The 546,393-nt window shown below is 40.9% G+C and overlaps 6 protein-coding genes and 2 long non-coding RNA genes across 40 annotated transcripts; 4 read left to right on the top strand and 4 right to left on the bottom strand.

Annotated features, from left to right (window-relative positions):
* Positions 1 to 26,301: 26,301 nt before the first annotated feature.
* On the bottom strand, positions 26,302 to 44,221 carry LOC138763609 (NADH-cytochrome b5 reductase-like). Of its 6 annotated transcripts, none has more exons than XM_069938060.1 (9): positions 44,099 to 44,221; positions 40,578 to 40,629; positions 40,204 to 40,299; positions 32,850 to 33,026; positions 31,399 to 31,556; positions 30,626 to 30,713; positions 30,295 to 30,399; positions 29,711 to 29,914; positions 26,302 to 28,967 (listed from the first exon to the last, which is right to left on the bottom strand). In XM_069938060.1, exons 3-9 carry the CDS (start codon positions 40,291 to 40,293, stop codon positions 28,764 to 28,766), a joined length of 1,026 nt encoding a protein of 341 aa, XP_069794161.1. In that variant the 5' UTR covers positions 40,294 to 40,299; positions 40,578 to 40,629; positions 44,099 to 44,221; the 3' UTR covers positions 26,302 to 28,763. The 6 variants fall into 6 exon arrangements, with proteins under 6 accessions (XP_069794161.1, XP_069794159.1, XP_069794163.1 ...); XM_069938058.1 differs by lacking the exon at positions 40,204 to 40,299 and adding an exon at positions 35,960 to 36,182; XM_069938062.1 differs by lacking the exon at positions 40,204 to 40,299.
* A 57-nt stretch (positions 44,222 to 44,278) lies between these two features.
* mrpl37 (mitochondrial ribosomal protein L37) lies at positions 44,279 to 93,170 on the top strand. 2 transcript variants are annotated; one of them, XM_069938056.1, is made up of 7 exons: positions 44,279 to 44,672; positions 71,366 to 71,549; positions 82,012 to 82,127; positions 88,790 to 88,975; positions 90,215 to 90,369; positions 92,293 to 92,496; positions 92,752 to 93,169. In XM_069938056.1, the coding sequence occupies exons 1-7, from the start codon at positions 44,357 to 44,359 to the stop codon at positions 92,827 to 92,829; spliced, it is 1,239 nt and encodes a 412-aa protein (XP_069794157.1). In that variant the 5' UTR covers positions 44,279 to 44,356; the 3' UTR covers positions 92,830 to 93,169. The 2 variants fall into 2 exon arrangements, with proteins under 2 accessions (XP_069794157.1, XP_069794158.1); XM_069938057.1 differs by lacking the exon at positions 88,790 to 88,975 and having other exon boundaries at positions 92,752 to 93,170.
* Positions 93,171 to 99,443: 6,273 nt separating this feature from the next.
* Positions 99,444 to 289,298, bottom strand: LOC138763606 (single-stranded DNA-binding protein 3). Of its 21 annotated transcripts, none has more exons than XM_069938035.1 (19): positions 289,118 to 289,298; positions 288,720 to 288,792; positions 288,449 to 288,510; positions 285,246 to 285,330; positions 224,024 to 224,134; positions 135,040 to 135,129; positions 125,958 to 126,038; positions 123,394 to 123,453; positions 112,964 to 113,030; positions 112,804 to 112,877; positions 111,952 to 112,016; positions 111,621 to 111,669; positions 108,294 to 108,329; positions 107,068 to 107,122; positions 105,247 to 105,317; positions 104,367 to 104,445; positions 103,763 to 103,791; positions 102,112 to 102,213; positions 99,444 to 100,880 (listed from the first exon to the last, which is right to left on the bottom strand). In XM_069938035.1, the coding sequence occupies exons 1-19, from the start codon at positions 289,171 to 289,173 to the stop codon at positions 100,779 to 100,781; spliced, it is 1,347 nt and encodes a 448-aa protein (XP_069794136.1). In that variant the 5' UTR covers positions 289,174 to 289,298; the 3' UTR covers positions 99,444 to 100,778. The 21 variants fall into 21 exon arrangements, with proteins under 21 accessions (XP_069794136.1, XP_069794135.1, XP_069794142.1 ...); XM_069938034.1 differs by having other exon boundaries at positions 111,952 to 112,040; positions 289,118 to 289,297; XM_069938036.1 differs by having other exon boundaries at positions 100,792 to 100,934; positions 111,952 to 112,040.
* Positions 289,299 to 289,527: 229 nt separating this feature from the next.
* On the top strand, positions 289,528 to 312,425 carry LOC138763605 (uncharacterized). The gene is made up of 3 exons (XR_011357680.1): positions 289,528 to 289,629; positions 295,952 to 296,149; positions 311,956 to 312,425. It is a non-coding gene; the product is annotated as an uncharacterized lncRNA (long non-coding RNA).
* On the bottom strand, positions 311,253 to 360,500 carry keap1b (kelch-like ECH-associated protein 1b). 3 transcript variants are annotated; one of them, XM_069938031.1, is made up of 6 exons: positions 360,328 to 360,500; positions 326,841 to 327,522; positions 322,187 to 322,872; positions 321,175 to 321,380; positions 318,239 to 318,415; positions 311,253 to 312,239 (listed from the first exon to the last, which is right to left on the bottom strand). In XM_069938031.1, exons 2-6 carry the CDS (start codon positions 327,381 to 327,383, stop codon positions 312,091 to 312,093), a joined length of 1,761 nt encoding a protein of 586 aa, XP_069794132.1. In that variant the 5' UTR covers positions 327,384 to 327,522; positions 360,328 to 360,500; the 3' UTR covers positions 311,253 to 312,090. The 3 variants fall into 3 exon arrangements, with proteins under 3 accessions (XP_069794132.1, XP_069794133.1, XP_069794134.1); XM_069938032.1 differs by lacking the exon at positions 360,328 to 360,500 and adding an exon at positions 343,378 to 343,545; XM_069938033.1 differs by lacking the exon at positions 360,328 to 360,500 and adding an exon at positions 343,072 to 343,154.
* On the top strand, positions 343,705 to 347,608 carry LOC138762731 (uncharacterized). Its single transcript, XR_011357100.1, has 3 exons — positions 343,705 to 343,742; positions 346,693 to 346,937; positions 347,559 to 347,608. It is a non-coding gene; the product is annotated as an uncharacterized lncRNA (long non-coding RNA).
* Positions 360,501 to 391,063: 30,563 nt separating the features above from the next.
* Positions 391,064 to 471,579, top strand: LOC138763603 (acyl-coenzyme A thioesterase 11-like). 3 transcript variants are annotated; one of them, XM_069938029.1, is made up of 16 exons: positions 391,064 to 391,379; positions 398,473 to 398,667; positions 403,301 to 403,370; positions 407,196 to 407,256; positions 407,709 to 407,810; positions 415,923 to 416,052; positions 425,634 to 425,790; positions 431,185 to 431,304; positions 441,676 to 441,820; positions 446,006 to 446,061; positions 447,093 to 447,159; positions 450,067 to 450,150; positions 453,859 to 453,992; positions 455,585 to 455,716; positions 460,156 to 460,282; positions 470,554 to 471,579. In XM_069938029.1, exons 2-16 carry the CDS (start codon positions 398,490 to 398,492, stop codon positions 470,698 to 470,700), a joined length of 1,710 nt encoding a protein of 569 aa, XP_069794130.1. In that variant the 5' UTR covers positions 391,064 to 391,379; positions 398,473 to 398,489; the 3' UTR covers positions 470,701 to 471,579. The 3 variants fall into 3 exon arrangements, with proteins under 3 accessions (XP_069794130.1, XP_069794128.1, XP_069794129.1); XM_069938027.1 differs by having other exon boundaries at positions 391,076 to 391,379; positions 415,917 to 416,052; XM_069938028.1 differs by lacking the exon at positions 391,064 to 391,379 and adding an exon at positions 391,420 to 391,477 and having other exon boundaries at positions 415,917 to 416,052.
* On the bottom strand, positions 434,304 to 546,072 carry fam151a (family with sequence similarity 151 member A). Of its 3 annotated transcripts, none has more exons than XM_069938026.1 (8): positions 533,141 to 533,590; positions 518,273 to 518,428; positions 506,970 to 507,119; positions 503,929 to 504,091; positions 490,097 to 490,321; positions 487,134 to 487,273; positions 486,426 to 486,563; positions 434,304 to 435,631 (listed from the first exon to the last, which is right to left on the bottom strand). In XM_069938026.1, exons 1-8 carry the CDS (start codon positions 533,295 to 533,297, stop codon positions 435,609 to 435,611), a joined length of 1,152 nt encoding a protein of 383 aa, XP_069794127.1. In that variant the 5' UTR covers positions 533,298 to 533,590; the 3' UTR covers positions 434,304 to 435,608. The 3 variants fall into 3 exon arrangements, with proteins under 3 accessions (XP_069794127.1, XP_069794126.1, XP_069794125.1); XM_069938025.1 differs by lacking the exons at positions 434,304 to 435,631; positions 533,141 to 533,590 and adding exons at positions 475,559 to 477,968; positions 545,976 to 546,072; XM_069938024.1 differs by lacking the exon at positions 434,304 to 435,631 and adding an exon at positions 475,559 to 477,968 and having other exon boundaries at positions 533,141 to 533,593.
* Between the last annotated feature and the right edge of the window lie 321 nt (positions 546,073 to 546,393).

The raw sequence follows: 546,393 nt of genomic DNA, 5'->3' as shown, positions 1-546,393 counted from the left end.
AGCCGCTCTCAGTGAAGTCCGCCTGGCAGATGTAGGCAGCCTCCAAGAACGCGGCGCGGGCTACACACTCTACTGGTCTGGCAAGCCTTCGGATGAACGGCGCCTATCTGGTGTAGGCTTCATGGTCAAGAGCTTCATTGCCTCCAAACTCGAAAACCTTCCGACAGGCCTCTCGGACCGAATCATGTCCATGCGACTCCCCCTTCAAAACAAGCGTCACATCACCCTCATCAGTGTCTATGCTCCAACCCTCCAGGCGGAACCAGCAGAAAAGGACAAGTTCTACACCGACCTGCGCAACCTCATCCAACGCACCCCTACAGCCGACAAGGTTGTCATCCTGGGCGACTTCAACGCTCGTGTCGGCAAAGACTCAGAAATCTGGCCAGGAATCCTGGGCAAGCATGGCGTCGGCAAGTGCAACGACAATGGGCGCCTCCTGTTGGAGCTCTGCGCAGAACAGCGGCTTGTCATTACAAACACCCTTTTTCAGCAGAGGGACAGCCTTAAGACCACCTGGATGCATCCCCGATCCAAACACTGGCACCTCCTGGACTACATCCTGGTGCGAGAAAGTGACAAACGAGATGTGCTCCACACCAGGGTCATGCCTAGCGCGGAATGCCACACTGACCACCGGCTGGTTCGCTGCAAGCTCAACCTTCACTTCAAGCCAAAGCCCAGGAACAATAAAGCCCCCAGAAAGAGGTTCAATGTTGGAAACCTGCAGTCAGACGAAGCGAGAGGAAACTTCCAGGCAAACCTCAAAGCAAAGCTCGACGATGCAACCCGCCTCACGGACCCGTCCCCTGAAACCCTCTGGGATCAGTTGAAGACTACCATACTGCAATCCACTGAAGAGGTACTGGGCTTCTCCTCCAGGAAAAACAAGGACTGGTTTGACGAAAACAGCCAGGAAATCCAGGAGCTGCTGGCAAAGAAGCGAGCTGCCCACCAGGCTCACCTTACAAAGCCGTCCTGTCCAGAGAAGAAACAAGCCTTCCGTCGCGCATGCAGCCATCTTCAGCGCAAACTCCGGGAGATCCAAAATGAGTGGTGGACTAGCCTCGCCAAACGAACCCAGCTCAGCGCGGACATTGGCGACTTCAGGGGTTTCTACGAGGCTCTAAAGGCTGTGTACGGCCCCTCACCCCAAGTCCAAAGCCCGCTGCGCAGCTCAGACGGCAAAGTCCTCCTCAGCGCCAAGATCTCCATCCTCAACCGATGGTCAGAACACTACCAATCTCTTTTCAGTGCCAACCGCTCAGTCCAAGATTCCGCCCTGCTCCAGCTCCCTCAACAGCCCCTAAGGCTAGAGCTGGATGAGGTTCCCACCCTGGATGAGACATATAAGGCAATCGAACAACTGAAAAGTGGCAAAGCAGCAGGTATGGATGGAATCCCCCCAGAAGTCTGGAAGGCTGGCGGCAAAACTCTGCATGCCAAACTGCATGAGTTTTTCAAGCTTTGTTGGGACCAAGGTAAACTACCTCAGGATCTTCGTGATGCCACCATCATCATCCTGTACAAAAACAAAGGTGAGAAATCAGACTGCTCAAACTACAGGGGAATCACGTTGCTCTCCATTGCAGGCAAAATCTTCGCTAGGATTCTCCTAAATAGAATAATACCTAGTGTCGCCGAGAATATTCTCCCAGAATCACAGTGCGGCTTTCGCGCAAACAGAGGAACTACTGACATGGTCTTTGCCCTCAGACAGCTCCAAGAAAAGTGCAGAGAACAAAACAAAGGACTCTACATCACCTTTGTTGACCTCACCAAAGCCTTCGACACCGTGAGCAGGAAAGGGCTTTGGGAAATACTAGAGCGCATCGGATGCCCCCCAAAGTTCCTCAACATGATTATCCAACTGCACGAAAACCAACAAGGTCGGGTCAGATACAGCAATGAGCTCTCTGAACCCTTCTCCATTAACAATGGCGTGAAGCAAGGCTGTGTTCTCGCACCAACCCTCTTTTCAATCTTCTTCAGCATGATGCTGAACCAAGCCATGAAAGACCCCAACAATGAAGACGCTGTTTACATCCGGTACCGCACGGATGGCAGTCTCTTCAATCTGAGGCGCCTGCAAGCTCACACCAAGACACAAGAGAAACTTGTCCGTGAACTACTCTTTGCAGACGATGCCGCTTTAGTTGCCCATTCAGAGCCAGCTCTTCAGCGCTTGACGTCCTGCTTTGCGGAAACTGCCAAAATGTTTGGCCTGGAAGTCAGCCTGAAGAAAACTGAGGTCCTCCATCAGCCAGCTCCCCACCATGACTACCAGCCCCCCCACATCTCCATCGGGCACACAAAACTCAAAACGGTCAACCAGTTTACCTATCTCGGCTGCACCATTTCATCAGATGCAAGGATCGACGATGAGATAGACAACAGACTCGCCAAGGCAAATAGCGCCTTTGGAAGACTACACAAAAGAGTCTGGAAAAACAACCAACTGAAAAACCTCACAAAGATAAGCGTATACAGAGCCGTTGTCATACCCACACTCCTGTTCGGCTCCGAATCATGGGTCCTCCCGGCACCACCTACAGCTCCTAGAACGCTTCCACCAGCGTTGTCTCCGCTCCATCCTCAACATCCATTGGAGCGCTTACATCCCTAACGTCGAAGTACTCGAGATGGCAGAGGTCGACAGCATCGAGTCCACGCTGCTGAAGATCCAGCTGCGCTGGATGGGTCACGTCTCCAGAATGGAGGACCATCGCCTTCCCAAGATCGTGTTATATGGCGAGCTCTCCACTGGCCACCGTGACAGAGGTGCACCAAAGAAAAGGTACAAGGACTGCCTAAAGAAATCTCTTGGTGCCTGCCACATTGACCACCGCCAGTGGGCTGATAACGCCTCAAACCGTGCATCTTGGCGCCTCACAGTTTGGCGGGCATCAACCTCCTTTGAAGAAGACCGCAGAGCCCACCTCACTGACAAAAGGCAAAGGAGGAAAAACCCAACACCCAACCCCAACCAACCAATTTTCCCCTGCAACCGCTGCAATCGTGTCTGCCTGTCCCACATCGGACTTGTCAGCCACAAACGAGCCTGCAGCTGACGTGGATTTTTTACCCCCTCCATAAATCTTCGTCCGCGAAGCCAAGCCAAAGAAAAAAGAATAACAGTGATGGTAATCAGAATTTATGTGTCATGAACATTTCACAAAATTCATTGTTTTGTGAATTACAGGTGCATTGCAGGTGCAAATATTGCTAATATATATTTTTAAATAATTGGTGCAAAAAGAGAAAGTGAGGTAATCCATGTGGTTCATTGTCCATTCAGAAATCTGATGACAGAAGGGATTGTATTGGGTGTTCAATTTGAGGCTCCTGCACCATCTTCTTGATGGAATGTTCTCCATGGTATACCTGTAGAAATTTGCATGAGTCTTTGTTGACATTCCAAATATCCTCAAACTCAGGAAGTATTGGCATTAGCAAGCGTTCTTCATCAATGTGGAGGCCCCAGGAAAGGCCTTCAAAGATGTTGACACCCAGGAATTTTAAGTTCTTAACCCTTTCCACTGCTGACCCCTTGATGATTCTCCATTCTGAAGTTCCTAGTTTTGGTTACATTGAGTACAAGATTGTTGTTGTGACTTCCCTTGACCAGCTGATCTATCTCACTCCTGTACACTTCGTCATTGCCGCCTGTGATTCAGCTGACAATTATGGTGTCATCAGCAAATTTATTAAAGGAATTTGAATTGTGCCCAGCTACACAGTCATGGGTGAAAAGTGAGTAGAGTAGAGGGCTAAGCATGCATCCTTGAGGTGAGCCTTTGTTGGTCGTCAGTGAGGAGGAGATGTTATTTCTGATTCCTACTGATTGTGGTCTTCCGATGAGAAAGTCAAGGATCCATTTGCAGAGGGAAGTGCAGAGGCCCAGGTTTTGAAGCTTGTTGGCTAGTACAGAGGATATGATGGTGTTGAAAGCTGAGCTGTAATTGATGAAAAGTAGCTTGATGTATGTGTTCCTGTTGTTTAGGTGATCCAGGGCTTAGTGGACAGCCAGTAAGATTCCATCTGACGGGGAGTGATTGTGGCAGTAGGTGAATTGCAGTGGGTCCAGATCTTGGGTGCAAATTAATTCTAGCCATAACTAACCTCTTTAAGCATTACATCACAGTAGATGTGAGTGCTACTGGGTGACAGTCATTGAGGCAGCTTACTATGCCTTTCAAAGGCACTGATATGATTTATGCCATTTTGAAACAAGTCGAAGCCTCTGACTGCAGCAATGAGAGATTGAAAATATCTGTGAACACTCCAGCTAGTTGGTTAGCACAGATTTTCTGTGCCCTGCCAGGTACACCATCAGGGCCTGTTGCCTTGTGAGAGTTCACTCTCTTGAAGAATGGCATTGAATGCTAGATTTTTCTCTTTCTTAATATTGTTACTGCCTGGAACCCTGGAATGTTACTTGTGATCCATAAGCCCAGGGCTGAATATTGTCCAGATCTTGTTGCTTTTGGATGCTTTGTTATCTGAGGAGTCACAAATGGTGCTGAACACTCCACAATCATTTGTGGAGTGAACATCCCCACTTCTGACCTTCTGATTGAAGGTCAATAATAAAGTACCAAATATGGTTGGACCTAAGACACATGCTGAAGAAATTCCTAAAACCATCTGCTATAGTTGAGGTGACTGACCTCCAACCACTGCAACCATCTTCCTTTATGTTGTGTATGATTCCAACCACTGGATAGTTTTTCCCCATTTCTCATTAACTCCTGTTAACTAGGACTCTTGATGCCATAGTGCAGTGGTTCTCAACCTTTTTCTTCCAACTCGCATACCACTTTAAGTATTCCCTATGCCATAGGTGCTTTGTGACTAGTAAAGGATTGCTTAAGGTGGTAGGTGGGTGGAAATAAATAAATTTGAAAACCACTGTTTTAATCATGCCTAATTGACTTGTTATGTGCACGGTTTCATAACTCCAAAGGAAATGGGCCAATGACAATTTTTGTCAAGCAAATTATTTCAGTAACAATTGGGTCTAGAGCAGTGATTCTCAACCTTCCCTTCCCACTCATCTACCACCTTAAGCAATCCCTTACTAATCACAGAGCACCAATGACATAGAGAATACTTAAAGTGGTATGTGAGTTGGAAGAAAAAGGTTGGGAACCACTGCCATAGTGGATTAAATGCTGCCTTAGATGTAAAGGACAGTTACTCTCACTTCATTGCTGGAATTCAGTTTTTCTTCAGTTCCACTCAGCTTTTCATCATTTTCATTAGGTGTTATTTTCTCCCTGTTTGTTGTTTATGTTAAAACAATATCTGCTTTAAAAAAAATCCATCCCCATAAATCTATTTATTTAAATTCAACGATGAAGTTAGACAAAAGTGGAGGGTAATGAGACAAGAAAAAGAAGGTGATTCCAGGGGAAAGGGAACAACAGAATCACTATTTGAAATTGCTGAACCACTATTCTTTCCATTTCTCCTGCTTTTAACCCAATCAGATCTCACATTTAATTATTTCCTCTAATCTTTCAGCCTCATTTATCTGGTTTCTCTCACATTCCTGTTAGGAGCCCAAAGGACCCCAAAACCCAGCAGCAATAGATATTGACCACGATAAATGGTTACTTAAATAAAAGTTGTTTTTAATTATCTTTAAACATGAAAACAGAATCACACTTTAACTTATCACTATTAACTTAACTACCCAACTTAACCCCCTTCTAATTCTAAGTGCACGTGTATGTAATGTGTGTGTAAGTTTAAGAAAAGTTCTTTGGTTCACAGTTCAATCTCACTTCTCATTCTTCCACGTTCACTGGTTGCAGGCAATTCTTATACTGTGCACAGAATTTAACACGTATAAAGTTCACCAGGCTTTGGTGCTCGAAAGGTAAATGTTTACCACTCAGGAAGGTTCTCGTAGGGTTTCCAGAGAGAGATTTGTTGTTCCAGGATTTCCACAACTGAGGTACCACCATTTGTCACCTCAATGTCTTGCTGATGAAACTTGCCCCATCAGGGTTCTCCAGATGATAACCTCTTTCTTTCAGGCTACTACAGAGTTCTTTTCTGTTCCACTTATTCCAAGAGAAACATCAAACAGAAAGCACTTCCAGCCATCAGCCACTCTGGAGCTTCTGTTTCAGTTCTAAGGAGTTAGTCTTCTGCTCCCATGTTGTTTTAGGTAAACAAACCTCTCAATGACCTTTCATTTCATGACATCATTTCAATTAGCACCTACTTGTGAAATGTGCAGAGCATTCTCCATAGTTTCTGTAAAGTCGCTGAATATGAATTCTTCAGTATTTCAAATAAGATCTGTTTTAAAATGTGTGTATGTATGTAACCTACTCTCATTTTACCAATTTATCTCCCAAATATTCCATCACATTCCAAGATCAATACTAACATTTCCATATTAAAGTTAGATGGCAACTTCAACATCTGATGGTAGACAGCAAAAAGTCAGAAGTTGCATTGCTTGAGATACACAAACATTGCAGATGCTGGGTTCTTGAGCAAACCAAGAATACCAAACCAAATTTACCGGGTCAGTTGGCAACCATGGGAGGAATGGCCAGTCAACAATTTTTTAACCAAAAATAAACTTTATTCACAATAAATTATTTACAAAAGGAAAATCCTGAAGTCTCTTCCCATCCTTAGCTTTGTTTCACAGTACATTATTACATTCATTTGTGTTTGTACAATTACACAACCCTTGACTGGTGCACCAATGTCTCTGTTGTGCAGAGATCGAGTACCTCCTGGTGAAATGCAGACCCTTCTACCTGCCCAGAGAATTCTCTGCCACTCTGATTGCAACAGTCTACGTTCCACCCACAGCTAATGAGGGTGAAGCCATGAATGTACTTTCTGGTACCATCTATGAAGCCCAGACTTCCAACCCTGACCGTTGTTGGGGACTTCAATCATGCCAACCTGAAAATGAACTTTCAATGGTTTTAACAGAATGTGAATTTCACCACCAGAGGAGAGAACATCTGGATTGGGTGTATACCAATGTCCATGGTATGTATAAGGCTGCACCTTGCCTTGTACCCACCTTGGTCACTCGGATCACATATCCATCCTGCTAACCCTGGCATACGGACGGCTGGCAAAGCAATCTAGGTCAGTTCACAGGGAGATCAGAACATGGCGGAGGGTGAGGAGGTGTCACAGCAGTGCTGAAAGACTATAGATTGGAGCAGTTTCAGGGAGACAGCCACCAACAACAGTCATGTAAACATAGAAGAGTACACAAGCCCAATGACTGGTTACACCTGCAAGTGCATTGAGGATGTTACTGAGATCAAATGCTTCACAACCAGAGCTAACCAGAAACCTTGGTTGGACGCAGAGGTCCGGGCTCTTCTCAGAGCTCATGATGCTGCCTTCAGGACAGAGTATAGGATGGCTTTAGATCAGCCAGTGCTGAACTCTCCCATGCAATCCAGAAAGAAAATCAGGGGTACACACAGAAAATCCACAGACAACTGTGTGACACCAGTGACATGAGGTGCATGTGGCAAGGGAGCAAGTCTATACCGGATCACAAGTCAACCTTGTGAGTTAAGGACAATGACGCCTCCCTTCTGGACAGACTGAACATCTATGCAACATTTGATGAGAAGAACAGGATAAACACCAAAGAAAGCTCCGTGTTCCCCGGTGAATGGATCTCCTGCATAGCTGCAGCTGAGGTGATGAGAACTCTATCCAAGGTGAACACACACAAGGCAGTGGGACCTGACAACATACCTGGTTGGGTATTGAAGAACTGTGCAGACCTATTGACGGAGGTCTTCGTGGACATCTTTAATACCTCACTGCAGCAAGCTATCATTCCCGCAGGATTCAAGACTACCACCATCATCCCGATACCCAAAAGGGCAACAATAACAGGCCTCAATGACTTTTGCCCTATGGCACTGACCTCCACCATTATGGAAAGCTTCAAGTATTTGGTGATTGAAGCAAACTTTCCAGAGATGTTGGACCTATTTCAATTTGCCTATAGAAGAAACCATTTCACAGACTATGCTGTAGCCTTGTCACTTCACATCATCCTGGCCCACCTTGAGAATGACACCTTGTACACCATACTGCTTGCTGTTCATTGACTTCAGCTCAGCATTTAATACAGTAATTCCCCAGAAGCCTGTGGAGAAACTGTCCTCGCTGGGACTCAATACCCCTCTATGTAACTGGATCCTGTACTTCCTAATGGAAATACCACAGTCTGTCTGGGTCAGTAGTGGAATGTCAAGGACTGTCACGCTGAGCACTGGCACACCTCAGGGCTGTGTGCTCAGCCCACTCCTATTTGAGCTACCGACCTATGAATACTTTGCCAGATATAACTCTGACACAAGAGTAGTTAAACCTCATCAATGAAAATGATGAATCTACTACAGAGAAGAGGTGGAAAATCTTGTGAAATGGTGCCAGATTAACACCTGAGTCTTGACATGGACAAGATGAAGGAGATGACTGTGGACTTCAGCAGGATCAGGAACGGCAACCCTCCACTACACAACAACTCTGTAGTAGAGAGCATGGAGAACACCAAGCTCCTTGGAGTTCTCTTATCTAGTGACCTATTGTGGACACTCAACATTGCACTTGTCAGGATTGCACTTCCTCAGAAGACTGAAGTGGGTAAGGCTTCCAGCCACCATGGATGTCAACCTTCTATAGGAGCTCTATCACAATGTGGTATGGTTCCCGCTGAGAAATGGATTGAAGGTTAATCCACAGGTTCATGAGATGACAGAGAGGATCACAGGAGTCTTACCCCCACCTCCCATCCAGGGTTGTTGTCTGACAATATATCTGAAATTTGAAGCTGATACAGTTGATACACTGGATGTCTCTGCAATGGTAATGCCATTGAATGTACTGCTTCACCTGCTCAAGAGTTAAAATTTATACTGAATGTTAAGCAAACAATTCCAATTCCATTTATGATGAAAGGAAAACCATGGATGAAATAGTTGAAGATAACTAAAGTTGGTACACATTCTTTCAGAATTCCTAGAGGAATGAAATTAATTGATGAAAGTCTATTCATCTACAATTAATAATCCCTCACCATCTTCCCTCACCCAACACTACCATCATTTGCATACAGGAGTTCCTTTTGTTCTCTCTATTCTCCTCTGCTACAACTTAAAACATGCTGGTTTCTAACTATTTCCAGTTCTGATAAAAGGTTAGCACTCTGAGTCATTGACTGTTTCTCTCTCTACAGATACCGTCTAACCTGCTTATTATTTCCAGCATTTTGTTTTGCTTTCAGATTTCAAACACATGTCTTTTGTTTTTCAGACCAATGAAAAGCAGAGGCACACAGCCAGGGATGACAAAGAGCCTTCAATTGATTGGGGGATTGTGTAACAGAGTACATTTAGTCAACCGATCACTTCCTGATTTTAAGCTAAGATTGGTTCCCTGCAGAGTTGCAGTAATTGTGTCAGGGTTATTAATCTTCTACACAAAGAGATCAGGCGCCAAGGATATGGAGCACATAGACAGTTGATGCTCACATTAATGATTGTCAATAAATAAAGTGGCCAAAATTTGTGCAAAAATGCTGAAAAAAGTAAAGTAGCACCAACTGCAGGTAGTAATTTTGTTGCTCCAAACCAGTGGTTCTCAACCTTTTTCTTTCCACTCATGTACCACTTTTAAGTGATTCCCTATTCCATAGGAGCTCTGTAATTAGTAAGGGTTTGTTTAAGGTGGGACGAGGGTGGAAAGAAAAAGTTTGAAAACTACTGTTTTAATCGTACCTAATTTTTTTTATTTTATTTTTTTATTTTTTATTTTTCACACCATAAATCACATTAGCCATGATATACACTATTTCTTTTTCACACATATACAGTGATTTTTTCTCCCCCACCCCCCCCTCTCATCCATTTTAGGTATACAATCTAGGTTGCATTAAGCCAGTCAGACAATGTTGTCATTCAACAAAAATACACCAGAAATTCTACTGAGTCCATTCTTTTCTTTCCTTCTCCTTCCATCAACTTAGGTAATGTTTGTCCCCGGTAGGTTTTCGCTATTGTATTTAATGTAAGGCTCCTATACTTGTTCGAATATTTCAATATTATTTCTTAACCTATATGTTATTTTTTCTAATGGAATACATTTAAATTTGGTTATGTATTCCATTAATATTTAAAGTCATATAGTTCAGCATGGCCCTTTTATATTTTGTTTATCTTCTCTTTCCGTTTTTCCATCATTACCTTTCCTCCTTTTCCATTTCTGTTTTCTTATTTTCAACTCTTTATAAGACAACATTCCTACAACATCCAACATTTTCCTTATTCTCCTATTTCTATCTTATTTATCCCCAATCTCCCCTTCCCCTCCTGAGTTGTCCTTTATCCCTTGTCGGACAACCACATCTCCCCTCTCCATTTTGATTTGCGAATCCACTCGCGTCAACTGATTTTGCAGTGACTGCTATTTCCCCTCAACCCGCCCCCCCAGAAAAGATTTCACTTTTCATATGTCACAAAGGTCACTCTTTTAATTCCCTCCTTATTCTCTCTATTCCATTACCTTCCCTTATTAATTCTTGTCTATACTATCTATATTTTCCTCTAAGTACAGATACATTCACGTATGCACATTGTCTCTATTCACTCTTATACCTCTTTACCCGCATACATATCAATCGTGATCATTTTTACTCTCATTACCCGTCTTCATCCCTCAGTCTATTTTTGTCTTTACCCACATACATATCAATCGTGATCATTTTAACTCTCATTACCTGTCTTCCTCCCTCAGTCTATTTTTGTAATTGTTCTGCAAATTTTCGTGCTTCTTCTGGATCCGAGAATAGTCTGTTTTGTTGTCCTGGAATAAATATTTTTAATACCGCTGGATGCTTTAGTATAAATTTATACCCTTTCTTCCATAAAATCGCCTTTGCTGTATTGAACTCTTTTCTCTTCTTTAGGAGTTCAAAACTTATATCTGGATAAATGAAGATTTTTTGCCCTTTATACTCCAGTGGTTTGTTGCCCTCTCTTACTTTTTCCATTGTCTTCTCCAGTACCTTTTCTCTTGTAGTATATCTTAGGAATTTTACTACAATAGATCTTGGTTTTTGTTGTGGTTGTGGTTTAGAGGCCAATACTCTATGTGCCCTTTCTACTTCCATTTCTTGCTGTAGTTCTGGACATCCTAGGGTCTTAGGGATCCACTCTTTTATAAACTCCCTCATATTCTTGCCTTCTTCATCTTCCTTAAGGCTCACTATCTTTATGTTATTTCTTCTGTTATAATTTTCCATTGTATCTATTTTTTGAGCTAGTAGTTCTTGTGTCTCTTTAGTTTTTTTATTAGATTCCTCCAATTTCTTTTTTAAGTCTTCTACCTCCATTTCTGCTGCTACTGCCCGCTCTTCCATCTTGTCCATTTTCTTTCCCATTTCTGTTAAGGTCATCCCTATTTTATTCATTTTCTCTTCTGTGTTGTTTATTCTTTTTCTTAAATCCTTAAATTCCTGTGTTTGCCATTCTTTAAATGACTCCATGTATCCTTTAATAAGAGCAAGTATATCCTTTATCTTGCCTTTCTTTTCTTCTTCTATTTCACTGTACTCTTCCTCTTCCTCTTCTTCTTCCTCTGGGTTTGGCCATCTGTTGTTTCTTTGGTGCCCTTTCCTTCTCTTCTTTCTTGTTTCTATTGTCTTCTGTGGTCTCTTCTTGCTGCAGGTGTTCTGCAGCTGTCGTTGCCGGCTGTGGAGATCGACTCCCCAGCTGGTCCCCCCTCCCGTCGGTGTGTTTTTTTTCATGCGCGGTTGCGCACTTTTACTTGGCTCAGCGAGCCATTTTTGTAGTCCATTATTTACCGACCTGAGGGAGCGGGTTTCTCTCTCCGCAGCGGGCCTCTTCGGACAGGTAAGGCCTTCACCTTTTTCCTCCTTTGTCTTCTCTTCCTCTCTTCTTACCGTTGCTTTTGATTTTTCTTTTTTTGTCGCCATCTTCTTTCCACCTTTATACTCACTTTTCTGTAACTTTTATTTCTGTGCCTTTGTGTTTTCCTTTGTTTTTCCCGACTTTTCTGGAGAGGGCTGGAGTTCACCGTCCGGCCACTACTCCATCACGTGACTCCTCCCTTAATCGTACCTAATTGACTCGTTATGTGCACGGTTTCATATCTTCAAAGGAAATGGGCCAATTACTATTTTTTTCAAGCAAAATATTTCAGTAACAATTGGGTCTAGAGCAGTGATTCTTAACCTTCCCTTCCCACTCACATCCCACCTTAAGAAATCCCTGACTGATCACGACATAGGGATTATTTAAAGTGGTTTGTGAGTGGAAAGAAAAAGATTGAGAACCACTGCTCTAAACTATACTCAAGGTTCATGTATTTGCTTACTGTAATTTCAAAATTGTAAATTTAGTTACTTTATAAAGTTGTGTATTTTAATACTACTTGCAGGAGTTCAATGTGATAAGAGCAGCAAGAATTTGTTAGAATTGTGCTGTGAATCTACTGACAAGTGCCATCATTGTTCTGTTCAATTGAAGATTCCTTCACTGTCATGTACTAACACACAAAATGTTATACACATTGTTTTCAGACACAGAATGTTTACACGTGTAACTGCGGTGCGCTGTTAGCCAGAATCAGACACACACAAGGTAAAGACTGTAAACAGGCTTTAATCCACAAAGACTTCCACAGAGCCAGGCTGGCTGTAGCTGCAGTAACTCTTAGGAGGCTTCAGGAGGCTGGCGCAGGCCAGGTGTTGTCCTGTCCCCTTACACTCTTGCAGGTACAGAGGTTGCCCCCTGTAGTAGGCCAGCGGTCTCCTGCAGGTACAGAGGTTGCCCCCTGCAGTAGGCCAGCGGTCTCCTGCAGGTACAGAGGTTGCCCCCTGCAGTAGGCCAGCGGTCTCCTGCAGGTACAGAGGTTGCCCCCTCCAGTAGCCCGGTGGTATACCACCTCAGTAACTCAGCTTAAGTTTTAAATGGTGCCATTTTTCTGGTACTGAAAATTAATTCTATGCCTGTGTATTTTAATTCCTGACCTTGAATATTTCTGAACATAAGGGCTTTAGAAATGATCTTTAAAATGTTTTGTATTTTACTTGATTTAATCACAAGAGTTTATTTAGTTCTAGGTGAATGATTTATAAAAAATAATTTGAAATGTTTTCCAAAATGCAATGTGGAAGTTTTTAGAGTGAGTGGCTGCTCAGCTGATTTGATAACATATCATCTGTTGGTTGCTCGAGGACCTGAATTGCTGCCGGACTGAGGTGGTATTGGGCAAAGGAAGTCCTTGCCTCCAAGTGCAAGATCCTCATGGTAAGTGATCTTTCATACCAGCAACAGGTGTCACTGCTTTGTTGCTAACCAAAAGTTCTGAGCTGATAGGGGATTCATTTGTGGTTGGAAACAGGAAGTTGCTTCTACTGCACTAATATTCCCTTGGTTAGATATTCTGCCTTTATCTATGAATGCAATTTGTATATTGATCTGCACCTGACCAAACTGACATTGGGTCGTTATCTCCAGAATGTAAATCTTTTTTTCATCAAAAAAAACTTCCCTTCACGACCTCCATAACCTTGCATTGCGTGCTGATATCTGTCCTGATAGCCCTATAGGTTCAGCCTGCTCTTGCCCTATTGAATGTATTTCTTCCTTTAAATCCAACTTTTGGTAAACTGCTCTCTCCTCATTTCCCATTATCATCCTTGTATCCCTTTCTTACTGTTTCTTTAAAATGCTTTGCTAATGGTCAGCATTTGTGCTCTTTATCACCCCATATCTCTTATTCTATAGCCTTTGCCTTGCACCTCATTCCTCCCCCAGCTCTGCTCTTAAAACTGTAAACTTTCCCTGATCCCTCAATTCTGAGGAAGGGTTCCTGATCCAAATGCTTTTTCCCCATTGTAGATTCTGCTGGAATGGTTGAGATCTTCCAGGATTTGTTTTTAATGTTCTTCCAGCATTTCAGATTTTTAATGAAGGAAGTTACAGTAAAATAGTGAAGGGAAAGGAGATATTTTGCTGGAATCATTTTCGGATTGCCTGATATTTGTCCTAATCAAGGATGTACTTTTGGATGAGGAAATGTCCCACAATTTCATTAACCACATACTTGTGTGGAAGATGCCATTCAGCTACTGTGTACACCTTCTTGTATTAATGTTAAGTATAATCCTATATCTGCAGGGGTCTGTAAAATTTCCAGTTATTATAGTGGGTACAGCAGTACAAGACTAATGATGTCCCACTTACTCTTGGGCTCTTATTTTTCAATGGTTAATTATCAAGATATCCATTATCCATTCCGGTTTGCACAGATAACACAACATTGCATCAAGATCTTTGTGCACCGCCGGGAGTCATGTGATGGAGTAGTGGCTGGTCGGGGAACTCCAGCCCTCTCCGGAAAAGTTTAAAAAAAACACAGAAAACATAAAGGCACAAACACAAAAATTAAAATAAAGTGAAAGTAAAGGTGGGAAGAAAATGGCAGCGAAAAAAGAAAAGTCAAAAGCAACGGGAAGAAGAGAAGAAGAAAAGACATCGGAAGAAGAAGGTGAAGGCCTTACCTGTCCGAGGAGGCCCGCTGTGGAGAAAGAAGCCCGCACCCTCAGGTCAGTCAAAGTCCCGAGCTCGGGACTACAAAAATGGCTCGCGGAGCCAAGCAAAAGTGCGCAACCGTGACTCCTCGCACATGCGCGATGCGCTTGACAAAAAAAACACTGACGGGAGGGGGGACCAGCTGAGGAGTCGATCTCCACAGCTGAGAATGACAGCTACAGCACAACAACAAGAAGAGAACATAGAAAACAACGAGAACAAGAAAGAAGAGAGTAAAAAGAAATCAAGGAAACAACAGATGACCAACCCAGAGGAAGAAGAAGAAGAAGAACATAGAGAAATGGAAGAAGAAGGGAAGGGCAAGACAATGGATATTTTTTTTTAAAGAATATATGGAATCAGTAAAATAATGACAATCACAAGAATTTAGTGAAATAAAAAGAAGAATTAAAGTACAGAAGAAAAAATGAATAGATTAGAGATGGTCATGTCAGATATAGGAAAAAGAGTGGACAAGGTGGAAGAACGAGAAACAGCCGTAGAAATGGAAGTAGAGGACTTAAAAAAGAAATTAGAAGAATCTAATAAAAAAGTTAAAGAGACACAAGAGCTGTTAGCTCAGAAGATAGATATAATGGAAAATTATAATAGAAGAAATAATATAAAGATAGTGGGCCTTAAGGAAGATGAAGAAGGCAAGAATATGAGAGAATTTATAAAAGACTGGATCCCCAGGGTCCTAGGAAGACCAGAATTACAGGAAGAAATGGAAATAGAAAGGGCACATAGAACATTAGCCCCTAAACCACAGCCACAACAAAAACCAAGATCCATTTTAGTAAAATTCCTAAGATATACAACAAGAGAAAATATATTGGAGAAAGCAATGAAGAAAATAAGAGAAGACAAAAAGCCACTGGAATACAAAGGTCAAAAACATTTTTTCTATCCAGACATAAGTTTTGAACTCCTGAAGAAGAGAAAGGAGTTTAATACAGCAAAAGCGATCCTATGGAAAAAAGGATATAAATTTATGCTAAAGTACCCAGCGGTACTTAAAATAGTTATTCCAGGGCAGCAAAACAGACTATTCTCAGATCCGGAGGAAGCATGAAAATTTGCAGAACAACTACAAAACAGACAGAGAGATGAAGACATGTAACGAGAGCAAAAATGACCATGAACTATATGTATGTGTGTATATGGGTGTATATATATATATATATGTGTGTGTGTGTGTGTGTGTGTGTGTGTGTGTGTGTGTGTGTGTGTGTGTGTATGTATATATGTGTGTACATGAGTGTATCCGTATTTAAAAGAAAATATATAGAGTATAGATAAGAAAGAATAAGGGAAAGAAAGGGAAGAGAGGAAGTAAGGAGGGAATTAAGAGAGTGACCTTTGTTGTATATGAAAATTAAAATCTTTTCTGGGGGGGGGGCTTGGTGGGGAGGAGTTACGGTCACTGCGAAATCAGTTGACGCTTGCGAGTGAATTCGCAAATCCAAATGGAGAGGGGAGATGTGGTTGCCCGACAAGGGATAAAGGGCAACTCAGGAAGGGGAGGGGATAGTGGGGTTAAAGAAATTTTAGATAGGAGAATAAGGGAAATGTTTGATGTTTTAGAAATGTTGTCTTATAAAGAGTTCAAAACAAGAAAGCAGAAATGGATAAGAAGGAAAGGTGATGATGAGGAAACGGAAAGGAAAGATAAACAAAGTATGAAATGGCTATGTTGAACTATATGACTTTAAATATTAACGGAATACATAACCAAATCAAAAGGAAGAAACTGCTAAATTTACTGAAAAAAGAAATAATTGATATAGCATTCGTGCATGAAACACACTTAACTGAAATGGAGCACAAGAAATTAAAGAGAGATTGGATAGGACATGTAACAGCAGCGTCATATAATTCAAAAGCTAGAGGAGTAGCTATATTAATCAGTAAAAATGTACCAATTAAAATAGAAGAGGAAATAATAGATCCAGCAGGGAGATAAGTAATGATAAAATGTCAGATATATTCGGAGTTTTGGAATTTACTCAATGTATATTCACCTAACGAAGAAGATCAAAAATTTATGCAAGATATTTTTTTGAAGATAGCAGACATGCAAGGGAACATACTAATAGGAGGGGATTTCAACCTTAATTTGGATTCAAACATGGATAAAACTGGGAAAAATTTAACAGAAAGAACAAAGTAACCCAATTTATAATTAAATCGATGCAAGAAATGCAACTTTTGGATGTATGGAGGAAACAACACCCAAAGGAAAAGGAATATTCATATTATTCGGGTAGACATAAAACATACTCAAGAATAGACCTATTCCTGTTATCAGCTCGCATGCAAGACAGAGTTAGAAAAACAGAATATAAAGCTAGAATATTATCGGACCACTCACCCCTGATATTGACAATAGAGTTAGAGGACATCCCTCCAAGAAAGTATAGATGGAGATTAAACTCCATGCTACTTAAAAGGCAGGATTTTAGAGAATTCATTGAAAGACAAATTAAAATGTTCTTTGAAATAAATACGGAATCAGTGAAAGATAAGATTATACTATGGGACACAATGAAAGCGTTCATCAGAGGGCAAATAATAAGTTATGTAACCAAGATGAAGAAGGACTACAATCAGGAAACAGAGCAGTTGGAAAGGGAAATAGCAAATATAGAAAAAGAATTAGCAATGAAGGAAGACACAACTAAAAGAAGAGAATTGGCAGATAAAAAAATAAAATATGAAACACTACAAACATATAAGGTGGAGAAGAATATAATGAAGACAAAGCAGAAATATTATGAACTAGGAGAAAAAACGCACAAAATTCTAGCATGGCAGCTTAAGACAGAACAAACTAAGAGAATGGTATTGGCATCAAGGAAAAAAGACAAACAAATCACATATAATCCAACGGAGATTAATGAAAACTTCAGAGAATTCTACGAACAATTATACCAAACTGAAAACGAAGGGAAAGAAGACAAAATAGATGAATTTTTAACTAAAATTACCGAAATTACAAATAGAGGACCAAAATAAATTAACAGAACCATTTGAAATAGTAGAAATACAAGAGATAATTTAAAAAAACTACCGAATAATAAAACACCAGGAGAGGATGGATTCCCAATAGAATTCTATAAAACATTTAAAGATTTATTAATTCCTCCCCTCCTGGAAGTAATCTACCAGATTGATAAAACACAAAGCTTACCAGATTCATGCAAAACAGCAATAATTACAGTAATACCAAAGACAGGGAAAGATCCACTCACACCAGCGTCATATAGACCAATATCTTTACTTAACAGATTATAAGATAATAGCTAAACTATTAGCAAACAGATTAGCCGACTATGTACAAAAAATAGTAAATCTAGACCAAACTGGATTTATTAAAAAAAGATGAACAACAGACAATATTTGTAAATTTATTAACTTAATTCATGCAGTAGAAGGAAATAAAGTTCCAACAGTAGCGGTTGCTTTAGACGCAGAGAAGGCCTTTGACAGAGTAGAATGGAATTATTTATTCAAAGTACTACAAAAATTCAGTTTACCAGAGAAATATATTAATTGGATTAAAGCATTATATAAGGGGCCATTGGCGAAAGTGACAGTAAATGGATATATATCAAAACAATTTAACTTAAGCAGATCAACAAGGCAGGGATGCCCACTATCGCCCTTATTGTTCGCGTTAGCCATAGAACCACTAGCAGAACTGATAAGAACAGAAAATAAAATAAAAGGGATAAAAATAAAAGACAAAGAATATAAAATCAATTTATTTGCAGATGACGTTATAATATACTTAACAGAACCAGAAATATCAATAAAAGAATTACATAAGAAATTGAAGGAATATGGAGAAGTGTCGGGATACAAGATTAACGCAAATAAAAGTGAAGCAATGCCAATGAATAATGTGGATTTCTCAAAATTTAAGAAAGAATCACCATTCAGATGGCAAATACAAGCAATACGATACCTAGGTATACAAATAAATAAAAACCTCGGCCATTTATATAAACTCAATTATTATCCACTAATGAAAAAATTACAGGACGACTTAGAGCATTGGAAAGACTTACCACTAACACTAATAGGAAGGATAAACTCTATTAAAATGAACATTTTCCAAAGGATTCAATACCTATTTCAGGCATTGCCAATACACTTAACGGAGAAATTCTTCAAGGAGTTAAAGAAAATAATAAGGACATTTTTATGGAAAGGGGGAAACCGAGGATAGCACTAGATAAATTAACAGAATGGTATAAACAAGGAGGCTTACAACTGCCAAACTTTAAAAATTATTATAGAGCCGCACAATTAAGATATCGATCAGATTTTTATCAAACAAGGGAAAAGCCAGATTGGACTAGATTAGAACTAGATAAAATAGGGGAGAAGATACCCGAACATATATTATATAAATGGGATGAAAAATTGGTACAAAGTAGGAATTCTCCATCTGCTCAATATTTGGAAGAAGATTCATGTAGAAAGGAATAAAACAAATTACCAACTACCAAAACTAATACTGACGCAAAATCAGCTAATCCCTTTTACAATAGATAACCTTTCCTTTAGAGAATGGGAGAAAAAAGGGATCAAAAGAATAGAAAATTGCTTTTCAGGAAATAAATTATTATCCTTTGAACAAATGAAGGATAAATATAATATAACTCACGATACAGTGTTGGCATATTACCAACTGAAATCCTACTTGAAGGACAAACTGGGAAGCAGTCTGAGGTTACCAGAGGGAAGTAATTTTGAATATGTGATTACAGACATAATGATAATCAAAAAATTTATAACAAACATGTATATTAAACTACAAGAAAAGGAGAATGAGGAAACAAATGGTAAAACTAAACAAAAATGGGAACAAGATCTAAACATAAAGATAAAGAAGGAAACATGGGAGAAGTTATGCTCAGGAACTATGAGAAATACAATAAATACGAGGTTACGTATGATACAATATAACTGGATACACAGGCTATATATTACACCTCAAAAGTTAAATAAATGGGACCCAACAGTATCTGACAGATGTTTTCGCTGTAAAAAGGAAATGGGAACAATTCATGCAATCTGGACATGTGAGAAAGTGGAAAAATTTTGGGAAGATCTAAACCAGATATTAAATAAAATCACAAAAAGCAGTATACCAAAAAACCCAGAGATCTTCCTCCTAAGTAACATAAAAAACAAAGAATTTGGACTTGATTTGGATGGTGCACAAAAAAGATTTGTTAGGATAGCCCTAGCTGTAGCAAAAAAATGTATTATGTCAGCCTGGAAATTAGAAGATAACTTGAGAATACAACAATGGTATATAGAAATGAATAAATGTATTCCATTAGAAAAAATAACCTATAATTTAAGAAATAATATTACAATATTTGAACAAATATGGGAGCCTTACATGAAACATAATAGAGAAAACCTACTGGGGACATTTACCACCTAAATGACAGAAGGAGAAGGGAATGAAAAGAATTGACTCAGTGGAATTTCTTGTTTATTTTTATTGAATGACAACATTGTTTGACGGGTTTAATGTATCTTAGATTCTGAACTTTAAATGAATGGGAGGGGAGGTAGGGAGGGTGGGATGGGAAGGGGGGGAGAAAAAAACGACACTGTATATTTGAAAAGGAAAATGTATGTATCTTGATCAATGTGGTTTATAGTGTGAAAAATAAAAAAAATTTTAAAAAAAGATCTTTGTGCACCAACTTGCAAAACCTGAATATGCACAGATGTCATATGTCCAGGAACAAGAGCTTTATTAAACTGTCAAGCCAAAGCAGTATTGGCTGAGATAGCTGGAGCAAGGGCATCACTAATCAAAAGTGGAAACTTCATATAAAATGTAGTGATTCAGAAGAAAGATCTATGAAAATACCAAAGGAGTAGAATTGCAATGCAAGTAATGAGATCACATTAAAATGGTCGCATGTAATGGTTTACTCATATTAAGGGGTCGTTCTGTGGTCACATTAGTTTTTGTCAGTTGGTTAGAGCACCCACATGATCTTTAAAATCAAGGAATAATTTTGCTTTAGACAAGGCGGGAACCTAATTGAGGAATAACTAAACAAACTTACTGAAATGAGTTATGATTTAGGAAACAGCACAAGTTTAATCAAGCAAATTAGTGAATAAATATAAAAGTATAACCTGTAGTGAAGGAACTCACAGCTTCATAAAACAAGTTAATTTAATACCAATGATGGGAAGAGTAAAGCCATGTTTGTGGGGTCAAAAAGCGAATAATGTGGCAGCCCGCGCACGGAGACACAGACCAGCCTATAAAATGGCAGATGACCGCATGGACTTGGGGGGTGACACTGGCTGTCATACGGTGGAGAGATGGGGAACTCTGGCGGGAATGCCAGACAATCCTAGGCTGGTGCTTCAATGATGTGGAGCCCTGATGTCTGGGGCCCATATATGTGTGACGACCAGAGCAATAAATCAGTCTCGTTCAATGCTTGTCATTCTTCTCCATGCTCGCTTAGCGCAGATGCTACATTGGCGATCCTGACAGGTCCAACCGGCAGTTGGACCCGAAGATGACGGATCAAGCATAGCCAACGACCATCCATGCTGTCACTCTCAGACTCATGTGGTTCGAGCAGGCCGATGCTCAGTTCCAGCTTCGGCACATCGCTGCTGATGACACCCACTACTTCTACATCATGAGTGTTCTTGATCAGGACACAGCAGCAAGGGTCGTAGATTACCTACGGCAAATACATTGACCTCAAAGAGGTGTTAACCTGCACTTTTGGTTCTCTGAGCCGCCTGATTGCTGCATATGGATGGATTGAGGGACAAAACCCTGTCCGCCCTAATGAGTGAGATGCTCACTCTAACCGAGGGCCACAAACCTTGCTTGCTCTTTGAGCAGATCTTTCTGGAATGGTTGCCTGAGGATATCAGACTCTTGCTCATGGACAAGGACTTCAGCGACCCTTGGAGGGCCCGGTTGGTCATGCTCTAGAGAGCGAAGAAGAACACCAGCACCATTGAAGACCACATCAGCAAGCCCCATGAACAGCCACCTGTGAGATCAAGACCAGCAGAGAGGTGTTAATACTCTAAGCAGGAATGCTACTATCATCAGCGTTGGGGGTGTGGAGGCCTGTCGGTGCCGCCCACCCTGCAGGTTTCCGAGAAATGCCTTGGCCAACCATTGTTGATGGCTGCAGCGGTTGGCCCACGTGATAGAATCCTCTATGACTGGGACTCCTTGTTGGGCAGGCATTTTCTGGTTGACACTGGCACCTAGATAAATATCCTATTCACCCCCACCCCTCAGGCCTCGACACTTGCAACAGGAAGCAAGGCCCAGCACAGAGGGCAGCTAACAGCTCCTCCATTCAGACCTTTGGAACCCGCAATATTCTACTTCGATTTGCAATAGCTGCTTTACATGGACCTTCACCCTCGCGGCAGCAGTGCAACTGCTCCTTCAGGTCCACTGCTTGTTTGTCGACTTCAAGGCATGGCGCCTTTCAGACACTGCCTCTGGGGGAAGCCAAGCTACCTGCCCTGACCTGGACTCCTACACTTTCAGACAATTAATTCATTCACATCCTCGCAGAGTTACCCTCGATAGTGGCGCATTAGTCCTTTGCGGCCAAGCCAAAGCACAGAGTAATGCACCACATTTTGAATGGGGGGGGGAGGGGGGCCTGGTCCATGCCAGGGTGCACTGACTATCTCCCAAAAAGCTCAGCCTAGGAAAGGAGGAGTTTAAGAAAATGGAGGAGCTGGGGATTGTGTCACACTCTTGATAGTCTCTGGGCCTCCACTCTCCACATGGTGCCTAAATCAGCAGGGGTTTGGAGATCATGTTGCAACTGCCACCTCAATGAGGCCACCACACCCAACAGATATCCCATGCCCCACATCCAAGACTTTGTCTCCAAGGTGACCTGACTCTGGGGTACCACCAAATCCAAGTTCACCCCTAAAATGTCCCCAAGACTGCAATCATAACCCCCTGTGGCTTGTTTGAATTTCTCCGCATACCCTTTTGTCTAAGGTACACGGCACAAACTTTTCAGTGGCTGATGGACGCAGTGGACCGGGACCTCCCATTTGCGTTCATCTATTTGGACAATAACCTCATTGCCAGCCACAGCTGCAAAGACCACCCACCTGTGATAACTGTGCATCTGGTTGAGTGAGTGCGGGCTGACAATCAACCTTGCGAAGTGCCAATTCGGTCTGGTCACTATTGACTTCCTGGGGCACAGGATAAACAGACATGGGGCTACACCCCTCCCTGAAAATGTCAAGGCAGTCCAGCACTTTGCTAAGTCATGCACGGTAAAAAGGCTACAGGAATTTGCTGGTATGATAAACTTTTACCACAGGTTCATACCGACAGTGGCATACATCATGTACCCCTCTTTGCACTGATTGCAGGCAAGTCCAAAGACATTACTTGGGACGATGAATCTTCCAGGGCATCCCAGAACGCCAAAGACACGCTGGCTAATGCCACCCTCCTGGTCCAACCCAGACCGCAGACACCGACCACCCTAACAGTCGAAAACTCCAGCACAGAGGTAGGGGGCATACTGAAACAGCTCATTAAGAACCAGTGGCAACCCCTGGCCTTTTTCAGCTTGCACCTCTGCTCCCCCCACCCCCAGAGCTCAAATACAGTGCTTTTGACCAAGAACTGTTGGTGCTGTACCTAGTAGTAAGACATTTCTGTTATTTTTGGAAGGCTAGCAACTCAATATCTTCACCGATCACAAGCCGCTGACCTTTCCCTTCCATAAGGTATCGGACCAGTGGTCAGCCCAACAACAGAGACATTTATCCTACGTGTTTGAATTTACCACTGATATACAGCACATTGTGGGGAAAAGCAACACGATAGATGATGCTCTGTCACGCTCTGCGAATGAATTGGTCCAGGGGTCGACTACGTGGCCCTTGCCAAAGCGCAGCAGCATGACTCTGAGATCCTCACCTAAAGGACAGCCGTCTCCAGCCTCAGGGTGGAGGACATCCCCGTTGACCCAGGTAACCTGGATCATTAGATAAACTAATGATTGCTGTTTATTGAAATTCCTTTTGGTGACCAGAGACTTCAAACACTTAATTTTTCATTTAGTTGATTTAAATCAGTCGTTCTCAACCTTTTTCTTTCCACTCATATACCACTTTAAGTAATCCCTATGCCATTGGTATTAGTATTGGTATTGGATTAGTAAGGGATTGGTTAAGGTGGTATGTGAATGGGAAGGGAAGGTTGAGAATCAATGCTCTAGACCCAATTGTTAATGAAATATTTTGCTTGAGAAAAATTGTCATTGGCCCATTTCCTTTGGAGTTATGAAACTGTGCACATAACGAATCAGTTAGGTACAATCAAAACAGTGGTTTTCAAACTGTTTCTTTCCACAGTGGAAAGAAAAAGGTTGAGAACCACTGATTTAAATCAACTAAATGAAAAATTAAGTGTTTGAAGTCTCTGGTCACCAAAAGGAATTTCAATAAACAGCAATCATTAGTTTATCTGAATCCAGTTTTTCACTGCTCTTGCATGTATTATCTTTGGCTTGGCTTCGCGGACGAAGATTTATGGAGGGGGTAAATGTCCACGTCAGCTGCAGGCTCGTTGGTGGCTGACAAGTCCGATGCGGGACAGGCAGACACGGTTGCAGAGGTTGCAGGGGAAAATTGGTTGGTTGGGGTTGGGTGTTGGGTTTTTCCTCCTTTGCCTTTTGTCAGTGAGGTGGGCTCTGCGGTCTACTTCAAAGGAGGTTGCTGCCCGCCAAACTGTGAGGCGCCAAGATGCACGGTTTGAGGCGATATCAGCCCACTGGCGGTGGTCAATGTGGCAGGCACCAAGAGATTTCTTTAGGCAGTCCTTGTACCTTTTCTTTGGTGCACCTCTGTCACGGTGGCCAGTGGAGAGCTTGCCATATAACACGATCTTGGGAAGGCGATGGTCCTCCATTCTGGAGATGTGACCCACCCAGCGCAGCTGGATCTTCAGCAGCGTGGACTCGATGCTGTCGACCTCTGCCATCTTGAGTACTTCGACGTTAGGGATGAAAGCGCTCCAATGAATGTTGAGGATGGAGCGGAGACAACGCTGGTGGAAGCGTTCTAGGAGCCGTAGGTGATGCCGGTAGAGGACCCATGATTCGGAGCCGAACAGGAGTGTGGGTATGACAACGGCTCTGTATATGCTTATCTTTGTGAGGTTTTTCAGTTGGTTGTTTTTCCAGACTCTTTTGTGTAGTCTTCCAAAGGCACTATTTGCCTTGGCGAGTCTGTTGTCTATCTCATTGTCGATCCTTGCATCTGATGAAATGGTGCAGTCGAGATAGGTAAACTGGTTGACCGTTTTGAGTTTTGTGTGCCCGATGGAGATGTGGGGGGGCTGGTAGTCATGGTGGGGAGCTGGCTGATGGAGGACCTCAGTTTTCTTCAGGCTGACTTCCAGGCCAAACATTTTGGCAGTTTCCGCAAAACAGGACGTCAAGCGCTGAAAAGCTGGCTCTGAATGGGCAACTAAAGCGGCATCGTCTGCATGTCAAACTGCATGAGTTTTTCAAGCTTTGTTGGGACCAAGGAAAACTGCCTCAGGACCTTCGTGATGCCACCATCATCACCCTGTACAAAAACAAAGGCGAGAAATCAGACTGCTCAAACTACAGGGGAATCACGCTGCTCTCCATTGCAGGCAAAATCTTCGCTAGGATTCTCCTAAATAGAATAATACCTAGTGTCGCCGAGAATATTCTCCCAGAATCACAGTGCGGCTTTCGCGCAAACAGAGGAACTACTGGCATGGTCTTTGCCCTCAGACAGCTCCAAGAAAAGTGCAGAGAACAAAACAAAGGACTCTACATCACCTTTGTTGACCTCACCAAAGCCTTTGACACCGTGAGCAGGAAAGGGCTTTGGAAAATACTAGAGCGCATCGGATGCCCCCCAAAGTTCCTCAACATGATTATCCAACTGCACGAAAACCAACAAGGTCGGGTCAGATACAGCAATGAGCTCTCTGAACCCTTCTCCATTAACAATGGCGTGAAGCAAGGCTGTGTTCTCGCACCAACCCTCTTTTCAATCTTCTTCAGCATGATGCTGAACCAAGCCATGAAAGACCTCAACAATGAAGACGCTGTTTACATCCGGTACCGCACGGATGGCAGTCTCTTCAATCTGAGGTGCCTGCAATCTCACACCAAGACACAAGAGAAACTTGCATGTATTACAATATTTGGCAAATCAATATGTTTACAATGTTTCTCAGAAATGCAAATCCAGAGAATAAGAACATCTATTAGTACAATGAGTTCTGATAGGCAAGGTTTTCTAGACGACTAAAAAAATGTTCAATGGAAATAATAGATTTCTATCTCCATTAATGTTGAATTGAGCATGCTGTAATTAGCTTCAGTGATTTCATACTAAGGAAGACTCTCAAATATCTTCCTGATTTTGTTTGTTATTACAAAGCTAATATCATGCAATAACAAGAGAAAATAACTGATGATAAAATAGACTGTATCATGGATTTTGCACTTTCAAAATATGGAGATGTTTGCCCTTGTGAAACTCGTGGAAAAATAAAGCTCATTATTTAGGTTGCATTCTTAAAAACAAATTGATAAATAACCAGCGAAAGGCCTTGTTGATAAGTTTCATTTTATTTAAAAAAAAAATATTTCTTGCACCTATATTATTCACCATTAAAGTAACCATCATTCTGTTTGTTCAGCTTTCCTGTTATCTACAACATACTAAGAATTTTGAATACATTAAGTTTTAAATTAATTAATTCATAAAAATCCATTGTTTAAGTTATTTAGCTAAAAAGACACAAGCTATATAACAAATTCTCATTGAAAACTAAAATATTTAAAATGCATTCATCAACCTGGTGGTAGAAAGTAAAAGCTGGGTTAGGATATGCTGACTGTATAGAGATCTTTGCTTATTATTAACCCATGATCTTGGAAGTTTTACATCAACAACAAAGGCAAGAAATTATCCTTCATCACAAGATCTTCATTAGAAACATATATGAACATAACTGGTATTATGCCCAGAGAATCCGCTCTTGGTCCTCAATTATATACAATCTATATTTATACATTGGGGGAAGGGGGAGTCATTGTGTAGGATGTTCAAATCATTTGATGACAGAAAATCAGGTGGTAGGATATACTATAATTAATGTATCTGGACTCAGCAATAAAATATAGGCAAGTTAAATGAATGGACAAAAACATGACGAATATTTTATTATGGGGAAAATGTGAGGTTACGCACTTTGGTGAGAGGAACCAAAAAGCAAATTTATTTAAATGGTGACACAATGCAAATCAAATCCAATATAAAGGAAATCAAGGAATTCGTGCATATGAAATGCAAACATTTAGCATTCAGGTGCAACAAATAAGTGGCAAATTGACCTTTATTAGAGGATTGGAGTTTAAAAAATTGGCACGAATTGTTACATTTGCAAGGTGTTTGTGAGATTGCACCTGAAGCACTTATGTACCTTCTGGGTTCCCTAATTTGAGACATGAAATGCTAGCACTGGAGGCCAACTAGAAAAGATTCTCTAGGCTAACTCCTGAGATGAAAGGATTGTTCCATCATGAATGGATACAAGTTAAGGATGTAATTTTTTTTCTATTTAAATGCAAGGGGATTGATCTTATTGAAATTCATAAGATTCTAACAAGATGTAACAAAGTAGAAGTTGAGATTTTTAAAAAATGAGTGGCAAAGTCTCAAAATGAAAGGATGTAGTTGCAAGAGAAGAGGCAGTGATTTTAAAATGAGGTGCACAGGCATCTCTTCTCAAAAAGGGTGTTGAATTTGTGGAATTCTCTATCTAGAAGACTGTAGGCGAGAACACTGTGGGTATTTAGAGAGGAGTAGGTAATATTTTAAAAGATTGTGGTATTGAAGGTAATGGGACTGATGGAGAAGGGTGCATAAACCTGGGATAGAACAGCTACGATTATTTCAAATAGATAGTCAGGTGGCCTACTTCTGCTCCTATTTTCTTGTTTTCTTCAATGAAACTGTGACTTAGAATTCTAGAACAAGGTGTAAGGTTCAACAGATTTATCAGTTATTTCAGAGAAATTCATCAACTTTACATGCAACTTCCAGTAAAACCTGAATTCAGTTCCCAATGAATTCACAAGGTGCAATTCAAAAGCCCTCAGTTTATGAGGATCACCATAGATACTAGTCCCCAGTGTTTACAAACTGGGGACTTGTGTATCCTACCCGTGATTTTGGCCCCCTGCAGCCCCTTACACACTGGACTATAAATTTCTCAGTCGAATGATGACCTAGCAATTTAAGAGCACTCGTGACCTTTCGGTGATGTGGTGACTGACTGTCACGCATTCACTGCGTCACCATAGGCCCCGCAAGAAATCCCTGATCCTTGTGTTGGCCTCCAAAAGGTAAGTGGCCAGGATGGGTGTGGAATTGGGGAGGAGGGGCAGAGCATCATTGGGGCCGGGGCGAGCGCGGAGTTGGAACGTTGGGCCCGGGGCGAGCGCAGAGTCGGAATGCTGTCAGACCGGCGGGGAACAGAGTTGGGGCAGGAGCAATGGCTGTCCTTGTCCATAATTCCCAACACTCTGGCGTTCCAGTGGCATAGGTAATTATGGGGTGGGTGATTATGGGTAAGGAAGACAGCCATTGCATGCAAGCGCTGACAACCTTTTCTACCCAGGCAGTCATGATCACTTACAAATTGACCAGCAGCAGTTTATACGGTGTGTGTACACAGGTCAGCAATCCACCTCCAAGGTGGTTTGCCTATCTGTGCAGTTTTTTCTAAAAATTCTATCCACTAATTGGCAGGTGGCTGACACCAATGTCTTTGACATACATTCTTGCATAAGTGTGCCTTCAGGAAAGCAGAGTACGGGTTTGTACACTCAAGTGTTATAGTTTTATTGGAGTGAATTGCAGAGTATAGTAAAACTTTATCACTTCCCTGTCATTATTCTCCTAAATTATTTCACCTAGAAACTTTGGAGTTGAGCCTTCCTATAATAACAGAAGATTTTTTTTGTTGTTGCAGAATTGACTCAACACCAAAATGGTTCTATTGGTCTAAAACACAAAGTACAAATCTTCTGAAAGGCCTAACAGGCTGAGGTAGTTAAGGACATCCTTATTAAACGTTATGGATCCACAAATTATAATGAATGGTTTTCTTCTGCAGGAGTTTACGAAGTTCTTCACCATATCACCATTTATACGTCCAAGGTAAGATTTTTCTCGGTAACTGCATGGAAGATGTTTCAAGTCTTGCTCCTAAAACAAGTCAATTACAAACATTTCTTTAAAGTGTAGGTGCAACCTATGCTCGATAATTGAATTGTCTGGTGTGTTCTTGTTAGAGAAGTAGTTTCAGTTCCCAATGAATAATATGTGTTTATTTGGGTAAAATTGCCAATTGTTTGGGAGCCAAAATCCAGAAGTAATCTGGATTTCATTATGTATGTTGACCATTACAAAAGAATGGATGACAGCCACACCTTCTCTCTATTGAAAGCATTGTATGTCAGCTGAGTCAAAAAATATTCATAGCCTTAAATATACAAAAGTTAGGCATAAATGTACCTCATTGAACAGAAATCTACAGCACAGTATAGACCCTGTGGTCCACAGTATTGTGCTGACCTAATAACCTACTCTTAACAACTGACTAGAATTTCCTGACTACACCACCCATCATTTTTCTTGGTTCCAAGTACCTATCTATTAGCCCCTTAAAACACCCTATTCCTCTCTGCTCGCTTTTATTTCCCTTTTCTTGTTTTTTCTTCACATGTATTTCTCTTCTCTGTGCTCTTTTTCTGTATTTTGCATATTTTCTTCACATTTTCCTCGTCATTCTTTTCTACTTTGATTCAGTTTTCCCTTTCCTTTTGCACTCAGATCACATTATTTCATCCTTTTTCTCTTTCACTCCTTCCCAACTCTTCTCCTATCCTTCATTGCAATAGTCGGTCTACTGTTCTGCAATTTACTAATCTTTTAATGTGTGATCTTACCTGGCTCAGAACAAACAATATTTTCACATTCCAGTAAGCACCTAGTTCCTGGAGCTGAGATTTCATGTAGATATCTTGAAAAGTCCTGAAACACCCAACCAGGGTAATAAAAGTTTCATCCTCCTCGTTTGCCACAATATATTGGAGCAAAGGCACCAATGGAGCTATACCAGTTCCTGAGGCAAATAGCAGCAGCTGTTCATACTGTCAGATATGAACAAAGCAAATAGTGTTACCACATTGCAAACTTTGAGCTTTATTTCAGTAAGCTCTATCAAGTTGGTACATTATACTTTACCCATTAACCTTCCTTTTAAATATATGGATTTGGAGAAGCAATTTTATAGAATATCTTAGCAGTTGTGATTTGTACTTAAACTACTGTATAAAGATTTGTCATAAAAATTATTAATTTTATTACTGGAATGTCTTGAACAGATTTTTAAGTTATTCTTTTAGGAGGAAAAAAATGACAAAAAAATCTTCTTGGAGATTGTTTCTTCCTCTTTCTAGGTGATTACAATAAATATTAGAATCACATCTTTATGAAGTGCAAGTGCTAATTTGCAAGTTGAATGACTTACTTGATTTAGTTTGTATGGAAAGCCTCCAAAAGGGCCCCTCCAGCAAACAGAATCCCTTTCCCTCCATGTCTTCACATACTGAGACATTAATCCTTCTTCATAGATCTATTAAAGACAAAGCAAAAATAGTGGTTGGAATGGTTGCAGATACAGTATATTTCACTGTTTGAAATGGCTTTATTTATTCCACATCATGAATTAATTTGGAGTCGTTTTCTGTGTTACATGTTAAACTTGTTGAGGATAATTGCATTGTATGGGTTATTCCATTAATTATTCCAAAACTAATAGAAATTGTGTAACTTGACTATAGTATTCTCTAGTTTAGTACCTTTATCAGAACTTCAAAGTAACCTTCTGCATCCAGAGGACTCACTGGAGTATACGCTCTCTGAACTTCCACACCACTCACAACTCCCCTTTAAACAGATGGCTCAGTGTCAGTTAAATCATGATCCTATCAAGTAACCCACTCATCCTCTAAGCTCCCCAGGCCATACCATTGGTCACTTGATTGGCTGTATCATTTTCTTGTTCCTCTTTTCAGTACTTCATTTTGTTAATGATGGTAAGCTTCCACTGATTAAGATTTTTCCCTGTTTTTCTATCTTTCTCTGTTTCCATTTGTTTTGCTATTATAGCAGAGCCAGTGAATCAGAAGCTGGCATCAACAGCAATATCACCTGAAGAGTCCATTGTCATTTCTCAAACCTTGCAAATCAATTAATTTGGATCATTTGCTCCAAATACCAATTCTTTTAAAACATTTTAATTTATAATTGCATTTTTTATGTAAATAAGAATATTCTAGAAAACAAATTTCTGAAAATTTATCTTTTGATTTAATTTAATCTGCTTCTGATCTTGGACAAAGAGGATGACAAATAGTCTGCATTTGAAAATAGAATTAATTAACTCAGAGAGATCACTTCAAGGATTTAATTTCAACAAAATAACATATTATATTTCCAAAATAGTAGGTCTGGTTACAGCTACCTTTTACTCCCCTTAATTGATAACTAATTGTTGTATGGAGTTTTCCAGTCCATAGATTTCACTTGAACGATTAGCAACATGAAGATCTGCAAATGCATAATCTCTTACCTTGTCACAATGTGCTGTCCTACAGTCAATCCCAGACAGCAACCATTAGGCAGCTGGAATCTAAACAGGTAAGTGTCAGCTGTTTCCTGCTCAATATCCATTATCTGAAAAGCACTCCATTTCTCAGGTGCAATTAACTGCAAGTCTTTCTGGTTTGACTGAAACAAGATAGGAAATAGGATAGTTGCTAATTAATAGCAGCTAATGTAATTTAATTTCTGATCCATTGAGCATCTCCATGCCTACACTATGGTGATTGGGGTGCAAATCCCCATAGTTTTCATCTCTGCTGGCATAAAGATAATTGCAGACTGGCACAATACAGCATTTGAATTTCACCTTCTGACACCTACCGATCATTCCTCTTCTAATCTGTCCAAATGAATTTACCCTTACTATTAATAAATCATTTTGATTAAAACTAGTGTCTTCTGTTGATGCATTATTTTTTAATGCCATCACAGAATATTTCCTTGTAAGCATATGGCTTTCGAATTGCTTTCACAACAAATGAGTTTTTATGATTGAAGTGAAGGATTATTAGGCGTGTAATCAGTTTATTTTTCAATACCAAACATGTCTTTTTATGAATCATTCCATTTACTATTGATATCCTAGATACTTATACAAACTTTGTTGTACATACAGATACTAGCCACCCTTTGATCAGCAATACATGCACTTACCCTACAACATGATCCAGGATGAGTACCATTTCATACCTAGCATCTTGCTTATATTGGTCTAGAAGTTGAACTCAATACATTAAAAAAAACTGTCCCATGACTCGAACATTTGCAGATGTTTGTACTCATTGATATTAAAACACATAACCAACCTAATGAATCCACAACTCTCCAGTATGCATCCAGATCACTTTCTGTGTCTTTTGTGCAGCACAACCTGAAATTTATCATGGGCTTGACAAGTTCAAGTGACATTTATTGAAGGTTTTAACTGTAATTTTATAAGACATATTATGCCATCACTCTTTTACAAATATCAAATAATGAATCAATTGAATGAATTTTGTCTTGTTCTACTGCACAACTCAATTTCCTAATAACCTCTGGTACCTGAATGAAAATTCTTGCACATGAACCTTGACAATTTACAGCAGGTGATTCCTCATCACAGGTAAGTCAAACTCAAATATGAAGCAGAAATACAGGTCCAGTAGGATTCGTTGTATCAGGATCATGACCGACAATCCTGGCTGAATTTTAACTAGGGAGCTTTTAGGCCAATGGAAGATTTTAATCTGCTGTCCTGCAGGAGGTCAGTTAGTTCAATAATTTTCTGAGATATTCTGGTTTAATCTTTCAGCACCACAATGTGGTGATTTTGGTCTTTTGTTCATCAGACAGGAGAAGGAATGGGAGAAGCTTTATATTTGCCATTTATAGCAAATGTTTCCTTATAGCTCTGAAAGAGGTCCAGTTTACACTTGCCTCATTATGCTTACTCAGAAGATGTTGATCTCCTTTAGCTCTTGCCTGCTTCCATTTCTTAAGTTCTCTCTCATAGATATCAAATACACAGGGATTACATCCACTGCCACAACACTGGGCAGGTAAAGGTTCATGTGGTCGAAGGGAAAGCCATTTATCATCATTTTCAGCCATCACCTGCAAAATAAAACAGCAATTCATTAAAAATTTGGCAATTTTGAACATTTACCTTCAACTCATCTCAACAATAAGAATGAAATAAATAGGTGCAGAAGGAGGCAATCTAGCATGTTGAGCCTGCTCCACTATTCAATAAGATCATGGCTGATCTGATGATGGGCTCCTCCACCTACCTGTCTTTCTTTCCCCCCCCCCCCCCCCAACAATGCTAACTACTAACTCCCCCTACTATGTAAAAATCTATCTGTTGGACTTGAAAATGGAGGCTACTAAGGTTCAATGGGCAGAGAATTGAATAGATTCACCACTCTCTGGGAATGGACCAATCTACATTAATTAAAAGAGGGTGGTTTAAAACTTGGATGAATGGTGTATTAACAACAACCTCTCACTCAATGTCACCAAACCAAGGAGATGATTATGGACTTTAGGAAGGGAAAAGCAGAGGTATATAATCCAGTGATCATTGAGGTATCAAAGGTGGAGAGCAAATTTCAATTCCTGGGAGTCACTATTTCAGAGGATCTTTGCTGGATCCAACACACTAATATCATCGTGCCCCTCCTTCAAGAGTTTGCAGCGGTATGGTATGACATCAGAAATCTCGGCAAACTTCTACAGATATGTAGTGGAAAGTGTGATGACCAGCTGCATCACAGCCAGGCATGAAGGCACCAACACCTTGAGCAGAAAACCCTGCAAAAGGAACTGGAAAGAAGCAAAACTCTCCCCACCATCAAGAAAATCTACATGGAATGCTGCCATCAGAGAGCAGCAGCAATCATCAAGGAGGCACACCACTGTCATCAGGAAAGAGGTATGTGTGCCATAAGATTTGCACCACCAGGTTCAGAAACAGTTGCTACTCCTCTACCATCAGACTCCTCAACAACAAACTCAATCAGTAACTCATTTTAAGTCTCTCATTTGCACGTTATTGTAAGAACAATAGCAAAGTTAGAAATAAAGAAAAAAAAAAGAAAAAATATGGAAGAAAGCCCCCCCCACCCTCCCCCTAACATTGTCCTGAAATTCCCAGACAATGCTACCCCTCTCCATTTTACAGGTTGCCGCCAAGGCCACAAAAAACAGCTCATGGTTCGGTAGAAACCAATCAGCTTAACTCTAGCTCCCCAGAAAAATTCAAACTAATTTTAACATCTTTTGTTGAAAATTTTTCAAATATTTCATCCAAAGAAAATAATAAAGTAATGTCCTCAAGTGTCTACCTGTTGAATCAAATCCTGATGCATATCCAGTAACTGTGGTGTCAGCATATTCTTGAGCACTTTCTGGATCTGTGAAGAATCTATTCAGACCACCTTGAACAAACAGTTTCAAAGTTGCAGGATAATGTAGAATAAAATTATACCCTTTCTTCCATACAGTGTTTTTAACTGGGTTAAATTCCTTTCTTCTCTTCAGTAGTTCAAAACTTACATCAGGGTAAAAAAAAATTATTTCCACCAAACTCCAGATGAGCTTTTCTTTCTTTAGCTTACTTTGCTGCCAATTCTAGAATCTTTTCTCTTGATATCAGAGAAATTTCACCAAAATAGGTCTTGGTTTCTGATCCAGTGAAGGCTTGGGTCTCAGAACTCTATGGGCCCTTTCTATTTCAATGTCCCCTTGAAAATAATTTTGCCCAATAGTCTCCGGAATCCAACATTGTAAAAATTATTTTAATATCTTCACCTCCTTCTCCTTTCAGACCTATAATCTTAACATTATTTCTTTGGCTGAAATTCTCCAATTAATCTACTTTCTCAGATAATTGTTTATTCATCACTACCATAGCTTCCCAACCATTTTCCATCTTGTTCACCCTTTCTTGAACAATATGAGACTCCATATTAATACTTTGAACTTTTTCCTTTCATCTCTTGATGTTTTCTCTGTATTTCTTTTAACTATTTCACACAGTGTTAACTTTTAACTCTGACCTCTTAATCTCTTGTCTTATTAATTTTAACTCCTCCATAATCATTTTAACAGAGCCTTTAAATTTACTAGTCTTTTTAATTCTTTCCTACCCCTTCTTCTATTGATTCTTCTGAGCTTTGATCTTCTTCTTCTTTCCCTTCAATTTCTTCTTGTATTTCTTCCTCTTCAGAAGTTATCTCTGATATCTTTGAGGCCTATTTGGAAGACCCTCCTCACACATGTGCAGTCGGGACCTTCCCCACACATCTGAAGTCAGGACCTTCCCCTTCCGGGTTTGTCCCAGCGCCTCCGCTGATGCAGAAGTGCTGCCGACTGCCGGGAGGCCAACCTAGAGGCTCTCTTCATACGGAAAGACATCTTCACTTCAGGTCCCAGCTTCTTCTGCAAGGTAGGCCCTTCTTTTTCTTCTCATTTTTCTTGTGCACTCTCCGTTGTTCCTTCAGAAACAGTTGCTACTCCTCTAGCATCAGACTCCTCAACAACAAACTCAATCAGAAACTCATTTTAGGTCTCTCACTTTCCATGTCATTTATTACTGAATTTTTTTTTCTGCACGGCATATTCAAATTGTTTAAATTTCTTTCTTTATATTTCTCTTTTGTATATGTATCTTTTTCTTGAGTACAGTTTTTTTGTAAAACCAAGAAGGAAACATTCTGACTGGCCTGCAGGAAAAAGAATCAGAGTTGTATGTGATGCCGTGTATGCATTCTGAAAATAAATCTGAACTTTGAAATTTTGAATTTTGTTAATCTCATAATTTAAGATTGCATTTTGAACAAAGTATTTGAATTTAAATTATTATGAAAATACATAAACATTAAAAACCCCTGATATCTGCTCTACAAGCAACTGGAAGCCTCAACCAACTAGCAAAAAAAGGAAAATAAATAAAAAAATTTAAATAAATAAGAATAAAATAATAGGTAAAAAATACGTAGGTGTAAAATTATAAAAGTAAATGTTCTCTGAAGTTGCACATAAACCTTTGGTGAAGATGGGAGCAAATATTTCCCCAGTGGAGTGCCTTGGTCGTGCTTTGCTTGTTGCAGTTGTTTGAATAAAGTTGTTTGAATAAAGTTGTGTGAAACAGCAACGGTGTCACCCAGGACAAAGAGCTGGTTGATGCTGCTCGCCATTGGCATGACTCTTAAAATGACCCTGCTTATAGTAAGTCGCCCAAGTCGGAAGCATCATCTGTAATGTAAACTTAGGGTTGGGGGTGGGGGGGGGGGGGGAAGGTTAATTACTGTAATAGAAATGAGTCACTATTAGACTATATACATTTCCAAAAATAAAATTATGGCTAAAATGTACAATTACAATTTTAATTGCTGACAGAGACACAAATTATGTAAATATTCTGCCAGGATTTCAAATGATTGTACAAATTTAATTTAAATGCACAGAACATAAAATTGCAAACCACATCACACCTACTTGTCATTTTAAAATTTCTCCTACAAAAAATGATATGTCTCTTAAATGGCCTCCTCTATTTCTTTGTTTTCACAAAGAATCTAAATTCTTGAATCTAAATTAAAATATTCTGGAATTAAATTGAATCTCAGTAACATTAATCATGAAACTGTTTAATTGTTATGGAAAAAAAATCTGGTTCGCCAATTTCTTTCAGGGATGAAAACCTGTTCTGGACTATTTGTGACTCAAGGGTCTACCAAAGTGGTTGACTCTTTACTGCCTCCTCAATTTAGGGGTAGTTAGGATTGTACAATAAATGCCATCTCCACTAATACGTTCAATAAAATAATTTTAAAAAGTGTCTGTTACTTTTATATTATTTTAATATTGTAGCGGCAGCTAAACGGAGTCGGGAAGAATTAGACCAGTAGTCGGTGGGCTCGTTCCAGCCAGTTGGGTCCGGACAGGTGGGCCATTAGCGCCGACTTTAGGTGGCTGTTGAAATGTTCTGCTGTTGGACTGTGGGTGATAGGTGGTGGTGTGGTGGAGTTTCATGCTGAGGAGGGAGGCAAGCTGTGTCCACAAGGCTGAGGTGAATTGTGCACCTCCTGTCTGTAGTGATATGGCCTGGTGTCCGGAACCGGGATATCCAGTGCGTGAACACTGCCCTGATGCAGGAGTCTGCAGACATATCTTTGAGGGGGATGGCTTCTGGCCATCTGGTGGCTTGGTCAGCCACCTGAGCTTCCCGTTAAACAGGCAGGGGACCAATGACATCGATGTGGTTGAATCGTCAGCTGGGTGGTTCGAATTGCTGGATGGGAACTTTTGTGTATCTGTGGACTTTGGAAGCCTGGTAATGTGTGCAAGTGCGGGCCCACTCAGTGACCTGTTTTCGTAAGCGATACCATATAAACCATGCAGTGACCATGCTTGTTGGATGGGTGCAAGATGTCATGGATGGAGTGGAAAACCCATCATCACCACTGAGCTGGAACGACTGGTCGGGGGTGGCCGATGGACACATCGCAAAGCAGGGTGCAGCTGCTAACTGGCAGGAGAACATGTTTGAATTGGAGGCAGGTGATAGCTGTGGGAAATGCCTGGGTCTCCGCATTATTTTCTTGAGCCCGTGCAAGCTCGGAATAGTCTAGGCCTAGTTCTAAGGACTGAAAAGTCGGCCTTGAGAGGGAGTCAGCGACGACATTCTCCTTGCTGGAGAGGTGTTGAATGCTGATGTGAATTCCGAGACATATGCCAAGTGGAATTGCTGGCGTGTTGACCAGGGGTCGGAAACATTTGAAATAGCATAGGTGAAGGGTTTGTGGTCAATAAACACGGTGAAAGGCTTGCCCTCGGAAGTAGCGGAAATGCCTGACCATGAGGTAGAAGGCTAGGAGTTCCCGGTCAAAAGCACTGTATTTTAACTCAGGGGGGGGGGTGCAAATGGAAGCTGAAGAAGGCCAGAGGTCTCCAATGTCTGTCGACCAGCTGTTTGAGTACGCCCCTTATTGCTGTGGCTGATGTGTCGACTATCAGGGAGGTGGAAATGTCTGTTCTGGGGTGGACCAGCGACATGGCGTGGGCGTCCTTGGTCCTTTTGAAAGCTGTGGCTGCCTCCTCACTCCAGGCCAAGTCCTTCTGTTTAGAGGTCATCACTGACAAAAAGAGGGCACATAATTCATGCTGCAGTGGGTATAAAGCGGTTGTAACAATTGACCATGCCGACGAATTCCTGAAGGCCCTTGAGTGTGTTGGGTCTTGCAAACTGCTGAATGATTTCCACCTTCTCTGACAATGGTGTTGCTCCGTCCCTGGTGATCCCGTGGCCTAGGAAATCGATCACCTCCTGGCCGAACTGGCACTTTTCTGGGTTAACCGTGAGGCCAAAGTCAGCCAGGCAGGAGTAGAGTTTGTATATGTGGGTAGTGTGTTCCTGGTGGTTCCTGTTGGCGATGAGGATCTCTGACTACTGCGTTCATGAGGCGTCGGAAGGTCTGCGCTGCATTTTTAAGTCCAAAAGGCATGCGCGGGAATTCGAAGAGTACGAAAGGCGTGACGATGGTAGTCTTCCCGATATCGTCTGGGTGTCAAGATGTGGTGATACACACCGTGTCTCGGCATTGTGGACGTGAACTGGGGGCTGAGTTTGGAGGGAAATTTGGTCATAATGTGGCTGTACTAGTTGGTGGGAGTGGTGTCTGTGGCCATTTGCTGGTTCCGTGTGCTAGTGGCAGTGAGCTGGATTGACTGGAATGCCTGGGCATGCATCAGGCGTTTAGCTTTGAGGTGCACGAGCAGGCTGTGAGCTCGGAGGATGTCTGCGCTGAGGAGTGGCTTCTCCACCATGGCCAGTGCGAAATCCCAGCAGAAGGTTTCGTTGCAGAGGCGTATTGGCATTCGCCACGTACTGAAGGTTTTTATGGTGGTGTTGTTGGGCGGCGGCAGGGTGGGCCCACATGGTCGCATTTGGGTCTCTAGCGTTGAAAGAGTGTTGTTGAGCTCTGCCCTCGTATCGATGAGGAACCAATGGCCCATGGCCTCGTCTGTTACATATAGTAGGCTGTTTGTGTGGCCAGACGTTGAAGCCATTAGCGGTGGAATGCCAGGGTGTTTCCCAGAAACACACAAGGCTGTTTGCATTTACAGGTTGCTTGAGTTTACAGGCTTCTGCTCCCCAGCGCTGCTGGTAGAAACAACACCACGCCTCTGCTCTCTCTGCTGGCTTATGAGGGTGTGGTTGATCCCTGCTTGTTTGGGTTTTGGACTGCTGCTCTGTCTGGGGGTGTGTCAGCTGATTCATGGTGGATTCGTTCTCCCTTTTGCTGCGCCAGAGGATGTCCGCCTTCGCTGCTACCTTGCGGGGGTCGCTGAAATCCTCATCCGCTAGCAGCTTCTGGATGTCATCAGGCATCTGTTCTAATAATGCCTGTTCAAACATGAAGCAAGGCTTGTGGCCCTCTGCCAGCGTGAGCATTTCGTCCTTAAGAGCAGATGGCATTCTGTCCCCAGGCCATCCAGGTGCATGAGCCTAGCTGCTCTCTGAGGTCTGGAGAGTCTGTTGGTGCTGATGGGCAGCGCCTTCAATGTGGAGTATTTACCTTTCTCCGGTGGGTTCTGTATGAGGTCATCCACTCTGGCTACGGTTTCTTGGTCCAGGGAGCTGACGACATGGTAGTACTTGGTGGAGTCAGAGGTAATCTGCTTTATCTGGAACTGTGCCTCTGTCCAAACCAAGTGCATGGGTGAAGTGTCCAGAAAGTCAGGAGTTTGAGGACTGCTGTAACGTCCATACCATTGAGTCCAGAGGCATCTGGACCCGTCGGGGTCACCAATATCGCAGCAGCTAAACGGAGTTGGGAAGAATAAGACCAGTGGGCTCGTTTGCACTCCAGTTGTTTATTGAAAATTCCCACGGTGTGCCTTAAGGCTACAGGCAAGTCCCACCCGGATACAACCTCATGACATTTCCCCGTGTGCATATGGACCTGACCGGCGGAAAAGACAACCCGGCAGCGCCATCTTGACGAGGCTGTCTGCTGCTGCAACCATAACACGTGGATTGGTTTGCTTGCCATCAGTGATGTGCACTGCCACAATATTTTAATTTAATTTAATATTTTTATGTTAAAATATTTTTATATTATTTATAGTTGTTATTTTTATATTAAAAATAAAATTTAAAGCAGAAATAACATTACAGAGCATGTTTTGATTTGTCATGTGAAAGATTAAACAGACTTTGAGCGTAGTCATTAGTTTAGAAGAATGAAAGGTGATCTGGTGGAACATTAAAACAAAATCTTACTTCTTCCAGAGTTGATGTTTCAACTGACATCCCCTGGATGGAGGGTTGTTGAACAATGAGGATCACAGTATCAACAACAGATGTAGGCATTCACAGCTGGGATGAGAAAAAAGTTATTCATCCAGAGGGTGATGAACATATGGAATTCATTAACCAAGATAGCTGTAAGGATTCAGTAACTGCATATACTTAAATCAGACAGATAGGAATTTTAGATATTAAGGAGATTATAGGATAAGACTTTAGTGTAATGAGATGTAGTGAATGGCACAGGAGGCACAAGGGTCCAAATAGCCTAATTCTGCTTTAATTTCTTATGGGTTCCTCAGCATTATTTAAAATCAAATCTCTTAATAGTATGATTATCGGCTCACCTGTAGTGTTGCTTTTAGCAATCCTTTTTTGAAGTTGAGTATAATATAAGGGCTAGACCAAGGACAAAAAAAAGTAGTATTAAAATTCCTAAACATAATACTAAAAATAATACACAAAAACTGTCAACATTTATTCATTCATAATAAAACTGTCAATATAATAAGCAATTATATTATTTTGAAAGAAATTTCTTTGCAGCTGTATCACTGCTGTTGACACTGTACTCCGACTGGTGCTACTGATTTTTCATTCCACTTTATTGAAAGAAATAAATAAAAATGCAGACAATGGGGGACGAAGCAAGAAAATAAAAAATAAATGCCTGTGATAGAGATTGAATGACAGATGGGCTAATAGTACAACCTGAATGAGAAAGTGGTAATGGAATAAACAAGAAAACAAATGGAGGAATTAGAAATGGGAAAGTATGTGGAATTTTGATTTCAATTAATTTAGGAGATGTGGTACTGTATTTCTTAAGCTTTCAGAGCTTTGTTGGAAGAATGTACAAAGTGGATATGAGGAAGGTCAGAGTGGAAATGGATGGAGAATCAAAGAAAAGAAGGTAATCAAAGAACAGGAGTGTGCCGATTCTGTTCAGAGCAACTCATCTGGGGGACGGCTGAATTTTCAGTTTAGACCAAAAGGGGAGTTTGTGGAAAAAGAAACAGAAAATGCTAGAAGTATTGAGCAGGTCAAAGCACAACTTGTGCATTGAGAAACAGAGTGAACAACCTTTCATAACAAGTACTAAGATGTAGAAAGAGGAAGAGATGAAGAAAACAAATTGAATTTCAGCAATAGAGTGGAGACCAGAAATGTCCAGGATGACATAAAAGAGAATGCTGGAAAAATTGCTCCGATAATATCAGTGAACATAAGGAATAGGAGCAAGAGTAGGCCATATTAACCCTTCAAAGCCATTCCACTATTCATCAAAATCTGACAGAACGGTAACTGGCTATTTCAGCTCATGAGTCTGTGCTGTCAAATTTACATCCAATTAACCTACACTGCTGGTACGTTTTGAATGGTGGGAGGAAACTAGAGCCCCCAGGGAAAACCCATGCAGGCACAGTGAGATCATACAAACTCTTTATGGACAGTGCGGGATTCAAATCCCAGTCCCGATCGCCGATTGCACTAATCACTACTCCAACTGTGCCTCCCATTAATTGATCTTTTACCTCAGCATCATCTTCCAGCACTATCCCCACATCTTTTGATTCGATGAATGCCTAAAAATGTATTAAACTCAAAATTACAGCATCCAGTTTTTGGGTTTATCTATTGACCTTTACTTTGAACTAACATGGAGCTTCTGAAGCCATTTGAAAACTCTTAAGGTTTACAACTCTGAGGAAATTTTTCTCAACTCAATACTAAACGGGCTTTCCATCTTTTTTTTTAAAATTTAGACGTACAGCACAGTAACAGGCCCTTCTGGCTCATGAGCTCGTGCTGACCAACTACACCAATTTACCTGCAAACACCGTACTTTTTTTTTGGAGGATGACTTTACCCCCGATCTAACATGATAAAGTGCTTTGAGAGGCTGGGTATGGAGCAGGTCAATCCCTGCCTCAGGAAAGATCAACAGCGGATGGTGTCTTATTGGCCCTCGATCCTGTGTTAGATCATCTGGACCAGAAGAGGAACCACATGAAGCTATTGTTCATTGTCTACAGCTCAGTGTTTAAAACTATCATGCCAGCAAAACTAATCATCAAATTCTGAGCCATGGGATGCTCTCAATATCATCATTAGCAGAATCTAATCAGTGCAGATTGACAACATCACTCCTCCTCCCTAACACAGAAACAACTCTACGTAGTTCCCTGCTCATTTCACTATTTACTCATGAATGCGTAGCCAAGTTTGGCTTTAACAAAATCTATAGTTTTGTCGATGATGCTACTGTTGTTGGATAAATAATGGATTATGATGAGTCAGAATATGGAACGGAGATCGAGAAACATCAATCTTACCCTCAACATCTTAATATGGACTTTAGGAACTGTGACAATTACAATCAATGTCCATTGGTGGGATGGCAGTGGAGAGGGTTATCACCTACAGGTTCCTGGGAGTTCACATTTCAGACGACCTCTCCTGGGACCAACACACCAAGGCAACTGTGAAGAAGGTCCACCAATACTTCTACTTTCTAATAAGCATGAGGAAATTTGACACGTCATTGAACACTCTACTGAATTACTGCACGCAAACTGTGGAAAATATACTGACTGGTTGAATTGTGGCCTGGATCAGAAACTCAAGTGCCCAGGAACACAGAGGCTGCAGGCAAGTCCATCATAGGCTCCTGTCCACTGAAAAGCCTAATGTGAGATGCTGCCTCAAGAATGCAGCCAACATCACAAAAGGATCCCCTATCACTCTGGTAATAATCTCTTCTTGCAAATGTGCAGGTCTTAAGTTGAGCACCTCTAGGTTCAAGAACAGAGTTTTCCAACAACTACCAGCATCTTGAACTTCCTCATACTACCCTAACCATAAATTAAGATCTGCACCATTGCAGCATCACTTTTTGTTGCAACTGTGAATATTTATTTATCTATCTACTTATACTTATGATCTCTTTTTCTGTCTTGGCAATATGGTAGTAATTTAATTTATACTATTATAGTTGGTATATCACACATCTTTCCTGATGGCAGCAGAGAGAACAGAGCATGTCCTAGGTGGTGTGGACTTTCCATGTTGTATATTTTCTAGGTCCTCCGAAAATGTGACTCCTAGGAATTTAAATTTGCTCACCCTCTCTACCTCTGATCTGTCAATAATCACTGGATCATCAACCTCTGGTTTTCCCCTCCTAAAGTCTACAATCAGTACTTTAGTTTTGGTGACGTTGAGTGCAAGTTTGTTGTTAGTACACCATTCAGTCAAGTTTTCAACCTCCCTCCTGTATGCTGACTCATTTTTATACAACCCACTACAGCATATTTCTAGATGGTGGTGTTGTCGATCCAAGCCAGAGACATGGGTGTAAAGTGGGTCGAGTAGGGGGCTCTAGATTCAGATTATAAGAATTGTGAAAGAGAGAGAATTGTTGAGAGGAAAAAGATAATCTTTGATAGGATGAAACTACACCCCTGCCACTATTAACACATTACTTGATGCTCTCAATATCTCCACGGTACTGAATGGCTCACATTAGAGAGATGGTGCTTTTGTCCAATTTCTCCCCAACCTTCCCTACAAATTTTGACCAATTTATTTTCTTCCCCCACCCCACCCCCCCCCCCCCCCAAGTCTTATACTTGAAAGGTTAGTTTCTCTCCTCACACCCAAAGGTGTTAGCCGACAAGTTTGCAGCGTTTCTGCTTCATACAGCCATTTGGCTGAGATTCGAGAATTGACCAAAACAAATTCATCTTCTTGCAGTTGGGCCCCTCACCCTGAAGGAACTGAAGCAAGTAACTCGGGGTGGTGCACAAATTCGGTCTGAATACTGAACAAAGCACGGGGAGAGTATAAAAAGGGAAGAGACGCTCACGAAGGTGGACGATCTGATGACGGATGGGTACTCTGGCAGGTCTCAGCGATGGACGCCACCTGAACGCAGGATCATCCTTTCCGCCGGGATCCGACGCTCAAAAGCCCGCCCACTCGCCTCCAGACTATTCGCGATCTGTGTGGTTAATTCTACTGTCAATCACTGGCAGTCAAAGTTCAACACCCAGCCTCCTTTGCGAGGTCTGGCTCGTGTCCCAGGTCATTTTCTCCGCTCCAAATCTTGGATTAATTGAGAACCATGTGGAGTAGAGCTTCCCGTATCGGAGTGGCGCCTGTTTTCTCGGACTGTCGTGTCCTGCATGTCACCGCGGGTCGGTTAATTCGGGCCCAGCGGCCAAAGAAAAAGCCGGAGCTTGTGGAGATACCTGGGCTGGAACCCATCACCTACTGGGACAGGATGCACTTCGTGCCGGGCTTGGCTGAACCTAAATATCCCGCCTGGGAACGTGATGGGGAAGATCCCTTCCGTCGTCGCGGGCCCAGATATGAGGAGATGCCACTTTATAAGGAGAGGCCGTGTTACACTTTCCACCAGAGAGCCAAACTGCTGGAGGGTAAGGCTCATTTCATTCCAAAACAATTGACTCGTTTATCGACCATTGTGAACCTGTCTTCTTCTCTTTGGCTTGGCTTCGCGGACGAAGATTTATGGAGGGGGTAAAAAGTCCACGTCAGCTGCAGGCTCGTTTGTGGCTGACCAGTCCGATGCGGGACAGGCAGACACGATTGCAGCGGTTGCAAGGGAAAATTGGTTGGTTGGGGTTGGGTGTTGGGTTTTTCCTCCTTTGCCTTTTGTCAGTGAGGTGGGCTCTGCGGTCTTCTTCAAAGGAGGCTGCTGCCCGCCAAACTGTGAGGCGCCAAGATGCACGGTTTGAGGCGTTATCAGCCCACTGGCGGTGGTCAATGTGGCAGGCACCAAGAGATTTCTTTAGGCAGTCCTTGTACCTTTTCTTTGGTGCACCTCTGTCACGGTGGCCAGTGGAGAGCTCGCCATATAATACGATCTTGGGAAGGCGATGGTCCTCCATTCTGGAGACGTGACCCATCCAGCGCAGCTGGATCTTCAGCAGCGTGGACTCGATGCTGTCGACCTCTGCCATCTTGAGTACCTCGACGTTAGGGGTGTGAGCGCTCCAATGGATGTTGAGGATGGAGCGGAGACAACGCTGGTGGAAGCGTTCTAGGAGCCGTAGGTGGTGCCGGTAGAGGAACCTGTACCCTTATTCGAAACACCTAGTTAGGAAAAACTTCAACTGGGATGAAATATTTTACCTGGCCTCTCATTCTTCCAAGCGACAGCCTAACGGGGTTTCTCCAGCAGATTCCAGTACCTGCAGTCTCCTGTGTAATTACAGACTACAGGACTAGACTGCTTAATCTCTTCCAGTATTCTGAATAGTCCATCCGGGGTAGCAATAATGATCTTTTGATGGGGTCCAGGCATGTACACACTAATTCAAGTTTGATTTCACCTATAATTACATTAGACATATTTACTCATATGTTCAAATTCTCTTGCAATAAAGACAAATGTTTTCCCTCTATTCACTTGTTATACATGCAAATAATGAATGTTTCTATAGAAGGATGCACAGTTTCATCTGAACCTCTACTGCATTTAATCTTTCACCATGTAAAAAAATACTCTTCTGTTTTGTTTTACTAAAGTAGATGACCTCACTTTTTTCACATAATTTTTTTTGTCCATTCGCTTAACCTTTCTATATCAACACTCTTCTCATGAGGTACAGTTGGAGCTAGTATTTTTATATCATATGTCAATTTAAATAATATTACATTTGGTTTTGCTGCTCTAAATCAGTACAAATTGTGAATAGATGGACTGTGACAATTACAATCAATGTCCATTAAGTAATATTCATTTGACAAGGTATATTGTTTTCCTCTGCCTCAACATCCCATGTACTTTTAAATGATCTCTTACCTGGCATCTTGTCAAGCTGCCTCGCTGGTTCCCTGTGTCTATTCTGGTTGGTACAGTCTCAAAAAGCATAATTTCCCTTTTGTGGATTAATGTTGGCACTGCCCCATTCTTTTATTATTTTCCAAGTGCAGGTTACCATAAGTGTAATAATAGATGCTTACATCTTTATAACTAATTAATTTCTCACTTACCTTTTTGCCCTTTCTTAATCAATGAGGTTTTGGTTGTTACCTTCCAATCTGTACAACTGTTCTTGCAATCTATGAAATATTAGGATATGGCACCCACTACATTCATTGACTTCACAGTAGCCACCTTTCATACTTTGTGATACAGCTCATCCTGTATCAACATGCATCCAGATTTATCAAGGTTTATGTCCAGAGAATGTATCTGTTTCCATTCCATTAATTTTTCCCATACTATTTTATTTATTATTGTTGGTTTATTTTTGCTCCTTAATTACTCTGGATTCACAACTTCCAGGAGGCCATCTATCTTCTGAGAGGGCAAATGGAACATTTAAAAATAATTCTCCATAATTTATTTATTTTCCAGTGTAATTTCTGTAGTCATGGTCTGTTTTAGTTTTTGTAAATCTTTTTACATATTTAAACAAGTGCTTGCGGTTTAGAACCCAGAATAGGATAGCGGCAGAAACAGTTCTATCAGCCCACAATGTCTGCACCCAACATGAGGCCAAAATTCAGCGATGACGCTATTCTGTCAGGTTGTACTTGTATAATCAGATGACCATAAACTTGACTTGAAAATTAAACATCTCTCCTACCTTTACATGATCTATATCTCTCCATTCCCTGCATATTCATGTTTCTATCTAAAAGCCCCTTAAATGATACTATTGTATCTGCTTCCACACTAATTTTAGCAACCATTCCAGGCATATACCACCTTCTCTGTTTTTTAAAATAATATCCCACACATCTCTTTTTACACTTTCCTGAAGTTCATGCCCTCTATACTTCCCATTTTTACTCTGTGATAAAGTTTCGGTCTGCCTTATCTATGCTTTCTGTAATTTTATAAACTTCTATCTGGGCACCCAGCTGCCAATGCTCCAGAAAAAAAACAACTCCAGTTTGTCCAATCTCTCCCTGTAGCTCATGCCCTCTAATCCAGACAGCATCCTGATAAATCTCTTCCACCTCATTTCCAAAGCCTCCACACCCTTCCTGTAATAAAAGGACCAGAATTGCATACAATTTGTTTTGTATCTCTTGCAAGGTTATATTCATATTCTATTTTCTGATTCCTTTTCAATCCCTTTTCTGAATTCTGACATTTTCTCATTCCTCAGACTTGGTTTTCTTTGGTAATGTTAGATGAAAAGACACTTTTAATGTATTGATAAGATGAGCAGAGCAAAGGCAAATGGTATTTAATTCTGGGAAATGCAAGGTGTTGCATTTTGAGAGAATTAGTAAGGTCAGAACATCCAGTATAGTGTTGAAGGGACATTAAGGATCAGAAAGACTTTGGCGTAAAATTTCAAATGTCCTAAAAGTAGCAGTATAAATGGTTAAGATGTACCAGATATTTGCCTTCATTAGACAGGCAAATAATGCAACAGTAATAAGGTTTTCAGATTGCAGATTTTTGAAGCTTATGATATGAATAATAAGCTTATGATATAACTAAATAAAACTTTGATGGAGTACTAAGTACAATTATTGTTGCCACACCATAGGAAGGTTGTGATTGCACTGGAGAGATCAGGATATGCTAGGGATAGATCATTTCAGTTATGAAAGGAGACTGGATGAGCTGGGTTTGTTTTCCTGGTACCTGATTGTAAAGGTTAAAACCTTGTGTTTTTTGATATTTGTTAATTTTGTGACTATCCCTTTAAGGAATTGTTTGCAGTGTTACCATAGTTACTACGATGTCATATGTTGTAATATCCAACTGGACAGGGAGTTTTCTTCTTCGAAGAATCATGAAAGATACGTGAGCTCGAGATACTTTTCTTTGAATCTATTTTAATTCATCTTAATTATAATTTTGGTTTATTTATTTTATACCTATTTAAAGTTGAATATTGTTATCATTGCACAGTGTTTTGTTTACGCATCGTTTGAAAACCTCAGTGCGAAGTTATGCAAAATGTTTATTCATTTTATCAATGAATTAAAGCTATTTACAGCTACAACTATGAAGTTTGATTTATTGGATTAGTAAGAAGGTAATTCAGAATATCGTCACTTACATTCTTGTGAAGATGACATGTTTTGAAATTGGGAAATATGAGAGCTTAGAAAGTGTCATCTATATTCTTATTCAAAGAAAAGTTTATGATTTTGAAATTTATCTGAAAGAACTCAATTTATTAAGCATTTAAGCTTTAAAGAAGACCATTTGCCTGAGAAGATTCCAGAAGCCTCTATGAGAACATGTCTAATTGTGCAGTTCGAAATTGAGTCAGGTCTGACTGCAGACACCTTTGACCTTGAAAGAGATAAGAGAAAGCTACCAGCCAGAATTGGTAGGAAGCCAATAACAAATTCTGATTTGTTATTAAACAACCAGAGATAAGAAGGTCTGTGTGAAATACCACAGATTCAAGACAAGCCAGTCAGAGAAATCTTCTTAGTGACGAGGCAAGATAAAATATGTTTATAGTTCCCAGGAGAAGACAGAATGCAGTGTGAAGAATCCAAGATGGATAAGAAATCTCATCGGGCTAAAGACCTCGAGCAAAGAGCTCCCCTCAAAGAGCCATTTGGTTGTGAGTTGGGCCAGCATGGTGGTCTGATAACGCTTGGCAGGAGATTGGAGCCAGCCACCACTGAATAAAAGTGGTTTTAACTACCAAGCAAGAAGAAGCCTCCAATAAGGCACTACAGACCTGATTAGCTGGTTTAAAGGTTAGTGGAACTGAAACAGATGAATGTACATTGCAAAACCCCACTGGTGCTATATTGAGTAAAATGCTGAAGATAGAGATTCAATCAGCATAATCTGAAAGTTCAGATGTGAATCCTGATAATAGTATTTCCAGATTGTGAGCGTAGGAAGATCTTCAAAGTTTTTAAAGGCATCTAGAGCAAGTACAGCTTCACATGCTTCAAGTATATCAGCTGTGCATGCTAAAGCTCAAGCAAACTTGGCTATTATCGAGATGCAACGTGAGTGATTGGAGAAAAGACATGTTCTCAAAGATAAAGAAGCTGGAATGAAGATTCAGCAAGAAGAAAGGAAAAGATTATTGAAGGGAGAAAAGAAAAAACTAGATCTAGAGGAACAATATGCTATGAAGATGGCCAATGTAAAGGCATTATCTCAGGCTTTTGTAAGATCTATCACTCAAAGTGAAATACCCAAAGGGATATCACTTAACATTCTAGCAGATCAATGGGTACCGTAACCACAAAAATAGACTGTACTCGAGCAAAGAGCCATGGTGGCACTGATAGTGCTGGAATGCCAATGATCAACCCTGTGGAAAGGGCTAGCTACATTCTATTCTGGGCACACAATTTATGAATCTTCCTGAAAGAAGAGTATTTCAATAAGGTTCAACCATGTGAGTTGATCATACTCAACAATTAATGTCTCTTCGTGTTGCTGAAGAATCAGTGAAAAGTCAAGAATCTCCACTGATGTCATCACTTACATACCAAGGATCCCCATTAATGCCATCAGTTACAACTCAAGATCCTACAGCTATGGCACCAGTTCAAGATCCTTATGCTCCATTCACAAGACAACTGGTTGCAAGCCATGGTGGACAAGATATTATCACTTATAGCAGAAATTCCATTTTGTTTTGCTATGTTAGCACAGCAACAAGTTTCATATGGTTTACCTAAGAAGGAAATTTCAGTTTTTAATGGCGATCCATTACAATAACTTGCATCATGAATTCTTTTGAACATCACATTAAAAGTAATACTAAAAATGCCAAAGATCGTCTGTATTACTTGGAGTAGTATACTGGATGACAGGTGAAGGAGTTAGTCAAAAGTTGCCAATATATGGATCCAGACTAAGGTTTCAAAAGGGCAAAATAATTATTGTGATCATTATAGCAATGAACATAAAATCTCAAGGGCCCACATAGACAAGATTCTTTCTTAGCCAGCAATAAAATCAGAGGACACAAAGACTTTACAAGCATATGCACTCTTTCTGAGAGGATGTTGTAATGCAATGGGAAGTAGTGTATATTTGCAAGAGTTGAATTTGCTTGCTAATTTGTTGATTATTGTCAATAAATTACCTTATAAGCTGAGGAACTTATGGAGAATTAAAGTTGCAGAATTTAAGATTCTGAAAGAGACACCATTTTTGAGGATGTTGTACAATTTTTGGAATGGCATGTATATATTTACACCATACCAGCATTTGGAAATATTTCCTAAAGATGTCTTTCTTTGGCTTGGCTTCGCGGACGAAGATTTATGGAGGGGGTAAAAAGTCCACGTCAGCTGCAGGCTCGTTTGTGGCTGACCAGTCCGATGCGGGACAGGCAGACACGATTGCAGCGGTTGCAAGGGAAAATTGGTTGGTTGGGGTTGGGTGTTGGGTTTTTCCTCCTTTGCCTTTTGTCAGAGAGGTGGGAAGTAAAGAAGTCTAAATCATCCTCTCAACAGAAACCAAAAGGAAGTCCTTTGTTACTGCTGTGTTAGATACAAACACAGGAAATAACAAGGAAACAAAGGAAAAAGAAGATCAGACTGTTCAGGAAAACTGTTTGTATTGCAAAGATAAGCATGCTTTAGAAAAATGTTCATGATTGGGGAAAAAAAACCTATGATGAGAAATTAAATTTTTTTAAAGAATGGATTATGTTTTGGTTGCTTGTGTGAAGGACACATCAGCAAAACTTGTAATAAGCAACTCAGATGTAATATATGCAGTTTAAAGCATCCGAAGTTACTGCTTACTCAATGAAGTAAAGTTGAGAAGGAAGTCAAACAATCTGAACCTAAGACTAAAGATATAGTCAAAGAGAATGCTTCAGCTGATGGAGATACAGGGAGTCCCCAATTTATAAATCCTTTTGTTTCCTTGACTCTTATGTCATTCGGTCTGTTCATAGGTCAGAATTTTGTTAATTTCTTGGCTCAAAAAATGTGAGATTGTTGAACTTACTGAGATCCAAGACAGAGGAAAAAGATCGAAGATCACCTGAAGTTAGCAACATTTTTAAAAAAATTTCAAAATTTATACATAGTGACATTTTAAATATAACAATATATTCAACATTTTCTCACAAACACAGCAAAAAAAACAAAATAGCCCCTCCTTCCCTAGATATAGATATAGATCTGTTCACTGTCAGAGCTTTAGTTACTTTTGTACCTTTTTTGTTTCTTTTTATTACTGTATCTGGGCCCCTATGTGGTCTATATTCCATAGGTATACAGCTGTTCATTTCCAGTCCACCATGCTATAAGTACATGGAGAGTTGGACTTTCAAGTGATTGCAGTATATTTTTTCGCAATTGTCAGTGCTATTTTTATAAATGAGATTTTATATTTGGTCAGTTTGTCACTTATTTCCATGAAATTACCTAATAGATATAGCTCCAGGTTGCCCGTGAACGCCACTCCTGTTGGTTAATTTTTCTGCGATTTCTTGCAAAAATGGCCTCACTTTCATGCACAACCATGTGACATGTAAAATAAAGTTTCTGTCTCAGTCCCACATCTGAAACACATCTCTGATATTTCAGCTTTTAGTCTGTGTAACTTTTGTTGGGTAAGATATAATTGGTGTTAAAAAAAAAAATTATACTGAACCAGTCAAATCTTGCATTTATAATTGATGTCATGCTGTCCTTGCACCAATCTGACCAGCTTCTTTCTGAAATCACATCCAAGTCTGACTTCCATCTTTCCCTTGACCTCTGTAATCCTGGTTTTACACTTTTGCTCTGGAGAGCAGAGTACATTTTTATTATAAATTTGGATGTATTCTCCATCCAAACTGTTCATTCAGTTTCACTAATTATGAACGATCTAAGCTGGAGAAAACAGAAGAAAATCCCATTGGCCAACTTAGTATTTGTGTTTTAATTGGTCAAACAACACCATGTAACAGTCCTTAATATATCTTATGCCTTTGTCATCATCACAAATTTAACATTCTATTGCCCTTGTTCATAGGCAATATTTTTACACATTTTTACATAATGGTTCTTTTATTGATATCTTACTTGTTTTCTTATACATTCATTAATTTCTTGCCACGTTCTAATCATATGTATTGGAATAGAGTTATCTGTCTTTTTCTTTAGTGATTTGAAACTCCATTTATAAATAGTCTTTTTCTTTCCCACTCCTCTAATGAGTACATTCCCATTTGTTCCCAAGGTGGGGGGTTGTCTTCAGTGAAGAAGGCTGAGAAATCTAGCCTGTACAGCTAGGTAATTTTTTTTACAAATCAGGAAATCTAAATCCTCCCAGCCCATAGTCGCATGTCAGTTTATCCAATGCAATTCATAGGAACTGTCTAATATGGTGGTTTAGTAGCTTTAAAAAGTTTTTAGGTAATGGAATAGGCATCAATTGGAAAAAGGTATTGAATTCTTGGCATCACTTTCATTTTGATGCAGTTAAAACCCTTCCCACCAAAGCAATTGGTAAGTCTCTCCATTTCTTTAGGCCTCTTTCTATCTTCCCAAGAAGAGGAACATAATTTAATTTGTACAGCTTTTGCAAGTTATTGTCAGTTGCTATTCCAAGATATTTTGTTCCATCTACCTTCCATTTAAATTTACTTCCTTTTTGGGATCTTTCATACTCAAAATGTATTAATGGCATTATCTCACTTTTATCCATATTTATTTTGTAGCCTGATATTCTAGTGTTCTTTGTAATTTTTCCAAAGATTTAGCTGGTTCTGATCAGCACAATAGCACATCATCAGTGAATAGACTGATTTTTTTGTTGTTCTTGTCTGACTTTGAAGCCCTTTATATCCAGATCCCTTCTTATTATCTCTGCCAGCAATTCAGTCACTAAAATTTAAAAGCTCTGGGGACAGGGATCCCTGTCTGCTCGATATACTCAAGGGAAACACTGCTGACATCTGATTATTTGTTATTATTTTAGTTTGTGGTTTATGGTAAAAAGTATTTATCTATTTTATAAATGTTCTGCCTGCACCAAATTTTTCAAATTTTTTAAATAAAAAGGGCCATTCCAAACAGACAAATGCTTTTTCCACATCTAGGGAGATATTCAGATGTGGATTTTGATCAGATTTAGCCATGTGTATTATATTAAATAATCTTCCTAGACTATTTGAGTAATGGCTTCCTTTAACAAATCCTGCTTGGTCCGTATGTATCAGTTTTGGCAAGTGTTGTCCTAACCTATTAGCCAATACTTTTGCTAGCATCTTGTAATCAGCATTTAACAGGGATATTGATCTGCATGATGAAGTTTTTAGTGGGTTCCTGTTCTTTTTCGGTAACATTGTAATAATCGTGGTTGAGAATGACTCCAGGAGGATCTGTGTTTCCACTGCTTGGTCCAGGACATCCATTTTATAGGGGCATTAATAGTTCTTTGCATTGTCTATAAAACTCACGTGAAAATCCACCCCCCCCCTCCCCCCCAGTTGATTTATCAGCCTGTTGGGTGCCCAGGGCCTTTTCGATTTCTTCCCTTGTGAAAGCAGTTTCAATTCTATCCTTTCTCTTCCACCCTTGGAAGTTTGACACTTAGCAAAAATTCTTCCATTTCATTCTCATCTCCTAGTAATTTTGATTTGTATAGTTTTTGTAATATTGTCTAAATGTGTTGTTAATTTCCTTTTGCTGTCTGTTTCTGTTTTTAAAGCATTTATCATTCTTGCTGACACCTCTGTTTTAATCTGCCAAGCTAAAACTTTGTGCACCCGTTCACCCAAGTCATGGTATTTTTGTTCAGTTTTTAATATAGCTTTTTATCCTCTGTTTGTATTATCTTGGCTTTCTATTCTCCAGTAATGTTTTCTTTTAGTCCTGTTCTTTGATATTTTTTCTAATTCTTTAATATCTTTCTCCAAACTGTTTACTGCTGCCATATGTTCCCTCTTAAGATTCTTCATATAGGATATAATTTGTCCCCTTAAATATGCTTTAAGCGTGTCCCATATCAGAAAACTATTATCAGTAGACAGCAGATTTATTTCACAAAGTAGTTCTATCTTTTTTTTTTAATTTGCAGAAGTCTGTACTTTTAAGCAATGTAGTATTGAGACTCCAATTCCCTTTTATATTGTTGTTATAGTTAATATTAATGAAGAATGATCTGATAGAAGCTTTGCTAAATATTCTATTTTTATCACTTGACTTTTTAACTGGACAGACATTAAAATAAGTCGATCCTTGTACGCGAGTCATGCACATTTGAGTAAAAAGAGTAGTCTCTCTCTGTGGGATTTAATTGCCTCCATACATTAATAACATTTAGATCTTTCGTATATGAAATTCTGCTTTTTGCTGTTTTCGACCTCGTTATTGTTCTTGTCGATTTATCTAGTATTGGGTCCAAGCAGAAATTAAAGTCTCCTCCTATATTTTGTCTCACCTCTGCTGTTTTTAAGAACATGTCTTTCATCGTCATAATTCAGGGCATAAATATTCATAAATGTCCATGCTGCACCATAAATTATAAATTGTGCCATTACATACCTTCTGGCTTGAGATATCTTCTATTAACACTGGTCTATTTTTATTAATTAAAATCACCACCCCTCTTGCCGTTGAACCAAAGAAAGATGATATTATTTGTCCCACCCATCCTCTGTTTAATTTATCATGTTCCAAGTTGGTAGAAGTGTTTCCTGCAAAATGATTATATCTACTTTTAATTTCTTTAAGAATGCCAAGACCCTCTTCCTCTTCACTGACCCGTTTATCCCCATTAATATTAAGACTAATAAACTTGTGTTTTATCCATATCATTTTTCACAACAATAATATCTTCCTAGTTTTCTAAATACAGTCGTAACATTTCCCAATTAAAAGACATTTTCAACACGTACATTCTTCTTCTTCTTTAGCTTGGCTTCGCGGACGAAGATTTATGGAGGGGGTAAATGTCCACGTCAGCTGCAGGCTCGTTTGTGGCTGACAAGTCCGATGCGGGACAGGCAGACACGGTTGCAGCGGTTGCAGGGGAAAATTGGTTGGTTGGGGTTGGGTGTTGAGTTTTTCCTCCTTTGCCTTTTGTCAGTGAGGTGGGCTATGCAGTCTTCTTCAAAGGAGGTTGCTGCCCGCCGAACTGTGAGGCGCCAAGATGCACGGTTTGAGGCGATATCAGCCCACTGGCGGTGGTCAATGTGGCAGGCACCAAGAGATTTCTTTAGGCAGTCCTTGTACCTTTTCTTTGGTGCACCTCTGTCACGGTGGCCAGTGGAGAGCTCGCCATATAACACGATCTTGGGAAGGCGATGGTCCTCCATTTTGGAGATGTGACCCACCCAACGCAGCTGGATCTTCAGCAGCGTGGACTCGATGCTGTCGACCTCTGCCATCTCGAGTACTTCGACGTTAGGGATGAAAGCGCTCCAATGAATGTTGAGGATGGAGTGGAGACAACGCTGGTGGAAGCGTTCTAGGAGCCGTAGTTGATGCCAGTAGAGGACCCATGATTCGGAGCCAAACAGGAGTGTGGGTATGACAACGGCTCTGTATACACTTATCTTGTGAGGTTTTTCAGTTGGTTGTTTTTCCAGACTCTTTTGTGTAGTCTTCCAAAGGCGCTATTTGCCTTGGCGAGTCTGTTGTCTATCTCGTTGTCGATCCTTGCATCTGATGAAATGGTGCAGCCGAGATAGGTAAACTGGTTGACCGTTTTGAGTTTTGTGTGCCCGATGGAGATGTTGGGGGGCTGGTAGTCATGGTGGGGAGCTGGCTGATGGAGGACCTCAGTTTTCTTCAGGCTGACTTCCAGGCCAAACATTTTGGCAGTTTCCGCAAAACAGGACATCAAGCGCTGAAGAGCTGGCTCTGAATGGGCAACTAAAGCGGCATCGTCTGCAAAGAGTAGTTCATGGACAAGTTTCTCTTGTGTCTTGGTGTGGGCTTGCAGGCGCCTCAGATTGAAGAGACTGCCATCCGTGCGGTACCGGATGTAAACAGCTTCTTCATTGTTGAGGTCTTTCATGGCTTGGTTCAGCATCATGCTGAAGAAGATTGAAAAGAGGATTGGTGCGAGAACACAGCCTTGCTTCACGCCATTGTTAATGGAGAAGGGTTCAGAGAGCTCATTGCTGTATCTGACCCGACCTTGTTGGTTTTCGTGCAGTTGGATAACCATGTTGAGGAACTTTGGGGGGCATCCGATGCGCTCTAGTATTTGCCAAAGCCCTTTCCTGCTCACGGTGTCGATGGCTTTGGTGAGGTCAACAAAGGTGATGTAGAGTCCTTTGTTTTGTTCTCTGCACTTTTCTTGGAGCTGTCTGAAGGCAAAGACCATGTCAGTAGTTCCTCTGTTTGCGCGAAAGCCACACTGTGATTCTGAGAGGACATTTTCGATGACACTAGGTATTAGTCTATTAAGGAAAATCCTAGTGAAGATTTTGCCTGCAATGGAGAGCAGCGTGATTCCCCTATAGTTTGAGCAGTCTGATTTCTCGCCTTTGTTTTTGTACAGGGTGATGATGGTGGCATCACAAAGGTCCTGAGGCAGTTTTCCTTTGTCCTAACAAAGCTTGAAAAACTCATGCAGTTTGACATGCAGAGTTTTGCCGCCAGCCTTCCAGACCTCTGGGAGGATTCCATCCATACCTGCTGCTTTGCCACTTTTCAGTTGTTCGATTGCCTTATATGTCTCATCCTGGTTGAGGACCTCATCCAGCTCTAGCCTTAGGGGCTGTTGAAGGAGCTGGAGCAGGGCGGAATCTTGGACTGAGCGGTTGGCACTGAAAAGAGATTGGAAGTGTTCTGACCATCGGTTGAGGATGGAGATCTTGTCGCTGAGGAGGACTTTGCCGTCTGAGCTGCGCAGCGGGCTTTGGACTTGGGGTGAGAGGCCGTACACAGCCTTTAGAGCCTCGTAGAAACCCCTGAAGTCGCCAATGTCCGCGTTGAGCTGGGTTCGCTTGGCGAGGCTAGTCCACCACTCATTTTGGATCTCCCGGAGTTTGCGCTGAAGATGGCTGCATGCGCGACGGAAGGCTTGTTTCTTCTCTGGACAGGACGGCTTTGTAAGGTGAGCCTGGTGGGCAGCTCACTTCTTTGCCAGCAGCTCCTGGATTTCCTGGCTGTTTTCGTCGAACCAGTCCTTGTTTTTCCTGGAGGAGAAGCCCAGTACCTCTTCAGTGGATTCCAGTATGGTAGTCTTCAGCTGATCCCAGAGGGGCAGGAGCAAGGGGGAGGTGGCGGCCCCGGCCTCGGTCGAGTGAGGCAGGCGGAGGCCCCGGTCCGGGCAGAGAGGTGGAGGCGGCGGCCCCAGGCCGGGCACAGGGAGAGCAGCGGCGGCCCCAGTCCGGGCTGAGGGTAGGTGGCGGCGGCCCTGATCCGGGCAGGAGCAAGGGGGAGGCGGCAGCCCCAGCCTCGGTTGAGTGAGGCAGGCGGAGGCCCCGGTCCAGGCAGAGAGGTGGAGGCGGCGGCCCCAGTCAGGGCACAGGGAGAGCAGCGGCGGCCTCGGCCCCGGTCCGGGCAGTATGGACCGACCTAGGAGGGGAAACGCATAGGAGAGGGCCACTCCGATATGAAACCTACGACCCAAGGACCTCGCTGCCACGTCCCAGCTTGCTTGGCCACGGCACATGAACCATGGGTGTAAAGGATGGGGCCAGTACTGCACGCACTGCACTCCACACTTACATTACCCCTTTAAGAAACACACACATCCCTAGCTCTGATGGTGATGTTGAAAATAGTACCTGGAAGTCTGTGAAGAAAGCCCGCGAGTTCTTTCGAAGAGGAAACCCTTCCTTTGGCACCATCTTTTAAAATTACTCCTCTTCCAGTGCCATCTCCCCCCACCCCAAGACAGAGTTCCTTCTTTGCTGGTCTCTTTACCGCCTTTCTGTCTTTTTGGAGCTCTCCATATAAACCAATTTTTTTTTTCTTTTAACAGTGAAAATAAGATGGCTCAGTACTATTAGTATAACTAAAAAGATGCGCCTTTCATTTAGTCCCATTTTGAAATGGTCTTTTCAGCCGTTTCACCTGGCGACTTTAATCTTTTCATAACTTTCTTAAAAATTCTTGCACTTCATTCTTGAAAATTTGTTGATTACCTTCTGAGACATCCACCATCAGCGTTGTTGGAGAAATCATTGAATATTTAAAGTTTTTAGATCGCAGTTGTCTCTTTACCTCATCAAATTCCTTTCTTTGTTTGACCAAGGCAGGGCTGAAGTCCTGGAAAAATGGTACTTTTGGATTGTGCACCACTAATGGGCAATTATTATTTTTTGAATATTCCTATGCTGCTCCCAAGATCTCATCTCTTTCCTGGTAACTTAAAATTCTTACCAGAACTGGTCTTAGTTGCTATTCGCCTGTTCTTCTGGGCCAAAGGTTCCAGTGAGCCCTTTCAATTTAGAGCTTTACATTTAACTTATTTTGTCTCAGCATTTGTGGGATCTATATTTCAAAGAAACTCACTGTGTCTTTTCCCTCTATTCCTTCTCTCAGTCCAATAATTCTTATGTTGTTATGTGTGCTAACATTTTCCATATGATCCATCAGTCCTTTTCTGTGTCCCATATTTTTGCTTTTTCCCCCAGTACCTTCAGCCTGTCTTTTGTTTTGTCTAGCTTAGCCTCTGAATGATTCATTGTGTACTTAAGTCTTCTACAACTTTTTTAATTTCCATGACCTTCTCTGATATAACTCTCATCACTGATTCTATACTTGTAAAATGACGGCATAAAAGTTCCAATGTGTTCAGGATGGAGGCTGACCACCCCCCCAAGCTTGGCTGGCTTCAGCTGATCCCAAGACCCCTGCTGAGTGCTTCTTCATCAGGCTTCCACTCAATGTTCCTGGCTGAGCTGCCACTTCTTCAGTTTTTGTTCTCAGTTGCCTCAGTGGTTTAGTACTTGCTTTATTAATTTTTGATGATAACATTTTTTTTTTGCTTTTAAACTTTTTTTAATACCTTTTGTGGAGGGCTCTTTCAAAACACTTCTGCTCAGCTGATTAGCATGGCCACATCCCCTGGTTTGCAACATTTGTGAGTACCATAATAATATTAAACCAGTTCCACTTCCAAGTTGGAGAATTAAAACTACAAAACAGTGACTGAAGTAAAAAGCACAGATGTGAGATGGTGAAATCCTGAAACTTTATTACTAATACAATTACCGAGTGTCAGGCACTCGGTGATTTTTTTTTTTAAGTACAATCTCTCAATTTCTTCATCACATTATATATGGTTTGATGAGTAGGGTTCTTCTGTGAGCAGTTTTACAGATCAATTCTAACATTCATACAGCTGTATAAAGTAGAGCAAGAGCACAGTTACGAAGTGTAGAGAGAGTGGGGAAAAGTCAATTAATACAGAGCAAGAGCACTATTGTGGGGTTTATTCAGGACTCTGATGGTTTTGGGAAATAAATTATCTTTAAGCCTGTGTCGGTATGCAATTTCTTATAAGTTTTCTCCCAAATGGGGTGGATGAGAGTGTGTCTGTGGTGTGATGGGTCCCTCAGTATGTTGGCTGCTTTTCTAGGCCCCAAGAAACGTAATAGACTTTGGAGGTGGGAGTCAGGGCTTGTGTGATATTCTGAATTGCATTCACTGCCTTCAGCTTATGATCTTGAGCAGAACTACACCTATACTACGCTGTGCTGCACCCAACTAGTAGACCTTCAATGGTGTACTTGTATAAGTTGTTGAGAGACAATAGAGACAAACTGAATTTCCTTAATGTTCTAAGAAAATAGGCATAGTTGCACTTTTTTGACTGTTGTGTAAACGTGATTGGTCAGGTCAGTGAAAATATTTCCTCCTAAGAACTTCAGCACCATTGATGTGTACAGCTCTTTCTATTTGAGCACCATACTTTAAGCAGCGTATATATTAAACTCTATATTAAACTGTGAGTAGTTATAAGTTAAATGCTCGTTAGTTGAGGACTTCCTGTATACAAAATTAAAAGGGACATTGCCTTGCAATTTATTTCCTTTCAGAATTTTGCCTACCTTCTTTTGAAGGTTACAATTAAATCTGCCTCCAGACTTTCCATTGTAGACTATCATTGTTTTTTAACCAAATACGATTCTACACTTTTTCTTTTCCCAATCAACTTCATTCTCTGTCCCTCTGCCAATAAGAATAGGCCCTCTCTAACCAGTCTGTATACTTGAATTTCAATAGTGTGGGATTTTATTTGTGGTTAGTTTGGATAGAGCATTTTCCTCCTGATCCCTTATTTTCTGAGAATGCCAGTACTTTTTCTTATATAGTCTTCCTGAGGTGAAATAGCCATTCCTTTCAAGTGGCTTGAAAGTAATGCATGCGCAAGCTCTTAACCATTTTGGGAGGCATGGGAAAGATGATCCTAAAACTAAGATGCTGTGGCAGCACGCCGTGACAGCGATTAAGCTGGCATTCCGGGCAGCGAGTGCAACTAAAGGCCAGCAGCCTGCGCAGCGGCACTGGCCCCAACAAGCAAATCGGTGGGCAGACGTCAAGGGCAGCTTAAAGGCCAGTGATCCCAAAATGGCATTGGCCTTGCTACATAGCCAAGAGTCGGGTATGGCGCGCAGGGAAAAGGCGATTGTTATGCAAGAAGGTGCCCACCTGCAGGAAACCCGCTTTTGTTCTGCAGGTCATGACGTGAGTAAAAGGGAGAAACGGCGGGAATGCGGAAAGTATAAAAGTCGGGTCTGAGCCCCTAATAAAATGCAGAGCTTAACCTGACTACACTGTGTATGTGTCTTCCTTCAAGTAGCGCATGGCTATAATTGGTGACCCTGACGTTTTAGACGGCATCTAAACCCAGCTGTCCACGCAGTTGCTCTCAAGCTGCTGACCTTCTGGACAAATCAACCACGTGTGTGGTTTGACCAGGCTGAGGCACAGTTCCAGATACGGCAGAGTACACCCAGTACTACCATGTGGTGAGTGCCCTGGACCAGGACACGGTGAGCTGGGTGGCCAACTTCATCCAAGACCCTCTATCGGAAGGTACATCCACTGCCTTCAAGGACTTGCTTATTGAGACCTTCAGGCTCTAACAGCATGAGAGGGACATGTCTGCTCCACCTGGATGGGCTAGGGGAAAGGTTCCTGTCAGCTCTCATGAATGAGGTGATGGCCCTCCTGGTCAACATGAGCCCTGCATCATGTTTGAGCAGGCATTCCTGGAGCAACTGCCCAAGGATATCCAACTGCTCCTGGCAGATGCTGACTTCAGCAACCCCAAGAAAGTCACAGCACGTGGACATTCTATGGAAACGGCTTGGTGGCCGTGGGGCTTGTCACTAAATCCCATAGCCAGACCTGTGTAGAGCTGCCGAGAGAACAGCAGTCCCGCAGAGGAGGCGGTCCCAGTGAGCAGTGGTGCTTCTACCACTAGAGATGGAGCTCCGGAGCCCGCCAATGCAGGCCACCATGCATGTTTCAGGGAAACGCTGGGACCAGCCATCAATAGTGGCTACAATGACAGGCCAACAAGACAGCCTTCTGTACATTTGGATCCGCCAGTCTGGACACCGTTTCCTCATAACACAGGAGCGGTGGGGGGGGGGGGGGGGGGTTGCAAGATGGCATAGTGGGAAGACATGTGATTCCACCTTCCCCCAGTTAGACTTCTAAATACCCGAATTTAAAATTTGTAAAAGTAGTTAAAAATAATATTTACAGACTTTGGAATATTGGAAGATGGCAATGGCTGCAAACATGAAAAAATCAAAAGCTCAATTACAAAAGAAATTACCTTACAAAAGTGTTCAAGAGCTAAGGCCTACTTACCAAGTTGAAGCCACGGAGTCATCGATTGGAGTCCCCAATCCTCAGAGGACGCCTGCTCTGTTGAGTATTACGCTGGCGCCGATCACACAATTGCAAGATGGCGTCAGCTCAGTGACAGGCTTGGCCGGCTCTGTTTCGCACCCCCGTGAGTCCGGGGGCATGGGCGGATCGGCCGAGCGAAGACAAACCCACGAGCCGGCTATACTGCCTGGCGGTCCGGGAGCACGCAGTGTAGTGTTGGAAGACGCACTGCGTGTTCGGTGACTTTGCTCTGCATGCGCGGAGCATCGCGGGTCCGGGGATTATTGGACAAGGTGTGGGCTGTGGGGGAGCCCGAATGGCGGTGGGCTGATAAGGTCGGTATGCTGTCGACGGGCATCCAGACCCACAGCTGCACTGGAAAAGGACCTATGATGTTGGAGGAGGAAGAAAGATCAACATTACAGGAACTTACACAGGAAGAAATGGGGACTGAGACCAGAGAAGATAGGCCTCAAAGGGAGGTGATAGAACCTGGACTGGATTCTGTGTTCACAATTTTGGAAGGGATTGCTCATCAAATGGAAAATATGTCAATACAGATGTCTACTCAGATGACTCAAGTATTCATGGAACTGAAAACTAAAATGACTACTATATGTGAAGAAATGACCTGTTTGAAGCAAAATATTAATGTAGTTAAAAGTGATATTAGTAGATGTATAAAATCAGTGGACACTGTACAAGATGATTTAGAAAAGATTGAAGAAGCTTTTTTTTGAATGTAAGAACCAAGTAGAGCATAATAGAGAAAAAATCGAAAAAGTGGAGGATTCATTCGTGGATTGGGGGATCCAGAAGAAGGAATTATTGAAGAAGATTGATTTATTAGAAAATCAGGGTCGAAGAAATAATGTAAAAATAGCAGGTCTTCCAGAAGATATAGAAGGTTCTGATCCGGTAAAGTTTTTTTAAGAATTGGATTCCTGAGGTGTTGGGCAAGGAATTTTTTTCAGATGGTCTGGAGTTAGATCGAGCACATAGAGCACCAAGGAAGAAACCGTTTCCAGGCCAACCTCCACGAACAGTTTTGATTCGTTGTTTGAAATACCAGGACAGAGAAATTATACTATGAATAGCGGTGCAGAAGGCACAACAGAATCAGGCACCAATGATGGTCCAGAATAATAGGGAATTTTGTAATGAGGATTTGAGTCAAGAAATTATTGGAAGGCACCGAGAATTTAATTCGGGTAAAGAAATATTGTGGCGAAAGGGATATAAATTTGCCTTTCGTTATCCAGGCGTGTTAAAAGTTTTTTATGGGAACTTTCAATCTCAATTCTTTGAAAATTGGCAGTGGAAATGGGAAGAATGGAAAACATGGGAAGAAAGCTGAATTGACACAAAGTCTTCTTGATATTGAAGATCTGGAACAATCATTGGGACTCGAATCATGGGGTTGATTATTTTTGTTTCAGTACTTTGTGAAAGTCTGACTGGGGCGGGGTGGATGACACTGAGACCTTCAGTCATCTGCCACTAGTGGGTTTTACCACACCCAGATTTTTAGGGAGCTACTACTTTTTAGTAGTTTGTTTTGGGGATTGTTAGTTTTTTTCTCTTTTTTGGAATATTTACATAAGGGGGGGAATTAGAGTATTAAAGGAATTGGAGGGGAGTATTATTTTATAGTAGTGGAATGTATTATTAGATTAAGATATGTCTAATTTGAATTTTGCAACTTTTAATGTTCAGGGTTTGAATAACCCAATTAAGCGTAAACTAGTTTTGGCTTGTATAAGAGAAATGAAAGTTGATATTGCTTTTTTGCAAGAAACAAATTTGACTGAAAAAGAACATTTGAAATTGAAGAGAGAGTGGGTTGGTCATGTATTTTTTTTCTTTTAATTCTAAAGCAAAGGATGTAGCAATTTTAATTCATAAGAAATTACCATTTGAATTGGAATTGTTTGAAGGAAATGCTGGGAGAGTTTTGATGGTTAATTGTAAAATTTTCGCTGAATCGTGGACTTTGTTAAATAACACAGGAGCAGAGGTTAGCATCCTGCCCCCATCAGGACAGGATACCAGGAACAGGCAGTCAGGCCCCACGTTGAGGGCTGGCAACAACAGCACGATCCAGGCCTATGGTACCCGCAAGGTCCAACTGCAGTTGGGAGGCAGCTTTTTCTTGTGGGTGTTCACATTGGCCGCAGTGGAACAGCTGCTCCTCAGGGCAGATGTCCTGTGTGCCCATAGCCTGCCTGTAGTCCTTAAGGATCAGAGATTGGTCCACTCCAAGACTTTCTAAACCTTCCCCCCTCAAAGATGCCAAGCTCCCACCACTCCACCTGGACTCTGTGCAGTGTTTGACTGACGAATATGACAAGGTCCTGGCTGAGTTCCCAGCAATGCTCAAACCCCAATTCACCACAGCGATGTCCCGGCATGGAGTACAGCATCACATCTTGACTCAGGGCCTGCTGCTCCAAGCAAGAGTAAGACACTTTCCTCTGGAGAAGCTCTAGCTGGTGAAGGAAAAATTCAAGAAATTGGAGGAGCTCGGCATCGTATGGTGGTTAGACAGCCTATGGACTTCTTCCTTGCATATAGTGCCCAAAGCAACTGGAGGCTGGATACCATGCAGTGACTACCACCAGCCCAACGAGGCCACAACACTGTATCGATAGCCCCATGTTGGCTAACCTTTCCAAAGTGAACCTTGTGTGGAGATATCAGATCCCGGTGCACCCCGATGATATCCCCAAGACCACCATCGTCACCCCGTTCTAATTCCTTTCAATGCCATTTGGGCTGAAGAACGGCGCACAGACCTTCCAGTGGCTAATGAACGCAGTGGGCCGAGACCTAGACGCCACCTTCATATACCTGGATGACGTCCTCATGGCGAGCAGGAACCAACAAGAATACATGATGCACCTGTGCAACCTCTACACCCGACTGAGCAGTTCGGCCTGACAATCAACCCAGCCAAATGCCAATTTGGGTTGGAGGCCATTGACTTCCTGGGCTACGGGATAACTAAGGAAGGAGCCACACTGCTGCTCAGCAAAGTGGGGGTCATCTGGAAGTTTCCAAGGCCCAGTATGGCCAAGCGACTACAGGTGTACATGGGGATGATCAACTTTTACCACAGGTTCATGCCCTCAGCTGCCCAGATCATATGGCCCTTGTTCACCCGAATGGCATGCAAGGTGAAAGACATCACATGGGATGAGGAATCAGTGAGGTCTTCACGAAGGCCAAGGAAGCCTTGGCGGGTGCTGCTCTTTTGGCACACCCCAGATCAGATGCTCCAACGGTCCCAACGGTTGGATGCCTCAGGAATGGCAATTGGCAGAGTTCTAGAACAGCAGTCAAAGGAAATTGGCGGCCGCTGGCTTTCTTTAGGCTCCTGAAATGAAGTACAGCGCTTGCGACAGAGAGCTACTGGTGCTGTACATCCACCAGGTCTTCTTAGTGGGCCGGTCTTTCACAGATCACAAGCCCCTGACTTTCACCTTGGGTAAGATCTCAGACCCCTGGTCAGCCCGCCAGCAATGACACCTGTATTGCACCTTGGAGTACACCACAGATGTAAGGCACGTCTCCGGCAAGTGCAACGAAGTGGCCGACGCATTGTCCAGGCAAAGTATCCACGTGCTATCAAGAGGAGTGGACTTCGTGGCACTGGTGGAGGCACAACAGGGAGACAAGGAGATGCCCCAATACAGGACTGCCGTACTGAGACTGCAGCTCCAGGCTGTGCGACGTGGCCACTGGCCAGGTTAGACCTATCTCCCCAGTGGCTTGGAGATGGCAGGTTTTTGATTTCATCCACGGACTGGCTCGCCTGCCAATCAGGACCACGGTCCAACTGGTGGCCAGCAGATATGTGTGGCATGGATTGCAGAAACAGGTCAGCGGTTGTGTGAAGGCGTGCACACAGTGCCAAATAACCAAGGTACAACAGCATACCAAGACCCCCCCACCTCAGCACTTCAAGACCACAGAACGAAGGTTCGACCACATCCACATGGACACAGTAGGATCCTTACCAGTATCCCATGGTTTCTGCTACCTATTCACGATGGTCAACTGCTTCACCAGGTGGCCAGAAGCCATCCCACTGGCAGACACGTCCACATCCTCATGCGCCAGAACCCTCATCTCATCCTGGGTGGCATGGTTCAGGTTACCATCCTAAATCACATCCAACAGAGAGGCCCAGTTCACCTCTAGCCTGTGGTCTGACCTCCCTAACCTGTGGGACACCCAGCTGTAGCACACAACAGCCTACCACCCACAGTCAAATGGGTTGGTGGAGCGCTTCCACAGGCACCTCAAAACTGTGCTCATAACTAGACTCCAAAGACCTAACTGGGTAGACACCTCTTCGGCTAAACTCTTCTACGGAGCTCCACTGGTAGTCCTGGGGGAATTCGTACTGCCCCCAGGCAAACAGGAGGACAACTCGGCAGTTTTTCTCTGCAAGCTGAGGGAAAGAGTCGGCAACCTGGTCCCGAAACCATCTTCCAGGCACAGACACGCGTGGACCAGCATACCCAAAGACCTACAGGACAGTGAGAATGTTTTCATTTGCAGGGGTCCACATTGTCCACCACTTCAGAGGCCATATGAGGGTCCGTTCCGGGTCATCCGCAATAACAATGCCAAGTTCGAGCTGGAGGTTGGAGGCAAGACTGAGGTCTTCACCACAGACAGGCTGAAGCTGGCACACCTGGACCCGGCATGTCCGGTTGAGACTCCAGCACCATGCTGGAGAGGCAGGCCACCGAAGCCTGCAGAAACTCTACCTCTGGGCACCAAAGACAATACCGCTGGTTCCGGGGGTGGGGGGGGTGTGGCCATGTGGCGGCGTGCCACAGTGGCGATTAAGCTGCCGCTCTGGATGGCAAGCACAACTAAAGGCCAGCAGCCCGTGCACGGCACTGGCTCCAACTCGTAAACTGGTGGGTAGACGGCAAGAGCAGCTTAAAGGCCAGTGACCCCAAAATGGCGCTGGCCTGGCTGCACAGCCAACAGTCAGGGACAGCGCCCAGGGAAGAAGGGATTGTTATGCAATAAGGTTCCCGCGGGTGGGGAACCTGCTTTTGTTATGGGGGTCGTTGACGTGAATAAAAAGGAGAAACGGCGGGAACGTGTCGCGTGTAAAAGTCAGGTCTGAGCCCATAATAAAACTCAGAGCTTAACCTGACTGCACTAGGTGTGTGTGTGTGTGTGTCTTCCTTCAAGTTGCACACCTGGCTACAATGCCAAATTACGAATGGTAAAGAAATAATAACTAAAATAAGCTATGTAAAAGGCAAGAATACAATCGACAATTAAATCAGAACATTTAATGTAACTGCATTTATGTGCACTGTATATGCCGATGTATAGGATGACGTATCAAAATCAGAATTGATTGTCATGAACGTTATGAAATTCGGTGTTTTGTGGCAGCAGTATCGTGCAAACATTCAAATTATAACCATCTTACAACATTACTATAAAAATATATAAATAATAGTGCGTGAAAAGTAAGGCAGTGTCTTTGGTTCATTGATTATTCAGGAATCTGATGGCAGCGGGGAAGAAGTTGTCCTTGTGCCATTGAGTGCTCATCTTTAGGCTCATGTACCTTTTTCCCGATGGTGGCAGAGTGAAGAGGGCATGGCCTGGGTGGTGGGTGTCTTTGAGGATAGAGGCTGTTTATAAAGACACTGCCTCATGGGATGTCCTTGATAGAGTGAAGTCTGATGCCTGTGATATCGTAGGCCAAGTTGACAACCCTCTGGAGTTTATTCTTGTCCTGAGAATTGGCACCTCCATACCAGGCAGTGATGCAACCAGCCAGAATGCTCTCCACAGTGCACCTGTAGAAGTTTACGAGAGTCTTCGGTGACTTACCAAATCTCCTCAGACACCTCACAAAGTATAGCCATTGGTGAGCCTTTGTGATTAGATCAACGTGGAGGGTCCAGGACAGATCCTTGGAGATGTTGACACCCAGGAATTTGAAGTTCTTGATCCTCTCCACGACTGAGCCCTTGGTGAGGACTGTGTCGTGTTCCCCTGACTTCCTTCTGAAGTCCACAACCATCTCCTTGGTTTTTATGACGTTGAATGCTACACCATTAACAAGCTGATCTATCTCGCTCCTATACGCTTCCTCATTGCCGTTTGTGGTTCTGCCGACAACAATGATGTTATCAACAAACTTGTAGATAGCATTGGAATTGGCCTGGCTACAGTCATGAGTGTATAATGAGTAGAGCAGTGGGCTAAGCACGCGTCCTTGAGGCATGTAGGATATCCCTGAAATTTCCACCTAAAATGTTGGTTTTGAGCCATACCCTTTGTATAAATCTGGCACTTCCCGCTGACCAGTGGATGCTGTTAAAAGCAAATCACAATATTTTAATAACCAATTATCATTTAAAGGTTTAAATTTTATTTGGATATTTTAAAATTTAACTGTTGGTTCCTGTCACAGACCATTTAAAGCCTGCAGAGGAGCGCTGAGACTTTGCAAATAATTATCGGGGCATATGTGAGACTGCGTTGGAGCCAGCAGAAAGATAGTGGCAGTGTTGAGACTTCGTTAAGACCCAGTGTATAGGATGACCCCAATTTTAAAGGTGAAATTTTTAATTTTGAGGATCGTCCTATACAACAGCATATATGGTCATTTTGAATCTCGCATGAAATTAGCTCTGTCAATAATTCATATTTCCTGTTATATAATTAAAATGTATTGTAATTTTATACAAATAAAATTACTCCTGCTTCAAATTTTTCTCCATTTCTCATTCAATTTTGATACAGCAATTGTTTGTTGAAAGCTCAGGTCACAGTGACTCAGTCTCAGAATTGGGAATTCTATTATCATAGTGGCTTGGCCAGCAGAAAAACTACCCGTCATTGGAGATTCCTCTACAAGCATCTGTGAATAATGCTGATCACCAGAATAATGTCTTTGTGAATGATTTGAAATGCAGTTCAGATGGAGTAAAAATGATTTGCAGAAACAAGCACATTTGTTATTTATATGTGGAGACTTTAAGTGGCAGATTAGATGTTTAAACTGTCTGCTCTGTTGTTTCATTGTTGCAAAGCAGCCAAACCACATGATCCTCCTGTCTTTAAGAATACACAGGCATGGACACAACTGGAGATTAACACTTAAAAGATCAAGATGGCAGCAGCTGGGGGAAAACTTTGCCCCAACATCATACAGTATTTCTCAGCAGGGTTGATTAACACCTATATGTTTGCCAAATCAAAGGATTTTGGAAGTGGGAAAGAGAAAGTTATTACATCTTTGGACCTGGCAGTTGTGCCAGGCATTTCCAGATTTTTGTAGGTATGTAACACAAATTAGCATTTATTGGCACAGTTCCGATAACATACTCCTATTTTTGTCTCACAGGTCAAGGTAAAGTATCTTTCAGTCTACCCAACAAAAATTCTCCAAGATATCAGCATGTCATTCCCCATGTTGATTCTTCTAAAGAACATCTGAAATCATTTATCAATTAAATGCTGGATTTGCTGTATCTTTATATTGTGAGCTTTCCTTCATTTTTAATGTTACTTGAGCCTGAACCAAACCTTGAAGTTATAATCCTTTCAATTAGCTAACGTGCTTTAATTCTGCAAGAAACCCATGCCCCATATTCCTGTTAATATTGTGAAATATTTTGGGTGCATGCTTTCACTGGGTTAAAGACTTGTCTATTAATTCTACACTAAATTCCTGAGAGCAGTCCTCCATGGGATCCAGCTGCCTGACGTCCCCCTGCAGATTTAAGTTGCCTATAAAGCGGGGCCTGCAGCAGTTTTTTTAAACAGTGATGATATGCAATGTCTGAATCCAGGATGGCAGTACTTATGTTTGGCAGCCCAAATGTTGAGGATTGCAGGATCCTTGGAAGCAATTGACTGGTGCAGGACACCAGCCTGAGAGAGCATCCACTTTTCCCCCACCCCATCCACAATGAGGGTGAGAAGCCTGCAAGAAGACCTGACAGAGTAAGGGACTACAGCAGTGGGCAAGGCTCCAATGTGAGCCACAGCTTTTGGCAACTGGCTTCTCAGAACCAGGTATCGGGGCCATGATTCACATAGGTGCTGTTGGCGGGGGAGACCTGCACGTGTCCTGAACCCCTCCGTCCCCACGTGCAACAAGGACAAATTCCCCTTGTTCTCGTGTATCACTGCATCCAAAATATCCTCTGGCATGTCCACCACCTGCTATGTGATCCCACGAGTAAACATTTTCTCCTTTCTGCCTTCCACAGGGACTGTTCTCTCCATGACTTCTCAATAACCACTCCCTTCCCACCAATCACTTCTTTGGCACCTACCCCTTTGCCTGCAGGAGGTGTTCCACCTTACACCCACACCTTTTTCCTTAGCACCATTTGATGCCCTAAACAGTCCTTCCAAGTGAAGCAGCACTTCACTTGTGAATCGACAGGTGCTCCCGGTGTGGTCTCCTCTATGTTAGAGAGACTGGACGCAAACTGGAAGATCGCTTCATTGAGCAGCTAATACCCTATGGCCACCCATTTCAATTGCCCACCCTACTCCTTTTCTGACATGTCTGTCCATGGTCTCATGGACTGCCAGACTGAGACTGCCTGAAAATTGGAGGAAAACACCTCATCTTCCATTTGGGGACCCTCGAACCGGATGGCATTAACATTGGAGAAGTTTCCATTAGTTCATCTACCCCCATCTTTCCCATGTCTCCTTTCCTCTGCATAGTCTCTCTTGCTTCCTTTTTTCCTCTGTCTCCTTTCCCCCAACTCTGCTTCAAAAGCCAAAAACTACCCTCCTTCCCCAGTCAATTCTCCCCTTTCCTCTCCTGTGTCCTAGCCATATCCAATTAACACCTTTTGTCTATGGTCTGAACTCCTCCCTCTGCCTATTTCCTTCTCCCCAACCTTTTAATTCAGATGCCTGCCTGCTTTTTACTCCTGCCCAGAAGAAGGGCTCAGATCTGACACGCCAGTTATATATCTTTACCTCCTACGGATGCTATGATACTTGCTGAATTCCTCTAGCATTTCTGTGTTTTTACTTCAATTGAAATTTCAGCAGACTTCTATGTTTCACTCTTGTTGTGGTTCAGCCAAACTGCCTGATGCTCTTTACAATTGATACTGATTTGGTTTGAGTGTGCTTATTGGGAGATCATTATGCATGTTATACATTCTGGGTAAGAGTGGTCTTTATGGACAGGTAACTGGTGTCTTCGCCTGTGGAAGATTTGAGGCTTTGAATATTAACATTTGTATCTGCTGACTGGGTAATGCCACTTGAAATTAATATATTAAAAGTATTGGAACAATCTTGCCATACAGAAGTGTTTTTTTTCCCACATTTTTATATACCTTTATAATATTCTTGTCTCTAGGTGTTAAACAAGCTCTTTGGCTGACCAAATCTAAGTTGATAGATGGCCTTCCTCAGCAGATATTAAGCATAGCTGAAGACCCTGCATATCGCATTGTAAACCAGGATGAGCGAGTTAAGTTGGCTATCAGTCATGCTCGTTTTTGGAGTGCCCCTGAAATTCGTCCTAAAAGGGATCGTTTTTGGTAAGCATATCCATGTTAAAGTTTGTTATTCTTTATTTATACAATTCTTGAAAAAATTCTACATGGTGAATGATAAACAGATTTCATCTGAAGTAGGTAATATTTTTCACAGGGAAAGAGAGATTCTAAAGTGTACTAGAAAATAGATCAGACTGCTGAACCTCTCAATGCACAGTGGCAGAAAACAAAATGGTTTTGGATTAATTGTTAAATCGTGCAAGTTAAAGTATAAAAACCCAGGAGTTAATAAGTTTGAAACCAGATACTTGATTGTGAATCTTTGACCAAGTTCAACTTGATATGTCTCAACAATCAGCATTTAATCCATTTTCGGATTCAAACAGTCATCATGAAATCTAATGTCTGATTGTTAATTCAGAGATTGTTACATTAATAATATTTGGCCTTTCAAGTAAACACAGATTTTAATATCTTACAAAACCTTAAATTTTGACACCATTCTAAATTGATTATATGTTTAAAATATTCTATTTTTGTCCCTCCTCTTGCTGCATACTACCATAGCCAAGAGAAATGCATGGGGCAGATTTCAGATGCTATTTATTGTGTAATAAAACAAATATATTACACAAAATTACCATTAGTCTTATATAAGGCAGAGAAAGATGCCATCAGTATTGCCCAGTATTGCAATCAGAGAAAGAGAAGCAACAGAGTCCCCACAGAGTTACTGAGTGTAACCTGACCTGCAAACTCTGCAGCCGCGTAAGACTCCAGTTCCGTTTAAAACTGAGCTTAGACCCAAATTTCCAACAAGATAACTAAGCTTCAGTGCCCAGGGCCATTCAAGAGTTGTTCTTGCCCTCAGCACCTACTTTAATCATAGTTTCAATACCTGGTTCTCACGAGCCAGTTTCCAGCAGCCACGGCCAGGTTTGTGTCCTTTGACCTCAAGTCATCAGAAGCTGACGGTCTCTTTGGTTTTCTCGCTTGCAAGTCACCAATAGCACCCCGCCCCCGCGGCACCCCGCCCCCGCGGCACCCCGCCCCCGCGGCACCCCGCCCCCGCGGCACCCCGCCCCCGCGGCACCCCGCCCCCGCGGCACCCCGCCCCCGCGGCACCCCGCCCCCGCGGCACCCCGCCCCCGCGGCACCCCGCCCCCGCGGCACCCCGCCCCCGCGGCACCCCGCCCCCGCGGCACCCCGCCCCCGCGGCACCCCGCCCCCGCGGCACCCCGCCCCCGCGGCACCCCGCCCCCGCGGCACCCCGCCCCCGCGGCACCCCGCCCCCGCGGCACCCCGCCCCCGCGGCACCCCGCCCCCGCGGCACCCCGCCCCCGCGGCACCCCGCCCCCGCGGCACCCCGCCCCCGCGGCACCCCGCCCCCGCGGCACCCCGCCCCCGCGGCACCCCGCCCCCGCGGCACCCCGCCCCCGCGGCACCCCGCCCCCGCGGCACCCCGCCCCCGCGCTACTTATTTTTCCAGTCTGGTTGTGTATGAGAAATCTATTAGTTTTGTGTTGCTGAACTAACCTCATTGAATTTTGATCCCAGTGTCATAATTTTATAGTAACTACTGTTCCAATAATATTACTTTGATTTCAATATGCAATCAAGTCATTTCTAAGTTGTGATATTATATCCTTTGTTGTTGACAAGGGAACTATTCAATTGTACAAAATGCTGTGATCCATTCTCGCTGACCTGCCAGGAGACTGGCTAAACTTCATATAGTTACGTGGACTTCTTTCCAAGTCTAGTGACTATTTAAAGCAACTCTTGGCCAAACATCTTGTTTTTGTACTTCATGATTCTCTGTCCTGATACAAGGCTTGGCTTTCTATGATATAAATCTTAAATAATTGAATTATGGAATTTTAAAAAAAAAATCTGGAAGTAATTTCAGTGAGTTGGTCACGGTACTAGTTTTGTGGTTTTGAGTCTGTCATGTATCTAATGTTTTAATAAGACTCTTACAATTTAATTTTGTATATTAACATGCTTTGAAATACTGGGAGACTTGTTAATTCATTATATCATGTTGGCAAACCTTTTAGAGTTTGAGTAAATCAAAACTTATATCAATCACATCCTTCAAGGTTCTTTCTAGTTGCACTTTGAATCTGGAGAAACCAAACTCTGTTCAGTCTTGTGGGTACTTAGTCTAATATCTCTTCTTATGACATTTTTGTGTGACTGTAAAATATCTTGGATGTTTTCATACTTAAAAAAAAAACGTGTAATACAAGTGCAAATACAGTAAAATCCCCAAGATCTGGAATACCAGCAATTGGCAGCGTCAAGCAACCAGCAAAAAAAAAGCATAAAATAAATAGGTTAAAAAATACACAAGTTAAAAATTGGCACCCACAGCGGTCAGTTCACCAATCAACCTAACATGCAATCTCAAGCAACTGGCAAATTCACTTATCCGGCATCTACCAATCCCCAATGGTGCTGGATACCGGGTAGGTTTTACTGTACTTAATTCTCTTTTTCTTGTTCTATTATAAAAATATATATTGGCTTGTTGTCAACAAACATTATTACTCCATTTATCATGATTTTGGTAACTTTTATGTCAACTCTGGTTAAATATTTACAATGCAATTTTATATGTAAGCAGAAAACCTCTCGATGGTCTTCCAGCTTTCTATTAATTTCTTGTTGTTGCTAGCATTTTGATTTCTCTTGGAGATTTTCCCTTGCATTTTGGGGTAATATTTTATTTCTTGTTGATAAATAACATTCACCACACAATAATTTCTGTTCAACCACATCTCTTGTTCTAATGACATTTATCCCTTGAAGCATAGTTCTTACATTTTCTTCAGGCTTATTTTAGTTCTTGTTAATTTTCTGGTTATTTTTGCTGTTCCATTTGCCGTAAATTGGCTCACTATGGGGCATAATGTAGTCTCTAATGGGTTCTGAAATGGTATTGAAATATGGTTTCTGCAAATCTGTAAGTCTCATCAGAGCCAGGCTGTATGAAGAATGGAGATTTGTTATAGAATGCCTTGGTGTGCTGTAAGTGTAGTAATATAAGTATGATGGCCAATTTACACAAAATAAGTTTTATCACATGATGACGAGATAATGACTAACAGATCTTTAGTGAGGTTAAAATTAATAATAGAACTTCCCTGATTTTTAAAAAAATAGATAGTTGTATCCATTGGACCTATCTGAGGGAAGAGAGAGCATCCAAATGATGGCACTCCATTGATAGTGCTGCAGTGTAATAATATCAATGTTGTTCAAGGTTTCTGGGATAGGATGTGAGCCTACAACCTTCTCGGACTAAATCAAAATGGAATTGAACTATTTTGAAAGCTAAGTGGACATTTGGCTTCACAGGTGTGTGTGAGTATTCAGGTATGTTTAATTGCTGCTTTGATGCAGGTGCAAGAGAGCGAGGCTTGATATAGATATATATAAAACATAATATTTCATAAAATATTTAATTATTTATATCTATTACTTACACACACACACACACACACACACACACACACACACACACACACACACACACACACACACACACACACACACAGAGCGCGGGTGTCTGTGGACCCCAAACATTGATTTTAGGATGCCTGGCTAACAGCCACAAACTCAAAAATTGACTCTTATGACAGGCGAGGGGGGGGGGGGGGGGGGAGACCGGCAGCACGAATCGGGCAGGGGGGAGACCGGCAGCGCAAGTCGGGTGGGCGAGGAGGTGGGGGAAGACGGAAAGGGGTGGGGGTGGATACAGCAGCACAATTCGGGTGGGCTTAAATTCTGTTTTCCTGCTTCCTGAATCATGACATATATGCATCTGTTCCGTGAGTCGGCTGTAACACAGTATGAAATCTTGGACTCCAACTACCACATTCTAATGAGGTTTTACTGTATATAAAAACACAAAATGAACATTTACAATATTTCAAATTCAATCCCTATATATAGATATAGAAAAAGAAAATTCCCTTCTCCCTCCGACCCTCTACAACTAAAGAAAAAAAGAAAAAGAACAGGACAAAAGAACCACAACAGGAATATTTCACTTTTTGATATTTTATGGAGAAACGAATACCTAGATATTTTATTCCAACATCTGGCCATCTAAATTCAATTACTTTCTTACATTTTTCATAATTCCCATTAACTAAAGACATAATTTCACTTTTATCTCAATTAATTTTATAACCAGATATTTCTCCATATTCTTTTATTCTGAATTTAAGTTGTAAATAATTTAAATGATCTGTTAAATAAATCAAAACATCATCTGCAAGTAAATGTATTTTGTTCTTCCTGATCTACCTTAATACCTACAGTCTTAGAATCCTATCTTATTAATTCAGCTAAAATCTTCTTTTACTAAAACAAATAAAGCTGGTGACAATGGACAACTTTGTCTACTTGATCTAGTTAAATCAAAAGATGTAACCTGACCATTAGTCACTACCTTTGCACTGTTTCTTGTATAACATTTTAACCATTGATCCTAATTTACATTTCTCCAAACCTTTAAAGACAAAATTCCATTCTAATCTATCATGGCTTTTCAGCATCTAAAGCCACTCAACACACATCTCCCCTCTTTTTAACTAAATGTATTAAATTAATCTCTATCGCTACACTATCTGCAGATTTCTGATCCTTAACAAATCCATTTTGATCCATGTATATTAACTTTGGTAAATACTTTGCCAATCTATTTACTAACATTTTAGCTAAAATTTTATAATCAACATTTAATAATGAAATTGGTCTATAAGATATTGGTCTCATTAAATCTCTATCTTTCTTCGGTATTACTGTAATAATTACAGATGTAAAGAATTCCAGTGGAGAATGTTTCTCCATAAATGGAGGTATTAAAAAGATACTTAAATTTCTTATAAAACTCCACAGGAAATCCATTTTTTCCTGGCACTTTATTATTTTGTAATGAACTCATTACCTCACTAATTTCCCTTGCCTTAAATACTACATTCAAATCTTTTTTGTTCCTGATCATTTAAACTAGGTAAAGTTATTTGAGATAAAAACTTGTTAATCTTATTTTCATCATGCAATGATTCCTATTGATGTAATTCAGAATAAAATTCCTTAAATACATCATTTATTTCTTGTGGTTTATATGTAATAAGCCCTGAACTTTTTTTAAAATTGCATTAATCTCTTGAGATGTCTGTTCTGATTTCAATTGCCATGCTAAAACTTTGAGCCCTTTCACCTAATTCATAATAACTGTTTTCTTTGAATTAATTTTTCAGTTCTGTGTCTGAAAAATGTATACTTCAGAAAGATTATTTTATAAATCCTTTTCTAATTTACCTACATCTTGTTCTGATTGATTTGTTTCTTTTATGAATTCCTTTTTCATTTTAGCCAAATAACTTGTTAATTGACCTCTTAAATGCACTTTTAATGCATCCCAAATAATACCTTTATTGTCTACTGAGTTAGAATTAATTTCTAAATATAATTGAATTTATTTTCTTATAAAATCACAAAATTCCACTCTTTTTAATAATGCAGTATTAAACCTCCATCAATGACATACTTTTTCCTCTCAAAATTGAGCATGTCAATAAAAGTAGAGAATGATCAGATAATATTCTAACTTTATATTCAACATTACTAATTATTCCTTGTAACTATGCTGATATTTTAAAATCTATTCTCGAGTAAGAATCATGTCCAAAAGAATAAAAAGAATAATCTCTCTCTTTAGGATTCAACTTTCGCCAAATATCAACTAAATGTAATTCCTTCATTAAACTTAAAATAGCCTTAGCCGCTTTAGCTTTCCTTAATGTTTTAACTGATTTATCCTATAATGGATCAAGATAAAAATTAAAATCACCTCCTATAAAAACCTTTTCCTGTACCTCAGCCAAAAATAAAAAAAGTATCCCTTATACAATTTTCATCATCCACTTTAGGTGCATAAATACTCATAATTGTCCACATTTCAAAATAAATTTGACAATTAATCAAAACACATCTCTCTTCAGGATCCATTATAGTATCTACAATTTTTACCAGTAATGTTTTGTCAATGAACATTGCTACTCCTCTTGCTGAAGAAGCTACCACTTGGCCCACCCAATCTCTTTTTTAATTTCAGATGTTCCTTCTCTGTCAAATGAGTTTCTTGTAAAAATGCAATATCTACTTTCATCTTTTTTTTGTATGAATTAAGTCATTTCCTTTTAATTGTACTATTCAGCCCATTAACATTAAAAGTAAGAAATTTTGTATATTCTTTTCATCCATTATCTTAGATCCAAGTCTCTTCCAATCCCATTCTCCCAAGTCTCCCTCATCAATACTAACCAGTTCCTGTGTCCCAAAGGAAAATGATAAAGGAAGAATTAATACAAACATATAAAAACATAAAATAACCCCCCCCCCCCAAGATCGCTAAGTAAAGAAACCACAGCACTATCTCTGTCCACTGTATGAGTCATGGCTCATGTCACAATATTGCACATAACAGCTCAAGCAAGTAAGGAAAAACATCTAACCCTTCCCTTAAGTGGAAATGTATATATAATTAATTATACATTTGGAAATAATAAATTGCCTGCTGCTTCAAGATCAGCATTAACTTGATCATCATCAATTACAGCTATTTCAGTCAGTTTCTGGATCCAATTCCAACTCTTGTTGACAGCTTACAATCTGTTTTGGCATAGCCCTCTTCAGTGTGATTTGTATCTTCAACACTTCTCTTTGTATTTCTCACTGAGGGATTAAACTCAACAATTCCTGCTGCTCTTCTTTGAATGTAGTAAGTGATTCTGCAAATCTTGGCACTTCCTCATCATCTACAAAATACCTGGATCATTCATTCACCAAAAATACTTTTAATGTAGCTGGATATCTGAAAGTAAACTTATAACACTTCTTCCAAAGAATCGCCTTTGTTGGATTAAATTATTTTCTTTTATCCACAACCGCCTTACTTAAATCTGAATAAAAGAAGATTTTATTTGCATCAATAACTATAGGACCCATATTTTGTCTTGCTTTTTGAACTGTGAGTCTTAAGATCTTTTCTTTGTCCTGGTATCACAGACACTTAGCCAATATAGCCAATTGACCCATTGATTTGGCTATGGCTTCCTCCGTAAAGCACCATGATCTCTTTCCCATTGATTCCAATTGGAAAATTCTCTTCTCCCTAAATGTTGGGAATCCAATTGTGAAAAAATTCCACAGGATCTCCAGTTCCTTAAATCTTCAAGACCAACAATCTTAACATTATTTTGTCTACTTTAATTTTCCAGCATATCCATCTTTTCCATCATTTCTTCTCTTTACTCAGAGAGTATCTGAATTTTTGACCCTTTCAATTCTAGCCATGAAGATATCCATATCATTTTTAACAATCTGCACATCCAGATCAACTCTTTGAAATGTTACTTTAACTTCATTAACTTCTGAAGCATACTTCAACATTTCACTTTTAACCCCCTTCATGTTAGATCTAACATTCCTAATATGAACTCTTATAACTTGTCATTGACTCATTATTAATAAGTAAAGATCTTTTATATTTGGGCCTTTATCTCCATATTCCGAAGCCCCCAGAACTTCATCTTTGTCTTCATCCGATTCTTCTTTATCTCCCTTTTCTGTTGGTCACCAGCTGTCAAAGCTACAGGTTTTTCTGACAGTTCTTGTATGTCAGATTACAATTCCTTAATCCCAACACTACTGTGAATGGCACTGTCGAACAACCATTCTAAAGCATGTTCATGTTCTTCATGCATGCGAGGGGATAAGCCTTTAAGCATGAGCATTAAGTTAGTATATTCTGCAGGGAAGATCTGAATAGATCCACTGCCATCTTTCCCAGTTTTCTCGGGAGGTGGCCACTGGCTTCAACTGAAAGAAGGCCATCATTTTGCGTGTCACTCGCGGGGGCTTCGGAACTTGAGGCCCCAATTCCATCTTCAAGGTAGGCCGCTTTTTTTTTCAATTTTCTTTGTAATCTTTACTCACAATTTTCTTGTCTCTTGCTGTTTTCCTTCTTCTAGCTGCCATAACCACCAGTGTACAGGCAAGTTCCAAAGGTTTTTAATATACTTTAATTTTAAAAATATTTAATTTGGGCTTTATATTTTAATCGCCCGAGAGAGTCATGAGTCCGCCTCCTTCTCCTACACCATTACACTCCACCCACTTGCTTCTCAGTTTTGATCTCCTTTGGAGTCTGTATTTGCCATTTTTCAACATGAGGACCAGAGTTGTGCCAATGAAAGTCAAAGAAGCCATTATGAGGCTGAAAAACAAGATTAAAACATTAAGAGGCATTGCCCAATCCTTTGGATTACCAAAATCAACAGTTTAGAACATAATTAAGTAGAAAAGAGCTTACTGGTGAGCTCAGTTATCGCAAAGGGACTGGTATTCCAATAAAGACCACCACTGCTGATGACAAAAGAATTCTTATCATAATGAAAAAAAAACCCCAAATGTATGTCCGACAGATCAGAAACACTCTTCAGGAGGCAGGTGTGGATATGTCGATAACTACTGCCTGGAGAAGACTTCATGAACAGAAATACAAAGGTTACACTGCAAGATGCAAACCACAGCAACGGTGGTATACTTTGGATCTTGGGCAGTTCCTTTATGCCTCTACACCAGTGGTTCTCAACCTTTTTCTTTCCACTCACATACCACTTCAAGTAGTCCCTATGCCATAGGTGCTCTGTGATTTGTAGGGGATTGCTTAAGGTGGTATGTGGGTGGAAAGAAAGTTTAGTAGGGGATTGCTTAAGGTGGTATGTGGGTGGAAAGAAAGTTTAGTAGGGGATTGCTTAAGATGGTATGTGGGTGGAAAGAAAGTTTAGTAGGGGATTGCTTAAGGTGGTATGTGGGTGGAAAGAAGTTTGAAAACCACTGTTTTAATCATACCTAATTGGCTTGTTATATGCTCGGTTTCATAACACCAAAGGAAATGGGCCATTGACAATTTTTCTCAAGCAGAATATTTCAGTAACAATTGAGTTTAGAGCAGTGATTCGCAACCATCCCTTCCCACTCACACCTTAAGCAATCCCTTACTAATCACAGAGCACTTATGGCATAGGGATTACTTAAAGTAGTATGTGAGTGGCAAGAAAAAGGTTGAGAACCACTGCTCTACACTTTGCCCTTGCCATCAATCTGATACAGGTTAATCTTGATTTCATCTTTCCTCAAGACCTTTTCAGAATTCTGCAGGCTCTATTAAATACTTGTTAAACTGAAATCTGGCCATCCTTTCTGTGGCTAACTTGTGGTTTGCGTCTTGCATTGTAGCCTCGGGGGGGGGGGGGTGGGGGGGTGGTAGCAAGATGACGTAGAGTCTAGACGAGTAATCTCAACCTCTCTGGCCAGACTTTTAAGTACCTGTTTTTTAACTCTTTGTTTTCAAGTTTAAACTTTTTAAATTTTAGTTTAAAATATCAAGGAATTATTATGGCCATTAATGGTAAAAAGATTAAACCTCAAGTGCAGAAGAAGTTGCATTTTTGAAGTGCTGAAGATTTGGGGCTCCAGGCTTAATCTCTTCAGTGTCTAAACCCCAAAGACTGCCTGTGGGAGCTGGAAAAAAAAAAGTCTATTACTCACCAAGTGAAGGATGGCGCTGGAATTACCCGTTCTCTGGAAGAAGGTACGTGTTCCTAAGAAGTGGACCCCGATTTGGAAAGCCTTTCCATTTCAACGGAGGGAGCACGCAGGAAGACGACTCCATTGTTGGAAATGCATCAGGAAGCACTTCAATCTGAAGAAATCACTTACCTTCGTGATTTCATGAAAAAACAATGAGATGCGGGGGGGAGACCAGCAGCGAACCCCTGAGGAAGTCAGGGTGCCGTCGCTGGGATTCCAGACCGCAGTAAAACTTTTAAAATGCCTTCTGTTGAGTTGCAGCAGGAGCTGCAGTTACCTTGTTCTACCACTACGTCAGAGAGGGCAGGGCTGAGCTTTTCTGATCTACAGTGTATGCAACTAAATGATATTGTTCAAGCTGTAATAAAACCTTTGACATTTCAAATGAATGAAATAGCTCAAATGAATGCTGGTATAATTCAGAATTAAATATGGTTAAGACACATGTGGATGCATCTTATGAAGAATTTAAAAAAATTCAGACTGATTTTTTTGGACTGTAAACAAGTGGCTTCTAACACAGAAAAAGCGTTGAAGGTTGAAAAATCAGTCATAGAATTGGGAGAACACGAGAAGGAGCTCGAGAGGAAAATAGACGGAGAATCAAAGCAGAAGGAATAATGTGAAAATTGTTGGTTTGCCAGAAGGTATAGAAGGGCATTGAAACCTCTATTTCTTTTCAGAAATCTTCTGACAGGCTTCCTTTTCTAATAACTATTATTGAACTAATTGGATTTCAAGCTCAAATCCTGGAAGTGATGGAGGGTGACAAAATAGAATAAAGAGAAACAGCATTCTTTTTTTAAACTATTGTTCCTTTTTTGTTTAGCCCTGCACTGATACAGGACCTTCTACACTTGTGCAGGATCCAGCAGCCTCAATTTCCTGCACTTGGAAACAGGATGCTGGCTGAAAATTACCGTGTTTCGGCAACATGGGAGAGAGGTTAGTCAGCAAAGTTTCTATTCAAGTAGTGATTACTGAAAGTGGAAAGGAGGAAATCCTTTTCTTAACATTGTGTATTCATAGAAACTAATAGATGTTGAAACATACAGCACAGGTGGCAGATATACAGTGTGTGGACTCTGCCTTTGTAGAAACATTTTATAATCACAGATTTGTTCAAATTTATCATCTGATTGTACAACTGAAAGTAACAGTGTTCTTTGGTCCTCAGTACAAAAACATAAACACAGAGAAATTATACATATTGTAAGGTAAAACATCATGAGATGGGAATGTGTAGGGAGTTACCCTGTACAGGGCAGTAACAAGAAGGGGAGGTGTCCTTGTACTCCTGTTAGGTAAAACATGAGATGGGAATGTACAGGGCTGTAACAAGATGTGAATGCATCCTTGTACTTACAAGATAAGAGAGACATTGATGGATTGAGAGGCAGGAAGCTAGCAGGGAAAGGATAGCAACAGTTTTAGTCATTGGACAAGTAATGATATGATGATGTTCTAAGCACATATCCAAGGGTATAAAAAATCACCATTTTGCTGATAACGGCAGAATGCATTCTCCGACTAACATGGTTAGTCGCAAGTGTTACAATCCGGTAATAAAGAACAAAGAACCCTGATTTCGACTCAGTCTGGTGTTTGTCTCACTCATTCATGAACAAAGCAGACCTAACAATATGCAGTACATAGATATATACACATACAAAAAGAAATAAATATTGTTAAACAAATAGTAGAGTCTCAGAGGGTTTTGTATTCAGCAGTATCACTGCCCATTTCTGGATGTTGTTTTAGTTGCTCCTGGATGTGTCTAGGAACTTTTACAGTGTTGGAATAGTATATTGTCTGGATTATTATCTGCTATTCTCATGGAAAACATTTTAATTCACGTCTTGCAGATGTTACAAAAAATACACATTTTCCTAGTTTGAAGTGAGTGTGAGATCTAAGCCCCCAGTGACTTGGAAAGGAATGTGGCAAAGCTTATCTGGTAAACCAGTGGGATTTCTAAATAGTCAGAAAAGGATTTGTCTGAATCTAGCTTTGATTATTTTTTTTTTAAAGTTCCAGTCAACTTGAATCAAACACTCTTTCAGATGTTGTTCTCTTGATTTTTTTTTAAACTTCCATTTGTTGTTAAACAAATTCTTCCTTTTATATCATTTTTTTTCTTTTGCCCACTGTTTCAAATTTGTGAATTCTTGTTGTCAATCTATTGCCAGATGAAAAGGTGTTTCCCTCTTTGTTCTATTGAAGCTCTTATTATTTTGAATTTCTGTATTATTTCATACCACAGCCGACTTTGCTGAAACCCATTATCTCCAATCTGACAGTCACCAAACAATTCCTGTGCAAGTTTTCTGATTATGATCAATTTAAGTATTTAATGTGGTGAAGGATAATAGAAACAACTCACCAATGTAAAGAAATCTAATATGTATTTGTCTTTGTGGGGGACTGTGGGTCCCTGGCAAAACCCTGCATTTATTATCCATAGCTAATTACTCTTGAAGAGATAGTAATGAGCTATTGTAAATTGTTGCGGTTGTATGCAGCGACTTTCTGCTGTATTTGGAATGAAATAATGTACAACTGGAGGTGGTGACATTTCCACATGGATGCTTCCCTGTTTGTGGTAGAGTATGGATTCAGGAGGCAAGTCAGAATCGCAACAGTGAATAACTGCAACATTTTTATAAATGATACAGATTGCAGTTACTGTTCTCGGGTGGAATGGAAGAATGTTTAGGATACTACACAATCAAGCAAGCAATTCTTGGATGGTATAAAGCTTGTTGTGTGTGCTACACTGATCCAAGCAAAGAATTCTTCTTCACCCTCCTGATCTGTACACATAGAATGGGGAGAAGTTTGATGTGTTGACTCACTGCAAAATGACCAGTCTAATGTGCTCTTGTTGATCCATTTGGGTTTGGCTGGTCAAATTTCTGGTCAGTAGAACCAGAATGTTCATGATAGCATGGTTGGGGGTGGGGGTTGGCCTCACATAGTAATGCGATTGAGATTTGTCACTTATCAGTTGTTGCTGTGAGCAGGTATACACTCTGTTGTGTAGTCATTCTCACTTATGAAGAAGTTGAAGATGGTTGAGGTGTGGAGTTATTCCTGCAATGATGTCTTCAGGTAAAGATCATTTGAACTTCAACAACCACAACTGTTTTCTGTGGTGAAAGGCATGATTCCAACTTTGTTTTCTCAAGGCGATTGTTTTCTCCTTGATGTCCACTGATGCCAGTTTTCACCAAGGCACGATACCACACACATTTGAAAGCTCTACTATCAAGGGGAGTCACTTTCATCTCATCTCTGGAATTCAGATCCATGTTCTATCTTTGAACTTTGGATCAGCGTGGTCTTAGCAAAATCCAAACTGAACGTGAACTACATTTATCAAACTTCACCCTCCTTCTCTCTCCCATCAATTCTCACCTTTCCTCCTTCCTGTGCTCCTATCCATATTCAATGAACACCTTTTTTTATGTTGGTATGTGCTCCTCCGCACCTTCCTTTACTTCTCGACAGTCTTTTAATTGGGACATCTGTCTGCTCTTTTCCCTTGAAAAGTAGCTTAGGCCCAAAATATATGTTCTATGTTTTTACCTCATATGGAAGTAAAACTCCTACATGCTGAGTTCCTCCAGCATTTCAATGGTTTCTTGACATCTGGTGGAACTTGCAAATGGGGGGGAATTTCAGGAAGAGGCCAAGGTGGACCACCTATTTGAGCTGTCTGGCTGAAAGTGGATGCAAAAACAACAATCTGTTTAGCATCCATGTATTGCCACCTGTCATTGCTGAGGATGCCAACATTCTTTTTTGAATATTTAAAAATTTTCCATATATGTAATTTACAATGAATTAATGCATCAATAATACATTTTGAAAATACATGATATTTATAAACCATCCCTCCCACTACCCCCCAGAAAAGAAATTTTTTAAACATAAAATAAAAAGAAAAAATCTATAAGGATTACTTTGAGATGCACAATCAAACACACAGGTCATTAATCAAGCTTCTATATAGACAATTTGGAGAGGATCAATACAGGACTCAAGGGGAAGGAAGAAGACTATTATATATTTATACCTAAAATTTACATATACTGTATTTGTTTCTCAAATTATATAAAGGAATAAAGTCTGAATTTCTGCATTCCATCTTTCCATACCCAAATGTGAGTCTGATTTCTATGGAGTTGCATTACATTTTCTTGCCACTGCTAGAGCAATTTTAACAAATTCTATTTGATATATTGACAATTTTAATTTGGGTCTTATCCCTTGTACATTCCCCAATAGGAATAAATCTGTATTTTGTGGAAATACATTTGTAACCTGCTCTTAAAAAGTTCCCTAAATCCACCCAAAACTGCCTTACTTTGGGATATGACCAGGTTGATTGCAAAAAAGTTCTCATCACTACACATCTAAAACATTGTGCTGATGAGTCTGATTTCATTCTATTTAATTTTTGTGGTGTAAGGAATAATTGATGTTTAAAATTATATTGAACTAGTCTATACCTTATGTTAATCGTATTAGTCACAGTCTCGGCATAACTCTGACTATCTTTGTTCATTTAACTGTAATATCTAAATCTGGCTCCCACCTTGTTTAGATTTAGAAACTTCATGTTTAAGGATTCCTGTTTGTATTTAAACAATTCATTTCTGTGTTGTTGTATTTTTTAATATTGCCCCTTCTGATGAGATTTTCCACTTCACTACAAATAGGTAATGACATAGCTGAACCTAAAATATCCTCTCAATTGGTAATAATAGAAAAGAGGTTACCAGTTATCCCATATTTATTCCTTAATTGTTGAAACAACATGAATTGACCCTGTTCATAACAATCTTTAATATTCTTGATCCCTTTACAGGACCAAATACTTAAAGACTGATTATCATTTGAAAAAGGTATAAGATAATTTTGAAATAATAGTGTCTTAGGCAACACACCTCCCTTAGTTCCATGTTTATCTTATTCCAAACATTATTTAAGTGCTTCAGCAGTGGTGTTCATTTTACACCAACCATTAATTTTGAATGCCATTTATATATGAACTCTTCTGATACTCTCTCTCCTTTTTTTCCCCAATTCTATTTTAGCCCATGCTGGTTTTCTGTCCCTCAAAAAAAGTAAGAAATCTCATTTAAGGCTGCTTAGATAATAATTCTTAAAGTTAGGAAGCTGTAATCCTCCCAATTCATACTTCCATGTTAATATTTCTATAGAAACTCTTGACATCTTACCTTTCCAAAAGAATTTCCTTTCATATTTATTTATATAAATCCTTAAAATTATTTTGGGATAATAATATTGGCAAAGTTTGAAAAAGATATATTCTTGAAAATATATTCATCTTAATGCAATTGACCCTACTTACTATCGGTAAATTCATCCATTTATTTAAATCCTCTTCAACCTTTTTAAGTAATGTTAATATATACAAATTTTAAAAATTATTGTGGATGCCAACATTTTCAACCCTATTCTCTTGCAAACTATTCAGTTGTGTAGCCACATTCACCACTTGTTTTGCAGAGGTTTGAATTTGTCTGTGCTGACCTTTCTGGTTAGATCTGTTTATTGCATGCTAGTTTCACCATTTAGAGTACGTAGTGTTTTGTAATGCAGCGTCGACAGGTTGGCAAATCTAGTGCTCTTTGTATACCCATCTGTTATCCTCAGTGTTCAAAGTTGACCCCTAGATTGATTTTAATGGTAAAGAATATGCTGGCCCACAGGGTTACAAATTGTTGAGTGTCTATTTCTGTGCCTGGTGTCAGCCCTTTACAAAGCTTGTTCAATTTAGCACAATTTTAGTTCCACTCACTGGAAAGCATTCTCATTAAGTTAAGCCCATATGGACAGTGTGGTGGTCATTGCTATCATTTTCTTGAACACAAGCAATATATGACTAGATTGAAGAGGATGATCTCAAGTCAGTTTATCCTTGTGTTGCTTCACTCGCAACTGCCACAGACAAGACTGCTGCTTCTTTCAGATCTTGGCCAGTGGTGCTTTTGTCATGATTCTCTTGTGGATGGACTTTGAAGCCCTGCCCTGACTCCAGTTTGTGCCCTTGCCTCGTTGTGATTCAGCCAAGTGTTGCTGAACATGGAGGAGCACAGTTTCATCAGCTGAGAGGGGTTTCCTTGCCAAGGGTTGACGTTAAGACTTCAGGGTCTGAGTGCACTTGGGGAGATGACTCCTGCCTACATTCTGCTGTTCTTTCTCTCCTCTGATGAACCTTTCATGTAGTCAGGCAGGGCACACCCACAGATTATGATGGAAGAGTCTATCACATTTTTGAGGGATCGTTTTCTGTAAGCCTACTAAATTAGGCAATTCTGCAAGATAGTGTTTTCAATTTAGTCACCAGATGCTCAGGAGAATTTAGTAGGAGGACTGAGATGGTAGTATCTTTATCATATTTGTATTTGATACCATAGTTGATGCTGGGTAGTCCATCTTGTTTTATTTACTTAATTGCCAGGTCCGATAGTGAATCTGGAGTAATGTGCAAGCAAGGGAAGCCTGGCAGATTTTCTTCCTGAAGAATATTTATTTTAAACTCATTATAAAAATTGGGCGGCACATTTGATATAGTGGTTAGCGCAATGCCTTTACAGCGCCAGTGATCGGGTCTGGGGATTGAATCCCACGCTGCTTGTAAAGATTTGTACATTCACCGCGTGTTTGCGTGGGTTTTCCCCAGGGGCTCCAGTTTCCTCCCACCGTTCGAAACATACTGGGGGTGTATGTTAATTGGGCAGCACGGACTCGTGGGCCAAAATGGCCTGTAACCGCACTGTATGTTTAAATTTTTTTTTAAATCTGGGTCACCACAATCCAGTAATTTTATGAACCTTCATTACTAATGACTATTTAAATTCCAGAGATGTCTTATTCTAGAACTGCTATATCAAATATAGTCAAAGTACTAACTTTTTGGAAAAATTCAAGGGGAAAAAATGTCATTAATTATTGGATTGGAGGAGGACATAAAGGAAAGGTTGGCAGAGTTCTTGGATAAGATTAGACTAGTTGAAAGAATGAGCAAGGTTTTCATTTCCTAGTGCACCATGGGTTGAAGGGCATCTTCCTATGCTTTGATTTATTTTTGAAATTTTGAGGTAGAAGCACTCAGTGTATTTACTGTATCAAAAATGTAAATAGTTATTCTGGTAGCTTATTAAATGTACTTTCCAATTGGAGTTAAATCTCCTATCCCATTTGTCTATGTCTGTATTGGTATGTTTTTTATTAACTGATCTTGAGTTCTATGCAGATTCTTAAGAGATTCCTGCCATTTAGCGACCCATCCAGCAAGTTCTAAAGAAAAATTTTTTTTTGCACAAGTTTTAATTTGTTTAAAGATTTGCAATTTTTGTTAACCTGGACTTGGTTTTGAAAGAAAATGTGAATAAAACATAGTTGCAATCCAAGATGTTCATGGAAGATAGATCCATGTTTAAGGTGCCTAAGGGTGTTGCATCCTCAGGACACAGGGTGAGGGGTAATTGAAAGAGAAAATAATTATTTGATCAAGATTGTGTATTGTCATTTAGTAAGTTCATTGAATGATGAATATTTTATTCTCTTTGCAGAGTCTGACATATTTCGAGTTTGTGGCTTGAATGGAATGCTCTTGAGTAGCAAGCTGCCTTTGCCAGCTATAGCAGGAAAAAAAGAGATATTAAGTACAGAACAGCACACCCTCCCAACTTTCTATCCTATTTCGCCTAATATTGACCTCCAGCTTACACATGTCTATGAATTGTATAATAGCACAGGTAGGTTTTTACCAGTAAGTTCTTTAGTACATGTCCTGCAGTTTCTTAATCATAATTTGCCAATGACAGTATTCTACCAAAAATAAAATAGGTCAGACTGTACTTTTGGAGAGAGAACTGTTGACATTTTGGACCAATTACTTTTTCTGAATTGGTAAAAGTTGGAGATAATGTTGCAAAAGAGTGGGGTAAGAGTTTACTCCCTTGTTCAAAAAAATACTCACAGTAAATCCAGTGATTTTTGGTTTAACCATGGTGACGTGGAATGATCTTGAAACATTCCTGATGAAGGGCTCGGGCCTGAAATGTTGACAGCCTTCTCCTTCCTCTGAATGCTGTGTGACCTGCAGAGTTTGTTCAGCGCTTTTGTGTCTGTAACCGCGCTGTATGTTTAAATTAAAAAAAAAATCTGGGTCACCACAATCCAGTAATTTTATGAACCTTCATTACTAACGACTATTTAAATTCCAGAGATGCCTTTGTGGGATTTGCATTCACTTGGATAAGTTTGGATTGATTTGAGAAAGTCAGCATGAATTTGTTGGTGTCCAAATGACATGGTTGAGCACTTCTCAATTATAATCTTGCAGTTATGCAATTGTTTTTGTGGACCTCCAAAAGAAATTTGAAAAAGTGCCTAATAATAGAAGTTTCTCCACCAGTTGACAGGGTCTGAACCATGACATTTCCTTTTCCATTGCTGATTTCCAATTGTATAGTTAAGTTCTCAGGGGCTGTGTTGGTATAATTTGCTTAAGACTTGGAGTAGTGTGCACTGGGTACATTTTCTGAATTTGTAATAAGCTATGAGGAATTGCAGACAGACTGGTAAGACACTGGTAACCAGTGGACAGGTTGCAAATTAAATTTAATTCTAATAAATATTGCAGTAGATGTAGCTGGGAAGAATAAGAGGTAAAATAAACAAGAATGCATAGTTGTAAGAGGTATAAGAAAAATTAGGTAAATGCATATAATTCAGTGAAAGTTCCAGATTAAGCTTAGAAACAGCAAACAGGACCAAGGCCTTTATGATTAGAGTACAAGAGCATAAATGTTTCCAAATGTGGTTTGAAGAACTGCCTTTTTGTTACAGAAACGGTAATCACCCTTGTTTGCAATTAATTTTGGACTCTTTGAGGGGTCTAGATTTAGTGGAGCAAAAAAAAATCAATTTCTGGGCAGATAGTCTCTTTTTCCATATCTTCACCATTAACAAACTTGATTGTTTTGTCACAGGTTTCCAAGATGGATACCCTTTTCCTCACGCACACACCCTGTATATAATTGATTCCTCAGTAAATGCAACATTATTCAAACCAGAACCATTGAGGGCCAAAATGATTATGTTCACATTTGCCAACGCCCTTGCAAGAGCCAAGATCTTATATGGTGTAAGTGTCTATCTCGCTGCTTTCAATAGTACAGTGCATTTATTGAAATGGCTTAATACCTGAATTTGGGATATAGTCCAAAACTTTGAGCTAAACCCAAATGCTATTAAAGCGACCTGGGAAAAACATGCTGAAAAGGGAGGAGAAAGTGCAGATTTATAAAATACTACAGAATAAATAGAGTCTTAACTATCATTATATTGTCTTGAGGATGGAGAAGGGGAATACACAAGTGTGTGTAGCAGAATAATGTATCTTTGGTGCTTAATGAGTCATTGCTGGACATAATCTAGGAAATAAATGAGGAAAATATAATTCAAAGCCTCAACATTCAGATTTATTGTCAAGCTCCATGCATGGCATCACATACAATTGAGATTTTTTTCCTGCAGGGCAGGCAGAATTGAATATTTTGCAAATTGAACATAGCCATGGAAGGGCTGAAATGGTCTTACAAACTTGTTGAGTTTTTCTTTTGATGTGCCAAATGACAGTGTTAGAGTGGATGTTAATAAAGCTTTCACAAAGTTACTCATCGATATAGATTAAGGCATGTGGGATCCATTCAAAAGTGGCTTAGTCATTAATGATGGGGTAGTGGTGGAGGAATATGATTTTGACTGGAAATGGTGTCCAGTAGTGATATATACTGTATATCTAAATCAAATAACCAAGATTTGGACAAGAATGACAGTTAGTTTGAAGATGACACAAATATTGGCAGAGTTGTAGAGATTGAGGGCAATTGTCAAAATATTCAATAGAATATAGACCAGTTAGAAATATGAACAAATGGCTTTTAATCCAGACAAGTGTTGCACTTTAACCACCGTTTCCTCTCATTTGATCCCTTAATGACAAGTTCATCAGGATTAGATACAAGAGGTTGGATAAACTTGGTGTGTTTTCTCCAGGAGATTGGAGAATCTGACAGGCATTCTGATAGAAATAGATACGAGAAAAAGGCAGGGTAGACCATTTTTCCCAGGATGGAAATATTGGAGAGGGGAAAAGTTTAAAGGAAATTTATGGCAACTTAATTTTAAATAGGTAGTAATAGGTGCCTTGTATGTCCTGCCTGGGTATGTAGATATGATAGTTACATTTAAGAGGTAGACAGACATGAACAGGCAGGGAATGGGAGAATGTAGAGCTTGTGTAGTTTAAATTAGCATTATGGCCAGCACATCAAGGGCTGATGGACCCGAAATATTCTAAGCTTTTAAAAAGCAGTAACAATTTGTTAAGAGGATGCAATTGGAGTGATGTTGTCAATATGGATGTTAATTCAAAATGTTACATGAGGAAAAAAACCAGGGACCACAACATTTTTCAAACTGGTGGTATTTATGGACTGTAGGCCAGAGTTCAGTTACACCAGTAGCAAATACAAAAGCCTGGCGCTAATGCAACAGTAATACAGGACCATTGGAGTATTGTGTGCAAAATACTGACTGGAGATATTACTGGGATGAGCTGTCATGATTGTATGATTATGGGTGGCACAATGCTGTTACAGCACCAGCTGTCTGTAAGAGTATTTTTTCCGGGGGGCTCTGTTTCCTCACACCATTCAAAACGTACTAAGGGTATAGGTTAATTGGTTGGCACAAGCCAAAGTGGCCAGTAAGTAAGTACAGTATGTCTAAATTTAAAACCATTCATTGAAGGTTACTTGCTGATAAATAAATGCCTATTTTTAGTGGTTCAATACTTAACCAGAATGCAATTGGCAAAACAATTGGATATGACCAGAGACTAAATACTTTACCTTGAGGGAGATGGATAAATACTTGGAACAAATGTTGTAGATATACAGAATAAGATGCTCATTTCTCTTTACACTGTAATTAAATGTTCTGTAATATTTTCTCCATGTAAATCTGTAGTTTGAAGTATAATCATAGTTTTTTTATCTCACAGGAAGAACCAAAAGTGTTGGACAATCCTATTACAATACAATGCATTGGTACAAATGGAAGGCTGTTCCAGTTTCTAGTTTTCCAGCTAAATACTACAGACCTACTGTCAAATGATGGGATAAAAAATCTCATTTGGTTGGATCAAGACCAGCTGCTGTATGACTATGCAAAGTGCCTCCCAGTCATCAAAAAGAAAATGGTCCAGGTAAGTCCAATTTGAACCAATGGGGAAGATCATAGTAATTGCAATGTTTTGAATCAGTTGTTTTTCCATTCTGCATCTTGCTGAACTTGATATGCAATTTTAATTCAATAACCATGGATCTAAGCAAGCTCATTCCTTGATTAGCACAAGTTGTCTAAATATTAGAATCCGCTCTTGCATAATTTGATTTTAAACATTGGTTAAGTAAGTAAATTAAAGAATGGATGTGTTCAGAATGTGGTTTCTTCTCCCTAGGTTCCTGCTGGGCTGTCTGGATATTCTCATGAGACATTCAGCAAGTTCCTTGCATTGTACTTGCACGGAGCTGTATAGAATCAGGAACAGATTTATTTATATGAACAATTGTTACATCCTGAAAATATCTAGGAAACAAAGGATTTTGGGTGGAAACCAGAATACAGAGTGAAGTACCATGGACACGGTCAAATGTGAAATCAATGTTGCCTAGACTATCGATTAGAGCTGAGTATTGTGTTGTAAAGATTCATTTTAAGACTGAATCATTTATAGATAATGGTACTTTATTTAAAAAGTTTTAAAACACTTGTATCCTCAATACTGTGTTTACATTTGATAGCATCTGTACTAAGGAATGAAGGAACATGCTATTAAATATATTTGTTTTGACATTAAAGGTAAAATTTAATTTTTTTAATTTCAATTGAAAAATAAGAGTTTCATTTGGGTTACATTAAATTGCAGCACTCTGTGCAGTTATTCAAAATGTAAACATTAATTAATTTCAGAAATACTGGGAGAAAAGCCAAGGTGGTTATTAAATGAATGAGCTGGGATTGCTGCAAGTATGTGGTCAGTTTCTGTACTCCAAGATTTTAACCAAGGGCAAACCTTTCATAATCACAAATTTAAAGCAAGCAAGATTAATTTTGAAAACACCAAATCCCATTGGGCACTATTCATAGGAATTAAAGAAAAGGCTATTTAAGAGATGGAGAGGATGCATCTTAAGAGAAATAAACACCAATGCAAAGAGTTAACACATTGGTAATCCACAGCAGATCTAACATTTCACTGCTATATGTTCTGAGCATTCAGGTCTGTTTAGCGATGTTACCCTAGCTCCCACACAGTCTGATTGATGATAGGGATAAAACAGTGTATCATGATGGACTAGAATAGAGCAATGGGAAAGATTTCCCACCAGAATTTTTCTTTCAGATGGCTAATCAACTTCATTTCCCTCCCAGTTGTTGGTGTGCAGTTTTTCCCTGCAGAACCAGTGTTGTACCTGACCTCAGAGTTCACAAAATTGTCAATGGATGCAGAATGATCTATTCCCTTCTGTGAAGTTTTGATGAGATACAAAAATGTAATCAGCCTTTATTTCCTGCTGAAGAACTACATTTTTGGAAAATTGGCTGAAAGATTCAATCTCGTGGATTAATACCAATGCATTTTGTGGAGCATCACAGCCTCTATTATCCACCTGCTTTGAAATTGGAAACAAAAGGTGTATTGTGTATTGGCATTTAAGAGAAAGCTAAATGGAGAAAACAATAGGTTGGCCAATCAATGGGAACAGCGCGTGTAACCACCAGCATAAATCGGATGGTTCGAATTTCATGTTCCTCCATTGTACATTTCCACACAATAGTTAAATGGGGATTAAATAATAAATCATTGAATTTTATCTTACCCAGAAAAGCAGTTAAAATTATATTGACACAGAAACAAAGACTGCTGTAATCAAAACCAAAAAAATTCTCTGCTGGAGGAACTCAATGGGACAGGGATAGTTACTGTTTCAGGTTGAAACCCAACATCATAATCAGCAAAATATTATGAATGCAACAACTAGTTCAAGGTCAGGTTTACTCACTAGAATCTCACTATATAACTCACCCAAATGGCAGCTTCCTGGTGACTAACAAGAATTATGGCAAAAATGGTTACTGATCTCCAGCAATGTAAAGGGGTGGGGAAGAGAGAGAAAAAAAATCTAAGATTCTTTGGTTTCTAATTTAACTTCAGTTATACAAAGTGAAGTTATGTCCTTAAACACCTAATATTCAAGTAACTACTGGTGAATCATGAATTAAAAGTGACTTCATTTTCAACTCCAGCTCAGGGATCTCCAAGGGACAACCAACTCTCTCAAGTTGCAATATTCTTAGTAAGCATTTGGGGTAAGTAGAATCCTATGGGGATTCAAATCTAGGAAAAATTTTGTAATTATTACAGTATGTACCTGCTCAGTTTGCAAAACTATCAAACAATGGGGAAAAGTAATAAAACTGCTATTTTTCTTTTCCACAATGACATTACAAGCTAATGCTACAAATATAGGAGAGAGAGAAAAAAAATCACAAATTGTCTTTTACAGAATTCACTTCAATGTAACATTGAAATAACTCTGGACTGTATTATTTTGAAGAAACTGACAAGTACTCTATCACACAAAATAACTTTCAAAGAGCAACACCAAATATTACATTAAGACTTACTTACTCCAGCTAGGACCATTAATTACACAATTGCAGTATACATTGATACAATGTTTAAAAATGACAATCGTCAGTATAATGTGCGGATAAAGAATTGCCGAAGGAACTGAGCAGGCCAGACAGCATCCACGTGTAGAAATGGTCAGACAAGAACCAATTAAATGGTTCAACATCGACTTCTTCTACCTACAGAAACTGTCTAACCTGCTCAAGATTCCAAAATTTGTGGTTTTTGTGTTTCGAATCAGTGTGCAGGAACTACTCACTTTACATAATGACATTTGAAAAATGTTGCGACTAGAAAAAGATAATATTCTTAAATATCACTAATCGAATTAAAACATTATTAAAGAAATGTTTTTCACGTTAAATATGACATACAAAAAGATTTAGGAAGTGATTCTAATCACAAATTTAAAACAGTGCAAAACCAGCCACTCAGTTTTTTAAAAAGTAATTTACTTTCAAAGGAATTATCTTAGTCAATTGTCTCCAAATTGGAGCTATTTTGTTTTGGTATCTTAACAGTTTATTCAGCAAATCAAAATTAACCCACCTTTTCAGTTATACAGTACCTGTAAATATAGGCTTCGCATTTTCACACATCTTATTGACCGCACATGGCATTCATACACATTCTTTGGTTTCTAATTTAACTTCAGTTATACAAAGTGAAGTGATGTCCTTAAACACCATTCTAACAATCCAATAGGTTACTTGTTCCAGTCAAATAGTAAAAGTTCAAGAATTCAACAGATGCTCAGTGGACTCAAGAGAAGATGGACGTGGAATACAAAAAAAAAGCGAGGACTAAATCGCTTAGTTTACATTTTACATCAATCTCTGATGTATTTTCATCTGACTGCTAATTCTTTACAACAAGAAGGGAAGCATCAAGTTACCTATCAAACAAATTTATGTAGTTTGATGGCCCTTTGGAATTTATCCTGCAATTGAGATTTTTTTTAGACAAATCACTCTCTTGGACTTGTTCTTGATAGTTGACCATTTTGCAAGAGAATGGAAAAATCTATTTTTCCCAATAAGCTTTTAAGAAACTCAGGGCCAACTCAACAATCCAGGATGAAGGATCTCCAAAAAAAAAAATACACATTGTGGTGTATCTGAAACCCAGATACAATAACTCTTACGATCATTGCCAGTCAAGACCAGGTTACAAAGAAATAACTAATTAAAGGAATAAATGCAACAAATAATACATGGCTCATTAATGCAAACATTTTAACAGAACACAGGAAACATTATAGAACAGCTGTAGTTTAAAAACACAATTGAAATATCTTAACTTGAAAGCATTCCAGATCATTTCGTTGTCTCCTGGTTATATTTCACGAGAGATACAAGGCGACTTAGCTTTGCAAATGCAAAGAAAGTTACAGCACCAGTTAAACAAAATATTAGATAATTTCTATATAATTTATTGGCAATCTCTTCAAAAACAAACAATTCCAAACTTGTCACACTTCCAACAATAAAATAACATACTTGGGTCAAAAGCAACTGTTGATTATATCACATTTAGGACAAAGCATTCTTAAAAGCCTCCTGTATTTAAATATCAAGAGTTGGAAACAACTTTTTTTTCTGATTGCCATACCAAAGATTATCTGTGGAAGAGCTGATGATAATAGCAAGGCTGGGAGACAGTGAGAATTGACATCTCATATTTATCAGCTCATACATGTTTATATTTAAGCAATTCTCATAAGGTTTTTTGTAAACATTTGTTCAGTACCTCAGCTTCAGATTTTTCAAAATCCTTATTTTAATAAAATCTTAACATTTATCACTCTCAGTGCATTAACCAGCTTTGCCAAGTGCAAATTGGTAAACTGTTGCTTGTTCAAAATCTTCAGATTGTCCTGAGTAGATTTGAGGTGTGATTCCTGTTCTGTGCCAAGTTGGCCAGTAGCAACAAAGCTATAATTGACTGATATTTAAGGTAAGGATTAACACTAAATGACTGCAATGCCATTTATTGTTGAATAATCTCTTATTTGTAACTCTTCCCTAAAAACAATCTTTAGCTTCAGTCTTTTATATTCAAGGACAAGAGTGTCCAAGGGTTAAAAAGTTCATAGGAAAATATTGTAAATTTTTTTTGGGAAAGCTACCAGTTATCGTGACCAAAGTCAGCATCTTTTCAGTAGCAAAGAGCTGTGCACATTTAAGAGGTTAATTAAGTGGCACAACAACATTTGAAGTTTAATCTTTTCTACTGCTGAAATTCAAAATTTCAGGTATGCCACAATGCGAATAGGATTTTCTATTGATCTCACATTCATTAAATCCTTAGTTATTTGAAGGGTTGCACGGGTAGAGGGCGGAGAGATCATAATCAATTCCTGGGAACCACAAACAAAGAACAAAAGTGGTGGAAAATTTTAAAAAGATCTAGTGTACCAAAGTTGAAAATCCTACATCATAAATCACATTAAAGTCCTCTTTCTCTCTGATAAAAACTTGAATTTAATTTTATTAAAGCTGTACAATTTCCCAGGGCAGCAGTGCTATATTATACAAACATGTCATTTATATACTTAAAATAGTGAAACAATCTTTGGAATTTCTCCTAAATGAACATTTCAAATTAATTCTTTTATTTTAATGACATACTCTTTAAAAAATTAGAACTTGTTCAGTTTTTAAATTAATAACTATTTATTTTATTCCTACCTTAAACCCCCTGATCTTCATAATATTCAAAACTACTGGAACATAGCTCTTCAACTGAGTTCATAAAACAGCTTTCGTATGGTCCTCAGGAAACAAACATCAAAAACTTAAAATCTACTTAATTTCACCAGCTACATCCACAATATTATCTGCCCAGTTTCTCTCAATTGTAACTCACTGTTACAGTGAGTGTTCCAATGTTGAACAAATTACAAAAGATTTGTTTCATTATATTGTTATTGTCGTCTACGTCATTCCATGCAGTAACATGCATAGATAATAAAGGCCCAGATTTATTTACAGTAACTTCAATATTATGTAGTCCACGATAAATCTCAGAGGATACACTTGTCTAACATTAAATCACTATTGGTTACTTCCTTCATTTTCATGCGCTTCCAACTTTCCATATTTAATTTTGTGCAGGTTAGCTAACTTTCCTCTTTCTTCATCTCTTGTGTTCCTAGTTTCAACATGTTAATCTGTATGCTTTCTTCATTTTTCCCTTCTCATTTGCTGTACTTGCTACCGTCTATCTCTATTCCCGTTCTGTCATTTATTCATATCTTTAATTCAGTGAGGTTCCTGTCAACTATTACTGGCTGGAGGATATGCATAGGCAAAAATACAAAATTATCACCTTCCACTTCATTCTCGTTCCCTTCTACCACCCTAATTCCTAATGGAACAGTTACATTTGTTTTATTTGGATATGACTTCCCACCTACTATCAAGAGATTTACCAAATTATCCAGAGACAGATGGTGTAATCCCACTTTAAATTGATTTGCAAAATATACAAGTCTGCAGGGAAAATAGATGCCACTGCTGTGAAATATCATAATAAATATTGCCAAACCCCCCCACAAAAAAATCTGCATTTCATTCAAGGCCTGGGAAATGTTTATTTTTTTCTAACTTCCATAATTTAAGTTTCTTTCTAATTGCTACTTTTAAATTTCATTTCCTCAGTCCATTTAATAGCTGATGGGTTGGCCTAGGCCTCAGTATTTGTAACCTGCACTGTAATATTTATGTTGAAGAATGGAGTATGATCCTTTCCTATTTTAGGCACCCAACATTATAAACAATCCTACCTCAGGTCATAAGGTGGTGCCAATTAAATGCAATTTGCTTGAATGGGGCCTCAAATATCTCAGCTTCTTTACATTGAGCAAAATTCTGATTGCACCATTTCTGTTCTATCCATTTAACTGAAAATGCCTGACTGTCTTGTGAAATTTCATTATTTGAACTAACTATGCCTTCAATTCAAACAACGTGCGATCAAAGTCCATTCCCCTCCAAATCGAGCCAAGACTTTTCAAATTCCTTTTGAGCATAACCAAGATGACAAAAATTAATGACATCGTCTGTGCCTAGATTCAGATGCAAACTACACATTTTATAGTGTATTGCACACCCAGGCTGCGTACCTGACAATTCTGTCCACAGCTTACTGCTTTTATAATCAATTTCCTTTGCACCTTTCAGGTGACAGCTTTAAAGAGAGTTTTTTTTGTGTGACAATGGAGCTTTCCCACCATTCATGAGCAGCTGTCAGGGCAATCCTTTTCAAACACATACCCAGCTCTGCCACAGTCTACAGCACTTCACTATTCTGTACAACGCAGAATGAAAATTATTTAAATTGTATCTCGATCTTAAAAAAACTTTTAAGATGATGAATGGGAAACACAAGCATTTCTTTCAACAATGCTTACGATTGCAAAGGGTTAACAAGTTAACAGAAAAGAATCAAAATTAAGTTTTATGTTTATATTTATTACAGCGTTGGAGAAAAGAACCGTTTCATTCAAAACCATCCCAATGAAGACAATAATTTAGCGAATTTGTAAAATTACATTTGCCAGACTTGTCTTTTTCTCAGTTTAAAATGCACGATTTCCTGGAGACTGAAATCTACAATAAAACACCAAAATTTCATCAGTATGTTCCGATCTGACTGCAAATAGGAGATTTACATACTCGTTCAGCAACTCTACAGCTAAACACAGTTAGATTGATTTGAAACACATCTAAAAAGGCAATTCATTTAGAAAGATCCTGCTAGTTCCCCCAACCCTCACCTTCCCTCCCCCAAACAAAAACAAAGTATGTTAACATCCCATAACCTGCAGTCAGCACAATAAACACAGTTGACGTTCCTGAAAACTCTGTAAAGGGATGCAGAAAAAAAACATCCCTCAATAAAACATTAGCAACAAATATTGAACACAAAACTACATTGTAGAATTTTTTTTTATATAACCAGACTACAAGGTAAGAAACACAGAACAGCTACAATGTTATCAAGAATCAGCACAAGGGTTGTCCAGGCAAGATAATATTTTACATAACTTGATACACATTGTATAGAAGTGGGTTTAAACAAAAGACCATCTACAGGTAGTGTGTAATTGTACAGAGATCCCAGCACAATTGTAGTGCCACCAAAACTGTTCATTTTCCTCTATTTCAATCACGTCTGTAGTTGTCTCTTTCTCATGTACAGTTTTCCTCTGGATCAATAAAATTAGGTAACAGAGGAATGAAGCAATCCAGATTCGAGGTGTGCACATATGTGGGCACTGGAGAGTGGGGGAGCAGGGGAGTTTGGAGAATAGTGAGAGTTGGGAAAAAGATATACGCTCCTCTCAAACTGGAACCCACTGGGCATATCATCGTTCAGCTACACAGGTATGGAACAAGCCACTGATTAACACCTTGCACCTGGAGGGGGAAGGCTCACAGAAGCAAGAAAAAATAATAATCTGTGCCACCAAATTAAGGGCCTTCGAAAGTAAACCACATTGTGTAAACGTCCCAGTTAAAATGGCTACAATATGGACAACATCGGATCTTCTACCTAGACTAGCGCCTTATTCAGTTCAGCACAAAGATACACGGGTTCAGAGGATGAAGCGGAAGAGGTCTGTTTGGGTGCTAGAGGCGTTTACATTTTTTTTCTTTGCTTCAAAAAGATGCGATGTATAACGTACAGTCCTTCCAGGAGAAGGGTTTTATGTCTTGAATCTTTTTATTTTGTCCTTCATGTTTATGGAATTAAAGAAGTTCAGCCTTTTTATTGCATGAAACTCAAAATTGGGGTTTTGCCCCCAGTTCCTCGTCAACACGTTGAACTGCTTCTTGCATACGTTCTTTAATCTTCCAAAGGGCAGCTGTCTCATCATTCTGGTCCTGGAGAAGGGGGAAGGGGAAAAATCACACGCTCATCGTCATGCTGGGGGAATACTGAAAGAAAGTGACAAGGATTACATGGGTTGGAACCATACATCTTGTAGCATCTGGGTTCTGCTAAACATAGCAAACTTGCAAACATAGTTTGCTTAAATTGACCCCAATATAACACTGCAATTCAATCTCCATTAATGTGGAAGGAGCAATTCATTAAAAGAACAGTTATTTTTAAACCACTAAAAAAAATCACATGCTGAATTATGGATCCTTTCAAGAGAGTGGTGGGAACTCAAGCAAGGAACACAAGAGTAACTTGTCCTCTGTCATTAGCTCCCTTCCCACTTTCTTTCCCCTCCTCCCCCCCCCCCCCCACCCCCCAACACCCATCAAACTCAGGATCCCACTCAACAGCAGTGATTGGCTTATTTTAACTAAAACTGGATCTTTACAAAATGAAAACATTTCAATCACAAGTTTTTCCACTCCTATTTCACCAGTTTTGGTGTTTTATTCATTTCTATCACTAAAAAAATTGCAATCTGATTTGCCCTTTCAAAACTACAAAATATATAAATGACCTTCTCCATTGCTTAATTATGTAGTAGTTAACATGACATTGAAAACATCTAGCATACTAAAAGAAAATACAGAACTCTTATAAATCTCTCATAGAACTCTCATAAATCATGGTTGACTCCACAATGAAAAAACTGATATAATCAAACAGAAATATGTTAATAAGCATTTTTATTTATTTAAAAGAATATCATTTCAATTAGAAGCAACGCAGCCAAAGATTGAAAACCGTAATTGTGAAGATCTAGAGAAATAAAACCCAATTGTCTTTTTGCCTTAAGATAATCATGTGTACCTTCTCATCTTTTTACAAATCAGAGATTCTGTGTTCAACAGTTGCACTGCCACCTGGTCTAAGATTAGTTGCTTGTGGTCAGACTGGTAAACCTAATCACCATCTTATTTTGCTAAACTTTGTGAAAATGCCATTGCCAAATTGGATTTGGATTTGAAAGAACTTTATGGGATACAACTTCAAAGGAAGATATTTTGTAAATTAAAAATAAACAGATTTGTGTAAACTCACCTTAGCTTATAATAGATCTTAAATACTATTGCATTTTAAGAAAATCTTTCAATAACCAGAACAGAAATAGAAGCACAAGTGACAGTAGCTCATTTAGCATGTACTTATCTCTGGTATTCTCAAACTCACGTTATCATTTTGGAAAGAGTGGAGAAAATTGCCTCCTAATTCACCGTCATCCCTTGGAGTGCCTGGAGGATTGGTAATGCTGCTCATATTGTTGGGAGAGTTCTGGAAAGTAAATCATTTCACTCATTAAAGCATGGAAAAAGCAGCCAAAGCTAGTGAACACCAAACCACAGAGCTGCTAAATGACAATTTAAATTTAAGAGACAATCACATTGCTAATTCTAAAGTTATGCCTTCACCTTGCTCATGTTGCCTTCAATGTCGTGTCTCATTACCAGGTTTTAATCCCATCATGTGGTACATCAGCTCACAGCACAACATAACATGCCAGAAATGCTACACACCACTCCAGATGGAGGTTGTAGTTTAAAAATAATTGAAAATAGAGACGAGTAATGAGATATTTAAGAATCTGTTTCTGGATCACACTAGCGGTTCTTAATCCATGTGATGGAACTCAGGAGCTGGTATTATATCCTGCAACACTGCTTACTCAAGGTCAAAAGCACAGATTTCTTGTTGATGTTAGAAATTGGATATAGAGAAAAGTGCTAGAAGTATTTTGCTAAGGCCACACAAAGATGGTATAGATGAGTAGTTCAGTATGAGGATCAGAGTCAGAGGGAAGGCACAGAAGATAAGAACAGGTGTTCCACCAACAGAAGTGGACATGGGAAAATGCAAAGATGCAGTGAATTGAGATAGTAGAGAAGTGAAACAATAAAAAATCTGGTGGTTTGCTTCCAAAGAAAGTTCCAATACAAATTCAAGGAATTGCCACATCTTTTTGTGAGGCACTTAATGTTACTCCCAGAAGAATTCAAATAACTACACCTCACTCTGACTCATAGTAAATTCTGATGATGTAGGCCAACACTTTAGTACTTTTGTGAAATACAGAAGCTTTCGGCCAATGCTTGGGAGCCCTCCAGCCATGTCCTACATCTTTTTGGTCCAACACTCCTTGGTCAGTGTAGCTTTCAACAGTAAACTAGATTCTCCAAAGTTAATTCCTATTGTGTACGTGTTATCATTTTTACATTTTCTAGATTTTGTTTAAGATTTTTCTATTTATCGAACTCCTTTCCTCTTTTTGTCACACCTTTTAAAATTGTCCTTTAATGAATACCTTTCCTTCACCTTATCTGGACCTCTTTTCCTTCTCCACATAATTCTCTGCCGACACTGCTCCAATTCAGATTGTACATGGAGAAAACAGTCACCAGTTCAGTATGTGGTTGGGGTAAAGAAAGTTTATCAAACTAGTCCTTCTGTGATTTGAATTTATTAGGCACTTAAAAATCAGATGACAATTATACAGTTGGATGTTCAGGGTAGATGTTGGGATGATTGAATATCTCCTTTAGAGACAATTAATACATATTCATGATCCACAGGAAGAAAATATATTTAGTGGCTCTCCGAACCAGTTCAATTCATTGATGTTAATACTCACAGGGAATTAAGCATGCGCAGCCAAGGTCTACATTGCTTTGTGTGGATCTTTCCCATAACATTGAGACTATTCAATATGGAATTAGAAATGCGCGCCCTTCCAGCCTGGTTTTGATCAAAGAATTTCACCCAGGAACTTCTATTGAACTTTATGTTCATTATTAAACTTATATTAAAGTTACAGTGAAACTCGTACCTTGGGGATCCCGTCCATATCGCCTGATCCTGAGGAGAGTAAAAGCAAATATTGCCATTAAAATTTCTGATAACACATTGCCATAGCAAAAACAAAAAAAAAAATTTGCAATGTCATATATATCCAATCTTCAATGACTAATTTCATTATTCTCTTACACATGCATTTAAACTCAACTGTAAACTTGCTTATTATTCTTTTCCCCCATTTTATGGTGCTCCCGCTCTCCCTTGTCTATCTATTACCTGTGTCTTGCTTGTGGAACTGTGCTCCCCCACCCACCTCACCATTTTATTCGGGCACCTGCCCTCATTTTCCTCATACCTTGATGAAGGTCTCAAGCCCAAAACATTGGTTTTGTATCCTTCTTTGCTATATAAAGTTCGTTGCTTGACCTGCTGAGTTTCTCCAGTATTGTCTTTTTACTTCAATTAAGGTATCTGCAGACTTTCGTGTTTTACTCCCAAACTCAACCATATCTTGCTTATTAATTCCAGTTCGTATATCTCTTTTCCAGCCAAGGAGTCGGATGTCCCCTTTGTTTACAGTTATTTCTGCTCTGCTGGAAAGGCTTCAGTGTCCCTTATTGATTATGTCAACTTACCTAATGACCCATTCATATGATGTGGCTCAATTCCTCCCATACCTCCCATGGGGCCTTCAGAACCAGGCCCCAGTGGAAACTGGAAGAAAAAAGGAAAATGGAATAAGGCCATGTGCCAACAATTTCTATGGCTAATATAGTTTAGTAAAATATAGGACTGCCGAGATGCCCATCCAGGAATACAACAAAGCATTGGTTGCATAGACACAACCTTGAAGGTACATTAGAGGTCCAACGATCTGGATACCAGAAATCCAAACATAGCGGGGTTTTGTGTGCGTGCATACACAAGCGCCACAGATGCACAGTGGCAACAAGCGACCACGCTTAATACAGGTAATCTTATCACAAAGAAATTCATTTGTACACTGTAATTTTCCTTTACGTTAATTTTTAAACATAAATTAAAGCATTTTTTGGAGTGATAAAATTTTATGTTCACATTTTTTGTTGTATTAACTTTTTCTTTAAAACTGGTTGTTTTGATAAATGAAATATGCTGCGCCTGTATTTGCTAATTAATAAATTCTCAATATTTACCTGTTCAACTCTTTATTCCTTCCTAAATTTGAATTTTAAAAGTACTTCCTGAGAATCCAGAAAATCCAAAAGTGTGGACGGACCTAATCCCTGAGCAGTCCAGATATTTGGACTTCTACGGCACCATGAATGGCCCACCACAAGAGAGACAACATCCAAAGCAGAAACCTTGTTTCTTTTCATAGATTCTAATGGGCTGCTAATAAGAATTTTATTCTTAATATCTTTTCAACAGCCTGTACGTCAACTTTGTAAAAACAAAGAGAAAGCTTGCATGTGTGTTTTTGTTGTCATCTGAATTAGATGTTGCAATTTTCCCTCTCGTGAAAACTAAACTTACATTTGATCGGCTTCCTCCAGGAGGAACAGGATTAATCATTGTGTACATGTTATCACTGGAATTCGTTGAATCTGTAATGGAAAAGAAAAAGATATCAAGCATATTAATTTAGCTTTCACTTATTCAGAATGAACATGCGAATTGATACAAATTCTCAAGGTTTCCTTTTTTTTTAAGTCCTGTAAAATCAAGACTTTTCCTATCATGTATTATTTGGTATTTTACCAATGATTTTGGCTACATTGTTTATACACAGCACTAAAATCTGTTTATCTGCCCAACAAGTCCACATTGCGTCACACTGGCATTCTCCCAGTCTTCGCCATTTAATTCACATGGATAGATTGACTGCTTTCTTGAACAGATGGGTCACATAGCAGGGGCAACTCAGAGCTCCCTGCCACTTTAATTGCTATCCCAGTTTGACCCACATGGGCTCTTTCCCTGTTATAATCAGGACCAATCAAGCTTAAGGAAGAAACTTTCTATTTTTCCAGTTCTAACCAAGTTTTTAAAAACAATAACTGTTTCTTTGCCTAACAAATTTAATGTTTCCATCATTTTACTTTTCAGATTTCTAGCATCTGCAGGTCTTTTTATATTTCCTTTGTTTTTCCAACTTCCCCATGAACTTGTTTATGTTATTTACCTCAACGACTTGATATGCCAGCATGTTCTACTTGATAACCAACCTGCATAAGATGTTGCTTTGAAATTCTTCTCTGGATTTATTAGGAACCATCTTATAATTATTGTCCCTAGTATTTACCCCCCATTTTCCCTTTCCTATCGCACCCAATGTTCCCTCCTGCCAATCACCTACCCCGAAATGGAAACATGTCTACCCTGTCAAATGATTCCCTCATCTTGAAGCTCTGAGGCCTTCCCTCATTCTGTCCTATTCTGCAAGGCAGAGTTGTACATGATTCAATAATTCACTCAATTCTGGTATCAAACATGAATGCATTTTCACATCTTTCCATGCTACTACAAACTCAAGGAAACAAACTACTCAGAGTATCCAAAGTGTGGCCTAATCAATGTTCCATGCTAATAACATGAATTCTCTTAAATTCCGTCTTGAAATGAGTGGAGCACTCCAATTAAACCACTGTTTTCTTATCATCTAATTAAACAAGACCTGAGAGGAGAATCTAACCCGTGTAAACTGGCAGCAAAAAGTTATTACTTTAAACATATCCATGAACTTACTGAACACCGAAAAATTAGTCCATATATAACAGTGATGCGGCTTACTCAGCTCATAACAGTTCAAACTCTGAATTTAATTCAATAAAAATGAATCAAACCTATTCAATGACTACTTAAGTCAAATCTCAGTTATTAAAATCAAAGCCACATGGTCTTGCAATAACCAACCACAACAAATAATTAAACAAGTAACACCAAAAATAAATCACATCAGCTTGTTCCTGAATTGCATTGCACTTTTAAAAGAATACTGCTTTAGATCAAAAGGTTAATTTATCCTCAATGTGTAATTAAGCAACTAATTAAACCATGCTGTGAATGCTGATGACACAATATAGGGAATTAGCTTTGAGTACTTATTGCGTCCAACACGTGTGGGAACCCATTAATGAAGAATTATTAATCTCAGAGTGTTGGCTTTCGCCCAGTGATAAAACTGTATGCTCAGCACTTACTGATGCAAGATACAGGCAGCAAAAGCAGGCAAGACTCCAATCTAAAATAAATTACTGCCAGACATTTAGGTAAAAATGTGAAAACTGTACACATATTCATATGCAATCTAGTTTAGTGATTATAATCTCAGTGTCAGAGACTCAGTTGCTGTACCTGCTGGACTTGGCATTATCGGTGTTCCTGGAGGACCTCCACCACCAGGGGGCCCCTGTGAACAAAACACACATCAGCTTTGATTGAATTATTAAAGTCGAAGGTGGGTTATGCGGCTGTAAGCAAACTGGGCAAAGGAAGGCCTTGCTGGTTCACTAAATATCCTCAAAGGAATACTAGAATGCAGGTTTTTTTTTCCTCCTGAGTCCTCAAACAAAACTGGGATTATTCCAACCAAAGGGGTAATTCTGCCCAAACCATAGATGGAATTTAATCAAGACTTAATAGTATTATAACTTCACCTTTTGTTCAGTTGTTCTGCTTTTGCAACACATTTTTGTGCTTGCAGAACTAAGCATGTTATCCTTGTAGCTCCTCATAGAGGGGGGAAGGGACAAATCCCTTTCCCTTTGCATCCCTCTTCTGTAGGAGCTAATGACAAATAGTTTCCAGGTTCCAGCATTTTGCACCTGTAATTTACCACAATATTACATGTTGCTGTGTTTGTTTTAAGAATGGATGCTGTAAAAATAAATGTAAGCTGAGAATCAAAATTAAACTAACATGCAGCAGTATTTTACTTTGGGCACATCCCAGGTCAAAAGCTTTTGATATTCTAAATTTCTAGTCACATATATTCCAGGTTATCAAAGTTCAATACTCCAAATTTGGCTTCATTAATGTCTTGTACAACCTCACCATAACATCCCAACTTCTGTATTCAATACTTTGATTTATTAAGGCCAAGATGCCAAAAGTGACACCACTTTTCAGGGAATTATATATTTGTATTTCCCAGATCTCTTTGTTCTTCCACCCTCCTCAGTGCCTTACCATTTACTGTGCATCTTTATCTTGGTTAGTCCTTCCAAAATGCAATACCTCACGCTTAACTGCATTAAATTCTATCTGCCATTTTTCCAGTTGGTCCAGATCCCTCTGCAAGTTTTGAAAGCCTTCCTCGCTGTCCACTACACCTCCAATCTTAGAGTCATCAGCAAATCTGCTGATCAAATTCACCACATTATCAGCCAGATCATTGATATAGACAACAAACAACAATGTTAAATTAAATAATTTCTCTCAGCACTCAATGTTCAGGGCCACAGCGAAGCTTTAGTCAAGTTGATTGCAATTTCCCACCATCAGTCACTTCAAGTCAACAATGTTCCTTTTTCTACAAATACATGCATTTGCAAGGCATGCTCAAAAATGCAAATACATACCCCATAAGTACCGGGAGATGAAGAGGAGTATGGGATCTGAAAGTGAAAAATCAAATTTTAGAAACTGAAGATCATATTTACCAAAGAAATAATGGACAGAAATTTTAAATCCCATTATTTTGGTAATTAGTATTCCTATTTTATGGGCAAACTTACTTTGCAAGTAATTTTTAAAAATGTTTCTTCACCCCAGCCATTTCTTTACTAGACACCAAAAGACTTCAGATAAATACCCAGTGATCACGGTTAACTAACAAAAAACATTGTCAAACTAGTTTTGAATTTAGAGATTACCCCAATCCTGCCAGTTACTGGTAAACAGGATTCCCTGGACAGCAATTTATACGCAGAATTTTTCTTTTTTAGGTTAAATCCTCATTCCTGCCTATGGGCATCAAGAATGAAAAGGGAATTTATATTGTTTGCATCTGACTTTCCAAAAGTAATAAGTCATTTTCTGTACTGTTGTGACTAATATAAAAATTAAGCTGCCAACTTGGGCACAAAAGTTTCGCACACAGCACTACCCAATCTCTCACCATTTTGTTTTGGGGAAAGTGGACCATCTCTCATTTCTCCACATTATATTCCATCTGCTATATTCTCACTGACTCACTCAGCATATGCACAGCCCTTCAATGCTGCTTATATCCTCCTCTGCACGAAGATTCCCAATCATTAACAAATTTTAAGATATGACTCTACTTGGAGATAAATTGGGGCCAATGCACAGTATGCCAGCCCAAGAATAATCCATTCTTTGTCCAATCCATATTATTCCCAATTCTACTCATCCCTTGTGCAGAACTTCAAATACTTTGAAAACCCAAACACACAACATCCACTTACTCCCCCTTATCTATTCCATTTGTCACATCAAAGAACGCTACCAGATTCAAATATAATTATCCTTTTATTACTCTATATTGGATCGACTCAATCTCGCTATTCTTTCCTTGCATCCATTACAAATTCCAGCATCTTGTTGCCACAGGCATCAGGCTAACAAGTTGGTAGTTTTGTTTTAATTCCCACATTCATAAATAGTACAGTCTGCTCTCCTTAAATCTATTCTAATTCCAGAATTGATTGAATTTTGGACTAGGATAACCAAAGATTTTATCTCCATGGCTATCTTATTCAAAACTTTGGGCTGTACACCATTGCAATTTATCAGATTTTATGCTTGCCAAGTTCTATGGTAGAGCAGCTCCACAGGTCACGAATGACCTGACCTACAGAAATATGACTTTATGCAAATTCTCCCATTCATTTTAAAGCATTTTTCAAGCTGGTATTAATAGTGTGTTTCAAGCTGGATAGAGTATATATTCCATTAGTTATGGGTAGCATAACTAATTATAGCTGATCTGTGCAGTGATACTGTCAAAAAAAACCTCAGAAATAATCTTACTGTCTGTCCTTGGAAACCCTTTCATAACCCAGGGAGTATTTGTACCTTTTCTTAATTCCCATTACAAATTTTCATGCTTGCCTTAATAGGTCTCTTCGTACCCTTGCTAATATTTTCCTTTTATTCACCTATAAAAAGACTGCAGGATCTTTTTCATTCCTCACTTATCCACTGTTGTTAACCCTTTCTTTAGCAATGCTAGCTAGTTAAGCCAGAGCTGGAAGCGCAGGTACAGTTCTGGTCACATTACTGGAAAGATGTGAATATACTGAAATGGGTGAAAAGCCGGACTGGGGAAATTCTAGTCGTGAGATAAAATTGAATAAGTTATTCTTCCTTCCTTTGAAATAGAAGCATGGGGGTGGGGGGAAGAAACAATTTTATGTATGGGGGTACAGTGTTACAGGTCTGCTGAAGATGGCTGTAAGTTGAGGGGTTTTGCATTTTTGATTAGGAACAACTTGACAGTACTTAGCAAGGAGGTCCCTGGGGATCATCCATCAAATTTATATAGGTGAATATAAAAGTAAGATTCTTGATTGATTGAATTACGGCACCCAGCCACCACATAGCTCTCAATAGTTAGTGCGATTTAGAGGAGCAAAAAATGTAGGGAGATTGCTGCAAGTTTGGTTGGGCATTTTATCTTCCATCATGTTGACTGGGACTACTGTAGTGCAAATGGCTAGGCTGGGGTGGAACTTGTCAAGTAGGTTCAGGAAAGTTTACTCATATAGAGAGGGCAACATTGGTTTCCCTACTGGGAAATGAAGCAGGGCAACTGACTGCAGTATTGGTGGAGAAGCACTTTGGAACTATTGATCATTATCCAGTTATGGAAAAGGATAGGACTGGCCCTCAAGTTAAAGTCCTTTTTTTTGGGGGGGGGAGGGAGAGACAATTTCAATCTGACATTAATTTTCTAAAGTTGATTGGGAGAGTCTGTTTGCAGGTGAAGGGATGACTGGAAAGTGAGATGAAGCACTCAGGGACATCACATTCCTGTGAGAGCGAAGGGAAAGGTTGGGAAGAACAGTGAACCCTGGATGAAGAGGGATATTGAGGCTCAGGTCAGGAAAAATGTGGACACCATGTTTAGTCAGCTGGGTTCAAGCAAAACCCTTCAGAAGTCTAAAATACTGTATGCGCTTCAGAGGGAAATTAGGAGGATAAAAAGATGGTTTTGGCCTCAAGTAAAAGGAAAATCCTAATAAATTCTACAACATAATTAGAGGAAGAGAGTATTGAGGAAGAGATTAGGTGATTGTCTACCTGCAAAGACACAGGCAATTAGTGAAGTCTTTCATGAATATTTCTTGCTTGTATCGACAGTGCTGAAGGTCATGGAAACTAGGGAATTAAGGGGAATGAACAATGAGACCTTGGAAGACCCATAATACAAAGGAGATCTGAAAGCTCAAAGGTAGACAAAGGTTCTGAGGGACATCAATAGGATCGATCAACATTTGAAAGACAAGGTCCAATAAGGGGCATACAAAATTAAATACAGAATTCTGAGTCCTTTACCATGAGACAATTTGAATTTGAAATCTGCTTTTTCAGAGCGTTGATTCCTTGGCATTCTCTTTTCAGCAGGTTGTGGGGGATGAGAACAAAGGGAATATTTAGTCAATACATTTTTGAAAGATCGGGGCTATGAAGAACTGGTACAGAAGAGGAGATGAAGCCCAGGTACATGTGTTGTGATCATATTGAATACCTGGGCAAGCTGAGGAGCTTACTTCTGTTCTTTGCACAATTGATGCAACAAGGTCAACAAATAAAGAAATGCAATGTAATATTAAAAGGAGATAGGGAAGACACAAAAAACTGAAGTTTCAACAGTGGGGTGGACCTGTTGGGCAAATGTCTTATTAACACATGTAATAGAACATCAAGGGAGTATTACTCACTGAGTTAGCGTTGGAAGGATTTGGCCATGGTCGCCCAGCCCCTGGACCCCTGAAGTAAAAAAGTATAAACATTTAATTTTTTTTTGACGCATTAACTCTTGGATCATTTTTGCAGCACCATGTCTTATGTAATCTTCAACTATCTTCAACGTCAGAAGAACTAAAGTTACCTATAATATTAACACCAAAGTCTTTAAAATATCAAAGAAATAGTTAAACGATCAAGAGTTGTGTACAAAATATTCTTCACTCGTTTGAAACTAAGCAAAGAAAATACCTACTGTTTTAAACTGACCACTTTTAACAATTCATCCGAACACAAGGGACTTACATGTTCATTCCAGCCATGCCTGGACCTATTGAATTGGGTGGAGGTCTCATTGAACCGCTATAGTTCTGCAACGATAACCAAGGATCAGACTACCATAACGAGAAGGAAACCAATGAAGGGAAGGGAAAGGAAGAAAAAAAAGTTAGTTAATATGTTGTCAGGCACATTTAAAATATTTGAGTCAAAACAGTGCCAACTGAAATCAACAAGCTTATTCTGCCCCAAATAAAAATTACGTGGGATAATTTTTAAACCCGCGTGTGTCCTGCAGTTCTATGGAAATTATTGATTTCATCGTATGTCAGCAGCAATAAAAATTCAGCCCCATTGTTCACCTAAAAAAATTCCAATCATTCCTACAGATTTCTTCTCACCATCATCACCCCCCACTCCCCGCTTGATAGCCGTATTGGTTAAAACATCTGATTAGAACTGAAAGGATAATTGGGGGGGGGGGGGGGCAGGGGAGGGGAAATCAACCAGTTTTAAGAGCCAATGGGCACAACACAATTTCCTATCTTCAAAATCAGCATTTAGCATGATATTTAAAAACTGCACCTCCAATAATGTTGAAGTGCATCTGTATTAGGTTGAAAATATAGTGCTTAAACTTCTAGCATTGAGTTTGAACCCACAACCTTCTGGCGTGAATAAAAGCAAACACATCAGAGCTAATTTTCAACTGATGTACACAACTTAAATGAATAAAATACAAGATTCATCAAAGCAGCAGGAAGAAGCCAATCAGCCATACGAGAGCTTGTTGATAACTGGTGGGCAATGAAAATTACAGAATTTCAATAAAAAGTGCATGACAAGAAATCAAAAGAATACCATTCAATTACAGATTACCTGCTGTCCCATTGGGCCCATCCCTCGTGGAGGGGGATTCATTCTCTGCATTGGCCCACCCATACCTGGGTGCCCTATAATGAAGGGATAAGAAATTTCATTTAAGTGAACACTACAGATTTTTTTTTAAACTTCAATTGGGGTTGGGCATAAGTCTCACCTTGCTGTCGTGTGGGATCCAATGTGTTTGGTAGCAATGGTTGTGCACCGGGAACACCACCTGGAGGCTAAAAATAATTGCAAGATTACTGAATTGCATCCAATTCCACAAAACCTACTTCTACTTCATAATTCATGGATTATCAACATGCCGGTTGGCTAATAAAAGAAGGAAAGACAAGGGAGTGTGTGTGAGGCCACTGTGGGGATGGCTGCAAAGGTCAAATAACTGAACATTTCCTGTACTCAGCAGCTTTCAGACAATAGCACTAACATTTGCTTATTTCCAGTTTACAAGAACAAAGTTTTATGAAATAACATAGATTGAATCAATAAAACAACTGATTTTTTTCTCCCCCACTTCTTGCATACAGATTTCCTCCATCTCCCTGATCCCCTCAACAATGTGAGGGGATCATAATACACTATCCAAGTGGTCATCTTGTGTGTCAACCAAGAAGTATTAATTTGCTGTTGCAACTACTGAGAGCAATCACAAACCTGATCTCATGAAATCCACCTTTACATTAGAAGGCCACCGACGAGGTGGTGCTGAGGAGAAACGCTTGTAATTGTTGTACATCTTTTTTTTTTTTTTTTTTTTTTTTAATTTTTTTTATTTTTCACACCATAAATCACATTAGCCATGATATACACAATTTCTTTTTCACACATATACAGTGACTTTTTCTCCCCCCCCCCTTTCCTCCCAAACCACCCCCCCACCCCCCCTCTCATCCATTTTAGGTATACAATCTAGGTTGCATTAATCCAGTCAGACAATGTTGTCATTCAACAAAATTATACCAGAAATTCTACTGAGTCCATTCTTTTCTTTCCTTCTCCTTCCATCAACTTAGGTAATGTTTGTCCCCGGTAGGTTTTCGCTATTGTATTTAATGTAAGGCTCCTATACTTGTACGAATATTTCAATATTATTTCTTAACAAATATGTTATTTTTTCTAATGGAATACATTTATTCATTTAAATTTGGTAGTTTATTCCTTTTAATTTGGTTATGTATTCCATTAATATTTAAAGACATATAGTTCAGCGTAGCCCTTTTATATTTTGTTTATCTTCTCTTTCCGTTTTTCCATCATTACCTTTCCTCCTTTTCCATTTCTGTTTTCTTATTTTCAACTCTTTATAAGACAACATTCCTACAACATCCAACATTTTCCTTATTCTCCTATTTCTATCTTATTTATTCCCAATCTCCCATTCACCTCCTGAGTTGTCCTTTATCCCTTGTCGGACAACCACATCTCCCCTCTCCATTTGGATTTGCGAATCCACTCGCAAGCGTCAACTGATTTTGCAGTGACCGCTATTTCCCCCCACCCCGCCTCCCCCAGAAAAGATTTCACTTTTCATATGTCACAAAGGTCACTCTTTTAATTCCCTCCTTATTCTCTCTATTCCATTACCTTCCCTTATTAATTCTTGTCTATACTATCTATATTTTCCTCTAAGTACAGATACATTCACGTATGCTCCTTGTCTCTATTCACTCTTATACCTCTTTACCCGCATACATATCAATCGTGATCATTTTTACTCTCATTACCCGTCTTCATCCCTCAGTCTATTTTTGTCTTTACCCACATACATATCAATTGTGATCATCTTAACTCTCATTACCCGTCTTCCTCCCTCAGTCTATTTTTGTAATTGTTCTGCAAATTTTCGTGCTTCTTCTGGATCCGAGAATAGTCTGTTTTGTTGTCCTGGAATAAATATTTTCAATACCGCTGGATGCTTTAGTATAAATTTATACCCTTTCTTCCATAAAATCGCCTTTGCTGTATTGAACTCTTTTCTCTTCTTTAGGAGTTCAAAACTTATATCTGGATAAATGAAGATTTTTTGCCCTTTATACTCCAGTGGTTTGTTGCCCTCTCTTACTTTTTCCATTGTCTTCTCCAGTACCTTTTCTCTTGTAGTATATCTTAGGAATTTTACTACAATAGATCTTGGTTTTTGTTGTGGTTGTGGTTTAGAGGCCAATACTCTATGTGCCCTTTCTATTTCCAATTCTTGCTGTAGTTCTGGACATCCTAGGGTCTTAGGGATCCACTCTTTTATAAACTCCCTCATATTCTTGCCTTCTTCATCTTCCTTAAGGCCCACTATCTTTATGTTATTTCTTCTGTTATGGTTTTCCATTGTATCTATTTTTTGAGCTAGTAGTTCTTGTGTCTCTTTAGTTTTTTTATTAGATTTCTCCAATTTCTTTTTTAAGTCTTCTACCTCCATTTCTGCTGCTACTGCCCGCTCTTCCATCTTGTCCATTTTCTTTCCCATTTCTGTTAAGGTCATCTCCATTTTATTTATTTTCTCTTCTGTGTTGTTTATTCTTTTTCTTAAATCCTTAAATTCCTGTGTTTGCCATTCTTTAAATGATTCCATGTATCCTCTAATAAGAGCAAGTATATCCTTTACCTTGCCTCTCTTTTCTTCTTCTATTTCACCATACTCTTCCTCTTCTTCTTCCTCTGGGTTGGCCATCTGTTGTTTCTTTGTTGCCCTTTCCTCCTCTTCTTTCTTGTTTCTGTTGTCTTCTGTGGTCTCTTCTTGCTGCAGGTGTTCTGCAGCTGTCGTTGCCGGCTGTGGAGATCGACTCCCCAGCTGGTCCCCCCTCCCGTCGGTGTGTTTTTTTACATTCGCATCGCGCATGCGCGAAACTTCGCGCATGCACGGTTGCGCACTTTTACTCGGCTCTGCGAGCCATTTTTGTAGTCCATTATTTACCGACCTGAGGGAGCGGGTTTCTCTCTCCGCAGCGGGCCTCTTCGGACAGGTAAGGCCTTCACCTTTTTCCTCCTTTGTCTTCTCTTCCTCTCTTCTTACCGTTGCTTTCGACTTTTCTTTTTTTGTCGCCATCTTCTTTCCACCTTTATACTCACTTTTCTGTAACTTTTATTTCTGTGCCTTTGTGTTTTCTCTTGTTTTTCCCGACTTTTCTGGAGAGGGCTGGAGTTCACCGTCCGGCCACTACTCCATCGCGTGACTCCTCCCATTGTTGTACATCTTTGATGCAGGGTCTGCCACAACCAATTGGAAACCAACCAAAATTCTAGTTGGGATCAATAATTAAGCAAAGATTTATAATTAAGCCTAGTTCAGGGATTAACCTTACCCTTGGCCAATGGAAATACAGCTTTATGGTCTGATAAAAATGTCGATTCCAAGTGTGCTCATCTAATGAAAACAAGCATACCAATGAACCAAGTTCTACCTTTGATGAAAAAGGAAAAATAAATTGGACACATATCTTTCAAGAAGAATCTTTTCAAATCTTCTACTAAGTAAAGTTACACCTTATTTTCTTTATTGACATGGACTTTAGCAAGGCCTTTGACAAGGTTTCACATAGTTTTCAAACATGGTTGGCAGGTTCAAAGAGCTGGAACACATGGGATCCAGGGCAAGCTAGCAAATTGGTGCAAAATTGGCTTGATAGTAATCAGAGGGAGGTAGTGGAGGGTTATTTTTAAGATTGGAGGCCTGTGACCAGGGATCTGCTGCAGGGTCTTCTGTTGTTTGTCATTTTCTTTAATGATTTGGTTGGGAATAAAGGTGGCATGATTACTAAGTTTGCAGATGATACCAAAATTCTTCTTTTTCTTTTCTTTGGCTTGGCTTCGCGGACGAAGATTTATGGAGGGGGTAAATGTCCACGTCAGCTGCAGGCTCGTTTGTGGCTGACAAGTCCGATGCGGGACAGGCAGACACGGTTGCAGCGGCTGCAGGGGAAAAATGGTTGGTTGAGGTTGGGTGTTGGGTTTTTCCTCCTTTGCCTTTTGTCAGTGAGGTGGGCTCTGCGGTCTTCTTCAAAGGAGGTTGCTGCCCGCCAAACTGTGAGGCGCCAAGATGCACGGTTTGAGGCGATATCAGCCCACTGGCGGTGGTCAATGTGGCAGGCACCAAGAGATTTCTTTAGGCAGTCCTTGTACCTTTTCTTTGGTGCACCTCTGTCACGGTGGCCAGTGGAGAGCTCGCCATATAACACGATCTTGGGAAGGCGACGGTCCTCCATTCTGGAGACGTGACCCACCCAGCGCAGCTGGATCTTCAGCAGCGTGGACTCGATGCTATTGACCTCTGCCATCTCGAGTACTTCGACGTTAGGGATGAAAGCGCTCCAATGGATGTTGAGGATGGAGCGGAGACAACGCTGGTGGAAGCGTTGTAGGAGCCGTAGGTGATGCCGGTAGAGGACCCATGATTCGGAGCCGAACAGGAGTGTGGGTATGACAACGGCTCTGTATACGCTTATCTTTGTGAGGTTTTTCAGTTGGTTGTTTTTCCAGACTCTTTTGTGCAGTCTTCCAAAGGCGCTATTTGCCTTGGCGAGTCTGTTGTCTATCTCATTGTCGATCCTTGCATCTGATGAAATGGTGCAGCCGAGATAGGTAAACTGGTTGACTGTTTTGAGTTTTGTGTGCCCGATGGAGATGTGGGGGGGCTGGTAGTCATGGTGGGGAGCTGGCTGATGGAGGACCTCAGTTTTCTTCAGGCTGACTTCCAGGCCAAACACTTTGGCAGTTTCCGCAAAGCAGGACGTCAAGCGCTGAAGAGCTGGCTCTGAATGGGCAACTAAAGTGGCATCATCTGCAAAGAGTAGTTCACGGACAAGTTTCTCTTGTGTCTTGGTGTGAGCTTGCAGGCGCCTCAGATTGAAGAGACTGCCATCCGTGCGGTACCGGATGTAAACAGCGTCTTCATTGTTGGGGTCTTTCATGGCTTGGTTCAGCATCATGCTGAAGAAGATTGAAAAGAGGGTTGGTGCGAGAACACAGCCTTGCTTCACGCCATTGTTAATGGAGAAGGGTTCAGAGAGCTCATTGCTGTATCTGACCCGACCTTGTTGATTTTCGTGCAGTTGGATAATCATGTTGAGGAACTTTGGGGGACATCCGATGCGCTCTAGTATTTGCCAAAGCCCTTTCCTGCTCACGGTGTCGAAGGCTTTGGTGAGGTCAACAAAGGTGATGTAGAGTCCTTTGTTTTGTTCTCTGCACTTTTTTTGGAGCTGTCTGAGGGCAAAGACCATGTCAGTAGTTCCTCTGTTTGCGCGAAAGCCGCACTGTGATTCTGGGAGAAATTTCTCGGCGACACTAGGTATTATTCTATTAAGTAGAATCCTAGCGAAGATTTTGCCTGCAATGGAGAGCAGCGTGATTCCCCTGTAGTTTGAGCAGTCTGATTTCTCGCCTTTGTTTTTGTACAGGGTGATGATGGTGGCATCACAAAGGTCCTGAGGCAGTTTTCCTTGGTCCCAACAAAGCTTGAAAAACTCATGCAGTTTGGCATGCAGAGTTTTGCCGCCAGCCTTCCAGACTTCTGGGGGGATTCCATCCATACCTGCTGCTTTGCCACTTTTCAGTTGTTCGATTGCCTTATATGTCTCATCCTGGGTGAGGACCTCATCCAGCTCTAGCCTTAGGGGCTGTTGAGGGAGCTGGAGCAGGGCGGAATCTTGGACTGAGCGGTTGGCACTGAAAAGAGATTGGAAGTGTTCTGACCATCGGTTGAGGATGGAGATCTTGTCGCTGAGGAGGACTTTGCCGTCTGAGCTGCGCAGCGGGCTTTGGACTTGGGGTGAGGGGCCGTACACAGCCTTTAGAGCCTCGTAGAAACCCCTGAAGTCGCCAATGTCCGCGCTGAGCTGGGTTCGTTTGGCGAGGCTAGTCCACCACTCATTTTGGATCTCCCGGAGTTTGCGCTGAAGATGGCTGCATGCGCGACGGAAGGCTTGTTTCTTCTCTGGACAGGACGGCTTTGTAAGGTGAGCCTGGTGGGCAGCTCGCTTCTTTGCCAGCAGCTCCTGGATTTCCTGGCTGTTTTCGTCAAACCAGTCCTTGTTTTTCCTGGAGGAGAAGCCCAGTACCTCTTCAGTGGATTGCAGTATGGTAGTCTTCAGCTGATCCCAGAGGGTTTCAGGGGACGGGTCCATGAGGCGGGTTGCATCGTCGAGCTTTGCTTTGAGGTTTGCCTGGAAGTTTCCTCTCGCTTCGTCTGATTGCAGGTTTCCAACATTGAACCTCTTTCTGGGGGCTTTACTGTTCCTGGGCTTTGGCTTGAAGTGAAGGTTGAGCTTGCAGCGAACCAGCCGGTGGTCAGTGTGGCATTCCGCGCTGGGCATGACCCTGGTGTGGAGCACATCTCGTTTGTCACTTTCTCGCACCAGGATGTAGTCCAGGAGGTGCCAGTGTTTGGATCGGGGATGCATCCATGTAGTCTTAAGGCTATCCCTCTGCTGAAAAAGGGTGTTTTTAATGACAAGCCGCTGTTCTGCGCAGAGCTCCAACAGGAGGCGCCCATTGTCGTTGCACTTGCCGACGCCATGCTTGCCCAGGGTTCCTGGCCAGGTTTCTGAGTCTTTGCCGACGCGAGCGTTGAAGTCACCAATGTTGACAACCTTGTCGGCTGTAGGGGTGCGTTGGATGAGGTTGGAATACACCAAAATTGGTGTAGTGGTAAATGAAGAAAGTTGCCCAAGGTTTCAGGAGGAAAAAAAAAACTGGGAAAGTGAGCAAAGGAATGACAGGTGGAATTTAATTTAGGTTAATACAGCGTGATGCATTTGGTTGGCAGAAATACACAATGAATGGCAGGGCCCTATGCAGTGTTGATGACCAGAGAGACCTTGTATACAAATACACAACTACTTGAAAACTGGAACACAGAGTCATGAGGAATGTATATAGCATACTTGTCCTTATTGGGCAAGGCATTGACTAGAAGAGTTAGAACATTAAAATTTTGGTTAGGCCTCACTTGCAGTGTTATGTACAGTTCTGGTCGGCATACTATCACAAGGAAGCTAGAGAGGGTGCAGGAAAGTCACAAGAGTGTTGCTTGTATTGAAGGGCTTGAGTTATAATGAGAGTTTAGATAGGCTATATCTCTTTTTTTCCCTAGAGCAAAGTAAACTGATAGGTAACATACTAGAGTCTAACAAGGACAGCCAGAGTTTGCTTCTCATGTTAAGGGTGTCTAAAACTGAACGGCTGTAGCAAAGTATTCTAGAGACATCGGTGTACACATTGTGGAAATGCTGTAAATGTCGTCAAGTTCATGTATACGCTGGGAAATCTATGTAAACACTGTGGAGTCTACTGCAAGACTGACACCTCCAGGCTTGCAAAATGGTCTTATATACATCACTGCTTCTGTCACATGGACAGGAGCGATGTTAGCAGTGATGTCGTCAGCCCAGATAAAAACCTGTGCTGGATGTAGATCAATTTCCCGCATTTTCCACAGCACGTTCGCCATTTTGGAATTCAGTTTGCTTGCTGGTAAGTGGGTCATCACAGGACAAAGATTTAAGGTGACAGAGAGGAAGTTTAAAGTAAATCTGATGGGGATTTTTTAACCTAAAGAGTAGTTGGTGTCTCAAATAATCTGGTTGAGGTGGTGGCAGGACAAACAGCATATTTAAGATGCATCTGGATAGATAATTCAATGAGCAAGGCATGGAAAAACAAGGATTAATGCATGCAAGTGGGATTGATTAAAAAAAAAGGCAGTAAGATCGACAGACATGGTGGACATAGAATGCTGTGCAAATTTTACACCCATTGCTATTTTGAGAATTCTTAAAAAAAGTAATTCTAATCAATCATAAATCAAATAAAAGTAAGTGGGTGAGAGATTATGAAATGACTAAGCAATCATTTGGGCAGAAAATAATGCATTACAATAGAATCAAGAACTCAGCAATAACTTTGGTTCAGTGCATCTCACAGGATACACAAAAAAACCATTACACAACACTACATGAATTTTATCTACACTTGTGGGGGGAAATATACAAAACAACTGAATATAGTCCAGCCATTTGGCTTTACTCAATGCACAAGTTCCACATCACACTGACCCAAGAGTCAGACCAGCATTTGTTACTATCACCCTTCAATACAATGAATAAAGAGTTAAAGACTATTCCCCAAATTCAACAGCCTGGCTTGAACTGAGATTCACTAATAGCATCCATAAAATTTTAGCTCAACAATTCATGATCTGGGAGGCCAAATTTAAAATGAAAACAATTTCCTTTTATTTTCCTGCACTGCAGGAAAAAAAACAGCTTCTAAATAAGGAGAAAGTTTTATTTAAACAATAACTCCTTGCCTGCCTTGGCAGCTGCCTACTTCAGTCTAACTGAAATCATGAATTTGATTAATCATTAACAGAAATGCATATTTTTAATTTTGTGTTTCACCAATTCACAGTACTGCAGGTTACAATAGTCCAGAAATACCTCAGGAAGAATACTGATGAAGACACTAATCCTGGCCATTTAATCAACTAAGTCAGTTGTTTCAATCTGATGGACAGAAACCCCTTCTACTTCATGGCAGCCTTTGGATACTATTCAAGAGGAGAAATTCTGATATCATCAGATACATTTTAGGAAGGAAGGGTGGGTTTTAAATAGCACCAAAAGTTACTTAATCCTTGCCAAAAAGAATGTAGTCGAATTTCTGCACAGGATGCTGCGGCTGACGCTAAAAAAAAAGCAGCATGGAAATTCAAGGCCACACAAAAAGGAAATCAAAGCAGTTTATTATCATGCCACTGGGTGCTGAGAACAGGAATACATTGCAAGGATCGTGCTCCAGTTCTGGAAAAATGGCATTATCAATTTAGAGCAAAGTACATCTTTAATGGCTTAAGATTTTCTTTAAAAATGTGATCCAGTGAAAATTGAGTTGAACAATCAACCTCACATCAATTTGTTAGGATTGACTTCTGATTTGAGTTGTTCAAAATTCTACCATTTGCTTCTTGGGAAATGGATTAATTGGTAATTTTTCTTTTTGAAATCATGAAGAGAAAAATATCAGTTGATGTAGTAGCAGTCTAGTATGTCAAAATTCTGATGACAAATGTTAAGCAGGTCGAGAAGGCAGCACTAACACTGATCTTAATACGCCATAGGCGAGCAAGAGGGAGAAAGCAAGAGGGAAATTTCCCACTCCTGATCATTGTCCACATCCAAAAGTCATTGGACAATGGAGAGTAGGTTCAGATGCCACTCTAGCACAACATATACAACGTCTAACTCATAATTGATAAATGGGTGAAGGGGTATGAGGAGGTAGTAGAGAAAAAGAAAACTAGAAACATAACACTGAAGATAGTAGAAACATACATGTCAATCCAAGGTGCACTTAGATGCTAAAATAATTCTTCTTGTCTAATTTTAGGACCACGACCATTTTGATGGTTTTAAACAAATTGTACTTCCAAACTAAATTGAAGCAAATATGTCTTGATGGTTGTCCCATGTTTCAAATACAATATGAAAGGATTTTTTTTAAAAATCTCTAAAATCAGGCTTTCCCACATGCCAACCTGTTTGCAGAGCTTGGATGTCATACATTTCAACAAGCGTACATACCACAAGCAACATTTTCCAGTAAATCTGTTAGTACTGGTACAGATTGCATGCAAGAATGTATGTAAAAGAACAGCTTTACATCCTCTCAGACCTGATATTCAAACCATCAAAGCTTATTTGCACAAGAGAACAAAACCTCATCGGTGTTGCTACATTATTCACAAGACAGTATGGATGTGGTAAACCATTGGAACAAAAAATTTTGGACAAAACAAAATAGATGAATGTATATTTTAAATACTGAAAAGCTAGAAGCAGTGGGAACTCAACAATCCATAAACAAATGTAATACTCAAGCATGAGAAGAATAGAAATAGGCAATGGTAAGATGGATTTTAGAGGTCTGGAACAGCAATTCAAAGACCTGATTTGTCCACATCCAGGGCATTGTACATAAATCAGGACATTTCACTTCCATAAGACAGTAGAAGTGCAGCAGAGATTTACAGAAGTTTTATCATGACACTAAAGATTTTAGAAAAGAGCTCACAACAATCAGGCTAGTCTTCCTTGGAAAAAGCTCACAACAATCAGTCTAGTCTTCCTTGGAAGAGAGGTTGCAAGTGTTCTGATTGAATATCTTTAGGATCATGCAAAGAAATGGTAGGTTAAATGTATAGAAAGTTTTCATGCTGGTGGTAAACTCTTAGACAAGGGACAGAATTTAAAATATGCCAGGGCATTCAGGAAACACAAAGGACTCAGCAAAGTGTGACAGCAACATCTCACTCAGAAAAAGGATGCTAGCTCAATTGATTATTTTGAATCCACGAAAGATGTAGTTTATCTAGTTAAGGATATAAAGGAGGTATCAAGTGGGTAAAGTTATATGGGATTCTTATCAGTCACCACCTCAGTGAATGCCAAAAGAGGCTTTGTTTCACTTATGGCAGACAAAAGTTGAAGCATATTACAAGTCCTCTGGTTCTGATATTAAAATCACCTCAGCAACACTGGTGTAGGATAGGACCATAATTGTGGCGGAGTGACAGAACCTCAGTGAGTACCGTACCTGGCTTCCCATTCTGATTGGGGGCCTTGGACCTCCTGCGTATCGCGGTGACATAAAAGGCTGCAATCACATAGAACAGGTTAAATCTACAATCTGCTACAATAACAAATTTTATCTCACTCAAGACATTTTTATACAAGTGGAAAATCCTGTAAATTCATGCAACAATTTAAAAAAAAATCATAGCCAAGGCAAGTGATTTGGTGATGTGCAATACAGTAAAGTAAGAAATCTTATCGAATTCCAGCACTGTGTACAAAGTACAATTTACAATCCATGCAAGGTTCAGGAGGAATTGAAATTAGTGGCTTCTCAGTGATTTCACTTCTTGTGGGCAATCACTTGCCAGAGCCATTTCCTAATTTACGGGATCTAGATAGGAGGACTTTGAGGTGGCAAAGGAAATCACAGCTCACTTTTAAATAACATACTGTTTTTAAAATCTTTTTTCCAATATGCCAATAAACAGCACCATAAAGTTAAACAGAAAAAGAATACTGTATATTGCAACTCAACTTTCCTAACCCTTCAAAGAACCTTCATAGCTATAAAATTGAATTTTATTTCACAAAATATCAATCTGCCCAAAGTAATTAAGCAATATATTCATTACAGAAGAATATGAAATATTAAAGGGCCATGCACTGATGTGGTAGCTCGCAAGGAATCTGTTCATTGTCCATGCTTTTCCTCACAGTAATGCTCCTCTTTATAGCTAAACTTTAAGGAAAAAAATACCCTAAAAGTTGCAAAGAAAAACTGATCAAATGCAACTCAATTTCTGCTCAGTTACAAAGAATTTGTTTCACCTTGTGAACAAACTAAAGTGGACACTAAGCAACCTTACAATTTACCCAAGATTATCTCCTCCCAACAAACAAGTCACAATAAATTTATACAGAAACATAATACTGTGGATGCTGGAAATTTGAAGTTTTTGAAAGTAGTTACAGAATATTATAACTCCCACTGAAGCATTCAAGGCATCCACGTAACAGATAAAACTTGTGCAAAACCAAGCTTTACAAAGAATATTTGCCAATTTGTTTTTTTTTTAAAGCACACCAGTCATTCAACTGGAAATGGAAGGAAAATCTGAAGAATTCTCCTGCCTTTGCTTGGACATCACTTAAGGATTTTATGGAGTTGTATCAGCCAAATAAAATGTGAATTGAGAGAGGAATAAAACAGATATTCAGTGAGAAGGGGAATTAATTAATAGGTAAAGCAGGGTTGTTTAGAATGAAGTTGTGTCTGAATAACTTTTTAAGAAATTAAATAGGAACTTTAAACTGGGATAACAGGTTGGGAAGATCATTGGTTCTTAAATGCCTTTTCATCTGACTTGTGTTTAACAATTCAAAGCACGAATAAAATGCACACATCCCTAGACAGTGAGTTACTATAGCCAAGGAACTCTGAGAACTCAATGGCAACAGTTTGATGGGATTCAACACTGCAGATAACATGATACAGCAATCATGCAACAAGGTACTGTACATTTAATACATTGAGACACAGACATATACAAAAAAAAAATCACCAATAGCATAACTCATCAATAAACAGATTAACACATTCACTTTTGAACCACAAATTTAAAGAAATGAAAATGCTCACAGACCCAGTATCAGGGCAGTGAACTACGCACTAAGCCAAGTACATTTAGAAGTATTTATAATCATAGGAGGAAATATTATGTAAAAGCTAATCTGGTTATCCCATGAGTGAACCTTCTTAATCCCCATGGATCATGTACTTTTGTACTTTAAGTCACCACACCTCCCTACAAAGTTTCCAAATAAAAACTGAACTAATTAGTCCTGCCATCTGATGTTGCACATGCTCCAAGAATGCTAGTATGCCAATTAAATTCATTGAAGACCTTGAGTTTAAGACAAGGGTTTCATGCTGCCCAATGGCTCAGCAAATACATGCACTATGGATTGGAATTGAACCATGTGAACTAAGAGGTTGAAGGTTCAGTTCACGTTTGATGCCAACTTATTTGATGCCAAAGTCAGGGCAAAGCCCAAGGTGCTATCAACTTCACTGCTTCTGGAGTTGAAAGATGAATAGCAAGGGATGGGTGTGGTTTAAGACAGGTTGCTGATTTGAAGGTTTGGGACAAGGAAACCATCAACCAGGGTTCCTACTTCTGATCACTATCCATCGACTCCTATGGAACAATGTGCACGTGTCTGCGTGGATGGCAGGACAGTTCTGGGCTGTTCTTAGCTCGAATATCCTCAGTGTGCAAAGTCTCTTTGTATTCACTGACAAGGTTCACCTCTAGAGTATGGCCACAGGCCATATTTGGGAGATGCCAGATGAACAACTGGAAAGGGATTTTAATAAGTAATTGTGTTTTGTGGACTAGCAGAAGCCTAAACCAAATCCACCAAATTTAGAAAAGCTCTAAACGGAAGCTTCACTGCTGGGGACAACCTGATCAAGAGTTTTGTACATAAAAGAACAGCAAGCAAAGTCAAATCATCAGTCAAATGTAGAAATTCTTGCCCCTTTTGAACTGAAGAATCCAAGCAACTGCATCAGTTCATTACCTGATTGTGGGGTCCCATCATGTTGTTAGGATTATGAGGAGGCGGCTGTGTATGTGGCGAGGGTTGAGAACCTGGGGGTCCCTGCGAGAGGTTAGAGCAGAGGATGGGCGTTACAGCGTCAGTGCATCAAGTTGCAGGAGGCTCGGAGAATTGCAGAGCCATTCAAAAAGATTTTTTTTTAAAAAAGAAAAGTATAACAGCTGTTGTCGACCTGCCATGTTTGTGCTTTCAACAAGTGTTAGTCTCTAGGCTGCTGCCAGCGACAATGTAGTTTGTTACCACGAGCAATTTTCTTAATTAACAGACATTAATTAGTCATTTAGCGATTCTGCAAAGCAGCTTTACCAAACATGAGTACCACTGTGATAAATAGTACTGATTAGAGGGTGCCCTAATTAACAGCAACGAGCAAGAGAGAAAATGAAATTACGCAAATTAAAAGGGAGTGGAAGTTAATGAAGCTGGAATGCATTTGCACCTGTAGTTCTTTTGTGTTGGTGAGAACTGAACATACTAAAGAATTTACATCTCATCATTTCATTAAAAGATTCATGGCAAACACAGTAAATAAAGCTTTTGAATCAATTAGTTTGATACTGAGCCAACCATTTCCATTTCTACACTTACGAGAAGAAGCTTCTCTGTAAGTCTTTGCAATCATCACCAATTCTGTATGTTATTGAATTCTGGGATTCAGGTTTCACATTAAACTTTGCAGAGAGGAGAAAATAAAGTCAAGACACAGGAAGGAGGGCAGGGTTTGTGGACAGAGGGTGGTGGTGGTGGTGATGGTGGAGGAGGAGGAAGAGGACGACAAGGAGGAGGAGGACCTTACATGCAGATACTCCTCCCCCAACTTGTCCATTAACTAATCAGTTTGCTTTAGCTCTGCAACAAAAACAAAACCAAAATTAAACACTATAGGTCACTTAAAATTTCAGTACAAGTATAAGATCTCAGATTTAAATAGCTAGTTAAAAGTGAAACTCTCAAGCCAAGCGAAGAAATCAAGTTAGAACTGCACTACCACGAGCTCTCACCCTATTAACCACCCAAAAGGAAACAATTCCCTCTTCTTTCTGAAAGCAGAAATTTCTCATGGAATTCAGATCCAGCGGGACTTCCAGCAGGCACCCACAGGACTTCAAGGCTGACATGGAATTGAACCCAAAGGTTCAACAGCAAAGCGCAGCTCAGTCTTTCCACTTTTTCCATCTGGAGTCCCTGAATGTTTTTTTTAATTCCTGTCATATTGAAATTATAATACAGCCAAGGTAAACTACTGGGGAGCACAGACTTTGGGCAAAATTTGCCACATTCTTCATCTGTCTGCTTCAGCAATAAAAGAAGCAATATGGTTATTCACGAAGCCATTTAGATAGCTCTAGTTATGAAAACCCAACCTCATCCATCCCTGGAAGAGCACCTAATAAAATAAGCAGGAAACTGGGTCAAGTCATTCCACAGAACACAAACTGAAGAATGAGAAAGCCAAAATGTCTCAAAACTCTCATTTCACCTGGTTAGAATTAAGTCCATTAAATTAACCTGATTGAACGCGTACTCATATAGGAAATTATTTTGCTTCCCTATAGCATTCTACAAGGCACAGATTATAAACATTTTGCCCTTCTCTGAAGTGCATCACCCCAGCAGCACATAAAAGGGTTAACTGAACTGTAGCACAAATAAACTCAAGGCATTTTCTGCAGCAGGCTATTGTCACACTACTACTTTTGCTGCAACCACTTTATAAAAAAAATCAAGGCACTCCCAAGAATTTAAGACCTCACAAAACCTCCCAATGGCTGTAATTGCTCAGACACAAATCCTTGCAGCAAATGCAACTTTGCGCACTAATGTTTCTGACAGATACTTTCTGGATAATGTAGTGGCAGATACACTGCAACCCACATCATATTCTCAAGTCAGTTTAGTCTTCAGGGTTGAAGTGCCTGGCTGTCTGCATAACAAAAGCATTTTAAATCCCCATCCGTCCACTTCCTCCCAGCCTCCCATGGGAGGCTGTATTTGAAATCACTGCACACTACATCTCAATATTCTTATAGTAACCAAGGAACAGGATGCATGCGAGACGAGCAGATTTTAAGGAGGTATTAAATTTGGTTTCATATGACAGGGAAGATTCTGAGAACATAAATAGATGGAAATCTGCCACTTTAAAATTTTAACAATGTTTTTAAACATTCAAATCAACGCTCCAGTTTAGAATATTAGCATGTGGCAGTGATTGTTGGAGGATTGGGAGGAGGAAAAAGGAGACAGAAGGTTAGGAGAGAAGAGAAAAAAGATGCTGTATGGTTAGAATTGTATTTAGGGCTGACCACAAAGAGGAATGGAGTGCAATCTCTGCATCTGTTTTGACATCAGTTCATAATCTAATTTCAAACAAAGTACGCCACAATATACACACTGAATCCAACACACAGCACAATGTACATACAGCCCTGCACACAAATTACCATAATGTTCAATGTGGACACGCCCTGCACAGAATACCCAACAGACAACACAATGTACACATATCCCCGCATTTGCAGTAGTAATCCAATTTTAACATCTCTGCTTCTTTAGGAAATGTGTAACTGTAAAACCATGGGTCAATCAGGTAACAAAATGCCCCAAGCGTAGTCAACATCTTGCTGGTGACATCAAAGTAGTCTTCATATTGTCATACTTTTTAATTGGAATACTTCTACCTGCTTATTTAAGCATCAGTTTATCTTGAAGGGTTAAATGACTTTAAACCATTAAATATGCATGAAATGGTGCACGATTATATTTGGCAGTTTTACTTTAATTGTGAAGCATAATTGCAATGTAAATACTTGCAGAAATTCTGCCCAACCAATTTCAGATTGGGGGCCATTGTATCAATACCAGCATCCAGAGCATTTGGATCTGGTATGGTCTGATTCTGTATTATTTTTGCTGTGACTGCAAAAAAGCACATGGATGTACAGAATTAATAGGAATTGCAAGCATATGTGTGGCAGTGGAATAAATCTTTTAAAATTGACAGCCAAAGTTGTTAGTTGCAATGATTGTTCCTTCACTCTGATACAATGATCTATCGGACACTTCTTCCCACAAAAGTCATTCAAAAATTTTGCCTGCACCTAAGCTGGTGCAAAACCCCATTACAAATTTAGATTAAATATCTATTGTTCACTTTGTTAAAATATTTAACAAAACCATTAGAGGGCAGTGTTGTTACATAGACCCGGCTGCTTTGTGATTCAACATGCTGCAGGCTAACTGCTGATGCATTGCAAACACAGCAATGGACATTGATTTATGAGCAACTTTCCATTTCATCAGTGGTGGTTCAAACTCTACATGGCTAGTTCTTGTAGAAAAGAAAAACCGACTGCTGTAGCCTTAAAGTTTCCAATTTAAAGTAGAACAGATAAATCTTCCGTGAGTTATAAATGAAAAATTATACCTTGAACAGTGATAAGTCTTTGGTCCATAAATAATTATTTCTTCAGATAAGAAGCAAAACAACATGATTGCACCTACCTTGCAAGTTTGTAAAAAAAAATACACGTAGCATGATCATTTGAAGTAGGAGAAGCTACAACTTACCCAAAATGTTTGTTTGTGTAGGTTGGGTGGGATGGGAGAGTGCAGGGGTTAAAGAAGGAAGTCAACCTGGATTTTTAGAACTCTTCACCAAGACAGAACCGGGGATCTGTAAACCAAACTTACTTGCTAAAACAAATTGAATTGTCCGCAATGCTTGCACTGTGTTGAATTCTGCTTATCTGGACACAGAAATGAAGTATGTGCTTCTAACTGAAGAGATGCTGGACAGCCAGCACTGCATCACAGAACATTGGTGGTGCCAAATCAGGAGTACCGTAAGAATATCTGTTGTACAAAGATGCAACAGCTCTGCTTCTATGCCAAATACCAAAGATATTTTAATCTGATTATTGCACTACCTGCTGTACGTGCCGACAGGTTGACTTGCTTAGAGAGCAACAAAACTAAGATTTTCACTCTATCAGTACACACAATAAACAGTTCAATTCAATAAAGATTAAATCCTCAAAAGGAACATTCAATCAGTGCCCACAACAGCTCAGAATGAATGCATCATTCATTGTTGTTGCTTCCATCACATTTGAAATATCCTTGGTTGTGATACTGATTTATCAATTGGACCGGAGATTCTGATTACATTTGCAAGAAGCCCTACATGACTACTCAAGAACCGTTACTGCAACGAGAACTTGTACTGGTCAATTTTCTGTGATTATGTAGGAAAATTCTAAGCATCTTAAAGTGAGATCAGAGCGTGCACACATAATTCTGTCCTCACTTAAAAAAACCCCCACTCTTTAAAAACTGTTAAATTCTTGTATCTATGTAATAATAATGGAAATTATCTATGCAAATTATTCATGCCTGAGCAAGACCTGGTAGCGCTGCAGCGTCTCCACTGGCAGTGCCATAGTTTACACCGTTTCCACGACCAACATGGACATGAGAAATTGTAATAGGTAGAGTGGACAAGTGTGCAGAAGCAAATTTAAAACGAAATGTGTGGGGTATAGACCAGATCACACCATTTTACATTCACTCTGCTGCTAAGTGTGCTACCGACTTTTAATATCTGGACTTGAGTTACCAAAATACTACCAGTACTGATTGAACTGTATTCTAATATGCAATCAATATCTATCAAGGTAGGAACTAAAATTTCATTCTTGTACACTGTTTATCATGCAGTAAGAATCATTGAACTTGCATCTGTGATCTCCCCCTTTCGTCAGCACTGTCCAGGAGAATTTCCTAATACTTGCTCCTGGAATAATAAAGACACCCAAAGGCTGAGAGAATAGCAGCTAATTTCCTTCACTCTAAGAGGCAGGCACTCTATTAAAAGACTGAGATGACAATTGATCTCCCCTTCACTATTAATGATTGCATCAAATCTTTAGAGTTGAAGCATGACTGCGAGTATATGAAACAAACTAAACCAACACACTTCCTACTTGTTAATTCTCATCTGCCTAATTTTTTTAAAATTACCAAACCATTTAATATACTAAAATTTTTGTAGCACAGTGCCCTCCATATGTTATTCTTTTAATTTTTTTTTCTGTCATTTGCTGCAATACTTAATTCAGGGCCTCTTGCATTCTCAATATTAAAATACTTTGCAGCCAGTGAAGTAGCTTCGAAGAGCAAACATTCTTGAAATGTTGTAATACCACCCATGGTATAGCACCAACTTTTTAAAATCTCATTTGGTCACTGGAGAATGTTTTATTGTCTCTCTCTGATTCCACGTCCATTACCTCACACTTTGAAGAACAATTTCTGATGGTCCCATTTTGGGACTGGTAGCATTTCTGACCCAGAGTGAAATTAATACGAATTTACAGATTTCCTGTGCTTGCATAATTAACACATCTGCCTGCTGGCTTTGCGATGAAGTCAGTTTTCCTTTTCCATTATGTGGCCCTATTAAACTTCTTCTCTGGTGAGTTGACTGTATGTTTGTTACAAAATCCTCTCGAGGTCCAGACACGATCCTCTTCACCACAAGCAACATCTATTGCTTCAACCATCGTTGGGCCATGATAAAGAATACAGCAAAAAGTTGAAAAAGGTAACCCAATTAAAATATTCAATTTAAAATGGAGGAGAAAAATCAACTTTTAGCAAACTTTATCGACAGATGGTGATGCAGCATGGTTTACAAATCAGTTCACATTTCCCCACTCCCCTTTTCCTCATTCATGAGGATCAACGCCACAGTAAGAATGAACAGAAGACCGACCAGACCAGCTGGGATGGTTCTCACTAAGGGTTAAAATGGTGCTCAAAAATACAAAACTAATACAGGAAGCAGGGTTTCAAATTGCAAGTTGAAAAGTAATTAGAAGTGACTGACTTAAAATAATTGGGGAATAAAGTTAATCAGGGATGATACTGAACATTTCGTTAAGCAACACTGATCTGAACTGGACGCTCCAAAATGCTGCTGTCTGCTGCTTTCACCGCAACTTTCAGAGCAAAAAAAGTGTTCTATGTTTTGAAACATGTGGGACTAAATGGTTCCGTGGTTCCAGGATGTTAGTATATTGCTGATTGGGCTTTTGATGCTTTGTCACACCCCTCTGACCAACGTAAATTGCTGAATGCTGCTGCAATTCAGTTGTGGAATGTGAAAGGCCTCTGTCCAGCACAGTATCCACAATCATCAAAATACAGACTTCCCCCAGATGTCAATAAGGTGTCACTATATTTATCTGTTTCTTTTCTCTGCCCCTCAAGTTCACAGAGATCAGTAGCATGAACAGTTTTGTATAGTTAACACCACCAGGATACTTTCTGGGATTACGCTAATCTCACAAGATTTTTTTCACACTACACTCAAAACTTCCCTTAATTCAGTGGCAATGCAAACAGAAAATGCTGGAAATACTCATCAGGCTGTATTCATTGGAAGAGAAACGGTTAGTGTTTTTCAGGGTTGAATCAAAAACCTGAAATATTAACTTTATTTCCCTTCTACAGGTGCAGCCTGACCTGTGGAATATTTCTAGCACTTTGGTTTTATTTTAGATTTCCAGCATCTGCAGTTTTAAAAAAAAAAATTCATTCATTCAAAATTTAAGCTGCAGCGACCATCAGAAACTAAGTCAAGTGACAACATGCGAGACAGCATTATAGTGAGATGCATTTAAAACAAAGCAAAACATCTTAAGGAATTTCACAGGAGCAAATTATGACTAAGTCCATAATAGAGAAATTAGGACAAGTTACTAAGATTTTAAATCTGCGTCTTAAAACATGATGAGAGAAGTAAGGAGCAAATTTCAAAGCTTGGAACTGAGGTGATTCCAAAGGCAGAACAATAAATCGGAGCTAGAACTGGAGGTGAACAGAAATGTGACAGTTGTGGGGCTGGGAAGATAGAAAAAGGGAAGGGTAAAACCAAGAAGGAATTTGAAACAAACTTGAGAATTTCAAAATTGAGCGACTAACAGACCAGAGGCTGACACTGGAGGAAAATTGAGCCAGGATAGAACAATTTTGACGTACAAGATCAATTATGATTTTGTTTAATAGCAGAATACACTCAGATGGACAAATGGCCAACCACCAATTCTTGTTTCACATTGTTAAAAAATGTACAACAGAATTTTGGTTAAGCACAACTCCAAATTTAGGTATGACAATTGTATCCACCAAAATACTCCAAATCCCATTGCCGATTCAACTATGCATTCTAAAATTCAAAGAACAAAATGATTCGTGAAAGAACCAATCCATCTTTTTTGACATTCACTCACTCAATTTGTGGTTGGAAAACTCGGCAAACATTGATCGAGAATGAAGAGTTTTCATGCAGATCAGATCTTCTACATTGTCTATCAAAATCATTTCATTCAGGACTAACAACTCAAATACATCACTATGGTGGAGAGCTGGAAGGGCACAGTCTTCATGACCCTGTCACAAACTCATCCCTTGGCCATTCGTTACTTCCATTTCCCCAGTGACTGGCTAACATGGATCGATCATCTCCAGGCTTGGGTACCGTTTGACCAAGAGGCGAGTTTCAAAAATGCACATCTATGAAATTGCCAGAATAATTAATTCCCGACCTCCATCCTTTCCTCTGCTTGAATAGCCAATAAAACTCTCATCCATGCCACTTGTATCTGTGAATATTCCACTCTCTGGCCAGGTTACTCACCATGAGCTTAGAGACATTGAAAAATTTGCTAGCCACGCCTCAACTCTTATTATTTATTAACCAGCGTTGACTGACCTACTCAAAACTTCACCATGAAATGTTCACCTTCATCTTCAAATTATTTTATATATTATATTACTCCATCAATGGAGTCCACATCTTCAGCTGCTAAAACCTTATTTGCAAGTCCCTCTAAAAGATTCCACCACTCTTTTTTGAGATGGACCTTTAAATCTACCTTGCTTACTTGCCTAAATCTCATGAGGCTCAGATCAATTTCTGTTCAATATTGCTCTTGTAAAATGCTCAGAGATATTTTGGGGCACAACAGCAGCACAGCTAATTGAGCTGCTACCTCCCCAACTCCAATCTGGATTTAATCCTGACCTCAATGCCATCTCTGGGGAGATCACACTTTCTCCCTGTACCACATGGGCTTCCCTGGATGCTCCAATTTCCTCCCACATCCCAAAGACAATGAGTTCAAGTTGAATGTCCTTGTAAATTGTTCGTTAGTGTGTAAGTGAGTAGTGGAATCTGAGGGAAGTTGACAGGAAAGCAAGCAAAATGAATTAAAGGGTTTAGGATTAGTGTAAATTGGTGTTTGACAGTTTGCATAAACTCACTAGGATTATGATTCAGACTAATTTTTGTATAAAATGTGCTAGATAAATACCATTGTATGCTTCAATGATAACTGATCTATGCAAGAATTTTATCAGCTATAAAGGGTTTGAGGACATTCTGAAATCATAAATTGCTTGGGTTTTTACATTTATTAAAAGGGAACACACAACTAGAAAGAACCAAGGGCTCCTCCCTTCAGTTGGAACCTCTCTGACACATGACTCCAATATGGAATCTGTTGACAGAAATTAGAGCACTGTCAACTTCAGCTTGACATTGTAATCTCGCCTATATCAAGGCAAATACTACAGATCCTCAAATACAACTATTAATTACAACTATCAAAGACAAAGATTTTTAAAAAACAGCAAACTGACTGTAATTTGGATATTGAAAGCACCCAACCAATAAGGAAGTTTGCTCTTTTTTGGATCTACCTGCCATTTTTAGTTGCTTATTTGAATCTTTGCTCTCAGCCTGCGAAGTGCATTGGTGCACGTCTCACCCACTTACAGGACAATTTAGACACCATCAAATTAAATTGAAAGCAGTCAGATAACGGATTAACTTTCCCCACCTAAACAAGCTCTGCAACACACCAATTTAATGAGGAAACAAATATAAATTTTCTAGAATAAAGACTTAATAATATAGTTTTTGTAAAGTCTGGCATAAATTGATCAAAACATTGAAAATATTAAAACTTTTTTTTACCTGAAAAAAGCCTGGAGGAATGGGACCTCCTGGTATCCCATCACTGGGAGGAATGTTTCCAAGCACTGGGCTTGGAGCTGCAGCAGCACTCTGTAAGGAAGAAAAAACATTCATGTTCAAACCTCTACTACAACTGACGTACTTCACTGTTTGTCTGTGGGCAAAGATTAGATGGGTGGGGGGGTGGAATTCAGTTAAAATCCTGTTACTTCCAAAGCTTTCTGTTGTTTGCCTCATCATACAGTCTTCCCATAATTTTTCCAGAAGGTTCCTCTGGAGTAGTTCATTCCAGCATTTCAAATGGCAACTCATTACCTTCAAAACTTTTTAAAATTTGACCCCAAGGAGCACCATAGCAGAATCCAAGTCTTCAACATGGGAGATCTTTCTTCCAACATGAGGCGCTAGACTGTTATTGAGAGGGAGTTTTATCCAGTACCCAACACAGGAACATGTTCAAATCTGGGACTTTTGAACACAATGTCAAAGTACAAGATCCTCTCATAAACAGAGATAATTCTGTGCTTAATTACCATAGTTCCTTTTCACATTGTTCTGTAAATTCAATATCCACTGATCCATTACACATTTTATATCCCTCAAACCTGGCTGTTTCCTTCATAAACCAAACCGGGATCCTTCGCTTAAGCTCCGTGATATACTTGAAACTTATCCTCTTCTCCCCACCATCTCTCTTCTCAAACTTGCTAATGTTTCTATCCTCTGGAGTTGTATCCAGATTTAATGGCCTCATCTTCCCAGCAAGTATGGACTGGGACAGGTTTATTCTTGTTAAAATTAAATGCATCTAAAATCTCAGAACATGGTATTCAGTGGACAAAAGTACAGCATTTTAATGGTTTGAGCAATTACAAATCCTACATTTAATATACTAAAGGAGTTCAGTGGAAAAAAAACATTTTCAAAAACTTTCTTTACATTTTCTGGTCTTTACTGTTTTAGCTCTCTTTTATCCACTCAACAAACAAATTCTCCAAAACTCTGCACATATTCACTGATTTTGTACTTAAAATGTGTAAAAGCTATGCAAAACTTTCTCACATGGCTCATGCACAAGCATAAGTTGTCGTAATCCTCAGCCTTACATTTACTTGCACACCAGTGGTGTTAGGTTGACGTAGTATGCTCAATGGTTGAAGGCAGCGATTTATTTTCTCTTCAGACAAACACAGAAGCATCATAATGGATTCCTGACATAGACCACGTTATCTGATTAGATAGCAGGGCACAGGGCTTGTTACCATACCACTGGGATCTTACAGTCCAAAAAAATTCCACGTCTGACAAAGGTACACGCGCAAGACTAGCCATCAGCAATGTGTCAATGGTCAAATAAATGTATTTTGTGAGAGAATACTGAGAATGCGAGAGGGAACATCAAGTGGGCAGAGGGGCAGGAGACACCTGGCAATCCTGAATGGATTTTGATGGCACAGTGTCAAATGGAACAAGGAGACGTGGTGTCAGGTTTTTTTGTACTGAAAGATTTTGAAATTGTTTCTAACTAAGTTACTGATATACAATACCCTCATATTTCATGTTCTAAAAGGAAAGCCAATTGCTCTGAGAGAAAAGAAAATTCTGGCAGTGTTATCTTACAATTTGGAGACAGATTTGTTCCTCAATTGATTTTTTATTAAATAAAACTAATCTGGTCAGCAGCACTGATCTTTTATAAAAATAGGATGTGGTAACTATATTGCGAACTCTGATTCATCTCCAATTTAACTCTCTACTGATCCATTACCTTAATTCGAAGCAATTCTCATCCATAACAACAACTCTTATACTAGTTAATAAATTATTTTATTTGTAAATAAGTACAACCCTGATTATCCAAAATGGTCAGGTCAGGGCCCATTTCAAATGACTGAATTTTTCAAATAAACTGGTCATGTTCTAAAAACAGCCCAGTAGCAACAGCAAACCACTTGTATCAATGTTTAAACAACAACAAAAGAAGGATTTTTAAGCACTAGACACTTTCAGGTGGCCAAAATCCCCTGATATTTGACCTCTATGCGGCTGTCGGGAGGCCACCTAAAAGCACAGGAGGCGCCCGCAAGGTGCACTTGATAACTCTCCTCCGGGAGGGATAATCGCCGGAGCACTGAGGTCCCCCTCGTCACCTGAATGCAGCTGCCTGAAAGCGGCTGCTAAGGGGATGAAAATCAGTGCAGGACGTCAGTGCAGGACGTCAGGGCAGGGGCAGCCAGCGCGGGCTGTCCCCACACTGATCCCACTTCCCCGCTCTCTCCCCCATCCCCATGTCGATCCCCACACTGATCCCACTGCCCTGCTCTCTCCCCACAGCCCCAAGTCGATCCCCACACTGATCCCACTGCCCCGCTCTCTCCCCACAGCCCTGTGTCCATCCCCACACTAAGGGTGGGAGAGGAAAGAGGGGGAGGGTGAGGGCGAGGGGGAGGGGAGAGAACACCTCTGAACCTGAGGTCCTGCTCCTGCCCTAGAGACCACTCTCCTTGATGACACTGGGACAATGGATTCTTCTGACCGCTTGCGACTGGGAGACAGTGCCATGTAGTTTGAGAGGGAGAGTTGGAGAGAAATGTCAATAGGGGAAGGTTAAGAAGAAATGGTAAGAGATAGGGGAGGGAGTTATCTGAAAGGAGGACAATCGTTGTTCTAATTTCATGTCAGGTTCGTTTTTATTTCAACCAGTGAGGTCAATTTGGCTCCGAAAAAATTTCTGATTGTTTTGGATATCCTCATTTATCCAAAATTTTTTAGGAGCCGAAATGACATCATTTCCAGGTCCAAAAAAATTTTGGTTTCTGAGGACTTTGGATAATCCAATTTCAGATAATCGGAGTTGTAATTATACTTCAGCTTCTTTGAAAAATTCTTACTGTGGCGTAGGTTGTGTTTAAAGAGTGAATGGTATTTTTTTTTAACTACTTTACATGAACGGAATCAATAAGTGAATGACCCAGATTTATAGCAATGATTGTGTTTAGGTGCTTGCGTTGGCTATTATTACTGTTCAAAGTACAACTTCACAAGCATGAATTTTAAGATAGAGAAATCCAGAAACTGCTATCATTAATTTCCTGCTCCTTGACCTGCATGCATTTAAAAAAAAGTTTAAATTTAGACATACAGCACAGTAACAGGCCATTTTGGTCCACAAGTCCGTGCTGCCCAATTTACACCCAATTAATCTACAACCCCTGGTACTTTTTGAACAGTGGGAGAAAACCGGAGCCCCCGGGGAAAACATACATAGACACAGGGGGAAGAACATACAAACTCCTTACAGACAGCACAGGATTCTAATCCCGATTGTTCCCGCCGTAAAGGCATTACACTAACCGCTACGCCAACCATGCTGCCTTTGTTTTGAAACCATTTCTAACAGGGACTTCAGAAATCAATAATGAGAATGACTGATGCACAGTAATTATTCTTGTCAGCTACCCAGCTAACAAAAATTTTCTTGGAGGTTTTTACACTGCCACCTAAGCCATGGCTACTACTTAACCTCTGTCAAAAATAAAATCTATGTGAATTCCCCAGTATTTTTTAAATTAATAGTTTTTAAAATGCTTATTTTTACATTTAAAACTTCAACTATGTGGCAATTCCAAAAGTTCCAAACTTTATTTTGCACTTCATAAATTAATAAAATTTATCCTTTTTCTTCCTTATTTGAATTTTTCAATGCAGTTGACATGATGGCATTAGACTTCATAGGTGACTGGGATCCCCCAGAATTCATAGCGCTATCAAACTGATGCCAGGAAAAAAACACTTAGCACGCAAATAATTAAATCCTGCTGGCAACTTTCTAATGGTCAGTGGTGATTGGTTCATCACTTAATTAATGACTGCAAAATGCATGCAAAGAAATAATTAGGAGATATACATCTGAAGAAGAACTCAATGATGGAACACAGCAGCAGGGCAGAGAAGAAAACAGACTATTGAACGTAAAGATTAATGACATATCCTTGGATCAAGAGCTCAAGGAGGTAGAGAGAAAATAAACATTGGGCAGCGATTCTAGAATGGAGGTGGAGAATGTAAAGGAAACAATTCTTGACAATCTCCTTTACAATCCCTACTTCAACATCAAGAAAATGAACAGGAGTGGTAACAGAGCACTCTTCCTTTGTTCTTCCAACTTTTAAATTGTAACCAAAACTCACAAAAAAATCCTTCATCCTTGGTGGTTTCGCTGTGCAAACAACTACTATCAAATCACTTAGCTTGGCTGGAGGAAGAAACACAGATTTTGAAATTTTCTGCAGTCCAGCAAACCCCAGTTTGGAAGCAATGTCAGATTATTACTCCAAGTAATCTCACTATCTAAAGTCAAAACTGCCAACAGCACAAGGGAGAGTGATTCCAAAGAAGAGTTGGCTTGTGTTCAGTGGCTGGGGATGGGATGGGGGTGGGGAGGGGGGAGGAAGCGGGGGCTGAAGGTTTTAATTCTTGGAAAAGAAATGGAAAATAATGCAAATACTCTAATTTGTATACTGGCAACCCACAAAAAAAATCCAAAATATTTTATTCAGAAGTTCATGTTTATATTGTACAAAATATTTTTTACAAAGTGATTAAATGAAATAAAATGTAAAGATCTAATTCAACAATTATCACAAATTTATATTATAAGCATTATTTAGAAACATGGGAATTAAGGCATCATCTTGCAATATCTTAGTTTACTGAACCTATTTGTTTCAAACCTCTTCCCTAATTTATTAGACGATAGCACAGTACAGTACAGGCCCTTCAGCACTTGATGTTGTGCAGACCCATATATTCCTTAAAGTACTAATCCCTCCCTACCCCGTAACCATGTGTCTTAAGAGTCTCTTAAATACCCCCAATGATTCAGCCTCCACCACCATCCCTGGCAAGGTATCCCAGACACCCGCAACTCTCTGCGCAAAAGATTTACCCCTGATGTCTCCCCTAAACTTCCCTCCCTTCACCTTGTACTCATGTGCGCTGGTGTTTGTTACTCCTGCCCTGGGAAACAGGCATTGGCTGTCCACCCTATCTATGCATCTCATAATCTTGTAGACCTCTATTAAGTCTCCTCTTATCCTTCTACACTCCAAAGAGAAAAATCCCAGCTCTGCTAACCTTGCCTCAAGACTTATTTTCCAATCCAGGTAACATCCTGGTAAATCTCCTCGGTACCCTCTCCATAACTTCCACATCCTTCTTGTAATGAGGTGACCAGAGCTGAACACAATACTTTAAGTGTGGTCTCACAGAGATTTGTAGAGTTGAAAAATGAACTCTCTTCTCCTGAATTCAATCCCCCTATTATGAAGCTCAGCATCCCATAGACCTTCTTAACTTTCCTATCAACTTGTGCGGTGACCTTGCAGGATGTATGGATTTGGACCCCAAGGCCCCTCTGTTCATTCACATTCTTAAGTAACTAACCATTAATAACCATGTTCTTCTGGTTTGTCCTTCCAACTTATCCTCACACTTATCCGATTGAACTCCATCTGCCACTTTTTCTGTCTATATTCTTTTGTAACCTTCAGCTCCATGCACAACTCCTCCAACCTTCGTATCATTCGCAAACTTACTGATCCATCCTTCTGCCTCTTCATCCTGGTCATTTATAAAAATCACAAAGAGCAGGGATCCCAGAACAGATCCTTGTGGTACTTCACTAGTCACTGACCTCCAGGCAGAATACTTGCCTTGCACTACTACTCTCTGCTTTCTACCTACAAGCCAATTTTTTATCCACACAGCCAAGGCTCCATAGATCCCATGCTTCATGCCTTTCTGAACGAGTCTCTCATGGGGGACCTTGTCAAATGCCTTACTAAAATCCATGTAGTCCACATCTACTGCCTTATCCCCATCAATTTCTTTTGCTACATTCTCAAATAAAAATTTAATTAGGCTCGTGAGGCATGATTTTCCCTTCACAACGCCATGATGACTATCCTTGAGTAGACTGTACCTCTCTAAATACTCATAGATCCTATCCTTAAGAATCCTCTCCAATAGATTCCACACCACTCATCAGTTTATAAGTCCCAGGATTCTTCCTATTACCTTTTTTAAATAAGGGGACTACATTTGTGATTCTCTAATCCTCTGACAAAGAGGATTCAAAAATCAAAGCTACTGCCCCAGCTATCTCTTCCCTCACTTCCACAGCAATCTGGGGTATATCACATCTGGCCCTGGGGACTTATCAATCTTGATGTTTTTAAGAAGATCCAACACTTCGTCTTCCTTAATCTCAACACTGTCCAGCACACAAGCCTAGTCTATTCTGACCTCACCCTGATCAAGGTCCTTTTCTCTTGTGAATACTTAAGCAAAGTATTCATTTAGGACCTCCCCTACCTCCAGGCACATGTTGCCTCCTTTATCCTTTAGTGACTCCACCTTCATTCTCATCATCCTTCTGTTCTTCACATACACATAGAATGGCTTGGGATTCTCCTTAAGCCTATGTGCCAAGGCCCTCTGATGCCCATTTGAGCTCTCCCAAGTCCTTTCTTAAGCTCCTTCCTGGCAATCATATACTTCTCATGAGCCCTTCCTGTTTCCTGCCTCCTACATCTAATATATGCTTCCTTCTTCCTTGTCACTAGCTGCCTCACCTGTTTTGTCAGCCACGGTTCCATTTTCCTACCATCTTTTCCTTGTCCCAGTGGGACAAACCTATTCTGAACCCAGAACAAGTGGACCCTAAACTTTCTCCACATTACTTCTATACTTTCTCCCTTGAACATCTGTTTCCAATTTACTCATCCTATTGTAATTAGCCCTTCCCCAATTAAGTACCTTCCCATTTTGTCTGCTTTTATCCTTTTCCACAGCTATGCTTAAGTTCAGGGAGTTGTGGTCACTCTCACCAAAATACTCTCCCACTGAAAGGTCCGCAACCTGGCCAGGTTCATTACCCAGAATTAGATCTAGTACGACCTCTCCTTTTGCCGCCTGGTCCACAAACTGTGTATTGGACACACCTGACAAATTCAGCCCTATCTCTCTCTCTTGGAGTGAGGAGGTGTCTGTCAATATTCAGGAAGTTGAAATCACTCATAACTACAACCCTGTATTTCCTGCAACATTCCAAAATCTGCCAACTCATCTGCTCCTAGTTGTCCCAAGGGCTATTTGGGGGCCTACAGACTTCCAGCCACACTGACTCAGTGGACATTCCCTCTGCAGCATCCTCCCTTTCTATAGCTGTGAAATTCAGGAAAAAAAATTCAACAAGGAAAACCACACCTTTTCACTTAAACTTAAAAAAAATGGGCTTTTGTGACAACTGAAAAACTTTCATTTGTAATGAGGCAAAACCACAGACAGATTAGGTAGGACACAGTAGTGTTGTGATTGAGTCACTGGTTGAACAAAACACTATATATTCAAGAGAAAAATGTCTGTATGTATTTTGGTCAATATGGTTTATTGTGTAAAAAATAAAAAAAATAAATCAATAAAAAGAAAAAAACAAGGGATACACCAGCACAAATCCCACCACAAATCTTAAATAAGTGTAATGGTAACTCTGAAAACTATTGGGTGGGGTGGGGTAAAATCATTTACTGTCATTCAGGTGAGGAAATGTTCACCAGACTTGTGACAGCAACCTGGTCAACACCTCACAGCACCCAGAAATGGCTGTTTGCTTACATTTCCTTCTTTGTTTTCATTTCCCTCTTTTGTATACCCATTTTTTTCTTGAGTACAGTTTACAGTTACCAATAAGTAGAAATTCTGCCTGGCCCACAGGTTAAAAAATCTCAGGGTTATATGTCTATCAACCTGAAATTTGGTCTACCCAGTTCAGAAGCAATAATTCCTTTAGTTCAATATTCCTGATTTGTAGTTTCACCTACTGATGCCCCACATTGCACCAAGACCTGGTGTGACAGCAATAGCATAGTAAGGGATATGTCAAACAATGAGATTAGAGCTTCTGTAACTGATGTCTCAAAATCATAACAAGAGGCTCTATTTTATATTGGTAAATATGTTCAGAAATGACCTCATTTTGCTCATGCTATTATCACACAATACGATTAATTGTAAACCTATTATGTCACAGGCCTCAGTCTGCAGGCAGACTAGCAATGATGGGGTCAAATCAGTTATTCACTTAGAGACATTCTCTCCTCTGGTCTGGACCAGTCCTTCTGGATCAGCCATCTGAATATCCAGTGGGATTGTGAATCCACTCCAGATTGTGCTCAATGAACCTCCCGATCCAGAATACATATGTGAACCTGCCACCTTTTCCTTAGTGTTTCTGTCAAGTGATATGGCAAAGACGGTTAAGTAAACAACAAGAGGATCCCCTGCCCCGTTTAACTTAAACTTGTACAATTTCCTAGGTTCATGTCAATTTAGAATCCTCCAGGGCAATTCTCCCAAATACTAGCTCAGATAGTCCTGAATTTCAGGTGACAACATTAAAGAAGCCCTGAATCTTGGTGTTTTAGGTGTTTTGAACAGCTCTTCTAATGTTGGCAGGTGCCTAGATGTTCAAGTTTAGGGTCTGCATTGTGGCCTTGTCAAAACTTTTTTTTGCGTTCCTTGTAGATGGTCCGATTTTTGTTCTGGTTTATTATAAATGAGTGGGTTACTGTTGCAATTCAAAAAAAAAAATCACAGTTCCCTGGACTAGGATTCACACACAGGCCTAAGTAGGAATGAAAAAGTGCTGTCCAAAAGGATATTACCGAATCAGAATGCGTTTCTGCCACCATTGAGAGTAGGTGAAATACAAACCAGCAGACATGGGTGAAAGGGGAAAGTTTAAGGGGAACATGAAAGGGAACTTCATGCCGAGAATGGTGGGAGTGTTGAACAAGCTGCCAGCTGGTGGTGAAGGCAAGCTCAATTTTAACATTCAACAAGAATTTGGACAGGTACATGGATGGGAGAGGTATGCAGACTATGAATTGTGTCCAGGTCAGTGGGACGAGGCAAAAAAAAAGTTCAGCACAGACTAGAAGGACCCTGTTTTCTGTGTTGTAATGTTTCATGGTACAACAGAGAGCATATCACCATCAATCAAGTCATTTTATTTCATACCATAACACAATATAGAAATCTTGAGCCAATGAACCAATTGTTCCATCACTTTTCCACGTTCATCTTCAAGTATGTAGGCCACATTTAAGCACAGTTCTATTGATACCAACAGCACTGCTAAGATCTAATCCAAGTGCAAGCTCTTAATACATTTATTTAGAAGAGCATTTGTTGAATTAACACCAAATAATCACAGCAGAGCCTAGTTTCCAGTCATCCAGGAATTCCCACCACTGTATCAAGATTTATGTCAAGCCAGAGTGCAATAGAAATTTCATCTTAAAAGACTTCGTACATGAGCATATATCCCTCAATATGAAGTCTGGAGGCTGGAATATCAGATCCAACAGCAACGGACCGTATAAAAAGGAGCAAGGGAGGGAGATTGAAAACTAGGCTGAATGGTCATTGGAAATTTTGCGCAGAGGTAAGTATGCTGACTGGCTGCATCATGGCCTGGTACAGGGTGTCAATACCCCTCTTGAGCAGCAAATCCTGCAAAATGTAATGGACAGCCCAGTACATCACAGGCAAAACTCTCCCCACCATTGAGAACATCTACAAGGAACTCTGCCATTGGAGAGAGCAGCAGTCATCAAGGATCCTCACCACCCAGAACATGCTCCATTCTCGCCGTTGCCACCAGGAAAGAGGAACAGGTGTCACGGGACTTGTACCACCACATTTACGAACAGCTGCTACCCCTCAAACATCAGACTCCCAAACAGACTCAGATTCATTTCAAGACTCTTACATTGCACATTATTTATTACTGAATTTTTTTAAAATATATTTGCTCAGTTTACATTTTTTGTTTACAATTATTCCATTTGTATACATATATTTCAGGTGCACTTTAGAGTTCCAACTATTAGAAACTCTGCCTGGCTTGCAGGAAAAAAAATCTCAGGGTTGTACGTGATGTCATGCATATACTCTGACAATAAAGAGTTTATTATCGAACAGAGTTCAATTATATAATTACCCGAGAAGCCATAATGGCTTCTGATTCACCCATTTCATGACAAGCTCGTCATTAAATAGTGTGCCTTAGCCATTGTTTCATCTTCATCTATCAGCCTGCCACCCTTCCCCCAGAACAGCAAACACAATATTCATGTGTCAAGAACCCCACGAAGTTGGTTCTTCTCAAACAACACATCTCAAATTCGACAAATTCCAGTTAACAAGTTGCAGTCTTCACAATATTTGGTTTGCTCTAATCTCCACTACAATCAGCATCTATGAAACAACTTGGATTCTCTACCAGGACAGCATTGAAGAGAATGATCAAGAGTTTGAGAAACTAATGTGAAATTATGTAACAAACTGGAATTGAATGACTGGTTTTCATTTTTCAATCAAATTCCATCACAACCACTTATAAATCTAAATTCAAAGTCTGGCTCAGGTCAGTCCCTCACATTTGTTCTCACTGATGGAAAGAGATGTGGGGTGCCAGCATGGGGCTGGGGGTGCGGGGGGGTTCGGGGGGAAGTGCTCTGGAGGGAACCAGCCCATAACCGACACATACCATTTATCTTTTAGAAAGATATTAGATGTAACAGCTTTAATTGCTGCAAAGCAAGGACTACCAAAGGAAACAAAGGTTGTAGAATAAACAGACTAGTCAAAGTAATCCATATCTCAAGGTCATTTTAAAACAAAGCAAAATATTGTCAACCAGCATGCAGGAAGCCTCCATGCTTTGGTTCCACTATTATCACAGAAAACCAGGTGACTGCAGACTGATTGCCAATTCCAATCGAGAACCAGTAAACTCAGCACAACCAACCTATCAAGGTGAGATGATTTGGTCCATACAGTTCAGCATTAAATATGAACTTATTTATCCAGTGAAATTCTAGCAGAGGTGAGTCGAGTTTTTTTTTTAATTTTAAAACAATTTCTGATTACAACCAGAGCATTTAACACCATCATCTGTTGAGCAATCTATTTTCTTTGCTGCCTTTGAGCAGGGTTAGTACCAGAATGAATGTTGGGGGGAGCATTAGCATGTTAGAGGAGGGCTCGTTCAGCCCGGGGGGGGGTTTCGGGACCTACCTGTCATTAACACCATCCTCCCCTCCAATGTAGGAGACAAGGGTGCTCCTTTTTATTGCATTAAACGTCACTAGATGCTACTGATGCGGACACACAACACACAAATAGTGACACAGCCTGGGGGGGGGGGGGGGGGTTGGTGGAGAGTTGCTAGGCAAGGGTCAGACAGCAGAGGTGAGACAGCATCTCCCAACTCTTCCTCGTTCATGTCCAATGCACCACTACTACAACAAACATTAAGCCACCCTCTCTCATACCACCAATCCCTTCACCACCTTCAATCTGATGGTGATCCAAGATTCACAGTGTTTCTGCCTGCTCATACCTCACTGAACATTTCATACACTGATCATCTTGCACCCACCCCCCCCCCCCCCGCCCCCCCTTTGTCCAGGACATCTCACATGCTCTCCACCATTTATAATAACTTCCAGTTGCTTGGCCAGATCTTTACTATCCATATCCAATCTTGATACACCTCAAGGAAGCCTTGCAGCCCAATTTCTTCAGCACAAATTCCACATTCCCTTTTACCAACACTCCCTTTCTTGGCCTGAACAAGTCTTCTCCTTCATCCTCTTGCTTTATACAAATTAAAAGTGAGCACTCACATCAGCCCAAGCAATGCTTGCTCTTTCTTTGATGTGTGAACCTGTCTTTGTCCCAAATCTACTCTGGCACCTCTCTACAACTACTACATCAACAATTGCACTGGTGGTGTCTCATCTCCCCTTGCTGAACTCCTCAAATTCACTACCAACTTTCAACCCCTCCTGAACTTCACTTCAACTATTTCTAACACCTCCCTCCCCTTTCTGGATCTCTGCCTCTTATCTTGGGAAATAACTATTCATTAGATCATAAGACACGAACAGAAATAGGCTCTTCAGCCCATTGAGTCGGCCTCACTATTGAATCATGAGCTGATCCATTTTTCCACTCAGCCCCACTGCCCAGCCATGCAATCACATTTAATATAAACCTAGACTCCCACAGCGAGCTGGACTACACCTCCTCCTGCCCAGTTTCTCGCAAGGGCGGCATCCTTTTCTCCCAGATTCTAAGTCTCTGCCACAGATGATCAAGGCGAGTCTTTATACTCCAGGGAATCTTAAATGCCCTGCTTTAGAATCATAGAACACTACAGCACAGAAACAGACCTCTTCAGCCCTTCGAGTCTGTGCTGAACATTTTTTAAAATCTAGTCCCACTGACCTGTACCCAGTCCACAGCGCCTCCCCATACTTCTCCCATCCAAGTTCTTAAGTGTTAAAATTGAGCTCACTTTCACTACCACAGCTGGCAGCTCGTTCCACACTCCCACCACTCTGTGTGTGAAGAAGTTCCCCTTAAACATTTCCCCTTTTCACTCTTAACCCATGTCTCTGGTTTGTATCTCACCTACTCTGTCTATCTACATTTAATGTCTATCCTTCTCAATTTTAAATACCCCTATCAAATCTCTCCTCATTCTTCTATGATCCACGGAATAAAGGTTAAACCTGTTTAACCTTCCCTGTATATCAGCTGCTGAAGCCCAGACAATATCCAAGTAAATCTTCTCTGCACTCCTTCTATCTTATTGATATCTTTCCTATAGATAGGTGACCAAAACTGCACAAAAAACTCCAAATTTTGCCTCACCAATGTCTTATACAACTTCACCATAACATCCCAACTCCTGTACTCAATACTTTGATTTATGAAGGCCAATATGCCAAAAGCTCTTTTTATAACCCTATCTCCCTGTGACGCCACTTTCAGGGAATGATGTATCTGTATTCCAGGTTCCTCTGTTCCACCACACACCTCAGTGCCCTACCATTCATCGTGTATGGCCTTTCTTGGTTTGTCCTTCCAAAATGCAACACCTCACACTGGTCTGCATTAAATTCCATTTGCCATTTTTTTAGCTGATCCATATCCGTTTTCAAGCTTTGAAAATTTTCTTCGCTGTCCACAACACCTCCAATCTTAACGTCATCAGCAAACTTACTGATCAATTTACCACATTATGATCTAGATCATTGATATAGATGACAAACAACAATGGTCCCAGCACCAATCCCTGAGGCACACCGCTAGTCACACGCTTCCAGTCCAAGAAGCAATCATCCACCACCACTCGCTGGCTTTTCCCATCCAGCCATTGTTGAATCCAGTTCATTTCTTCACCATGAAATCCTGAACCTTCCTGACTAATCTTTCATGTGAGACCTTGTCAAAGGCCTTACTAATGTCCATGTAGACAACATCCACAGCCTTTCCTTTGTCAATTTTCCTGGTAACCGCCTTGAAAAACAAGATTAGTTACACATGACTTACCACACACAAAGCCATGTTCACTATCCCTAATCTGTTTCTGGCTATCAAAATACTTATATATCCGATCTCTTAGAACACTTTCCAATAATTTATCTACTACAGACATTGGTCTATAATTTCCAGGGGTGCTTTAGAGCCTTTTTTAAACAACGGAACAACACAAGCTACCCTTCTATCTTCCAACACTACACACATGGCTATGGATACAAACCGTGACTGTTGGAGCCTTAACCTGCACTGCCTTCATTTCCTGTTCTGGACTCACCCTGCCTCCCTCTAGACTAGCCATTCTCTTTTTTTTTGCTAATGCCCCCCTTAGGATTCTGCTCAAAGTTTATGGGCCCCCTTCCCTCTGAAGTTGTCAAGTTTAATTGGCCTTTTCTAAACATATAACATAACATATAACAGTTTATGGCATGGAAACAGGCCATCTCGGCTCTTCAAGTCCACGCCGGTTCACTCAAACAACTCCGCTGTGATAGTACAGATTCTATCACCAATGTGTATATGTACAGATTGTAGTGTATGATGACTGTGATTGGCTGAGAGTGTAGCCACACCTACTGGCAGGTCTTAAAGGATTGCTCCTAGCCAGACCAGGTAATTCTGGAAGGTGGCAAAATTTTAGAAGAAACATTAGAGGATGCTTCTTCACTCAGAGAGTGGTGGCTGAATGGAATAATCTTCCGGAGGAAATAGTTGAGGCAGAGTCAATTCTTTCATTTAAGAGGAGTCTGGATATATACATGAATAAGAGAGGGTTTGAGGGTTATGGGCGGAGAATAGGCAGGGGGATCTTGCAGATGTAGAGCACATCGAAAGAACCAAAGACTTGTTGATCCAAACCAAGGCTTTTATTAACTAAAAGACTGGAGCATATCACAAGTATCTCTTCTACTGACTACATTAAAAAAAAGTTCATGATTTCAGTCCATGACACCCCTTAAGGCCCGGAGCAGGAGGGGTGGAATATGGCCCCCATTGCGAATGGCTGCTCTAGACAAAACACAGGTAGAAATCCTTTGGTTCTTATTTTTCACCCGGTCTCTGTGCTTCCAACACCTTCTTTGTCATTTTCGCCAGTTACAATGCACCCCACCGCCAGTCACATTCCACGCCCTCCCCCCCACCTTTCTGCAGGGACCATTCTCTCTGATTTGCACTAAACACACCTTCAAGGTGAGATAGAGATTCAACTTTGTCACAAAATAGCAATTCAGTGAGAAGGGACCAACAGATAGTCTCCACCATTACATACAGCTGTGCACACAGCAAGAGAAAAGGATTACAATAAAAAGGAAGATCAGGGTTCAAAGTTCAGATTTATTGTCAGAGTGCATACATACATCATATACAACCCCAAGATTCTTTTTTTCCTGCAGGCCAGGCACAATTTCAACTTATTGGGAGTGGGGGGAAAAAAATTGTACTCCGGAAAAGATAAATAAATGAGAGAAATGTAAACTAACTGACTACAATGCAGAAAAAAAGTACTCAGTAATAAAATAATGCGTAAAGAAAGAGTCCTTAAATGAGTCCCTGATTGAGTTTGTTATTTAGAAGTCTGATGGTGGAGGAGTGGTAATTGTTCCCGAACCTGGTGTTATGAGTATTGTGGTTGCCTATACCTCTTTCCTGATAGCACCAGCAAGAACAGAGCACAACTTGGGAGGTGTAAATCCTTGCTAATTGCTGCTGCTCTATGACACAGCGCTCCATGCAGATTTTCTCAATAGTGGGGTGAGTTCTGTCTGATGTACTGGGCTGTGTTCACTGCTTTTTCTGCCCAGAGGTATTGGTGCCCCCATGCCAGGCCATGATGTCAGTTCACTTTCCATTACAAACCTGTGGAGGCTTTCCAAGATTTCTGATGTCATACAAAACCTCTGCAAACTCCCAAGGAAGTAGAGGCACTGACGTGCTTTCTTCACGATGACATTAGTATGTTGGGTCCAGGAAAGGTTGTCCAAGACAAATAGGCCCTTTCAAACTGCCATGTAAAATGGGGTTAATCGAGCAATTTGCATGGTTAGCAACCCAGTTACATGGCAATTTGAAAGGGTCCAACCGGGTCACCCTAGTCAGAACCCAGTAAAACTTACCCAGGAATCGGGCTTCCACGTCCAGCAGTTTGAAAGAGGAAATGGCCAACCCAGTTACTTTGGTGACATCAGCACTTGTATGCTGGTGTCACAGGGAAACCCTGGGTTGAGGTCCCACTGATGCGATTGGGGGTGGGGGGGGGAGGAGGGGTAGAGAGGACACTGCTGCGGTTGGGGTGGGGGGGGGGAAGTGGGAAGAGAGAGGTCACTGCCACGGGAGGGAGAGGCAAGGGGGCTGCGATGTGCCACTGCTGTGAAAGCCACTCCGGTTCACAGCAACGGCTCAATGCCAGAGTGCAGGAGCAATGGCCATCTTCTTTATCCATAATACCCCATGCTGCTGAAATTGGTCTGGGATTATCAGTCTGACAATGGTAAGGAAGACAGCCCATTGCTCCTACACTCCGGCATTGAGCCGTCGGCACAAATTGGAGCAGCACGTCGCAACAGCAACCAGCCCCCACCCCAAGTTTGTGGTAGCGGTAGGTCACTGGGGGTGTGGTGGGGTGAGAAACTGACGGCCGATAGTTCTTGTGAGTGCGTGACACGTCACTTACCCCGTTATCGCGGGGGCAGGATCCACCTTAAATCACTGGGTTGGTGATTTAATGGGTTGATTTCCCTGTGATTTGAAAGGTGCTTCCAGCACCTTTGCCCCAGTAATCTCACCCGGGTCCCAAGAGGCCTATCCAAATGCTGCAATTTGAAAGGGGATACTGAAACTCAGAAATTTAAATTTGCTCACTTTCTCTCTATCTCTGATTCCCCAAAGATCAATGGATCGTATACCTCTGGGTTTCCCTTCCTAAAGTTCACCAGTATGATTGAAGTCTATTTGAAACAGGTGGGTACCTGCCCTATCAGAGTGAGAAGTTGATAATATTTGTGAATACATTGGCAAGTTGGTCAAAACAGAGTTTTTAGTACTTGACTGGATACTCCATCCTGAATGGATACTTTCCTTGCATTCGTGCTCCTGGGGGAAGACAGCACATCATCCTCTGATACTGACAGTAGAGGATCATTGGGGTACATATGGGTGTACAGTGATTCTGGTCATCAAATTGGGCATAGAAGGCTTTGAACTCATCTGGGAATGAAGAGCTGCTGTCTCAAACTACACTGGATTTGGTTTTATAGCAGGTTATATCATTAAGGCCCTCCCACAGTTGTCAGATATCTCTCATGGTTTCCATTCTCTTCCATAATATTCACTTTGCAAGTTTTCACGTTCTTAAGCCTTTTCTCCAATGGGATGAGGAGGGAGAAGAGAGTGTGTCTGGGTTATGTTGGGTCAGTATGTTGCCTGTCTTTCCAAGGCAGCTGGAGATGTAGATGGTTTCATAGAGGAGATGGAAGCTTTTGTTAAGTTCCAAGCTGCATTCACCATCTTCTATAGTTGCTTTCAATCTTGAGCAGAGCAGCTACCATACCATCCTGTGATGTATCCAGCAAGTATGCTTTCAATAGTGCACCTATAGAAGTTGTTGAGGAATGGGAGGGGAGGAACATGCCAAATTTCCTTAGTCTAACAAAGTAGAGCCATTGCTTTCTTGACTGTCATGTCAAAACTTGAAGCTATTTACTCTTTTGATTTCAGCACCCCTAAAGCAGACAGACAGTGGTGTTGTCTCATTCAGTGCTAACAAATCAAGCACAGGTGAGGCAACCTCTTTCCCAAGCACTGCACTCTATCTGTAATGGCTTTCTTGAGCCCCTAGTTGCAAGCCATTTTAACTCCTCTCTCCATTCCCGCTTTGACTGGTCTACCTTCTCCACTGCCAGAGTAAGGCCAAATGCTAACTAGACAAAAGCATCTCGTATTCTGCTCGGGTTATCTCCAACCCAATGACATGTCCAAGTTTGGAGAGCAACAGCGATTATCAAAGATTCACGCCACCCAGCACACGCTCTGTTCTATCATCAGGAAAGAGGTATCAGCACCACAAGACTCGCACCATCAGGTTTAGGACCAGCTGCTACCCCTCCACCATCAGACTCCTCAACAACAAACTCAATCAGGGACTCATTTAAGGACTCTTGTGCACTTTATTGATTTTTAAAAATTCTCTCTATATTGAACAGTTTGTTTACATGTGAACATTGAGTCAGTTCTTTTGTTGCACTGCCAATAAGTGGTAATTCTGCCTCGCCTGCAGGAAAAAGAATCTCAGGGTTGTATGTGATGTCATGTATGTACTCTGACAATTGAAATCTCAGTTTTACATAACCCATAATCTGTTTCTTTGGTCTCTTCTGATCCACCAAGTCTTCTTAAACTCTACATCTTTTCACCAGCCCTGTACCCATCCCATTAACCACTTTCCCCTTCCCAACATGGTTCCATCTGCCCATCACCTACACATTTGCCCACTGGGTTTCCTATCCCCTTCGTTTACTGCTCCCATCTACCCACCATTGTTCCCTTATCACCTCTTCTGATCAGATTCCATAATCCACAGCCCTTTGTCATCACATCACCTCCCAGTGTCAGTTGGTATCTCTGCCTTTCTCTTCACCCATTTAGCTCCAGCTGCCCACACATCACTCCATTCCACCACTTGCCAGCACCTGCTTCAACCTTTCCCAAACCATATCCCTTTCACACTTAGTCCTGTTGTAGTGTCTTGACCCAAAATGTCAACCATCCCTTTGCCTTCACACATGCTGCCTGAGTTCCTGCAACAATTCTATTTTTTGCCAAATGTTATCACTTGTCTTACTTTAGAAATATATAAATTTCGCTGACCATCCATCCCACAGTACTTGCTCTTAGTGGCTTGCAAGAGCTGTGACAATTTCCACCTGGTTCGCAGAGCCAATAAAGAACCAAGAAACATAGCTGCTGATGCAAAGAGTCAAATTAACAGAACCCACCTTTACACAAGCTTGGAGAAAATGCAAAACCTCTCAATGGTTACAGCTGTGATAATTCAGCAAATAACATTAAAACTGCACAGGAAGTTACTGCATCATTTTTTTCTTTGCAACCTTATTTTTAAAAAGCAGTACTCTTGTTCATTAAATATTAAATACACTTCAGGACAATTCAGCTGATGCTGGAGGTAGAATTCCCAACTGGTCAGACTACACATCAACAAGATCACAAAAAGATATTCATAAACCACAAACTTCAGAGTTGTCAATTCTGTGAAGTACCCTTTCTTTATTCATTAGCAAACATATCTGAATTTTATAGTTGAGAATATTCATTCCTATGGCAAACACAGTTGAAGCATTGCCACCAAATGCAAACATACCCAATCAACAAAGCAATCTAATGTTTCAAGAGATAGAGAAAATGCATACTTTCCCAACTCTTCCAAATCTGATCCCCAAAATTAAGATGCAGCAGGATTCTGATAACCCACTGATGAATTATTCAGAAATTCCCATGGTTCATCGTCTAGCTCACAAGTGCTAGCTGCCATGCTTCTCTTCCCATTCACCAAGACCTCAGTTCCCATACTCCCATTCGACTTTCTCAGTCCCAGTTCCTGTGCTTCCTTAAACTTGCTTGGTTCCTGACAAATTTTACTTGTAGTACTGCGCAGTATTTAACAGGTGTCAATTCAGAGTTTTGAGGGACCAAGAGGAAAAGCATCCAAAAGTCTGGAAAATCTACTGGCCACTAAGAGCAAGTACTGTGGGATGGATGGTCAGCGAAATTTATATATTTCTAAAGTAAGACAAGTGGTAACATTTAGCAAAAAATAGAATTGTTGCAGGAACTCAGGCAGCCTGTGTGAAGGCAAAGGGATGGTTGACATTTTGGAATCACAGAAGCCCCAAGCATGATGAATTAGAGTTTATCTTGAGTAGGGAGACCCAAATTCTTCATCAACGCAAACCAATTTCCACCTGTTCTTCACTAAAATGCGCACAAATCCGCAATACACTGTACAATTCCAGAGTAGCCAAAGTTGCAGAAAACTGCCCATCTTTTCAAATCAGTTTTTCTGTCTCCTGGAATATTATATGACTCTTTGAGAGAGAGAGCATAGTCATTCATAGTTGCAACATGGATACTTTACTCACTTTATGTCCCAGACAGCCTTGTTCATCTTTTTGTAGGTTTACTTCTGCAAGCAGCAACTGTAAGTCTCCCAAATATCCTTGCAAGTAACCAGAGTCCAAATTTTAGCGTACATTTACTTTCATTTTCCACAAAGAACATCTGCAGCATTAGATGAAGACAAAGTAAACTTTAAGCTGCCAAGTCCAATAATAAAACAATGAAAGAACCACCTTTCGTTTAGTACAACCAGAGATTCAGTCTGATTAGTGTACGGTTCCATATGCCAAGAATAAATTATACTCATCATTTTCTAATGGACAGTTGTATGGTTAGAACTTCTGATTGGATACTGTTCTCCAAGGGGACTGTTATTGCCACGGCCCCCACCCACCCCACAACCAGTCCTGCTTTTTGAAGAATTCAAGCCTGAAATGAAAATCAAACCAAATATCCTGGTGGAAAATTGAGCACAATCCTTTTATTCCTATTTTCTTCAACAACCTGACATTTCTGGAACATTGACATGCTCTCAGATTCAATTATTATATCTTTACACTTCATTGCCTGCATGTATAAGGTGCTTTTGTTTTGTACATGAAATCTAAAATTCAAGTCCACCTGCTCCACAGGAGGGAGTCAGTTTCTGTTTGCTCTCACCCTTCATCTTTAAACCCCTCCAATCAAATCCCTCTATCTTTCCTGTCAAATAGATTTTTCTTCGTATTATGCAGCCTTGAGAATCTTGCTTTAACATCCTATGGCATATAGTCCAAAATAGCACAATTCAACTGCAAGTGTTACTAGGTTTAATAGACAAATGTCATAGTACTTTTTGCTGCAATATGGTGCCTTATCTCCAGCAAATTTCCCCACATGAATGTGGTTCATCCACAGTGCGAACAGGGGACCGTTCAACCTACATTACCTCCACAGTCCAGTATCAATTTTACTCCAACATCATTGAGCTGCAAAACACAAGCAAGACTTAGGAATCCACATCTTTGGAGGGCAAGCTCACAGACAACTTGCTTCTGAAGTACATAGGGGAACAGGACTTACAATAAGTACCCATAACTATCCAAATGCTTCCCTTCAACTTGCCCCAATGAACAAAGCCATCCCTTCATCCTGACAATAAGCATCCAGAGATCCGCTACAATCCCCCACTGCACAATCTCCTCCTTCACCCAAAGATCCAAAAGAATCATTTCCATATGTCATTAACCAGTCACAGATCAGGCAGACATCAGTGATGAAATTCACAGCTGCTGATACCCTTGACTAACCGACGATAAGCATACTCCAAGATCAAGGCCTCAAACCTGGCCTGAAGCTCATGGTAGCAGTGATCCCAGTCTACTTTTTACACCCAAGATATGGAGATGCAACACCAATGCAGTCTCTGCAAAATCTTCTTACTCTGATTTTGGATGTACACAGAATAAATCAATGTCCCCTCCCGAGCCAATAGCCTTGTCGTCACAGCATTTCAATTAATTAGTTCCAATGAGTAGGTCAAATCATTCACATGCCCATTACATGACTTCCAAAATAGGCAGTCTCCACAAAGCTCCAACTATACAAGAGTATATTTTCAAAGCCTCCTTGATAAAAGTTTAACACCTCACCTACTTGTGCGATCCTTATGACTGATCATCATGGATCAGGGTGACTTGGAGAACACTGACAACATCTAATACCGACCCACTTGCCTCGTCCTTCTGTGACATCTTCATGGGCCCACGTTAGCTTCAACAGCCAACATTGGAGAGGAAATCAATTCATTCTCAATTGCAAGGAGGTTCTTAAAGACAGACAATAAAGAAATAAGCTCCTCTGAAACTAGTTCACCAAGGGCTCCAAGCCACATCCCATTTTTCCTAATCTCTGTGCAGATGGAGCCTAGCTTGACACTGCGCATTCAACTGATTGCTATGATGCGGCAAATAAGACAGTTGGAATTGCTGTTAATGCACTTGTGTTGGTTTCCGGGAGTCTCAGCTGGTGCCTTTAACAAGAAGTCACAGCCAGGATCTAGACCATCAGCTGTCTGAATATTCCCTGGTTGCTTCCAAATAGAGAGATGAGTTGAGAAAAAGCATCAACTAAAAGGAAGTTCAGGAATTTTAATTTTACCTTGGTTACTGCAGTGTCCACAGTCTCAGTGTGCATGTTAAGGCAAAGCAGGGTCAAAGGTGCACAGCACAGAAATGAGTCCTTGGGCTCACCAAGCCTATACTAACCTTTTTACTTATCTAGATTAATTTCAGTGGGGCACAATAGGTCCATGTCCTTTATTTTGTTCATGCAAATGCCTGTCTAAAAGTCTCTTAAACAGCAGTGTCCCCAACTCCACCACCTCCCCAGAAAACATTAAAATTAAACCTTAAAATGCCTTCCACCCATCTTGTATTTATGCCATCTTGTTTTTGATGCCGCTACAACAAAATAAAGACTATTTTCCAAATTAGGCTTCTGATCATTTTATATAATTTTTTCAGGTTATCCTAGCTTTCTTCTCTCTGGGGGAAAAACAAGTACAACCTATCCATTCTCTCCCCATAACTAAACCTCCTCCAATCCATATAGCATTCTGGTGAATCTCTTCAGCAATCTTTTCAATTTAAGCACATCTTTCCTCCATTGTAACAACTAAAATTCTACATTATATTTCCAAATGCAGTCTGACAAGTGTTTTGTAAGGTTGGAATGCAACATCCTTAATATTCTATATGCCAGCATTTTAAGGCAAGTACAACCTATCCACTCTATTGAACTTGATTGCCACTTTCAGGGAACTATGGACTTGAACCTCAAGGCTCCTCTGTTCTTCAACATTCCTTAGTGCCTTGCCATTTATTATTTACATCCTACCTGCATTTGACTTCCCAAAATTCAGTGCAAAGCTAATTTCTTTGCAGACTGGCAGAACCAAAGCAAGCTCCTTTTCCTTCCAATGGAACTACATCAAATTTAAATCTATTTTGATGCAGAAATGAATTTTTGTGTGCATTTATAATTTGGATCCACTCGATTTCAGCATTCAGTTCGTGTACTCAATTACAGGAAATGCACAGCTCGCAAAATCCTAGACATCAAATCATCTGTTTTTTCCCCCCCAAGCCTTCAAACTGCCAGTTAGATTTTACAAGCTGAATCTTCCCATTTGCAGAGCTCAGCTGGAGAATTGTAATTCATATTAAGGAATAATGTGTACATGGTTTGAATGTAGAAATTGAGAAGATCCAAATTATAAATGCGCCCCAAGGAATTCACTTCAAGTCCTAACCCAAGTTGGAGTTAGTGCATCTCTCACATACAACAGACGGTTTTCAGATCTGCCCGAGGCGAATATGATAAAAACCAGAGAACAAAATTTACAGAGGGCAAAGAGCACAGAATCCTTAAATCTTGCAGCAAACACACTGCATTGGTTAGGGCTTTTGTGCAAATCCTGGTTAATCAGCACATATAACAATACTAATAATGATTTCAATATTTATTAATGTTAGGAACAAAAATGAAAATATCCAGCATTGATCCTTAGGATGAAGCAGGTTGTCTGGTACCTCATCCGCCATTTAAACATTCCTTTGCTCCATCACAGTGCTCATATACCCAGTGTATGCCCTCTGCAAAGACCACTGCTGCGATCCAGCCAAGTTTCTTTGACAGTGGCTGCGTAGAAAACCTCCATCCACATCAATTGGATCATCTTCATCCTACCTTGCAAATATCTGTAGCTGCGCACTACTCCAAGAAGACACACACACGTAGAGTAGTCAGGTTAAGCTCTAAGTTTTATTAGGGCTCAGGCCCCACTTTTATACTTGCACTGTTCCTGCCGTGGCCCCCCTTGACTGATGTCACAGCATGTATAACAAAAAACGGGTTTCCCCGTGCACAGGTACTTTCCTGCATAACAATGTCCTTCTTCCCCATGCGCTGGCCTTAAGTTGTCTCTGCCATTCACTCGCCAGTTCGCTTGTTGGGGCTAGTGCCGTTGCATGGGCTGCTGACCTTTGGTTGCACTCGCTGCCCGGAGCGCCACCCCGATCGCCGCCACGGCAGGCTGCCACATGGAGTCCCTCCCCAGAACACGTGTAGTGTCCTTGGTGCCCAGAGGCAGAGTATCTGCAGCCTTCAGTGGCCTGCCTCTTCGGCATGGTGCTGTGTCTCGATCGGGTGCATGGGGTCCAGGTGTACCAGCTTCAGCCTGTCTATGGTGAAGACCTCTTGTCTTGCTGCCGACCTCCAGCTTGAACGTTGCCCTGTCATTGCAGATGGCCCGGAACGGACCCTCGTATGGCCTCTGCAGTAGTGGATGATGTAAACTTCTGTGAATAAAAACATATAGTCCTGTAGGTTTTTGGGTATGTTGGCCCTTGCCTGTCCGTGCCTGGAAGGTGGAGTCGGGGCCAGGTTGTGTGCCTGGGGATGATACAAATTCTCTCAGGATCACCATTGGAGCTCCGTAGACAAGTTCAGCCGTAGAGCTGATGAGGTCCTCCTTGGGTGACATGCGTATGCCCAACAGCGCCCACGGTAGCTTGTCTATCCAGTTACGTCCTTGGAGTCTGGTCATGAGTGCAGTTTTGAAGTGCCTGTGGAAGCACCCAACAACCCTTTTGACTGTGGGTGGTAAGCTGTTGTGTGATGCAGCTGGGCACCCCACAGGCTGGCGAGGTCAAACCACAAGCTGGAGGTGAACTGGGCCCCTCTGTCGGATGTGATGTGGGAAGAGAACCTGAACCATGCCCCTCAGGAAGAGATGAGGGCCCTGGTGCATGAGGTCGTGGACGTTTCTGCCAGTGGGACTGCTTCAGGCCACCTGGTGAAGCGGTCGACCATAGTGAATGGATAGCGGAAACCCTAGGACACTGGCAAGGGTCATACTATATCCACTTGGATGTGTTTGAACCTTCGTTCTGCGGGCTCGAAGTGCTGAGGTGGGGTCTTGGTATGCTGCTGTGCCTTCATTGTTTGGCACTATGTGCACGCCTTCGCCCACCTGCTGACATGTTTCCGCAATCCATGCCACATGTATTTGCTGGCAACCAGCCAGACCATGGTCCTGATGGATGGGTGAGGCAGTCCGTGGATGGAGTCGAAAACCTGTAGTCTCCAAGCTGTCAGGACGATGGGTCTGACCTGACCAGTGGCGCCGTCACACAGCAGGGTGGTGTTACCTGTGCTGACTGGGATATCCTGGAGATTCAGCCCCGATATAGCAGTCCTGTATTGGGGCATCTCTTCGTCTTTCTGCTGCACCTCTGCCTGTGCCACAAAGTCCATTCCCCTTGATAGTGCGTGGATACTTTGCCCTAGACAGTGTGTCAGCCACTACGTTGTCCTTGCTGGAGACATGCCCTACATCTGCGGTGTACTCCAAGATGTAAGACAGGTGTTGTTGCTGGTGGGCTGACCAGGGTTCCGAGATTTTAGCCAAAGCGAAAGTCAGGGTTTGTGATCTATGAAAGCTCTGAGCGACCTGCCCTCTAGGAAGTATCTGAAGTGATGGATGGCTAAGTACAGCACCAGTGGTTCTCTATCGCAATCGCAGTACTTCAGTTCTGGAGGCCGCAGATGTTTGCTGAAGAAAGCCAGTGACTGCCAACTTCCTTCAATCTGCTGCTCCAGAACTCTGTCGATCACCGTTCCTGAGGCATCCACTGTCAGGGCCGTTGGAGCATCTGACCTGGGATGTGCCAGGAGAGCGGTGTCCTCCAGGGCTTCTTTGGTCTTCACAAAGGCTTCCACTGACTCCTCGTACCAGGTGATGCCCTTCACCTTGCCTGCTATCTAAGCAAACAATGGCCGCACAATCCAGGCAGCTGAGGAGATGAAACTGATCATCCCCATGCAATTCTGTCGTCCCTTGGACATGTTGGGTCTGGGGAACTTCTGGATGGCATCCACTCTACTAGGTAGCAGTGTGGCTCCTTCCCTAGAAATCTTGTGGTCCAGGAAGTCGATGGCCCCCAATCAGAACTGGCATTTGGCTCGGTTGACCAACAGTCCAAACTTGTTCAGTCGGGTGTAGAGGTTGCGGAGGTGCACTATATTACCTGTTGGTTCCTGCTCACCACCAGGATATCATCCAGGTACACAAAGGTGCCGTCCAGGTCTCAGTCATTGCGTCCATGAGTTGCTGGAAGGTCTGTGTGGTGTTCTTTAGCCCGAACGACATTCGGAGGAATTCGAAGAGGGCGAACAGGGTGATGATGGTGGTCTTGGGTATATCAGGAACTGATGATATCCCCACATGAGGTCCACCTTGGAGATGATCATTGCCCAATGCAGGTTAGCCACAAATTCCTGCATGTGTGGCAAGGGGTACCGATCCAGTGTTGTGGCCTCGTTGGGCTGGGAGTAGTTGCTGTATGGTATCTAGTCCCCAGTTGCTTTGGGTATCATATGAAGGGGAGAGGTCCGTAGGCTGTCCGACCACCGTACAATGTCGAGCTCTTCCAGCTTACTGAATTTTTCCTACACCAGCTGGAGCTTCTCCAGAGGAAGGCGCCTTGCCCTTGCGTGGAGCAGCAGGCCCTGGGTCAGGATATGGTGCTGTACTCTATGTCGGGGCATCGCCACGGTGAATTGGGAGGGGTGAGTACTGCAGAGAACTTGGTCAGAACCCTGGCGTACTCGTTGTCTGATCTCTGTATGGAGTCCAGGTGGAGTGGTTGGCGCCTAGTTTCTTTGAGAGGGAAAATTTAAAAAGGCTTGGCGTGGAGTAATCTCCTTCGAGGTCCACGAGCAGGCTGGAGCGCGCAGACTCCTGCCCCGAGGAGCGGCTGTTCCACTGCAGCCAGCGTGAACACCCATGAGAAGAGGTTGCCTCCTAACTGCAGTTGGATCTTGCAGGTACCGTAGGTCCAAATCATGCTGCTGTTGGCAGCCCTTGACGTGGGGCCTGACTGCCTGTTCCTGGTGTCCTGTCCCAACCGGGGCAGGACACTGACTTCTGCTTCTGTGTCCACGAGGAAGCATCGCCCGGACTGGCGGTCCCAAACATACAGGATGCTGTCTTGGTGGCCAGCTGTTATGGCCATTAGCGATGGCTGGCCCTGGCATTTCTCTGAAACGTGCATTTCTCCAGAGCCCCACCTCTAGTTATTGGGATCTCCTCCTCTGTGGGGCTGCTGTTCTATCAGCAGGTCTGCACGGGTCTGGCTGTGAGGTTTAGTGATGAGCCCCACAGATGCTGAGCACTCTCTCTTCTATTTCCATAGAATGTCTGCTCATGCTGAGACTTTCCAGGGGTCACTGAAATCTATGTCAGCCAGGAGCAGTTGGATGTCTCCAGGCAGTTGCTCCAGGAATGCCAGCTCAAACATGATGCAGGGCTCATGTTTTCCCAGGAGGGCCAGCGTCTCATTCATGAGGGTTGGCGGGGGCCTGTCCCCTAGCCTGTCCAGGTGGAGCAGACATACCCCTCCCTCACACCATGAAAGCCCCAAAGGTCTCAATCAGCAAGTCCTTGAAGGCAGTGTATGTGCCTTCCAATTGAAGGTCCTGGATGAAGTTGGCCACCCGGCCTGCTGTGTCCTGGTTCAGGGTGCTCACCATATTGTAGTACCAGGTGGATTCTTCTGTGATCTGTTGGATCTGGAACTGGTCAAACCACACACATGGTTGATTCGTCCAGAAGGTTGGCAGCTTGAGAGCGACCGCGTTGACTGCTGCCTGTTCGCTCATTGCTGGGTTTAGATGCCGTCTAAACCACTGGGATCACCAATTGTAGCTGCATACTACTCGAAAGAAGATGCACGTAGTGCAGTCAGATTAAGCTCTGAGTTTTATTAGGGCTCAGGCCTGACTTTTATACTTGCACTGTTTCTGCTATGGCCCCCCTTGGCTGACGTCACTACATGCATAACAAAAGCGGGTTTCCCGTGCACAGGTACTTTCCTGCATAACAATGCCCTTCTTCCCCACGTGCTGTACCTGGCTGTTGGCTGCCCAGCAAGGCCAGCACCATTTTGGGGTTGCTGCCCTTGCAGTTCACCTGCTGATTCACTTGTTGGGGACAGTGTCGCTGCGTGGGCTGCTGGCCTTTGGTTAGGCTTGCCGCCTGGAGCTCTGGTTCGATTGCTGCGGCAGCAGGCTGCCACAACTCCTTAACTGCATATACATCACTATTAATGTTGTTTCTTAAGAGTCAAAAATCTTTTAACATGTCATTTTGCAGCATTTTGGAAGTGGTGGACTATAGCGATGCGGAAGAATGGAATCAAAAGAAGGGCTGTGAACTCTGGTTTTGGATGCACACAATAAAGTTGAGCTTTTCATTTGTCCTTTTTTCAATGGCATCCCAGTTAATTGGTCATGCACTGGCCCAGGATAGGAAGCCGTTTGTGCTGTTTCCACTAGGCCACTGTCTGCTTTGCCACTGAACACAACTCATCCCCAGGGATAGGAGAGTCTACCTTCAACCGGAAACATGACTTTCTGCTGTCCTTTTTCCACTGGTGTAATTGGCACACCGGGGTCAGCTGTCGCTGGGGATGAGTAGGGGATGATTTGATATCTTTTGATGCAAGCATGCTAATTGTTTTTTTCTCCACTGGACCCTGCCCCAGTTAATTCCTGGGACAAGGTGCCAGTGGAAAAGGGGCTTACATCAAGATTGAGAAATACATTTATTTTTCTAAGCTCAACCTCAGGTTATTAGCAGCATTGCAAAAGCAAACTGTTTCATTCCATTCTTCTGCCTCCACCTTTTGCAAAAGAACTGAAACCATAAAACAGGCCTGAAACAGTCATGGCAATGTGGAGAAGGAACAGCATTCAAGGTTGCATTGAGCGCCTTGTCCTTGCAGCAAGAGCCCATTAAGACTGCAGCAAGTGGTAGAAAAAATACACCAGGTGCCAGGCTACCCATCTGTCCCATAAAGAATCTTCTTGATCCATTGCAGTAGCCTTCAGGACACACTAGCTTTATGAGTCAATGCAAGTATCCCTGATCCTGAAAGAACTGTGAGAAGACAATTTCTGTGAACTTGCTTTGCTAGAAGGGTCACTGGGTAGCACAATAACCAAGTGCTACTGCCTCGATGCCATCTGTCTATCTTGAGATTGCCTGCTTTCCCTGTATCGAGAAGATCATTTCCCCCATGTGCTCCATTTCCTTCCACACCCCAAAGGCGTGTTTTTGGGTTAAGTGGTCAAAGAAAAGTGGTTCTAAAGTAGGTGGGTAACAAATAAATGATGGGGGTGGGGTTCAGACAGGAGTTCACTAGCAATTAAGGGAGAATACATCAGAGGGAAATGAAAAGTCAAAATACACTATTGGGAACTGACACATTCACTGGGCCAAATTTCCCTGGTTCTTTTCCTACCGAAGTAGGTAATTTGGCTAGGCTCAAACAAAAACTTCCAATTTCTTACTGTAACTCAGTAATGCAAGACAATGCCAGAGTTTGTCAGCATGAAAGGTTGTGCAAAACCAGTTGAGATAACCATATAACCACTTACAGCATAGAACAGGCCAGTTCGGCCTTACAAATGCCGTAACAAATCCCCAGATGCTGCACACATTTTGAACAAATTCTGCAGACTGTAACAGCATTAATGATTAAAGAAAGTTCTGAAAAATTAGGAGCATGGATAATTGAAAACTCACTGACATATTAAGAATGCCTTCATTAGTCTAATCAGAACTCAGCCCCTCAACATGCAGGTTGTACCAAAGGAAGCATATCATCACCCCCCCAAAAAATTATTGTGCAACTCACTCACAAAACACATCTTTGGGTTAGACCATATTGGAAATTTCCATGCTTCAATTCACAGCAAACAAATGTTTTTGCTGGTGATCCCTGAACATCTGCCCGTTTTTTACAAATTCACATGTCAAGCAACAAGAGGCAACACAGCTTACAATATTCATTAACAATTTAGTAGCATCATGCAGCTGTTTTGTCTTCAAACCAATAAACATATGGTGTGTAAATTGGGTGTGAAAGCTCAAACCGACCCTTAAGGAAAGCAGGAGTGTTGTTCCGTTTTAACAAAATCAGATGGGAATCCCACACCTCATTCAGGTAGCATTTTCACCATAACTACACATCAGCACAAAATAATTTCCCATCGATAATGAACCAAATACACCACAACTTTACTTAATTACGTGAACTTTTTTTTTTTCAAAATTTCCTTCCCATTTTATCAAAAATTATCATATGATGGAGCACAGTTCCAAAGACGCCAGGAACTCTTTGCAGGTTGCCGACATAACCATTTCAGTACCTACTAAAGGAATGTGTTCCTGGAAAGCACTTCATTGAGAATCTTTCTAAATGCTGGGGAAAATGCTGAATGAGAATCTTGGTACAATATATCCGCATGCACCAAGAGTAGCAGGCTATTCAATGCAGTAAAAAAATAGCTTTGTCAATGGATGACATTTTCCACAAGCTGCACTATGGCAAATATTCATAAATCAAATGTTTGCAAATCAAAATATTCCACAAGATAACAAATTATCTTCTCTGAGTAACATGTAAAATTAGGTTTCAAAAGTGATCACCAGATAGTCAATTAGAATACTGTCTGGATTTACAAGAGGCAACAAGAAAAAGATGCATTCCAATCACTAACAGACCAAAATGGAAAATTAATCCTGTTGTTTTCCATGTTTATCTCAGGACAATATGTACTGCATTTATCACCTTAACTAAAAATTACCTCAATAATTCTGAAAAAAAAATTTTGATTTTGACCATGACAGCAAATGCAAGTGTTCTATTCAGGAAAGCTAACCCAAAGTGTTCTCAGGGATGTCGTGAGGCTGTAGCACAATTTTGGAGCACCCATTGAAATGCTTCATTTTATTTTTAAATCTTCCTGCAATAACCACCCTTCCTAGTGACTAAATGCCATTTCTAATGCTGATTTGGCATGGATGCAGAGTATTAAAATATTATATTGTTTCATACTATTACAGCAGACTAGATTTTGCATCTAACATTTAACCAATGTAACTGGAACCATGTATATGGAACTATGATTTCCATATGATCACATAAATCTTGAAGTTTTGAGTTTCTGAAGCAATCATGTAGTCAAGTGTGGAGGCCCAACATGGGCAGGGTGATAAAATATCTGTACTTAATGGGAAATCCATGTGAACAGAGGTTGAAATAAGCAAGCATTTATAACTCTTTTTTAAACTATTTAAGTGTTTTAAAACAGTTTTTGAACATTTCTGAACAGCTGCGATGTCGAGTATTTTAAATCTTCTACACAGCTTTAGTTAAATCTGGGAACATGGGTTTGTCCAGTTAATTTTGTGGGAACAGTTTGATCTTCTTCCATCCCACATGTGATGTAATGTGGCAGAAGTACTTATCAATTTGTGGAGTCTGGTCTCTGAGTACTTGGCTGGCTTCCCTCTGCAAGTTCCTACTGGAAAAGATTGTTCTCACCAAGAACAACCTTTGTTTTGAGGTCAGCAGCAGACACAGTTGACTGTAGACTGAGCCATTGCATTTAGGGCACAAACCACAGTTGGTTAGCCAACCAAGTACAGCACGTTTCCAATTATCCGAAAACCACTTAACCAAAAACATTTTCGGCAGCAATGTGACATCACAAGTTGGGAACAAAAATTTCACCCAATGTGCTCATGTGGGGCTCTGCACCAGTTTGATAACAACAGAGCTTAGAACCAGCCAGAAAGACAAGCTGAATAGCTGGATGTTGGCTGAGAGAAGCTGGTTGGAATCTCGAGCCTTCAGGGAGCAACTGGAGGAAGTCATCAGGTCAGGCAGTTCATGGGGAGATTGTCCTCGTTTCGGGTAACTCCCTCCCCTCTCACTTTCCATTTCTTCTTTACCCTTCACTGTACTTGGTTCTTCACTGTCCCGCCGTCAAAGACCTCCCGGGTAGGATTGGCAACAGCAGGAGTGGGGACCTTGGGCTCCTGGGCAGGGTCGGCGATGGTGGTGGGAAGGTGTCGGGGATCAAGAATGGCAGCAGGAGTGGCTGAAAGAGGTCAGGTCACTCCACAGCCTGGGCCACACTCGGTATAACGCACATGTGCAGTTGTTCCTCCTGGTCCAGAGGACGACGACGTCGGGTGCCGGTGCCATCTTCCACAGCACTGCGTGAAGTCGGTGCTGGTGTAGAATTAATTTTACTGGAGGACTGGCACTGTGGACGAGGATGAGGAGGAATCGAGTCCAAAGGCTCCACTTCAAAGGTAGGCCCAAATTCTTCAGTGCTTGCTTGTTAGTGGTTTAGGAATAGTTTTCTCTGCTGTTCAAGCTTTTGTTTTCTTCATAATTGCTTCTAGGGTGTTTCAACAATATGTTCAATACTTTCTAAAAAAAAATTTAAACTTTAAAAATGGGCTTTTGATAGTTCTGCCAGGGGGAGGTGTCTCTCCACGTCTTCTCCCTTCACCATCACACCACGCACCCCCCCCCCCCCACCTTTACCATGAAGTCCAATCTGATCTACACATTCCCCCACTTCTATTCTTCTCTGAGATAAAGAAGCATTACAAAAACATTACATAATCACACAGTTGAGGAAGGTGCCCAAGCTGTTAAAAGGAGTTACACAGCAATTTAGGTGCAGGCCACCAAGTAGCACCTAATGCCCAAAAATTAAATACCCACCTACCATGTCCACTCATCCAGTCTGAATCCATGAAGAAAATACTAAGACCACTACTGCATGGTACACAAATGATTAATAAACTAATTTTGTTACCAGATATTTTGCCTTTGCTCTGGGAATCCAGTGCTGTCTGTCATGAGTTTGTGCATTCTCCCTATGTCCAGCATGGGTTACCTTCAGGCACACCGGCTTCTTCCCACCTTCCAAAAATGTATACAATTAGTAGGTCAATTGGTGTAGTTGGGCAGCACAGGCTTGTGAGCTGGAAATGATCTGATACCATGCTACATCTCCAAATTAAATATCAGCTATACTTTGTGAGCTGTCTTCGTTTTGTCACCGAAGACGCTCGTAAACATTTACATGTGCACCGTAGAGAGCATTCTGGCTGGTTGCATCACTGTCTGGAATGGAGGTGCCAAATCTCAGGACACGAATAAACTCCAGAGGATTGTTAACTCGGCCTGCGACATCACAGGCACCAGACTTCACTCCATCGAGGACAACTGCACGAGGTGTTGTCTCAAAAAAAAAAGCAGCCTATATCCTCAAAGACCTCACCACCCAGGCATGTGTGCCCTCTTCACTCTGCTACTATTGGGAAAAGGTACAAGGTGCCCAAAGATGAGCACAAGGACAGCTTCTTCCCCACTGCCATCAGATTCCTGAATAATCGATGAACCAAACACACTGCCTTACTTTTCACGCATATATAACCATTTACGGAGCGGAAACAGGCCAGGTTGGCCTTTTGAGTCCGCACCAGTTCACTGATTTTGTGTCCCGTTCTTCTTCTTCTTAACCAGGGTCTCAATATCTCTTGAAAACCAAGGTTCCATACACCTTCCATCTTTCTCATTATAACCTTAAGCTACAACCAAAGCGACCCGCTATAGTGGTGACCCACATTGGTCCAAATGGTGCTTTGGACCCGACGATAGAAGATCAACCCACAATCAATGGATTATCATTGGAGCTGCCAGGCTTCTGGATATCACAACCACGGGTGTGATTCCAGCAGGCCGAGGCGCAGTTCACCATTCGCCCTATAATTGTTATTATTTTATAATGTCATGATGGTTATAATATGTTTGCACTATGACATTGTCGCAAGACACCAAATTTCATGACTTGTTCATGACAATAAATCCTGATTCTGAAGTGTAGAAATTGAAATTCTACTTCTCATCATAATGGACAGACAGAGATTGGAAAAACTATGTCCATCTATCTTTTTTCTTCCTTTATCAACAAAGCATTTCAAAAGATAGAATCATGGAAAATTTATGGCACACAGGCCATTTAAATGATACTGTAATACCTCATATTTTACTCTTCCAAGTTATTAAGATCATTAATTCCAAAAACATCTTTTAAAATTGCTTCCATTCATGTGCAAAATTCCATTAATTATTTGATCCCAGGAGTGTTCTGGATCAGCCTGATACTGGAATTGTTGCACATAAAAGATGACTGCTCATCTTCAACCAAGTCAAAGGAAGGTTTAACAGGTTTTCTCAAATTGTAGAAATTTTCCTTCTTTGTGTTGCTCTCCCAGCCTACTGCATGCAGCTACAGGCTAATTTCCTGCATTCCAACCTAAGGGGTGCTTCTTGGATGGGTAACGAACTGTGCTATTAAGCTCCTAAGGTAACTGCACATATCCCTGACTGAGTCAACCATACAGAGGGGGTGAAGAATGCTGCAGTCACAACAGGGGTCAATTAAGGTAGTTCAATTCCAAGGATGGAAACAACACACCTTCTTGGTAAAGACTTGGTTCAAAACCAAGAGGAACACAGATACTGGACACTGGTAAAAGCAATAATATCCTTATTCGGAGCCTTTTCTTTAAGCAGAGTAAAACACCCAAACATTATGAAGTACTTTTGAATAAAATTTCATAAACCTTTAAAAGGGCCAAAAGCTCAAACGGGCAAGATTTAAGGAGATCTAGAAGAATTTGAGGTAAAGGCACAAAGACTTGAGGATAAAATTCCATGCTGAAGAGAGAGTGCTTCCCATTTCAAACTGGACAAAGATGCAAAAAGAGACTTGAATTGGAGGATGATAGGCCTGGAGGTGGTCATGGCGGATGATAGGCCTGGAGGTGGTCATGGCGGATGATAGGCCTGGAGGTGGTCATGGCGGATGATAGGCCTGGAGGTGGTCATGGCGGATGATAGGCCTGGAGGTGGTCATGGCGGATGATAGGCCTGGAGGTGGTCATGGTGGATGATAGGCCTGGAGGTGGTCATGGCGGATGATAGGCCTGGAGGTGGTCATGGCGGATGATAGGCCTGGAGGTGGTCATGGCGGATGATAGGCCTGGAGGTGGTCATGGAGAATTGCAGGGAAAGGCCTTGGGATATTTGCAATGAGGATGAGAATTTTGACATTTTGAAGTGAAGCCCAACCTACAAACACAGGTCAGCAAGCACAGGAATATGAATTTAGATGACTGCAAGTTGACAGAAGGAGGGAATGAAGGAGGTCAGGAATATAACAGGACAGTTACCTCTGGCTATGACTAACACATGATTAGGGTTTAGCAATAGAGAAGCTTATTAGCTTGCCAGGGTTATCTATGTTATACAAGTGAGCAATTTTTGCACACCATAGAATAATAACTGTTGTGGCAGACAAAAATCAAAATCACCATTGCGCTATGCAGGATAAAATCAGATCGAAGTGTGAACAGGCAAATCAGATTTACTGGTGACCTCTCAAATTTAAGGGAATGGCCTTGAAGGCTGCATCAAGAGTAGAAACAGGAAAACATGTGGAATTACTTTGGTTCAGGCTATATTCTTGTACAGAATATTTCAGGACATTTCCAAAAGTATTCACCAACTCATCCAATATACATTCCTCAAATAGCTTTTTCCGCTTTGTATATAATGCAGAAAGATGCAAATTGAACTATGGCATGAATCAGTAAAATCCAAAAGTATTCCTTGCTCCTGTTGTTCATATAACTTTAATCTCATTATTACAGCCGTTCGCATTCAATGGCCCACTGGTATTGCTATGCCATTTTTATTCAGTGAAATTGATTAGGTAGAAGAAACATTGCTCACATATTACCATAATGTCCCTGATAGATCACTACTTTATTTATTGGTAGTACAAGGCATGAAACAGAGCAGAGAAAGATTTAAACTCTTTGCATTTCAGGAGTTTCTCAGGGCAACATAAAATTCTAATTACCAAATATAATATGATTTGGTACAAATATCCAGAAAGCCTTATTTTCATAAGCATTAGGGTTGGATACATCCATTCACGATACATTTTGGGATACAAAATTACCTCAGATAAGAAGGGACCCCAATTTCAGCCTGAATTTCATGGTTTTTAATCATATGGTGTGTATGACAACCCTCCCAAAAAATGCATGTGCTGAATGAGCTGGTGTTGCGTTGACAGAGCTGTTGGGCATGGTGTTATCCTCCAGCAAAATGAAGCAAGTTTTAAGTTTAAAGACATTGAAGTAGCCAAGGAACCTAACAACCATACTGCTGCGAGGACATTTGACATAACTGAGAAGATGATAAGAGAATAGAGAAAGAATGAAGATGTTTTAAGAAAAATACCAAAGAAGCAAAATTCGATGAGAAGAGGAATCATTCGCTGGACAGAGTTAGAAAATCACACTGCAGAATGGGTACTCGAACAGAGGCGAGGACATAGTCACAAGAAATAAAATCAGAGCATTTGCACTGAGTGGGAAAAATCAAACCTAGAACATAGTAGAGATGTTAAAGGTGCAGTCGGCTGGTGCAACGATTTTGTGAACAGGAAAAATCTGGTATTTCACAAAAACAATAATTGCTCAGAAACTATCAATAATCTTGATCATACATTGGTGATGGTACGAAGTTAAAACCTATGGTAATCTTCAAGCGCAGAATTAAACTAAAATAAAATTCCCACCAAGTGTTTTTGTACATTTTCATGAAAAAGGACGAATGGACTAAAGTGGTGTTAAACTATGGCTAGACAATAGCCACTTTCAGGTGGCCAAAATACCCGAATGTAAAGCCGTCTAAAATACTCGAATCCGGCTGTCGGGAGGCCACCTGAAAGCGGAAAACCTGTCCCCGAGGTGTATTCTCTGCTTCTGAGTGCTCCCCCTAGTGTTAGGTAAAAACATCATGAGCTGGGAATGAAGAAGGAGTCACCCAGTGCTGGGCCGTAACAAGATGCAGTTGTGACCTTGGAAGTCAGCCTGAAGAAAACTGAGGTCCTCCATCAGCCAGCTCCCCACCATGACTACCAGCCCCCCCACATCTCCATCGGGCACACAAAACTCAAAACGGTCAACCAGTTTACCTATCTCGGCTGCACCATTTCATCAGATGCAAGGATCGACAATGAGATAGACAACAGACTCGCCAAGGCAAATAGCGCCTTTGGAAGACTACACAAAAGAGTCTGGAAAAACAACCAACTGAAAAACCTCACAAAGATAAGCGTATACAGAGCCGTTGTCATACCCACACTCCTGTTCGGCTCCGAATCATGGGTCCTCTACCGGCACCACCTACGGCTCCTAGAACGCTTCCACCAGCGTTGTCTCCGCTCCATCCTCAACATCCATTGGAGCGCTCACACCCCTAACGTCGAGGTACTCGAGATGGCAGAGGTCGACAGCATAAGAGTGGTAATGACAAATTGATGTGCAGCAAGCTAGCAGAGAAGGATAGCAACAGTTTATTCATTGGACAATGTAATGGTATGATAATTTACTAAGTACGTATCCTGAGGTATAAAAAAAACACCACTTGCTGATAACGGCAGAATGCGCCTTCTCCAACTAACACTGTTAGTTGCAAGTGTTACAATCCGGTAATAAAGAACAAAGAACCTTGATTTCGACTCAGTCTGGTGTCTGACTCACTCATTCATGAACAAAGCAGACCTAACACTAGGCATCTGAAAGCAGCAGCCTCAAAGCGGCTAGCTGCTTTCAGGTGCCTAGCAGGGGGCGGACACCCAACTCCCTGTGGCTGATAGACCATTGGAGTGGGACTTTGGGGCTGGGGCGGCCATGCTGGCCATCCCAGGACTGTAGTCCTGCGCCAGCTGCCCCTGCCCTGACGTCCCGCACTGGCTGCCCCTGCCCTGATTCAGGAGTCAGCATTTGCTCTGCGGCATCTCTCCCCACTGCGGATCTTTTAGGTGGCAAACAGCGCCTTCAGCGCTGCCACCTGAATGCTGCTTTGTAGACATCCACAGCTGGCTCTGGAGCCACATTCTCTTGGCGATTCCACCTGAAAGTGACTAATGTGTGCAACAGGCGGCCAGGTAATATATGCAAGGAGCAGAGTTTGTTGGTCTGGGATATGTTTTGTAGCCACTTAACTGAGAACACTAAAAATAGATTAGCACTAAATAATACTATGATTGCTGATATCCCTGGTGGTTTGACTTCTACATTGCAACCACAAGATATTCTGCTTGAACATGCCATTTAAAGATCATGTGCATGAAGAATGGAATAATTTGATGTCGAGTGCTGAAAAATCCTTTACAAAAGGCGTGCAACACTCGATGTACTGTGTGATTTGGTGAACAAAGCAAAAGTAGAGACTGTAATAAAATCTTTTAAAAAGTTCAATATCTCTATTACAATGAATGGTACAGAGGATGATTTATTGAGAGACATTTGTTACGAGCCCAAAGGACCCCAAAACACAGCAGCAATAGACATTCACCAAGACAAGTAGTTACTTAAACAAAAGTTGCTTTTAATCATCTTTAAACATGAAAACAGAATCAAACTAACTTATCTCTATTAACTTAACTAACCCAACTTAACCTCCTCCTAATTCTAAGCGCACGTGTATATAATGTGTATGTAGATTTAAGAAAAGTTCTTTGGTTCACAGTTCAATCTCACTTCTCATTCTTCCAAGTTCTCTGGTTGCAGGCAATTCTTATACTGTACACTGAATTTAACATGTATGAAGTTCACCAGGCTCTGGTGCTCGAAAGGTAAATGTATACCGCTCAGGAAGGTTCTCATCGGGTTTGCAGAGAGAGAGATTTGTTGTTCCAAGATTTCCACAACTGAGGTACCACCGTTAGTCACATCTATGTCTTGCTGATGAAACTTGCCCATCAGGGTTCTCCAGATGATAACCTCTTTATTTCAGGCTACTCGAGTTCTTTTCTGTTCCTCTTATTCCAAGAGAAACATCAGACAGATAACACTTCCAGCCATCCGCCACTCTGGAGTTTGTTTCAGTTCCAATAAGTTTCCTGGCTTGCATTGTTCAGCTGTCTCTCTCTCTCTCTCTCCTGAGATACCAACTGCCAGAAAGCCCATGTGACTCTCTCACTCGCAAAACCCCTGACCTTGTCCAGCAAACAATAGGAGTTATTCTTCTTGGTCAAGTGTTGTCTTTAGGTAAACAAAAACCCAGGAGTGACCTTTCTGTGCACTCTGTTAAAACCCTTGCAAAGAGCTTTCAACAGTCAGAGTGTCTTCTGCTTGTTGCTTTAATTATGTCATTTCAATTAGCACCTACTTGTAAAATGTGCACAGCATTCTCCATAGTTTCTGCAGTTACTGAATATGAATTCTTCAGCATTTCAAATAAGATCTGTTTTAAAGTGTGTGTATGTATGTAACCTACTCTAATTTTACCAATTTATCTCCCAAAAACATCTCCAAATATTCCATCACACACTGACTACGAAGTGGAAGCCAACTCATCAGATTCACTCAGATCTGTATGATGACATTGTAAACAGTGAGACTCCGGATGTGCTTGCCAAGTTCTTTGCCTCAGACGACGATAGTGATAGAGATTTTGAAGGATTTTAGATTTTTTTTTAAACAATAAAAATTTCTTGAAGGGTGGGGACTGATTGGGTTATGGAACCAATTGAGTGGTAATTGGAGTAAAATTTTAAAGCCATGTGTTTGTATCTGTCCTATAAGACGACCCCCGTTTTTGGTGTTTTTTTTTGGGTGCTTCAAGGGTCATCTTTATATGCTGAAATATACAGTATATTTTTTCCCTATGGAGCAAGAATCAAAGTTGTCAAAGCTGATCAACTCAAGGCTTCTCTCCTTCGATTGCAATGAACTGGGGGGTTGTTTTAACCTTCTTTTCAATGCATATCAGCTTATGAAATAGGTCTATTAATTTTTCTTGAAACTGGTCATTTTGAAAACCAAAGGGATTAAGTAGACACTTGAAAGTGAACGCAAACTGGCATAAGGATGAGCCTTCTGAGATAATGGTCTTGGATAACATTCAAATACAATTGGTGGACCACCTATATTTTTTTAGGTTGTATGTGTTGTGGTTATAACTAAAGCAACACTGCCTTGAAGTTGGAATATAGAACTTTAATTTTTACCTGTCCCTTGATAAACATAATTGTCAGTTAAATTTTATTTTGAAGTTATTTATATTTAAGAGGTGAAGCAAGGTCTTCAACCTGAAAATACTCCACCAAATGTTGCATAACATTTTCTGCAAGGTAACTTTTGCTGCAAAAATAACACATTCAACAGAATTGGGTTCAAGCAGATGCAGTGCAAATCCTGTATTCAAATCATACACTAATTGTGCTAATTGAGATAACAAGCACTAATGAACTCTCTACTCCAATCAACAAGCGGTCCCTAATATTACTGCAGAGACACAAGCTGTTGGCTTTCATGTTACTGTGTTAGCCCATTAAATGATTTGGAGTCATTAATTGATTTATTACTGTTGCCTGAAAATACAGCATTGCAAATCAAGAACAATGTAACTCACAATGTGGATGAGAAATAAAAACGAGAATAGAGGAGTGTACTTAAATTATCTGTAGGGCTTCACTCATCCAGTCTCTTGACACTTGGATAAAAATGACAGTACGTTGATTTGGCTGCATAGACAGAAACCTGCTAACTAGACTGGCACACCAGCAGGAGAAGCAATCATTAAAAGCCAATCCTCACTATACTTGATAACTTATCAAAGCTTTAGTCATCTGTGCCCAAGACCAATGATCTACTCATGCAAGATACTGACTGCTCAAGCCACAAACATGTATTCTCTCAATTTCTATTACCAGTTTAATATAAAAGTTGTCTGAAGGAGTTTGTACATTCTCCCCAGGTGCTCCAGTTTCCTTCCACTGTTCAAAACATATCAGGGGTGTAGGTTAATTGGGTGTAATTTGGTGGCACAAGCACTTGTACCAAAATGGCCTATTACTGTGCTGTATGTCAAAAAAAACTTTTTTGTTTTGCAGCCTTTGTCTGACAATGGCTGACTGAAGCTAGAAGGCATCTCAACAGCTTGGCACCGTCAGTCCTGGCCTTTTCTTCTTTGTTCACTGTTACTGAAAGCACACACTTTGACAAAGTAATCTGTAATTGGTAGCTCCAGATACAATTTATTAATTTCAATGACACCATAAACCTTTATTTCTCCCCCCCCATGTACTTTTTCTAAAAAAATAAAATTATTAAGTTACTTTTCCTTAACTCACTGCAGAATGACACAGAATCCCTTGCCATAATATCATAGTTTCTTTAATCGTCAAAGAATGTTTGCCTTCACTGGTTTATCCACATTCATTCAGCTTGTAGGTTAATTTGCAAGAAAAAAATGGGTATTAACCTTCAAGAAGCTAACCTTTTGGCCTACTTCTGCAATTAAATTAATTATATCTGTATCATTTACAAATTTATCTGCTTCAAAATAAACAGCAATGATCCAAAGAACATTTTTAAAACTCTCCTGGAATTATCATTAGTTTTTTTTTGGGTGGGTGTTTGCACTGAAGCAAGGCTGTGTTCTGGCACCAACCCTCTTTTCAATCTTCTTCAGCATGATGCTGAACCAAGCCATGAAAGACCCCAACAATGAAGACGCTGTTTACATCCGGTACCGCACGGATGGCAGTCTCTTCAATCTGAGGCGCCTGCAAGCTCACACCAAGACACAAGAGAAACTTGTCCGTGAACTACTCTTTGCAGACGATGCCGCTTTAGTTGCCCATTCAGAGCCAGCTCTTCAGCGCTTGACGTCCTGCTTTGCGGAAACTGCCAAAATGTTTGGCCTGGAAGTCAGCCTGAAGAAAACTGAGGTCCTCCATCAGCCAGCCCCCCCACATCTCCATTGGGCACACAAAACTCAAAACGGTCAACCAGTTTACCTATCTCGGCTGCACCATTTCATCAGATGCAAGGATCGACAATGAGATAGATAACAGACTCGCCAAGGCAAATAGCGCCTTTGGAAGACTACACAAATGAGTCTGGAAGAACAACCAACTGAAAAACCTCACAAAGATAAGCGTATACAGAGCCGTTGTCATACCCACACTCCTGTTCGGCTCCGAATCATGGGTCCTCTACTGGCACCACCTACGGCTCCTAGAACGCTTCCACCAGCGTTGTCTCCGCTCCATCCTCAACATCCATTGGAGCGCTTACATCCCTAACGTCGAAGTACTCGAGATGGCAGAGGTCGACAGCATCGAGTCCACGCTGCTGAAGATCCAGCTGCGCTGGATGGGTCAAGTCTCCAGAATGGAGGACCATCGCCTTCCCAAGATCGTGTTATATGGCGAGCTCTCCACTGGCCACCGTGACAGAGGTGCACCAAAGAAAAGGTACAAGGACTGCCTAAAGAAATCTCTTGGTGTCTGCCACATTGACCACCGCCAGTGGGCTGATAACGCCTCAAACCGTGCATCTTGGCGCCTCACAGTTTGGCGGTGTTAGGTCTGCTTTGTTCATGAATGAGTGAGACAAACACCAGACTGAGTCGAAATCAGGGTTCTTTGTTCTTTATTACCGGATTGTAACACTTGCGACTAACCATGTTAGTCGGAGAATGCATTCTGCCGTTATCAGCAAAATGGTGATTTTTTATACCCTTGGATATGTGCTTAGAACATCATCATATCATTACTTGTCCAATGACTAAAACTGTTGCTATCCTTTCCCTGCTAGCTTCCTGCCTCTCAATCCATCAATGTCTCTCTTATCTTGTAAGTACAAGGATGCATTCACATCTTGTTACAGCCCTGCACATTCCCATCTCATGATGTTTTACCTAACAGGAGTACAAGGACACCTCCCCTTCTTGTTACAGCCCTGCACAGGGTAATTCCTTACACATTCCCATCTCATGATGTTTTACCTTACAGCGGGCAGCAACCTCCTTTGAAGAAGACCGCAGAGCCCACCTCACTGACAAAAGGCAAAGGAGGAAAAACCCAACACCCAACCCCAACCAACCAATTTTCCCCTGCAACCGCTGCAATCGTGTCTGCCTGTCCCGCATCGGACTTGTCAGCCACAAACGAGCCTGCAGCTGACGTGTACTTTTTACCCCCTCCATAAATCTTCGTCCGCGAAGCCAAGCCAAAGAAAGAAAGAAAGATTAGAATCAAGAAATCCACAGATGTACACAATACTAAAATCAGCTTGACCCAAGCACAAATTTGATGAAAATTATATTTAAAAAAAACAGATGCTGGAAATCTGAAATAAAACCAGAAAATCGTGGAAACATTGAGGCCAGGCGGCATCTGTGGAAAAAGAAGCCAATCATATTTCAGGTGAGGCCTTTTGTTAGAACTGGGAAAGAGGGGTTTAAAAAGTGGTCAGACACTTTCATGTGGCCAAAATCCCCAATTGTAAAGCCTCATATTGTGCCCATGTGCGGCTGTCGGGAGGCCACTTGAAAGCGCAGGAGGCGCTGCGAGGGGAACTTTGTAACCGTCCTCCGGGAGGGATAATTGCCAGAGCACTGAGGGCCCCCCCTGCACATGAATGCAGCTGCCTGAAAGCGGCTGCTAAGGGGATGACGGTCAGCTGGCGAGTGCCTGACAGCTCCCCTCCGAGCTGCACCTGCCCCGGGACGTCAGGGCAGGGGCAGCCGGCATGGGCCGTCAGTTCAGGGACGTCCCCACACTGATGCTGCTGCCCAGCTCTCCCAGCAGCCCGGCATGGGACCCTGCGCCTGCTCTCCCAATGGCCCGGCGTGGGTCCCCACATTGTGGGGCGGCTGGCGCCAACCGCCCTGCGGCGTGGGGGCTCGTGTCGGGCTGTTGGGAGAGCTGGGCAGCGGTATCCCAGCTCTGGCAGCCAGCCATCCCAAACCTGACAGCCCGAAGGGACAGGAGCTGGAGTACGTTCAGAAGCGCATCCAGTGCAGCTGTCTCTTCAGGTAACCAACGCTGTGCTTTTAGCACTGCCACCTGAACGGGCATTCAAAGGGCCGTTTTTGCTTCTACAGGCCCATTCTTGGCGGAGAATGCACCTGAAGAACCTGAGTGTAACTACAAGATGGGATAGAATGTGATAGGGTGAGACCAGATCGGATGTTTTAATCGAGCTGTTCGAGGCTGATCACACTCTTCATCAAAAGTTTCTTTTGCCTGTAGAAACAGATTGGCTGTGCGAGTTCAACATCATTAACCTGGGCGATTTGCTGCTCTTGGGCTCATTAAACATGCTGAGAATTGAGTCAATTCAGAAACACTCCCCCCAATGTTCTTTACAAATTTCTTCCCCCAAGTCATTATCATGCCATTTGAGAGCACGTGTGGCCCATTTTACCATTCTACCCAAAGTACTTTATAGTTCTACTTAATTCCATTTGTTATTGTACTCCAAATTTACATATTTTGAATTGGCTTTTCAGATTTCATTTTTGAGCTCAATGTATTAAATTCAGATTTAGTCTGAAAGTATTTTGCTGATAAATTACCTTAATTGCTGAATGTGCTACATCCTGGCTCTCATTTACAATCCAGAATGCAAAAAGGAACTTCAGAAGGAAAGAAATAACTATTCAAATACTCATTTCACAACTCTTGGCTCATCTTTCACTGCATGAGCAGTTTCTACCCAAGACAACCAGATGCATTATGAGCAGCTTCTCTGGAGATACTCAGTATTCATCATGGGGTGAATTATAGCATACATACATAAATGGTAACAAGGAAATTATTGGAAGATGTGACTAATCCATCTTAATTTGCATTGGGCCACCACTGCTCTAGAATTTTTTTTTTAAACTGAGTGGTTCAGAAAATACATCACTCAAGAAATGAACAGACTGATCACGGGAGCAACAGATAAGAAAAATGGATGGGAACTTCAAATGGCTTCAAATGCAGCCACCAAACTAGTTTTTAATTTATGAACTGGAGACATGATAAATGCATTCAGCCTTCCTACTAAAATGAATAGCCTACTTCTTTTGCCATTTTCAGAAGCTGACTTTCAAGTTGTCTTACCAAGTGGTGCAATTGTAAAAAAGGGTCTTTAAAATGTATTAGAATGTAAAGACAGGCATTTGCAACAAATGTCTTAATTATTCAAACTTCGCAATTCCTGAAAGGAAAGGTTTTTTTTAAAACTGCACCAAGAGATTAAGAAGCCAATGACTGTGTCCAAAACAATCTGCTCAGCTTGTAAAAATACTTCCTTGAAAAAGTGGTAGGATGATAATAGATAATCAGCTGACCTTTCAATTCACCCACCCCCAAGATTTTGCTCCTTATTGGTTCTTCCATGAATGAAAATGAATCCAAGCTTGTTTTTCTGCATAAACAGGGCTTCAAACCATCAACCTTATCTAGACTGCCAAATGTTTCAGCAATATAGATCAGATGTGTTTTAAATGTTAACTGAAAATTAGAAGTTAATAATGGTATTTCACTTTACAGATCCTATTCTACATTTAAAAAGAACCAAAATTCCACAACCAAACATGCCTTGAGACTTTATAAGTAATGCACAAGATCTTGCAAAATAAGAGTACATTTCATAATGCTGAAGTTAAAGTCACAATAGACTTTCAAGTCTCTTTTTGTCATGTTGCATTTACCACTGTTGTCATGGATAACCTTTCCTGCACTTTCAGATGGAGATACTGATCTTCAACCTTCGTTAAATAACCAGTATGCTACAATTTACATGGTGTGAAAATCTACCATCGTTCTCAGTTTTATGCCAAATTCTCCTGTTCTAAAATGCATATGGAAACTTGTTCAAATCCAACATCAAATGCCATTTCTCTCTCTCCCCAGAAATGACTGAGCCCCACATGAAGAATGGTTTCCAAAATGAAGCCTGTCAGCAAAAACACACAGCTATTCTCTTCAAGGAGGAAGGTTGAAAATATCTTTAAGAATCAAATTAGTCATGCCCATTTTTAAAATGTTATGCTTCTATAAAAAGATTAGAAGCTAATTGCAAGATACAACATTTTTACTATTTTAGTGTTTGCAACAAAGGGTTTTTGCTCCACATGATCCCCAATAAGTTATTTGCTGTTCTCAACCAATCATTTCCACCAAATTACACAGTTTAAATAAATTATTTTAAAACTTTTACATTTTAAATTTAGACATACAGCATGGTATCAGGCCCTTCCAGCCCACACGCCCAATTACACCCAATTGACCTACAAGCCCCAAACATTTTGAAAAGATGGGAGAAAACCAGAGCACCCAGAGGAAACCCTCACAGATACAGGAGAAAGTACAAACTCCTTATAGACAGACCAGATTCGAACTCAGGTCACTGGCGATGTGACAGCATTGTGCTAACCGCTACACTAACTGTGACACCCGTGTGGTTCAATATACCACAGGCAATAAGTATGCCCAACTGTTGCACGTATGGAAAACAACATTCTATTTTGCCTGACCTTCTAAGAACTTCCAGGAATTTTGGTTTGTATTTCACATTTCCAAACCATTTTTTTTTGCCTTATTCTTCTCAGGTCATTTTGCTTTACACCAGAATTAGGTCAGATTTAAAACTGGGATATACTTTACACAATTTTAATTTCAGTATGGTAGTAAACATGGCCCAAGACGTGAGACAACGTGGAGAGTCAGTTATAAACGCCCAGTAATAAACACTCCATGCTTCTTTTCATATTTATTTTTAACTGGATCATGTTCAAGAACAACAACCAACCAGGAATCCGAACATGGCCTATGATTTCCAACCAAAATCCAAATGTAATCAAGCCTACCCAAGTTATACCTTGCCTCAAAGTTACTTCTAATGGGTATCAATTGTCCAGTTCCCCTCTTTTACAATCTACATGCTGTTCCCACCTGGCATTCAAAAACCATGCAGCTCCGCATATACACAGCCAGCAGCCACATCCATCCATTACTTGCACTTCTCTGGATCAAATTAGTTCCAGAGTCTTCCAACCCTATATCTTGTCACTTGTCTAAAATCTAGCTTGGAGGGAAAAAATACCCAAAAAACCATTTCATTCAATCATCTTCACGAACTTCAACCAAACTGTTTGTAAACCAGGTCTCCAAGATCTCCAGGTCATCTATCAGCCATACTACTCATTTCCAATCTGCAATTGTCCACCTTCTCTTTGCCTCAGCTCAGCTTTGTAGAAGGACCATTATTGACAGTACTTATTTTTCTAATGTACTTTCAGCATGTCTCAGATAATATATACTCTTTAAATGCAAGGTCACCCAACACTTTTCTACTTTGCCCTGATGCACACTACCAACACCCCAACCTTTGCTGAAATACAATGGTTGCTGGTTAAGAAATGCCTCAATTTTTCAATTTACTTTGTGGTCCGACTCCACCTGTTGTTAACCTTCCACCTCAAACACGTTGCATTACTCCATTTTTAAAAATTACTTCATGCCAACAAGCAAACCTTGAGCTGTCAAGGACTGAAACTCTAATATTGCTTCCTCCTCACTATTACCTCCCTCTTTCTCCCAAGATGCTCCTGTTCCAATATCAACTTGTAATTATGTGCCTATGAAGCATTTTGAAATGTTTTGGAAATTCATTGTAAATATCAATTTTGTCAAGGTCAAGTGATGATCTGTATGGCTCAGAACTACAACACATTTACCAATTAAGGAACCAAGCCAAAATATCAATTCAATTTTGTCTGCTCTTTACCAAGAATTGGCACGACAACAGGAGTGACCAAACTTGCTTAACACAAAAGCCACATTCAATAAACTTCACATACAACAATCACGCGATCACAAGCCACACCCACTAAAACTACCATTGTACGATTCCTGTCTCAGCCAACATACTGTGTGTGCCATTGTATAGGACAACTGCACAGGAAAACCCCGGAATTTTCATGTAAAACATCGTTTTGAACAAGACAACCACCCCCCCCCCCCCCCCACAAATGTGGCACTTACTGCTCACCAGTGGATACTGTTAAAAGCAAATTACAATATTTTAATAACCAATGATCATTTAAAGATTTTAATTTTATTTGGATATTTTAAGATAAATGACTGTTAACTCCTGTAACAAGCCATTTAAAGCCTGTACAGAGCCGGCAGCAGTCGGACCAGGCAGATGGACCCCCATGGAGGAGCGCTGAGACTGTGCAAATAACTAACAGGCCATGCGTGAAATTGCATCGGAGCTGACAGGAAGATGGCGGTGGGTGTTGCAACTTTGTCGTCAAGATAACTATTTGAATAGGACGACCAGATTTTAAAGGTGAAAATTTTAAATTTTGTGGATCTTCCTATACAATGGCATATACGGTATTGCCACAAGCCGCACATATGTCAAAGAGCAGCATGTGGCTCACTAATCGCAGTTTTGCCACTCCTGCACTATGAGGTGATAACAAAATTTAAATTTGTGATAGGAAGGGGCTATCATAGAAATATGAGAAACACCCTTAAATTTTTCTGGCACCAATCCAGGAAGACTACAATTTTAACAAAAACTCTCTAGGTGCTGCTCTGTGTGCAAATGATCTTCAGAGCTGTTATGCTGATGTTAAAATCCTGCAAAGAATGCACCTTTAAATTCTCTGTATTACATTTCCAGGTTAACATCAAGTTACTTAGTTCCAGAGGGTGACCAAAAAATGAAAGTCTCAAACACAGCTCAGATATACACTTCATAATATTCTTCCATCTCGTGTTTGTAAATAAACTGATATTATGTAAATTAACTATGAATGGCTAGCTTATACCAGGCCAGATAGTTTTACAACATTTACAGCCATTAATGTTTGGAGTCTTGGTTATTCTTTCAGCAGATCGGCTGCAGTTGCCGTGTTTACTCTTGTACTAATGGATCTTATTGTCCAGCAATAGCAAAACTTTAAAGAGAAAGTTTCACACTCTTGCCTGGTATCATGCAGTAGAAGATTGAAATGCTAGGGAGGTATCAAAAGGGACAAATTTTTAAGGAAGAAAACATGTAAAATTAAATGACAGCATTGTACATCAGATGGTGATAATGTCAAACTATATTTCTTTTATTAAATGTCTTAAAGTATAGAGTTAAAATATTGTATCTGTATTCTTAGTTGTGGGCTGGTACAGGGTCACACACAGGTCACAGCACATTTACAGATGCATCATTGTACTCAGAGAAGAGTGTTCATTCTTGGAGTCGCAATGTCCTGGACAGAGCTAATGAATTTCAGGTGGGTCTTAAATATTCAAGAACTGCTGAAGGAAGCCATCTGTTTTTAACCAAAGCTACTTAAGCCTCTTGAACAGAGATGAGCCAGAGGTTGTTATGGATATGGAATGGTTTTAAAAAAGGAAAAGAATTTTTGGTAAATATAAAACATGATCATGTAGTTTCCAAGAACTGTGATGATGTAGCAGTCACATGATTTGGAAAAATATATTACTGAATTCAGACATTTTGAGTTCAGTTTGGAGAGTGCAGAAGTCAAAACTGCTGTGACACAGGGATTGAAACCTTGTGAAAATCAGGATTGAGTTACAGTAACCAGAATTGGTGCTGTTGTTGTGTTACTCCTGGGAAAAGGGGAACACAGGATCATTGGATTTTGAAATAATGAAGACCACTTTGTTGCCTTTTTGGAAAAGAGGACAGATTTCTACTGGGTCTATTTTTGTATGGCCACTTTGTTTAACCTTTGACTGGTTTGTGACTTAATCGTAGAAGAGACTAACCACATTTTGTTTAACCCTCGCCTGGGTTTGTGAATTCATTGTGGAAGAAAATAGCCACATTGTGAGTAAAGAAGCCTGAATATAAAATGTTTAAAAGCACTTTATAATTATTTCTGAACTGAAAATTTAAGATCCTCAAGCAAGACTGAAATGATGCTGAACTTTTAAAGATTGACTTTTCAGAGTGGGACTTTAATTAAACATACGCACACACACACATGCACGTACATATACTTACTTTTGCGCATGGTGGGGTTAAGTTTAGAGTTAAGTTTAGAGATAAGAAAGAAATCTTGTTATTAATAGTTTAATTAAAAAACTATTATTTTAAATTTTCTATTGCTGTTCCTGTGTTAGTGCTAACAAAGTCCCTTTAGTCCGAAAAATAATTAAGAGGGTTGTTAGTTCGTAACAATACCCACTGCTTTGAACATCATTGTAGTAAAACACCAAAATACTAGAGAAACTCAGTTGGACTTTTCAGAATCTAAAGGAGACAAAGATATATTGCTGATGTTTCGGGCCTGAGCCCTTTCTCAAGGTGGAAAGGGGTGGGCGGAGGGCGGGGGGGGGGGGGAGGGGGGAAGAAGAATTTTTTTAATCAGAAAAGGCAGAAGCAGGATATATCAAAAAGAATTTGAACAATAGGGGAGGAATCCAGAAACAAAAGAATGGAATCAGATATGATAAGGGACTAAGTAGAATTTATCATGTCTGTGTGAGACAGGGAAGAAGGAGGTGGGGTTTAAATGCAAGCCAGAGAAGTCTATATGAATGCCATCCAGTTGGAGGTTGCCCAGTCAGAAGTGGAGGTGTTGTTCCTCCAATTTACTGGAGCACCAGATGCAGTAGATCACCCCTGCAGATTCACAAGTGAAACGTTGCTTCACTTGGAGGGACTGCATCTGGTGCTCCCGTTGTGGTCTTCTTTACATCAGAGAGACAGTGCAGATTAGGAGGTTGCTTTGTTGAGCGCCTCAGCCCTGTCTGCCCCAATAGCATGGATCTCCCAGTGGCCACCCATTTCAATTCCCTATCCCATTCCCTTGCTGACATGTCTGTTCATGGTCTCATGTACTGCCAGACTGACACCACCTGTAAATTGAAGGAACAACAACTTCCAACTGGTCACCCCCTCACCGGGTGGCATTAAAATATCGAATTCTCTGGCTTTCCTTTAAAAACCCTCACCCCCCTTCTTCCCCTGTCATCTCTCCATTCCTCTTCTCCTTTTGCACAGACATGATCAATTCTACTTCATCCCTCATCACATCCAATTATAACCCCTTTTGTCAGTCTGGATTCAGAGACTTTCTGATATATCCTGCTTCTGATTTTTCCTTGAAGAAAGGCTCAGGCCTGAAACATCTTTGTAGATGCTGAAAAGACCAGTCAAGTTCCTCCAACATTTTGGTGTGTTTACCACAATCACAGCATCTGCAGCCTGTCATGTTTCACCTTGAACATCATTGTACCTAGGCAAACTATCTTTCATCATTCACTGCACTCGGTCCAACATCTTGGGCTAATTTCTTTGGATGCTGTTTTATTATTCCAAATCACATTCCAGTTCAAATTAACACCTTCAACTGTGGACTGAAAATTGAGTTTAATTAAAAGGGAAAATAATCCAGTATAAAGTAAAAATGTAATAGATTTTAATATAATTCCATCTCCGCCAGAAATTTCCAGGGTACATGGCAATAATTTAAATTTTGATAAAGCATTTTTCATTTCAAAACATAATCAAAACACCTGAAAAACTTTTTTTCTCCAAAATAGATGCAAGCTCTGCTCTCAAAGTAACAGAAGTATATAAAAGTGCAAGACCCGTGTTCATGGAAAATCTGCTCAAGTCTCCATCGTGCCTTTTATCTTTTCCGTAGATCTCCCAATCATAGCATTGGAAATAAAGTTAAACAATAAAATCTGCAGATGCAGGGGTCCATCTTTCTGCTTTAACGAGGGTAAAGATTGTTGAAAAAATACATGGTGCAAGTCAATGTAATGAACTGTGGAAACATTCAAGGTTCAAGTAGAGTTTATTGTCATCTGACTGCACAAGTACAGCCCAACAAAACAGAGTTCTCTTTTCCTCAATGCACACGCAGACGCACAACCAGAAATAACACACATACAGACAAACAATACTTATGGAGAACAACTATTCCTATATACAAATAAATAAATATGGTTTCATGAGTATAAGTATCTCGGGTTGTTAGTGTGATCATCCTTGGTTGTTCAGCATTCTTTCTCACTGCTGTGAGAAAAAGCTGTTCCTCAGCCTGGTGGTGCTGGCTCTGTGACTCCTGTATCTCTTTCATAGATAGATCAGTTAAAAGTATATCTGAAAAAAATTTAGAGTTCCGTTACCTGTACAATAATTCTACTGCTATGAGATTATTGGAAGATTTTTTTTTTTACTTCCTCAGTACATATGACAATAAATAATTTAATTCAATTCCTACTAATAGGATAGTTAATAAACAATTTAACTTAATTCCTGTCAAATGGGAATGGCAGTGCCAGTCATTTCTAAAGCAAATTCAAGATGTGCTTCAGTTGACAGGGTGGCACTGTGGAGTTATTCTTCCCTACAACTTTAATAAATCACGCCAGGCTTATTTTGGCAATTGCGACAAGCTGGACAAAACCCATACATCAGAAGCCAGTGACTGCAAGCAGTTACGGAAAAAAATACCATTTAAAATTACAGCCCAGACACTAGTTAATTACTATTCACGTTAAATTAACTAGCAGCCATCAACACCTTAGTGATCATAAGGACACCACTGGTGACAGACAGAGGCTTTAGTAAAGCAGATTACTTGGATAGCTCGGATTTTATGAGCCTGCAAGGAGCTAAGAAGCAGACATTAATCTTTGGATTTTTTTCTTGTTACAGTACATTTCCCTATATGCTTGGGACAGGGCGTTTTTCGGTTACTGGGTTTTTGCTATCAGAATAATGGCTTGAAGCAGCACCGTAGCATCAGCAGAATAACTTGTATCAATGGTTCAACAACAGCAAAAAACATGGCAGGCTTTTCTAGCATGAAATAATGTTTGATACGAACCAAAAAAACAACTTGATCACTGCTTACAAATAAGATAAATGCAGCACCAATCACTAGAAATTCTTTGGATTTCTTTGGATCTTTTTGGTATTCAGAACTTCAGATACGGGGAAACATACTGTGTAAACTGTTCTTGTAACCTTTTCTGTAGTACCCAGCACTAAGCTCAAAGCCTTCATATCTCCGGCTAACACACAATGCATGACCGCACATTTGGATGCCAGATTGTTACCAGTGTATGCAGGAAATAAATTCTGGAAACAAATGAGGCACTAGAGTTCCATCAGAAAAAAGGTTCACCACCAGAAATGTTCGTGGAAACCCACAGAAGATCACACAACTCACCAAATCAGTTCTGTGAAGAGAATCTGATATTCCTCAACTACCAATCCAATTTCCTTTCAAAATCATGTCTACTTTTCTACATTTGCACATAGTACCATTAACTTGTCATTACCACTTTCAGCACTGATACTTTTCACTGCTTTCTTTTTCTGAATATCATATCTTCCCCAAATATTTGTACAATCTTGCAAAATTTCAACCTTGCCAATTTTGTACCCCTTCATCAAATTTCCCTCTAACCCTTTTCAATAGTAGAATAACCCACTTCTCCAGAATAATGTTGCTAATTCCTGTAAATATCAGTAAAACCCCTCAGCAATCTCTCAAAACCCTTTGCATTAAGTGTGGTGCTGAGAACAGAAAGCCCAACCTGAATTTGATAAAGGTTCGCTCTTGCAGTAATCAATCTTTCTATTTATAAAGCCATGCTCACTTACACTTTGCAAATTCTTCTCTCTTGAATCATGTCCTGACACTTGCAAAAATCTATGCATATGAACCCGAATCTCCTTCTTCCTCCAAACTTCAGAACTGCCACTGCTTGCCCCATCCCTTCTGCCAAAGCATCATTAAATTCTATCTGCCATTTGTCTTTTCCAGTGAGTGGACTGTCTCCAGAGTATTGTAGTTGAATTCTAGCCTCAATGCACGTCCCAAGTTTGGTATAATAAACTTAAATTTTGGTAAACAGAATAAAATTTTCAAAGTTATTTAAATGCATCAAAAAAAATGCAATGGACCAAACAGTGACCTTTTAGTTAACACTGCTGTCTGCTAAGCACTAATTTGCAGAAGAGCCAATTACCACAACTTGCTGATTTCTACCCTTAAGATAATTTTCTCTATTAACACTGACATTCTCATTTTAGAAGCTCAATTTTGTTTAGCAACTTTTTATTCTACTTTTTCCAACACTTTCTTAAAATTCACATTAAAATTCCTTCATCTATCTTGTTACTTGCAATAAAATTCATTTAGGTTTATCAAGCACATTTTTTCACAAATCAGTCTTAGATCTTCTAAATTATCTCAGATCTCTCACAATATTCCAGTAAAATTCCACACAATGCCCATACACATCAATGAGAGATCAGATGTTAGGCAAACTGATTGATATGAGGAAAACCCTTACTTTATTTCTCAAGGGCATTATTGATGACTTACCAATTCCCCAGTGTTTATAATAAAGATCAGAGACATTGCCATCCACCAGCTCGAAGCTGAGTGCAGCATCCAGAAAAAAAATGGAAAACACGTACAGCTGACCTTAGACTTGAACTAAAAAATACTTAACTCAGCAGGAAAAAAGGCCTCCTGGTGACTCAGAGATTGTTTCATTCAGCAGCTTCACTCTGTTTGCTGCAATAATAGCATCCAATCATCTTAATTTCACACACCAACATGTCCATCCATGGCATTATTGCCAAATTGAAGCTATCCATAAATTGGAGGAACAACACCCCATGTTCCATTATGGCATACACACAGATTTCTCCGGTTTCCATTTAATCACTTCACCAAGTCTCTCTCTCTTTCCTTTTGTCTCCGTCTCCACACCACCCCCCCCCCTTCCTCTCCATTCAGTGAGCTAAACTCCCCCCATCACCTCATCTTTTCTAACCTTCCACCCAAATCCACCTCTGACCTCTTGCCTGTTAGCCTATACTCCTCCACCACATCATCCTCTTCCCCCCACCTTTTTATTGATGTGCCTTCCTGCTTTTGGCTCGTATCTTGACCAAAGGCTCAAGCCTGAAACATTGGTTACCCTTTACTTCCAATAGATGCTGTGTGTGTGATCTGCTGAGTTTCTCAAGCTCTTGTGCATTGAAAACTAAAAAAAAGTCTTTGGCAACTCCAGTACATTTTTACTGAGGGTTAAATTGCCCCCTTCCTCTGAGAAACTATGCAGCTGATTTTGAGATTCATTCCAAAACACAAGACAAGCAATGATTTTTTTTTTAAATGACCACAAAAAAGTAATGAACACAGGTAAAGCAGGGCCCAATCAACTGCTCAGCCAAGTCTGATCTCCAAGTACAGAACTGAATCAGAGGGGAAAAATAAAAAGCTGCAGATGCGAGAATCCAAAACAAAAATAGGAAAGACTGGAACCACTCAACAGGTCAGCATTTTTGGAAATAGAGAGTTGATGTTTAAGGTCAAATATTCTTCAGAGCAAGAGAAGGAAAGAAAAAGAACTCAGATTTAAGTTGAAGAAAGTATGGATTGGGAGGAGAGAAAAGGAAAGTGGGTGCACTTTTCTTACTCAGCTTCAACACCAAGCAAAAGATGCATTTCAAAATGTTCAGGCAGCTGAAAATTTAATTTCCAACAACAATAAAAACCCAAACATTTCCAAGAGGATCAATGATATTAAAACTGCCCAATTAGCCTGATTTCCATCAGAAGGCAAGCATAACTTATTCCTCCTCCCAAGAGGGAGGAGCACTGCTGGGATTCAACTTCCTTTCATCCATTCTATCATAGTTAACAATGCTCTTTAGCTTGTTCCAAGACTTCCTCCCACACCCTTGCTAAGGTTTCACCACTCAATCTTAATCTCCCAAAGCTGAAAATAGATCTTCCTGTTTCATGTTATACATTTTACAGACAAACAGTTGTTAAGAAGCAAACAATTTTACACCATACTTCCACTGAAAATGAATTAGAATTCAAATTCATCTCCAAAAATAGGCATAGCGGCTCAATGAAACTGGACTATTGTAGCTCAATAATTTGATTATTTCTTGCTTTTTTTTCTTGAATGATTTTGAAATGCAGCAAAGCATACATCTGTGACTGAACAGAACTGATTCAAAAAGTTATTCCCATTGAATTCCTCAAGTGTGTCCTACAATGGCAGGACTGTTAAAAGAGGATTTGTGATCTCACTAAGCATGTATTCACATTTAGAAGAATGAAGACAAATCTCACTGCAACATACAAAATTCAAATTGGAAGTATTGTTTCCCCACCGGTTAGGAAAGTGTGAAATCTAGGTTTCAAAACCACAGAAGACAGGTTGAGACATTTAGGACTGATCTCAGAATTTCTTCATTCAGAGGTGGTGATCCTTTTGGGATCCACTTCCCAGGGCCATGTCAATAATATATTCAAGGAGATCGATTCTGAGACCAAAAAAAACACAGTAAGGGGTGAGGGCAGGAATATGATAAGAAGATAGACGATCCACCATGGCCAAAGTGCATACTTTAGATTTCTAGAGGAGCAGAGTCCAGTCCTTGATCAACAGTGGCGAGGTGGAGAAAGCTCAAGTCCGAGGGGTAAAGGTCTCCACTAACCTGTCCTGGTCTATCAACATCGATATAACAGCCATGAAAGGGCACCAAGACCTGTACTTCCTCAGAAATTCCACAAGTGTACTACTGAGAGCATCCTATCAGGATTAATTCTGTAACTGTTATTTGATGTTATCTCCTTGTTTATTGATGGAAAACAAAAAATAAAATATTCCAAAAAATCCACGAGTGTGAGGCCATTCTCTTTCATACTGTTATCTGTGTGTGATAATAAAATTTTGTTGTCTTTGCTCCATACTAAATGATTTCTTGCTCTAATTCTTCACTTTTGTATAGTCTTAACTGTTGTATTAAGTACGAGATGCCAACTGGTTTGCTCACAAAACAACCATCGTGGATCTTGGCACGTGGCAATAAATTTGAACTTTATGACATACTGTATTGTATTTTTCCTCTAAGAGTTACCATAAATTCCATTTTAGTAAATACACTAACCAACACATGACCAAAGGGGAAAATTCGCAGAGCCCAGAGATTGCTGCTTCTCCCAAGAACAAGGAACCTTTAAGAACAAGAGAAATTTATGATGCAAGTCCCAAGTACTTTACTAGCAATCAGAAATTGAAATCAGGAAGTCAGACAGAAATAAAATTCAGTTGTTTACAAATTTTTTTCACAAATCTCACATTTGTGTCATGAGCAAAAGCCACATACTCTGACAAATGAACATACTACTAATTTGAAACAGAGACACACAGAACAATTTATCTGTTATTTTTGATCACGCTTCTTCTTTTCAACAATTGCTATTTGCTTTTAAGATTACGATCTGGTTAAAGAAAGGTCAATCAAGAAGGAAAGGCTTTGGCCTGGAGACAGTTTCCAAATGAAGGAGTTCTTGCATTGCAAGACCAAGAACTTGAATGAGATGGAACACATGGGTTATTAGGTGACAACTGCACTGCAAACAACTTTCATCTAATAACTTGGCTTAAATCCAAGTGTATTCTAGTGACATTTATAACCATTATTTCAACATTTACAAATACTTTAAGTCGTGGGCTAAATGGAACAGCAATAAAAATAAAATCACAAGAAAGTCGAAATGACGTTTGTAATATAAACAGCGAGGTACAAGAGTATAATTGCTCCCGCATACTGGGAACAGGAAATTAGGTCAGGACATGCAGTCAATTTTAAAACTTGGATGTTCAGAACAAAGTAAGGAGTAATCTATTGTATTTGAGACCACCCAACCATATCTTTGCTCATTCCTTGTTTTTAATGAATTGCCCAAGAATATTTATCACTCACCCTGGGATCCAGCTCATTCAATGACCACATTTTCTTCTTTAAAAACGGGCAATGATTTAAAAATCCTTTCTGATCTTTACCTATATTATTCACTGACTAATTGAGGCTATGGTTCCGAAACCTAATTTTGCCACCTCATCACTCCCCAAATAAAATGACACCAACAACCACGTACACAAGTCTGCATCCAGGCTTAGAGCTCATCATCCTTTGGAATAACAAGTCCTTGTGCAAGTGAACAGGCACCACTACAAACAACCCCAGAGGCACAGAACCAAGGAGACATCCCTAGAATCTGGTTATCAAACCCATGCCAGCTGGAAAAACCCAATTTCAAACTCAACTTGGCCTTCAGTATCCTGATCTTGGTCTCAGCCAAAATCCAGTGTGCCTGGATTACAGCCTAACCATACCAATCCCAGCTTTTTTCTGGCAGCAGAGGTAGTAACAGCGCCAAAACACCATCTGTGTAAAATAGCGATCCGGCATTCTGAGACCCCTCTCCCCCCACCCCCCCCCCCAACCTTGAAAGATGTGCCTGAAGATACACTAGTGAAAACAGCATGTTCTCAATGGTGTTTGACAATAACTTAGTGGCTCATTCATTATAAGTTCTATCTCTTAAAACTTCAACTTTGCAATTGATCAAGTACAAAAATGATCAGTTAGCTGGCTAGTCACAATTCCTTCACCTATTTTGATGAAAATCTCAAAATAAAATAACCCTAATTAATTTCAACATTCCAAAATTGTTGCTGCACCACCCTTTGTTGTTACACATCCACACCTGAGCTGGTCCCATTGCCTGTATTTGTCCATGTACCCCCGAACCTTAACACGCACCTGTTCAAATGTCTTTTATAATGTTGTAAATTGAACCTGCCTATACCATTTCCTCCGGCACATTTAACTTTCCTGCACACAACTTCAATGGTGAAATTACTTCAGTACAGTATTGCATTTTCACACAGGAAGCATGGTACAAAAAAAAGGGAAATTAAACACAAGTATTTAGGAAGTGATTGACACAGAATAGGTCAAATTTACCTTTGGGATGAAGTAGAAGGAAAGAACTCCACATAAAACTTGCACTGTTTTGAAATAAAAAGGACTGTAAATGTTGAAAAAGGAATGCAGAGAAAATTTCCAAGCCAGTATTCATCTTTAAACAATTAAAAAATCAGTCATGTCAAAACATCTTGTCGAATCTTGTACACATTCACACTGCTTTAAAGTGCTTTGGAATGTCACTGTTACATCCTAGACCAACAGCAATAGAAATTCACCAAGGCAATGGTATCTTCAAAACAATAATTTTTATTAATAACTTAATAATATCTTATTTAACTCTAAATTTAATCCCAACTATGCACTCAAACCATTACAGCTTGGGCACAATTCTGAAAAAGTCAATTCAAAGTTCAGTCTTTGAAACTCAAAATCTTTAAACTGATGTAGGCAAGACACCCAAGTCATCAGACTTTCTCAAAACTCACAAATTCTTGTTGTGTTGCTTTCATAGAAATGTTTCTTCATATGAATGATTTATCATAATTCACCCTTTCTTGCATAGAGGTTACAGAACTTGTGACTTTATGATGTGACTTATGCACAAATCCAGTTAAGGGTTAAACGAAATGACCATTAAAATGGTCTTACTTTCTTTACCCAGATATGGGACAGTCAAAAATGACCATTATAATGGCCACAGCAGATTTCTCTTCTCTGACAAAGTAGAGTAGCAAAAATGTCCATCTCACCTGAGTCACTTTAATTCCGTCTCCAGATGATTTTCTGATGAACTCAAAATGCTGCTTTCTGAAGTGTCTTAAATCACATGGCTTGCTTGATCACATACTAGTTTTTAAGATTCAATTTTCCTAAAACACGAGTCATACATGGCAGATGCTTTCTGTTTAAACAGGTGCCTTGTTTCAGTTTTTCCAATTAAGAACAATAATGCTCGTTTACAGCTAAGAACATAGGTGCCTTTGCGTCTGGGTTTCAAAATGTTATTATGAAATCTGTGAGTGCCTGCATCCCTGTTCCAACCCCCAAAGTAACTTCAAAAAAATATAACATATAGAAGCTGGTAACGGTCACAATCAGTGAGGATTGGTAGGAACATCATCTCCACAATCTCCATCAGTGCAGAGCACCATAGGGCTGTGTTCTTAGCCCCCTACTCTACTCACTTTATATCTACAACTGTGTGGTTCAGTACAAAAATAACAATTTGACAATGATACCACGGTAGTCAGTTGTATAAAGAAAGGTGATGAGTCTGCATAGAGGATGGAGATTGAAAACTTTGCTGAATGGTGCACCAACAACAACCTTGCACTCAATGTCACCAAAACTAAGAAGCTGATTATTGACTTCAGGAAGGGAAAGCCAGAGGTATACAGTCCAGTGATCATTAGGGATCAGAGGTGGAGAGGATGAGCAAATTTAAGTTCTTAGAAGTCACCTTTTTCCTGGACTCAACACACCAATGGCGTCGTGAAGAAAGCACATCAGTGCCTCTACTTCCTCAGGAATTTGTGGAGGTTTGGTATGACACCAGAAACCCTGGCAAATTTCTACAGATGCATGATGGAAAGTGTGCTGACCAGCTGCATCACATTCTGGTATGGGAACAGCAATACCCCTGAGCACAAAGCCCTCCAAAATGTTATGAACACAGTCCAGGACATCACAGGCAAATCTCTCCCCACTAGTGAGAACATCTCCAGGGAATGGTGCCATAGGACAACAGCAATCATCAAGAATCCACCCAGCAATGCTCTGTTCTCACTGCTGCCATCAGGAAAGAGGTATAGGTGCCACAAGACTCACACCACCAGGTTCAGGAACAGCTGCTACCCCCACTGTCAGACTCATCAACCACAAACTCAATCAGGGACTCATTTAAGGTCTCTTACTTGTGCACTTTATTGATTTTTTAATATCTCTGTATTCCAGTTTGTTTGCATTCGTTATCAGTTTACAATTCTTTGTTTACACGTATGCACTGGGTACAGTCTTTTTGCACTACCAATAAGGGGTAATTCTGCCTCACCCACAGAAAAAGAATCACAGGGTTGTATGTGATATCATGTATGTACTCTGACAATAAATCTGAATGTCTGGGGATAGGATAGGTGCAACATAAATTTCTATTGGGCACTTGATTTTCAGTAACAATCTTGCAGCACCATGACCAAATAAAGACAGAGCCTCTGCTTTAACCCTAACTCCCATCCTCAAAACTTGCATCATTTATTGTTGCTGGAGTGTGAAAGAGCCACACCATCTAGAATATTAAATATTTATAACTGCACATATGGCAACCATCCAGTAGACAGTGTAACACATGGTTGAATGGACCATTACCAATTCTCTCCATTTATGACAAATAGAACCAAAGAAATAAAAATTTGCAAAAACTTACTTCAGCTACTGCTTGTACTATGCAGATAGAAGGAACGCCTGTGTCAATTTAAGTTGTTTTTAAACCTGAAAACAGGAAAGGGGTTAGACGAGAGTGCACCTAACCACTTTCTGACAAAGACCCCACCCAGTAGTAAACCATACACTGGTGGGAGATAAGGACCTGAACAGTGTTTCCCAGCACAAGCCTCTCACTATATTTTCAAGAAAGTTGGGTGCAATATTTATGCAAAAATATGCTTTTTTTAATAAAAATTGTACACACTCATCACAGCTGGTTGTTAGGCAGTTTTTCATAGCTTGGATTGTTGGGGAAATAGTGTTCTTTCAAAATTTACACTGGGCTTCTAAGTGCTCCCATTAATTGGCCTGTTTTAAATATCACCTTAAATGTTTTAAATTTAATTTAGAGATACAGCACAATAAAAGGAGCTTCCAGCCCATGAGTCCATGCTGCCTCTGGGTGATCAATTCACCCCATACAACTTTGGAACGAGGGAGGAAACTGGAGCACCTAGAGGAAATCTACACAGACATGGGGAAAATGTACACACTCATTACAGAGCATATTGGGCACAATCCGGGGCACTGGCGCCGTGATAGCGTTGCAGGAACTGTTACGCTAAACATGCTGCCCTCCTGCACTCTGAGTCATCGTGGTTAGGAATTCCAAAAGTTGCTGAGGATGTTACCACTTCTCCAAGTTAGCTTTGAGAACATAATTGAAGAGACCTGAAAGAGGACAGTGACAATGGTTCATTTACACTGGCAGTAGTTTCTCTTGTGGTTGCAGTGAAGGTCACATCTACACTGATTCAGAAAGTTCTTCACCACTGGGGGGTGGTTTATTAGGACAATTCTAGCAGTGACTTTTCTTGTAGTAAAAGACAGGGGAAACTGCCTGCCACAATTGCCTCCTTTCATTGTGGTCACGAATGCAGTGTCCCTCAGGTCCTCCTTCCTCCCTTATGTGGGTGATGAAGCTAAGGACTCTGAGGCCATATACTGTATATTTCAGCTAAAGTTCTACAACTTGGCAGAGAATGATAGTCACGCATTCTAACCCACAACCCTTTGAGGGTGGCAGCATGCGATATCATTGGTGTCAAAAATCATTTGGATTATTTTCAACCTTCTACAAGACTGTTTAACTCGGAGGTGAGCTGGAGAAAGAATCCCCACCCCCACAAATTACAAGCCAAATTATTCACAGTATTTGCACCTTTGCAAGAATATCAATTTTTTTAACATTTGTCATTATTGATTTGCAACTCTGCAGCTAAGTATTAGCATGTTTATAAAATCTCCTATTTCTAAACTTTGTTAATCAATTTCGAAATGATCAAATGCAAAACAACATTTTCAAATGAAAATAATCTGTTCCCAATTTGAAGGCCATAAAGTCAGGAAAGGATCTACTTTATATTCAAGAATACACAATGAATCACTCAAAGCCAGACAATACAAGTTCAATTGTTGGTCTCAATTAAATTAGATGTTCCAGATATGATGGCTGGAGGATACCATGACTGAAGTTAATGCAAAAAGCTGAAAAGATCCAACTATAGAGTTTTCACTGTTGATTCCTTTACAACAACCTCTCCTCCAATGTTCATAAATTGACACAAGGTGAACAAAAAAAAAAGACACCCTCTGTAAAGTGCTCGAGCTAACATGTAATAAATACAATGCAAAGGATACAAAGAATGAATATAAATAGTGTTGCATTTATAACTGACTGAACCACTTTTGGTAATATGGCTTGTGTGTGCCGAGTCTGAGAAGTCTGGTCTCCAATGGTCTTTGTCTCCACTGTCACTGGATCTTATTCTGTCAAGTCCATGTAGCAGCTGGTGTGCAATAACCACATCACTTTAAAAGAATTCACACAGAGACATTTTCATCTCCACAGCTGGAGTAGAAATAAATCATTCTCTACCCTGAGGGACTGCCTAAGAAGACAATATCTACGCCAAAACATTGGGGATTTGCTATTTAATATTCAAAGTTTGCAAGCAACTATAGAATCAAACCACAGCAGATTTCCAGTCATTGTTCAGATGAGAATTCTTCCAATGGAGTGAGGACAAATTTGCCTATCCTCTTTAAGGTCAATGCAAACTTGGTGGATTCTGTTCAACTGGAAACCATGGACAAAGTTCACCAGATTACAATTCAAAGAGAAAAAAACAGAACAGCACCCCTCGAGACCTTTCTGATCAAATGTCTTGACTCCTTCAATAGAGGACAATTATAACATCCTTTTCTCATTGGATTACCTGCAGAAATCAGTCTCCATCTCACATCCAACCTTATCGTTGCCTGATGATTTTAACCGTTTGAACAGGACCAAATTTCAATGCTTCATTTTCCCCACTTTTATCAACCTTTGTGCCTCAACAATGTGCCCCATATCTAACTTCTGTTTGATTGGAGCTAATCCATGAGGCAAATTGGAAACAGTTCAAACAGAACCCAAGAGCCTAAAAACTGAGCACCTCAGGAAGCTCCTCCAAAACAAGACAATTATTGCCTTTAATGCACCAATTTCAGGCATTCTGCAAAAGTCCATTTGTATATCAACATCTCAAACCAGCACAAAGATCATGATTCACCAGGCAGTATGATTGCTGTCCTCTCGTACACTTCAGAGACACAGAAAATCCACAGCTGGCTTCTCAAAATTAGGGGGGAAAATGCCAATGTAGTTTCCACAACATCCTACAAAAAAAAAACCAGCAGGATAAGCAAACCCATGTTGGCCCCCTTCCTCCCCCAGGTAACATCCTCACCTTTAAGGTTCTTACTTCATTTAGCCATCTCCAGGTGACTCACATGCCCAACACCAGACCCCCAAAATAGGCCACTACTCTAAGCATCAACACTGCAAGAGACAACCAGCAGCAACAAGGTAATGATTCAATAGTGTTTAAAACCTCCATGGAAAAAAATAACACTCCAATGGAATTGTAGGAATATGGGAAGCTGTGGGGTATCATTGTTCACATTGAAAGAGAAACATTCAAGATTGTATTGAGAACGCTGAATGCTATTATCAGGAATACACAGAAGCTGAGTGAAGATGCCACGAAGAGCCCATCACCTACTTGTCAAACATCTCCTGCACCACCTGTAGTAGAGTCAGTATATAGCACATTGGCCTAATCAGTCACCCTAGATCCCACAAAACTGTGAAAGCAAGCAATGCTCTGGAGTCCAGGATGATGATTCACAATTATGAGTCAGAACCTAAAGGATTGGATAAGAAAACTGCAAGAACTAAGCTGTAATAACTGCTGGAATTAGTAAACAGGAAAAGGTACACAAAGCTGAGCAGGCCCAATTTCCTCCCATGGTTCCTTGCTGTAAATTCTAGACACAAGGGCTTCATGAGACCATTGCATTTCTTTTGGAATGATGCCAACAGTCAATATCATTCTGAGACCATTAGTCACACTTACGCGGTCCCACTGGTACAAACAGTACAAATACATAACAAAATCAGCGTTAAGTTGGTTTATAATGTTGCTAACTATTACAGCCCCATTAGAACATCATCTGATAAGAGTAGCAGGAATAGGAGAGCAACCATTTCTCAGAAACCAATGACGAAAATGACTCCACTAGCAGGAAATGACATTGTCTTTGAAGAATTACAAATGCACAGCATTCCCTCTGAAGCTCAGAAAGTTCCTTAATACAACTTAAAACCACAATTACGTGGAGGCCCCCTCAAACAACCCCTTTCCTTGAAGCAGATACTTGTGATCTTGGTCTCTCCAACCCTGGTTGGATTAATAATCAACTCAGATAATTTCTCGCTCTGCAGGAATTACACTGGGTTGTTCAGCCTCAAGCCATAATGAAGAACCTCCTGCTTTCACTAACAGGTTACTAAAAGACAAGTGAACTAGAGCATGCAAGGCCTTCAATTTTATATGAAGCCAAAATATTCTATTTAACTATACTGATTAGTACAATGTCCAAATGGATTGCCTAATATGTCCAAGCTCTCAGGCAAACCAGCACTAAAAAAAACCCTTAGATTTTTTTTCCAGATCCACTCAACAATGTCCTTCTCCATGGCAGCAATCCAGCAAACACTGTCGTCAAGGTTGCAGGTGATAATCTTCCCCCTATTTAACACCAAACAAATTAGGCCCACATTTAACAACACAATGGCAATCTACATTACCACGGTTACAACCAGTTTACGACTTTAAACATGCGGCTGGGATTTATAATCCCCAAAAGGTCACAATTTAAACTCTCAGATGCGCCATCTGAACAAAGTACCATACAGTAGTTCTGCAGGACTAAGTGCTGGAGCAATAGCCCTGCCAATGGAAAGCTGAGAAAGCAGTCTGAAGGACAATATCTTGGGCAAAAATAAAGGAAAAATATTATGTACTTGCACTACTGTATAATAAGATACAATGAAGCACAAGAACATTGTCAAAAAGAGGGATGTGACATTCCCCTTTGTAAACACTGGACTCAAGGCATAGGCTGTTACTCAGTGTCATACACTTAATTCAGATTGTTGCCCTTCTCCAAGACATCCTTCACAAAACATGGACGACAAGGTAGAATTCCAACAATCGTCAATAAATGGGAGAAAGTGACAGCTCACTCTTCTCTCCACAGGAATAAGAACAGCAACTTTTTTTTTATTGCTGACCTACCCAAAACAAATCAACAGGCATCTCCAATTAAACTGAGGGATTTTTACAATGGTATTATACTTAAATTTGCGAGGCAGTTCTTGTGAGATAATTCATTATGACATACATTTATAGGTGTGCTGGTCAAATTTAAATAAATTCTATTTTCCAAGCAGATTTTTAGGATTTTTCAATTTCATCATTTTGACCTCAGGATAACAAACACCCTTGGTTCATTTGGCAAAACACTCAAATCTGAAAGCTGTGGATTTCAGCACGCCTTCAGTCTTGCACACATGATCCAGGTTGACATTTCAAAGCAATACTGAAGACTGGAAAATTACACCAATCCTCCATCTGCTTCTTTTGGCAACATTCAAAAGAGCAAGGTTGTCCTCCTGGTAGACAGGCCAACATTTAACTCACTCAACATGAGAAACAGATCATTTATCTCATTTGTTGCTTGTGGGATTAGTCTCAGCACGAATTTGCTGCTGCATTTCCCTACAAAGCCACATATCTACACTTCAGCATATTCAAATAGTAAAATATTCAGATGCTACCACAGAGGCAAATAACAATTTATATTTATGCAAACTGTAAAATAGACAATTTGATTCTTGAATTTCTACTCTAAATAACCAATTGAATATTTTTGATGAAATGTTTTTGATTTGCTCATCGTAATGATTATACTCCCTCTCCCCATTGACATGATCTACCAGGATCATTGCCTGAAAAAAAGCATACCAAATCAATGAGAACCCCTTTCACCCTGCACAGCATCTTTCAGCTGCTCCCGTCGGGGAGAGATACAGGAGTATCAGAGCCAGCTTCTTCCCACAGCCAGTAAGAATGTTGAACAATCAAAGGAACTTCTCACACGAACCATCCAAGACTCTCATTTGTACAATCCAACATTTATTTATGTATAGATAAAATACATGTCCAACTATGAATGGTTTGTCTGTATGTGTGTTATGTCTGGTTGTGTGTCTGCATGTTTTGCACCGAGGACCAGAGAATGCTGTTTTGTCAGGTTGTACTTGTACAATCAGATGTCAATAAACTTGACTTCTCTACCACCATTTCCTACTAGGATTTTAAATAAATGGCACAAAAAGTCAAAGTTTATAACACAAGGTGGGCCATTTGGTCCATCTCGATACTTCTGTCCATCTACTCTAATCCCATTTGCCTACATTGCTTCCATTTATTTATCTGCCTTCTCTTTTCAAAGGACTGAATAAATATTATTCCAGAGTAAACAAACCACCCTATCCAATCCCAAAGTTCTCCAGGCAATATCCTGGCAAATCTCCACTGTCCGCAATCTCCTTTTTGTGGAACTATGTATAATTCTTGAAGCATAGACTGATTAGGTTGCAATTTCAGAAAACACTTGTTCATTCCCCACATTCCTGACCTTGCAATATGCCTTCTTTACCACTCATACTTCTTCATTATCACCCCTCCCTTCAACCACATAGTTCCCCTGAGGTAAAGTGTTATGTGCAACAAAATGCAGTGCCTCTATTCTGCCAGAAAGTCATCAACCTGAAAAATTAACCATTTTTTCTTTCCAAATTTGCAACATAACCTGCTGGACATTTCCAGCAACTTTGCTCCCCACTACCCTCCAAAATGAGGTCTTCTGTACTTTTACTATGAAGATGTAAGAGTACAGATGAGCAGCGACATGAAGCAATTCATGTAGGGTGGCGAGGACGGGAACACAACTCAAAAGAATGATGATGCTAATTTGTATTAACAATCTTTTTTCACTGGTAACTTGGTTCTAAAATAAAAACAGAAAATTCTGGATCACTCAGAAAGCACAAAGAAAACATTAATACTTACAGTCAATCACTCTTTACCCAGTAACATTGTGTTATTACAGACATTCACCATCGCTGCTCTTCCCCAATGCTTCAGATTGTTTCAAAGATCAGGACAGGTAAGGTTTTGGATAGATTTCAAAACAGGAATTACATCTTGTTTCAGTAATAGATACAAGCATTACTGGAAAAACAACCACAATGGATCTGCAAGTGAAAGGGATACTGATGCAAGTTCAAAGTGAAGCGAAAACAAGATGTTAATAGACTTGCACTTAACACAGTAAGTGTGGAGCAGCAAACAAAGCACACTGCCACATTAGTTTTCTGCATTAGTCATACAACATTCATTTGTCTTTTTGAAGCTTTTCTAATCTTGTGCCACAAGTGCTCAGGTCAGGGCTGGTCACCAAGAAATGTGAGAAACAATCAGGTACTACAAACGTGACGCAAGAGTAAATCCCAGAGTCAACAAATAAAATGGAAGCAATTCAGTGATAACCACAGAAAGCAAATCAAGATCCACACATCTTAATTTACTTTTCATCAGTAATTTGTTTTCCATAAAGAGCAACAAATAACAGTAGCAAAAATGTAGCCAGGACAACGAGCAGAAATACTATCAACTCCTTAATATTCATCTATTTAATTGAGGCCATGACGTGAGATCACCAACTTCCCATTGAACATCACAGGGCACAAAAGGAGTGGAAAGAGAAGCACTGGTGTATGCCCCAGTTTGTTTTTTCCCCCCAACAGCTGAATAAAAGTAGGTTTTCATGCACCCCAAACCTGGACAGGCACCAATAGCTGCCAGAAGATTAACCTAACCCTCAATAAGAAACCACCTCACCTTTCAGTGATGTGTTGCCCAAGAGCACACAAGATAATATAACAACATTTACTCTTTCCCATAAGCCTATTCAAAGGCAAAGGATATTGATTTCATTCTATTCAATTTTTGTGGCATCAAATATAACTGATGTAAAAAATTATATTCTTTCTTCTTTGGCTTGGCTTCATGGACGAAGATTTATGGAGGGGGTAAACGTCCACGTCAGCTGCAGGCTCGTTTGTGGCTGACAAGTCCGATGCAGGACAGGCAGACACGGTTGCAGCGGTTGCAGGGGAAAATTAGTTGGTTGGGGTTGGGTGTTGGGTTTTTCCTCCTTTGTCTTTTGTCAGTGAGGTGGGCTCTGCGGCCTTCTTCAAAGGAGGTTGCTGCCCGCCGAACTGTGAGGCGCCAAGATGCACGGTTTGAGGCGATATCAGCCCACTGGCGGTGGTCAATGTGGCAGGCACCAAGAGATTTCTTTAGGCAGTCCTTGTACCTCTTCTTTGGTGCACCTCTGTCACGGTGGCCAGTGGAGAGCTCGCCATATAACACGATCTTGGGAAGGCGATGGTCCTCCATTCTGGAGACGTGACCCACCCAGCGTAGCTGGATCTTCAGCAGCGTGGACTCGATGCTGTCGGCCTCTGCCATCTCGAGTACTTCGACTTTAGGGATGAAGGCGCTCCAATGAATGTTGAGGATGGAGCGGAGAATTATATTACATTAATAGTATTTGTCATACAGTCTCAACAGATCTGACCAGCTTTGCTCATCAATTGTAATATTCAAATCTAGCTCCTACTTCTATCTAGATTTATGCATTCCCTGTTTAATAGTTCCAGTTTGTAACAAAAGAAACATTGCAGAAATAAATTTCTTAGTATTTCCTCTCTTAATAAGAGTTTCCATCTCACTGCAAGTAGATAACAGCATTGTTGGACCTAACTTTTCCCTCAAATATCCTCTCAGTTGGAAATAACAAACAAAAGTATTATGAGTTATTCCATATTTATTCCTTAATTGTTCAAATTACATAAATTGGCCTTGTTCATAACAATCTTCAATATTTTTAATAACTTTACTAAACCAAATATTTTTAAAATGATTGTCCTTTAAAAAAAGGTACAAGATAGTTTTGAATCAAAGACATCTTGGGTGATGTACTTACTTTTGTTCCAATTTCATCAGTTATCTTATTCCAGATAATCAAATGTTTCAACAATGGTGTTTCTTTAACACCAGCTATTAATTTTGAATCCAATAATATATAATTTCCTTTGCTAATCTCTCTCCTATTTTCTCTAATTCTATTTTAACCCATGCCGGTTTTTCTACTCCTTCAAAAAAGAAATCTCATTTGCGTTGCTTGGCAATAATTATTAAAGCTAGGAAGCTGTAGACCTTCCAATTCATATTTCCACATTCATCTTTCTCTAGAAACTCTTGACATTTTACCTTCCCAAAAAAATGTCCTTACACATTTATTTTATTCCTGAAAAGACTTGTGGTAATAATTATAGGTAAAATTTGGAAAAGATATTGTACTCTAGGGAATATATTCATTTTAATACAGTTAACCCTTCCTACTAACATTACAGGTAAAGTCATCCATTTTTTTTTTAAATCTTCTTCAACCTTTTTGAGTATGGCAAATAATTATATAATTATTTTTATTATTATCTCCAGGAATCCCTAAATATTTAATCCCATCTTTAGGCCACTTAAATTGAGTATTTCTTTGACAATATCTATAATCTCCTTCTGTATGGGGTATAATTTTACTTTTGTCCCAATTTATTTTATAAGCCAAAATCTTACTATATTCTTCCAAATTAAAATGTTATTTCCACAAGTAAGTCTCAGATTCTGTCAGCTATTTTAGATCATCTGCAAATAAACTTATTTTATGCTCTTCTTGACCAACCTTAAATCCCTTAATTTCCAAATCAATCCTAATTGCCTCTGCTAGTGGTTTTATAGCTAGTAAAACAAAGCTGGAGATAAGGGACATCCTTGTCTACTTGATCTCATCAGTTGGAATGTAGCAGTCATTTGTCCATTATTTACTACTTTAGCTCTGTGATCATTATATAATGCCTTAATCCAATTTATAAAAGTTTTACCAAGCCCAAATTTATCCAACACCTTTATTGGAGTCCTACTCCAATCTGTCAAATGCTTTTTCTGCATCTAAAGCCAATGCAACACTTAAATCTTTTATTTTTTGTGCTAAATGTATAATACTAATTAATCTAGCTACATTGTCTGCTGATGTCTCTATTTAACAAAGCCTGTCTGGAAAATATTTATTAGTTTAGGTAATTTACTCACCTATTCACCATTATTTTGGCAACAATCTTTTAATCTGTATTTAATAATGAAATGTCTATAAGATGAAGGTTTTAAAGGGTCTTTTTTTAATATCACAGTGAATAATGCTGTTGAAAATGATTATGGGAGAATACGAGTTACTGATGCTTGATCTAACATTTCCATAAAAATATAAATCAATAAATCTTAAATTCTTTATAAAATTCAGGCAGAAAACCATTTTCTCCCACAGATTTTATACTTTGTAATAAACTCATTGCCTCCTTCACTTCTAGCTATGTAAAATGAGTGCTCAATTCTGTTTGTTCTTCCATTCTCAATCTAGGTAAATTTATCTGAATACTGCTTACATATTTTTATTGTTGGTTTTCGAAAAATTTTAATGTACGAATTAAAAGATTCAAGATTAAGGTATGGGGGGGGGGGGGGGGGTTTAACACTTACTGGATCATGTTGCAGCCCATAAAATAGAGGGAGGTAGTCCTGAAGAAACTGCCAAATAGAGGGTGTGGCAATTCAAGAACAACCTGAATTATATTGCAAGTATGAATATTATATGCCTTTGCATATAAAGACTGTATGGATTTTCCATGAAACTTCCTACAAAACAAATCTTACCTGAAAAGTATGGCAAATACTGTTCCAACAAATGGACCTCAAATATTATTGATATGAACTTAATTTAAAAGGAAAAATGCAGAGTAGTGTTAAACAGTTTGTTTTTTAGACTGCAGGATGGTAAAGATGCTCCTAGGGGTCTCCACTGAGACTCTTGCTTCTTTGAAATATTTTTATGTCTCCGGCATGATGTACAGTGCATAGTTTCAACAATGGCAACATTAAAGCACTTGGAAGTAGGCAAATAAAGAGTTAAAATCTGGCAGAAAAGGGAGACAAGTGGCAGATGATATTTAATAGAAAAGTAAAAGTGATCACTTTTAACAAAAAATAATGAATGGCAAATTCTATCAGTAGGTAGGGATGCATGTATACATATCCTTAAATCTGGTCGGCTATATCTAAATGCTTGGAAGCTATGTTCAACCATACATTGCATCCAATTCTGGTTGCTACACTTTAAGAATCATGCAAGAATTCCAGTGGGTGCAAATAAGATTTACTAAAATGGTTCCAAGGATAGGAAATGTAACTATTATACGAGATTGGAAAAGCTGATGTTGCTTTCATTGAAGCACAAAGTTGAAAGGTTAGATAGAGGTGTATAGGATTGTGAACATTTTTTTAAGAGTGAGGCCCTTTCTCTAGGAGATTATTCAAATTTGGGCAAAGGATGCATTTTTAAAAAAATTCTGATTGTAGTCAAGCTGCAATTCATGACCTGTGAAAGTCATGAGAAAAGACTTGAACAGCATCTTAAAAAGAGAATTGGACACACATAATAAATATATATATATATATATATATATATATATATATATATATACACACATACATACATACATACACACACACACGGCTTTGGAGAGAGAGAGAGAGAGAGAGAGCAAGCAGTGGAAATGAAATGAAAGAAATACTGTACTACTTGCAGCAGGCAATGAATTGATGGGCTGAATTGTCACCTACTGCCATGTAGCAATTTTAGGATTCTATTCTATAATGGCTATGACTTCCAAACAAACTTAACAAATTTGAAGCATACACTTGATAAAAATCAAGTTGAAGTAAACTGCCCAAGAGAAAACTGAAAGAGAGTGGGTGTGTTTCTCGATTAATGGGTCAAATGGTTTCTCATTCATATTTATTATAAGATGTTGAATTTTGTATAAATATTTACAAACAAAATCAAAGAACTGGACAGCAATATCTCAAAGTCACAAGAGTGAAACATGGTGCTGTACAGATGTCAATAGCAAAACCTGACAAAATAGGCTCAACCTTTTATGCGCACAGTCAGGTTTTTGCAGAGAAATGCTTCGGTTATTTCAAACATTACAAATAAAATGTTAAACTAGATTTGGATGAGACTGCACATCTTAAAAACTTAGAAGAAATTTAACTAAATACTTGAAAATCTAATAGGATCATCCAGCACATCCAAGACAAATATACAGCACACATATTTGCTCACTTGTTCCCTTCTCACTAAAATGCAATGATGAAACATAGAAGACAGGAGCAGGAGTAGGTCATTCAGCCCTTCGAGCCTGCTCCGCCATTCAATGAGATCATGGCTGATCTTAAAGTTCAGTACCCCGTCCCCACCTTCTCTCCGTAACCCCTAATTCCCTTATACTGAAGAAATATATCTAATTCCCTCTTAAATATATTCAATGAACCTGCTTCTACTGCTCTCTGTGGCAATGAATTCCACAGATTCACCACCCTCTGGGTAAATAAATTCCTCCTCATCTTGGTCCTAAATGGTTTGCCTATTATCCTCGAACCATGGCCCCGGGTTCTGGACTCCCCCACCATCGGAAACATCCCTTCCGCATCCATTCTGTCCAGTCCTGCCAGAATTTTATACGTCTCTATGAGATCCCCTCTCAATCTTCTAAACTCCAGCGAGTATAATCCCAATTTGCGCAATCTTTCCTCACAAGTTATTCCTGCCATTCCAGGTATCAGCCTGGTGAATCCCCTTTGCACTCCCTCCATTGCAAGAACATCCTTCCTCAGATAAGGTGACCAAAACTGCACACAATACTCCAGGTGTGGTCTCACCAAGGCTCTGTACAACTGCAGTAAGGTATCCTTATTCCTATATTCAAATCCTCTTGAAATGAAGGCCAACATACCATTTGCCTTTTTAACCGCCTGCTGTACCTGCATGCTCGCCTTCAGTGACTGGTGCACAAGAACCCCTAGGTCTCTCTGCACTTCCCCATCTCTCAATCTATTGCCATTCAAATAGTAGTCTATACATGGTGATCAAACAGGATTTATAAAAAACAGGTATGCGTCAGATAATATTTTACGGTTAATAACCTTGATAAATAAATCTAAATTTCAGTTGAATTATCCAATAGTGGTTTCATTGGATGCAGAAAAGGCTTTTGATAGAGTGGAATGGAAGTTTCTGTTCAAAGTACTTGAGAAATTTTGTTTTGGTTCTTCATTTATTGGGTTGATAAAGGCTTTATATTCTAGCCCGAAGGCTAGAATTGCTGTTAATGGCCAAATTTCAGAATCTTTTAGTTTGACAAGATCTACTAGACAAGGATGTCCATTGTCACCTGCTTTATTTGCTATAGTTATTGAACCTTTAGCACAATTAATACGTCAAAATGAAAATGTTAAAGGTATGAGAGTTCTGAATGAGGAATATAAGATTAATTTATTTGCTGATGATGTTTTATTATATTTGATGGATCTGGATATTTCTTTACCTGCAATTCAAGAATGTTTAGAAATTTATGGCCAATTATCTGGTTACAAAGTAAATTGGGCTAAAAGTGAAATTTTGCCAATTTGTAAAGGTGATTATTCAGTATATAAAAATATTACAAATATTACAAATATTTACAAATGTATAGCACTTACTTGGAAAGATAGAAATATACTAACTTTAGATAAGTGGTATTTGGAAATGAAATTTTGTTTGACTATGGAAAGGATATCTTTTTCAATTCAGGATATGATGTCTTTTTATAAGTTAAAGTGGACTGTGTTTGCTAATTATACGCATTTAAGTTTGATTTAAATATATGTTTAAGTGTGACTAATTTGTGGACTACACAAATTAACTATTTAGGAATTAATGTTAATACGGAATTTCAATATTCAATTAATTATTTTCCTTTAATAAAAAGGATTAAATGAGATTTGATTAGGTGGAGGGATCTACCTTTGGGTTTACTAGGGAGGATTAATACCATAAAAATGAATATTTTTCCTAGAATACAATATTTGTTTCAATCAATTCCTTATTTTTTTTAAAAAAGTTTTTTTAAGGATTTATATAAAGCGATTAGAGAATTCTCATGGAAGGGAAAATTTCCGAGAGTAGCAATGAGAAAATTGATGTGGGATTTTCAATTTGGAGGTTTAAGATTACTGAATTTTCAGCATTATTATGAAGCAGCTCAATTCATATTTCTTAGTGCATTAATGAATATGGACGACCCACCTAGTTGGGTAAAGATAGAAATGGCAGTTATTTTAGAAAAATTTCCTCATGAGTTTTTGTTTTGATGGAATAAAAATTTATTACGAACTTATGATGTGCCAATATTGAAACATTTATTGAATTTATGGACAAGTAAACTTTAAAAATTGGGACTTTAAAATATATATTCTGGAAGATTGCCATTATATAATAATCAACTTGTTTCTTTTACGGTCTCCAATGCCAATTTGAAACAATGGGAAAAGAAGGGAATAAAAAATTTATCTGATTGTTTTTCTGAGGGTTGTTTTTGTTCCTTTGATGAATTACAAAGGAAATATGGTATTAGTGCAAATTCTATATTTGTATATTATCAATTAAGATCTTTTGTAAAACAGTTATGTGGTCGACATATGATTTTATTGCCTGAATCTAGTTTTGAAGAATATGTACTTTCAATACCAAAAAAGCGATATATATCTGATTTGTATTGTATTTTACAAGAAATTGATAGTAAAAAAGACTGGGATAAAGATAAGTTAAAATGGGAAAAAGATTTAGGACATAAAATAGCTGAAGAAGCTTGGATGGAAATTTGTCAGAATAGTATTCGGAAATTAATTAATGCTAGACTAGCAATGATTAATTATAATTTTATTCATCAGCTATATTTAACGCTGGAGAAATTTAAAAAATTTGGTTTTAGTAAGTTGGATTCTTGTTTTCGATGTGATCAGATGGTCAATACTTTTTTCCATACTGTTTGGCTTTGTGATCGATTGCAACAGTTTTGGAAAGGTATTCAATCTGTTTTTACAGTTTATATAATATCCATCTTGTATTAGATCCCGATATATTTTTATTAGGGAACATTCAATCATTAATCGATTTAGGTTTAGAGGATTATCAGATTTCATTTATTTATTTAGCTTTAGTTGTGGCTAAGAAATGTATAGCACTTACTTGGAAAGATAGAAATATACTAACTTTAGATAAGTGGTATTTGGAAATGAAATTTGACTATGGAAAGGATATCTTTTTCAATTCAGGATAAGATGTCTTTTTATAAGTTAAAGTGGACTCCGTTTGCTAATTATATGCATTTTAGTTTGATTTAAATATATGTTTAAGTGTGATATTTTAGTATTAACAATTTTTTTTTGTTAGAATTTTTTTTTAGGTTAAGTTTTATCTCTTTTTTTTGTAAGTGGGTATTTTTTTTCCATATATAATATTGTCAATTTTATTAACTCTTCACTCTTTATTTGGGGGAGGGGGGAGGGTTGGACTAATTTTAAGTTAGACTATTAATATTGTGTTACAATTATCGGGGGGGGGGGTTATTTTGTGTAGTTTTCTGATGTAATATCGTAATCATACCTTTTTTAATTTTTTTTTCTATTTTTCTTTAAATGTAATTCTTTATTGTATTCATGTTGTAAAGTTTTAAATAAAGTCTTCAAAAAAAAAGCATGATTTACCTTTTGTAAATCCATGTTGACTCTGTCCAATCCCTTCTCTGCTAGTCATATGCTCCGCTATTACATCCTTAATAATGGATTCCATCATTTTGCCCACTACTGATGTAAGGCTCACCAGCCTATAATTCCCCACTTTTTCTCTACCCCCCTTTTTAAATAGTGGGGTAACATTAGCTACCCTCCAATCCATGGGTACTGATCCTGACTCTATCGAGTTTGGGAAAATAATTTTTAAAGCATCTGCTATCTGAATGTCCACTTCTTTAAGTACCCTAGGATGTAGATTATCAGGCCCTTGGGATTTATCGGCCTTCAATCCCTTCAATTTCCCCAAGACCATGTCCTTAGAGATACTGATGATATCATAATGATAATTAAAGCCAGAGTGAAATGCTGCAAGTTCATAAGCCTCCAGTGAATGCTGTGCCTTTACAACAAGTAGCAAGAGGCAAATAGAAGTTCTGATGCTATTGTATGTTATATTGCAGTAAGTTCTTAAAAATAAATATCTTCAATGAACTGACTTGGGACAAAAACATTGGCACAACAGTCAACAAAGCACACCAGCACAACTACTTCTTCTGAATACTAAGTTCAGAATGTCCATCTTGTCTGTCAACAACTTCTATATGCATTGGCATCACTGGGGAGGAGGGGGGGAGGGGTGTGAGGACCACACTGGGAGACACCAAAATGATTGTCTGTAAAATTTTTGTTCAGTGTTTCAGCAGAATTTTTTTTTAAATAAACATATCCTTGTAGTTAGTCATAACAAAAACATTTTTCATGAGCTCAGCTTACACATATCAATATACCTAGAAGACTAAAACTCTATGCTAATATACTTTTTGAACCTTCTAATATGCTCTGGTCAGAGCTGTCATTATTACCCAATTATAATGATGCTTTGAATCACATGGTTTTGTCTGCATGCACGACAAGCACACGCTGTTGTTTTCATTGCTGCTGGTGTTTTAAAAGTCTCTGCTTTTATCAAATTTTCTGGTGTTTTAGCTACAATATTGTGGTAATTAGTATTTGTGAACATGTATCATAACTTTTTTGAGAATGAAGTAGTGATTAAAGGAAAAAATAAAAATCAAAAAAGCCTTCCATTCAGTTACAAATAATGTTTTAATAATGTTGTAATTCAATGTAGAAAGATGATATTACAAATTAGAGGTGCAATTTTAATTTTGCTACTATTGCCATTACATTCAGTAATATGGGAATTATGATTTACAATTAACATTAGTACAAAAATCATTACTAAGGATTCTGTATAGTCTGGTATGGGAGGAGACCCGTGGTGGGGGGGGGGGAGGGGGGGCATGATATGGAAGCTGCTCTGCTTAAGATCTGAATCCCAAAGCATGACACATACACTTCTCTCTCCTCCATGGGCTTCATCTATATGTCCCACCACCTTGGAAAGGCAATTAACATATTGATGGCCTCATCCCACCTTAGACACACTCTCCTTTCCTTCCTCCCATTGGTAGAAAGCTTAAGAGGTTAAGAGACAGAAGTTTTTTTTGACTCCAGCCATCAGGTTCCTGAATAAACCCCATAACAGTACTAACATGATGCCCTTGGTGTTAAGTGATCTACTTTTACATTGTCATCTTAATTACATTGTAATTGTGCTTTTTATGTGGCTGTATGAATGCGAGAGACAACTTAGTCTACCCACAGAAGTCTTCTCACTGCACTAAACTTAAATATCAAGTTCCATTAAACACTAAATTTAGCACAAAGGCACAGTGGACTGGCCTGAATAACTATTTAAAACTGACATGTAATTGGCCATCTGTCAATCAAGCTATCATTTATAAATTAAAATTGATCATCAAAAGAACAAATTGTCTCAACCCAAAATGTCAACTGTCCATTTTTCCATAGATGCTGCCTGGCCTGCCGAGTCCCTCCAGCATCTTACTCTTTGTCAAGCTTCAGAGACACCCTGATGAAGTTTGGACCTGAAACATTGATTTATATACCTTTGCCTCCGATGGATGCTGCAAGACCAGCTGAGTTTCTTCAACTCTTGTGCGTCTCACAGACGTGCTTCTTTCACTTCAGAGGCATGCACTTTCAAGAAAAGGGGCAATCTTTAAACATGCAAAAAAGCATTTTGGCAGGCCAACATTTTAGTCATTGTAAACCTGCAATTAAAAATTCAAGTTTAAATTTGGTTCATTCAAGCAGTGCATCTCAAAAAAAAAATTGACCTCAACTACACCCATAAACATTGGAAAAATGCTCAACTCAGACAAAAAATTTTCACTGCATTTATTAAATAGTCACTTTATCTTAAAGAATGCAAGTACCTATTCATCCTTTTAATCCTATGTCAATAATTCATAACTTAATACCTGATTTTTGCAGTGCTTTATCTGGCATACTGCATTAGCTTATCCAACAGACATCAATCAGATCTCACCTAGGCCAAACATTCTACTCAGAACATTCTACTAAATGTCGTACCACTGTCAATTTCAAAATAACATTTTCAAATCTTCTCTCCAAATAAAATTATGAACATTCTGCACCCTCTAATCTTCTGGACTTGCCCTAGAACTTTTTCCCCTTTCGACCAGTGATTGCCAGTAACTGAATTAGTAAGAGATTCTTTTGTATAAAATTCTTTATTCGATTCTCACCTGTTTCATACCATTATGTAAATTCAAAAGTTTCCTCTTGAACCAGAGTTCCTTTTCATTTATTGCCCTCTATCAAGCTCACTCCCTTGCAGGAAAGGGCTTCAGCACAAAGAATACGACTTTAATTCATAACCATAAATATTTTGCAGGGCATCTCACAAATCACACTGCAAATATCTCACAATGCACTGGAAAAAAAACCCAAATAGAAACTGGTGTCATTTATCTGCACTAAATAGCTGAGGCCAGGTGTGAGTGTTTCTGCATTGCAGCACAGATTACACTCAAATGAAGGAAGGATATCTTAATTGCAAACAAATCCAAATAGCACAGGTTGTGCCAAACATCTGAAAGATGTACTTGCCCATTATAGTAACCAGACTACTGTAAAATAATACAATCAGTACTTTAATGTGATTCTCCTAAAACAGTCTGAGCAAAATTTGAAAACTTGAAACATAAAAATCATAAAACCCTCTTTTGTTCCAAGTCTCAGCTCTCCAGAGCCAAACACACACCAGGGTCTCTCAACTTGCAAGTGGTCCCACGAATTAACAGCCAATCAGCCTAAAAAGGGTCTAGTATGAAAGGAAAATTTTCTCAACTGCTGGTATGAGATCGCCTCAACACACGCCAGGGATAGACTGCCTCAATCCCCGGCATCTGCAGACACTGGCATTGCAATCAGGCAAGTGTAGAACTGACAATTGCATTCTTGGATAGAAATTACCCACGTTTTTGAGTGAATGAAGGAAGAAAAGATTCAAATGAAGGTATAAACTTTGCCATGAGAAAGTCACGTGGGAAAGCTGGTAGCGCTCTAGCACACAATTTATAAAGACCATGGGAAAAGCAATGGTGGACCCGACTTCCCAGAATTCCGTGTGGCAGAGAAACCCCTCCATGAGTGCTTCATACATATGGTTCTTTCTCTGCTGCATGGAATTCTGGGAGGGCAGGTCCGCCATCGCTTTCACCCCATGGTATTTATATATTATGGGCGATAGCACTACCAACTTTCCCACACTGTTTAAAAATTGTCCACCATTTGCTATTTATTGCTAGCGCTTTCTTGCTGTCCCTTATAAAAGTTGGCACATCATCAACACAGGCTGAAGGGCTCATACTGTGCTGTACATAAAGCTTAATTACATTATAATTAGGCATGATTAATTTTGTTCAAATATAAGACATCATACATGAATCGGTCTTAACCCCAGGGATGGTTCCTTGCAAGTTTGAAAGTGCTCAGTGTCCCAGTTAAGAGTGGTCAAGTGTGAACAAAAATGCCACTACTCTTCTGAGGCACTGAATGGCCGGTTTAGTGGGATGCTAATCGTAAAAGGGGCTAATGAAAACAATTTTAAAAAATTCTTACCAAAATATTACCCAAGGCACAAAATTGGTCAAAATGAAACACAAAACATATTTAATGCAGCGTGATTAGGGCAGTCAGGATTGCAGAACACAAAATGTTATAGACAAGAATTAAACTAGATAATCTGCAGATGCTTTGATTGTAGTTTACACAAAAATGCTGGAGAAACTCAGCAAGTCATGCAGCGTTCTTTATGTAGCAAAGATAAAGATGCACAACCAATATTTGGAGCCTGAGCCCTTCATCAAGGGATGAGCAAAAACAAGCAGATGCCTGAATAAAATGGTGGGAGGAGGGTCAGAGGGAGGAGCACAGGCAAGAGATCAATAGTGGACATGGATGAGAGGCCATTAGAGTAAAAACAGCTGAGAAGTGAGAGGGAGGGAATGGCTCTGAATGGAGGGGGAAAGAGCAGAGAACTGGAGGAATGGAAACAGAGGGATGGACAACAGGAGAGTGAGTGGGAGATAGTTTCCTTGAGCATCTTTGATCTGTCTGCAGCATTTGCGGGGATCTCCCAGTGGCCAACCATTTCAATTCCGTGCCCCACACCCATGCTGACATGTCTGCCCTTGGCCTCATGCCCTGCCAAACCAAAGCCACCTGTAAATTGGATGAACAACATCTAATATTCCATCTGGGCACTCTCCAACTGGATGGTATCAACATCAACTACTCTGGTTTCTGTGAGGCCACTCCCATCTCCCGCTCTTCCCCATTGTCTATAAACATAAACTCTTATAGACAAGACGCTATTTGATCAAATCAACTCCATTTAGAGCAATTCTTGTCTCTTTCCTCGAGGGCCTTCAGGTTATTCTTTCTTGTGCTTGTCTCAGCCATCTCTGGAAGTTGCATGTTTACCTGACATGAGCTTCTCTTCACAATTGCTCCCTCACATACTGAGCATTTATTTTCAATTTGGACTTCCTCCTTGTTTATCCAAAGGCCACTTCCCCATCAGGAAGGCTCAACTTGAAGAGGCTGCAATCTTCTCTAACAGGATCACTAAATTCCCCTTTTAACTTTATCATATTTTTGTTTTGGTCATCACCTATGGCACACATGTCAAACTCTGGCCTGCGGGCCAAATTTGGCCCGCGATATAATTATATTTGGCCCGCAAGATCATATTAAATATATATTAGAGTTGGCCCACTGGCCGCCGTGCCAGTATAGCGCATGCACACTGAAGGTGAAAATGAAGACGCCGGAGGTGTGGAGGGATCTCAGAGTCCCGAATCCCGGGGATTGGAGCGCCGCACTCAGCCCGCCCGGCTCCCGGACACACAGATGCAGCTGGAGTTGGGGACCATCCTCACTGGGTCTGCGCTTCAGCGGCGATGCCAGACCGAACGTCTTGTTGGCGATGCCTTCCCCCTCGCTCCGTGCGCGGCGGACCCTACCTCCCGCTCCTTTTGTTGGAGACGAACCCGGTGCCGTGAGATCGCAGTTTAATCCCTCTCCAACCATGGGAGGGGGGTGGGAGCAACGCACTCTTCTCAGCCAATTCCTCCACCGCCCTGGACGCCGGTGTTTCAACAGGGGGTTCGGGTGCCTTCGTCAGGCGACCGACCTGTTGGTCCAAGACAAAGGGAGAGCGTACAAACTCCACACAGACAGCACCTGAACTCGGGTGAACGTGGAGCTGCAACCCCACATTCCACATCAGGACTGTGTGTAAGATTGGGAGCAGTGAGACGGAAGCTTATTTTGTTCCTGTGATTTAACCCTTTCTTGGGGTGGTGTGGGGGGGGGGGGGGAAGAGTCCTTCTCTGACCACTTGCCTAACAATTAACCTAATCAAATGTGGAGTTACCACAATACAACAGTTCTCAACCTTTTTCTTTCCACTCGCGTCCCTGTGCCATTGGTGCTCTGTGATTAGTAAGGGATTGCTTAAGGTGGTCTGTGGGTTGGAAGAAAAAGTTTGAAGACCACTGCTTTAATCATCCCTCATTGACTTGTCTTGTGCACAGTTTCAGAACTCTAAAGGAAATGGGCCAATGACAATTTTTCTCAAGCAAAATATTTCAGTAACAATTGGGTCTAGAGCAGTGATTCTCACCCTTTCCTTCCCACTCACTTCCCACCTTAAGCAATCCCTTACTAATTACAGAGTTCCGATGGCATAGGGCACACATGTCAAACTCTGGCCCGATATAATATTTGGCCCGCAAGATCATTTAAAAAATGTATTAGAGGTGGCCCGCTGGCCGCCGCGCCAGTATAGTGCATGCACAGTAATACAACAAATCCCAGAATGCATTGGCGTCAGCCCGCTAATCGCCCCCACCTCCTCTGTTTATGTTGCAGGGTCTCACCGAGGACTCTGGTTTTGGGGCCTGGCCGGTGTCAGGGGAAGCCAAGGCCGCTTCCCAGCGCCCGGAACCGGAGGCCTCGGGCCTGACCTCGCCAGGACCGTTGCCCACTCCCCCTCCCTGCTGCAAGCTGACCTGTGACTCACGGTGACGGGGCCGCTGATCTGCCGAGATGCCACCCTGCAGCGAGAGCCGATGCCCCCGTACTGTCGTTGTCCAACCCGATCGCCCGCAAACCCCGCCCTCCCGCACACAGGCCTGAGTAAGGATTATGAACTTTAATCTCAGGATAAAACGATCTTCCAATAGTTTCATGTCACAGTGATAAATATATTCCTGGTTAAAAATGATCCTGCACATGGATACAAGCTCATTAGGCATAAAACTTGAAAAGTGTGTAAATCAAAGGATATCTGTACCAATGGAAAAAGGGCATGGCAAATAACCCTGCTAGAGTTCATGCCCACAATCAGTCACCCATTTGATTGTTTCAGGAATCATGTTATTCTCCCACATTCTCAATAGCCCTCAGATTTTACTATTCGACAGCACACTAGCAACATTTGACAAATCCTCTATAGAGAAATATTATTTATTGAATATTTTATTTCTCATTTGTTAATGCTTCTGGAAAGAGTTTATCCAAAACTATTATTAAACTTTTATTTTAATAAGAAAAAGTTTAACATTACATATGTTGAAAGAAGAGAAAACATGCAGATGTTGTTGAAAATTTTCAATAAATATTTAGTTTGGCCCTCGACTTAGTCCAAGTTTTTAATTTTGGCCCTCCGTGAATTTGAGTTTGACACCCCTGACCTATGGCATTTGTTTTCTCTTTCTCTCTGCCACCACTACTTTCCCCCCACCCCCCTCCTTTTCCTGCAACTTTGGCCTGGTTTTCCAGTTCTTGAGCTGAAGCAAAGTAAAAGCAAAAATATGAGCGTTGGGAACACTCAGAAGATCAGATACCAGTGGAGAATGAAAGTGTTCCATTTTTTTAAATTATGCTCCATCAGAAATTGAAAAAGTGAGAAAATTAAGTTTTAAGATGCAGAGGAGGGGTGAAGAGGAATTATTAATGGGCAACTGAAAGTCAAGAGTCACACTTGTGGACAGAACAGAAGTGTTCTGAGTAATCTGCCTTTGATTTCTAAAGTAGAGGGAGACCAGATGAGCACCAAGTTGAAAGGAATGAGGATGCTGAAGAGTGGACCAGGTCTGTGGTAGTGTGCAGATATTGTCAACCTGCTTACCATAATGGAATTAATGGGAGAAAAGAACATGTGGAAACTGTGATGTGTAGAACAAAAGTTGGGTTGCAAATCTGAAACAAGAGAGAATGCTGAAAAATAAACTAAAATTAGGCAGCAGAAACTGAGGGAAAACAGGGTTAATATTGCAAATCAATGACCCTAGAAGCCTCAACTTCAACCCACTACATCCTTAATGAAAAATTTTTTTTAAACTGTAGATGTTGCAAGTGTAAAATAGAAACAGAAAATGCTGACACAAATACCTAGCAAGCAGGCCATATTCATGGCAAGGAAAAATATTTTGGCATTTCAGGGTCAAAAAAAAGTTTTGTCCATAACCAGAAAGGAAACTTAAGTTCCCTAAGCTGGTGGGAGGGGACATCTTTGATGGGAGAAAACCAGGGTACCAAGGGATGAGCTGCAAGCACCTTATGAGTTAATGGTAACAGCTGGAGAGCAAGAATATAAACAGAACAATGTAGGAGTTGTGAAATCCAGAACAGAACATGCCAGGCAGGTTCAGTAAAATGCAAAGCAAAACAAGCCGAGCTAGTATCACAGATCGATGACTGATACAAACACATATCAAGTTACCTGGTCAGAGAAACTCGCCCCTTTTACACTTACATCCCAATAAATCGGCTAGTCAGTGTCCCGGTTAGGAATGGCGCTTTTGGTGTTCACACTTGACCACTCCTAACTGGGACACTGAATGCTTTCACACTTGCAAGGAACCATCCCTGGGGTTAAGACTGTTCTACCTTCTACCAGTGGTGTCCTGATGCATCAAGCAATGGTGGACCTGCCCTAAATCCTGATCAATGTATTATGATCTTGTATTTGAACAAAATTAATCATGCCTAATATAACATAATTAAGCTTTATGTAGGGGCCCTTCGGCCCCTGTTGTTGTGCCAACCTATATAAACCTTTTTAAAGGACCGTGTAAAAGTGCTAGCAATAAGTAGCAATAGCAGACAATTTTTAAACAGTGTGGATAAGTTGGTAGCACTTTAGCGCACAATTTATAAAGTGTGGGAAAGTTGGTAGCTTTGTTCCCCACAGTCTTTATAAATTGTGTGCAATAGTGCTATAAACTTTACCACAGTGTTTAAAAGTTGTCTGCAATTGCTATTTATATCCTCTTCTGCTTCAACTTTCCAACGGCAAAGTTTAAATCTTCATTTTAATCTTTTCTTCCTTCATGTTCCTGCACACATAAAATTGGGTCATTTCTATTCCACAATGCAATTGCCCATTCTACACTTGTCTGATTGCAATGCCGGCATCTGCAGATGCCAGGGATTGTACTAGGGGTCGAGGCCATCAATTCCCACCCGGTGTGATGTGACGTCATCTGATGCCTGCGTTGTGTTGATTTTGCTTCCACACCAGACACTTTAAAGGCCAATTGACTGTAAATTCCTGGGATCACTTGCAAGTGTGAAAGGGACTACTGAAGGTCAGCCAGCACCCTTGAAGACAAAGAAATGGTCATCCCTTTCAAGATCAGATCCCATTTATTGCTCCTCAGATTCCATTCAACCCAATGAATTTCCCCAGAAGTTTGTTTTCTGCTCCAGATTCCAGCTTCTACAGTCTTTTGCATCTCATGTAGAATTCAGTGGAATCCAAAAGATTGCAATATTCCCAAATACAAGACAAGGTGCTGTTCTTCAAGCTTGAGTTGCCCATAGACCAACTATATCTGCATCACTTCATACACTTGCACATAAATGAATATTTTCATTTCCTTTTCCACCAATACCCATTATGTTAACTTTCACATGGCCAGTATCTAACTCTTGCATTCACTTTCTTGACTTCTCTAGTCCCATCGCACACATTAGGCGAAACATGCCAGATCATCTTATTAACATTTCTTCCTTCCCAATTTCTTACATGGATTTCTTTACATTTCCTCAGTTTCTCCATTCCATCTGCTCTGACAACAAAACTTTCCAACAACTACCTTTACGATGCATCTGCCTTTCCTGAATCATGGCTTCCTCACTGCCATTGATGGCTTGGCCTTCAACTCTTTCACCGACTTCTGCTCTCAGCCCCTTTCCTCCCAGCCAGAAAAATGATTCAACATAGTTGGCACAGTGGTTAGCGCAATGCCTTTACAGGGACAGCTCCGCATTCAATAATGTACATCCATCACCAGATATTACATTCTAAAGATACCTTTCTCTTCACAATTCCCTCATTATCTCTGTGACTGCAACTGGCCACACTCCTTCAGATAGTACATTCTCAGTTAACCACAGGAGATATAATGCATCTTCCTTTCTCACCATTCAGGGTCTCAACAGTTCTTCCAGGTGAAGTGGCAATTCATTTTCATTTCTTCCAAATTTGTGCATTGTATTGAAGAGCAGTGTAGTCCCCACTTAAGTGTAGAAATCAAATACAGATTAGACAGTCACTTTACTCCGAAAGGGAAGAGGTGGAAAATCTTGAGAATAACAAACCAAGTCTCAATGTGGACAAGACAAAGGAGATGATTGTGGACTTCAGGAGGACCATAAATGACCACCCTTGTAAGGTAAAACATCATGAGATGGGAATGTGTAGGGAGTTACCCTGTACAAGGCTGTAACAAGAAGGGGAGGTGTCCTTGTACTCCTGTTAGGTAAAACATCATGAGATGGGAATGTACGGGGCAGTAACAAGATGTGAATGCATCCTTGTACTTACAAGATAAGAGAGACATTGATGGATTGAGAGGCAGGAAGCTAGCAGGGAAAGGATAGCAACAGTTTTAGTCATTGGACAAGTAATGATATGATGATGTTCTAAGCACATATCCAAGGGTATAAAAAATCACCATTTTGCTGATAACGGCAGAATGCATTCTCCGACTAACATGTTTAGTCGCAAGTGTTACAATCCGGTAATAAAGAACAAAGAACCCTGATTTCGACTCAGCCTGGTGTTTGTCTCACTCATTCATGAACAAAGCAGACCTAACACCCTCTACTACACATTAATAACTCAGTAGAGGAAAGAGAAGAGGGAACCAAGATCTCAGAGTCCACTAAAGAAGTGACCCATCCTGGATCACAACATCTCCTCACTTGTCAGGGAGGCACAACAGTGACAGGATTTCCTTAGAAAGCTGAGGTGGGCAAGGTACTAGCCACCATCCTGTCAACTTTTTCTAGGATCTATATCAAGAGCATCCTGGCCGGCTGCATTACTGGATCAGAGGTCGATCCACAGGACATGAGAGCGACGGAGAGGTTTACTGGGGTCTCTCTTCTCTCCACCCACCACCACCCCTCAAATCAAACGGTGATTTACCGAATCATTGTTTGAAGAGCCTTCACAAAATCATTGAGGATCCCTACCACCTTGCAAACAGCTTCTTTCAGTTACTCCAGACAGGGAAGAGATACAGGAGTATCAGAGCCAGAACCACCAAGCTGAGAAACAGCTTCATCCCACTGGCAGTGAGCCTGCTGAATGGCTGAATAGACTGATCATACAAACCCTCCATGACTTATTTTTATGTACATCTGCATAGTTTATCTGTATGCATGTTATGTCAGGTTGTGCGTTGGCATCTTTTTGTGCCAAGGATTGGAGAATGCTATTTTGTCAGGTTGCACTTATACAGTTGGATGATAATGAACTTCAGCACACAATGGCAGCCCTTCGCTTTCAGATTCCTCTAACTTTGATTCTATTTTATTCTGATCTGTCACTGGCTTCCAGCACTACTCTAGTGAAATTCTTTCCAAGTACAAGCCTTGGAACCTAACTCCCCATTTAGGCACATTGCAGTCCTTCTAGAATACATAATTTCACATAACCAATCTTCCCATTTGGTTTCGAAATGGCCAGTTGCACTGCAGGATCATTCATCCGTAAACATGCAGGTCACTACTTGTTGAGCAGCCATTTAATAAGATTTTGACAGCAATTTCATGCCCTTCCTTCCCCATTTTGAACTCGAACACATGCAAGCCTAACCTGACAAGATAATCTGACCATTCCAGATATTAGTCTGGTAAATATTCTTCCAAAAGCTTCTAACACAATATTTCTCCTTAAAGAAGAGAGCAACAATCTACATAGGCCTGCAGATATGGTCTCACCAAATGCTCCCTATATAAATGAAGCAGAAACTCACAAATATGGCATTCAATTCCTCTCGCGATAAATGATAACATTCTGTTAGCTTTTCTAATTACAGTAAAACCCCTGGTATCCGGTATCCATGGGGATCGGTTGATGCTGGATGTTTATTTTCTGGTTGCTTGAGACTTGCTCTTACAATGCTAAACTAATACACTTACATTAACAATAAATAGTTTAAAGGACAAAAATACTATTCTGCACTTACACTGAACAAACTTCACTTGCATGAATATATAAACCTTAAATCATTTTACTTTATTTTCAGTCACATTCTTTAAAAACATTAAACTGTTGCTGCATCTGCAGGTTCCTCCCCCTCCATGGAGCCGCCCAAAAGACGAACAATAATATTATAGATAATTAACCTCCCCTCCCCTAAGTTTATAGATAAAGCCTCTGAACAGGGAGGCTCTTACTGAGCAGGGATAAGGAAACACTAAGCGTCACCAACAGCAGGCGGTATCAACCAGCATCTTCTTGGGGACGCCAGTGCTGTTTCATACAACTTTATTCAAACAGCTGCTATAACCAAAGCACAACCAAGGCACTCGTTGGCTAAATATTTGCTCCCAAATTCAAAGGTTTATGTATTACTTCAGAGAAACATTTACAATTTTAAACATGAGTGTTTTTTTTTTAAAACCTTTTTTAGTATTTATTTTCCATCCAGCTTTGGGCCAGTTGCTTGAATTCCAGATACTAGGGGTTTTACTGTACTTGCAGTATTCCAAACCAGCTTTGTGCAAACTGTGCTCAGACACTTCAATCTCTCAGCAACTTTGAGCTTTACAGTCTCTTGCCCTTTAGAGAATACTTTTCTTGTGTATCCTGCAAACAGAACAATTCCACATTTTTTCATTCTACAATCCATTCATTAGATCTTTGCTCACGCACTTAATGCCCCCAAATCCTTTCCCAGTCTCTCCTTTTCACAACTAGTTCTGATCTACTTTGATGTCATCAAGAAATTTGATTAATATCCATTACTGCAGTCAACCAAGTCATTTGTAAAATTTGAGGTAAGAAGTCGTCGCATACCAAACTCTTCAGCATGCCTCTTGTAACAATTTGCAAAATTAGAAATATCTATTTATGCCTATTATCTATCGTCATTAGCCAATCTTCTAGTGTTGATGTGGCATCTTACCTAAAGCCTTCTAAAAATCCAGATATACAATATCCACTGATCTCCCTTTAGCCACAGAATGTGCTACTTCTTCAAAGAACTCCAACATGATCATGCTTCCACCAAACCAAGTAAAAACACAATGCCGGAGAAACTCAGCAGGTCAAACAGTGTACTTTATGTAGCAAAGATAAAGATACATAACCAACTTTTCAGGACTGAGCCCTTCATCAAGGGATGGGAAAATGTCAGCAGGTACTCACAGTTGTATGGGGAGGAGCTCGGTCCCAAAGGCAGGAGATAATAGGTGGATAAGAGAGGGAGCGCATAACAGCAAGCAGGGAGAGGGAATGGAGATGGAAGGTCGTGATGAGCTGGAGGAAAATAAACAAAGAAAGGGAAGAGAGGGAGAACAAAGTAAACCAAACCAACTTTGGCAAAGTGTCTTATCTTTTTTGTTTCCTGCTAATTTTCTTACAAATTCCCCATGAGAAATGTAAAATTAACTTTGTTTTGTTCTCCTTTTCACTCTCTTCCCAAACTGCCCTGGCAGTTCCAGGATTCACTTATTTCAGATTTACAGCAAATGTGTTCCTTTCCACCCCCGCCCCTCACTCCTCCTCCCCACCAGTTCAAATGCTTTGATCTCACCATCTGCCAAAATGAAAAGTATGTACGTTACCTGGACAACTTGGGTCTCCACCCTACCACAGACATTCTCCATTCCTCCTGGCAACTTTTTAAAAAATCCTTACTTTGCTAGATGGCTTACTGATTTCCAGCAAAAAAAATTAACTTGATATCTCCACGGATATTGCCCAACCTGCTTAACAGTTTCATCATGTGTTTTTATATCTGCAATTCGAGATGATGCTAGACTATGGTTAGTCATTATTTTGCAAAGTACTCAGGAGTTCGTACATACTCCCTGCGTCTGAATGGATTTCTTCTAGATGCTCTGATTTCCTCCCACCCTCCTAAATGATAAGCATTGTGCTGGAAGGGCCTGTTATCATGCTTCATCTCGAAATTTAAAAGATTAAAATTAAAATAATTAGTCAATTTGCAAGTTATTCTAACATATATCACACGTTTTGCCCAAACGCACATACGCCATTTGACTGGAAGTGAGAATATTATCTCCCTCCAGCCCACTCAAGGTCTGGGGGACCAAGGATCATTGTAGTCCTCTCAACTACCCAATAAAAATCCCCAACATCAATTGTTTAAATCACTATTGTACCTGAAAAAGCAGTAAGCACAATCCAAGCAGATATTGGCTTAAAATTCCAACAAAATTTTGGTCATATTTTTGTCTTGAGCTTGTCAGTCAAGGCTATACATACATATTCTTTGAAAACTAGAATGAAACATTCAAGTGCTTCTGGGAAAAGGTGCTTTCTTATCCTTAACATGCCGCATATTTTTCCTATTTGAGTTAGGCAAGAAGATTTGTCCTAAAAGTATATTTAGTTTGCAGGTGCCAGAACAAAATTTTTAGTACAGTGAAAGGTGCTTGGATTTACAAGCCCATTTCAGATCCTATCATCTAAATAGCTTGCACCCTTCAGTCAATGCTTTTTGAATCTTTGAGCATGGTCCACTTCAAAGGATAATATTTGATCTCATAACATTTTATTCTCTCTCTCTACTCCGAGTCATTCCATTTTTAATCTGCATTGACCCATTCACATTCTTGCCATACAATGCTTTTCAAATATTACAAGCAACAATTATGTAATTTAAATTCTTCCTCTTTTTAAAAAAAAATTCACCTGGAATTTCAACACTGGGAATTAATTCTCACACTATCAATTCCAGGCACTGTAACTATGCAGACTGAAACTCCAACAATCTAAGGGCTAATTGCTCAGAAATCCCAACGTTTCAGCACCTGATACGCTCATTAATCCAGTGTGAGCTGGGTGTCCAGAGTAAAAGCTGAATGTGTGGCTAAGACTGGGGGCTAAGCTATTGGCTGGACATCCCAAGGGTGGGGGTGAAGGTAGATTGAATACAAATACCGTAAATATTCGAGTATAATGCAAAAGAATTCCCTCCCCACTTTTCCCCTCAAAAATGGGTGGGGGGGTGAGTTGCATTATACTCAAGAGTAAAAAATTTTTTTAATTCTGCAGGCGAATGAGTGGGCGAGCGGTAGACGGCAGCGCGACTCGTGCAGGTGAGCAGATCAGTTAAGTAGCATCTCAAAGGAAAGGGAAAAAAGTAAGAGATGGAGGAGTTTATGGAGGAATTTCTGGAGCTTAAGATCTTGGCTGCTTGGCTCCTGATGTTGGGGTAATTAAATATGCAAGGGAGCAGAATTTGAGAAGTGCTGATAGGACAGGTAGTTACACAGCTTAAGGAATTCTAGAAACAAGGAGAATGAAGGGTCATAAGAAATGGCAGCGCGATTCAGGTAGGTGGGCGACTGGAGAGACGGCAGCGCGATTCGGGCAGGTGAGGGGAAGGGGGTCGTATTATACACAGGGGTAAAATTTTCCCCCTTTTTCCCTCAAAAATGGGGGGGGGGGGGTGTTTTGCATTATATACAGAATGCATTATACATGAATATTTACAGTAGATCTGTGGCCAAAGCTGGGGTCCAAAGTGTTTGCATATGTGAATCTTTGGCAAAATGAGAAATACAAGTTAAAACTCACAATGACTCAATTTCCCACTTAAAACTCATCAGGCTCATTGAACATTTTCTGCTAAACACATACGAGTGAAGTAAAGGGATGGGATAGTATTAGGAATAATGATGATTAGTTTGCCATATTCACACATACAATGTACAGATGCACCAAATTTATTGCTTGCTGCAGATTTTATTTTTTTTAAAAGAATCACAATAGTATAAATTAAATTATCGTATTGCAGAAAGAGATAATAAATACAAAGGGCAATGTATTCAGTTACAATTAATGCAAGAAAATAGTTCAGTAAATGAAATAGTGCAACTGTGCAGGGAGGTCTTTTTGTGATCACGGAGTTGTTTATGATTTGAGTGGTAAAGGAGGTTAAAGAGTGGTTGGGAAAAAATTACTCATGAACCTGGAGATACTGGACTTTAAACTTTGTATCTTTCCAAAGGTAGCAGTGAGAACTAGGATGATGGGGGTCCTTAATAATGTTGGCTCACTTCATGACATCAATATCCAATAATCTGAAAAATGTGCTTGCTCTGCTTCCAAAGCTGCCTGATTATCGTTTTACTGTACGGTGCCACAAGGTTTTTAAAAAAACTTTACAAGTCATGTGAAGACCCCGCTCCTCATCAAATTACCTTTAGAACATTTTATCAAATGTGATATCAGTTCCTAGGTTTTATCACTTATGACCATCGTTCTGACAGTTTAACAGCAAGGAGACAGATAACAAATTTTGGAGAAGCAGAGCAATGAAGGCCTCTAGCTTGTTATACACATCCAGGATCTAACAGTTGATTTCTGACTATTCCCAGCAACAACAGAAGAATCAACTGAAATACTTCACCTCCTGCTCCTCCAATCTATCCCTGGCCCATTATTTCATATCCACATGATGTTGCTTGACAAAAGAAATTCTCCACATACAAACCCAGTTGTACATCAGCATCACCTGCGATAAACCCACCATCACCAAACTAGAACTTCATTCACCAAAACAATGGGAAGACAGATGATGTCATCTTCAATCCTCATCAAACTGCTCCTCAACACCTGTCCTTTTCACTTGCACCTATCTGAAGGAACTGGAGTTCATTTGGCACAGTTAGTGCAGCATTTAGCACAATGCTGTTACAGTGCCAACGATTGGGACTGCATTGTCTGTAAGGAGTTTGCATGTTATCCCCATGTCTGTATAGGTTTTCCCTGGGGAAGGGGGTCAGGATTCCTTCCACCCATCAAAACATACTGGGGATTGTAGGTTAATGGGGGCAGTACGGGCTCGTGGGCTGAAAGGGCCTGCTACCGTGCTGTATGTCTAAAAAATTTGATCACAATCTCAGTACCAGTTTTGATGGAGGAATGAATTGTAGGTCATTTAAATATTGAACATACACCATCACAAGACCATATTCATTTTATCACCCAGTTCATCTGCTGCTCAAGGAATTGTGCATTATCACCTTTAGATTGGTATATTCTAATACATTCTCAGTCAGCTTTGCTCACTTATCCTCATTAAACATAGGGTCATCCAAAGATCAAAAGTGCTGTAAGATTATTTGGCTGCCATATGCCATCCATCAATGTCATCATGTGGAAAACCAAAGGACGACTGATGCGCAAAGAATTGAATCAACGAGATTGCTCCGCTCAAAAGTAGGAGAGACCTATTTGGCTGAAACTTCTTGTTTGTACTTCTACTTGATCACCCATTACATGCCTTTTTAACTATACTGGCTCACGGTTAAGTGCATTGTTTAAAACTTTCAACAGTGCATTTGCTTCAACTTATATTTTACAGTATAACCCAGATTTGATCTTGGCCCCTCGTGCTATCTGTACAGAGTTTGCACTTTCTGGGCTTCCTCCAGGCGCTCCACTTTCCTCCTGCATCCCAGAAATGTGCAAGTTAGTGGGTTAATTGGCTGGTGCGAGTGCTTTATGAAAGCACAGATACAGGTAGACAGGGTGAAGCATGCTTACCTACATTAGTCAGGCTACTTGAGTACAGATGCAGGAATATTACATGATCAAGGTGAGGCAGTACTTGGGAGTATTTTGAGACACCTAGCTATAGGAAAATCTTCATTATGCTGGAATGGGTGCAGAAAAGATTCACAAGAATGCAGGATAGGCTTGAAGGGGCTGGGACCTTTCTCCCAGAGGCACAGGGTGTAACCTCAAAGTGGTTTGAAAAACCAGAAGGGAATGGACACTCGTCTTTTTCTTTCAGGATAGGGGAAATCACAATGGTACTGGTGGTGCTGCTACTACTATAACGTCAGCAATGCCAATCATGCAGACCAGGAGGAGCAGAGAAGCAGCTTTCAGTGGTTTTCTGCAGGGTCCCACTGCTCGGCTGTCACCTGACAGCCCTGTGTAGGTTTAAACTGTCTGTGAAATGGAGCCACCAATTTATTTTATTTACATGGAGGTCCCAGAGGGCTCTGAGCCCAAGATGATGGCTCAGCAGCCCAGACCACGATTTGAAGGAGCAGTGGACCTGCACAGGGCACAGACAACACCCCCAGCAGGGAGATCATACAGAGAAGGGTGTCCAATGTGGAGTTTAGTGGATGAAGGCCTTGCAGCAACCACGGGTGACTTGGATGCTTCAAGCTCAGGTTCATTGCTTGATCAGATAGGAGACAGTGCAGCTACGGAGATTACAGGAGAAGACCGCATTGATGCAGGCGTTGGACCCATTTACACCATGTTTCTAAAGGGATCCTCTTTTGCCTCTTTCTTTCCTTGATAGAGGCAACTCGTTATATGCCTTTACAGGGGAAACAAACAAAAACAAATTTTATGTATTCGTGTACATGAGAAGAAATCTTGAATCTGAAACTAAAGGCATGGATTTAAGCTGAGAGGAGATATGAGACCAGAGAGAACCTTCTTCTCACAGAAGGTGACGGGAGTATGAAATGAGTTGCAGGAGGAAGTGGTAGAAGTGGGGATAATTGTAATGTACAAAAGCATGCATATAGGTGCATTAATAGGAAAGGTTTAGAGGGACAGGGAACCAAACACAGGCAATGGGACTAGTTTGACAGCCTTGGACAAGTCGGGTCGAAGGGCCTGTTTCGAGCTGTGGAAGTCTATGACTACATCTGTTTGGGTGAGTGGTTGAATCTGGGGCACAACACAGCAGGAACCAATTATGGGTGGTTAACGGCCAACACAGACCAGTGGGCCCAATTCAATGCCATGCGACTCTGAGATCTTCAGAATGACATGGTTTTGAGGCATCAATGCAAATATCACTTCTTCCACTTTCTCTGCCCTTCATCATTTTATCATCATCCCTCCATTCACTGGAAGTTCCTTCCTTTCCCCCTTACATATGCTCTACTTCGTTAATGCTTCTTTTCCTAGAAACACACGATTTGAACATCCCAGCCCAGATGAGGTTAAGGGTTTTAACTCAAATACATGCAAAAGCTAAAAATCAGTCTCTGTTCATCTTTCCCAGCAGTATGCTTGATATATACAAATAAATCATTTGTTTTCTTTTATGAACATGGTTCTGTTCCGGCAAATAATCCATTGCAATACTTTGTTCAATACAGGAGTATGCTCCCATCTGCCTCTTTGAGTGCAGATTCTGTGTCATATGGAACACACAATCCAGCATCTGTTGTTCTCCTCCCCTCACAATCTGCTAAACCGGCAGTTTGACAGGCATCAATCACATGACAACACTGACCGCAAGCCCCAGAGGGATGCCATTTTCAAGTCAGATACAGCAGGCAGCATCAATAAATCAGGCTTCAATCTTTTATGGGTGCTACATCTGCAACAAAACAAATCACAATACACCAAAGGAGGCCGAGATGGTAGCAGCAAGCAGTGCAATTCTGTTTTTCAGCTAGAGTGAGCATTAAGAAGAATTTTTTTCCAATGAATTTTAAGAATCTTGAAGTCCCTTCCTACGTTGATGAAAATGGGATTAGAAAATAACAAACACATTCCTTCAGATCTGCATGCAGAAAACCACCAGTTTCCCACTGCATCATGCTCCTGGACCATTTTCTAACAAGCTTGTGCCCAAAAAAAGCATTTTCTTTGTTGCAATACAAGCTTACAAAAATCTATACAGCTTTGTGATACTCCTGTCACCCACTCATCTGATGTGAAAAGCACCAGTTAAAGATTTAATCCTTTATCTTTAACCGTCACTCCAAAACTACTGGTAAATGTAAATACAGACTCAGTTCCAGCTGCTCCACTTCTGTCTGCATCTTGGAGGCTTTCCCCTGAACCCTTTCGCAAGTATCAATTTTTTTCTGTTCTCTGCTCAACTGGCAGTTGTCGTGATACCATTCTCTTTTTTTTTTTTTACACCCAACTTTCCAATAATTTCCACAATACAATGAAAAGATACAACTTTGCAAATGTGGCTCAAAACACACTTTTCTGATGGTTGAAACCCTACAATGAAAATGGTAATAAACTCCAAGCTTGTTACAATTCTTCTCCCCATCTTCCTAATCAACAAAGCCTGGTTTTAAAAGAGAGAGTAACTATTACAATATGGAATCACAGAAATTTACTGTGTGAGTGGATCCCATACCAGCCAAACGATGACCATCTTAAGCCTTCTTTTCCACTGGCATCCCAGTTAATTGGCCGTGCAGTGTCCTGGGATAGGAAGTCGTTGGTGCTGTTTCCACTGGGCCACTAGTGACTACTTTTCCACTGAATACAACTCATCCCTGGGGATCAGAGAGTCTACCTTCAAATGGAAGGGATGGAAGTTGTCCTTTCTCCCGCTAGTTTAATCAGCACACCGGTGTCAGCGGACACTGGGGATAATGAGTAGGAGTAGAGGCCAATTCCCGGCGTGATTTAACGCGTGCTGATTGCTTCCTTTCCACTGGACCCTTAACCAGTTAATTTCTGTTAATTCCTAGGACAAGGTGCAAACGGAAAAGGGGCTTTAGACTTACTCCAGCCTCTATTATTTATCCAGTACTCATTCAGATACATTTTATTTGTTATAAGAACTTCTGCATCTTTCACACAATTTACCAAATACATCCCTTAATTTTCAAATTCTCTGCGAAGGGAAGTGGAACTTTTTGTTCAACTTGCATAAGCATCTCAAGTTCTCCTTTTAATCTCTTCTGTTTTAAAAGAAGAGCCTCAGAGTAGCAGGTCTCTCCTTGTAACTGCAGTTCTCCAATCCCAGCAATATACTTGTAAATCTCCTTTGCATCCTCTCCAGAGCCATCATATCCTTCCTGTCATGTAGCAAGCAGAATTTAAATAGTACTCTAGTTGTGGCCTCTTATGCTGCGCTGTTTAACATGGCCCATGTCAATAAAGTTTCTTAATCACCTGATCCATTCATCTTGTGGTCCTCAGGGATCTGCAAAGTGCACTAAAGATTCTTCCTTTCCTCTACATTTCTTCAGATTTTTACTTACCGTGCAGTTATTTGACATTTTTCCCTCCAATTCTGGCATCTATTGTTAGATTTAAAGATGACATGTCCTTTCTGCCTTTGAATGACCCCATTTAGTTTATGTCCAATGGTACTAATGAAGGAGATCCACTCCTCTTCCCCTCCCCAAACCAGGGAATTGATTAGTCATTGAACAATTCAATTATAAATTCTGAGTACCGAGCAGAATAAGCAGAATAGGTAAGATAGTTGTAAAAAAAAAAATGGCAGTAAGGTCAAGGACATGAAATATCATATCAACATTGCAAGGTCGCCAAAGTAAAACGATACTCCACATTCTGAAACTTTGGTTAAGACACAACTTTGGTTGTGACAGTGACGTGAAAGCCAAATTGGAAGTATACCGTATATACACAAGTAATAATAGAATTTTGTGGTCCAATTTTAGGGTAAAATTGCACACTACTATTGACCCCAGTAAGTACCTGCAGCGTTCAGGGTGTTGGGAGCTCAAATGGGCAAGCAGCTGGGGCATGGGCAAGAGATGGGAGTAGAGGCATCGAAATCTTGGATAGGTGGGTAAACTGGGCCTAGGTGAGAGTCTGCATTAAGGGTGTCAAGAGCTCAGGTGGGTGGGCAGCTTGGGCCAAAAATAAAGGGTAGACTTTTACACTGTATCAGTAAATCCTAGAGAGATTAGAGAAAGGGATTCATGCAATGGATAGAAAATGGTCTACAGTTCTATTTGAATCAACAACCTCAATGATAGAGTAATGAAGTATGAGAAAAGAATGTCACCACGTTATAGAGGTTTTTTAAACAAGTACAGTAAAGCCCCTGGTAGGGATTGGCAGATGGCGGACAAGTTAATTTTCCGGTTGCTTGAGGTTGCATGGAGAATGGCGAGGTTATGTTTGAAAAGGAAAAAGTGTGTATCATGGTTAATGTGGTTTATGGTGTGAAAAATAAAAAAATAAATAAATAAAAAGAGAGAGAATGGCGAGGTGTGGCCAATTTTAAATTTCCATTTTTTTTATTCATTATTTTTTGCAATTTTTTTTTGCCAGTTGCTTGAATTCCAGATAACTGGAATTTTTCTGTATTAAATGAAACGTGTGACACATTTCCACAATCCAACTGTATTACATCATAGCTGCCAAACTCAATCAACATGGAGATGTTCACCCAGGGAGACAATTCAGATAAGCAATATTTTAATACATGCAAGATAAAATTGCCATCCATCTCCTTCTGCAAACTTTATTCAAAATAATGTCCGAAAAAGGAAGTAATTTTTTTAAAAATCAAAGTAGGTCCTGTGCAGCTGTACCACGTAGGACTCTGCTCTGCGGGCTATTCCAGGAAAATCTCCGAGACAAATATAAACTGCTGCCCCATCATTAGCATCATTATGAACTATATTGGTCTTCTGATACAAGGAGCTGCCCACAAATGAATGCTGCAAACTGACACGTATTCCATTAGCAGGATTGTATGCTGAGCTACACACTTGGCACAGGCTTTATGAGGAAGGTTACTGTTAAAGCCCTCCTGGACTTGTAGAGAAAAGCCGCAACCTGTTGTAAAACTCAATTTTGTCATTCACTGGGTGTATGTGTGGAGGTCAAGTTTGATGTGTTGATTCAAGTATTAATCTTGTAAACAAATAAAATGGTATTGTCTTGAACAGTGATCGATGACAAAACAACTGCATAATTTCAAAATGATATGACATTTTCAGAGAAAAAAAAGATAATTTTCAGTCTATTCCCCAATGCAAATGATTCTAGAATTTGATGGCACAAATTTAAGGTGAGAGGGGAGATTGACAAGGGACAACTTTTTTGCCCAGAGGGTGGTCTGTATTTGGAATAAGCTACCAGAGAAAGCTTTAGGAACAGGTACAATTGTGACATTCAAACCACATTTAGGTAAGCATATTGATTGGAAGGGTTTAGAATGCATGCAAATGGAACCAGCCCACGATGCCAGTCTTGACAGCATGCACGAGTTGAGCTGAAGGACTCAACTCTAAAAAGGCAAGTCAGAGGTGAAATGCTAAATAATTTATCATTCTCTCGGTCTTTATCAAAAAGAACTGATGAGGGCATCCAAATTTATTCTATTTTGAGTATCAACACAAAGTTGCAAATGATCAATCTTCGGGTTGGAGGAAAATCCATTTCAAGCTTCTGGATGGTACAAAGCTATGAAGGCCCAAAGGCTAAATATGGACAACTTCATGCACAGCAGTACACAATTTCCAACATCTTGTTAGCGGCAGACTGAATCAGTAACAGTTGAAAATCCTCGTATATGCCAAGAACACAGGAGGAGCTGCAATTGTACTTTCACTGAGGTTATCAAAATCAGATTTATTGTCATGAATACATCACAATGTGTTTTGTTTTGCAAGAACAGCACTGGGCATTACAGATATAAATACACTATTTAAAAATAAAATAGTGCAAAAGAAGAGGGGGAAAAAAGTGAAGTAGTGTCTGGTTCATTGTCCATTCGCAAATCTGATGGCAATGGGGAAAATGCTGTTTTTATAATGTTGGGTGTTCATCTTCAGACTCCTGTACCTCCTTCCTAATGGTATCAGTATGGCCTAAGTGGTGAAGGCCATTGATGATGGAGGGTTCTTTCTTTTAAATGCCAATAATGGAGTGAAGACTAATACCCATGATGGCATTGGCGAAGTTCATAACCTTCTGTAGCCTTTTGCTGCCCTGTGCACTAGCACCTCCATACCAGACCACCCGGAATGCCCACCTGTAGAAGTAAAGCTGCTGACAAGCCTTCATGATTGGATCGACATGGCGGTCCCCGGATAGATCTTCAGAGATGCTGACACCCAGGAATTACCAACTCCTCGATGAGGACTGGTTTGTGTTCTCCAGACTTCCCTTTCCTGAAATCCACAATGAATTCCTTAGTATTGCTAATGCTGAGTGCAAGGTGATTGTTGTTGTGACACCATTCAACTAACCAGCTGATCTCTCACACTCCTGCATGCTTTCTCATTGCTGACTGCAATTCTGCAGACAACTGCGGTTTTATTGGCAAATTTGTAGATGGCATTTAAATTGTGCCGAGTCACACAGTCATGGGTGAAGAGCAAGAAGAGCAGTGAGCTAAGAACACATCTTTGAGGTGCGCCTGTGTTGAATGATCAGTTCAAAATACCACCATGAAAACCTAGCACAGAGCTCTATATATTTGGGTATAACGCTCTCATGCAATATTATTTTTAAAATTTGCCCATTACAACTAAAACTTTAATTCAGCATCATAAACAAATGTACTTCTGGGGACACCAAACCTTGAAGAATTTGCCGCATTCCCATTAAAGAAATCGCACTGTATCATTCAGATGTACAGAGTCTGAAGTTCCACACTCTCAGAGACTCATGAAATGCTGTGGAGTATAGAAGAAAAATTCTATTGCCACGTCGAACACCCTGACACCTCATCCGCCAACAAAGACCAGTGAATATCACCTCTTCCTCAGTCACCTACGTAGGTGAACAACCATTTTCAAGCAAAGCACATCACACTGCTTCAATATTTAACAGCTACCCTTAGCATGGTTAAGAACTAGCACACAAATTTATTGAATAGCCCTGGTGTGGCACATCCTTAGACATAAAAATGTTAATATTCAAAATTTACCAAGATACTGAATACTGCTTTCTTCAATAAATCAGTTATTTTTAATTTTTCTCCCACAGGCAACCCACTTTAATAAAATAGTTCATCCACAAGCCAATAACAACAATTTTCTCATCTTCAGACCCCTATTATTTAAATACAGTGACAGTGATCCTTTTATCTAGTTTCCTTCATCCCATCCAAGGGCTGAGGCTCTCATTTTGGAATAACAATGCAATACATAACAAATTCTCTTGATCTGGAGGAGCGGGTAATGTAACTCAGCTGGATGTCATGCATTGCTTAATTACACACTGGATCCAAACTCTTTTTCAGCAGTATATTAACTGCATGCAGGGTTATTTTGCTAAGCTCATGTTACCAGTAGAACATTTTCTCAACAGCTTTTATGACACATTTAGTTGCCTTTATTTAAATAGGCAAATTTATAGTTCACTTTTTCTGATACAGAAAATAGTTGCAGGCACTGAACTATGATGACTAGGAACCACATTAGGGTGGCACCTTGTGCACCGAACACCCTCAAAACTAGAAGAAAATCCTTTTATTTGCCTGCACTTTACAAGTTTTATCAAACATTCTTGATTCCATGCTTCTTAAGGTTAAACAGTGGCAACTGTTAAGCTTCATTATGTCAAATAATCTGTCAACCTGCATCATTGTTTCATACGCTAACAGTTAGCTTAAGACTGCAAAACTAATTGATCAAGTTTTCACCTGAAAATTTGACTGAGCAATCTACTCACGACACCTCGCATTCAGAATCAGAAATCATCGTCTTGAGAAAGTAATTGTTTTGTGGCAGAATCACACTGCAAACATTCATATAAACCACCTTAACAATTTTTAAAAAGTGCACAAAAAGTCAAAGTCAGTGTCTTTGGTTCATTGATTATTCAGGAATTTGATGACAGCGGGGAAGAAGCTGTCCTTGTACCACTGAGTACCCATCTTTAGGCTCCTGTACCTTTCTTCACCCCCCCCCCCCCACCATAGTAGTAGCAGAATGAAGAGGACATGGCCTGGGTGGTGGGGATCCTTGAGCTAGAGGCTGCATCCTTAAGACACCATCTCTTGTCGATGTCCTCGATGGAGCGGTCTGGTGCTCATGATGTCATGGGCTGAGTCAACAACCCTCGAGTCAACAACCCTCGATCCAACCCTCCGTTACAGCCAGAATGGTCTCCCCGGTACACCTGTAGAAGCTGGAGTCTTTGGTGACATATCGAATCTCCTCAAACACCTCACGAAGTAGAGCTACTGGCGAGCCTTCTTTGTGATTACATTGACATGGAGGCTCCAGGACAGATCCATGGAGATGTTGACACCAAGGAATTTGATGTGTTTGACACTCTCCACTACTGAGCCCTCGATGAGGATTGGATCATGTTCTCCCGACTTCCACAACATCTCCCTGGTTTTGCTAACATTGAGTGCATGACACCACTCAATGATCTGATCTAACTCCCTCCTGTACGCTTCCTCATTGCTGTTTGTGATTCTGCCGACAACTGTGGAATCATCGGCAAATTTTTAAATTTGGAATTATGTCTGGCCAGTCATTGGTGTATAGCAAGTAGAACAGTGGGCTATGCGTGCATTCTTGAGGTGCGCCTGTTATGATAGTACAAATTGTAAACAATATCTCCTCCTTACTGAATGACTGTGGGAATCTAAGGCCTAAGCCCACCAAAACCAAGGAGCCGATTATTGACTTTATGTAAAATCCAATGATCGTTGGGGGAAATCAGAAGTGGAGAGGGTGAGCAAGTTTAAATTCCTAAGAATCACTATTTCAGAATACTTTTCATGGAGCCAACACACTAATGACAATATGAATAAAGCACATCAGTGCCTCAACTTCATCAGGAGTTTCCGGAGGTTTGCTTTGACATCAATTCTGTCGTGGAAAGTGTGTTTACTGGTTGCATCATGGCCTGGTATGGGGGCACCAATATCTGCAAAAAACAGTGGTCGCAGCCCAGTACATTGCAGGCAAATCTCTCTTCATCATTGAGAAAATCTACATGGAATGTTGTCGTCAGAGAGCAGCAGCAATCATCAAGAATCCACATCACCCAGGACATGCTCTATTCTCACTGCTACTGTGACTGCTCCAGGGGACCCGAAACCCAGCAGCAATAGAAAATTAACCAAGACAAAAAGTTACTTAAACAAAAGTTACTTTTAATTATCTTTAAACATGAAAACATGATCAAACTTTAACTTAACACTATTAACTTAATTTAATCCCCTTCTAATTCTAAGAACACGTGTATGCTTTGAAGAGTTTGCATCTTTTTGTGACCCAATTAAAACCCCACAATCTATTTTCCAAAAACATCTATATATAAAATATTAAATATAACAATCTGTCACACTACTAACCGGAAAGAGTCATAAGTGCCATAAGTCTCTTACCACTAGGTTCAGAAATAATTGCTATCCTCCACCATTAGACTCAACAACAAACTAAGTGACTCGTTTAAGGACTCTTACTTTGTACGTTTTTATTACTGAATATTTATTTTCTGTATTGCAGTCTTTTTTTAAAAATTTATATTCCTCTCTTTTGTACTCGCATCTTCGAGTATTTTTTTGGCACTATCGATAAGTTGAAATTCTGCCTAGCCCTCAGGAAAAAAAAGAATCTCGGGGTTATATGTTCTGTTATATATGAACTCTGGCAATATATCTGAACTGTTACCGTCTTGCCCTCTTCTGTCTAGTCACTCATCTTCGTACTAAAATCAAACACATTGGTTCTTGTCAGTTACCACAAACTGCATCAATACTGGCAAATTGTTATTTTCTTAGCTATTCCCTTTCTATAGATCTCCCAAAAGGAAGCCACCCCATTGCAAACCCAACAGATTTTAAGGTCAACACCTTTTCCTACCACTCTAACAAAAGGCTGCCTTAAATCTGGTAACATGAGAAGGCAGTTTGTGCACAAGATCTACGTGTATGGAATGGAACTACATGCATAGACCAAAGATACTAATAGTACCTGTACATATCCACAAAACTACAAGAACTAGACTATAACCAAGAACTATGCTTGAAATTTGCCTACAAGAATGAATGATCTCAAAGAGCCACAGACATGATGACCCTGTGCTAGTCTTCAGCAGAGATATTCATTTACTTTCATTCTCTTCCCAGAGCTCAATTTCTTTTCCTCAACACAAGTACAACTGCATGAACTTACAGTACGACCAGGAAGGTGTTTACCCACACAAGCATTGGTTATGATATCTGACAGTTTAGTTTCTCAAATGGTGGTGAAATCCAGCTATTGTTTGAAATGTTACAAGACAGAACTCACCTGATTCCTTATGCAAGAGATTTCGCAACTGCAGCTTGATCATCTAAGCGTCATTGACCTTTGCTGAGCTCTATTTTTTGATAAATATATGTCACATATATTCCTAACACAGGTTACTGAGTAATCTGCTGAATACTGAATTACATACAAAATCTCAGGATTAAATAATTTGATACATGTTCAGTTTTCTCAATTTTTGTTGTCAAATTTCAACAATATTTTCATAGAACAAATTTTTTTAAACTTTTTTATTGTGGCAGCTTCAAACTAAGATAAAGAAAATCATGTATAATTAAGCCTGCAAGTTAAGAGTTATATGCTTAATTTGTGTCTTATTGAAAAGACAAAAGGGATTATTTCACATGAGCATTAAAATTTCAAGCAGTCAAACTTTCTGTCAATCAACAAGTTCAAGGTTAACCTGATTCCACACTTAATTCCACATTCTCATCTACCTCGGAGACAGTTTTACCTAGTTATCTGACATAGATCTCTCTTTGCATTAAAAATATTCAAAATTTCTGCTTGAACTCCCCTTTGAAAAAGGTGTCCTGGTTATATACCTACCTGGGCCTGACGCCCGTCAGTTTTTCCATTCGGAGTGACACGCATGGGACTTGCTGCATATGTACAAGCCAGCTGCTATTGGTCACATGCACAGTCAGAACGAGGAGTTGCGATGATGTGGGCGTGGATGAGGAAGTGGTGTGGTGCGAGGAAGAAGACCATTGAGAATGGTGGGAGAGCGAAATAGAAGGAGGCAAATACCCATTTTATGCTAAAAATGAGTTTTGCTTTATTTTTGGATAGATTTAAATTACACCCCTACAAAGGAGTTCAAAGGGTAGTGACTCTAAACTTAAACAAGTGACTCCTGAATTCTAGATTCTCCTATAAGAGAAAATACCCTTTCCTCATCCACTGTCAATATACCTCAAAATTTAGTGTTTCAATCAAGTCCCTTTTCTCATTCTTCCAGATCGCAACAGGTAGTAGTCCAGTACGTCCAACCTTTAAAGCAAACAACCCATCCCAAGTACTAGTCTAGTAAACCTTCTCTGAGCTGTTTCAAATGCTTACATAAATTATGCCAATGCACAATACTCTAGACGTGGCCTCATTTCTTGGAACCTGAATTTTTTTTTAAACCAAACATGGAGTCAAGTACAAGTACAAAAGTATATCCAATATTTACTTCATGAATATTTAACCCAATCCCCAAATGAATAAATTAATGTAGGGAAAAGCAAGAAAAAGATAAGATAGCAAGGAAAGAAAAAGAGAAAACAGATTGGATTGCTGAAAAGTGAACACATTCCACGGATCACAAATTCATATTCTATTTAATTTCTTTGGAGAAGATAAATGCTGAAGAACTCATCTAAAGATTTATGCTTGAATTTTGTAAATATGGTTGCCAAACTTATTTCTCAAGTTGTAGGTGATCTTCACAGGGGGAAATACAGCAATAGTAGTTCTGCATTCCAACGTGCCATGCCTAGATGAGAATCAGACTTCCATGAAACAGCTATACATTTCTGGCCACTGCCAGTGCAATTTTAAACAAATTCTATTTGATATTTGGACAGTTTCAATTTGGGACTTATCCCTGTAATGTTCCCTAATAAAAAATTCTGCGTTTTGTGGAAATTGAATTACTGCAATCTGCGCTAAACAAAAATTCCTAAAGCTATACAAAAGGTCTTACTTTAGAACACGTCCAAGTTGAATGTAAAAAAGTTGCTGCCTCCTCACCACATCTAAAACATCGATCTGGAAGGTTTGAATTTAATTTGTTTAATTTCTGTGGTACAAGACATAATTGATGCAAAAAATTATATTGTACTAATCTACATCTTACATTGATTGTATTAGTCATACTACCCCACATAGTTCAGACCGGATTTGTTCATCAATTCTTACATTCAAGTCTGATTCCCATCTCTGCCTGGATTTGAACCCCGTTTAGAAACCTTTTTAAATGAAGAATAATCATGCTACATTTATATACTTGTTGTACAAAAATCCCTCACATCGGAGAGCTCTCTCACTATTTAAAAGATGATTTTCTGAAAAAGGTGAGGTACCAGCACCAATCATTGTGTCACATCAGTTGTTAAATGTTATCAAACAACAGAATGCGGCTTCTTCCATTTAATCAGCCAAACCTTTACCGATGCCAATGTTAATTCCTACACAATGAGCTTTATTTTCTAAGATATGACGTGGCATTTCATATACTTAAAATTAAAGTCACCAGTGAGGTTCAGTATATTGTTAAATAGACAATATCTGAAATACATCTTAATGGGGCAACATGGTTGGCATAGCAGTTAGTGCAGCGCCTTTACAGCACCAGGGATCGGACCATGGGTTTGACTCTCACGCTGTCTGCAAGGAGTCTGTAATTTTCCCCGTGACTGTATGGGTTTTCTCCGGGGGTTCCAGTTTCCTCCCACCATTCGAAACGTCCCAGGGTGCAAGTTAATTGGGTGTAAATTTGGGCAGCACAAAATGGCCTGTTACTGTGCTATATGTCTAAATTTATAAATTTAAAATTTGGTACTATTTTACTCAAAAAAAATTTCCAAGTCAAGATCTATCCTCAATGGAGCATTTACGGGAAAAAAAATTAAACAAGTCATTCATTTCTCACTTTGTGCAAGTATGATGTCCACGTATGGATTGCCATATTTCCCTGCAAAATATTGTCTGCAGCTGAAAAAATATATGAATCAGTGTTAAACAATTAAATTTGCAAATGCTGGGGTTGAGAGGAAAAACTCAAATTCAAAAGTGCTGGAGAAACTCACAGGTCACGCCGCAAACTAGAAAGTAAAACCCAGTCAATATTTCAGGCCTAACCCTTCGTCAGCAAGTTACCAAAAATGAAATACTTTGGAACTTGTCAAGTTTATGAAAGGTGCCGAATACATCCAAGTTTGTTGACTTCAACACCAATGAGCATTCAATATTCCATTCAAATGCTCCATTGCTCAAAAACCAATATATTTGGAAGTACTGCAGAATACAAAGAGTCAAATTCTTAGCAGATTAGCGATACAAGGATGTGTCTACTTTAACCATATAACCATATACGGAGCGGAAACAGGCCAGGTTGTCCTTTCGAGTCTGCACCAGTTCACGAGAACAACTTCACTAGCTCAAACCTCCCGCTCTCCGCCAATAACCCTCCGACCCCCTGTCCTCCACGTACACATCCAACCTTCTCTTAAATGACAGAATGGACCCTGCTGCAACTATCTCATTCGGAAGATCATTCCATTCTGCCACCACTTGCTGAGTGAAAAAGCTACCTCTAATATTTCTCCTAAAGTGTTGCCCCCTTACCCTTAACTCATGGACTCTTGTTTCAGCCTCCCCTGCGCTCAGGGGAAAGAGTCTATTTATGTCTAGTCTATCTATTCCTTTCATAATTTTAGATACCTCTATCAAGTCCCCTCTCAGTCGTCTACGTTCCAATGAATAAAGTCCCAGTCTCCTTCATTTCTCCCTGTAATCCAGATGCTGTAAGCCAGGCAACATCCTTGTAAACTTTCTCTGCACCCTCTCCACCATATCTATATCCTTTCTATAATTTGGAGACCAGAACTGAGCACAGTACTCCAAACCTGGCTTCCTATGAAGATCTGGATCACCAGCCTTAAACACCATTGATCTTGGCCTCAGCAGTTTGGAAATCTTTTGATTCATCCACGGCTTCTGGTTGGGATACTCCCGGTATGTCCATGTGGACACACATTCATCCATACAGGTCTTGATTAATTCGTTGACAACCATGGCATATTCATTCACGTTCGAGGCTGAGTCCTTGAATGTGGTCCTTTCCACTGAGTAGCTTGAAATGCAAATTTCACAAAAAAGGTGTTTAAGAATTATTTTTCATATTTGTTCATGAATGTAAAAATCCTAAATGTTTCTATACATCATCTTATCAGGTAACAGAGTAGTCTGGTCTATCAATCAGGAGACCCAAGTTTAAATCCTACCATAGTAACAGACAGTACAACTCTTGCCCTCGTTTAAATTCCCAGAATGCATCACATCAGACTTGTCCAAGTTAAATTTGATTTGCCTTTTTTTGGCCCACTACAAAATTTTCTTTTCACCTCACACTCCAGGGAGAAAAATCTCAGCCTATCCAATCTCCTCTGATAATTCAACTCCTCCAGCCCCCAGTAACATTCTCATAAATCTTCTCTGCCCCCTTTCCAGCTTAACAGTATCTTTCCAATAGCGAGGTGACCAGAATAGTACACAGTAATCCAAGTGCAGTAGAGTTGTAGCTTGACTTTCTGGCAAATGCCTTCTTCACTACCCTGTCTACCTGTACTATCATTTCGATGGAACTGCGGATCTGTTCCCACGTGTCCATTCTGCAACCCTCCCTCGGGCCCTATGATTCACTGTTTAAGAACTGCTCTGGCTTAACCTATTAAAGTGCAACACCCTGCACCTATCAGAGTTTAATTCATTCTGCCATTCCTTGGCCTAGTTTCCCAGATCAGGATCAGATACTATTTACTGTCATGTAATAAAACAGAATTGTGATAGAACACAACACTGCCTTTAGTCTGCCACAAGGCAGACAAAGATTCTCTATTAACTTTGCCTGGCGCAAAGTTAGTGAAAGAAAAGCAAAAGCGAGTCCCCTCAGAGTCAGAGTGTCCGTGGATTTGCCTCCAGCGCTCCCACGGCTGAACAAGACTAATTCAGATCAAACCATCAGCAACCCGAGCCCAAATCCAAACCTCCAACACAATGAGGAAGCCCTTCTTGGCCTCAGCACCCTCTCAAAACCCGTTTCCATTACCTGGATCTCATGAGGCAATCTCCAGCAGCCTGGTGCAAGTTTGTATCCTGTTGTAATCTTCGATAACCTTCTTCATTTCCACCTCACCACCTACCTAGGACTTCTTTCAAGCTAATTTTGCATCCAATTTGCTGTGACACCCTGGATTCCTTGGGATCTTACCTTCCTGACCTTGTCAAAGGCCCTACTAAAGACCACAATGCCCACCACCCTGCCTGTCAATCCCCTTGGTCACTTTTTCCAAATCTCAATTGAATCGGAAGATGAGGTTTCTCACACACAAAGCCATATGCAGACTATCCCTAATCAGCCATTCCCTTTCCAAATGCAAGTCTCTATACTATGCATTCCTCCAGCAATTTGTTCACCTGATATGAGGCTTACCAGACTGTACTTTCAAGGCTTTTCATTGTTGTTCTTCTCAAAGGAACAGCATCAGTCACTATCCAGTTTCCATTGCCTCAGCCACAGCCAACAATGACGCAGCTAAAAAGTTGATGATTGATGTTTTTAAGTGATGAACTCTTCTTCTTTCTTTGTAGTTGGAAGGGGGTTGAAGGAGGGTGTAAGTGGGGTGGATGGGGAGTTTTCTTAATTGTATAAAATCTGTAGGAATGTTATAATTAATGTAATATGATTTAAAATTTATAAATAAAATATAAAAAAATGATGCAAATATCTCTGCCAGCAACCTTCGAGAATACATTCTTTCAGGCTTCGAGATTGCAATCACCTTAATGTGCTGCAAGACCATCATCACCTTCTCTTTTGTAATGTGAATATGCTTGAAGACATCACTATTCTTTGCCCTGAATTTCACAGCTTGCATGACTTTCTCCAAAGTCAATACTGATGAGAAATATTGATTTAAGACCATGGCCATCGCCTGTGGATCCACATATGGACTATTACGTTGATCCTTGTATTCTTTCTGAGTGCTAATATACCTACAGAATTTTTTAGGATTTGTTCTTAGCATATCTACCAAAGGCATCTCAGGTCCTCTTTATGCCCTCCTGAATTCCCAACTATTTACTCTTACGCCCCAAGGATTCATTTAATCCCAGCTTCCTATACTTGACATGTGTCTTTTTCCTGATCAGAGCCTCAATATCCCTTACCACCAGAGATCCCCAACTTCATCCTTCATTCTCATAGGAGCATGTTACCCCTGAACACTCACCATCTCACTTGTCAGACATCAATTTTCCCGCAAGCAGCATTGCCCCAAGTTGCTAGTTCCTGTTTAAAGCCCTCAAATTCTCAACTTTGATGGAAAGGAGAGAAATTATGCTACAATGCAAGCACAGAGCAGAAGACTTAGCTTCAAGCAAAATTGATGTAAAATGATGATAACAGCAAACTATCAGAGGCCATCAATAAAAAGTTGAACTGTTTTGTTAAATAGCAAGAGCAAATCATTGCCATATCCCCAATCTCAGCCACAGCTTGAAGAAAGTTAAACTTTTAAAGGGTTAAACTCTACAGTTAATTTGATACCAAATTCTATCACTATGAAACAGACACGATTGGTGCCTTGTACAGCCCACTGCTGCAGAAAATGTTCCAGCTACCTATGGCTACTGGATTTCTAATTCAATCTCCAAGATGTTGACTGGTGCAACATGAAAAAAAACGTGACAAAATAAAATTAAATTTGACTGAAGTAAAATGAAGTAATGCAACTTCCACACAAGAACCTTCCGGCTGTTGCAGCATCAACAGGAAGGTAAAGTTGACCAACCTCACTGAGCACAGTACTAATCAGACACCTGCCTTTTCGTTTCTCAGTTTAAGTATTAATATTTTAAATGCTGCAAAGCCTAAATAAGGAAAAAAACTGACATTTGGTTTCCTGTTTATTTATGAAATATTATATCCTTTTAACATTTCCTTTATAATAAAGAGCAATTTTTCTATTGTAGGTGCACCAAAAATCAAAACCTAAAGGCCAGAGGATTTCTTCTTCGTGATCCATTCTAGAATATTTCATACCTCTAGCTTGTAATGTTCTATGGTCCTTGCTCAGAAGTGGTCTTGTACCCAGTTCACATCATGCTCAGGAACTCATCCATAACTATGATTAAAACTAGAAGTAGAACACAAAAATCTGCAGACACCGTGACTGAAGTAAAAGCACAAAGCTGAGAAACTCTGCATATCAAGCAGCATCCTTTATATAGCAACGGTAAAATTACATAACCAACGTTTCGGGTTTGAGCCCTTATCAAGGTATGCAAAAATATCAGCAGGCATCCGAACAAAAGAGTAAGGGGGGGTGGGGGGTCACAAAGGTGGAGAAGGGAGGGAGGGAACACTAGCAATCAAGGGAAGGAGGAATGGCTAATAAAGGTAGGGAAATGGGAGGGAGGTGACTGGAAATGGGAAGGGGGAAGAGGAGAGCAGGTTAGCAGAAACTGGCTAGAAAGTTCCCAGATAGAAAATCAGGTGGTGTTCCTCCAATTTGCAGGTGGTCTTTTTTTTTTTTTTTTAAATTTTTTTATTTTTCACACCATAAATCACATTAGCCATGATATACACTATTTCTTTTCACACATATACAGTGACTTTTTCTCCCCCCCCCTTTCCTCCCAAACCACCCTCCCACCCCCCCCTCTCATCCATTTTAGGTATACAATCTAGGTTGCATTAAGCCAGTCAGACAATGTTGTCATTCAACAAAATTACACCAGAAATTCTACTGAGTCCATTCTTTTCTTTCCTTCTCCTTCCATCAACTTAGGTAATGTTTGTCCCCGGTAGGTTTTCGCTATTGTATTTAATGTAAGGCTCCTATACTTGTTCGAATATTTCAATATTATTTCTTAACCAATATGTTATTTTTTCTAATGGAATACATTTATTCATTTAAATTTGGTAGTTTCTTCCTTTTAATTTGGTTATGTATTCCATTAATATTTAAAGACATATAGTTCAGCGTAGCCCTTTTATATTTTGTTTATCTTCTCTTTCCGTTTTTCCATCATTACCTTTCCTCCTTTTCCATTTCTGTTTTCTTATTTTCAACTCTTTATAAGACAACATTCCTACAACATCTAACATTTTCCTTATTCTCCTATTTCTATCTTATTTATCCCCAATCTCCCCTTCACCTCCCTTGTCGGACAACCACATCTCCCCTCTCCATTTGGATTTGCGAATCCACTCGCAAGCGTCAACTGATTTTGCAGTGACCGCTATTTCCCCCCACCCCGCCTCCCCCAGAAAAGATTTCACTTTTCATATGTCACAAAGGTCCCTCTTTCAATTTGCAGGTGGTCTTGGTGGGACAGTACACAAGGCCATGGACAGACATTTTGAATGTGGGAGTGTGACACAAAACTGAAATGGTTGGCTACACAGAGGTCTCTGTCACTGGTGCGGATGAAGCAAAGGTGCTCAGAAGCGATTTCCTAATCTGCACCCAGTCTCTCTTTTTTTTTTGAAAAATTTATGTTTTACAAAATACATACATATAAAATAATCTAACAAAAAAACCTAAATCCCTACAATCCCCCCTTCCCCCACCCCCCACCACCCTGTTGGAGCTAAAGAAAAACCAATTATATCGGCTACTTAATAGTTACTGCTTGGTGTGCCAACCCTTTACATCACAAAAGAAAACATTAACTTTATATTCAGTCCCATACATTTCAAATATAAATTCCACATTTTAATAAAAGATAATTATTTTGCAAATTATGTTATCTTCTCCAAATAGAGACACGATTGTAATTCATTATGCCATCATTGTATATTCAGTTCAACATCATTCTTCCACATAACAGCTATACATTTTCTAGCTGCTGCCAGCCCTAAATGTATAAATGCAATTTGAGATTTGTCCAATCGCAAACCTGTAGTTAGTGTATTCACATAACCCACTAAATGCACCAAGGGTGCAGAGGTTGCAAATCTATATTGACTAAATCTCCCAAAAACTTAGTAATTTTTTCCCAAAAAGGTCTAGCTTTTGTACGTCCATACTGAATGTAAGAAAGTACCTTTCTGTTCTCCACATCGAAAACACAAATCCGAAGAACTAAAATGATATTTTTTCAACTTCTCAGTGGTTAAATACAACTGGTATAAAAAATTATAGTTAACCAAACTATATCTCACATTAATTAACTTCTTAACACTATCAACACACATCTTTGACCATTCCTCCCAAGATATAATAGATAAATCCTTCTCCCATTTGTCCCTCATTTTATATACATCAACCATCGTCATCTTTTCTTGTAAGAACGCATACATCTCGGAAATAAACCCTTTCTTTCCTGTACCAGCAATTAATATCTCAAATTTAGTTTGACCAGGTAACACCAAATTTCTTCCAAAGTTTTCTAACAATAAATCTCGAACTTGATATGAAAAAGGAATCATTTTATTCTGGTATAATGGTGTCTTAGCTGAAATGTTTACCTTTAGTTCCTATAATCTGGTCCCATTTATACCAATATCCATTAAATGTCTCAATACTGGCAGTTTGTACTTTTGCGAAATAAAAGAATTCCATTTATATATAAAATGATGTACTTTATTCTCAAATATCTGAACCAACTCCACCTTTGCCCATATTGGGGGGGGTTGATCAATATCAAACATCCTATTGATAAATTTTAATTGTTCAGCTTCATATCATCATCATGGCCCATCCCTTTGCGAGTGAAGATGAACATGGTGCCTTGTAGCTTGCTTCATAATAATTCTGAAAATGTGGTAATTGAAGTCCACCTAAAATCATACCTCCATGTCAACTTCTGCAGGGAAATTCTCAACAATTTACCTTACCATAACAATAAACAAATGACTTTATTTCGTTCCTTAAAAAAATTCCTCGGTATAGCACACAGAATAGACTGTAAAACATGAGGATATATATTCATTTTGATACAATTTACTCTTCCAATCAAAGTTAAAGCCAGATCTTTCCATCTATTTAAATTAAATTTAATCTTATTTAATAATGGTACATAATTTAAATGATACAGATTTTGGTATTCTCTATCCACTATTACCTCTAAATATTTAATTTTGTTAGACCATCTAAACTTCGTAAGCTGTTTACAATCCAAATAATCTTCATCTGATATTGATAATATCTCGCTTTTATCCCAATTAACTTTATAACCTGAAATTACTCCATATTGATTCAGTAAGTTTTGTAATGGCTCTAAAGAATTTTTAGGATAAGATAAATATATCAACACATCATCTGCGAACAAATTAATTTTATACTTTTGTTCCCCTATTCTCTCTTCTTTCTTCTTTGGCTTGGCTTCGCGGACGAAGATTTATGGAGGGGGTAAAAGTCCACGTCAGCTGCAGGCTCGTTGGTGGCTGACAAGTCCGATGCGGGACAGGCAGACATGGTTGCAGCGGCTGCAGGGGAAAATTGGTTGGTTGGGGTTGGGTGTTGGGTTTTTCCTCCTTTGCCTTTTGTCAGTGAGGTGGGCTCTGCTGTCTTCTTCAAAGGAGGTTGCTGCCCGCCAAACTGTGAGGCGCCAAGATGCACGGTTTGAGGCGATATCAGCCCACTGGCGGTGGTCAATGTGGCAGGCACCAAGAGATTTCTTTAGGCAGTCCTTGTACCTTTTCTTTGGTGCACCTCTGTCACGGTGGCCAGTGGAGAGCTCGCCATATAACACGATCTTGGGAAGGCGATGGTCCTCCATTCTGGAGACGTGACCCACCCAGCGCAGCTGGATCTTCAGCAGCGTGGACTCGATGCTGTCGACCTCTGCCATCTCGAGTACTTCGACGTTAGGGATGAAAGCGCTCCAATGGATGTTGAGGATGGAGCGGAGACAACGCTGGTGGAAGCGTTCTAGGAGCCGTAGGTGATGCCGGTAGAGGACCCATGATTCGGAGCCGAACAGGAGTGTGGGTATGACAACGGCTCTGTATACGCTTATCTTTGTGAGGTTTTTCAGTTGGTTGTTTTTCCAGACTCTTTTGTGTAGTCTTCCAAAGGCGCTATTTGCCTTGGCGAGTCTGTTGTCTATCTCATTGTCGATCCCCTATTCTAATTCCCTTAATATTAACTTCCTGTCTTATTGCTTGAGCCAATGGTTCTATAACCAATGCAAATAGGGCTGAAATTAAATGTAGGTGAAACCTGGCCATTCATCACCATCCGGGCAGAAGGATTGGTATATAATGCCTTAATCCAAATTTAAATCTTTCTAACACTTTAAATAAAAAATTCCACTCAACACGGTCAAAAGCTTTTTCCGCATCTAGCGCCCAGTCTCTCTGATGAGTAAAAGACCACAAAGGGATTAATTGAGTTCCATAATCTGTATTTTCTTGAAACTGAAATAAAATATTTTTTTTTAAAAGATAGATTAACTATCTTAGTGGGACAAGAGCAAGCAGAAACAATAGGTCTACCTGGATGGTTGGGTTTGTGCATCTTGGGTAGAAGGTAAAAACGAACATTGCGATGATGGGAGACAATGAGGTAGGAAGCCATGGGGGGGGGGAGGGGGAGGAGGAAGGTCACGAGGTTGGAGACAGTGGCTTGATGTGCCATGGTGGGGTCCTATGGGAGGGGTAGATAGGAGGAGGTGTCAGAGCTGTCGTCTGGCCTCAGCAAGGTAGAGGACAGTGCGCCAGACCACAACAGCACCACCCTTATCTGTGGGTTTGGTGGTGAGGTTGGGAAGAGAGTAGAGGGCAAAGCGTTTGGAAGCAGTAAGATTAAAATACGAGATAGGAGGGTGGTGAAGTTGAGACAGTTGATATCTCAGCAGCAGTTGGAAATAAAAAGGTCCACAGCAGGACGAGTTGTCCAGGAGGAGGAAGAAGGTTTAAATTGGGGAAAAAGGGTTTTGGGTGAGGGTGGAGAATCACAGTCATGGAAGTGAGCTTGGATTGAAACTATAGTTGTGAGGCCACCGTTCACATGACATCTTCATTTTGAATCACCATGGAGTAGCAACCAAAATCTCACCTGCCATTTATCAACTGCCAGCACTAACCATGTAAATTATCTATGTCTACATGTAATTTGCTGTACTTCAATGCTTTCTTCTATAAGCATTTGGCACCTCCAAACTGTATTCTTTTCCCAATTTTCAAGTAGCATTTCACCATTCCTTGAGGTGTCTACCACCACCAGCTCTCAGTGCCAGTATTTCCCATCATTTTCTAGATGCAATGTTTTGCTTTGAGCTCATGAATATTTTTTATGCTCTGTTCACCCCCCCCCTTTATTTCATAACCTTTTTAAAAAAATCCTATTTCCATTTCTTTTATTCCACAGAGACTTCTACTTTACCCCCTCACTTTCTCTGCACTGTAATTATATACAAAAATAAAAATCACCCAAAGAAATACACTGGTCAAGTCCTTAATGCGATATTTAGTTGTTTTAAAAGCTGTCAAGATTGATTTGAACTTAGTCAGAAAGCTTTCTACAGTTTTACCACCTCACTGACAAAAGGCAAAGGAGGAAAAACCAAACACCCAACCCCAACCAACCAATTTTCCCCTGCAGCCGCTGCAACCGTGTCTGCCTGTCCCGCATCAGACTTGTCAGCCACAAACGAGCCTGCAGCTGACGTGGACTTTTACCCCTCCATAAATCTTCGTCCGCGAAGCCAAGCCAAAGAAAGAAATAATAAGTAAGTTCCAAATAGAGAGAAAAAAAATCAGAATTATGCTTCCATTAAACTAAACCAACAAATTCAAGGGCAACCATATTGGCTTTGCTAGTTTCCTGCACTTTATACCAACAATGAAAAAGGCTGAATCTCACCCAAATCTGAATCTCATTCTCAAGATGATTCAGCAAATTAATGCCTGATACTCCAAAAGAGTTAAGTTTTGGGTCTCCTGTCTTGTACATAGCCTTACCGTCAATGTGGATGGAATGTGATCATGCACTTGTAATCCTTAGCATCAGGCTCCCAGTCTCTGCGCCCTTACAAAATATGCTATTCTATGGAAATTTTAAAACCTGAAATGGCCAACCCTCACTAAACCAGCCACCTTCTGTACATGCACAGCTGCAAACACCTCACAGATTTTTGCATGCTACTTTGCAGTTAGTGTATTCCCTAAAGCATTAAAAATCCTAACCAAGTCACAGATACAATATTGATACAGCATCAAAAAATTATAAAATCATTTGGCTCGAGAAACATGAATGTTAGGATTGAGTTAAGACCATGCAACATCAAATCTATTATCACATTCACAATTTGAAGCAGAGTTCTGACAACCTCACACTCGAACAAAAACATTCGTTTACAAATAGCAAATGGACTGCTCATCTGATTACCTCTTTACCATTGTAGCCCTAAGAAAATTTAATTTCCTAGCATTTGCATAGCTGAAATCAAGTAATTACAGATCAGGAAAATATCAGGTAATATCCAACTACTATTTCTGAGAAAAATCATGCAATTCTCCAAGGAATGAACAAAATATACAATTCTCAAATAATGAAATTATCCACAAGCACACCAGGAACTGCTGCTTTAAAAGAAAAGTTGTTGTCATTGTACACAGCTTTTAATATAGAATCTTTATAGATCTCTTATATTTGTTGTTTATAACAGCAAAACTATTGATCTTAAATTTGAGCATAAATTCTCCTTGGATGTCAGCAAACAGAATCAGCTAATTTGCTTTTTTCAGAGTTGTCACCAACATTCTCGGAAATAATAATTGAACATAAAAGCTCATCTAAAAATTAGTCATATTTGACATGGCAACAAAAAAAAAAATAAAGGGGTCTTTCTGTTCTCTGTGACTCATTCTCTGCCTGCGTCATACTAAATGGGCTCTTTTAAAGCACTCTGATTAATGGACAATTAAAATAGTTGGTGAAATATAGTACTAACTCTGAAGTTAGATAATAAGTTTCCTACACATCTACAATTTCAAAATACATAAATTAATTATGTTAAGTGCACAGATACAATTCTTATCATCTCACCTTCTTTCAATCACATGCAACCAATAAATAAATTCACAAAATTTGGATCTGCAAAACGGAGTCAGGATGCACTTGGCACATGTGTAGAAACTAGGCAATGAAAATGGTGCATCACAAGATTTTGTTTTAAATTCATCTGACTTTTGCTTTTAAAAAAAAAAATTCTATTTTACCAAGGCATTTGAGCTTGCTTTCCAGAATTTATATCATTAGAATCAATGTCCCCGATTCTGGTGGGAGAATCCAAGACCAAAACCTGGATAAGGTTCTGCTTCTGAGAAGCTAAGCAAATTTATTACTGAAGAGAGCATGGAAAGTAGAAGTATAAAAGACTGGGATAAAGAGTGTAGCCATTTATTTTGTCAAAATGAGGTAGCATCACTCCCAAATGTGCTCACATAGCTCTGCCAACCTTTAGATCGAAAAGCAACTAGATCAAAGAAATTAGATGATATCAGGGAGTTTAGTTAACTTCTGCAATAACTGGCTTTCATGTTAAATAAATACACTCATTGGTTAGTAATTTTAAAACTATCAAGCAGCCATTCTCAGCTTCTTTTTGGCTATGGCCTTTTAGGACTCTGCTCAAAGTTTATGGGCCCCCTTTCCTGTGAAGTAGTCAAATTGAGTTGTTTTCTTGCGTAGTCTCCTACCAACTACATGAAAACACCATGATTTCAGTCTGTGCCCCCCCCACCACCACCACGTTTTAAATGTGCTGTGGCCTCCAGAGGGGCCCGTTGAGAACGGCTGCAAAAGAGGATCAAACTATCGATTTTATGTACAACTCTCTGCTTTCTCCAATATAAAATCTTGTTGATGACAGATTTGGGCGGTGTAACCACAGTCCTCCACAATACACTCACAAAGTCAGCAGGGCCAACAAGGGACCACACAGAAGGCACAGGTAAGTTTGAGACAACATAAATGACGGAATATGCTCAGATTGGCTATATGATCAATAACATTACAGAAGGGCAAGGATAATAACTATTCTAAACTGTAAGGAAATGGCTTGAGGTATTGCATAAAGATCCCAAACAAATTATAGATATTAGTCTTATATATAACAGGGCAACATACCCAGGTTTGCCATTGACACAGAGATGAGCGGAATAGAAATAGTTTAGAGGGAATACAAAATTAAAAAGGCATCAAGAGGACAAAACAATGGTATCTGTATATGAATTTTGAAGTCATCGATTCAAAGCAAACAAAAATTTAGATAGTTATTGATCTAGGGCAACAAATCACAAATTTGATCAAGCATATGCAATAATCAAAAAGACTAATAGAATGCCTTTTTTTAAACATATGGAAGAGCAGAATGAAAGCTTCAGGAGTTTAACTGCACCTCTATAAAGCCCTATTGGATCATATCAACAACAAACAGTGTACCACCTACTTTTGTAGCATCACACATTTTGGAATTCACAACCAGATGCACCAGAATTTTAAGAGGACTTCAAAAACTAAATTAAGAGGAAGGATTTGATGAACAAAGTGCATGTTCCAATAGGATCTGTGGAATCCGTAAATTCAAACCCAAGACAGTTTTTTTTGCCGAAGATACAAAAGTGTACAAATACAGAAAGTTCCATCAATGATACTGACGGGACAAATTACAAATCTGGCGGAATATTTTAGACCATACATCTCCCTATAAAATTAGGCACAAGCCTGTTCTAAATTGTATTTGTTACAATTGTTTTTTTGTTACACAGGCCCTCCGTAAGTTGTATCCTTTCAGTAGCCCCTTTCACACTTGCTTCCCATAAAGTGACCATTCAGTGTCCTGGGATAGGAATAGGGGTTGCCTTTTCACACTTGACCACTCCTAACTTGGGACACTGAACACTTTCACACTTGCAAAGAGCCATCCCCAGGGTTAGGACTGTTCTACCTTCTACTGGTGACGTCATGACACATTGAGCGATGGTGGGCTCGCCCTAAATCCTGATCAATGTATATGATCTCATATTTGAACAAAATTTTTTTTTTCTTTGGCTTGGCTTCGCGGACGAAGATTTATGGAGGGGGTAAAAAGTCCACGTCAGCTGCAGGCTCGTTTGTGGCTGACAAGTCCGATGCGGGACAGGCAGACACGGTTGCAGCGGCTGCAGGGGAAAATTGGTTGGTTGGGGTTGGGTGTTGGGTTTTTCCTCCTTTGCCTTTTGTCAGTGAGGTGGGCTCTGCGGTCTTCTTCAAAGGAGGTTGCTGCCCGCCAAACTGTGAGGCGCCAAGATGCACGGTTTGAGGCGTTATCAGCCCACTGGCGGTGGTCAATGTGGCAGGCACCAAGAGATTTCTTTAGGCAGTCCTTGTACCTTTTCTTTGGTGCACCTCTGTCACGGTGGCCAGTGGAGAGCTCGCCATATAACACGATCTTGGGAAGGCGATGGTCCTCCATTCTGGAGACGTGATCCAGCAATTATAACATAATTAAGCTTTATGTACAGCACTGTATGAGCTCTTCAGCCTGTTATTGTGCTGACCTATATAAACCTTTATAAGGGACCATGGGAACATGCTAGCAATAACAGGCAATTTTTAAACAGGGTGGGAAAGTTGGTAGGGTTATAGTGCTCAATTTATATAGCGTGGAAAAGTTTGTAGCATTATCGCATACAATTTATAAATACTGTGGGGAAAAAGCAATGGCAGACCTGTCCTCCCAGAATTCCATGTGGTAGAGCAGGGACTGCATGTCCAGCTGCAGGCATGGAACATTCATGGAGGGGTTTCTCTGCCACAAAGCATTCTGGGAAATCATGTCCACCTTTGCTTTCCCCCCCAACTCTATCTTTATAAATTGTGCGCTATAACACTACCAACTTTCCCACGCTGTTTAAAAATTATCCGCTATTGCTATTTATTCCTCCCCCCTTTCTCTACCCCTTGCTGTGACTTTCACACAGCAAAGTTTATACCTTCATTTTAATCTTTTCTTCCTTCAAGTTCCTGCACTCACGCAGGGTCATTTCAATCCCACAGTGCAATTACCTGTTTCACATTTGCCTGACTACAACACTGGCATCTGCAGATGCCAGGGATTGTACTACGGGTCAAGGCTATCAATTCCCGGCACCAGATGACGTCATCTGATGCCAGTGTTGAGCTGATTTTGCTTTACACTAGACACTTTAAAGGCCAATTTGGCGGTTAATTCCTGGGATCACTTGCGAATGTGAAAGGGGCTAATAAAACAATGTTGAATTTTTATAGCTCAATTGCCTCTTCGGGCAGTTGGTTACCAGCAGCAGCTGGAATATAGTCCATGGAATCACTTGGCTGATATAATAGCTTAATGTTTACAAAGAATAAAGACTGAAAAGTAGATTTCAAAACGACAAGGAAAGAAATCAAAAAATTCTCAAGTCAGAATGGGATCCACTTGCTTATCACATGAATGATATTAGCAGTTCAATAAAACATCATAGAGGTGGAATAACTTGTTGCGTCCACAAGAGAAACAGTGAAAAATGTCTCGGACCTCCCACCTGGTCCTCTTTTCATTGGCTTCTCTACTACATTAAACCAGTCTTGATAAAGGGTTTCAACTTGATACATCAATCATTCTTTTTCTTCCACTGATGCTGCTTGTCCCACTGAGTTCCTCCTGAACACTGAATTTAGGTCAGGTTTTAAACAGCTTTACTGTTCAAATCCGCATTTAAACAAATTGAGTATTGCTCAGTATCATAACTGCCAATCTCCCCATGCCAAATATCATACAACAAAACCAAAGTAATTTTCATACTAACCAGCCTCATCACATTTTCCAGGGCATACAAATCTTCCATGCATCGGTGCATTCTTCCAAAGTGTAATGTCACCAACTGTAGCACCAAAATATCAGTCATGGATTGGTTGTAGAACCAGTACTTTCAGAGCAATGGTTCCTCAACTCATTTCAGGGAATTGACCAACAATGTTCCAGAGCATCAGCAGACCTGCCTCTTTAGGTCAAGATTACTTAGAACTTCTCACATGGATATGAATAATCAAACAGCACTACTTCAACAGAACAATAACAGTTCTCATTGACATCCTGATTAATATTAGTCCCTAACCCAAGATATTTCTGATACTTTCCAAAATGACCACCTCCCCACCAAGAAGGAGAAGACCACAGCAGTAGACTAGAGAAGGCTGAAGGCTGCCTGCAGAAACTGGTTCTTGGGAACCAGGTATGTGGACTGGGATTTGCAAGGGTCCCAATGGCAAGCATGGCTCCCAAAGGGCCTTGAGCATTGACAGCTTCCAAATTATATCGGGGGTTCAGAACAAGGCACTGAGAGTGGCTTGGATGCCTGAAGCTCGAGTTCTCCATTGGAACAGACAGGAAGTCATATGGCTACAGAGGTTATTGGAAGGCAATAAGAACCATAGACTCTTGATGTCTTTGAAACAACTCTTGCTTCTCTTTCTCTCCTTGGACAGGTCTGCAGACAAATGGTGCTTTTAGAAGAAAACAAAAGTAAACAAATCTTGTGTATTTGTGTACATAATAGCAGAATATTAAATGCAAAGCTATTCATTAAAAGAACCATCAAGAATGATCTTATTCAGTTACAATTTAAAATACTATTTTTATTTAGTTTCAATTCACAATCCATTACCTCCCATAAAGTTCTTTGAAAAAGAGCAATCTACATAGGCCAATGGAGTTGTTGCAAATCCCATGATCAATTCCCTGCTCCTCTTCAAAAATGAGTCACGAGTTCTTTTACGTCCACTGGAAGCTGGTGGATAAACTGTTCTTGCTGGGACTCAACCCCACCTCTCTGCAATGAGATTCTCGACTTCTTGATGGAATGACCACAGTCTGTCCAGGTTGGCAGCAAAACAAACCTCCTCAACATTGACCACGAGTGCACATCAGGGCTCTATTCTCAGCCAGAAACTGTTCATGCTGCTGACCCACAACTGCACTGCCAGATTCAGTTCAAACAGAATCATCAAGTTTCTAGATGATACAACAGTAGATGGCCTCATCAGCAACAATGATTAGTCACACTACAGAGAGGAGACCGAAAGGCTCATAAAATGGTGCAAAAACAACAACCAGAGTCGCAATGTGGACAAGGCAAAGGAGACGATTGTGGACCAGGAGATGAAGGTCAACCATTCTCCACTATGCAGCTATGGTTCCCACATGGCAATGAGTGGAGAGTACAAAGTTCCTTGGTGTGCATACAAGGGATTACCCATCCTAGACTTGAGACTTCTTCATTAGTCAGGAAGGTGCAGCAGGGCCTACAATTCCTCAGGAGACTGATGGCAAGACTACCAGTCTCCATCTTGACAACCTTTTTGCAGGAACACAGTTAAGAGTGTCATGTCTGGCTGTATCATTATGCAGTAACTGCAAAGCATCAGATCAGAAGTCTATAGAAAGGTTCATTAAAACAGCCAAGCAGTTCACTGGGGTTTCCCTTTCTCTTTAGTCAACATTTACTGGGAGCATTGTCTGAATAGGGATCAAAGATTGATAGAAGATCCTTTTCATCTAGTGCAGAGCATTTTCAACCCACCATCAAAGCGGTGGTGTAGAAATGTCAAAATCAGGACTGCCAAGGTGGGGAATAGCTTCTTTACACAAGCTGTGAGACTGCTGAACAGTATCCTGTAACAGTGACAATTATCCCAAATAAATACACTTATTTTGATTATTGATGTGATCTTTATCTACTGTAGTTTGTGCGTGCACTACGGTGTGGAGAGACACTGTTTCATCAGGTTGTACAACCAGATGATTATAACTTGAACTTGAGAGATTTGATAAGATTGGAGTATGTGATGCCAGATATACAAAAAGGAGAAATGGCAAATCTGGAATGAAGGGGAACCATTTCCTGAGGTCTTCATGCCAGTTGTGCTGTAAACCCAAACATTTTCTCAAGTGGTGCTCAATGGTGTCACAATTTAGAGCGTCACGCAAAAATCAAGGGCACTTATTGAGGGAGGAACAGATTGAACAATATAATGTAATTGAAGTATTGTCAACTCTCAAAACTATTTCTTTCAACCTAATTCTTTCCAATTTTGGCGCCTCCTAGACAAGATGAAATAGATTATTTTTTCCAAAGAAACAAGGTGGCATCCTTTTAACTTTAAAGACAACACTCAAGGCTACAAAGCTGATACTGTAATAAAACACATTGTGAAGTGTTGATTTCAATTCCCCTGGCAACTCTTATGGCCCTGCTCCTGCCCTTTTAGCAAAAGCAGAACCAGATGACAGATCGAGTACCAAGTAGCTGCATATGTCAACAGGATGGAATGAACAACCCAAGTGGGTTGTGATGCTGCAGAACAATCTAGTGGTGATAGGATAACCACAACAGGAAGCTGGCCTCAAATCCAAACTTACAACCTCCTTGGAAACCTCTTGATTTTCAACAATCACCCTTTCTCACAATCAATTTCAGACATGAAATACACACACAGAAAACATTTTTATTTATAAAAAAAAATTTAAATCCCATTTTGCTGCAAAAGTAATTGGGTAGTATTGCTGGGAGATTTTAATTAGGTCGTCAATGGTGCAAAGGGCTTGGATGGGATGGAATTTGTTAAATTTGTCCTTTCCAGAACCTGGACCTCTTGGGAAACCAGATAGTGCAAATGACGAAACTATCAAAAAGGGAGCACTTTGAGACCAGTAACAAGAATTCTACTAGTTTTTAAATCGTTTTGGAGAAATACAAGACTGGTTCAGAAGTTAGGTCCTAACGTGAGGCAAGGCCAATTTTGGAGAAATTAAGTAGCAATTTGCAGAGTTCAGGGACAGCATGTTCCTGTTAGGGTTAAGGGCAAGGTTGGCAAGTTTAGGAAACCCTGGTTGACAAGGAACATTGGGGCTCAAGTGAGGGGGGAAAAAAAAGGCACATCATAAAGGGTGGCACAGTTGGCATAGGGCAGCATGCTTGGTGTAGCAATTAGCACAATGCCTTTACAGTGTCAATGATCGGGACCGGACTTTGATTCGAATGCCACGCTGTCTCTAAGGAGTTGGGTTTTCTCCAGAGGCTCCAGTTTCCTCCACTATTCAGAATGTACCAGGGGTGAAGGGTAATTGGACGGCATGGACTCATAGGGCCGAATTAGCCTGTTACAGTGCTGTATGTCCAAATTTAATATTAAAAAAAACAGATTTTGTCAGTTGGGATCAAACAAGTTCTTAAGTACAAGTGTAGGAGCACACCTGGGAGGGAAATATGGAAAAGTGCATGCTCAGACTTTGTTGGAAGCTAGGGAAGATATTTGCAACATCTTTAACCACAGATGAAGATTGGAGGGTGTCTAATATTGTCCTGTTATTTAAGCTCAGCAAGGACAAGCCAGGGAACTACATACAGGCCAGTGAGCCTGATGTCAGTAGTGAAGTGCTGGAAGGGATTCTGAAGGACAGGAGGTACTAACATTTGGATAGGCAGGGACGAATTTGAGGTAGTGAGCACGACTTTCTGTGCGAGGAATAGTATCTCACAAATTTGATTTTTATTTTTGAAGTGGCAACCAAGAAGACTGATGAAGGCAGAGCTGTGGAAGTTTTCTACATGGATTTTAGCAAAGTCTCTGAAAATGTGCAGGCAAGATTCACCAGGGGGTTACCAGGACTGGAGGGCTTGAGTTAGAGAGGCTGTGTTTTAATTCACTTGAGTCCAGGAGGCTGAAGAGTGACCTTACCGAGATGCATGAAATCATGAGATGGATGAAGGGAATGCTTATCATTTCTTTCCCTAGAAATGTTTCTAGAACTAGATTTAATGTGAGGGGTAGATTCCACAGGGATGAGAGGAAACTCCTTCATTCAGAGGGTAGTCAGTATATGAAATGAGCTGCCAGAGTAAGGTATAGAAGCAGATACAATTTCAATGTTCTAAAGATATGAACAGAAAGAGTTTACAAAGTATATGGGCCAAATGCAGGGACAAAGCCAATTTGATCAGCATGAGTGAGTTGGGCCAAATAGAACAGGGTTAATCTAGATTAATTTATTAAATCTAAACAGAGTGCAGGAAAAATAAGATTTTGGCCATGACTTTATACTTCTGCAACTCACTGGTCAAACTGTTAAGACAGAGAGGAGGGGTAATTGTTTCTCCCAAGGAGTAATCAATCAGTGGAATTCTCTGCTCAATGAAGCAAGTCTCATTAAATGCACTTTAGGTACAGATAGATTCTTGAATAGTAGGAGGATTAATGGTGATGGGGAATAGACAGTTAAATGGAGGTGAATCCCAAGGCCTGATAGCTTACTCCTGCTCCATTTCTTAATTTAAAAAAAACTTTTCTCCCTGTGTCTTTGGACTTTTTAAAAGTGTACTGTCCAACCTGAACTGGTTCTACTGCAAATGGTTTGAATGATTCCAATTCCTTTCTGAGGCAGCAATTGAATCCAGTAACTCTGGTGAAGGAATGATAGAGGTTACAACTAATCATGAATGCCCATGTTTAAATTGTTCCAATTGCCATCCAACAAATTTGAAAGTAAAGATGTGAGAATGTTAGGTGATGATTTCCAATGATCTTGACTAAAACTATGCATCAGAAACAGTCAACTGGTCCCCTCAGATCATCAGCTTGTTCAAGAGTAAACATTCCATAAAGGATCTGGATTAAACTCTTGAAAAAAGTCAAGACTCACAAATGCAGAAATTTGGAATAAAAATAGATGTTGGAGAAACTCAGTGTGTCTGGCTGTTTCTATGAAGACAAAGCAATGGTCAACATTTTGGGTCAAGCCCTACATTAAGACTGAGTCTGTAGTGCGAGATGACCGGCAGAGAGACTAGAGAGGAGAGATGAGGCAGGAGCCATTGAACAATATATAGATCCAGTTGAGGAGGGGTTGATGGGAAGACTGTGCAAGGTGGAAAATGAAAGACTGGAGACTGCAGAGACTGGGAAATGCTAAGTGGGGGCAAATGGCTGCAGATTATGGAATCTGAATCAAAAGGATGTCAAGCAAGATCAGGAAAGGGAAGGATGATAAGCAGATGAAAATAGCAAGGAGAGAGGGGACTCCAGTGGTTGAGCATTAAACTCATATCAGTTTCAAATTAATTATTGTCACCTGTCTGACAGTGGGAGCCCTAACATTGCTGCAACTGTCCACAGACAAGGCACCAGAGACTTCCCAGACATTGTTAACTGACAGAGCCACTAGTAAGTATCTCTTTGCAGAGGGTTCTTGCACATATAAAAGAATAGCATTTTCAAAACCATTAGGTTTGCACTCAACAGGGGTGAGAAAGACCACATTTAAGGTCAACACATGTCAAATCAGCTGGTAAGCATAACCCGTCATACTGGGATCCATAATCTGCCTCGCAGCCATCTCAGGGCCATACAATCATCATCTTGCACACTGCCTTTACTTCCCAAAAGGCACCTAGCAGCAGTCCAAAGCCTGTTCAGACCACAGTTCCAAGCTGAAACCAACTTTAATCCTCCCAAGCTCAAATGCAGAGGGTATGTGCTTAGGACAATATTACATTTGAGAACTGTACTCAAGAAAGATGCATATTATTTCAACAATCGAGTGTTTGGAAGAATCCCCTACTCTGCAATTTAAGCCCATTATGATCCACACTCCCAGAATGGTGCCCACCCTCTTGTCATTTGAGGTAACCTGCATTCACAAGCATTTCCATTCAAATCTACGTTAAACCTTAATTACCAGCAGCTACTTTAAAACAATCTTCCTGCAGTTGTGACCCGTTTGAAACTTTTATTCACCAACTTTACAGCCAGCAGGTTTTGTCTTATTAACATTATTGGATACAATTCATACTGCAGATTTCTAAGTAAATACAACATTAAGTATTGAACTAAAGGTCACTGAAATCCAAAATATTCAAGTTAATCTTAGAAAGGCAATTGAATTCTGGGATAGAAATGACCCAAGTTTATGCACGAGTGCAGGAACATGAAGGAAGATTAAAATAAAGATATACACTTTGCAGTGGTAAAGTTGCAGTGGGTGGAAGAGAAAGAAGAAAAATAAATAAATAGCAATAGCAGAAAATTTTTAAACCGTGTGAGAAAGTTGATAGCACTATGGTGTACAATTTATAAAGACTGTGGGGGAACAAAGCAATGGTGGACTTGACTTCCCAGAACACCGTGCGGCAGAGAAACCCCCTCCGTGAATGCTCCGTGCATATAGCCGTGCATTCAGCTCTTTCTTTACCGCACAGAATTCTGGGAGGGCAGGTCCGCCATCGCTCCCACCCCCCCCCCCCACAGTATTTATATATCATGAGCGATAGCACTAACAACTTTCCCTATGCTCTTTAAATTGTACACGATACCGCTACCAATTTTCCCAGTTTCAAAATTGTCCGTTATTGCTATTTATTGCTAGCACTTTCCCACGGTCCCTTAAAGGTTTATATAGGTCAGCACAACAACAGGGGCTGAAGGGCTCATACTGTGCTGTACATAAAGCAATTGTTATAATTAGGCATGATTTATTTTGTTCAAATATAAGATCATAATACATTAATAAGGATTTAGGGCAGGTCCAACAATCGCTCAATGCGTCATGACGTCATGGTAAAAGGTAGAACAGTCCAACCCAGGGATGGTTCCTTGCAAGTATGAATGCGTGCAGTGTCCTAGTTAAAAGTGGTCAAGCGTGAACAGTAAAATCACCATTCCAATCCCGGGACACTGAACGTCCGATTTAGTGAGACGCAAGTGTAAAAGGGGCTTTACATAAGACAGCAGTAGGAATGATAAGATAAATATGTTGCAATGGCTATGACAAATGAATGGAAAGATGACAGGAAATCAGATTCCTGCAAGCTAACATTTGAACCATCCTCTCAATTCTGAGGGAAAATTTCATTCAAGGATAAGCTGCTGCACCACCCCTCCAACACCAAAATGATTGTTGGCCCACTTCAATATGCTGAGATCTTCATGAAGTTGGGGAGAGAGCTGAGGGGGAGAGGGAGGGTTGATGAGAAACATGGAAAGGCTTGCAGAGAAAAGGAGACAACAATGTACAGAGACAGCAGCAAGTGAGAGGCACACAAGGACCGAGAGAAAATGAACAAGTGATACACAAACATGCAAACAGACCAAGTGAGAGGAATATTTGCACACATACAAGCATGAAAGAGGGCTCACACATGAACACACAGGTGTGCTACAGGAGTTCTCAACAAGGGATGGCAAACAACCAAAACTATATTGGTCCAGATCTTGCTGGCAAATGGAAACATAAACATTACCTGTCAAAATGAAAGTAAACCTGGGACTTTCACCAAAATATGCAAGCTGTGAACTTACTGAGGATACAGAATGGGATTCAGAGGCAGAGCTCCATCTTCCTGAGGTACAGTACTCCAGCAGTCAGCCTAGGAAATAGACTCCCTGCTCCTGCCCATATCAGATCTGGTGCATTATCCAGACTCCTGATTTCAGTCCACATTGCAGGCCTCCACACATTAAGAAAACAGAAAAACAATATCATTTATTAAAAATATTTCCACCCATTTATATATTACGCATTTCAGTGTTTAAACAAGATTTTCATGCATTTAATTAATTTCATTTTTCATGGCTTCGATGTCTCAAAATGTCAGAGATATTCATAATGAAAACTTAAAAAGTCTTGATTTTAATAGCCTGCAAAACTGGTGTAGGTCTTCACCAAATGGCAAAGTTGTCAGGCACATTTTGGAGACAGGGCAAATGGAAATTGGACATAAAAGGACCCGTTGCCACACGAGAACACCACTGGCATCTGGACCACATGATGGGCAAAATAAGTCCTCCACTTCCCAACAAGGTGAAGCGTGGATTTGAACCACAATTTCAGCAGAAGCTCCCATTAGTAACAATAGACCACAGAGGATGACCAATACAGAAAAAAAGCCCAATCAGTTCAAGCTTCCTGCTTTATATACATCAATTGGGTAGTCTATACCCTGCTCCTTCACGTGCTTGATCCATCTCCTTTTAATTACATCTATAGTGCAAATATTTATTTCAACCCTATGATAGCAAGTTGTACACCTCATGCTTCTTTGATCCCAAGTTCTTCACAGGCATGTGAAGATGTCCAATGCCAACAAACAGTTCAAACTAATACTTCATCTTCATGCAACCTATCAGCTTTAATAGTTTCTATTTTTAAAATCACAACATATGGACCCAGCGACGATTTTTTAAAAACCAGAGACAATCATGGCCTGAACAGTTAGAGATAAAGTAGTCATTTGAGTCTGACACATGTGACCTTCTCTTTCTCTAAATTCATTTCTTCATATGAAAATCATCACCTCGATGATGTATTCAGATGTGGAACAGGGTCAGAGTGCAGAAATATAAGGGTCTACACAAGGGATTGCTGAGTTAATAGTTTCCCTGCTCCAAGGCTACAGATAGGAGCAGTGAAGGAGGACAAGCATTCCTTGTGCATTTCGCATCAAGAAACAATGTAAAGGAAGGCACATATGAATGCAGTGCCTGAAGACTGCAATCATTTACTTCAGAAGCAAGAAAAGGAAAAATCAAAAGGAAAACCAAGAAACAGATTCAAAGCCAAAAAGATGTAAAATAGTTACAATCAAATTATAGTAACTGCAGTTAAGCTATAAAAAAAATCAATATCTATTTTTTCATACACCTTAAGATCTCAGTTTATTGGTTTTGAGGACAGTCATCTCCATTTTGCTGGCCTCAACTATTGTTATTATGCACTTACTGTTCAATAACTCAACCAAATCATACTTAGCAGGAGACAAATCAACTTCCCTGTGTTACTAACACTGGTATCTCATTGGCGGAGATGTGGCCGCGACAACTCGGGAGATCAAAAAATGGCTTGCGCTCTAACCAAGGCGATGCCAGGTGAACGCCCGAGACGTCTCCAGATAAGGTGACAACCAATTCGCCCGGCAGTCGCGGCGACGTCGTGGAGACTAATTTTGTCCACGACTGGGGAGACGTTTCCTCAGTCTCCAGCAGGTCACGGAGACATCGCAGAGACATCTCCCCAGTCGCAGACAAAATTAGTCTCCACGACGTCGCCGCAACTGATGGAGACGTCGCGGAGACTAATTTTGTCCGCGACTGGGGAGATGTCTCTGCGATGTCTCCGTGACCTGCTGGAGACTGGAAAAAGTCTAAAAAAAAGAGCATGTTTGAATTTCCCGCGACTCCCAGGAGACCCGGCTAGTCTCCGCAACTAGCGGAGACTCGAGTGGCCACCAGGTCGCCAACTAGTCTCCAGACCAATGAGATAGGCCCTTAACATTCTTTAAGCAAAACAGAAATACAACCTTAGCTTTTCTGCAAAGTATCACATTTCCCTAAGTCGACAAAACTTTAGCTTTTTCAACAAGGTTCTCCCTTGGAACACTAACCTCTTTTCCTATTTTGATGCATTTTTGTTTTTATTTGGAACTTCCGATTCACCAATCTGTTTATAGATAGGGAAGGGCTTCCTGTCCCAACTTCTGTCATCATTGTTGATACAAAGGAACTAAACACACAATCTTGTGACTGGTCTCAGTACACAGGAAAAACTTTAAAAGATCACCAATTTTCACATTTCTGAAATAAACACAATAGAAGAAAAACAACTGAAAATGTGAGTTCAAAAAGAGAGCCTCTGTTTCCACTCTTCTCAATATCCAAATGAACTTATCTTCCATAATCTGTATTTCTAGCATTCATCATGATCCATAATACAAGTACAATAGAGTATCTGCAATCTGGTACAAGTACTGATTTCTCAAAACATTATTGCTGCTTAAATAAGCATCAACTGGTGGATTTTTTTGTTTCCCTTTGCAAGAAACTGGATATTGTAAATATACAATTACTTGCTCTTTTCCAAACATTTACAATCATCAAGAAACAGAAATTCTTATCCAAATGAGACATCAATGAAATTCCATGGAATTATAATTCTGGTAATAAAATTACAACTTGCTTCTGTTTTCACACATATTAGAATCAAACCAGGTTGAATCAGATGTACAGCAACATCAGCCATTTATTTCTGAACTACACTAGCTCCAAACTGGATCAAAATCTATCCCGGGCCATGTAGGAAACTGGGGGCTTACCAGAGGTGGGGAGATGGGGGGGGGAAGGAAAAAAAAAGCACAAAGTTCATCTCAAATGACCAGAAATTTTATATTGAAGCAGCTGTGTGAAGAATTCAGCAAAAAGAAATTCCCTACACACCACTTTTGGTTTGGTCTAAATTGCCACTACACTGCGTGACTTGGAAGGGGGTTGTGTAATCAAATGGAGATTATTGAACCAGTACTAGAGGTCAATCTAAAGAAGCCAGGTGCAAGCAGGGGTTTTGACTGTTGTTTGGAGATTGTCTAAAGATGACAATAAGGTTGAGAATATTCATGGAGAATATTCCAAAGGCTAGAAGTCAACTGCAGCTACTTCTGCCAATGGTTGGAAGAAGACTGTAATAAGCTCAGAGGAATGGTGAAGGTTGTAAAAACAGGAAACAAAGAGATTTAAACACAAGGAACTGATTTTAATTTTTCAGAAAAATGTAGATCAAAGTGAGAAACATTGCCATTGTTATAGAAGTTGATGTCATGAGCTCACACGTATGGAGGAAGAAAAGTTAAAATAGCCATTCATCATGGAGATAGGATAGATCCATCAGCAGCTAATGTTATAGAATGGAGTTTGCAACTAAGGAACAAAGCTGGAAGTTCAATCAAGAAGAAACTAATAGCTGATAGAGACTGGGAAGGGGAAATGGAGTTGGAAGGTCAGAGTTTGCAGCAAGGGCAAATACAGTCTTCAAAATTCCTGATGTCTACTTGCAGGAAATTACTGTTCATCAGTTACTAAGTAGTCAACAAAAAACAGGCAGGGGAATGGTTGAGGGAAATGATGGGAGACATACAGCTGTGTTTCATTTGAGTGCTTGGAGAAACTAACTTTGTGTCTACGTATCATCTTGTTAAGTGGCATCATGTAGATGAAGTAGTCAACTAAGGCAATGATAAACCCTTCAATCAAAGCCCAGAAGAGATATCAAAACTGAAGATCTGATGCGTAAAAGAGGAACCAATATGGACAGAAAATACACTGGAATAGCAAGGTACAATTACCATATTTGACGGCATACAAGAACCAAACCCCCCCCCAATTTTAGCGGTGGCAGTGAGCAAGCGCTTGACAAGCCACTCACTCACTCATTGCCACCCACTCTTGCGCCTCATTCAATTTGCTCAGGGCACCGTGCTCATCGAACAAAGGCTCAGCGCAGAGCCTGATCACTGAGGCCCAATGCTCCCCTCAAAGCAAGTGATTGTACCATGGGAATGTACTAGAAACACGGGTGTTGTTGCACTGCTAGCGGGGGGCTGCCATCTCACCGGGGGAATTGAACGGCAGTTCTGGAAAGCACGGGCCATCTGAGGGAAGGTGGTCCGCAAAGTTGCAGGCCCACTTCCCGGACAGCCATAGCATCTCCGCGGGCTTCTTGAAGTTGGGTGATTAGCTTCAGTGCTTTCCTCCTGTCACCATCTTGTAGATATAAGCTTCCACTACATTTGTACTTTGGTGTGCCATGGAAGGTAGCGGCACCAAAATATCACCTTTGTATACAAAACTTGATTTGGGGGGGGGGGGTTTGGAGCAATTTTTAGGAAAAAGGAGGGTCTTGTATGTCATCAATTATGGTAGTAACAATGTCAGTGATTAGAGATTTAAGTGAAAACATGATCATACAGCTCATGACAAAACCCAAGAGGAAACTCAAACAAGAAAAGATGCACATGAAAATTATCCCATTTAGAGAGAAAAAAAACAAAGCACAAAAAAAACCTGATGCTGGATATCTGAAATAAAAATAGGAAGTACTGGAAATATGCAGATCATGCTGTAAAGACAAACATAATTAATGTTTCAGGTCAATGACTTTTCATTAGAACTGCTGAGAGGAGTCTAGAGATGAGACATCTGTTTGGAAGAAAATGATTAGGGACACAAGTGTATGTTCTTAAGAGTGTGTGTCATTTATCAAACCAAGTTAGATGAAAGCCAATAAGGGAAGCTATGAATGTTTAAAATGAATTGAGTCAAGGAAGCACATGGAGAAACCCCCAACAAAATCAAGCCCAGTAATGAGGTGAGAGCAAATAGAAACCATTAGAGTAGGGACAAAAATACCTCATCTCCACCAGTGGCTTTTGTTCCTTTAGCTGCCAAGACAATGGGTTCTGGAACTCCCCAACTAAACTATTTTCAGACACCTTAATTTTTACCAGGTGGCATGCAATTGTAAGTTTCCATTTAAAGTGAAGTGATGGGGGACATCACGTGATGTATAGGGTTAGGACGTAGAAGCTGACCCGCCTGGTAAATCAGCGAAAAAGTACCGAATAAGAAATATTTTAAACTTTTAAAGTACATTTAAACACTGTTGCACCATTTTAAAAAAAGCCTCCAAAAGAAAGATAAAACTGCTGGTGCCTTACCTGGAGCCTGACATGACAAAATCAAGAGAGATCTGAGGCCTACTGCAAGTCAGAAGCAGGAAGCTAGTTTTCGAGCTACTCACTGGGTGAGTGAAACTGTCAAGGGAGCTTCTGCCGAGGTCCCTCTCCTGCAGCAACGGAGAAATGGCATTAGAGAAGAACCCAGAAGCACATCATGCATGTGCAAAAAGTCAGGGCCTTCAGAAACGCCGTCATAAGAAGAGGAATCAGGTTCCCAATGGACCAGCAGAGAAGAAGCTGATAAGGAAGATCAGCAGTTAGAAGAGGAGACAGTGAAAGAAGCTAAAACTTTTAAAAGTAAACGTAAAGTAGAAGATATAACCAGCATTGATTTATTAATAATAAGAATTTAATGAAGTGAAACAAGAAATAAATAAAGACCTGGATGCTGTTAACGAAATGAAGAGAAAATTTGACAAATTAGATGGGAAAATGAAAAAAATGCAGGGAGAAATACAGCATGTGGATGATAGAGTTTCTGGAGTGAAAGATTCCACCACTTTTAATTTAAAAAAATTATTTTATGTATGTATTAAACAATTAAAGATCAACATACCAGGAGGGTTGAGGAGGAGATGAGCTTCTGAATCCTACTGTATCATGAGGGTAATAGTGACCTTGGCCACAACCCTTAAACTAGAGGGAGTTAGTGTGGGTAATTTTTCAAGAACACTTACAGGGATTGAGGGGGGGGGGGAGGTTATTTTGTTTACATATAGTTATAAATGTGGTCAAATGCATGCTCGAGAAGTAAGTCTGTTTTCTTTTCTCTATCTAGATTGCCAGAACTGCGTGCCATTACATTGGATATTGAATTAGAGTTGAGAGAGGAGTCACAGGTGTAGGAAGGAGTAGGTTATCGGGATGAGTAATATAGTGAAATTTTTAAATTTTAAATGTTAATGGGCTAAACGGAACAGTGAAAAGAGAGTATTGGCACATTTTAAGAAAATGGGACCATACTTAGCTTTTTTTTTGCAAGAAACACATTTAATTTATAAAGAACATTTGAAGCTAAATAGAGACTGACTGGGTTGGGAACGTAGCAGCTTCTTCATTTGATTCCAAGGCAAAAGGAGTGGCAATTTTGTTGAGAAAAAAAAAAATCTCCCAATTACAAAATGTAGTAACTGATCCTGCAGGGAGAAAGGTGATGGTACATTGTCAAATATATTTGGATTATGGACTCTCATGCACCAAATGTGGACGATGAAAAATTTATACAGGAAACACTTTCAAATTTAGCAGAGGCACATGAGAATATTTTAGTAGGAGAAGATTTTAATTTTTGTTTGGATCCAATTTTAGATAGAACTGCTAGAAGAACGTCAAGAGCTAAAGCAGCAAAAACCACATTGGTATTCATGAGGGACTTGAACTTATTAATAGGTGCATGAAGGAGAATTCATCCCAGAGAAAGGGATTATTCTCTTTATTCAAATAGGCATGATTCCTGTTCCAGAATTTATTTATTTTTTTAAATTTCAGCACAAGTACAAGGTAGGATATTAGAAGCAGAATATAAAGCGAGAATTTAGTCTGACCATTCACCTCTATTGATGATGATTGTAATACCTGTTAAAGAGAAATTGTTTGAAACAGCCTGTTAAAGAGGCTGATGGTGTAAGTAAAATCCTGCAAATGCGGAGGTCTGTGCCCAAGATGGCAATGCCTGTGCTTGGCAGCAGTCTTGATAGGTTGCAGATGCCTGGGTGCAGCTGATTAGGGAAGGACAAGGAGAGGAAATAACCCTACAAGGCAGTGACCATGACAATGAACCAGCGAGGGGCTCACTCAAGCTGCAGGTAACTTGTGGTCTGAGGACCTGCACAGCCTGCGTGCGACCAGATATCAGAACTGGGATTCAAAAGGGTACTGAGAACAACCAGGACTCCCCAAGGTTTCCTGATTGTGTCAGAGGTTAAGATCTGGAGGTCAGGTTGCCGATGAATCAAACAGAAATCTGTGCAGTTGCAGAGACAGCAGGTGCGCTGAAAGCAAATTCATGAACTCTCGGCAACTTTTTTGCTTCTCTTTCACTTACTGCAAGGGCAACAGGCAAAACCAGTGGAGACTCTGCCTTATGGCAGGAAGGCGGCAATTTTGTGTAATATTACACGTTCTGTCCTATTAGATGACAATAAAGGAAACTTGAGATAAAATTTTGTAGCAATCATTCAGGAAATAATTAAGATGCTAATAATTTTAATGTCTCATTATACATCATACAATGTTCAGATTTAAGGCGCTTTCGAGAATAGAATGTATAAAAGGAATGCAAATGAACTGTTTCTGAACTTAACTGAGGTGAGAAAGTACTGTACAATGTCTGCTAATAGTCTGTCTGACAATACCAGTGCTGCTTAGATTAATTCCATAAAGAACAAGAGGAAATTACTTTTTTTTTTAAAAAAAGGCACGTAAACATCATGTGTGGCCAGAATTGAGATACGACTTTGGTTGGGTTCTGATGAAGAGCTACTGAAGTGATAAATTCAAGTTTAAGGACAAACTAGGCACCAAGACGAGATAAATCTTTGGCACCAGGTAACTTTTCTAGAATTATTCAATTCTAAAAATGCATAGTTATGAAGTACAGTACCTACAATATTTCAATATGCATGGGACTTGCTCTGGCCCAGAGAAAATTGAAATGTTGTAATTTATTTTTCAGTTTTCCACAAGATCAACTTCTGAATCTCACCAAGCATTTTGTTTGAAATAGAAGCATATGAATTACAAGATAGTTACAAGATCAGTCTCTGACAAATTAGCTGATCTTAGCTGGGGAGAGAACAGGGGTGTGCCCACCCAAACTCTGTGGTTTAGGGTGGAGATCTTAAAAAAAAAAACATCAGCCAAAATTCCTCCTGATCATCGTTCAGTGACCTCTGTACAAAAGTAGACATTTGGAAAAAGTCAAAAACCAGCCACTATCCCTTGAGGTCCACAGACTGCAACTACTTATTTAGGCTCCACCTGAACAACCCCAAATTCAGCTGTGAGCAGCAAGATACCAAACCACTGAATTTTACATCAGATTCTCAACTGTGAAAACACTAAGCTTCGCAGTAAACCAATCTGCTTTTCAATATTTGGCCGACTGCAACTCTTAATTAGCCCAAAACAAAGACAGGCTATTTGGCATCCAGCAAAAGAATAAAAGAGGCGCAAGTACAGCTGGTTCTTGCTGATGCTGTGCTCCTCAACTGAGCAAGTGAACTTTTGACAAATACAAAAACAAATCAAATTTCGGTAAGTGCTGAAACTGGCAATGGAAAGTGGCATGACACACACTCCTGTTCTTCATTGACCCCTACCCCCACTGCAAAATTAAATGCTGGGATTTCTAGCAATCTTCAGCAGGGTGATGCCCACCAATTCTTCCTCAGCATTTTCACCTTAAAGAAAGCAAATACATTCAGATACACCACCACTTCAGAAAGCACAGATAGAGTTTACGATGTCCTATCAAAAGCACACAAGGGACAGATGCCCCGTTTGAATAGAAGAGCTGAAATAACTGGAGTTTTCTCTTTCGTGGTTCACAAAGCAAATCATACTGCAGCCTCCAATACGAATTGCAAATCTCTCTCTTTTGTCTTCCTTTTGTCCTTCAGAAACAGAGACCGTGGAAAGAATCTGGACGGAGGCCCAAACATCACCAAAAGCTACAAATTTGTAACCAAGATCTTTACCCCGAAAACAATTCCTGATCCCACCCTCCTGAACCTACCCAATTCCCCAGTGAAGGTCATTTGCGTCAAAGTGCAACTTAGCCAGCAATAGCTGTCTCCATCTAACACAAAGACAGATCAGAGTGCTGGCCCCTATTACACGTGGCTGTGCCACAATGAGCAACATTCTACAAACAAAAGGCAGCTCACACTGTGCAACAGCTACGTACAGCTCTGTTGATACTGCTACTCAAAACTAACATTTCAATTTAGGATGGTGAACAAGGCTACTCATATAGACAAAGGGATTGTGTTCCTACTCCTTTACCAATATCTTAAAACTATTCAGGGTAGTGAACAGAAAAATAAAGTCAGACAGTGGCCAGCATTTTTTCAACCAGTTGTTACTACTGAACATGATTAATCATTCACAACACCACGCAGTTTTTACATTTAACACTGTGTGCCATCTCCAAACCAAAAATATGATGTGCCATTTCATTTTACTAGAACTTCCACAGCCAGGAAACGTTTGATAAATTTATATACTCCATAAAATGTCAGAAAGAGAAGAAGAATTGGAAAACATTACCTTTAAACATATACACACAGATCATCCACATTTGAGCAAATCGTAAAAGAAACCATTGGTTTCTGACTCCGTGCCGTTTAAATCATAGCCTTCCATCCAAAAGCTAATGGGTTCATCCGAATCTGTATGGCACATGAGAATTTTAACCTGACTATGAGGGGTACTTATATATTTGTGTACCCAGGACACAAAAAAAGGAGCATAATTAAATGTTTCATTTAATCCTAGTTTAATTTATGTAATGTTACAATGAAGGAGGAAGCAGATTCATAGGCTCCATAAAAAACCTTATCAGTTTTTAAAAAATGAGAAAACATTTAACAGTATTGAACTGCACAATGCTCTTTAAATTTTACTCACTTCCATCAAATGCTCCATCTGTTTGTGAACTATTAAGATATCATTATCTAGCATTTGGCTACTAAGACAGTTTTAGGGCACCACTTCTGAGGAATTTTTTAAAAATCTATCCTTTATTTGCCATTTCATTCCCACCCCCCCCCCCCACCCCCAACTCACCTCGATTCCCCTAAAACTAGGAATCATGTTTTTGATGTTCCTTCAATTGAAATTACATTGGGTATCTCGAGATTTTTAAGAAAAACAGAGCAGTTGCTTAATACAGAAAAAATGTAGAGAGGATTCGATTTTGCATCTCACAAGCAAAAACATGTTGATGTTGCTGGACCATAATCCAACTTCTAATCCAATGCTGGAAAACATCAGCAAGGTTACCCATGCTGAAAAATGCACACACAAGCACCTCAGGTCAGGGCTGGCCTCCCCTAAAGTGTTATGTGCAACAAGTAAATAAATCTGCTGACATAAGCAGTCTGGCATTTCAGGTGCAAAAATGCCTTGATGATGCAACAGGAAGTCATCATACAAAAGGAGTCTAGTAGCCCTTCTCAGGATGCTCCATCCAGTTTCTAAACCAATCTTGATATCGCTGTTTCATGCAAGCTGTTTCCTCCCTCACTTTCTTCTCATTTCTGCCCTCCCAACCCCTGCTGAAAGTATTGATTTGTTAGTGGATCACAGAACAAGCATTCTCGGGTGTCAAGCTCAAACAGGCATCAGTTTGGCTGACGTTGATATCAGTGGACACCAAAGCAAGAGGAAGGACTGTCATTGTTGGTAAAGCATAAAAATCAAACATTGAGAAGGGATAGCCAAAAATCAAAATGTGGAATCAGTTTGGGCAGAGCAAAGCAGCAAGCACCAAGGGTAGTAAACATTGGTGGGAGTTGTCCACTGGCTTCCACACAATGATAATGTAGCAGACAATCTCAAACAGGAAATAAGAAAATCATGCAACAAGGGTAAATCATGCACAGGTAAATCGAAATGAGGAACTGTAGCATAGTACATGAGGATTTATTGTCTATGATTATATTTATGGCCAGTACATATTCCAGTTTGGGTATTGCACAGAGAGAATGGATTTATTAATAATCTTCTTGTGCCAAGTCTTTTAGTGAAAGAGTGACCACAACATGATAGAATTATTTATTAAAAGTGGAAAATGAAGTAATTCAATCCAAAACTAGCATCTTAAACTTCCAGGATACAGGTGCTTAATCTTTTAACCAAAATGACAAAGATAAACCGCTCCCTCCCCGCTGCCATTCTCATCGCTCGCCCGCACCGCCACTCCCTCCCTGCTCACCCGCTTGCGCCGCGCTGCCACTCCCTCCCCACTCGCTCCATGCTGCCATTCTCACTGCTCGCCCGCCTGCACCGCACTGCCACTCCCTCCCCACTCACCTGCCTGAGCCATGCTGCTGCTCTCTGTCAAATACCCTTTCAGTGGAATTGCTGAAATTCTGCTGGAGGACAATCCCTGTATTTTTAAGTAAAATATACAGTAAAACTTCAAACTTAAACTGGCTCAAACTAAGCTAAACGCCTGAAAATATACTGTAGATACAATTAAAATGTTCAGTTTTCAGAATTTTGTATAAAAGGTTCCGTACCTATACTATGAATGTACAAGATGTGAACAGACTGTTACAATAAGAAGCTTCACTGAAAAGCATGACTATGGTAGACAATGGCTAAAATTTAAGGGCCAATTACAATGACAACAGTTCTATATTCCATAAGAACCCAACCACGACCAACAAATGTCTTGGATATTAGATCCATAGTCATGTACAGCTTCCAAAAACGCAAACTTCAGGGTTATAACAGTTTAGAATTCTACAAAAATTGGAAGATTAAATCATCAAAATTCATAAATTTGGAAGGAGCATATAAGTGAAGGCTTCTATTTAATAAAATAGAAAATCAAGAAACAGGATAATTCATAAAGTTGAAGATAAATTAAACTTATTATACAAATACTTTAATTGCCTTCAAATATTTGGGCAGAACTTCCCAGAAATGCCAAACAGAAGTAGAAATGAGAAGGAATTAAAATAAATTGTGATGGTGTTTTTAAAAAAAACAATTGTGCTGGTGAAATATGTGCATCTGATGAGCTGAATCCCAGAGTAATAAAAAAGGATAGTCATGGAAATAATGAAACAGTTCCAGCACAGGGGAGGTGGCAAATGAAACCTCATGATTTAAAAGTGAAGGGAGAGAGAAAGCAGGAGACGACAGACCAGTCAACCTCATAATAGAAGAGAAAATGCTAGTTTATGAAGGATGTGGTAACAATGCCAAGAAAATCAAAATGGGATTACACAAAAGTCAACAAACTGATAAAGGAAATTTACTGGAGTTTTTTTTTTGAGGATGTAACTTGTGGCACATAGGAGAATGAGTGGATGTGCTATACAGGTAAGTGTGTTACAGTAGCCACAATAGCACTGCCATCGTGAAGTGTCACACAGAGATGAATCTGGAAAATTAAAGCACATATACTGGCGTATATTGAAAACTATTTGACAGACAGGAACAAACAAATCTTTAATGGTATGGTCAACGACAACTTACAAGAGAGTAGGGATCAGAGCTTGGGCCTCATCTATTCAAAATCTGCAATGATTTGGAAGAGAGAATTGACAGCCATGTTTTTAAGCCTTTCAGTGACACAAAACAGTTACACTTTGAGTCACGAGGAAATTACAAGAGGTTCCAAGGAAATTTAGACAGTTTTGAGAGTGGCCAAATACAGAGCAAATGGAGCATACGTGGATAAATCTGAAGTGAACCACTTTGGTCAGAAAAACAAAGGGAGAGCATTATTGATATAGTGACATTTGCCACACTTGCAGGTATATTGGCCTTCATTGCAAGAGGCCCTGAGTAAAGGATGTCTTACTGTAATTATATGGAGCCTTGAGACAACATCTTGAGCACTGAACAGTTTTATCTCCTATAAAAATGTTTACTTGTTACAAAGGAATGATTCATAAGTTTGCAGCAATGTCATATTCGTAGAAAATGCATTGACTCCTCATTTATTCACATGCAAAATACTACTGAGCTTGAATGGCTGCAGGAAGGGAATATATATTGTCTGGTTGTCCTGTCTGAAACCAGGTACCATGTTCTGTGGATATGGTGTAAAGACATTTGGGACAAAACAGAAACAGAAGAGACACTTTCCTCTCCTCCCCCTCACCACCCACCCCCCCCACAGACACCCCCCCCCACAGACACCCCCCCCCCACAGACACCCCCCCCCACAGACACCCCCCCCCACAGACACCCCCCCCACAGACACCCCCCCCACAGACACACCCCCCCACAGACACCCCCCCCACAGACACACCCCCCCACAGACACACCCCCCCACAGACACACCCCCCCACAGACACACCCCCCCACAGACACACCCCCCCACAGACACACCCCCCCACAGACACAGACACAGACACACAGACACACACACACAGACACACACAGACACACACAGACACACACAGACACACACAGACACACACAGACACACACAGACACACACACAGAAAGATAGCAAGATGTAAAATGTATCAAAGGGTAAAGAGAGAAAGCTGGAATATAACGTGGAGATGGAGGATCTGCCATGATGAAAATACAGTACAACTCCAGTTATCCGAAGTGATTGGAACTGGGCCTATTTCAGATCAACGATATTTTCAGATAACTGGTCATTTCTTTTTTTTAAAAAAAAGAACAGCCCAGTAGCAACAGCAAATAATTTTTAAGTGTTTAAACAACAAACAAGGGAAGGCCTTTTAACCATGAAATGTTTAATTCTCACCAAAAAAGCTTGAAATTCTACTCAGAGTTTTTTCCAAAATTCCAATTTTTTTTCAACCAGTGACGTCAGTTCGACTTAAAAAATAAACAAGATAACTGAGAGTTTCTGATCGTTTTGGATATCCTCACTTATCGGACTTATTTCGGCTCGAAATTTTTCAGATAAATAAGAATTTCTTATTTTTCTGAAATCATCAATTATCCAAATTACATCTGGAGCCAAAGAGATGTCATTTCCAGGTCCAAAGAATTTGGGATAACTGAGCATTTTGGATAATCAGAGTCAAACTGTAATTGGACAGGACAGGTCCAAAGAGCCAAAGAGCTACTCTTTGTTTCAGGCTTCCGAGACGTCGTAGATCTCCATTAGCATTAACCAGCAACCAGAATATCTGGTTCATTTTTATTTGCCCAACTCAAGTAAAACTGTTACCCCATGATCATATGCTATTTCCAATTTGTATTACCCATTTAGTTGCATCACTGATACCTCCAAGATTCCAGGAGCATAACATAGCAAGTGATTGCTCAAAACAATTTAAGCAGAATGTGGAGTTTAAGTCTAACCCTTGCACATACTTCAGATGATGTAGCTTCATCTGCTATAAACAAGCCACTTCTGACCCTCCATTGTAACCTAGACTCAGTATTCAAATCTGTACAAACAAGTCTCCACAAATTTCTTTCCATCCTTCAAGGATAGAACACTTTAACCTGTCCCTAATCTTCCCAATTGCTTCCAACGATTCTTGTTGCTTGCTTTATCAATACCACAATGTTTTATTATCTAAACAAATCCCCTCCTGGTCATTCTGCACAGCATTTCACCCCCCCCCCCCCCGCAAATTTAAATAAAACACTGCAGCACATTGGAAAATTTCAAGTACAACCTGACGAAACAGTGTCCTCTAGTACTCGGTGCAAAATACGCAGACAACAGACATAATACATACGGACAAATAATACATATGCAGGGCAAGTATTGTTTTTAAAATTTAAATTTAGACATACAGAACAGTTACAGGCCATTTCAGCCCACAAGTCCATGCCACCCCACTTACACCCAAATAACATACACCCCCAGTACGTTTCAAACATTGGAAGGAAACCGGAGCCCCTGGAGAAACCCCACACAGACGTGAGGAGAATGTACAAACTCCTTACAGACAGCACAGGATTTGAAGCCCTGGTTCCCGATTGCTGGCGCTGCAAAGGCGTTGCACTGTTACGCCACCCGTAAGTATATAAATAAATATTGTTTTGTACACAAGTCTCAGGTGGTTGGTGTGAGCAGTTCCTTTGGTCATTCAGCATTCTCACTGCCCTTAGGAAGAAATTGTTCCCCAGCTTGGTAAACCTGGCTCTGATACTCCTGTATCTCTTCCCCCAACAAGACCAGCTTAAAGATGCTGGGCGTGGGGATGGAAGGGGTCCTCAATAATTTTGTGCACCCTCTTCAGACAATGATCTGGAAGATTATGTTGATTGGGGGATGGGTGGGAGGAGTGGAGGGAGACTCCAGTGATCCTCTCTGCCACTTTTATGGTCCTGTGAATCGACCTCTGATCCACAATAGGTCACTAGTTAAGTAAACTCCAAGGAACTTGGTGCTCTCCACTACAGAGTTGTTGATGTGGACGTTCCTGGTCCTCCTGTAATTCATGATCATCCCCTTCGTCTTCTCCACATTGAGACTCAGGTTGTTACTATCGCACCATTTCACAAAATTTTCCACTTTTCTGTAGAGCAGCTCATCGTTGTTGCTGATGTGGCCAACTACTGTTGTGTCATCTGCAAACTTGATGACACTGTTGGAGCTGGATCTGATGATGCAGTTGTGGGTCAGTAGCATGTATGGGAACGGGCTGAGTACACAGCCTTGAGGTGCACCAGTGCTTACCGTGATGGCACTTGACATTCTGCTGCTGACCGGGACATTTCTCCAGGTTGATAGACAAAATTTGTGCTCTTGCAGAATGTTTGTCACATTGCTCATTATAGCACAATGAAAATAACTTGTATCCAGCTAACTAGTCCATCAGTTTCACTAGCTTTCAAAGCTATTTTTATTGAACCATGTCCAATAACTAAAAACAATGCAAACTCAACTTACCAGGAACCCATTAGAATGCCAAACCGACTGCAATTCTAAACCGCAGCAACGAGCGGGTTCATTGCTAGTCGTCAGGGTTAAAAAATGTCTTTCACCAAATTAAGCTCAAACCTCAGAAATGTAAACTGACAATTATACACAAGTAATGGCATGTTTGGTCTATGTTACAGTGTATTTTACACCAAGCTGCATATCCACAACAACAATTATCAAAAAATTCTTACAGAAAACTTCAAGATGAACATCAGGTACAAAAAGTAGCACTGAAGTAGAACTCAGTGGTTCACGGGGTAGAGCAGTACGCTCATTTGTCCTGTCCTAGTCAGGGAGATCAGGAACAGTTCAATTGAGAGTGTAACCACAGAGTTGATGACAAGAGTATGTTCCATGACTCACCTCAACCTCTTGCAAAAAAAAAATGATGCTGACAGGTGGCTGCCTTTCAGGAGTAAATCCTGGTAATGTAGCTGCATCCCAGTTTCAGTTATTGGCTTTTGGGCTAGCAGCAAGGATTAATTTACACCTGAATTAAATGGTTTTAATAAACCCAGCTTCAACTTGTTCAAGAGAATGACATCATGTACAAAAAAGCAGTCTCTTTCAAAACCATGGAACAAGAGCACACAAATGCAGTTGACATGTCAAAGTGATCATAAACTACAGCTAACCACACACACTCTTTTGATTATTAGTAGGTAAAGCATGTCACCCTGTAAAATATATTGCTAGAACATCTCAAATTTAAGACTCACTCAAGTAAGCTCTGCAAAAAGAATAATTGATTTTACGTTCCAAGTCTGGAAACAAAAAAAAAAGTTGTTAAACACTTGTTCCCAGCTATTATTCACCAATCCCTGCTGGACAACATTCTTACAAAAATTAAAACATGAAAGTTTGCAGACACAGTGGCTGAAGTAAAAACCACAATGCTGGAGAAACTCAGCAGGTCAAACAGTGTCCTTTATGGGCAAAGATAGACACATAACCAACTTTTGGGCTTGAGCCCTTTAAGGAATTTTTTTTTTTGGCTTGCACCTCAAGTTCCAAACATTGGTTATGTGTCTATCTTTGCTACATAAAAGACACTGCCTGCTGAGTTTCTCCAGCATTGTGCTTTCATTTTTTACAACATTCTTACAAGGTCAAAACAGGCTTTACTGCTACTCCTACAGTCAAACAATCCACAAATGCACACAGGAGTGAGCACTCGATCAAGGAGTTGACTTGGATCTTGGATAAAGCCGAATATGGGTCTAATTGATAGCTTGAGAAGCAGCAAAATTTAAACAATGTGCAAAATAATTTTGATATAGGAAGAATGTTTTTTCAGTTCATAAATCCACAAAACCAATTAAATTCATACAAAACCATCAGATGATTCTAATTGTGACATCAAGTCACCTACTGATAATGTAGGATACCCATCATATCAGTGCCCAAGAGTTAGGTGACATCCCTTAACAACCATTAGTTGGTGACACTTGTGTCGAGTGTGATGACTCGCTTTGAGAGGTTGGTTACGGAAGACAGATCTGGCTCCACTTCAATTTACCTATCTTCACAACAGATCAACAGTGGATATTGTCTCACTGGACTTCCACATGGTGTTAGATCACCCACACCTCAAGAACATCTACGTTCATTGACACCCCCACCCCAACTCAGCGTTTAACTCCATCATACTAGCAAAACCAATAATTAAGTGCAGCGGTCTGGGATTCTTGTCATCCATTCCATCAGCAGACCACAGTGCAGGCCAGCAACATTCCCTTCTCCTCACTGACCATCAACATAATGGCACCCAAAGGCTGTGTGCTTAGTCCCTTGCTCTATTCCCTACACACTCATGATGTACAGCCAAGTTCAACTCCAACGCAAGCTATAAATTCGCTGACAACAGTGAATAATGGGAAATCTCGAGAATATGGTTGTGTGATGCCTGAACAATCTTGCTCTCAACATCAGTATATTGTGAACTTTAGGAAAGGGGGAGTGGTAGGCCAAAGGACTACACACCAGTCTCATTGATGGGATAGCATGGGAGAGCACTTGATCAGAGGATCTCTCCTGGAACTAGCACAGAGGCAACAATGAAGAAGGAACACCAATGTCTGTTCTTTCTGTTGTCTGAGATTTGGGATGTTGATGAATATTAAACTTCTACCAGTGGTTTTATCATAGTCTGGTTTGGAAACACAGGAGCCTATAAAAACTGACAAAGCTAGCCAAGTTCATTGCAAGTATCATGGTCCAATCTATTGAAGACATGTGTGCAAGATGCTGCCTCAAGGCAGCCAACATAATAAAAGACCCCTCTTATCCTAGTCATAACATCTGCACATTGCTATCTTCAGACAGGAAGTATAGAAGCCTGAAGTTCAGCACCTCTAGCTTCAAGGACAATTATTCCCCTGAAAACTATCAGGCTCTTGAGCCTTCCTATACCATCCTAACCTATTACTACCACCAAGATATCTCTGAACTAATAAAACACTTGATTTTTAAAAAAATTTTGAATATTACCCATTTATCTGTCTTGGCATATTGTTGTAACAATGTATACTTCTAAACTGGGTGATACCTATGTGGCTGTAACAAGCAAGAATTTTGGTGCATTTGTATGTTATAGTTATGTACATACAATAAACTCATTATTAATGCAATTTAACTACAAGGATGGTGACACAAGATCTAGATGCACAAAACTAGCAATTACAGTGGACGTGTTTTCATGGCGAACATTGTCATTGAACAATTACAGTGGATACTCTCCAGTGCCATTTACATGGGCATTCAGAAACCTATTTTCCAGATCTTTTCATCACACTTACACAGGTACTTCTGGAGGCATAGTGCTTCGAGTTATAATTGCAATCCTGCTACAGTCCATAAACATTACAAAGCAGAATTTTCATGGGTATGTCATTCACCCATCAATTATTTCTTTCTAAACAGCTTCCACTGGATTTTCAATGAAAATACTAGCTGAGGAACTGAACTGTACTTAGCATGAACCTTGGCTGAGAATACCATCAGCTATGGCTACCAAGTGCCAGAACCTAAGACAAACACTACTACTCTCAGCAAAAGCTCATTTAAAAGTAATCAAGATCAGGAGCTAATTTTACACAATTTCAAAACATAATGGACAGCCAACAACCAATGTTCAACAATCAACTGCCATCTCAATGCAGAGCTGCAAACATGTGTGTCAATAATCACAAATTAACCTAGTAGGACTACATATTACCACAAACCTTTGGATGTTAAAAACAAACATCAAGTCGGAATTGAGCATCTTCAAATTCTGCTCTAATTTCATTTACTTCACTTGATCTTAGCCAAAAGGCCGTTTACTTGTCAAAAGGTTCAACTTTGGGGTGAAGGCTATTTATACAAAATGAAATCCCCTCATTTTTCCTATCCCATCTTACTTGAAGATGGGCATCTTCAGCTTTCATCGGTTTTGTACATTTTCTATGCTCAATGCTCTTCAATGACATGCACATGATTATGAGAATCAGGAGTTACAGCCATTTGTTTTTAAATTACATCCTAGAGAAATTTTGGCATAAATAGCACCCAAGCCACCCATCTAGTCGTAGATCAACCAACTCACCAAGAGGACTGAAACATACATCAAACAGTTCTGTATATGCCAAGAGATAATATAGTCAGTGCACTAACAGGAATCAGATAAGATTCTGAGCCCAATACCTTTCCTTATTCAAAACTGAGATTTTCTGACTGCAATTATCAACACTTTTCAAAAATCAGACACCTCAGATGTTCCTGCATGGCGAAAAAAAATTGCTTTGGTGATAATTATCCCCTCATAGATTTAGTAATTACAGTAAAATAAATATGGTCTCTGCTAAAGAATACAAATATGTTGAGACCTACCAAGGTAACTTTAACAATGAATGTTCTAAATATACTGTCCTAGTCATCTCCTGTGTAATTTTTTTTTTTAAAGCATGAGAAATACAAGGGTACCTTATCCCACTATTGATGCAGGTTACATACAAGATGGAAAAGTACATAATTTGGAATTACATTTATGCATTCTTCTTGATACAGCTCGAGGACATGGTGGCAAGGTAAAATAATACAGCATAGGTGCTTCAATGCCTTTTGCTACAAGTCTGGTAAAGTATTGTTACTCAACTGGTCACTTCAGCCTGATTCTGACTACTCAGTTCCACCTGCAGTGCAGTTAATCATAAACAGGTTGTTGTCACCTGGCCAACACACAAAATCCTGTGCCAGGGTTATAAATTTTCTTGTCTCTTACGCAGTCATGCTGGGAAAGGACAGCATTTGCTCTGACACAGTCACACCAATGCTACTTCATGTCCCATTAGCAAATGACAAAGCTAAACTAGTGACACATCAACAGACATGGATACATTGCTGAGCGCACCAAAGAATAGCAACTGTATTAAAGAGCATCACACAACATCTGTTGGCAGGTGTTTGACACATTGAGAACTTCACATAGGTTTTTCCACATTTTAAACTGGTATACACCGAAGAACACACAAGCCCTAATTGCTTACGTTGAAATAACAGCATTTATATAAACCCACATATTTACCAAAATAAAACACTTCCACAAAAAATAGTTTAGCTTGAGGAACAAGCATTATACCAAGGAAGCAGATTCATTATCACAAGCATTATCACAGTCATGGCAGCCCAGTGCCAAGCAGAGCATGTGTCATTACTGGACAAACTCATCCACAAAAATAACTCTATTCACCAGTAATAAAATATCACAAAGCTTCTTATTCTCAGTGCATAATGTCAAATGCTTAAAAAATTCCAATGTTTTTGTGCATCGTTAAACGCCAAGTCTATTTTTTCTCTCAACCCCATTGTAAAGCTATTATTCCCCTTCTGCATAAAAATGATTTACATTCCATGATGAATACATTCTAATTGAGTATTCTTAAATTATGCAGAACAATCTCCAGTACACAATTCTCATGGCTTCAATCGCAGACCTCAGATTCAAAGCAGTTTGATCCTGGACTTTTACTGTACGAAAGTCCTGCAAGCACCTGCTGAAAAATCATTACACGTACCAGTATGCAGGCAGAGAGTAACCAAAAGACAAATCCTGTTTATACTGAGACCATGTTTCAAGCTCTTTACACAGAATTACAACAAACTCAAGATCTCAAATAACCTTAAATCAAAATATTTACTTTAATACAATGGCAATCTGCAGTCTGCCAGTGAAAATCACATGCAACTAAATTACTTTTCAAAAAACAACTATTTATTCACCCTGGCTTGGTTTTTTAATATAGGGTCATCAAGGTTTGCAGCAAATGTATCCAAACTAATTCTCTTGCAAAGTTAAATTCAAGGAAATACAGGCCAGAAGAAAAAAAATCACAATTATTTTCAATCTTTAGAAAAAGAATCAGCAATTCGCACCAATGTTGATGAAATTTTTCTTCCAAAAAGTTTACTCCAGAATTGACCAAACAATTTGGCAACTATCACTCGGAAGATTTTTAATTAACTCACATAATCATGAAAGGCTTTTGCTTCACTCGAATGTTCACACGTGTCTCGCCTTTCAGGAGCTGCACAGTAAAGGTCCCAAAATACGCTGACAAAGAAAAGAAAAGATGAATAATTTCATTCATTCCGAAATGTTTCATGCAGGTAAATACAGTTCTTTATCACATCCAAGACCAATACAATGATTTTGGTCCTTGAAAACAAAAATCAACCCAATCTACAATTTTTAAAAAATATTTGGAGGAAATGGTTTAAATTCCAACCTATCAGCTTCTCAGTCTACTTCAAGGTGTTTATCATTTCCATTCATACTAATGTGCTGCACATTTGCAAATCCCCTAGCTCTTACCTGGCATGTATACTCAGGTGCTCTCCCAAAACATTTACCTCGCTGAAAATGGGAATGTGAAACTAGTTTATCATTATTTCCAGAAAATTATTCCCACCTCACCAACTTACACTACATCCACTTCCCAGCCATCAAAATTAAATCCTACCTTATTTAAAAAAAATCAGACTACTTGTACCATCCCAGGATTTAACATCAAGACACACTTATCTATCTCTTCCCACTAAGCATGTCTGAAATCCAAAGCTGTAACTTCCAAATCCACCAGGATCCTCATCTCTTTACCCAATTTGCAAATACATGTGAAACCGTAAACATACATTGCCCAACATAAAATCTCCAACCTGAATAACTCCATCTTTTGCCTCAAATCATGAAACCATTCCATATGTTAATTTCTGTTCTTGCGATTCCCTATACCAGAACATGTTTTTGTCACTTTATATTCATGAATCAGTCCTGCAGATGCAGTACACCTTTACCTTTTCTATTCCAACTGATATTTTATCACATGAACAATGTTCTCTCTTATTTTCCATTACTATGTTGCACCTTTAAGATTCCACAGTATCTCAAGGAACTTCACACAAGGAAATGTCACAACAGTTGACCAAATAATTGCTGAAAGCATGCATTTTTTAAAAAACTTACAAATATATGTCAATAGGAAAAACAAGTATCTCTATTTAGGTCTTAATCTCCCTGGCCCTAGGGTGACTAAGGACATTTGTTGTACCCCATCTAAGGAAAGATTAGTCAAGTCACAGACTAATAAATGCACAATAACTCTCACTAACTATATTAAACACTGTTCTTTTGGGTCAACTTATTCTCAAGCTTAAATCCTCATTATAACAAATTAGGCAAAATTTGGGACAATCCATTCTCTCCCTCTGCCTTAACCCCATCTAAATGAAGATGCCACTTGACTTCCTCCAGCAGTTTTGGCTCTGGCAATGTACTTTATTTGAACCAAATAACCAAAACAGGAGTCTTTTCACCAGAACTTTAAGAATGCAAATGGGTCATCTGATTAATATTCTTGGTTGTGTAAAAGATGCAGTTTCAAACCAAATGAAGTTCAAAGATTTCTTTAAAAAGTTCTAAAAATACAAGTAGCTCCAAGCACCAAGTGTCCACTCAGAGAACTGTAAAAGCACATCAATAAGTTCTCAAACCAGACATGGACAACTCATTAGCAAAATTAGAAAGCACGGTATGAATAAGTACACTTTTTACTGAAGATGAACTGTAAAATATTAACAGCCAAATTAATTGCACCATGATTCAGAATCTTTGTCTTACTGGAGAACTTGGATTTATTAACATAAACAAAGAATATCCTGCTGAGTACCAAGAACTGGGTGGGAAAACATCCCAGTATTTGTAGTAAGGTTTCCCAAAAAGCCAAGTTAAAGATCAAGCATTGCAGAAAACAAAACAGTACATTTCCCCATGAAACAGAATAATAACGGTTTCTGCATCAACATTACAAGGAATGTATTATACATTCCAATGTATTTGTAATTGACAAAGGAAATGATCAGGCATGATACTCACACCCCAAGAAATGGATCCCAAAATTTCTAATGTAACCAAAAATCAAATAAATATGGTTTCCAATGAGAGGGAATGTGCCCATAGTGAATAATGCCAATACAACCAAATGGAATCAGGAAATGACCAAGCCCACCCAAAAATGCACTTGTTTACCTGTAAACATACATGATTCAGGGTCTACTAACAACAACCACCCAATAGCAATCTGCAGCAGCCTACCAATGAAAAGTCACATGCAACTAAATTACTCCACATCAAGAATTTGTTTACTCAAAAGACAATTTACATAATTTGTGTACAAAAATGTCTCCAGTTCCGCCACACAACTTCCAATTCACTTCAAATCCAGTTTAAAAACAATGAAGTCACACAGCCACAAAAGATGTTATGCATCTTGCTCACTCCAATACCTTCCATCAAAACACACAACAGGAAAAATGAATCCCAACAATGTTAACCCAGTGAGAAAATAGATTTGTACCTCTGAATTTGAGCAAGAAGTCTGGTGGAAGAAAATGAGTAACAGGTGACTGGAAAAAGGATTTTCTAAGTACATTCAATGTAATAACTCTTGTTTGAGTAAGCATTTGAAATCTTTAATTTTGATAGGCATCAGGAGTCAATTAACCTGAATGGATATTTGAATAAGATTCTACACAACTGCTACCACCTGTAGAATTACACCTGAGCAAAAGGCAAAAAGTCATTTGAGGGAGGATGATGCTTCCTCCAAACAGCGCACACCAAGTCTCTTGCTCCCCCACACGTGATGCAACTTTCAAGGTCTAGATAACCACCGCAGAATTTAAACAATCTACCAGTTCTGGTCACCCATCTAAACACCAATACTTTTCTTGGATTCTCTTCAAGTAACAATGCAGAATAACATAATTGCAAAGAGAAAATAACCTATGCATCTACCCCAGTCTTAAAACCAAAAAGTTTATAAACACTACTGTGTAATGCTTACAAAAAAGAGACAACACTTAAAACTTCAATCACAACTGACACATTTCATTGTAAACCAATCCTGCACACTACAATTTTGAAAACACCGCAAACTAAATGATTTAACTACTGGTCATGTAATCACCTCCAAAATGTTATGATTTTAACCAAAGGATGCCTGTTGCTATTACAGTATAACCCTTTGTGTGTGTTGATTCCCTGTAATGCTACATTAGTTATAATGTTGTCTCAAAGTTACAAGTGAGGCCACAGAATTAAGGTATCACTGGGAGCCATGGTGGGAACTCTGCACAAGCCCTGTGTGGGATACTTAAAATTATCGACTTACCACCACCAGGAGTGTAAAAACCCAGGAGGTTCTCCTAATGTAATATTTTTCTCCCATCGTATCTGCAAACCAAAAACAAAAAAACTCAGACCAAGTCCAGAAGGAAAACGGGGAGAGGGAGGACTGCGTTCAAAACTAGTCAGTTGAATAGATTTTTTTTTGGTTTTGCAGCCACAATAAATGGCAAAAGGTTAACACAATTCAAAATGGAGGCGAGATTGTCCGCCTGAGAAACAAAGGCTAAAGCGGAGTGATGGAGACATGTAGTTACCTCTGAGAGGAAGGTCTGTGCAGATTTCTGTGCCCCGACATGAAGCAGATATTCGTACACGTACAGAGCCAACCTGCAGGCGAGGGAGACACAAAGGAGCCGGTTACAAGGCTATCTATTTATTACAGCGGGAATGCGGAGCGAGAGGGAGAGAGCAAGTGAGGATCTGTGGGGGTTGTCATCGAGCGGCGCTGCACCAAGCCAGACCCGCCGGACACACGGCTTCATTCAGTTTCTTCAGAGAAGCGGAAACGCGCAGCGTGCGAGTCAAAAACAAATAAGAAGAAGAATGAAAAGCGATTGAATCCCGGGGATTTGCAGCGGCCGCTGCCCGGCCCCGGGGAGCCTGCAAACGCTGAGAAATGTTGGATTTCCCGAATAACAAAAGAGAAACTTACTTTTCTCGAGCTTGCCCGTCCGAGGGCACCGCCGAACCTTTGCTTTTGGCGAACATGCTTTCTGGGGAAGGAGCTGCCTGGCGTCGGGCACCTGTCAAACCATCAAACCCGGGGCGACCCCATCGCCGCGTCCGCGCACGCAGCCCAACCCCGGCAGCGGAAAAGGCGGCCTCGGCCCCGCCTTCCGCCACTGGAGTGACACGAAGCGCAATCAATCAGCCGCCGAGCTCAGACGTCAGTCTCCGCCGCCAGCCAATTGAGGCGTCAATCACGCTTGGACGGCTCATCCCTCCACCAATCAAACCCGGATGGGTGGGCGGGTGTTTCCCTCAGGAGTGACTGGCCAGTTGGGTTCCCGAGACGGACTCCACTGATTGGCTGGCTGCTGAGATACATCGACAGGGGGGAGCCTAGAAACAGCATGTCCAGGAGTTTCTAAACCCCCCTCTCCGCTATTCCGGGCTTGGACAGCAACCCCCCACTTGACGGCTGTTGTAAAAACCTGGGACAGAGTAAGTCATTTGGTCGAAAGTCCAAAGTAGAAAACATTCTATTGTTTGACGCTGAGTTCTTTTTCTGTCGCATTCATGGGGTAAACTTTTGGATTTTTTTTGGTTTTATTATAGATCTCATTTAATAATGTAATATTTCTCCTTTATCGAACAGAACATCTCTCTCCGCCACCCACTTCTCCCGCCGTACCCTGAGGCGTTGGGTTTGTACAGAGTTAACTGTGGATCTGTACAAGGAAAAACAAAATCTAATTACTCCGTATAAATCAATGGTTTAACCACCACCCCCACCACCCAAAAAAAACTCACGTGATCAGAAGCGTATGCAAGGCAAAGCATGTGTTTCAGGTGAAAACGCAACATGCGGAGAAGTAGCCCCGAACAAGTATTAGTATCGTACCTAATTCTTCGGAATAGTAGTATATTTATTTTTACGCAGTAGAATAAACGATTCTCCCCTTCCAAGGCTCCTTGGCTTGAATAGGAGAAATGCAACAGTTTGGGATTAAACAAAACTGGGTTGCATGCACGTGATGTGCAGTAGTTTTCCATTCAGATGGATCCGACGGATTGCAACTCAGTGAGGGACAACTACTGGAAGAAGCGGTTGCGTGCATCCCTTTCTTTAAATCTCTGAGTTCGTAACAATGTGATCCCATCATCCAATTTCATTGGAAACACCACGGACCATTCATCCTTTGCACAATTACAATGAAATTTATCTATGGACTCAACGTTTAACTTCAGCTTCCCCATGATGGTTTACACTAAATTATTCAAAACTAGCTTCCTGTGGCATGATCTGTAAATATATGTTGATAAATCGTTTTGTTTTTAGGTGACCATAACCTGAATTATAATCTGAACCCGTGCATCTTGCTTTGGTTGATTTAAAATGACGTGTGTGTTTGTATAAATGTGTTTGCAGACATTCAAAAATCTGCTTTGTGAATACAATTTATAAAAGATAAAATGGTCACCTCTTATGGATATTACAATTCTGTTTAGAATTAAAAGAGTTCCTTTTGTGAACAATGAATTTGATGAGTCTTAGAGAAAAGTACTGAAAATTAAATTATATCCTAAGATGTTTATTTTAAACCTTCCATCAACAAAGTTCCAGTCAAGAGTGCATCAGTAGCTTTTTGAACAAAAATGCACCATTTATTGACTATTGTCCGTTCACAGCTCTAAATTTGGGGACATTCAAGAGCTAAACGTACCAGCAATAAGTTCCATATCCTTACTAAACTGCTATTAAATACCAATTCACTTATTATTTTAAAAAGTAAAAACCTTCTCTACATCAAGGAGATGTCACAGATCGGGAGATCTCTTCATTCAGCACCTCCACTCCGTCCGCCACAATGTAGACCTCCATTTCAATTCTGAGTCACACTCCCAAGCTCACATGTCTGTCCATGACTTTGTGTACTATCCCACCCTGACCACTCCCCTCCCCCATCCTTTTGTTTGGAAACCTTCCAACATTGGCAGGTGTCCAAACAAAAAGAATAGGGGGAGGCATTGTCGCAGTGGCAGGAGGTAATAGGTGGAGGAGGGAGAGGACAGCAGCAATCAAGGGGAGGGGGGGGAATGGCTAGATGAATAGAGAGGGAAGGGAGGGAGAAAAGGGGTTAGCAGAAACAGGAAAACTCATTGTTAATGGCATCTGGCTGGAGAGTGCCCAGATGGAAAATCAGATGGTGTTGCTCCGATTTATGGGTGGTCTTGATCACGAGGCCATGGACAGACATGTGAGTATGGAAGGGGTATGAAGAACTGAAATAGTTGGCCACTGGGAGGTCTTTGTCACTGGTGCAGACAAAGGGAAGGTGCTCATTGAAGCCATCTCCCAGTCTGCGCTCAGTCTCTCCGATGCAGAAAAGGCCACAAAGGGAGCACCAGATGCAGTGAGTGAGTCTTGTGGATATACAAGTGAAGTGTTGCTTCACTTGAAAGACCTGTTTGGAGCCCCAGAGTGTGGTAAGGGAGGAGGTGTGGGTGCAAGTGTGGCATCTCCTGTGACCACAGGGGAAGGTGACCACAGGGAAAGGTGCCCTGGGGGCGATTGGTGGGGAGGGACACGTGCACGAGGGAGTCAAGGAGGGAGCAGCCCCTATGGAAGGCAGAGAGGGGATGAGAGGGAAAGTTGTCTGGAAATAGGATCCTGTTGTAAATGCCAGAAATTCCAGAAGACAATGTGTTGGATGTGAAGGCTGCTGGGGTGGTAGTGAGGACAAGGGGAATCCTGTGTTTGTTGCATCAGGGAGCAAAGGGAGCCAGGGCAGATGAGCGGAAAATTGACGAGATGCAGGCAAGACTGAGTTGATGGTGGTGGAAGGGAAGCCACATTTGTGGAAGAAGGCAGACATTTCAGAAGATCTGGACTGAAAGACCACGTCCTGGGAACAGATGTGGTGGAGACAGAGAAATTGCATGGGACAAGGTGTGATGTAGTGTGGTCAAGGTAGTCGTGGGAGTGAGTGGGTTTGCAATATATGTTGGTGGAAAGCTTGCTGCCTGAGAAAGAGATAGAGGGATCCAGAAAGGGGAGAGTTTTGTCAAAGGTGGACCAAATGAGTATGAGATCGGGTTGGAAGTTGGCCGTGAAGTGAATGAAGTTGACGAGCTCATCGCCTGTTTATGAGGCAGCCTCAATATAGTCATCAACATAATGTTATTATAATGCTATACATTATATATGTTATATTGATGACTACTTCATTGGGGCTGCTCACTTAACAATCCAGATGCATGCATGTTTATCAGCAAGCTTGTTTGACTTTATGTTAAAATCTGGCCAAGATAATTAATACTTGTTTCCAGGTACTCCTTAAAATACACAGAGTATAATAAGATAAATAGATCAATGTAACTCCAGCTGTAGTTAATGACTCGTATATTGGATTAGGAATGCCTAATTCTCAAGTATTATAGACTGAGGCGCCTGCAAGCTCACACCAAGACACAAGAGCAACTTGTCCGTGAACTACTCTTTGCAGACGATGCCGCTTTAGTTGCCCATTCAGAGCCAGCTCTTCAGCGCTTGACGTCCTGTTTTGTGGAAACTGCCAAAATGTTTGGCCTGGAAGTCAGCCTGAAGAAAACTGAGGTCCTCCATCAGCCAGCTCCCCACTATGACTACCAGCCCCCTCATATCTCCATCAGGCACACAAAACTCAAAACGATCAACCAGTTTACCTATCTCGGCTGCACCATTTCATCAGATGCAAGGATCGACAACGAGATAGACAACAGACTCGCCAAGGCAAATAGCGCCTTTGGAAGACTACACAAAAGAGTCTGGAAAAACAACCAACTGAAAAACCTCACAAAGATAAGCGTATACAGAGCCGTTGTCATACCCACACTCCTGTTCGGCTCCGAATCATGGGTCCTCTACCGGCATTGCCTACGGCTCCTAGAACGCTTCCACCAGTGTTGTCTCCGCTCCATCCTCAACATTCATTGGAGCGCCTTCATCCCTAACATCGAAGTACTCGAGATGGCAGAGGCCGACAGCATCGAATCCAGGCTGCTGAAGATCCAACTGCGCTGGGTAGGTCACGTCTCCAGAATGGAGGACCATCGCCTTCCCAAGATCGTGTTATATGGCGAGCTCTCCACTGGCCACCGTGACAGAGGTGCACCAAAGAGGTACGAGGACTGCCTAAAGAAATCTCTTGGTGCCTGCCACATTGACCACCACCAGTGGGCTGATATCGCCTCAAACCGTGCATCTTGTCGCCTCACAGTTCGGCGGGCAACCTCCTTTGAAGAAGACCACAGAGCGCACCTCACTGACAAAAGACAAAGGAGGAAAAACCCAACACCCAACCCCAACCCACCAATTTTCCCTTGCAACCGCTGCAACTGTGTCTGCCTGTCCCGCATCGGACTTGTCAGCCACAAACGAGCCTGCAGCTGACGTGGACATTACCCCTCCATAAATCTTCGTCCGTGAAGCCAAGCCAAAAAGAGAGAAGAGAAAGAGAAGATAGACTTGGGTAAATGGATGCATGCTCATAGGAATACAGTGTGCTCTCCTAGTGTGACTATTATCGATTTTTTGAGTTTAGTTTGGGGATTCTTAAACTTGGTGATAAAGGGAGATGCAACGTATAAACAGGTCCTTTCCGCCCCCCCCCTCTCTTCCCCCCCCCCCCCAACATTCAAACACGCTTTACACCCAAAGAAATCCTATTTCTTTGTTCTCCCCATGTTCCCCTCAAGTTTGCCCAAATTGTACCACTCATCTACTTCTTAGGGGCAATTTATAGGTGCAAGTTAGTTCATTAGGCCACATGTCCTTGGGATGTGGGAGAAGGGATTCTGAAGAAAACCCACACAAACTCTAGAGGAATGTGCAATTTCTGGTTATGGGTTCAGGAATAACCTAAAGAAGCAACCAAAGAAGGTAGAGATCAGTTTATAATTTTAAAATATTGTGTACAGAAGCAAAATTAACATTAACTGGTTACTAAGGATCGTCCTTTCACTGGGCAACTCTGGACGCAAGGTTACTGGGTGTATTTAAGGCAGTGATTGACAGGTATTTGATTAGTCAGGGCATCAAGAGTTTGGGGAGAAAGCCAAGGAGTGGGGCTGAGTGGTTGGATGAATCAGCTCATGATTTAGAATGACAGAAACTCTAGAGCAAGCACCAAGTTCAGGATTGAACCCAGGTTTACAGGGTGATAAGGCAATGGCTCTACCAGCTGATGTGACCCATTATTTAACAGGTTTGCATCAAGCAAAAAAAGTTACATGGGACCTGTAGAGTTAGCAAGTTGTAAAATTACAGATGACAATGGTTGAAAAACTGTATGAGGCAATCTGGGACACCATTTTGTCCTCCAATCCCACGCTGCTTCCAAGGTGACAAGTCATTCAAATTCGGTGAGAGTGCCAGATTCTTGTGATATTAAGGATGATAGTTGTCCATCAGAGGAATGATTATTTGTCAGTTTCCATTTAGATTTCAAAAGCCTTTTCAGACATACAAGTTTGATACACAAGTTGTCTCCTTCATACATTAAAGAAAGTCTCCATAGTGACGATTTTTGAGTTTCAAATCAAAATCGTAGTGCTGTTCTTTCAGTGGTGGGAAAAATGCTGACTTGCCAATGTACAAGATTGTGTACAGTCAAAATGTTCATGTAATTTTCTGTAAAGCCTCAGATAAGTTTTTAATTTTAGAAGTGATCTATTCAGTACACATTTCCTTTCATTATTATACCAGAAGTAATATTCAAACTTTCCTTTTTTTTCTCCATCTCCTGTAAATCTCTTTTTTTTTTCCAAAGTTGAATCAAAATATTTGCATAATACAGGATGGGAGTTTCAGGCAGTTCTGAAATTCAAAATCAATGAGATTCAGGATTTTTTTCCTTTTTTTAATGTGTGGTTTCTACCTCTTTTTTTTGTCCTTGTGGCTATACTATCCAATGAATACAGTATTTAAAATAAACAATTGATTCCATAAACATTGCTGTTCAAAATATGAAGCAAGTAGTCTCAGTAACAACTTAGGATCGAAATTCCCCTGTTTACATCAAAGATCCTTTTTTATTCCAAAAGTAACATTGTTGTATTCGGATAGGTATTGTTGATCTCATCATTGCAAAATGTTTGAGAAGTACCCTGATGATTAAGGTGGTTATGGGTTCAGGAATAACCCAAAGAAGCAACCAAAGAAGGTAGAGATCAGTTTATAATTTTAAAATATTGTGTACAGAAGCAAAATTAACATTAACTGGTTACTAAGGATCGTCCTTTCACTGGGCAACTCTGGACGCAAGGTTACTGGGTGTATTTAAGGCAGTGATTGACAGGTATTTGATTAGTCAGGGCATCAAGAGTTTGGGGAGAAAGCCAGGGAGTGGGGCTGAGTGGTTGGATGAATCAGCTCATGATTTAGAATGACAGTGCATACTCAATGGGCCTAAATTTAGCCATACAGCCTTTCAACCCACGATCCTGTGCTGACCAATTACACCCGATTGACTGACATCCCCAGTACATTTTGAACAGTGGGAGGAAACCGGAATCCCCAGGAAACACCCACGCAGACACAGAGAGAAAGTACAAACTCCTTACAGACAGTACGGGAGTCAATCCCCGGTCCCAATCGCTGGCGCTGTAACAGCGTCCCACTAATCGCTATGCTAACCATGGCACCTCTACCTTGTGATTTAAACCAATTGTTAATCCCCCCCTTATTTTTTTCTATGGAATTTCCTTAAATGCACAACTTGCCATAGATTTTAATTTTTTTTGCAAGACCTTAATTATTAAATTTTTACTTTGTTCTTTCCAGTAGATTGGGCTATCACCGGTGATGTCCTCACTAACTTTAACTTTTCTTGGGACAAGAACTCTCTAAAACAAGCTACAGAAGTGAATCTTCAAAGTGCCATCATTCAGCTCAAACCAGAGATTCAAGTTCCAATTCATAACACTGTGTTCGGACATTAGCCAACAATAAATTAAAAATGTGTGCATTCCAACAAGCAAGGTCAGAATCAGTCATAATCAATTTTCATAAACAGGAGTTCCAAGCAATTGGTTGCTCATTGTGTAGGATGTTTAGCTTCAAGGTTCATAATTTGCTCATGTTGTTTCCTTGCATGAAATACGTATGAGAGCAAAGCTATTTGCAACTGATTTCCTGTCATCTTGAATTACACATAAAAAGAGGTGTTACCTTATTTTAACTCTCTCACTGCTAAACTGTAATGAAAAGAAGATGCTGCTTGCTTTTGAGTTTTTTTGCTCTAGATTGATTGATATTCAAGTTTAGCTACTGCATCTTCCAGACTCCTAAAGTCTACGTCATCCAGATACCTCTTAAGTGGGACTGTGTGAAATATAAGCAAAGGAAGTTCCTGAATATGAATCCATGAACACATTACTGAGTAGATCAGTACTGTAACCCTAAGGTATTGGTGTATGATAGTAAATTATCTGTTGTACCTCAATAGTGAATTGAAGGCTGACCTTCATAATAGTTCTTTACAATCAATAGTTGACCACCTGCCATAACTTTCTGCCATATTTCTGAACTATTGTGGTGTTAAGTGATCTTTGAAGCCATAGACTTCCCTCTACCAAAAGCCTAAGGCAACAATGAACAGAAATCTAATAGTTATTATAAACCACTGTGGATTACTGGATTGTAGCTTTTTAATTTTGCTTGCTCTTTATGAGCAACAAAGCACTTGGTTCTCTGGGTACACCTTGACATGGTTCATAAAATATACATGTTCTTAATCTCGGTGTTACTTGATATCATGCCTCCACCCTTGGCTGCCATTACCATCTACTTGGCAGTGGGGCCCCTCCACATCTCTGCATGCACCACAGTAAGTTGCACACTGGCATGCACAAACACAGCCACTTTCACTCATTGGCTAGCATCACTGTGAACACTCAACGCAGGGCAGAACTACTCAAATGTTAAACCTATGTGTGATCTCCTTGAATGCATTACAAAAAAATTACATCTCTAAGATGTGCATCATATTAAACATAGGCAAGCAGTTCGGATGTGTTTTTTAAATTTATCTTAGCAACCTATTGAAAAGGAAGGAGACTCGTCACAATCTGGACAAACTTGAAGAGTGTTCACAAATCCAACTTGTGGAGCTGTAACCGCAAAATAGCATGCCAGCACCCTCTTGCTTGTGCATGAAGAATGTCCAATTAGTCACGGAGTCCAAAAATGTACATCAGGTGGAACTACAGGCACTGGTTTCTATTGAGAATCGCAGCCAAAGATTCTTTTTTGAAAATGAACAGTCCTGTTCAACAGGCAACTAACTCTGTTTCGTACTCAACTGAAGAATCTTGATATGCATTTCCCACTCAGAAATCGCCACCACCATCATCACCCAGAAACATTTGTACTAATCTTCACTAAACTCAACTGTCTCTGTGTAAGTAAGGAAGCCAGCCTAGGGCCAATCTTGCCACTGCGGTCCTATTACCAAACCAGACGGTGAAATTTCAGATCGGTCCACCGAGCAACCGTATTTTCAGTTGTTTTATTTAAGTTATTTTTCTGTTGCCTTTAACCCTATCCAGAGTAGAATGTTTCCGTTTGGATGGAAAACACTGAAGCATAACAAGTTCTTCAAAGTTTCCTTTGATCAGTGACCAATGTAAAGGGCAGTTTCAGGATCAAGATGCTTCATTAATTACAGGAAGAATGTTTCTTTATATTCCAGTTAGATCTATCAATCTAAAGTTAAAAGGCTTAAGTCTGTACACTGCTTTCATTTTTTGAAACAATGATCCATGACTCTGAATGTATTGTAAATTGTAGCTACCTGCTCCCTCATCCAATAGAGATCAGTCCAAATCTATTAAAATACAGTTTCAGTTGAGTTTGATTGGTATTCCAACAAATGTCCTCAAGTTTGTACAAAACAAGAGGATAGAGCAGAGGGAACAGTATGAAGACTGAAAGCGGAAACAGCAGATTGTATAAAGGATTCTCTGTTGGGTCTCACTAGATTCACGGAGGTCACAGCATGATCCAGAGTGCATGATGTGGGAGAGAATTTACTGGAGAAAGGAATGTCTATTAATCATTCCCTTAACCCCCAAGGTGTGTCCCTCTTTGGCTGCACTTCACCCTTTAATTTCCACTGCACCCTCTATATCCCACAGGCTGTAATTTTATCTCTGCTGTTGTTCCTCAATTGGACTCCATTCCCAGTGTGATTCCATTCCAACTATGCTGAGTCAGGCTGCGGGTAGGAAGATGTGGTATTAATGAGCTGTTACAGGAAGTTCCTTTTAACAGGATTGCCTTTGAGGTTACCGCAATCTAAGAGCTGCAGTGACCAAAACAAGCAGTAGCAAATTGGTATTTTGAAGAAATGAACCAACATTAAATGAAGCAGCATTTGCAAATTAAAGAAATTAGTGGCATTATCACCTAACAATGTGGGTGGGATTGAGAATCTCATTGAGGAGGAACTATGCTGTGGAAAAGTGAAAGTAGTGTGTTGGGCGATCTCATTTTAAAATTATACATAAAGAAATAGTTTAAAACGTTTTTAACCACCACACCCTTCTAAATGCTACTTATCATTTCTAAGGGAGTTCTATCATGTCAGCTCAAGCATGAGAGATGGTGGGGACGGGGACGGGGGGGGGGGTGGGTGGAGTTATGGTCTCTGACACACAGTGACAAAGACTAGAAAGTTTGAGCTAAACAAGAGAGTCTTCAGACATTGGGGTTGAGTGGGATACAAAAATGTCCTGGAGAAAGTCAGCAGGTCCTACAGCATTTATAGGAAGCAAAGGACAACCACATTTCAGGCCTGAGTCTTTCATCAGGGTATCAGCAAAAAGCAGACAGGGGCCTGACTAAAGAGATGGGGGTGGGGAGGAGCACAGAAAATGGGGCAGAGGGAGGAGCACAGGCTAACAGGAAAGAGGTCATAAGTGGATACAGGTGGGAGGAGAGAAGGGAAAAGAGCCGAGAGAGAGATGAGGGGAGCGGCAGCTTTCCGATAGGAGGGGGAAGAGAAGGGGATAGGAAGCTGGAGGACAGAAATGGGGACATTGGGGAATTAGGGGAGGGGTTTAACATAAAATGGAGAAGATTATGTTAATGCTGCCCAGTTGGAGAGTGTTCAGACAGAATACAAGGTGTTGCTCCTCTAATACATGATTAGCCTCTGTTTAAAGTCCGATATATTTTTACTCCCTAGCTAGCCTGAATTCAGAAAACTTGTTGTTGTTCAACCAAATTAGAATATACCAGAAATTAAATCTTGGATCTCCCTGGTACATGGTTTGCATTGAACCAAGTGATGTATGTTCCCACCACAGATGCCTACACGCTGCAGACTGACAACAACCCTGAGAATTCCCTGTCAGCATTTGTACCTTGATAATGTTGCAGTACAGCCAGAATAACAATTACACTTGAGGACCCCAGAAGGTGTTTATTATTTCAATATAGAAAAACTGGTTGACTAATGAGGTAGGTGTATGTGCAGTCTTTGTTTGACTGCAGCTTAAACCTATTATTTTAGACATACCATATATCAAAAACTGTGGGTTGAATGTAGCCTCAAGGACAGGCAGTTGACCCCAGTACTTTTACAAGTATTGGCCTTCACTAGCTATTTGAAGTTATTCAAGTAAAGTTGGAAATGCTTTGCTTTTCCATTTACCTATGCTGAATCTTCTATAAGGACTTTGACTTCACTGGGTGCCTGTATAACATGAAGATTAGACATTCTGCCATATTGGCTGTTTGCTTCTTCCTTTCCTTCATTCTGAGTAGCAGAACACTATGCAGTTTCATTATTAGAAAAACATGGCATTGGTGACACCATGGTTGCATTAAATGGTTTATCTGGTAAGACAGGCAGAACAGAAGATTTTTATCTCCAATTAGTATTTGGTCTGTTAATCTTAAATAGGCCAGCAGGAGAATGTTTGCAATTGGTGTCAAGGATTAGGGAGTTGAAAATTAGATATTTTCTGTCCTGATTTTTGTAAAGGGCTTCCCAATGTAAAGACTTGTGTCTGGTCACAAGTAGGGAGAAATGTAGATGTGCCACGGTTGTCCCATATTATGGCCCTTTACACCTGACACCTCTTTGCAAGCTTGGGCCTAACCTTGCATCAACTTGTTGCCTAATCAGGAGTGTAGCCTCCAACCCACAGACAATACATCACTAAGAATAACTTTTTCCAGCTTCATAATATCCTCTATCCTCACTTTCCCTAAACCTTCATCAGCTGTAGGTTCAATTCTCCAGTGGCTCCCATTAGCTCCTTTGACGGCTCTCTCCAGTCATCCTTCTAACATCATTTTTCTTGTTCTTGATTCTCTATTTATTTCATAAACAAAGAAGATTCATGTCAAATTTTTGCATTCCTTTCTCTTTGGTCCTTTTATAATTTGCTGTGTTCAAAATATGTTAAGGCTTCGTATGTTATAAAATGCATTTATAATCAACATATTTTCTTTACTGAAAATATTGTAACATACAATTCAGGTGAAGCCTTACATTTTAAACCCTGTAATGTGTCTTTAAAGAAGATGTGGGAAAAGGAACCATTAAAAACCAGTGATAAAGAATAAGGTTTGACCAGGACACTCTGCCTTAGCCCGAGAGATATATATTTATGTATGAACGAAGCGCCATCTGGTGGTAACTGCGAATCGCACGTCTGGAACGAACAACACGCAATTATCACTGCAGATAAAATCTGCAGTTGATGCAATGGGTACAATCAAGTTACAGTTATTAGGATATTCTGCCTTTGATGTACTATACTACTACTAATTTGAACTGTCTGCTTTTCACATTACTGATAGGAATAATTTACAGTGTTAGCTACCATCAACATTTATATTAGAGAAATGATCACAGGTAATGCTTTAGGATTTTTTCAGATAATACTGCAGAAATGTTTAATATTGTGATACTGTTTTAAAAAAAAACCAACTGAAGTTATTGTTTTTGGTGCAATCTCCAGCTACACTTTAATCACCAGTAATGCCACAGGAAATCTGCAGTCAGTGCTTTTGGTACAATTTGCTTAGAACAGTCCTTTTGTTTTATTTATGCACAGTCTAAACAACCTATTTGTTCTGAAAGTTAATCCTATAATATTTAGGCTAACAAGTAGACTCAGGAAGCAGCCTCAAATTACAAATTGTACATTTACAGGTTTTAGCAGGAATGTATTTTTCATGGTGTATTTTGCAGGATGCAGTTCCAGTTTGTACCTGCTGAATTCAGAAAGGAAAGCTTGTTACAGCAGTGGTGGAATTAATGCGTAGTGAAATCATTTGAATCAGTCACAGGAATAACAAAAATCCTTGGAGGCAGTTTGAGGAATCGCTGACAAAGGTTTGATCTGGGAAAACCTGTGGTCAAATGAGATTTTTAAAATTCTTTTTCCAGTTTGCCTCTGTTTTATTTTAACAATTTTTCAGAAATAGTGACTCATCCTGACACACATTTCTGTTATCCCAGAAATTTTTTTTCACATTTGCTTAAATTTCTATACATTTTCACTTTTCTGAGCCTACATGCACCAAATGCCAAGTGATAACCCATAAAACACAAACTAAAGTCAATCAGCTTAGCATCAGACACCATTTGAAGTTGGGAATTTCTTGACATTTATTATTTACAGGTAAATATTTACTGTATTGTACCATCAGGAAGCCCTTGTTCTGATTTCCATTGTTACGGAGTTTTTTTTTCTGATTTATCTGATCCTTGACAGAGCAAATGTCGTCCACTCATTCTCTACTCCAGGGAACTTGGAAATCTCTTAAATCCCATTCTAATTTTGTGGCTGGTGTTATATCAATGTTTTAGATGTTTCTGGCCTTAGAACATGTATTTTTTCAATGCATTGTACTTGAAAATTACCTTTATTTGTGCTTTATAAAAACACAAAAAATGCTAGAGCAAGGTCTTGTAGCATCCATAGGGAGAAAAGATATATGCCGAACATTTCGGGCCTGAGCCCTTCTTCAAGGTGCAAGCAAAATGCAGGCAGGCACCCGAGTAAAATGGCTGGGGGAAGAGGGAAGAAAGGGCAGGGGGAGGAGAAGGTGATAATTGGACATGGATAGGAGTACAGAAGAGGAAAGATGAAAATTGATCAGGGGAGGGGTTAGCTCTGTGAATGGAGAGTTAAAAGGAGGCAGAGGGAAAGAGAGAGAGGAGAAATAGGGATGGGGAAGGTGAGAGATGGAGGGAGTGTTGGGGAGGCTAACAGAAAATGGAGTAGTCAATGTTAATATCATCTGGAGGGGTCAGGCAGTGCCTAAGACCATGGACAGACATGTCAACATGGGAATGGGGTAGGGAATTGAAATCGATGGCCACTGGGAGATCACTGCCTAAGGTGCTGAAGTGATCTCCCAGTCTACGTCCAATCTCTCTGATGGAGAGGAGACCACAGTTGGAGCAGAAGATGGCCCCTGCAGCTTCACGTGTTGCTTCACTTGGAGGGACTGTTTGGGGTCCCGAATGGTGGTGATGTGTGCACAAGTGGAACACTTCCTGCAGTCACAGGGGTAGATGCCAAGGGGACAATTGGTAGGAAAGGAGGAGTGGATGAGGGAGTCACAGAGCAAGCAGTATCTGTGAAGGAGGAGATGGGAAGATGTGTCTGGTGGTGGGATCACGTAGCAGGTGATGGAAAAAGCGGAGGACGCTATGTTGGATGTGGAGGCTAGAGAGCAGTAGGTGTGGGTTGTATGTAGGGGGGGAGGGAGCCAAGGCAGATGTGCGGGAATGGAGGATATGTGGGTGAGGGCCAAGTTGATGGTAGTAGAGAGGAAGCCACATTTTTTTGAAAAAGGACTTCTCTGATTCTGGGATCAGATGAAATGGAGACAAAGGAATTTTGAGGAAGGAATTGAATCCTCACAAGGGGACAGGGTGTGAAGAAGTGTGGCCAAGGTAACTGTGGGAGTTGGTGGATTTGAAGAAGATCAGTCGAGAGTCTGTCTCCCGAGATGAAAACAAAAAGATCAAGAAAGGGGAGAGTGTTGCTCAAGATGGACCAAGTGAATTTGAGGTCAGGGTGAAAGTTGGCAGCAAAGTGAACAAAGCCATTCAACTCATGGCCACTGCATGTGTTAGCATCAATCATCAACAAAGCAGACTTGCCGCTTTTCTCGAGAAAATATGTCTTATGGAAGTGGTACTAATTCCGCGTATCTGTGCTGAATCAGCCTTACTTCTTTGAATAGTTCCAGGTGCGAGGGAGTCTCTCCTACCTCATTTAAGATACACTTGTGAGTTCTTTCAAACTGTGCTCTCCAATCCTTTGCTTCTGAGCTGAAAGATGTGGAGTCCAATGATTGTTCATTGATTAGGCTACAATTGGGTAAAACAATTTAAGGTTCAAAGCTGGGAGTTTCCTTTTGTATATGCATATTGCTTATCAACAGGTTGTTAATCCATCAAGCTATTGAAGGAAAAGTCAAAATTCTTCTTAATTGGATGGTTCTTTGGCATTAAGTGGCAATCTCACTCAGAAATGCACACCCAACTAGAGCAATTTTATCAGTATTAGAAATGGAAAACATACACCACATGTCATCCAGCCTTTTAAATGTGTTTGTGTGTATATTAATCTTTATAATCTTAATTTTAAATGTATTGGTCTCAAAGATTGTGTAGAATTTGTGATTTAAAAATCTCAAAGGTAAAATTTCCATATATATTTTAGAGACAGAAGGTGATGTACAGGAGCCTGTGAGCTGCACCCATCTGAGATAGTGGTCTCTCAGGTTAAATATTATTGGGAAGGACTTCTACTGGGCTGCACTGTTGTTTTTCCACCATTTCCAAGTGTGCAGTTTAGCTATACAAACCGGTCAGATTATTATCATCCATGTTCCATTCAAGGACTCTTTAGTTTCACATTCAAAGAATAACATTCTGTATATAAATAGCAGTGTTCATTGCTCCCTGTGTAGTTGTGATATATCTCTCAGGAAATATAACTGAATGGACATCAGAAAGTAATGTTCTAAAATAATATCAATTTTTTTGTCCTCAGTTAACATGTTAGTGGTATTGTGGCAAAACTTCCGGATTAGTAGCTTAGATGATTGGATTAACTTTCAAGAATTCATATCCTATCAGGGTGTCTAGAATTTATATTCAGGTAATAATCTGGATAATTAATTTAAAATATGTTGTCTCCATGACGTTGTCCATTAAATTTTTGGATTTTGAAATCCTATTTGGTTCTCATCAAAGGATACAATTTACCGTCCTTCCATGGCCTGGTTTGTATCTGAGTCTCGACTTCCAGCAAGCCTCTCGGTTGTATCAGAACTGCTATGTTAAAATAGAAGAAAAAGAATAAAACCAAATGGTCAACTTGGCATGAGTTAGGCACCAAATTCAGACAAAGCAAGGTTACCCCCAGCCCAATTGACCTCACAGTACCCTCCTTGCAAATATTTGGGATTGGTATCTGAAGTGGGAGAGCCTCCACAAACATTAGTGCACTGTAGCTCAAGTGTACCATTTACAAAATGCACTCCAGTTCCTTGCCCAGGTGACAGGGAGAGCGTCTCTCAAACATGTGACCAAAGAGGGCAATGGGCAGCAGGCACATGTGAACAAAGTCAACTGCAGTTCTCCTCCAAATCTCAGATCATCATTGCCGGATCTAAACCGTTTACCCAGCAGGACCATGGGGAGGAGCGCAGCAGCTCAAAAACATGGTTCACCACCAATCAGGGCGATGGGGATGGCAATGATCACACACTGAACCAATGACACCTACATCTGAGTCTATGAATAAAAATAATACTGCACTCTATTTGTGAGAATCTAGCAAAATTTAAAAAAAAGATCATTGGAAAAATAATCTGCTTCTGTCCAATAAATCCAAATTAGAATGAAATTTCAAAACAGACAACTCCAGAATTTATGGCCAAATACTTGGGAAAATGAGTTGTGTTATTTCTCAGTTGTTGAATAAGCTGATAAAATCAGATTGGCCAAAAGTTTTCTCTCAGCTGACTGACAAAGGAGCCACATCAAATACCTGAATGTTAATGATAAGATCAATGTCCAATGGAACACAATGACCCCAAGAAACTTTCAGGTTCACAGTACTTTGCAATCAAAGGCTGCAGGAGTTGAGGGACAGAAACTGGGGCTAAAATATTGTCTTTTCCTAACTGTGTATCAGCATACTTTCTAATGGAAGATGACAGGCTGAGGTCATGGATTTGCCCAACTCCAATTAGCTTAGGTAGACCGGAGGGAAAATAAATCAGAAATTGTGCTGAAGTACTGAGGTCAGAAACATTATGTACTTTGATCAAAATTGTACCAGATAGGAAAATTAGCAGATCACCTTCAATAAATAATTAACTTGTGTTTATAATATGTACTAAATATTTTAAAATGAAGTGCTGTCATGGTTGCAATGTGGGGAATGTGGCAGTCTATTTACAGAAAGCAGAACATAGCAGTGAAATGATGGGAGATAAAGCAATAGAAATATTGGTGAATTTTGAGATTGGTTAAAACAAGTTGGAGATGGTCATTGTCCTCCATCTGTACAGCAGGAATAGTAATTGCCGCTTAACTGCCCTATTATTCAGGTTTAGTTACTCACCCGAACAACAATCCAAGCTCATCAATGTATCTGCAGGGCACCATCAAAGGGGCTTACCTTTGTTCCTTCACTTATGAAACAGATGACAGTGGATCAGAATCAGATTTATTGTCATGAACATGTCACATTTGTTGTTTTGCAGCAGCAGTATTGTGCATTACAGGTGCAAATTGCTATGCATTACCATTCCGTAAATACAATATTTAAAAATAAATAATAAGAGTTTTTTAAAAAAAAGTTAGGTAGTGTTTTGGTTCAGTCGGTTTAGAAATTTGATGGCCAAGAGGAAGAATTTATTTTTGTAATGTGTGTGCAACTTCATGCTCCTGCACCTCCTTCCTGATGGTAGCAATGAGAAAAGGGCATGGCCTGGGTGGTGAGGGTCCTTGAGAATAGAGGCTGCTTTCTCAAGACACCACCTCTTGTAAATGTCCTCAATGGAGGGAAGACTGATACTCACGATGGCACTGGCCAAGTTCACAACTCTGTAACCTTTTCTGTCCTGTGCACGGTACACCTGTAGAAATTTGAAAGTCTTTGATGACGCACCATACCATCAACAAAATAGAGCCGCTGGCAAGCCTTCAGCACGATTGCATTGATGTGATGGTCCCAGGATAGATCTTCAGAGATATTGACACCCAGGAATTAGAAGGTTTTTTTAAATCCTTTCCACTGCTAACCCCTTGATGGGGACAGGTTCTCCTGATTTCCCTTTCCTGAAGTTCACAATCAATTCCTTAGTTTTGGTAACGTTGAGCGCAAGTTTGTTGTTGCATCATCACTCAACTAGCTCATCTCACTCCTGTTTTCTTCCTCATTGCTGTTTGTTATTCGGCCAATAATGTGGCGTCATTAGTAAATTTATCGATGGCATTTGAATTGTGCCTAGCCACACAATCAGGGGTGTAGAGAGAGTTGAGCAGTGGGCAAAGCACACAACCTTGAGGAGCACCTGTCTTGATAATCAGTGAGGAGATGTTGTGACAAATCTGTACTGACTTTGGTCTTCGGATGAAGCCAAGGCTTCATTTGCAAAATGGAGGGGATGCTGAGGCCCAGGGTTTGGAGTTTTCACATGGATAGAAACATATTTTCTAATAGGTACCTATTGGTCTGGCAACGTCGTTCAAATATAGCACCCAATGGTTGCGCAATGAGTCTTGCCAACCACTTGGGTCTTTGGTATATTCATCATAAAGATATCTTTAATAAGTTTGTGCGCAAGCTGCACACTTGAGAAATGCAACATTTTGTAGTATTGTCGAGTTTTGTTTTGGGCTTGAACCATTATTGTGATGTTGCAAGTTTATCACACTCTGCTCATAATTCCCATGTCTGACACATATGCTTCCTGCTGTTCCCTAATGTGGTGGGGAAGAAGAAAGGTAGTTTTCCTTTTTTACATTGGCATCTAACTTCCCCGATGTTGCACTTGGGAGCTTATTGGAAGACGCTGCTGATGTCTAACCCTAAAACCCTACAGTTGCCCAGAGGTGAAGAAAATTATGTGGCTTCCAGTGAGCGAAGTCCATCTGCTGAAGACTCAATCTTGATAAATTCATGGCACAGCAGTGATATAATTTTTTCCAAAAATAAACTTTATTCACAATCAACTATTTACAAAAAAGAAAACTGTTCAAAAATTTTTCATATCCTTACTGTCATATCCATACATTTTCCTCGATGTACATTGTTTCATACATTCTCTAATTACACTGTTGCCACCACTGTGACACCTTGTCACTACTCCTCTTAGTTGTTTGAAGGGCTTTCGCTCAGTCTCAGACCCTCCATACCCAGTAACAGAAAGAGTCCAGACTATGGTCCTTCCCAATGCACCCTCACATTGGCTGCACCAAGCCTCTGGATATATTCCTGCAGCCTAGAATGTGCCAGGAGCATTTCTTCATTGACATCTCTGTGTGCTGGAAGATCAACAAGTTTCAGGCAGACCAAAGGATGTCTTTCACGGAGCTGATGATTTTTCAGCAATTCTGGATGTCCCAGGAGCATCCCATAAATTAGAGTCCTCACACTGCTGCTAGGGATGAACCATGACAAGGACTTTTGCATCCTTCTCCACAAACTCTTTGGAAATTTGAATTCTCCAAAGAGGTAGGCCACTCCACTGCAGCTATCTTGAAGACAACATGCATTGTGGGTGATCTTTCTGTTGTACAGGAAGGATCTGATTGGGAGGGCTTCTCTCTCACCACTACCCAGGCTAAGTCCTTGTGTTCATGAGCACTGATGATGATGCATTCCACCAGATGACCTGAGCAATCTGCTCAGGGAACTACCTTCTAGTATCCATCAAGTCCTTGTCTGTGTCTGCAGGACATTCTGTGCTGACCTCTGCCTGATGGATTTCTGGTTAAAGGTGTTTGTCTGGAAAAACTTTTCTACAAAAGTAGTGTGGCAAAGTCCAGCTAACTGGACACTGCATCCTTTTCAACCCCTGGGACAGGTAGAACCTTAACACATAGTGGCACTTGGTGCCCTCATAATTTGGTTCTTCACACAGCCATACACAATCCACTCTAATTTTTGTTGCATGCCTCAGCCCCTCAAAACCAGATCCTCAAGACCTTAAGGTCATCACATCTGACTGTGAAGGGGATGGCAAACCGGTCAGGCCAGTTACAAAGAGTATTGCCTTGCTCTTCTGGTTTACCCTGGTGTCTGACGCAGACTCAAACTGACCACAGATGATGATCAATCTACAGACTGATTATGCCACTGAACCAGAAAACCGCAAAGTCATCCATGTACAAGGAAGTTTTGACCTGAGTGTCTCCACTTACACCCTCATCCTTCCTGATGATTCAGCAAAGAACTCCGTGCAGCATGCAAACAAGACTGGAGTGTGGACAACCCTGCCTGACTCCAGACTTGATGGGAAAGCTATCTGTTTTGGACCTATTGATTTGGACTTATTGATTTGGACTGTGCTACTGATGTGTGCGTAGAGCAGTCTAAATCAATCTGATTCCCTCCCCGAAGCACATTTTGGGGAGCACATCCATCACGGTGTACAATCAAAGGCCTTCTCCTGGTCTTTGACCAGGCAGGTGTTCAAACCCCCCTTCCCTACATGTAGCAGTGCGAGGCTGTCAGAGATGTTTGTCCGGAACAGCACAAGTTGGGTCTTGGTGGATCACCTATTCCACTTTAGTGGATTCAATTGGCAATGGCTTTGGACAGGATCTTGGTCAATATTTAGCAATGATATAAATATATTCATAAATTCAGTGGGCCCCACTGTACTCAAAAAATTGGCTCCATGTTGGGCCAACACTGTGCGAGTGGCTGAAATGGGTAGAAGGGTAGGTATTAATAGAACAATAGAATATTACAACACAGAAAAAAAGCCTCTTCAGCCCTTTTTTTGCCTAGTCCGACTGACCTGCACCCAGTCCAATCCTCTACCTCTCCCATTCATGTACTTGTCCAAATTCCTCTTAGTGTTAAAATTGAGCCCACATTCACCACTTCAGCTGGAAGCTCATTCCACATCCCCACCACTCTCTTTGTGAAGAAATTTCCCCCTAAATTTTTCCCCTTTCACTCTTAACCCATGTCCTCTGGTCTGTATGGTAAAAGCCTATCTACATTTATCCCCCTCAATTTTAAATACCTCTATCAAATCTCCCCTCATGCTTCTATGTTCCAGGAAATAAAGTCCTAACTGGTTTAACCTTTCCATGAAACTCAGTTCCTGAAGTCTGGAGAACATCCCAGTAAATCTTCTTTGCACTCTTTCTACCTTATTGATATCTTTCCTGTAGTTAGAAAAACAGTTTTTAACATTTTAGTGTTATATATCCGAGAACACTATAGGTCCGGAAACATTCTAGTTCAAGAAAACCTATATAAAATCCAAATTAACTACATCTTGTTTGAAAAGCATCAGCTCAATTGGGATTTTGATCAGATTATTATTGTTTGTGCAACAGAATTGGTTTCTTTTAGGAAAATGTCTTCTGATTGACATGTACAGCACCAATTTCAGTTTCAGCACCAACTTTCAGTTGATCAGATAAATGCATGGTATGTCACTCAAGGCAGGTTTAAGTGGATACTGTTGGGTATCCTACAACATTTCACATTGTTTCCATTGAAGAGTGGCAGGTTAATTAACAGTGAGCATTATAACTTGGATTCATGAGACACCTACTTTCAGTTTTGAACACTTGAATGCAAACATTTAGCTTGTTTTATTTCCCTTCCCTTCTTTCTCCAAAGGCCACATTAGTTGATTGCAATGCTCATACTAGAGGGATAAGTAGAACTACAAAACAATTGCAAATTACAGGCCACTGCAGTGATCACTAGGGAAAGGCAGAGAACAGTAAACACATTTTTCAAAATTCCACATAATACAAGGGTAGAAAGATTTTAAAAATAGTCAAAAAAAAAAAGCAATGATTAAAGCAGGGTTATTTACCCATTTTGATCAGAATAATTGCTGCTTTGCATTTTACGTTTGTTGCAAGATTCAAGCAGGAGAGAAAAAAATAAAACACCTAGATGTATTTTATAGGTGAATTCACTCCAGTAAAATATTGGCTTGTCAAATTATACAGTGTGATCCCCTTTCCCTCTTCATTTCAAATACCTGTAGTTACTTTTTTGTAAAAGCAGTTTTAATGCAATTTTCTCCCACATTTCTGGTAGGATAGCAAACTACTCATTAAAAAGCCTCGACTCCCCTTTTATTTTGATATCCTTAGTTTTGTCCTTTGGTTAATTTTTTGCTGACCAGCTGAAGCAATTTCTTTCCCCCTATTTAAATCCTCATACTCTGTATTTGATACCATGAGAAATCTTTTCCTTAGCCCTATGGTCATTGATGAAAAATCTCCCCACTGGTGGATTAAAAAATCTTTTACTTAGCTATTTCAAACATGGAAATGAGCACATCCAGGATAATTTTAAACCAACAAATTATTAGTTAAATTATCTTTGCTTTAGTACAATGCATCTATTTTTGAAAGCAAAATTTGTAAGATTATCAAAATTTGTTAAGTTCCACAGTTCAGAGGACTGAAGGTTTTATCTCCAAATGTAGTGAAAGTTCAAACTTGAAGTGAATCTTGGCAGTAATTGATCAATTCTCCGCTGAATCAAGGGTTAAAGGTACTTGGAGAGCAAGGGTGATTAGTTGCTTAGAGGGTGAGCACATTTCCTTTTGCAAGTAATTTAAATACAGTATATGGTGATTTTTTAAAAAATCAATTGGCAAATTAAAGTTGTAATGATCAACAAGGCACTAAATCTTGTAATTCGACATGTAATAATCAAATATTCTCATCTCTGGACGTGGTAGTTAAACTGATACCAGGTCTGAAGCCACCATCCTTTTTAGCAATTAGATTTGGAAAACATGAGAAATCTAAATAGTAGCAACTCTGGTATTATTCAAGAACAAAAAAAAAATGCTGTGAAATAAAGGATATCACAATATATTTATTAAATACAATGTTTATTAAAGTGAACACTTATTAAAAAATACTGTCTTAGAAATTAAGTCAATGATGTTCATTTTGTTAAGAATGGATTCAATTATTTATTTTGTATGTTTTCCCCCCCCAAGTACTAGTGCAAAATAAAGTGGTATGGCACTGGGAAACAGTCGCAGTTAAATTACACTTCCCCTTCTCAACAGAGCACAAGAGAAACCAGATGTGGTGAGCAAAGAGAAAATCTTTTAAATGGATGTTGGTTCCAGTGCCCATCCCCCTGCTCCTCCCCTTATTCTGTGTAGCTAATGTAATCCGACCTGGACTCTGCACTCCTAGATGGAGCAGGCAGACTCCAGCTTCAATTTACTACCATATGCACATCTATTATGGTTATTTAGTGCATGCTGTTCAAGAAGTGGGTAATTGCAAATATCAAAGTTAATTAATTTAGGTAATTAGCATATTGTTACAAGATGCCATCCTCATTAGAACATGGAAATTGTCTTTGGGAATAGGTGATAAACACTGTAGATTTCTGATTGGTGAGCAAGACAAGCCCTGCAACACAAACCCACCTGTGAATATCTAATAAGTATTCATTAAGATGTCTAATTGGATTGCTTGTGTGATTCAGAATTTATGTTCCTTATTAGTTATTAAATGTCAAATTATGGGAGTTGATACAAATTTTTTTTGGATTTTACAGAAAAAAGTGCAAATGTCCCTCCATATTTGAATTGGGATTTGCACTAAAGTGCTGGTAAAGTTTTTTAAAAAGGTGATCACAGCAGAAAGTCCAAGAGAACTATGAAGATTGAGGTTGATCGAGAGATCAAGAACATTAGCACCGAGCCAAATTGCACGGTTCTATTGTGACAGCAACTCCAACACCACTCCTCCCAGAGGTCATTTGTGTCACTTCTGTCCATTGGCCAGTGTCCGGATCGAAGCACTCCACACTACTGAGGAAATCCTGTCCGTCATAGCCACCTATGCATAAATATCAAGAAAATACACAGATTACATCAACTAAAGTTAATATTCTTGCACTCTTCATATATTTTATACCCAAGTCAAGGCTTGTAAAAATGTCAATGTCTGCTTTCTCAATGTGTTGTGTTCATAAAATAAACAGTGTAAACCTTAATGTCGCTGAGTGCTGGCACTCTTTTTGAATCTGAATACTACTGTTCATTTTGAAAATTAATTTAGTTATTTATTTTGAATATCTTTGTTCAAATATAGTGAAAAATAAACTCTCATGGTCAAGGTCCTGTTCATGAGACTTGAGCATATAACCAAGTCACTCTAGTCCAGTGTGGGGAGGATGACTGAACTGTTGAGGTTCCTTTGTGGAGATGCTGAACTATGACAAGTTACTGGCTCAGGAGGAACGTAATAGACCCCAAGTTGTATGCATGGAGAGCAGGGGGAGGTAACTCTGGTCCTTAATTCATTTTTATCTTTAGCCACTTAGAAACAGAAGATCTATAGCATAATACAAGACCTTTGGCCCACAAAGTTAGAAATTACTAAGCTTACCCTTAGCCCTCTTTTTCTGAGCTCCGTGTATCTATCTGAAAGTCTCTTAAAAGACCCCATCATATCCGCCTCCACCACCGTTGCTGGCAGCCCATTCCACACATTCACCACTCTGCGTTTTAAAAATAAACTTAACCTAACATCTCCTCTGTTCTTACTCCCCAGGACCTTAAACCCAGGTCCTCTTGTGGCAACCATTTCAGCACTGGGAAAAAGCCTCTGACTATCCATACGAACAATGCCTCTCATCCTCTTATATGCCTCTATCAAATCACCTCTTATCCTCCGCCGCTCCAAGGAGAAAAGGCTGCGTTCACTCAACCGGTTTTCATAAGGCATGCTCTATAATTAAGGCAACATCCTTGTAAATTTCCTCTGCACTCTTTCTTAGGCTTCCGCATCCTTCCAGTAGTGAGTTGACCTGAACTGAGAACAGTACTCCAAGTGGGGACTGACCAAGAACCTAATAGCAGCAACATTATTTCTCAACTCCCAAATTCAATTCCATGATTATGAAGGCCAATATGCCTTCTTAATCACAGAATCAATCTGCACAGCTGCTTTGAGCATCCTATGGACGTGGACCCCAAGATAACTCTGATCTTCCACGCTGCCAAGAGTCTTACCAGAATATATTCTGCCATATTTGACCTATCAAAATTAACTACGACACTTAACTGGGTTGAACTCTTATCTGCCACTTCTCACCCCAGTTTTGCATCCTATCAATATTCTGCTGTAATCTCCATCAGCCCTCCACAATACCTCTAACCTTTGTGTAAACAGTAAGCTTAAACCCATCCCTCCACTTCCTCATCCAGGTCATTTATAAAAATCACAGAGCAAGGGTCCCAGAACAGATCTCTGAGGCACACCACTGGTCAACCACCTCCATGCACAATATGACCTATCTACAACCACTCTTTGCCTTTTGTGGGCAAGCCAGTTCTGGATTCACAAAGCAATGTCCCCTTGGACCATGCCTCCTAACTTTCTCAATAAGCCTTGCAGGGGATCTTATCAAATGCCTTGCTGAAATCCATATACACTACATCTACTGCTCTTCCTTCATCAGCATGCTTAGTCACATTTCCAAAAAATTCAATCAGGTACATAAGGCACGACCTGCCCTTGACAAAGCTATGCTGACTATTTCTAATCATATTATAAGTCTCCAAATGTTCACAAACCCTGCCTTTCAGGATCTTCTCCATCAACTTAGCAACTGATGAAGCAAGACTCACTGGTCTATATTTTCCTCGGCTATCTCTACTCCCTTTATTGAATAAAGGGATAACATCCACAATCCTCCAATCCTCCAGAATCTCTCCTGTCCCCAATGAGGATTCAAAGATTATCGCCAGAGCCTCAGCAACCTCCTCCCTCACCTCCCACTGTAGCCTGGGGTGCATCTCATCCGGTCCCAGCGACTTATCCAACTTGATGCTTTCAAAAAACTCCAGCAAATCCTCTCTCTTAATATCTATGTGCTCAAGCTTTTCAGTCTGTTGGAATCACCAAGATCCTTTTCCATAGTGAATAGTGAAGTATTCATTAAGCACCTCTACTATTTCCTCCGGTTTTTCCATACACATTTTCCCACTCCACACTTGATGGGTCCTTTTCTTTCACATCTAATCCTCTTGTTCTTTATGCATGCCTTGGGGTTTTCCTTAATCCTGTCCACCAAGGCCTTCCCATGGCCCCTTTTGGCTCTCCTAATTTCCTTTTTAAACTCCCTTCTGTTAGCTCTATAATCTTCCAGATCATGAACATTACCTAGCTCTCTGAACCTTTTGAAGCTTTTCTTCTTGACTAGATTTATTACAGCTTTTGCACACCATGGTTTCTGTACCCTACCACAACGTCCGTCTTATTGGAACGTACCGATGTAGAACTCCACACAAATGTCCCCTGAACATGTGACATGTTTCTGTACTTTTCCCTGAGAACATCTGTTCCCAATTTAAGCTTCCACTTTCCTGCCTGATAACCTCATAATTCTCCTTACTCCATTTAAATGCTTTTCTAACTCGTCCGTTCCTATCTCTCTCCAATTCTATTGTAAAGGAGATAGAATTATGATCACTGCCTCCAAAATGCTCTCCGAGAGATCTGACACCTGACCAGCTTCATTTCCCAATACCAAATCAAGTACAGTTTCTCACCTTGAAGGCTCATCTACATATTGTGTCAAGAAACCTTCTTGAACACACCTAACAAACTCCACCCCATCTAAAACCCTTGCTCTAGGGAGAAGCCAATCGATATTTGGGAAATTAAAATCTCCCATCACAATTCTTATTATTATTCCTTTCCCTACCTGCTTCTCAATATCCCTGCTCCTATTTGGTGGCCTATATAAAAATCAAAATCACCCAGTAAAGTTATTGACCTCTTCCTGTTCCTAACCTCTGTAGACAATCCCTCCATGACAACCACCTTTTCTGCAGCCACGACACTATCTCTGATCAACATCGCCCCAACCTCTTCTGCCTCCTTCCCGGTCCTTTCTGAAACATCTAAAACCTGACACTTGCATAACCATTCCTGTCCCTGAGCCATCCAAGTCTCTGTAATGGCCACCACATCATAGCTCCAAGTACTGATCCACACTCTAAGCTCATCCACTCTGTTCACAGTACTCCTTGCATTAAAATAGACACATCTGAACGGGTTCCTTCACCGTCACCTGCCTATCCATCCTCACACACTGTCTCCAAACTTTCTCTATTTGTGAGCCAACCACTTCTTCCCCAGTCTCTTCAGTCAGGTTCCCACCCCCCCAACAATTCTAGTTTAAACTCTCCCCATTAGCCTTAACAAAACTAGCTGCCAGAATATTGGTCATCCTAGGATTCAGGTATAACTTGTCCTTTTTGTACAGGTCACGCCTGCCCAAAAAGAAGTCCCAAAGATCCAGAAATTTAAATCCCTAGCCCCTGCTCAAATCCCTCAGCCATGAATTTATCCTCCCCCTCATTCTATTCCAATACTGACTATTGCTTGGCACGGGCAGTAATCCCAACATTACTACCTTTGCTGTCCTGCTTCTCATCTTCCTTCCTAACTCCCTGTAGTAATTTTTCAGGACCTCTTCCCTTTTCCTATCTTTGTTATTGGTACCAATATGTACCACAACCTCTGGCTGTTCTCCCTCCCACTGCAGGATTTCTTGGATACGATCTGAAACATCCCAGACCCAGGCACCTGGGAGGCAAATTACCATCCAAGTTTCTTTCCTGCGTCCACAGAACGTCTGCGTCCAACCCCCTAATTATAGAGTCCCCCATCACTACTGCCTCCTCTTCCTTTCCCTACCCTTCTGAGCCTCAGGGCCGGATTCCGTGCCAGATGCATGGCCACTGTTGCTTCCACCAGGTAGGCTGTCCCTCTAGCAGTACTCAAACAGGAGTACAGTACTTAATGTCAAGGGGAACAGCCACAGGGCATTTCTAGTACCCAACTCTTCCCCTTCCTCCTTCAGACTGTGACTCACTTGTCTGTTTCCTATTGCCCCAGTGTGACCACCTGTCTAACTCCTTTCTTACCAGAGGAAGGTCATCGAGCTGCAACTCCATTTCCCTAACACAATCTCTTAAGAGCTGCAGCTCAACACACCAGGTGCAGATATGGCTGTCTGGGAGACTCCAGGACCTCCCACATCTGACATCCAGCACAGAACACCAGCCTCACACACAGACTTCCTGTCCACAATTAACACAGGTAAATCAAAACAAAATGTATCACTATCACTTGGAAGTCCAACTCCCCTCTACTTATTGCATGATAGACTGCGGAAAGAACAGCTGTTTACCTACGAAAAAAAATTACATCCAGAATAAACACGACACGTTTGTATAGGTCTGGCAGCCATACATGGACCACAGATACAGTAATAAAAAGAAACAGAAAAAGTATAAAACTATTATATATATATACAAAAACAGTTTCCTCAACTGTACTCTTACATACTGACAGTGAACGATCTGTATGTACGGAGGGGGTGGTGGTGTGGGACTGTTGTTTTGTGTTTCTGAGAAAAAGTTTAATATAGTGTATATTTAAAACATTACTATGTATACTTTTTGGGGAAAAAAAATATTTTAAAAACCTTGCCTCGTTACTACTTCAAGCTCTACCACTGCTACCCTCTCATTCCACTGCCCACACTGAATATTCCAGAATGTTACACCATTCTAAGGAATTTGGTTGCCACAATCACATTTCAGAAAGCACAAGTCTGGAAAGGCAATCCAGAAGTTCAAGCTATTTCTATGTGTGCATTCAAATTTTCTTTTGGTGGGAGTAACACCATGACAGAAGGATCCAGTTCAGAAGATGTGATGCATACAGATTTTAAAAATAAAAACTTTAAACAAAATGCAAGTGATATGTTGAAAAGATTAATGGATATGGTACTGGAGTTGGAGGTAGGAGGGTCAAATAGGAACAGGAAGATGGAGAGGAAATACTTTCAGGATTGGTTAAAAACATCTGTGGGTATCCAGATCACAGGATCCAGATCCAGAATCACTTCTTAGTGTGTACTTCAAGGATTAGAAAGTGGTGCACAAATATGCATTCAATACCAAAAATAGGAAGTTCAACCAATTTTCTTGGATAATCGAAGAAGCTATGAAAGGTATTGATTACATTGGGGAAAAGGGAATTGAAAAGTAGCAAGTGGAAGTCAACAAGTAAATGGAAGTACCTTGATGAATTAAAATAGAAGTAACTATCTGTTGAATATCAGAGCGAGTTAGTTGACTATACATTTTTGCAGGACGGTGAAAGACATCAATGAGGCTGAAGGAAAAGCCAAGGGATCCAAGAAGTTACAAAAAATATAAAATAGATAATGGACATAAACAGATTCATAAAAAGTTGGAGTCCATGCAACATATTAAAGTCAGTCAAGTTACATTTATTTGTCGTCGTTCATACCACCACTATTGCAGTGTACAGTGAAAACAAGATAGCATTTGCAGTTTTGGATGCAATAAACAAAACAAGGATAATGTTTAGAGAGCAGCAATCCAAATTCACAAGAGAATCAAAATAGGAAGAACTTTAAAACTCAGATTATGAGAAGAACAAAAATACGATAAAAGTATGCAAAATGTATGAAAGAACAGAAGATAAATAAAAATCCCACTCCCAATTGCTGAAGGGCTCATAATGAGAAAGATAAAGACCAAATGGTCTCCATTCCACTTCATGGAATATCTCAAACTATTCTTCACCACAAAATATCAATGAAACTTCAGATTTCAGGGAGATGATTTCCATAATTTCTCAAAACAAATGCAAGATTTTGACAGAAGAGTCAAGTTAATTATTTAAAAGCACTCAACCTCAATGTCATGAACCAAGGCATGGTTCCACTGCAGAGTGAGAGGTTTGCCAAAACCAAGAATGCAAAGTGGTATAATATTGAAACTTACCAAGAACATAGATTTTGCCGTGATAAACAGTTACTCCAAGAGCACTGCGTTTATGTTTCATTGGCACTAAACATGTCCATTTATCCAACTCAACATCGTATTGCTCCACACTGTTCAGCTGGTTTACGCCATCATATCCACCGATCGCGTAAACAGAATTTTTTAGTGCACAGATGCCTAGATAGAAACACAAAGTCATTTATCTTGACAATTCATAATTCTACTCCTCCATTTTTGTTTAAAGGTATAGGTTTATGCTGGTCCTACAAGGTCATCGTCTGCATACACTGAAAACAATCATACCTCATTGAAGATCAAACAGTTATTGAGAAGTTCAAATAATTGCATTCATGTGAATGTCTGGTTTTCTCAAAGTATTTCAGAGCTCAATGTAATTATATAATCTTCCAATTTCACTCTGAGTTTAAGTAATACAATTGATTTATTTTCATAAATGGGACCTATTCAAATACCTTATATTTTGCATTCTACTATGAGAATTTTGTAATTTTAGTGAACATCCAGGAGAATTAAGTGGCACATAATACATTTAAACACATACCAAGAATCTCTGGTTTTGGAATCAGGGTAATTAGTTAGCATTTTTCAAATTGATTCCCACTTAAACCCATTCTTAACATGCTGTCTTACTTCAGTCTCACTGCAAACTTGGTACAGAGTGAAGAACAGTCCCAGAAATGGTTCTGCACCACCTAAAGAATCCAAAGATCTAACAAAACTAGAACACCAATTCCATTTCACATAGGATCTGGGTGTTTCACCCAGATTTGTGGAGGTGCTGTTTATCACTGTGGGGAAGGGAGCAGATAAATGCACCAACTTGCCTCCAGGGACAGATGCTGCTGTTTATTAAATGTTGAAGGGAATTTACTCTCCAGTGAACTGGTCCTCGTGGTCTCCCTTCCTGAGGCCTAGAACAGTAGAGTGCTAGGGCACATTCAAAATGTGCAGAGCAGTATACATTTCAGAATGCAGCCATTCCAGCAGGCATCTTTTGTAATCTTTTAAAGATTCCATTCCACATTACTCTGTTCATTTATTTTTCCAATATGATCTTTCTCTTCATTACTATAATTTTTAGACTTCATCTAGTCATACAACACAAAAATTGACACTTTTGTCCCACCTCGTCCACGTTAATGTGCCAATCTACGCAAGAATCCCTATATACCTTTCCCATCCAAGTAAATCTGAATACATTTTAATTATTGTAATTCTATCTGACTCTTCCCCTCCTCTGGCAGCTCATTCCATATAACCATTACCCTACATGTAGAAAAAAAAACTTTCCCCTTAGATCTTTGACAACCCCCCACCCCTGTAAATTCTGGTTTTCCCTTGCCCGAGGAAAAAAAATTCTGACACTCCATCAATTTTATAAGCCTCTAAAGTCAACCCACAGCCTCCTTATGAGAATAAATACCATCTCTCCTCGTAACTACGGCCCTCCAATTCAGGCAATGTCTTGGTTATACTCTTCTGCACTTTCTATTTCAATCACATTCTTAACTAGGAAGGACCCCTGTTCTGTGATTTTTATAAATGACCTAGAAGAAGGGAGGGGGGAAAGGGGAGGATGAGTCTGTAAGTTTGCGGATGATGCGAAGGTTGGAGTTGTGGATGGTGCTGAAGGTTGTTGTAGAGTTGAGCAGAAGGTTGTTGTAGAGTTGAGCAGAAGGTTGTTGTAGAGTTGAGCAGAAGGTTGTTGTAGAGTTGAGCAGAAAAGTGGCAAATTGAGTTCAATCCAGATAAGTGTGAGGTGATGCATTTTGGAAGGCCAAACCAGAAGTCTGAGTACAGGATTAATGGTCGGTTACTTAAGAGTGTGGATGAACAGAGTTAAATCCAAATCCATACATCCCTCAAGGTCGCTGGGAGATTGATAGGATAGTTAAAACTATAGGACACTGTGCTTCATTAATAGGGGGATTTCAAGAGTTACAACTCTACAAATCGGTGGTGAGACCATACTTGGAATATTGTGTTCAGTTCTAGATACCTTATTGCAGTAAAGATGTGGAAGCTATGGAGAGGGTGCAGAGATTTACCAGGATGTTGGCCTAGACTGAAAAATAAGTCCTATGAGGCAAGGTAAGCAGAGCTGGGACTTTTCTCTTTGGAGACTTAATAGAGGTATACAAAATTATGTGATCATATAGGGATGGAAAGCCAGTGCCTTTTTCCCAGGGCAAGAATAACAAACACCAGAGAACATGTGTACAAAGTGAGGAGAGGAAAGTTCATGGAGACATCAGGGTTTTTTTTAAATATATAAAAGAGTTGTGAGTGACTTGAAAGCCTTGCCAGGGATGGTTGTGAAGACTGAAACATTAGGGGCATGGAAAAAAGAGGGTTTAAAAGGTAAAGGTTCTATTATTGTCACACACTACATTTTTAAGAATGTAAAATACATGAAATTTACAAAAACTTTTGTCTATCATAAGGCAGACAGAGTCACCACTTTGTCCAGCACCCCTCACAGAAACCTACAGCACCTGGTGTTCCTAGGCGTCTCCCCTCCAAGTACTGATCAGACCTGAGCCTACTTAGCTTCCGAGATCAGACAACCTCAGATGTATTCAGGTAATTAGGCTTCTACAGGGTAGGAAGGGCTTAGTATTTGCTTTTTTAAAGGAATATATGGGTCAGCACAACATCGGGGACCCAAAGGCTGTAGTGTTTATGTCTTATGTTCCTGTTCTGTTGAAAACTGAATTATACACAATACTGCGTACACTCTAACCAAACTGACAACACAACTCTTATACTGAAAGCCTCCGTCTATGAAAACAAGCACACCAGATGCCTTCTTCACTAAGTGAGCTATGGAGGTGCAACTAAGGACCCTCTCTGCATTAATGCTCTGTTCCTTCCCAAATGTGATGAATAGCATGAATTTTCTCCAATTTTCTTACCTGCTCCACTCCTAACAGTGTTCATTGAGGCAATGGTTGTCCACCTATTCTCTTCAGGATGATAGCATTCTGCTGAATTGAGCCGATTTGTTCCATCAAAGCCACCGACTGCATATAGAAGGCGATTTACAATAGCCACACCAACACCAATTCTACTGGTTGACATTGAAGCCACAAACTCCCACTGGTCTTTTTCTGGATCATACCTGTAAATGCATACATCATTGTTCTAAATATACTCCAAACACTGAAGCCCTCAGGAACAGGGGTTGACATATTGTTACTGGGGTTTACAGCAAACAATTGCTACTGTCAAATAGGATGATTCAGAATGGTGAATTCAAGAATACAGGCTGCTATCTTCAAACATTGCAGTTTTTTTAAAAAAAGTTGGTGAGTCATATTTACAGAAAAATCAGAAGGATGAGATTTGCTACCATTTAAAACAATGGAAATAATTTAGGTTGTTTACATTTTCACTATTTAAAACCTGCTATTTTCTAATCCAGAACAATAACCTCTAGTCTGCAGTATAAAAGGGAAAGTAAGCCAGACTAAATGTTTGCAAATTCCAAAAATAAATACAAATAATGGTCCACTTGTCACAAAAAAAATGGAGTGATAATGAACTGACTTGGTTTGGAAAAATGACCTGAAACATGGTGGTAATTTCAAAGTCAATTCATTATCCAAAGTAGTATTCAAATTATCATTAATTTTTTTGTCACCAAAACAATTCAAATAATAATTATTTCTAATGTTTCCATGACAGTGGAGTAAAGAAAATAAGTAACATACAATTTTATAATGTAGTGAGGCACACATGTTCCCTCTAGGAACTAATAGCCTACAGCTGGGATTAACAGCAGCAAGGATGATAGACATTGCAATAAGATTCAGAATATTTCAGGAGAAAAGTGTAGGATAGGGTGGGGGGGTGGAAGAGAAAGAAAGAGAACAAGGATGCAGAAAATGAAAATTATATTTAAAAATATTTAAATGCAACTCAAACCTTTCCACAGAATTGTGATGGATGCAGCCTTCAGATCCACCGACAGCATAGATCATCCCATCAATTACTCCACCTCCTACTCTGTTCCTTGGAACATTCATTGGAGTACAGGGGGACCACTGATTGGTCATAGGATTGTAACAATCCAAAGCATCGGAATCAGTGTTGCCATCTGGTGAGTTGTTTCTTCCACCAACTGCATACAGAAGTGCGTGCACAGTGCAAGCAGCTAAACCACTTCGGGGCACTGGCATGTCTGTCAATCGGATCCAACAGTTCTCCAGAGGATTATAGGCTTCCAGAAAATTTAGCGACTGTCGGTAATAACCTCCTGCTGTGTACATTAATTGAGGAACATTTGGAGACCTGCAGGGACATGCCTTGGTCGGTTTGTGCAGTGTCAGCTCCTTAAAGACTTCCACAAGATAATCTTTACATTTGGAATCCATCTGGAGTATTTCACACTTCTGTAGTTGAGTTTTCAGAAAGTTTGGAGTCAGAGAATGGCATCTCACTGCATTCAGTAATGCATGAACATATGGATGCCTGTTCTCTGGATCATATTTCACCCACTCTATACAAGCATGATAGACTTCAGATTCACAGCGCACATTCAACTCATCTCGGCTGATCAGGCTAACCAATTGGCACTGCGTGAGGTTGAAGAACTCTTCTTGTTTCGCTACCTATTAAAAAGATAGAGGTCTTGTAAAACATTTCTCTTGTAAAATAAAACATTTTATTTGATCAACTGATTTTACATAGATTCCCATCTATCATATATTTACACGCTCATCTTAATTTGCATATGAAAATCTTAAAGATTTAATAACTCAACTTTTCCTTTTCTAAATTTAGGACTTGGAAATGGAAAATGATACATCAATAGTGAAAGATGGATCCTCCATCTCTAAAAATATTGTCCTTTCTGCTCATTATTTTCCAAAAATCTCTCATCACTTTTAGATGGAAAGCCAGATACAATCTGGACACTTCACCATTGGTTCTAAACATTGTCGGTTGACTTGAACTATTGAGCATTTGTCCAATGTGGAGTGGAAAGAAAAAAAAATTAGTTCCTATAGTCATAGAATGTGCCATTTTTCCAAATATTGTTGGAAGTAGAGAGGCATTGTAATAAATTACTTCAATATAACAGTAATTGGGGAACAGAGGTAAATACCTTTTCACATGATCTTGCAATTTACAATCTTGGATTTGAATTCAGCCTTGGCTTAATCGGATTAATAAAGGGGCATAATCTATTTCGACCCAAGTCAGGAGTAAATATAGTGGTCAGAATAAATCATCCTAGTTTTCATTCTTATTCTTTAAAAAAAATAATGGAACAAGAGAATAGGATTGCTCATTCTAAAGCTGAGATACCTGTTACTGTGTTACAGCAAGCCACACCATTTTTCCCTTACCTTTGTAAACATTAGATAAAAGAAGTTATTTCAACCAACAATATCTCAACATCAGCAGCATGGAAAGCACTGCACAAATGATTTGTACATCTCAAAAATTGCTCACAAGAAATGGGTCTAGACTTCTCGAAACGCAACATTTTCATGCACTTTTCCTAGTTTTTCCCTTTGCTTCTTTAGCACAATGGCGCCCCCCCCCCCCCATAGGTTATTGGGTGGCACAGTTGGTGTAGCGGTTAGTGTTACAGCACCAGCGAATGGGACATGGGTTTGAATCCCACGCTGTAAGGAGTTTTTACATTCTCCCCACGTCTGCATGGGTTTTCCCTCAGGGGCTCTGGTTTCCTCCCACCATTCAAAATGTACTGGGGGTGTAGATTAATTGGGTGTAAATTGGGCAGCACAGACTTGAGGACTGAAATGACCTCTTACCATACTGTATGTCTAAATTATTTTAAAAAAATTAAAAAGGGAAGCAAGCCTAGAATTTCTGCACACATATTGTCAAAAAACAGATTTGTGCAAGTCTGAACACAAATTGATCAGTTTGTTTCTCTGAAGGAACCATTGGTGGAAGAGCCTGTCTTGCTAACGATTCTCTGCACTTCTGCTGGGGTGGAAAATGAAAAACAGCTCTCAGATTTCATGTCAACTTCAGTGGGGAATGCTTTCTTTTCTACAAAGGGAACTTTTTTTTTCTATTCAGTTTATTCAATAAAATATTAATTTTCTATTCAGTAAAATATTAATTTCATTTTGATACTTTATTTAAAACATTAGAAATTTACTTCATTTTTCACAGCTTTAAAACATCCCTGAACAACAGAACCTAATAAAATCCATCCAATTACCTAATAAAATCCATTCAATGACCCTCACAACCTTAAAAGTTGTTACAATTTAGAAAAAATCCATCTAAGCATTCAGAGTTAAACAAGAAAGTCTGGGATTGTGGCTTTCAGGTGTTTTTGGGATAGGACTTCCTCAATGCATCAAGGTACTTTTGCCGTCAGGAAAGTCCACAGTTCTTTAGAAGAGTGTACTCTACGATATTATTAAACACGATAGGACCCTTTTGTTTCCATCCCCAGCTCAAAGATAATTTTCAAAAGCAATGCTTCATCCAAAATTTGTAGTATCTAGTAGAGTCAAAAGGGCCTCAGCTTTGTGGAGACGAGAGCAGAAATGGAAAGGAAGAAAGATGAAAGTAGTGATGTTATCATTGGGAATACATACGCAGTTCTACCAACACGTGGTATCGTTTGAAAAAGATCAAAATTAAAGCCTTGGTGCTCAAGGCAAATTTTATTTGTTTCCAAGTACAAAAACATTCAATATTTCTCACATACTGCATGTTTTATGTAAAATTGTTTCCAGTCAATGAAGAAATAACATTATTAAATAAATTTGAAGATCATGTTCAAGTAATTATTTTATTTTCTATGTGTAGTTGATTTGTGGTTTGTTTTTTTTTTAAAAAAGCTAGTCCAATATGCATTTTGGAAAAGTCAGGATCATTTCTTGTATGCCTGATCAGAAAAAAAATGTAGGGAATGATTGTTCTGAGGAGAAATGCATATAATCTGCCACTCCAGACATTTTGTACAGTGCTTTAATTGAGATACATTTGCCTTGTCTCTAATGTATGGAGTACAAATATCATATAGGGTACTACCTTTTTTTTTATTTGAAGTCTTTTAGGATGTGGGAAACACTGGCAAGATCAAGTCTAATTTGAGATTATGGTGAAGAATATCAAGTTGTTTAACATGCCATTTGAGAGAAGAGTTAAAAAGTGGACAACATTGCCATAGGTGGATCCACACATAGGCCAGATTAGACAATGGATATCAGATTCCCTTCTCTAAAAAGTGTTTCACCTAGTAGATTCAAGTCCACCATTACATTTTTTAAAAATATATATATTTAGTTTTTTTTTTAATTATTTATAGTTAGGGATTTATTTCTGTAGAGAAGCTTAAGACAAGCTGCTTTTTAGAAGACCTTCTGGTGTTGAAGAGTTGAAACATTTAAAACCACTAACAATAGACTGTATTTCCAAGGGGATAACCTGCAGTTGTTGGTATTCCCACGTTCTTATTCTTTTAGGTGGTAAAAGTCACAAGTTTGGTCAGTACTTTCAGAGTACTATATGCAAGTAGCAGCAATGCCCTTTTACAGAGTACACTGTAGTCACAGTGCCCAGGTTTGAACATTACAGCTTGTAGATCAGGTGTCAATTATGTTTTGCTGCATCCCGGATGGGGGTGGAACTTCCAGCATTAGTAGTTTCATTCACCCAATCAAGTGGAGAGTATTCTAACACATTTGTTTCCTGTGCCTCGTAGACAATTGCATTGTGCGGGTGAGTTATTTACCCCAAGGATAGCTACACTCAGTTTAACTATCTGTAGTATTTAAGTATTAGACCAGCTGATTCACTGGCAATGTCCAAAACATTTAATTTAAATGTTAATAATAAGTTCTAAGAAGCTCATTGGAGATAGTCATTGCCTCTTTCTCGTGTGGCACAAATTTACTTGCCGCCCACCTGTTTATATTTTGTTCCACAAGATATGGATGCTTCATTTTCTATTGAGTTACAAATAGAATGGAGCATGGTGCAACTAGCAACCATTCCCACCTCCAGCCTTCTGATGGAAGTTGATAGTTTGGCCCAATACTGATATTAACGTTAAGAAAATTGCAGATTATCAACCAAATACAACTTCTCCAGCAGCAAGGGGTGATACTTTAAATATCTACCTTTGATCAAATGCAATAATACAATTCCCAACTAAACTGCCAATATTGCAGAATGGTCATCTAATTTCCAGTGGCTAATTCATCAATTATCCATTCAGAGAGCCAGAATATATTAATAAATGTTTGAAATTTAGCAATTAAATTGATTTTGGCAAATACCACTCCAGAGCTCAAACACACATTGACCTTATTGACACCACAACAAGGCTATTGATGTGGGCCATTTAAAACTTTCAAGACCAGTAGATCATTATGAGGCAAGAGTATCAAAGGTGACATGATAAACAGAGGTTAAATGGAACTGAGGAACTAATTTATTGTGATCTAAACAACAGCACCCCCCACCTCCAAAAAAAAAAAGGCTTAATGGCCTCATTTTCCCATTTTCCAAAAGCACACTGGAAAACAAAATAATCACACTGATCTATTCAAAATTAAAAATAACCAACCTTTGTACCTACCTCACTAAAGTGCAGGTATATATACTCTCTGGATTTTTGACTCAACTCACAGCACCCAATCTGCTCTGCAAATGAGGCAATACCAATGGCGTTACTTGGATCCAACTGCTCCACCAGGAATTTGCAGCATGCTTCAACGACGCTATCTATCTGGTACATAACTGCTCCATTCATAACGTGCAGCACACATTTCTCTCCCACTGTAATACTGGCTGTGTAAGCAAATTCAATTAAGCGCTGCATTACTTTAGGGTGAACACCCTCAATTGGTATAACCTCCATTCCACATTCTTTCAAACCATTGGTAAACATAGCCTTGAAAACAGGGCTACAGGAGGCAAGAACAATCTTGTGTGCAACAAACTCCTCTTCCAGGGTATTGTGTTTTACCCTGAGGGTCACATCACAGAGTTGTTTATTTAAACGTATTTCATTCATTATTTTAAAAGCCTCCACTGTGTGGCTTTCCAGTGTGTAGCTGAAGTAGCGGCTGGCATTTTGTGATGGCATCACTTCTGCCGTACACTCTGTTGTCATCGACATTTCTCCCAAGTCACTATCTGCAGTTCATTGCTTTTCAGGAAAAGCACAAAACGGTCACACAGTGGCAGGTATACATTTCAAATCCATTCAGGTTGTGTCCATCCTTAGCTTCCATGGAGAACATTACTTTCTTGGGCATCTTTAGGAAAGAAAAAAAAATTAGTTTTAAAGAACAAGATAACGATAAGAACATCAGAAATAGGGCAAAACGCGAAAGTCTGCAGACACTGTGATTGTCATAAAACAACACACCAAAATGCTGCAGGAACTCACCCAGTCTTTTCAGCTTCTATAGGAGACAAAGATATATTGCTGATGTTTCAGGCCTGAGATCATCTTCCGACTGGGCACCCTCTAACCAGATGGCATTAATATTGACCTCTGGTTTTTGTTAATCCCCCTCTTCTTCCCCTATCGCCTTCCCCCACAAACATGATAAATTCTTACCTTGTCCCTCATCATATCCAATTAACACCTTTTGATGGTCTAGATTCCTCCCCCATTGTTTGAATTCTGAGAGTTTGAAATTTCCTGCTTCTGGCTTCAAAAGGGCTCAGGGTCGAAACGTCGAAAATATATTTTTGTCTGAATGGCTGAATTCCTCCAGCATTTCGGATTTTAAAAAAAACATTAAATAGGAACAGGAGTAGGCCATGTGTCCTGTCAAGCCTGATCCACTATTCAACAAGATGATAGCTTATCTGGCCCTGGACTCAACTCCCCCTACCCATCTTTTCCCTATAATTTTAATTCTCATCTATGCAAAAATCTGTGTCTTAAATATACAAGCCTCTACTGCTTCCTTAGGCAGCAAATTACACCACTCTCTGGGAGCAGTTCCTCCTGATCTCAGTCCTTAATCTACTTCCCTGAATCTTGAGGCTATTCCTCTAGTTCTAGTCTCACCTACCAGTGGAAACTTTCCTGCTTTTATCTTATCTATTCCTTTGGTAATTTATAGGTTTAGATTTACAAGATCCCCACTCATTCTTTTATTTAGACATACATCATGGTAAACAGGCCATTTCCAGGGATGGTATGTTTTTAAACAGTGGTAGGAAATCAGAAACCCCCGGAGAAAACCCATGCAACACGGGGAGAACGTACAAACTCCTTACAGACAGCACAGGATTTGAACACCAGTCTTGGCCCAATTGCTGGCACTGTGAAGCCATTGCACTAACCACTATGCCAACATACAAGGCCACTTAATCTTTCCTCATAGGTAAACCTTATCTCTGAAGTCAACCTGGTATACCTCTTCAACACCACTTCCAAGGGAGGGAGTCACGTGATGGAGTAGTGGCCGGACGGTGAACTCCAGCCCTCTCCAGAAAAGTCGGGAAAAACAAGAGAAAATACAAACACAGAAATACAAGTTAAAGAAAAGTGAGTATAAAGGTGGAAAGAAGATGGAGACAAAAGGAGAAAAATCAAAATCAACGGAAAGAAGAGAGGAAGAGAAGACAACGGAGGAAAAAGGTGAAGGCCTTACCTGTCCGAAGAGGCCCGCTGTGGAGAGAGGAGCCCACTACCTCAGGTCGGTAGAAAAAGAACTACAACAATGGCCCACAGAGCCGAGTAAAAGTGCGCAACCGCGCATGCGCATGAAAAAAAACACACCGACGGGAGGGGGGACCAGCTGGGGAGTCGATCTCCACAGCCGGCAACAACAGCTGCAGAACACCTGCAGCAAGAAGAGACCACAGAAGACAATGGAAACAAGAAAGAAGAGGAGGAAAGGGCACCAAAGAAACAACAGATGGCCAACCCAGAGGAAGAAGAAGAGGAAGAATACAGTGAAATAGATAAAGGGAAAGGCAAGGTAAAGGATATACTTGCTCTTGTTAGAGGATACATGGAGTCATTTAAAGAATGGCAAACACAGGAATACAATGATTTAAGAAGAATAAACAACACAGAAGAGAAAGTGAATAAAATAGATATGACCTTAACAGAAATGGGGAAAAAAATGGACAAGATGGAAGAACGGGCAATAGCAGCAGAAATGGAGGTAGAAGACTTAAAAAAGAAATTAGAGGAATCTAATAAAAAAAACTAAAGAGACACAAGAATTACTAGCTCAAAAAATAGATATAATGGAAAATTATAACAGAAGAAATAACAAAGATAGTGGGCCTTAAGGAAGATGAAGAAGGCAAGAATATGAGGGAGTTTATAAAAGAATGGATCCCTAAGACCCTAGGATGTCCAGAACTACAGCAAGAAATGGAAATAGAAAGGGCACATAGAGCATTGGCCCCTAAACCACAACAAAAACCAAGATCTATTGTAGTAAAATTCCTAAGATATACTACAAGAGAAAAGGTACTGGAGAAGACAATGGAAAAAGTAAGAGAGGGCAACAAACCACTGGAGTATAAAGGGCAAAAAATCTTCATTTATCCAGATATAAGTTTTGAACTCCTAAAGAAGAGAAAAGAGTTCAATACAGCAAAGGCGATTTTATGGAAGAAAGGATATAAATTTACACTGAAGCATCCTGCGGTATTGAAAATATTTATTCCAGGACAACAAAACAGACTGTTCTCGGATCCAGAAGAAGCACGAAAATTTGCAGAACAATTACAAAAATAGACTGAGGGATGAAGACGGGTAATGAGAGTAAAAATGATCACGATTGATATGTATGTGGGTAAAGACAAAAATAGACTGAGGGATGAAGACGGGTAATGAGGGTAAAAATGACCACGATTGATATGTATGCGGGTAAAGAGGTATAAGAGTGAATAGAGACAATGGGCATACGTGAAAGTATCTGTAATTAGAGGAAAACATAGATAGTATAGACAAGAATTAATAAGAGAAGGTAATGGAATAGAGAGAATAAGGAGGGAATTAAAAGAGTGACCTTTGTGACATATGAAAAGTGAAATCTTTTCTGGGGGGGGCTGGGTGGGGGAAAAGAGCGGTCACTGCAAAATCAGTTGACGCTTGAGAGTGGATTCGCAAATCCAAATGGAGAGGGGAGATGTGGTTGTCCGACAAGGGATAAAGGACAACTCAGGAGGGGAAGGGGAGATTGGGGATAAAGAAGATAGAAATAGGAGAATAAGGAAAATGTTGGATGTTGTAGGAATGTTGTCTGGTAAAGAGTTGAAAATAAGAAAACAAATGGAAAAGGAGGAAAGGTAATGATGGAAAAACGGAAAGAGAAGATAAACAAAATATAAAATGGCTACGCTGAACTATATGACTTTAAATATTAATGGAATACATAACCAAATTAAAAGGAAGAAACTACTAAATTTACTGAAAAAGGAAAAAATAGATATAGCATTTGTCCAAGAAACACACTTAACTGAATTGGAGCACAAGAAATTAAAGAGAGATTGGGTAGGACATGTAACAGCAGCATCGTATAATTCAAAAGCAAGAGGAGTGGCTATATTAATTAGCAAAAATGTGCCATTTAAAATAGAAGAGGAAATAATAGATCCAGCAGGGAGATATGTTATGATAAAATGTCAGATATATTCGGAGCTTTGGAATCTACTTAATATATATTCACCTAACGAAGAAGATCAAAAGTTTATGCAAGATATCTTTTTGAAGGTAGCTAATACGCAAGGGAACATACTAATAGGAGGGGATTTCAATCTGAATTTGGATCCAAATATGGATAAAACGGGGAAAAAAATTAACAGGAAGAACAAAGTAACCAAATTTATAATTAAATCAATGCAAGAAATTAAACTTGTGGACATTTTTTTTTCTTTGGCTTGGCTTCGCGGACGAAGATTTATGGAGGGGGTAAAAAAGTCCACGTCAGCTGCAGGCTCGTTTGTGGCTGACCAGTCCGATGCGGGACAGGCAGACACGATTGCAGCGGTTGCAAGGGAAAATTGGTTGGTTGGGGTTGGGTGTTGGGTTTTTCCTCCTTTGCCTTTTTTCAGTGAGGTGGGCTCTGCGGTCTTCTTCAAAGGAGGCTGCTGCCCGCCAAACTGTGAGGCGCCAAGATGCACGGTTTGAGGCGTTATCAGCCCACTGGCGGTGGTCAATGTGGCAGGCACCAAGAGATTTCTTTAGGCAGTCCTTGTACCTTTTCTTTGGTGCACCTCTGTCACGGTGGCCAGTGGAGAGCTCGCCATATAATACGATCTTGGGAAGGCGATGGTCCTCCATTCTGGAGACGTGACCCATCCAGCGCAGCTGGATCTTCAGCAGCGTGGACTCGATGCTGTCGACCTCTGCCATCTCGAGTACTTCGACGTTAGGGGTGTGAGCGCTCCAATGGATGTTGAGGATGGAGCGGAGACAACGCTGGTGGAAGCGTTCTAGGAGCCGTAGGTGGTGCCGGTAGAGGACCCATGATTCGGAGCCGAACAGGAGTGTGGGTATGACAACGGCTCTGTATACGCTTATCTTTGTGAGGTTTTTCAGTTGGTTGTTTTTCCAGACTCTTTTGTGTAGTCTTCCAAAGGCGCTATTTGCCTTGGCGAGTCTGTTGTCTATCTCATTGTCGATCCTTGCATCTGATGAAATGGTGCAGCCGAGATAGGTAAACTGGTTGACCGTTTTGAGTTTTGTGTGCCCGATGGAGATGTGGGGGGGCTGGTAGTCATGGTGGGGAGCTGGCTGATGGAGGACCTCAGTTTTCTTCAGGCTGACTTCCAGGCCAAACATTTTGGCAGTTTCCGCAAAGCAGGACGTCAAGCGCTGAAGAGCTGGCTCTGAATGGGCAACTAAAGCGGCATCATCTGCAAAGAGTAGTTCACGGACAAGTTTCTCTTGTGTCTTGGTGTGAGCTTGCAGGCGCCTTAGATTGAAGAGACTGTCATCCGTGCGGTACCGGATGTAAACAGCAATGAGCTCTCTGAACCCTTCTCCATTAACAATGGCGTGAAGCAAGGCTGTGTTCTCGCACCAACCCTCTTTTCAATCTTCTTCAGCATGATGCTGAACCAAGCCATGAAAGACCCAACAACTTGTGGACATATGGAGGAAACAAAACCCAAAAGAAAAGGAATACTCATACTACTCGACAAGACATAAAACATACTCAAGAATAGACCTATTTTTGTTATCAGCTAGTATGCAGGATAGAGTAAGAAAAACAGAATATAAAGCGAGAATGCTATCAGACCATTCACCCTTAATACTGACAGTAAAACTAGAGGACATCCCTCCAAGAATGTATAGATGGAGATTAAACCCCATGCTACTTAAAAGACAGGATTTTAGAGAATTTATTGAAAAACAATTAAAAATGTACTTTGAAGTAAATACGGAATCAGTGGAAGATAAGTTTATACTATGGGACGCAATGAAAGCATTCATTTGAGGACAAATAATAAGTTATGCAACCAAGATGAAGAAGGACTATAATCAGGAAACAGAGCAGTTGGAAAGGGAAATAATAAACATAGAAAAAAAATTAGCAATAAAGGAAGATACAACCAAAAGAAGAGAATTGGCGGATAAAAAAATAAAATATGAAACATTACAAACATATAAGGTGGAGAAGAATATAATGAAGACAAAACAGAAATATTATGAACTAGGTGAAAAAACACACAAAATCTTAGCATGGCAGCTTAAGACAGAGCAAACTAAGAAAATGGTATTGGCAACAAGGAAAAAAGACAAACAAATTACATATAATCCAAAAGAAATTAAGGAAAACTTCAGAGAATTCTATGAACAATTATACCGAACTGAAAACGAAGGGAAAGAAGGGAAAATAGATGAATTTTTGACTAAAATTGAACTACCAAAACTACAAATAGAGGAACAAAATAAATTAACAGAACCATTTGGAACAGTAGAAATACAAGAGATAATAAAAAATTTACCATCCTCTCCTGGTGTCTTATTATTTGGTAAATTTTTTATTATCTCTTGTATTTCTACTGTTCCAAATGGTTCTGTTAATTTATTTTGTTCCTCTATTTGTAGTTTTGGTAGTTCAATTTTAGTCAAAAATTCATCTATTTTCCCTTCTTTCCCTTCGTTTTCAGTTCGGTATAATTGTTCATAGAATTCTCTGAAGTTTTCCTTAATTTCTTTTGGATTATATGTAATTTGTTTGTCTGTTTTCCTTGTTGCCAATACCATTTTCTTAGTTTGCTCTGTCTTAAGCTGCCATGCTAAGATTTTGTGTGTTTTTTCACCTAGTTCATAATATTTCTGTTTTGTCTTCATTATATTCTTCTCCACCTTATATGTTTGTAATGTTTCATATTTTATTTTTTTATCTGCCAATTCTCTTCTTTTGGTTGTATCTTCCTTTATTGCTAATTTTTTTTCTATGTTTATTATTTCCCTTTCCAACTGCTCTGTTTCCTGATTATAGTCCTTCTTCATCTTGGTTGCATAACTTATTATTTGTCCTCTAATGAATGCTTTCATTGCGTCCCATAGTATAAACTTATCTTCCACTGATTCCGTATTTACTTCAAAGTACATTTTTAATTGTTTTTCAATAAATTCTCTAAAATCCTGTCTTTTAAGTAGCATGGGGTTTAATCTCCATCTATACATTCTTGGAGGGATGTCCTCTAGTTTTACTGTCAGTATTAAGGGTGAATGGTCTGATAGCATTCTCGCTTTATATTCTGTTTTTCTTACTCTATCCTGCATACTAGCTGATAACAAAAATAGGTCTATTCTTGAGTATGTTTTATGTCTTGTCAAGTAGTATGAGTATTCCTTTTCTTTTGGGTTTTGTTTCCTCCATATGTCCACAAGTTTAATTTCTTGCATTGATTTAATTATAAATTTGGTTACTTTATTCTTCCTGTTAATTTTTTTCCCTGTTTTATCCATATTTGGATCCAAATTCAGATTGAAATCCCCTCCTATTAGTATGTTCCCTTGCATATTAGCTACCTTCAAAAAGATATCTTGCATAAACTTTTGATCTTCTTCGTTAGGTGAATATATATTAAGTAGATTCCAAAGCTCCGAATATATCTGACATTTTATCATAACATATCTCCCTGCTGGATCTATTATTTCCTCTTCTATTTTAAATGGCACATTTTTGCTAATTAATATAGCCACTCCTCTTGCTTTTGAATTATACGATGCTGCTGTTACATGTCCTACCCAATCTCTCTTTAATTTCTTGTGCTCCAATTCAGTTAAGTGTGTTTCTTGGACAAATGCTATATCTATTTTTTCCTTTTTCAGTAAATTTAGTAGTTTCTTCCTTTTAATTTGGTTATGTATTCCATTAATATTTAAAGTCATATAGTTCAGCGTAGCCATTTTATATTTTGTTTATCTTCTCTTTCCGTTTTTCCATCATTACCTTTCCTCCTTTTCCATTTGTTTTCAACTCTTTACCAGACAACATTCCTACAACATCCAAAATTTTCCTTATTCTCCTATTTCTATCTTCTTTATCCCCAATCTCCCCTTCCCCTCCTGAATTGTCCTTTATCCCTTGTCGGACAACCACATCTCCCCTCTCCATTTGGATTTGCGAATCCACTCGCAAGCGTCAACTGATTTTGCAGTGACCGCTCTTTTCCCCCACCCAGCCCCCCCCAGAAAAGATTTCACTTTTCATATGTCACAAAGGTCACTCTTTTAATTCCCTCCTTATTCTCTCTATTCCATTACCTTCCCTTATTAATTCTTGTCTATACTATCTATGTTTTCCTCTAATTACAGATACTTTCACGTATGCCCATTGTCTCTATTCTCCCTTATACCTCTTTACCCGCATACATATCAATCGTGGTCATTTTTACCCTCATTACCCGTCTTCATCCCTCAGTCTATTTTTGTCTTTACCCACATACATATCAATCGTGATCATTTTTACTCTCATTACCCGTCTTCATCCCTCAGTCTATTTTTGTAATTGTTCTGCAAATTTTCGTGCTTCTTCTGGATCCGAGAACAGTCTGTTTTGTTGTCCTGGAATAAATATTTTCAATACCGCAGGATGCTTCAGTGTAAATTTATATCCTTTCTTCCATAAAATCGCTTTTGCTGTATTGAACTCTTTTCTCTTCTTTAGGAGTTCAAAGCTTATATCTGGATAAATGAAGATTTTTTGCCCTTTATACTCCAGTGGTTTGTGGCCCTCTCTTACTTTTTCCATTGTCTTCTCCAGTACCTTTTCTCTTGTAGTATATCTTAGGAATTTTACTACAATAGATCTTGGTTTTTGTTGTGGTTGTGGTTTAGGGGCCAATGCTCTATGTGCCCTTTCTATTTCCATTTCTTGCTGTAGTTCTGGACATCCTAGGGTCTTAGGGATCCATTCTTTTATAAACTCCCTCATATTCTTGCCTTCTTCATCTTCCTTAAGGCCCACTATCTTTATGTTATTTCTTCTGTTATAATTTTCCAATATATCTATTTTTTGGGCTAGTAATTCTTGTGTCTCTTTAGTTTTTTTATTAGATTCCTCCAATTTCTTTTTTAAGTCTTCTACCTCCATTTCTGCTGCTACTGCCCGCTCTTCCATCTTGTCCATTTTTTTTCCCCATTTCTGTTAAGGTCATATCCATTTTATTTATTTTCTTTTCTGTGTTGTTTATTCTTCTTCTTAAATCATTGAATTCCTGTGTTTGCCATTCTTTAAATTACTCCATGTATCCTCTAACAAGAGCAAGTATATCCTTTACCTTGCCTTTCCCTTTATCTATTTCACTGTATTCTTCCTCTTCTTCTTTCTCTGGGTTGGCCATCTGTTGTTTCTTTGATGCACTTTCCTCCTCTTCTTTCTTGTTTCCATTGTCTTCTGTGGTCTCTTCTTGCTGCAGGTGTTCTGCAGCTGTCGTTGCCGGCTGTGGAGATCGACTCCCCAGCTGGTCCCCCCTCCCGTCGGTGTGTTTTTTTTCATGCGCGGTTGCGCACTTTTACTCGGCTCTGTGAGCCATTGAAGTAGTTCTTTTTCCACCGACCTGAGGTAGTGGGCTCCTCTCTCCACAGCGGGCCTCACGGACAGGTAAGGCCTTCACCTTTTTCCTCCGTTGTCTTCTCTTCCTCTCTTCTTTCCGTTGATTTTGATTTTTCTCCTTTTGTCTCCATCTTCTTTCCACCTTTATACTCACTTTTCTGTAACTTTTATTTCTGTGCCTTTGTATTTTTTCTTGTTTTTCCCGACTTTTCTGGAGAGGGCTGGAGTTCACCTTCCGTCCATTACTCCATCACGTGACTCCTCGTAATCAACCAGATTGATGAGACACAAAACTTACCAGATTCATGTAAAACAGCAATAATTACAGTGATACTAAAACAAGGGAAAGATCCACTCTCACCAGCATCATATAGACCAATATCTCTGCTAAACACAGATTATAAGATAATAGCTAAACTATTAGCAAACAGATTAGCAGAACAGGTACCGAAAATGGTAAATTTAGACCAAACTGGATTTATCAAAAAAAAGACGCACAACAGACAATATTTGTAAATTTATTAACTTAATTCATGCAGTAGAAGGAAATAAAGCACCTGCAGTAGCAGTTGCTTTAGATGCAGAGAAGGCCTTCGACAGAGTAGAATGGAATTACTTGTTCAAAGTATTGCAAAAATTCAGTTTACCGGAGAAGTATATTAATTGGATTAAAGCATTATATAAGGGACTGTTAGCGAAAGTGACAGTAAATGGACATGTATCAAAGCAATTTAACTTAAGCAGGTCAACGCAGCAGGGATGCCCACTATCACCATTATTGTTTGCGCTAGCTATAGAACCACTAGCAGAATCGGTAAGAATAGATAATAATATAAAAGGAATAAAAATAAAAGACAGGGAATATAAAATCAGTCTATTTGCGGATGATGTGATAGTGTACTTAACAGAACCAGAACTATCAATAAAAGAACTATATAAGAAATTGAAGGAATATGGAGAAGTGTCAGGATACAAGATAAACGTAAATAAAAGTGAAGCAATGCCTATGAATAACGCGGATTTCTCAAAATTTAAGGAGGAATCCCCATTCAGATGGCAAATGCAGGCAATAAGATACCTAGGTGTACAAATAAACAAAAATCTAGGCCAATTATATAAACTCAATTACAATCCACTAATGAAAAAATTACAGGACGATTTAGAGCATTGGAAAGAGCTACCACTAACACTGATAGGAAGGATAAACTGCATTAAAATGAACATTTTTCCAAGGATACTATACTTATTTCAGGCATTGCCAATACAACTGACAGAAAAATTCTTCAAAGAGTTAAAGAAAATAATAAGGAGATTTTTATGGAGAGGGGGGAAACCGAGGATAGCACTAGATAAATTAACAGAATGGTATAAACAAGGAGGCTTACAATTGCCAAACTTCAAAAATTATTATAGAGCCGCACAATTAAGGTACCTATCAGATTTTTATCAAACAAGGGAAAAACCAGACTGGACGAGACTAGAATTAGATAAAATAGGGGAAAAGATACCTGAACACATATTATATAAATGGGATGAAAAATTGGTACAACATAGAACTTCTCCAGTATTACACCATCTCCTCAATATATGGAAGAAGATTCATGTAGAAAGAAATAAAACAAATTATCAAATACCAAAACTAATATTTTTTTTTTTAATTATTTTATTTTTTTTAAATTTTTTTATTTTTCACACCATAAATCACATTAGTCATGATATACACTATTTCTTTTCACACATATACAGTGACTTTTTCTCCCCCCCCCTTTCCTCCCAAACCACCCCCCCACCCCCCCCTCTCATCCATTTTAGGTATACAATCTAGGTTGCATTAAGCCAGTCAGACAATGTTGTCATTCAACAAAATTACACCAGAAATTCTACTGAGTCCATTCTTTTCTTTCCTTCTCCTTCCATCAACTTAGGTAATGTTTGTCCCCGGTAGGTTTTCGCTATTGTATTTAATGTAAGGCTCCTATACTTGTTCGAATATTTCAATATTATTTCTTAACCAATATGTTATTTTTTCTAATGGAATACATTTATTCATTTAAATTTGGTAGTTTCTTCCTTTTAATTTGGTTATGTATTCCATTAATATTTAAAGACATATAGTTCAGCGTAGCCCTTTTATATTTTGTTTATCTTCTCTTTCCGTTTTTCCATCATTACCTTTCCTCCTTTTCCATTTCTGTTTTCTTATTTTCAACTCTTTATAAGACAACATTCCTACCACATCTAACATTTTCCTTATTCTCCTATTTCTATCTTATTTATCCCCAATCTCCCCTTCACCTCCTGAGTTGTCCTTTATCCCTTGTCGGACAACCACATCTCCCCTCTCCATTTGGATTTGCGAATCCACTCGCAAGCGTCAACTGATTTTGCAGTGACCGCTATTTCCCCCCACCCCGCCTCCCCCAGAAAAGATTTCACTTTTCATATGTCACAAAGGTCCCTCTTTTAATTCCCTCCTTATTCTCTCTATTCCATTACCTTCCCTTATTAATTCTTGTCTATACTATCTATATTTTCCTCTAAGTACAGATACATTCATGTATGCTCATTGTCTCTATTCACTCTTATTACCAAAACTAATATTGACGCAAAATAAGCTACTCCCTTTTACAATAGACAACCTTTCCTTTAGAAAATGGGAAAAAAAAGGGATTAAAAGAATAGAAAATTGTTTTTCAGGAAGTAGATTCTTATCCTTTGAACAAATGAGAGACAAGTACAATATAAATATAACTGGAGATACAGCGCTGGCATATTACCAACTGAGATCCTACTTGAAAGATAAATTAGGAAGCAATTTGAGTTTACCAGAGGGAAGTAACCTTGAATATGTGATTACAGATACAATGTTAATCAAAAGATTTATAACAAATATGTATATTAAACTGCAAGAAAAGGAGAATGAGGAAACAAATGGTAAAACTAAACAAAAATGGGAACAAGATTTAAATATAAAGATAAAAAAGGAAACATGGGAGAAATTATGTTCTGGAACGATGAGAAATACAATAAATACGAGGCTGCGTATGATACAATATAATTGGTTACACAGACTATACATTACACCGCAAAAGTTAAATAAATGGGACCCAACAGTATCTGATAGATGTTTTCGATGTAAAAAAGAAAGGGGAACAACAATTCATGCAATCTGGACATGTGAGAGAGTAGAAAAATTTTGGGATGATCTCAATCAGATATTAAATAAAATAACAGAAAACAATATACCAAAGAATCCAAAGATCTTTCTCCTAAGTAACATAAAAAATAAAGAATTTGGAATTGACTTGGAAGATGCACAAAAAAGATTTGTTAAGATAGCCCTAGCCGTAGCAAAAAAATGTATTATGTCAACCTGGAAATTGGAAGATAATTTGAAAATACAACAATGGTATATAGAAATGAATAAATGTATTCCATTAGAAAAAATAACATATAGTTTAAGAAATAATATTGAAATATTCGAACAAGTATGGGAGCCTTACATTAAATACAATAGCGAAAACCTACCGGGGACAAACATTACCTAAGTTGATGGAAGGAGAAGGAAAGAAAAGAATGGACTCTGTAGAATTTCTGGTGTATTTTTGTTGAATGACAACATTGTCTGACTGAATTAATGCAACCTAGATTGTATACCTAAAATGGATGAGAGGGGGTGGGGTGGGGGGGTGGCTTGGGAGGAGGGAGGGGGGGGGGGGAGAAAAAGTCACTGTAAATGTGGGAAAAAGAAAAAGTGTATATCATGGCTATTGCGATTTATGGTGTGAAAAATAAAAAATTTAAAAAAATAAAAAAAAAACCACTTCCAAGGCAGACAGACATTTCAAATCCATTCAGGTTGTGCCAATCCTGGGCTTCCATGGAGACTATCTTCTAAAGATGCCCAAAATGAAATGATCAAAGTACTGTACTAATAAAGTACTCTAGTACCCTATACAGTTGCAGCAGAAACTCCCTGTTTTTGAATTCAATTCTATGGCAATGAGGGCCAACATTCCATTGGTTCTCTTGATTACCTGTTCTACCTGCAAATCAATCTTTTGTGATTCATGCACAGGCAACCACACCCCACCCCAGTCTCTCTGCACAACAGCCTGCTGCAGTCCTCACCACTTAAATAATAATCCTATTTCTATTTTTTTCTTCCAAAGTGTCCTCTACATGATTTTCCACTCACCATCATCACCAAACCAAGATTATATTGCATTTGGTTGTCTCCTCCAGATCATTTATGTATGTTTATGTATTGTGGGCCCAGCACCGATCCCTCATAGCACGCCATTCACCACTGATCACCAAAGAAGCACCCATATATCCCAATTTATTTTCCAAAAGTCTCCTCTTTCATCTGGATTAACCCTTTGCTCCATCCTCAAGTGTGCAACTTGAATCTTTCTTTCTTGAGAAGATAATTATCCCTTAGATCCACTTGTATTTTTAACTCCAATGATTTTCCTTGTTATTTCAGGACTCATTGTTTGACCAGGCAAGAGCTATCTGACAGCTCCTGCAAATTTTTAAACATTATCTTTTAATGTCAAAATGTTTTGCTACTATGAAAATCTGCCTCCCTCAGGAAAAAAAAAATTCAAAGCTTGGGAATAGGACCTACAGCTTTTAATTCCTGAAGAAACTTGGAATGTAATGTTCAAATTGGTTATTTATTTATTTATGGCTGCCACTCTCCCCATATGGCTCACATGTTCAAAGTCAAACTCTCTCATTTTTATGTGGATGTATCTCCTTGTTGTGATAAATGCAACAATGGAGATGCTTCATTAATTCATTTTTTTTTTGACATGCCAGAGTCTTGAGAAATATTGGATCAAAGTATTTCAAACTTTCTCCACACTTTTTAAATTTTAAACCAAATCCCTGAACTAGTTTATTTGGTATTGTTGGAGGGAGTGAGATAACATAAACAACATCTAAGCTACATGTATTAGCTTTTATTTCTCTTATAGCTAGGCAGGTGGTGTTGCTCAGATGGAAAGACATTACCCACCTAATCATGCTCAATGGCTACGTGACATCATGTCATGTTTAAACTGGAGACGATTAGATGCTCAATTTTCGATTTGGATGTAAATTTTCAAACATTGTGGGGACCTTTTTTGAATTATTTTTATAATCCTTGATTTGTTATGAAGGTAGAAATGTTAACTAATGAGGTAATTTATCACTGATAAGAATTCTGTCTTTCTTTTTTGGCCAAACAGCTTCTTTCTTGGTAGTGGGTTTAAATTTTCCTTTTTGAATAATATCAATATAATATAATCTGTTTGATTAAAATGTGAAGTACCTTGGACGAAATTATATGATTTAAGTGTAATGTATCCTTTTGAATTTTAACAGACATCCTTATGTACTCTGAAATTTCACAACCAAAAATACAATGTTAACAAAAATATTGAAAAAGAAAAGGTTTGTATATTACTTTTATGTCCTTAGAATTTTAGGCTGTAGAATTGCCTCCCTCCTGGCTCTTTTTCTTTGAAAAAAATCCCATTCATTATACATCACAACATGCCTTCTTCACTATAAACCTGCCCGGCAACCTTGAGCAATCTATGGACTTAGACTCCCCAAGATCCCTCGGTTCCTTTATACTGCTAAAATTCCAGCCATTAAACTTGATCTTCCTTCCAAAGTGCATCTTTTCACACTTTTCCAGATTTAACAATGTTAGATTTAGACATAGATGTAACAGACCCTTCCAGCTGAGGAGCCCATGCCACCTAAATTCCTGTATGTTTTAAAGGGTGGGAGGAAACCAGGGTGCCTGGTGGAAATCCATGCAGACATGGGGAGAACATACAAACTCCTTATAGACAGCACCAGATTCAAACCCAGGTCGCTGGGGCTGTAATTGCGTTGTGCTAACTGCTAACTTCACGTACCACTTCTCTGAGTAACTCATTATCCTAACTATATCCCGTTGCCACCAGGGTCAACCTTTTACACTGTCTATAGCTCCTCCAACCTCTGTCACCTGCAATCTTACAGATCCTCTCCTCCTCTACTTTGTCAAGTCATTTATGAAAATAACAAAGAGCAGGGGTCCCAGAATAGATCTCTGCGGAACACCACCTGTCACCAACCTCTACGCAGAAGCTGCTGCCGCCGCCGCCGCCACCACTACTACCGTCTGTAAGCTCATTTTGGATCCAAGCAGCCCAGGTTTCCACAGATCCCAAGCCTTGACTTTCTGGATGAGCCTCTGTTGGGGAACCTTGTCAAACACCTTACAAAATTCACCATCCTACTTTCATCAATTTCTTTTGTTACCTCCTCGAAAAACTCAATTGGAGTTGTGAGGCACAACCAGCCCCTCACAAAGCCAAGATGATTATCCCTGATGAGACTATGCTTCTCCAAATGCTCTTCTATCCTGTCCTCAAGAATCCTCTCCAATAGTTTGACCAATACTGATGCAAGACTTCCTGGTTTGTAATTCCCAGGATTTTCCCCATTACCTTACTTGAACAAGAGAACTCTATCTGCCATTCTCCAATCCTCTGGTACCACGTCTATGATCAGGGAGGATGCACAGATCGTCAACTCCCCCAACAATCTTCCCATAGCTGCCTGGGAAGGCCAGTGACTTATCTATTTTAATAATTTTCAGAAGCTTCAACACTAATATTGACTGAAACCTCCTAAGGGCAAAAAGGTTAGATGGGGCACAACCAGGAAAGATTCCTGACACAGTATGCAGACAGGCTGACTAGGGGAGAGGTTATGCAGGATCTAGTACTGGGCAATAAACCTGATCATGTGACTGACCTCTCAGTGGGTGACCACTTCAGAGATGGTGACCACAACTTCCTGACCTTTAGAATGGCCATGGACAAGGATAGGAGCAGATGAAATTTTGATCACAAATGGAAATCTGAATGAACCACAACTTTGGATGAGACACGATCAGAAAAAAACTTGCTTGTTCATTAACTATTCAGCAACTGTGGGATAAGGAAACTAAAACATGTTTAGTTGGCAAGAGTAATAAATTGCTATTAGACAACTGATAATCTCAGTTTCATCGATCAATATTTATAAAGTCATGTGCAATTTAATAATTCCAAAACTTGCCTAGTTTAACAATATTAATAATTAGTATTATTCAGCTTGGAGCCATAACAGTATTTCTGCAGTTCCAAAGACAATTCCAACCTTCAATTCTGCACCAGCAATTTCAAAAAGCAATCTAGCTGGCGTCATTTTCAAGGTCTTTCCTCCAACTAAAACCAAAAATGGAAAATGCTGGCATCATCTAGAGAGAGAAAGAATCAACTTTTCTGATCCAAAACAAAAGCAGAAACCATACAACATGAAAAATGTTGAAAATACTAAGCACTGATGTCATAATCAATGGAACAAAGCAACTATTATGTTTTAGCAGACAAATAACTATTGGAAGAACTCAGCAGGTCAGACAGCATTCATGGATAGAAATGGTCAGCCAACGTTTTGGATCTGGATCCTTTATCAAGATTAAAGAGGAGTGAAATTACATGTATAAAAGAAAGAGGTTATTACAGATACATTAAAGAAAGGGGTTCCCCTCGTTGACATTGATAAAGCCCCCACCTGTTTCCGCTCTATTTATCGTACTTCTGCCCTTACCACCACCCCCCCAACCCCAGCAGAACAAAGATAAAGTCCTTCTGGTTCTCACTTTCCACTCCACCAGCCTTCACGTCGGACACTTCTGTCAACTTCAGTATGATACAATTACCAGCCACATCTTACCCTTTCCACTCCTATCCAAGTTTCAGATTTATTGTCAGAATACATAGATAACATCACATACAACCTTGGGATTCCTTTTTTCTGTGGGCGTGCCAGAATTACCACAAATTGGTAGAGCAAAAAATAAACTGTGCACAGCACAAAACATGTAAATAAAAAACTGTAGAATGCAGAGGGAACAAAAAGTAAATCAATGAAGTACACAAGAGTCCTTAAACTAGTCTCTGATTGAGTTTGTCATTGAGGAGTCTGATGGTAGAGGAGTAGATGTTCCAGATCCTGGTGGTGAGTCTTTTTTGATGGCAGCAGCAAGAACAGAGCACAAAAGTAGAGGCGCTGACAAGCTTTCTTCATGATGTATTAGTGTGTTGGATCCAGGAAAAATCCTTCAAGATAATATCCCAAGAATTTAAATTTGCTTATCCTCTCCACCTCTGATCAGTGGATTGTATACCTCTGCCTTCCTTTCCTGAAGTCAACAATTAGTTCCTTAGTTTTGGTGACATTGAATGCAAGGTTGTTGTTGGTACACCATTCAGCCAAGTCTTCAATCTCCCTCTTATATGCTGACTCATCCCCTTCCTTTATACAACCCACTACTGTGGTATCGTCAGCAAATGTGTAAATTGGGTTATTGTACCGATCCACAGTTGTAGGTGCAAAGTGAGTAGAGCAGGGGGCTAAGTACACAGCACTGTGGTGGTCTGGTACTGATGGAGATTGTAGAGGAGAAGTTCTTACCAATCTTCATTGATTGTAGTCTGGAGGTGAGGAAATCCATGATCCAATTACACAGTGGGGTGTTACTCCAAGATCTTGGAATTTGCTGATCAGTTATGAAGGGATGATGGTATTGAATGCCAAACTGTAGTCCATAAAGAGCATCTTGTTGTATTCATCTTTGCTGTTCAGGTGTTCCATTGCTTTGTGTAGAGCCAGTGAGATGGCATCTGCTGTTGACCTACAACTATGATAGGCGAACTGGAATGTGTCCATGACACCACTCAGACAGTAACGAATATGCTTTCAAAACTTTTCAGCACTGTTGATGCAAGTGCTACTGGTTGATATTCATTATAATCACATGGATAAATCCAATGCCATAAACATTGAATTTTCAATCTGATCCCAAGGTTTCCATCTCATCTTTATGTACCCTTTTTCTCTAATTCCATCTCCCACCCCCCCCCCATGATTTTCCCATGTCTCTATAATCTCTCAACACCTTCTATCCAATTACTTCTGCCCCCCAATCAGCTTTGTCCCCCTTTATACATGCAATTTAACTTTTTTTAAAAAAAATCTCAGTCCTGATGAAAGGTTTTAACTCCAAACTTTGGCCATTTCCACTCATAGTTGTAGCCTGACCTGCTGAGTCCCTCCAGCAATTTTTTGTCAGCTCAAAATTACAGCTTCTGCACATCTCTCTGGCAGATATGCCAAGCATTTCCAGCATCAAATGAGGGAACAAATGTCAGAAGCGGGCAGTCAAAATCATTGAGGACCCCTTCCACCATGCACACAGCATCTTTCATCTGCTCTAGTCAAGGAACACACACCCACCCACACCCACCCACACCCACCCACACCCACCCACACCCACCCACACCCACCCACACCCACCCACACCCACCCACACCCACCCACACCCACCCACACCCACCCACACCCACCCACACCCACCCACACCCACCCACACCCACCCACACCCACCCACACCCACCCACACCCACCCACACCCACCCACACCCACCCACACCCACCCACACCCACCCACACCCACCCACACCCACCCACACCCACCCACACCCACCCACACAGCTTGATATTACCAGAAGGAAGCATGAAATGAAAATACTGATTAACCAAAATAGCGGAATACAACATTCAAATTCAGAAAGCTGTTATTTGCCTAGTTGGAGAATAAGGAGTTATTTCCAGTTTGTGTTGGAGTTCAATCGATGTGAGAGTGGATTGAAGAATTCAAATAACAAATGGACTAAATGGAGGCACTCTATAAAGTAGTCACTCAACCTGCTTTCAGGGTTCCAACATCAAGACCACTAAATATTGAGCAGCAAATGCGGCAAATAGTAATTCTAAATCAGGGTTTCCCAAACCCTTTCTTTCCATTCACATTCCACCTTAAGTAATTCCTATGCCACAGGTGCTCTCCGATTAGTAAGGGATAACAAGGTGATATGTGAGTGGAGAAAAAAAGGTTGAGAACCACTAGTTTAATCATGCCCAATTGACTTGTTATGTGCACGGTTTCATAACTCCAAAGGAAATGGTCCAATGACAATTTTTCTCAAGCAAAATATTTCAGTAACAATGGAGTCTAGACTCTAGAGCAATGGTTCTCAACCTTTCTTTCCCCCCCCCCAACCCCCACCCCCTTCACATACTACCTTAAGTAATCCCTTACAATCGCAGAGCACCTCTGGCATAGGGATTACTTGAGATGGCATGTGAGTGGAAAGAAAGTTTGGGAAACCCTGGTCTAAATCTTCACCAGGAAAATGTATTTAATTTCTTGGACATCAGTTAAGGAGGTAAAGGATAGCCATTGCAACATTTACAATTGCACATGATGCTGTAGGGAGAAGAGGGGGTCCGAGGGAGACAAATTTTGAAAGAAAATTATGTTTGCAGGTGGCATCATTACTAGGAGGGGGCAGAAATCTTCTGAATGTGGATGGTGGCAAGGATAAGCATATTGCCACTATCCAGAAGAGTGGAAAACTGAACTGGCCCAGTCCTGCCAACTCTGATGATGTGGAATCCATGACAGAGGAAACAAACCCACTATAGAAACACCATCATAAAATTCAGAACAAAATGTGAGAGAGACAGACAGAATGGAAGAAATGGAATGGAGTTCCTAAAGAAAGTAGGAGGTAATGTATTTAAGGTGTCGTTAATTTATCCCCTGAAACAGATGGCAGGAGGAGAATAGAAATCTTCTAATTCATGGCAAAGGTTGGGGCACCAATACTTACAACGCATGAAGAAAATGTGACAAGAGTAAAACTGAAGCAAGGGCTGTTCCATTTCACTCTCACATAAACTGGTATTGCTCAAGCCAAAATAGATTTCCCTAATAATGCATTTCCACCCACCCCACCCCCGCCCCACCAAAAAAGTGGTTGGATTCATGGAGCCCCATCTCCCAGCATTCACATCTTTAGGAGCACCTGTAATTCCTTGGGTTTCTCTTCTGGACATATTGCCACCAATTTCAACAGTCCATGTCCTCTTTACATCCATTATCACTCTGCTCAGATTTTGCTACACTTTCAAGACTCAGTGTCTGCAGATGTTGAAATTCTACCTCTGTACTCGATCCAAATCTGACCTCTCTCCAGTTTAGAACAAAAACAATATTTGAAAGAAGTTTCCATGGTGCTATTGCCCCTTTATGCAATTTTGCAGAGACATAATAAATGACTCTGCAATTTAAAAAAAAAAGCCCAAATATTCACATAAACTGTGCTACCCAGGTTTTCTCTCTGTTCCAGGTATTGAGACTTATGGGAGGTGTCAAAAATCAAAACATTGTGAAAGGCACTGTATAACATTAGACCTTCAGAATCAAGTTCTTTTGGATCATATCCTTTATGCATTTCTAGGTCAACTCAAGCTGTATTGTTTTAGAATCACTTATGATATGATGAAACATGCATGTAGATTCCAGAAATGTCTGAAGAAACATTTGTTTTGCTACCTGCAGAAACTACAAGTAAAAAGAATGAAAGCACTCATCAGACATCAACTGATTTTGACCTTTGGCTTTTTAATTTCATGCTTTTCACTTTTTTTTTTAAAATATACAAAGAATACATTCTGCCAATTAGCTACTACTGATTTTGAACAGTTCCACTGTGATTTCAATGAACTGCAGTAGTAACTAGTTATCTGCATCAAGTAAAGCATGACAGATTAACTAGTTATCTGCATCAAGTAAAGCATGACAGATTTGTTGGGAAGTAAAAGAAAAGGCACATCTGGACTTTACACAGTACCTTGAAAATAATAACTCTGAAAGAAACTTGCATGCAAAACAGCTTAACCAGGGATCCTAACCTTCCTGCCCATTTACTCCTTTGTGCACCAGCAAAGCAGAAGGGAGCTGATCGGCTCCCAAACATTTACCGATCACCTTTTGAAGGGGTCTAAATTAATGTCTCATGAAGTTATTCAGTCTTCACAGCTGAAACTAGCTGCACATTTTGAAGAAGTTACAAGAAACCAGAGCCAAACTTTGGAAGAAATCTAATTCAATACTGATGAGGGATTGAACCAACAACATACCCAGTGATGAACACACCAATCAGACTGTTGGGTTAGTTGGCATGCAGCTTACATCTTGCAGCCTTTACCTCACTAACTCATGAAACATCGGGGTCAATTTTCATTTAAACAACACATTAATAATTACAAGATAAGAAGACTTCTTTGATGAAGTGATCGCTTTTTAAAACAAGTTAATCCAACATCAGGGAAATGAAAGATTGCTTGGGTGAAGCAATTACACAGGTTTTAAATGTCTTTGCCCATATTTGGTTGGATCCCTCTTCTCAGGAAGTACAACTGCTTAGTCGCCATTTAGGCTCCAGTAACAAATTAATATCAGAAACACCAACTCGAACTTCATCCAAATTGATTTTAAATTTTTTTTAAAAAATCAACGAAACATTAATATTTAATGGCATAAAAATTCAAAGCATACATTTTAGATGGTTGATAGATTTTCACAAGGATTCCTGTGTCACAGTCAAACTGAGTCAAGCAAGGACAACAGTTCCAAAACCCAGATTTGTTTGAACTTCCTCTCAACTACGACTCGTTCTCTCTCCTCTTGAATTGTCCAATGTGACATCAGTGGGGACCCAGACAGGTCCAAACGAAATTTTGGACCAGTGATGGACAGTGCAGCAGTATCTCTAAAACTGCCTGTTTTCTGGACCCAAAGTCTGATTTGGACTGGAAGAGGCACAATTCCACATCTAAAAAAGAGGTGGATGCCACCAAGTACTACCATGTGGTGTGTGCCTTGGACCAGGACACTGCTGGCTGCATTGTGGATTTCCTTCAGGAACCACCACCACGCAGCAAGAGGCGCTGAAAGCACTCCTCCTGCATATTTACTGGCCATCTCCGTGTGGCTCCTCTACATCAGCAGAGCCTTTCAGAGCTTATGGGTGACATTGGCACTGACGGCCAGCCACAACCAGTGTTTGCCCTTTGAACAGCTAGTTCTAGAGCATTTACCAGTCGACATCTGCCTCATGTTATCCAAGGAGGATTTCAGCAACCCAGGCAGACATCTTGTGGAGTGCAAAGCAGCAGGGTGTGAAGACCATTGAAATAAATGCTGCATCATGCCCCAAGGCACCAAACCTTCGAGTCCCAATGACAAGAACACAAACTCCACTGGACAGACGCAACTCAGAGACTAGCAGCTGGTGCCCGCAAATGTCCAGGCCAGCTGTCGATAATGACTACAATGGTTGGCCACCGAAACAGCCTGCTTCATATCTGGGATGAGCTCTCAGGGGCGAAAATTCCTTGGGGACACTGGTTCGGAGGTTAGCGTCCTTCCTCCTTCAGGGTTCAACACTTATACCAGAGGAGCAGGTCTCGACCGCACACTGCAAGAACAGCACAATCCGTACATACAGGACAAGAACCACGGCTGTGAAATTCAACAGGAGCAAGTTTACATGGAGGTTCACTCTTGCTGCCATGTCCCAGCCGTCACTGGGAGCAGACTTTCTCCGCACCCAATCCCTAATGGTGGATGTGAAAGGACGCTGCTTGGTGGACAGCACGACTTTCCAAACCTTCCACCTCGGAGATTCAAGGTTACCCGGCCCACATTTGCACACCCTCAAATGTACAAAGAACAAGTTCACTAGAATCCTCAAAGACTTTGCTGGCATCGTCACTCCCCAGTTCTCCACTATTGTGAAACATGGTGTAAGCCACTATATTTTGCCCAAGGACTGCCTGAACACGCCAGAGCCTGTCGATTGCCACCTGCAAAGTTGCATCTTGCGAAGCAGGAGTTAGACATTATACAGGTCAGATAGCCCATGGGTGTCAACGCTCCATATGGTGCCCAAAGCCACAGGAGGCTGGAGACCCTTTGGCAATTACAGACCCTAAACAATGCAACCACAGCAGTCTGCTACCCTATGCCCCATATATAAGACTTTACAGCAAATCTTTACGGGGCCTGGATTTTCTCAAAAATAGATTTGGTGCATGTTACCACCAAATACCTGTTAACCCAGAAAATGTGCCCAAGACAGCAACTGTAACACCATTTAGTTTATTTGAACTTTTGAAGCTGCTCTTTGGGCTAAAAAATGCTGCACAAACTTTTCAGTGCCTAATGGGCGCAGTGGGGCGTGGCATGGACTTCATTTTCATCTACTCTCATCACTAGCCACACCCATAAAGAACATTAAAAATACCTGCATTTACTCTTTAACTGTTTGAGAGAGTTCAGGCTCACAGTTAATCCAGTCGACCATCAAATTCCTGGGACACAGAATCACAATCAAGGGTGTGGATCCCCTACTGCTGAAGTGGAGGCACCCTTCCCGAAGCCATCAAAGCTCAAGGGTCTCCAAGAATTCTGCAGGATAGTAAATTTTTACCACCATTTCATTCCTGCTGTGGCACATCATGAATCCCCTTTTCGACCTGATGTCTCAGAATAAAAAGAAAACTTTGCTGGATGGAGACAACTACAAATGCCTTTAGGGAGACTAAAGATGCCCTAGCAAACGCAACTATAGTGAGTCACCCGCAGATGGACGCGCCAACCGCCTTATCGACAGATGCATCTGACATGGCCGTAGGAGTGTTAGAACAATACGTGAACAAACAATGGAAGCCACTAGCATTCTTCAGCCGACACCTTCGCCACGCAGAGGCCAAATATAGCACCTTCAATAAGGAGCTGCTGGCGCTTTACCTGGCGGTCAGGCACTTTCAGTACTTCCTTGAGGGCAGAAACTTTATGGTCTTTACAGATACAAATCATTAACTGTGACTTTCAGTAAAGCTTCAGGCCCTTGGTCAGCCAGTGAGCAGCATCACTTATCCTACATTGCAGAGTTCTCTACAAAGGTACAGCTCATCTCTGGAAAAAGGAATATGGTGGCCGATGCTCTCTCCGTGCTGCTTTTCAACAAGTATGCACACTTTTCCAAAGAGTTGGACCATTTCACTCTGCCAGAGATTCAATGGCATGATGCAGAGATACCTGTCTACAAGATGGCCATTATCAACCTACAGCTCCAGGACCTGGCTTTCGAACCTCAGGGCAATACACTACTTTGCAATGTTTCAAGAGGAGAACCACACCCTATCGTTCCCACCTCGTGGAGGTGCCATGTTTTCGACACCATTTATGGCTATCACAGCCCTCCATTAGGTCAACCGTCCGCCTAGTGTCTCAAATTCGTCTAGCAAAGCCTGAAGAAAAACACTCACTGGGTGAGGATGTGAGTGGACTGGCAGAAAATGAAGGTACAAAGGCACGCAAAAGCTCTGGTCCAGCCATTCGAATCACCAAAGCGCATATTCTACCATGTACACGTCAATATCATTGGCCCAATCCCAGTGACCAGAGGATTCAGATATTTATTCACCATCATCGACAGGTTTACTAGGTGGCCAGAGGCAGTCCCCATGGTCGTTGCTTCATCTGAGTCGTGCGCAAGAGCTTTTGTTTCACCCTGGCTCTCTCATTTCGGATTGCCCGCACATCACTTCGGACAGAAGTCCATAGTTTACCTCTGCCATCTGGAGTGCTTTATCTCGACTCCTTGGAACGCAGCTCCACAGCCTATCATCCACAGTCCAACTATGGTGGAGCGGTTCCATAGTCACCTGAAGGCAGCACTTATGGCCTGTTTACAGGGACCACATTGGGCAGATGAACTTCCAAGGGTGCTATTAAGCATCAAAACAGCGCATAAAGATGACCTCAACTCATCGTCAGCAGAGTTTGTGTCATCTCCACATGGACGGGAAGGCCAGCCGTCAGTGACATTGTGCAAGCTACAGGAGTGGAGAGAAAAACTTGCTCCCATACCAGGTTCTAGACAAGGCCCACAATTTTCCTTCACTCCCAAGGAACTCAGTGATTGTGAGTATGTTTTCATCCGAAGGGACACACACAGATCACCCCTATATGAAGGGCCATATGAAGTACTATGAAGCTCTAGAACAACATGCATCTTTAAAATTGGAAGACAACCTCAAACGTTCACAGTGGACCAGTTAAAACCTTCACACATTAACTCAGAATGGCTTTTGGCACACCCAACAGCTCCATAGTGTGGCCGGCTGCCAAAAACAAATGAACTGGACCTTTCTTAGCCGGTTTTTTGACGTGGGGAGGGGGAAATGGCCATATAGCAGCACCTCAAGTTTCAGCAAACCAGCACCGAACGTCATGACATCACAACGAGGTGACATCATCGGGGCGCGTGACGCAGGATTTTTAGAAAGGTTGTGCGCGTCTGTAAAATAAACAATTTTCTTTGAACTTCCTCTCAACTGTGACTCGTTACTCTCTCTTCGAATTGCCCACTGCAACATCAGTACCTACACATACATGACAATAAAGAAATTTTGAATAGTGAATTTGTGCACCGCTTTATACAGTGCCCTCAATAATGTTTGAGGCAAAGACTTTTTTCTCCCCCCGCTTTATTTGCCCCTGTGCTCCACAGTTTTTAATTTGTAATCCAACAATTCACATGTAATTAAAGTGCACATTCCAGATTTTATTTAAGGTTATTTGTATACATTTTGGTAGAAATTACAGCACTTTTTATACATAGTCCCCTCATTTCAGGGCACTATAATGTTTGGGACATTTAGCTTCACAGGTGTTTGTGAGTACTCAGGTAAGTTTAATTGCTTCATTAGTGCAGGTATAAAAAACTTAGAAGCAAGCCTAGCTTTAACTCCTTTGGAGTCTATAGATCCCATTTTTCAACATGTGGACCAGAGTTGTGCCTACAAGTCAAAGAAGCCATTGAGGCTGAAAAACAAGAATAAAACATTAAGAGACATTGCCCAAACCTTAGCATACTGGTGAGCTCAGTAATCGTAAAGGGACTGGAATTCCAAGAAAGATCTGCACTGCCGATGACAGAAGAATTCTCATCATAATGCAGAAAAATCAGCAACTGTATTTCCGACAGATCAGAAAGACTCTTCAGGAGTCAGGGGTGGATGTGTCAATTACTACTGTCCACAGAAGACTTGATGAACAGAAATACAGATGCTACACTACAAGTTGCAAACTACTAGATGGCCAGATTACAGTTTGCTAAGAGGTATTTAAAAGGGCCTGCAGAATTCTGGAAAAAGGTCCCGTGGACAGATGAGACCAAGATTAACCTGTAATCAGAGTGATGACAAGAGCAAAATGTAGAAGCATAAAAGAAGTACCCAAGATCCAAAATATACCATCTTTACCATGGTTTGCATCTTGCAGTGTAACCTCTGTATTTCTGTTCAAGAAGTCTTCCCCAAGCAGTATTCATTGACATATCCACTTCTGGTTCCTGAAGAGCGTTTTTGATCTGCCAAACATACATTTGGGAATTTTTCTTCATTATGATGAGAATTTCTCGGTCATCAGCAGCGGTGGTCTTCCTTTTGGATACCAGTCCCTTTGCCAATACTGAGCTCACCAGTACGCACTTTCATTTGAATGACGTTCCAAACTGTTGATTTTGGAACTGTTAAGGTTTGGGTAATGTCTCTTACTGTTTTATTCTTTTTTTCCAGCCATATAATGGCTTCTTTGACTTTCATTGAAACAACTCTGGTCCTCATGTTGAAAAATGGCAATGACAGATTCCAAAGGTGATCAAAAGCTTAGAAGCAAGCCTAGCTCTCTTATACCCGATGAAGCAATTAAATATACTCGAGTACTCACAAACACCTGTAAAGTCAAATGTCCCAAACATTATGGTGCACTGAAATGAGGGGACTATGTATAAAAAGTGCTGTAATTTCTACCAAAAGGTATACAAATAACCTTGAATAAAATCTGGAAAGTGCACTTTAATTACATGTGAATTGTTGGATTACAAATTAAAACTGTGGATCACAGGGGCAAATAAAAGAAAAAGTGTCTTTGTCTCAAACATTATGGAGGGCCCTGGATATACTTTTCTTAATTATCTTCAACTTGTGCAACTATACACAAGTCTCCTAAAAGGAATTGTGCAATAGGTTAAAGGCATCAAACATCATCAATGGGTCACTTTTGCTCAAAAAAAAACACAAGATAACTTCTCAGGTTTAATTATTCACTAATAGGTCTCTCCACACATTCCCCTGTATTTACTAACAGCTCCCCTCACACATGTTGTTCTTTTCACCAACAGCTGTCATTGCACATATTTTCACTTAATTCACTAACAGATTTTGTTGCACAAGCTGCTCATTTTAAATCTACCTTTCGCTCCAGTGATGTTAATTTTAAGTGAAATGGATTTACTAATGGCATCTCTCCTTCCAACTTCATTTTGGACTCAGAACAAGAAAAACAAGTGAAATTGTAAATTTGAACATCTTGGAATGCAATGCAATGTATGGGATTCCTCACAATATTGAAAAATAATTTGCAGCAAATAAGCTTAATCATGTACTCCATGAGAAAACATGATGAATTTATGCAAGAGAAAGAAATAAATGAACATGGAATCTGTAATGATGGTGTTGTGAAGGGGATAAATATTGACTAGAGTACTTCAAATAATGGAGATTGTTACAATTTTGCAGTTTATTAGAAAATATGGAGAGAAAAAATTAATTAGTATGTAACTGGAAGAAGTTGGATACAAGAATGGAATTTAAAAAATTTTACAGTTACACATTCGAGAAACACATATGGTAAGTTCCTGATGATATAATTGTGAACAGATAAAGAATTGCTTGAGGAACTCAACAGAATAGACTACATTCACAGGTAGAAACGTTTTGGGTCTGGACCCTTTATGAAGGCAAGAAAGAAGGAACTAAAATTACATATATTGTGGGGGCGGGGGGAGAAAGAAGGTGGTACCATATAGGACAGAAGTTGTGAGAGATAGAGGAAGAAACTATTAAGAAAGAAGGGGAGGGAGGGGGGCAGAGGGAGGGGGAAAAAATAGGAGTAGGTGAAGATATGGGATGAGTGAAATCAGATGGAATTGGGGGGGGGTTACTTATAATTACATACATCAATGTTCACACCAGGGCAACACAGTTAGCTTAGTGGTTAGGGCAATGTTGTAAAGACCAGTGAATCCGGCACAGTCTGTAAAGAGCTCCATGGGTTTCCTCTGGTGCTCTGGTTTCCTTCCACTGTTCAAAATGTACCAGAGTTATAGGTTAATTGGGCACACGGACTGGTGGGCGGAAATGTGCTACATGTCCAAATTAAAATTACCACCTTGCATGCAGCATCTTCCATCGGGAAAGAGATACAGAGCATCAGAACTACAAGGCTGAGAAACAGCTTCTTCCCATGGGTAGTGAGACTGCTGAATGGCAGATGAACCGCTAAAACAATTCTCAGAGGCTCCACTATTTATTAATAAAATATCAGTATTCCACTAACTGATACGTTAGTTACCATCCCAAATTGAACTTGAGTTTAAAGCTGACCAGGGAATATTTTGTTATTCCTCACATTTGTTTGGCTTCACCGAGAAGGCCAATGTTATGGTAGTCATGGGGGATTTCAACATACAAGTAGATTTAGAAAACGAGGGTGGGAAAATTTGTAGAAAGCCAAGATGTCTTTTTAGAATAGATTGTTGATGAGCCCACGAAGGGATTGACTGTACTGGATTGGGTGTTGCGTAATGCACCTGAGATGATTAGAGATCTTCGAGTAAAGGAACCATTAGGAGCAGTGATCACAATATGATTAAGATTTTTCAAGGAGAAACTAAAGTCAGAAGTGTTGGTATTTCAGTGGAGTAAAGCGAATTACAGTGGCATAAGAGAGGAAATAGCGAAAGTAGATTGGAAGGAAGCACTAGTAGGGAAGATGGCAGAACAGCAATGGATGGAATTACTGCAAGAAATGGGAAAAGTGCAGGATAAAGAAATATCAAAGAAATATTCAAATGGAGAAATGTCACAACTGTGGCTGATGAGGGAAACCAAAGTAAATATTAAAGCAAAAGAGAGAGATACAAAGAAGCAAAAATTAATGGGAAGATAAGACTGAGAAATGTTTTAAAACTTATAGAAGGTAAACGAAAAAGCTCAGAAGGAGGGAAAAGATAAAGTATGAAAGTAGGCTAGTAAATAATATCAAAAGAGGATACAAAAAGTTTGTTCAAGTATATAAAGAATAAAAGAGAGGTGAGAGTTGATACAGGACCACTAGAAAATGATGCTGGAGAAATAATAAATGGGAATCAAGGAGATAGCAGAGGAAGTAAATGAGTATTTTCCCCTTGCCTTCATTGTAGAAGACACTAGCAGTGCACCAGATGTTGAATGTTATCAGGGAGGGAAAGTGAGTTCAGGTACTATTTCAAGGGAGAAGGTGCTCAGAAACTGAATGGTCCAAGGGTAGATAGGTCTCCCTCAGGTCCTAAAGAAGTAGTGGTAGAGATTGTGGAGGCACTGGTAATGATCTTTCAGCAATCGATTGATTCTGGCATGGTCCCAGATGACAGGAAAATTGCATCTGTCACCCTTCTATTCAAGAAAGCAGCTGGGGAAACCTGCAGAAAGGAAATTATGGACCAGTTACTCAGTCAGTGGTTGGAGTCAATGGTAAAGGATGAACTTATGGAGTACTTGGAGACATATGACAGGATAGGCCAAAGCAAGCATGATTCCCTCTTGGGAAAATCTTGCCTGACAAACCTATTGAAATTCTTTGAGGAGGTGACAAGGAGGCTAGTTAAGTGAGATGCAGTGGATGTGTGTATTTGGATGTTTAAAGGGAGCTTGCAAAATCTAAGATCCCCTACCACCCTATACACAGCATCTTCCAGCTACTCCTGTCAGAACTATTAGAGCCAGGTCCACCAGGCTGAGGTACAGCTTCTTCCCACAGGCAGTGAGACTACTGAATGACTGCTGAACTGCTAAAAAGAAAACTCCTGCCGACTCTATTTATTAATAATATTTCTTTTTAATAATTTACATATGACCTGTATATAGGTTCTATGTACATGTATAGATTGTCTGTATGTGTGCTATGTCTATATGTGTGTTTGCACTGTGGACCAGAGAATGCGGTTTTGTTGGGTTGTACTGGTATAATCGGATGATAAATAAACTTGAACTTAAATTTTTAAAATTTAAAATTTAGGCATACAGCACTGTAACAGGGCTTTTTGGCCCAGAAGTCCATGCTACTTAATTAACCTAAACCACCAGTACGTTTGAACGGTGCAAAAAGACTGAAGTGCCTGGAGGAAACTCACACAGAAATGGAGAGAATATACAAACTTCTTACAGACAACAGTGGATTTGAACCCCAGTTGCTGGTGCTGTAACAATATTGCACTAACTGATATGCTAACCATGCCACCCCAAATTGAACTTGGGTTTAAAGCTGTCCAGTAGGAACATTTTGTTGTTCCTCGCGTTTGTTTGGCTTCACCCAGACAATGGAAGAGTCCAAGAACAGACACGGCACTGTAGGAATGTCCTCCCACACTTCTGCCAACTTTACCACAATCACACTACCACCCATTTCTTTCCCCCTCCATCAGCTGTTTGACACGGACTTAAATCTCTCTGAGACTTCCTGCCCCACTCTTCACTCCCCATCCTCCCTCTGAGGTTCCTCCCGCTGTAAATGCAAAACTTGTCCTTGCATCTCATCTCTCATGTCCATGTACATCATCCAAGTTAATCTACTGAATGTGGGGTACCTGGTGTGGCCTCCTTTACATTGGTGAGGCCAAATACAAATTGGGTAACCAATCACTTTGGCTCTGTCTGGTGGTCTAAATTCCTTCCTGTAGCTTCCCATTTTAATTCTCCCAACAATTCCTACAGTGATTTCTGTTATTGATTTCATCCAATGTCTGAACATAAACTTGAGGAATAAAACATCATATTCCACCTGGACAGCCTTAAAGCTCATTGCAGGAATAATGATTCATCTCATTTGAAGTAACCTCCACCTCCATTGATTCTACTGTTTCCATCTCTTCTCTACCTATTCCTGTATTTTGTTCTTTCTTCTGAACTTTTCTTCCTCCCCATTTTTCTCTCTGTACCCATCTCTCTATTTCTCATATTTTCTGTACCAGACACCATCACCTCTGGGGCCCTCCCCAGTTTCTTCTTTCCCCCTTCAGATTTGTAATTTTGATGAATGCCCTAATCACTGGGCATTTCACGAACGTTGTCTGTCTTGCTAAGTTCCTCCAACAAATCTTTATCTGCTCCACATCTACACAGGAGTTAGTTGGGCCTAACGTAATCAGTTTGGTGGCCTTAAAACATTGCAAGTAAAAAATATTGAATAGCATGTTCAATTAAATTGATTAGGTTTATAGTAGGCTGCAGTTAAAAAGATACAAAAATGAAAATGAGGCATGACCTGTCATCTCAAGACATTTTGACAAGAGAATTGAACAGTTAAAAAAAAAGAGAGGCACACCAATAGGACACAATAGAAATTTAAATGCCATGTTTCAAATGCTGAACCCACACTGCAACATTTTGATTGTTGTATATACAAATAAAATCAGCCTCTCTACTAGTGAGCACTGGCTTAAATTAGTCTTGAACTCCTACAGAGACAGCCAATACTAGCATTAAACAAATAAACAATAATAGAGTATCTAGGTATGTCTATTGTGCTTTTCATCCAAGTTTAGTCAACCCAGTTGAGATCTTGACTACTGTAAAAACTTCTTCCAAAAAAATTAACTATCCTATTTTTTGTCCAAAGTTAATGTTCATTCTAGGACATTATCATGGTTATCTAAATAGTTGGGTGATTTGGTTTATACCAATTGTTATGGATAGAGAATTTGGGTTAAAAAGGGTTTAAGTTAAAATGTGATGATTAGTCATAAAAGGGGAAGCAAGAGTAGACAGGGGGCTAACCACAAGAGTTTAGCTGGAAAATGTTACAACAGACTTGCAACAGATTTAACTACAGAGAGACATGCAGGAGCCAAAAATTGATAAAGAGTGAAAAACAGGATTTGGTGTGGGCAGAGGTCATGAATGATCGTGGTGTGCATGACTAACATGATACTAAACAAGTACAAGCGTAATCAGGATGATTCTGCAAAAACTAACCAATTAAAGCAGTGTAGTGGAGATGCCGAAGGACAAGCAAATTGTATAAAAAACAACGCACTGTATGTATCGGGGCTCGACTTGGCGAGAAGCCGGTTGAGTCCAACTCTGCAGACTTGTGAATAAAGCTTGTCGTGTCACCGATATTAAAGAGACTCATTTGTGAGAATTTGTGTTTCTGACACCAATCAAATTCTCTCAGCATTTTGCATTGCTAATAAATCCATTTTAGGATTAATTTTGTGATACCATTTAATTTTCTGCAAAAGGAGTTTAAAATTTTGAGTCCCAGCAGATTAGACTCATGTTTTAGCAGTGAAAACGATACTGTTGTTATCTGCAAAATATATTTTACAACATTAGTACCATCACTGAAGTAAACTCTGGAATCCATCCAAATGTGCTCAACTGCTCAGAGAAATTGGCTCTATTCTGCTGCGATTGAAAATGAAGACACAAGGCGAAGTGGTTAATGGGCACAAGACATCGGCGGGTAGTGGTGAGAGACGAACGCATGTCTCTTAGGACAATATCAAAGTGTTCCAGTGACAATCTCGATTTTCTACCTCTCCTGACCTGAAACTCTGTCTGGGTCCCTGGCTTTATCTGGCGCTAGGCCCCTTCATTCTTTGCAAAGCTCTCGCTAAATCGGTACAAGGCCTGGTCGAACTCGTGAAATAAAGCTGCGGGGTTGGGGGTGGGGGTTGGAGGCAGAGGAGCAGATGTCGCGGCGTCTGACTCCGGCTTTGCTTTCCACGCAAGCCGAGCTTCGAAGCCTGGTCACCTTTCCCCCGTCCAAACTCTGCAACGCCATCCCCCAGCAATGCCCACGGACGCAGCCGAATGATTACAACAAAGGTGCCCGGACATTTTGCAGTGACCCTCTTGCTGCTTTGCCGCCGCCGCCGCCACAATCCCGACATGTGAGAGCCACGAAAAGGCCGCCGCCGACCCTTCCTGAGTACTTACACTCGCCCAGGGACTGAGGGTGCAAGTCAGCGCTTTAGCTGCTCCGAGCTGGGTCGTCACAAATCCCCGACCTGATTAATCTCCACAGCGGAGGCTCGATGACAGATACCCGGTCCCACCTCAAACAAACTGGGGCGGCGCACGAAGAAAAGCGCGAGGGGCCATTCAGCGAGAGCGAGCGCTCAATCAGGCCGAGCGACAGCCGCCACAACCACTCCGAAGCAGAGTTCAGCGCAGAGGGCGGGCACCGCCGCCTGTCAATCATTCCATGTCGGCCAATAGTCAGGGAGAAGTCGCCGGCCTTTTGGGAGGCGGGATCGGTATTTATCCGTCGCACTCACGATGACTCGGCATCAATCGAGCAATCATTATAGAAGTCGAGATACTTGGGTACCGTGGATTGGACTTGTTGGGTGGGAGGACTTTACTTCAGTAGGTTCCATATTGTCAACCTAGCTTATGAACAAGCTGTGACACGTCAGCAAACTGCCGTTAGGACTGGGGAAGTGAGTTGTAAAGCTCAGACTCCGGAGCCAACAAGTTCATTGAGATTCGAAACCACAGGTCTGCGCAAGAAAACACGGCGGCATAAAGTTCCTTAGCTTCAGAAATCTCCCATTTATAACGATTTTAAGGCGATATTTTGCAGTATCCAATTGTACGTAAAAGAGACGATTGGATTTTTTGGGGAAAAATTTTGTTCTCTTTGTGGATTCTGAAAACTCAGCCTCTGCCCCCTCCACGAATGTAATAGTTTTTTTAAAGGGGGTGACCCCCCCCCCATAAAAAACAGGGTTGTCTACGTGGACTTTAGCAAGGTCCCACATGGTAGGAGACATTGGAGGGAGAGCAGATGCTAGAATCTGCATTAATCGACAATCTGATGGAGGAACTAGGTGGGTTCTGCAACCTTGACATTGCTTTCCTTTCCCCCACCCACCCCCACCTCCAACAATGATGCTGTTCTATCTGCTGAGTTCTTCCAGCAGATTGTGTGTTGCTTGGTGGTAGGTTTGCCCAGGAAGTCAAATGGTATGGAATCTAAGGTGAGTGCAGAGGGTCTGAGCAGACTTGTTTTGAAAGAGCTTTCCAGATAAAGTATTAAAAAGACAGTTTGAAAGCTCAGAAATCAGAATTTCATTGTCAGAAATTGATAAATCTAGTACTAAATGACCAAGGCAAACAAAAACTGAAGAAGCAGCAGCTCAGCCAGAAACATCAAGTGAAAGTCCGATGAGGAGCGCCACAGGAGAGGAATTGGGACCAGTTGAACCCAGCAAAACTGGGGGGTGGGATCAGCCCAAGATCCTGAATATTGATGGAAACTTTGTGCACTCATTTTACGAGCGTTGAATCAATGATGAGACATTGGAAATTAAAGAAATCATGGAAGATTTAATGCAACGAATGATTCAAGTGGAGGCTGAGCTGGATGAAACAAAAGACAGACTAAGGCTCTAGAAGAAAAAGCAAAAACATGGGACACAGACAGGAAAGGAATGATGGATAAGATCGATCATATGGAAAACTTCAGCAGTTGCAACAATGTAAAAATCATTGGACTGAGAGAAGGAATCGAGGGGAAAGACCCGATGAGCTTCTTTGAAACATGGATCACACAAATGCTGGGATAAAGCAAGTTAAACACTAAGCTGCAAATTGAAAGGATTCACCAGACCTAGAAGAACCAGCAAACAGCAACCATGACCAGTCCTGGTAAGACTCAAGTTACCAGGAGCAAAATGCAATCTTGGGAGTAGCATATGAATATTCAAAAAATAACAATGGTGGTGGACAATGGAAAAGTAATGTTTTTTTTTCAGGACTTTAGCCCTGCCTTGGTCAAACAAAGAAAAGGATTTGATGAGGTAAAGAGACAAATGCATCCAAAAACTTAAAATATTCAGTGATTTTTCCCAATAACATTGAGGGTTGATGTCCCAGAAAGTAATTGGTGAATTTTCAAGAATAAAGAAGAGGAAGAATTTTTACAAAAGTTGTGAAGAGATTTGAGAGGTCAGATAAGAAGATCAAAAAGACCATTTTGGAACAGGACTGACTATTTTGTAGTACTGAGCCATCTTGTTTTTGCTGCTAAAAGAAAAATAATTGTAATATAGATCAGTGGTTCTCAACCCTTTTCTCTCCACTCACATACCACTTTAAGTATATCTTACATCGATGACCCGTCATTTATCCGGGATGAGGTTCAGCAATTCTTGGCGGAGGGGATCATCGCCCCAAGTACCAGTTCCTGGAGAGCCAAGGTTCTGGTGCTCAGGGGTGAGAGCAAGCCACAAATGGTCATTGACTAAAGTCAAACTATCAATCGCTTCACCCAGCTGGATGCTTCCCCGGATAGCTGACATGGTCAATAAAGGCGCCCAATATCGTGTATCCTTGACCATTGACCTTAAGTCAGCCTATCACCAGCTTCCCCTCTGCCCAGTGACCAAATTTATACAGGTTTTGAGGCTGATGGGAAACTTTTTCATTTTTTTCTACGGGTTCCCTTAGGGGTCATCAACGGTGTCTCCGCATTCTAGAGGGTGATGGACAGGATGGTGGAGGAGCTCGATCTGGCAGCAACTTGCACATCCCCTTTAAACTTCCTCCCTCTCACCTGAAACACGTCCTCTTGTGTGTGAAATAGATTCTGACTGTCCATCCAATCGGTGCCTCGAATGAGTTTATATCCCTCCATCAGTTCACCCCTCAGCTTCTCTCACACACAGGAAAACAACTCAAGTGTGACTAATTTCTCCCCATAATTCATGAACACAAGAGTAGCAAGTGTAAGCCATCTAACCCGTTGAGCCTGCTCTGCCATTCAATGAGATCGTGGTTGATCTGATAATAGGCTCATCTCTCCCACCTGTCTTTTCCCCATATCCCTTTATTCCCCTTCTATATAAAAATATATCCAACCTTGTCTTAAATATATTCACTGAGGTAGCCTTCACTGCTTCAACTGGCAGTGAATTCCTTAGATTCACCACCCTCTGGGAAAAACAGTTCCTCCTCATCCCTATCCTGGATCTTGAAGTTATGTCCCCTAGTTTTAGTCTCCCCCACAAATGGGAACAACTTATCTATGCCTTGCATAATTTTACACATTTCTTTAAGATCCCCTCTCATTCTTCAAAATTCAAGTGAGAACAGCCCCAAACAACTCCATCTTTCCTCATAAGCAAACCCCCTCATCTCTGGAATCAACCTGGTGAATCTCTGGACTGCCTCCAAAGCCAATACATCCTTCCTTAAGTTAGGAGACCAGAAATGCATGTGGTATTCCAGATGCAGCCTCACCAGTATCTTGTTCAGTCGCAGCATAACCTCCCTGCTCCTAAATTCAGTCCCTCTAGCATCAAAGGTCAACATTTAATTTGCCTTCTTGATAGCCTGCTGTATCTGCAAACCAACCTTCTGTAATTCACACACAAGCATTCCCAAGTCCTTCTGCATGGCAGCGTGTTGGAATCACTTGCCATTTAAATAATAATCTGATCTTCCATTTTTCCCTCCAAAGTGGATAACCTCACATTTAACAACATTGTACTCCATCTGCCAGACCCTTGCCCATTCACTTAACCTATCTAGATCTTTCTGCAGACTCTCCATATCCTCTGCACAATTTGCTTTTCCACTCAATTTAGTGTCATCAGCAAACTTAGATACACTACACTCTGTCCCTCTTCCAGATTATTTATGTATACACTGAACAGTTTCAGATTCAGGGGCAGATTCAGCACTGACCCCTGTGGCACCCCACTCATCACTGACTGCCAACCAGAAAAATACCCCTGAATTACAACTCTGCTTTTTTGACCTCTAAACCAGGCAACATCCTGGGAAACCTCTTCCATACATTTTCCAAATCCTCCACTCCCTTCCTGTAATGGGACCACCAGAATTTTTAATTTTTTTTTTATTTTTCACACTATGAACCATATTAACCAAAATACACACAAACATTTCCCCCCTCCCTTCTCTCCCTCCTTCCCAGCCCCCTCCCCACCCACTAAACGTTCAACATATACAATAAAATAAACCCATTAAACAATGTCATCACACAATGAAAATAAACAAGAAAATAGTGTCATCTACTTTTACACACTGGGTCAGTTCATTTCGTCTTCTTCTCATTCTGTCATTTTAGGGGGTGGAGGTCCACTGTAGGCCCTCTCTGTTGTGTTCCATGTATGATTCCCAAATTTGTTCAAATACTGGGGACAACCAGAATTTTACACAGTATTCCAAGTGTGGCCTAACCAAAGTTTTAAATAGCTGCAACTTGATCTTACTTTTATACTCCAATGAAGGCAAGCATACCACATGCCTCCTTTTCTGCCATTTCTAAGTGGGCCTGCTTTTAATAAGCTATGGACCTAGATCCCTAGATTCCTCTGCACTTCAATACTTTTAAGAACCCTGCCATTAACAACATGCATTTCCTTATATTTGAGCTCCAAAAAAGTTACACCTTAACATTTGTCCGGATTAACCCCCATCTACAATTTCTCTGCCGTATCTGTATCAGATCTATATCCAATATATTCTTTGATAATCCTCTACACCAGCCATTCTCAAGGAGGAGCCACAGCACATTTAATGAACTGAAATCCTAAATATTTTTTTTATATGTAGACAGTAGGAGAGTATGGAAAAAAAAACAACTAAACCTGACTGCTTCACAGGGAAGGGGGCCCAAAAACTTTGAGCAGAGTCCTAAGGGGGCCATACCCAAAAAAAAGGTTAGGAATGGCTGCACACAATCCACTACTCCACCAACCTACCTATATTTTCATCCATGTCATTTATATATTTCACACACAAGGGCCCCAACATTGAACACAACTGGTCATGGACCTCCAGCCCAAATAACAGCCTTCCATTTTTGTATTCAAGCTAATTTTATTTTCAAATGATCAACTCACCATGGATGCCTCTTCTGAATTAGCCTACTATTAGGGACTTTGTCAAATGCCTTACTAAAGACAATATGGACAACAACCACTTCCCTTTGCTCTTCAAACACCTTTGTTAACTCTTCAAACAACACAATCAGATTGGTAAGACCTGACCTTCCTCTCACAAATCCATGTTGACTGTGCCTAAACCGACCACGACTTTTCAAATGTGCATAAATCCTATCCAAGAATCCTTTGCAATAGCTTCCCTGCAATAGGTCACTGGCCTATAATTTCCTTAATTATCTTTTTTTTTCCCTTATTGAAAAAAGGCACAATATTTCTCAAGGGCACCAACTGTAGCATTCTGAACCTTACATATTGGTTATTTTTTCTTCTTGATTAGTTCATGATGTCTCTTGCCTTGCAATCCTGTTTTATGTGGATTGTGGAGAATCAAGTGACTGCCCTGTCTGAAACCTAGTTGGAAGTGGGCCACCCATTAGTGCACACCTTACTGTTGGCTCATTTAAATGATTCAGTATCATCAATTGCTAGATGCCTAGCTTAGAATAGTATAAATATTGATGCATGCCACATTTCTCTCTCTCTACCGCTTGGTCCAAGTTCCGGACATCGCTCCACACCGGGTCACTACTGTGGATATTGCTGGAGGAGTTCCAGGTAAGATGTGCACTACACAAAGTTGAACTGTAGTTCTGCAGTAGATCAGTGCTTGCAGATTCCCATTGGTACAGGGAATCAGGAATGCATTTGAAAGTCCCTATCTGTGAAGTGTGTAAACGTGCAGGAGTGTGTGGTAGGGAAAGCAGCTACTGGTATCAAAGTCCCTTGTGCCTGCTTGGACTATCATAGTTTTTGCCTTGCACCATGTAGAAGATAGGTAGCTACTATATTTGAGTCCAACCTGGATCTGATGTGAATGTCGATACAGTATAGTTAGTAGTAGAGTAATTAAGTATTGTTTGACATCTTCCCCTGTTGGTCTCCCATGTGTTCAAAAACCTTTGGTGTAATACTTATATCCAGACACGTCTCTCTGTGAACCCACCGAACCTGATACTTCCCAAACAAAAAAAATCCTTATTCCTTTCCACTGCAACATATTGGTCTTTACTCCAATTAGCCTGATAGTATCTTTTGAGGAAGAAAAAGGAGTTAACATTTTAGATGACTGTTATTAACACGTTGGGTACTGTCACATTGAAATAGTAGGAATAGATTCTCAGTTAGCTTTTCATTCAAAGCAGCTGGATAAATATTTGTTTAACTGCAGGATTATATAGTAAAGATAACTAACCAAATACAAGAACAAAGGTAGAGCGACCAGTGGAATAAATCAGAATCAGAATTTATTCTCATGAATAAGTCACAAAATTTGGTGTTTGTGGGAGCATTATTAGTGCTAAATAGAATAATACCTAGTGTTGCCGAGAATATTCTCCCAGAATCACAGTGCGGCTTTCGCGCAAACAGAGGAACTACTGACATGGTCTTTGCCCTCAGACAGCTCCAAGAAAAGTGCAGAGAACAAAACAAAGGACTCTACATCACCTTTGTTGATCTCACCAAAGCATTCGACACCGTGAGCAGGAAAGGGCTTTGGCAAATACTAGAGCGCATCGGATATCCCCCAAAGTTCCTCAACATGATTATCCAACTGCACGAAAACCAACAAGATCGGGTCAGATACAGCAATGAGCTCTCTGAACCCTTCTCCATTAACAATGGCGTGAAGCAAGGCTGTGTTCTCGCACCAACCCTCTTTTCAATCTTCTTCAGCATGGTGCTGAACCAAGCCATGAAAGACCCCAACAATGAAGACGCTGTTTACATCCGGTACCGCACGGATGGCAGTCTCTTCAATCTGAGGCGCCTGCAAGCTCACACCAAGACACAAGAGAAACTTGTCCGTGAACTACTCTTTGCAGACGATGCCGCTTTAGTTGCCCATTCAGAGCCAGCTCTTCAGCGCTTGACGTCCTGCTTTGCGGAAACTGCCAAAATGTTTGGCCTGGAAGTCAGCCTGAAGAAAACCGAGGTCCTCCATCAGCCAGCTCCCCACCATGACTACCAGCCCCCCAACATCTCCATCGGGCACACAAAACTCAAAACGGTCAACCAGTTTACCTATCTCGGCTGCACCATTTCATCAGCTGCAAGGATCGACAATGAGATAGACAACAGACTCGCCAAGGCAAATAGCGCCTTTGGAAGACTACACAAAAGAGTCTGGAAAAACAACCAACTGAAAAACCTCACAATGATAAGCGTATACAGAGCCGTTGTCATACCCACACTCCTGTTCGGCTCCGAATCATGGGTCCTCTACCGGCATCACCTACGGCTCCTAGAACGCTTCCACCAGCGTTGTCTCCGCTCCATCCTCAACATCCATTGGAGCGCTTTCATCCCTAACGTCGAAGTACTCGAGATGGCAGAGGTCGACAGCATCGAGTCCTCGCTGCTGAAGATCCAGCTGCACTGGGTGGGTCACGTCTCCAGAATGGAGGACCATCGCCTTCCCAAGATCGTGTTATATGGCGAGCTCTCCACTGGCCACCGTGACAGAGGTGCACCAAAGAAAAGGTACAAGGACTGCCTAAAGAAACCTCTTGGTGCCTGCCACATTGACCACCGCTAGTGGGCTGATATCGCCTCAAACCGTGCATCTTGGCGCCTCACAGTTTGGCGGGCAGCAACCTCCTTTGAAGAAGACCGCAGAGCCCACCTCACTGACAAAAGGCAAAGGAGGAAAAACCCAACACCCAACCCCAACCAACCAATTTTCCCCTGCAGCCGCTGCAACCGTGTCTGCCTGTCCCGCATCGGACTTGTCAGCCACAAACGAGCCTGCAGCTGACGTGGACTTTTACCCCCTCCATAAATCTTCGTCCGCGAAGCCAAGCCAAAGAAGAAGAAGAAAATTAGTGCAAACATTTGTATATCACTTTTACAATGATTAAAAAAAAACAAAATGGAAAGTAAGGCAGTGCCTTCATTCATTGATTATTCAGAAATCTGATGGCAGCAGGGAAGAAGCTGTCCTTGTGCCGTTGAGTGCTTGTCTTTGGCTCCTGCATCTTTTCCCTGATGGTAGCAGAGTGAAGAGGGCATGGCCTGGGCGGTGGGGGTCTTTGAGGACAGAGGCTGCTTTCTTCAGACCCTGCCTCATGTAGATGTCCTTGATGGAGTGAAGTCTGTCGCAGGCTAAGTTAACAAGACTCGAGTTTTTTTTTGTCCTGAGATTTGGCACTTCCATACCAGACAATGCTGCAACCAGCCAGAAGGCTCTCCAAGGTACACCTGTAGAGGTTTTCAAGAGTCTTTGGTGACATATTGAATCTCCTCAGACACCACACAAAGTATAGCCTCTGGCAAGTCTTTTTCATGATTGCATCAACGTGGAAGCTCCAGAACAGATTCTCGGAGATGTTAACACCCAAGAATTTGAAATTGATCAGAGTTGTAACAAAAAGCGCTGGGGATTCTCAGCAGGTCAAACACCTTCTGTGGAAAATGTAAACAGGTTAAAGTTTCAGGTCAAGAACCTTCATCAGAAAACTTGCAAAGTTTTAAGATAAAGTATGAAGAGAACTAAAGGAATGACTGGAGAACATGGTTGACAAAGTAACAATCACTTTACGTCTTCTCTAAGAGCAAGATCTGTCCGGTTGAGTGAGGGAAATTATAGAAAAAAACAATGGCAGTACTGTGAGGTACCAAACCAGTCAGCAGCTATGGAGAGAGAAAAGCTGGGTAGTTTCACATGTGCACCCTACATCAGAGTTGACTGGTTCTGATGCAAATAGGAAAGGCTAGTTATCTGAAATTGTAAATTCATTATTAAATCGCAAGGATAGCAGTTTAGTTATATGAAGGATGAGGTGCACAATGTTGAATTCTGCATTTTCAGATAAAATAGGACAGGGTAGATAAGATAAGGACACATGCTCTCTGTAAGGAAAAACCTTGATAGACTGATTGTCAGTTTTGTTTCTCAGTTCTGTGCTGCCTCATATCAAGTAATGAGTAATGAGAAAGTTCTTTGCAAGAGCAATGAACAGATGTATCAAAATTTTTACTTGCTGCAGCCAGATATGCAAGATACACAAATTTAAATAGTATATGTTAAATTACCATAACATTCCAAGACAAAAAAAGAGATAATAAATTTAGTGCAAAAAAAACCCCCCGTTTCAATAGTACAACTAGATCTTTTTGGTCCTTGATAGCATTGGATAAAAACAATTCTTGAATGAAGAAGTGCTGTACTTCAGGTTTCTGTACTTTCTCCCTAAAGGGAGCAGCAAGAGAGATTGTGACCAGGGTGATGGAGGTCCTTTATGATATTGGCTGCCTTTTTGAGGCTCTGTCTCACATAGATGTCTTCAATGGATGGGAGGGTGGTAGCTGGTCTTGGCGAGGTTTTCCATTTTCTGCAGCTTTCTGTGTTCTTGAGCACTTGAGTAACCAAGACAAATCATGATGCAACCAATTAGTCTACTTTTTACAGTATACCTGTGGAAGTTTGATAGAGTATTGGACAATATGCCAAATCTCCTCAAACTCCTTGGAAAGTTGAGGGATTGGTGCTCCTTCTTCGTAGTTCCTTTAATGAACTGGCTATAAGAGAGATCTTCCAATATAGAGACTGCTGGGAACTTTTAGGAACAAACCCTCTCCACTGCTGTCCCATCAATAAAGAAATTCTTCTCTTCCTAAAGTCCACTTAAAGCTCCTTTGTTTTGCTGATGTTGATGGTAACATTGTTGTTCTTATACCATACAACCAGATTTTTGATCTCTATACTATATTCTGACTCAATTTCCCATTATTTGGCCAACAGCAGTGGTATGGTCAGCAAATCTATAGATTGCTTCAGAGTGGAACTTGATTACACAGTCATTGAGTGTGGAGGGAGTAGAGCAGAGACTAGGTGCGCAATTTTGAGGTGCCTCTGTATTGATGGTCAGCGAGAAAGCAACGACTTTGCTATCTATATTGATTGGGATTTGCTGGTAAGGATATCAAGGATCCAGTTGCAGAGGAATGATCAGAGTCCCATCTTTCTAGGTTTGATTAGTAGTTTTTCTTGTATGATGATAATAAATGTTGAGCTGTAGTCAAGTTGATTTTATTGTTATCTGATTGTACAGGTACAACCCATTGAAATGGTGTTCTCCGGTCCTCAGTGCAAAACATGCAGACACACAACCAGCTATAACACACCTACAGACAAATAATATATATGCAGGACAGGTATTTTATCTATAAATAAATATTTATAAATACTATATAAATGTAGTCAATGAACAATAGCCTAAACTAGGTTTTCTTATGTTCCTGGTATTCTAACACAGAGTGAAGGGCCAGTGAGAGCATTTGTGGAGCACAGCATTAATATTGTGCTTATTTAATAAAACGTATACATTTTTAAAAGTCATCCGCAATAATTTTCTATGTAAAATAATATTGATTTTATATTTTTAATGTAGACAATTCCAACAAGGCTACAAAAAGTGAATTGAAGATAATAAGAGGAAATGATTCCCCTGGTGCATTTTTTGTAAAATCTACATAGTTTGTTTAAAAAAATGTCCATTGTTTTCATCCATTCCCACCAATTGTTTGAATACTTGCCTTGTATTTCATTCAACGTATGCAATTCCATCTCTCCTTCTCAATTATAGAATCGAGAACTCAAGCTCAGCTCCTTGCCACAAGGTCATTACTTTGTTGGCTGCAGCATGACATCATTCTGCTATTTTTGAAAAGCTTGAAAGTGTCCCAGATGCTAAGTTAGTAAAAAAAAATGTTTGCTGCATGTTATCTTGTATATTAAATCAGAATCATTAGTGCCAAACCTCTCCAATACCCGTACTGTTGAAATTATAAATGTTCATGGACCACATGAAACACATCTGCAGATTTTCAAGATAAATTTTGGAACCCTTATCTCTGCTCCCCTACCTCAACCCAACTGCAACTTAAACTTAGATCTGCATTTCTGCACCTGGAAATAGCTTACAGTGATACAGCAGTTTTCAAATCTTAAAGCACTTCACAAATAATGAAGTACTTTTGAAGTGTTATCACTTTTATGTTGCGGGAAGTGTGGCAATGGATTTTCACAATATAAACTCTCACAATAAATAATGGGATAAGTTTCCTGTTTATCTATTTGGGTGACATAGGTCTGAGGGATAACAGTGGCCAGGTCACCAGGAGAACTTAAATGTTTATCAAATAATACCATGGAATATTTTATTCCCACTTCAAAGAGCAGACAAAGCTTTAGTTTAACATTGCCTTGCAAAGATGTCACATCAGACCATTCAGTGTTCATTGAATATGCTCCTGAAATGTTAGTCTGGATCATGCACTCAACTTGGAGTGGTGATTGAACCCACATGATTTTGAGGTAAGAATATTTTATGAGGCAAATGCTAATACTGATGAATTTGATTTCCATGATATCTGCCTTGCTGAAATGTCAGTCTGGATCATGCACTCAACTTGGAGTGGTGATTGAACCCACATGATTTTGAGGTAAGAATATTTTATGAGGCAAATGCTAATACTGATGAATTTGATTTCCATGATATCTGCCTTGCTGCTTTTCTATCTTCCATCTTATACAAACTACATGCAAACTATTTCCTAACTGACCTGACACTGAAAGAATACTACAGTAATGACTGGAATGCCATACAAGTTATTATTTATGTTTACAGTAAAAATTAGTTTAAAAGTTATATTGCCCTGAAGTGCCTTAATGGAGAACAGCAAGTCATTGAATGAATTATAATTTAACATAAGATTTTTCATTGACACTAACTTTATGTCTGACCTCTCTGAAAGGGAAAATTTGTCATATTTGGCATTCAAATTATCTAATGGAATGATCACCTCTGCTGTCACCTCTATCCCACTGAAAGATCATTAATCTGAATAATAACAATGTTTCTCCTGGCCTGTTGTCCATTTCCAGTATTTTTTTGGTTTCAAATCCACCTCAATGTTAGCAAAACACAGGAGATGGTCATTGATTTCAGGAAGTGAGCTGTAGCACATGCTCCAATGGTGCTGAGGTGGAGTTGATGGAGAGCTTTTAAGATTTTAGGCATAATTATCACCAACAATCTTTCTTGGTCCAACCAACATTGCCACTGTGGCCAAGAAAGCTTATGCTCCAACGTGTATTGAAGGAAAAAGCACAAATTACATACTCTAGTTTGTCTACAGACCAAGTGGAAAATTATGATACTGTTAAACAAGCAGTATTGAAACCTGATGAGTTGGTTCCAGAAGAATATAAACAAAAAATTTAGGAGATGGGTGAAAACATGGAACCAATCTATATGGATTTTGCTCTTGGAAAATCTGTGTGTTTTGACTGTTGGTGGACCTCAAAAGGAATAAATAATAATTTTGACAGATTAAGAGAATTGATATTAATTAATGAAATTAAAAGATTTGTTTCAAATGAGGGAAACATGGGGACGTGGCAGCAAACGGCATATTTCAGTATAGTAAGCCTGTTCAGAAGGTTAGTGTGGAGCAGACCAGTAAGCCTGAAATTATGTCTGGGGAGAATATTAAGAAAAAAGATGAAGGTAAGGTGGGAAAGAACAAAACTTCTGAATTTTTGTAAGAAACCTGGTCATGTTCTTGTGAATTGTTTAGGGTTGAAAAAGAGATGAGAAAAATAGGTGTTACCAGAAGTAGGTATTCAAACAGTTGAATTTAATGAGAACAGATGTTCCAAACCTGGCAAGGATGTTATGGGTGTTTTCAAACCTTTTGTGTCAGATGGCTTGGTTTCAGTAAAGATGGAAATTCCCAGGTTCCAGTTAAAATTCTTTAGAGATACTGGGGCTGTTCAGTCACTGTTGTTGGAGAATGTTACAACTCTTGATCAAAGATGGACACAGGAGATATGACTTTGATTAGAGGTGATGGAGGTGATAATAGAGTCAATATCTCTTCATAAAATAGTGTTGAATTCAGAATGAGTTAAAGGACCAGTTGTAATAGGAGTTATTTCAAAGTAACCCATGCAAAGGGTCTCATTCTTATTAGGAATTATTTGATGGAGGATAAAGTTGGGTTAATTTTGATATTAACAAATTAGCCTTGTAAGGATGAGGTTGACAAAGATTATGAGATATATCCTGCATGTGCTGTAACAAGGTATTTGTCTAAGAAAATGATGAGAGCAAAGGAAGATCCAGTTGATAGAGACTAGCCCAGTACTTCTGAAATAGGCCAGAAGGAGCAGGTTAGTTAACATATAACATATAACAGTTTATGTCATGGAAACAGGCCATCTCGGCCCTTCAAGTCCATGTTGGTTCACTCAGGATTTATCTTTGTCAAGGAAAGAATTAATTGAGCTGCAAAAGACAGATTCTGATCTTGTTGACTTAAGGGAGAAAGCTGTTAATGATGAAGAGCTGTTGATATAACTTTTTTTTCACTTTCACATTAATTTATTTTTTTAATGTAACCTCTAACAGTTTTGCACCTGTAATGCTGTTGCAAAAGAACAAATTTTGTGACACATTAATGACAATAAATTCTTATTCTGATGTGCTGTACCATCTAGGGCCGAGCAAGTCTGTACCGAGAAGCATTGGTTTTTACTCTCCTCACTCAAATGCAATATTTAATCTCCTCTTTCTCATTATCTCCTCACTCTCTCCCTGTTGATATCACTTGAAGGGTGAATTGTTAATGAGGAAATGAAGGGCTCTTGATGTTCCTGCAAATGAAGAGTGGCCAGTGATTCATCAGATGGTCATTCCTAGAATTTACCGGAATGAAATTTTAAATTTAACCCACAGTACACCTTTGTGAGGTCATCTTGGGGTAAATAAAACCATGAATAAAATTTTGAAACAATTTTTCTGGCCTGGTTTGAGGAAGGATGTTGTAAATTGGGCTGGACATGTCACCATTGTCAGATTGTGGGGAACCTAACCAGGGTCCTCTGGTAGCTCCATTGCAACCTATTCCTGTTGATGGGGAACCTTTCACTAGGGTTATTGTGGATTGTGTGGGTCCCCTGCCTAAAACGAAAGCTGGGAATGTGTACAGCATTGAGATTTTCAGAAGCCACACCACTGAGGAATAATAAAGGCTTTGGAATTTTTTTTTTACAGTTTTTGGATTACCTAAAGAGATCCAGAGTGATCAAGGAACTAACTTCATGTCCGGGTTGTTTCAGCAGTTGATTTATGAGTTAGGAATTAAACAGATCACTTCATCTGTGTACCGTCCTGAAACTCGGGGAGCTTTGGAAAGATTTCATTCTACTCTTAAAAATATAATGAGGATTTATTGTCTGGAGAATGGGAAAGATTGAGACGAAGGTATTTATTTACTGTTATTTGCAGCAAGAGAGTCTGTGCAGAATTCATTAGGTTTCAGCCTTTTGAAATTATGTTTGGACATCAGGTTAGAGGACCTTTAATGTTGTTAAAAGAACAGTGGGTTAATGAAGATGTACAGTTGAATTTGCTGAATTATGTTTCTAAATTTAAGGGATAGGTTACAAAAAGTGTGGACTTTGGCTCAAGAGAATTTAGAAATGGCTCAGGGTAAAATGAAGCGATTATTTAACAGGAAAGCTCAAGTGAAGAATTTTAAGACAGGAAGTAAACTGTTAATTTTGTTCTTCTGAGAGCAAACTTTTCTGGACCATATAAAGTAAAATCAAAACTGAATGATATTAACTATGTGATAAACACTTCAGATCATAGGAATAAAACTCAGGTTTGTCATATAAATATGTTGAAACCTTATTAGGAAGAAAAATGTAGTGGAGAACAGTTTGTATCAGAGGTGTTAGTTGTTGATAGGGTTGAGGAAGTTATAACCATATAACCGTTTACAGCACGGAAACAGGCCATGTCAGCCCTTCAAGTCCGTACCGGTTCACTTGAACAACTCCACTAGCTCCTCCGTAAACTCCTGAGGAAGTGGAGGCTTTCTTCATGATGCCATTGGTGTGTTGGTTCCAAGAAAGATCTTCTGAGAGTAGTTTTTAATTTTTGTAGGAAACAAACGAAAAACACTCAAACAGAAAAATATTTTCCTTGATGCACATTTCTGGATGCTTAACCATTTAGTTTGGGAACTGCTCTGCCCAAGACCACAAGAAATTACAGAGAGTTATGAACACAGCTCAGGGCATCACGCAAACCAACTTCCCTTTCCACAACTCCATCTACACTTCCTGATGGTTCAGAAAAGCAGCCAACGTATTTAAAGATCTCAGTTTTACCCTTTTCTTTCCCCTCCCATTGGGTAGAAGCACACAAATTTGAAAATATAAATCACCAGATTCAAAGATAGTTTCTTTCGCCTGATATCAGACTCTTCAAGAGATCTATCATTGCTAAAATGATGATTCCCTTGTACTGTTTCAATTAAACATTTACATCATCAATGTAATATTCTCTTAATCAATAAATTTGTAGTCATATCTAGGTTCCTGCTGTGATTTCCTTTTTACACACTTGCCATCATCCAAGTCAGATTTCAAGGAATTTGAAACTGTTGTGGATCATAAGATTATGGAAGCAGAATCTTGTGAGGGTAACCTTAAAGAAACCATGGTTCCTATATGCTTGTCTAACTCAACAAATTTGGGAAATCTGAAGGAAAAATTAAGCTCTCTTAAATCACATGAACAGAACCAGTTGAAGCAGTTACTTTTGAAATATGCAAATTTGGTTCCTTATGTGCCAAAAAGGATATCAGTGATTTGTCGTGATGTGTAGATGTGGGAGAAGCAAGTCCCATAAAACAACACCCGAATAGAATAAACATTCAGAAGAGTAAAATCATGGATCAGGAGGTGGAATATATGTTGAAAAGTGATATTATTAGACCTTCAAACTCACATTGGAGTTCTGGTACCTAAAACAGAGAGAACTATTATGTTCTGTACAGATTACAGGAAGGTAAATTCAGTAACTAAAACAGATGCTTATCCTATTCCTAGAATTGATGATTGTACTGATAAAATTGGGAAAGCAACTAAGTTGGATTTGTTGAAGGGTTACCGGTGTGTAACTGAGAGAGGAAGGATTATTTCTACATTTGTGACACCATTTGGTTTATACGAATATAATGTACTACCTTTTGGCATGAAAAATGCCCCTGCAACATTCCAAAGGATGATTAGTTTGGAAATCCAAGGTTTGACACATACAAATGCTTATATCGATGACTTGGTCATCAAAGGGAATTGGACAAATTGTTTGCAAGATTATCTAAAGCAAACTTTACTGTCAGTTTAGCTAAAAGTGAATTTGGACATGCTACTGTGACAGACTTAGGTCATGTAGTTATTTGGTCATGGCAAAGTTGCACCTATTCAAGCTAAAGTGCATGCAATCTCTGAATTTCCTATTCCCAATGGCAAGAAAGCAGTGAGAAGGTTTTCGTGAATGGCAGAATTTTATAGAAAATTTTGCAGAAACTCTGCTGAAGTTGCTCTTCCTTTAATCAATCTTTTGAAAAAAAGGGGAGAAATTTGAGTGGAAGAAAGTTTATCAGAGAGCTTTAGAAAATTTAAAGGTGATGCTATGCCATTACCCTGTTTTGAAATTTCTTGATTTTGACAGACCATTTTCTTTAGCAATGGATGCCAGTGAGGGAGCAGCAGGTGCAGTTTTGTTCAAAAACATGATGAAATTAACCATCCAGTTGCCAACTTTTCTAAAAAATTCAACTCTCATCAAAGGAATTATTCGACTATTGAGAAGGAACTGTTGTCAAAATACTTGCTCTGCAGAATTTTGATGTGTATCTGGGTACCACTCATGAACCAGTTGTGATATTTACTGACCACAATCCTCTGGTGTTTTTGAATAAAATGAAGAATAAAAACAGAAGATTGTTAAACTAGGGTTTAATATTACAAGAATAAAAGCTGCAAATTAATCATATCAAAGGTACAAATAATGTAATAGTGGATTGTTTGTCAAGATGTTAAAATTGAAGATGTAAAGAAATATAAACTTTCAAGATTGGGATACATTGTTATAACATGTTATATATTGTGTATTGTAAAGTTAGTTCAGTTATAACAGAATTTTAACTCAAGAGCTAAAATTCCTTTGTGGGGGAGAGTGTAATGGGATATATCATATTTTATTAATAAATATGTCTTTAAAGGAGATAGATTGTGGGGGGTTTAGTGTAGATCACCACAAACAGAGTAATGCTTCACAAAAGACATCTCATTTAAAATGCAAGAGTTTTGCTGAAAGTGAGACATTGAGCCACCAGTGCCTTTGCAAAGACAATGAAACTATTTTGGAAGGAATTTCAGGAGTAGGTGCAAATGGAACAATGTACATTCAGAGGCTGATCTTTCAAAGATTGGGTTTGGAACCCTGCAAAGAGTTCTCATTTTTACAAGCAGAAAGAGGAGAAAAAAAATCAGGATTTCTCTTTGAGAGAGAGAGAAAGAGAAAGAGAGAGAGAGAGAGAGAGAGAGAGAGAGAGAGAGAGTATTGCAATGGCTTTAAGGCTGCAACATGACAAGCTAGCAGGTTTGTTGAAAACCCCATTTTGAAGACAGGTTGTGAGTTCTGAGTTCAGCCTGTTGAAAAACCCTTGTAGTCCTTACAAGAGGAAATGGCTGGCTAGAGTGTTTCTCCTGAAATAAGGGAAACAAGAGGAACTCTGTGGTGACCTGGAAGAAGAGGTTATCATTTGGAAAACCCATGGTGGGGCAAGTTTCTTCGGCAAGACACTGAAGTGGTTGATCGGAGGAAATCAGTTTGTGTGTGTGTGAAATAAGCAACAAATCTCTCTCTGAATCCAACTAGAACTTTCCTAAGTGGTAACCATTTACCTTTAAGTACTAGAGCCTGGTGAAAATTCATAAATGTTGAATTCTGTGCACAATATAAGAATTGCTTGATACTGGTGAACTTGAAAGAATGATAAGTGAGATTGGACTGTGAATCAAAGAACTTTCCTGAACACATTACATACACGTGCACTTAGAATTAGAAGGGGGTTAAGTTAATAGTAATAAGTTAAAGTTTGATCCTGTTTCTATGTTCAAAGAAAATTGAAAACAACTTTTGTTTAAGAAACCATTTATCTTGGTGAATGTATATTGCTGGTGGGTTTTCGGGTTCTCTGGGCCCATAACATCAACATCTCTACTTCCTCAGAACCCAAGGAAATTCAATATCTCTCATTTTTTAAAATCAACTTTTACAGATGCCCCATTGAAAAGATCATTTCTGGGTGCTTAACCATTTAGTTTGGGAACTGCTCTGCCCAAGACCACAAGAAATTACAGAGAGTTATGAACACAGCTCAGGGCATCACGCAAACCAACTTCCCTTTCCACAACTCCATCTACACTTCCTGATGCTTCAGAAAAGCAGCCAACGTATTTAAAGATCTCAGTTTCACCCTTTTCTTTCCCCTCCCATTGGGTAGAAGCATACAAATTTGAAAATATTAATCACCAGATTCAAAGATAGTTTCTTTCACCTGATATCAGACTCTTCAAGAGATCTATCATTGCTAAAATGATGATTCCCTTGTACTGTTTCAATTAAACATTTTCTCTGTAACACTACACTCTGCACTTTTATTTTATTTTGCACTACCTGTTGTAGCATAGGTCTCTTGTGTTCTTTGTTGCTTCACCACTCGCTATATTGGTGACACAAGTTTAACATTGTAAAAGTAAATATTCTCTGAAGTAACAAACCTTTGGTGAAGATGGGAAGAAATATTCAGCCAGTGGAGTGCCTTCGTCATGCTTTGGTTGTAGCAGCTGTTTGAATAAAGTTGTGTTTTAAGAGCTGATTGATGCTGCTCACCATTGGGGTGATTCCCTTAAAATGTCTCCTTATCCCTGCTTAGTAAGTCTTTATCTTTATTAATATATTATTTCTTTATCTTTATTAATATATTATTATCAAGCTTTATCTGTAAACTTGGGGAAGGGTGTTATTTTTCATCTTTCAGGTGGCTCCATGGAGGAGGAACCTACATATGCAGTAATGGTTAAACGTTTTCAAAGAATGTGACTGAAAATAAAGTAAAATTATTTAACGTTTATATATTCATGCAAGTGAAATTTGTTCAGTGTAAGTACAGTTAATTTTTTTGTATTTTAAACTGTTTATTCTTAATTGAGATGTATTAGTTTGGCATTGTAAGAGTGAATCTCAAGCAACTGGAAAGCTTGCTTATCCGCATCTATCCTTCCCCATAGAACTGTACTTCCAACTGCCAGCGAGACATCAACCATCTCGATTTCACTACTCCCCTCATCCATTCCAATTTCACCCCCTCCACTCTCTCCACACTAATACCAATCTCACCATCAAACCCACAGACAAGGGTGGCACTGTTGTGGTCTGGTTCACTGACTTCTAACTGACCAAAGCCAAATGACAACTCTCACATATTTCCTTTTACTTAACCTTCTAACAGGATCCCACCAAAACCCATCAAACCACTGTCTCATGTACTATCTTTGAACTCATCACTTCTGGTCATCTCCATCACATGTCCTCCAACCTCATTGTTTCCCAACTTCACATTGCCCAGTTTTTCTACATCCTACCCAAGATCCACACATCCTACCCAAGATCCACAAACCCAATTTTTCCAGAAGACCCATTCTTTTCACATGCTCCTGCCCCACTGAACTGATATCCATCTACCTCATTTCCGTTTGATCCCCCCAGTCTAGTCCCTTCCCACCCAAGTCTGTGATACTTCACATACCCTCCATCACTTCCACAACATCCAGTTCCCTGAATTCAACCATCTCATCTTCACCATGAACATCCAATTTGTAGACACCTCCATCCCTTATACCAAAGGCTCAAAGCCCTTTGTTTCTTCCTCGACAACAGAGCCAACCAGTCCACCTCCACCACCACCCTCCTCCAGCTGGCATGTTGTTACCTTCAATAACTTCTCTTTGACTCATCCCACTTTTTCCAAGTCAAAGGGGTAGCTCCATGGGCCCAAGCTCTGTCTGCCTTTTTGTTCACTACCTGGAGGAGTCCATGCTACAGGCCTACACAGGAAACGTCCCTTAACTCTTCCTCCGCTACATCAGTGACTACTTTGGTGCTGCCTTATGCACTTAAGTTATCCATTATTCTGCAAACTCCACTCCAACCACAAATTCACTCAGGTCCATTTCGAGCAACACTGTCCACTTTTTCAATCACTCTGGGTCCTCCTCGAGAGACAAACTCTCAACAGACATCTTGTACAACCCCACAATTCCCACAGCTACCTCATCTACACCTCTTCACATCCAGTTCCCTGTAAGGATTTCATTCCTTTCTCTCAATTTCTCCATCTCATCTGCTCCCAGGATGAGGTCTTCCATGCCAGATCATCAGAGATGTCCTCCTTCTACAAATATTCTCCTCTATCACCATCAACTCAGCCCTCACCCAAATAACTGGGATTAAATACCCACAAGATCATATGTTATTTTTATTCAGTGATATTAAACAACATTGAACCTAAGTTGAAATTGAATATGTATCAAAAGAAGTTTGTCCAAATTGCTTAAGCAATAGCAAGAAAATGATTGCCATAACTTGGAAGTCTGACACGAATTTGGATATAGAAAGATGGCATGCTGAAGTTTGGAGTTGTGTATGTACCACTTAAGAAAATTACATAATTTAAGAGACTGTGGTGGCAAGCCATTAGGCAGGCGAACCGGCCCCGCATGTCATGCACGCGGCAGGGCAGCCGGCCAAAATGTCACCATCGGGCGTTTCTTCCTGACCTCGGCACCAGGCTTAGAAGCCCGCGCTCTGCGGCCCATGTGACGCCCTGATGGCTTCAGGACCCATGGCGTGGTTCTCAGCCAGGTCTGGGCTGGGAGCATAAGAACAGCCAGGCAGACCTCAATAAATTAGTTTTGCTCACTGAACTCAACCCATTTAGTTGTGGAGTTATTCAGCAAGCAGAGTAGCTGTCGCTACATTGGTGACCCCGACAGGTTCAAACACCTTTGAACCCAATATGAATGACTCTTCGATCAATGCTATAGCCATCAAGCTTCCTGGCTTCTGGGTTCACGAGCCTGAGACCTGGTTCAGCCACTCAGAGGCTCAGTTTCACCTCCGCCAGATTTCATCAGATATGACCAAGTTTTATCATGTGGTCGTTGCCCTGGACTAGGCCACTGCCAAATGAACGCTACACCTTGTTCAGCACCCTCCCATGGAAGATAACTACAGGACCATCAAGTGGGTGCTCACCGGCTCCCTCGCCCTCTCCAGGCGCCAGTGTGCCGCTCGGATGCTTCAACTCGACACGTTTGGAGACAGAACTCCAATCGCATTGGTGGATGAGATGCTTGTGCTCATGGGCGATCACACTGATTGCCCACTCTTCGAGCACATCTTCCTCGATCATATGTCTGAAGACATCCGCCTGTTACTGTCCCAGGAGAGATTTGACGATCCCAGGAAGGTCACTCAAAAAGCTCAGGAGCTATGGCTTGAATGATTCCCGGAGGGCTCAGCAGTCCAACTGGTTACGAGTCCTGGGCATGACCACGCCAAGCCTTCCACTTGTGCTGCGGAGGAACTTTCGGCCCCTGCAGGGGCCTCAAAGACCATAGCCAGAAGCAAGCCATCCACTTCAGGCCTCTGCTTCTTCCACCAGCGCCGGGGAGCCAAGGTTCGGAAGTGCCATCAGCCTTGGTTGTTCCAGGGAAATGAGCAGGCCGACCGCTGTTAATGGCTGAGGCAATGGCCAAGAACATAGCCTTCTCTACCTGCGAGATGGAATCAGCGGCCAACGCTTCCTCATCGACACTGGGGCCCAGATCAGCATCATCCCGTCGACAGCCATCGAGTTCTGGATCCGGCCTCGAGGACCTCTACTCCATGCAGCCAACTTGACAGAGATCTGAATGTATGGTAACAAGACTGTCCACTTCCAGCTCAGCCAGCGGAAGTTCTTGTGGAAGTTCACCGTTTCGTCCCTCCGATCCTCTATCCTGGGTGTCGACTTCCTCCTTGCCCACGGGCTCCTGGTCGACCCCCGAGGTAGGCGACTTGTCGATGCCCGTATCTTCCAAACTTTTTTTCTCAATGCCTCCTGCACAGAGCAGCCGCAGATGGCCATGGTCAGCGCACCCAAGGACGAGTTCCAGCGCATCCTGGACAAGTTCCTGTCCCTCCTCAAGCCACAGTTCTCTGCTGCCTCACCACGCCATGAAGTGTTTCATTATGTTCCCACCCAAAGTCCACCTGTCCATCCCAAGGCACGCCGGCTCCCTTCGGATATGCTCCAGATAGTGAAAGAGGAGTTCTTGCATCTGCAGGAGCTAAGGATCATTCAACGCTCCAACAGTCCTTGGGCCTCACCGCTCCACCTGGTCCTGAAAGCTTCCAGTGGCTGGCACTACTGTGGTGATTATCGATGGCTTAACGTCGCAACAGTACCTGACCATTACCCAATCCCTCACATTCAGGACTTTACGGCCAACCTGCATGGCGTGAGGGTGTTCTCCAAGGTTGACGTGGTGCGCAGGTATCATCAAATCCTGGTGCATCCCAAGGACATCCTCAAAACGGCCATCATCACCCCCTTTGGCTTGTTCAAATTTCTACGAATGCTTTTCAGGCTCAAGAACACAGCCCAGTCCTTCCAGCGTCTCATGGATACGGTGGGCAGAAATCTGAACTTTGTGTTCATTTATCTGGATGATATTCTTGTCGCCAGCAGAGACCGGGCACAACACAAGTCTCATCTGCGCACCCTCTTCTCCTGACTGGCCAACTTCGGCCAAATGATCAACCCGGCCAAATGCCAGTTCAGGAAAGAAACCATGCAGTTCCTGGGCCATACCATCACAGCCGAAGGAGCTACATCAGCTGCTACGAAGGTCGCCGCAATCAGGGAGTTCCCACGCCCGGACAACCTCAAGGAGCTACAAGAGTTCGCAGGTATGGTCAACTTCTACAACTGATTTATTCCAGGCGCTGCACGCATCATGCCCTCATCGTGGCCAAGGACAAGATGCTCGCCTGGACTCCAGAGGCCAGCAGGGCATTTGAAGCCATGAAGAATGCCCTCGTGAAGGCTGCCCTGCTCACCGACCTTCATACAGCGCTCTCCGATGGTGCTGTCCTGGAGCAGCAGGTTAACGGACAATGGAAACCACTGGCATTCTTTAGCTGACTTCTTCATCCACTAGAGCGCAAGTATAGTGCTTTCCATTGTGAGTTGCTGGGCATGTACCTCACTGTGCGTCATTTTCGCTATTTCTTGGAGGGGTGGCCTTTCACCATTTTTACCGATCACAAACCCCTCACTCAGGCGCTCACTATGGTTAGAGATCCCTGGTTGGCCCGCCAACAGCGTCATCTGTCTTTTGTGTCAGAGTTCACCACCGACAAGGCAGGGAAAGACAATGTGGTCGCCAACACGCTCTCCTGACCGGCCATTTGCTCGCTGATACCCAGGTTAGACTACGACCAGCTTGCCTGGGACCAGAAATCTGACGAAGAGATGCAGACCTTCAGGACTGCCATCATGGGCCTGCGGTTCCAGGACCTCCCGAAACCTCTCAGTGATGATAACATCCTGTGCAATGTCTCTATGGGCACCTCGCGACCAGTGGTTCCCCAGCAGTGGTGCAGGCAAGTCTTCCACCTATTCACGACCTTTCCCACCCTTCCATCAGGTCCATGGTTCATATGGTGGCAGAACGCTTCATCTGGCATGGGCTTCAAAAGCAGATTGCAGACTGGGCCAGGACCTGCACCCATTGCCAGGTTTCCAAGGTACACAAGCACACCAGAGCGTCCATACAGGATTTTGAACACATCCGAAAATGATTCAGCCACATACATGTGGACATTGTCAGCACCTTGCCTGTTTCCTGAGGTAACTGTTACCTTTTCGCAGTGGTAGACCGCACCACTCGCTGGTCCCAGGCGATTCCGATGCCAGATGCCTCCATGAATTCCTGCTTCCGAGCACTTTTGACTGGTTGGATTGCCCGGTTGGGCGTCCTGACCCACCTCACCAGTGACTGAGGCATGCAGTTCACCTCTGCGCTCTGGGCACAGCTTGCCAACAGGCTGGGAATCAAGCTGCATCACACAATAGCTTATCACCCACAGGCCAATGGACTGGTCGAGCGATTGCACTGCCACCTTAAGTTGACACTTATAGCCCGCCTCACTGGCCCCAACTGGGTGGATAAGCTGCCTTAGGTACTCCTGGGCATCCGCTCAACACCCAAAGAAGACTGCAGGCGTCATCGGCCGAGCCCTGTCCGGTGAGTTTATCAATGCACCTCACAGCCCTCAACAGTCACCGTACAGTTTACTTCCCTGCCTCTGGGCCCATTTGGACTCCTTCACACCCCCACCACTGCCCAGACACAGCAAACAGGCCCCCTACATCCCCAGTGAGCTGTACTCCACAGAATATGTTTTTATCAGGCGAGGCCCATCCACAGTACCCCTTCAAAGACAGTATGAAAGGCTGTACAGAATTATCCAGCATTCAGGATTCTCCTTCACACTGGATATTGGTGGTAAGAGGGAACTGTTCACTGTGGACGGATTAAAGCCAGCATGCCTCGACCCCAAAGAGCCAGTGGTTGCGGCCCAGCCCAAGAGCGAGGCCATCTGGCAAAGAAGGACATTGGTGCCAGTTCTGGGGGGGGGCTGTGTGGCGGCATGCCATTAGGCAGGCGAACCGGCCCCACATGTCACACACACAGCGGGGCAACCGGCCAAAATGGCGCCATTGGGGGGGGGGGTTCTTCCCGACCTCTGCACCAGGCTTAGAAGCCCGCACTCTGCGGCCCATGTGACGCCCTGATGGCGTCAGGGCCCACAACGCGGTTCTCAGCCAGGTCTGGGCTCAGAGCATAAGAACAGCCAAGCAGACCTCAATAAGTCAGTTTTGCTCACTGAACTCAACCTGTTTGGTTATGGAGTTATTCAGTAAGCAGAGTAGCCATTGTTACAAGACAAACATTATATATTTTGGAAGATACGGAGCCCATATTTACAAAATATGGGTGTTAATATTTAAATGAAGCTCTGATATTCTCTTTCTTCTTCAGGTCTCAGTATACTAGAAGACATTTTTAAGTCATCGGCACCCCTGTTGAGGGTCTCTTGTCCCCTTCTTTTTCTCATTCTTTTTTCTTTGCAGAGGGATAGAGGGGGAAGGGGTGGTATATAAAGAGGTTTTCTTATTTTTTATATATGCTACATATATTTGTATTGATTTGAATTATTTTTCATTATGTGGTTTATTTGTGTGGTTCTAAATTTAATTTTAAAAAAACAGCCCTCACCCGCAAGTCCTCCATTATCTGCATATCTGCCCTGGCTTTCCATCTGCACGTAACAAGGACGGGATTTCCATTGTCCTCACCTACCACCCCACCAGCTCCTGAATCCAACACATTGTGCTTCACCATTTCTGCCACCTCCTATGTGATCCCACCATCAGACACATCTTCCCTTCTCCTCCCCTCTCTGCCTTCCTCAGGACTACTCCCTCCATGACTCTCTTATCCATTCCTCCCTTTCCACCAATTGCCCCTTTGGCACCCTCTGTGATTACAGGAGGTGCTTCATTTATGTGCACATCTCGTCCTTCAGCGCTAAAGAGTCTTTCCAAGTGAAGCAACACTTCATTTGTGAATCTGCAGGGGTCATCTACTGCATTCAATGCTCCTGTTGTGGTCTCCACTACATTGGAGAGGCTAGGCACAGACTGGGAGATTGCTTAATTTAGCACCTCGGCTCTGTTTGCTGCAATAGCAAGGATCTCCCAGTGGCCACCCATTTCAATTCCCAACCCCACTCCTTTCCCAACATGTCTATTCATGGTCTCATGCATTGCCAAATTGAAACAACCTGCAAATTTAAGGAACGCCACCACATCATATTCTGTCTGGCATACTGCAATCAGATGATATCAACATCAACCTCCAGGTTCCATTACATCCCTCCCAATCTTTCCCAATGTCACTTTTCCTCTAGCTCTGCTTCCATAGAGTGCCATCAACTTCCCCAGTCAATTTTTTACCTTTCTTCTCTTCTGTGTCCTATTCATATTGAATTATCTCCTTTTGTTTGTTGATCTGTACTCTTCCCCCTGCCCATTCTTCTCACCCCAGCCTTTTAAATAAGGTGCCAACCTGCTTTATACTCATATCTTGAAGAAGGGCTCAGGCCCAAAATGTCCATTAGATATCTTTATCTCCTATAGTCAGTGTGAGAACTGCTGAGTTCTTCCAACATCTCTATATTTGATATTTCTCTTTGGCTTGGCTTCGCGGACGAAGATTTATGGAGGGGGTAAAAAGTCCACGTCAGCTGCAGACTCGTTTGTGGCTGACAAGTCCGATGCGGGACAGGCAGACACGATTGCAGCGGTTGCAGGGGAAAATTGGTTGGTTGGGGATGGGTGTTGGGTTTTTCCTCCTTTGCCTTTTGTCAGTGAGGTGGGCTCTGCGGTCTTCTTCAAAGGAGGTTGCTGCCCGCCAAACTGTGAGGCGCCAAGATGCACGGTTTGAGGCGATATCAGCCCACTGGCGGTGGTCAATGTGGCAGGCACCAAGAGATTTCTTTAGGCAGTCCTTGTACCTTTTCTTTGGTGCACCTCTGTCACGGTGGCCAGTGGAGAGCTCGCCATATAACACGATCTTGGGAAGGCGATGGTCCTCCATTCTGGAGACGTGACCCATCCAGCGCAGCTGGATCTTCAGCAGCGTGGACTCGATGCTGTCGACCTCTGCCATCTCGAGTACTTCGACGTTAGGGATGTAAGCGCTCCAATGGATGTTGAGGATGGAGCGGAGACAACGCTGGTGGAAGCGTTCTAGGAGCCATAGGTGGTGCCGGTAGAGGACCCATGATTCGGAGCCGAACAGGAGTGTGGGTATGACAACGGCTCTGTATACGCTTATCTTTGTGAGGTTTTTCAGTTGGTTGTTTTTCCAGACTCTTTTGTGTAGTCTTCCAAAGGCACTATTTGCCTTGGCGAGTCTGTTGTCTATCTCATTGTCGATCCTTGCATCTGATGAAATGGTGCAGCCGAGATAGGTAAACTGGTTGACCGTTTTGAGTTTTGTGTGCCCGATGGAGATGTGGGGGGGCTGGTAATCATGGTGGGGAGCTGGCTGATGGAGGACCTCAGTTTTCTTCAGGCTGACTTCCAGGCCAAACATTTTGGCAGTTTCCGCAAAGCAGGACGTCAAGCGCTGAAGAGCTGGCTCTGAATGGGCAACTAAAGCGGCATCGTCTGCAAAGAGTAGTTCACGGACAAGTTTCTCTTGTGTCTTGGTGTGAGCTTGCAGGCGCCTCAGATTGAAGAGACTGCCATCCGTGCGGTACCGGATGTAAACAGCGTCTTCATTGTTGGGGTCTTTCATGGCTTGGTTCAGCATCATGCTGAAGAAGATTGAAAAGAGGGTTGGTGCCAGAACACAGCCTTGCTTCACGCCATTGTTAATGGAGAAGGGTTCAGAGAGCTCATTGCTGTATCTGACCCGACCTTGTTGGTTTTCGTGCAGTTGGATAATCATGTTGAGGAACTTTGGGGGACATCCGATGCGCTCTAGTATTTGCCAAAGCCCTTTCCTGCTCACGGTGTCGAAGGCTTTGGTGAGGTCAACAAAGGATATTTATAACCAAGGAAAATGCCAGAAATGTCAAATTCAGCCCCTCTTTTCTGCTCAACCATTCAATAACATATGTTATCTCACCCCACTTTCTGCACTTAACTCCTATCCTTTTATTCTCTTACAATTTCAAAATCTGTCAACCTCTGATATAGTCAGGCACTGAGCTTCCACAACTTTCTTGAGAAGAAAATTCCAGATTTTTCAGCTGCATCATGGTCTGGTATGAGAACATCATGAGTATAAAGCCCTCCACAGGCAAAACCCTCCCCACTATTGAGAACATCTAAGGGGAACACTGCTGTCAGAGAGCAGCAGCAATCATCAAGGATCCACACCACCCAGCACACACTCTATTCTCAGTGCTGCCATCAGAAAAGAGGAATAGGTACCACAAGACTTGCACCTTCAGGTTCAGGAAGCCCTCCACCATCAGACTCCTCAACAACAAACACAATCAGTTACTTTTTTAACACAGAAATTCAGCGATATTTCTGTAAGGAAGTCCCGCCATTAAGACGGCTTTAGATGTTTACACTGAAACAAACAAAGCTGGAATTTTCTGGGGCAGTGTGTCTTTTTACACAACAAGCTGCATTCTCTGAGCAAAAGAGACACGACGTGTAATTTGTCAGCATTGGTATCTAGTGTCACGTATAATATACTGTATTTAATGGCATGTTACATCTGCTTTTTTTCCCCCAAAAATGGCTCAAAAATATTCCTCTGGTCTTATAAGCCAGGTTGAAATTAGGGTGATAATGGTGGGTAACTCTGATAGTAACACTGTTGGTCCCTGCACTGGTCATTGTTGTGTTGACGAAGTGTCAGGTTCATGAGAGATGAGACTGGACACAAGGGTTTGCAATCAAACGTTACTATTATTAACACAGAACAATTAACAGAAGAGTGTGGGAAAATCGTAGCAATAATAAAACACCCACAATTTATATAAGAGCATGGGAAAATCTACTGCAAGTATTGATCTATCACAGTGGTTTTCAAATTTTTTCTTTCCACTCACATACCACCTGAAATAATACCTTACTAATCACCAAAATCTATTGTTGGGGGCTGCTGGTGGGCTGTTGGGCGGGGAGAGGGGCGGTTAGCTTCAATCTATTCAAACCAAGGACAAACCCATAGACCAGCTTGCTCACAGCACAAGGTGATGAGAGACACCTGGGGGCAGCTGAGAGAAAGCGGGGCATTGGGATGTATGGGGGCTGTTCTTTTATCACAATGCCACTCCTAACACTAATATCCTCTCCCTTAATATCTGAAGGTCTGGCAGTGACTGTTTTGAATACATTCAGTAACTGAGCGTTCACACCCTCCTTCTGTAGAGTTCCAGATTCAATAGCCTTTGATACATACTTTTAATCTTATTCATGAATGATCAAGCCCTATTTTGAAAGACCAACAGCCACCCCACATCTGTCCTGTCAAAACCGTGAATTATATACTTATGAATTAAATCATCTCTCATTCTCCTCCCATCAACACATCAATGCTTCACCCACCTAACAAAGCAGTGAGTCTAACAGAGGATGCCTCATTATTTCACCACCAGCTCATTTCGCCTCCAGCTCATTTCAGACTTGTGCATTTGTGGGAGCATGTATAGACATCTAAGATGGGTGAAACCCCAAGTGCCTGCCGTTCAGGTATTTCCCAGTGAACTACTCGCTGTCAGCCTTTTCCCTTTGTTGTATAATTGGAGCTCAATTTAGCAGATCTAATGTTAAATCACTGATTTACTGGGAATGATACCTTTCCAGGTTGGTGCTGGACTGAGCTACACTTTGTAATTATCCTCATCCCTCTTCATGAGCACCCCACAGCAACAGAGAGCAGAAAGCAAACCACTGGGACAGAGTGGGACAGCGGGCTGCTGGGAGAGAGCAGGACAGCGGGTTGCCAGGAGAGAGCGTGACAACAGGCCATTGGGAGAGAGCATGACAGCAGGCCGTTGGGAGAGAGTGCAAAAGCGGGCTGCTGGGAGAGAGTGGAACAGTGGGTTGCGAGGAGAGAGCAGGACAGCGGGCCGCCAAGAAAGAGCAAGACAATGGTATTATTAAATAGATTTTCCCCCTTTGTCCTACTTACATGTTTTGTCTGCATTTTAAATGGTTACCATAAATACACTAAATTACGATACACATATGCATCATTACCTACATTGGTCCGATAATGCCAGAAGCACCTTTTACACTGGAATGCCCCTCTCCACCCCACCCCCACCCCCACCCCCACCCAATCATTCCACTTCAGTGCTTTTTACACAGCAGACATTCCGGGGAAAAAGGAGCAAATGTCCAGGAAAGAAAGGGCTGTGTAAAAAGCATTAAACCTGTTCACTTTATTGATTTTTAAAATTCTCTCTGTATTGCAGTCAGTTTCTTAACATTCATTATCTGTTTACAGTTCTTTATTTGTTGGCATGTTTATGCAGTGTACAGTTTTTTTTTGTACTACTAATAAGGGGACATTCTGCCTCGCCCGCTGAAAAGGAATCTCAAGGTTGTATGTGATGTCACGTATGGACTCTGACAATAAATCTAAAATCTAAATCTAGATTCATAACTCTCCACTTAAAATTTTTTCCCATTTCAGTCCTCAAGGGTTGAGTCTATTTTTAAATAAGGCTTTAAAATTAAAATTCTTAAGGGATTGGACAGGCTAGATGCAGAAAGGTTGTTCCCGACGCTGGTGAAAACCAGAAGCAGGGGGTCACAGTTTAAGGATAAAGGGGAAGCCTTTCAGGATTGAAATGAGAAAAAAAAATTCTCTCAGAGACTTCTTTGCCACAGGATGTGGTTGAAGCCAGTTCCTTATCCATATTAAGAGGGAGTTAGATTTGTCCCTTGTGGCTAAGGGGATCAGGGCATATGGGGAAAAGGCAGGTACTGGGTACGGAGTAGATGATCAGCCATGATTAAAATGAATGGCGGTGTAGGCTTGAAGGGCCAAATGGCCTCCTCTTACACCTATTTTCTATGTTTAACCCTGAATCCACCCCTCTCTCTATCTCCTGCCGTGCTAATCGCGACTTATGCATTCTATTATTTCAGTTGTTCCATCACTGGCCATTTTAGATAGACTGTTTCCAAATGAATCTCCCATAACCCCACCACCTTAAAATATTGTTCAGAGTCAACTTGTACAGAAACAGCCCACTATACTTGTTTGTTCCTTCATGATCTTTAAACCTTACCATCTGTGAACCCGCAGACCAAATGTGTCAACCCCCCTGCAGAGTGCTTTCCAATGCATGACGCTAACGAGAACCAGACAGGTTCTCCACCAGAAGAGAGGGAGAAAATATAAGGCTTGAATAGTTCAAAAGACGGAACCCTGAAGCGAGTGCCAAGTTGTAACTGTCAATTGGCTCGGATAGTCCCGAGGAGGCTTCAGAAGTGAGTAAAGCGCACCGGGTGTGCTCCGGGGAAAGGGAGAACAGGGTCGGGGGCCGCGGTCTTTCACCCAGCGGGCAGTCCTGGTCACGCAGCCAGAGGTGCGTTTCGGGTGGGCGCTGGGTGAGAGGGGCCGGGGGTGAGTACTGTAATCACAACGGCCACGCTGTCTAGGCTGTCTGTGGTCCGACAAGAAATAAAGGCCGCTCCTTTCTCTTTCTCTCTCAACCCCGCGGCTTGGCAACAACGAAAATGAGAACACGAAAATGAGAAAGGAACACAAGTTTAGTTCGGACAGATCCTAGGAGCGGACCCTCGGGGAAAGACGGGTCGCTGTTTACCCTCCTAGACTCTGTTCCGCACCTCCTCCTTTTCCTCTCCCTCGCTCGGCTCACTATTTTCTCCCTTTCCTCTCTTCCGCCTCTTTCCTGCCACACGCTTTCGCCCCCTCTTCTCCCTCCCCTTCCCCTCTTTTCTTCCCTCCCCCTCCCTATGCTCCCCCTCCCTACGCCCGCATTCCTGCCTACCCCCCTCCCCAACCCCCTGCCCCCTCCTCCTCACGCCCCCTGCCCCCTCCTCCTCACGCCCCTGCCCCCTCCTCCTCACGCCCCTGCCCCTCCTCCTCACGCCCCCTGCCCCCCCCTCCTCACGCCCCCTGCCCCCCCCTCCTCACGCCCCCTGCCCCCCTCCACCTCACGCCCCCTGCCCCCCTCCACCTCACGCCCCCTGCCCCCCTCCACCTCACGCCCCCTGCCCCCCTCCACCTCACGCCCCCTGCCCCCTCCTCCTCACGCCCCCTGCCCCCTCCTCCTCACGCCCCCTGCCCCCTCCTCCTCACGCCCCCTGCCCCCTCCTCCTCACGCCCCCTGCCCCCTCCTCCTCACGCCCCCTGCCCCCTCCTCCTCACGCCCCCTGCCCCCTCCTCCTCACGCCCCCTGCCCCCTCCTCCTCACGCCCCCTGCCCCCTCCTCCTCACGCCCCCTGCCCCCTCCTCCTCACGCCCCCTGCCCCCTCCTCCTCACGCCCCCTGCCCCCTCCTCCTCACGCCCCCTGCCCCCTCCTCCTCACGCCCCCTGCCCCCTCCTCCTCACGCCCCCTGCCCCCTCCTCCTCACGCCCCCTGCCCCCTCCTCCTCACGCCCCCTGCCCCCTCCTCCTCACGCCCCCTGCCCCCTCCTCCTCACGCCCCCTGCCCCCTCCTCCTCACGCCCCCTGCCCCCTCCTCCTCACGCCCCCTGCCCCCTCCTCCTCACGCCCCCTGCCCCCTCCTCCTCACGCCCCCTGCCCCCTCCTCCTCACGCCCCCTGCCCCCTCCTCCTCACGCCCCCTGCCCCCTCCTCCTCACGCCCCCTGCCCCCTCCTCCTCACGCCCCCTGCCCCCTCCTCCTCACGCCCCCTGCCCCCTCCTCCTCACGCCCCCTGCCCCTCCTCCTCACGCCCCCTGCCCCCTCCTCCTCACGCCCCCTGCCCCCTCCTCCTCACGCCCCCTGCCCCCTCCTCACGCCCCCTGCCCCCTCCTCCTCACGCCCCCTGCCCCCTCCTCCTCACGCCCCCTGCCCCCTCCTCCTCACGCCCCCTGCCCCCTCCTCCTCACGCCCCCTGCCCCCTCCTCCTCACGCCCCCTGCCCCCTCCTCCTCACGCCCCCTGCCCCCTCCTCCTCACGCCCCCTGCCCCCTCCTCCTCACGCCCCCTGCCCCCTCCTCCTCACGCCCCCTGCCCCCTCCTCCTCACGCCCCCTGCCCCCTCCTCCTCACGCCCCCTCCTCCCCCTCACGCCCCCTCCTCCCCCTCACGCCCCCTCCTCCCCCTCACGCCCCCTCCTCCCCCTCACGCCCCCTCCTCCCCCTCACGCCCCCTCCTCCCCCTCACGCCCCCTCCTCCCCCTCACGCCCCCTCCTCCCCCTCACGCCCCCTCCTCCCCCTCACGCCCCCTCCTCCCCCTCACGCCCCCTCCTCCCCCTCACGCCCCCTCCCCCTCACGCCCCCTCCTCCCCCTCACGCCCCCTCCTCCCCCTCACGCCCCCTCCTCCCCCTCACGCCCCCTCCTCCCCCTCACGCCCCCTCCTCCCCCTCACGCCCCCTCCTCCCCCTCACGCCCCCTCCTCCCCCTCACGCCCCCTCCTCCCCCTCACGCCCCCTCCTCCCCCTCACGCCCCCTCCTCCCCCTCACGCCCCCTCCTCCCCCTCACGCCCCCTCCTCCCCCTCACGCCCCCTCCTCCCCCTCACGCCCCCTCCTCCCCCTCACGCCCCCTCCTCCCCCTCACGCCCCCTCCTCCCCCTCACGCCCCCTCCTCCCCCTCACGCCCCCTCCTCCCCCTCACGCCCCCTCCTCCCCCTCACGCCCCCTCCTCCCCCTCACGCCCCCTCCTCCCCCTCACGCCCCCTCCTCCCCCTCACGCCCCCTCCTCCCCCTCACGCCCCCTCCTCCCCCTCACGCCCCCTCCTCCCCCTCACGCCCCCTCCTCCCCCTCACGCCCCCTCCTCCCCCTCACGCCCCCTCCTCCCCCTCACGCCCCCTCCTCCCCCTCACGCCCCCTCCTCCCCCTCACGCCCCCTCCTCCCCCTCACGCCCCCTCCTCCCCCTCACGCCCCCTCCTCCCCCTCACGCCCCCTCCTCCCCCTCACGCCCCCTCCTCCCCCTCACGCCCCCTCCTCCCCCTCACGCCCCCTCCTCCCCCTCACGCCCCCTCCTCCCCCTCACGCCCCCTCCTCCCCCTCACGCCCCCTCCTCCCCCTCACGCCCCCTCCTCCCCCTCACGCCCCCTCCTCCCCCTCACGCCCCCTCCTCCCCCTCACGCCCCCTCCTCCCCCTCACGCCCCCTCCTCCCCCTCACGCCCCCTCCTCCCCCTCACGCCCCCTCCTCCCCCTCACGCCCCCTCCTCCCCCTCACGCCCCCTCCTCCCCCTCACGCCCCCTCCTCCCCCTCACGCCCCCTCCTCCCCCTCACGCCCCCTCCTCCCCCTCACGCCCCCTCCTCCCCCTCACGCCCCCTCCTCCCCCTCACGCCCCCTCCTCCCCCTCACGCCCCCTCCTCCCCCTCACGCCCCCTCCTCCCCCTCACGCCCCCTCCTCCCCCTCACGCCCCCTCCTCCCCCTCACGCCTCCCTTTTCTACAATCCCCCCCCCCCTATGAAAGTCAGACACATTGCTCTCCACTTGGAACGTGTGGACTCGTCTATAGCATGCATGTTTGCCTTGGTGTTTTCGTCCTTGATATGGTCAAATGCAGCTTGGGCCTCTGCCAGCAGGGGAAATGTGGTGGCTTTGACCAATGGGCGAGCCTTGTCAATATATTTGGGGACCCATTAAGCATAGTATGAAAGGGAGGTCATGCTGCCACTGTACGAAGTACTGATGAGGCCACATCTGGAGTACTGTGTGCAGTTTTGGTCTCTATACTTGAGGAAGGATATATTGGCCTTGGAGGCAGTCCAGAGAAGGTTCACCAGGTTGACCTACAAGGAGAGACTAAATCACCTGGGATTATACTCATTTGAATTCAAAAGAAATAGAGAAGGTCTTCTAGAAACATATAAAATTGTGAAAGGGATAGATAAGATAGAGGCAGGAAAATTGTTTTAACTGGTAGGTGAGACCAGAACTAGGGAACACAGCCTCAAGATTCAGGGGAGTAGACTTAAGACAGAGATGAGGAAAACTGTTTTTCCCAGAGAGTAGTGAATCAGTGGGATTTTCTAGCCAGGGAAGTGGTTGAGGCTACTTCATTAAACTTATTCAAGGTTCCGTTAGATTTTTACATAAAAAAAGAATTAAGGGATTCAGGGGAAAAGGCAGGCAGGTAGGTGGAGTTGAATCAATGATCAGATCAGACATGATCTTATTGAATGACGGAACATGCTTGACGGGCCGGATGGCTTACTCCTGCTCCCATTTCTTATATTTTATGTAACCCTAAGCATCTTTTCAATGCTTTGGGAAAGGTAGCTCTAGCGATAGACACATGCGGACGGGGTCAGGGCTAATGAATGATGCTGTTCTCGACCACACAGCTGAGGATGGCTAGTCATGCTGTCTCGAACGCACATTTGTCTTTGTTATAAGTAAGGTTCAGGAGTTTTGCTGCCTGGAGGAATTTACAGAGATTTGCATTGTGATCTTGCAGCTCATGGCTGTAGATGTTCATATTATCAAGGTATGGGAAAGTAGCCTGCAGTTTATAGTGGTCCACCATGTGGTCCGTCTTCAGCTAGAAAACAGAGATCCTGTCGGTGACGCTGAAAGGGACCCGGAGTAAGTGATCTGCCTGGAATGTGGTATACTGGCATTTCTCCAGGTGGATGGGGAGCTGGTGATGTGCCGATTTCAGGTCGATCGTGGAGAATACCCAATATTGCACAATCTGGTTGACCATATCGGATATGCAGGGAAAGGGGTACACATGGAGCTGCATGTACTGGTTGATGGTCTGGCTGTAATCTATGACCATCCTATTCTTTTCCCTGTTCTTTATCACAACCACCTGGGCCCTCCAAAGGCTATTGTTGGCCTCAATGATGCCCTCGCGCAACAAACGCTGAACCTCTGACTTAATGAACACCTTGTCTGCGGCACAGTATCATCTGCTCCTGGTGGCCACCTGTTTGCAATTGGGGTTGAGATTGGCACACAGTGTAGGCGGGGGGGCTTAATCATGAGAGTCGAGAGGCCAGAGGTCACATCCAAAGGACTGTCTGTGAAATGTTCGTTGCAAACGGTCGGGGGGGGGGGGTGGGTATGGGGGCCATTGAATTTCAATGTCACTTTCTGAAGTTGGCACTGGAAGTCCAGCCCCAGTAGCAAGGAGGCACAGAGTTGTGGCACGATGAGTAGCCTGAAATGTTTGTAAACTGTTCCTCCAACAGTTAGGGTCACTACAAAGGACTCATGGATGGCTGCCGTATGGGATTTGGACGCGAGTGATGTCTTGTGTTTGGCGGGCTGTACCTTGAGGGATAGGTATTTAGAGGTATTGGGGTGAATAAAACTTTCTGTACTCCCGCTATCAAATAAACAATTTGTAACGTGCCCGTTTACTTGGATGTCCATCATGGACCTGGTGAGTTTGTGTGGTCTCTTTTGTTTTAGGATGATGGAGGCCAGTGTAGACTTGCTGTCTGAGTCCAATGGGTGCTCACAATCCCAAGATGGCTGCCCTCACTGTTCCCTCATGGTGTTGGCAGCCTGAGAAGATGGTGTTTTCCACATGGTCCAAAATGGCAGTCCCCAAGACTTGCACATGGCGTTGCTGGTTTGCAGAGGTGATGGTGTTGATTGCACTGTCCAGAGTGGCAATTGTCCACACGCAGCACTGCTAGGTTTCACTAACTGTTTGGACTGGTAGACTTTGGCATGATGTCTTTTTTTCTGCATACTGCCTCCTTGGCAGGGCAGCATTTCCTCAGATGTTTACCTTGCCCGCGGAAGTAGCATTTGGGGTGATTGCCCTCAATGGCGGCCGAGGTCAAGTCACTAGAGGAGTGGGATGGTGACAGCGACCAGTTGCTCATGACGCGGGATGATCTCCCGTCCCAAGATAGCGGCACCCATGGCAACCAAGGGGCGGCCGAGTAATCATCTGAGTTTTGGAGGGCCATGTCCAGCATCTCTGTCAGTTCAACCGCCCTCTGTAGATCAAGTATCTTTTGTACCCTGAGCGGATGCCGGCCATGTAAGCGTCACGGATAAGGTCATCAGCATTCTGGGTGGCAGACGTGGTTTTGCAGTTGCACGCTCTGCATAGGTTCTGGAGGGTCCACAGGCACTCGAGGCTTGACTCACCAGGTTGCTGTTTTCTGGTGGCCAGGAGGTTCCTGGCATAGACCTTATTTACCCTCCTGTGATACTGGGCCTTCAGTATCCCCATGGCCTCGGCTGGCATCGTTGATCATCGGGAATACCAGGGTCCAACTCACGAGAAGAGGAGCCTCAGTCAGTTTTCATCTGTGGTGATAACATCTGTGGCTGCTGTCAGGAAGTCTTCAAAACAGCATAGCCAAAGTTTGAACATGTTCGGTGCGTCAGACAATCAAGGGTCAAAGTTGAGCTTCTCAGGTTTCATATTTCTTGAAAAGTTATTGTTAATAAAATTGATGCACCATCAATAATCACATAAGACTGAAGTTGTGAAACTGACAGGCTTTTATTAACTATAGACTGGAACAGCCGCCAACCTCATTGACTGATCAAGGCAGAGTGAAATGGGGAGCATGCAAAGGGCTATGGGTAGGATCGATCTTGGGAGGCATGTCTAGCCGGCAGCAGCCAATCACAGCATAACTGGTTTACCTCAATAGATCTACCATTTCTGTGTACCATCACATTAGATGGTAGAAATTAGATACTTATTAAGGTAGCTACTTCTTGTGATTTAGAGTTGAAAATGGAATGAAAAACCTGACTTACCAATGGACCTTGTAGCCTTAAAAGGTCTTTACTGCGAAGGTGGATCTCCTGCAAAAATATTTTATCAGGCTTTAACTGGTTCAAATCGTAGAAACACTTTTGATCTTTTGATAGGACTTACCATTCCAACTGAGAAATCTGACAGGCAACCCCACCAGAAGTTCTTGGATTAATTGAGTTATACATTTCAATTTTGTGGGCTGAAATGTTCTAATGAATTTAAAAATCAAGGTGGTTCTCCCTCCAACCCTCCCCTGCCCCACATCATTCAGAATATTTATGCATGTATATGATTATTATGTGTTGTGTGAGAAATCTATTATGCGTTATGTACCGTGTTCTGGAGAAATGCTGTTATCTAGTCATGCACAGTCAGATGATAATAAACTTGAATATAAGTAATCAGAAGTTTTAAAAAAATCCTTCCACATCGTGCAGTTCATTTGCTCCTCAAATGATGCTTCGATATTTATCGAAAACTAAAATCATGTTACTCTGTACTGCATCCCTTTTCACAATTTTCTATTTTTCTTCCCCAGACTCTTTTATTCTGTAGTGCTACGGCCCTCTGCCCCTACTTGAAATAAGGGTTGTTATTTTATTTTTAATGGGATCCTGGAGTACTCATACGATTATTACTTTCTACATTTTCCAATGATGTTGCTCAACTTCTGAGTTTTACTACTTTTCCAGGATTTCCTCAATTAATTATGGCAGGAACTGAACAAATGGGGGAGCCACTCTTCATTCTCAAAAATGAAGATAAGTACACAAATACAACAGAAGTAAAAATGAGTCAGTTCATCCTCCCCTGTCATGCCAACCACTGTGGAGATCTGAATGTAGGACAACTGCTGAAATGGATGGACACCACAGCCTGTCTTTCTGGTAGGTTGCAAACTTGCCAAAACTATTTGTGTGATAAGCTTTGTCCTCGCGTGCCAGCTGAAGTTTTCTTTGCCAGTCATTTTAATTCCTTTCCCCATTCCCACATAGACTGGTCTCGCACCCATTTTCCTAGCCCAGTATTTGATTTTCTTTTCATGCCGCCCTCCCCCCCCACCCCATCGTCTCCTCCCTTACATGTCTCCTCATTCCACCTCTCCCACCATCATTTATCTAGTATCTTATCAGCTCTTGACCCCTCCCTTCCCACAGCACCCATTTTTTAATGCTTACTAGCTCCTCTTCCCATTTTAGTCTTGGCAAAGAGTCTGGACCTACTATGTTCACTGACCATTTCTCTGCTTGGCTACTGCCTGACCTCTCCATCTTCTCTTTGTTTGCTTAAAATTCTAGCATCTGCACTTTTTTTCAAAGCTACATAACAGATTGTTATGAGCCCAAAGGACCCAAACCCCAGCAGCAATAGACATTCACCAAGAGGTTTTTAAAACAAAAGTTGTTTTTAATCAACTTTAAACATGAAAACCGAATCAAACTTTAACTTATCTCTATACTTAACTAACCCAAATTAACCCCCTTCTAATTCTAAGTACACATGTATGTAATGTGTGTGTAAATTTAAGAAAAGTTCTTTGGTTCACAGTTCAATCTCACTTCTCCTTCTTCCAAGTTCTCTGGATGCAGGCAATTCTTATACTGTGTACAGAATTTAATATGTATAAAGTTCACCAGGCTTTGATGCTTGAAAGGTAAATGTTTACCGCTCAGGAAGGTTCTTGTAGGGTTTGTGAAGAGAGATTTGTTCCAGGATTTCCGCAACTGAGGTACCAGAGTAAGCAGAGATGTGAGGGAGCCTCACTTCAAAATGATTAACAAAACATTTTTGCAACAAACTGGCAGGCTTTTGCGAGTGGCATCCCCTTCTCCATTAAATCAGTTGACTGATATGATGAGTGCATTTTCTGATTTAGTTACTTCATTATTTTTATCTATTCATTTCCTCCAGTGTTAAAATGATTTTTTAAAAAAGACTTCAAAGCTTTTATAGAAATCTAATAGCAGATGGTTTTGCTTCTGCTGCTTATGCTCTGGGATCCACCCACTTGGCATTCAAAAGCTGGGGTAATACAGATCATCTGATAAGCAGGTCCAAAATTTTTGCAACCAAACCACTATCAATAGCTTTGTTTTGTGGCAGCAGCTCGAGTCAATTGCTGGTGAAAATCTGAGCAGCCAGAAAAAATGCCAAGTCATACGAGTTCCTGCTTACTGCAGTCACATCAGCTTGTCTGCATCAAGCTCCTCTAACATCAGAAGAACATTCCAACACAGTGAGATAATGAGGGAGAGAGTTAGCAGAAATAACTAAACGTGTTGCTTTTTCAAAGCCAAAATGAATGTAATTGGAGGATTTCTAATTGGCAGAGGGAAACCTCTGTCAGGGTGATATGGTTAGCATAGCAATTGGCACAGTGCTATTACAGCACCAACAACCCAGGTTTGAATTCAGTGCTCTCTGTAAGGAGTTTGTATGTTTTCCCCATGTCTGTGTGAGTTTCCTCTGTGTTCTCCAGTTTCTTTCCACCTTTCAAAAACATATAGCAGTTCTAGGTTAATTGGAGTATTTGGGTGGCACAGACTCATGGGCTGGAAGGGCCTGTTACTGTGCTGCATGTCTAAATTAAAAAAAAATTATCATGGGACAGACAGGGTGCATTAAAAAGAATGCTGTAGAAAACAAACCATAGGCACTGGATTCACTTAAGGCAAGAGAAACCAGAATTAAGGTGAAGATTGTAAACAGCTTTGTAGATGAGAAGCTTGTTTGACATATTGAGCAATGGGGTGGGGATGTTGATGGGAAAAGGTTAGTAAGTGGGCGGGATTTGCCATACGTTATGTGACTGGTGGAGATATTAATGATTTTCAGTTAATAATAAATTGATGTTGGAGAGAGAATTGTGAAGTAAAAGCGGAAATATGATTAAGGAGATTTTTTTAGTAAATTGATAAAATATGAAGAGTAATGTCTTGTTCTTAAGGTATGGGTGGGTTAAAGAAAACACCCCTTTAAATTAATGCTAGATTCTTTCTGGTTCCTGGGAATGTGAGTTGTCTAGTTGTGTTGAATTTCTTGGTAAGGTATTGTGTGTTTGTTAAGGAAGTAGAACATAGAACATTGGAGCCTAGCATTGGTCCTTTGGCCCATGATGTTGTTCTGACCTATATAAATCTACTACACAGCAATCTAATGCGCCCCACCTCATAACCATAACCCTCTATTTTTCTTACATCCACGTGCCTATCGAAGAGTATGTTAAATGTCCCATTATACCAGTCTCCACCACCATCCTGCAATGCATTACAAGCATCCACTACTCCATTCGCTGTAAACAATATCCTAAGGTATTTACTATTGTTGCCCTGGGTGACCACCCTGAGTATTGCCTCTCGTAATCTTGTATCCAAAGAGAAAAGTCCTAGGTCAGCCAATCTTGCTTCATAAGTATATTCTCCAATCCAGACAATATCCTGGTCAATCTCCTCCGTACCCGCTCCAAAGCATCTACATCATTCCTATAATGGAATGACTAGAACTGAACTCAATACTCAAAGTGTGGACTAACTAGAGATTTATAAAGCTGCTACATAAACTCACAGTTCTTGAACTCAATCCCTGACTAGTAGCAGACCATACAGTATGTCTTCTTAACCTCCCTGTCAAATTGTGCAGCATCTTCAAGGGATTTATGATCTTGGACCCCGAGTCCCCAAGATCTCTTAAGAATCCAGCCATTAACCATATACTCTGCCTTTAAGTTTGACCTTCCAAAGTGCATCATTTCAAACTGGATTGATCAAGATGTGATACTTCTCTGCCCAACTCTGCATTCAGTCTATATTTCTGTTACAACCAATGACCACCTTCCATGCTATTCACAGCACCTCCAACTTTCATGTCATCTACAAATTTACTGATCCACCTTCCACTTCCTCATCCAATTCATTTTTAAAATTCACAAAGACCAAGTATCCTGGAACAGATCCCTGAAAAACTGTATTTCCTTTGTTTTGTGTCATGATTTACGCATTTTTACCACTTGAGTGTTAGTTTGTATTCAGACTCTATTAATTGGATGCAGTTTCCTTTGCAGGCTGTGTATCTTGATGTTAAATTTCACTCTAGTTCCATGTGTATATCCGTCCACTGAACAAAAAGAAGTTGAAATGTAGCTGTAAACGATCCATCCCATTCCAAAGGATTTAAAGATGAATGGTATCAAGAACACAGAATGTTGCAAATATTGTTCTGAAACATTGTTCAAAGGTTTCTTTTATTATCATATAATCATACATTAAAATATAATAATCTTGATATCTTTCAACTTTCATCTGCTGCAAGGCAAACAAAGAGTTGCCATGAGCATTGCCTGGTGCCCCTAACAATAGAAGTAAAAGAGAGTTCCTTTAGAGTCACTTAGTGTCCATGGATTCACCTCCATTGCTCCCGCAGCCTCTGCAGCCATGCAGATTTCAGTTCAAACCACCGGCAATCTGATCTCCAGATCCAAACCTTTGAAAGGTTCAAAAAGCCTTCAGCCCCTGAGCTCCTTTGGGAGCCCTTCATGCCCTCAGCACCTTCTCAAATCCCAGTTCTGATACCTGGTTCCCATGACCCAGCCTCCAGCAACCCACAGTTTGGGTTCTTCAACTGCAAGGTGCCAGCAGCCCACAGCCTACGTGGGTTCTTCAGCCGCTAAGCCCCTTGCTGATCCGCTGCCATGGTCGCTGTCCTGTAGGGACATCCCTTGTGCTTCTCCTTCTCAGTTGATGTGTTCTCCCTGTTTCTGGTGCCAAGTGCTGGTCCACTGCTCCCCAGAAGCCTGTTCTATGCTGTCCAGCACAGACACTGCCATCTTGGGCTCTTTGGCCCGTTGATCCCTTTAACAGGCCATTTAAAGCCTGAATGGAGCCATTGTCATTAGGAGTGGTGGTAGGATCTTGAGGAGCAGCGCTGTGTCTCTGCTCCCTTCTTTTCTGGGTTTGAATGCTGCTATTACAGCTCTGTCAGCACTGATTTTTTTTAACATTTAAATTATTGAATGGGTAGGATTGAGCTACAATGCAGCAAAGCCTTGTTTAGTAAATTAATCTCTGGTTTCTGGTTGGCTTCATTTATTCCACATTTAATTATATCTGCCCTGCACATTCTTCAATGTGACAAACTGCATGAAACTTGGAAAATGCATCATTCTCTGGAACTAATGTCAAAAGTTAAACTTGATTTTCTGGTTTGGAAGCATTCCTATCTTTAACTTGGGACAAGGGATTGAGAATGTGTGCATTCAAATGCTGAACATAACAGTGATCTTCTGGATATTAGTTTATTATAGATAGGAAGTGTTACTGCTCAACCATTGTCCTAGTATCTCAAATAACATCAATTGTACCTGGTATAGATAACAACCCATATCAAAGTTCCATTGCTTTTGTATGCATTTAAAATGTGTATAACCATGGTGAGTTTTAGAGTGAGTGAATTTTAGGCTTTAAATGTAATGCATTTTCTTGTCAATGTTTTTCTTCTCTCATCTCTTCCCATTGTACCCTGCAGCAGAAAGACATGCAAATTGCCCATGTGTTACTGTCTCAATGGACGACATTGACTTTGAACATAGACTCAGGTAGTGATTTTTGATTTTCTTTGTGTTTAATGGCATTCTCACAATGGTGAGAATATTTCTGAATATCTATAATGTTGCATGACAAACCAAGGTTTATTGTGGTTTACAACCATGGCTTTCATTGTGAAGAATACATCAGTTACATTCCACAATCTTAAGGATATGATTCTGGTTGTGGTTATGCTCTTACATGTGCCATTCACTAGGATTCAATTTGGGCAGTAATTCAGAAGAGGCAAGCTGAAAAGTCTGTAATTCAAAAGGTTTAAGTGGCGGTGGGGGGGGGGGAGGGAAACAACTATATGTGTGACATCCCCAGTAAAATAATAAAGTCTTACATCAAGAAGCTGGAAAGCATTGATTCTCATATTAGGAGGCTGATAAGGGGTATATAAAGTGCATAATACTGACATAGAAAATCTCTTGCTAAGAGTTTAGTGTGGTTTTACTTCTGTTATGTGCCCCATAGAATATCAATATTTCCACTTCAGAGTTTGAATATTGAATTTAAGGACTGATCTTCATTTAAATTGTCTGACCATCTCAGTTTTGGACACAATTGTGCACTCCAGATTAACATCCTTATTTTCTTGTATTACAACAAATACTGTATTGGATATAAAATTTCTTGTGACTTGCAAATACAACGGTATCTTTCTTTCAATCCAGTATTGGGTGGACTGATTGCTGAGAGGTGGCTAGATTGATTCCTGAATTACCCTGTGAACAATTATTTGGCGAAAGTACTCTGGGGCTTAAAAGAATGAAAGGCAATTCCTTTGAGAAAGGTCAGCTTGAGGATACTGGGAAGGGTTTAGATGGTTGGAATCAGTGGTCTGAGAAGTGAAGTCAAGGTGGAAAATCATGTCAGCTGTTGGAATTTAAAAAAGCACAGATGCTGAAATCTTAAAATAGAAAATCCTAGAAACAGTTAGAGAATCAGGCAGCATCTTTGAAGAGAGAAATGTAATACCAGTAAATGTTTCAGATTGATGACCTGTCATTAGAAATAGGCCCCTCTTGCTTCTTGTTCTCACACTTGCTCTGAGTCTTGTTCCAAATGGCCTACTAGTTTTCTGTACTCGGTTATCACCATGTTAAATAATTTTAGACGTGCAGCACAGTACAGGCCCTTCCAGCCCACAAGCCCATGCACAGAAATACACCAATTAACTGACAACACCCATATGTTTTGAAGGGTGGGAGAAAAACTGGAGCACTCGGAGGAAACCCATGCAGACATGAGGAGAACTTACAAACTCCTTACAGATTCTAACCAAGGTCCCTGGCACTGTAATAGCATTGTGCTAACTGCTACACTAACCTTGTAGCCAATTTACCATGTAATTTTTTTTCTTGACAAAGTTGCACAATATGCAAAACATATTTTATGGTCCGAAGCTGATTTAAAGACAAAGTAGATATGAACGTCATGTTTGTGGCAAGTTGGAACATTGAACTCTCCCCTGTTGCATCAGGTCATTATTTTCTTTTTGCATTTTTTTTTGTTGCTTCTGGCAGTCCTATTTTGAAGGGTGAACTGCTATGGATCTGCAGTTTCTATATTTGTTGTAAATTCTTTGAGTGGCCTCTAATCATTTAAAATGAAGAAAAACACTATTTAGAAATAAAGTACATTTGCTTTGGTATATACATTAAACTACAGGTGTCCCTGCCTGCCAGTATAGCTAACCTTTTATCTTTTAGCTACTTTTGATCTGCTATGTTGCCAGCACTTCTTCCTCCTTTAATAAATAGTGTGCTTATACTTGCTTTCCTCCAATCTGTGAGCTCCATTCTGGAATCCAAGGAACTTTGGATGATGATACCCAATGCATCTGCTATCTCCAGAGTCAGCTCTTTCAAAACCTTGCACTGCAAGTCATCAAGTCCTTGGGATTCATTGGGTTTTGATCCATTTTTGTAACTCGTGTTTAATTTCTGGTTATTGATTTACTGCACAGTCATTGCTACAAATACATTTGCCTTACTGATTTATTCCATCTTTTGCATTCTCACAATAATGTGAATCCAATAAACATTTCTCTCTACCCCGTACCCTTGCTACTTCTTTGCTCTACATAAACTTATTCTACTCGATTTTCTGATTCATGACACTTTTTCCTTGCTGTCTTTATTCCTTTCCTTATTGTCCTCCTTTTTCACTTTGCCTCTCTCCTAAAAAGAATGCTCAGTCTTGGTCACTTTGTCACCATGTCTTCAATGATAATTAGTTTGTACCCATGTGTTATTGTTTCTGTGGCTTTGAGCCATTTGATTTCAGTGACAAAATGCACAATGTTTCAAGCTTGGTAACCTTGGATGCTTTATGTACAATTTATTTTGGAAATTTACCCAAATTTATGGAGGTGACAAAATGAGATTTAGAAACAGCAGCAGTAAATGATACTTAAAGGTTTTCAAGTTATGTCATAGGGATAAATACTTTGAATGTTCCTTTATTGTCATCTAATATAACAGGTGTAATATGACACGAAATTAGAGTTAAAAGAGAAGCAAAAGAGAGACCCCCAGAGTCACTGTGTGTTCTCTGAAGCCTCTGCAGCCACACAGACTTCAGTCCCAACCATCAGCAACCCGAGCTCCAGATCCAAACTTGAAGTGTGGATTCATAGAAAAAATAAAATTTTCATTTACAGTACATGTTACGTGACCTTTTGGATGTCTCATACTACTTTACAGAAAATGAAGTACCTTTGAAGTGTAGTCATGCTGGTATTATAGCACAGGTAACTTGAGCAGAACAAGACTCCATAAATGGCAATCTTGAAGCAATCGGTTCTGAATTATTGACCAGAATTCTCATGCTGAGCCTTGGACACCTACAATTCCTTGAAAGTGAAGACAGGAACCTTTGAGAGGTTGAGAGTGTTGGCCTGAGTGGGCCATGATTGATGTGAAGAACCATGAATACTGGGTGCTGGCCTGAAGGGGGAAGCTGAAGGTCAACAGTTGAAGCAGCTGGATTGGTCTTAGTAGTAAATCTGGTATGTTAGCTACATGAGTCAAGGAATATTTTTAAAAAACAATTTTGTCTCATAGAGATATACTGTGTCTGTGCTGATCTACTTTAATCCCACTTGCACCAATTCCATTTCCCACTATATCATTCTCACACCTGTCCAGATTCACTTTAAATATTTTTACTTTTTCCCCAAAAATAAATTTTATTCACATTAAGACTATGTACAAAGGAAAACGATGCATAGTCTTTTTGCATCCTTAGTGTCATTACATGTACATTGTGACATTATTCCTCCAATTTGCTACATAGCACACCACGGAACACTGATGTGGCCTTTTGTAGTTCCTTCCCCCTCTGTTGTTTCAAGGAGCATCCCCTCTGGTCTCAGGATCTCAATGCCAAGAAGCAGAAAGACTCTTGGCTGCTGTTATTGTTCCTGTCTCCTTCATCTTCATTAGTAGGTGTGCATAAAATATACTCCTATCTCTCACATTAAAATTGTGCCCTCAAGTTGAGACCATGGGAAACAGACTCTACTACCTTAAACTTCATTGAAAAATTAGAAAATTGTCAAGAAAATGTGTGGAGACCAAAGTATTTGGAGTTGTGTTATAGAGCCTTGTGAAAATTGGAAGTTCAAGATAATGCTGAGTATGTGGACTCAAAATAACATAAGATGGAGCTTAATAGTCTTTACGAGGATTAAGGATGTTAGGTACTCAATGAACTTGCTATTGGGAAATAACAAAAGAACATGTCAAAATTAACAGGATAGCAGATGTTCAATGAATTTGCAAGTAATTTTCTTGGAAATTCTGAATGCTTTTATTTTCTTCTAGTGTTGGACAAGTAGTGAACATTAAAGCAAAAGTGAATCGTGCCTTCAACACAAGTCTAGAGGTTGGAACCTTATATTGTATAAAGGGTTTCACAAAGTTAATTGAATGACCCAACTAAATATAATGGTTTAAAATTATTAAGAACTTGTATCTTTTTATTTTTAATCTATTTTTTTTTCTCCATATGACTAGTGTCTGCAGTTTGTTGACAGTCAACTGTTTTTTAAAAAAGTTCATACAGAAATACAGTGGTTCAGCCTAAGCCTGCCACTGTGTCTGCATGTCCAAAATTTGAAATCAGAAATCAGAGCAATGGCTGATTTTTCTTTATCCTCTGCACCACATCTGGAAACTCAATGAAGCCAGCATGGGGTGGGGGGGGGGGTGTGGGGGGTGGGGCAGGGGGTGGGGAGGCTGCTTTTCCCACAATTGTCAGAACTGTGCATTTGGGTTGGAGTTTTTTTTGCTGGGTAATGGTGTACAGATTAATTTAGAAAGGAATTCTTTACCTAGGTTGGAATTATCATCACTTCAGAAGATCCCTTGAGTGGAAAGCAGTGGAAGGTCTGCAATGCATTTGCTACATTTGTAGCCAAGGGACAAGGATCAGGAAAGGTAAGAATGTGAGTTTGTACAAGAGAACTGAGTACAAGAGCGCTTTATCCACAAGTAGTACAAGAGCGCTTTATCCACAAAATATTATTTTATTTAAAATTGCCATACATGCTCCTTTTCAATTGGTAAATATCCAAGGAAATTTAACTGTATTTGCATGAGCAATAACCCAAAGTTCCTCAACATGATTATCCAACTGCACGAAAACCAACAAGGTCGGGTCAGATACAGCAATGAGCTCTCTGAACCCTTCTCCATTAACAATGGCGTGAAGCAAGGCTGCGTTCTCGCACCAACCCTCTTTTCAATCTTCTTCAGCATGATGCTGAACCAAGCCATGAAAGACCCCAACAATGAAGACGCTGTTTACATCCGGTACCGCACGGATGGCAGTCTCTTCAATCTGAGGCGCCTGCAAGCTCACACCAAGACACAAGAGAAACTTGTCCGTGAACTACTCTTTGCAGATGATGCCGCTTTAGTTGCCCATTCAGAGCCAGCTCTTCAGCGCTTGACGTCCTGCTTTGCGGAAACTGCCAAAATGTTTGGCCTGGAAGTCAGCCTGAAGAAAACGGAGGTCCTCCATCAGCCAGCTCCCCACCATGACTACCAGCCCCCCCACATCTCCATCGGGCACACAAAACTCAAAACGGTCAACCAGTTTACCTATCTCGGCTGCACCATTTCATCAGATGCAAGGATCGACAATGAGATAGACAACAGACTCGCCAAGGCAAATAGCGCCTTTGGAAGACTACACAAAAGAGTCTGGAAAAACAACCAACTGAAAAACCTCACAAAGATAAGCGTATACAGAGCCGTTGTCATACCCACACTCCTGTTCGGCTCCGAATCATGGGTCCTCTACCGGCACCACCTACGGCTCCTAGAACGCTTCCACCAGCGTTGTCTCCGCTCCATCCTCAACATCCATTGGAGCGCTCACACCCCTAACGTCGAGGTACTCGAGATGGCAGAGGTCAACAGCATCGAGTCCACGCTGCTGAAGATCCAGCTGCGCTGGATGGGTCACGTCTCCAGAATGGAGGACCATCGCCTTCCCAAGATCGTATTATATGGCGAGCTCTCCACTGGCCACCGTGACAGAGGTGCACCAAAGAAAAGGTACAAGGACTGCCTAAAGAAATCTCTTGGTGCCTGCCACATTGACCACCGCCAGTGGGCTGATAACGCCTCAAACCGTGCATCTTGGCGCCTCACAGTTTGGCGGGCAGCAACCTCCTTTGAAGAAGACCGCAGAGCCCACCTCACTGACAAAAGGCAAAGGAGGAAAAACCCAACACCCAACCCCAACCAACCAATTTTCCCTTGCAACCGCTGCAATCGTGTCTGCCTGTCCCGCATCGGACTGGTCAGCCACAAACGAGCCTGCAGCTGACGTGGACTTTTTACCCCCTCCATAAATCTTCGTCCGCGAAGCCAAGCCAAAGAAAAAAGAACAATAAAAGCAGGAAATGCTTTTTCATTTGAATAGTCATGGATGTCAATGACTCAACTCCCTCAAGGCTGTGGATGCTGTCAAATTTAAATTGTTGAGATGGTTTGTTTGACATAAGTTTTTGTCCTTAAAAATATATACTGTTTCTCAGATGGATTGAATTTTACTTCTTGAGGGTAATTTTAATCAAACTCGCTGAGCAAGAATCCATCAAATACTCCTTTGTCACTCTGCCAGATAGTACTGATAGGGAGGTTAGATTAAACTTGTCTCTACTGTCACTAGTGTATTTGTGCAACATAGATCAGAAACATTGGGAATGTGATTTTTGATTTACTTAATGTGAAATTAAATCTTTTTTTCCTGTAATAAATGGCAATGGTAAAGTAGTTATTTTGTGTGAGATGTTTAGCAGTATGACATTCCAAGATACTGGACAAGGGGATATGGGGAAAAGGCGCGAGAATGGGGTTGAAAGGAAAAATGTACATCAATCATGATTTGAATGGTGAGCAGACTTAATAGGTAGAATGGCCTAATTCTGCTCCTAGGTCCTGTAGTCTGATGGACTAAGATTAGTAAGTTAAACCAAAAACAAGAATTTGCAGAGTGAGGAAGAGTGTTTCTCTTCTGTAACTTTTGCATATAGACAACCAAATGAGTTCTCAGTAGAACAATATGTACACTAAATGTTTCCTTAATGTTGATGTGATCAACTGTTGTAACATTTTTCATGTATCTTTTCAAATGTGGCTACATTTGCCATATCATTTCTAGTTGTATGTATGACATATATGTAAATTCTGTACCGTGAAGCAAGATTCGTCCCTAGTCTCACTATGACTCAGCTGTTCATTCAAATTAAAAAAAAAAGTTTATATGATGATTTAAAATATTACTAGTGTCAGAGTTCATAGTTTTAGTACTGATTGGATTAAAGTATCAAGAGGTTCTACAATTTGTGTAAAATCAAAGTGCCTGGTGAATTGATATTGAAGTGGTTGAAAAATTCCCTGCCTATTTCTGTCTGTGAAATCAATCTTTTAACGTGGAAACCCATGCCATAATGAGCATATTTTTGAGGAGGTAAACTCTTTGCCAGGATTTAAACACATTAAAGATTATTTAACAATCCTGCTTGGTGGGATCACTGCAGGAGTTTTCAAATTTATTTTATCCCAAATGCTAATACTTTCATATAGGTCACTTAATACACATGGAGCTCCAGTATTGGTTCCTGTGGCACACCAGCTGTCACATCTTTCCAGCCAGTTTCTCTGTTGCTCTTTCTTTACCAATCTTCTGCCCATGGTTCCTCCTATGCCATGAGCTCTTTTGTTTTCTGCAGTAATCTTCAATGAGCCATCTTCTCAAATGCTTTCAGGAAATCTATGTATTGCATATGCATACATTTTCTTTATTCACCTATTATATAACCGAGCAATTTGCAGCTGTTAAAAATAGGTCAGGAGCATGCATGTACACTGAATATAGATGTTAGGATGCAGCAAGAACTACAATAACCCTTGGAGACATCTGTAATCATAGAGCTGGTTGCAGAAATGAGCGGCAGCATTGATAGGAGAAAAGGGCAGAATTGTCTGAGGATGTAACTGTATCTTTCAGAGCACTCTCCCTGCAGTGTTCCAGCAACTTTATTTAAAAAAAAAACAAATACTGTCAACAACCTTGTTGGTGAAATTCCTAAAAACACTACTTTGGAACTGCATACTTGCATTATGCTTGAAAATTACATTGACAATGTGTTTTTTCAAATAATTTCAAGGGGCAGTGTTTTAACAATTTGCTTCTTCAACCCTTTGTGACCATATTTCTAATATCTCCAATCGCCATTTTCTCATGGATGAGCAATTCTACCATTTCAGATCACCCAATTCTTCAAGGCTAATTTCCTTGACTAAGTTGATGATTTTTTTTCCCACTGAACTTTAGGGGTAGCATTAAATCTTTTCAAGCCTTTTACACAGGCAGGCCATGCTTTTCATATAGTTGTTTGGTGTATATATATGCATATGTTTGTGTTTGGGGATAATATTGGAATTTGCACATAATTCTGTCAGAAAGTTTCTTTTTTCTGAATACCCTATTAATTTCTGTAAAATTGATCTAATTAGATATAAGCAAGAGGCAATCTTTCTCCTAGAAATGTCTGGTTAGGACTATTACACAGGCTGCATGATCCTGCTGCAGCACATGGTTATACAAATGGTAGCTTGCATTTCTATAGTAGTAGTAGTAAAACACGAAAGTCTGCAGACACCATGGTTGAAGTAAAAACACAATGCTTGAGAAACTCAGCAGATCAAATAGTCTACTTTATCTTTTCTTTGGCTTGGCTTCGCGGACGAAGATTTATGGAGGGGGTAAGAGTCCACGTCAGCTGCAGGCTCGTTTGTGGCTGACAAGTCCGATGCGGGACAGGCAGACACGGTTGCAGCGGTTGCAGGGGAAAATTGGTGGGTTGGGGTTGGGTGTTGGGTTTTTCCTCCTTTGCCTTTTGTCAGTGAGGTGGGCTCTGCGGTCTTCTTCAAAGGAGGTTGCTGCCCGCCAAACTGTGAGGCGCCAAGATGCACGGTTTGAGGCGATATCAGCCCACTGGCGGTGGTCAATGTGGCAGGCACCAAGAGATTTCTTTAGGCAGTCCTTGTACCTTTTCTTTGGTGCACCTCTGTCACGATGGCCAGTGGAGAGCTCGCCATATAACACGATCTTGGGAAGGCGATGGTCCTCCATTCTGGAGACGTGACCCACCCAACGCAGCTGGATCTTCAGCAGCGTGGACTCGATGCTGTCGACCTCTGCCATCTCGAGTACTTCGACGTTAGGGATGAAAGCGCTCCAATGGATGTTGAGGATGGAGCGGAGACAACGCTGGTGGAAGCGTTCTAGGAGCCGTAGGTGATGCCGGTAGAGGACCCATGATTCGGAGCCGAACAGGGGTGTGGGTATGACAACGGCTCTGTATACGCTTATCTTTGTGAGGTTTTTCAGTTGGTTGTCTTTATATAGCAAAGATAAAGATACATAACTAACATTTTGGGCTTGAGCCCTTCATCAGGGACTCAAGCCTGAAACACTGGTAATGTACCTGTATCTTTATCCTTTCTATATAAAGTACACTCTTTGACCTGCTGAGTTTCTGAAGCATTGTGCTTTTGCTGCATTTATATAGTGCCTTTTTATTCAAGCAAAATGCCCTAATTTCTTTGTAGCACAATCAAACATAGTTGAAACATAGCTAAACCAGGAAATTATGATAAATGCTCATTTCTGAAGGACACTAGTGAATGAACTAATTGTTTTATGATCATTGTAATTTTCTGTGTGATTTATAATTTGTTAATTTAAGAGGAGGGACCCGCAAATCATAAAACTTTGAATCAGTGTTAAGTCTGAGTTAGATTGATTGCACTCTTGCAATCAATATTCAATAAATTTGCATTATCTGGTCTGATAGTGAGATTTCCAGTGTGTCCATTACAGTGAAGTCTCATTTACCTGTTTGCTGTAAAATGTGCCTGATACAGAAACCTCATGTCTGCATGAAATACAATTTTTGCTTCAGAGACTGCAATCAAAAAGCTCCTAGGTTTTGATGGTTTACCATTGATTTCACCTCCACTGGTACGAGCAGTTTCTTCACAAAACCGTGCTTGATGGTAGCCTTGTGAGACATCGGTCTTTTTCTACTTCCCTGTCCCACAGGTAGTTTCTCTTCCGTGTGGCACTTTTTCATGGCAGCGTGACGAAGGCCAGTAATTTAGTTGTGTGATGATTGAGGTATATCTGCTTTTCCCAACCCTGCTTTTCCTTGAGCTTAGTTTTTTCTTTGGCTTGGCTTCGCGGACGAAGATTTATGGAGGGGGTAAAAAGTCCACGTCAGCTGCAGGCTCGTTTGTGGCTGACAAGTCCGATGCGGGACAGGCAGACACGATTGCAGCGGTTGCAAGGGAAAATTGGTTGGTTGGGGTTGGGTGTTGGGTTTTTCCTCCTTTGCCTTTTGTCAGTGAGGTGGGCTCTGCGGTCTTCTTCAAAGGAGGTTGCTGCCCGCCAAACTGTGAGGCGCCAAGATGCACGGTTTGAGGCGTTATCAGCCCACTGGCGGTGGTCAATGTGGCAGGCACCAAGAGATTTCTTTAGGCAGTCCTTGTACCTTTTCTTTGGTGCACCTCTGTCACGGTGGCCAGTGGAGAGCTCGCCATATAATACGATCTTGGGAAGGCGATGGTCCTCCATTCTGGAGACGTGACCCATCCAGCGCAGCTGGATCTTCAGCAGCGTGGACTCGATGCTGTCGACCTCTGCCATCTCGAGTACTTCGACGTTAGGGGTGTAAGCGCTGCAATGGATGTTGAGGATGGAGCGGAGACAACGCTGGTGAAAGCGTTCTAGGAGCCGTAGGTGGTGCCGGTAGAGGACCCATGATTCGGAGCCGAACAGGAGTGTGGGTATGACAACGGCTCTGTATACGCTTATCTTTGTGAGGTTTTTCAGTTGGTTGTTTTTCCAGACTCTTTTGTGTAGTCTTCCAAAGGCGCTATTTGCCTTGGCGAGTCTGTTGTCTATCTCATTGTCGATCCTTGCATCTGATGAAATGGTGCAGCCGAGATAGGTAAACTGGTTGACCGTTTTGAGTTTTGTGTGCCCGATGGAGATGTGGGGGGGCTGGTAGTCATGGTGGGGAGCTGGCTGATGGAGGACCTCAGTTTTCTTCAGGCTGACTTCCAGGCCAAACATTTTGGCAGTTTCCGCAAAGCAGGACGTCAAGCGCTGAAGAGCTGGCTCTGAATGGGCAACTAAAGCGGCATCATCTGCAAAGAGTAGTTCACGGACAAGTTTCTCTTGTGTCTTGGTGTGAGCTTGCAGGCGCCTCAGATTGAAAAGACTGCCATCCGTGCGGTACCGGATGTAAACAGCGTCTTCATTGTTGGGGTCTTTCATGGCTTGGTTCAGCATCATGCTGAAGAAGATTGAAAAGAGGGTTGGTGCGAGAACACAGCCTTGCTTCACGCCATTGTTAATGGAGAAGGGTTCAGAGAGCTCATTGCTGTATCTGACCCGACCTTGTTGGTTTTCGTGCAGTTGGATAATCATGTTGAGGAACTTTGGACGTTGCAACTTTGGACGTTGCAACCCGCCTCACGGACCCGTCCCCTGAAACCCTCTGGGATCAGTTGAAGACTACCATACTGCAATCCACTGAAGAGGTACTGGGCTTCTCCTCCAGGAAAAACAAGGACTGGTTTGACGAAAACAGCCAGGAAATCCAGGAGCTGCTGGCAAAGAAGCGAACTGCCCACCAGGCTCACCTTACAAAGCCGTCCTGTCCAGAGAAGAAACAAGCCTTCCGTCGCGCATGCAGCCATCTTCAGCGCAAACTCCGGGAGATCCAAAATGAGTGGTGGACTAGCCTCGCCAAACGAACACAGCTCAGCGCGGACATTGGCGACTTCAGGGGTTTCTACGAGGCTCTAAAGGCTGTGTACGGCCCCTCACCCCAAGTCCAAAGCCCGCTGCGCAGCTCAGACGGCAAAGTCCTCCTCAGCGACAAGATCTCCATCCTCAACCGATGGTCAGAATACTTCCAATCTCTTTTCAGTGCCAACCGCTCAGTCCAAGATTCCGCCCTGCTCCAGCTCCCTCAACAGCCCCTAAGGCTAGAGCTGGATGAGGTTCCCACCCTGGATGAGACATATAAGGCAATCGAACAACTGAAATGTGGCAAAGCAGCAGGTATGGATGGAATCCCCCCAGAAGTCTGGAAGGCTGGCGGCAAAACTCTGCATGCCAAACTGCATGAGTTTTTCAAGCTTTGTTGGGACCAAGGTAAACTGCCTCAGGATCTTCGTGATGCCACCATCATCACCCTGTACAAAAACAAAGGCGAGAAATCAGACTGCTCAAACTACAGGGGAATCACGTTGCTCTCCATTGCAGGCAAAATCTTCGCTAGGATTCTACTAAATAGAATAATACCTAGTGTCGCCGAGAATATTCTCCCAGAATCACAGTGCGGCTTTCGCGCAAACAGAGGAACCACTGACATGGTCTTTGCCCTCAGGCAGCTCCAAGAAAAGTGCAGAGAACAAAACAAAGGACTCTACATCACCTTTGTTGACCTCACCAAAGCCTTCGACACCGTGAGCAGGAAAGGGCTTTGGCAAATACTAGAGTGCATCGGATGTCCCCCAAAGTTCCTCAACATGAGCTTAGTATCTCCTATTAAAATGGATATTTACTGTTTTTAAGGAGTTTTTAAAAATCCTCTTTCCTCACCAAAGGAATTGATTTCTCTGCTAATCTTCCCCCTCCCCCGCACCATTTCTGCCTATCAGTACCTGTAACGGCCAACTTTCACTCCATCATAATTTGTCTGTGACTGTCAATCAGCTTTTTTTTCAGATCGACCTACAACCAGCCAAATCATGGAATACTGAGCAGCAGGGTGATCCATGATCTGTGTTATTATCTCTCTACCACTCTTTTTCTTTTTATTAGTTCTGAGTTGGGGGGCTTGGTATTTGATCCCATTTATGTATTGAATAATTTTCCTGTACAATCTTCAGGAAAAGATGGTAAAATCTTTCCAAATCTTATTCAATATCTGTCTTTCCTCCTCTTTTGAGGTCCAGCTAAAGCCAGTGATTCCTCAGACATCTGACGAGCAGATTGAATACAGTATTGCTGCTGAGCGTCGTCGAATGAGGTTGCACCACTTGGAAACGATCAAAGACTTGATCTCCTCAAGCACAATTCAAAAAGGTAGTATATCTACTAATTTCTTCAACCCTCTATTCATCCTTCTACCAAGAAATCAATGTATATTTGTAATACCAACCTTTATGGCTATCAGCTGCTTAACATAAGCAACATAAAAATGTTGCTTGAAGATGATCTGAATTCGGACAGGAAGCCACGTGATGGAGTAGTGACCGGTAAGAAAATACCAGCCCTCTCCAGAAAAGTTTAAAAAAAAAGTAGAGCAAAATCAAAGTCACTAACACAGAAACCATAAGAAATTGAAAGTGAAAGTGAAGTGTGAAGAAAATGGCAGCAAAGAAAGAAAAACCAAAAACAACGGGAAGAAAAGAAGAAAGAAGGACGTCGGAAGAGGAAGGTGAAGGCCTTACCGGTACGAGGAAGCCCGCCGTGGAGAGAGAAGCCCGCTCCCTGAGGTCAGTGGAAACCCCGAACTCAGGACTACAAATATGGCACACGGAGCCAAACAAAAGTGCACAACTGCGCATGTGCGAGGATTCGCGCATGCGCAATGCACATGACAAAAACAACACCGGCAGGAGGGGGGACCAGCTGAGGAGTAAATCTCCACAGCTGAAACAGACAAGTATAACACGACAGCAAGACTCCCAACAGGAAAACCTAGAAAAAAACGGGAACAAGAAGGAAGAGAATAAAAAAAGGAAATCAGAGAAACAACAGATGACCAACCCAGAGGAAGAAGACCAACACCAAGACACGTTTAATAAAAATGATAAAAACACAGAACATTAGCCCCTAAACCACAACCACAACAAAAACCAAGATCCATTCTAGTAAAATTCCTAAGATATACAACAAGAGAAAATATTTTGGAGAAGGCAATGAAAAAAATAAGAGAAGACAAAAAACCACTGGAATACAAGGGTCAAAAAATTTTTTTCTATCCAGATATAAGTTTTGAACTCCTGAAGAAGAGGAAGGAGTTTAATGTAGCAAAAATGACCCTATGGAAAAAAGGTTATAAATTTATGTTAAAATACCCAGCGGTACTTAAAATAGTTATTAGTTATCCCGGGGCAGCAAAGCAAACTATTCTCAGATCTGGAAGAAGCACGAAAATTTGCAGAACAACTACAAACAGACAGAGAGATGAAGAGATGCAACAAGAACAAAAATGACAACAAACTCTGTGTATATATATATATATATATATATATATAGATATAAAATAGAGTATAAGTAAGAACTAAGAAGGGGAAGAAAGGGAAGAAAGGAAGTAAGGAGGGAATTAAGAGAGTGACCTTTGTTATATATGAAGATTAAAATCTTTTCTGGGGGGGGCTGGGTGGGGAAGAATAACAGTCACTGCGAAATCAGTTGACGCTTGCGAGCGGATTCGCAAATCCAAATGGAGAGGGGAGATGTAGTTGCCCGACAAGGGACAAAGGGCAACTCAGAAAGGGGAGGTACTATTGGGGTTAAAGGAATTTTAGATATGAGAATAGTGGAAATATTTTATGTTTTAGAAATGTTGTCTTATAATGTGTTCAAAAAAAGAAAGCAGAAATGGATAAGAAGGGATGGTGGTGATGAGGAAACGGAAAGGAAAGATAAACAAAGTATGAAATGACTATGTTGAACTATATGACTTTAAATATTAATGGAATACATAACCAAATCAAAAGGAAGAAACTGTTTCATTTACTGAAAAAAGAAAAAATTGATATAGCATTCGTACAAGAAACACATCTAACTGAAGTGGAACACAAGAAATTAAAGAGAGATTGGATAGGACATGTAACAGCAGCATCATACAATTCAAAAGCCAGAGGAGTAGCTATATTAATCAATAAAAAATGTACCAATCAAAATCGAAGAGGAAATAATAGATCCAGCAGGGAGATATGTAATGATAAAATGTCAGATATATTCAGAATTTTGGAATTTACTCAATGTATACTCACCTAATGAAGAAGATCAAAAATTTATGCAAGATAACTTTTTGAAGATAGCAGATACGCAAGGGAACATACTAATAGGAGGGGATTTTAACCTTAATTTGGACTCAAACATGGATAAAACTGGGAAAAAAAACTAACAGAAAGAACAAAGTAACCAAATTTATAATTAAATCAATGCAAGAAATGCAACTTTTGGATATATGGAGAAAACAACACCCAAAGGAAAAGGAATATTCATATTATTCAGGTAGACACAAAACATACTCAAGGATAGACCTATTCCTGTTATCAGCCCACATCCAAGGGAGAGTTAGGAAAATGGAATATAAAGCTAGACTATTATCGGATCACTCACCCCTGTTATATAACATAACATAATATAACATAACAATTACAGCACGGAAACAGGCCATTAGGTCCTTCTAGTCCGCACCGAACCAAACACCCCTTTCTAGTCCCACCTCCCTGCACAATGCCCATAACCCTTCATCTTCTTCTCATCCATATACCTGTCCAACCTTTTCTTAAATAATACAATTGACTCCGCCGCCACTATTTCTCCCGGAAGATCATTCCACACGGCTACCACTCTCTGAGTAAAGAAGTTCCCCCTCATGTTACCTCTAAACCTCTGCCCCTTAATTCTTAACTCATGTCCTCTTGTTTTAATCTTTCCTCCTCTTAACGGAAATAGTCTATCCACATCCACTCTGTCTATCCCTTTCATAATCGTAAATACTTCTATCAAATCCCCTCTCAACCTTCTACGCTCCAAAGAATAAAGACCTAATCTGTCCAATCTCTCCCTATACTCTAGATGCTTAAACCCAGGTAACATTCTGGTAAACCTTCTCTGCACTCTCTCCACTCTGTTTATATCCTTCCTATAATTAGGCGACCAGAACTGCACACAGAACTCCAAATTAGGCCGCACCAACGTCTTATACAATCTCAACATCACCTCCCAACTCCTATATTCCATGCAATGATTGATAAAGGCCAGCATACTAAAAGCCTTCTTCACCACCCTATTCACGTGAGTTTCTACCTTCAGGGAACGATGTACCGTTACTCCTAAATCTTTCTGCTCTTCTGTATTCCTCAATGCTCTCCCATTTACCATGTATGTCCTATTCTGATTCTTCTTACCAAAATGAAGCACCTCATACTTATCAGCATTAAATTCCATCTGCCATTTTTCAGCCCACTTTTCTAAGCAGCCCAAATCCCTCTGCAATCCTTGAAAACCTTTTTCATTATCCACTATTCCACCTATCTTAGTATCGTCTGCATATTTACTAATCCAATTCACCACCCCATCATCTAGATCATTAATGTATATAACGAACAACAATGGGCCCAATACAGATCCTTGAGGCACACCACTGGTCACCGGCCTCCAACCTGACAGACAATTATCCACTACCACCCTCTGGCCTCTCCCTTTCAGCCAATGTTCAATCCATTTGACTATCTTAAAATTTATACCTAAAGACTGCACCTTCCTAACTAACCTTCCATGTGGTACCTTATCGAAGGCCTTACTGAAGTCCATATAGACAACATCCACTGCGCTACCCTCATCCACATTCCTAGTCACCTCTTCAAAAAATTCAATCAGATTGATCAAACATGACCTTCCTCCCACAAATCCATGTTGAGTGCTCCTGATCAGACCTTGTCTATCCAGATGTTTATAAGTACTATCTCTAAGAATTTTCTCCATTAATTTACCTACCACAGACGTCAAACTTACAGGCCGATAGTTGCCAGGCTTCCTCCTTGAACCCATTTTAAATAACGGAACCACATGCGCAATGCGCCAATCCTCCGGCACTATCCCCATATCTAATGACATTTGGAAAATTACCGCCAGAGCCTCTGCTATTTCCTCCTTCACTTCTCTCAATGTCCTGGGGAAGATCCCGTCTGGTCCCGGAGACTTATCCACCTTTATATTCTTCAAAAGCCTTAAAACTACACCTTTTGTAATCTCTATATTCCCCATATTTACCCAATTTGCTTTTTTTATCTCACATCTCCCAATATCCTTCTCCTTAGTGAATACCGAAGAAAAGAAACTGTTCAATATCTCCCCCATTTCTCTAGGCTCCACACACAGTTTTCCGCTCTGATTTTCTAAGGGACCAATTTTGTCTCTAGCTTTCCTCTTACCATTAACATATTTGTAGAACTCTTTTGGATTAGTTTTCACCCTGCTTGCCATAGTTTTCTCGTACCTTCTTTTAGCTTTCCTAATTCCTCTCTTAAGATTCCTCTTACATTCAATGTATCTTTCAAACATCTCCTTAACTCCATGCTTCTTATATCTAATGTACGCCTGCCTTTTTCTTTGAACCAAGTTTCCAATATTCCTTGAAAACCACGGCTCTCTCAAACCTTTTGCCCCTCCTTTTAACTTAACAGGAACATAAAGCTTTTGCACTCTCAAAATCTGATCTTTAAAAGACTTCCATCTCTCTACTACATCCTGCCCATAAAACAAATTGGCAATAGAGCTAGAGGACATCCCACCAAGAATGTAGAGATGGAGATTAAACCCCATGCTACTTAAAAGACAGGATTTTAGAGAATTAATTGAACGACAAATTAACATGTACTTTGAAATAAATACGGAATCAGTGAAAGATAAGTTTATACTATGGGACGCAATGAAAGTGTTCATCAGAGGGCAAATAATAAGTTATGTAACTAAGATGAAGAAGGACTACAATCGGAAAACAGAACAGTTGGAAAGGGAAATAACAAATTCAGAAAAAGAATTAGCAATAAAGGAAGATACAACTAAAAGAAGAGAATTGGCAGGCAAAAAAATAAAATATGAAACACTACAAATATATAAGGTGGAGAAGAACATAATGAAGACAAAACAGAAATATTATGAGCTAGGAGAAAAAACGCACAAAATTCTAGCGTGGCAGCTTAAGAGAGAACAAACTAAAAGAATGATATTGGCATTAAGGAAAAAGGACAAACAAATTACATATAGATTAGCCGACTATGTACCAAAAATAGTAAATCTAGACTAAACTGGATTTATTAAAAAAAGACGAACAACGGACAATATCTGTAAATTTATTAACCTAATTCATGCAGTAGAAGGAAATAAAGCTCCAACAGTAGCGGTTGCTTTAGACACAGAGAAGGCCTTTGACAGAGTAGAATGGAATTATTTATTCAAAGTACTACAAAAATTCAGCCTACCAGAGAAATATATTAATTGGATTAAAGCATTATATAAGGGGCCATTGGCGAAAGTGACAGTAAATGGATATATATCAAAACAATTTAACTTAAGCAGATCAACAAGGCAGGGATGTCAACTATCTCCCTCACTATTCGCGTTAGCTATAAAACCACTAGCAGAACTGATAAGAACAGAAAATAAAATAAGAGGGATAAAAATAAAAGAGAAGGAATATAAAATCAGTCTATTTGCAGATGACGTTATAATATACTTAACAGAACCAGAAATATCAATAAAAGAATTACATAGGAAATTGAAGGAATATGGAGAAGTATCGGGGTACAAGATCAACGCAAATATAAGTGAAGCAATGCCAATGAATAATGTGGATTTCACAAAGTTTAAGAAAGAATCACCATTTAGATGGCAAACACAAGCAATGCGAAACCTAGGTATACAACTAAATAAAAATCTCGGCCATCTATATAAACTAAATTATCATCCATTAACGCAAAAAATTACAAGACGACTTAGAACATTGGAAAGACTTACCACTAACACTGATAGGAAGGATAAACTGTATTAAAATGAACATTTTCCCAAGGATACAATACCTATTTCAGTCATTACCAATTCACCTAACAGAGAAATTCTTCAAGGAGCTAAAGAAAATACTAAAGAAATTCTTATGGAAAGGGGGGAAACCGAGGATAGCACTAGATAAATTAACAGAATGGTACAAACAAGGAGGCTTACAATTACCAAACTTTAAGAATTATTATAGAGCTGCACAATTAAGATACCTATCAGATTTTTATCAAACAAGAGAAAAACCAGATTGGACCAGATTAGAACTAGATAAAATAGGGGAGAAGATACCTGAACATATACTATATAAATGGGATGAAAAATTGGTGCAACGTAGGAATTCACCGGTATTACATCATCTGCTCAACATTTGGAAGAAGATTCACGTAGAAAGGAATAAAACAAATTACCAACTACCAAAACTAATATTGATGCAAAATCAACTAATCCCTTTCACAATAGATAACCTTTCCTTCAGAGAATGGAAGAGAAAAGGGATCAAAAGAATAGAAAATTGTTTTTCGGGAAATAAATTATTATCCTTTGAACAGATGAAGAATAAATATAATATAACTCACGATACAATGTTTGCATACCACCAATTGAAAACCTACTTGAAGGACAAATTGGGAAACAGTCTAAGGTTATCAGAAGGAAGCAATTTTGAATATGTGATTACAGACACAATGATAATTAAAAAATTTATAAAACGTGTACATCAAACTGCAAGAAAAGGAAAATGAGGAAACAAACGGTAAACCTAAACAAAAATGGGAACAAGATCTAAACATAAAGATAAAGAATGAAACATGGGAAAAGCTATGCTCCGGAACTATGAGAAATACAATAAACACGTGGTTAAACATGATACAATATAACTGGATACACAGGCTATACATCACACCTCAAAAGTTAAATAAATGGGACCCAACAGTATCAGACAGATGTTTTCGCTGTAAAAAGGAAACGGGAACAACAGTTCATGCAATTTGGACATGTGAGAAAGTGGAAAAATTTTGGGAAGATCTAAACCAGATATTAAATAAAATCACAAAAAGCAATATACCAAAAAACCCAGAGATCTTCCTCCTAAGTAATATAAGAAATAAAGAATTTGGACTCGATTTGGATGTATAACAAAAAAGATTTGTTATGATAGCCCTAGCTGTAGCAAAAAAATGTATTATGTCAACCTGGAAATTAGAAGACAACTTGAGAATACAATAGAAATGAATAAATGTATTCATACATTTATTAAATGTATTCATACAATAGAAATGAATAAATGTATTCCATTAGAAAAAATAACATATAATTTAAGAAATAACATCACAATATTCGAACAAATATGGGAGCCATACATGAAATACAATAGAGAAATCCTACCATGGACTTCCACCACCTAACAACGAAAAGAACTGACTCAGTAAAATTTCTTGTTTATTTTTATTAAATGACAACATTGTTTAACGGGTTTAATGTATCTTATAGATTGAACTTCAAATAAATGGGAAAGGGGTGAGGGAGGGAGGGAGGGAGGGAAGGGAGGGGGAAAAAGGGGGAGAAAATGACACTATATATTCAAGAGAAAAAATGTCTGTATGTATCTTGGTCAATATGGTTTATAGTGAAAAATAAAAAATTTAAAAAAAAAGATGATCTGAATTCAATCCTAATTAGGTAATGATGTTTTGGAGCTCTATTTACATCTGTTGCCATATTTTCATTCATACCTTTCTTACCGCCAGACTTGACTCTTTCAAAGTTACCCTCATCAAAATTGATTTTGTAAACTTAACCACATCCAAACTCTGCTCCCCAAATCCTAAAATGCACTATCCCATTCTGTCTTGATACTATGACTTGCTATAATACACAATTATACCTGGCAAAGGGTTCATGCTGGAAACATTGGTTCCCCTTTATTTCTTATGGATGCTGCATGACCTGCTAAGTTTCTCGAGCGCATTCGTGTATTGCACCCGACCACAGCAGCTGCAGACATTTTTGTTTAACTCCATGTAATGCTGACTCCTGTTGGCTCCCTGTTAATTTAAAAATGTTCATTTTTACTTTTGCCTCTCTCTGTGGCCTTGCTCTTCCTTTGTTATCTCATTCAATCCTGCAAGATGGCTCTTGTTGTGGTCTATTGGGCAGCAACATTAGTGCCAGATTAAGGTATTGATGGGCTTGTGGCATATATTTTAAAGAGGCCCTAAATAGTGCCAGCTGGCGCATGCACGGTGAGGGGGAAGTGTGACTGTGGTCCTCCCCCCCCCCCCCACCATCAAGAGAATTTCTGATGTTGACCCTGCATGTCCGTTTTGGTAAGTTTTAAATAGTCTTAATTATTAACAAAATGATGCGAGCTTTCTCAAATCACTATAGGGAACATAGCACTTATGGCAAGCACTGAAATTGCACCCATCTCTCCCCTGTTAAAACTTACTTGCACATTTTGTTAAAACAAAACACTTACAGCTGCGGGGGCTGGCAGCTGGCTCAATGTGGGATTAAAGGCCGTCTTCTTACCCATAATCCCCCACACAGCTGGAACTGCTCTGTTTTTCCCTCATTCTAGCAGGTTCCAGTTGCATGGGGGATTATGGGTAATAAAGATGGCCATTGCTCCCACATTAACCCATCACTGAGAACTGCTAAGGCATTCCCAAAGCGGCCCAATCAGATGCCGGAGCAGCGCTCCGCTGTACTCCAGCAGCACTGCACCCCTGCTGCTGGGTCAGGAGTTAGATGGGAGGGTGGGGGAGGGACTATCAGTGTGGTATTTCATAGCTGCTGCACAAAGATGAAAATAGAAATGTTTCTCATAATTCATAGAACATAAACGTAAGGGCCCTTTAAACTCTGGGGCCCATAGCATTTGCTACTTTGGCTACTACGTTAATCCGGTCCTGTGACAGCCCCATTTTTGATTGCCCAAACCTCTCCACTTGTCCAAACCAAATGTCTTTAAAACACAAACCTTTTACAATCTGCCTCAGTATCTCCTGATGTGCCTCAGTTTTTGAATATTTGTTTGGTAAAACAAAATTTGGAATATTTTATAATGTGAAAGGTACAATAGAAATGCAATTATTGAAATGATTGTTCATGGTTACTGATGATTGATAATAGATTGATTGCTTGAGTTGTCAACCTTCCTTTCCTTCTGTTGCTTCATCTTTTGCACCCTGTATGCTCTCCATCCACCCTACCCCTCACTCCATCTCGCTGATCCTTTGGAGTCTTCCCCTGAATATTTCTGCTCTCCACAATGGGAGTCAGAGGTGATATACCCTGAGGCATTATTAGCTAAGGTTTTTATAGTTTTTTCATTGCATGAGGAATTTAACACAACCTATTTGTTCTATGATACCTTGATACATTTTTGTTAGGAATTTACAACCAAAAACCCAAGTCAAATTTCTGAAACTGCAGCATTTGTTACAATTGTCTTTGACTGCACCTTGCCATGTTTGGTAATGTAGAAATAATTGTTAGAAAATTATAAATTGCTGGATCAAAGAAGAATTTTAAGAATGTAACAAAGCCGTTCTGTGACAAAATGTCATAATACATGGATAGTGAAGATAATGTTATGTTGGTAATCATACACTCTTATTTCGGGAGTTCATGATCATTAACTTTCATTTGATGGTGGAGTGAAGTTGCGTCATATAAATCAACATTTGCATTTTGAACATTTGCACCAAGTAGTGGACTTGGAACATAGATATTTTTAAAATGTCCAAGGCACAGTGTTCAAATACTCATTATGCAGTTTTCTTTTCAGTGAACACTTGTGTGGGCCTGTAAGTTGTGGAAGCTAGATCTTGTTCTAATGCAGAACATGTTTCCTAAACCAGGACCAGACTTGGAGGAATCCCAGTATGTTGTGCCAGCAGAGAAGACCAGAGTTGAGACCGTTGAACTTGTCCTGCCACCTCATGCGAATCATCGGAGTAATACTTTTGGAGGACAGATCATGGCTTGGATGGAGAGTGCTGCTACAATCTCTGCAAGGTCAGATATTTGCTTTTCCTTTAATACACTGCTCCTATGAAGCCTGGTTACAATGAGGTATGGTTGCTGGGTCAAGATAGCTGTGAGGAATGGAATGGGTGGAAGGTTGTGTTGGGAATGTTTTCAGGTGTTGTGAGTTATCTAGGGGTGAATGTGGGTGGATATTTGCAATGAACAATCGAAATTCAGGATGTTTGTGAGAAAAATGTTGACTGAGTGAACTGTAGTTCCTTTATTGCAAGTTTTGCATTCCAATTTAAAGTCCACGAATCTCACTATCATCCTGGATTAACTGCAGCTCCTTGATAACACAGTAAAATCTCGAATTCAAGCAACTGCCAGCCTCAAGCAATGGGCAAAACAATTGCGGAAAATAAATGGGTAAGAATACAAAAGTTTAAAATTGGCACCCCCCCTAGTGGTTAGTTGGCCAATCACACAACACAAATTCTCAAGCAACCAGCAAATTCACTTTTCTGGCATCTAGCAATCCCTATAGGTGCCAGATACTGGAAGTTTTAGTGTATTGTATTTTCTTAATGTGTTCTTTAACTTGCATCAGATCTTTACATCTGTTGCATTCCCTTCATTTCCTCGTTGGCTTGAATCTTATTCTTTTCATTCACTCTCTCACCCAATTACCATTTCAAGGCCTCATTTCCTCGAATGGGATGATGAAGAAATAGTTTTCTTGCAGTTTAATTGTATTAATTTTACATCCCATTAGCTTACACCCCAATACATTTTTGAAGGGTAGGAGGAAACCCACACAGACACGGGGGGGGGAACATACAAACTCCTTACAGACAGCACGGGTTTCGAACCCAGGCCTCGTCCCGATCACTGGCACTGTAAAGACGATGCACTAACTGCACCACAACTGTACTGCCCTTAGGTATGAGTGTGTGAATCAACTATGATTTTGGACAGAGAGCTCCAGTCCTTCACCACTCAAGGAAAATTCTTCAACATCCTGTGAATCTCCTGCATATTACTTTAATATTGTTCAATCTGCAAATAGGCAATTCTTGCTTACCTTGTATACTGGTAATTTAATAATCCTGAGTTAAGCCTCCATTCAAGAGTCGAAGTTTCACTGATTATTTTGCATCTAAAACTTCTCCATCCATGTAAATCTCCTCTAGTGTTATCACAGGAAATTAAAAAAATTAAAAATACAGATGCTGGATTTTGAAAGGCAAATCCTTTACAATACTTCAGAAATATTTTGAGAAAATGAATGAATAATTGAGTTACTACTAAAGGTGTTAGCACAACTGGAGAAGACAAGATTTCTTAAATATTACATAACCCAGCCATCTACCTCCACAGCCATCTACCTCCACAGCCATCTACCTCCACAGCCATCTACCTCCATAGCCATTTACCTCAGTTCTTGGTAAGACCCAAATCTTAATTTTCATCTTGAATTTATATTCCGTTGGTACGAAAAGTGCTTTGATGGGTAGGGCAGAACTTGTGAGCCGAAGGGGCTTTTAGGTGCTGAATGACTGACTAAAGTATTTTCCTGCAACATGCTCTGTGCAGATGTGGGTTGAAGGGCCTTTTTCTGTGCTATATTGTTCTATGTTCAAAATACAACAGCCACCACTTTGTCATAAATTCCTGATTGGTTAATTGGTTGCTACTAACACTGTCCACCAGATGGACCCATCTGAAATGGAGAGAGGTTTTGAATTTAAAATGAGAGAGAAATTTTTCATTTTCATCCTCCAGTGGCAGATTTTTTTACAACAATGTTCATTATGATTAATTTTTAAATAAATCTCTGACTCAGGCCTTGTCCATCTTCCACAAAGTCCTTCCTTATCCACAGATTTCTCAAATGCAGACAGAACAATTCCAGTTGTTGCTTTGCTTCCCATACTTCTCTCACCCCAAATTTCAGTTCATTGAAAACTGGTGCATATATTCCTTTCTGCAATGGGCTCCAAATATTTTTGACAGCCTTTGGAGCCTTGCATTTCACTCTGTTTCATCTCCATTTGCATTAAATCCTGATGCCTGATCTTTCTGTTTCTCTGCATTCTTCCTTTTTTTTTAACTGATGGAGCCACCTGCTTAAACTGCTTTTTTTTAATGAAAAAAATATTTCATAAACCTCTCCTACACATTGTTCCCCACTCTTCAAGTACTTCTTTAAAACTAACTTCTAATGAAGCCATAATTTTTCTGCTTGCCTATGTTTATACACCTCTATGAAGTACCTTGGGGCATATTTCTGCAATGAAGGTAGAATTTAACTGCCCTTATGGCATTATTATTTAATCCCTGAATCCAGAAACAACCAGCATTCTGTTTTACGTGGCCTGTGGGAGAAACTTCCTTTACTTCCCTGATATCGTCATTGGCCATTTAAATATTAAATTCATGAAGTGAATCTTTTTCCCTTCTGTAACCTGTCCCTCTACTTCTGAAGCTGCTGGCTCTGAGGGGAGAAAAATACTTTGCTGGAAACAGTGCCAACTTTGTAGAGATTGATGGAATGGTAGTCTATATTGTGTCTGAAAATTACTTTGGTGAAATGAAATGTGGTTTCTGATATTTGTGAAAAAAAGTTCAAGAATTCTAATGTGCAAGTTTGGACATTACACTAAACATGGGATCATTCTTTAAGGACAAAATCTGATTCAAGTGAAATTTCCACTGTTTGTGATGACTTGAAGCAGAAGCAAATGCAAATATTATGCATAGAGTACAGTACAAATCCTGAGGTTTAGATGACTGTAGTTTGGAGTGCAGTATTGGTAGGTTGAAAAATTTCTCATTAGTTCTGAAAATTAACAAACTCCTATGGAAAGTTTGATAGAGCTACAACATTATGAGGAAATTTGGAGAAATGCTGTAACTTTCTTTGATGCCAGTCCTCACTAAGTATGGTTTCATTATGGAGCCACTACATAATTATCATGGTTTGCATGACATTATGGAACAAATGTGAGATGAATATGGTATTTTATGGGCAACTGAATCCAAGAAGGCTATTCTCCAGTCCCTCCAGATAATTCCATTACTGGGATGAAGTTTGTATTCTTCTTGTTCAAATAAGCCAGTAATATGCTCACTGGCACCTCTGAGGGACAAGGCAATGAACTGAGATGGAGATTTTGATAAACAGAACATTTTTGATTGTGGTTGTTCTTTTGGCAAAACCCCTGGATTATAGTTCATGGAAGCTACTTTATCTCAATTTTTTTAAATTGATGCTTAAAAAGTTTTCTTGTGAAATGCTTTTCACACAACCATTTTGTATGAATTGTGATGACTAACCATGTAACTTGCTTGTCTTCAGGTAATTTTAACTTAACTAAGCCATGGGATCCTGTACTTCTATCAATTGACTCCAAAGTTCAACGTTCACATTTATTGTCAGACAATATATTGCCACATGACATCATATACAACCCTGAGATACCTATCTTTTTCCAGTCGGCCAGTCAGAATTTCTACTTATCAGTAACTGTAAACATACTCCAGACAAAAAGATACACATATAAAAGAAAGAAATGTGAACAAATTGTGCAATACTTGATTGCTGCTGCTCTGCAACAGCAATATTTCATATAGATTTTGACTGTGGTGTGGAGAGTTTCACCTGTGATGTAGTGAGTTGTGTCCACTACCTTTTGCAGAATTCTCCTCCTAGAGGTATTGGGTACCCCCATAGCAGGCTGTGATGCAGCTAGTCAGCATAATTTCCACTACAAATATGTAGAAGTTTGCCAAGGTTTCTGGTGTCATACCAAACCTCTGCAAACTCCTGAGGAAGTAGAGGTGCTGACATGCTTTCTTCATGATGACATTAGTATTCTGACTGGTTTCATCACTGTGTGGTATGGAGGTACCAATGCACAGGACAGGAAAAGACTACAGTCAACTAGTGTCATCATGGGCATTAATCTTCACTCTATTAAGGACATTTACAAGAGGCTGTATTATCAAGAACCATCACCACCCAGGCCATGCCCTCTTCTCACTACTACCAGCAGGAAGGAGGTGCAGGAGCCTGAAGCCAAACACCCAATGGCATAAAAACACTTCTTCCCCTCTGCCGTCAGACAATGAACCACAGACACGATCTCACTTTTTTCTTCTTTTGCACTAATGTTTAATTTTTAAAAAATAGTGTATTTGCAGAAATATAATTTATAGCAATTTTGCATCTGTAATGCATAATAATGCTGCCACAAAACAACAAAGTTGTGACACGTTCATGACAATAAATTCTGATTCTATGTGGGATCCAGGAAAGATTCTCCAAGATAGCGACTTCCAGGAATTTAAATTTGCTCACCCTCTTCACCATTGATCCCCCAATGATCACTGGATCATACACCTATGTTTCTCCCTTCCTGAAGTCCTTGATTTTGGTGACATTGAATGTGAGGATGTTGTTGGTGCACCAATTCACCCAAGTTTTCAATCTCCTTCCTGTATGCTGACTCATCGCCCCTTTTTATACAGACCCCCCCAACGTGGTATCATCAGCAAATGATGTTGTTGTCGTACTGAACCACACAGTCATCTTTGTCTTTTGGATGCTCTCTGCTCAGTTTGAGAGATTTGCAAAGGAATGAACTTGGTTTACAACTCCTGGAGTTGCTCACAATTGATTAACTTTAAGGAATCAGCAATTGAAATAATAGGGTTAGAAAGAAATTCTAGACTTTTGGTTAAATAAATTATATTTTTTTTAATACTGAATATTCCTTTCTTTTCCAATCTTTTTATTATTATTATAATTTATAAACACATACAGTTCAAAGAGATATGAAAAATACATAGTAAATAACGAATTAATACAGAGATATTAAACAATAATATTGCAGAATAAAAATATATCATCCAAAAATTTTTTTAGATCAGTTTAGAGTATGAACTATCTCTAAAAAAAATGATATAATTAATAAAAATATATTAAAAAAGAGAGAAAAAAAAACCCCCCAAAAAGGAAGAAAAAACAAATCTGAATTAAAAACTTAAAAAAAAACCTACCGTTATAGCTAAACCATGCCGATCACTCCGATCTCATCTAACAGCCCAATTATCATACATAATCATAAAAAGAAAACAGAGCCAGATCAACTCACCACAAATGAAAATATTGAATAAATGGTCGCCAGGTTAACTCAAACTTAGAAGGGGATTCATAGACAGAGTTTCTAGTTTTCTCTAAATTTAAACATAGTATAGTTTGGGTAAACCATTGGAAATACTGAATATTCCTGTTAAAAATTAAATACTCTGGTCAATTAAAGCAACTTATATTATTTCTGCTGCATTTAATTGGACATTATCAATGGATAGCAGATATTACAAATGTATTTTGTTAATTTGTGACATTGTCATTTGTTTTTAAACTTCTGGTTTTAGACGTTTCTGCAAAGGACACCCAGTACTGAAGACCATTGACATGTTTCACTTCAGAGGACCCTCACAAGTTGGAGACCGTATAACATTGAAGGCAATAGTTAACAATGCTTTCAAAGATAGGTGAGGTCAGAATGAATCAATTTTTATTTGACATGAATACTTTATGTCCAGATTGAGCTTTTCCATAACTAGTAACTTTTAACAACTAAACGCATTAGATTTCGAAGCCAAACTGTAGTTTGTGTGTGGTTAGGTTTATTGGTGTGTCATATGAACTCTAGATTGGTTTTCACCATTGTGACTCAGGATATTCCCAAGTCTAGGGTTCTATTTGAATTAAGTATGAGTGGTCCTGGAGAGTAATGGCCCTTCAAATGTTTTTGTCTTTGGAAGACAAAAATGTCTGAGAATAGGCTGAAAGAGGGGCAGGACTGGAAGCTGGATGTGCATGCTTACAAGGATTTGATCCAAAATAAAGAGAGGGTAAAGAATGCCACAGTCATCACAGCACTGAAGAAGGATGATGTGTTGGGATCATCAAACGAGGCTATATGGATTAGACTAAGGAGAAAGCTAAAGGGGTTTATCGTATGCCATGACAAAAATGGTAGATTTCCTCAGGGAATGAAGCTATGCATTTAGAAGGAGTATCAGTGGTCGATTATGGTGAAATTAATTCAGTTAGCCTTAGCACAGTGGTGCAAAATAACATCTACAATTGGAGTAAAGGTTCTCAATCAAAGCATTTAAAACAAGTTGCTAGGAATTGCTACTTGAATGCAAATCTATTTCTAAGCAGTGTGAGGCATCTTAACAAGTGAATGCCATGGGTTTAGTGAAGTGTCGAGAAAGCCAAATCTAGAGCATCCCTGAATTACAATTTATATGAAAGGGAAAGAAGGAAAGCTTCTGTCAGTCACTCAAATGAATATTGCAGAAAACCTTGAAATGTTTGAAAACCGAGGGATTTAAATTAAAAGATGAATTGGAAAACAAAGTTAAATATCTTTAATGCCTACATAATCAGGAGTACACAGATAATTCAGGAAAGAGTAGGATCTGTGTGATGGTCCTGTGTGTGGTGGTTGAAGATGCAGGTAAAGTTCTTAATGAATATTTTGTAACTTTGAGAAGCAGAAGAGTTAAGGAAGATGGAGGGAAGGTTTGAGGGGGACACTATCAGAACCTGATGTCTTTTAGTTAAGATTTATTTGAAAGACTTTGGACTATTTTAGCCTGCTAAAGGAGTACAATAAATGCAAATTGATTTTCTTGTTGGGCAATGATAATTCAGTATGAAGTTCCTTTGTTATATCTGGGAAAACATTTCTGGAATTTGACCTCTGCCATGGTTGATGATAAACAGCAGGTGTGACAAGGGTCATACTACATATTGTCTGTACTTGCTCAGAACCACAATTCAAGTTACCATATCTCCAATGCATTTTTGGGCAGTATAAATTACATATACTGGGCATTATGGTTGATTTTAAAAAATCCTTTATTTAACATTTTTAAAATACAATATAAATAAATGAACAAAGTCCCCCCCCCATCCCTCATACCCACCCTAAATAAACCCTAAAGAAATAAAAAATAAACAGGAGATTTAAACCATAAAAACACAAAAAGGACTGCCATGATTCAAAGCAACACCATCATGCCAAGCTCTAGGGAATTCAACATTTTAAACCCATATAATCCAAATAAGGGCTCCACATTTTTGTAAAAACAAGATAATTATCACGTAAATTATATGTTATTTTTTTCCAAAAGTATATATGATCTCAATTCTGAATGCCATCTCTGTATCCCCAAATCAATCTCATTTTTCCAAGTTATGGCTATACATTTTCTTGCCACAGCCATTGCTAACCTTAAAAACGCAATTTGATACTTAGTCAATCTCAAAGTCAAACTCAACATTTTAACATTACCTAATAGAAATAATGCTGGGTCCATTGGTAATTGAATCTTTAAAACTTTCTCTAAAAATTCCTTAAGTCATATCCAAAAAGGTTTAATCTTATCACATAACCAATTTGAATGTAAAAAGTAACCTACTTCTTTAGTACATCTAAAATATAAATCTGAAGAAATTAAATTATATCTCTTTAATTTCTGAGGAGTTAAATAAAATTGATGTATAAAATTATAATGCACTAATCTATATTGAACATTAATAATCTTAGTCAATTATTCTCATTCTCCTATTTTAATCTCGATTTATGAATATCTAATTTAAGCATCTTGCTTTGTATAATTTATACATTTCAGATATAAACTTTTTTGTACCACCTTCCATAAGCAAAATTTCAAATTTAGTTTGTCTTGGTAATCTTAAAGAAGGTCCAAAATTATCCAATAATAAAGCCTTAACTTGATAATAACAAAAAAAAATATTATTTGGAATTTCATATTTTTCTTTCCTTCTTTGAAAATAAATAAAATATCCTGCTTCATAACAATCTCCAATAGTTTTAATTCCTTTCTGATCCCATATTTTTGAAAATTGATTATTAAGAGTGAAGGGAAAGAGTTTATTCTGATATAAAGGTTTTTTACCTGAAAAATTTCCCTGTAAATCTATCTCATTATTTATCTTATTCCATAATTCAATTAAATGCCTCAACAGGTGGATTATTATTAACAATTAACAACTTATTATTCCATTTATAAATAAACTGTATTATATTTCTACTCACCAATACTGGATAATTCTATATTGGCCCATACTAACAAGCTATCCAAATCAAACACTCTATGAATAAACCTCAATTGTGCTGCATTATAATAATTTTGAAAATTTGAGAGTTGGAGACCTTCTGATTCATATTTTCAAGTTAATTTTTGTAAGGAAACCCTAACCATTTTATCTTTCCATAAAAAAACTTTCTAATTATTGAATTCAAATCTTTAAAAAATTTATGAGGAACTTTACACAGAATAGATTGAAAAAGGTATTGGATTCGCAGGAAAACATTCATCTTAATACATTTAACTCTACCTATTAATAAGTCTTTCCATCTATTTAAATTCTCTTTTAGTTTATAAAATAAAGGCAAATAATTTAGCTTGTATAAATAATATAAATCCTTATTAAGCTTAATTCCTGAATATTTAATTTGTTCTGACCATTCAAATTGAACAATTTTCTTACATTGAATATAAACACCTATAACTAATGGCATGATTTCACTTTTGTCCCAATTTACCTTATAACCTGATATTTGTCCATATTGCTTCAATCTCTCATATAATGATGTTAAAGAATTTTGTAGTTCAGTTAAATTTGGGTTAGTTAAATATAGAGTTAAGTTAAAGTTTGATTCTATTTTCCTGTTTAAAGTTGATTCAAAATAGCTTTTGTTTTAAAATGCTCTTGTTTTGGTGAATGTCTATTGCTGCTGGGTTTTGGGGTCCATTGGGCTCGTAACAGAGGCATTAATAAATCTTGAAATTTTTAATAAAATTCCAACATAAATCCATCTTCACCAGGAGACTTCCATTTGGCATAGATTTAAGTGCATCAATAATTTCTCTAAGTGTAAAGGAAGAGTCCAATTCAAAGAAAGTAACTGAAATTCAGCTAAACAAATCATCATTATCTGACTCAGATGTATTCAATTTCACATAAAATTCCTTAAAAGCCTCATTTATATCTTGAGATTTATATGTAGTCTTAAGGGCCTATGTCATTGGCCTGGAGACTAGGTGGCGACCTGGTGGTGACTCGAGTCTCTGTGACGTCACCTGGAGACTAGCCGGGTCTCTTGGGAGTAGCGGGAAATTCAAACATGTTCGATTTTTTTTTTTGGATACTTTTTCCAGTCTCCAGCAGGTCTCGGAGACGTCTCCGTGATGTCTCCATCAGTTGCGGCGACGTCGCAGAGACTAATTTTGTCTGTGACTGGGGAGACATCTCCGCGACATCTCCGAGACCTGCTGGAGACTAAGGAGACGTTGCAGCGACAATGCAGCGACATCTCTGCGACGCTGCTTGACTTAGAGACCATGTGACTGAGCGCATCCTGGCATCATCGAGATGCTTTCACTCCTGGTCCAAGTCACAGGTACATCCTGGTCAAGGTCTTCATCATCTGGTACTTGTTCCTGCTGCTACTGCTGCTGCTCCTTGTACTGCCTTGGAAGAGGCCCCACCATCTTGTCTTGCCAGGGGACAGCTCCAACCCCAGAGTAGTACTGGGTCAGGTACTCTCTCTGGTTCTTGGCAACAAAATGCATGTTACTTCCTCTTCTCTGCATCCCCTTCAACTGGTTGGTATGCTGTCTCCACTCTCCAGGGGCAACTTCATGGGTGTGTGGGTCCTCTCTGTCAGCTGAGAGTCTGATGTCTGTCATCATGTTGTGGAATGTACAGGCAGCAAGGACCACCTTTTCAACCGTCTGTGGGCATTTCATCATCATGGTGTGGAAGCATCTGAATCTGGAAATAAAAAAATATAAGTAAAATTAAAGTAATTGTATTTGCTGTGTTTACAGTCTGGCAAATATGACAGTCTGTGTGGCAAGAAAAAAAAAAGTCGTGCACACTTGTTTGCCAAGATGCCAAAACTGTTCTCCACAATAAGCCTGGATCTGGACAGCCTGTAGTTGAAGATTCTCTCTGCATGGGTCATCTGGCGCTTGGAGTAGGGCTTCATCATCCATGTCCTCAGGGTGAATGCATCGTCACCAACCAGGAAGTAGGGGACATTTTGATCTCCACCAGGAAAGGGTTTAGGAGGTGGCAGGTTGGCTTGACCTTCATCCAGTGCCTTGAACAAACTGCAGTCTCTGAAGATGCCAGCATCTGAGCCAGCCCCAGGAGTCCCCATGTTGAGGTACAATAACTTATAGTCAAAATCTACCAATGCCAGCATGATGATGGAAAAGTAGCCTTTGTAGTTGTGGTAGGCACTGCCAGACTCTGGAGGTTCAAGAATTCTGACATGCTTCCCATCCAGTGCACCATAGACGTGATGCAAGTTCCACCTTAGAAAAACCCTTGACCACTTCCTTCCACTCCTCTGGTGTAGATGGACACTTGATGGCCTCCTTATAATACTCATCATAGATGGCTTGGCACACCTCTGGGACAATACTGACAATGGTGTTTGGAGCTACACGGAAGTCATAGAACATGCTCTTGTAGGAGTTTCCTGTAGCAAGGAACGTCAGAGTAATGGCAACCTTCAAACCAGGGGGAAGGGCCTTCCTGAAGTTAGGGTCTTGCTTCTGGATCCTGGGAGTAAGATGAGCCACCAGCTTCCTGAACATCTCTGGATCCACCCTCAGGAAATTCTCGAAGGACCTCACATCCCTTTCTTCCAGGTGTTTCATCAGCTTCTCGCACCAGCCATGGTGTTGCCTTTGTAGGAGCCACTCACGTACCCACACTGTCTTTGCCTTCCTGACACCCTTTCTGGCCCTATCCCTAGCCCTGGCCTTTGCCTTGTTCATGGCCAGAGCTATCAGCACGAGCCCCAAGGCCTCCTTCTGCTCATCCTCCTGGTAGGGATCCTGCTCCAACAGCATAACAGCCTAATTGCAGATGTCCATGGTGAAAGTTCTTGACTGACTGACGTCTGAAAAACGAATGATAAATCTAGTTGTAGATCTAGGTATATATAGACAGGTAGAAGTCACGGCGATGTCGCCACAACTGAGAAGGTGCCGCGGAGATGTTGCAGTGACTTCCAGGTGAATTGGTTGTCACCTTGTTTGGAGACATCGCCCTGGCATTGCCTTGGTGAGAGTGCAAGCCATTTTTTGGTCTCCCGAGTTAGTCGCGGCAGTCATGGCGACATCTCTGCCAATGAGATAGGCCCTTTAGAATCTCTTCTAATGGCATTAATTGTTCTGGAAACCTGCTCTGTCTTTAATTGCCATGCTAATACTTTATGGGCTCTCTCCCTAATACATAATATTTTTTTTTAGTTCTTGACAATAATTTCTCCGTTTTATAAGTCTGCAATGAATTATAATGTAATTTTTTATTTATTAATTGTATATTTTTAATCTCTGATGAATCTTCCTGTATATCTTTATTTAATCTCTATCTCCTTCTCTAATTTATCTACTTCCTTGGTATATTGTTTCTTAATTTTAGTTGAGAATCTAATAATTTGTCCTCTTAAATATGCTTTCAAAGCTTCCCACAAAATAAATTTACTGTCAACTGAATCAGTATTTATATTCAGGTATTGCTGCATTTGGTCTCTTATAAAGTTACAAACTCAACGTTTCTCAACAATGAAGAATTAAATCTCCATCTATATATAGTATCTATTTTTTCAGAACCTACACACGATATTAGCAAAAGAAAATAATCTGATAATATTTTACTTTTATATTCAGCAGATGTTATATGTCCCTGTAATTGAGCAGATTTAAAAAAAAGTTTATTCTTGAATAAGAATTATATCGAAAAGAATAAAATGAATAATCCTTCTCCTTAGGATTCAATCTTCTCCAAATATCAACCAAATTCATTTCTTTAATTAATAATAAAATTCATTTTGCCATTTTATTTTTGGTCACTGTCTTTGGAGATTTATCTAATAACAGATCTAAACAACAATTAAAATCTCCATCATTTTCATATGCTTGGGCCAAATTAAAAAAAGAATCTTGAATAAATTTCTCATTGTCAGTGTTTGGAGCATAAATGTTGAAAAGGGTCCAGAATTCCAAATAAGTATGATAATTTACCACAAGAAATCTCCAGCTAAGTCACTAATAATTGATTCTGATCTAAAAGGTAACTTCTTATTAACCAAAATAGCAACACCTCTCACCTTCGAATTAAAAGAAGCTATAACGTGTCCAACCCAATCTCTTTTGAACTTTTGATGTTCTTTTTCAGTCAATGTATCTCTTGCAAAAAAGCAATATTGACTTTCATTTTCTTTATAAAAGTCAAAACTCTTTCTTTTAATCATATTATTGTGCCCGTTACCATTAAATGTCGTGAAATTCAAACTAGTCATTAACATATTTAATACTGTTCTCATCAAATTCCCACCGCCACTGCTGTTCTGCAGAATAAAATACATCTCCTCAACAGTAAGGAAAGAAACCCCTAAGAATATTTTTTTTTAAACTTGAAAAAGTACTGTTTAAGCAGTACAACCCCCCCCCCCCCTCTATTTTATGGGAAATGACCAACACCACCAAATGGCCACTGACTTTGGAAGGAGAGATAAACAAAACCACCTCCCCTGAAGAGAATAATCAAAAGAGAAACAACAGTCATCAACAATAGTTAAAGTTTGATGAGCTGCCTCCAATTCTCTATTAACTTGATCATCATCAATATCAATCTCAGTTAGTTCATGGCATTCCACATTCTGTGATCCATTCTTTCTCTTCTCTTGACCTATCTTCACTTGTTGAAAAGACTGATTTTGGTTACCCTTCTTATTGTCAGGCAATGAGTTAGCAAATAGAAGAGCATCATCTTCATCAGTAAAGAATTGCAATTGAAATGCCTTGAGTAGCTGGGTATCTAAAGGTAAATTTATAACCCTTTTTCCACAGCACAGCCTTAGCAGGATTAAATTCCTTATGATGTTTAATAATGGTTTGACTCAGATCTACATAGAAGAAAACTATTATTTGCACCCAGTAAAGGAGTCTGACGTTTTCTCGCATTTTGCACTGCAACTCTCAAAATCCTCTCCTTATCCTGATAACACAGACACCTGATCAGAATAGAGTGTGGCGGCTGACCTGGAAAGGGTTTCTTCCTAATAACTCTATGAACTCTATCCAACTCAAACCATTCAGAAAAAAATTCCTTTCCCAAAACTTCAGGAATCCATGTCTGAAAAAACTGTATTGGATCTGAGCCTTCAAAATCTTCAGGCAAACCCACAATTTTTACATTATTTCTACGGCTTTGATTTTCCAAGGCATCAATCTTTTTCAACAGATCATTTCTCTGAACTTGCCAAGCAGTAACGGAATCCTCAAGTTTGCCAACTGTATCCTTGAAAATTATCTTCCATTTTCTGAAATGTAATCTGCATTTTGTCCACCATTTACATACATTTTGAAACAGCAGTCTTAATAGCAAGCACTTATTTTTTCGTACAATTAAATCTTGTTTCAACTTGATCTTTCATAGACATAAAGCCCTGATTCATTCAAGTTGATAATGTTTGAATTTGTTTAGATAACAGATTTGATGAATCCACATAGAGAGGAATTGCAGAAGAACCAGATTTATCTTCAGCTATATACTGATAGGGGCCTAACCTGATGCAATACTGTTTCCTCCTCCTCTGTTGCTAGAAAGGTGTCCTTCTCTTTACTCCCGTCAATTTCTTCTTCATCCTCCTCGTTCGATGTTGGTGCCTGCTTGACCCGTCTGCAGGGCCTAGGCCTCTCCCTCGGTAGTCCAGCAGTGCTGGGCTGCGAGGCTTCGCTCTTCCCCCCACCCAGCAGACCTCCAGCTTGTGTCGCGTGCATGTGCATTTGATCCTGTGATTCGAGGAGTGGAAGTGCTAATTTCTTAATTCTGGAGCCATCTTCCTCGGTTCCCTGGGAAGGTGGCGCTGGTGTTACCTGGACCTTCGATGGAGCTTGACACGTCGAGCTCAGAGGAAGAGAAATCAAGTCCCTAGGCTCCATCTCTAAGGTAGGCCCCAGTTCTTCGGTACTTGTTGCTTGCTTCTTAGTCATTTTTTTCACTATTTGTGTCTTAGTTTTCTCATAATTACTGTTTTCAACCTTATATAAAAAAAAGTTTTAATGCTTTTGTTTTCTGAAAAAAAATTTTTTAAATCATGTTTTAATTAGTTTTGCTGGGAAGGTCTCCCACCTATGCAATCACGCCACACCCCTCATTATGGTTGCTTTTGATTATAAGAGGCATGAAGACTCATGGCCAGATAATGCTTCAGTTTTAAAGTTTAAAAAAAAGCATTTGGAAGTCTTTTCATGTTATAAAATCTGGGAGCCGAAACTCCCTTACATATTATTCTCTGGTGACTGTATTTAGTGGGAGGGGTAGGATTAGAAATGGGGGAGGGTTTTTTTCTTTTTCTTCTCTCCTTTTCCTTTTTTCTTCTTTTTCTCTTTATAAGTAGAAGAAATTACTCTAATTAGATAATTTACCATGAATACATTGTAATATTAGAATATAAGGTGAAGTTTTCCTAAGGGAATTCCCATTGTCAACAAGCATTGTATATAAGATGATGTATAAACTACTTACGATTCATATTCTCTATTGTATAAAGTTGTGTGGTTTATGTGTGATTAATATGTAACATGTAATATTTATCTCTTCCAAATCAATAAAAAATATATCAAAAAGAAAAGAATTTAATGGTTCCACTGGTTTCAAAATAAAAAAAAATCAAGAAACCAGAAGAACCTTTGTTCAAGTTCAGGATTGATAAATGTATTTTGACATGGCCTGTAAGTTTATTCTGTATTTCCAGAAGAGATGCCATTATCAAAGGGAGCAGTCATTATGGAGATTAATTGCAGTATTTATCTGCTCCTCTGCATCACTGTGTGGGGGTGGAGAAGCATAAAACCTTTCTGTGGCTTCAATAAGCAATTGCTGTACTGCATTGAAATTGTTATTGTGGATATTCTGGTTTGCCACAATCTAATAGATAACTGCCAGGACATGTGGATGTATCAATTAGCATTGTATCAGTACTTTTTCCTTTTGTGCCAGAAGATTGTGCATTCAAAAAGCCATCAGAGAATTGAGCACTGATGTTCCTGTGCAGTACTGAAGGGTCTGATGCTGTCACTTCTGAACATTGGGTGCAAAGTTAAACTGCTTTCTGTAGTGAATGTAAAGATTACAAATATTTATCAGTTGTGTTCAGGGTGCAGGGTGGTAGGAGGGGGCTCTTTTGAGCATTTTGGGTCTATTTATTCTTCAGTCAAATCACGGACAGATTTTGCCATTTGTGTGCATTTGCTGAGGAAATTGGATGCCACATTTCACATGTTAAAACATGTCTGCACTTTTCCATGGGAGAAAAGTGGTTTGGAATAGCCTGAGATTATAAATTGGGTGGCAGAAATGAGATGCTTTCCAATGATATTTTATGGAGAGGTTTAAAATAAGACCTGAGGTGATCACCTGTTGCTGTATGGTGTCAGAGCTACAGCATTAGAAGAATAGTTGTGTGTTATGCTAGAGGGTTATTAAGAAGTAGTCAAGCATCTGTGTGAGATGGGAGGTGGATGGAACTTTAGTAACCTGGAAGGGATTGGAAAGCAACAAGTGTCATTTATGATAAAGTGGAAAATGTAGGAATATAAACTTTGATTATTTTAAAAAGTTTAACATGGATTTAATATTTGGAATAGTCATTGTATTTGGTTGATGGAAAAGCCCAATGTAGGTAATGGTTGCTGTTAACTATAAATGTATGCTTTTCATTTCTTGAATTGGAAATAAGCTCAAATGCAAATCACTTCATATGATGCATTCTAAATTCCCTTGGTCATTTTCAGCTTTGAAGTTGGTGTCTGTGCAGAAGCTTACCATCAAGAAAGCTGGGATAGGAAGACACACATCAACAGTGCATTCATGACCTTTATAGTGCTTGATAAAGATGGAAAGCTCAGCATGTTACCCTGTGTCAACCCAGAACCAGGGGTAAGCTTTGGTGCATTTTGCTTGTATTGTTCTCTCATTTCAACATTACAAGTTGTATTCAATGCGTTGTAGCGGCCGCTACACACAGAAAACCCCACTGGACTTGGTGGGGTATCCAGTAGGACTGTTGATTTGAATTTTGCGCACGCCCCTTTAAGGCCAACGGGAGTTCTGCCTTGTGTAGCGGTGATGTCATCATGTGGCCCAGGTGTGAATTGTGGCCTAAGCCATGAGGCAATGAGCAAGCCCTAACGGCGCTATCTTCTGCAGCTGCCCCACTAGCACGGCAGTACAAATGTTAACTTTTATGTTGATGGGTAATGTACCTTCAAATGAAAATCAAGCTATTTTACTTGGAGTTGTCTATAACACAAGTAGATGGAGTTATCCAAGTTTCTGCTTTCAAATTATGCCAAGAAAACCGGATCAGTTCAATTGCCATTCAGTGCTGCTTAGATGCAAGTCCAAATCCCATCATAAGATTTTGAGAATCTAGATGCCATGTCAGAAAAATTGTAACTGTAAAAAAAAAAACTGATTTTGCTCAAGATTGGGTAAATTCCAAGAGGTTCATGAATGTCCATTTGGGGAAGGAATTCCCCCATCCTAAACTGTTTATAACTTGATAGGCTCTTAGTTGCTCTCTGTGGTCACTTAGTCACCATACAGGTGAGAAATTAATACTGCAAATGAAATGTGAAATTGTATACCTTTGGAAAAAAATATGTATAGTTTAAGGAATTGAGTTGAAAATTTTTATAGTATTTGTAAACCATATATGGATTTTATGGATAATTTTCCATCCACTTCTTCTATCTTATCCACTCCTCTTAATTAGTATTTTTAATAACAATTAATAATTGTCTATGCTAATATTATTGTATATTAAATAGTAGGTGTTTCTTTTCTTTCCTTTTCTTACTTTTGGATGGGAGGGGGGATGGGCATAAAAATATAAAAGTTTTTTTTGTATAATTGGCTATGGATATTTAATTAATGTTTTATTTTTTTTCCTGTAATGATGCAAACAATTAAATAACATTTAAAAATACTGCTAACATCCAAATCTAAGAAAGCATATTTTTTGTAAAATGCTGATTATAACATGAGTAGGAGTACAATTGACTCCTTTGCTAAAGGTCAAATACAAGTTTTGTTTGTGATGTTTGGCAGTTCCCTATGCATCTGTTGGAAACCATAATGAACTTAGCTGCCATGATCTTAGGGACAAATTACTGAAGATTCTTATGTTCTTTTATATGTGTGCTGTGGGTTCATGTGTAACCCTGACACACATATGGGTCGAGTACCTTCAATGCTACCTGAGGAGCTGATGTGAAGGACTCTCACTCCTCAAAGTTTCTGGTGTCAATATAATGGGGCCATTTTTACTACTAAACAAGCATTAACCACAGCCAAACCATTTTAACCTGAGAGATGTCACTCCTCTTTTAATTTAATATAGCTGTTTTTTTTTAAATAATTTTTGTTCTTAATTATAGATCTTAGTCATTGTGGAGTCATTTTAGTTAAAGAAAATATTATCAGATAATGCAAGAGTTGCTGAAAAAAAAACCTAAAAACAGCCAATTTAGTGAACTACGTTCATCTCACTGATTAACCATATAATTACCTGGATGTGCATTTATCCATAGTTGTCTGGTCAGCATACCAACTTCATCTGAAACTCTGAGTATCCTAAAATACCAGATCATGCTTATCTATCATCTCCGTGAGATGGCCTGAAGTGTCTCCGGTTCAACATTGATTCTAAAATTCATATTTTTACTTTTGAATCCCTTCAAGACCTTGCCTTTCTTTTCCTTCCATTATATTGAATATTGGGATCTTTATCTAGCTTTGGATTCTGGTGCATTATGATCTTTATTTGATGGCATGGTGCAAGTTTCCTCTGTTCAAGAAATGAAGTTTTCTTGCTATAACCTCACTTTTTTCTCATAAAATGGACATTATAGATACCCCTGAGATGACATTTACCAATTTGTTTAAAAAATGAGGTTTTATTATGCTCTTATGAAATTCGCTCTGTTATTTTTTGACATTATGAACACAAAATAAAACTAACTTTTGATAGTTCAAAACTGAACAGCTGCAGCAAAGCAGCAACTTCCACTTGGCTGCCTTGTGTGCTCAGTCAGAAAGCACTTGTGCAGGTCAATTCATTGTCATTAGCTAGATATTTCTGAATTTTCTATTATTGAAGTAATTTAGTGCAAGCTTTATTGCTGATTCATAATTAATTCTGTGCCTTCATAAATTAGACCATTTAATATTAAGTGTGGAGATTAGTTCCCATTATGTAAGCCATATAAGATTTGTTTAAATACTCTTTGCATAACAGTATAATTGCATGAGTCTGTTCTACTGCTTCAGTAATTTTGTCTGATCTTGAGCTTGAAGCAGAGACCGTCGAAGATTTTTTTTTCTGTTTGGTGGAAGCTTCCGTTATTGTACTATTGTTTATCGCATGATCAACTGGAAATGTAATAGCTGTAGATTAAGTTAGTTAGTGTAGTGGTTCTCAACCTTTTTCTTTCCACTCAAACCATTTTAAGTAATCCCTATGCCATTGGTGCTCTCTGATTAGTAAGGGATTGCTTAAAGTGGTATGTGAATGGGAAAGGAAGGTTGAGAATCACTTCTCTAGACCCAATTGTTACTGAAATATTTTGCTTGAGAAAAATTGCCATTGGCCCATTTCCTTTGTAGTTATGAAACTGTTCACATAACGAGTCAGTTAGATATGATTAAAAGTTGTTTTCAAACTTTTTCTTTCTACCCACATACCACCTTAAGCAATCCCTTATTAATCACAGAGCACTTATGGCATAGGGAATACTTGAAGTGGTATGCGAGTGGAAAGAAAAAGGCTGAGAACCACTGAGTTAGTGCGTAAGTATAGAAAAGGAACATATGGCTAGTGCAATTGAATTGATAAATTTCTACCTTTTTCTCTCAGAAGCTTCATTATTTGATTACTGGACTTTAAAAAAAAACAGACAGGTCTCCAATGTGGTATCCACTGAATCAGATGGTACAACTAGAGTAATGAAGCAGGAGCTTTTGTTTGCTTTATGCTCCTGGCTAAGGAAGAGAAAGTGATCAGTCCTGCTCCAGCTGCTTTGATTGTAACTTGTGTAAGAAAGTATCTGTATACTGCTAGGATTGGTCTGTGTTGTGGTTTGCACTCCTCATGGTTTATAAGTCCCTATACATTCTTTATATTGCATTGCAATGAAAAATCCTTTCTGTGAGAGGTATTGGAGTACGGCTACCATTTGAAATGCATTACAGAATGTGTTCTTGCCTGAAAGCCAATTGAAACAACAATAGAGATAGACTAGTTTTGTTTAGCATTGAGCAGATAATAAATAATTGAGCTCAGCTGATCCAATCTTGTGAATATGGACAGGCTTTTTCTATTGAGAGTGGGGGGGATTCAAAAAGAGGGCATGGATTGAGATTAAAAGGGGAAAAGTTTAGGGGAAAAGAGGGGGAATTTCTTCACGCAGAGGGTGGTGGTTGTAGAGATGAGATCGATGTTAATATTCAAGGAAAGGTTGGATAGGTATATGGACGGGAGAGGTGTGGCGGGTTATGGGCCGAATGCAGGTCAGTGGGACTACGTGGGAGATGTTCATCACAGACTAGTAAGGCCAAACTGGCCTGTTTCTGTGATGTCGATGATTATATGATTGTATAAACTCCAGTTGATCTGTAGGTATTGTTGCAAATCAACTAAATGGCCAGCTCTACATTAATAACTATGTCTAATTGGGCTAAATAGCCTCTTTATATGCCAAACATTGTATATAACCTGAAAAACACTGCTTAAAGTCAAGTCCTACTTCCTTGCATGATTGGTTAATCAGGAAACTACAGTTGTAGGTATTTACAATATGTAGAAAAAGCATTTCACAGAGGTGTAAGCCCAGGAGGGGTTAACCAAAAGTTTGGCCAAATAAATAGCTTTTAACAAGCATCTTTAAAGGTGAAGAGGACAAAGGCTTTTAGTGTGAGAATTGCAGATTGTGTGGCCTATACAGCCAAAGGTACAACTACTAATGGCAGGGTGTGGATAGTTGGATTGATACAGATTGGTTTCTCGGATAAGATCCTATTGGGAATGGGTTACCTCTAACACAGATTCTGATTCATGAATAGGAGGGAGAAAGAAGGTACCGTGAAGCAAGTGCACGGAAGAAAATGCGGCTTGACAGGTCAGCAAAATTAAATGCTCTTTCTTTTATTTAAATACAGATTTTTCAGAGCCATAGCATTGGACATCGTAGTGGCTGTACACATAGTTTTCATTTTTACACTAGATGTTTGCTTTAAATGTTAAACTGCTTTCAGAATACTTAGCAAAGTTACCACATGAGAATGTTGGATGTCAAGCATTTGTTGCCCACTGGTTAGTTTGGGCATCTTGTTGATAAACATTAAGACTTGTTAATGGTTCCTGTGATGGAAATAAACCTTGACAACTGTTAACGCTCTCTGACTTCACTCTGCAGTAACTGCAGCAACCGCACAACCCTTACATGATTAAGGGGGTTCTTACTGATGCGGCTCAATGCCTCGTACATATTGACTTCACAGAGTGGCTTGGAATGTGCATTCATGGAATAGCTACACAAATGCAAGTCGTTGGGTGGTTACTTGATGTCTTCTAGGTGTGTCTTCTAATTTTTCTTCTTTGGGTAAAGTCATACACTTCATTCCACTTAGTGTCTGCTTCCCATTTGCCTGAATGAGTCAAACTCTAGCAGCAATGCTCAATACAACATTGGGCAAAATAATTGGTTTGATTCGTGCTCATTCCTGCCTCCATTGACAATTAGTCCTTCATCATTGGTACAATACAGGTACATTCTCTACCATTTGTAAAATGCATAACAGCAAGCTTCCAAGACTGTCTTACCATAGCCCCTAAATCCATCATCTGCACCAGAGAGGAGGGCAATGACAACCAATGCTTTTGAATGGCTCTTGTAGATCCCCCACCAAGTGATGAACCATCTGACTTGGAAATTCCTTCATTGCCACTAGGTGTCCCTTCATTAGAAGTATTGTGACATTTCTAAACCACCCTCTCAAGGACAATGGAGTAAAAGAGGTATCATTGCCAACAATCCTGTCAACATGAAATTCCATTGTGGAAAAGTTGGTTAGGTTTGTGGTTGCATTTGAGTATTGGTTACATTAATCATTAAAATCTCACCTCTCATTCCTATTGTTTACCTTTCAGAAAATATATTATTTCATGCAAACAAACTGAAGTGCCACTGTCTGTCCCCTGGGACCCCAGCAACCAGGTAATTTGCCTTTTGAGTTGGGAGCACTTGTGGTGTGTATCATGAATATTGTATTGTCATTAATTAAGTGGTCTAAGGCTGGCGGCAAAACTCTGCATGCCAAACTGCATGAGTTTTTCAAGCTTTGTTGGGACCAAGGTAAACTGCCTCAGGATCTTCGTGATGCCACCATCATCACCCTGTACAAAAACAAAGGCGAGAAATCAGACTGCTCAAACTACAGGGGAATCACGTTGCTCTCCATTGCAGGCAAAATCTTCGCTAGGATTCTACTAAATAGAATAATACCTAGTGTCGCCGAGAATATTCTCCCAGAATCACAGTGCGGCTTTCGCGCAAACAGAGGAACCACTGACATGGTCTTTGCCCTCAGACAGCTCCAAGAAAAGTGCAGAGAACAAAACAAAGGACTCTACATCACCTTTGTTGACCTCACCAAAGCCTTCGACACAGTGAGCAGGAAAGGGCTTTGGCAAATACTAGAGCGCATCGGATGTCCCCCAAAGTTCCTCAACATGATTATCCAACTGCACGAAAACCAACAAGGTCGGGTCAGATACAGCAATGAGCTCTCTGAACCCTTCTCCATTAACAATGGCGTGAAGCAAGGCTGTGTTCTCGCACCAACCCTCTTTTCAATCTTCTTCAGCATGATGCTGAACCAAGCCATGAAAGACCCCAACAATGAAGACGCTGTTTACATCCGGTACCGCACGGATGGCAGTCTCTTCAATCTGAGGCGCCTGCAAGCTCACACCAAGACACAAGAGAAACTTGTCCGTGAACTACTCTTTGCAGATGATGCCGCTTTAGTTGCCCATTCAGAGCCAGCTCTTCAGCGCTTGACGTCCTGCTTTGCGGAAACTGCCAAAATGTTTGGCCTGGAAGTCAGCCTGAAGAAAACTGAGGTCCTCCATCAGCCAGCTCCCCACCATGACTACCAGCCCCCCCACATCTCCATCGGGCACACAAAACTCAAAACGGTCAACCAGTTTACCTATCTCGGCTGCACCATTTCATCAGATGCAAGGATCGACAATGAGATAGACAACAGACTCGCCAAGGCAAATAGCGCCTTTGGAAGACTACACAAAAGAGTCTGGAAAAACAACCAACTGAAAAACCTCACAAAGATAAGCGTATACAGAGCCGTTGTCATACCCACACTCCTGTTCGGCTCCGAATCATGGGTCCTCTACCGGCACCACCTACGGCTCCTAGAACGCTTCCACCAGCGTTGTCTCCGCTCCATCCTCAACATCCATTGGAGCGCTCACACCCCTAACGTCGAGGTACTCGAGATGGCAGAGGTCGACAGCATCGAGTCCACGCTGCTGAAGATCCAGCTGCGCTGGATGGGTCACGTCTCCAGAATGGAGGACCATCGCCTTCCCAAGATCGTATTATATGGCGAGCTCTCCACTGGCCACCGTGACAGAGGTGCACCAAAGAAAAGGTACAAGGACTGCCTAAAGAAATCTCTTGGTGCCTGCCACATTGACCACCGCCAGTGGGCTGATAACGCCTCAAACCGTGCATCTTGGCGCCTCACAGTTTGGCGGGCAGCAGCCTCCTTTGAAGAAGACCGCAGAGCCCACCTCACTGACAAAAGGCAAAGGAGGAAAAACCCAACACCCAACCCCAACCAACCAATTTTCCCTTGCAACCGCTGCAATCGTGTCTGCCTGTCCCGCATCGGACTGGTCAGCCACAAACGAGCCTGCAGCTGACGTGGACTTTTTACCCCCTCCATAAATCTTCGTCCGCGAAGCCAAGCCAAAGAATTGGGTTAGCACAAGGATTAGTGCAACGCTGTTACAGTGCCAGCCAGCAACCTGGTTTGGAATCCAACATTCTCCAGGTGCTCTGGTTTCCTTCTTCAAAGCATCGGAGGTTTGTAGGTTTAATTAAATTTAGACATACAACACAGTAACAGGCCATTTCGGCTCAAGAATCCATGCCACCCTCGGTACTTTTTTTGAATGGTGGGAAGAAATCGGAGTCCGTGGAGAAAACCCATGCAATATGTACGAGGCATTGTTCTCCACGGGGAGAACATACAAACTCCTAACAGACAGTGTGGGATTTGAACCCATGTCCGATCCTGATTACTGGCACTGTAAAGGTGTTGCGCTAATCGCTACATACAGGTAACATGAGTTTCATGGGCTGGAAGGGCCTCCCATCAGGCTGTATAGTTTAAATTACATTCCCATGCCTATCGACTGTAATATTTTGATGGCGTCTCCTACTATTTAGGAAACATTATATCTTCTGGGCCTAACCCAATCACCAAGGTCAGCCAGGGCTCTGGATCCATCATTCTTGCTCTGCTCTATGCTTGCTTCCCTCTTCTTTCTCTCCATCATTTTTAATGAAAGGGTGGGTCTTGATGAATTGTGGTTGTTCAGTAGCAACAGCTAATAGCAGCATCTGAAAAATTGCTCACCTGCATGGCTATTATTCTTGTGAAAACTCAGATTGTCTAGTCCACCCGGAGGATCTTTAAACCTGGCCAACAAAGTCTTGTGGTGTGAGATATCCACCTGCCTTTTCCTTATGATTTCCTGCACACAACCCAGGAACATCCAACCCTACTGACTGCAGTACTTCATAATCTGAGAAAGATCAGTAAAATCTGCATTGATCAGAAGTTACAAATTTATACATTATCAATATGATATTGTATTGGTTGTTTGTTGAACTTCATTTCTGAAGTTCTTTGGCTGTGATGGAACTGAACGGTATTTATAATAGAATACAGTGCATGACGTCTAGTATATGGTACATATGGATGATTTTCCATGCCAAGGTGTCAATTCTAGGTATTTCTGGTCTTTTTGATTAATGCTGCAATGGTATTTCCTTTAATAATTTGATATTTTAAAAGATTGTTCCTTTTTTAAGGTTTACCTCAGCTATAATAACATCTCTGCACTAAAAGTGTTGGCTGCAAAACAAAACTGGGTACTGAACTGCATCCAGAGCAAGGTAAGTTAAAACCAACAGCAACATAGAGTTCAAGACTAGGGGGGGGTGGGGTGTGGCAAGATGGCGTAGAGTCTAGATGTGTAATCTCGACCTCTCTGGCCGAACTTTTAAGTACCCATTTTTAACCCTTTGTTTTGAAGTTTAAACTTTTAAAATTTCAGTCTAAAGTATTAAGGAACTGTTATGGCTATTAATGGTAAAAAGACTAAATTTCAAGTGCAGAAGAAATTACATTTTCGGAGCGTTGAAGATTTAGGGCCTAAACCGCTTGCTACAGCCTCAGGTTTAATTTCTTCAGTGCCTAAACCACAAAGATTGCTTGTGGGAGCTGCAAAAAAAATGACTACTACTCACCAAGAGAAGGACATCGCTGGAATTACCCGTTCTCAGGAGGAAGGTGCGTGTGCCCACGAAGTGGATCCCGATTCTGGCACCCTGCCGATTTTAACGGAGGGAGCATGCAGGAAGACGACTCCATTGTTTGAAATGACTCAGGCAATGTTCCAACCTGAAGAGATCGATCTAATCCGTGAGTTTTTGAAACAACAGCGAGCTGTGGGGGGAGAACAGCAGCGACCCCCTGAGGAAGTCGGGGTGCCGTCGCTGGGAGTCCAGACCCACAGTAGAACCGTTAAATTGCCTGTTGTTGAGATGCAGCAGGAGCTGCAGTTACCTGGTTCTCCCACTATGTTAGAGAAAGCAGGGCTGAGCTTTTCTGAGCAACAATATAAGCAGTTAAAGGCTGTCATTCAGCCTATAATGCAAGAGCTGGCTCAAATGAATGTTAGTATGAGGTCAGAATTCACTACAGTTAAAGCACGTGTGGAAGCATTTTGTGAAGATTTTAAAAAAATTTCAGTCTGCTTTTTTGGAATGTAAACAGCAAGTGGCCTCTAATACAGAAAAAGTGTTGAAAGTTGAAAAATCCATTATTGAATTGCGAGAACGTGAAAAGGAGTCAGACAGGAAAATAGACTACTTGGAGAATCAAAGTAGAAGGAATAATGTGAAAATTGTTGATTTGCCAGAAGGTATGGAAGGACAAGATCCTCTTCATTTTTTTAAAGAATGGATTCCACAAGTATTGGGACAAGAATTTTTCTCTGGAGGCTTGGTATTGGAAAGAGCTCATAGAGCTTTAAGAAGGACACCTCTTCCTGGTCAATCACCAAGACCTGTGATAATTCAATGTTTGAATTATTTGGACAGAGAAGCAATACTTCGTTTAGCAGTGCAAAATGCGAGACAAAGACAGGCTCCGTTATCGATTCAGAATAGTAGAGTTTTTTTAAAATCCAGATTTGAGTCAAGAGGTTATTCAGCGTCGGCTTCGATTTAATCCAGTTAAAGAAGTTTTGTGGCTTAAAGGCTATAAGTCTACTTTTAGCTATCCGGTAGTGTTGAAGGTGTTCTATGGAGAATTTCAATCTCGGTTTTTTGATAATGATCGTGAAGCAATGATTTTTGCTGATTCATTGCTGGATGCAAGAGGACAAAGACGTAATCCACCATTGTCTCCTAAAGAAATATCTGGTTGTTTTGGAAGTGGAAGAAATGGCAGAAATGGGAGAATTGGGAATGGAAAGAGTCCAACTTCTCTGGAAATGGGGTCTCCGAGCTTGGAATCTCTTGGATGAGCAGAAGAATTTACTTATACTTATTTTATTTTATATGTCATTATGATATTTTAATGTTATTTTTTGTTTGGCTGGGGAGGGAGAGATTGACTCTAAGTTCTATTAGTCATCAGCCACTGGTGGGTGATCCACACCCAAGTTTTGTTTAGGGGTTACTACCTTTTGATAGTTTTTTTTTGGGGGGGTGGTTTCTCTCTTTTTTCTGATTAATTTTTTAATTTATTATTATTTTTATTATATTATTTTAAAAAAATTATTTTCATTTTATTTAGCCTTAAATTTGTGGGGTTTTTTTTTCTCATATTGGAGGGCCTATTTACATTGATTTGAGTTTTTATATAACGATATTATTAGTTCTTAGTAACATCAGTAGATATGTCAAAGTTGAGGTTTGCTACTTTTAATGTTCGAGGTTTAAACAGTCCGATTAAGCGTAAGCGTATTTTGGCGTATATTAAGAAAATGAAAATTGATGTTGTTTTTTTTACAAGAAACACATTTGAATGTCAAAGAAAATATGAAATTGAAGAGGGAATGGGTAGGGCATGTATATTCTTCTTGATTTAATTCTAGGGCTAAAGGTGTAGCAATTTTGATACATAAGAATTTATCTTTTGAATTACAATCAATGGAGGAAAAGGCAGGATGTATTCTTAAATTAAATTGTAAGATGTATAGTGAATTTTGGACTTTACTTAATATTTATGCCCAAATGCAGATGATGAAACGTTTATTTCTTATGCATTTTTATATTTGGGTCAGGCTAATGATGATGTTTTAGTTGGTGGTGATTTTAATTGTGTTTTGGAACCTTTATTAGATAAATTTCCAAAGAAAGTTAAGAAATCTAAAATGGCAGTTCAGGTTCAGGCGTTGATGAAAGATCTTAATTTAGTGGATATTTGGAGATGTCTTAATCTGACAGAGAAGGATTTCTCTTTTTATTCAACTAGACATGAATCGTTTTCAAGGATTGACTTTTTTTTAGTATCGGCACATTTACAGGGGAAAATACAACAAGCGGAATATAAAAGTAGGGTCATTTCAGATCATTCTTTGTTATACTTTATATATGCAACCTCTGAGAAAATTCAGGTGGCCTATCGTTGGAGGTTTAATATAATGTTATTAAAAAATATGGAATTTATAGATTTTTTTGAAAAAAACAAATTAATTTTTTTTTGGAAAGAAAATTCTAACTCTGTTCAAAGTAAGTTTGTATTATGGGACGCTATGAAAGCTTATTTAAGAGGACAAATAATTAGTTATACTTCTAAAATAAAAAAAGAACCCGATTAAATCAGAGTCTTGAATTAGAGAAACAGATTAGTGAGTTAGAAAAGGAATTTCAGAAAGATGCTACAGAAGATCAGAAAATAGAATTGTCTAGGTTGAAACTGGAATATAATACTCTACAATCTTACCAATTTGAATGTATGATTAATAGGACTAAACAACGATTTTATGAATGGGGAGAGAAAGCACATAAGGTATTGGCATGGCAATTAAAGAAAGAACAGGTTTCGATGACTATTAATGCTATCAGACGGAATTCGCTTATCATGTATAAACCTCATGAGATTAATGATGAATTTTGTTCATTTTATAAAAAGTTATATACATCTGATGGAAAACAAGAAAATGGATCGATTGATTTTTTAAAAAATCACAGTTGAATTTACCGACATTAGAGGATGTAGATATACAGGAGTTAGAAGAACCATTTACTGACTCAGAAATTAAAATGGCTATGATGGAAATGCTGAACGGTAAATTGCCTGGTGATGATGGATTTTCGGTCGAATTTTATGAAGTTTTTTATGATGACCTCTCCACAGTGTTTGGACATGTACTACGTCAGGTTGGAGAACATTATGAATTGCCTGAGTCTTGTTCTAGTGCTTTAATTACAGAAATTCCAAAAAAAGATAGAGATCCTTTGAAAGTATCCTCATATAGACCGATTTCGTTGTTAAGTGTAGATTATAAAATTATAGCTAAAATTTTAGCAAAAAAAAAAGTTCAAGACTAGCCAGCTTTTCAAGAAATGATTTTAATTTGCTTTTTCCAGGCAAAGCTCTTTACGCTAGAAGAAGATCAGTTGCTATTCTTCAAGGCAGAAATGTCTGCTTCTGCAAACGTCAAGCAAGTTTTTGCACTCCTGTCTGATATGAGCCGTCGACACGAATGGGACATTCACTACCAGTAGGAATAACCGCTTAATCTAATGAATAAACATGAGAAACAGTGGGAAGGAAAAAATAACAGAAGGGGAAAGGAAATGATGCAACTCCAGACATGGAAAGACCTAATTTTCTCTTACCTATAGAAAAGCACATTAAATCTGATGAATCTCCCATTCTTACTGAGAAACCAAGATGATCAAAAATGATTAGTTTTCCCAATGGGCGATGGTTGAATCACTGTTCCCAAGGTGTGGTGGTGTCATCATCAGTGTAACTGCACCATCAAACAAGGAACGTGGATGTGATTAGGTCACTGCTAAGGGAGGACTAGTTATTTCCCCAGCTACTCCCAGGCCACATTCATGGAAGTAGCCAGAATAGAGTGAAAATTATTAATAACTGATTGGCAAAAATGGAATCTATGACAGCTGGTGCACAATTAACTCTCTATCAGGATTCAACTAGTTTAATAGAGGGTAGAAAATGCAGATTCAGAAAGCCTCAGCTTTAATCCTTGATCCTTGATTGGTTCTGAACTGGTTGATTAGGGTTCAATCACTAGCAGTTTGCCTGTGTCCTTGGAGGGAGGAAACAACTGGTTTCTCCATGATCATTACTCAAAAATTCCTGCTGAAGATGGGTACTTGGTGAAGATGAGATCAATCTTGCAGTCAAACCGATTGGAAATTCCTACATCTCAGGCTGGTTGGTCGTCATGCTGAAGGCAAAATGTATCTGTGGATGTGTACTCCAGCAGGGAGGCTTGGAAAGGGAAAGGAAATTGGCAGAAAAATACTCTCAAACCTGTGGTCCACCTTTCCTTTAAGGGTTTTCATATAAAAATCTGGGTAGAGCAATCTATTTCCATTAGTTGGTAAGTTGATAACTGGAGGATGTAAACTTAAATAAGCAAGGCAAGAGCAAAGAAATATCAGGAGAATTTATTTTACCATTTGAGAATTGAACATCTTCCAGAAACAGTAATTCTAACAGATTCCATAAATGGTAAATGGGGAATGAAATGAGGTGAATATTTCTTCAGAGGTGGGTCCTGTGTCTAACTGGCTGAGTCGTCTTTTCCAGTGTTGCTGTTACTCTACCTCATGGGAAATAATTCCCCGTGAAAGGCTTTGCCCAAAATAACATCTTCACAATTGAAAATTTTTAATAATATGAATATGAAGTAAGAACATAAGAATGTAAGAAATAGGAACAAGAGTTGGCCATGCAGCCCATCGAGCCTGCTCCATCATTCTCTGAGATCATCCACCTACCTGCCTTTTCCCCATATCTCTTCATTCCCCAACTACATAAAAATCTATCCAACCTGGTCTTAAGTATATTCACATGTTTAGCAGTTGCTTTCCAAATGCATCAATTTGGGCTATGATTCATTTTGATTAATATTGTTTTCTTTAAGTGCGTCAGAGATTTGCGTATTTGTGAGGTAGATAAGGTTTAGATTGTCGAGCCATTTTAGATAGATTGGCACAACATTGTAGGCTGAATGGCTTGCACTGTGCTGTAATATTCTATATATGTTCTATAACCCCACCAGAGCTTATTGAAAAAACACACATAATTTTCCAATATTTTTTGCTTCCTTCAAAGGAAATTTAAATTGATACAAAAGGTCGATGAAGATGATGTCATCTACCATGTGATCTCTCCTTCTGTCAACAAGGACAGCAATTTTCAAGACTTTGTTTTACTGGCATCTCGCCGAGTACCTTGTGCTAATGGGTAATTTTATTTCTGCTTTCCACATGAGGTGTTTGAGAATTTTTATCTGAACGTTCTCCCAAAAATATCAAGCTTTTGATCTGATCATGAACCACATCTGTTTTGATGTCTGTAATATGTCCTGTGCACTGTGGATGATAGTTGTGTCTGTTGACTGAGTGGATGTCCAGTAGCATATTACTGACGTGGGAAATAAAGCACAAAAGTCTGTAGACACCATGGGTGAAGTAAAAACAGATTGCTGGAGAAACTCAGCAGGTCAAATATCTTTTATATAGCAACGATCAAAATCCATGACCGACCTTTCGGGCTTGAGCCCTTCATCGAAGTATTACTGATGTAGGTGTTGCTGCCATATATTATATGGCATCTAGGCATCCTTTATCAGTGCAAGGATCAATTTGTTTTACAGATGCTTTTTAACAAACTGCTGCACTTTTCCTGATTAGTTGCCACAAATGTTTAGTAGGACGTGCTGTGTTAAATCACATGGACAGGAACAACAATATGAAATTGTCATTTACTGGTGATAGTAAAGAGACCACCTTTTTAAAGTGATAAAGCATTTGGTCTCAACAGCATTTATTAGCATTTCATATGATAGATTTAGAACTACAAGAGGCCTTGCAGATGGGCTTCATATGAAGGATTAAACTGGTCTAGTTTTAGCAAATAGCAAATAATTTAAAAAAATCTTTACCATGAAGTTTTAAAGTTGGCAGTGCACCATGTTGCATGCCTGAAGTTAATGGGTCTGGGTGGCATTCTTCTCACTTTGTATTGTCAGTAATCATGATCCTACAATAGAGCATGGATGCAGCTGCTGATAAAATACCATCAGCTGGATGCTCCTCCTCTAGGCCATTAACTAGGATCTGTGGTCGAGATCCTGGTGCTGGTCGAGAACCTAATTTGTTCCTGCTCGTCTGTGTAAATTGGTTTGGGTAGAACCAAGGCCATGCTAGCTGCCCTTGAGCTTCACTCTCTGCAAACAGATGCTATGAATGCCTGCTGCACATCCATAGCCAGCTCACTGTCAAAGGCAACTAGAACTCTGGGTCACAGCATCACTGCAGGCACATCTCCTATCAAGATTTTACATTTAGTAGTGAGTAGTTTTGTTGGTACAGTTCTGACCGACTGACAAAAGACAAAGGAGGAAAAACCCAACACCCAACCCCAACCAACCAATTTTCCCTTGCAACCGCTGCAATCGTGTCTGCCTGTCCCGCATCGGACTTGTCAGCCACAAACAAGCCTGCAGCTGACGTGGACATTACCCCTCCATAAATCTTCGTCCGCGAAGCCAAGCCAAAGAGGAAGAAAAGAGGAAGAGGCTTTTTTCTGAAATTGAGACTGCTATAGGTGAATAGAGTTAATTTAGATTTCTTTATATTTAATTTCTAAAAATTTATATTTAGACATACAGCATGCTAACAAGTCATTTTGACCCACTAATTTACACTCAATTAGCCTACACTCCCAGTACATTTCAAACAGTGGGAGGAAACTGGAGCCCCTGGAAAACCCATGTAGACATGGGGAGAATGTATGAACTCCTTCCAGACAGTGGGCAATTCGAAGCACAGTCCTGATCGCTGGTGCTGTAAAGGTGTTGGGCTAATCGCCACGTTAACTGTGCTGCTCCATTGTGCTCATTCATTGTGCATATTCTGAGATGTTTTAAGTTTGTATTTTAAAAAAACTTCAATGTTTTGACAGATTTAAATATATTAAAGTTTTTGATTTTCTGAATATCAGGAATCTTGTGTTTAATTATCATAATTCAGAACATGTTCAGGCCCTACTCCAAATATGCAGGAATGCAGCAGAGGGCCAGTTACTGTTCATGGTCTCTCTAATGCCCCCTGCAGGCAATATCAGACTGCAAGCTGAGTTGGCAAGTTCAAACTTTCTTCAGAGGTTATGGACAAGCATTGGCAGTTCTCCACATGCCTTGAATTATGGACTAGAAGTGATCATGAGTTTAAAAAAAAACACATCCCAGGGTCATTTGGTGTAGAACTGGAATTCAATCCTTGTCGGTCAGAACTGTACCAACAAAACTACTCACTACTAAATGTAAAATCTTGATAGGAGATGTGCCTGCAGTGATGCTGTGACCCAGAGTTCTAGTTGCCTTTGACAGTGAGCTGGCTATGGATGTGCAGCAGGCATTCATAGCATCTCTGTTTGCAGAGAGTGAAGCTCAAGGGCAGCTAGCATGGCCTTGGTTCTACCCAAACCAATTTACACAGACGAGCAGGAACAAATTAGGCTCTCGACCAGCAAAGTTCCTATTTCTTTCACCAAAACTTTATTTGTCACATTATCAACCAGTTAATATTTTTATCAGTTTTTCCTTTGATCCCATCACACTGGCTACTGTTATGGGCCCAGAGGACCCCAAAACCCAGCACCAATAGAAATTCATCAAGACAAATGGTGACTTAAACAAAAGTTGATTTTAACTATCTTTAAACATGAAAACAGGATCAAACTTTAACTTATTACTATTAACTTAACCCCCTTCTAATTCTAAGCATACATGTATGTAATGTGTGTGTAAGTTTAGAAAAGTTCTTTGATTCACAGTCCAATCTCACTTCCCACTCCTCCAAGTTCACTGGTATCAGGCAATTCTTAGACTGTGCAAAGAATTTAACATTATTGAATTTCATCAGGCTTTGGTGCTTGAAAGGTAAATGGTTACCGCTCAGAAAGGTTCTTGTCTGTTTTCAGAGATTTGTTGCTCATTGGACACAAACTGATTCCTTCCAATCAGCCACTTCAGTGTCTTGCCGAAGAAACTTGCCGTATCAGGGTTTTCCAGATGATAACCTCTTTCTTTCAGGTCACCACAGAGTTCCTTTTTGTTTCTCTTATTTCAAGTGAAACATTAGACAGTCCTCTTGTATGGACCACAAGGGCTTTGACCAGGCTGACAACCTGTCAACTCACAACCCGTCTTCAAAGTGGGGTTTTTCTACAAGCATGCCTGTTTGTCATGACTCTCTTTCTCTCTCTTTCTCTCTCTCTCTCTCTCACTCACTTACTAATTCTCACACACACAGAGAAAACCACATGATCCTCTTAGAACAGCAAACTGCATTCAGACAGACTGCAGCAACAGACCTAATCTTCAAGTTCGTTCATCTGTTGCTTCCCAAAACAATAATGCATTACTCCATAGCATGTCCAATTCACACCTACTTGTGAAGTCTCTATAGGCATTCACCAAAGCTTTTGCAAAGGCTCTCGGAGCCTGGACTGTTTGTCTTGAGCAGAGCTCCAGTATTTTAAATGAGATCTGTTTTGAAGTGTTTGTATGTGACCTACACTAAAAAGCTGCCACAATTTATCTCCTTTAAAACATATCGATATACAATGTAAAATATAAAAATTTGTCACACTACCCTCTCTCTCTTTTCATTGCTACCTTCAGGCAGAAGGTACAGAGCTTGAAGTCTGGTACTTCAAGGGTCAAGAATAGTATTTTTCCAGCAAATATCGGGCTCTTGAACCTCCCTGTACTACCAATCATAACTCTATTGACAGCCCTATTTTTTTTGGCATTGCAATCAACTTTGAATATATATTGGTTTTTTTCCATCTTCCTTTCATATTATTATCTTTCTATTCCATATATTTTGTATGGTGTGTTTTAGTTACCTAGGAAGTTGTACCAAGTAAATCTTTTCACTGTACATTACCCTCATGCATATGACAGTCATTCATTCATATTATTTTAACCTACTATGTGTGGGTTTGCCTCCTCAGCAATGGATCAGTACTCAGGATCAGCCTATTCTCTATCCCATAGTGAAGTGAACATTTGCATTTTTCCTCTGTTCTGACCAATCTGCTACCTTCCTGACCGACTCTGCATTTTTCAGCAGGAGTCCTTGTAAATCAGATGTTGTTGGATCATTCTTTATCTTTCCATGGTCAGGTCATGCGACACTGATGAGCAAACAATAGAAGGCATTTTGAAAAGAGCAGAGCAGCTGGAATTAGAAATTGATGACTCGCTAAAATCTAATGGATCGCGGGGTGTTAACTTGTTGCATTTGGCACAGACTGAAACTTTTTTTAAAAAAAATCCCACCTGTCAAACTCAGGTGCATCAGGTTGACAACTTGTGTTCCAGGCAGACTCTGAGGGAAGTCTGACAGCCTGCCTAATCAACTTGCGACACTCTTGTTGGAGGGGATCAGAAATCAGCATTTGATGCACTTTATTGATTTTACTAGCTCAGCGGAAACTTTTGGATACAGCAATTTTACTTTTAGCTGCAAAGGTTGTTAACTTATCCGAGATTTCAATATAACTATTGGCTTTCATGGATCAAAGTATGTGGGGCAATTGGTATAATTTAGAATGCAATAATTTGCAAACCAGCATTCATTGTTGGACTAACTGCATTAAACTGTTTCCAGGGATCCCTATCTGATAGCCCTGCGGTCAGTAAGTCTGCCTGCAGCCCCTCCTACCAAGGGCCTTGACAGGGGTGAGGTATCCTGCGCTGGCTTTACACTTTGTCAGGATGGAGATGCTGGCACAAAAGTAAGTAGTCGTCTAATTGAATAATCAGGTGATCTAAGCATGAATATCACTGTCTCTAGATATATATATATAAAACATTAGAAAGACCAAATTTAGTATTTTTCCTTTAAGAAAATGTGATTATTAAATTGAGTCTTTCAGAGGGATGGAGTAAGATGCCCTTTTAATTTGTCTTTGCAACTCAGCTTGTTTCCAGAATGATTTTTTTTAAATGTGGGTTTTGAATTCTCCAGAGGAATGTTATGAATGTAATATTAGGTTTCATGTAGTACTACGTACTGTACATCCACAGAAGCTCTGAAGCTGATCTGAAATGATGGGATATTTACAGAGTGGCAGTGCCACAAAAATGACTTGCACATATTACAGGTTCCAGATTGAAACCAATATTTTCAATTACTTTCCTGAAAAGTAAGTTTCTCTTACTGAGATCCTGTTTTTCAATAACTCTGAAACTTTATAATAACTTCACAACTTAAAAGGCTTTCCAGTGACTTTGCTTGTTCACTAGTAAGATGACAAGTCAAAGGATGATCAGGGGATTGTTCTACTGTGGGATATTTGTATGGCATTTACCGTTAGGTTTAGGGGAAGAAAATGGCCAGAAATTATGCTCTAAATCACTGTCCACTAGCATAGTTGTAAATATTGTGCAAGGTCATTGCATGGGGATCCTTAATGTGCTGATGAATAAGCCATCAAAATCTTAAAGCTTGTACCCTAATGTTTGATATTTCCAACCTGGGAAAAAGATTTATCAACTTCGGTCTGGTCACCCCTCAGCCTCTGATACTCTAGAAGAAACAATCCAAGTTTGTCTAGCCTCCCCTTGCCTCTCTAATACAGGCAAGCCCCTGGTGAACTTCTTCTGCACCCTCTCCAAACCCTCCACATCATTCGTGTAATGTGACGACTAAAACTGCACACAATACTCCATATGTGGCCAAACAATTTTTTTTAACAGCTGCAACATCTTCCCAGCTTTTGTACTCAATGCCCCGAATGATGAAGGCAAGCATGCTGTATGCTTTCCTTATCACCCTACCTACATGTGTAGTCAATGGATTTGGCTACTTCATTTGTTCTGAAGGTACTGTTGTGGAATTCCTATTCTATGGATGTTCTCCATTTTTCTTTACACCATCTTTTTCCAAATGTGTGACATTCTGAAGAATATAACTTCAACATTCTCATAGTATTTCAAGTGAAGAATTTTATCTGTATTGGGTCTGGGACTATGTGCAGATTCATGCCTGTTTGCTTTGCTGTTCTCCAACAGGGTATTCTGACGATTGGTGATTCTTTGAAACACTCAACCAAATCATTCTTTTACCTCTGCTCTTCCTGTGTTTTGAAATCCAAATTTAGACTCTTCATCTTAATTTCCATCCTCATCGAACAATCATATTTTTTTGGAGCTTAAATTAGTGTATTCATCCTGATAGAAATGCTCAAGAGTTTCCAGTTGAGACTATAACCTTTAGCTGTCAAGTTTCTTTAGCAGCTCATTGTTTGCACAGGTATTCAGCACCTGCAGTTTTGGGCTTTCTCAAATCTCTGTTGTTGCCTCAAACCTAAACTGAAAGTTAAAATAATGCAGATGCTGAAATAACGTTGAAATCCAACACAAGCTTGGAAGACAATAGCACGTCTTCTGGGCATACACTACTTCAGGACACAAAACTGAAATCTCCAACTTTGGGCAACTCTTTCTTTACATCTGTGTCAAAACTGGCTTTTTTGCCTGTCATCATTTTTGGCTCAGTTTTTCCTTTCTTCTATAGTCTATCAGCAATAACTAATGCAGACAAAAAAAATTTTAGATGGTCTTAACTGGTTCTCCTCTGGTCAAATATAGTAATTTGGTTCCATCGTATAAGAGAGATTCCCTGTATTCTGCCCATTCCATTCCCCACATTCTTTGCCAGCCAAACCTTACTTGTTTTAGCTCTTGCCAAATTCTCATGAATATCCTGGATCTTAAATGTTAACTCTTTTTATCATTCCTTGCATGCTGTCTGACCTGAGAGCTTCCAGCATGTTTTATATTTATTTTATAAAACTAAACTGGATTTAGTTGGTAGAAAACCAGGAGAAGGATGAGGAGTAAAGAACTGAAGGGAATAGGAAGAAGAAGAAGGGAGTTAGGGAAAGAGGAGAGAGAATGGACCACATGGGAGTACATTTTTGGAAACAATTTGCACGAAAGCACAACTTTTCAATTAGTCTTCCTGCAAACATTAGTGTTCAGATCTGTGAAGGGGGTTGAGGACTTGATTTAAAAAAAACAAAAAGACACTACTCAGTAGTTCCAAATCTAAGCAAAGTGAATGGAGTACATTATATTTTTTTTGCCACCAACAGAACCTTATCTTGGCCACTAAATCAGAACTGGCCAACAATGAAAACCACACAAACCACTGGCAAACGTACAACCCATTTCCCACCATTCAATCACCCCAGCGGTAATCCTATTACATTCCTCTGTCCTCAACTCCCCGCTCCCCCCTCCCAAAACCATTCCATACACTCACTATAATAGCTGATGTAATGAAAAGGTAGGTAGTTTTCTGAAAGCAAACTTTATACTTCAAACCTTTACAGAATCACAACTTCTCATTGATCCCTGTGCTCTCAATTCTAAAAACTATAGAACACTACAGCACAGAAACAAGCCCCTTCAGCCCTTCTAGACTGTGTTGAACCATTTCTTTTGCCTAATCCCACTGATCTGCACCCTGTCCATAGCCCTCCATATCACTCCCATCCATGTACCTATCCAAATTCTTCTTAAGTTTAAAAATTGAGCCTACATTCACCACCTCAGCTGGCAGCTCGTTCCACACTCCCACCACACTCTGTGTGAAGAATTTCCCCCAAAACCTTTCCCCTTTCACTCTTAACCATGTCCTCTGGTTACCCTACCCTCCGTGGAAAAAGCCTATCTACATTTACTCTGTTTATCCCCTCATAATTTTAAATACCTGTATCAAATTTCTCTCATTCTTCAACGCTCCAGTGAATAAAGTCCTAAGCTGTTTAACCTTTCCCTGTAACTCAGTTCCTGAAGTCCGAACAACATCCTAGAAAATATTTTCTACACTCTTTCTATCTTATTGATGTCTTTTGCTGTAATTAGGTGTCCAAAGCTGCACACAAGACTCCAAATTTGGCCTCACTAATGTCTTGTAGAACTTTATCATAACATCCCAACTTCTTTACTCAATACTTAGATTTATCAAGGGCAATATGCCAAACGCTCTCTTTACAACACTATCCACCTGTGATGCCACTTTCAGGGAATTATATATCCCTTTGTTCTACCACATTCCTCAGTGCCCCACCATTCACTGTGTATGTCCTTTCTTGGTTTGTCCTTCCAAAATGCAACACCTCACACTTGTCTGTATTAAATTCCATCTGCCATTTTTCAGTCCATTTTTCCAGCTGGTTGAGATCCCTTTGCAAGCTTTGAAAATTTTCTTCGCTGTCCACAACAACTTCAATCTTAGTGTCATCTGATCCCAGCACTGATTCCTGAGGCCTCCAGTCTGAAAGCAATCATCCACCATTACTCTCTGGCTTCTCCTGTCTAGCCATTGTCGAATCCAGTTCACTACTTTATCATGAATACCTAGTGTCTGAACCTTCCTGACCAACCTCTTATGTGGACCTTGTCAAAGGCCTTACTAAAGTCCATGTAGACAACACCCACAGCCTTTTCTTTGTCAACTTTCCTGGTAACCTCCTCAAAAAACTCTACAAGATAGGTTAAATGTGACCTACCATGCATAATGCCATGTTGACTATCCTAATCAGTTTCTGGCTATCCAAATAATTAGATATTCGATCTCTTAGACACCTTCTTCACATCTCGTGAACCTCAATTTTTTAAATCAAGCCTACATCTTCAAAACATTTCTTTCAGCTGACCAAGAGATTTGTAAACTGTTTGAACCAGCTCCAATTAACACTTCAAATACACCTTTTACAATGTAACCAGACAGTTATGAAATGTGCCCGCAATGACAGCTAGCAAGCACTGGGAAATCTATTTTGTTCTAAAATAGCAAAAGTGATGTCATCTCAACATCATCCTAACCATCCTCCTCTCCTTCTATTCCATCTTGCTGCCAAGATAGTTACCCACATATTGAAGGATTCATCCCACCCTCGAAAAATTCTCTCACCCTCAGGGAGAGTGTGAAACTGTGCTCCAACAGGCTAATGACAGTTTTTTTCCTATGCAGCATTAGGCCTATTCATTGAATGTCAAAAAAGTGCTCTCGTTCTGATCTTGCTATGTATTGATTGAACTTTCTCATTGTAACCCTATTTATAACTGTACTCTTGCCCTGCTATGAACATTAGAGTTTGCTTGCTTGATTGCTAGCAGTAGAATCCTTCTTGTATAATGGAACAATAAATTTGAACCTTTCCCACCCACACCCAGCAAAAGTAAACAATCTGTGGTCCTTTGTGATAAATCTCACCATGCATTGAATTGTTTATAGTTAATGGATAGTAGGGGACAAATTAGTCTTCTGTTGTCAGCACTAAACAGATACAAATATTGGTTGCTGCTAATATTTGCCACTCCACTTCCCATTCTAATGAAGATGATGTAACTATCATTTTTAGTGATTTAGTTAATCTTGAAAACGAACACATGTCAAGTAATAATGATGCAATTAATTGATTTTCAATGTAAGAGTATAATGGGGTTTTGGGGAAAGATGCTGGAGGTAAAGGAAGAAGAGGGGTTGCTGGTGAGGGGCATATATGGAAGGGGCAGTCGACGGGGAGAAGGATGAGCTGAAACAATAATAATCATTGACCCTTATTTCTGTTGGGTTCCTGTGAGCTCTGTGGTAGCTTTCTCTATGAGAAGTGCACTAGCCGTGACTTGCACTGTCACGGCAGAGTTAGAATGAGGACCCAGGATCAACCACTTGTCATTTTTTAAAATCGTCAGAGACTTCAGATTATGTTTGGAGAGTTTCCAGGTGGACATTATTGGCATAAGCAAGATATCTAAAAATTAGATAAAATGCTGTAGATGCTAGAATCTTAAGCGGAGAAAGAGGAATAGCAGGTCAAACAGCATCCATGGGTAGAAATGGTCAAGTAACATTTTTGGATCTGAACACTTTATCAAGAGTAAAAGGGTCCAGATCTAAATTGTTGACTGACCCTTTCTACTTGTGTATGCTCTCTGACCTCCTGAGTTCCTCCAGCAATTCTTTGACCCCTGTGCCAACATTAGCTTTCTTTCATCCAATCTCTTGGCTGCAATTTATCATAGAACAGTACAGGCCTTTTGATCCACAATGTGTGCCAACCTATATAATACCTACCTTTAAAAAAAACTATCTACCTTATAACCCTCTATTTTTCTTTAATCTATGTGCCTGTCTAAAAGTCTCTTAAATGTCCCAATTGTTCCAGCCACCATCACCACCACCCCTGGCAATGCATTCCAGGCACCCACAGCTTTCTGTGTAAAATACTTAACCCTGATGTCTCCCCTAAATTCTCCTCCCTTCACTTTGTATATACAGTAGATGTCCTCTGGTGTTTACTGCTCCAGCCCAGGGGAAAAGGTGCTTATCTCTAGCTCTCATAATCCTGTTGACATCTATGACATGACCCCTCATCCTTCTTTGCTCCAAAGAAAAAAGCGATAGCTCTACTAACCTTGCTTGATTAGCTATACTTTTCAATTCCAGCAACATCCTGGTAAATCCCCTCTGCACTCTCTCCACATCCTTCTTGTAATGAGGTGACCAGAACCGAATAGAATATTCCAAGTGTGGTCCCACCAGAGATTTATAGAGCTGCAACAATACCTCACAACTCCTGAATTCAATCCCCTGACTAATGAAGCCCAGCATCCCATAGGCCTTCTTAACTGTCCTGTCAACCTGCGCAGCAATCTTAAGAGATCTTGGGTTTGGACTCCAAGATACCTCTTTTCTTCCACATTGTTAAGTATCCTACCATTAACCAAGTACTCTGCTTTCAGGTTTGACCTTCCAAAATGCATCACCTCACACCATCTGCCACTTTTCTGTCCAACTCTGCATCCTGTCCATATCCTGATGTAACCTACGACAACCTTTAACTTCCCACTTTCGTATCATCCACAAACTTACTAATCTATCCCTCTACTTGTTCGTCCAGCTCATTTATATAAAAAAAATCACAAAGTGCAGGGGTCCCAGAACAGATCCCTGCAGAACTCCACTGGTCACTGACCTCCAGGCTGGATACTTTCTGTCCACTACTGCTCTCTGCTTTCTACAAGCCAATTCTGAATCCACAAAGTGAAGGTTCCATGGATCTCATGACTTACTAAAATCCATATACATCTACCACCCTATCTTCATCAACATCTTTTGTTACCTCTTCAAAAAACTCAATTAGGCTCGTGACACATGACTTTCCCCTCACAAAACCTTGCTGACTATCCTTGAGAAGACTGAACTTCTCTAAATGCTTGTAATCCTGTCCTTAAGAATCCTCTCCAATACTTTACCAATCACTAATGTAAAACTCACTAATGTAAAACTTATGGGTCCACAATTCTGAGGATTCTCCTTATTTTTTTCAACAAGGGGACCACATTTGCCATTCTCCAATCCTCCAAGGCCTCCCCTGCAGCCAAGGAAGATGCAAAGATCATTGCCAATACCCCACAATCTCTTCCTTCCCAGCAACCTGGGGTACATCTCATCTGATCCCGTGGACTTATCTAGCCGAATGTTTTGAAGGAGATCTAGTGCTTCCTCTTTCTTAATCTCAACATAGTCCAGCACATACACTTGTTCTATTCTGAATTCACTTTTATTTGTGAATACTGAAGCAAAGTACTCATTTAGGACCTTTCAAACCTACTCCGCCTCTTTTATCCTTAAGCGGTCCTACCTTCACTCTTAGAACATAGGAACATAGGAAGTAGGCACAGGAGTAGGCCAAAAATGGCCCATCGAGCCTGCTCCGCCATTCAATATGATCATGGCGGATCTAATTTATGACCTAACTCCACCTATCTGCCTTTTCCCCATATCCCCTAATTCCTCTATCATGTAAAAATTTATCTAACCGAATTTTAAATATGTTTAATGAGGCAGCCTTAACCACTTCCCTGGTTAGAGAATTCCAAACATTCACTTCTCTTTGGGAAAAACTATTTTTCCTCATCTCGGTCCTAAATCTACTCCCCCGAATCTTGAGACTGTGTCCTCTCATTTTAGTGTCCCCGGCCAGCTCAAAAAACCTTCCTACATCTATCCTATCCATACCCTTCATAATCCTATATGTTTCTATAAGATCTCTTCTTATTCTTCTGAACTCGAGCGAATACAATCCTAGACGATTTAATCTTTCATCATAAGTCAACCCCTTCATCCCAGGGATCAATCTAGTAAACCTCCTCTGGACCGTCTCCAAAGCCAGTATATCCTTCCTCAAATATGGAGACCAGAACTGGACACAGTACTCCAGGTGCGGTCTCACCAGTACCTTATACAGTTGCAACATTACCTCCCTACTCCTGAATTCAATTCCTCTAGCGATGAAGGCCAACATTCCATTTGCCTTCTTAATAACCTGCTGCACCTGCAACTTAACTTATTGCGATTCATGCACAAGCACTCCCAAGTCCCTCTGCACAACAGCATGCTGTAGTTTTTCACCCTTTAAATAATATTCAGCTCTTTTATTTTTCTTGCCAAAGTGGATAACCTCACACTTACTAACATTGTACTCCATCTGCCAGACCTTTGTCCACTCATCCAACTTAACTATATCCCTCTGCAGACTCTCCACATCCTCATTACAACTTGCTCTTCCACTCAATTTGGTGTCATCCGCAAACTTGGCTACACCACATTTTGTCCCCTCTTGTCATCCTTCTGTTCATTGTGTATGCATAGAATACCTTAGGGATTTCCTTAATCCTACTTGCCAATGTCTTCGCATGCCCCCTTCGAACTCTCCTCAGACTTTTCTTAAGTTCTTTCCTGGCAACCATGTAATTCTTATGATTCCTTGTTTTTTACTTCCTAAATCTAATATGTTTCTTGCTTCATCTAAACTAGCTGCATCACATGTTTTGTCAACCACGGTTCTCTTTTCCTTCCATCTTTTCCTTGTCTCAGTGGACAAACCTATCCAGAATCCCATGCAACTGGTCCCTAAACACATTACTGCATGCTTTCTCCCGGGAACATCCTTTCCCAATTTGCTCTCCCAAGTTCCTGCCTCATCCCATTGTAATTAGCCCTTTCCCAATTAAACACTTTACCATTTTGTCCGCTTTTATCCTTGTCCATAGCTAAGCTAAAGCTCAGAGAGTTGTGGTCACCTGACCAGGTTCATTACCCATCACTAGATCCAGTATGGCCTCTCCTCTAGTTGGCTGGTTCACTTACTATATCCTTCTTGGATACACCTGCCAAATTCTACCCTATCTATTCCTCTTGCAATCAAAGAGGTGCTGGTCAATATTTGGGAAGTTGAAGTCTCCCATAACCACAACCCTGTAATTTCCGCACCATTATAAATTCTATCTACTTGTCTGTTCTTCAGTGTTCCAAGGTTTATTTGGGGTCTTATAGATTGCTCCCAATATAGTGAAAGCTCCCTTCCTATTTCTGACTTCCACCCACAACAACTCGATAGATTCTCCCACCACAGCATTCTCCCTTTCTGCAGCCGTGATATTATCTCTGACCGATAATGCTACTCCCCCCTCTCCCCCACCAATTTTACCCCATCCTGTCCCTTTTTAAACATCTATACCTTGAAGGAGGGCTCAGGCCTGAAACGTCAGTAATATATCTTTACCTCCTATGGACGTTGTGAGCCGGCTGAGTTCCTCCAGTATTTCTGTGTGTTTTTTTATCTAAACCCTAGTGCCTGCCAATCCTTTCCTTGCGCCAGCCAAGTCTCTGATGTGGCCACATTGTAACTCCATGTACTGATCCATGCTCTATGTCCTTTATTCCTAATACTCCTTACAATGAAATAAACACATTTCATACCCTCCAATTGACTACATTTATGCTTCCTCCCCCGCCCGTCCTTCCTCACAAACCCATTGCGTCATCCTTTCCACCTTCCGCTCTGTTCTCTGCCTTCACATTCTGGTTCCCACTCCCCAACTGTCTGAAATGTATGGAAATACTTTTAGAAAAGGAAAGGACTGGAGCCATAATATCTGCAGTTGGATTTCTCACAGACATCAACAGTGTGATCTCCACCCTAAATAACAATGACTTCTGAATGGGATTGGATTTGGCCATAAGAATTATTTGGCTTTAAAGAGACCCAATTCATCTCAACAGCAGGATAATACAATATGGCCTTCTGTTCCTTAAAAACACAATGAATCACTAATTTATTTTTATTACATTGCTGTGGATTAATTTTTCATGAGAAAGCTCCTAATTTCTTTATATTTTGTATACAAGTTACTGATACAGATGATAATTTTTGGCTCAAATATAAATTCTGTTCAAGCATTTATATTGTACTACTCATGTGCATAGCCTGCCACCGTGTCTGCATGTTAGATTGGCCTGCTCTATTTGTCATATACTGTAGAATTCCTTCTTTCCTTATATTCTAACTGCTTTGGGATGACATTGAGAGACAAGATCCAGTGCTACATTAATTGATATTTTTTTCATTTCAAACTCTCCCCCACTTCCACCCGATTAACAAACAATTGACAAATGTGAAAAGAAACTGAACAATTGATGTTGACAACTGACACCCAGTGCAACTTTTGCTGCACTATTTTTAGTGCACAATTTTTGAAGGAACCAACTAAGGGTTTCAGATATCCTGATGCATGTGCAAGCAATTATAATGTAGTGTTGCTGCTTGGGCATGAACTGGTTTGCCAACTTTATTCCCTGAATTGTTTGTCAGTGTTACAGTAGAGATCAGTAACAGGCAATGCGGCCAAGTTGCCCTCTTTCCCTTGAACTTCAATCCCCCATCTCCAAATTAAAGCAGAGGTGCAGAAATCAAATGTAGCTGATGTCAGCAATCAGAGAGTGATCCACAAGAAACCTGGAGCTATCTGCTGAATTTGCTATTTCTGTTCCATTGCAATTTCCAATTTAGCCGTTGAAAGTAATTCCCAGCAAATTTGAAGGGCTAAACATCACCTTTTTAGTACAAGTGCATGCAAAGGGCTCAGGTTGTCGGATGTAGTGTTTCTGCTGTGGATAATACAATAACTTGTTTTACTTTTTCAGATTACATATTACATTCAGGTGACTCCTCAAGTTCTGCCGTACATCACCCGTGACATCACTGGCTTGTCTTCTGATCTATGCAAAATCATTGAAGCTTGTAATGAATTTCTTGAAAAAAATAAGGATACCATCCATTTGGTGATATGACATTGGGCGGGATTTCATGTAGATCTTCATCCAATGTTGCCCCATTGGTTTTGGAGTTTATGACAAGTCAAAGTTACCATTTATAAATTGATCACAACTTTTTGCAAAGATTCACTATGGTGAAAGCTATGAATGAATTTTTGTCATTTAAATTAGTGAGTTAAAACACTTGAGCATGATTATATAGTTTATTGATTTATTTAAAAAAAATCAAAGCCTTTCCAAAACAAGAATAGAATGCAATGGCCTATTATAAAAATCATTTGGCTAGAAACAAAGATATCAAAAACATTTATTACAAATTGAACATTAAATGCTGTTTCACTGACATAACATCAGTGGTAATGTGACAAGTGTTTTATTAAAAGACCACAGTGAGATAATGAAATATGAGGGAGTGGCCAAAATGACTGTTGAATGTATTGTTGCAATGACCTACTGCCTAGTATTATTTTTGGAAGGTGTGCATTTAGTAAGTTGCAAGATTGCTTAAATTCAATCACCGGGGCTAATAATGTATTTGCAATTTCAGTCAACAAGTAGTTGGCACTAGGCTCTAGTTCAAGATCCTGTATATGTAGTTGAGGAACTGCAGTACCCTCCATAATGTTTGGGGCAAATACACTTTTTTTTTCCTTTATTTTCCCCTGTGGTCACAGTTTTAAATTTGTAATCAAATAATTCACATGTAATTAAAGTGCACATTCCAGATTTTATTGAAGGTTATTTGTATTTGTTTTGGTTTGACCATGTAGAAATCACAGCACTTTTTAATATGTAGTCCCCTCATTTCAGGGCACCTTAATGTTTGGGATATTTGGCTTCACAGGTCTTTGTGATTACTCAGGTATGTTTAATTGCTTCATTGGTACAGGTATAAGAGAGCTAGGCTTGCTTCAAAGCTTTTGATCACCCTTGGAGTCTGTCATTGCCATTTTTAAACATGAGGACCAGAGTTGTTCCAATGTAAGTCAAAGAAGCCATTATATGGCTGGAAAACCAGAATAAAGCAGCAAGAGACATCATCCAAACTTTAGGATTACCAAAAACAACAGTTTGGAGCATAATCAAGAAGGAACATACTGGTGAGCTCAGTAATCAGAAAGGGTCTTGTCTTCCAGGGAAGACCTCCACTGCTGATGACAGAGGAATTCTTATCTTAATGAAGAAAAATCTCCAAAATCATGAACAGAAATAGAGGTTGCACGGCAAGATGTAAACCATGGCAAAGGTGATATGCTTTGGATCTTGGGCATTTCCTTTACGCCTCCACACTTTACTCTTGCCATCACTCTGATACAGGTTAATCTTGGCCCCATTTATTCACAAAAACTTTTTCCAGAATTCTGCAGCTTCTTTTAAATACTTCTTGTCAAACTATAATCTGGCCATCCTTTCTGTGGCTAATAGTGGTTTGCATCTTGCAGTGTACCCTCTGTATTTCTGTTTATCGACTTCAGCAAACAGTGGTCAATGACACATCCACATCTGCATTCCGAAGAGTGTTTCTGATCTGTTGGACATACGATTGTTGATTTTTCTTCATTATGATGAGAATTCTTCTCTCATCAGAAGTGCAGATCTTCCTTGGAATACCAGTCCCTTTCTGATTTTTGAGCTTACCAGTGCACTCTTTCTTTTAATAACATTCCAAACTGGTGATTTTGGTAATCCTAAGGTTTGGGCGACATCTCTTACTATTTTATTCTTGTTTTTCAGCCTCAGAATGGCTTTTTGACTTGCATTGGAACAACTTTGGTCCTCATGTTGAAAAGTGGCAACTACAGACTCCAAGGGTCATCAAAATCTTAGAAGCAAGCCTAGCTCTCTTGTACCTGCACTAATTCAGCAATTAAACATACCTGAGTAATCACCCGTGAAATCAAATGTCCCAAACATTATAGTGCCCTGAAATGAGGGATTATTTCTAAAAAGTGCTGTAATTTCAACCTGTTCAAACCAAAGCAAATATAAAACATAGAAAACAGGCCCTTCAGCCCTCAATGTTGTGCCGACCCATATGTTCCTTTAAAAAAAGTACTAAACCCTACCTATCCCATCACCCTCTATTTTTATTTCATCCATGTGCCTGTCTATAGCCCCTTTCACACTTGCAAGTGATCCCAGGAATTATCCGCCAATCGGCCTTTAAAGTGTCTAGTGTGAAAGCAAAATCAGCTCAACGCTGGCATCAGATGACGTCATCTCATGCCGGGGATTGACAGCCTCGACCCTTAGTACAATCCCTGGAATCTGCAAGTGTAAAATGGGTAATTGCATTGTGGTATTGAATTCACCCCAAGTTTTTGCATGAGTGCAGGAACATGAAGGAAGAAAAGATGAAAATGAAGGTATAAACTTTGCTAAGGGAAAGTCGCAGAGAGAGATGAAATAAATAGCAATTTTTAAACACATGGGAAAGTTGGTAGTGCTATAGCGCACAATTTATAAAGACTGTGGGGGGGGGGGGGGAAAGCAATGTTTGACCTGACTTACCAGAATGCTGTGTGGCAGAGAAACCCCTCCATGAATGCTCCATGCATGCAGCCCTTTCTCTGCTGCATGGAATTCTGGGAGGGCAGATCTGTCATTGCTTTTACCCCGTGCCATTTATAAATTGTACACAATAGTGCTACTAGCGTTCCCACACTATATAAATTGTGTACTATAACACTACAAACTATCTCACGCTATACAAATTGTGCACTATATAGTGCCACCAACTTCCCCATGCTCTTTAAAAATTGTCCACTATTGCTATTTATTGCTAGCACTTTCCCATGGTCCAAGAGTTATATAGGTTAGCACAACAACAAGGGCTCATACTGTGCTGTATATAAAGCTTAATTATATAATAATTAGGCATGATTAATTTTGTTCAAATACAAGATCATAATACATTGATCAGGATTTAGGGCAGGTTCACCATCACTCGATGCGTCATGACATCACCAGTATAAGGTAGAACAGTCCTAACCCCAGGGATGGCTCCTTGCAAGTGTGAAAGCATTCATTGTCCCAGTTAGGAGTGGTCAAGTGTGAAAAGCCTAAGAGTCCCTAATTTTTAGCCTCCACCACCATCCCTGGTAAGGTATTCCAGGCACCCACAACTCTATTTATATACCAAAAAAAACAGCTTTACCTGATGTCTCCTAACTTTCCTCTCTTCACTTTGTAGATGTGTTCTCTAATGTTTGCTATTCCTGCCCTGGGTAAAAAGCATTGGCTGTCCACCCTGTCTATGCCTCTCACATAATCTCTCATCCTTCTATGCTACAAAGAGAAAAGTCCCAGCTCTGCTAACCTTGCCTCATAAGACTTATTTTCCAATCTAGGTAACATCCTGGTAAAGCTCTGCATCCTCTCCATAGCTTCCACATCCTTCCTACAATGAGGTGACCAGAACTGAACACAATACTGACCAGAGATTTGTAGACTTGCAACACAACCTTTCCACTCCTGAACTCAGTCCCCCTATTAATGAAGCCCAACATCTCATAGTCCTTCTTAACTATCCTATCAACCTGTGTGGTGTCCTTGAGGGATGTATGGATTTGAATCCCAAGGTCTCTCTGTTCATCCACTTTCTTAAGTAACTGACCATTAACCGTGTACTCACCCTTCTGGTTTATCCTTTCCAAATGCATCACCTCACACTTATCTGGATTCATCTCCATCTGCTACTTTTCTGCCCAACTCTGCATCCTGTTTATATCCTCTTGTCACCTACAAAAACCTTCAGCTCTATCCTATTACCTTTTTTTAAACAAGGGGACTACATTTGCCATTCTCCTATCCTCCGGCACTTCCCCTGTAGCCAAAGAAGATTTAAAGATCATTGCTACTGCCCCAGCTATCTCTTCTCTCACTTCCCAAAGCAACCTGTGGTATATCGCATCTGACCCTGGGGATTTATCAATCTTGATGTTTTTAAGAAGATTCAACACCTCCTCTTCTTTAATCTCCACATTGTCCAGCACACAGGCCTGTTCAATTTTGACATCACTCTGATCAAGATCCTTTTCTCTTGTGAATACATAAACAAAGTATTTATTTAGGTCTTGAATAAAATCTGGAACATGCACATTAATTACAAAAGGAAAAAAAAAATGTCTTTGTCCCAAACATCATGGAGGGCACTGTATGTAGTTGAAGAGGAAAATGATGTCCAAGTTGCTGTTTTCAATCAGCAACTTTTGGATTGGGATTTGACAGGCCCCTATGATGCTCAAATGCTTGTGTTACCATTTCCTGATGTCAACAAGTTGAAAAGGATTTTTGATGTGGAGAGATTCAGGGAAATGTTCCTAACTTTGGGAATCTGTCAGTATAGCTACCAGTGGAGGATGGTAAACATGACTGGATTCCAAGGGGAAGAATGCAGAGGGATGGGATGCAGATGATTATCATGCTGGTGGAAGTTGGTGAAGACAGGTTCAAACACCTGTTGGAGGAAGTGAAATGAGTGACAGTCCCAAGGGGTTCTCGGAAAATAGCTGGACATTTTTGATCTTCAGATGTTGATAGTGGATGGAAGATGAATGATCATCCAGGAAAACTGGAATTATCATGGTTGGAGATTTTGTAACAGATGGACTGATGGGGAACAGTGCTGGGAAGGTATTCAAAGTGGATCCAGGTAAGGTTTAAAAATTATGGAGATTATTGGAAGTTGTTCGTGTGATTTTAAAAAAAATTGGCTTCCAAAAATGTCCTTTCTACTTACTGTCATGCAGGTCTTTAATTTATAAACCTGTTCCTGAACTATAATGTTTTTGATACCATAATTGGTTGTACTGTGCACAACAATTTAAATTCACATTCCTTTCTTTGATGCAAATAACTCGAACTGGGTTAGTTGGCCTGTTTGACTTATTTCAAATATTCTTTAATGCCAGTTGTGAATGAGGAAATGAGCCAATTGCTCAAATTATACATTTATATTGCTTTGGTATTAGTTTGGGAATGACAACAATTAATGAATACAATGTAAAATTAATCACTTAATTTCAGAATTGATTGAAATAAGATTCATATGTAGGCCTGTAGTGGGAGAGTCCCAAATCCTTTTGTCAAAATCTGTGCCTTATCCCAGCTGCTACATTTTTGTTGTACCCCTGTGAAGTTTTTAAACTTGTAATACTGTATTGGCAAGATAACATTTTCCCTATGATGTCATTATCTTTTTTGAATTGACTGCATCTCACAAGTGTACATATTGCAGTCTCTATAATTTTCTGTAAACATCAGTAACAGCATTCTGAGCTGCAAGCCATTAACTATTTGTAAGCATCGTTCTAGATGTCTAACTATATTCAATAGCTTCAAGACTTTAACATTTGCTAATATAGAATTTATTTTCTGGACATGAATGCAAATTATTGTCACCGATTTCTATCTCAAAATAGCTTTGTGCAGTATGATTTGTGATCAAGCAAGTGGTTACTATTTATGCATCTACTAAAGGCTAAGAACTAGAATATCTTTTCTTAACTGCATGTCTGGTGAAAACTATCAATGATCAAGTACGATTTAGATTGCACAAAGTGCTTTAACTGCTCTTCTATGTCTGAATTAATTTCCTTCAGTTATATCCAGGCCTCTCATCGGAACATAATGATGATGAGGGAGGTCCAGGTCTATGAGTGTGAATGAAATAAAAAATATATTTCTTGCAGTATAAATCTGCTGTTCTATAAAATTCTGGAGTCAGAAAAGATGAACTTGGCTACTTTCACTCTGCCCAGCTATAGCTTTTAGGCATGTTCTAAGAGATAGCTTCAGTGTTTGATTTCTTGGTGAAGAGAAAGGAGAGACCATTCAATTGTTTCAGCAAGCCAAAAGCTGCTTCCATTGAAAATTAGAAATATTGAGGCAATAGCTTTCATTTCACGTTATCCCACAAAGGTAGAAGAGCCAAAAATGACCACAGCTTCTGCAGTTGAGGACAATTTGTCAACTAGGATTGTAACTTGCTGACCCTGTTCCCTCTAAGCTGTCCACATTTTGCAACCAGTGCACAAAAGAAATGAATGTGCACACAAAAGGATAGTTACCTAATGTAGTAATTAATACTTATACCTTGTAGAATGCAATCATACTTGTATTATATTAAAACAGACCAATATAGTTTTATTAGGTGTGAAAGATAGGCTGTGCCGAAATTATCTTGAAACAATTTCAAGTCTACATTTGCACAAGTGTGCAATGTACACATACTTTTGACCCAGGACAAAAATATGCACAACCTAAGATTTTTGCGCACACTGACTACTAAATATTTGAGGGAACATTGCTTGCTGAGTGAAAAAAATTGGCCTGGATAATTCATTATAATGCATGTCAACCTTCTGGACCTAACAGCTTATTCAACAAACTTTTACAATCATTGTCCACAAAATACCTCTGAGGTCAAAAGCATGATTACTGACATTTATTAAACTAATGAAAGTTAAAATAGCGACTCTTGGAACTGTACTCTGTTTTAACCAACCAATTCAGTGGTTCTTTTAAAAGCCATTTTGATTTGAGACTTGTGAATGTCTTGCTTAGCTAAAAGGCAGGAATGAATGGTTGTGAATACAGAGCATAGGAAACCAGTTTTTATGAAGTTAAAATGTCAATCTCAAAATTATTTCTATAATCTGGAGGTAAGCGGTAGTAAATCCGTTGACTGCTGAGCAATCGGACGTTGATCAGCCCTTGAAACCCTTCCGTGTATGTGCCTTGTGAATGGAGGTGTTCCACTGTGAGAGTGTAGCTGGAAGAAGCCTGCAGCATTTCAATAGCTGCCTGCCACGATTTAGACAAAGCTACAGCTTGAAGCTGGAAAGACACCATTTGCCACAATCCCTGACAAAGACTCAGCATGTCTTCCACTAATGGCTGTGTGTAACCATGAGTAAGTGCTTCAGCTGGCCAACTTGGAGCTATTGTTACAAAAGAAAATATTTTATTTATAGTATTGATGAATTGGCGTCCTTCAATATATCCAGGGGTGCTAAAGCTGCCGTAAGAGAGATCCATGCTGATCCAGACAGGTACATGAAGAAGGTGTGTTGTGTAAAGTTGACGAAGCTGATAAAGAGTTGGACCCAATGCCTGTGAGGATTTTATCTTCAGGTAAATGCCCCACATGTTCGATGAAAGTAAGATCTGCTTTAGAACTGATTTCAAAGAGAATTTGGATCCAGGTTTAGAACTTTCCACCATTGGAATACCACTGCTTTCACTCCTCACATTCAGAATGAGCATTCCTCCAGTGTTTCCTTAACAGATTGAAATAAGAATATTTACGTTGTTCACAAGCTTTTGTTTTCAGTTTTAAAATGTAACCACACCCAGACAATATTCAACCATGCAAAATAAACTTAGTCTTTGGGTAATAATGGAAGGTGAAATTATTGACCTATTCATTGGCTGTGAAGTGGAGGTGACAAGCCAAGGATATAACTGTATTACATGCTCTAGTTCATCTTAACAAATAGTGTTGAATATTTCTGTATTTGGTCAGCTGGTCCAGAAAATGTCCTTTTGTGGGAATTATTAGAATGACAATGCAAATCCTGGGATCTGATGAGTAAAGTGTATATTCTTTGACCTACATGGGTTTGAATGACATCTTCATTTCTTATTATATGCCGATTGGAGAAAGTTGCCTTTCTGCCTCCCCATTTCTACCATATTGTCATATTTCATCATGACATAAAAGTTGGCCACTTCTGCCTATCTCGATCATGCTGGATCACATGGAAATACATTCCTACATAAATTCTCATTAATACCTTCCTGTATTCCCTTCAACTTCACTCAACTAAACACCAAGGGCAATTTAAAGCAGCTATTTAACCTAACAACCTTCATATCTTTGGGATGTGGGAGGAAACCCACACACACTCACCCAGAGAAGATGCAAACTCCACACAGACAAAACTGGAGGTCAGGATTGAACCTGAGCTGTGAGGCGACAGTTCTACTCGCTGCACCACTGTATCACTCCAACCACAACCCCCTTTCCCTATGCATAATTATAAAGCAAAAAACTGCAAACACTAGAAATCTGAAACTTAAAGTGCTGGAAATATCCAGCATCTGAGAATCAACCTTAAGCATTAACTGTGCTCTGTTCTCACCCCAGATGTTACCTGACCCAATGAGTATTTACAGCATATATCATTTTCATTCCATAACTTTTAGTAGCTTGTTTACTTGTAAGACATTGAAAGTATTACTGTTTTTTCCTGGTCCATCAAAAGTTTAGTGTGACAGAACTATTAGTGGCATTGTAGCCTGTTTGGAACTGTTCTGCAATCTGATAAATAAAATGTACATTTAAAAGCCGCAGGATTCTCTCCATCAAAGACAATTCAAGCGGGGAATAGAATTTGATGGTTTTAGGATGAACGTGAGAGCAGATCACAACATTCTGGTAAAATTCCAGCTCTCTACATGGGCTAATAGATCACAAAATAAAGGAACAGAAGTAAGCCATTTGGCCTATCGAATCTGCTCCGCAGCTCCAACCTGAGCTAAACCATTCTTACTTCTAGTTTCAATTTCTGGTCTTTTCCCCATTTCCTTTGATACCCTGACTAATTAAATACCTATTATCTCCTCCTTAAACTCCCCCAATGATCCTGCCTCCACAGCTGGCAACGAGTTCCACAAATCCATAACCCTTTGGCTAAAGAAATTTCTCCTCATCTCAGTTTTAAATGGGTATCTTTTAATTCTAAGACTGTGATAATAGATCTTCCTGACAAAACTTGTTTTGCCTAAGTTCTTGATGGAACAGTTTCCTTCAACCATATGCAACATGACCATTTGAATGAGACAATCACAGGGTTATCAGGTTATGAATCTACCTGCAAGGTTGAGCTCAACCTGTGAAAATTAAATTTAAAGAAAAAATTGGAAATGTAAATCTGGTAATTTGAGGTCTTAATCAATATTACTGACCAATATGCATGTTAGAACCATAGAACATTACAGAACAGAAATCAGACTATTCAACCCTTCTAGTCAGTGCTAAACTTTTTCTGCTTCACCCCACTGACCAGCACCCAGTCCATATCCATCCCATCCATGTACCTGTCCAAATATTTTCTAAATGTTGATATTGAGCCCACATCCACTACAGCTGTTAGTTTGTTCCATACTCCCACCACTATCTGCATGAAGAATTTCATGTATTTTCCATTCTAAATGTAGTATTATGTGGGAATAATGGAACCTTTACCTATACCTATAAACATCTGCTTTTACTCTTAACCCATGTCCTCTGGTTTGTATCTCACCTAACTTTGGTGGAAAAAGCCTACTTGCACTTTCTATATACCCACCATGTATACCTCTATCAAAACTCCCCTCATTCTTCTACGCTCCAGAGAATAAAGTCCTAACCTGTTTAACCTTTCCCTGTAACTCAGATTCTCAAGTCCCAGCAACATCAGAGTAAATTTTCTCTGCACTCTTTCAATTTTATTGATATTTTTCCTGTAGTTAGATGACCAATACTGCACACAATGCTCCATATTTGGCCTCACCAATATCTTGTACAACATTACCATAACATCCAAACTCCTATCCTCAGTATTTTGATTTATAAAGGCCAATATGCCATAAGATCTACCTGTGGCACCATTTTCAGGGAATTATGTATCTGTATTCCCAGATCCCTCTGTTCTGCTGCACTCCTCAGGCCCCTACTGTTTACTGCATATGACCTTTCTTGGTTTGTCCTTCCAAAATGCAACATCTTACATTTGTCTACATTAAATTCCATCTGCCATTTTTCAACCCATTTTTCCAGCAGGTCCAGATACCTCTGCAAACTTCAAAAGCCTTCCTCATTGTCTTCAACACCTCCAAACTTTGTGTCACCTGCAAACTTGTTGATCCAATTTATCACATCCTCTAGATCATTGACAAACATCAATGGACTCAGCACCAATAATTTAAGGCACACCATTGTTATACTATGATTGGCTGCTACTGACTGGACACGCCTCCCAAGACTGATCCTACCTATAGCCCCTTGCAGGCTGCCCTTTTACATTTGCTCTGATCAGTCAGGGTGGTGGATGATTGTGTGATAATGTTCCTGACTTTAGCTATTAAAAGCCTGATTGTTTCACGACTCACCCTTTTGAGAATTATTGATGTTACATCAACTACCTCATCATAAACACAGAGTGACTGAACCTTTCTGACTAGCCTCTCGTGGGACCTTGTCAAAGGCCTTACTAAAGTGCAGATAGACAATATCCACAGGCCTTCCTTCATCAAATTCCTGATCTCCTCAAAAAACTCCCAAGATTTGTTAAATACTACCTACTACACACAAAGCCATGTTGACTATCCCTAATCAGACCCCAACTATCCATATACTGTACTTGTATATCCTATCTTTTAGAACACCTTCCAATAACTTACCTACGACTGATGTCAAGATCACCAGCCTATAATTTCCTGGATTATTTTTGGAGCCTTGTTTAAACAACTGGACAATATGAGCTGCCCTCCAAGCAACCAGCCCCTCACCTATGGCTAAGGACATTTTAAATATATCTGCCAGGGCTCCTCCATGTTCTGCACCAGCCACCCTCAAGGTCCAAGGGAATATAATAGCAAGCACCTCCTCCTCTTTAATCTGTATAGGTTCCATGACCACACTGCTTGTTTGCTTTCCTTCCCTAGACTCTGTACTAGTTTGCTGAGTGAATACAGATGTGAAAACCCCATTTAAGATCTCCCACCCATTTCTTCTGGCTCCATACAGTCGACCACTCTGATCTTCAACAGGCCCAGTTTTATCCTTTACTATCCTTTTGTTCTTAATATGCCTGTAGAAACCCTTAGAATTTCCCCTTATCTTGTTTGCCAAAGCAACCTTGTCTTCTTTCAGCCCTCCTGATTTCCCTCAAATTCTTTTCCTGCATTTTTTTATACTCCTCAATTACCTCATTTGCTTATACCTTCTGTACACCTCTCCCTTAACCATATCCCCCATATCCCTCAAAAAACCCAGGTTCCCTGTGCATGTTAACTTTGGCTTTGATCCTTACAGGAAAATACAAACTCTGCTCTCAAATTTTCACCTTTGTAGGTCTTGCACGTACAGAGAACTTCTTAGCCATAAAACAACCTTAGCCGATGATTTTTCTGATCCTTTTACATTTCCTTCAGATCAGCCTTTCCCCAATTTAAAATCTTAACCTGAAGACCCTAATCCATAATTATCTTGAGACCTACTGTTCTAGGTGTGATTTTTTGTGGGCGTGATGGGAGAGGATTGGTCGGTAAGAGAAAATGCCATAAAGCTACTGGCAAAGAATAAGGAGGATCCACATTCTTTGTGCAATAGAATTAGGATCTCTGGTCAGATTTTTTAAAGTGGTAAAGGTGCCATTATTGTCACATAATATGACATTTAGAATGTAAACACTTTCATCTATATTCTGTTTGCATGATTTTTCCAAGAGACTGATATTTTTGTTGTTCTCTGGTGCTTATCACAATTAGGATCTGAGGCCTATTCCATTTTCCCAGGAAAATAAGCAAAAAAACAAAAACAGAGCAGCTCTAATGAAGATGATAATCAGGTTGCACTGCACAGGGTTGACTCTATGCATGGCACATTATACCTTGAGATCGGAGTACAAATCTGAAGATTATAGGGGGGGAAGGTAACTTCCTCTGGTTGTTGTTAAGGCAGAGTTGGTGGCCGTTTATGCCGTTTTCCTTTAATGGTGAGGCACTGCACAAAATTGCTCACTGAATTTCCTCAGAGATCATTGTGTCGCATGAATTTTGAAATGGGATAATGTCATTGTCATGACGGGTAAGAAATTTAGAAGAAATCAAATGGCAAAAAATTCTTTAGTGAAAACTTTCTGCAGGAGTGTAAGATTCAGTGTGGAGGAACAATAAATGTGAGTTTATAAATTGGCTGCTCCACAAAGATAGGATAGCAGAACATTTAAGTCTTCATCGACACTGCCTGCTTTTTCCATACCTTAAAGAAGAACTCAGTGTGGTGGTACACCACCGGCCTACTGCAGGGGGCAACCTCTGTAGCTGCAGGAGTGTAAGGGGACAGGACGACACCTGGCCAGCTGTCAATCAGTCGGCCTGAATGGATCAAGCCTCACCCGGTCGGGTGTCAATCACCCTCCAGGATATAAGCCTGCGCCGGCCTCTCAAGGCCTTACTCAGAGTTGCTGCAGCCACAGCTAGCCTGCCTCTGTGGAAGTCTTTGTTCTTTTGTCAGTGAGGTGGGCTCTGCGGTCTTCTTCGAAGGAGGTTGCTGCCTGCCGAACTGTGAGGCGCCAAGATGCACGGTTTGAGGCGATAACAGCCCACTGGCAGTGGTCAATGTGGCAGGCACCAAGAGATTTCTTTAGGCAGTCCTTGTACCTCTTCTTTGGTGCACCTCTGTCTCGGTGGTCAGTGGAGAGCTCGCCATAAAACACGATCTTGGGAAGGCGATGGTCCTCCATTCTGGAGACGTGACCTACCCAGCGCAGTTGGATGTTCAGCAGTGTGGATTCGATGCTGTCGGCCTCTGCCATCTCGAATACTTCGATGTTGGTGATGAAGTCGCTCCAATGAATGTTGAGGATGGAGCAGAGACAACGCTGGTGGAAGCGTTCTAGGAGCCGTAGGTGATGCCGGTAGAGCACCCATGATTCGGAGCCGAACAGGAGTGTGGGTATGACAACGGCTCTGTATACGATTATCTTTGTGAGGTTTTACAGTTGGTTGTTTTTCCAGACTCTTTTGTATAGTCTTCCAAAGGCGCTATTTGCCTTGGTGAGTCTGTTGTCTATCTCGTTGTCGATCCTTGCATCCGATGAAATGGTGTAGCCGAGATAGGTAATGGATTATAGCCAGACCATTAATCGGTACACCCAGCTGGATGCTTACCCCCTACCGAGGATTGCCAACATGGTCAATGAGATAGCCCGCTACCGGGTTTTCTCCACGATTGACCTGAAGTCGGCGTATCAACAAATCCCTATCCACCCGAAGGACAAGCCCTACACTGCCTTTGAGGTGGACGGGCGCCTGTACCAGTTCTGCCGGGTTCCTTTTGGGGTCACAAACGGGGTCTCCATCTTCCAGTGGGAGATGGATCGCATGGTAGACCAGCACAAGCTGAAGGCAACGTTCCCGTATCTGGATAACGTCACTATCTGTGGCCGTGACTAGCAGGACCAAGATGCTAACCTGGAAAAATTCCTCCAGAGGGTCACGGAGCTGAACCTCACTTACAACAAGGATCAGTGTGTGTTCAGCACCACCCGCCTCGCCATCCTGGGGTACTTAATGGCCCATGGAGTTGTCGGCCCAGATCCGGAAAGGATGCACCCATTAGTGGAGTTACCCCTCCCCCCCCATGCTAAACGCCTTCCGCAGGTGCCTGGGCCTTGTTCCCTTGCTTCTCGGACAAAGTTCACCCACTGGCCCAAGCTACAACTTTTCCCCTCCCATCTGAGGCGCAGGCAGCCTTCACCCGCATCAGGCAAGACATTGCGGACGCCACGATGCAGGCTGTGGATGAGGACTCCTCCTTCCAGGTGGAGAGTGATGCCTCTGAAGTGGCCCTCGCTATTACCCTCAACCAAAGGGGAGCACCCCGTCGCTTTCTTCTCCAGGGCCCTCCATAGCTCCGAGCTAGGGCACTCCGCCATTGAAAAGGAGGCCCAGGCGATTCTAGAAGCGGTCCTCCACTGGTGCCACTACTTGGCCGGCAGGAGATTCACGCTCCTCACAGACCAGCGGGCTGTGGCGTTCATGTTTAACACTACCCACAAGAGCAAGATCAAGAACGACAAGATCCTGCGCTGGAGAGTCGAGCTGGCAACCTACAGCTATGACATCCAGTACCGCCCCAGGAAGTTTAACGACTCCCCTGATGCCCTCTCTCGCACCTGCGTGTCTATGCATGATGACAGGTTGCAGGCATTGCATGAGTCCCTCTGCCATCCGAGTGTCACCCAGTTGTACCATTTTGTTAAGTCCTAAAATCTGCTGTACACCATCAGGCATGTCAGGGGTCTGTCGGGTCTGTGCGGCATGTAAACCCCGCTTCTTCCACCCCCCCACCCCCTTCGAGCATCTTTGCATGGACTTCAAAGGGCCCCTGCCTTCCACGAACCGAAACGTCTACTTCCTCACGGTAGTGGACGAGCACTCATGCTTCCCTTTCGCCATCCCTTGTCCGGATTCCTCCACGGCCACCGTCATCAGGGCCTTTGGGCAGATTTTCGTCATGTTTGGCTACCCCGCCTTCATCCACAGTGATCGAGGGGTCTAGTTTCATGAGCAACAAGCTGCGCCAGTACCTGATGGCGAGGGGCATCGCGACCAGTTGTACAACAAGCTATAACCTGAGAGGCAATTGGCAAGTGGAAAGTGAGAATGGGGTGGGCTGCAAGGCAGTCCTCCTGGCTCTCAGGTCAAAAGGGTGGGCCATTGAGTACTGGGAAGACGCCCAGCCCGAGGCGCTCCATGACATTCGGTCACTACTGTGCATGGCTACCAACGAGACCCCTCACAAACGCCTGTTCTCATTCCCCAGGAGGTCGGTGACTGGAATGTCTCTCCCAGCATGGTTCACGTCCCCGGGTCTGGTGCTTCTGCATAAGCATGTATGGACACACAAGGCCGAAGCCCTGGTGGAGCAGGTTTTCTTCCTTCATGCAAACCATAACTATGCTTAAGTTAGGTTCGGCAGTTGCAGGGAGGACACTGGCACCAGCAGGAGCACCCTCCAATCCAGGACGACACTGACCAGGCATACACCCCCATCCCCAGGCAGCTATGGGGCATGCAGGGCCTCCTTGACCATCAGGGGCCTGCTTCAGCCTTAGGAGATGAACCCGCCCCCCCACCCATCCAATACGACCCGCATACGTCGACCCTGGCCACCCCTCCGCGCGACACCACACCAGCCACACACACCCCTGCTGCCAGCCCTCCCACTTCCCCTGTGACCAGTGACCAGGAGCCAGTCCTACGATGGTCACAGAGACCCCGGCAACCGCTGAGTCGTCTCAACCTGTAAATATTGTATGTACATAGTGGGTGCGATTCCTTGTTACTGCCCCCCCCCCAGAGAATTTTAAAGAAGGGGATGAATGTGGTGGTACACCATCAGTCAATTGCAAGGGACAATCTCTGTACCTGCAGGAGTGTAAGGGGACAGGCCAACACCTGGCCGGCTGTCAATAAGTTGGCCTGAATGGATCAAGTCCCACCCGGTCAGGTGTCAATCACCCTCCGGGATATAAGCCTGCGCCAGCCTCCTGAGGCCTCACTCAGAGTTGCTGCAGCACAGCCAGCCTGGCTCTGTGGAAGTCTTTGTGGATTAAAGCCTGTTGTACAGCCTTTATCTTTATATGTGTCTGATTCTGGGTCACAATGCACCACACTCAGGCCCGAAAAATCGGTAGTTTGTGTATACCTTTATCTCCTATGGATGATGTGAGACCTGCTGAAGCATCTGCTGACTTTCGTGTTTCACTTCTCAAGATCTCCATCGTACAAGGTAAAATAATTGTTTGTGAACATTTTTCTGTAATTTTTTTTGTATGAAGGCTCAAAGCTAATACTGGGTTTAACAATCCTTGTTTTCATTCTGATCATTTTTTGTCTGGTATCTGAAGTATGAGTGGCTCAAAATCTGAACACATTTTGTTGATTTCAGAGGACTTACTTACCTTGAAGAATTTCTGTTAAGTCCAAAAATGTGGCTCCAATATCAAACCATTGGATCTGCAGTTCTTCAAGATCATAATGGGGAAAATAGTCCAATAGGTTCCCACCAGAGTAAAACCTTCGTCTTCTATTTGTTTGCACTGCACACAATGAAAATACATTAATTAGATTGAAAAACATCAAATTTTATTTTTAAATAAAGATTGTTCTTAATTCCTTCCCCAACCCTCATCCAGAGCGAGGATGAATCTTGCAAGAGCATAAATATAAAATTCAGTGGTGAAACACTCTAACATAGAAATACATTGTTTTTTTTTTATTACTCTGTTAAAATGGTGAAATTTCACATCTCACAGCACTGTCTCTCAAGGTTTTGACTTGTTGAAGAAGGTGATATAACACCACCATTTTCAGGGCAAGATTGAGGCAGCAATTGAAGATTATGGTACTATTACCAAAGACCCACATGTAAAAATGCAGATAGTTAATGCTGAAAAGTGGTTTGAGAGGTTAGGTTCCAATGTAATTTGCCACATAAATTGTTCTATGTACTAGAGTAAGAAACTTGTGACTAGAATCTTGACGACCTTTCCTCAAATTAATAAACTTAAATTTGTGAATTTGTTTCAACGGCTGGACATAGCTAGCAATTTTAAGGAAAGGTGTGCAATGTAGCTAGAAAGAAGGTAAATTAAAGAAACGAGGCATACATGCAATTTGTTTGAATTCTGACAAAACTGGTTCATAAATATCGTAATAGATCTGTTCAATGTTGCTGTTGTCTCTGAAGAATAAAAGATCTTCCACAGTAATGACATCAATTGATCCCTGCCACAGAGTCAGGCTGTACCTGGAGACACATACAAACAAACAGCCATTGCAAATCTGAAAGGCAAGAAAGAATCCTGAATTCATCACAAAATTGAGTCAGAAATTTGTAGTAATTATTTTGTTTACCTGTTTTCTTCTTTAAACCATTCAATATAGCTGCTTGTGGTAAAATTATGCTTCTCGTGGCATCATTGATATTTTTTAATGACCATTTATTGCAAGGTCATACATTCATAGAACTTACACCATAAAAAACAGGTCCTTCAGCCCAACACAGCAATACTGCCCCACCATTTTGTTAACAGTAATACTAGTTGTGATGCCAATAATCTGGATACTGTTGCTATTTTCTTCCAATAGGTTAAGCATTCCCCAAACAATAGCCAAACTGGTATATTGGTTCAAGGAGGGATTCTCTTCCTGCCTTTCATAGCAGTTATCCAGCTATCTGTTTGAACCTGAAAGTGTGATCACCTCCCAGAACCTATTGTCTATGACACCCTCTGTCTCCTGCAGGTCCTCAGTGAGTCCAACTATCACTCCATGTAATTTGAGAGGAGATGCAGCTCAATGCACTTCCCACAAACATAGGCAGAAGGGACACTTAACTTTCCCCTGATTGCTCAAAGTGTTCCTTCTGCAAAGAAATGTCTTCAGCCACAGTCCCAATGTTCAGTTTCCCAGTTAATAGGAACCAAAAGAATAAACTCTTGTGGCTGTATACCTCTCCTAGGCCGAGAGGCTAACCCCAATGTGTAGATTCCAATTGCCTGTCATTGCGCTTGTATCCCTCAAGAATGTTGTGACTTCAGTGGATGAATTCTTACGACCTGGCTTGAGGTAGGACGAAGGAAAGACAAGCTGTTTGTACACCACCTCAATCTGTGCAATTGGTGTCTGTGGTATGTGTGTGAACTTTCTCTACTTTAGGGTGACAGGTAAACATTATATACATGACTCCAGCCTGGAGAGGAAGGAGGTGACTCTGACTGCAGTTAATACACATTTCATGTAAAGCTCCAAGCCAGATGTAGTGAATAAACAATTGCTTCTGTACTTGAGAGTAATTTTCTCTTACAGAGATTGGATTTACTGCCCTAAATGAGCTTGTCCAATCTCACCCGACTAGAATAAATGCTTGTGAGGTAAATAATGAGCATTTCCATTAGTGGTCTGAGTTATACACCTAACCTGGAACAGATTGTGGACAATGAAATACATCACAAGGAGAATAAATTACTTGGAGCTATAAGGAGGAGGAGTTGACCTTGGATATCTCTCTATCACAACTTCTAATATTACCATATTATGGAGTGTGTTGCTCCAGGCGGCTGTAGTGGGGTCACTGTGCAAACGGTGCACATGGCTGAAAACACCATAATCACTTGATCAACTCCAACTGTTCCCCTAACCACAATTCTATGATCTACAGCAAAATGAAAATTCTGGAACCTGCTTGCTCCTGTACTTACAATAAAAAGAAATGATCCTTAAGCAAGATTCAACCAATGACAACACAGAAAAGTGGGTCAAATCAAACTTCCTGATATTTGAATTCATTAATGGAAATTAAAATTTGGATATAACCTGCTGAAAGGGGTATCTTTTTAAATCAGGATTAAACTAATCAGGTTATTTTTTGTAGAATAATTGTGTTGATTGTGATGTACAAATGCCTATTCATTTTCAGAGCTTTGCATTCACATTATGGATGCCAATGAGTAAGATCCACCTATTGCTGCATGTGGGTTATGCTGTTTTTAATTGCTTTCTAAACAAATGGTCCAGGGTACACTTTCAGAGTTTTATCTTTTCCCAGCTGCCAGAGAGTAAAAATAAATTCTTATTCATTCCACTTGCTCTATTTTATTTTCAAGCTTCACCCTCCCTACCAAATTACCAACTTACACATCATGAGCACACCACACATGCCTATTTCCAAAAGAGAAGCATTGTGTAAGAGTGACAAGTCATTCTGAACATTGGGCATGTTTGTGTCTGAATTTACCCCACTGCTATAAGGAGTTTGACAGGATTTCAGGGTCTGAGTTACAGGGAAAGGTTGTGCAGACTGGGGCTTTTTTCTCTGGAGCGTAGAAGATTGAGAGGGGACTTGATAGAGGTGTTTAAGATTTTAAAAGGGACAGACAGAGTAAATGTGGATAGGCTTTTTCAATTAAGAAAGGGGGAGATTCAAACTAGAGGATGTGGTTTAAGATTGAAGGGGGAAAATTATAAGAGGAACATGAGGGGAGATTTCTTTATGCAGAGGGTGGTGGGGATGTGGAATGAGCTTCCGGCAGACGTGGTCGAGGCGGGATCATTGGTTACATTTAAGGAAAGACTGGATCGTTACATGGATAGGAGGGGACTAGAGGGGTATGGACCGGGTGCTGGTCAGTGGGACTAGGAGGGTGGGGATTTGCTACGGCATGGACTAGTAGGGCCGAACTGGCCTGTTCTGTGCTGTAAGTGGTTATATGGAGGAGGAGTTGACCTTGGACAACATCTGACAATAGAGATCTAGGAGCAAGCTCTCTCTTTGCCTTTGCCCAATTGCAAATATACTGGAGATGAAATAGTATTTTAATGACAAGACCAATATGGTGGGTGTTCAAGACATAAATTAGTCTCCTGCGGCATATCCTGATATTGTGGAATTTGATACTGGAACGGATACTCAAGCTTCCAGCACATCACTCTACATCTTACACTCACAGTATAATTTGAGGATGGAGTTTCCTGTCTTGTACACTTAATTGTACAGAATCTATTAAATTCTCAATATTAAAATTGCTAAGCCAAACCATGTTTTTGTTAATTATGATTTATTTGCCTTTACCTTGATGATTGACTGAGTAGCCAGTTGAAATGTGGCCAGGCTTGTTTCAAAAACAGAGCTCTGACAGGAAACGTGACACGTTGTGACAAATCCTTGACCAGGTCATACATCTCTTCCACCATCTTTTGGGTGTAGGGTTTCACTGCAAATATCGGAATATATAATGTCATCCAGCCAGGGGAGAGAATAACATTTGGGAACTTCTGCTGAACAAGATCCAGGAACCTACGTGAAATATTTTACAGATCAGAGTTAGAAATTGTCCAACAATAATTCAATGCATCTATTAATAAGTATGTGGTCCTTCACCTGTCAGGTTCTGCTTCTCCTATGTGATGTCATGTATGTACTCTGACAGTAAAGCTGAAATCTGATTCCTTCGGTGTGCTAATCCAAATGTAGTACAGCTTCAAGATAATCACCAATGCAATGGCCAGTATTAGCATTTCCTTTTCATTCATTCCAAAAGTTAGAGGATCAGTGGTGAACACAACATTGCCTTCTTATTCCTGATTTTTCTTAAGATGGTATGTTAATTTGTAATAATTTTACATTACAGCATGGAAGACAGATCCTTCAGCCCTCAGGTCTGTGCTGAACTATTATTCTAATTCATTCTACTGACATGCACCCATTTCATATCTCTCTGTACCACCACCTCCCTCCCCAAACCCATCCATGTACCTATCTAGGTACTATATACCTAACACTTATTTACATAAATATTAAAATTGAGCTGTCATTCACCACTTCAGCTGGAAGCTCATTCCATACACCCACCACTCTCTGTGTGAAGAAATTCCATCTAATGTTCCCCCTAAACTTCTCTCCTTTCATTCTTAACCCATGTCCTCTGGTTTGTACCTCACCTAACCTTGGTGAAAAAAAGCTTTCTTGCACCTACTCTATCTGTATCCATTATAATTTTCTAGGCCTCTTCAAACCTCCCCACTTACTTCTATGTTCCCGGGTATGAAGTTCTAACCCATTTAACTTTTCCCTGTAACTCAATTCCTTGTGTCCCAGCAACATCTGAGTAAATCTACTTGCACTCTTTCAATCTTATTGATATCCTTCCTGTAGTTAGGTGTCCAAAGCTGCACACAATACTCCAAATTTGGCCTCACTAATGTCTTATACAACTTTACCAGAACATCCAACTTTTTTTACTTAATATTTTGATTTTTGATCCTATCTACCTGTGACACAACTTTCAGGGAAATATGTGTCTATATTCCCAGTTCTCTCTGTTCTATCACACTTCTCAGTGCCCTACTGTTTACTGTGCATGTCCTACTTTGGTTGATTCTTCCAGAATGCAACACCTCACATGACTGCATTAAATTCCATTGGCCATTTTTCAGACCATTTTTTCAGCTGGTCCAGATCCCTCTGCAAACTTTGAAAGCCTTCCTTACTGTCAACTACACCTTCAATCTTTAGCCCCTTTCACACTTGCAAGTGATCCCAGGAATCAAACGCCAATCGGCCTTTAAAGTTCCAAGTGTGAAAGCAAAATGAGTTCAATGCCAGCTTCAGATGATGTCATCTCATGCTGGGGATTGGTGGCCTCAACCCCAGTACAATCCCTGATGCCTGCAATCAAGCAAGTGTGAAACAGGTAATTCCACCAGTAGAAGGTAGAGCAGTCCTAACCCCAGGGATGGCTCTGTGCAAGTGTGAAAGCATTCAGTGTCCCAGTTAGGAGTGGTCAAGTGTGAAAAGTCAAACCCCTATTCCTATCCTTGGGCACTGAATGGCCAATTTAGTGGGATGCAAATGTGACATTTGTCAACTTGTGGGTCTAATTTACCACATTATCATCTAGATCATTGATGTAGATGACATTACAACAATGGAATCAGCACCATTCCTTGAGGCACAAGTCCTCAGTCAGAGAGGGAATCATTCACTGCCACTCTCTTCATACCTCACCATGAATATCAAGGGACTGTACCTTCCTGATTAACCTTCCATGTGGGACCTTCAGAAATGCTTTTCTAAAGTCCAGACAGACAATCAATTTTCCTCATAACCTCATCAAAATCTCTATAAGATTTGTTAAATGCAACCTTTCATGCACAAAGCCATGTCAACTATCTTTAATTAGTCCATGACTATCTAAATACATGTATATCCGATCTTTTAGTACACCTTCCAATAAAGCACCTACTCCTGACGTCAGGGTCACTGGCCTACAATTTCCTGGGTTATTCTTAGAGCCTTTTTTCCAACAATGGAACAATATGGGCTATCCTCCAATCCTTCTGGCACCTCACTTTAAATATTTAAATATATCTGCCAGCCTCCCACCAGGTCCAAGGGAATATCACAACAGACAGTAATTACCTCCTCTTCTTTAATCTATATAGATTTCATGACCTGACTGCCTGTTTGCCTCCCTTCCCTAGACTCCGTGCCAGTTTCCTGAGTAAATGCAGCTGAAAAAAATTTTTAAGATCTCCCCCATCTCTTCTTCATCCATACATAGTCAGCTACTCTGATTTTCAAGAGGATCAATTGTGTCCCTTACTATCCTTTCACTCTTAATATACCTGTGACTCATGTCTTCTTCTAGCTCTACTGATTTCCCTCTTAAATATGTTTCTGCGTTTTTTTTTGTACTCCTCAAGTACATTTGCTCCTTGTTGCCCATACCTGCTAAACACCCCTACCTCTTCTTAACTAAATCACCAATATCCCTAAAATAACAAGGTTCCTTATGCCTGTTCACTTTGCCTTTAATCTTGATAGGAACATACAAACTCTGTACTCTCAAAATTTCATCTTTGAAGGTCTTCCACTTACCAAGCACATCCTTGCCAGAAAACAACCTAGCCCAATCCCTGCTTTTGAGATCCTTTCTCATTTCCTCAAAATTGGTCTTTTTCCAATTTGGAATCTCAACCTGAGGACCAGAAATGTCCTTATCCATAATTAACTTGAAACTAATGGCATAACGATCGCTGGAAACAAAGTGTTCCCTTCCACATTCTTCTGTCACTTGTCCTGTCTCGTTCCCTAATAGAAGATTCAGTGTTACACTCTCTCTAATTGATATATTGATTTAGAAAACAATAACAATATACCCCTTCTCCATACAATGTTGCCAGAATGACAAGAAAGGGGAAAAAAAACCAAAGAACTCTTTGATAATGTTTTATTTTTGGAAATGTACTTGCATTCTTCATATTTGGTAACCTTGTGTTCTCTATACAATGTATTCTTGTTCTATAAAACTCAATAAAAAGACTGAAAGCTGTATTGAATTAGAAAACATTTCTGAGCATATTTTAAAAACTCTTAACACATACGTCCATTTTTACTGTAGGGGAGTAAAACATGAAAATCTGCAGACACTGTGGGTGAAGTAAAAACACAATGCTGGAGAAACTCAACAGGTCAAACACTGTACTCTATAAAGCAAAGATGAAGGTTTTGGGCTTGAGCCCTTTGTCAAGCCCAAAATGTTGGTTATGTATCTTTATCTATGCTTTGTAAAGGACACTGTCTGACCTGCTGAGTTTCTCCAGCATTGTGTTTTTATTACTGCATGGAGTCTTAGTCAATATGTGAAATGTTAAAATCACCTACTCTCACAACTTTATATTCCCTGCAGCTGTCTTCTATTTCCCTGCAGATTTGCTTCACCAATTCTCCCTGACTATTGGGTGATCTATAATACAACCCCACCAGTGTGGTCATAACATTCCCATTCCTCAGTTCCACTCATATAGCCTCAGTAGACGAACCCTCTAGTCTGTCCTATCTGAGCAGAGTTATGATATTTTCCATGATGAGCAATGCCACTCCTCCCCCTTTCACCCCTCCCACTCTATAGCATCTGAAACAATGGAACTCCAGAACAGTGAGCTGTCAGTCCTACCCCTCTTGCAAGCAAGTTTCACTAATGGCCACAGTGTCATAATTCCACAAATCAATCCATGCTCTAAGCTTGCTGTCTTTCCTACAATAGATACACCTGAGAACATTCTTACATCCATGCACAACATTTTACATTCTGTCTCTACTTACAGTCTTAACATCATCCTTTTCCTTCTCCACTTCACTATCTGCTCTGGCACTCTGGTTCCCATCTCCTCCATATCTAGTTAACCACCCCCCCTCCACCCCGGAGCAGTACTAGCAAATCTTCCCACAAGGATATTAGTCCTCCTCCAGTTCAGAGCAAACCATTCCATTGGCACAAGTTCCACTTTCCCTGGAAGAGAGTAAATCATCCAGAAATCTGAAGTCTTCCTTCCTGCACCATGTCTTTAACCACATTAAACTGCAATATCATCCTATTTCTAACCTCACTAGCATGTGGCATGTGGCATGGGTAGCAATCCTGGGATCACATCTCTTTCCTTCAACTTCACACCTAATTCTCTGAACTCACTTTCCAGAACCTCATCACCTTTCCTACCCATGTCATTGGTCCCTACATGGATCACAACATCTGACTTCTCACCCTTCCTCTTGAAAGCACTGTGAACTCGATCTGAGATATCCTAGTTCTGGCCTCCCCCTTTCTTATCTACCTCTTTCTTATCTAAGCCTTTTATAATTTTATGTTTCTATAAAGATCCCCTCACATTCTTCTATATTCCAGTGAGTACAGTCCCAGGCGACTTGATCTCTCTTCATCTCTGGAATCAACCTGGTAAACCTTTGCTGCACCGCCTCCAAAGCCAATACATCCTTCCTCAAGTAAGGAGGCCAAAACTTGGCTGAATGGTGCACCAACAACAACCTTGCACTCAATGTCACCAAAACTAAGGAGCTGATTGTTGACTTCAGGAAAGGAAAGTCAGTGATCATTGAGGGATCAGAGGTGGAGAGGGTGAGCAAATTTTAAGTTCTTGGGAATCACTATCTTGGAGGGTATTTCCTGGACCCAACACACCATTGGCATCATGAAGAAAGCATGTCAATGCCTCTACTTCCTCAGGAGTTTGCGGAGGTTTGGTATGACACCAGAAACCCTGGAAGATTTCTACAGAGTTGTGGTGGAAAGTGTGCTGTCCATCTGCATCATGACCTGGTATGGAGACACCAATACCCCTGAGCCCTCCCAATGTAGTGGACACAGCCCAAGACATCACAGGCAAAACCCTCCCCACTACTGAGTGTATCTAAAGGGAATACTGCCGTTGGAGGGCAGCAGCAATCATCAAAGACCCACACCACCCAGCATGCACTCTGTACTCACTGCTGCCATCAGGAAAGAGGAATAGATGCCACAAGATTCATACTGCCAGGTTCAGGAACAGCTGCTACCCCTCCACCATCAGACTCCTCAATGACAAATTCAATCAGAGACTCATTTAAGGACTCTGTGCACTTTATTGATTTTCTTTTTGTTCTCTCTACATTGCACAGTGTGTTTACATTTGTTATCTGTTTACAGTTCTTTGTCTGTTTACATGTTTATGCTGTGCATAGTTTTTTTTCTGCCATGCCTGCAGGAAAAAAGAATCTCGGTTATATGTGATAAACTCTGACAATAAATATGAAATCTGAGAACTGCATGCAGTATTCCAGATTTAGCCTCACCAGTACATTGTACAGTTGCATCATAACCTCCCTGCTCCTAAACTCAATTCCTCTGGCAATGAAGGCCATCATTTCATTTGCCTTCTTTATACAGAAGCACCCTGATGACCTTCTGCATGGCAGCATGCTACAATTACTTGTCATTTAAATAATACTCTGATCTTCCATTTTCCCTTTGTTACGAACCCAGAGGAGCCCAAAACCCAGCAGCAATAGATATTCACCAAGACAAGGGGTTACTTAAACAAAAATTGCTTTTAATTATCTTTAAACATGAAAATATAATCACACTTTAACTTATCTTAATTAACCTAACTTAACCCCCTTCTAATTCTAAACACACGTGTGTGTGTAATGTGTGTGTAAGTTCAGAAACATTCATTGGTTCACAGCCCAATCTCACTTCTCATGCCTCCAAGTTCATTGGTTGCAGGCAATTCTTATACTGTGCACAGAATTTGACATTTATATAGGCTTTGGTGCTTGAAAGGTAAATGGTTACCACTCAGGAAGGTTCTTGCCGGTTTTCAGAGAGAGATTTGTTGTTTCAGGACATCCACAACTGATGTACTTCCATCAGCCACTCCAGTGTCTTGCTGACAAAACTTGCCCCATCAGGGTTCTCCAGATGATAACCTCTTTCAGGTCACCACAGTGTTCCTTTTTGTTTCTCTTATTCCAAGTGAAACATTAGACAGCCATTCCTCTCCTCCTGCATGAACCACAGGGCTTTGACCAGGCTGTCTTCCAAGTGGGGCTTTCCATAAGCTTGCCAGCTTGTCCTGTTCCAGTCCCAGTTGCTTCTGCTGGCTGTAACACTGTAGAATGATCTCTCTCTCTCTCTCTCTCTCTCTCTCTCTCTCTGACTGAGAGAAAGCCTCTTTGACTCTCTCTGGTTGCACAACCACATGACCCTCTTAGAACAGCAAGTCCTCTTCCAGACAATCTGCAGCTCCAACAAGATCTTTCATCTGTTGCCTTTTGTAAACAACAATCCATTAATGGTCTCTTGAGCACTCTTCAAAGCTCCTGCAAAAGCTGTGGAATTGATATGTCTAGCATTAGCAGAGCTCCAATATTTCAAATGAGATCTGTTTTAAAGTGTTTGTATGTAACTTACTTTAACAAATCTTTCACAATTTATCTCCCAAAAACATATCTATATACTCTGTTGCACCTTCCAAAGTGGATAACTTCACATTTACCAACATTTTACTCCATCTGCCAGACCCTTGCCCACTCACTTAACCTTCCCCAAGTCTTCTTTATGGTAAAAAAATATTCTCAAAATTCCTTTAAGGATTCCAGGATTCTAACTCAGCAGCTATGATGGAATTTTAATAAATCTCCAAACCTGATTATGTGTGTTGGAGGAGCATGTGGAGGTGGAGGTGTCTCCATGAGCCTGCTGCTCTTGATTTTCAAGCTGCTCCATATTTGGGTAGCATCAGTCAGAAATTCCTGTGGCGTATCCTCATCAACTAGCCTGAGGATCAATGCTTACTCCACAGCAGTACTTTTATTGATATCAGAAGTAAAGAGTTTGCATTTTTAAAAATGTTGACATTCAACAGGGTGGAATTTAAACTGAACCCCAGTTTTGAATGTTTTCTCATCAGGTTGCACCTTAAGAATGTGAGTAAATGTGTCTTGGACCAGAGGTTTGAAAATAGACATAGAATAGCTGGAGCTGGGCCTGGGAACCTGATCGATGAATGGCCAGAACTGGAAGTGAGCATGTAGACCAAGCTGGGATTGGAATTGTGAACCAAGTTTTGTGTTTTGCCACCGAGTTAATGCACTGGGCATACAGATAGAATGTGCAGCTAGAGCCGGCTCTCAGAATTGTAATATATGTGTCTGGAGGCAGGGATCAGGAGTGCAGTTGGAACTGAGGCCAGGAACATGCATAAAGATGTGGTTGGTACCAGGAAGATGGTTAGGTGTATGGCTAGAACTGGGATCAGATATGTAGATAAGGATGTGGTTAGTACCAGGAAGATGGATAGACAAGTGTCTGGAAGTGTGGTGTATTGTACAGCTGGAACTGGGATCAAAACAGTGGGTAAGTATGAGATCAGAGCTGGGATTGGGAATGTTGCTAAATGTGCTGGATCTGGGGATCAGGAGCATGGATTGCTGTGTGGCCAAAATAAGGATTGAAAGCACTGAGGAAACATTGCAGGTGTTTGGGGCGATATCTACTGTTAGGTCTGCTTTGTTCATGAATGAACAAGTGTTCATGAACACTTGCAACTAACAGTGTTAGTTGGAGAAGGCGCATTCTGCCGTTATCAGCAAGTGGTGTTTTTTTTATACCTCAGGATACGTACTTAGTAAATTATCATACCATGACATTGTCCAATGAATAAACTGTTGCTATCCTTCTCTGTTAGTCTGCTGCACATCATTCTTGTTAGTGCAAAGCTTATCTTGAGTGTACAAGGTCACATCTGCATTCTGTTACTCCTTAGTACTGGGTGACTCCTTCTCCGGTCCCATCTCATGATGTTTTTACCTTACACTACTCTTTGCTCTGGGAATTAATTATGTGTGAAAGGTAAAGCAGTCTGGTTCTATTAGAGTGATATAGTGTATATATTATGAAAAGAAATTGCTGCTCTGACTTCTTGTCAATGATATCTTAAACATTACATTTTAACAGATGAAAAAGTGTTATCTGTACGAAATAGGATGAGTTTTAGACTGTTGAACAATCAAGCCATGAGTATGTGGACTTCCATTAAATTTCAAGCAATAAAAGAGTAGGCAAGAATTGTGATCTTCGAAAGTTCATGCCAGCTTCAGAGGATGCCAACTAGTCCCTGACATCAAAAAGATTGAGAAACATGGTGCCCCAGTGTATACTGTCAAAACAATGCACTAGTAGTGGAGGGACTTGATTTTTAAAGTAATTTTGTTCAGGAAGGTGTCGAATATTTGCAGCCACAATCATCCAGATAAAATGCATGCAGTCCATTTAACAAATGGCTTACTGTAGGTGTTGGAACTGTTTTTGGGGAATCAGTACTGATTCTCTTTTTGCTTGGCATCTGCGTGTTGACAATAAACTGAGAACCCAGAGTATTAGTCAGCTCAGAAAATTTGAAGTTGAAAATACTGTTTTCAATACACACAGCTCTCAGTGAGTAATACCAGTTATTTCCTGTCACATGTCAAATGGTTATAAAATGGTATTTAATTTTCTCATTTTGTAACTGCTTGATTAGTTTCAACATGCATTATTCACCTGCAGCCATCATTATTTATTTTAATTTAGACAGGTCCTTTAAGCCCATGTTGTCCAAATCTTTTTTCTTTGGCTTGGCTTCGCGGACGAAGATTTACGGAGGGGTAAATGTCCACGTCAGCTGCAGGCTCATTTGTGGCTGACAAGTCCGATGCGGGACAGGCAGACACGGTTGCAGCGGTTGCAGGGGAAAATTGGTTGGTTGGGGTTGGGTGTTGGGTTTTTCCTCCTTTGTCTTTTCTCAGTGAGGTGGGTTCTGCGGTCTTCTTCAAAGGAGGTTGCTGCCCGCTGAACTGTGAGGCGCCAAGATGCACGGTTTGAGGCGATATCAGCCCACTGGCGGTGGTCAATGTGGCAGGCACCAAGAGATTTCTTTAGGCAGTCCTTGTACCTCTTCTTTGCTGCACCTCTGACACGATGGCCAGTGGAGAGCTCGCCATATAACACGATCTTGGGAAGGCGATGGTCCTCCATTCTGGAGATGTGACCTACCCAGCGCTGTTGGATCTTCAACAGCGTGGATTCGATGCTGTCGGCCTCTGCCATTTCGAGTACTTCGATGTTAGGGATGAAGTCGCTCCAATGAATGTTGAGGATGGAGCGGAGACAACGCTGGTGGATGCGTTCTAGGAGCCGTAGGTGATGCCGGTAGAGGACCCATAATTCGGAGCTGAACAGGAGTGTGGGTATGACAACAGCTCTGTATATGCTTATCTTTGTGCGGTTTTTCAGTTGGTTGTTTTTCCAGACTCTTTTATGTAGTCTTCCAAAGGCACTATTTGCCTTGGCGAGTCTGTTGTCTATCTCGTTGTCGATCCTTGCAGCTGATGAAATGGTGCAGCCGAGATAGGTAAACTGGTTGATCGTTTTGAGTTTTGTATGCCCGATGGAGATGTGGGGGGGCTGGTAGTCATGGTGGGGAGCTGGCTGATGAAGGACCTCAGTTTTCTTCAGGCTGACTTCTAGGCCAAACATTTTGGCAGTTTCCGCAAAACAGGACGTCAAGCGCTGAAGAGCTGGCTCTGAATGGGCAACTAAAGCGGCATTGTCTGCAAAGAGTAGTTCACGGACAAGTTTCTCTTGTGTCTTGGTGTGAGCTTGCAGGCACCTCAGATTGAAGAGACTGCCATCCGTGTGGTACCGGATGTAAACAGCGTCTTCATTGTTGAGGTCTTTCATGGCTTGGTTCCTCAACATGGCTATCCAACTGCACGAAAACCAACAAGGTCGGGTCAGATACAGCAATGAGCTCTCTGAACCCTTCTCCATTAACAATGGCGTGAAGCAAGGCTGCGTTCTCGCACCAACCCTCTTTTCAATCTTCTTCAGCATGATGCCCAAATACCCCATTAATTAATGACCCCAGTACGTTTGGAAGGGTGGGAGAAAACCGGAGCATCCAGAGGAAACCCATACGGACATGGGGAGGACGTAAAAACTCCTCACAGACAGCGCTGGATTTGAACCCAAGTCACTGGCACTGTAATAAATAAGCAAAATCCAAGAACAAGGTTGCTAACTACCTTTGAACCTCTCTGTCACTCACTCCAGAGGATTATTATTTTGTATATAAAACACCCAAACCACTATAGCAGATTCTAGTTTGTAACTTGTAATTAGCTGCTATTTAACACAAACTATATTTTTTTAAAAATCAGAAAACTATATTCACATTTTACAATAATCGGAAAAGGTGTGGAATAACCTGGACGTGTCTCACATTGAATATATTTGAGAAATAAACTGCTGTACTGAGATGGTAATTAAAAAAAAACTGTAGGGTGTAGGAATGCAGTTGAGATAAAAGGTCAATTGTGAACAGACTGGATGGCCAAACCATGTTTGTGCAGCCTTTGGTTTCATGTGAGAAGGTCACAGCTAGGGCTGCATCATGCTATAGAACTCCAATCATGTTCCATCATATTGACAGGGATACAGCTATGAATGTCATGTGATGCGGTATGGTAATGGTATGACATGATAACATGCTGCCATGGTTACACCATGCAAGATGCAGCTGTGTTTTCAGTACATGATCTTTATTAAGGAATTGAAAAACTGGTAAGGAAATATTTCAGCATTTGCGATAAGAATGCTTTTCTTTTAGCTTTTAAGCCAGAAGACCTATAGTATCCCAAAACATTCTTCTTAGAGTCTGGTATCTGATGAGATGGGATTTAAAAATTGAGATATCTTCTTTAATTTAGCGTTGAGACAGTCAATATTCAATGAGGAGCTTCTGCAAATGAAAGGATGTTATAACATTCAAGATAGGGTGGTAAAGGAAGTGCCCAGCATGCTGGTCTTCATCATTTAGGTCCTTGACTATAAAAGTCAGAAAGTAATTTTGCAGCTGTATAAAACTTTAGCTGAGCCACATTTTTGAGTATTGCATGCAGTTTTGGTTGCTGCATTACAAGAACAATGTGCAGACTTTGGAGAGGGTGCAGAAGAGGTTCACCAGAATGTTACCTGGATTGGAGAATATTAACCATAAGGAGAGGTAAGTCAAACTTGGATTGTTTATTTTTTTGGAATATTGGAGGCTGAGGGGCAACCTGATACAAGGGTATCAAATAATGAGAGGCAATTAGATTAAATAACCAGACTCTTTCTCCCAGGATGAAAATGTCAAATACAAGAGGCATAGATATATGGTGAGAGGAGATTTACAAGGTATGTTTTCTTTTACAAAGAGAGTAGTCGGTATCTGGAATGCACTGCAAGGAGAAATAGTAGAAGCAGATGCAATAAGACATTGAGAAGTGTGTAGACAGACACTTGAACAGGCAGGAATGGATCATGAGCAGGTAGAGACAGGATTACCATATCGACTCTTGAAACCCTCAAAAATCTTAAAAAATGGGGTTGACATATGCCAGATATACTTTTGACACCTTAAATTTAACTAAAAAAAAACACAAGTCGACCCTTGAAAAAACAAAAAAAAATCAACTACAATAAATTTCATTTGAAAATTTTATTGAATAAAATTTTTATTGAACAAAAACATGTAGAACCATTCAAAATCACTATCAGTATTAACATCTGAGGCAAAGACCATACTCTCACTGTTTAAACAGTCGTCTGTATCTGATGAGGTGGTTTCAGCTTCATCATCAGTCCTACAATAAATCATCATCTGTGCCATCAATTGCACAAGAGATACCGAACTTTTTAAATAATTTTATCACAGTCTCTAACTTTAACTTTGTCCCGGGCCTTGAGCACAAAATTACACAGCACATCAAGTGATGCAGCACACATTGCCCGCCTTTTGTAATGACTTTTCTGCCCTCGACATCCATGTATTTCATTCCTTGCACACAAGGTCTTTGAATGGTTTGTTCAAGCAGACATTGAGAGGTTGCAATAGAAATGTCAAACCACCATGTAAGTGTTGTTTTGTGCTAATCTACTTTTAATGTTCTCAGTTAAGTGGCTACGAAGCATATCCCAGACCAGCAAACTCCATTCTTTGCGTAAACTGCCTGGCCGCCTGTTCCACACATTGTCTGCCAACAGTTTTACATCATTTTCATCCATCCACCTTTTTTCATGAAAGTGTACAAAATACCTGCTGGGAATTTCATTTTTGGTTTAATTTTGCATTTGAAGATTACCATGGGTCTTAACTTCATCCCGTTGGCCATGCACAATAACACCACGGCAAACCTGGTCCTTTCGCGGCTTGTATCTCTGGGGTTTGCACAGTTTTTACACCTTTACATTCCACTGTTTTATTGCCTATTATGTCAAAATTCATGGGGATATCATCCATGTTTCCAATATTTGCCAATACAAATTGGTGTTTCTGCCAGTTATGTATAATAAAGTGATGCAAACTTACAACTTGATGATCACAATCTTTTGGTAGTTTCTGAGCAATTTTTGTTTTTTTGTCATAATATCAGATTTTTCCTGTTCATGAAAGAGTTGCAACAGCTGACTGTAGCTTCAAAATCTTTACTGAGGTCTGGATGCGACTTTGCCCACTGCAGTACAAATGTTCTTATTTTATTTTGGGAGGCTATGTAGCCATCTCACCTGTTCTACATGTTTTTGTTCGTGTACCCTTTCTGCAACGTGATTTCCCAACTCTGGCCAATGAGTGATTCCTCTTCTCATTGAACATTGCCTTTTTGGTATTTTACTTTAAGTCTCTTCTTTCTTCTCATGCACATTAAATTTTCTTGCAGCAGCGCTGTTGTTGGTTTTCTTGGTCATTTCTATCACTTTTACTTTAAAACTCGCTTCATACTTTAATTGTTTTGATGGAGCCTCCATGATAACAATCACCTCCAGCCAATGCCCAGCAAATCAATCATCACAATTTTTGGGGGTTGACTTGTATCTGACAAACACCCAACATCTCAGGCATTGTGATTTTTAGGGGTAGACATATGCCCGATATATGGTAAAACCCTTAAAATAAGGCTGAAAGGGGTGGGGGTGGGGTTGACATCTGCTGGTTGACTTATATGCAGAAATATACAGTAATTAGATTGATGTCATGTTTGCCATAGACATGATGGAAAAATGGACCTGCTCCTGTGCTATACTGTTCTATGTTTCAAAATCTTGTTCAATTGTCCTGCATGTGCTCATTCATACAATATCTGAATTTATTTTAGTGCGCTAAAATAGGATCCTATACCATTGACCATTTGGAATATCAACCTGATAAAATTCATACAAGACTTCAGTAAATTGTAAAACTTGTTCCTCTGAATAGGGAGAGAGGGAGTGAAAGCCTGTGCACATCACCCTGTGTTTAGTCCAAGCATTGACAGAGCCCTGAAAGGTAACTTCAGAAGTGTTTCTTGTGATGGGTCACAACACAGCAATTTTTTTCTCATCATTTCAGTATCCAGAAAATTTATGTGCAATAAAGAAGATTGATTTCTCTGACTCAGCAAGTCTTGGCCAACAAGGGAAAAGTTTACATTTTTATTAAAGAAAGATTGGTGCTCAGTAACTCTGGAGATGGAATTGAAATTGACATCACAATGGTTAAAATTACCTGGAGGCATTGACTGGCTGAATGAATGCTGGGACGTTTGGGCCAATCAGAATGTCAGCGTTTATCCAAATTGGTCTGTCGATACCCATTTCATTCAATTTCTTCACCAGGATGTCCAAGGAGGGGTTCACTGCATCAATGCTTTTGAAATCCAGCTTCACACCTAGGAAAAAGTTATTTAACTATTTTATAACAGTTAGTCACTGGCAAATGAAAGGTGAGTATGTCTTGGATCTCTTGTATGTTTTAGAACCGTTTAATGTTCTAGGCTTCTGATGTGGTTCACGTTGAAGATTAGATTCAATGGTGCCATTGAGAACAGAGGGCTAGAAGCATTAATAAGACTATTTCTGCTTACAAATGCTGAAAACACCATTTAATTTTTCAGATACAAAACTCCGATATTAGGAAAAAACTATGAAGACCAGGCAAGTGAAAACTTCATGTGAACTACTTGCAATCACCATCTTTTGCAACTGCTGTTGCTCTGTTGCCATGGTCTAGTTTATTGCAACCAATAAGAGATGCAATTGCTAGTGGAGGCAGGAGATATAATGGAGATGAGTCGGCCTTCTGGCCAATAAAAGGAAGTGGAAGGTCTAGTGGAGTGGCCATAGTAGGAGTGGAAAGTGTGTGTGTGGGACTTTGAGGCTTTGGCTCAATAGTTTTTGGTGAGCTGAGGCTGAGGTAGGACCTTAAAGCTTTATAGGCAAGACGACACTCAGGGCAGTGGAATGGTCCACCTGCTGTTTGTGGGAACCCATAGAACATTAGAACCATAGAACATTACAGTAGAGAAAACAGGCCTTTCAACCGTTTTAATCTGTGCTGAACTGTTATACAGCCTATTCCCACTGACCTGCACCCAGTCCATAGCCCACCAAACCCCTCCCATCCACGTACCTGTCCAAATTTTTCTTAAATGTGAAAATTGACCCTGCATTTACCACTTCAGCAGGCAGCTCGTTCCACTACTCTCTGTGTGAAAAGTTCATCCTAATGTTCTCCTAAACCCTTCCCCAATGACTATATCTATGGGAAGTGTCCCCCAGCTGCAGTTCCTGACAGACAGGGTCAAGGAACTGGAGCTGTAGTTGAATGCACTCGGGAGCGTCCATGTTGCTGACAGTATCATAGATGAGAATTTCACTGAGGTAGACACACCTAAAAAGCAGCTGGCAGATAGACGAGTGACTACTGGGAAAAACAAGGAGAGTAAACAGAGAGTATAGGATTTTCCTGGGCTATTAACATCAGTAACAGGTATATCCCTATGGATACTGTTGAGGTAATGACCTTTCAGGGTCAAGCAGCAGCAGCCAAGTTAGTGGCATTGTGACTGGCTCTGAGGTTCAGAAGGTAAGAGTGTGGGCAGGCAGGATGATAGTATAGGAGACTTGACTGGGAGGGGAACAGACAGGAGATTCTGTGGCCACAGAGTGATGGACAGGAGACTCAATGGATGCGTAAGTGATGCTGGGATCATATGTGGCCGCTCAGGTGCAGGGTAAAGGATGTTATTGAGCGGTTGGAGAACATTCTCGAGGAGGAGGGTGAACAACTAGAGGTGGTTGTACACGTTGGTACAAACAAGATAGGTAGAGTAAGGGATGAGGACCTGCACAATGTGAGTATAGGCAGTTAGGTAAGAGGTTGAAAAGAAGTACCTCAGGGGTTGTGACCTCCAGCTTATTACGGGTGCAATTTGTGTGCTACTGAGCTCAGAAATTGGAAAATAAACCAGATGAATTTGTGGCAAAGGAGCTGGTTGCACGTGCCCAGGAATCAGATTTTTTAGATCATTAAGATCTCTTCTGGGGGAGAGGTGATTGGTTCAAGTGGGATGGGTTGCATTTGAACCAGAGACAAACATTCTGGCAGGCAGGTTTGATGGTACTATATTGGTCGGTTTACATTAGATTGACAGTGGTGTGGGATCCTTTGAAGGTGAGAAGTTGGAAGTTGGGATGGAGAGTGATAAAAGAATATTTTGTGGTCAGAGAAAGGCAAGGAGCAAGGAAGGACTGTTGGTTTAAAATGCACCTATTTTAATGCTAGGGCAGGATAAACACAAGTGCCTGAGATGTGGTAGTCATTACAGAAGCCTGGTTAAGAGAGTGGCAGGATTGGCAGCTCAACATTCAAGGAAACAGGAGGATGTCACAGCAATAGAGGTGGCATTACAAATATGCCAATTCATGAAGCTATATGGGTGGAGCTGAAAAACAAAACCAGCATATTCATCTTGTTGGGAGTATACTACAGGTTCCCAAATAGTCAACGAGAATTATATTGCTGCCAGCTGTAGGTCAAAAAAGGTTGTCTTAGTAAGGGCTTTTAACTTTCTAAATATTGATTGGGAAAGTTATGGTGCAAAAAGTGAAATTTGTCAAATGCGTTCAAGAAAATTTCCTTTGGCAATACGTAGAAGGTGCCACAAGGGAGAGCGTGCTTCTTCATTCTCATTGCCTTGAGTGATGAAGGCAAGCATCAGAAATGCCTTCTTCATCATTCTGACTGTTCCTTCATCCTCTGCAAAGAGAACTCAAGCATTTTATCAAACAAAAGACACTCCTTTGGAGATAGAAACTATATCATGTTTGAAAACATGAAGAGGCAGGAAAGTGCAAGTGAGCAAGAAATGAGCTGCTGGAAGAATTCAGTGGGTTAGCCCGCATCTGTCAAGTGAAATAGACAATGTTTTGGGTCAAAACCTTGCTTAAGGACTGAGAAAGAAGAGGGAAACAGGTACTGTGATTAAATAATAATGCAGTATATATCAATCATATTCATGCAGTATTACTATGGTAATATAATTATGATTATATTATTATAGTTGCAATATTTCTGCATATCTTCTCTCTTCTTTCTCAGTTCTGAAGCAGGGTTTCGACCTGAAACATTGACTGTCCATGGATGATGCCTGACCTGCTGAATTCATCCAGAATTTGTTTTTACTAAAGAGGGTAAACAAGCTGATTTCAGTGGATAGACAGGAGGAAAGTCTTGATTTTCTTTGGTGTAATTCAGGTGAGTTTTACCTCTCTTGGTTCTCATTACAACATCCAGCCACTCCTGAAAGGTGTTGTCACTGTAGACATCAGGTGGATGAGCCATGATAGGGATACCAGTGTTGTTTTGAGTGTTCAGTCCTTCAATGTTGACATCAGCTTCCAGGACCATGGCAGTACCTGAGAACACAAGTGAAATGAGGTGAAGTCAACATTAAGGCATTTGAAGTTCTTCAGCATCGGTTGGGGCAAACCTCCCCAGCTCAGGACCTAGCAGAGCCACAGTAATCTTGCAGATACAATACTGCAGAAATGCCTCTAGTCCTCGACCTCAAACCATTGTGGAAAGTGAAGATCACAAAGAGAGTTGTAGGAGGGAGGAACCACAGCGATCAGTTGCAAGACAAATGCATGTAAGATGTCTGCAAAGGATGGGGTCTGACCTGTGAAGCTAATCCGAATGGGCTAAAGAGAAGATCAGCAGCCCAGAGGAGAAACAGCTGCAAGGGAAATAATCCTAGAAAGGGGAGGAAGTTCAAAAGGGTTAAGGGGAAGGAGAGAAATTCAGAGAAGGATCAAAGCAGAGATCTGGAAGTCAAAGCAGAAGATTGGGGTGCTAGGCAGATGGGTAGGAGGTGGTAATTATCTCACATTTCCAGGGAATGTCAACAAGGAGTGAACAGTGACTACAGAGCAGGACGGAGATGAAAACAACATTAGGTAATATTAGACTGGTATATTTTTCAGGAGTTATGGAATTGGGAGGGGGGGGTGGAATTACAATTAACCTCCCAGCAGTAATTGAACAAACACCATTGTCTCTTAAGAATACAGGATGTCAGCCAACTATCAAAGACCACTTAAGAAGTAGGAAAACTGACAATTGCTTAAATTTATAAAAAAATTTAATTTAGACATACAACACAGTAACAGGCCCTTTCGGTTCACGAGCCTGTGTCACCCAATTAACCTACAATCCCCAGTACATTTCGAACGGTGGGAGGAAACTGGAGCCCCTGGGGAAAACCCATGCAGACACAGGGAGAACGTACAAACTCCTTACAGACAGCGTGGGATTTGAACCCCAGTCCCGATTGCTGGCATCTCTCTGCTTGCCCACTCACCTGCTGCCCGGCCTCCTGAGTCGCACACGTGTCTCTCCACTCTTCCGCCCACCCGAGTCGCGCTGCCAACTGCTGCTTGCCTGCTTGTCTGCAGAAATTTTTTTTTAAAATTTTACTCTTGTGTATAATGCAACCTCCCTATTTTTGAGGGGAAAAAGGGCGATTTTTTTTCGCATTTTACAGAATATTTACGGTATGCGTTGTGAGCAGGGAGTATGTGGAAGAGTGCTCTCCAGATGAACTACCCAAGGTTTCAGGTAACATTCAGTTACTTACTATAGGCTTCTTCAGGTGCAACCTCTGCCAAGAATGTGCCTGGAGAACTGGATTCAGACCTGTGGAATGGTCATTCAGGAGGCAGTGCTGAAACCACAGTGCTGGCCATCTGAAAGGGACAGCTGCATGGGAGGTGCCCCAGAGCCTTCAGGTTGTCAGGTTTGGGATGGCTGGCTGTCAGAGCTGGGACAGCCAGTGCAGGCTATCAGCGCAGGGACGTCCCTACATTGATCCCACTGCCCCGCTCTCTCCCAACAGCCTAATATCAGTCCCCACACTGTGGGGACGTCCCGCGGGGACAGCCCACATCAGCTGCCCCTGCCCTAATGTCCCACACTTGCCAGCTGACTGTCATCCCCTTAGCAGCCACTTTCAGGCGGCTGCATTCATGTGCCAGGGGGACCTCAGTGCTCTGGTGATTATCCCTCCCAGAGGAACGTTACAAAGTTCGCCTCTCATGCACCTCCTGCACTTTCAAATGGCCTCCTGACAGCCACATATGGGCATAATATGCAGCTTTACATCGAAGAATTTTGGCCACCTGAAAGTGCCTTATATAATAATTAGGAAGATTCGTGAGTGTGAGATCATGCACCATCAAATTCAAGGACACTTTTTTCCCCACCTTTTTCAAAGTTCAGAAGTCAAAGTTCAAATGTATTCAAAGTACAAAGGTCAAATTTGTTCAAAATTTAAATTTATTCTCAATGTACATGCACAACATCACAAACAACTCTGAGAATCTTATTTCCTGCTGGCCAGGCAGAATTTCTAACTACCACTAACTGTTAACTGCAATACAACTGTAATCAAAATACATGTATACAAAAGAAAGAAATGTAAACAAACTGACTGTGGAAATACAGAAAATAAAAATTCAGTAATAAATAATTAGCAAAGCAAGTCCTTAAATGAGTCTGATGTTCAGGAGTCTGATGACGGAGGGATGGCAGCTATTCCTGAACCAGGCGTTATGAGTCTTGCGACATCTATAACTCTTTCCTGATGTCAGCAGTGAGAACATGTCCATGTGGATCTTTAATGACTGCAGTTTCTCTCCAATGGCAGTGCTCCATGAAGATGTTCTCAATGGTGGGGAAAGTTTTGCCCGTGATGTACTGGGCTGTGCCCACTACCTTTTGCAGGGCTTTCCACTCAGAAGTATTGGTGCCTCCATACCAGGCCATGATGCAGCCGTTCAACACACTTTCCACTACATATCTGTACAAGTTTGTTTTCCATACAGTTTCCTGAATGAACCTCCCCCAGTAGAACCATAGAACACTACTGCACAGAAACAAGCCCTTTCGGCCCATCTAGTCTGTGCTGAACCATTTTTTTTGCCTAGTCCCACTGACCTGCACCCGCACCCAATCCATAGCCCTCCATACCTCTCCCTCCATGTACCTATCCAAATTCTTCATAATGTTAAAATTGAGTCCGCATTCACCACCTTAGCTGGCAACTCGTTCACACCCCCACCACTCTGTGTGAAGTAGTTCCCCCTAAACCTTTCCCCTTTCACTCTTAACCTGGCCTCTGGTTTGTATCTCACCTAGACTCAGTGGAAAAAGCCTATCTACATTTACTGTCTATCCCCCTCATAATTTTAAATACCTCTATCAAATACCCTTCATTCTTCTACTTTTCAGGGTATAAAGACCTAATCTGTTTAACCTTTCTCTGTAATTAGGTTTCTGAAGTCTTGGACAACATTCTATTAAGTCTTCTCTGCACTCTTTCTATCTTACTGAAATCTTTCCTGTAGTTAGGTGACCAAAACTGCACACAATACTCCAAATTAGTAAAATAATATTGCTTTTGCTCTGCATTAATTGATCTGCACACAGTACCGTGCTTTACTTCTTATTTGCTGGTCAGGATGCTTGGCTGGAGTGACAACAATCGTGAATTATTTTATGACACGTGGAAGGAATTCAGTGCCTCCCTCTGCTCTGCCCAACAGCAGCTACCTCAGCACATTCCACTTATCGATCTTAGGACATTGGATTTTTATGGCTTAATTCCAAATAAGCATTGAGCCAATTCATTGACTTGGCCTCCACTACCTTCTGTGTTGGAACATTCCACCACCACATCTGAATGAAGAAATTTCCTCTTACCTCATTGCTAAATGTTTTTCACTCTTTGTTGAGACTGTTACTCCTTTTTTTTAAATTTAAAGTTTAGACGTAGAGCATGATAACAGGTCATTTCAGCCCACAGACCCAACAGTCTGGCAGATCACCCTCCCTATAACCAGTCTGTCAAGCCCTGTGTGAATTTTATATGTATAAAACTTGTACATTCCAGTGAATAAAGGCCAGGTTTACCCAATATTTCCTGAGATGACGGTCACACTATCCCATTGGTCATGAAATTATACAGGCCATTTGCATCGCTATGCTAATTCTCACACCTATCTATCTATAAATGTGTTTGATTAGTACATTTTCTACCATCTTTTCTGGCACCTTCATTTCAGATACCAACTACTTTTTATGTGAAAATTTTACCATTTGACTAAACCACTTCCTCCTCACCTTAAATATATGCCCTCTATGTATTAGACACCCCTATCATGGGAAACATGGGAAACAAGCTAGCTACCCTCCTTATGTCTCTCATAATTTGAAATACCTTTATCATGTCTCCTCTCAGCCTCTTTCACTCCAAGGACAACAGACCCAGCCAAAATTCAGGCAGTGATTCTTTTTTTTCTGCACCCTGACAAGCTTAATCATGTCTGCCTATAATATAGTGACCAGAATAGCACACAATACTCCAAGTCAGTGGTTCTCAACCTTTTTCTTTCCACTTACATACCACTTTCGTAGAAACCCCTGAAGTCGCCAATGTCCGCGCTGAGCTGGGTTCGTTTGGCGAGGCTAGTCCACCACTCATTTTGGATCTCCCGGAGTTTGCGCTGAAGATGGCTGCATGCGCGACGGAAGGCTTGTTTCTTCTCTGGACAGGACGGCTTTGTAAGGTGAGCCTGGTGGGCAGCTCGCTTCTTTGCCAGCAGCTCCTGGATTTCCTGGCTGTTTTCGTCAAACCAGTCCTTGTTTTTCCTGGAGGAGAAGCCCAGTATCTCTTCAGTGGATTGCAGTATGGTAGTCTTCAACTGATCCCAGAGGGTTTCAGGGGACGGGTCCGTGAGGCGGATTGCATCGTCGAGCTTTGCTTTGAGGTTTGCCTGGAAGTTTCTTCTCGCTTCGTCTGACTGCAGGTTTCCAACATTGAACCTCTTTCTGGGGGCTTTATTGTTCCTGGGCTTTGGTTTGAAGTGAAGGTTGAGCTTGCAGCGAACCAGCCGGTGGTCAGTGTGGCATTCCGCGCTAGGCATGACCCTGGTGTGGAGCACATCTCGTTTGTCACTTTCTCGCACCAGGATGTAGTCCAGGAGGTGCCAGTGTTTGGATCGGGGATGCATCCAGGTGGTCTTAAGGCTGTCCCTCTGCTGAAAAAGGGTGTTTGTAATGACAAGCCGCTGTTCTGCGCAGAGCTCCAACAGGAGGCGCCCATTGTCGTTGCACTTGCCGACGCCATGCTTGCCCAGGATTCCTGGCCAGGTTTCTGAGTCTTTGCCGACACGAGCGTTGAAGTCGCCCAGGATGACAACCTTGTCGGCTGTAGGGCTGCGTTGGATGAGGTTGCGCAGGTCGGTGTAGAACTTGTCCTTTTCTGCTGGTTCCGCCTGGAGGGTTGGAGCATAGACACTGATGAGGGTGATGTGACGCTTGTTCTGAAGGGGGAGTCGCATGGACATGATTCGGTCCGAGAGGCCTGTCGGAAGGTTTTCGAGTTTGGAGGCAATGAAGCTCTTGACCATGAAGCCTACACCAGATAGGCGTCGTTCATCCGAAGGCTTGCCAGACCAGTAGAGTGTGTAGCCCGCGCCGCGTTCTTGGAGGCTGCCTACATCTGCCAGGCGGTCTTCACTGAGAGCGGCTATGTCGATGTCAAGTCTGAGGAGTTCATGTGCAATGAGGGCAGACCGACGTTCAGGTCGGTGGCTGTCAGCCTTGTCTAGCATGGTTCTGATGTTCCAGCATGCTAGCTTGAGTTTGTGAGCATCTTTTGAGGGGGAAGGCGTGGAGGGAGAGGACGTGGAGGGGAAGGACGTGGAGGGGGAGGACGTGGAGGGGGAGGACGTGGAGGGGGAGGACGTGGAGGGGGAGGACGTGGAGGGGGAGGACGTGGAGGGGAGGACGTGGAGGGGAGGACGTGGAGGGGGAGGACGTGGAGGGGGAGGACGTGGAGGGGGAGGACGTGGAGGGGGAGGACGTGGAGGGGGAGGACGTGGAGGGGGAGGACGTGGAGGGGGAGGACGTGGAGGGGGAGGACGTGGAGGGGGAGGACGTGGACCTGTCCTCGGGCCTGCGCAAAGGAGCTTTTAGGTGGAGTGCAGTGCGCGCAGTACTGGCCCCACCCTTTACACCCATGGTTCGTGTGCCGTGGCCAAGCAAGCTGGGACGTGGCAGCGAGGTCCTTGGGTCGTAGGTTTTATATCGGAGTGGCCTTCTCCTATGCAGGTTTCTTACCCGGGCTGGAGGGGCCTGCCTCCCCTCCTAGGTCGGTCCATACTGCCCGGACCGGGGCCGAGGCCGCCGCAGCTCACCCTGTGCCTGGACCGGGGCCGCCGCCTCCCACTCTCTGCCCGGATCGGGGCCTCCCCCTGCCCCACTCGACCGAGGCCGGGGCCGCCGTCTCCCCCTTGCTCCTGCCCGGATCGAGGCCGCCGCCGTCTACCCTTCGCCCGGACCGGGGCCGGGGCCGCTGCTGCTCTCCCTGTGCCTGGACTGGGGCCGCCGCCTCCCACTCCTTGTCCGGACCGGGGCCTCCGCCTGTCTCGCTCGACCGAGGCCGGGGCCGCCGTCTCCCCCTTGCTCCTGCCCGTATCGGGGCCGCCGCCGTCTACCCTTCGCCCGGACCGGGGCCGGGGCCGCTGCTGCTCTCCCTGTGCCTGGACTGGGGCCGCCGCCTCCCACTCCCTGTCCGGACCGGGGCCTCCGCCTGCCTCACTCGACCGAGGCCGGGGCCGCCGTCTCCCCCTTGCTCCTGCCCGTATCGGGGCCGCCGCCGTCTACCCTTCGCCCGGACCGGGGCCGGGGCCGCTGCTGCTCTCCCTGTGCCCGGACTGGGGTTTCTACGAGGCTCTAAAGGCTGTGTACGGCCCCTCACCCCAAGCCCAAAGCCCGCTGCGCAGCTCAGACGGCAAAGTCCTCCTCAGCGACAAGATCTCCATCCTCAACCGATGGTCAGAACACTTCCAATCTCTTTTCAGTGCCAACCGCTCAGTCCAAGATTCCGCCCTGCTCCAGCTCCCTCAACAGCCCCTAAGGCTAGAGCTGGATGAGGTTCCCACCCTGGATGAGACATATAAGGCAATCGAACAACTGAAAAGTGGCAAAGCAGCAGGTATGGATGGAATCCCCCCAGAAGTCTGGAAGGCTGGCGGCAAAACTCTGCTTTTCAAACTGCATGAGTTTTTCAAGCTTTGTTGGGACCAAGGTAAACTGCCTCAGGATCTTCGTGATGCCACCATCATCACCCTGTACAAAAACAAAGGCGAGAAATCAGACTGCTCAAACTACAGGGGAATCACGTTGCTCTCCATTGCAGGCAAAATCTTCGCTAAGATTCTCCTAAATAGAATAATACCTAGTGTCGCCGAGAATATTCTCCCAGAATCACAGTGCGGCTTTCGCGCAAACAGAGGAACTACTGACATGGTCTTTGCCCTCAGACAGCTCCAAGAAAAATGCAGAGAACAAAACAAAGGACTCTACATCACCTTTGTTGACCTCACCAAAGCCTTCGACACCGTGACCAGGAAAGGGCTTTGGCAAATACTAGAGCGCATCGGATGTCCCCCAAAGTTCCTCAACATGATTATCCAACTGCACGAAAACCAACAAGGTCGGGTCAGATACAGCAATGAGCTCTCTGAACCCTTCTCCATTAACAATGGCGTGAAGCAAGGCTGTGTTCTGGCACCAACCCTCTTTTCAATCTTCTTCAGCATGATGCTGAACCAAGCCATGAAAGACCCCAACAATGAAGACGCTGTTTACATCCGGTACCGCACGGATGGCAGTCTCTTCAATCTGAGGCGCCTGCAAGCTCACACCAAGACACAAGAGAAACTTGTGCGTGAACTACTCTGTGCAGACGATGCCGCTTTAGTTGCCCATTCAGAGCCAGCTCTTCAGCGCTTGACGTCCTGCTTTGCGGAAACTGCCAAAATGTTTGGCCTGGAAGTCAGCCTGAAGAAAACTGAGGTCCTCCATCAGCCAGCTCCCCACCATGATTACCAGCCCCCCCACATCTCCATCGGGCACACAAAACTCAAAACGGTCAACCAGTTTACCTATCTCGGCTGCACCATTTCATCAGATGCAAGGATCGATAATGAGATAGACAACAGACTCGCCAAGGCAAATAGCGCCTTTGGAAGACTACACAAAAGAGTCTGGAAAAACAACCAACTGAAAAACCTCACAAAGATAAGCGTATACAGAGCCGTTGTTATACCCACACTCCTGTTCGGCTCCGAATCATGGGTCCTCTACCGGCACCACCTACGGCTCCTAGAACGCTTCCACCAGCGTTGTCTCCGCTCCATCCTCAACATCCATTGGAGCGCTTACATCCCTAACGTCGAAGTACTCGAGATGGCAGAGGTCGACAGCATCGAGTCCACGCTGCTGAAGATCCAGCTGCGCTGGATGGGTCACGTCTCCAGAATGGAGGACCATCGCCTTCCCAAGATCGTGTTATATGGCGAGCTCTCCACTGGCCACCGTGACAGAGGTGCACCAAAGAAAAGGTACAAGGACTGCCTAAAGAAATCTCTTGGTGCCTGCCACATTGACCACCGCCAGTGGGCTGATATCGCCTCAAACCATGCATCTTGGCGCCTCACAGTTTGGCGGGCAGCAACCTCCTTTGAAGAAGACCGCAGAGCCTACCTCACTGACAAAAGGCAAAGGAGGAAAAACCCAACACCCAACCCCAACCCACCAATTTTCCCCTGCAACCGCTGCAATCGTGTCTGCCTGTCCCGCATCGGACTTGTCAGCCACAAACGAGCCTGCAGCTGACGTGGACTTTTTACCCCCTCCATAAATCTTCGTCCGCGAAGCCAAGCCAAAGAAAAAGACATACCACTTTAAGTATTCCTTATGTCATCGGTGCTCTGTGATTAGTAAGGGATTGCTTAAGGTGGTACGTGAGTGGGAAGGGAAGGTGGAAAATCACTGCTCAAGACCCAATTGTTACTGAAATATTTTGTTTGAGAAAATATTTTGTTTGAGTTATGAAGCGGGGCACATAACGAATCAATTAGGTATGATTAAAACAGTGGTTTTCAACCTTTTTATTTCCACCCACATATCACCTTAAGCAATCCCTTACTAATCGCAGAGAACTATGGCAGAGGGAATACTTAAAGTGGTATGTGAGTGGAAAGAAAAAGGTTGAGAACCACTGCTCTAAGTGTAACCTACCCAACATTTTGTACAATTACCATTGTGTTCCAACTCTTGTACTCAGTGCTACAGCTGATGAAGGCAGGCATGCCATATGGTTTCCTCATCAGCCTGTCTAACATATTCCCATTTACAGGGAACTATATACCTGTACTTTCCAGGGACCTTTGAAAGCGCTGGTTTAACCTATGTGATAGTATAAATTCTATCACTAATGTGTATATGTACAGATTGTAGTGTAGGATGACTGTGATTGGCTGAGAGCATAGCCACACCTACTGGCAGATCTTAAAGGATTGCTGCTAGCCAGACCAGGTCATTCTGGACCGGTCAACCTACTTGTGATATGCTCCAGTCTTTTAGTTAATAAGAGGCTTGGTTTGGATCAACAATTCTTTGAATTTTTTGACGCGCTCTACAACCTATCTAAATCCAACTCTTTGCACTTGCCTGAGTTAGCTTTTATTTATCATTTCATTGCACACTTTCCCAGATCTACATCCTGTTGTAACCATAGACAACCTTCTTCACTGTCCACTAAACCACCAATTTTTTGTCATTATGTTATCTCCTTCAGATAAATGTAAACATTTCCATGGCACTATTTCAAAGAAGATCTGAATAGATATTGCTGATGTTCTGGCCAAGAATCTGCACTTATAGAAGGTCACGATTTTTTTTGAAAGAGTTTAATAAAAAAGCAAGAGAGTGAGATTGAGGTTAGATCTGCAAAGCTGTTGAAAGGAATAAGGAAGCTCATTTCAAATTAATTATTTTGCAAAGAATTAATTTAATATTTTATCTTTCCATGTTTCCATTGTACTAGCTTTCATGATATATAAGACCCCATTTCATCAGGGAATATTAAGAATTTTTTCAGTGTATTTACGGGTTCATTTACATAAACTCATCACTGGTTTTGTTTAGCATTCTGATGAGTGCAAAGCCAGCTCTGTGGAAGTTTATGTTGAATAAATTGTGGTGCGCTATTGAACAGAAGCAAATACACATGTAAGGTCTGTTCTACAGGCAGGTCAGTGGGACTAGAAGAATGATGTTTTGGCACAATCTAGAAGGGCCAAATGGCCTGTTTTCTGTGCTGTTGTGTTCTATGGTTCTAGTCAGGGGAAACTGGACTGAATTAAAGTCAATACTAGCTGTAAAATCAAATATGATCATTTGTCAGGTAAATGTGATAATGAGCGATAAGAAACTCATCAGCATTCTGTGAAAATCTGTGATTCCATAAGTTACAGTGGATTCATAGAATTGTTTCAGCATTATTAGCTCAGCACCTGAAGCTGCAGGTAGAGAAAGGAAACCATACAAACTATTTACTGTCAACGATTCTGCTTCAGGCTTTGCTGAAGACTCCATCCACCCAGAGGACGAGCAAATGTTATTTAATGTTATTGAAATATGTAGCTTTCAATAATGTTATTGAAATATGAGGGGGAAAGGGAGCAAGGCAGTGGGATCAGTGCGGGGATGGACAGTGGGCTGCCGGGAGAGAGCAGGGCAGGGGGAAAAGTGCAACCAGGGACTGATAGCAGGCTGCTGGGAGAGAGTGGGGCAGCAGGATCAGCCTGGGGACCAAGAGCAGGCCACCAGGAAGAGAAACAGGCAGCAGGACCAGTGTGGGGACTGATAGTGGGGTGCCGGGGTAGAGCGGGACAGTTGGACTAGTGCAGGGACCATCAGCGGGCCACTGGGAGAGAGGAGCAGTGGGACCAGTGCGGTGACTGACAGTGGCCACCGCAAGTCTCTTGACAACCCGCCACCAGGCCCCATATTGATCCCATCTATCTCGCTACCCCATCCCCCAACAGCCCACCACCAGCCCCCAACAATAGATAACAGTGATGCTAGTGGGCCACACAGCAACGATGATGACTGTCTGCTTTACTTGCCATTATCACAATTTCAACCGCATAGAAGACCCAGGGGATATTTTTGAGTCATGTTTTGAAAAAAAAGTGGGTCTTATATACCATTAAATACAGTATGATTTTTCCAATAACTTCTCTTTTGTTGAAGGTCAACAAGACAGTGGACAAATTTATAAAACTCCAGCAATGTGATCTTTCCCTGGGATGATATTTGCAGAGAACAAGCCAGGGTTGTAAACCGGAAATGTGAAGGTTGATGAATAATCTAGGAGTTGATTGTGGAAGGCATTCCTTCAACAATAGGGATAAAAGAAGGGATCCATGAGAATGTAGAAAGCATTTAGTCTGTGGAAGAAGTGAAAGGACAAGCCCAGTGTCTTCAGTTGGTACCTTCATTCTGAAATCAACCTTGGCTTGTCACACATCTCTCAGTCCTTTTGCTATGGAAACACTTCTGATCATCTCTTGACCATTTATACTGCCTGCTTAAATGTGTTGCCTTAGTAATTATGCTTCAGTGACCAATTCCTCTTCATCTTTTTAATACTTACTGTTCAGGGCTTGTTCCAATTGGTGTTTGCTGTTTGCACCATGATACCATGTTACCAGCAGTCCGTCCTTCCTCTCAATAATTCCACATTGAAGCAAATAGTCAAGCAGATCCCCACCTGGGCTGAAAGGTCCAAGAGCAGATTCATAGTCCTTGTCTGAAGTGCAAATAAGAAAAAAATGAATTTTATGTGACGTGTCCTTTAAGTCACTGATTTTCCAAATACACATTTTCTTAAAGCCCTGTTAACCTAGATCTTGAAACCTAACAGCTCCATTCATAGTGTGATGTCCTCAGAAGTCTTGGTGCTCTCCCCCTCAGTGGTGGATGTGATACATGCACCAAAATTCCACATGTTAATTGAAATATGAACGTAAAGTTTGGGGTGGCCCTCCTCCCATTATTCCAAGGTGTATATCAAAGAGAGGTACAGTTATAATACAGCGTAGTAACAGGTCCTTCAGCCCCCGGAGCCTGCACCAAACATCAACCACTCATCTACACTCATCCTACTATAACCTTTTGTTTTGTGTTCTCCTCACTTTCCCATCAACTCCATCCATATTCTGTCACTCAAGTACACATGAGGGGCATCTTGCAGTGGCCAATTAACCTACCAACCTGCAAATGTTTGGGATATGGGAGAAACCAGAGCACCCATTGAAAACCCAGACAGTCTACCTCATCTGAACTTTCAGTAGCTCAACACAAGAATCAATAAATCAGTAGCACTGAAACCCAACAATTACAAAAGGGTTGCACTGCAATATCTTAAAAAGGGCTCCAAAAGGAAAGCGGGAAATTACAGGCCAGTGAGCCTGACGTCAGTAGGGGTAAATTATCTGAGAGATATGAAATACAAGTATTTGGACAGCCAAGGGCTGGTAAAGGATAGTCAGCATGGCTTTGTGCGAGGTAGGTCGTATTTAACAAATGTTATAGAGTTTTCCAAGGAGGTTACCAAGAAAGTAGATGAAGGAAAGGATGTGGATGTTGTCTACATGGACTTTAGTAAGACTTTTGACAAGGTCCCGCATAGGAAGTTAGTTCAGAAGGTTCAGACACTAGGTTGCAAACTGGATTCGAAATTGGCTGTATGGGAGAAGACAGAGAGTGGTAGTGGATGATTGCTTCTCAGACTGGAGGCCCGTGATTAGTGATGTGCCTCAGGGATCAGTGCTGGGACTATTGTTGTTTGTTGTCTATATCAATGATCTGATGATAATGTGGTGAATTGGATCAGCAAGTTTGCTGATGGCACTAAGATTGGAGGTGTTGTGGACAGCGAGGAAGACTTTCAAAGCTTGCAGAGGATCTGGACCAACTGGAAAAAAGGGCTGAAAAATGGCAGATGGAATTTGATGCAGACAAATGTGAAATGTTGCATTTTAGAAGGAGAAACCAGGGTAGGACATATATAGTAAATGGTAGGGCACAGAGGAGTGCGGAGAACAAAGGGATCTGGAAATACAAATACATAATTCCCTGAAAATGGCATCACAGGTAGATAGGGTTGTAAAGAAAACTTTCGGCATCTTGGCCTTCATAAATCACAGTATTGAGTATAAGAGTTGGGATGTTATAGTGAGGTTGTTTAAGACATTGAAGAGGCCAAATTTGGAGTATTGTTGCGGTGATACACCACTAGCCTACTGCAGGGGGCAACCTGTGTACCTGCAGAAGAGCACTGGAGGACAAGATAACACCTGGCCGGCTATCAATCAGCCGACGTGAATGGACCATGCCCCACCCAGTCGGCAGCCAATCACCCTCCGGGATATAAGATAGATCCGGCCGAGGCCAGTCTCAGAGCTTGCTCTCATCGCTGGTTTTGATTAGCATTCTGATGAGTCCAAAGCCAGCTCTGTGGAAGTTTATTTTGAATAAATTGTGGTGCGCTATTGAACAGAAGCAAATACACATGTAAGGTCTGTTCTACAGGCAGGTCAGTGGGACTAGAAGAATGATGTTTTGGCACAATCTAGAAGGGCCAAATGGCCTGTTTTCTGTGCTGTTGTGTTCTATGGTTCTAGTCAGGGGAAACTGGACTGAATTAAAGTCAATACTAGCTGTAAAATCAAATATGATCATTTGTTAGGTAAATGTGATAATGAGCGATAAGAAACTCATCAGCATTCTGTGAAAATCTGTGATTCCATAAGTTACAGTGGATTCATAGAATTGTTTCAGCATTATTCATCAAATCTCTGCCAGTTCTGAGGAGAACTATCTAGTCAGTGGAATTTAACTCAGCACCTGAGGCTGCAGGTAGAGAAAGGAAACCATACAAACTATTTACTGTCAACGACTCTGCTTCAGGCTTTGCTGAAGACTCCATCCACCCACAGGACGAGCAAATGTTCAGCATTAGACTGATTTACTCGAGAAGGACGATGTTTCAAGCAACTGCTCCCCCAGGATTAGCTCACACATCCAGGAAAGAGGAGACTATTTTAGGATGGGGTAATTTAACTAAAAAAAGAAGAAATCAAAACAAATCTGCAGGTAGTGGAAACCTGAAATTTAAACAGAAAATTCTAGAAACACTCAGCGGTCAGACATCATCTGTGGAAAGAGAACTCTGACCTATGTCTCTGACCTGAAACATAAAGTATGTTTCTTTTTCTTCAGATGCTGCTGACCTGCTGAGTACTTCTAGCAATTTATTTTTTTGTTTAAAGGACCAGAGTGATGACCTTGATGAATAAAGATTATTGTCAACAACTACCGAGTGAGATCTAAATTCAAACAGGGTGTGTCTGAACCAATGCTCTAACCAAATCTGTAAATCAACGAACAGTTTCATTAACATTGCTAGAACTTTAGAGAGCTCCTCAGTAAAAGACGCTCTTAATTTATGTGGTGACTGAAATGATGTTAATTACAGGGTAGTTATGGAACTGCATGACGTGCTGTCTCAGTGATACAAAAAAATAGTGATGTCGAAAAACAGCATAATTCACAGAGCTTGATTATGACTATCTGAATAAAGGCAGCATAATAAAGGTGGATCAAAAGTGGGATCATTTTTCATTGCTACTCAAATAAACAATTTCTATATGCTGAGTGTATTTTCTAGTAATTTGAAGGACTTACATTTGAGAGGCAACATACATAGCCTCAATTTCTCCTTAAGTACTTTACAACCAATTAAATACTTTTCAAGGATGTTCACTGTTGTAAAGTTGACTATTTTTCTGCGAGTCAAACAAAGATAATAATTTGAATGACATTAATTGAGGGATAAATGCTGACGAATCACCTTTGCTGCAGAAGAGTGCAGTTGAATTTTCTACATCCAACAGTAGATAAGATTATAACTTATCTGGCAGACTGGTGTGTTGAAGTTCATTCCCTATTCAGTAATGGTAAACAGTTGTGACAGTGTGCTGTACTCTGCCCTTAAATTCCATTCTATTGAAGTAGCTGGCACCACTATGTAGCACCGCAAGCCAGGTGATGAACCTGAAGACAAGCATGTCTTAAAGAGTAGAACTCTCTCAATTTTACACTTGAGTCTTGCTAGATTTTTGAGATCAAATTTCTAGAATGGATTTGGACATGGACTCAGACCCTGGGACAAATTAGTCACACAACTTTGGTTCATTAGTTTGGTAAGATTTATTCTGAAATATTCTCATCACTGGTTTTGATTAGCATTTTGATGAGTACAATGTGTAAAGATGTCAACAACTGGAGAAATTTATTTTAGTAAAGTATCACAAAAACAGAAAAGATGCACACAAAACAATGGTTTCTCTGCTGTATTTCTTTTCCTAGTGAATACAATACTGACAGTAAATGGCCTTGACATCTCAATAAAAAATGCATATAGGTTTATTTTGTTGTTAACTTTTTGAATACTAATTTCATGCAATGCTATAACCATGAGTGATAGGATAAAACAGAAACTCATTGAACTAGCTATCTTGTCCAAGAACCTAGATCAGTGATTCTCAACCTTTTTTTTCCCACTCACATACCACTTTAAGTATTACCTATGCCATAGGTCCCCTGTGATTAGTAAGGGATTAATTAAGGTGGTATGTGGGGGGAAAAGAAAAAGTTTGAAACCCACTGTTTTAATCGTACCTAATTGACTTGTTATGTGCACGGTTCCAGAACTCCAAAGGAAATGGGCCAATGACAATTTTTCTCAAGCAAAATATTGCAGTTATAATTGGGTCTAGAGCAGTGATTCTTAACCTTCCCTTCCCACTCAAATACCATCTTAAGCAATCCCTTACTAAATATAGAGCACCAATGGCTTCGGGATTACTTAAAGTGGTATATGAGTGGAAAGAAAAATGCTGAGAACGACTGATTCCTAGATCCTAGTGATACATGAGTGAAAATTAAACAGTCAACAACTTCTACACTGATTTGCCCTTTGCATTTTGACCAATATAATGGAATTTATTTCTTGATAATATTTTAATAACATTTGACTTAGCAATTACTCATTTACAAGCAGTAAGTATTATTAAATAGGAGATCCAATTACATAAAGGGGATATGTTTTGAGCTGTTGTGAGACAGAAGCCATGTGATTGGTCATCAAAGGGATAATCTCGCATAAAATAAGGAGGATAGAAATGTTGGAACAGGAATACTCTATATGTATCTTCAACAATTTCTCTTCACTGATATCATGACTGGTTCATGATCTAACTCCAAGAACCTGATTTTTCTCCATATTGTTTAATATCTTTGCTTATCAAAATCTAACCATTTTGAATTTAACTTGTAACTTTGCCTTGACATTTGGTATCGCATCTACAGCCTTGTAACAGCTTTGACTATCACCTTATCTGGACATTTGCTATTGCTTCACAAAGTAATTGATCGTTCATTTTCCAAATTCTACATGGTTAAATTGCTATGATCCCAGAATAAATGGCAGTTGCCATATATTGTCAGATGATATAAAACAAGAAGAGTCCTCTCAGTCAGGTTCAATTGAGCCCCGCATAACGATCGTGCAGCAGATGGTCTGGAAATTGAATATTTTTAGCTGTAGTAAGTGCAGACTTGCAATGATTCTACCGGCAGATCACTACTTTTGAAAATGTCCCCACGTTCCTGAACAAAACATTACACATAATCAAATTCATGGTTTTGATTGTGACTGAAGTTCTGTATTGTAGGAGATTGAAAGTTACAGATGGAGTTTCTGTTCTGAACAGCACACTTGCTAATAAGTTGAAGGTCAGCAGTATTAAATACTAGTAGTCTACACTTAAAAGATTAAAATTGATAAAAGCAAGATGTTCAATGTGTGTCGCACATCTCCAAGTCTGTTGCACTGTTCAATAAGATTCTGATTTATGCTCCAAATTGCTATAAACCAAAAATCTATCTTGTTGTTCACATATTTTGCTTATCTATTCTTCCCATAAAAGTAAATAACGTCACTTTTTTTCCATGTGTATTCATCTGCCAAACCTTCACACATTTATTTAACATGTCTATATCTTTTTGTGAATTCTGCACCCTCACATCGATCTTTATAATATCAGTGAATTTGGCTGCAATACACTTGGTCTCATTCTCTGTCATTAATATAAATTTCAGATAGTTGAGGCCACAGAACTGATTGCTGCGACAACTCCCTTGTTAGGGAATTACCTTACCAACCTGCAATTGACCCACTGTATTACCTTTACTTTATTTTCTCTTAGTCAGCTGATCCTCTATCGGAGTCTATCCTATGCTAATTACCTCCAACATTGTGCAATGGCCCATTATGATGAACCTCATCAACTGCTTCCTCAAAATCCAAATTCTGTTTCTGCTTTACCCATTCTGTCAGTGGTACCCTCTAATAAATTAATTCCATGTGATTTCTCTTTCATGAAACTGTGTTGACGGTGCTTCATTGTACTGCAATTTTCTAAATGGCCTGTTTATTCCAGCATTTCCTGAATAATGGATGTCAGGTTAACAAATAGAATCCTGATTTCCATCTCCCTCTTTTCTTGAACCTTTGAATAAATTTGAATTATCCCAACAGCAATAACACGATTTTTTGTTTAAAAATTGTTTGTAATTTTTAAATATTTCATTTACGATGTCCTCATTTTATAAATTTTTATTAAGATTCAATTTATCTCAACTATATAATCACCAATAGGATGTCCTGCAGTGTAGTTAATTTCAGTGATTAAAAAAAAATAAACCTTGGTGCAAGATATAGTTAGGTGAGATGAGTGAGCAAGGGTCTTGCAGATGGAGTGCAATGTTGGAAGGAAATTAGAAGATAGGATTATTATTTGAATAATGCAGAGGGACTTGGAAGAGCTTGTGCATGCATTGCAGAAAGTTGCTGTACAGGTGCAACATGTTATCAAGAAGACAAATGGAATGTGACTTTCACTGCTGGAAGGATTGAATTTGGGAGATTCTGCAGCAACCTGGAATACTGTGCGTAGTTCTGGTCTTTTAGAAGAAAATATATACTGGGGTAGAGGAGGTTCACCAGGGGACTCCGGAGATGTGGGGGTTATCCTACCTGGGAGGAATGATTTAATCTCCTGAGTCTATTCTCACTAGAATTCAGAAGAACAGGAAGGGTTCCGACTGAAACCAAAAAAGAAAAATGAAAGGGATAGATAAGATTGTTGTAGGAAAGCTGTTTCCACTAGTAAGTGAGATGAGAATTAGAGGACCTAGTCTCAAGATTTTGGGGACTAGATTTAGGATGGAGATGAGGAGGAACTGCATTTCCCAGGGAGTAGTGAATCCATGGAATTCTCTGCCCAAGGAAGCAGTAGAAACTGCCTCATTTAACATATTTAAGACTGAGTTAGTTTTTTTGCAAAGTAGAATTAAGGGTGATGTGAAAAAGGCAAGTAGATAGAGCTGTGGTGGTACAACCACTACACTGGCTACACTCCTACCAGCCAACTGCAGGGGGGAACCATTGCACCTGCAGGTAGGCAACATGGGAGGCTGGCCCTACCTGCCTGCTCTTAATCATCAGCCCGTATAAAGACTGAAGCCAGCCTGTTTGGGAGCAGTCAGACATGTGGAGCCAGGAGTGTACTGAGATCTGGTATGTACAAGCTTAAGCTAATTAAAGCCCATGGTACAGTCTGTGGACTTTGCATCAGAATTATTCGCACAGCAGCGCTCACAATTTAATTAGCTTAAAAGTAAAGGATTTTGGAGAAGTTCCTCACCATCAAGAGGCTGGATATCAGCCCTCAACACCTGGACACTCCAGCATACTTCGAGAACAGGAAACATGCGATCAAAGCAATCATCCACACACAAAGGTTGAGATCATCCATACAAACCAGAAAAAACTCGTGGTACTATGCACCATGCTGGGTTCACGCGCTTTCCAGGGTATCTGAGACGGCACGGATTTCAAACCAGCAATAGTCATCCTGGAAGGCATGCACTGGCCCCCGATGAACATACTATATGCCCAATACCTGCTCAGCATCAGGATACAGCAGACAGGTGAGACAACAGAGACCTACCTAGGACCACTGCGAGTGCTTTCATGCACGTGCATGATCGAAGCTGGGGTGACTGCTGAGGAAGTGGAGCCACTTGTAAGAGATGCATGTGTGCAATGCGGTCGAGGGTGATCCAACAGAGACTGTTGAAGAACAATAATGCTTCCCTTGCCAGGATCATAGAGGTGGTCCACTCCCTAGAAGCCGCAGCTCACTGTGGTGAATCTGTGTTGTGCTGTCAGTCTCTCACTGTGCTTAGTCTACTTTACTGACATTGGATGTGTATTATCTCTCCACTAAAGACACTTCCCTTGTATATAACTGTGTACGCATCCATTGTCTTTCATTATTGTACCACTAGTTTCTGCTAATAAAAGCCATGATTCCTGGTTAACTACACAGCCTTCATCTTCTTCTTCATTAACTGGCACTTCACTCACCATGTACAGGTCTTTGATGCTCACCTCCCCTAACCTCTGGCCTGGCCGACGCTGCCAACAACAGTTGCTGAGGGGCCCCAGGTGGAGGAGACGATCGCAGCCGTCTATGCAGTCCGTCACTATATGGGTTGGACAGGTGGTCCCAAAAGAACTGCCCTGTAAGGAACTCTCATTACTCTCGATGAGGTAAGAAAGGCCACTTCACTAAAGTGTGCCTCTCCAAACCCACTGGGGGTGCTGCAGTCCTCTGCGACCAACCAGGAGCCTCTCTCAACTCTCTGGGTGCCCCCACATGCGAATGCCAGGCAGTGCAATCACTCTGCCCATCACTTCCGCCCACACCAACAATGTCATTTCTGGCCTGGCCGTCAACCCATGCCACCACCATATGCTCACCACAGGCACCACCATCTTTCATCACCCAACCTCTGCCCGCACCGATGACGTCAATCCTACCAGCATCGATGACGTCACTTCCGGCCAGGTCTCTGTGTTTCAGCTGGAGATGGACTGCATGGTAGACCGGCAAAACCTGAGAGTGACTTTCCCGCACCTGGACAATATCACCATCTGCAGCCACGACCAGCAGGACCACAATGCCAACCTGGAGAGATTTCTCTAGGTGGCAGAGGCACTGAACCTCACTTACAACAGGGAGAAATGCGTGTTCAGTACCACTTGCCTTTCCATCCAGGGCTACATCGTGGAACATGGTATCATCAGTCCTGAACCTGAACGTATGTGCCCCCGATGGAACTGCTCCTCCCCCACACGATCAAAGCCCTCCACGGGTGCCTAGGGCTTTTTTTCTTACTACTCCCAGTGGGTCTCCCGCTTCTCAGACAAAGTCCACCCACTGGCCCAGGCCACCATCTTTCCACTCCCTGCTGAGGCACAAGCAGCCTTCACCCGCATCAAACAAGATATCGCCGATACCACCCCATTCCAGGTGGAATGCGATGCCTATGATCTTGCCCTCACTGCCACCCTCAATCAAGGGGGAAGACCCGTGGCCTTTTTCTCTAGGACCCTCCAAGGCTCAGAGCTTGGGCACTCTGCCATTGAAAAGGAGGCCCAGGCGATTGCAGAAGCAGTCTGCCACTGGCGCCACTACCCGGCAGGCAGGAAGTTCACCCTCCTCACCGACCAGCGCGCAGCAGCATTCATGTTCAGCACCACCCACAGAGGTAAGATCAAAAATGAAAAGATCTTGCGCTGGAGAATCGAACTGGCCACATTCAGCTATGACATCCAGTATAGGCCAGGAAAGCTCAAAGACTCCCCTCAATGACCTGTCCTGGACCTGCGCCAGTGTGCAGTCTGAACAGCTTCAGGTACTGCACGACACCCTTTGCCACCCGGATATCATCTGCCTGTACCACTCCTTCACTATCCAAGAAGTCCAGACCATGACCGAGTCCTGCAGGGTCTGTGCAGAGTTCAAACCGTGCTTCTTCCACCCACTACAGGCTCATGAAGTGAAGGCCACTCGGCCCTTCGAGTGACTCAGCGTCAACTTCAAGGGACCATTGCCTTCCACAAATAAGAATGTCTATTTCCTCTCAGTCATAGATGAATACTCCCATTTTCCCTTCGCCATCACTTGCCCTGACACCTCCACCATCTCCGTTATCAAGGCACTGGCACAGATCTTCACCATGTTCGGATACCAGCATTCATTCACAATGAACGGGAGTCCAGCTTCATAAGTGAGGAGCTGCATCAGTACCTGGCAGTGCGAGGCATCACGGCTAGTCGCATGTCTAGCTACAACCCCAGGAGCAACGTGCAGGTGGAGTGTGAAAATGGGGTAATCTGGAAGGCAGTCCTCCTGGCCCTGAGGTCGAAAGGCTGGTCCATCATCTATTGGCAAAAGGCCCTCCCTGAGGCACTCCATGCTATATGGTCGCTCTTGTGCATGGCTACCAATCAGACCACTCACGAATGCCTTTTTTCCTTTCCTAGGAAATCAGCGACTGGCGTCTCCCTGCCAGCTTGGCTGATGTCTTGGGACCAGTACTCCTCCGCAAACACGAGGACCCACAAATCCAGCCCCCTGGTCAAGCAGGTGCACCTCCTCCATGCGAACCCAAATTACACCTACATTAGGGTCCCCAATGGACATGAGAACACTGTCTCGATCAGGGACCTCGCACCAGCAGAGGCCCAGCCCCCCCCCACTCTGGACACCCCTGGCCCATCCAGAATCCCCAGGAGCTGATACCCTCACTTCGCCTCTCCAGAGGACCCCACTCCCTGCGGACCCACCCCACAGCTATACCCTTGCTCTGGTAGACACTGGCCGTCCTGGCCCCAGCCAACCCTCAGGCGGCCCTGACCCTACTGATCATTGACCAGGAGCCTGTCCAGCGATGGTCCCAGAGGCACAGACGACCGCCGGACCGCCTGAACTTGTAGATATTACCCGGTACGGAGAACACCGTCACCCCCTCCCCAAGGACTCATTTTAAGAAGAGGGTGAATGCAATGACTGGCTGCACTCCTACCAGCCTACTTCAAGAGGAAACCACTGTACCTGCAGGTAGATAATCAGGGAGGCTGGCCCCATCTGCCTGCTGTCAACACCAGCTCGTATAAAGACTCAAACTCTGGGAGCAGTCAGACACGTGGAGCCAGGAGTGTACTGAGACCTGGCGTGTACGTTTAAGCTAATTAAAGCCTGTTGTACAGTCTGTGGACTTTCCGTCAGAATTATTCACGCAGCAATGCTCACAGGATCTGAGTACACAGCCAGATCAGCCCTGATCTTATTGAACAGTGGAGCAGATTCAACTGGCCAGATGGCCTGCTCCTGCTAGTATTTATGCTCTTATGATGGCTCTTTCATATTCCCACACTTGTTTTCAAATCCTTTCATGAGCTCAACCTCCCCATCTTCCATCTCCTCTAGTCTTGAAAATCTTTGCAATCTTTCCATTTGTGGACTTCTGGATTCCTGCTGATTATATTTTTTGTGCTTCACCCATGGCAGCTGTGCCCTTCTGATGCATAATTCCTAAGTAATAGATTATTTCTCTAATCCTCTTGTCAATCTCTCCCTCTCTCTCTCTCTCTGACCCTCATCCTCACCTTATCTCTCTCATTCTAAATACCTCTTGAAACCTGATTTCACCAAATGCCTGTGCTTTCAAGCAGTTTGTAAAGTCTTACTGCATTGACTTGCTTTGTAAATAGGCATTGATTTTAATATATATGGCAGGAAGTTGTACCATTCAAATTAAGAGGAATGATCTTGCTGATGTGTTGAATCAATGATTAGTATCTTTGATTGAGTTATATTGCAATGTGAAGAAAGCTAATTTAGGTAAATTTACATTGAAAATCAAAGAATGTCGAATGCTGGAAATCTGAAATACAAATAGAAAATGCTGCCAACATTCAACAAGACAGGTAACATCTGTGAAAGGAGAAAGAGAATTAACATTTATTTGATCTTCAATCTGAACTGAAATATTAACTCTATTTCTCTTTCAATAGATGTGTCTTATCTATGAGTGTAGAACACACACACACACACACACACACACACAATCATTTCCTACTTCCTCTGTGCTGTGTAGTCCTATGATAATGCAACACATCAGATACTCAGGACACTACAGTCAGAAATTTAAAGCTATCTATGTAACAGAATATTTTTATAAGTAATAATAGATTGATGTTTCCACCAATGCAGCTTTCTATCAATTTAACTACTCTGCTCCCTCGGTGCCTTAGCAAGGGGACGCATGAAATGTTGCAGATTCGATTGGAAGTAAAAGATTTCCTATTGATTGCTTGGTCCTTCTTCCTTCCACTCTCTGACCATCTCGATGAACCTTTCTCTTCTCCTGGGTGTAAGAAGAGGTTGTATTTGAAATTTGGCTAATGTATTACCCAGCAAGCAAGTGCTGTTCCAAGATTATGGAGTGGGGAACGGGGTGTAGGTTGGCAGGATAGCTGCGAGCAGCAGAATTCAAATGTAACCCTTTAAAATATTTTGTCGCAAGGGTTCCTGTCCACAACCCTCCTGCTTAACAGGAAGAAAACCTTTTATGCAATAAGCTCGTTTCAAAAGGCTGAAGATAGATTAGGGTGTATTTTAGCTAATAAGTGAGAAATGTTAAATTATGGTGGGCCTTTTATTCCTACCATAGTCATCAACATTTACATCAGTCATATTCAGCCAAAGAGTTGGGAAATTGATGAGGTGGCAAAGATAATTTCAATGGGAGTTTTATTGAGAAATTTGTTGGTCCTGGAGTAAATGCTATGCTCACAGAGGGCCTTTAACAGCACAGCATATGTTGTGAATTGATCTGGTGGTCTTGCCTTCTTTCACCTGTCACATTTCCTGAGGGACTGGCTGGGCTCACAATACCACTGCCTAGACTGCCAAAATGAAGGAGTTGGACTCATTATGATATTTAAATAATTGTGTTCAGTAATGGTTGTCACATTACAGGAAGGATGTAGAGACTTTGGAAAGGGCACAGAAGAGATTCATCAGGATGTTGCCCGGATTGGGGAGTAATAGCCATAAAGAGAGGTCAGACAATTTTTTTTTCTTGGAGTGCAAGAGGCCTTAAACTTTCCCCTTTCACTATGAACCTATGTCTTCTAAATGTTGGTATTTCAACCCTGACTATCTCCCCTATCAGTGCCTCTCCTAATATAACTATCTATCAGATCTCTCCTTAGCCTTTGATGCGTCAGAGAAAGCAATCAAAATTTGTCTGACCTATGGCTATTACTCTTCAATCCGGGCAACATCCTGGTAAATCTCATCTGTAACGTGACAACCCTTTCCTTTCTAGAAATCTACACAAGGAAGTAGTGCGCAGTTTCGTGAGAATTAGGTATGCATTCATAGATTACACTAAAGATATTTGATGGCTCCTTCCTAACTCCACCGCTGAAGAACCAAGAGAGGTATCTCATTACTGCTGAAATCTACTTTGTAAAATATGGAGAGAACATGGAAACCAACTATTAACAACGCTTCACCATTCTATTAAATGGTGCTATTCTGAATCTCAGCACCACATTCCATGACATTCTTTCAGCTTAAAAAGGTCCAGAATGGCTAGTGGATCTACTTTGCAGGAAACATGGAGGAAGTTGGGTAAAACACTTGTGGAAAGAAATTGCAAGTTAATGTTACAGCCTGAACCCTTCCTTCATCAGTAGTCTAATGATGAGTTGTAGCTGAAACACTAACTTGTTATTTTCCTTCACTTATGTTTAGCTTGAATCATGGAGATTTCTAACATTTTATGTTTTTATCACTGAAAACACAGTGATGAATTCTGATAATAATGTTTTAATGTAATGCCTTTGTTACAGGAGTGTCTGAGCTTCTGTTGGACCTGAGTTTTATTTTGCTTATTCTTATTTGTACTGTTCTCTTTAACCACAGGCAGTTGGCTTGGGTTAGACTGGCCAATTTATCTGCCAGTCCCATACTATATTTTCTGCTGTCTAAAGATGAGACAGATTTGGTGTGACTACGTGGCTGTGAAGTTGGCAGTTAGAGTTAGAGGGCCTTTTGAAGGCAATGTGATACTAAATTATAGGGGCAAGACATTCATAGATTGTGTTGTGTAGGCTAATGTTAAGTACAGAATGATTGTTTTGTTTTTGCTAGTAGGACCCCAATATCTATATCTTTCTTTGGCTTGGCTTCGCGGAGGAAGATTTATGGAGGGGTAAAGTCCACGTCAGCTGCAGGCTCGTTTGTGGCTGACAGGTCCGATGCAGGACAGGCAGACACGGTTACAGCGGTTGCAAGAGTAAATTGGTTGGTTGCGGGTGGGTGTTGGGTTTTTCCTCCTTTGTCTTTTGTCAGTGAGGTGGACTCTGCGGTCTTCTTCAAAGGAGGTTGCTCTATATATATGCTCTTTTGAGCAAAAATAAAATCAGCAGGGCTCCCAAAGAGAATAAAACTCCAGTCTAAGCAAGCAATTAGAAAGGTGAAGGGACAGTTCTAATCTGGCAACATTCATGACATTTTGGGTCAGAACCCTTTATTGAGACAAAAGAAGAAAAATGAAGCTGGGAAGGGCTAAGAGATCAGTGGGAGAGATAGGTAGAGGGAAAGACCACTGGGGTAGAGAGAAAAGTAAAAATGGAAAAAGTAGAGATGGAAACATATAGTGGGATCATATAGTGGATGTGGTTACTTAAAACTAGAAAAATCCACGTTCATGCCATTGGGTTGAGACTCGTGAATCTCTCCCCCCTCCCCCCCCCCCTATCATGTTTACGTATCAGATAGGCTCAGTATCTACCAACACGTTATATTCCAGCCTAACACACAAAGAAGGCTATGTGGAAGTTTGCCCCAGCACATCAGAACCTCAGAGGGGGAGAGAAAGATAGCTTTGGGTTGTTGTTAGTTGTTTGGTGATTAAATGTTTCAGCCACATTTCTGGTCCCTATAAACTGTAAACCAAACTAAATTGTCTCCCTCAGTCCTTTCCAGCATTCATATATTCTGGGCTCATGCTCTTCAAGCTCACCCTGTTCCCTTTACAACTTTCCTTCACTGCTTGGTGTAATAAGGATATGGTTTGATCACTTTTAATACGAGCCTTCTTAAGTGCGCGCTGTTGTGTAGGTCTGCCTGCCTCTCTCTCTCTCTCTCTCTGTGTGTAAGTTCCTTGTGCTGAGATGTTTCCAAATGATTTTGTGTGACGGCGGGGGTATTTGCCTGACTTCTCTCTAATTGTATACGTGTATGTTACAACCAGTCTGAATAACAATCTTCAATGAGAGTCAGCGTGTGCAGACGAGGCCGTCCGCGGATCGATGGCCTTTGCCGAGGGGTATTTCACCGTCATCATTGACTTCAAGCCTTTCACCCCTCGGTGACAGGGGCACCCAGCAACATCAGCCTTATCCTTTCTGACGGCTCTCGGGGTTGGACGCGGGCCTTTCTCGGGACCACGGGCGCGCTCTTACCTTGGAAGAAGCTCCTGTAACCAGCGAAGTATCCCACCAGCCCGATGTAAGCGGCCACTAATAGGCTGAAGAAGAGGCCGGCGAGCAGCTTCCAGCGCCGGTGAGGGGCAGGATCCGGTTTGTCGCCTTGGACCTGAACCTCTCGGTCCGCCAACATCACGGCGTCCGCACAGGGCTGTGTCTGTCACGGCGAGGCGACCTTTACTCCGCGGGGAGGAGGTTTATTCCGTCCCGGCACTTGGCAGCTCGGACCCTCCCGGTTCCTGCTTCCTCATGAAAGCCCACCCACTCAGCACACAGCAAGTCCCTCACAAGTCGTGGCGAAAGCACAGCTGCGTGTCGGGGAATTGCTTGGATGAGGGATCGGCAGCTCATGTGCCTGGAACAAAGTGAGGCATCACTCCCGCGAGAGGAAGACTTAAGTAAGGTATTGGACACTCGAAAGGATGTCGCGCGAAAAGGCCCCGCCCTGCAATGTTGCCTGGCCGATTCTCTCCCAGTCTCCATGGAGACTGCTCTTGACCCGCTGAATCTTCTCAATCGTTTGCTGCACGGAAGAAATTCGGATCTCACACGTCCTGGCACCACTCGGGCTAATGCACCTTCTCTCTCTCACACACCCCCCGAAAAGCAGCTCTCCCAAGAAAGTTACGGACACGGTGACACCTCAATGAGAAACCTACCTGGACAGTTTCGGGGGCTCAGAGCAAGACGGTCGGAGCAGGATCCAGCGCAGTTTTGGGAAGAGCTTCCAATATCGGGATCCGATGAATCAGGTGCCTGGCAACGTGGTGGAAACGTTGCTCTCAGTTGCCGTAGATCAGATAGAAGTTGGTACCATCGCTGCCCGGCGGCCAGTCAGCAGAGAACGTGGCTTTTCCACACTTCGACGCCTCCAGACTGAGCATCTTGCGGGTAGGATTGGATTCAACCGGCATTTCCTCCTGGACCTGACTTCTCTCTGGAGGGGGGCTTGTCGGTGAGGTTTAGCCGTAGCCTTGCCAGGTTTTAGAATAATGGATGTATGGGGCACTTGGAGTTGAGTCCATGGCCAAATCAGCCACCATCTTGTTGAATGGCGGAACAGGCCTCCTATTTCTTAAAAATGTTCTCAAGTGACTCCAAGGAATTTTCTGAAACATTAAAGATAGAAATGATTCCGTTCCCGCTCTTGCTGAAGTAAATCAGCCCGTCATTACATATGTAGTTGTGGCTGCAAAAGGATTGTTGTTGCCCCCAGAGTTTCACCTCATTGAGTACTTTAGATGGTTTCAACATTATTTGTCGAAATATTCAGTTCGTCAAGAGTAGTAATGAACCACTTGTCACCATGTATGCTGCCCATTTAATGCAATAATCAAACTGAGAAGCCAAATAATGAATAAAGGATGCTGGAGACACTAAGTAGGTCAGGCAGCATCTGTTAATATATATGGTCATGACCATTTTGATGGTTATTTCATCTGACCTTTGTCTGGGTCTGTGAAAGCATTGTGAAGGTCACAAGCTTCATAACCCCTACACAAGAAAGGGGGAAGTTGTGACAAATCATTCATGTGAAGAAACAATTCTCTGAAAGCAACTTGACAAGAATTCATGAGTTTTGAGAAGTCTGATGATTATGTCTCAACTACATAATTACTTCTGAACAACAGTTTTAAAAGTTCTGAGTTTCAGGACAAGATTTCTAAGACTGAACTTTGAATTTGACTTTCCAGAATGTGTCTAAGCTATAATGATTTGGGTAATCCACACACACACACACACACACACACACATTTGTGCATAGTTGGGGTTACATTTAGAGTTAAGTAAGATATTATGTTATTAATTAAAATAATTGTTTTGAAGTTACCATTGACTTGGTGAATTTCTATTGCTACTGGTCTATGATGTAACAAATTGGGGCTCATCTGGGATTATTGATTGATTAATTTTTGATTTGTTTGGTTAAATTTCTTTTTGAAAACCAATTAAAAGGGTTGCCAACTCAGAGGGCGAAAAGGATTGAGTCAATGACTATCGCTCAAAAGTTGGAACTTGCAGGGGTAAAGCAGTCAGTGAAAAAGGCAGAGATCCAGAGAATCATAGCTGAACAGTATGTAAAAGAGGGGAAGTTTGGAGAGGAAGAGTTAAAATAATTTCCCAGAAATAAATCCCATGAGCAGCAGTTTGAGCTAGAAAAATATAAATATGAGCTCGAGAGAGAACATAGAAGTTTGAACTACATGCACTGAAGTTAGGGTTTAAAAAAAGTAGATTTGAGACAAATGAAGAAGAGAAAAAAGGGAGGAAGCAGAAAGGTGAAGGCAATTTGAAAGAGAAAGCAGGTTGAGCTAGTGTTAGAAAAAAGTAGAGCCTTTAAGGATGAAATGTTTACCTTGGCACATAGCAGACCTTGGGGTAAAGAAAACTATCTATAAGATTATGAAACAATTTTATTGGCCTAGTCTGAGAAAAAATGTTGGGACATTTTATCAGACCTGTCACACATCAGTTTGAGGGGAAACTTAATCAGGGTCCCACAGTGGCTCCTTTAAACCTATTCCTGCTTTTGGAGATCACTTTTCTAAAGTTATTGTGGATTGCGTTGGCCCATTGCCCTCAACAAAAGTTGGGAATCAGTCTTTATTAATTGTCACGTGTACCACCTCCAAAAATTTCAGGCCCATATGAGATAGAATCCAAGATAAATTAAGTCAACTACACAGTTGAAACACCTGATCGGAGATGTAAAACACAGAGTTGCAATGTCAACATGTTAAAACCTTATTTTGAGAACTTGAATGCTAGCAAGAAACAGCCTTCAGCAGATGTATTGGTTGTTGATAAAATTGAGGAGATATGGATCCTGGGATGATACAAGCTGGCTCTTGTGAGGGTCACTTCAAACAAACATTGTTCCAGTTCATCTGTCAAATTCGAGTATTTTGCAGGATTTGGATGCCTAGTTGGGTCATCTTCAGCCCCAGGAAAAGGAACAAATGAAACAGCTACTTATAAAATTTAGGAACTTGTTTCCAGACGTGCCTAAGAATTGCTTGGCATGATGTTGATGTTGGAGATACAAAACCTATCAAACAACATCCATATAGAATGAGTGTTGAAAAGTGTAAACTGGTAGATCAAGAGATTGCATATAGGTTAAATAATTGTATAATTAGATATTCTACCTACAATTAGAGTTCACCCTGTGTCTTGGTGCTTAAATCAGATGGGGCGGTTAGATTTTGCACAGATTATAGTGTTTCAAAGATGCTTATCCTATCCCTCGGGTGGATGATTGTGTGGACAAGGTTGGAAAGGCTAAGTTTCCTACAAAGATAGACTTATTAAAAGGTTACTGGTGTGTCCCCTTAACAGAGAGAGGTAGGGAAATTCTGCATTTGTAACCCTGTCAGGTTTATATGAATACAATGCTCTACCATTTGGAATGAAGAATGCTTCAGGAACATTCAAGGATGATCAATTCTGTGACTCAAGATTTAGAGTGTATAGATGCTTATATTGATGATTTGGTTACGGGAATGACACCTGGGAAGCACATATGCTTGAATTAGAGAAATTGTTTGACAAACTTTCAAAAGCAAACCTTGCTGTTAATTTAGCTAAAAGTGAATTTTGCCATTTTGGTTATCTGGTTGGTCAAAGAAAATGGGTGCCTGTTCAGGCTAAAGTTTAGATGATTTCTGAGTTTCCCATTCCAATGGGTAAGAAAGCTGTTAGGATATTCTTAGGAATGGTAGGGTATTATAGAAAGTACTGTAAAAGTTTTGCTGATATCGCCCTTCCTTTGACTAACCTTTTGAAAAAGAGTAAAAAGTTTATTTGGACAACCATTTGTCAGGAAGCATTTGATAAACTGAAAGCCATTTTATGTCATCAGCCTGTGGCTAAGTCACCTGGCCTTAAAAAACCATTTTCTTTAGCAGTAGATGGTAGTGATGAAGTTGCAGGAGCTATTACAAAAGAAGGTTTGTGATGATATTGACCATCCAGTCGCTTACTTATCCAAGAAATTCAATGAACATCAAAATAATTATTCTACTATAGAGAAAGAATTATTGTCCCTTGAATTGGCTTTGAAGCATTTTGATGTTTACATTTGCACTGCTCAGGGACTGACTGCTGTTTATACTGACCATAATCCTTCAGTGCTTTTGAGTAAGATGAAAAATAAAAATAGATGATTGTTAAACTGGAGAATCCAAGTGACTTTGGGAGATGATAGTCACTCCTGCTGTTTCTCTTTGTCAAGAGAGAGAGCAGTGTACTATAACCATTGTAATGGTCACTTCTGACTGACCCATATCTGGGTAAAGAAAGCAAGATCATTCTTACTTCTGGATCATGACCATTTTGATGGTTACTTCATATGACCCTTGCCTGGGTCTGTGAAAGCATCGTGGAGGTCACAAGCTTCATACCCCCTACACAAGAAAGGGAGAAGTTTTGGTAAATCATTCATATGAAGAATTATTTCTCTGAAAGCAACTCATCAAGAATTTGTGAGTTTTGAGAAGACTGATGACTCGGTGTCTCAACTACATAATTACATCTGAATAACAGTTTTTAAAGTTCTGAGTTTCAACACAAGATTTCTAAAACTGAATTTTGAACTTTAAGAATAGTGCCTAAACTGTAATTGTTTGGGTAATCCATACACACATAATACAATCAAATAACATTTGTGCATAGTTTGGGTTAAGTAAGATATATTATTAATAGCTATTAATAAAAAAATTATTGTTTTGAAGATACCATTGTCTTAGTGAATTTCCATTGTTGCTGGTCTATGACAACAGTATATTAAAATTATTTTAACAATTACATTTAAGTATTGTTTCCAGGCTATAGTATATTATAATCAATGATACCAACCAAATGGTAAATATATAATCAATAAATTCATTCATTTGAAAATTATTTACATCTTTCACTTTAAATGCTTTGCTATTAAATAATTAAAAGGCATATATGTTTTCAAGTTTTGTGAGACTTTCTGGCATAATTTTTTAGCAAGGGGACTCCACGTTTTATATTGTTTAGGGCCTCACCAAGTCTGAATCCTGCTCTGCTGAGATCCTTTGGTAGAGGATACTACATACTGCTGTAAAAGAGAGCCTTAGGACACAAGTCATGGGCATTGAGCATTGAATTTTGGATCAGTAGATTGTGAGTTTAAACTTGTAGAGTAAATATGTTGCTGTTTCAGAAGCTTTCTGAATGTCCTCATTAAGTTGTCTATCAGGGAGTAATGAGCTCATTAGAGATGGACCAAAGTTATATTAGAGTTATGGTCATACTACACAGAACAGATTCCTTGGCCCAATTCGTCCATGTTGACCAAAGTGGCATTCTGGGCCATACCCATTTGCTTGCATTTGGTCTCTACCCTTCTAAGCCCTTCCTCTGTTCAAATGTCTTTTGAACACTGTAATTATACCCACTTCATTTGCATCTTCCAGTAGCTCCTTCCAGATGGGAACTATCCTCTGAGTGAAAAAGTTGTCCCTCAGGTCCCTCTTAATTTTCTCTCCTTTCACCTTAAACCATGCCCTCTCATTCGAGAATTATTTACCCAGTGAAAAAGACTGAGACCATTCCCTAAATCTGTCACTCATTAATTTATAAACCTCCATAAGGTCACCCCTCAGCTTCCTATACTCTGAGGAATAAAGATGCAGACTATTCAGTCTCTCTATTCTTGATAATTAACAAACTGAACAGGTTCAACATCATCTACAATTCATCCCGTAAATGGAGATCTTAGCAACAGTGTCTGGATGGAAGGATCTAGGACATTGAATATGGCCTTGTCCTCTTTGCCCTGAAATTGCCCAATGTTCAATACACTACCACCCATCATCGATTCAATTAGTGCACTGGGATGATTATTTGATCTGGATCGATCAGACCAAAGCTGATTGCCATAAGGATATGACCTTGCCTTATACCAGTGAAAATATTGAATAGATGTTTCATTCTCCAACTCATAGAGGAGAGCCAATCTTACACAAGATTTGGCAGATTCCATTTCTCTTTACTGTGTTCAAAGTAGAACAAGTGCAAAGTAGGAAGATGCCTGATATTGAAGCATTTTGTTATCAAAAATTACATGATAAACAATGTGTACTGCATGACAATAAATTATATGTGGGACTGTTGGCGATACATTATACATAGTCCTACGCCAGAGTGAGTGTCCCGCTCCTTTACTTCCACTGATGGTACATTACACTAGTACTGCTGTGTCTGACTGGTGAGAGCCCACACCCCACATTACATCAATGGTACCACTTCCTCATGTGGAGCAACGAGAGTGAATGCTTGGCTGAAGTTGGGGATTGTGGGATAAATATTACAATGGGTAAATCTTTTTGATTTTTTTATTCATTTGACCAAAAGATATGGTGTACATGAAGCAAAATGTTGTGCTGTGCACTGCACAATGGCCATATTATGAAGAAGAGGATCATTATATTGCAATAAATTTCATACCAAGGCATTTTAAATTATGAGTAGAAATCAAAAAGGCAAAGATTATTTGTGCTGAACAAAGAAAAGGAAGTATGGGCTTGATGCAAATCATCAGATGAATCATAACGCTGTCTCTGGAACCAGGCTTCAGATTGGAAAGGAGAAAACATTCTTGACGTAATTGTAATTTCGAGATACAGTAGGAGAGAAGAGGGATGAGCCCTAGTGGATAAGATCGAGGAGAAAAAGGTAACAGTGTGAACTCTGAGGGAGTAGGTAAAGATAAATGATGAATTAAGATAAAAGTGAAGGTGTGCCTTGTGGCTGAGGAAATTGAAAGTGTGAACTGAGAGTATGAAGAGTGGAGTGCTCGTGGCAGCCAAAATTGGGGATTGCAGAGTGATAGTGTGAACTAGAGGTGTGGAGAGATCAGTGTGAACTGGGTGTGAGGAGAGATTTAGTGATTGTGCAAACCATTTGGGTAGTAAGTGTGCAAATAAGCTAGATAATTTAAGACCCGGAAGTAGGACGGTGCATACCTGATAACCTTTTATTTTTTTCACTCTTTTTAATTTAGTCTTGAACTATCTTGTTTTCTTGCTCTCTATTCTTTTTCTATTTTTCTTTTTCTCAAGGGGAGGGGAGGTATGGTTAATTATATTTAGACATGCAATAGCAATTAATGGATATATATTACTATTTTTTGGAAATTTATTTTGTCCTTTGCACTGTTTGACTTGAAAATTTGGAAATAAAAACAAGAGTGTAAATCAGAACTGGTCGATCGACTCTATAAACTGTTTTAAGAGAGAAGATTGACAGTATGAACAGAGCAAGGGTGCAACAGCAGTGAGAACTGAAATTGGTGAGATTGTGCTTCAGTCTGGTGTGTGTGCGTTTATGTTTCTATCTATATATCTATACCTCCCACTGTTTTGTAAAAGGGCATGTAATTGCATTGACTTCTTTCAATCTACCTGCCAACATTTGGCATTTTCCTGGATTGATTTGCTTGTCCTGAGATCTGATTATTCCTAATGCTGCTACTTTATTCCAGGATTTATTCCTGCATTTCAAAGGGAAATTTCTCCTGATTTTTTGATAAACCAGGAATTGCACTCTCACGATGATACGGGAAAGTTAGCCAAAATTTGAACAATAAGGAGAAGTTTAAGGATTTCACACAGGGGATTTGGTGGCAGAGATCGACCTGAGTTTGTCTCCAAATGAAAGAGTAATTTTTTTGGCAAAATTATGCTTTATTTAGTGTGGAAAAACCCACATGTAACATAATTTAATACTGTGGCAGCGCATATCCTCATGGTGAACTGGCCCGCTTGTATCACCACGTGGCGGGGCAGCCATGGGGAAATGGCGTTATCAGAGGTTTCTCTCTGACTCCAGCATCCCTTCCAGCGTGCGCCCTGGGCAGCGATTATGACGTCACAATGCACCAGGTGACTGAGCTCATGCTGCCCTTAAAGGGGCGCGCTGAATTTGAATAAAAACAGTCGTTAACGACCATCGGTGTGGTAGCAGTGATTTCCTTCAGCTCCTGCAATCGCCACAGTGGTGACCCCAACGTGCCCAGATGTCTACCTGGACCCAGCAAAAAATGGACACAGCTGAGGTGAACGCTGTAGCCCTCAGACTTCCCCCCCCCCCGCTTCTGGCTCCATCACCCACGGATGTGGTTCGGGCAGGCGGAGGCACAATTCCACCTACACAACATCTCAACCGATGCCACAAAATTTTACCACGTCATGGGTGCACTGAACCAGGACATGGCGGTGAGAGTGGATGACATCATTCACTGGCCACCAGCAGTGGGCAAGTATACCGCCCTCAAAAATCTACTCCTGGGGAAGTTTGGCCTCACTCCCCAGCAGCGTGCTTCCAGGCTCTTACACCTGGATGGTTGGGGGATTGCAGCCCCTCAGCCCTCATGGACAAGATGCTGGCCCTGGCGGAGGATCATGAATCGTGTTTCCTCTTCCGCCAGATATTCCATGAACAGATGCCAAAAGATATCCGGCTCCATCTGTCTGAAGAGGATTTTTCCGACCCTCGCAAGGCCGCAGCCTGGGCAGATGCCCTCTGGCGCGCAAAACAGGAGAATGAGGCAGCCCTCAGCCAAGTCTCCAAGCCGGGGCCCCGCCATCCGCAGGATATCCCCAAGCACAAGCCGGAGGAAACCCAGTCAACGTGGTGCTTTTATCACCAGCATTGCGGAGTGAAAGCCCGCAAGTGTTGTCATCCCTGCGACTTCCAGGGGAACAGCCAGGCCAAACGCCGTTGATGGCTGGCATGGTTGACCACATGAACAGCCTCCTTTATATCACTGACAAGTCCTCGGGCTGCAGGTTCCTGGTGGACAGAGGGGCCGAGCTGAGCACCTTCCGCCCACAGTGCTGGAAACTCGAACCCGGACCCCTGATCCAACCCTGCGGGCTGCCAATGGTTCTGCAATCAAGACCTGCGGCAGCTGTAGGGCACAGATACAGATTGGGGATGAAAAGTTCATTTAGAAGTTTGTCTTGGCCTCAGTGAGCACAGCGCTATTAGGAGCTGACTTCCTAAGGGCTCACGGTCTGCTGATGGATGTGAGGGGCAGGAGACTGCTCAACGCCCACACCTTTCGCTTGGTGTGCCTGGGCACGGCGGATGAACACAGACCCAAAATCGCCACGGTAGCCACCACCACAGACAAGTTCGCCAAGATCCTCAGTGAGTTCCCTGCCATGCTTTGACGTCGCCTCCCCCCGCCATGGAGTTTTCCATCACATCTCCACAAAAGGCCTCCCGCTGCACACCAGAGCTAGATGGCTGCTACCGGAGAAGCTAAAACAGGCAAAGTAGGAATTCTCCAGGTTCAAGGAGTTGGGCATCATTCGGTGTGGTCCCGAAGTCATCAGGGGGTTGGAGGCCCTGCGGAGACTACAGATGGCTAAATGATGCCACAACTCCAGACAGGTATCCAGTCCCCCATATTCAAAATTTCACAGCCAACCTCCACGGCGCGTGGTTCTTTTCAAAAGTTGATCTGTTGCGCGGATACCACCTGATCCCAGTACACCCCGATGACGTTGGAAAGACCACCATTATCACCCCTTTTGGCTTGTTCGAATTCCTCTGGATGCCATTTGGGTTGAAAAACACGGCTCAGATGTTCCAGCTCCTCATGGATGCAGTGGGTAGGGATTTGGTCTTTGTCTTTATCTACCTAGATGACATCCTGGTAGCCAGCCGCAAAGAGCACAAGGCCCATCTCAATACCCTGTTCGCTCGGCTGGCAGAATTTGGCCTCATGGTCAATAAGGCAGAAAGTGGCAGCCGTCCAGCATTTTCCCAAACCCTCCTCCCTCAAGGGCCTGCAGGAATTTGTGGGAATGGTAAATTTTTATCATAGATTCATCCCCAACGCCGCCCGCATCATGCACCCTCTTTTCACACTGATTGCAATGAAAGAGAAGACACTGGTCTGGTCAGAGGAGGCGGATGAGGCCTTCACTGCAACGAAACAGGCCCTTACAGAGACGACTTTGTTGGTGCACCCGTGCCCGGAAGCAGACATGGCGCTCTTGGTTGATGCTTCCTCCAGAGCGGTTGGGGGAGTACTGGAAGAGTGGCTGGACGGGCAGTGGCGCCTGCTGGCCTTTTTCAGTAAGCAATTGTGGTCACCGGAGCTTAAATACAGTGCGTTTGACCAGGAGCTCCTGGTGCTGTACCTGGCCATCCGCCACTTCCGATACTTCTTGAAGGGCAGAACTTTCACGTTTTTACTGATCACAAGCCCCTCACCCAAGCACTGGCTATGGCCAAGGACCCGTGGTCGGCCAGGGAACAGCGCCACCTGTCCTACGTGTCTGAATTCACTACAGACATCTGGCATTGGGCGGGCAAGGACAATGTAGTCACGGATGCGCTCTCCCATCCAGCCATCAGCATGCTAGCTTCCAGCCTCGACTACGCTCAACAAGCGCAGGCTCAGCAGCATGATGCTGAAACTCAAGCACTATCTAAGATCTCCAGCTCGAGGGTATCCAGCTTCCTGACTCCGCCCAGCTGCTGCTCTGTGACACCTCCACTGGCTCACCGTGCCCGGCAGTCCCACAGGAGTGGAGGGCTAGGGTCATCAGCTCTATCCATGATCTTGCCCACCCCTCGGTAAAGACTACCGTGTGTATGGTGGCACAACGATTTGTCTGGCATGTCCTCAAGAAGGTGCTAACCTGCAACTGCATCAGGTGCCAGATGTCTAAAGTCCACAGGCACACGCAGGCTCCTGTTCAACATTTCGAATCAGCAATGTGGAGGTTCCAGCATATCCACGTGGATGTCGTGGGCCCCTTGCCGGTGTCCAGGAGTCGCGGTACCTTTTTACCATAATGGAGAGAGCAACCAGGTGGCCGGAAGCCATTCCAGTCTGTGAAGCGTCAGCGGAGACCTGTGCTAGAGTCCTAGTCAGCCAGTGGATCACTTGTTTTGGCGTGCCGGAGCATATCATGAGTGACAGAGGCGCCCAATTTACATCTGCCCTATGGTCACAGCTGGCAAGGCTTTTAGGGGTAACACTGCAACACACCACAGCCTACCACCCACAGTCTAATGGGTTGGTAGAGATGTTCCACCGATACCTAAAGTCCGCTCTGATGGCAAGACTTTCTGGCCCCGACTAGGTGGACGAGCTGTCCTGCGTTCTCCTTGGGATTAAGACGGGTCCAAGGAGGACCTGCAAGCCTCACGAGCAGAAATAGTTTACAGCACGCCACTCTCCCTGCCAGGCGAATTCTTCGGCCCGGAGGCCGAGACGATGCACAACGAAGGTGAGCGGCTCGCCGACCTCTGTAAATGACTGGGCAACCTAACCCTGCAGCCCCCATCGCACCACGGCACCTGACCATCCCATCGACCGAAAGATCTGCACGTGGTGCAATTTGTGTTAGTCCGGAGAGGGCCACAGAGGGCCCCGCTGCAGTGCCCATACAAAGGTTCTCTGGCGGTTGGGTGGGACTTTTACTTTAGATGTGGGTGGCAGGGAAGAGCAGTTTACCGTGAACCGCTTAAAGGCTGCTCATTTGGACATCACAGCCGGTGCAGATAGCTGCGCTGAAGAGCCGGGGCTGGCCACCAAAGTGACAGGATGCGTAGCTGGTTCTGGGGTGGGGGGGGGGGGGGGTTGTGTGGCAGTGCACATCCTCATGGCGAACCGGCCCCACTTGTATCGCCATGTGGCGGGGCAGCCATGGGGAAATGGCGTCATCAGAGGTTTCTCTCTGACTCCAGCATCCCTTCCAGCGCGCACCCTGGGCAGTGATTATGATGTCACAATGCACCAGGTGACTGAGCTCATGCTGCCCTTAAAGGGGCGCGCTGAATTTGAATAAAAACAGTCGTTAACGACCATCGGTGTGGTAGCAGTGATTTCCTTCAGCTCCTGCAACTGCCACAATACATCGTTAATAACTTTAGAAATCGTTAAAAAATGAACCCATATTTTTCCTGTGGATCTAGAATATGTTCATCAGTGGGTGTCGACAGCTGTTTTGGGAGAATAACCAATGAACATTTCCTGCCTACATCCTTTATGTAGTGTGCAGTTTATTGTACCGAAATTGTAAACCAATGCAGTGAATAATTCAGTGTGTTCCGTCATGGACAAGAGACTTAAGATTGATTAAAACATTTATGTTTCATGTGCATTGTGTCTAATTTTCTATTTACAATCCACTGTAACAACCACCTGCCTTTATACTTTCTCAATGGCACTGGAATCCACTTTTATCAATTGCTTTTCTGGTCCATGAAAAGAACAATGAGTTAAATGATTATCACAATGAGTAATTAAAATCAATCAAACTGTAAATTAAATGTGCAATAATAAAAAGAGTGAATAAATTTATTAGCATCCAGATATGCTTAGCAAATTCTGTGATAACAGCTCCATCTACTGATTGAATAAAGATCATTCAACTAACATCTCACTGTCCTCATAATAAATGAACTGCTCATTCAGCGCAATTAAAAATATAAATAAAGGTAACAAAATGCCGTAAAATCCTGCTTTATTTTTCTGATTCTCTCTATCTTAAAGCTAAAACATTTTGAAGTTCCTCTGTTGCACTTTACAGTGTCATACATTAGATGAAATAGTTTCATTTCTGGGGCCAGGACACAATGTAATCTACCCAGAAAAGATGAAGGTAATCTATTCTGTGTAGATTACAGCAAACCACACTGCAGCCATCTCCTGGCAGTGTTAGAGCTCATAACTCACACCAAATTGGAGAGTGAATGCATAGTTTTCTTATAAAAATCTTGCAAAGACTTGATAGGCTAAGTGACATGGACTGACCTTTTGGACTGTGGACTGTCATCACAAAGGATCAAATTCCGCTGGGAGCTCTGTCTGACTTGTGGTGCAGCTGGGGTCAAGCTGTGCAGACAGAGAGAGAATGGAATGTTCAGAATGACAGTTGGACCAGCGGAGATCAACCAGGAGAGCTGTGTGAAAAGCACATGACTCATAAGTTAATGAAGACTTAAAAACCACAGTGAGAATTGAGGGAAGTCATCTAAGGAGGCCTTAAAAAGTTGGATTTGTAACCTAACAGCAACACAACATCAGTCATTTCTGTCTCCAACGTTCAATACGATTCCTTTTGTTATTCAGTTAAAGAACTAAATTTGGACATTGAGGCTTGTGATTGAATTCTGTGGACTTTGTTTTTGGACTGACTTAAGTAACTTGATTGACTGACCTGGGGCTTTTT

The sequence above is a fragment of the Narcine bancroftii genome, chromosome 5 (genome assembly GCF_036971445.1).
Source record: "Narcine bancroftii isolate sNarBan1 chromosome 5, sNarBan1.hap1, whole genome shotgun sequence".
In the NCBI taxonomy this organism is placed as follows: Eukaryota; Metazoa; Chordata; class Chondrichthyes; order Torpediniformes; family Narcinidae; genus Narcine; species Narcine bancroftii.
Note: the sequence above shows the minus strand (reverse complement) of the source record. Positions and strands in the feature narration are given on the sequence as shown.

What these genes read in the sequence shown, in the direction of transcription:
- LOC138763609 (XM_069938058.1), bottom strand. Translation starts at nt 36,118, where the DNA reads ATGCCAATGGCGAGCAGCATCAACCAGCTCTTTGTCCTGGGTGACACC. An exon ending in GGACAGCACATTGTGACAAG is followed by an intron (nt 30,714 to 31,398) that starts GTAAGAGATTAT and finishes ATCTGTTTAAAG; the next exon opens with GGGAGTTGTGAGTGGTGTGG. An exon ending in ACTTTGAAGTTCTGATAAAG is followed by an intron (nt 30,400 to 30,625) that starts GTACTAAACTAG and finishes TGTCTTTAATAG; the next exon opens with ATCTATGAAGAAGGATTAAT.
- mrpl37 (XM_069938056.1), top strand. Translation starts at nt 44,357, where the DNA reads ATGTGGAGTAGAGCTTCCCGTATCGGAGTGGCGCCTGTTTTCTCGGAC. An exon ending in GAGAGCCAAACTGCTGGAGG is followed by an intron (nt 44,673 to 71,365) that starts GTAAGGCTCATT and finishes TCTTGTCTCTAG; the next exon opens with GTGTTAAACAAGCTCTTTGG. An exon ending in GAGCCAAGATCTTATATGGT is followed by an intron (nt 90,370 to 92,292) that starts GTAAGTGTCTAT and finishes TTTATCTCACAG; the next exon opens with GAAGAACCAAAAGTGTTGGA.
- LOC138763606 (XM_069938034.1), bottom strand. Translation starts at nt 289,173, where the DNA reads ATGTTCGCCAAAAGCAAAGGTTCGGCGGTGCCCTCGGACGGGCAAGCT. An exon ending in TGGGCCCAATGGGACAGCAG is followed by an intron (nt 112,041 to 112,803) that starts GTAATCTGTAAT and finishes TCGTTATGGTAG; the next exon opens with TCTGATCCTTGGTTATCGTT. An exon ending in CATCTCCCGGTACTTATGGG is followed by an intron (nt 107,123 to 108,293) that starts GTATGTATTTGC and finishes TTTTGTTCACAG; the next exon opens with GGGCCCCCTGGTGGTGGAGG.
- keap1b (XM_069938031.1), bottom strand. Translation starts at nt 327,383, where the DNA reads ATGTCGATGACAACAGAGTGTACGGCAGAAGTGATGCCATCACAAAAT. An exon ending in CATCACAATTCTGTGGAAAG is followed by an intron (nt 321,381 to 322,186) that starts GTTTGAGTTGCA and finishes ATGCATTTACAG; the next exon opens with GTATGATCCAGAAAAAGACC. An exon ending in CACTGTTAGGAGTGGAGCAG is followed by an intron (nt 318,416 to 321,174) that starts GTAAGAAAATTG and finishes GTTTCTATCTAG; the next exon opens with GCATCTGTGCACTAAAAAAT.
- LOC138763603 (XM_069938027.1), top strand. Translation starts at nt 398,490, where the DNA reads ATGGCAGGAACTGAACAAATGGGGGAGCCACTCTTCATTCTCAAAAAT. An exon ending in CACCACAGCCTGTCTTTCTG is followed by an intron (nt 398,668 to 403,300) that starts GTAGGTTGCAAA and finishes TGTACCCTGCAG; the next exon opens with CAGAAAGACATGCAAATTGC. An exon ending in CCTTCAACACAAGTCTAGAG is followed by an intron (nt 407,257 to 407,708) that starts GTTGGAACCTTA and finishes TTCTTTACCTAG; the next exon opens with GTTGGAATTATCATCACTTC.
- fam151a (XM_069938024.1), bottom strand. Translation starts at nt 533,297, where the DNA reads ATGTTGGCGGACCGAGAGGTTCAGGTCCAAGGCGACAAACCGGATCCT. An exon ending in CAGCCAGTCAATGCCTCCAG is followed by an intron (nt 490,322 to 503,928) that starts GTAATTTTAACC and finishes TATTTCACGTAG; the next exon opens with GTTCCTGGATCTTGTTCAGC. An exon ending in CTACTCAGTCAATCATCAAG is followed by an intron (nt 487,274 to 490,096) that starts GTAAAGGCAAAT and finishes ATGTGTCTCCAG; the next exon opens with GTACAGCCTGACTCTGTGGC.